The sequence below is a fragment of the Sorex fumeus genome, unplaced genomic scaffold, assembly GCF_029834395.1.
Source record: "Sorex fumeus unplaced genomic scaffold, SorFum_2.1 ptg000036l, whole genome shotgun sequence".
Lineage (NCBI taxonomy): Eukaryota > Metazoa > Chordata > Mammalia > Eulipotyphla > Soricidae > Sorex > Sorex fumeus.
The window spans coordinates 10,843,114-11,419,829 of NW_026606093.1; the positions used below are offsets into that span (position 1 = coordinate 10,843,114).

At 39.1% G+C, this 576,716-nt stretch overlaps 1 protein-coding gene, 1 non-coding gene and 2 pseudogenes across 2 annotated transcripts; 3 read left to right on the forward strand and 1 right to left on the reverse strand.

The window, feature by feature from the left end:
• Positions 1-548: 548 nt before the first annotated feature.
• On the reverse strand, positions 549-457,732 carry NELL2 (neural EGFL like 2). Its single transcript, XM_056117742.1, has 20 exons — positions 457,647-457,732; positions 457,122-457,250; positions 400,174-400,324; positions 345,666-345,839; positions 345,479-345,575; positions 342,556-342,628; positions 342,343-342,425; positions 341,426-341,554; positions 340,007-340,109; positions 276,851-276,942; positions 270,058-270,160; positions 260,768-260,896; positions 222,267-222,392; positions 148,134-148,256; positions 143,599-143,694; positions 36,431-36,571; positions 19,009-19,202; positions 17,453-17,629; positions 14,917-15,141; positions 549-1,288 (listed from the first exon to the last, which is right to left on the reverse strand). Exons 1-20 carry the CDS (start codon positions 457,699-457,701, stop codon positions 1,238-1,240), a joined length of 2,451 nt encoding a protein of 816 aa, XP_055973717.1. The 5' UTR covers positions 457,702-457,732; the 3' UTR covers positions 549-1,237.
• On the forward strand, positions 373,778-373,881 carry LOC130027286 (U6 spliceosomal RNA). Its single transcript, XR_008793026.1, has one exon. It is a non-coding gene; the product is annotated as a U6 spliceosomal RNA (small nuclear RNA).
• A 68,502-nt stretch (positions 457,733-526,234) lies between the features above and the next one.
• On the forward strand, positions 526,235-526,346 carry LOC130027263 (uncharacterized; annotated as a pseudogene).
• A 16,833-nt stretch (positions 526,347-543,179) lies between these two features.
• Positions 543,180-543,241, forward strand: LOC130027287 (uncharacterized; annotated as a pseudogene).
• The last annotated feature ends 33,475 nt before the right edge of the window (positions 543,242-576,716 follow it).

Sequence of the window (576,716 nt, forward strand, 5' to 3'; positions counted from 1 at the left end):
TGGTTCCTTGTAGGGAGTTTAACAAAGTGATCATTTATGTGATGAAAAATAGGAAAAGCATCAAGGAAGAGAGCAGATACATCCTTTCCTCACCCCCAAGGACAAACCAGCCAGACTTGTTACTATCTGCAAGTGAGAGGCAAAGAGAAGTTATTGGAACCTGTAAAGGACAGCTTAGCAGGGAGGCCCACCCCTCCCAGAGATGAATCTGTCAACTAGAATCCCGTGAACAACAGAACAACTCACATAGTCTATCTATGTTATCCACCAGGATGTAAAACAGGCATAACAGGTGACTGGGAAGATCTAGGTATAAAACTGGGCAGAATGGGTGACTGGGAAGAAATAAGATTATCTATAACCCTTCCAATAAGGCTTTTATAAACAAAAGAACCTTTCTAATTGGGCATACAGTTTAGTGAGAATCACCCCAATTTGGAAATAGTCTGGTGGAAGTCTTTCATCAGCAGTTCTAGGAATTTCTAGGAAGCAGCTTGTATGATGCAGAAACTGTGGGGAAAAGGAACATATTAAACACAACACTGATGTGTTATAAGGTAAGAGAAATATTTATTTCGTTTTGCACAAGAACAAGCTTATACTGAACAAATTCAACCAAATAATATTAAGTGCAGCAAAACACGGAAATGGGGGCGTTTTTTCCTGTTAGAAAAGATTAAGTAACCATGCCTGTGCATTATTTTTATCATTACAGTAACTTGTTTCAGATTTCTTTTTCAGTATGTATACTGTACAGAACACATTATAGCTTCTTGCTTTGTTTCTGAAAATATAATTCTTTCACTGCCTTGCATTTTTGTTTTGAGAAACCTAACTGATTCATGAAGATTCTGATAAGAAGAAAATTTTTTCTGCACCAAAGAAGCAGGAGCCTTGCAACTGCTAACGGGCTCGGGCCTTATGTCCAGATGTCATTATGTGTGCGACGCACATGTTCCTCTACAAGGTAAGGTCAGACAAAGTAGAGCAGAGTTCTGGTCTAGTTTTTCCCCAAGAATTTTCCTTTTATGGTTTCTCAAGCTCCACAAATTTTATAATTGAAAGTTCATTCAGCTATTAACAAAGCTGAACTCAGCTTCTCCAAATTTAAGTTTTAACATTTTTTTTGTAACTTTTAACTTAAAACTTAAAAGATTTAAGTTTTAACATTTTTGGGGGGGAGTCTTTTAAACAAAAGAAACTTCTTAAAGAAAAACATTCCAGGAGACAGTTCTCATCACAGTTCCTGAAGGCACTGCGGATCCACGGAACAGCAGGTGTGTCCATTCTGTAAAGGAGGGAAAGAAAATAGGTGTGAATGTTGACGTTGAAGGTGTCATCCAAAAAGCAAAAGAAAAAAAAAAGAAAGAAGAAACGTATCTATAAAGATTCTTCATCATATGCGGCTAAAGCCAACAGCAATAAGTTTGAGAAATTAACCTTTGGTTTGTCTCTGAAAAGTAACATGTATCATACTGTAAACATTTATAAAATGATGCAACTAAACATTACTGCAATCTTTCACTGCTACTTTACAAAGTTCATTAGTTAATGGATGTTGAAAGGGTGGTGAGAGTCTATAAATATTATGAAAGCTATCTTATTTAGTTAATATTTCATGTAGGTCCCAAGTCTACACAAAACAAGATTTAGAGAATTTCTTGAATCTGAATTGATAATATCAGCTCAGTTAAAAAGAGGAACATCAGATTGTGTTTCTCATTTATACAAAAAAGAAAATTTTCTTCCCTAGATCTTCAGCCCAGAACTGATAAAACGACAGTCCAGACATTCATTATTTCCATTGTCAGCTTTCATGGGGTAATATGTGATGAGGTCAATTTGTTGTACTTGTTACAGAACTACCGTGCCTCATTATTTAAGGCAAACTAACAGGCTAACTATTTACCCCAGGCATCATTTTAGATAATATTGGTTCTTTTATTTACTCATTCACAAAATACAGTGGTTATACACATGGATAAAGTAGACAGGGTCACTATCATCATAGGTCAGGAATTACAATTTAATGGGGAGAAAACTACCTAGTACAAATCAAAATGAAAATAAAACTTGTAAAATGTGCTAGAAAGGAAGCCAATGCAGCAGTTTTATAAGATTAAAAAAATATTAGTTACTTAGATAGCATGGTCAGGGGAAATTCATTTATAGAGGTAATAAAACAAGCCCTCAAGACGGTTTTGTGAAAAAATAACCCAAAAGCACAGGGAAGAGAAGAATAAGGACTTTCAGATGAAATGAAATTATTAAGTAACTGAAAAAAATTGATGTGATTTTAAGTTAGCGAATAAAGTGGTGTAAAAATGAAGAAAAAGATATGGAGAAAAAGAGAGACATGAATTACCTATTTTTATAACAAAATGCCATAATACAGAATATTATCCCCAAAGTTCATATCTTATTCATTTCAGTCCTTTCTTTAACCATTTAATAGCAATTGTGTTATCTCATTACTACAATCACAAAGATGACACTAACCTATTTCCTGAATTCATACTTGGTGTCTGATACTCTGCCAGACACTTTCAATAATTTCCACCTCACATTATTCCCCCAAAGATCAATTCTAAGAGTCCCATTCTTTAGATTCAGAAACTGAGTATCAGAAACTTAACTAGCATGTCCAAAACTATACAGTCAATACTACTTATATCTGAGATTAAATATCGAAGTTAGTCTGACTATAAAACACTTGACTATATTTCTTACAGATAGTCTTCTTTAGGCTACTGAATATGTATTATAATTAAATATGATAAAATTAAAAAGTATTTGTCACTCAGGGGATATGGTGCCACCAGCAGGTCAATCTGTACCTGTGAGGCGAGTGCATCAGCAGTCTGATGACTCCATCAGACTTTCAGATACCCCAAAATTTCTGCTGTGCCTTTGGCCAGACCCCAAAAACGTGGGGCAAAGTTTAGCAAGAAAGTAAATGGCAAAAAGTTAGGTATGTAGGAGACACCCATACACCACCTCCGGCTCAGCTATATTATTGGAGGCATGGCCTCTTTGGTTCCTGATCGAACCGCTTAATGGCCATGATCTCAGAAACTCAGAAACGAATCTTGGAACCCAATGGCATTTGGCAGAAATGCGTCCTGCTCCTGCAGTAGGTTACAAGCTCTGGGCCACTCAAGGTGGGAATAGGTTTCGTGCTTTGGCCTGTTTCTCCTGGCGGCCAGGTGACCGCCATCCTCCAGAGACCACTGGACAGTCAGGTTTGGGCCTGCAGTGATGAGACACGCGGGGCTTCACGGGACGGGGATGGAGCTGGCCCTTTCCTCCCCATCCCAACGAGACCCCGAGTCGCTGCCCACAAACGGCTTCTCAGGTTCCTGATCAAGCTGCTTAACGGCCATGATTCCAGAGATTCAGAAACAAACCTCGGACCCCACTGGCTTTTGGCAGAAAATCCTCCAGATTTAAGTGTCAAGATTTCGTAATTTCAAAATCACTACTGCAGCCACGTTACATCATATGTTATTCATAACCAGCATTAGAAAACAAATTGTCTACTGTTGACTTTTCGGCAGATCTGAGTTTTGGGGTAAAATCCCAAATAATAATTGTGGGTCTGGTATCAAAATATTGAATGTTATCAAAGTAGAGAGAGAGAGTAACGTGGAAATCATCTGCCCCACAGGTAGGGGGAGGGTGTGGGATTGGGGTATACTGGTGTTTTTGGTGGTGGAGAATGGGTACTGGTGAAGATATGGGTATTTCATTGTATGGCTGAGACCTAAACCTGAAAGCTTTGTAACTACTCTCACGGTGATTCAATAAATAAAATTATAAAAAAAAATAGAAAAAAAAGTAAGGTGGAGTTCATGCCCAATTCAATAAGCTAATCAGTGGCTGAATAAATAGCAGTATTCCTATATTTAAGGTAAAGGTAAAGGCCCTCCCGTTGTTCATTGATTTGCTCTAGCGGGCCCAGTAACGTCTCCATTGGAGACTTTGTTGTTACTGTGTCTGGCATATCGAATACGTCACGGGTAGCTTGCCAGGCTCTGCCGTGCAGGTGAGATACTCTCGGTAGCTTGCAGGGCTCTCCGAGAGGGGCAGAGGAATCGAACTCGGGTCGGCCATGTTGGCTGCGTGCAAGGCAAACGCCCTACCGCTGTGCTATCGCTCCAGCCTCTATATTTAAAAAAAAAGTATTTGTCGCTTTAAGATTAAAAAAGGAAAAGAATGATTATATATCAGCCTTTTTAAAATGCACACTAAATAGAAGAAAAGCCAGTCTGTAGCTAAGAAGAATTAATATTAATTTAACTTAATCCTCATCTTTTTTCTAAATTATCAAACAGAGCTCATATTCTGACTGGGAAAGAATAACAACCTTTTCTTGGCTCCCCAACAGCAATCATCACAGTGCTATCATCACATTTAGAGTCAGAGATTTTTTATATCTAAGCTGTTATAATTCACAGTTCATTGACAATTTGATGTCAGGGGTATACTACTTTCTGGAAGTATTGACTCCTCAAATTGTATGACTTTAAATAAAAAGTTTGGAAATTTTCAGAGCTTTATGTTACTTAATATATGACATTTGAATTTGAACTTTATGGAGAAGAAATTGTTAGAATGGTTTACAGGATTATATTTTAGACCCGGATGTTGGAGAACAACTTAGAGTGCTATCAAGAGTGCTTAGAAACTTAGCAAGAAAACACTAGAAAGGAGTAAATAAATCAACATAGAGACATCTCAAATTTTGACTGGTCTTTGAGTGGCAGACGAGATTCTGAAGAGACTGAGAATGAATGGTTTGAACACTGAAACATCTGGACTGATGTTTCAGATGTTGCACAGAAAATAGAAGTGTTATTAATCTCTTCCCTACCATGTTTGAGAGGACTGACGAGCAATTCAAAGTTTCCACTGACAGCCCAAAATGGAAGGATTAAGAGAAAAACAATGTTTCAAGATTAAAGATTTTTCCCTCGAACTTTGAATAAATTTGGCAGAGTGCCTCCTAACTACTGCAGAATCACTTTAATTGCATGGTGACTGGTACTTAAATGAGAATTTATTTGAACAAAAATTACTAGTATTCTACTGGGGAAATTAAAAAAGTGAGTCTATACTACCTGTATTTCATGATATATAATAATCCATATAAATTATTGGTCATGTTCAAAAAAGGGAGGAAAAGGATTATTCCTCATCAGAAGAAAAGTAGGGAATAGAAACTCAAATATAACACAGGGTTCAGGGTCAGGGCTCAGTGGTAAAGACCTGCCTCGCATGCAGTGTCAGGGGGACTATGAGTTAATTCTCCGCACTGCCCCACATTACCACATGTGATTCTTAGCATGGTCGCTGTGATCTCTGGCAAATCAAAAAGCGTGTGATCTCTGGTTCAATGCCACCAAATGCATCCACACATCACAACCAAAAGTGCGTTATCCCACAACCAAGAATGCAATCCCTGGAGACTGCAATAGAAGCAAAGGGAATTGAAGCAGGGAATATAATCAGATGATAGCATCAGGGGAATATAATCCAGATGATAGCATTCAGAGATGAAAACCTGAAGGTATCACATATATGCCTGTAGATTTACATATGCTTGAAAGATAAAAGGTTGTCATGATGAATTTTTCAAATCAGTAAATATCAGGAAGGCAATAGAAATGCCAAAAAATTAAAACAAAATTTTGAAACTGAGAAGTACAGTATTTGGAACAAAAATTTAATCAGACTTAATAGCAGATTAAAATAACAGATGAGTAACAAATTTGAAGACAATCCAATAGGAATTATTCTATCCTTGAAACAGGAAAAAAGGACAAATTTGGAACCCCCATGATATTCAGAATAGTCATTAAGTCATATAACATATGCATACTTGGAATCTTAAAAGAATTTGGGGAAGCTAATTTGGCAGGAAAAATGAGTTAAGAAAAATGATGATGGTCGGGGGTATGGTGCTGCCAGCAGGTCAATCTGTACCTGTGAGGCGAGTGCATCAGCAGCCTCATGGCGCCTCCAGATACCCCAAAATTGCTGCTGTGCCTTTGGCCAGACCCCAAAAACTTGGGGCAAAGTTTACCAAGAAAGTAAACGGCCAAAAGTTAGGTATGTGGGAAACACACCCACAAACCACCTCCGGCTCAGCTATATAATTGGAGGCAAGGCCTCTTTGGTTCCTGATTGAACTGCTTAATGGACATGATCCCAGAGACTCAGAAACGAATCTCAGAACCCAGTGGCTTTAGGTAGAAATGCGTCTGGACTCTGCAGTAGGCTACCGGTGCTGGGCCAACCCAGGTGGGAATAAGTTTCGTGCCTTGGCCTATTCCCCCTGGTGGCCCAGTGGCTGCCATCCATCTGAGGCCACTGGATAGTCACATTTGGGCCCCCAGTGACGAGACACACAGGGCCTCACGGGATGAGGGTGGAGCCGGGCTTGTCCTCCCCACCCTAACGAGACCCCAAGTCATCGCCCATGAACGGCCTCTCTGGCTCCTCATCAAGCTGCTCAACGGCCTTGATCCCAGAAACTTAGAAACAAATCTCGAAACCTAGTGGCTTTTGTCAGAAATGTGTCCGGACCCTGCAGTAGGTTACTGTCACCGGGCCACCCCAGGGGGGAATGGGTGCTGTCCCTCCGCCTGCTCCCTCTTGGCGACTTGGTGGCTATCATCCTCCAGAGGCCATTGGACAGTCAGGCTTGGGCCCGCAGTGATGAAACTTGTTGGGTCTCACGGGATGGCAGGGGAGGTGGAGCCGGGTCTGTCTTCCCCACCCCAATGAGACCCCAAGTCATCGCCCACAAATGGCCTCTTTGGCTCCTCATCAAGCTGCTCAATGGCCATGATCCCGAAGACTCGGGAGCAGATCTCTAAACCCAGTGGCTTTTGGCAGAAATCCCTCCAGATTTAAGTGTTAAAATTTCAGAATTTCAAAACCACATGGCCCTACTGCAGCCACACGACATCATATGTTATTCATAACCAGCAAAAGAACACAAATTGTCTATTGTTGCCTTTTCAGCAGATCTGAGTGTTGGGGTAAAATCTTAAATAATGGTGGGTCTGGTGTCGAAATAGTGAATGTGGTCAAAGTAGAGAGAGAGTAAGGTAGAAATCATCTGCCCCACAGGCAGGGGGAGGGTGTGGAATGGGGGTATACTGGGATTTTTGGTGGTGGAGAATGGGCACTGGTGAAGGTACGGGTGTTTCATTGTATGACTGAGACTTAGACCCAAAAGCTTTGTAACTGCTCTTATGGTGATTCAATAAATAAAATTATAAAAAATGGAAAAAGAAAAAGAAAAAAAGAAAGAAAAATGATGATGGGGCTGGAAAAACAGTAGAGTATGTAAGGCTTAACTTGCTTTGCTAGTGGCTAACCCGGGATCTATCCCTGGGAAACTATATCATTCCCTAAGCCCTGCTAGGAGTGATGCAGGCACAAACCCTGAGAACAGCCTGGTGTGTCACCCAAACCAAAAATAAATAAATAAATAAATAATATTTTTTTAAATGACTGCCAGTATTTTCTCAAATTGGATGAAAACATCAATTCAGATATTAAAAAAAAACAGCAAACAGAGAGAATAAAGACAGTCCTTCCTCCCCCAATAGCAGACCTAATGCATCAGTTAAAAAAAGAAAGAGAGAGATGGCAAAAAACACATTTGCAGATTAATGTAAGTTTAAGGAATGTGTTATCACTAGACCAGCAATAAGAAGATGGTAAAGGAAGTTACTCAAGCTGAAGGGACTTGAGTATCAAGCTGAAGGGACTTGAGTAGATGGCGACTCAAATCTACGTAAGAAACAGAGCGTAAGAAATAGTAAATATGTGTGGAAATAGAAGTCCGTATACTTATTTCTTTAACCTTACTGAATATAAGGGGCTGGAGCGATAGCACATCAGGTAGGGCATTTGCCTTGCACGCGGCCAACCCAGCCAACCTGAGTTCGATTCCTCCGTCTTTCTCGGAGAGCCCTGCAAGCTACTGAGAGAATCTTGCCCACACGGCAAAGCCTGGCAAGTTCCTCGTGATGTACTCGATATGCCAAATACAGTAACAACAAGTCTCACAATGGAGACGTTACTGGGACCGCTCGAGCTAATCAATGAACAACGGGAGGGCAGTGCTATAGTGCTACTGTATACAATTGACTTAAGAAGGCAAAAACAATAACATGGAACTTTATATTTTATAGTGTAATCATAAATATATATTTATTATACTATAAAAGGTACTGTCCCTGTCTCTGTCACTGTCCTCCCGTTGTTTATTGATTTGCTCAAGTGGGCCCAGTAACGTCATCAATGTGAGACTTGTTGTTATCGTGTTTGGAATATCAAATACATCATGGGTAGTTTGCCAGGCTTTGCCATGTGGGCGAGATACTCTCTGTAGCTTGCCAGGCTCTCTGAGAGAGGCGGAGGAATCAAACCCGGGTCAGCCGCATGCAAGGCAAATGCCCTACCTCTGTGCTATAGAATATATTATTCTGATGTTTTCAAGTTCTTACATTTATATGAGGTGCAATCTATAGAGAGTATCCCGCCCACATGGCAGAGCCTGGCAAGCTCCCCAAGGCATTTTTGATATGCCAAAAACAGTACCAACAAGTCTCACAATGAAGACATTACTGGTGCCCACTCAAGCAAATCGGTGAACAGTGGGAGGACAGTGCTACAACAAATTATTGAATTTTATGGCAGATTATACCGTAAAAAATAAATTTATATAGATTGACAACTATGGCAATAGTTATGCTTCTAATGAAACATAAAAATATAAAATATTAATTTAAAAAAGAGGCATAATACAGATGAGATCGAAGAAAATAAGTGACAGAATAATAATAACGTTGTCAAAAATTACAATAAATGTTATCTAAACTCTTCAGTTCAAATATTGCTACATTTAATAAAAATGCAAGAATTATTGAGAAATTTCTCATTATTAAGCAACCCCCCCGAGCACCATCGAATGCTCTTCCAAAAAAAGGGGAACATAATTTTAGGGCCAGAGAGAGTACAGGGGTTAATTCTGGCAAGCAGCCATCCCCAGTTGGATCCACAGCACTGGGTGGTCTCCAATGTAGTGCTGGGAGTAACCCTAAGCACAGAGTGCTCTAGAGGGTTGCGAGTATTCTAGACCAAAATTTATCAAAATCACAGAATCATATATGCAATTGTACCAATTCAACCTAGAAATTAACAGAAGGTGGTTTACTAAGATTAGTTTGGTTAGTAGGAATAGAAATCATCTGTCCTCTTATGGCTACTTGGGCGACCATATGGGGTGCTGGGGAGGGAACTCCAGGCCAGACGCATGTGAGGCAAAAAGTGCCTCAGTCACCCTCCTAGCTTTCTTGCCCCAAATTCATTTTCATGGTGATAACAAGTCCTCTTATTCCTGTACATATAAGGAATATTACTTATATAAGGAATATTTGCATATTTATTCTTAAAGTCATCATCACTCTTTAAAAGTGAAGATTTTCACCTTAAAAGTGAAGATTAGAATAAGACTGTAACTTTCAGGCTGGGAACATATAGCTCAGCAGTGAAGAGCTTGTTTTGTATGTGTGGGGCCCTGGGTTTGACAACTGTCAGTGCAAATTTAAAAAGAGAGAGAGAGCAAGGACTGGAGAGATAGCACAGCGGATAGGGTGTTTGCTGTGCACATGGCCGACCCGTGTTTGATTCCCAGCATCCCATATGGTCTCCTGAGCTCCATCAGGAGTAATTCCTGAGTGCAAAGCCAGGAGCAACCCCTGAGCATTGCTGGGTGTGACCCAAAAAGCAAAGAGAGAGAGAGAGAGAGAGAGAGAGAGAGAGAGAGAGAGAGAGCAAGAGAATAGAAAACAGTAACTTTTAATTTTCATGACATAATATGTAATATAAATATTACTATCATCAATACTTTAGTATGATTTCATAGTATACATCTTCTCATATTCCTTTTTTCTAGCCTCTGCAAAGTGTAAGCATTTATACATACTTTATCTTAATTGTTATTAGCATTGCTATTTCAATAGGTCAATAATTTAACATAATTGTATAAGTATAAACAATATGCAATCATACACTTAATATGATGTTATCACTTAATCACTTAATCACTTAATCCCCGTTATTCATCGATTTATTCGAGCGGGTGACAGTAATGTCTCCATTCATCCCGGTTGCGTGCTAGCGTAGCCCAATGGTATCTGTTCGTTCTAGGAACATGCAGAGCCTCAAACCGATCATTTAGGGTCTTGACGAAGAAGTCTGACCATCTTATAGGTGGGCATCCATGTGATCTTTTGATGTCCCGTGGAATCCAATCAGTAATGGCTCTAGTCCAGCGGTTGTCTGTAAACCTCATTACGTGTCCAGCCCATCTGATTTTTGATGTCCTGGCAAATGAGACAGCGTCCCTGATTCTTGAGCGTTGACGAAGATCAGAACTCCGGATTCTATCTCTCATTTGAGTGAATCGTAATATTCCAAGCATAGTTCTTTCGATTCCTCTTTGAGAGACCCGAATAGCGTTCTCATCCTGTTTTCGTAGGGTCCAGGTCTCTGAGGCATATGTTAATGCAGGAAGAATAGTGGAATCAAAGAGATGTGCTCGTAGCTGGAGGTTCGTTGTCTTTTTAGTTATTTCTTCAATGCTCTTGAATGCATTCCAAGCTGCTCTCTTCCTCCTGCGCAACTCAGGTGCCAGGTCATTCATCATGTTGATTTCTCGACCTAGGTATATATAACTGTTGCATTCGGAGATGGTGGTTCCATTGAGAGCGAATGGAGCGTCAAGAACAAGGCTGTTTCTCATAAACATTGTCTTCGTAAGATTCAGCTGTAGTCCGACCTTTCCACACTCACGGTCAAAGTCGGCCAGCAATTGTGCCTCTTGGCTGATGTTTGGTGTTATTAGAACGATGTCATCAGCAAAGCAGAGGTGGTGTAGTTGCCGACCATCTATCTTCACTCCCATGTTTTCCCATTCCAGTCGTCATATGATGTTCTCGAGGGTGGCACTGAAGAGTTTTGGTGAAATGGTATCACCCTGCCGAACCCCTCTCTTGATATGGATGATTACTTCTTTGTAGAATGGTGAGATCTTGGTAGTGAATCTGCAATAGAGCTCACGAAGGATCCTGATGTATTGAGTTTGTACGCCCTGATTGGCTAGGGCTTCCATGACCGCTTCTGTCTCAACAGAATCAAAGGCCTTCTTTAAATCAATGAAGGTTAGACAGAGCGGCATCTTGAACTCCCGAGATACCTCAATGAGCTTGGTTATTGTGTGGATATGGTCTATGGTACTGAATCCTTTTCAGAATCCAGCTTGTTCACATGGTTGTCCTTCATCTAGTGTTCTGCTAATCCTATTCAGGATGACTCGAGTGAATAGTTTGTAGATGACAGACAATAGGCAGATTGGGCGATAGTTGCCAATATCGTGGATGTCTCCTTTCTTGTATAGTAGTACAGTCCTGCTGGTTTTCCATTGGGATGGAACCTTGCATTCAGACAGGTAGTGTGTGAAGAGTCGAGCCAATGTATTGATGAGTACTGATGGTAAGTTCTTCAGGTGTTCAGGTCTGATCTTGTCTGGGCCAGGTGTTCTTTGTTTCTTTACCGACGAGATGGCATGTTGGATTTCGGAAGGGAGAACATTGGGAACGACATATCCATCATGTGGTATGTGGTATGTGGGCAAGTGGATGTGGCTATTAAAGAGATCTGAGTAGAAGTCATGAATAATCTTCTCCATTGCCCTTCTGGAGATGTTATAATGTTGTTATAATGTACTCAAATATTATATGTCATATCATTTAGCATTATTATAATTTAATCACTGTCCATCTTGGACATTTTGGTTTCTTCCTTAATTCTGTATAAAAAATAATGTTGAAGTAAATATTGTCATGCATCTAGTCTTACATTTTAAAGTACTTTTCTATATTGGATTCTTTTTTCTAAAATATGATGGTTGTTTTTATTTATTTATTTATTTATATTTTGGGGGGAGAGCTTTTTGGGCCATACCCGGTGATGCACAGGGGTTATTCCTGGCTCATGCACTCAGAATTAGTCTTGGCGGTACTTGGGGGACCATATGGGATGCTGGGAATCTAACCCGGTCAGCTGCATGCAAGGCAAATGCCCTACCCACTGTGCTATCGCTCTAGTTCCTCAATTTTGGATTCTTACCTGGGATTAACAGGACAAAAACTGTGTGTGTGTGTGTGTGTGTGTGTGTGTGTGTGTTATCAAGGAAGTGTATGTGGGTGTTGATAAATTTTTCTTGATCACTAACAGTATAAAATAACTATTATATATTCTAGTTCATCTTGTTATTATTAGAAATTATTACAAAATGCATTTTACTATTATATATGAAAATTAAGATTATTTTTCTTTACATAAATGCCATTTAAAAATGTATTTTTTTCAAATAGCTGTAGTTGTTTAGTGAGTGTATTCATACTCTGCTGATTGATGCGTGAGAAAATTATTCCTGGGTGGGTACTATTATTTTCAGGTGAGCAAACTGATTCACAGAAATGATGGAATTTCCCTTGAGGATATTCAACTAATTTGACCAAATGTTGAATCCATGGAGACTTACTTTAGACACCATATTTATTTACTAGTGTTTCCTAAAAGAACATCTTCAACAACAGAGACGTTCTCTATATGTGCTGTTTAATAAGACAACCACTTGCCACATGCCTAGGTGTTAACACATTGCTGCTATGTTTCAGGAAGGAAATTGCAGTAACATTTACTTTTAAGATTAGTATGTGGCTACTGAATGCCATATTGAACAACATAGCTTTCAACAATAAACCACTGGGCAATAATTTCAAGGAAAGGTTACATCTTATTTACATTTATATATCTGATACTAGAAAAGGGGCTGGAGTGATAGCACAGTGGTAGAGTGTTTGCCTTTTACACAGCTGACCTGGGTTCGATTCCTCCGTCCCTCTCAGAGAGCCCGGCAAGCTACCAAGAGTATCCCACCCTCAAGCCAGAGCCTGGCAAGCTCCCCATGGCGAATTCGAAAAGCCAAAAACAGTAACAACTAGTCTCACAAAGGAGATGTTACTGGTGCTCGCTCAAGCAAATCGATGAACAATGGGAGGACAGTACTACAGTGACAGTGATACTGGAAAAATAAAAATTAAATTGTATCTTAACTGATTTATCAGTCAAAAGGAATAAGGGATATAGGGTGTGAAGATAAGTAAAAATGGTTCTCTGAAAGCAACAAGTTGTGAAAAAGCATATTTGATTTGCCTATCACTGCTCAAAAATAATGATATAAATTAAGGAAGTAGGGGCTGAAGAGATAGTACAATGGGTAGGGAGTTTGCCTTGCACACAGCTGACCCAGGTTTGATCCCCAGCACCACATGAGCCCTACTAGGAGTGATTCCTGAGCACAGAGCCAGGAGTAAGCCCTGAGCACCAACAGCAAAAACAAACAAAAAGAGTATAAGGAACTGAATGAAAGAAATTATATATGTCAGTAATACTGAAGATTCGACATACGCACTGTGAAATGTACTTATAAAATGCATTTCGAAGCAACACTGTCACTGAGTTCTAACTTAGCAACAGCACCGTTAACACAGTAATAGTAGTAACTTTTAAATTTGCTAATTTACTTTCAGAAAACATTGAAAATGTTAACTCAAAAAGCTTTGCCTGATTGACAAATTGTACTGATTGAAAGAGCTAAAATTTGGGTTTCAAACAGATAATGATAGTATATCAAAGAATAAAGTATTTTATGTTTTTTGTCCTGCTATATCAAGGCACTTTAGTAAGAATTTGTACTAAGTGAATCTGAATTAAATTTCTCTACTTTTAAAATAGTGATACTTTCAAAAACAGCATTTACAGATATTTGACTATTCTATATGAATCTGGTGTCTTTAATCAGCTGCTGTTGTTAAATCCTTCAGATTACTTATTTAGTTTTGCTATTGATTCCAAAATTATGACTTTGAGAAAAACATAAATACTTAGAAAGAATCATCAAATAATCTAATTTCAATTTCTTCACTACCTATATGCTATATATGGTCAACATTATATCTATTTTTTTTATTTGTATTAAAATAAAAGGCACAATGAATGTTCTATTTTCCTGCTAAAAATAGAAAATTGTTACAACGATTTTTTCCAACTGAAAAATAAAGACAGCAAATAACATCTTAAATTATTCAGTTCAATGTAAATGAATACAACAAGGTAAGAAACATACCCACTTTTTTTTTTCTTATATTGATTTTCTGCTTTGGAAAGATACTTGCTTTATTGGTAAATCTTAATAAAAGATCTCATGAGATAGTATCAGATAAAAAGTCAATAAAATAATAGTTTTCTGCCTGCCACAGAGGCAGGGCGGGATGGGGGGTGTGGGGGGTAGGAGGGATATTGGGATAAGTGGTGGTGGAGGATGGACGCTGGTGGAGGGATGGGTACTTGATCATTATATAACTGAAACCCAGGCACACAAATTTGTAAGTCTACAACTGTACCTCATGGTCTTTCACTAATAAAAATTACAAAAAAAAAGACACATGAAATTTAGTGTTTAGCTTTATTTTTCCTCTAAGGTTTGTACCGTTAGATATTTTAGGATAATTTAAGTGGGCTTTTTCTGTTCAGATGATATAAACAACCAATTATTCCGTTTCTGACCATATGCCTCCTTCTAGAGCAAGCACTAGAAGGTCCACATTAGCCCTTCTTGGCATAACATAGCTGAACGGCACTGCTCCCACTTACGTTTGAATGCTAAATGGAGAGAGAAAAGGCTTCCCATTGTCCAGGTTTAAGCACGTTACTACCTAGCTGAGCCCAGGGTGCAGCTGGCCTAGTCTTGAATCTAAAGAGCTTTACCTTGCACTGGCAGAGAGTACACTCAGTGCCACGTTTGATCCACGAGGACCCAGTGAAGCGAACCACATTCATCTCATCCAGGCAAGTTTTGGTGATGTCATTGCGGATCGTGTCAGCCTGGCAGGGATCAGTGACGCAGCGAGGACAGCACTCGTTTTCTGGGAGAACACTGAATTCGCACTCCACCTCTGGACAAGGCAGGGGCCAGCAGTCAACTTCCCCTTGCTTGTAAGGAGGACAAAGTGTGAAGGCAGAGGGAAAGAGGAGGGGCAGGGGACAGGAGAGGGAAGGCAGGGCGGGAAGAAGAGAGTTTACCAAATAGTTGCTCAATTTGGTTGATGAGTATTTACAAGACATTCAAAATCTTAAGTTTTGCAGGTAATCTACATAATTCCTGTTAGAGTGGGAACTATGATATAGGGCTGAATTCTAAATCTTTAAGCATTAAATATGACCAACATTAAAACAAAAGCAAAATTAATTACTTAAAAATAATCAGATTTGCATGTTGCCATATTTCTCATTAGGGCTGGAGCAATAGCACAGCGGGTGGGGCGTTTGCCTTGCACCCAGCCAACCTGGCTGACCCGGGTTCGATTCCTCCACCCCTCTTGGAAAGCCTAGCAAGCTACCGAGAGTATCTCGCCCACATGGCAAAGCCTGGAAAGCTCCCCTGATGTATTAGATATGCCAAACATTGTAACAACAAGTGTCACAATGGAGATGTTACTGGGCCCACTTGAGCAGAGCGAATCAATGAACAATGGGAGGACAGTGCTACAGACAGTGCATATTTCCCATGATGAATTATTTATTATGAGGGATATTTTAATTCTTTTGTTTTTTGTCTTTATTCTTTTACCACCCCACCCCCCCATGCCAATTTAACATTTATAACAAGATGAACTGAAGACAGAAATTTGGCAGTTTTTCATTTTTCATTCATATATTTCTCAGTGGAGATACTTTAAAAATATAAAGTAGAAACTGATTTCAGCCTTCCTTCTATTCCACATTGGATAACTGTATGAATTAGATCTTTTTAAAATTTAGCTCTAACGTGATTCCTATTTTCCTCATAATTTTGAATCTCACGGTTTTGGAGATGAAAGCAACCTTCAGATACAGAAACTGACCTTGTACTTTCAATTGACTTTGAGGTTGAAAGAGGAAAAAGGAAGCACCAGCAACAAAGAAACATTGCTTAAAAGCATCCCCACAAAAATAGAAAGGATAAATGTTACAAGAATTGCCTGTGAAATTTTGCCTATAAATGAATACATATCAATCTTTCTTTTACTTATACCACTAATAAGAAATAAGCAACCATGAATTTGTACCAATTAAAAAAGACTGGTGTTTCACTGAGTTTTATTTTTAGTTTTTCCAACATTACCTTTGATCTTAGACAGTGTTGGCTGTCAGGATCACCTCTGCAGTGCCTGGCACTGGATGAAGCTGGGGATGAAACTTTGAAGACATTGGGCTGTCTTGGGGACCCTTTCTTGCTCAGGCTCCCATCTAGAATAGCTGCCAGGAACCCCGGCATGTGAAGAGGGCCCCAGAATCTTAACTCATATCTGCTGAGCAAGCACTTATAGCCGCTCAGTCATATTCTCAGCCCCTAAGTTTCTTTTCAGCCTATTTGAAAGGGATGTTTTACAAATGCACACATTCAATTCTAAAATTAGGTTTAACATTTATTTTATCAAGACCATGTGTAAAATCAGGTGTTCACTAGGGGCCAGGGGGATAGTAGCAGGGTTCGGGTGCATGCCTTGCTTGCAACTGATCCAACTTTCATACTCAGCACTACCTGGTCCCCTTAGCTAGGCACGTCCCTGGAGACCTAAGCATGTCCATGGTGGTCTGAGTAATCACTGGCACTGCTATGCCCTAGCAAGAGTGCATTGTCACACCTTCTATGGACACCCAAAATGTTCCATCCACATTCCCTGGTCCACTGAGCACCACTTCCATCTTCCCTCTTCCTAAGTCCCCGAGAAAACCCCCAGAACACCTCAGAACACTGACAGCAACAATTCTCAGAAGGAAATTTTTGTTTGTTTTGGGGGGAGGGAAGACTGGGGTGTGTGGGGGAGGGGAGATTGGAGTGTGTGTGAGTGTGTAAGTATGTGTGTGTGTGTATATGTGTGTTAGTGTGTGTTTGTGTGTGTGTGTTGCCTGAGCATGGTTGGTAGACTGGATTCACAAAAGTGCTACTTGGTCATAAATGATTTATTTTTCGTGAATGTACTTGTTTTAAACATAGTTGTCTAAGCTTAAGCTGGAAGGGACTGGGAAACTAGTGAAGTCTTTTAAGCATACCTATTCTTTGAGATCTACTTCAGATTCCTTCTTCTCCTGTCCCGATTCCATAACATCATCTTTCCATTTGAACAGGCTCACCATTTCCACCTGCCCAGAATGAGGCTAGCTTCTGAGTACTGGGAGTGAGGAGAGCAAGATCGCTTTCCTAGATGAGATTCTGGGTCTAACAATCTCCTCTATTTCCATCTCCCCTAGTGAAACTTACCAAGCAGCGGCACTGTTGGCAATTCTGGACCCAGTTGTCACCGCTATTGTACAGAGTTTCACCATTTTGATGGAGGCACTGACTGCTGAGCCTCGGGTCACACTCGGGGCAGCAGAAGAGATCCACGGTAGGATTCTCACAGTCACAGACCATCCGGCGACACATCACAAATCCGTTCTGTAGAAGAAGAGAAAGATATGCATTTCTCCATATACTAACAACACACACTTATGTAACTCAGATGTAGATTCGAAAATTGGGATTCTTTATACTTTTTATTCAGTCTAATTAATTTCCTTTAAATTCCATTTGGTAACTATCACACAGAACTTATTTCAAGTGGGGAACTTCAATTTCCTTGTCATACATTACTACTCAAATGACTAACAAAAAACAAGTATTCCAGAAATTACCAGTATAAACTGACACCACTGTAGTTATTAGGTGTACATGAATGTGCTTAGTAAATTAAAAATTACATTTTATTTTGGGTAAGGTCATGTTGTGATTATATTTGGTATTAAATCACATGCTTTATAAGTTGCTGTTTATGGAATATATATAAATATGGAATAAATATTTTAGGCATATTTCTGTGTAGGCTGTTAATAATTATTTTCATAATAGTTGCCTCGGTACCTAATATTATTCATTAAATCTTTGTTATCAAAATGCAACATGTATCTAAAGCACAATGTAATCCATATTATGTATATATTTTTTCTTCGTACTTATGTTCATTCTTATTTCATATGCATATGATACTATAATTTTGGAAACATTAGTATAGTTAGAAATAAAATCTTGGATGGGGACTAAGCCTCCTCCACTCAGATCCCCAGTTTTCCAGTAGCTTGGCAGTCACATCCACAAACTGCCCCTGGCCCCATGTAATGTCATCAATGGCTAAGATCCAGAGACTATAAAATAAAGCTCCCAAAAGAGAGCGATACAGTATTTCCTGGAGCATAGGGTCACATTTGCGGCCACGAGACCTCTTATACTCTAGCCCACTGATGTACCTCAAGTAACACATGTGTGTTTGGTTTTAATGTACTAGCTTGTATTCTTGTATATACTAGCTTAAATGGCCTCAGAATGAAATACAGCAACCTTTACACACTTCCCTCTTATTGTGGTGGGAAGTTGCTTGTTGATTGGGTGGATATTTGAATATTATCTGTAATGAATTATTGTGAACTAATTTCTGAATATAAAATGTATAAAAATCACAAAAAAAGACACTGTAACTAAGAAAACTAAGATAAAATGGACTTATATCTCCAAAAGAAAACAAAATAAAATATTACTAATATGTGAGTACATAAATACATTTTAGTATTTCCATACAATGAGATACTATTCAGTAACAAAAATAAACGAGCTAATTATATATGTAAAATTATAAGTGAATGTCAAAATATATTTATTTATTTTTGGTGTTTTGGGCCACATTTTGCATTCTCTGGGAGTTTCTCTCAGTTCTGTGCTCAGGTTGTTCTCAGCAGTGCTCAGGGGACCATGTTGTACTTGGGAAATATTTTAGTCATACCAACCTGACATGAGCATACAGAACATCGGTCATTTTCCAATACCCAAATCTGACCACTGTGCTTAATTTTTCCATCATGGATGCAGTCCCCTGTGCAGTTCTTTCCATGAGGACATCGGCAATCATATCCACCATCCAAGTTAAAGCAAATAGTATCATTGGCACAGCTATGCCTCCCAGTTCCACACTCATCGATATCTACAGTAAAAGAAAATAAATAAAGTCAGACAATGTACTTAGAATATGTTTCTTTGAAACTATTGCAATCAAGCAAGCTGTCTCTTGACATAAGCATTTGACTATAAATTACTTTTCATCTACTGACATGCACTTCCTTTTATATGCTGACGAAATTGATGTTAATTATTTAAGAATTTCACAGACATATTATAATCCTTGATTTCAAACGTGGTAACATGATTAGATTTGTAATTTTTAGAGCTCTCTGAAAATTATTATGCTTTACACTATACATTATTTGAGAGTAAGAATAGGATTCAGAATTTTGATTTCAAGAGACTCAGCTCTACAGCTTCCAAGTCTTTGTTTGCTGCACCAGCCCTCCAGGTAGACCCATCTTCTTGCTGAGAGTTCAGGCATTTTTGTAGCAAGATGGACAGATTTCCCCTCCCTTTCGGTTAGGGCAGACGACCCACACTTCCAGATTGGCCCAGCTAGCCAGAAAGTTTCTCATCAAATATCACACTTCTCATATTTATACTTCCTGTAACTGGTGACGAGGGCATGGAAGGAAAAGAGGGATTCCCAGATTAATTCCTTAGAGAATTCCAGGTGACTCAATACAAAAATTCACCCACAGCACTGCAGGAGCACAGCAAACTCACAAAGCCCATCAAGATTGATGTGCAAAAACACCCAAGAAAGGCCGAGATTAGTACCAGGAACTTTACTCCATGGCTTGGAGGCCAACCACACATACTAGGGGAAAAGGGAGCTCAGATAGAGAAGGGAACACCAAATAAAGGTGTTGGGAGGATACTCCCAGGATGGGAGAAGCATGCTGAAAATAGACTATAGACCAAACATGATTGTCACCCATTGCCTCTTTTGCAAACCACAACACCCAATAAGAGAGAGAGAACAAAAGGGAATGCCCTGCCACAGAGGCAGGGTGGGATGGGGGAATGGGGGGTGGGAGGGATACTGGGATACGTGGTGGTAGGAAATGGGCACTGGTGGAGGGATGGGCATTTGATCATTGTATAACTGAAACCCAAGCACAGAAATTTGTAAGTCTACAACTGTATCTCATGATGTCTCACTAATAAAAACAAACAAACAAACAAACAAACAAAAAACAGCAATGTAGAAGGCTCACCAGCAGCAATCAATCCTCAGACAACTTTAGTGACCCCATGGTGGAATGTTTAATGAATTCAACAAATGATGGCATAGGTAGTCAGCAAAGTGCAAAATAAGCATGAGTGCTGAAATGAGAAAGCTAAAAACAGAAATGAAGAGTATGGTAGGTCTATTAAAAAAAATTCCAACAGGAGCTTTAGCGGCAGATTGACAGCAGCTGAAGAGAAAATCAAGGAGCTGTAAGATGACATGGAGAAAAATACTCCTAATAACAACAGAAGGTAGAAAAAAAATGCAGACCAGATAACTATGGGATAAGTTAAAGAGGAACAATTTAAGAATAATTAGAGTCGCTGAAGACCAGAAAGGCAAATTCAGTGAAGAAACATCTAAAGATATCATCAAAAAGAATCTCTCAGTTGAGAAATATAGGTAATGATATTCAAGACGCCTGAAGAGTCTCAGTGAAACTAAACTCAAAAACTCCAAAATGCTCTGAACCCAAAATGACAAAATCCAAAGACAGAAACAGAATACTGAAAGTTGCAAGATCAAAAATAAACTTAGATACAAAAACTCCCACAAGATCTACAGCAGATTTATCAAATGAGACTTTATGATCCAGAAGATAGTGGAAAGGTCACTGTCACTGTCACTGTCCTCCTGTTGTTCATCTATTTGCTTGAACAGGCCCAGTAATTTTGAGACTTGTTGTTACTGTGTTTGGCATATCGAATACATCAGGGGGAGCTTGCCAGGCTTTGCCATGCCAGTGAGATACTCTCTGTAGCTTGCCGTGCTCTCGGAGAGGGGCGGAGAAAACGAACCCCTGCTCGGCCGGGCTGGCTGCATGCAAGGCAAACGCCCTACCGCTGTGCTATAGTACAAAAATTCAATTAACTGAACAAGTCACCCTCGATTTCTATTTAGCTTATCATTCAGATTTGAAAGAATGATACCAAGCTTCAGAGAAAGACATAGTCTTAGCAAATCTATAGCCCTGAGACCCCTCTTGCAGGAAACATTGAAGGAGCGCCTTTAAAAGGAAACACAAACTCCTTGGAACTTGGCATTGAGTATAGCACTTACTCCTGGTGCTTATCGATGCCCCTGCTAAATAAAAGAATGTTTGTTTACTCCTATTCTTCTTAGGGATTTTATATATTTGCAATAACAAATTAACACTTAATTTATATCAAAAGTTATATGTCTGATTAGGTGTCTTTTTCACATCCACAGAGATTTTTATCATAATCTTTTACTAACTAATGTAAACATGTAAGTTTACTATCTTCCACACAACATTTTCTAACATAAAGCCAATATTCCTTTACTTAGGATAAAACAACGTTTATATTTCTATGGCCTATTCAGATTTTCCCCTTAATTTTAAACTCTTCAAACTTGCAAAATTTTGCATTTGTATAAACTCTTTCATATGAATCTTATAATGTGTCATTTTAAGAATTATTCATTGTATTTTAAAAAATTATATGCCTCTTAAAAGATGAAGTTTTTCATTTTTTATTTTTATAATATATCATTAGTTTACAATTTTGTGGAATTCCTGGATTTTAGCTCTATTCACCTATATGAATAGGTATCAACACCTCCACAATAAAAAGGAAGAGAGATATCCCAAATATGAGAAAAAAAAAACATAATAAGGGAACAGCAAATGGTCAAGGCCATCAGAACTGAGGATTTGGGAACCAGAACTGAGCATACACGGAAAAGGGACACTGATGGAAGAAAGGTGACTTTCTTGTAGTAGATGTGGTGTTGGAATGATGATTACATGAGATGTCTGAGCAACAATACTGTAAATGCCAGTACTCCAATAAAAATAGTCTAAGAAAAAAAAAGAATAGGACTGTTTATCAAACAAAAAGAATTTGATGGTGATATTTCTAAAAGTGCCTTTGGTGTCTCATTGAGAAAATCATCCTCAATATTAAAAATCATATGGAGAAAAATCTCCTTATAGTTCAAGGTGAAATCTCATAGAACTCTAAGACATTTTAGTTAATTTCAATCCCTATCTCAAAGGCACTTAGCCCACACAAAGTTCACTGAGTCTTATGTGCAGGTTTTTTCCCCTTATAGTTCAGACATTTTGTAACATCTTGCATTTCACCCACTGAAGGGAAAATCACCACCAGCAATTACCTTTTCTCTCACGATAAATCCCCTTCCTTAAATTTACTACTTCAGGTGCTTGAAGTCCCCTGCCTGACTCAATTCACAGCTGTCCACCCTTTACACACCTTCACTTATTGCACGGTTACCCTGGCCTACAGCATTTTCATATAGATGAAAAGCAAACATGTCTTGACCCAAAGAGCAGGTCTCTTAGAGGAGATGTGATTCATTTTATTTATCCCCATGATTTAAAGGTCATAAGCCAAAATATATTTCAGAGATATTGTATGAGCAGCAGCAGGTAGTTATTTCCCATTTCATCTGTTTCATCTCCGTAAAGGTCAAAGAAAGAAAGAATTAAATCACAGCAGAAAAAATGGCTTAGAGAAAAGTTGGAATGTATAGCCTTTTTCTGGAAATCTACACATTGATTTTTCCTGAAAAATTAAAGATATGCTCATTAAATATATCCCTTACTTCTCAGATTAGAGAAAATGTATCAATGTTATAGAAATACAATTTCATACAATAGCTCTATATTTGATTTATTATTAAAAGTATATTTGATGAGTACTATTTCTCTCATATTAAAACTCTTACTATAATTTGGAATTATTAACAAGTAGATAAATGTTTGCCACAGTTATTCTGTCTCCTTGATCAAAAGCTTTACAAATCTCTTATGACACAACCTTTTAAATATCTACTCCTAAGACATATGGACATTATTGCATTAACAGCGATAGTTGGATATTTTACAATCACTTAGCCTAATATTTAAAATATAAGTGCTGTCTTCAGGCATTTCATTTTCTCTGTCCCTTTCTGTCTCTGTCTCTCTCTCCGTCTCTTTCCCTCTCTCTCTCATTCTTTTTTTTTTTTGACAGTGATAGCATTTTATTATTGACACAGGCAAAAGCTAAAGGAATTTATTCATATGGATGCTTTAAATCATGAAAGTATGATTCTTCTCATTCTTGATTCACACCCAGCAGTGCTCAGGGGTTACTCCCGGTTATCATTCAAACATCGTTCCTGGTGGGCTTGCCAGACATTACAGGGTGTCGGGATTGAACCCAGGTTGGCTACATGCAAGGCAAGCACACTGCCCGCTGTACTAGCCCTCTGGCCTTGCACGTTCCTGTTCTCTTACAGAGTGTCCTTGAATTTACTACAGAAGACAGAGAGATGCCCAGGTACAAAAAGCATATGTTCTCTGAGATTATGTACATTCATAATAAAGAAATAGAATGAGTAGTTGTTCCCAGTAATGAAAAGCATCTATTCCTCAGACTGGAGAAATGTGTAGGCCAATAATTATAAAGGGAAAATGACCTTTTGACTTACTATTACTAGTGGGATTGAATTATTTTAATTCATCTTGCATTTTCAGCTTGTTACCTTCAACCAGTTTTCCAGTGTAAAGACTATTCTCAACTGAATGGTAGTATCATATCCTGGAACTCATCTTTACATCGCTATATCACTGTAATCCCATTTGTTGTTCATCAATTTGCTCAAGTGGGTGCCAGTAACGTCTCCATTCATCTCGGCCCCGAGATTTTAACAGCCTCTCCTTACTTGTTTTTCCCAACGGTGCATCTTTACATATACATGTATGATAACATAAAATTCTTAAAGTGCATATGCCCAGATGGTATATAATCTGCTTTAGAAAAAAATCATTCTGGTATATAAAAATTTCTAATTTTGAAAATATAAAGAACTTGAGTTGTAGAAATAATGGTGCTAAATAATCACTGTCATTGTCCTCCCATTGTTCATCGATTTGCTTGAGCGGGCCCAGTAACGTCTCCATTGTGACAATTGTTACTGTTTTGGCATATCAAATACGCCACAGGAAGCTTGCCAGGCTTTGCTGTGCGGGCGAGATACTCTCAGTAGCTTGCCAGGCTCTCCGAGAGGGGTGGAGGAATCGAACTCAGGTTGGCCATGTTGCTGCTTGCAAGGCAAACGCCCTACCCGCTGTGCTATTGCTCCAGCCCAGTGCTAAATAATAAATGGTGCTAAATAAATAACTGTGGAAATAATGATGCTTAAATCCAATATTGAAGACTGATATTTCATCTAATTTGACCTAGCAGGAATTTTTTTATTTGCTATTTTTGGGACCACAACTGACCATGCTCTGGTCATGCACAGAGGAAGCAAACTCTGTGTCTCTGTGTTCCTGTATGCAAAGCATGCGATCCTGCCTATTTAGCTAGCTCCCTGGTCCAGTAGAAACACTTGGAAAAGCTCATTTCATCTCTCTGATCAATCTTCTTTCTGCTTCCTATCACTTTGGTAGCAGTTTTTGGATCTTTCTCCTGCCTATACATTGTCAGGTTTGGCATTTAAATAAGATTTATCCAAACACAGGGTGGTTTAGAAACAGTCTTAACTTGAATTCTGTGTTGTCTAATACAAGAATGACTTTGGAGCATTTCCAGGTATGGCTATGATGATTCCTACCCTAACACTGCTGAGCACCAAGACCTTAGTGCCAAGCCAAAGAACAGTCAGGCCCACATTAACAAGTAAGATACTGCCAAATACTGCTAAGGGTAGTCATTATTATTATTATTATTATTGTTATTTACTGGTTTTGGCATATCAAATACACCATGGATAACTTGCCAGGCTCTTCCATGTGGGTGGAACAACGGATAACTTGCCAGGCTCTGCCGTGTGGGTGGAACACTCGGTAGCATGCCAGGCTCTCCGAGAGGGATAGAGGCTTTTATGGTGGCCTCTAATTGTCCGTGGAGGTGTTCTCATGGTTCAAACCATATTTCAAACGCAATCAAACATGGTGTGGCAATTTTGTATTAAGTGTTTTATGATGTGTTGCATGACCACTTTGCTGGGAGCAGGCAGAGGATCTCTGTTCCCGGGTCCGTTGAGCCTGGAGTCCGAGGTCACAGAATTCTGTTTTCCTCGCTCTGTGGGGATTCACTTGTGCATGAGTCTTGGCCTGAGTATCTGGAAAGTGCCCTGACGTGTGTTGGTGGCCAGGTAGTGGAAGTAGTGGAGGTAATGGAGGTCGGCCAGGCTGCTGGGAGCAGGCAGAGGATCTCTGTTTCCGTGTCCGTTGAGACTGGAGTCCGAGGTCACAGAGTTCCGCTTTCCTCACTCTGTGGGGCTTCACTCATACATGAGTCTTAGCCTGAGTGTCCGGAAAGCGTCCTGGAGTGTCTTGGTTGCCAGGTAGTGGAGGTAGTAAATATAATGGGTCTCATCCCCTGACTTGAAAGAGCCACCAATATGGCACCGTTAGGAAGGATGAGGAAGGAGAGGCTGATAAAATCACAGGGCTGAACTAGGCTGCCACAACGAAGAAAGACAAAAATGACGGTCTGTTCTTTCAATGCACGTACAATGGCATCAGATGCATCCATCGAGGACCTGATGGTGCAAGCATGAAAGATCAAGTACGACATCATTGTTTGACCGAGACGAGAAGGCATCAATCACATCACGCCATGTTCGACACTGAGGAAGAACTGTTCCTCGGAACATGTGACAAAAGAGGTGTTGGTGGTGTCAGTGTCCTTGTCAACATGAAATTGGCCATAAATATTGATTCATTCGAATGTCTAACAACCTGAATCGAATGATTATACTTGAATAGATGTGGCTCACTGCTGGCAGTTTCTACCTTTGTTGTCTACGCATCAACATCCAGTTATGATGAAGGAGAAATTGAGAAGTTCTACATGGAGCTGGAGAAGTTCTATAAAGAAGACCACACCTTCTACAAGATCATTCTTGGTGATTTTCATGCCAAGATAGGAACGAGAAGATCAGCTGAAAAACTCCACAAAGGGACCCATGGCCTAGAATGGAACGAACAGGGTGAGAGACTGTCTGAGTGCATCATGTCGACCAAGACCATCCATGGTAACTCACAATTCCAGAAGGCCGAATCTAAACATTGGACATGGGAGTCTCCTGGTGGACGGTTCCACAATGAAACTGACTACATCATATTCAATCGAAGGTATTGCCTGACTGATTTTGCTCTTGTCCCAAAATTCCAAAGGGGATTGGGCAACCATCTCCTTCGTGAAAAATTCTACTTCACAGAGCAGGAAGAAAGGGCTGCAAAGTTTAAGAAGAGAACTCCCAGAACGACCACCAACTGGGAGCTCTTTGACACTATTGCGGCAACATGGGAAGATGCAGTCTTGACAACATTGATGAGGAATACGATTGACTGGTTCAGCACCTCCATGATTGTGCTAATAACACCAAGAGAGACATAGCCACAAAAGGACGCCTGTCTTCGAAAACTCTTGAGCTCATTTGCCAGCGTGGCTTGTTGCAAACCTCAGGCAACCACAAGTGAACGTCCGAGCTCACAAAGAAGTGCAGAGAAGCGATATAGGAAGACCTCAAAGAGAGAAGAGCAACAGTGCTGGCAGATGTGGCAGAAGCTGGGAAAAGCATTTGCAACACCCACCTGTCCTTTGTCAACTACAAAACCAAGATGAATGCACTCCGACGTCCTGAAGGATCTCTCACATTTTCCAGAAGGGCAATGGAGAAGATTATCCATGATTTCTACTCGAATCTCTTTGATAGCCACATACACCTACCAACATACCAAATTCCGCAGGATGGATATGTCATTCCCAAAGTTCTCCCTTCCAAAATCCAACACGCCATTTTATCAGTAAAGAAGTGAATAGCACCCGGCCCAGACAAGGTCAGACCTGAACACCTGAAGAACCTGCCATCAGTACTCATCAATAAATCAGTACGCATCGAGAAACTGGTTCTTCACACGCTACCTGTCTAAATGCAAAGTTCTGTTCCAATAGAAAACTACTGTACAAGAAGGAAGACATCCACGACATTGGCAACTATCACCCGATCTGCCTGTTGTCTGTCATCTACACTCGAGTCATCCTGAATAGGAGTGGCAGAATACTAGATGAAGGACAACCGTGCAATCAAGCTGGTTTCTGAAAAGGATTCAGCATGATCGACCATATCACACGATAACCAAGCTCATTGAGGTCTGTCGGGAGTTTAAGATGTCACTCTGTCTAACATTCATTGATTTAAAGAAGACCTTTGATTCTGTTGAAACTGAAGTGGTCATCGAAGCCTTAGCCAAACAGGGCATTCAAACTCAGTACATCAGGATCCTCCGTGAGCTGTATTGTGGATTCACTACCAGGATTTCATCATTCTACAGGGAGATGATCATTGAAGTCAAGAGAGGGGTTCGGCAGGGTCATACCATTTCACCAAAACTCTTCAGTGACACCCTCGAGAACGTCATGTGACAACTGGAATGGGAAGGAACGGGAGTGAAGATAGACAGGCGGCAAATACACCACCTCTGCTTCGCTGATGACATCATTCTTATAACATCAAACATCAGCCAACTGGCACAAATGCTGGCCGATTTCGACCATGAATGTGGAAACGTCAGACTACAGCTGAATCTCACAAAGAAAATGTTTAGGAGAAACAGTCTTGTTCCTGACGTTCCATTCACTCTCAATGAGACGAACATCTCGGAATGCAACAGTTATGTGTACCTAGGTCGAGAAGTCAACATGACGAATGACTTGGCACCTGAGTTGTGCAGGAGGAAGAGAGTGGCTTAAAATGCCTTCAAGAACGTCGAAGAAATAGCTAAGAGGATGAAGAACTTCCGGTTTCGGGCACATCTCTTCGATTCAACTGTTCTTCCTGCATTAACATATGCCTCAGAGACCTGGGCCCTACGAAAACAGGTTGAGAACGCTATTCAGGTCTCCCAAAGAGCTATGCTTGGAGTATCATGTTTCACTCAAATGAGAGAAAGAATCCAGAGTGGCGACTTCTGTCGACGGTCAAGAATCAGGGTCGCTGTCTCCTTTTCCAAGGCATTGAAAATCAGATGGGCTGGACACGTAATGAGGTTTGGAGATGACCACTGGCCCAGAGCCATTACCGACTGGATTCCACGGGACTTCAAAAAGATCACGTGGCCGCCCACCTACCAGTTGGTCAGATTTCTTCATCAAGATCCTGAACGATCAGTTTGAGGCTCTTTGTGTTCCTAGAATGAGCGGATGTCGTTGGGTTACATTAGCATATGACAGGGACGAATGGAGATATTACTGGCGCCTGCTCAAGCAAATTGATGAGTAACGGGATGTCAAGTGATCAAGTAATTATTATTAATATTATTATTATTTTAAGTTATATTTGGCTGGGAGCACAGGAGTTTGTCAGGGCTAAGTAAAGATCTGAGTTAGCTTAGGACATGGCAAATATTCATTCCAGGTAGAATCCTATAGTGGTATATCTGGGTGAAAGTTCCAAAAATATCACTGGACTGAATTATAAATTTGAAGATATACTTTCATGATATATTATATCAAAATAATTCAATTCAAACTTCTTCCTGAAACTTAATCACATCCTTTACCTTGCACTCTCTATATCTCAGGTGGCAATTAATTATACCAGAATTTCCTAAAGTAATAGATATTCTAAAAAGCCTATCTTGAACCAAAACAGGAAGTTATCTTTTTTGTTCACTTACAGACTAAACATATATTTTTGCAAGTATTTATTATTTTCAAACTTGTATTTTCTCTATTTAGAAACTCAGCACATTCTGCCATTCATGCAGGTATCTCATTGCTCATTTTTCTGTTTTCTACAAGCTCAGAATATTAATCACACCATCTTTCTATCTGCATGCATCTGAAATTTATACCTTTCAGGTATAAAAGGTCTTTCAAAGTATCTCTGAATATATTTGGAAGTGGTAGGGCATTTGCCTTGCACGCGGCCGGCCCTACCAAGCCATGTTCGATACCTCCCCTCTCGGAGAGCCCAGCAAGCTACCAAGAATATCTTGCCCTCATGGCAAAGCCCGACAAGCTACCCGTGACGTATTCGATATGCCAAACACAGTAACAAGTCTAACAAGAGAGACATTACTGGGCCCGCTTGAGCAAATCGATGAACAATGGGAGGACAGTGCTACAGTGCAATTTGTTGAGTTTAAAAGTAATTTATTTTGTCATTATTTTGATTTTTGTATAATAATTTAGAAATATTTGGCTTGGACATAATAGCCATAAATATTTGATACTAAGCTTTAAAGGAAAACTTGGACATTAAAATGAAATAGTCTTACATGAAAAGAATAATACTGATTTTATTTTCAGAGAGATAATTCTTTCAACCACTGCTGAGATGATGATATGGATAAACAAAATGGTACTCTGGCACATTACCTGCAGATGAAATATCTATGCTTTTGAGATAACTGGATGAGAAAAACAGTATGCAATTTGTGGGAATGCAGCTTATCGGCACAATATTGTAGATTACATACTGCAGCCAAAGAGTACCCAGTAATTGATATCTTCAGGTATAAATTTTATGCTTCAAAGTAATTGTAAACCCATTGCAGTAGCATTGTCCACTTCAAAATGCAATCCTTTTTAAAAATAAAAATGGTAGCTTTCAAGACATAATCATAATCTTCGCACTGCATTATTTCAAATAGTAATATTACTATTTACAAGTCACTGAAATGATAGTAAATAAAGTTTTATTTTTAATTAAACTATTTCTTTTTCAAAAATATGAATTTTTTATAAAGAACACTGAGAACACTGCTTTAAAGGGGAATAGGTTTTTCTAATAATTACTATAAATTCTATTGGAAGAAAAAATAGAATCATCTTAGCAGATGGTTTTTTCCTAGTAAGTTTCTACTGTCTCTATGTCTATGGAGTTTCTTTGAAAATCCTTTTCTGTGGAGACAATTGGTAGAGTTGTTTTCTTCTCTTTCTTCATTTTTCTCATACTAGTTTGTTGGCTAGTTTAGTAGCTATTTCATCTTTTACTCATCTTAATATTTTTATTGAAAAAAATTAATAATTTTTTTATGCTAAGCAATAGTTTCTGGGTTTTAGAAACTAGTTCTATGACTTGAAACATTTTATAGTAGATAATAATCTATTTAACAATATGTACAGCGGGTAGGGCATCTGCCTTGCACGCAGCCAACATGGCCGACCCGAGTTCGATTCCTCCGCCCCTCTCAGAGAGCCCGGCAAGCTACCGAGAGTATTCGATATGCCAGACATAGTAACAACAAAGTCTCCAATGGAGACGTTACTGGGCCCGCTCGAGCAAATTGATGATCAACAGGAGGGCCTTTTATGTATAGTTACTTCAGAAAATTTTATAATTTCCATTTTTCTTTTTTTTTTTATTTTTGGGCCACTCCTGGCAATGCTCAGAGGTTACTCCTGGCCCTGCATTCAAGAGATGCTTGGGGGAGCATATGGGATGCTAAGATTTGGATCCTGGTAGGCTGAGTGCAAGGCAAGCACCTATTACTCCGGTCCCTGAAATTTTAGAATTTTATGAGAAGAAAAGTTAAGCATACAACGCTATTTTATTTTATTTTTTATTTGTGGTGGGAAGAAGTTTGAGTGATACCCAGTGGTGTTCAGGATTTACTTCTGGTTCTGTGGTCAGGGATCATTCCCGGTAGTGCCTTCATGACCACTTATGGTATAGGAGATCAAACACAGGTAGGGCACAGGCAAGGCAAACATCCTAACCACTGTATTGCCTCTCTGGCCCTGGAATGATATTTTAAACTGGGAGTCCAGAATAATCCATTTTAGAGCAAATTTTAATAAAAAAGAGATAGAGAACCCAATGACCTAGAGTCAGATGAGAAGAACAGAACAGAGACTGGAGCGATAAGCAGTAATACAGCAAGTAGGGCATTTTCCTTGCATGCAGCCCACCGGGGTTTGATTCCCAGCATCCCATATGGTCTCTCAAACACTGCCAGGAGTAATTCCTGAGTGCAGAACCAGGAGTAACCCCTGAGCATCACTGAGCATCACAGAATCATTGTGACCCAAAAAGAAAAGAAAAGAAAAGAAAAGCATAGAAAAGAAAAGAAAAAAAAGAAAAAAAAGAAAAGGCGTTTGAAATACAATAGGAAAGGATATAGATTTGAAATACAAGAAAACCAAATACCTCTCTCAGCTGGACCCTTGTAAGTCCTTAGTATTTGAATTTTACTCTGAGGACAGAAAGGTTCTAGGAGTTTAAGCAGAGGAGTAACATACTATGACTTCAGTTTTAGAAGGATCATTCTGATGTTATAAGAAAACAGAACAAAATAAAGTAAGGGAGTCAAATATAGAAATAAGAAAAGCAATTTGAAGAGTGCTGTAGTTGTTCCTGTACTTATTCGGCCTAAAGGCCCCATTTTTAGAAAATAAATCAACCATTGTCTCCCTGGAAATCTACCTCCTTTAAGTGAACAAATAGAAAGTCCCTGACAATTTCACCTGAGGAAACTCCTGTGGTGTGTGTTGGTGGTGGCAAATCATTCCATCATCCTCAGAGGCAGAAATACCCACTTTAAGCAACTGTGATCTAGGCAAATTGGTAAAATAATTAGGGGCAATTTGATAGCAGTACACATGGTGACAGTGGCTAGACTGAAAATAAATCTTTTTTGTTGTTGTTGTTTGCTTTTTCGGTCACACCCGATGATGCACAGAAGTTACTCCTGGCTCTGTACTCAGGAATTACTCCTGGCAGTGCTCAGGGGACCAAATGGGATGCTGGGAATCTAACTTGGGCCGACTTCATGCAAGGCAAATGCCCTACCCGCTGTGCTATCTCGCCAGGCTGAAAATAAATATTAAACAGTGATATTATGAGACTTGATGTAGTAGATGTGAAGTGTGAGATAAAGAAAACCAAACAATCAAACAAGCAATGACTCTAAGATGTTGGTATGGGCAAGTGTTAGGATGCCTGTAGGATATAATAATCATCATCATCATCATCATCATCATCATCATCATCATCATCATCACTGTCATCCTGTTAATTGTTGACTTACTTGAAGAGGCGCCAGTAACATCTCTATTCCTCCCAGCCCTGAGATTTTAGCAGCCTCTTCTTACTCATCTTTTCCTAAGGATTGAAGGCTCTTTTAGGGTCAGGGGAATGAGACCTGTTGTCATTACTGTATTTGACATATCAAATATGCTATGGGGAGCTTGCTAGGCACTGCCTGTGTGGGTGGGATACCCTCAGTAGTTTGATGGGCTCTTTGAGAGACATACATTTATATATTTTCTCTATTATTATTTGTTGCCTACTAAATGAACCCCATCAGATATGGTGTAATAATAGTGGAAAATGGGTAGGAAGGGTCTTATAATGTGTCCGGAAAGTGGCCTGGAGTGTGGCGGTGGTTGGGTAGTGGAGATAGGCTGCCGGGGCTGGGTCCTTTGGGGCAATGAGGGTTCTCACCTGCCCCACAGCCTGGCTCGGAGTCCTGTAAGATACAGGTAGCAAATAAAGAGCTCTATTTTTATCATATTGTTCGATTTATCTATAAAAAATACAAGTTGAGACACTAACAAACAACTACATATACAAATCTATAGCTACAGAAAGGCCTAAATTAGGATTATAGAGATAACGTTTTAAGCTGAGGAATTGGTACTTTTGGAGACTGAGACTGGTTCGAGAGAGTCAAGGATAGTAAGAAGTGATGTAAAGTCACATCGGAGATTAAGTTATTTGGAGTTTCTAGAATCAATGAAATAGAAATGCTCTAAATACAGTTGAGCTAGATTCCTGGATCATCCAGTATCCAAGTGTTGAGGCATCCCTATGGAGAAGTTCATTATTACGGTAGGCGTGGTGAACCTTTTCCTGTAAAGGTCCATTTGGATTTTTATAACATCATTTGTAGGCCATTTAATACAGCAGATGGGTTGCAGGCAGCCTATGAGAAGCATACATGTCTGTTCCATCACAACCCGGGCCAGATTCTATGATTCCTGTGCCTTATAATGCCAACAGATTGGAGGTTCCCCATCCTTGTCTAAGGAAATAAGGCCTACCCATAGTCATGGTCACATGAGTGATCTTGGAAACAGATTCACATTCTCCACAGTTCTGCGCTTAGTAAATCTTCAAGACGAAATCATAACCTCGTGAGAAACCTTGGCCAGAGGCACCTAGCTAAGCAGTGCACAGGGAGATAATATTGTGGGTTTTAGCTGCTATGTTTCTAGGGTAATTTATAATTATCAATAGATAATTCAGCCCTCTTCAGATTTATTTTCATAAATTTAAAGGACAGAATACAGTTACAAAGTAAAATAAAGTAATCAGCAGAGGTATGTGTTCTTTTTCCATTTCCATTCAGATGCACAGAAATAGGTATTCAAGAACACCAAGCAGAATTCAACATAGGTTACCCTATAGTGGAAGTGGAAAGTAAAGGGGTGAAGCTTGAAATGAGATGCATTTTAGTTTTAATTAATTTCTGTATAAGATTTGAATAATTGCTCATCAGTTTATATTGCAAGTATAACTGAAATACTTTTATATATAACTGAAAGTCAAGTTGAGGTCTCAAAACTTGGAACATAGGAAAAGTAGTCTATGAGAGCAGAGAAAAATCACAGCTTGATTTGCCTTTTGATTGACTTCTACTATCCATTGACGTCTATGGCTTCTACTTTCTCTGCCAAGCTAGATGCAGTCACTCTGAAATTCTCAGAAGTACAAGGTAAAGATCTCAGACTAACTGGTTACTTGCAAACGTTAAGTTTCAATCCTTGGTAAGATAATCCATTCCTTTATAAAATCCCAGATGAACTCTGTGCTCAAGTTTCAACATGCTGCAGCTGCTGGCAAAGCACTCTGGGAGCCTGGGCATCTGTCACCCAAGTCTTACTGTTGGCTTGTGTGATTGCTTTTGATCCTTTCACTATGAGCCTGTATCTATCCTGTGATTTTAGATGTGTTTCCTGTAAGCAGAAATGGATGAGTTTTGTTTCCTGATCCAGTCCACCACCTGTGTCTTTTGATGGGAGAGTTCAGTCTATTGACACTCAGAGAAATGACTGATAAAAAGGGCTGCATTGTCATTTTACCGTGTGGGGTTGTTACTTTTACAATTGGCTGTTTGATTTACGTACATGGTTTTTCAGTATTTCACTCAGGACTGTTTAGTTATAGCAAATAATGACAGTTTTTATTTGTCTAAGAATGTTTTTATTCTTCCCTTTCATAAAATGAGAGCTTTGCAAGGTACTGCATTCTAGGTTGAAAGGGTTTTTTTTGTTTTGCAGTGAGTAATTTGAATATTCCTTGCATTCCTTTCTTTCCTGTGCCATTTCATATGAGAAATCTGTCATAATCCTTATGTTGTTTCCCTTGTATTTAAAGTTTCTCTTCTTTCTAGATGCTTTAAAATGTCTCTCTCTTTGGATTTTGCCAGTTTGATTACTATCTGTCTTGGCGTTGGTCTGTTTGGGTTTATTTTGCTTTATAATCTTTAGATCTCTTAATCTGTACATCAGCTTCTCTCCAGAAAGTGGGGAAGTTCTCAGCCATGATCTGTCCTACCACTTGTTCTTCTCTTTTCCCATTTTCCTCTCTCTCTGATATTCCTACCATTTGGAGATGTTATTGCTGTCAGTCATTAAGTACTCTACATTCTCTTCCACTCTAGCGCTTGTCTTTTCTTTGCCAGTTCCCTATCAATGCTGGCTTGTATTTTGTCTTCAAGTTCATCTATATGGTTCCCTAACTTTGAAATTCTGCTACTACGGCTTTCTATTGTGTTTTTTAGATCATTCAGTTCACTTTCTATGGAATCTTTCATCCTCTGTAACAGTTCTTCTTTGAGTTTGTAGAATTTCTCATCTAGTGATTACTTAATTTCACTGCTCAGTGAATGCTTCGTTTCAATGGCCAACATAGTGAGTGCTGATTTCAAGTCTCCATTGTTCAAGCTTGAGAGTTTTAATAGATTTGGGGATTTGCCTTGGTTTCTATCTCTGTCTGACACAGTAGTTGGGTTCCTTAGTTTCCCCATTATCCTTTGGATTCCGTGTGAGTTAAAATGGGCTGGAGCGATAGCACAGTGGGTAGGCCGTTCACCTTGCACGCAGCCAACATGTCTGACCCGAGTTCGATTCCTCCACCCCTCTCAGGGAGTCCGGCAAGCTACCAAGAGGATCTCGCCTGCATGACAAAGCCTGGCAAGCTACCAATGACATATTCGATATGCCAAGCACAGTAACAATTGTCCCAATGGAGACGTTACTGGGCCTGCTCGAGCAAATCGATGAACAACGGGAGGACAGTGACAGTGACAGTGGGTTAATATTGGAGGTTTAGATTCCCAGTTACTTAAGAACTGATATGTTTAGTTGTTCACACCAGATGGTTACTGACAATCCTCTGTTCAGAATATTCCTTTACCATATAGTACTCTTTGGGTATTACAGGGTGTTTTGAACTAGTAACTCTGTTTAGCTAGCAAAGATATGTGACTGTATAAGGTTAGTGAACTATGTTTCTTGTATCCACTAGCTTCAATATGAAGTGTGTTCAGTAATAATATAATGCATCTGTGTGATTTTGCTTTCAGAGAATTAGTTGATGTCAGACAATGAAGCTCCATGAATTAGGATCTGGGCTCAGTGAGAAGGAGCAATCTGGATCCCAGGTCCTAGACCTTCCATCCAGAGCCTGGCCACGGTAAGAGTGGAAAGGGTATAATCCAAGTGTCCAGAAGCACATGTCTTTGTTCTAAAAATCTTAGTTTCCTTTTTCATATATTTTTAAAATCTTTTGAGAGGGTCAGATGTTTGTTGACAAAATTATACCTGATAATCTGGGCTTATTTATTTTTTAAAACTTCAGTCAAAATTGTGTGTTATAGAGAAATTTTTAATATATTTGAGAATTTTAGTTATCTAAAAACAAACTATGGTAGTTATGAAACAAAATGTTTTTAATATTTCAAGTCAATTTTGTATGAATAGACTGCACAAAAATTACTAATAACTGTCTATTTACATATTACTGTACACATTTCAAGTATAAGGGATTCTGAAACTCTAGTTCTTTTTTATACTGACCTTCGCAGGATTCTCCACTTAATGAAAACATCCCATTGTCATGGTAGCCATCTCTACACTCACAGTGGTACCATCCTGGGAGGTTAATGCAATTAGCACGGCTATCACACTGAACAAATCCATCCGAGCATTCATCGATATCTGTATGGTAGAGGAAACAATAATAGAAAGTTACCATTTTTTTACTTTTATTCCTCAAATAAACAGATGTATCCTGTAAAATGTCTAAGATTTGTTGTTGTTGTTGTTATTAGCAAAACCTCCAAACAGAAAATATAAATTAAGACCCATTTGGCTGTCAAGAGCTCTACAGAATGGATGTAATGTTATTTGTACAGAAATTTGTATACCTTTGATAATAATGTTCATGAAATATTTCTCACTCTTTTGGATAATTACTAAGATAAGTATGATATTAGTTCTTTAAGTCTGTTATAGAATAATAGATCTAACTTCTAGACAAACCTTTAAGATGTAGTGTGATTCACGTATGCCTTTTCCCTACTTTCAGGAATAGCAGTTTTCGGAGATTTAGAAGACCAACCTGAGAGCCTATGTTATATACAAGGGGACACAGTTCTATTTTACTTAGGATAGAAAAATAATAAGTAAAAGTAAAGTAAAGGCCCTCCCGTTGATCATCGATTTGCTCGAGCAGGCCCAGTAACGTCTCCATTGGAGACCTTGTTGTTACTGTGTTTGGCCTATCGAATACAGTCACGGGGAGCTTGCCAGGCTCTGCCGTGCGGGCGAGATACTCTCGGTAGCTTGCTGGGCTCTCCGAGAGGGGCGGAGGAATCGAACTCGGGTCGGCCATGTTGGCTGCGTGCAAGGCAGACGCCCTACCCGCTGTGCTATCGCTCCAGCCCAGAAAAATAATATGAGTAGGAAATTCACTTTTGTAGCTTTTATTCACTGAGAACTTAGATGTTTTTATTGCTATTGGTACAATCCATCTCAATCTGACCAAAAAATGTATCTATAGTAGCACCCATGCATCAGCTTGGTTATATTTTTTGAGAATATATACAATTTATGCAACTCTTTTGTCTTTTCTGTCCCTTATTTATAATTTATGGTAGCTTATGTAAGCAAGTTCACATTTTTTATGACGATTTCAATTTTTTCATTTTTAAAGTTTTGTTTGTTTGCTTTTAAGTCATCCCCAGCAGTCAAGGGGTTACTCCTGGCAGTGCTCAGGGGACCACATGTGATGCTGGGAATTAAACTGGTGTCCGCTGTGTGCAAGGCAAGTTTCTTAAGCACTGTGCTATCTCTCTATCCTGATAGTACTAGCACCATAGCACTGTAGCACAGTCCTCCCATTGTTCATCGATTTGCTCCAGTGGGCACCATTGTGAGACTTGTTACTGTTTTTGGCATAATGTATACGCCATGGGTAGCTTGCCAGGCTCTGCCGTGTGGTGGGATACTCTCAGTAGCTTGCTGGGCTCTCCGAGAGGGGCAGAGGAATCGAACTCAGGTGAGTCGTGCACAAGGCAAACGCCCTACCCACTGTGCTATCTTGCTCCAGCCCCCCCAATAGTACTAATGTTTATTATTTTGAAGTACAAAGTTACTGCATCTTCACCACCACCAAAGTGCCCCTGACACTCCACTATTGTTTTATCACTTCTAGTCAATCTCTTCCTTTCCCCTTCCTTTTCCTCAGCTGCTCAGTAACAGGTTTTACTCTTTTTTTTCTTCATGAGTCTAGCAAAGGGTTTGTCAATCTTATTCATTCTTTCAGGAAATAGCTCCTGGTTTAATGTATCCTTTGTATTATTTTCTTAATTTCTGCATGATTGATTTATACTTTGATTTTTATTATTTCCTCCCTTTTACTTTCTTTGGAATCTATTTGCTGTACTTTTTCCAGCTTTTCAAAACTTAGGTTATTTATTGAGATTTTTCCTATTTCATGATGTATTCCTGCGTTTTTATACATGTCTCCTGTATTATTACTTTTGCTATGTCTGGAAGGTTCTGATAGTTTGTCTCTTTATTATCGTTCATTATGCGTAAACTTTATTTTTGGTTTTCTTTTTGACCCAATGGCTACTTAACAGTATGCTGTTTATTTTACATAGGTCAGAGATTTTCCTGGCTTTCTTTTCATAGTTAATTCCAACCTTAATGGCATTGTGGTCAAAAAGTTATTCTCAATATGAATTTATGAACACTGAATTGTGGCCCAGCAAATGTACAATCCTGAAGAAAAATCCATATGAACTGGAGAAGAATTCAGCATGTGTAGGGAGGTGGAGGGGTCTATTTATTTCTACTAGTGCTAACTCATTTCCTCATTTTGAGCTCTTATTTTTTACTAATTTTCTGTTGGAGTGGCCTGTTTAATGACTAGAGTTGAGAATTAAAGTTTCCCAATACTACTGTATTGCTGTTGATGTATCTCCCGGCCAACTATATTAAATGTTGTTTCTTGAACTTCATTTGCTACATATATATGGATAAGTCGTCTTTTTGATCTACTGATCTTTTCACCAGCAAGTTTTTTAATCCCATCTAATGCTACTTTATTTAGTTTGAACACTACTTAGCTTAATATATGTATGGCTGTTACGACTTCTATTCCATCTAGTATTTGCATGAATATCTTTCAACTTTTCACTTTGAATCTGTATTTATCATGCAGGGATAAGTATGTTTCTTGTGAGCAAGTAGAAAGTTGGATTTTTGTTCCCTGATCCATTCAACCACAATGTGCCTTTTAATGAGGGAGTTCTTAGTTCTAAACTGACATTTAGAGAAGTTATTGTTATGTAGGGGGCTGGAGCAATAGCACAGTGGGTAGGGCATTTGCCTTGCACGTGGCTGACATGGCCAACCCGGGTTCGATTCCTCTGCCCCTCTCAAAGAGCCTGGCAATCTACCAAGAGCATCTCACCTGCATGCAAAACCTGGCAAGCTTCCCTTGACGTATTCAATACGCCAAAAAACAGTAACAACAAGTCTGGCAATTTGTTGTGAAATGTTACTGGTGCCTGCTGGAGCGAACAGATGAACAAAGGGAGGACAGTGCTACAGTGCTACATTGTTACGAAGGAATTTTTTGCTATTTTTCTATGAAAATTTTTGTTTTGTCATTTGCCATTCATGATTTCTTGCAGTGCAAGTTTAGATAAAGAAAATGACCTTAGTCTTTATTTGAGGATGCTTTAATCATTCACTAAATTATGAGTGAAAACTTTGCCTAGTATAGAATTATTGGTTACAGGTTCTTCTCATTAAGTACTTCTAATATTCCATTCTCTTCTTATTTGTAATGTTGCATTGTAAAATTCTGATGTGAATCTAATGTTGTTTACATTAAATTTGGGGCTTTGATTCTCTCATGCTGTTCTAAGAGGTCTCTCTCCCTTAGTTTTTACCCCTGTTTATTTATGATATGTCTTGGTGTTATTTTGTTTAGGTTTATTTTGTCTGCCACTCTTTTAAAGTTCTGCATCAGTTCTCAGGACCCCTCCTCAGATTAGGGAAGTTTTTGGTTACTGAAAAAAGAAATATAAAGCTTAGTTTTTGTGTGTTTTGTTTTGGTGGTTCCAGAAAATAAACCCAGAGTCGCGAACATGCAAGGCATGTGCTTTACTACTTAGCCTACAACTTCAACTTGAGAAACAGTTTAATGCATTGGGAGCACATTCCATATACAAGAAACCTGAGTTCATTTTCTGAAACTGTATGGTATCCCAGGCACTTACAGGAGGAACCCCAGAGCCTGGAGTAGCCAATGAGTACCACCAGGTGTGAACGAAAAAGAAAACAAGACAAAAATACATTAAAGTACCCCAAATCAGTAAAGAATTTAAGTATCATTTTTCCAGGTGACATGGTAACATACATAGAAAGCCCTAAGGGCCATTCCCAAGAAAACTATTAGATACAGTATAGTGGAAGACTAAGAAAGTATTATTCAAAAACTCATTACATTTCTATATACAGTGAACTAGAAAAAGTGTTTTATTTAATTTTTTATTTTTCAAGGAGCCAGTACAGCAAGTGAGACACTTGTATTGTGTGTATCTAACCTGGGTCTGATCTCTAATACACTATATGGTCCACTGAGTACTGCCAGGAGTGATCCCTAAGCTTAGACACAGGAGTGAGTAACCTGTACTGTGAGATGTGGACCCAAAACAAACAAAAATTTAAAATCCCATTCATTATTTCAAAAATGAAAAATCAGGTACCTATGAATCAAACTAAGAAAAGAAGTTTAAGACATATATTTAAAACTATAAGTCACTGTTAAATAAAAGACATAAGGAAATTGAAAATTTCTACTCATAGATTCGAAGAGTAAATATTGTTAAAATGGCACTCTTACATAAGTTATTTCATAAATTCAATGTAATTCCACTATGTCAATGACAGTCTTTAAGTTGTATGACAAATACTGAGGTTTTCATTGAACCATGAAACTTGTATAGTCAAAGAAATAGATGGGAAGCTTCACGTTTTCAAAATTTAAACTATAATAAAAAGTACTAGTAACAAAAATAACATGATATTAGAATAAAGGGAGACATCCTTGCCAGAGACAAAAGCTCACATATATGTACAATTTATTTCCAACAATGGACCCAAAATATAAGAGAGAAGGAAAAATCTTTTCAACAAATGATGTTGAAAAATTTGGAGGATCTTTTGCACAGAATAAAATTGAACCATTATTTCACACCATGCACAAAATTAGCTCAAAAGGGACTAAATATTCAGATGGTGTACCTGAATAAATAAAACATGATAAAAATGGAGACAACACACTACTTTACAGTGGCTAATATAGTTGGCTCCATATTTACCAATCAGTTCTGTAAAGTCTAAGAAAATAAATTTAGTGATTACATTACAGTTGTTTAATGATTTCAAAGAAATGATTGCAGAGGAAATAATCAAAGAACAAGAAAGTATGAGAGCTTCCTTTTATTCATGAGACAACTATAACTTTTTACCTACATTTTTGTCTTTTCATAAAAAGTTATTTTTTGTGACAAGACTGCTTTTTCATGAAATATCTACAAATATAAGTGGCAGAAACGAGAAGTATGGTATGTTGAATATATATATATATATATATGACTCAACAGAAGGCTTGAGAGCAGAATGACAGCAGTTGAGAAAAATATCATTAAACTCCAAGATGAGAAGCAGGAAACCTCTTAAAAACAACAGAAGACAGAAAAGATCTGAAAAGAAATGAACAGACACCAGAGAACTATAGAATGAGTTACAGAGGAACAAACTATGACTCATCAGTGTCCTTGAAGAACCAGAAAGGAAAATAAAGAACCCTCAGTTGAACAAATCATAAATAATAATTTTCCACAGTTGAGTATAGGAACCCAGATTTAAGAGGTCTGACGGGTGCCAGTGAAAAGAGACCCTAATAGAAAAGTTCTAAGACACATTGTAATTATGATTACAAAAGACAAAGGCATACAATATTGAAAGCAACCAAATCAGAAACGGAACCTACACACAAATGAGATTCCATAGAGTTCACAGAAGATCTAACAAATGAGACTCTCCAGAGCTAGAAGAGAATGGTGGGCCATAACAAAAACACAGACAGAATCAAACAAAACTCAAATAAATAAATACTTAACTATTCTAATTACTTGAATTTTCATAAGCTTCATGGGTCAGCATCAACAGCTTGAAGAATTCATAGCTTTGAAGCCAGTTTTGCAAGAAGTGTTAGAGGTGCTTCCTTAAAAAACAAGACTTATTTCTTAGCACTTTGTCACTGAGAATGGTATTAACCTATTCCATTTATCATTGCTCTCTCTCTATTAGATTAAGAAAGATATGTTTCCTTTTACTTATGTTTTCACTTATTCTTTACTTGCTAAGAGTATTTATACTTTATTAATAATGAATAAAATTTCACTTAATCACTTAACTTCCGTTAGTCGTCGATTTGCTTGAGCGGGCGCCAGTAACATCTCCATTTGTCCCTGTCGCGTGCTAGTGTAGCCCAATGGCATCTGTTCACTCTGGGAACATGAAGGGCCTCAAACCAATCATTCATGATCTTGACAAAGAAGTTTGACCATCTGGAAGGTGGGCGGCCACGCGGTCTTTTGACATCCCGTGGAATCCAGTCGGTAACAGCTCTAGTCCAGCGGTCGTCTTTAAATCTCATTACGTGACCAGCCCATCTGATTTTCGACACCTTGGCAAATGAGACAGCGTCCCTGATTCTTGATCATCGACGGATGTCAGAACTCCGGATTCTTTCTCTCATTTGAGTGAAACGTGATATTCCAAGCATAGCTCTTTCTATTCTTCTTTGGGAGACCTTAATAGCGTTCTCATCTTGTTTGCGTAGGGCCCAGATCTCTGAGGCATATGTTAATGCAGGAAGAACAGTGGAATCAAAGAGATGTGCCCGGAGCCGGAGGTTCTTTGTCCTCATAGCTATTTCTTCGACGTTCTTGAAGGCGTTCCAAGCCGCTCTCTTCCTCCTGCGCAGCTCGGGTGCCAGGTCATTTGTCATGTTGACCTCTCGACCTAGGTACACATAGCTGTTGCATTCGGAGATGGACATTCCATTGAGAGCGAATGGGGCGTCAGGAACAAGGCTGTTTCTCATAAACATTGTCTTCGTAAGATTCAGCTATAGTCCTACCTTTCCACACTCACGGTCAAAGTCGGCCAGCAATTGTGCCTCTTGGCTGATGTTTGGTGTTATTAAAACAATGTCATCAGCAAAGCGGAGGTGGTGTAGTTGCCGACCATCTATCTTCACTCCCATTCCTTCCCATTTCAGTCATCGCATGATGTTCTCGAGGGTGGCACTGAAGAGTTTCGGTGAAATGGTATCCCCCTGCCGCACCCCTCTCTTGACATCAACGATCACTTCTTTGTAGAATGGTGAGATCCTGGTAGTGAATCCGCAATACAGCTCACGGAGGGTCCTGATGTATTGGGCTTGAATGCCCTGATTGGCTAGGGCTTCAATGACCGCTTCCGTCTCAACAGAATCAAAGGCCTTCTTTAAATCAATGAACGTTAAACAGAGCGGCATCTTGAACTCCCGAGAAACCTCAATGAGCTTGGTTATTGTGTGGATATGGTCGATGGTGCTGAATCCTTTGCGAAACCCTGCTTGCTCGCATGGTTGTCCTTCATCTAGTGTTCTTCCAATCCTATTTAGGATGACTCGAGTGAACAACTTGTAGATGACAGACAATAGGCAGATCCGGCGATAGTTGCCAATGTCATGGATGTCTCCCTTTTTGAACAGTAGTACGGTCCTGCTGGTTTTCCATTGGGATGGAACCTTGCATTCAGACAGGTAGCGAGTGAAGAGCCGAGCCAGTGTATTGATGAGTACTGACAGCAGGTTCTTCAGGTGTTCAGGTCTGACCTTGTCTGGGCCGGGTGCTGTTTGTTTCTTTACCAACGAAATGGCGTGTCGGATTTTGGAAGGGAGAACGTTGGGAACGACATATCCATCCTGTGGAATTTGGTATGTTGGCAGGTGGACATGGCTATCGAAGAGATTTGAGTAGAAGTCATGGATAATCTTCTACATTGCTGTTCTGGAGGATGTGATGGATCCATCAGGATGTCAGAGAGCAGTCATCTTGGTCTTATAGTTGGCGAAGGACAGGCGGGCGTTACGAATACTTTTCCCGGCTTCTGCCGCATCTACCAGTACTTCTGCTCTTCTCTCTTTGAGGTCTTCCTTGATCGCATCTCTGCACTGCTTTGCAAGCTCGGACTTTAGCTTGCGGTTGCCTGAGGCATGCGCCAAACCACGCTGGCGAATTAGCTCAAGAGTTTTCGAAGATAGGCAATTTTTTGTGGCTATCTCTCTCTTGGTGTTCCTCGCACATTCATGGAGGTGCTGAACCAGTCGATCGTATTCCTCGTCAATGTTGTCAACAATGGCATCTTCCCATGTTGCCGCAATAGTACCAAAGAGTTCCCAGTTGGTGGTCGTTCTGGGAGTTCTCTTTTTGAACTTTGCAGCCCTTTCTCCCCGCTCTGTGAAGTAGAATTTTGCACGAAGGAGACAGTGGTCCGATCCCGTTCGAAATTTTGGGACAACAGCGACATCAGTCAGGCAAAACCGTCGATTGAATATGATGTGGTCTATTTTGTTGTGGAATCGTCCACCGGGAGACTCCCATGTCCATCGTTTAGATTCTGCCTTCTGGAACTGTGAGTTACCATGAATGGTCTTGGTCAACATGATGAACTCAGACAGTCTCTCACCCTGTTCGTTCCATTCTAGGCCATGGGTCCCAATGTGAAGTTCTTCAGCTGATCTTCTCGGTCCTATCTTGGCATTAAAATCACCCACAATGATCTTGTAGAAGGTGTGGTCTTCTTTATAGAACTTCTCTAGCTCCATGTAGAACTTCTCGATTTCTCTTTCATCATAATGAGATGTTGGTGCATAGACAACGAAGATTTAAACTGCAGGCAGTGAGTCACATCTATTCAAATGTAAATGTCCGATTCAGGTTGTTAGGCATTTGAATGAATCAATGCTCTTGGCCAAGTTTGTGTTGACAAGGACACCGACGTCTCCAACACCTCTTTTATCTCATGTTCCGAGGAACAATTCTTCTCCAGTGTCAAAAACGGCATGGTGAGATTCGTGCCTTCTTGTCTCTGTCAGACCAATGATGTTGCACTTGATCATTTGCGCTTGTACCATGAGGTCCTCGATGGATGCATCTGATGCTAGCGTACGTGCATTGAAAGTACAGACGATCATTTTTGTCTTCCTTCGTTGTGGCAGCCTACGTCGGCCTTGAGATTTTGTCGGCCTCTCCTTTCTCATCCTTCTCAGTGCTGCCATGTCGGTGAAGCCTTCAGGGTCAGGTGAATGAGACCAGTTGTAGTTACTGGTTTTGGCATATCGAATACACAGCGGATAGCTTGCCAGGCTCTTCCGTATGGGCGGAATACTCTCGGTAGCTTGCCAGTCTTTCCGAGAGGGATAGAGGCTTTTGGGGCGACCTCTAATCACCCTTGTAGGTGTTACCATATTTGAACCTTATCAAATATGGTACGACAATTCTGGAAGATGGGTATTTAGTGTCTTATGTTGTGTCATAAAGCCAATGTTCTCTTTTTAGGATAAACATACTTTAATAGTTTTATAGGCCTATAGAATGAGATTTTCCCTTAAGTTGTTAAGATTCTCCTTTCCTCACTCCCACTAAATTATATGCATCTAGAATTTATCTATTTCGTGTATATTTAAAAACTCATCAGTATAGGTAACCCCCCTCAGCATCCCGGGGACTTGCAGCTGACTTCCAGCACAACCCGGCTCCTTCCACTGCATGTGCAGACATCCCTTACTGGTGACCCATTCCAACGTGTGCCGTGTGCCCCAACCCAAAACCCAGACTGCAGTGCTTCCCAGCATCCTGAGGACTTGAGCCCACTTCCAGCGCTACCCGGATTCCCTGCACCAGGTGTGCAGCGGGGCAGGGGCGTGGCCTCTGGGGCAGTGGCCACTCCCACGACCCCAGTTATTTCCCCTTTCCCAGCACTCTGGACTCACAACTCAATCTCCATTACCCAATTCTGTCGAAAAAATCCTGGGTATGTCAAACACATTAGGCCAATAGTCCACTAGCTTATTTCAATGTCACGAAAATGATGATGAATACAAGAAGCTGTACCAGCCTAATATAAAACAACTCATCCTCTGATGCTTCACTAGAGGCCTCACATAAGTTACAGAGGAGCACCAAAGAGGAAGGTAGTATTCTAGTAGGGGAAAAAGATGACCACAATTGACCGAGAACACACAGAAATATGATCTTTCCAATAAAGAATTCAAAGATGAAATGATGAAGATGTTCAATGAACTCAAACGAGGGAACAGGCATCTAGTACAGGAGCATATGAAAGAAACAGTGGATCTGACAGCCAAAATAATACAGGAAAAAATGAGATCAGAAATAAGAACGTTACAAACAGAAGTGTCACTAATAAAGGATTCAATAGATGAAATAAAACACTCAGTGGGTGGGTGCTCTGATGAGTAGAATGACTACAGACAAAGACAGAATCAGTAAGCTTGAAGGTGAGCTTCATAAAGCATACAGGCAACAAATTACAGTGGGAAAAGACATCAAAATAGCTCTAGGGCGAATCAGAGACCTAAGGGATGAATTCAAGAGGAACAACATAAGAATCATCAGAGTACCAGAAGGACAGGGAGGCAACCTCACTAAACTAGCAACAGTTAAAGATTTCATCACTGAGAAGTTCCCAGAGCTAGAGAATGCAGGCAAGAGGTGAACAGTCCAATGAACGGAGGTGCTGACACATATGGAAACATTAGCGATAGCACAGTGGTAGGGCGTTTGCCTTTTACGCAGCCAACATGGCTGACCCGAGTTCGATTCCTCTGCCCCTCTCAGAGAGGCTGGCAAGCTACCGAGAGGATCTCGCCCGCACGGCAGAGCCTGGCAAGCTACTCGTGATGTACTTGATATGCCAAACACAGTAACAAGAAGTCTCATGATGGAGACGTTACTGGGCCTACTTGAGCAAAATTGATGAACAACGGGAGAACTGTGACTGTGAATAATTCAAAAATGCGTAAATACATAGCTGAACTGCCAGAGATCTCATTTCTAACCAGAAGGTATGTTTGTAGGGGTGGCAGCTTAAACTGATGACAAACAGTTTCATAAAAAAGTTTTGTATGTCCTTAGTTATTCAATAAATATTTAACAAATAAATTATGATTCATAATTTCACACATGTGCCTTTTTAAATGTTCATATACCATGTATCACATAATGTTTAATGATAGCAAACAATAAAATAGTCTACTTCCTACTTTTAATTTTAGCTAAGTAAAACGTAATTCCACTCTATCAAATTGGTTTATATACACAGAGAACAGCAGATAAGGGAGAAAACTTATTTTATATCATATTACAACTCCTAGCTTCGAGTAAGTTAATTTTCCTAATTGAATAAAAGAATAGAATGGATAAATCAGTTCCATATGATTTAGTCATGGCTATAAAATTTTTAATTTTTTGCTATGTAGGTACATTTTATAAAAAAACTAAACTAAACATAATTTTTATGACATTCTATGATTTTTATTACATATCTGGAGCAATAGCACAGTGGTAGGGCATTTGCCTTGCATGCAGCCAGCCTGGCCGAGCTGGGTTCTATTCCTCCGCCCCTCTTGGAGAGCCTGGTAAACTACAGAGATTATCTTGCCCGCATGGTAAAGTCTGGCAAGCTCCCCGAGACGTATTCAATATGCCAAACATAGTAACAAGTCTCAAAATGGAGACGTTACTGGGCCAGCTCGAGCAAATCAATGAACAATGGGAGGACAGTGTGAGAGTGTGATTCTATCTTAAAAAGAACAAGAGTTTCTCGCCTGCACGGCAAAGTCTGGCAAGCTATTTGTGACATATTCAATATGCTAAAAACAGTAACAACAAGTCTCACAATTTGTTGTGAGATGTTACTGGTGCCCGCTCGAGCAAATCGATGAACAATGGGAGGACAGTGCAGTGCTACATGCAGTGCATAAAAGAACTAGCTCCTTCCTAAGAAATAATTAGAACTTTTCCAATAGCTGTTGTCACTGTCCTCCCGTTGTTCATCAATTTGCTTGAGCGGGCCCAGTAACGTCTCCATTGTGACAATTGTTACTGTGTTTGGCATATTAAATACGTCATGGTAGCTTGTCAGGCTTTATACCGTGCGGGGGCGATACTCTCAGTAGCTTGCAGGGCTCTCTGAGAGGGGCAGAGGAATCGAACTCAGGTCGTCTGTGTTGGCAGTTTGCAAGGCAAATGCCCTACCCGCTGTGCTATTGCTCCAGCCCTCAATAGCTGCATATTTAAAATCGATTTTTAGAATAGTCAGCTCTAAAATTATTAAGATGCTATCTCACAGCACAGATAATATAAAATCAAAAATATATTTACCACCCCACAGGCAGACCAATAATCATATACTGGGAATTAGACAATAAGAGTGGAAATCACTCGAGAATAATTTTTTCTAAAAATCCTTGCTTTGAGGTAGAAGAAACAAATCAATAAGTAGAAAAACTTGAAAAGAGTGTGTTAAAAAAACAAACCACTCACTCGTGTGAGAGTTTTTTTAGATTTTTTTGTATGGTGCCATAAAACCAGCTTACGTCTGCAACACTACTCATCACAGCTTCAACACCAACAGAAAATGGCTTTTGCTGTCATCATTTAAAGTTACTTTAAAAACTAACAAATTATTCTTTGTAACATTAAATGTAGTTATAAATGAGACACAAATAATGATCTCTTTCTCGTGCATAGTAAGAGTTATTTCTAACACAACATAATAATAATAAAAACCGTAAACATCTAGAGCTGTTTATCCTAAAATAGACCTTAATTCTCTTCATTCCGAGGTAAAAGTGAATGGCTGCTACTTATATAAAAGAAAACACAAATCTTTTTAAAGATGAGCAATCTTTTTGATAGCAAAATCAAAATAATGAGCATTTTCTTTAATAGTCATTAATAAAAACTTGACAGTCTTTATTATAAAAATAAACTGTACATAACACACTTTCATTACATTTTATATTGATAAACAGCAGGCAATTAGACATTCTCAAAACAATTAATCAACTCTTGATTAACCACATGTGGGTTATTTGCTTTCTAAATTATCTGTGGCATTTAAAAAAATTACAAGGTCACTTCCCTCTCTCTTTGTTAAGCTTCTTGCTTTCAAATAGATGTGAGTGCTCAAGAAATGCAAGCTAACTTGCACATTATGTTATTTTTAAATAACCATGCCATATGATCTAAAATATTGCCCAAAATTCATAATGTTGATTTTCTCAAATGAAGTTTTGGAAATAAAATATGACAACACATGTAAATAAACTGCAATACGCATAAAAATTCTCATCATGAGTGGGGTGATTAAAAAAGCAGTAAAAATTATTTTTATTAATTTTTAGTTCAAAATCAGCAAGTCAATGACTTCTCTTAGAACAGGGATAGGATATATATACATATATATTTATATATGTAAGTATATATATGTAAGTATATATGGAAGTATATATTTACATGCACACAAACACACACAAACATACATATATTTGCATACATAAATATGCATTTGTATATAGACTACTGCATAAGAAGGCATTGTGCTTAGCAGATGGTGTCAACTACAGAGAAGATGGGCACAAGTTTCCACCAATGGTTAAAAAAGCATGAATCGGCTCTACAGAGGGTGGGTAGGCTTTGACAAGAAAGCATACACTCATTCATATGGGCCAATACAAGGAAAAGGAAGACACAGCAGACAGCAAGGGAGTGTCAAGCCAGGTGGCTGCAGGACAGCAAACTGGCAACCAGTGCCCAACTAGAAACAAGTGACATATAGCACAGGCAAGCATCTGGGTATCCAGCAATCACTGGGCTCATCTGGACCAACACTGTTTTTTACTGTTATTTCATATTTGTATATTTCCAATTTTTGTGGACTTTGTGCTTTCACAAACACTATTTCCAAAAAGGTATCACAACTCCAATTAAGCACAGATAATCCTGTGTTTGGTCATACAGGTGAATCTCTTGAGAAGTGACAAAAGATAAAAGCAAATATTCTCTGATTTCATGTATGGCGTCTAAGGGGAAAAGAGACTTATAAATGCAGAGATCAGATGAGAGGTAGAGGTGAGGAGTAGGTAAAGTCAATGAGGCTGGACCAAATTGTTGACTTTCAATTCAACAAAAACTATGTCTTGGAGACATAAGGTACAGAATGGTGACAAACTTAGCGATACCATGTTGTGTATTCCAAAGCTTCTAAGAGAATAAAGTTCTTATTTCAAGAAAGAAAGTCATGACTGTGTGGTGAAGGAGGTTAAGGTTAAGTAAACATATTGCAGTGATCATTTCATAATATAATCATAAATCATGGTGTTGTCTATCTAAAAATAATGCAGTGTTACATCAATCATACCTCAATAAAAATTTAAGTAATTTTGCTCAAAAAATGATAATATAGGGCCAAAGAGATAACTCAACAGAAAAACATGTTTTGTATATTGGATGCCTATATTTAATTCCCTCTGCTGTTTAATTCCTGGGGCAGTGTCAGGAGTCACACTAGAACAGCACATTGGGAGTAACCCCTAGAGCACCACCTGGTATGTCCAACTCCAAATTATGATGTAATTTATTAATTTTTGTTAATTTTTGCGGAGTACACCCAGAGGTGCTCAGAGCTTATTCCTGAAGGAGCTCGGGGGGGATGGGCGGAGGCATACGGTGCACCTGGGATCAAATCTGGTTGGCCAGGTGTAAGGCAAGTACCTTACCCACTGTACTATTTCTCCAGACAATATAGTTTTTACATGCACCAATTAGTCCTCATAACAACCATGTAAGATATACATTACTGAGGTCTCACGGTAGACCAAAAATCTCTAAGCTACAAAATTCAGTAATCTTTCTCCTACTCTAGGCTGCTTCTCAAATCTCAAATCCAATACTTGACCAGCAGAAACAGCCTGTGATTTGATATAACTCAGTATCTTTCTTTTCTTTTTGGCAGTGCTCAGGGATTATTTCTTGCTCTGTATTCAGGGATTACTCCTGGTGGTGCTCAGAATATTTGGAATGCTGGGGATCAAACCTGGGTTAGCTGAGTGCAGGGCAAATGCCCTATCCCCAACATCTCTGTTCATAGAAATACTCTTCACCTCCTTGTTAACTATAGAAAGCCTGAAAGAGAAGTATCTGGATTATAATACGAATCTAACAGGTATAAATTCTACTTGACCTCTGAAGTAATATTTATTTATTTATTTATTTATTTATGCTTTTTGGGTCACTCCCGGCAATGCAGTGGTTACTCCTGGGTTTGCACTCAGGAATTACCCCTGGCAGTGCTCAGAGGACCATATGGGATACTGGGAATCAAACCTGGGTTGGCCGCGTGTAAGGCAAATGTCCTACACTACTGTGCTATCGCTCCAGCCCCTGAAGTAATATTTTAAAATGCACAAAGCATGTTCACTTCTGTCACTTGATAATTTGAAAGGAACACAGGGAAACGATTTTGCAAGCAGCAGTTAGACAAGAGAATGTTTTTCTTCCGTGGACATTCAGAAGCCACTTCAGAGTTATCAGAGTATTGATGCAATGTTACATCAATCATACCTGAAAAAATTTAAATGATTAAACAGACCAATCCACTGTGTATCTCAGGAAGGCAGGGCAGTAGACCTGCAGGGCAGAAGGGTTTGGTCAAGAATAGAGAAAAATCTCAATTCCACAGGAGGGTATTTTTCAGGTAATAGTTTTATTAAAGGGAATTTAAAATAAATAGGGATAAAGAAGCGCATTTGCCTCTGACATGCTTATCCTAAATCAGTGTGCAAAGCTGTCTCAGATCTCCTGCATTGATGCTGAAGCAGCCAAGTTCACATTTCACAAGTTTAAGGACATGTCAGCCAGAAATACCAAGAGAAGCCATTTCTCTTGTGGTTCCTCCAAGTCATTATTTTATCTTTAATTTTCTTCCCTCCTGAGGTTTGGCCTATGTTCTGTCTCTATTGCCAAAACTGTCCTTTATCACTAGTAATATAAATATTTCTCACCTGTCTATATGTTTCATTGAGTTACTTACTTTAGGGGTGGGTGGGGCGCCCCTAGCAGTGTTCATGGCTGCTCCTGGCTCTGAACTTAAGAGTGGAATCCTGATGGTACTAGGGGAATTGCCCAGGGGTAGATGCTTGCAAGGCATGTGCTTTAGCCCCTGTACTTTCTGACCCATGTTAAAATTACTTCCTTTAAGAAAGCCTTCATCCATTACAAAAGCTATATTGATCTATCATTGTTTTTTGTTTTCTTATTTTGCATTTTAACACATATTTTGTTGTATTTTTTGCTTTAATAGTCACTGTCACTGTCCTCCCATTGTTCATCGATTTGCTCGAGCTGGCCCAGTAATGTCTCCATTGTGACAATTGTTACTGTGTTTGGCATATGGAATATGTCACAGGGAGCTTGCCAGGCTTCACCATGTGGGTGAAATACTCTCGGTAGCTTGCCGGGCTCTCTGAGAGGGGAGGAGGAACTTTAATAGTCACTCTAACAAATTTTGGTCCAAGCACGCTTAAATCTTTGATTTTGTGATAGGGAGTAGGGTCAGGTGGAGGGGTGATCCCAAGTGGCATTCACAAAGGTCCAGAGTCCCATTTGGTGATTTTCTGTTGATAAACTGCAGATTCAACGTTAGAGCTAAAGGATGTGATATTTGGGCCATGTGATGCTGGGGATACCTGCCCCACCTTGGCAATGGTGGAGTTATCCAGGGATCCCCCCACTAATGCTCAGGGTCCTCCAGGGCAAGTGACCCCTGAGGCACCATGTGGTGTCTGGTTGCAAAAATCCTAAGCATGTACCCTCACTACAGTGCCATCATACATCTTGTTTGTCTGCCAAAAATTTCATGTACACTGGTGTTTTGGGTTTTGTTTTTTTGGTTGAAAACTCTGGGGTTTTCTCTGAGTGAGGTCTGGTAGCCTCCTCCACTGAGCACTTCTGAAGCCCTGGAGGCACAAAATTCAGACCCCATGCAAACTCACCTGCCGGTCCAGTCTTAGAGTCGTGACTAAATCTCGGAAGAGATAAACCATGTACTGACATTCACAGAAATACTGGTTTTCAGCTGAGAATTTGGGGGCCAACTCTCTGAGTGGCCTCAATATTGGTAACTGCACAGCTGCCACCAACTGTTGTACTCTTCCACTCAACACAGAGCTCCCAGGAGTGCCAAACTGCCGAAATTTTCAGGCATATATTATATTTGGTTGAGAACTCTGGGATTTTCTTGGAGTGGGGCCAGGAAGCTTCCCCCAACCCTCAACCCTGCCCCTGAACTTCTGGCAGCTGTGGCAGTCATAACCATAGCCCCCAGGTTACTAGGTAGACTCATCACTCAGTTAAATATTCTGGATTATCTGGAGTGTGTGGCCGCAACATCTCCAAACTCTACAATATTGACGTTCCAGTAGAAGCACACCATACTATTTGGGAAAATAACAGCTAAGTTCAGCTATCAAAAATCATTTACATGGAAGACTCAACTAGCAGCAATAGCACTAAACCCTCAGCAAGAACTGACTTAGTGTCACCAGAATGAGACATAAGAATTTCCATAAATTTTCATTTACTTAAATTATTTTTGTAACTTTTACTTAAATCACTGACAAACAATTTAAGTAAAAGATACTTTTACTTTTTTTTGTCACCATGCAGATCCTTACAACAATCAAAAACCTGTAAAAGTGATTAGAAATTGCCCCCAAAGCCTACGTCCTTCTCGGAGAACCTGGCAAGTTACTGAGAGTACCCCACCTGCACGGCAGAGCCTGGCAAGCTACCCATGGTGTATTCGATATGCCAAAAACAGTAACAATAATGGGTCTCATTCTCCTGACCCTGAGAGAGCCTTCAATACAGCAGCATTGGGAAAGACGAGTAAGGCAAGGCTGCTAAAATCTCAGGGCTGGGACTAATGGAAATGTTACCGGTGCCTGCTCAAGCAAATCGATGAACAACTGGATGACAGTGATACGATGATAGAGTGATTTACTTAGATAATTTCTTTAGCTATTTAATGGTAACAAGCAATATAAAATGAATCACTTTGGGCCCGATAAAGGGGAAGGCTTGAGTGGTTGTCAGGAAAGTCATACAACGGTCGAGGTGAGGTCAGACAGATGGTGGGCTTGCTGTTGGAATACTGGAGGCCTGGAATAAATGCATCATTTGCAACTTTGTAAACCACAGCACATAAATAGAGTGGGAAAAAATTAAAATCAAATACCTTGTTTGTTTTAGAGGCCACACCGAGAGTTGCCCAGAGCTGACTACTATTCTGTGCTCAATGATCACCTTCTGGTGGGCTTGGAGGATCATATGTGGTGCTGGGGATTAAACCCAGATTGGTCACATGCAAGGCAAGCACCCAATTCACCATAGTATTTCTTCAGTCCCAAGAATTGAAATCTTTACATTATTAAAGTTTACAATCTGTACACATTACACATTTTGTTTTTCTAATAGTTTTACATTTTTATATTTTGTAGTTTTTCTGATTCTTTTAGTGTATTTTGTCTTCATTCTAAATGCTTTACTTTGTCTTCCTTTTTAAAAATCAGCTTTAGTTTACACTAGCTTAAGAAGGTAGAATAAAATTATAATATATTTAAAGTATACAGTGTGATGATTTGATATTTGTATAATTGTGAATGATTCTTGTTTTTTCATTCACACAATCATCATCTAAGATTTACATGCTTTTTGTGAGAATATTTAAGTTCTAGTATTAGTAAAATTTAGTTATATAATAAAGAGAATATCATCATGCCTCCATCTTGCTGATGGGGCGGGTAATTTGACCTGAATAACTTTGAAAATATCTGAATGAGATATAAAGCTAATATGAAACATGAAGCTTAAATCATTGGGGTTCATTAAATTTTACTGATATTCTTCAATAAGTAATCAACATGTTCCACTTCCTCCCGCCTTGAGAAGACTGCTAAAAGCGATTATCCCTAAAACCAAGAACTCTAATTCTACTATGAGAAAATAAATGAAAGATCTGTAGGAAACCAAGACAGGAAGTATAAGAACTGTGTCCTATGAAATAAAGTCTCCTGCATTTTAGTATTTAGATGAAAAGCATGTAAAAATGTACTCTTTAGTTCACCTAATGTAAGTCTGACAGTCTACAAAGCTTACTTAAATATTGAAGTTTAAAACAGATTTCTCTGTTAATTCACTCATAAACAATGATGTGATATGTTTAATGTATTAATATGAAATTACTGTTTAAGAATGATAATGACAAACAAAAATTTGAGAAAAGTCTGCAATATTTAAGAGAAAACCTGACCCTGATGGAAATAGATAACTTACAGAACAGAACTTAGAGAATATATATTCTAAATAATACTAGCATATAGAGATAGCATAGCAGGTAAGGTACCAGTTTTGCATGTGGCAAATCTGGATTTGAATTCCCTATCCTTCTCCAAACCCACCAGGAGTGATCTTGTGTGCAGAGCCAGGAGTAAGCCATGAGTACCACCAAGGATGACCCTTCCAGAACAAAGCAAAATAAAACAAAATGATAAAAGAAAGACATAAAAGATGAAGTTTATTGAAAGATTTTCAAATCATAAAGTGTTCTTGGAAATTAAAAATAGTATAGCTGAACCCTTAAAAATTTTTAAACGAAAATAAGAAATCCCTCTGAAAGTGTAATATATAGAAAATAGATGAAAAAGAAAAAAATCTACCAATATTATATAGTTTCTGAGATAGATAACTACATGCCAGATACACAAAACAATTTAATGGGAAAATATGTTTTTTAAAAAACAATATTTTCATGTGACTTAATGAAAAATAAATGTAAAAACAATAATGTAATGGCTTTAGTTTTAACATTGTTCACTTGCAGCTGTGTGTTTTAGGGATATGTCCTATCAACCACTCTGTATTTTTATAGATGAGGACTCCATTTCCCAGTAGTTTTTTCCCTGTGTTCCTCTGTGCTAGTTTAATAGTGAGAGAAACCCAGAAAAAAGTAAAACAAAAACCACTTTTGCTGAAAGTTACAGGTATCATTGGGTGGCTCCTGTAAACTTTGTATTCTTTACCAGGTCTAATGTATCAGTAACAAGTGAGTAGTTTGCAAATCTCCTGGTTGCTCCCTTCTATATCTTTACTCCCTCAGCCCCTCATAATTTTTAGATAAAAATTCTTACTCCCATAACAGGTAACACAATTTTTTTAACAGACTCTAGACTAATAAAAATCTATAAACTAGAAGATATGATGATTTCAAATAATTAATTTATGATGCACAGTAAGAGAAAATTGGTTGCCAAATGGAAACTGCTAGAAGAAAAACAAAATAAAAATTGAAAATAGCAAGATAATAAATACCACATGTAAAACCTATCAATACATAGTGTTTATAAGTAGCACTGAAGCACTGTCATCCCATTGTTCATCGATTTGCTCAAGCAGGCACCAGTAATGTCTCCATTGGGAGACTTGTTATTACTGTTTTTGGCATATCGAAGAACTTGCCATGCGCTGCCATGTGGGTGGGATACTCTCAGTAGCTTGCTGGGCTCTCCGAGAGGGACGGAGGAATTGAAACCGGGTCGGCCATGTGCAAGACAAACGCCCTACTCGCTGTAATATTTAGCTGTTCATAAGAATGAACACACTATGGATTTCCAAATTCTAGACAAAATCCACAGTGATAACATGTTTGTTTCTTTGTAATTAAGAAAAGAAACTTAACAACTGTAAAGGTAAAAGGTAAAGGTAAAGGCCCTCCCGTTGATCGTCGATTTGCTCGAGCGGGCCCAGTAACGTCTCCATTGGAGACTTTGTTGTTACTGTGTCTGGCATATCGAATACTCTCGGTAGCTTGCCGGGCTCTCTGAGAGGGGCGGAGGAATCGAACTCGGGTCGGCCATGTTGGCCGCTTGTAAGGCGAACGCCCTACCGCTGTGCTATCGCTCCAGCCTTAAAAAATACAGAAGACATAAATTTGGAGATGAATACAAGGTGCTTAACACAAAGTCTTTAGGAAGAGTATAGATAAAGAAATATGTAAACTCATGAAAGAGACATTACCTCACTCAAACCCTGATCAATGAAAGTTCAAGGAAAACTGATCGCTGGAATAAAATATAACTGAGCAGAAAATCACTCCTGCAGATATTAATAACTTAATTAAAACCTTTGTTTTTATATTGTAATTAAGTACCCACTTTGTAATAGACATTTTTCTACGTTAATGAATATTATATTTAGGCTTCTCAGATAAAATGAACGTGCAGCATTTTCTAGCTGTCCAGTATCAAGCAGACCTCTTGATTAGGGGAAGTCTTAATCCTTATGTTTCCCTGAACCACTTTCCAACAAGGAGTTTTAGATTGCTTCTTTGATGTATCTCAAAACTGCTTCCAGAAGAGAAAACTGACTTCAAACTATTCAATAGGAATAAGAGGGCTAGATGACCTTTGTATAAAAATTTACTAGAAGTTGTCTAATTGTATACAATTGCTCCAAAAGTTTTTATGCACTTTTTATGAGCTCTTTTTCTGGTTTATTCAGGAAAACACGTTTTGAGTGCCATGCTGAAAAGGTAGGACAGTCCAAAGCTATTGTGTATTGATTTGCAAACTAACTGACAAACATATCAGAGAAAACACTGTTTCAGCTAAAATTAACTTGCTGATATCATAGCAAAGAAATGGAATACTAAATTTTGCATATAATCACAATACACTAGATGAAGCTTTAAGTAGATTCTAGCCATGGGATGTACTGATAGATGTCCTCTACTGGCTCCGACAGTTTCAGATCTCTGACAGACTGTCTCTGTTCAGACCATTTTATTATAACACCCACCACTGCTCACACTCAGTTTTTTAGCTGAGTGATGATTTTTCAGCCATATGGAAATAACACATTTCTCCCACATAGATAACTGAAGACAAAAAATAACCAAAAGAAAACAACTGAACAACCCAGTAATTCCTTCCGATTACAGTTAAATAAAATAGTTTATGGTTTCTTAAAGTCAGGTTTTCTCTTTTCTGATGCTCTAAAACTTCTTAGTCACAGAGAAAGATGACATCTTTTTGGTCCTGTCATTGTGAGGTCACTTATAAGAAAATGTTTTTTCCAGAGCCATTATGTATTTGTTATCTTTCTTCAGGGGGAGTTTCTGAATGGTGCTTAGGAGGTCAGGCCACCCACCAGAGATAACTGTCCTATCCTGTCAGTGGAACGGCCAGAGGATGCTTTTTGGGTCTCCCAGTACAGGGACAACATAACCAGGTCACATATAGGAGTGTCCAGCAATCTTCAGGGATGACCTTGAGGATACTGAGGGAAACAGGTGGTTCCAGGAGTAAATTCAAGTGGGGCATAGTCTAGGGATTCCCATTTTCTGTACTAAGCACCTTATTCTTCATAAAATCAACGGAATCAGTTGTAAGATTCAATTTTACTACTAAGACTATATAAGATGGTAGATGAGAGGGTTTCTAATCCTGATTGACCTTATAGACTTAGTATAATTTTCACATTCGTAGTGTATCAGATAAAGAAAAAAGTTCTTTACACACTTTTATGAACTGGTAGAATGAATGTAGCAGAACAAGAAGGTGGGACAACTATGAGTTAACTGACAGCTACTCAGAGCCAGGAATTTCATCTATATGTTACCTCTAACTTCTGTGACATCATACTTTGCACACACATACACACTCAAAAGTTTCATGTAATGATGCTGTGAGAGAGAATGTCCAGGGTGTTGATTATCAGCACTGCATATCGTCCTCAAGCACCACCAGGAGTAAGCTCTGAATACCTCCTAATGTGGCCTCAAAACAAAACTAAATCTTGTGTAATTAGTAAAGTAAGTAAAGTAAAGGCCCTCCCGTTGATCGTCGATTTGCTCGAGTGGGCCCAGTAACGTCTCCATTGGAGACTTTGTTGTTACTGTGTTTGGCATATCGAATACTCTCGGTAGCTTGCCGGGCTCTCCGAGAGGGGCGGAGGAATCGAACTCGGGTCGGCCATGTTGGCTGCTTGTAAGGCGAATGCCCTACCGCTGTGCTATAGTGTAATTAGTAAAGAAATGATATTGAGGAACCCAAGGGAACAACTAATAAGATAAATTTCTTTCCATATTTTATTTCATTCTTTCTTTCTCTGGGCTGGAGTGATAGCACAGTAGTAGGGTGTTTGCCTTGTACACAGCCAGCCTGGCCGAGCAGGATTCAATTCCTCTGCCCCTCTCGGAGAGCCCGGAAAGCTACCGAGAGTATCTCGCCCACATGGTAAAGCCTGGCAAGGTACCCGTGACGTATTCAATATGCCAAACACAGTAACAAGTCTCAAAATGGAGACATTATTGGGCCCGCTCGAGCAAATCGATGAACAATGGGAAGACAGTGTTTGTTTTGTTTTGTTTTGTTTCTCTCTTTCTCTATGTACACAATATGCACACACACATGCATACACACACTTACACACACCATTTCTTTATGAATTACTCCACTGTCAGACAGAAGCAGTTTCCAAATGAGAGTCCTCACATTTGCACTTGAGTTCCTCTATTTCAAAATACAGTCTCATATATAGTAGGTCTTAGGAACTAACTTAGTTACTATTGAAGCCTTATAATTCATTCTTAACAAAATTGAATAGTGAGTGGGAGGCATTTGGATTTACATGACTGCTTCAAAGCAACTGTCACTGTCAAGAATAAAAATTAAATAAACATATTTAAGGAATTTTATTTCTTCAAAGAAAATGATTCTTTGCATTTAAGAATATCACAGAACAAGAAGGATGCTTGAGCTTCGAAAACAGATGATGTAAGTCATCAGGAAAATGGCAGATATATAATGATCTCTCATAAGTCGACACAAAAATTTAGCAAGGGCTAAAGATAACACGATAGTGGAACTAATTCTCAAAACAAAATGCATATGTGTGTGGGGGGCAGGGCTGAAAGGAATAAGTATTGGGGTTCTTTAGGGAGAGAGTTGGGTATACAGGTGATGGGTACGGTGTTGAAATTATGTAAACCATTAGCAGCATTGTAACAGAAAACCATCCACAATATTGTAAATCATAATACCTAGATCAATTAAAAAATGAAGGTTTAATAAATCAAAACAGTGAGACAAACCTAAAAATTTAATCCACTCATTTTGGTGTATGTTTTATATAAGACTGTCATTTTATTTTCATTAATAAATACTTTCCTCAGAATTATCTGTCACTGTCACCGTCCTCCCATTGTTTACCGATTTGCTTGAGTGGGCCCAGTAACGTCTCCATTGGGAGACTTCTTGTTACTGTGTTTGGCATATCTAATACGTCATGGGGAGTTTGCCAGGCTTTGTGGTGCAGGCAAGATACTCCCAGTAGCTTGCCGGGCTCTCTGAGAGGGACGGAGGAATCAAATTTGGGTCAGCCAGGCCAGCTGCATGCAAGGCCAGTGCCCTACCGTTCTGTTAAACTAACAATAATTGCATTGAGCACCAGATTTAGGAACTAAAAGTTAAAATATAAATACTAAATGTGCCCTTTTTGCTGCAACTACTTCAAATGTAATTTGGAAAACAGCTGTAATGTAAAATTATAAAATTAAGAACTCTAATTTACTATGGCATAATTTAAAAGTATGGAAGCTTTCTGTAATCAACTTTATTTATGTCCTTCCAACATGTTCTTTCTAAACTCTGGAGACACTGTCTATGATTATTTTCACTGTAATTTATCTTTTATTTTCACTCTAATTTATCCTGTGCGTAGAGTCTAAATAAATTTGATAAAGCTAAAAAAGATTATTAGATAGGCAGACAAAAATAATTGGTTTATTTACCTCATTGGCTAAACCATTTTTATCTTCCTAATTCATTTCTTATATTAAAAATAAAGTCATCATATCTACTAATAAGATAGATTTTTGGAAAGAACAAATTAGTTGTAGAATGCCAATTTGTGAGAGACATTGCTAACAGTTCAAGAGATCTTTCTTTTTCTTCCTTGGCATAAAGCTAGACTATCTGGGTTTCATTGAGTATAAACTGTCAAAGCTTTTGGGAAGCAAATATGCACTAGACACCCTCATAATTTGCCTTCTGTTGTCTACATACGGAGAACAATTTACAAAATGGATAAGCAGAGCATGGGGAACAGAGGTTGATTCTATAAATCAGAAATGGTTACTTTGGGCAGCTACATGATAAACTTCTATTATGATTATATCATAAACCATTTTTCCTTTTTTACCTTAGCTAATTCAATATACAACCCTATACAAATTATATGAAATCTATAATTTTCAGATGCGCATGAATGGGATATCAAGTATCATTTATTCTATGCTCTACTTGATTTCTTTTGCTGTGAACATGTGTAGCTTTTTTCTACAAGGATGTAATATGCATAAACCAAGTACATCTACATTTTTATATTACTTTATTTTATTCGTGTAATATATTTTACTAAAATCTTCTATTTATTAGATCTTGGGGATACAAGAGAACATGGAACCAGACTTTCAAAAGCTCACACTGGGCCTGAATCTCGCAACCAACAAGCTCATGCAGAGCCGGCTTTTAAGCCCAGACAAACAATAACTCAGGAATCTCATAGACTCAAAACCATGGTTACAAGAACAATTAAACGTGCTACAGTAAGACAAGACAATCCCCTCAAATACATCAAACTTCGGCAGAAAGATAGAACAAAACCCCATAATAATAATCTCTCTCAACATCAATGGGCTAAACACACCAATTAAAAGACACAGAATGGCAGGGAGGATCAGAAAATTGAACCCAATATTCTGCTGCCTGAAAACAACATATCTGAACAGGTAGCACAAACACAGATTCAAAGTCAAAGACTGGAAAACAATTCTACAGGAAAACAACACTCTGAGAAAATCTGGGGTGGTCATTCTGATATCAGACCACATTGATTTCCAACTGAAGAGACAGTGAAAGTCAGTTCTTACTGATCAAGGGATGTGTACAGCAGAAAGAATTTATACTCCTAAATGTATAGGTACCTAACAACAGACCAGCAAAGTACTTGAAACAACTGCTCATAGACTTGAAGAAAGACAACAATAGCAACACAATACTAGTGGGAGATTTCAAAACCACTTTATCATCTCTCCATAGATCAATCAGACTCAAGCTTAGCAAGGACATACTTTATCTGAGGGAAGAAATGGAAGAAAGGAGCTTAGTAGATATATAAGGAACACTTCATGCTCAAAAAGCTGAATACAGTCTTCTCCAGTGTGTATGGGACATTCTCCAAGATAAGACCACATGACTCCATAAAACAACTCCAGGAAACATAACTCCATAAAATTAAGATGATAGAGATTGTATCAACGATCTTCTCAGGCCATGATGCATTGAAAATAGAGGTGAATCACACACATAAACAGAAAATCAAATCAAACACCTGGAATTTAAACAGCTCACTACTGAACAACTAGTGGCTTAGAAAGGAAATCAAAGAGGAAATCAAAAGATTCCCAGAAATGAACGAGAATGAGGACACAAGTTACCAGAACTTATGGGACATGACATAAGCTGCGCTAAGAGGAAAAGTTATAGCTCCACAAGCATGCCTCAGGAAGGAAGAGAGAGCCCACATAAATAACCTAACCTCACAGCTTAAGATCTTGGAGAATGACCAACAGAAGGAGTCCAACCCAGGCAGAAGAAAGGAAATAATAAATCTAGAGCAAAAGTTAATGAGATGAAAGCTCAAAAAACAATCTGAAAATCCAATGAAAACAAGAGCTGGTTCTTTGAAAAAATAAATAAGATCAATAAACTCTAGCAAGACTCACAAAGAAAGGAAGAGAGAAAACCTTAATAAACCAAATCAGCAGTGAAAAGGGGGGACATCACAACAGAAACTACAGAAATTCAAAGGATCCTCAGAGATTACTTTGAGAAGCTTTATACCATAAAACTAGAAAACCTTGAGGAAATGGATAAATTCCTGGTTCCCTATAGCCTCCCGAGGCCGAACCAAGAAGACCTGGAATACTTGAACAGACCTACCACCATGAAGAAAATGAAAATGCTAATAAAAAATTTCCCCAAACCTAAAAGTCATGGCCAAGATGGATTCTCTAGTGAATTCTTCCAAACCTTTAAAGAGGACTTAACTCCCAATCTTCTTTAGGCTTTTCTAGGAAATTGAAGAATCAGAAACACTTCCAAACAGTTTCTCTGAAGCAAATATAAAAAAAACCCCTGATAACAAAAGCAGACAGAGATACCACAAAGAAAGAGAAATACAGGCCGATATCCCTGAATACAGTCACAAAGATCCTCAACAAAATCCAAGCAGAGTCCAAGAACTCATCAAAAAGATAATACACTATGACCAAGTGAGATTCATCCTGGGCATGCAAAGATGATTTAACATTCACAAGTCGATCAACATAATCCACTGTCACTGTCACCATCCTCCTGTTGTTCATCGGTTTGCTTGAGTGGGCCCAGTAACATTGTGAGACTTGTTACTGTGTTTGGCATATCAAATATGTCATGGGTAGCTTGCCAGGATTTGCTGTGTGGGTGAGATACTCTCGGTAGCTTGCAGGGCTCTCTCTGACAGGGGCGGAGGAATCAAACTTAGGTCAGCTATGTTGGCTGTGTGCAAGACAACCACCCTTACCCACTGTGCTATCGCTCCAGCCCTAACATAATCCATCGTATCAATAAAAGAAAGGATAACAACCATATGAGCATATCAATAGATGCAGAGAAAGCATTTGTCAAGATCCAGGACCCATTTATGATGAAAACTCTGAGCAAAATGAGTAACTTCAAAAAAATTGAAGTAACTTTCCTCAATATAGTCAACGTCATCTACCACAAGCCCACAGCAAGCAATATTTTAAATGGGGAGAAACTAAAAGCCTTCTCACTAAGATCAGACACAAGACAAGGTGCTCACTCTCGCCATTCCTATTTAATATAATACTGAAAATTCTGGCCTTAGAAGAAAAATATATCAAAGGCATACAGAAAGGAAAAGAAGAAGTCAAGCTATCACTATTTGCAGACAATATGATACTATAGTTAAAAAAACTCTAAAACCTCTACAGAAAATCTCATAGAAACAATAGGGTTATAGTAAAATGGCATGCTACAAAATCAACACCCAAAAGTCCATGGCTTTCCTGTATACAAATAACGAAAGACAAGAAAGAGACATTAAAGAAACAATCCCATTCACAATAGTACCTCAGAAAATCAAATCCCTCGGCATGAGCTTAATTAAAGAGTTGAAGGATCTATACAAGGAAAATTACAAAACACTACTTCAAGAAATAAAAGAGGACACTAGAAAATGGATACATATCTCCTGCTCATGGATAGGGACAATTAACATCATAAAAATGGTAATACTCCCCAAACCACTATCCAGATTTAATGCAGTCCCTATCAGGATACCCATGACATTTTCAAAGAAATAGACAAAACACTCCTGAAATTCATAAGGAACAATAAAACCACACAAATAACTAAAACAATCCTTGGGAAAAAGAAGATGGGTGGCATCACCTTCTCCAACTTCAAACTGTATTACAAAGCAGTAGTAATTACAACAGCATGATATTGGGCTAGAAACAGACTTACAGACCAATGGAACAGAGTTGTATATTCTGTCACAGACTCTCAAATATATTATCACTTAATCTTTGATAAAGGAGCAAGAACTGTGTAGTGCAACAAGGAAAGCCTCTTCAACAAGTGGTGCTGGGAAAACTGGATAGCTACCTGCAAAAAAAAAATGAACTCTGACCTCTATCTAATGCCAGGCACAGAGGTCAGATCAAAGTGGATTAAAAACCTCGATATCAGACATGAATCCAAAAAGTACATGGAGGAGAATGTAGGCAGAACCCTTCATGACATTGAAGCTAAAAGCATCTTTAAGGATGGAACATCACTGACCAAGCAAGTGCAACAAATGTAAACAAATGTGACTACATCAAACTACGAAGCTTCTGCACCTCAAAAGAAATAGTGACCTAAATACAGAGATCCCACAGAATGGGAAAGAGTATTTACCCAATACCCTTCTGATAAGGGATTAATATCCAGGATATACAAAAAATACTAGTAGAACTGTACAAGAAATAATCCTCCAACTCCATCAAAAAATGGGGATAAAAATGAACAGAAGCTTCTTCAAAAAAAAAAATTCAAATGGCCAAAAGGCACATGAAAAAATGCTCCACATAGCTAACTTTCAGGAAGATGCAACTCTAAACAACAATGAGATATCATCTCACACCACAGAGACTGGCACATACTCAAAAGAACAAAAGCAACAAGTGCTGGCATAGATGTGGGGAAAAGGAACACTCTTTCACTGTTGGTGGCAACGTGGACTGGTCATATTGGATAATATGAGTATTCCTTCAAAAACTAGAAATTGAGCTTCCACATGACACTACAATACCACTTCTGGAAATATATCCCGAGTGTACAAAACAGCACAATAGAAATAACATCTGAACCTGTATGTTTATTGCAGCACTGTTCACAATATCCAGAATCTGGAAACAACCCAAGCACCCAAGAACAGACTACTGATTAAAGAAATTTTGGTATATCTACACGATGGAATACTATGCAGCTGTTAGGAAAGATGAATTCATAAAATTTGCTGATAAGTGGATGGACATTGAGAGTGCATGCTAAAGTGAAATGAATCAGAAAGAGAGGGTCAGGACATAGAAGGACTGCACTCATTTGTGGAATATAAAATAACATAATATGAGACTGACACCCAAGAACAGTAGATAAAAGGGCCAGGAATATTGCTCCATAGTTGGAAGCTTTTCTGATGACCTGGAGAAGACAGCTGAAATAGAGAAGGTATCACTAAGACAATGATGGTTGGAAGAATCATTCGGGATGGGAGATGTGTGCTGAAAGTAGATAAAAGACCAAACATGAAAACCTTCAGTATCTGTATTGCAAATCATAATGCCCCAAAAGTAGAGAGAGAGTATGGAGGAAAATGTATGCCATGGAGGCAGGGGGAGGATTGGAAAGAGTGGGTATACTGGGGACATTGGTGGTGGAGAATGTGCACTGGTGGAGAGATGGATGTTTAATCACTGTATGATTGAAACTCAAACATGAAAGTTTGAAACTGTATCTCATGGTGATTCAATTAAAAAAAAATAGCTCACACTGGAGTAATACATATGTGCAAAGAGGCATATGACCTAATGTATTCATACCCATTGTTTTTATTGTCAACAACTAATTGGCGATTCAAACATAATTCAATTTAAAAATATTTGATAAGTGGTCATAGTAATAGTATAATGGGTAGGGCATTTGCCTTGCACGTAGCCAACCTGGGTTCAATCCCCGACTTCCCATATGGTTCCCCAGAAGTAGTGCCTGAGTGCAGAGACACGAGTTACTCCTAAGCATCACAGTTGTGACCCCCTCACACACACACACATACACACACACACACAAAATTTGATGAAATAGGTAAATATTTGATGTGAAAATAACTATGAAGGTAGCAACTTTAAAACCAGACTAAAACAAAACAAATGAAAGAAAAACTAATCTTGAATATTCTTAAGACAAAGCATCTTTAGGTAATAGTGCCCACCAACATCCCTTCATAGAATGTGAAATTGTCTTGTTGTACTATTCTTGAAAGGCCCAGAGAAACAAAAATCTTAAATAGGAAGCTGGAAATTGAGATAAGTCCCTCAAGATGGATTATTAGATTGCTAATAGCCAGAGCTTAAAAATTCAGTGACTTGGTTTATTATAACTAACACACCGTGGGGAATCCTGGAAGGCATGGCTATGTTTTTTCTTTTTTTTTTTTCATTTAACTTTAGATGACATGATTGGCTTATCTAAACACTTTGCTAGCTGCAATCCGATAAGTTTTAAAAAACCCAAAATAAGAATATTCCAAATGATTGTTATCAAAGGGCTAACTGGTTATTTGAGCTCATGTCTGATATTCCTCTTCATTTCTCAATATTATTAAGTAGATTAAGGATGTCACTATAACTTGAACTTTTAAAATATGATCCTAAAATTAAAATCCTATCATTAAAAAGACTCTTTCTCACTTATTGATTCAAATGTCTCCACTCAGATTGACTGTGTTTCTGAAATTTCCCCAAATCTTCAATTATAGAGTATCTAATAATATAGACAATTATTCTAAGACGTTACTTTTTCAATTTGTAAAGACTTCTACAATAATCAGTGTTGCTACCAAACTCTCTTGTTATCTAAAGATCTCCACAAAGAATTTATAAAATATTCTGTAATAACGTGTTACTGTGACTATAAGAAAACAAAGAAAGAATATAAAACAGTAAATTGTGTTTATATTTTGAGGAAACCATCCCTAAGTCCCCATGTTAATAAGAGTGATATTTTTCTCAATGTCGTCAAGTTATTGCTGTGACTTTCAAAGTTTGTTCTGTCATAGGTCAAGGATCCCCAAGTGTGCCATAAAATATGACCTCTAATTTGGGATTTCCATTGCCTAGGTTTTATTTAATCATTTTCTTTTATCTATTATAATTATCTCCTTATTTCAACTGGGCCATTGAGAATCACTTCAAGGTTAAAATTTTCCATAGATGAGTCTTTTCCTCTCTATCTTCAAGGTAGATTCATGACTTAATATAGCCTTTGACCCCAAGAAGCCAGCTTGCTAAAGAGTAACTCTGCTTGTCCTATATTTATAGTTAGCTAATACTATTAAATATACTTGAGAATTTCTACTTTAGCAGATATATAAAATGTACTTTTCTAAGTAATTTCCTTTACTAAAGAATCACCAAAACACCACTACTATAACCAAATACAAGCAATTAAAAAGGGAAATATATGTAGCCTATTATAGAAAATAAATCAAAGTAAGATCATAGAGGACAATATACGGGAATTGTTGCAATAAGAGTTTAAATATCTCAAGCAAATAAGAAAGCAAATTTCCAGACATGTAGTAATCTACGTATACATTATTTTGTACCCACATATCAACATAAACACAACTTTTTTCCTCTGGGACCCAGTATCTGAGCACTTCAGCTTTAAGTATACTGGCTTTACCCATATACGTTTCATCCATGTGAAAAGATAATACAGGGGACCAGTGTGATAGTACAGGAGGTAGGAAGTTTGCCTTGTACACAACCAACCTGTGTTCAATCTCCGATATGGTCCCCCAAGCACCTCCAGGAGTAATTCTGAGCACAGAGCCAGAAGTAACCCCTGAGCATCACTGGGTGTGACCCAAAAAGCAAAAAAAAAAAAAAAGAAAGATAATACAATTTATTGACTTTAATGTGATAGAGGAATGATCGTAATAGAACAGAATTCTAAGTGCAAGTATGTAGAATGTATAAGAAACGACCTTATGATGGTGAGAACTGTAGGAGGGGGCTTTCTAGTATAATCCAAACTTGTGCTATAAAATATTGTAAGATAAAGGCAGGGACGGAGAGTTGGGAGCAGAGTCGGAGGGCCTGCGGGTACACAGTGAGCTGGGCTCAGTCCTGGGCAGAGGCAGAGCTGGGAGCACCCTCAGCAAGTACTCAAGGAGGCCTGGGTTACACGTGGGTGGTCATCGAGTGGGCAGGAAGGAAGTTCCCGGAAGGCCCTGTGAATGCATGCTATTCAGGCTCCTCAGCTGTGGGTTGGTCCGAACCATCTCAGCAGGTATCAGGGCCTCTAAGGATGAACCTAGTGATTTGGGGGCGCTATGTGGTTAAACTGAGGTAGGCTGCATGCGAGGCATGTGCCTTATCTGTATTATTACTCCAATCCTAAAATGAAGTTTTTCCTCCTCAGAATACTTAGAGCCCATGTTACCTCATTCTTTCTCAATGCAACTGACTTGCCTTTATCTGTTTTGCTGTGTCTTCTTATCACTAACAATTTATTCGTACTCATATTCCAGAATTCCTTATGGATTTTTGACTGTTCATATTACTGACAACAAAAGTTGGATGAAGGAATAAAATCAGTGTTACTGGGTTTTCCTAAAACTCATTAGCTTTGTTTCCAGGTGACAATATCATCGGTTACAAATAATATTAGCTTTACTTGCCAAAAACAAAGAGTGGTCAATAGATCCAGAATTGAAACACTCTGACTTTTTAATTCCTGATAAATCTCGGTCTTTCTTCATTAAAAGTTACAGAAGACAAGGTGACTGGAGGCTGAGTAATCGCAACTAAATTTTCCAATTCAGAGTTTCTTGGGCCTATTTTGTGATTCAACTTGACTGAATTGTTAAAACAATTTAGAAAGTTGTTTACAATATTTGATTACATTTAATATTCAAACACAATTCCTACCACCATCTTTCCATTACAAACCCCGAACCCTGCTCCCCAAGAAGAATCAAAATAATTTATTTTGTATTACTCATTATGAATAATCTGCTAAAAATGAGACAAAGAATGTTTCTTAGAGGAAAGTGTGTGAAGACTGTTATATTTCACCCAGGGTCCATTACGCCCTTCTATAAGAGATTACTAACATGTTGTTAAAGGCTGAGCCTTGTTTGCATATATATATATATATATGCATACACATATATCACTGTATCACTGTCATCCTGTTATTCATTGATTTGCTAAAGTGGGCACCAGTAATGTCTGCATTCGTCCTAGCCCTGAGATTTTAGCAGCCTCTCCTTACTTGTCCTTCCCAATGGTGCCTCATTGGAGGCTCTTTCAGAGTCAGGGGAATGAGACACATCATCATTACTGTTTTTGGCATATAGAATATGCCACAGGAGCTTGCCAGGTTCTGCTGTGCAGGCAGGATACTCTCCGAAGTATATGTGTGTATATATATATATGTATATGTGTATATATGTATATACATATATGTATATATGTGTATATATATGTGTGTATATATGTATGTACATATATATCTGTATAAATATATTACCCCTAAGATTGGTTGCCCTCCTAATCAAATGTGGCATGCTACATATATTGGTGGTATTTCACTGAGTTTTTGAATGGTCTATCTAACCAAGAGACAAATCCAAAAGCAAAGCCACCTGAGAGTAGATAAAACAATACTTATCTTTCATTGCCTACTTCCCTTATTTTGTCAGAGAGGGACTAGTTAAAGGGAAGATGTGAATTGGGAATCTGGAAAGGTAAAGGTATTAAAGATTATGGACTTTAATAAATATGTGTATCCTTACTAACTTCAGGTCCACCCTATCAAACACAAAAGTGAGACAGTACCAAAGTAAACTATTAATAATTTTATATACATAAAATCTTGAGCTTCTTTTGTCTCTTAATACACAAAGTAGGAAGGGTCATGGATCTCTCTAGATGATTCTAGTGCAGAATAGCTGGCAGGACAGAAGGGGTGAATGAGTTCTCTGCAATTTCCTTTAGTGCTTTTCTGTCATACAGCATGAGTCTAACAACAATTATTATATTGAATACTGTGAATTCAGCAACAAATGAACTAGCTCAATTTCCAAGAAGAGCAGAGGCTTTTCCAGAGGGATTGGTCAGAAAAAATAACCTAGATTGAGGATGGAGAATAGTGTCATTTGCTATTGGGGGTGGTAAGACGATATGAGACTGAGATAAATGAGAAGCATGTACACATGAAACAACTGGATCAGCTGCCTATAGGGTCTAGGAATGAGGGAAGATGTCAGACAGATACAAAAAAATGAAACTGAAGAAGTACAAAAATGGGTACCAACCTGGAGGTTCTCGTACCTAAAGAAAAGACACCAGCAATTTTATAGCAAGCTGGGGTGTCCTCCCGGAATGCAAGGGGGATTATTAAACTCATTTAGAGATTGCGACCATGTCACCAAATCATTGAAAATCAACTTGCAAGGGCTAAAATAGAAGTATATGTTTTTCCAGAAAGACTAGACAAAGCAAATGACTTCTAAACTAACCAGAAAAGTAAATTAGTAAAAGAAAGAGACGGAGACACCCAAGGACGATTAGAGATGAGTGTATTATGGTTAATCAAAAAGCGTGGAAAGCATCAATATTCCTTGGACCTGGTCTCTGGAATGCTGTTTATCATGACTGAAGTCAGAGCTAGTTCTGTTGGAAGTAGATTAGAAAGTAAGAATAGAAGGAAGAATGCTTAATTTGAAGACCAGCAGGAACAAGAAATAAAAATGACAGCAGCAGAGAGAAATGATGCAGAGACAGTGAAGAGGTAGAATCAAAAAGGTGACTAAGGGGCTGGAGCAATAGCACAGCAGGTAGGGCATTTGCCTTGCATGAGGACGACCTGGGTTCGATCCCCAGCATCCCACTTGGTCCCCCTGATTACCGCAAGGAGTAATTCCTGAATGCAGAGCCAGGAGTAACACATGTGCATCACTGGGTGTGACCCCCAAAAAAAAGCAAAAAGAAAAAAAAAGGTGACTAACCAGATGGGAAAGGGAACAATGAAGAGAACAATCCTAAAGGCCCCTCCCGTTGATCGTCGATTTGCTCGAGCGAGCCCAGTAACGTCTCCATTGGAGACTTTGTTGTTACTGTGTCTGGCATATCGAATACTCTCAGTAGCTTGCCAGGCTCTCGGAGAGGGGCGGAGGAATCGAACTCGGGTCGGCCATGTTGGCTGCTTGTAAGGCGAACGCCCTACCTGCTGTGCTATCTGGACTATGTAGAGCATTGGGTATTTATGGATGCTGGTAAAGATGTCTAGATAGACATTAAAAACACAGATTTGGGCTTCAAGAGGGGTTGGGGGAAATTTCAGATTTTGTATCATTTAATATATATTGTTATAAATGAAGTGGTGTTAACAGAAGAATCGGTTGCTAAAGGAAAGTATTCAAAATAGGAAGATAAATCAAAAGGAGAAGAAAGAAAATAAAGAATATTGTCAGTAGAAAAAGAAAAAATATTTTACAGAGTAATTTTCAGCAGTGTCAAATTGATTAAATTGGGCACTGGAGAAAACAATTCAGATGGGCACAAAAAGAATGAAAATTCTAAGCTGAAAGTGAATTGAAAGTCAATAAAATAGACAATGAATATAGATTTAATTTCAACAAAATCTAGCAGAAGAACATGTTAGTATTTTTAAGGAAAGTAAAAGCACGGACTCGAAGAATGTCTTAAGATAATAAAACTTGAATCTTTTCAGGGGTTAAGGGAATGGAACCGGCAATAAAAGAAAGATTGATAATATAAAAAATGGATAATTGAACTTTATTTCCATTTCACTATTTCTAGTGCATGAAAATAGTCCATAAAACAAATTATTTCATTTTTCTCTGATTATGAAGTTAGAACAAGATTAAACATTGAAAAATGGAACATTAGAAAGAAGAGGGGAAATTGTAGATAGAATTTTGTTTTTCTTGGTAGGGGGGATGTGCCAAGCGAGCTGCCACAGCAAACTGGAAGACCCCTTCTCCACTAAGGTGCACACATGAGCACCTAGGCCAAAGGGGACTCCTGCAGTTTTAGAAGTGCTCCAGAAGTAGAACTCTAACACAGGACAGGCACCAATGCGGGCCTGTCCCTCACAGGCACAACTGCAGCACGGAGCGTTGCCTCAGGGTGGTGGCCGATCATGCAGCTGTAGTTACTTTCCCCTTTCATAGTGCTTAAGACTCATATGGCAACCTCCATTACCGAATTCTCACGAGGATAGCCTGGTTATCCCAAACACATCAGGGAAAAAGTTCACTAGCCTATTCCAATCAAAATACTGCCTAAATTCATCAAAATGAAGCTGACCACAGGAATCTGAATAAGCCTAATGTAAAAGAACACATCCTGTGAAGATTCACTGTGGTCCACATAAGCCAGAGCAGCAAAGAAGCTAGTATTTTTGAAGGGAAAAAGGACACCACCGTTGACTGAGCTCATCCAGAACCCTCCCTCACAGCAAGAGAGGGTTACGGATAGTGAACTGGAAGGATCCACCTCCATACTATGACAGCAACATGAGGACAGAGCACAGATCCCCACCATGAGGCCTAGATGAAGAAAGGAGCCCTGAAGCCTCAACAGGGAATACCAGCAAATACAATTTCTGTGACAGACAATTCAGAGATGAAATGTTGAGGATGTTCAATGAGCTCAAAGAAATGGTGGAACAAACATCCAGTAAATTAAAGAAGTATATGAAAGAAACAGTGGAATGAACAGCCAATAAAATACAGGAAGAAAGGACAAACCAATATTATCCTATAGTCAGATTTTAACACCACCTTATCACCTTTTGATAGAGCAAGAAGACTAAAGCTCAGCTAGTAATTTTATGCTATGAAGGAAGAAATGGAAGAGAGAGGGCTAAGATATATAAATAAATAAATAAATAAATATTTATAGGGTGTTTCATCCCCCCAAAACTGAATACACATTATTTTCCAACGAACATTAAACATTTTCCAAGATACAAAATACACTTCAGAGATACAAAATATACTGAGATACAAAATATACTTCAATAGAATCAGGAAGATAGAAATTGTATCAACTCTTTTCAGACCATGATGAACCGAAGATAGAAGTTAATCACACACAGAAACTGAAAATTAAATAAAACACCTGGAAATTCAACAGCTCAACCAGTGGAACAGAGAGGAAATCGGGAAAAAATCAAAAGATTCCCTGGAAACAAATAAGAATGAAAACATGACCTACCAGAACATGTGGGACACAGCTAAAGCAGTGTTAAGGGGAAAATTATAGCTCTGCAAGCCTTTATCAGGAAGGAAGAAAGGGCGCACATAAATAACTTGACTTCACAGCTTAAGATATTAGAATATGACAAAAAAAAAGGAGCCCAAACCAGGCAGGAGGAAAGAAATAATAAAACTTAGAGCAAAAATAAACAAACTGGATTCCAAAAAATCCAATCCAAAAGATCAGGGAAACTAAGAGCTTGTTCTTTGAAAAAATAAACAAGATTTATAAATCACTAACAAAACTCACAGAGAGAGAAAGAGAGAGTGAGAGAGAATGAGAGAACCCTAATGAAGCTAATCAGAAATAAAAAGGGAGACATCACAACAGAAAGCAAAGAAATTCAAAAGATCATCAGAGATCTTTGAAAATCTATGTCATGAAACAAGAAAACCTAAAAGAAATGCAAATGCATAAGTTCTTAGATTCCTATAACCTCCTATGGCTGAGCCAAGAAGTTTTAGAATACCTGAGTAGGCCTATCACTAACAAGGAAATTGAAGCAGTAATCAAAAAGTCTTCACAAAAACAAAAGCCCAAGTCCAGATAGATTCCCTATTGAATTCTTAAAACATTTAAAGAGGACATACTGACAGTCCTGTTCAAGCTTTTGAGGAAATTAGAGAAACAGAAATTCTTTCAAACGGTGTTTATGAGACACATATCACCCTAATACCAAAAGCAAACAGATACACCACAGACAAAAAAGAAAATTACAGGTCAATATCACTGATGAACAAAGATGGAATCACGATATCACTGATATGCAAAAATTCTCAACAAAATAATAGCAAATAGAATTCAACGACTTATCAAAAGGATCATACACCATGACCAAGTGGGATTCATTCCGGGGATGCAAGGATGGTTTAACATTCACAAGTCAATCAACATAATCCATCATTAACAAGAACAGAAAAGATAAAAAAAATACATACGATCAAACCAATAGATACAGAGAAAGCATTTGACAAGATCCAGGACCCATTAATGATGAAAACTCTCACCAAAATGGAATTGAAGAACTTTCCTCAGTATGGTCAAAGCCATCTACCACCATCCCATGGCAAGCATTATCCTCAATGGGGAAAAACTAAGGCTTCCCTCTAAGATAAGGGACAAGACAAGAATGCTTACTCCTGTCACTTCTATTTAATATAGTACTGGAAGTACTTGCCATAGTAGTTAGGCAGGAAAAGGATATTAAGGGCATCCGTATAGGAAAGGAAGAAATCAAGCTATCACTATTTGCAGATGACATGATACCCAAGCAATACTTGGGGAAAAAATGATGGAGGCATCACATTCCCCAACTGCAAATTGTACTACAAAGTGGTATTAATTAAAACAGTACAGTATTGAAACAAAGATAGATCTGCAGACCAATGGAACAGAGTTGAATATCCTTACACACACCAACAAAGTTATAATCATTTAATCTTTGATAAGGAAGCAAGAAATATGAACTTGAGCGAGGCAAGCCTCTTTAACAAGTGATGCTGGCAAAACTGGACAGCTACTTAAAAAAAGAAAAGAAAAAGAAAGGGCTCAGACCTCTACCCAATACCATGCTCAAAAGTCAGATAAAAATGGATTAAAGACCTCAACATCAGACCAGATCCATAAGATACATTGAATAAAATGTGGGCAAAACCCTCCATGATATTGAAGCTAAAGGTATCTTCAAACATGAAATGCCACTCACCAAACAAGTGGAAGCAAAGATAAACAAATGGGACTATCTTAAACTAAGAAGCTTCTGCACCTCAAAAGACGCAGTGACCAAGACACAAATACACCTACAGAATGGGAAGGGATATTCACCCAATACCTTTGTGATATGGGGTTAATATCAAAGATATACAAGGCACTTATTGAACTCTACAAGAAAAAATCATATACAAGGCAGTGGTTGAACTCTACAAGAAAAAAACATCCAATCCCATCCAAAATAGGGCAGTGAAATAAACAGAAACTTTCTCAAAGAAGAAATTCAAATGGACAAAAGCCGCTTTTCATCATTAATCTTCAGGGAGATGCAGATCAAAACAACAATGAAATATGATCTCACACCACAGAGACTGGTACACATCCAAAAGAACAAAAGTAACCAATGTTGGCATGGATTTGGGGAGAAAAGAACTCTCCTTAATTGTTGGTGGGAATGCTGACTGGTCCAGTTTTTTTTTTTTTGAAAACAACTTTTCTCAAAAAAAACAGAAATTGAGCTCCCATTTGACCCAGCAGCACCACTTCTAGGAATATAGCCTGTGGACCCAAAAACACACAGCACAAATATCCTCTGCATTCATATGTTCATTGCAGCACTATTCACCATAGCCAGAATCTGGAAACAACCTAAGTGCCCGAGAACAGATGAATGGATAAAGAAACTATGGCACAGCTACACAATGGTGCTATGCAGCTATCAAGAAAAACGAAGTCATGAAAATTACCTTTAAATGAATGGACATGGAGATTATCATGCTGAGTGAAAAGAGTCAGAAGGAAAGGGACAGATATAGAATGAATGCATTCATTTATGATATATATTTAAAAATATAGCAAAAGACAAATATACATGGTCAGGGAAAACATGGGTTAAGAAGACTATTCAGTGCTTGGAACTAACCACAGGTGTGTGTGTGGCTGAGGATAGGTAAGATAGAGAAGAGAACATTGTGACAATTATAGCTAGGAGTGATCAAGCTGGAAAAGATCTGAGGGCTAAAAGTAGGTAAGTGATATTCTTGATAACATTTTAGTATCAATATTACAAACCACAATGCTCAAAAGGAGAGAGAGAGAGAAAAAGAGAGAGAAAGAAAGAGAGAAGAAAGAGAGAAGAGAGAGAAAGAAAGAGAGGGGCTGGAGTGATAGCACAACAGGTAGGGTGTTTGCCTTGCATGCTGCTGACCCAGGTTTGATTCTCAGCATCCCATATGGTCCCCCGAGCACTGCCAGGAGTAATTCCTCAGTGCAGAGCCAGAAGTAACCCCTGTGCATTGCCAGATGTGACCCAAAAAGCAAAAAAAGAGAGAGAGAGAGAGAGAGAGAGAAGGAAGGGAGGGAGGGAGGAAGGGAGGGAGGGAGGGAGGGAGGGAGGGAGGGAGGGAGGGGAAGGAAGGAAGGAAGGAAGGAAGGAAGGAAGGAAGGAAGGAAGGAAGGAAGGAAGGAAGGAAGGGAAAGGAAGGAAGGAAGGAAGGAAGGAAGGAAGGAAGGAAGGAAGGAAGGAAGGAAGGAAGGAAGGAAGGAAGGAAAAGGAAGGAAGGAAGGAAGGAAGGAAGGAAGGAAGGAAGGAAGGAAGGAAGGAAGGGAGGGAAGGAAAGGAAGGAAGGAAGGAAGGAAGGAAGGAAGAAAGAAAGAAAGAAAGAAAGAAAGAAAGAAAGAAAGAAAGAAAGAGGAGAAGGAGAAAAGAAAAGCACCTGACAGAGTCAGGCAGGGGATAGAGGTTGAGAGGTGATGGGAGAGAACCTGGGGACATTGGTACTGAGAATGTACACTGGTGAAGGGATGGGTTTTGTAGTACTGTATGACTGGAATCCAATCATGAACATCTTTGTAAGGATTTAACTCACAGTGATTCAATTAAAAAGTAATAAATAAATAAATAAAAAACTTTTATTCTTTGCTTGCCTCAGTAAAGTCTTGAATTGAAGTCAGAAAATATTGCTTAAGGCTATACATGCATTGAAATTGGATCAGAATATGTGTCAATTCCTGACACAAGTCATGGCAACTCATCAGTCATTCATATTTTGGGGAAAAAAAAATCCCGTTTTACTGGGGACTACATCTAATTAAATAGACATATTTTTCCAAAGAATTGCAAGATAAGAGGTCTCATTTAGTTACTAAAATTATTATGAACAAATTTTTTCTTTGCTGATTTAGAAAAATTTTATAGTGCCCTAGGTCCATCATTATAAATATTAATTCTGCTTGAAAATATCACTGTATCACTGTATCACTGTCATCCTGTTGTTCACTGATTTCCTTGAACAGGCACCAGTAATGTCTCCATTCTTCCTAGCCCTGAGATTTTAGCAAGTGCCACTTTGGAGGCTCTTTCAGGGTCAGGAGAATGAGACTTATCACTGTTATGGGGTTTTGGCATATTGAATACACCACAGAAAGCTTGCCACACTCTGCCATGCAGGCAGGATACTCTTGGTAGACTGCTGGGTTCTCTGAGAATGAGAATTAGACCATAAGAAGTGGCGCAGCTGCAAATGCGGTCTCGTGCTTCCAGGAGCTTCGCCATTGATGGGATTATACGGCGCAAGGGGCAGTTGGTAGGTGTAATGCCTAGCTACTGGAAGATGGGGGATCTGGGTGGAGGAGGCCCAGTCCTAATCCGAGCAGGCTTGGAGATTTCAGCCCTGGGTCCCACACACCTGGGTTCTTCTGCCAGTTCCTTCATGTGTGAGGCTCATCCAAGCATGCGGAGAGTGGTCTTAAGCATGATTGTGGCTGGGTTCTGGAGGTCTTCAGCTGCAGGGGCTCTGTTCGGGGTGGGGAGGGAAACTCAACCCACCCCCCTCCAAGGTGTCCAGGTGAGGACAGCCAGGCGCGGAGGCAGGAGAGACTGCGTTGTTCTCTTCCCGAAGCTGGGTTTTATAGTCTCTGGGTCTTGGCTGTTGAAGAGTTTCCCTCTCTGCACCGAGCAGAGCCCTGGCAGCTGAAGCCCTCAGGAACCCAGCCACAGCCATGCTTAAGACCACTATCCACACTTTCAGATGAGCCTCATGCATGAAGGAACTGGCAGAGGAACCCAGGTATGTGGGACCCAGAGCTGAGATCTCCAAGCCTGCTTGGATCGGGACTGGGTCTCCTCCACCCAGACCCCCATCTTCCAGCAAGTAGGCATTATTCCCACCAACTACCCCTGGCGCCGACTGAAAATAGATAATATAAAATATATATTTAACTGTCTCTTATATTGGTACCTTCAAGTAGAAATGACCATTCCTATTTTTAAACTTGCTAAATATAATCACAGGTTGAAAGAAATAAAAGGAATGTCATGGATTTTACAAGATGTCGAGATAGATACCTATGTACTTAAGGTTCCTAAAATGATATAATTATTTCCTATTGAAATCATCTCAACATGATAATCAGTTATTTGCTTTTAATAAATTCATTTAACACTGAGAATGTAGCATATTAAATTGTTTATCCTTAAGACAGTTATTTGGGGGTAAGTACAAAGACACAAGATACAATTCCAGTTATTTCATGAACTATTTATAACACATAATGTTTCAATAACAAAACGATGTAATAGTTGACTTGACAATTTAAAGTAAAATTGTTCCTAAGGTTATAGCATGTGGAACTAAAATTCAAGGAAGAAGACAAATTGCTATTGATATTTGTATAACCACCATATTGGAAACAAAATACACATTTTGTTTTGGGCCCACATCAGGTGGTATTTCTAATCATTACTTGGTGTTTTTGGAGGATCATGCAGTGTGAGGGATCAAATCAAGGATTCTAGCGTTTGCAGCATGCACTCCCAATTTTTTAGCTATCCCTGCAACACAAAGCATGTGTTTTTTAAAGGGAGACAGGAAAAAAATGTATTAAAAGATAATTTCACTGTCCTCCCATTGTTCATCGATTTGCTCGAGTGAGCACAGTAACACTGTATTTGTCCTGTAATGAAGACACAGTTTGGATCAATCCCTTTATAGCAACCCTTTCTCAATCGAAAGTTTAGTTGGAGGGTTAAATATGAAAACAGTTTTGCATTCCTTAAAATAGTAGTTCTCAAAGTGTATTCTCAAATCAACCGTATTAGAATCCTCAAGAGATAGAGCCGAAGAGAAGGACAACATGGAGGGCGGGATCCACAGATCCCGAAGGAAAAAAAAAAACAGGTTCCAAAAAGAGCCGAGATCATCGGGAAGTCCCAGATGGGGTAGGTACCGCATCCCGCATCCCCCAGATGGAACCCCGGTGACCAGAAGCCTCTACAAGCACAGCTCGAGTATGCGGGAACTAGGACTTTTCCTCAAAACCGCGCGGCCACTTACGCGGCCGTGCGACGTCTCTCTATATACAAAGTGATCCATGGGAAGTAAACCACCCAATGTTTCTCTCTGAAAATCAGAGTTAAGTTTGGAGCACGGCCACAGCCCCAGAAACACAAGGACTTAATGCATAACCCAGCAGCTTGGAGCAGAAAAGTGAACGGTCTATGCGTTAATCCAGGCCATCATGTCTGTCCGGAGGGGAAAGGGTGTTGGTCCCTTCTGCCCTCCTCCCTCTGGAAAGAAAGATGGCGGCCACTTGGGAGCCTTGTGGACAGCAGGTATGAGCCGGGGGTGTGGGGGCGACTAAAACCTCATGGGAAGGGGGGCGTTTCGGTCTGCCCTTCACGCCCTACTGAGGTCACCAGTTGCCCCCCAAGAGCGGCTCTCCAGCACGGCCACAGCCCCAGAAGCACAAGGACTTAATGCAGAACCCGGCAGCTTGGAGCAGAAAAGTGAAAGGACTATGCATTAATCCAGGCCATCATGTCTGCCCGGAGGGGAAAGGGTGTTGGTCCCTTCTGCCCTCCTCCCTCTGGAAAGAAAGATGGCGGCCACTTGGGAGCCTTGTGGACAGCAGGTATGAGCCGGGGGTGTGGGGGCGACTAAAACCTCATGGGAAGGGGGGCGTTCTGGTCCATCCTTCACGCCCTACTGAGGTCACCAGTTGCCCCCCGCGAGCGGCTCTCCAGCACAGCCACGGCCCCAGAAGCACAAGGACTTAATGCAGAACCCGGCAGCTTGGAGCAGAAAAGTGAATGGACTATGCGTTAATCCAGGCCATCAGGTCTGTCCGGAGGGGAAAGGGTGTTGCCCCAGTCGCCTTCTCCTCTCTGGAAAGAAAGATGGCGGCCGCATGGGAGCCTTGTGGACAGCAGGTATGAGCCGGGGGAGTGGGGGTGACTAAAACCTCATGGGAAGGGGGGCGTTTCGGTCCGCCCTTCATGCCCTACCGAGGCCACCAGTTGCTCCCCACTAGCGGCTCTCCAGCACGGCCATGACTCCAGAGCACAGAAACCAATTTCTTAACTATCTGACTTTCAGTAGAAATACTTCCAGGGTCAATAAGTAAAATAGCAGAAATCCAGAACCAACATTTAATTCTTGAACCCAGCTGTAGAAAGCAAATCATTTCACTATGCTTTTTCAGCATGTCTGATTTGGGGAGGGGGGTAAACTCTAAATAATAGTGGTGAATCTTTTATTGAAACAATGAATCTAATTCAAAGCAGATAGAGTGTTAACTAGAATTCATCTGCCCCACAGGGACTGGGAGGGGTGGGGGTGGGGTTTTATTGGGGTTCTTCATGGTAAAAAATAAGTATTGGTAAAGGGAAATGTGTTTGATATTTGCATGACTGAGACCTAAACCTGAAAGCTTTGTAACCTTTCCCACAGTGATTCAATAAAGAAATAAATAAAATAAAATAAAATAAAATGAGATTACCCAAGCACCAAAAAAAAAAAAAAAAAAAGAATCCTCATGAGATAAATTGCACTGCACTAATTGCACTCTTCTCCCACTGTTCATTGATTTGCTCGAGTGGGCCCAGTAATGTCTCCGTGTTTCTATTGTGAGACTTGTTTTTGCGTGCTTGGCATATTGAATAAGTCACGGGGAGCTTGCTAGTCTTTGCCATGCGGGCAAGATACTCTCGGTAACTTGCCGGGTTCTCCAGAAAAAATTACAGATTTCAGGATTTTTTATTTGTTTGGTTTTCATTTTTTTTTTTGCCTTATATTAGAGTTTCCCAAACATTTTTGGCAAACAACCATGCCCTTTTCAGAAAAAAAAATATCACTCGGTGGTTCCCTGGATGATACCTTCTTTTTTTTTTTTTTGATATTTTCTTTTTTTTTATTTTTATTTTTATTTTTTTTACAGTTGTAGATTTACAATTTTTTGTGCTTGGGTTTCAATTATACAATGATCAGATACCCATCCCTCCACCAGTGCCCATTTTTCACCACCATGGATAATATCCCTCCCACCCCCATCCCCCCATCCCCCCCTGTCTCTGTGGCAGGGCAATCCCCTGTGTTCTCTCTCCTTTTGGGTGTTGTGGTCTGCACAAGAGGCATTGAGTGGCAAACATGTTCAGTCCATAGTCTACTTTCGACATGCATCTCCCCTCCTGGGAGGATCCTCCAAACATCCTTTATTTGGTGCTCCCTTCTCTATCTGAACTGCCCTTTCCTCTAGGATACCCGGCTGGCCTCTAAGTTATGGAGTAATCCTCCTGGTGCTGATCTCAGCTATTCTTGGGTATTAATCTCATACTTTGTTACTTTATATCCCCCAGATGAATGCAATCTTTCTATGTCTATCCCTCTCTTTCTGACTCATTTCGCTTAGCATGATACTTTCCATATTGTACCACTTGTATGTAAATTTCATGACTTCATCTTTTCTAAGAGCTACATAGTACTCCATTGTGTAGATGTACCAAAGTTTCTTTAACCAGTCATCTGTTCTTGGGCATTCAGGTTTCTTCCAGTTTCTGGCTATTGTAAAGAGTGCTGCAATGAACAAACAAGTGCAGATGTCACTTCGACTATACATTTTTGCCTCTCTGGGATATATTCCCAGGAGTGGTATTGCTGGGTCAAATGGGAGCTCAATTTCTAATTTTTTGAGAATCGTCCATACTGTTTTCCAGAAGGGCTGAACCAGTGGACATTCCCACCAACAGTGAAGGAGTGTCCCTTTCTCGCCACATCCACGCCAGCATCGGTTGCTTTTGTTCTTTTGAATGTGGGCTAGTCTCTGAGGTGTGAGATGGTATCTCATTGTGGTTTTGATCTGCATCTCCCTGATGATTAATGATGTAGAGCATTTTCTCATGTGCTTTTTTGCCATTCGGATTTCTTCTTTGAGAAAGTTTCTGTTCATTTCATTGCCCCATTTTTGGATGGGGTTGGATGTTTTCTTCTTGTGGAGTTTAACCAGTATTTTGTATATCCTGGATATCAACCCCTTGTCAGATGTGTATTCGGCGAATATCCTTTCCCATTCTGTAGACTGTCTTTGTATTTTGGTCACTGTTTCTTTGGAGGTGCAGAAGCTTCTTAGTTTAAGATAGTCCCATTTATCTATCTCTGTTTTCACTTGCTCGGCCAGTGGCGTGGCATCTTTGAAGATACCATTAGCTTCAATGTCATGGAGGGTTTTGCCAACTTTATCTTCAATGTACCTTATGGTTTCTGGTCTGATATTGAGGCTTTTAATCCATTTTGATCTTACTTTTGTACATGGTGTTAGGCAGAGTTCTGAGCCTATTTTTTTGCATGTAGCCGTCCAGTGATGCCAACACAATTTATTAAAGAGACTTTCCTTACTCCACTTCACATTACTTGCACCTTTATCAAAGATTAGATGATCATATGATTGAGGGGAGATATCAGTGTATTCAACCCTGTTCCACTGGTCTGCAGTTCTGTCTTTGTTCCAGTACCATGCTGTTTTAATTATTACTGCTTTGTAGTACAGTTTGAAGTTAGGGAGGTTGATTCCTCCCATTTTCTTTTTCCCAAGAATTGCTTTAGCTATTCGTGGGGGCTTATTGTTCCATATAAATTTCAGGAGTGTTTGCTCCATTTCTTTGAAGAATGTCATGGGTATCCTTATAGGGATTGCATTGAATTTATACAATGCTTTCGGTAGTATTGCCATTTTGACAATGTTAAGTCTCCCGACCCATGAGCAGGGGATATCTTTCTATTTCCTCATGTCCTCTTTTATTTCCTGAAATAGCGTTTTGTAGTTTTCTTTGTACAGGTCCTTTACTTCCTTAGTTAAGCTGATTCCTAGGTACTTGATTTTCTGGGGCATAATTGTGAACGGGATTGTTTTTTTCATGTTGCTTTCTTCTCTCTCACTGTTTGCGTATAGGAAAGCCATGGACTTTTGGGTATTGATTTTATAACCTGCAACTTTACTATACAAGTCTATTGTTTCTAGGAGTTTTTTGGTGGAGGTTATTGGGTTCTCTAAGTAGAGTATCATATCATCTGCGATACCTTCTTTTTTTTTTCTTTTTGCGTCACACCTGGTGATACACAGGGGTTACTTCTGGCTCTGCACTGAGAAATTACCCCTGGCGGTGCTCAGAGAATCATAAGGTATACTAGGAATCGAACCCGGGTCGACCGCATGCAAGACAAATGCCCTACCCGCTGTGCTATAACTTCGGTCCTGGATGATACCTTCTTTAAATGAGCAAATAGAAAATACCTTTTCCTTGTACTGAGGTTATGTACAGTTCCCCTGAATCAGTGAAATGGCAAGGTGTGAGGGAGATGGCGATAGACATCATCCACTTTAAACCTTGACATCAGAATCCCAGTAAACGGAACCTAAAAATATGTACTTTTTTATATGCTCTACAGATAACTTGGGGCTGGAGCGATAGCACAGTGGGTAGGGCATTTGCCTTGCACGCAGCCAACAACCCGATTTCGATTCCTCTGCCCCTCTCGGATATCCCGGCAAGCTACGGAGAGATCTCGCCTGCATGGCAAAACCTGGCAAGCTACCCGTGACGTATTTGATATGCTAAACACAGTAACAACAAGTCTCAGAATGTTACTGGTGCCCGCTCAAGCAAATCAATGAACAACAGGAGGACAGCGACAGTGACAGTGACAGATAACCTGTGTGTGATTTAAAACTAGAAAGCTACTGTGGCAATGGGTCAGAAATGTCTCTCTTCCAGCATTAAGATATGTAAAGTGTACTCTCCCCTCAACTCTCTCTCTCTCTATCTCTCTCTCTCTCTCTCTTTTTAAAGTGCTCTCTTTTTTTAAAACTTGATGTTGAACTCTAACAGTTAGCATATTTTATAAACTACAAGTCATTCATTAATTTTAACTTTTTTGTTGTTTTTGTTGTGGTATGGGTGCCAGGAACCTCACCTCTTGCTGCAGCAAAACTGGGACTAAACCCAGGGCCCAGATACGCCAGCACCACGGTGTGTCAGAGTCACATCCTTGGCTCCTGATTTATAAGTTCTGTTGTGTATTATTATTTTATGTATTACAAAACAACCGATTTCCATAAACAATAATAAGCTATTAATTGAAATAAACCCTGCTTTCAGAAGTGTTAATATGTGAATTTTGTGAATCTTATCCAAAAACTGTTATTGTTGTTGCTGTTGTTGCAGTTAAGGTAACATTTACAACAATCTTAACATTTATGATGTTAATGTACAGTTACAAAAACTCATCACCAGCAAAGTACCCCAAACTCCACACCAGTATCTGTTCCTTTCAGATATGACGTGCTTACCATTTCTCCCACCTCTCATTCCCACACTTTTTAATCTGTTTTGTAATATGAGGTCAGACTTTTCATACTTCCATGCTGTGTACTGCATTATTTTGTCTCTCTCTATATCACAGATGAATAAGGTTATTTATCCTTTTCTTTCTGATTTATTTTGCATAACATGATACTTTCTGCTCCCATCCAAGTTGTAGCAAATCATAAGATTTTATCTTCTTACATCTGTTAGTATTCCATTGTGTCTATATACCACGAGCTTTATATCCATTCATCTTTCCTTGGCCATTTCCTGGCTATCTTGTCAAGAATTTTAGTGGAACAAATGGTTCATATTTTTAGGGGCTTGGGAGGGTAACCCCAGCAGTGAGGTGATCCCCAGCAGTGCTTGGAGTTTGCTCCTGGTTTTGGGCTCAAAGAACACTCCTGATGGTACTTGGGGACATATGTCATGTGGGGATCAAAGTGTGATGGCAATTGTCATAACCCTTATACTATCTCTCTAGGCCCATATGTCTTTCTTAATGTTTTTGTGTTTGGGTTGAGATCCAAGAAATAAAATCCCCGAGTTATAGGGGTACTCAAGTCAGACTTCTAGAGAAATGGCCATACTGTTTTCCAGAAAGGGTGAAGTAGATGATATTCTTACCCATAGTGAATGAGGGTTCCTTTTCACTATATCACCTCAACACTGTTTTCAGTTTTTTTGATATAAGCCATTCTTACAGGTATGGGATGATAGATACTTCATTGTCTTTTTGATTTGCATTTCCCTGATAATAAGTGACAATAAACTCCCTTACATAAAGCCTACTGGCTCTCCACATGTTCTCTTTGGGAAAGTATGTGGAGATATTCTTGACCCACTTTTTGATGGGGATGCTATTTTTTTGGTTGATGGGTTTGTGAACACTTTATGTATCTTGAATATTTGCCCCTTACCCTGATGTAAGGAGTGTGAATACTTTCTCCCATTTAATATAGTGTCTTTTATTTTAGGCCATTTCTCTTGCTATTCTTACATATACCTTTTTAACTCCTATGTGAAAGGGTTGTCAAAATTAGAAGTTATAAGAGATGAACAAGACAAAAGGAAGAGCAAGTACAGTTAGAGAGACATAAAAAAAACCTACAAACCTATTCCTGAGACAGTTCTAAAATGCTTGAGTTCCAACATTACTCTTGATACTTATCAACTGAGTGACACTAGCACAACCTAATTTTAAATCTGGACTTCTAATTTCTTATTTATGGAACTGAAATTTACAATTGCCTCACAGGCTTGTAAAACTTGAAGATAAGAATATAAATGGGATGTTTATACACAGAGCATATTCTCATTTATAGTTTATTATTGTCATTATTATAACTACTACTGGAGGACTAGGGAGTGGTGAAGGAATGATAAGTAGGAATAGATGAAGCTTGTAAATGAGAATGGAATTTTGATAGATGGAAATTTCTACTAAATTTCAAATATATCTTCTATAAAGCATTCTACATAATTACCAGTCTGATTTAAATTTTAAAGCAATTATTCAGGTGTCAGTTGGACAATGGATTAAAAAGGAGGAATCATAAAGGCAAGAAAAGCATTTAGGAAGTTTTGGACCACAGAGACTAGAAAAGCCTGCATAGAGAACTTCAAAAGCTTTTTAAGTGTTGAAATTACGTGCACGAGAAACTATCATTAACAGTATTGTAAATCACAGAATCTCAATCAATAAAAAATTATAAAACTAAAAATAGAATAAAGAATGTTTAAATATTCATAAAATATTTAAGTGTACTGATAACTTAATTGAAAGAGCTATGCTTGGAGTATCATGATTCACTCAAATGAGAGATAGAATCCGGAGTTCGGATCTCTGTCAATGCTCAAGAATCAGGGATGCTGTCTCATTTGCCAAAGCATCAAAAATCAGATGGGCTGGACACATAATGAGGTTTGGAGATGACTGCTGGCCTAGAGCCATTACGGACTGGATTCCACGGGACTTCAAAAAGATCATGTGGCCGCCCACCTACCAGATAGTCAGACTTCTTCATCAAGACCCTGAACGATCAGTTTGAGGCTCTTCGTGTTCCTAGAACGAGCAGACGCCATTGGGCTACATTAGCATGTGACAGGGACGAATGGAGACATTACTGGCGCCTGCTCGAGCAAATCGATGAGTAATGGGGTATCAAGTGATCAAGTGACTGATAACTTATTTACTGTATAACTTATTGTACTGATAACTTATTGTACTGTTAAATGTACTGATAACTTATTTACTGTAATGAATGAATAATAAGGGTCCGGTGTGTTTCTCAGATTTTAGTGCCAGAATTATTTCTAGATAAAAGATACATACTTAAGGAATTGCAACAGCCTTTGCTCTTAAGGAAATGAAAACTTCAAAAGATAATCCATAAAAAGTAACACATAATTAGCATTCACAGATTCCACTAGACATTAGTGTCAGGAAGTAGAAATGGCATGGACAGTAAATTAAAATGAACAGGAATGAATTAAATTAATCAGAAAAAAATAACCATAGAATTTATATGTCCTTTCTGGCATCTAGTCTCAGAGATTTTACACAAATAGCCACACACAAAGTTTTGCATACAATAAGATCTAAGTGTAATAATGATGTTTATAGCTATGGATGTTGTCCTATACCTGGAAACAGAAGACAAAAACTTAAATCTTAGAAATTAACATTTGATATCTTACAATTAAAGAAAAATTAGCTATCTTTACTGATTAAAAATAATATAAAATTATACCTATTCATATACCTATCTTTAACTTTCTACAAAGTAGTTTTTTAAATTGTAGGTTTTGAATTTGAATATTCCCTGTTAATTGTGGAGAAAACTATCATGGAGAAATTTTTATAATTACATGAAAGCATTCATATTGTATTTACCCTAAAATTTTCTTTTTAACTCCTTACTCAAAGATAACCTTACTCACATTCAGACTCAGCTTGATAGGTTAAGAAATTCCTGGTGATTTTTGCAGTCATTTTAAGAAAAAATAACTAGAGAAAGTCTACTGTGTTTCAGGCCTATGCCGAAATAAAACTGGTGGATACAATTGTTAGTGACAGAGATAAAGTTTTCAGGTTGTTTACTGGTTACTGGAGAAAATGATTATTGGATCAGTACTTACAATACTGGGTGTTAACCTATGCTTTGGTATCATTATAGGAATCTTAGGGCATATGAAAATGCTGAAAAAAATAGAGTTACATCAGAGAAAGACATAAGTAAATTTAAAAAAATTCATATGTAGACATTTAAAAGACAGATAGCAAAAGACACATGTGTATAAAGTCCATGAAGCTAGAGAAAATTTGGCTTCTGTGAAGGAACATATGCCAATGCACGTTTGTGCTCTTGAGCACAAGTGTGTCTTCTCAGGGTGGGAAGTATGTCTTCTCTTGGGTGGGGGAAACAAAGACAGGCATTTTATGTGGCTATCTCTCTCTTGGTGTTCCTCGCACAATCATGGAGGTGCTGAACCAGTTGATTATATTCCTCATCAATGTTGTCAACAATGGCATTTTGCCATGTTGCTGCAATAATGCCAAAGAGCTCCCAGTTGGTGATCGTTCTGGGAGTTCTCTTTTTAAACTTTGCAGCCCTTTCTCCCACTCTGTGAAGTAGAATTTTGCACGAAGGAGATGGTGGTTCGATCCTGTTTGGAATTTGGGGACAACAGCAACATCGGTCAGGCAAAACCATCGATTGAATATGATGTGGTCTGTTTCGTTGTGGAATCATTCACTGGGAGACTCCCATGACCAACGTTTAGATTCGGCCTTCTGGAACTGTGAGTTACCATGAATGGTCTTGGTCAACATGATGAACTCAGACAGTCTGTCACCATGTTCGTTCCATTTTAGGCCATGGGTCCCAATGTGAAGTTCTTCGACCAATCTTCTCGGTCCTATCTTGGCATTAAAATCACCCACAATGATCTTGTAGAAGGTGTGGTCTTCTTTATAGAACTTCTCCAGCTCCATGTAGAACTTCTCAATTTCTCCTTCATCATAATTAGATGTTGGTGAGTAGACAACAAAGATAGAAACTGCAGGCAGTGAGCCACATTTATTCAAATGTAAACGTCCGATTCGGGTTGTTAAGCATTCGAATGAATCAATGCTCATGGCTAAGTTTGTGTTGACAAGGACACCGATGCTTCCAACACCTCTTTTATCGCATGTTCCAAGGAACAATTCTTCTCCAGTGTCGAAAACGGCATGAAGAGATTGGTGTCTTCTTGTCTCGGTCAGACCAATGATGTCGTACTTGATATTTTGCGCTTGTACCATCAGGTCCTCGATGGATGCATCTGATGCTAGTATATATGCATTGAAAGTACAGACGATCATTTTTGTCTTCCTGCGCTGTGGCAGCCTAGTTCGGCCTTGAGATTTTATTGGCCTCTCCTTTCTTATCCTTCTCAATGCTGCATATTGGTGACACAGCCCTGTCTGTTGGGCTGGAGCAATAGCACAGCGGGTAGAATGTTTGCCTTGCATGCAGCCAACCCCGGTTTGATTTCTCCACCCCTCTCGGAGAGCCCGGCAAGCTACTGAGAGTATCCTGCCCACATGGAAAAACCTGGAAAGCTCCCCATGGCATATTCAATATGCCAAAAACAGTAACAACAAGTCTCACAATGGAGATGTTACTGGTGCCCATTAGAGGAAATCGATGAGCAACAGGAGGAAAGTGCTACAGTGCTACAGAGTTACCCTGTCTGTGGGGTGTACAGTGGGTAAAGCCATGTCTTGCATATAGCCAACCCAAGTTCTATTCCCAGCACTATTTATAGTCCCTAAGCCCCCCCAAAATGATCCCTGAGTACAGAGCCAGGAGTAAGTCCTGAGCATCGCAGGTGTGGGTCCTTGCCATACACTTTTCCCCAACTTGCTCTGTCTATAGAAAAATAATTTAGTTCCATCATGAAACGGAAACATCACACGATTGTAAATGCAATATGAAATTTAATTAATTCTTTAAATATGTAATTTCCATGCTTCTGGTCCCCCTTTGATTGCTTCACAGCCCCTGAGGTCCCAGAAAATGTGAGTAAAAGGAAATTTAATTATCTTGCCACATCATGTGAAGCAATAGAGGTAGAAACATTGTGGAAGAGATTTTCCTAGTAACCGGTTCATATGTAGGCCTGATTAAAAGAAAATTTTTTTCAAAGACTGGATCAATTACAGACCCAGAGAAATATGGGATGGTGACAGTCCCTTATTATGTGCCCAATAACATGAAAGATGATGACACAAACAAAGCTGATGATTCAGAACACTTCATTAGGCATGACGAATTGTATGTATGCTTTATTAGTCTTTTCTTAACTTGTTAGCAGTATATTTCCTACTGGTATCATTGCCACAATGTAAGTTCATGCCCATTCTAATTTAAGCAAAGAAATTTGAATACTTAAAGAGAGAATGCAAGCAGCATTTTGAGATCTCATTCAAAGTATTATATCCTGACTTCTATCTTTTATACAAAATTAAATGCTCTATAGACTCCCTGTCATGTTATTCTTGAAAATTAGTGTTTCTTGTTATACATCTCTGACATAGGGAAAATTTTTTTATCTGTCAGCCACAAATATGGTATCAATTAGTGAATAATAGTAGAAATAGAATGAAAATTTGAACCGAGTGGCATTTTCTCAACATTTTTTTAAACGTGCCACACAGTTTTTTTTTGCTTTCAAAAGACAGCTAGCTGTGGAAGTTGCAGTGACAACCCTGACTGGATCCTTCCATAAAGAACCAAGGTTAGAACAACCTTATTATACTATAATAATAGACTAGAAGTGTAGCACATACTCAATATATTAGGGATAAAAAGCTTGGTCGAATCTTATAAAGTTTTCTGAAAACAGCTGTGTGAACAAAAGCCATTTTAGCAGTAAGTGGGAAATCTACCATGGAGGTCAGTATATAAAAGCCCTGTCAATCATTTTCCCTCTTTGTATGGTGGAACCATAAATTGAGTCATTTTAAATGAGTTTCAGCTATTCATTCTCCCCTTTTTATATATCTTTATACATAGTGGCATCTCTTTGGTAGCCAGTATATAAAGGTCTGACAGTCAAAACACACCATCGACACACACAGTAGCCATTAGTCTATACTGCTATACACTGACATAGGGTCTCGGATCTCAGATCAGCAATGAATGAGTTAAAAGAGTAAGTGTTTGAAATGAGAGTTCTTATTCGGAACTAAGTTAGGTAATTACTTATTTTTTTCCACAGACCAATTATTCATCTCTCTTCTAAAGTGAAATTATATAAGACAATGAAATGTACCTTATTCATCAGAATATCTGCAGTCTTTAAATTAGTTCCTGCCACATGTAACTTGTCAATACATATTTTTCAGATGAATAAATGAGCCAATTCATGTACAATTTTTATATTTGTAAGTTTGTAAATATTCTATTAAATGAGTTTTTAAACATATTAGAAAAAAATTGTATGAGAAATCTTTCCTCTCAGCCTTACAAAGTCTTCTTGGTCCCATGATGATGATAATTAAACTGCACAAAAACTTGATATAGAAAATAGTTCTCATAATTCAAGTATAAAACATCTTCTAAGTTTTCAAATTCATTTCAGTAGGAATTCATTACTTAATATTAACATCTTTTAAGTTTTCAAATTCATTTCAGTAAGAATTCATTACTTAATATAAGAATTTCATAATCAGATGCATCAGATAAAGGGTTAATATTGAAGCTATACAAAACACTTGTAAAGGTCAACATCAGTAAGTCCAATAACCCCATTAAAAAAAAAAGAGAGGAAATGAATAGATATTTTTCTAAAGACAACAGATGGACGGCCAGCAGGCATATGTAAAAAAGTTCATTGTCACTTATTATCAGAGAAATCCAAATTAAACAACAATCAACTATCTCCTCACACCAGTGAGAATGGAATACACCGAAAAGGATAGAAAGAGCCTATGCTAGCAGAAATGTGATGAAAAAGAAGCTCACATGTACTGCCCATGGGAATGTTTCTGGTTAAGCCCCAGTAGAAAACAGTAAGAAAATTCCTTAAAAAAAAATTAAAAAGTAAGACTAGAGCTTCCACATGACAAAGGGACCTAATGTTTGGTATTTACCCCAAGACACGAAAACATTAATTGAAAAATAAATATGCACACCTAGGGGCCGGAGCGACAGAACAGCGGGTAGGGCATTTGCCTTGCATGTGGCCAACCAGGGTTCTATCCCTGGCATCCCACATGGTCCCCTGAGCACTGCCAGTAGTAATTCCTGAGTGCAAAGCTAGGAGTAACCCCTGAGCATTGCTGGGTGTGACCCAAAAAAGGAAAAAAATTATGCACACCTATGTTCATTGCAACACAACATCCAGGAGATGGAAACAACCCAGGTGTCCAATGACAGAAGAGTGTCTAGTGACCTCCACCCATCCAAACAGAGCCCTGGCACTGAAAATTTCCAGACCCCAATCACCACCATGCTCAAGAATGGACTCCAAAGTCTCAGATGTGTCTCATCCAGGAACGAATCTGTTGAAAACCTCAGATGTGCGAGTTTTATGACTGAAATCTCCAGGGTTTCATGGAGTTGGGGATGGGCGACCTCCCCTCCAACGCTTGTTATTCTAGGAGCCTGGTGGTCACACCTATGAACGGTCTCTGGTTCCATATAAGTTCATTAACTAGCCATGATCCAGAGACTCATAAATAAATCTCAAATGAAATCAGCAAGCTGCAGCAATGCCTCCATACCCCATGCTAGGCTGAGTCTCACTCATATAGGGGGCACCCTGGAGGGTAATGGGTGTGCTCACCAGCCACCCAAATGAATCTCTGGCAGCTCAAAACCTCCATAACCCAATCAACACCATGCTCACAGTCGGACTCCACAGGCTCAGGTAAATCTCATCCAGGAATGAGTCTGTTGAAAAACTCAGGTATGCGATTTTGTGGCAGAAATCCCCAGGCTCTTATGGAGTCAGGGATGGACAACCTCCTCCAATTCCCTGTTCTCTCTGGAGCCTGGCCGTTATGCCCATGGACTGTCTCTGGGGACATATAAGCTCATTAACTGGCTGTGATCTAGAGACTCATAAATAAACCTCAAAAGAGATCATCAAGCTGCAGTCTCCATCCAGTTAAAAATTTAACTCCAGCCGTATCACCCTATCACAATTTTAGAATTTCTGGAGCGACATCTCAAACTCTACACCTCTGATAAAACAGAAGCAGCACACCACATTGAATGGGATATAAAGTAGAAGGCAACCAATCTCAATTAAGAAAATATTAACACACAAGGTTTAACCTGTAACAACACGCTACTAACACAAAGGCTTAATAACTCTAGTGTGAGATACAACAATCTACACACTTTCTTCTAAGGAAATCTTTTTTGATAATTTTTGGCAAATTAATCATAACAAGCAATAGAAAATAAATAATTCAGAGCCTGCTATTGGAGAAGGCTTGGGTGGTAGCTGGGAAAATTGGAAATAATGATGGTGGGAAGGTGTAATTACTGGTGTTGGGATTGGTGTTGGAATATTGAATGAAGTAAATCATTGTGAACAACTCTACAAAAATAAGAATTTAAAAAAAGGATAAAAATGAATAGTAAAGTTGTGGTATATATACACACAATGGCTATGTAGCTACAGGAAATGATGAAATCATCCTATCTGCTGCAACTTCGATGGAATTTGAGAATCTTATGTAAAGTGAAGTAACTCTGAATGATCAGGACAAATACCAGACATTCTCATTAATCTGTGGTGTATAGAATAACTAGTCTAGGAAATGACAGATACCAAAGGTGAAAAAGATTGACTCTAGATTATAGAAACAAAAAGGAGAGGAGAGAATTAGAGAGTAGAAGCAATAAGAAGAGACCCGAAGGCAACATAGAGTCAAGGGCCTTGGGGGGTCTCTGTGTTGTAGAGACAAGATATCTGCATATAACTAATTCACTAGACACAACATGACTAAAACCAATGGGACACAAATTCAATAATTAAGCTTTATAATTTTTCTGTCAAGGTGCTGGAGTGGGAGGGAACCTGGGACATAGGAATGGACAGTTGAGAACATGTTTGCCTATAATCCTACTGCTAACATTACAAATTAGTGTATAAAATTAAAATAAAAAGTAATGTCATAGTCTGGCTATGTAGATTATAGCTACCTACAAGTGCAATAAACATAAAAGAATGTGATGAAGATCACTGTCACTGTCACTGTCCTCCCATTGTTGATCAATTTGCTCGAGCGGGCCCAGTAACGTCTTCATTGTCAGATTTGTTGTTACTGTGTTTGGCATATAGAATCCATCATGGGTAGCTTGCCAGGCTTTGTTGTGGGGGCGAGATACTCTTGGTAGCTTGCCGGGCTCTCCGAAAGGGGCGTAGGAATCGAACTTCAAATGGCCACGTCAGCCTCGTGCATGGCAAACGCCCTGCTGCTGTGTTATCGCTCCAGCCCATGATGAAGATATACCATAACAAATAGAATAAATTTTGGCAAAATAGCATCTAAATTAGATTAAAAAATAACAAATGAATCATAAATGACATTTTCACTTTCTTCTTCTGTTCAAAGAAATTTTATTATTCCAGAATAATAATAAATTCAGAATCAGGTAGGGCTTGTGTGATGGGAGAGAAGGCAGAATGAGTAAATTTACTAGTCTAGGACAGACAGAAGAAATAGACAGGGCTCTAGTGGCTGAACAAACAGGAGAATCAGATGGGGCTTTTATACCTAGAGAGTGACAAGTCATCGGAATCTCACCCAGAGCACTTGGCCAAGGCTGGAACTAAGAGAATCTTGGACAACAGAGACTCCTGGGGTAGAATCCCAAAGAGACCCACTGACAAGATTCCAGACTAGAAAAAAAAACACTAGAAATAGAATATACTCAAGACAGAGTGTGTGCTTCTCCAGAGTCGAGAGCGAGATGAGTCTGATACACATCCCAGCAGTAAAGTACAATGTTCTTCTTGAAGAGTTCATTTTGGGCTCTGAAATCTCTGAGCTGTTGCTTGTCCATGAAGTTCTACAACTTTTCAAATCCGCATGATGGCCTGGATGGGTATTCTTGGTGAGGCTGCCCCAGCAGACATCACTGGCACTGATCCAGAACAGGAGGAAGTGTTCCACATTTGTCCTGCACCAAATAAAGGGGCCCAACTATTGCTCCTGAAGCACGTGGCTTTTTATGTGACCACAAATCACAGCTACTCCACAAATTACACACTATTTACAGTCATTCTTCCTGTCATTTGTGAAGGCAGGCAGAGAAGAGAGAGAGTAACCTCGCCTTAATCCCTCCGCATCTTCCAGTGGGCCTTAATCCTTTAGCTTCTTCCAAAGGTAAAATAATAAAAATACACCAAACTCAATGAGAGAGAACAGTATCGCCAAAGACATAAATAACCTTGGAAAATAATCACAGTGTCTTTAGTGGTGTAATGATAAGGATATTCAACAAGTTCAAATTAATTACAGCACAGAGATTCAGCAAAGCACAATAAATTGTAAGTCAAAATGAAAAATAAAATTAGTACTATCAGAAATTACAGAAATGAAGAACAAAATAGGTTATAATAAAAGCTCTGAATAGCAGAATAACATAACTGAGCAAAAAAAAAATCAAAAAGCTCCAAGAAAAGGAGGAAACCACTAAGAAATAGCAGAAGGTAGAAACTAGTTTGAAAAAAAATTAACAGCAAACCAGAGAACTATGGGATAAGTTCAAGAGGGACAATATAAGAACTATCATAGTCCCTGAAGAACAGGAAGGCAAAATGTGATGAAGAAACAGTTAAAGAAATCATCAATAAAAAATTGGCAGAGTTTAGAACTTCAGCCACAAAGATCCAAGAGGCTCAAAGGACCCCAGTGAAAATAGGCAGCTAGGAAAACTCCACAACACATTGTACTTAAAGCGACAAAATCTAAAGATAAATACAGAAAACTCCAAGCAACGAGATAAAAAAAAAAAAACTGTTGTTGCACGCAGTCAACATGGAACTTCCACACAAAGGATAGCTGATGAAAGTATACTAGATCTATCAAATGAAATGCTATGATTTAGAAGGGTATGGAGGGATTTAATACAAAAAAACAACTAAATGAACACCTCACCAAGAATATTCTACCCAGCTAGATTAATAGTAAAAGTAAATAGTAAAGGCCCTCCCGTTGATCATCGATTTGCTCGAGCGGGCCCAGTAACGTCTCCATTGGAGACTTTGTTGTTACTGTGTCTGGCATATCGAATACTCTCGGTAGCTTGCCGGGCTCTCCGAGAGGGGCGGAGGAATCGAACTCGGGTCAGCCATGTTGGCTGCATGCAAGGCAGACGCTCTACACGCTGTGCTATCGCTCCAGCCCATGTATAGCTAGATTATGTCACAATTAAAGGAACAGTATACAGAGCTTCGTGGACAAGCAATGATGTAGGCAATTCATAGATTTGAAAGCAGTGGTTAAAAAGTTTCTCTAAAGGAGAGGGAAAAACTTCCCCATCATGTCATTGAGTACAGCACTCACTCATATGGTTGCCCTTGACTAGATGAACAAGGGCATATTCACTCCTAGCTTGCTAAGGGAATTGACAGATTTTCAGTAATGAATTGATGTCTTAGTTATGCTGGTTAAAGTCACTTAGCATTTAATCATCACAGTTACTTTTACTGATTTATTTTCTGATAATTCTATTTGTCATTTCTTTAAGTTTTGTTGGGGAAAGTAACATGAAAAAAAATGTTATATACCTGCCAAGTAGGCAGGCTGGAAGATAGGAAGGAAGCTAAGGAAATTGGTGGAGGGAGGAGAACACTGGTGGTGGGAATATTGTATGCCTGAAACAACTGTTTTATACGTAAAGGTAAAGGTAAAGGCCCTCCCGTTGATCGTCGATTTGCTCGAGCGGGCCCAGTAACGTCTCCATTGGAGACTTTGTTGTTACTGTGTCTGGCATATCGAATACTCTCGGTAGCTTGCCAGGCTCTCTGAGAGGGGCGAAGGAATCGAACTCGGGTCGGCCATGTTGGCCGCTTGTAAGGCGAACACCCTACCCGCTGTGCTATCGCTCCAGCCCAACTGTTTTATAAGCAACTTTATATATAACAGTATATTAATAGATATTAAAAGGAGCGATAGCACAGCGGGTAGGGCGTTCGCCTTACAAGCGGCCAACATGGCCGACCCGAGTTCGATTCCTCCGCCCCTCTCAGAGAGCCCGGCAAGCTACCGAGAGTATTCGATATGCCAGACACAGTAACAACAAAGTCTCCAGTGGAGACGTTACTGGGCCCACTCGAGCAAATCGACGATCAACGGGAGGGCCTTTACCTTTACCTTTACCTATTAAAAGGAAAAAATTTAAAAAAGAAAATTATTCCTATCACCATAGTATTCTTAACCCATTATATATTTTTATTTATACCAATTAATATAAATTTATTCTACTTTATTTTTATAATAATTTTGGATTTTTAATCCTATTTTTATTGATACCATGACTCCATGATTCACAATACCATCATACTAATGATAGTCTCATTCATGTGTTAATAGAAGTTCCATGAATATATATTATTCCAATATAATACACATCAAAAAGAGAGCCCCTTCCCTTCTCCTAAGGACCTCTCCCAGCTATCTGCTATCCTCCCACATAAGTTCAGTTATATAGACTTACTCTCCAGTTATGATACTGTTGGCCTTTTGTTATTCCCTTACTATGTTTCTTTATATTCATTTGTAAGAGAATTTTTTTTTGGTTGTAGAGGTAATGACAAGTGCACATATTTGTATGAATAAAACTGAACTCCTGAAGTTCACAAAATTGTAAATCAATGGTATGCTGATATTTTATTTTCAAAAATAGTGTATCTTTTTGAGCGATAGCACAGTGGTTGGACGTCTGCCTTGCACGCAGCCAACATGGCCGACCCGAGTTCGATTCCTCCACCCCTCTCAGAGAGCCCTGCAAGCTACCGAGAGTATCTTGCCCGCACGGCAGAGCCTGGCAAGCTCCCTGTGACATATTCGATATGCCAGACACAGTAACAACAAAGTCTCCGATGGAGACGTTACTGGGCCCGCTCGAGTAAATCGATGAACAACGGGAGGACAGTGACAGAGGACAGTGACAGTGACATATATGCGTCATAGCTGGAGCGATAGCACAGCGGGTAGGGTGTTCGCCTTACAAGCGGCCAACATGGCCGACCCGAGTTCGATTCCTCCACCCCTCTCTGAGAGCCCAGCAAGCTACCGAGAGTATTCGATATGCCAAACACAGTAACAACAAAGTTTCCAATGGAGACGTTACTGGGCCCGCTCGAGCAAATAAAAATATAGTATTCATTTTATTTTATAAAACATTATTTTATAGATAGTTCTTATGTATATTCATTAATAAATAAAAGAAAACATCTCTATAGGTAAAATGTCAGCTAAACAGATATAGAAAATAATAAAAATAAAATAAACATTAATTTATTATTCAAGAAGTATAAAACTTTTTAGAAAACTAGAAATAGGGGCTGGAGCAATAGCACAGTGGGTAGGGCGTTTGCCTTGCACGTGGCCAACCTGGCTTCACATATGGTCCCCTGAGCACCACCGGGGGTGATTCCTGAGTGCAGAACAAGGAGTAATCCCTGCGCATTGCCATGTGTGACCCAAAAAGCAAAAATACAAAACAAAACAAAACAAAAACACGAGAAATAAAAAGACCTTTCCTAAATTAGTAAAGGGCAATTATAAGCACCACGCATGAGTGTCACAAACAATCAAACAAGTGCTGAGGTTTGTCTTGTATTTTGTAGAAGTTCCTTTAATATTTTTTGAAAACTTGTTTCAAAGCTTTCAAGGCTATGAATTGCCTAAGCTATTGCTTGTCCCTGAAGCTATGCACCATCATTCCATCAAATATGAAAATCAGAATGATAATCTAGCTAGAGTATTTATCATGAGGTATTCATTTCATTAAGTTTGTTAGAACTATATGCCACCATTCTCTTCAGTGTTTAGATAGATCTGCTTTGATTGCTATATTGTTCCTCTTTAACCTATCCCAGAGATCTCTCGTATGTTGTTAATTTCTTTCACAGTTTTTTCATCTTTGGCTATTTTCTAGAGATTTCCTGCATCTCATCTTTTTTTTTTTTATTTGCTTTTTCGGTCACACCCAGCCGATGCTCAGGGGTGACTCCTGGCTCTGCACTGAGGAATTATCATGGTGGTGCTCAGGACACCATATAGGATGCTGTGAATCAAACCCGGGTCAGCCGTGTGCAAGGCAAACGCCCTACCTGCTGTGTTATTGCTCCAGCCCCTGCATCTCATCTTTGAGCTACCCATTTTTTCCCTCATTTGATGTACTCTGCTACCAAGATCTTCTGTTGAGACTTTGAATTTCACTTAATGTACTCTTCATTTCAGTCAGTTCTAACTGTTTTCTCATTGCCACTCTCACATTTTTGTGCTTTACTGACTACTTGTACCATTGTTTTTCTGCGCTCATTAAACATTCTCATTGTGGTATCTCTAGCATTTTCTGAGAGGTTAGAGCGCTGATTTGCACTGCAAATGCCAGCCATGTTTATCCTTACTCCTTGAGCTTGGAAAGCTTCCCCATTATGTATACTAAGCCCTGCAGGTGAATCTTCATAATGCTCCACCATGGGGAGTCTCTGAGGCATTCCACAGAGTGCTGCTCTTTCCTTCCCTAGGAGTTCTCATTCAATGACAAGAAGTAAAGAAGTATAAGGGCACACAGTGGAAGGTGTAACAAGTAGAGCTGGTGCATGACCACATACGTGAGCATGCAATTTAGGGTAGAAAGAGCAGCAAGTAGAGTTGGGATTTGTGGGGTGTGGAAGTAGGCTGGGAAAATGAATGAGCAAGTGGAGGGTATGAGGTCAGAGTGTAGGCCTGCAGAGATAGTGGAGGTCAGGCTTAATTTCAATTTATTAAAATATTATGAATACAAAGTTCAGTCAATCAGGAAGCATACTTGGAATTTCACTGTCACTATCCTCCCATTGTTCATCGATTTGCTTGAGCGGGCCCAGTAACATCTCCATTGTGAGACTTGCTGTTACTGTGTTTGGCATATTGAATACGTCATGGGGAGCTTGTCAGGCTTTGCCGTGCAGATGAGATACTCTCGGTAGCTTGCCGGACTCTTCGAGAGGAGTGAAGGAATTGAACCTGGGTTGGCTGGACCGGCCTCATGCAAGGCAAATACCCTACTGCTGTGCTTGGAATTTATTTTAGTAAATATAGAAAGCTTAAAAACTCGCTCATTTCCAAGAAAGAGAGGGGCAGACATAGAAGGACTGCATTCATTTGTGGAGTATAAATCAACATAACATGAGATTGACACCCAAGGACAGTAGACAAAATGGCCAAGAAGATTGCTCCATAACTGGAAGCCTGGCACAGAAGCCAGGCAGAGGGGAAGGCAGCTGGAATAAAGAAGGGATCACTAACAAAATGATGGCTGGAGGAATTGATTGGGATGAAAGATGTGTGCTGAAAGTAGACAAAGGTGGTGGCTGGAGCGATAGCACAGCGGGTAGGGCATTTGCCTTGCACGCACCCGACCTGGGTTCAATTCCCAGCATCCCATATGGTCCCCCTAGCACCGCCAGGGGTGACTCCTGAGTGCAGAGCCAGGAGTAACCCCGTAACCCCTGTGCGTCACTGGGTGTGACCCAAAAAGCAAAATAAAAAAAAAGTAGACAAAGGAGCAAGCATGATGACCTCTCAGTATCTGTATTGCAAACCATAATGCCCCAAAGCAGAGAGAGAGTATGGGGGAAATTGTCTGCCATGGAGGCAGTGGGAGGGTGGGAAAGGGGGGGTATACTGGGGACATTGGTGGTGGGGAATGTACACTGGTGGAGGGATGGGTATCTGATCATTGTGTGACTGTAACTCAAAAATGAAAGCTTGTAACTACCTCACAATGATTCAATAATTTTTATTTTAAAATTCACTTATTTCCAGATTTTTTCAACAACTGCTTCAGTGTTGTTTGATTCTTCACATATTTGTATTTATGCAAATAAGCACTAATGTAGAGATGATATGACATGTACAGTTTATATGGTAGAATTAAAAGCACAGCTTATAACAATAACTATATCATAATCACCACAAATAATTTATCAAGGGAAGATATATGTAGTAAATGGCTTACAAAACGAAACTTAAATTTCTGAAAGCAAATCATGTGATAAAGGCAAATTCCTCATTACCTCTCATTTCATGAGAAGCCACATAGGAGAATAAAGTATATTCTGTAAATCTCAACAATTCTCCTAGATTTGGCAAGAATAGAATGAAGTTGCCCTCTCTTTTGACTATAGAGCTGGAAGAAAATAGTAGCCCAAGAGAAAAAAGGCAGGTGAAAAAGGAGATATGTATGATAGGGCTAAGCCTTGAAGGGAGGCATCAAAATCAAATATAGATGTGATGCCTGAGGGTGAATTTCTGCAGGAATAAGGCTGTCCTCTGACTCCGTGGATTGAACTCTTACATAGAACACTTGAAAACCTCGAAGCAAGAGTAAAGGTCAGATATTATGACACTCCCTCAGCTGATGGTCTTCTCAGTTCATGAGTCCCTTAAGCCAGAGAGAATTATGAATCGAATATAAAACACTAAGTCCTTAAAGCACAGTAATGGGACCAAATCAAACAGTTCTCATAATGGGTGGGAAGATGTCAGGAAAAAAATGTATAGTATAATATAAAAAAATGAACTGGACATTGGTGGACAAAATCATACGAAAGCCAGTTTAAAAACAGCACACAAAGAAAATATACATAAGCGTAATTCTCCCAAATATTCCCACAAATAATATGAACAACAAAGAAGTAGAAGGAAAGTCGAAGAAATAACTAAGAGGACAAAGAACCTCTGGTTCCGGGAACATATCTTCGATTCCACTGTTCTTCCTGCATTAACATACGCCTCAGAGACCTGGGCCCTACAAAAATATGATGAGAATGCTATTTGGGTCTCCCAAAAAGGAATCGAATGAGCTATGTTAGGAGTATCACGCTTCACTCAAATGAGAAAAAGAATCTGGAATTCTGACTTTCGTTGAAGGTCAAGAATCAGGGACGCTGTCTCATTTGCCAAGGCGTCGAAAATCAGAAGGGCTGGACACGTAATGAGATTTGGAAATGATGCCTGGACTAGAGCCATTACTGACTGGATTCCACGGGACGTGGCCGCCCACCTATGAGATGGTCAGACTTCTTCATCAAGACCCTGAATGACAGTTTGAGGCTCTTTGTTTTCCTAGAATGAGCAGATGCCATTGGGCTACACTAGCACGCAACAGGGACGAATGTAGACATTATTGGTGCCCGCTCGAGCAAATCAATGAGTAACGGGATGTAAAGTGATCAAGTGATCAAGAAGGGATGTAGCAGGGACAGGGATCTCAGACAGACACATTGGTGATGGAGAGGGGTGGTATATCTACACTTGAACCACAGAACAAGCAACACTGAAAGCATGAGATCCAAATTACAACAACCAAACTTAAAATGCCAACTGGCCCAGTCTTTCTGGAAAATAATATGGACATTCCTTCAAACACTAGAAATTGAGCTTCCATACGACCCTGCAACACCACTTCCGGGAATATGTACTGAGGGTGCAAAAAAAAGCATAGTAGAAATGACATCTGTACCTGTATGTTCATTGCAGCACTATTCACAATAGCCAAAATCTGGAAATAACCCAAGTGCCCGAGAACAGACAACTGGTTAAAGAAACTTTGGTTCATCTGCACAATGGAATATATGCAGCTGTGAGGAGAGATGAAGTCATGAAATTTGTTTATAAATGGATAGTCATGGAGAGTATCATGCTAAGTGAAATGAGTCAGAAAGAGAGGGAAGATATAGATGGATTGCACTCACTTGTAGTGTATAAAATAACATAACATAAGACGAACACCCAAGGACAGGAAGATTGCTCCATAGCTGGAAGCCTGCCTCATGAGCTGGGGAATAAGCAGTTGGAATAGAGGAGGGTTCACTAAGAAAATGATGGTTGGAGGAATCGTTCGAGATGGGAGATGTGTTGAAAATAGATGTAGAACCAAACATAATGGCCTCTTAGTGTCTGTATTTCAAACCATAATGCCCAAAAGTAGAGAGAAAGTATGGGGAATATTGTCTTCCATGGAGGCAGAGGGAAGGTGGGAAAGGGGGAGGTATACTGGGGACATTGGTGTTGGGGAGTGTGCACTCGTGGAGGGATGGGTGTTTGGTCATTGGGTGATTATAACACAAACATGAATGTTTGTGACTATATCTCACGGTGATTCAATCAAAAAAAATGTGTCTAGCAAGAAGTCAGCCTGGGAGTGGGAAGGGAACTGAGGAGTGGGCGGTGGAAGCAAACTGAGACCCAGGAAGGGGCTGGATTTGGAACATTATATACCTGACACTCAACTACTAATAACTATGAATAAATCACCAGTATTTGAATAAAAAAAAAGAAAAAGTGAATGTAATAATTAAAATATTCAAGGCTGAGATTAAAAAAAAGTAATAGGCAAAGAAAAGGAAATAAAGTTCAAAACACCCCCACTAAGCAATACATAAAATAGAAATTGCAAAGAACAGAATATGTATGAGGTAAGGTTTCAACTTGGAGGAATAGTGATGATCACAGAATATATAATTGGACATAAAAAGTCCATTTAGATAATTAGACAAGCTAATAGATATGGAAGGCAGTTTAACATAATTATATTAAGGAAAACTGGAATATCTGAAGTGGAAATCTTCATAAATACAAGAAAAAAACTAAACATTCAACAAAACTCAACCAAAATGAAGAAATATTATATTTCAGATAAAGATCATGCCATTTCCCAAGAAATCTGATATTACAATGTAGAGGCACCACACTTGGGCCTTTGCATGGCTGGTGTTTCGGAAGCCTTTTGTCTTGGTTCAAATATTCATGGTCACGGTCCTCCCGTTGATCATCGATCTGCTCAAGCGGGCCCAGTAATGTCTCCATTGGAGACTTTGTTGTTACTGTGTCTGGCATATCGAATACGTTACGGGGAACTTGCCAGGCTCTGCCATGCGGGCGGATACTCTCGGTAGCTTGCCGGGCTCTCCGAGAGGGGCGGAGGAATCGAACTCGGGTTGGCCATGTTGGCTGCGTGCAAGGCAAACGCCCTATTGCTATGCTATCGCATTCAAATATTACTCACTGACATCATTCAATCCAGGAGTCCCCAAACAATCATTTTTGGTTCACCCATCAAAGTTTTATTCATTTGATCATAATTTCACCATCTGAAAAACTTGTGCAAGTATAGTTACCAAAATTTTAAGCTTCACAAATTTTCACAAATTTTGAAACTGCATAAATTAAAAATGAAAAAAAAAAGCTGGAAATATGTGGCAAAACATTCCTCCTTGACTCCAGGGAACTTATTGATAGTGTTTAAATAGAAAAACAGTTTCAGTGACCACTTAATTTATTTTATAATCTTTTAAAAAATTGGGTAAATTTTAAAAATACAAAACATATTCTGATGAATATCATTATATGCACATTCAATGGAATTTGAAGAGATAATACTCATCATAATTACACATATCCCTTGATAGTACAGCTTCTTATTATGATTACAAACTTGCCTGCATTTGGCACAGGTCTATGAAGAAAAATATCATTTAAATCAAGAGAAACTAGTGCTTCAGAAATGTTGTAATTATGTTCCTTCTGCCAAGAGTATACTTGCCTAAATATTTGCATGGTTGGTTCTTGATTTCCTTTAGGAATTATAAAAAGATACCACCGATTTATAAACCTGTAAACATCTAAAATCATAACAGTTCCCCCTCTCCCACCCCTCTGGGGCTGGAGTGATAGCACAATGGGTAGAACGTTTGCCTTGCACCCAATCGAACTGGGCTTGATTCCCAGCATCCCATATGGCCCCACGAGCACCACCAAGAGTAATTCCTGAGTGCATGAGCCAGGAGTAACCCCTGTGCATCGCTGGGTGTGACCCCAAAAGCTAAATAAATAAATAAATAAATAATGCCCATTTCAAAACATCAACATTCAATATTCTTATATTTACTTTTCCCTTTGACAATTATTGTATATTAGAAGATCCAAAGTATTATAAAACACTTTCGATTTGGTATAAATGTCTCAGCTAACTTATTAATTTTTATGGATCACTTCTACTTACAACGTAAGTTCTATGTGGAGAGAAATCTTCACCTATTTTCTTCATTATTGTGTCCCCAGTGCTCAGTAGAACAACTATCTGTTAATAGGGCTGGAGCGATAGCACAGCGGGAGGGTGTTTGCCTTTGTGCGCAGCTGGCCCGGCCAAGCCGGGTTCGATTCCTCCACCCCTCTCGGAGAGCCTGGCAAGCTACCGAGAGTATCTCACCCGCACGGCAAAGTCTGGCAAACTACCTGTGATGTAGACAATATGCCAAACTCAATAACAACAAATCTCACGATGGAGACATTATTGGGCCCGCCTGAGCAAATCGATGAACGACAGGAGGACCATGACCTTGATCTGTTTAATAAAGCAATGACTTAAAAAAATTGTAACTACCCTCAATCCATTTTACCTTAATCTAGGAATTTTAACTAACTGAAAAAACATAACTTGAGTTGGAATATTCACTTGCAGTGAAATATTTGACCTTGACTTCTGCCTTTACCTGGCCTTAGAGAGTTACAGAATTAGAGTTAATTCATAGGGAAATGTCATAAGATAAAGCTTCTTATAGTGAAAGGTCTTTCATATTCAGTGTCCATCTAGCTCTAGTATCGTGACCATTATGAATACCTATTGTAGAGGGGTAGAGGAAGTGTCAATATGTACTCACTTTAACATAGCACACAATTTTCCAGGTACACTCTCAATAATACGTACAAAACAATCTATATAATTAAAGCTTTATGTACTTAAGTTTTTTCCATTTTCATGACAATTTCATCTTTCTCTTTGAATAGCTACTTAATTTTTCTTCTCACTTCCACTTGTAATTCCTTCTGATTTTATCTCCAAACCCATGATGACAATACCTCTGAGTTACTGAAAATATAACAGTAGCTTAAACATTGAAAAATTTCTCTTTGGTTGGAGAATAAATACCAAAATATTAATGACACACAGGTCCCCACTCCACACGAATCTTCCACTAGTGATCATGCTCCAGGCAAATTCCTTTCTTTTCTCAAATATACATTCATTAATGCCCCACTATTACTATTATTATTTTTTGGCATATATTTCAACCCTATGAAGCCCCCCCCCATACAACACTAAATGAACTCTTGAATTTTCTTTAGATTTCAGTTCATGTCAGTCTCTCAGTGAAGTTTGCTTGAAAGCCTTTGAATAAGTCAAACCCTTTGCTACCACTCACCAGAGAGCGAAGGAAGATTTTGTAGGTATGCTGCACAGTAGTCTTCTCTCCTTAGTGGGACTCAGCATCATAATTTGAGTTGTTAGTGGAATGTTTGGTTAGGTATTAGTCCTGCCTAAACCAAAAGCTTCTTGTTGAGAGGTGAGGTTTTTACTGTGGATAATCAAATGATTTTTCCAGTGCCTATGCTAGTACTAAGTCTGCGTTGAATGAAAGCCTTCTCCTCTCTATCTCCATCATTATAATCATATTACTCCTAGGCCTGCCTTCTCTGAAAATTCACTCCAGCTGAGCATTTTTATCATGCATTTATTTAATAGTAATCCAACTTCCTACGACCCTTAGTATATAAATCTGGAAAAAAAATCTAACATATATTTTTAAATTCTGCCTGAATAACATTAATTGAAATTAATTCCCATTACTTGAGTCTTTTAAATATGCATATTATATGTGTAATAGTAGCACTGTAGCACTGTCTTCCCATTGTTCATCAATTTGCTCGAGCGGGCCCAGTAATGTCTCCATTGTGAGACTTGTTACTGTTTTTGGCACATCAAATACATCACGAGGAGCTTGACAGGCTTTTTCATGAGGGTGAGATACTCTTGGTAGCTTGCCAGGTTCTCTGAGAGGGGCGGAGGAATCAAACCCGAGTCGGCCGCATGCAAGGCAAACGCCCTACCTGCCATGCTATCATTCCAGCCCATGTGTAATAGTAATATGTACATCTTTCAAATCCCCTGTACTGAATTTAAATTACTTAGAGACAAATAACTAATTGCATTTATTCTGAATACACTGCAGTTCCAAGAACATCTTTTAAATATATACATTTAAAATGAAGTATTGTTTCATTTGTTTTTATTTTTGGAGGCATGAGGGGGTGCAATGATAGAATGCAAGGTTTACCCCTGACTCTATACTCAGGAACCACTCCTGGGGGCGCTCTAGAGACCATATGGAATGCTGGGGATCAAATTCAGTCCAGCTGCATGCAAGGGAAGTGCCCATCTTGCTGTACTATCATTCTGCCCCACTAAAGAACTGTTTAATCCAAAATTTCCCTCCTATTTTATAATTCTTAGGTTCTCTCCTCTCATTTCTACTTTACCAGTACTTTTTCCCTTTATTAATTTTTAAAAGGCAGTTTCAAAGAAGGAGCATTTTAAAATATGACATTTATAATTTAAAGCATATAGAAAACAAAATATTTGCTCAGATATACAGAAATAAAGAAAAACAGAGTATTTCAAAAGTAGATGTTAAAAATAAAAAATTTCACAGTTGAAAATAAATTTAAAGAAAAAAACTGATCAAGACAAAAAAGTCTCAAGAACATTTAAAAAAAGTAGCACTGTAGAACTGATCTCCCGTTGTTCATCAATTTGCTTGAGTGGGCACCAGAAACGTCTCCATTGTGAGACTTGTTACAGTTTTTGGCATATTGAATACCCCATAGGGAGCTTGCCAGGCTCTGCCGTGCAGGTGGGATACTCTCGGTAGCTTGTTGAGCTCTCTGAGAGGGGCGGAGGAATCGAACCAGGTAGACAGCATGCAGCATACCTACTGTGCTATCGCTCCAGCCTCTCAAAAAGTAAGTTAAGATAAATGGAAATTTGCCTTAAAGGTAGAGTATCACAGTGTACTAATAATAAAGCTTCTTCTAACCTTGGTACATTTTACTTAGAAGTGCATCTATTTAATGATATATTGTTCACACTTCTTAAGTGGATTAAAACCAATTTAAATTTAAGACAGTAAAAATCTCCCTGAAAGGAAAAAAAAAAAGGTGCCCAAGGGAGGGATAAGGCTAGTGTCCTGGCTACAAAGTCATAAAAAGAAAACTGAAAATTAGAAAGTTAGAATGTCTGCAAAATGGTGCATTAGTGTTTTCTTAAAGATTTTTTCCTGGTTTGTGCTTTAAGAGTAATTTATAAGAGAAATGTCTTAAGGTAATGGTCAATGCTTTCTTTGCAATAAAATGAAAAAGATCTTCAAATGACTTTTCTCACTGTTGGCCTAGGTTCAATCATAACTTGGCAAAGGCCTTTCTCGGAGGCATTGTTTGTTTGCTTTTTATAACCTCTTTAATACAGGAATGGAGCTCTGAAAACCCAGAGGAATGAAATTTGATTTTTCATCTTTATTCTTACTATCAACTGTTTTAAAGTCAGTTTTGGTTAAGTGCTAGATTGGAACTGCTTCCAATTTAATTTTTTCTGGTCCTTAAGATGCTATTATTTTGTTTTGTGATCAAGAAAGAACCACACACTGCTTTAGAATCAAACAAATTGCCAAATTTTAGTTAAAAAGCCAAAGTTTGGTGGATGTGGTGTAGCAGCCTTATATTCCCAAAACATTAACTATCATAAATAAAAGTGTCTAAATTTAAAAATAAAAAAATGAAAAAAGAAAAATATATGTTCTAACAGGCTGTTAATTGCATTCAATCAACTCTAATTTATTTTCTTTAATTCATTAATTTCTACTTGAATGCTCAAGTTTTCTTTTCTTCTAGGTTTATTTTTTCTTTTGTTTTCACTTTTGGGGGTTACATCTTTCTGCACTCATATCTCACACTTAGTTCTGGGCTCAAGGATCATTTCTGACAGGAGTCAGGACCATTTCTGGCAACTTGGATGAAATTTGATTCAGCCACATGTAAGGCGCAAGCCCTACCACCATACGATCACTCCAACCTCCACAGTTTTCTAATAATGCATTGAAAACATAAAATTTGTTTCTTTACGTGCTTACCACCACACACCTCTCCAAAATTCCAATTAGGTCAGAATTCAATCACTCTTTTTTTTTTTTCGTTTTTTTTTTGGGGGGGGAGGGGTGTTTCACCCAGCAATGCTCAGCGGTTACTCCTGTCCCTACACTCTGAAATTACTACTGACAATGCTGGAGTAGCATATAGGGTTCTGGGAATTGAACCCTGCCACACAAAAGGCAAACATTCTCCCTTCTGTACTATTGCTCTGGTCCCAGAACTCAATTAGTTTTGCATAAGTACTATAAAGTAGTTTACAGGTACGATACGTCTTATTTTTTAATTGTTTTGAAACTGTTCAAGAGCATTGACAAATAATCAGAGGGAACCTTGCATGTTGTCCCAAAGGCATAGAATTAGCCATTTTGTTCTGAACCAATAGAAGCTTTTATACTCTGACCTTGCATCTGTTCATCAAAAGCTTTCAAACAGCTGAAGTCAACGCACTTTTAGTGGAACTCAATTGTTATAGAACCTATAGAATGCTGACTCAAAAATTTTTGCCCCCAACTATTTACATCTTAATAATATCAAATATTTATTACCACCCCAAAAGAATTTTAGGTTTATTAATTTTAAGTATATTTGGTTTGTTAGTTTGTTCTTTTTCACTATGTTAAATCAAGTGTCATGTATTTCCTAAGACACGTTTGCAATCAGAAGACAATATTGTTATTCCTAGTTCTGCCTCTTTCTGATTGAGTGTGACCAGAAAAAAAAATCAATAATTGTTCCCAAGCCTGGGGTGCCCACCTCTGTAATAGGGTCTCTGTGTAATACAAACATGAAAGACTTCCTGAGACATTCACACACTATAAAGTATTCTATTGTTCTATGAAAATATTAAGCCATATTGAATACTTATAATACCACTAATACCACAAATTTGGTGGGACTGTTTTTATAGGAATGTTTCAACTATCCAAAGGCTTTCTGGGCTAAGAGCTCCTTCCTAGAGATTATTTTTAGTAATAATTTATGGTAATATTTTAAAAAATGTGCCATCAAGGTATGTGTATACACAGCAAATCTCTCCAAAAATTAATCTTTTTTTTCCAAATAGCTTTCATGTCCACCTCAAAGTAAGGATTTTAATTTCTCCCCTTCTGTTTTATGTTTTTTTCATTTTATTCTTTTTTTATTTTTGTTTTGTTTTTGTTGACAGTAAGATAATATATAGCAGCAGAAGACCTCCGATTCCAGCCACAGTCATGCTTAAGACCATGCTCCATAGGCTCGGACAAGCCTCACTCATGAAGGAACTGGCAGAGAAACCTGGTGTGTGGGACTGGGGACTGAGATCTCCCAGCCTGCTCGGATTGGGACTGGGCCTCTTTCACCCAAATCCCGCATCTTCCAGTAGCTTGGCAGTCACACCGACCAACTGCCCTGGCGCCACCGTGTAATACCATCAACGACCAATATCCAGAGATTATAAAACCAAGTTCCTTAGAGCACTCGGCCAATCTCTTATTGTGTAGTTCTCACTCTCAGAGAACCCGGCAGGCTACCAAGAGTATCCTGCCCCCATGGCAGAGTCTGGTAAGCTCCCTGTGGTGTATTCGATATGCCAAAAACAGTAACAACAAGTTTCACAATGGAGATGTTACTGGTGCCTGCTCAAGCAAATCGATGAAAAACGAGACAACAGTGCTACAGTGCTACATTTTAAATGTAAATATTTAAATATTTACATTTTAGCATTTCAATATTTACATGGGACAGTTGACACATATCTGGTACTTTAGCTTTAGTCAATTATATAATTAATTCATTTCTGTTTTAGTTGATTTCTATATATGTATAATTTCAGGCCTTTTGATAAATAAAACTTTCTAGTATTTCTAGTTTGAAGTCTGTATTTAATCAATTTTACTAACCGAGAGTAAACTATCCTTGCTGTACACAGCAGTGATCATGAGTTTAAAAGGTGGCCAGTTAGTGAAGCTGTGCTTTTTCTTTTCTTCTAGACAGTTACTAAGGAGCGGAGTGGAATAAAACAAGGGTTGAATTGAATATGTAATAATATAGAGGAGGAAAGATGCTGAGTATTGGATGAGCATTAGAGTATTAATGAGCTCCGCCCCTCTCGGAGAGCCCGGCAAGCTACCGAGAGTATTTGATATGCCAGACACAGTAACAACAAAGTCTCCAATGGAGACGTTACTGGGCCCGCTCGAGCAATTTAGTCAGAGCAGCAAATAAGATAGGTTGATAAGGCCCAAACTCCTGTTGAATAAGATAAGATAAAAGATAAAGGCCCTCCCATTGATCGTGGATTTGCTTGAGCGGGCCAGTAACGTCTCCATTGGAGACTTTGTTTTTACTGTGTCTGGCATATCGAATACTCTCGGTAGCTTGCCGGGCTCTCCGAGAGGGGCGGAGGAATCGAACTCGGGTCGGCCATGTTGGCCGCATGTAAGGCAAATGCCCTACCCGCTGTGCTATCGCTCCACCCTGTTGAATAGTATTTATAAAATGATTATATTCCCAGTAAGTTAAGCAGTTAATAAAGTGAAGGACCTAGAAACTGTGTGAGGTAGAAGACAGGACGTGTTGGTCAAAGAATGTTGGAAGTGAGATTCTGAGGATTATGTAGTTTCACATGAGGAGGACAAAATATAGCTATGGGAGTACGTGGCTCGAGAGTGAAAAACTGAAGGAAATGGGAAGTCAGTGAACTTCTTCGCTGGTTTGTCTGGAAACATACTAAATGGTTATGAGGGAGGGCATGGTAGAAGGCCATGGTCTTTCAGATACAGAACTTTGTTAGAAAAGAAAAATAATGAGAGACTAGAGATTCAATGATCTAATGACATAACACTCAAATCTTAAATCAGCCTTTTTAGAAAAAAAATATTCCCTAACTATGAATGCTCATGTTCTGCTGCATTGGTCTATTTTGTTTCCATTATAGGACATAACAATACATTTCATTAATTTATATGTATGTTTGTTTGGATTCCCCACTACGGGCAAACACCCCGAGAGCAGGAGGTTGTCACCTGGGTCACTAAATTCTTTTAGGAGCTTAGAATTGTAGAAGTACATTTCAGATATTAAATAAGCTAATTCTGAATAAACAAATGAAATTATTAAATCCTTATCATATGACACGGACTCAGCAAATTCTTGGTAGAAATATAAACATTTTTCTTCCTATTATTATCTTTCTTTATAAGTTTTCACTTCAAAAGAGATCTTAATTATCAAAAGGATAAAAGAAAACAGGAAATATATAAACTGTACAAATAGTGTTTTACAGAGCGCTACAAGTGAGGGTAGCTGTATCTTGGGTCAAATGTCATCTCTTTGAGGCTGCATTTCCTACTTGTCTTTTCATTATGTCTTTTCATGGGACCCAACTCTGATCACAACCAGAGTTAAATAATTATATAATTGACTTTTGAATGTCAGTTTTATAGGAGAAAATGCAAACTCTGCGAGGAGAGAAAATCTCTTTATCTGCCATACATCCTACACAACTTCAGGGTATATTTGTGGATAGTCACAGTGAGAGCGAGCTTCCTGTTGGTTGAATATCCTATAGATAAGGCCTTATTTTTAAAATGGCATGTAAATGAGAGTGATTTCCTTAATACTTATTGTTGAACAATCAGGCACTCAGTTTGTAATCCTGAACTGCATGACATAATTTCAATTGACCTCTACCATGACTTATATCAGCTCCATATATTTATATAGAAAGTGGTAGGTTATCATCCCTGTTGTACATACCTGGGTTTGTTTTAAGTAGCAACATTTTGGAAAGGTTAAGGTACAAGATTAATTCATTTTTATTGCACTGTTAGTCAAAATACCCTATTCTTAGCATTCACTTATTTGTCATTCTTTTTTCTGGTGATCCTAGTAGGAAACTGGCTTTCTAGTTTATTTTTCCTGAGTCTTACTGAAAAACCAAGAAGCTTTAAATGTTGTGAACAATTGCAGTCACTTCAGCTTCCAGGCATTGAGCTGAAGAAAATGGCATAGTTTCATAGTACCAAGGCAGTCCAACCCCATCAGCCCTCCAGTAAGTTTCCCAGCACACTGTGGGCAATGAATATGCCTATTGTGGCTTGTGTAATGGAATGATTTTTGTGATCAGCATGTACTGTTTTCTAATGAGCATTACTGTGATCTTTAATAGAACTGAAGAGCTTTTGTGGCTTCATCCAAATAATTTTTTTAAGATGAGCCCACTTTTCTTTCCTCTTATTATATTGCTTTTAAGTAAAACACACTTGCAAAACTGAATATATCCCTGTGATTTTCACAGATGGGGGGCTAAAATTTAGGCAAATCTTTCCTGGAAGATGTAGCCTCACTTACCAAATGGCAAAATGTTCATACAAGTTGAATTTGAAGTTTCCCTTCTAGAAAACATACCTACAGAATTGTTCTAATTCATCCCTAAATAAATATAATATAAAACTACATATTACATACTCCTAATAAGAGTTAAATGAAACTGAAGTACTGTGATTATTACTGGTAAACAACAGGCAGCTTAAAATAAGCTTAAAAATAATTTAAAATAATTAAATTAATATTATACTTTGTTGAATATTAATCAGAGACATCTTTTTATGACATCTTATTATCTCATTCCTACTTTGGACAAACTTGCAGGCTACCGAATGTAGCCTGCCCACAGGGCAGAGTCTGGCAAACTCCCCGTGGTGTACCCAATATGCCAAATACCAGTAACAATTATGGGTCTCATTCTCCTAAAGAGCCTTGAATATAATCTCAGGGCTAGGATGAAAGAGACGTTACTGGGGCCTGCTCGAGGCAATCGACGAATAACAGGATGATGAAATGATGAAATGAAATGAATATTAATCCTAAGTATTTTGGACTTCAGTTAATTGCCCCTCTTCCTCCCCCGGAGAAACTTACAGTGCTCTTTCGAGCACCCCTAATTCCCTGAGTTTATCTTTAAACTTTTCTTTGTGCTGTACCTTTCACTGCCACATTCCTCAAGTCAGTCTTGGTTAGTTATAAGTCAAAATTTCTGGTGATTCTGGACTTTGTACTTGAAGTTAATCAACTTGCTTTCCTATTTCCCCTATCACTTTTTGTATTTTACTATAGAGCAATGTTCTTTGCTTAAACAAAGAAAGACCGTTAATGTGCTTCTAATATTTGAGAATTGATTGGCTCTGAAATATATCTACTCCTGGGCAACGATCACAATTACTTGATTCAGTTGCCATAGTTCCTAAGAACTCATAAGGGTGGGGATCCCACCAAGGACTTTGAATGGACCAGATGCCAGTGGCAAAGCTACCCTGGCATCGAAATGGGACAATCTAAAAAGCATAAAAGCATGGTCTTGATGCAAGCTATTCTGACTTCAGAGACAGACCCCCATAGGGACGAACAAGCTGAACTTGCCTGAGGACCTAGTCTGGGATTTATGGTAAAAGACCTGCCTGCTTTCAGAGCCCAGAAAACTAAGTTATGGAATCTGTAAACTTAATTGTTTAATATGTACAACTAAAGGGAAAGAGAAAAGTACTATTAGATATCCCTGGGAGACAGAGAGTCTCCTTGAGTTAATCCCCTAAAATAATTGCCTCCACTGAAATGCTTTCCCTCTGTAAATGATCAATCACATCTCCATGCAGTCCTATAACCCAAACTCCTTCAGATGTTCTTTAAGTATGCTAGCAACTCTGCAGTAAATGGGCCATTTTGAGCATCAGTCTGTGGTCCCCCATCTTTTTTGTTTCTCTGTCGGGGCGACCAGGGAAGACAATGCTTGGCCACCAAATGCACCATCGCACACCCACACTTTGAACTCACGATACTTTATGATGATTGTGTTTTATTTTATACATGTATTCATAGCCTGGTAGTGGGAATTATTTAAGATCTCTTTTCACAGTAACTGGTATAATTCATGGAATCAGAATTACATAGTCATAGAATTTGATATGCTTTAAGGTGGGATCATATTTTATATTAGAATAATTCAAATAAATAAAAGTTCCATTTAATAAGTTTAGATTTCCTAAAATTCATCAACTAGTTGGAAGAAATCTCAAGAGCAAAATATCCTATTGAGTTTTCCTTGGCTTTTAGGTGCTAGGTATGAGTCCCCTTGAAGAAAATCTGTCTACTGGTAAGTTAGTAAAATCTTTTGATTCTAAAATGATAAACAGCACTTAAGATTTTAAAAAACACTGTCCTCCTATTGTTAATCGATTTGTTCGAGCAGGTCCAGTAATGTCTTCATTTTGAGGCATGTTGTTACTGTGTTCGGCATATTTAATGCATCATGGGTTGCTTGCCAGGCTTTGCCGTGTGGGCGAGATACTCTCGGTGTGGGCGAGATACTCTCGGTAGCTTGCTGGGCTCTCCAAGCAGGGTGGAAGAATCGAACCCAGCTCGGCCAGGCTGGCTGCGTGCAAGGCAAATGCCCTACTGCTAAAGTTGGCTAAATTTTGGATCCATTTAATTTGATTGCTTAATCCAGATGAAATGGAAAGTGAAATATCTGAACATATCTGGCAATGACTGATAAGAGCCCTGACTGAGTTAGTTCCCTGAAGCCTTGTCCTATCCTCTGCAGTATCCTATGGCATCAAGAAAAAAGATCCCAAGATATGCTTCACTGCTCAGAAAGGTGAAGTGATGTCTTTTTCCTGACCTTGTACATTAGGGGACTCTATGATTCTCAAGATGAGTTTCTGGTCCTCTAAGGAAATCTCCTACACAAGTCCCTCTTCTGGAGGACCTTTGGTACTATTTGGGACAGTAGGCACCAGAAGTAACAAGAAAATATTATTTGATCTAAATTATGCTTTCTGATTCCAAAAAAAAATGAATCTGACACTAATCATGTCATCATTTATGAGATTTTTTTTGTCTTATTTTGATGACATCTTTGTATCTAGAGCTAGGTTGGTCTACATCCTAATGTTTAATTTTTAAATATTTTTTACATTTACAATTGTCACATCAGTTATCTCTACAATGCTATAGAACCATCATCACTATTTCCAGAATGTTTCACTCTTTCAAAACCTCTGTACCCATTTTACATCTACTCACACTGCCTAAATCTCCACAGTAGTATTTACTTAACTTTCTGTGCTTAAACTTTTATTAATTCATTTTAATAGTACAATTTTATAGTCATGTATCATTTAGTATGTGTCAAGCACTGTACTTAGCGCATAATATGCAGTAGCTCTTCTAATACCCAGAAACCCCATTAAGACATTTCAACTCCTTTTCACAGAGGAGAAAATAGCTGATTAGGATGGAGTCACATGATGTCAAGTAAAGCACAAGCTCTGAGTGGTGTGCCTTAGAGAGTCAGTTCCAGCATTCTAATTCTAACGCTTCAGCATTTGGTCACATAGACATTTTGGAGCCTTATTCTGAGCACTAACCTTAAAATGCAGTCAATTTTTGCTCAGTCTTTTCAGTTCCGTGAAAAAAAAAAAATGCTGGTCACCAAAATACTCCTCTTTGCGCATTTAAATTCAAAGAGAAAGATTTAAAAAACAAAACAAAAAATGCTTTCTTCAGGCAGTATTTCCAAGCCTAAAAAAGCACAATTTTCAAGCAATGCTGACTACAAGTATACATTTAAATTTAAATTTAGTCTTAAGCACTGTTCATTTAACAAAAAAAAAAAAAAACGAAGATTTTTTTCACTCATTTAAGTTCTTACAGGAACTGTGCATAGATCCTTTCATCGGCCGAAATTACCAAGCCAACTTGGGCTAAGCTGATCTCTTTCTACAGTGCTCTCCCCCCATATACCTCAACTCTTTGGTAGCACTGTAGCACTGTCCTCTCATTGTTCATTGATTTGCTCCAGCGGGCCCAGTAAAGTCTCCATTGTGATACTTGTTGTTACTGTGTTTGGCATATTGAATACTTCATGGGGTAGCTTGCCAGACTCTGGCAAGACACTCTCGATAGCTTGACAGACTCTCCGAGGGGCAGAGGAATCGAACCGGGCTTGGCCAGGCTGGCCGCATGCAAGACAAATGCCCTACCGCTATGCTATCGCTACAGCCAGTATACAAATTTAATTGATTTTATTGAAGTATTGTATCTGACTGGGAAAAAGGCTCTGCTTCCTCTCCTTATATATCCAGTTATCCAACATGACATAGGGTCAAGGTCCACAGCTTTGGAAGCTCAGGTCCAACTACCAAGTTGTTTTTCAGTTATAGCAGCTATTTCATAAATGACTAAATCAATTTTCATGAAGCATTAACCTAAGCTCTGTTAAGAGTTTAAGAGTCTTATGATTTAAGCTGAATTAAAATAAGGAAATCTGAAAGAAGTATAATAAAATTGGCATACACACGTGGTTGTTGAGCAGATGAGAAAAATTAAACGACAGTGCATGCGTGGGGCAGTTGTGAATGTTTAAACTGAGAACCTGTTATATGCCTCCTAGGTAATATTGAACACATTATTGAATGTTGCTTAATTTAAGTAGGTACCAGTTTTAAAAATCATGAAAATATATCTGTCCCCAAGTGCTGTTATAATGATTGAGTTACTAAATGTAAAGCAATTTAGCACTAGTTGAAATACAACAAGGGGCAGCTAGTGTGGTGAAAAATTTAAGATAGTTCAGAAATCACATTTTTAACATAACAGGAGAGGGTCTCATATTACAATAGCATAAAAGGTCTGGGTTTAAAAATATAATTTTCTGACTCTTTACATATTGAAGATAATGCTCCTTCTTTCTTCCAGAGCTTTGGTAAGGGGGTGGGGAGAAGTACAGGATTTGAAGGATTGACATTGACAGCCCCAAGAGAAGATGAGGGTTTCGGGAAAGAGAGGTCTCTGAGAGCTGGGGTCCGAGCCAGAGCACAGCGGGTGAGAGGTCTGCCTTGCACAGAGCCAACTTGCAGTTAATCCCTAGCACACAATGATGTTGTGGGCCCCATGGGTGACTTATAAAGCAGGGAGGAGAAAGATGGTCACTTTCTCCCCATCCACCTCTGCCACCTGGGACCCAGGGTTACTGGGTTCTTGTCTCACCTCGCAGAGAGGAATTTCAGGAGCAGCCTAACAGAGAAATTACACAGTTTTTATTTGGAGGTTTTGAAGGGAAGGAGGGAGAGAAAGTGAGAGAGAGAAGAGAGTAATCTACTCAAAAGAGAGCCCGGGCTTCTTCAAGGGTGGAGAGAGACTCTACACACATCCCAGCATTAGACATGAAAACATGAAAGTACACATCTCAAGAGGGGAGAAGGCTTCTTTTGTTCAAGGTTGCCTTTATTTTCTCCAACCTGGCCCCTTGTGGGGCTTCTACCTAGATACAAGCCCATTGCTAGGGAGGTTACCAAGAGCATTGGGAGTGGTGATGGTCTTTTTTGAAATTCCTCTCCTGACTTTTGTTTCTGCAGGAGCTTCTGTTGGAGGGGGTTGGTCAGGTGTCAGAGGAACAATTTTGGAGTTTCTGGCTAATCTCTGTCTGGTCCTTAATTGGTCTCTATGTCTTCTGCTGTCATCCCTGTAGGTGTCCAGTCTCCGCAGGGTCTGTCACAGACTGGTGGTGGACTGGTGCCGGTTAGTTCTCCATGAAGTCAGGGCTGCTGCTTCCCAGGAGATTTACTGGCATTGCCTTGGGAAGGGGCCTTCCCTATTTGCCTGCCTACATCACCAAGATGGTGTCCAGCCTGCCACGAGTGATGCCTGAGTACAGAGCGAGGGTTAAGCCTTGAGCACAGTCAGGTGTATTCACTCAAGCAAAGTCAAAGTGCTCTAGAGAGACTGGAAGGTGGCAGATCTTGCCTAGTTAGAGTTAACTCTGTGAAGGCATGGAACTATAAGATAAGAACAGAAGTCATAAAAAGTTTATTTCCTTTAGGAAATAAAGAAACAAAAAAAACATGTCTTTATTGCAAAATTATTGCAGAAGCTTAGACTTTATTAGCTTACTGGAAAATCTGCAACTCTGTTTTCTGCCTGATGGAAGAACTAGCAAAATGGGATCTTTAGTTAGTTTTAGTTTTTTTTTTTTTTTTGTCTTTGCCTTGTTACCCTTTAGCCCTGCATTGTTCCCAACATGGTTAAACTGCTACACACTCTTTGTACAGTGCTGTTTTGAAAATGAAGGGACGGAAAGGAGGCAGGCAGTTCGTCATGCCGAGGTGACTCCAATAGGAAAAGGAGATATTCAGGATCCAGGTAGCTTAAGAGAGTCAGGCTGCAGTGAGTGTACTACAAATGCTCAAGTGGAAAGAGACAATAACCGTTTTGGAATCTAAAAGTGAAAGTTCTGGCAAGGCTGAACTCCGTCCACTTTGAAGGAATTGTGTTACGAACTGAGATGAGCCATGTATAAGTGAATAGACACATTAAGAAGATAGAAAGATGGGGGGAAGCAGAAAATAATAAATAAAAGACAGCCAGAGAGGGGCCAAAGAGATAGTACCAGCAGACAAGGTGCTTGCCTTGCCCAAGGATGATCAGAATTTGATCCCTGGCGGCCCATATGGCCCCTTGAGGCTGCCAGGAATGATCCCTGAGAGCAGAGCCAGGAGTAAACCCTCAGCTGTGATCCACTCTCCAACCCACCGCCAGCCTCCACCCACAATTTCAAAGAGTTATTCCAGTGAAAGAGTAAAGTCTAACAAATGAGCACAAGTATAAGGGATTTTTCTGTTTCCAGTTTGGGGGTTAAGGTTTAACCCTGGCTCTGTACTCAGGCATCACTCGTGGCAGGCTGGGCACCATCTACGTGATGTAGGCAGGCAGATAGGGAAGGCCCCTTCCCAAGGCAATGCCAGTAAATCTCCTGGGAAGCAGCAGCCCTGACCTCATGGAGAACTAACCGGCACCAGTCCACCACCAGTCTGTGAAAGACCCTGCGGAGACTGGACACTTACAGGGATGACAGCAGGGTGAGAGACTGTCTGAGTTCATCATGTCGACCAAGACCATCCATGGTAACTCACAGTTCCAGAAGGCAGAATCTAAACATGGGACATGGGAGTCTCCCGGTGGACGATTCCACAACGAAATAGACCACATCATATTCAATCCATGGTTTTGCCTGACTGATGTCGCTGTTGTCCTAAAATTTCGAACGGGATCGGACCACCGTCTCCTTCGTGCAAAATTCTACTACACAGAGCGGGGAGAAAGGGCTGCAAAGTTCAAAAAGAGAACTCCCAGAACGACCACCAACTGGGAACTCTTTGGCACTATTGTGGCAACATGGGAAGATGCCATTGTTGACAACATTGATGAGGAATATGATCGACTGGTTCAGCACCTCCATGAATGTGCGAGGAACGCCAAGAGAGAGATAGCCACAAAAAAACGCCTGTCTTCAAAAACTCTTGAGCTAATTCGCCAGCGTGGTTTGGCGCATGCCTCAGGCAACCGCAAGCTAACATCCGAGCTCGCAAAACAGTGCAGAGATGCAATCAAGGAAGACCTCAAAGAGAGAAGAGCAGTAGTACTGGTAGGTGTGGCAGAAGCTGGGAAAAGTATTTGTTACGCCTGCCTGTCCTTCGCCAACTACAAGACCAAGATGACTGCCCTCCAACACCCTGATGGATCCATCACATCCTCCAGAATGGCAATGGAGAAGATTATCCATGACTTCTACTCAAATCTCTTCAATAGCCATGTCCACTTGCTGACATACCAAATTCCACAGGATGGATATGTCGTTTCCAATGTTCTCCCTTCCGAAATCTGACACGCCATTTTGTTGGTAAGGAAACAAACAGCACCCGGCCCAGACAAGGTCAGACCTGAACACCTGAAGAACCTGCCATCAGTACTCATCAATACACTGGCTCGGCTCTTCACTCGATACCTGTCTGAATGCAAGTTTCCGTCCCAATGGAAAACCAGCAGGACCATACTACTGTTCAAGAAGGGAGACATCCATGACATTGGCAACTATCACCCGATCTGCCTATTGTCTGTCATCTACAAGTTGTTCACTCGAGTCATCCTGAATAGGATTGGAAGAACACTAGATGAAGGACAACCATGCGAGCAAGCAGGGTTCTGCAAAGGATTCAGCACCATCGACCATATCCACACGATAACCAAGCTCATTGAGGTTTCTGGGGAATTCAAGATGCCACTCTGTCTAACGTTCATTGATTTAAAGAAGGCCTTTGATTCTGTTGAGAAGGAAGCGGTCATTGAAGCCCTAGCCAATCAGGGCATTCAAGCCCAATACATAAAGATCCTCCGTGAGCTGTATTGCGGATTCACTACCAGGATCTCACCATTCTACAAAGAAGTGATTGTTGATGTCAAGAGAGGGGTGTGGCAGGGTGATACCATTTCACCGAAACTCTTCAGTGCCACCCTCGAGAACATCACGCGACGACTGGAATGGGAAGGAATGGGAGTGCAGATAGATGGTCGGCAACTACACCACCTCCGCTTTGCTGATGACATTGTCTTAATAACACCAAACATCACCCAAGCGACACAAATGCTGGCCAACTTCGACCGTTAGTGTGGAAAGGTAGGACTACAGTTGAATCTTATGAAGACAATGTTTATGAGAAACAGCCTCGTTCCTGATGCCCCATTCACTCTCAACGGAACGACCATCTCCGAATGCAACAGCTCTGTGTACCTAGGTCGAGAGGTCAACATAACAAATGACCTGGCACCCGAGCTGCGCAGGAGGAAGAGAGCGGCTTGGAACGCCTTCAAGAACGTCGAAGAAATAGCTAAGAGGACGAAGAACCTCTGGCTCTGGGCACATCTCTTTGATTCCACTGTTCTTCCTGCATTAATATATGCCTCAGAGACCTGGGCCCTAAGAAAACAGGATGAGAACGCTATTCAGGTCTCCCAAAGAAGAATAGAAAGAGCTATACTTGGAATATCACGTTTCACTCAAATGAGAGAAAAAATCCGGAGTTCCGACATCCGTCCACGATCAAGAATCAGGGACGCTGTCTCATTTGCCAAGGTGTCGAAAATCAGATGGGCTGGTCACGTAATGAGATTTAAAGACGACCGCTGGACTAGAGCTGTTACTGACTGGATTCCACAGGATGTCAATAGACTGCGTGGCCGCCCACCTACCAGATGGTCAGACTTCTTCGTCAAGATCATGAATGATCCGTTTGGGGCTCTTCATGTTCCCAGAGCGAACAGATGCCATTGGGCTACACTAGCACGCGACAGGGACAAATGGAGACGTTACTGGCGCCCGCTCGAGCAAATTGATGACTAACGGGAAGTTAAGTGATTAAGTGATTAAGTTTGGGGATTATGCCCACAGAGGGTTGCTCAGAGGTCTATGAGGTGCTGAGGGTTGAACTTGGTACTCCAGCATGCAACCCTTGACCTCTCTTTGGGACCCTAGTATACTTTTTGAAAACAAATGTCTTGTTTACCTTTGTCTTTCAATTACAGCCCCTAAATACACTTGAAAATGAAGAACTGATCTCAGATAATAAAGTATGAAAAGAAAGGAGTAATCTTATTTATTAAACCAGATAAATGAATGTTTTCTTAATTCTGCCTAAAAAATTAGTTAATTCTAATATATCTTATTTTAAGTACTGACAAAATCTTGTCTCTTACTGAGGGTAGGGTACAACATAGTACATGGATTGGAAACCATTTGGCTGGTAATTAAGTTTTATGATTTATTAGGAGTCGCCTTCCCATCATCCTCTGGATGAAAGTTCTGACATCCTGTAATATATAACTTACACTCGCTGCTCTCTATTTAAAAGTGATTATAGGTCTCAGTGTTCTAATTAACTCAGTTTTGTTATAAATAATTAAGACCAGGATGATAATGAATAATTGTCATGTTAATGGAGGCCATTAGATTGGTTTTCAAGTAAAAACAAAAAACCATACAGCTTACAGTCAGTTGATTTTATGTTCTTTGAATTAAATTTTTGTTAGGAGGTATTCCCCCAGATGTTTTCAGAGATTACTATTGACTCTGTGCTCAGGGATCACTCCTGGCAGTTGATCTGAAGACTGGTCTAACAATGGTCGGCCACATTCAAGGCAAGTGCCTTAACCCTGAAACTGTTTCCCTATTGCTGAATTAAACATTTTTTAGGAGAAGGAGAAGAAGGAGTAAAATAAACACAGCTTTATATAAAAGGGACAAAGACAAATTTAAGACTGAAGGTGAGCCTTTTAAAATGTGAAGAAAACAAACATGCTTCAGTGAGTGAACTGTATTTAAAAAGCACCTCAGGAAAATAAAAATGTATCTAAGAGCGACAGGCAAGAGTTCTATGTCTTAAAGGACTAAAAATATCGAATAATTCTTTTAACTTGATTTGTCAAGGCTTTTGATTAAACAAGAGGTCCCAGTTCATTCTTATTCTGCCTTCTAATTATCTTCAGATACAGAGATTGGGAAAATTGGCAATAAGAACTTGGTCTGACACTTTAGACTATATTTTTCGCACATTTAATCAGCAATTTGTTTGCCTCTAAGGTTCTATCAGTAGGAGTTTATCGTGAAGCTTTTCCCTGTAAATTACAACTGCTGAGATTATAGTTCTAGAATTCCCTCCAACTGAGCAAAGTTTCTTCTGGGGTTACGAGACAAAATTAGAAGTTAACAACCACTTAAAATTTATAACTATTATTTTTGTGCCCACCTGTTTCTTTCCTGTCACTTTCTGTACAGTCAGCAATAACCACTTCTAAGGAGAATAACTGCATTTATTGCACCTTCATTCACATTCCACTTTGTATTTTGTGCGCACAGGAACTAATAAATGTTTAATTGAGATCGTTTGTTAAATATATTCCACAAAGTTGCTGTCCTTTCAAAAACATTTAATCACCTTCATCCTGTAATGAAAGCCATCTACAAGAGCAGAAAGAGCACAGATTCTTTGAATTCATCTCTATGGGTCTCATTCTCCTGACCCTGAAAGAGCCTCGAATGTGGCACTTTTTAAAACCTCAGGGCTAGGACAAAGGAGACATTACTGGGGCCTTCTCGAGGCAATCGATGAACAACAAGATGATAGTGATACAGTGATACATCTGCTATGGACAGGATTCCTTATTGCTCAGTTACTAGTAATAGTAACTTCAGATAGTTATTATGTATAATATAAAATAATAGCTAACATTCACTTAGTCAGCACTGTAATATGATGTGTTAAATAACGCAATATTAATAGTGCAGTAGTACTCTAGCACTGTCCTCCCATCGATTTGCTCGAGCGGGCACAAAAACTTGCCTCTAGTCCACATAGGCAGTGAGTTCCAAGACCTGAATTTATAGTCAGCGATACATATTCCCAGCCTTCTCTTACTCATCAGCCCTCTTTATTATTAAAATAAGTACAACTGGACATGTAGTTAATGTAGCTACTGTTATTCAAAATTATAATAAAAAAGTTCCTTGATAAAACAAATTTACCCCGTGTAAACTCCTTTTTGTCTTAAGTGTTCCTAGACTCTCAAATAAGCAAGAGTCCTATCCACTTTCATATAATTCATGTTGTTATCTTATCTTGATCTTATTTGAAGTTCAAACTTGCCTCCATTAATTATACCAGCTTTACATACTAAAATTATAGAAAATGATCTTATCCAAAACCCACATACTAGATTTGTTCTTTGTGTATTCAAGAGCAGATTTCACATCACCTTTAAATTTTCCATTTTTTTCCCATTCTTTGGACAAACACTTAGGGTTTATTCAACTATTCTCTTACAGTCACAGGCTTAATAAACTTTTCTTCAAATCTTGTTTCTTAAAATGTATTAACCAAAGTGAATACAATTTTCCACTATTAAAAAATGATACAGAATTCAAGTTTTCCACTTATAGTCTCTGATACACAGTTTCCATTAACCTATGTGAAATATGCACTAATTCTTTTGTTGGTTTGTTTGGTTTGTTTGGTTTTGATTTGGGGGTCAAACCCAGCAGAGCTTAGAGAGCTAACACTAGGTCTATTTTCAGCTGTTACTCCTTAGGGTGCTACAGGGACTTTACATAGAAGCCTTAGAATTTGAATTGGGATTGGAAGCAGGGACTTTACACAGAAGTGTCAGAATTTGAATTGGGGTTGGAAGCATTTAAAGCAAGTACCTTGACTGCTATCCAATCTCTAAGCTGTAATATGCATTTTCATTCAGAGATGGCACAGACTCTTGCTTCTTATGTAATTTAGAATCACTAGTCAAGCAAAGCATGCCACTGTCAGGTTCCTCTATTCTATGAAGTTATTTGTTTGTTTCAAGCCCCAAATGTAAAAGCATGTTTGTATTTTACTTCTAACATGCTATTTAATAATATGCAAAAGAAAATGAGCTGTATGCTTGAAAAAAAGCTGTAAGTTTTCCTATACTCTCAAACCATACTTTAGTAGAAAAAGAGAATGGGGAAAAGGGCTGAAAGAAAGAAAATAAAAGTATAGGGCAAAAAATACAATTAATGTATTTTACAAAAAATACAAATAATGTGAGAAATAAGAATTGCCCATATTAGAAACAGTGTGGCTTCACTGAGAGCTGAAAGCAGGATAAATGCAGTTTGAGCTTTTTTGTTTGTTTGTTTATTTGGGTTTTTGGATTTTTTTTGAACATTGGAGCCCACCAGGCAGTGCTTCAGGTTGAGAGCTACTCCTGGCTCGGCATTCTGGGGTCACCTCCAGCAATGTGAGTAGAGCATATAGTGTCAAGACAGAAGCGGACTGTAGCTGTTTGAGCCAATTTTCTGACCATGTAGCTCTAAATTTTAGTATATTTTATTACCATTGTTATAATTTAAATAATTTTATACTTAAATCGGTCTGTTATCAAGTTAGCTACCCGCCCTAACATATGATACCATTTGAAAATCTGATTAATTTTCTCCAACTAGATATTTAATTCTATCCTTGGCTTAAATTTAAAAAAAATCTTACGTATTACTCATCATTCTTTAAAAACAAATTGCATTCCTGAGGAAGAATTATCTAGCAGTTGGATTAAGATGGCTGCAATGGGTTTGTTGCAATCAAGTATTTTTCTGGAAAGCTCACACAAAGAATGAAACAGAGAATCATCTAGGAACAGGCAGGAATTCTCTGGAAACATGACAAATTTAGTGAAGAGAAACATATGGCCACATTAATATGATGTAGGCAGGTAGATGAGGGAAGCCCCATCCTCCCACCCTCCATGCCAAACACACACACACAAACGTACACACACACACACACACACACACACACACCATAGCAATGAAATTTTCTGGGAAGAAAAGACACTGGAAATGGGAGTCTCCTGGTGGACGATTCCACAACGAAATAGACCACACCATATTCAATTGATGCTTTTGCCTGACCAATGTCGCTGTTGTCCCAAAATTCCAAACGGGATCAGACCACCATCTCCTTCGTGCAAAATTCTACTTCACAGAGCAGGGAGAAAGGGCTGCAAAGTTTAAGAGAACTCCCAGAACGACCACCAACTGGGAGCTCTTTAACACTATTGCGGCAACAGGGGAAGATGCCATTGTTGACAATATTGACGAGGAATGCAATGGACTGGTTCAGCACCTCCATGATTGTACGAGGAACGCCAAGAGAGATATAGCCACAAAGAAACTCCTGTCTTTGAAAACTCTTGAGTTTATTCACCAACATGGTTTGGCGCTTCCCTCAGGCAACTGCAAGCGAACATCCAAGCTCGCAAAGCAGTGCAGAGATGTGATCAAGGAAAACCTCAAAGAGAGAAGAGCAGAAGTGCTGGTAGATGCGGTAGAAGCCAGGAAAAGCATTCGTAACACCTGCCTGTCCTTCGCCAACTACAAGACCAAGATGACTGCCCTCCGACGTCCTGATGGATCTATCACGTCTTCCAGAAGGGCAATGGAGAAGATTATCCATGACTTCTACTCAGATCTCTTCGATAGCCATGGCCACCTCCCCACATACCAAATTCCACAGGATGGATATGTCATTTCCAATGTTCTCCCTTCTGAAATTCAACATGCCATTTCGTCAGTAAAGAAACAAACAGCACCTGGCCCAGAAAAGGTCAGACCTGAACACCTGAAGAACCTGCCGTCAGTACTCATCAATACGCTGGCTCAGTTCTTCACACGCTACCTGTTTGAATGCAAGGTTCTGTCCCAATGGAAAACCAGCAGGACTGTACTATGTACAATAAGGGAGACATCCATGACATTGGCAACTATCGCCCAATCTGCCTATTGTCTGTCATCTACAAACTGTTCACTCAAGTCATCCTGAATAGGATTGGTAGAACACTAGATGAAGGACAACCATGCGAGCAAGCCGGGTTCCGCAAAGGATTCAGCACCATCGACCATATCCACACGATAATCAAGCTCATTGAGGTTTCTCGGGAGTTCAAGATGCCGCTCTGTCTAACGTTCATTGATTTAAAGAAGGCCTTTGATTCTGTTGAGAAGGAAGCGGTCATTGAAGCCCTAGCCAATCAGGGCATTCAAGCCCAATACATCAGAATCTTCCATGAGCTGTATTACGGATTTACTACCAGAATCTCACCATTCTACAAAGAAGTAGTCATTGATGTCAAGAGAGGGGTTCAGCAGGGTGATACCATTTCACCAAAACTCTTCAGTGCCACCTCAAGAACATCATGAGACGACTGGAAAGGGAAGAAATGGGAGTGAAGATAGACTATCAACTTTGCTGATGACATTGTTCTAATAACAACAAACATTAGCCAAGCGGCACAAATGTTGGCCGACTTTGACCGTGAGTGTGGAAAGGTCGCACTACAGCTGAATCTTACGAAGACAATGTTTATGAGAAACAGTCTCGTTCCTGATGCCCCATTCGCTCTCAATGGAACGACCATCCTCGAATGCAACAGCTATGTGTACCTAGGTCGAGAAGTCAACATGATGAATTACCTGGCACCTGAGTTGCGCAGCAGGAAGAAAGTGGCTTGGAACACTTTCAAGAGCGTCAAAGAAATAGCTAAGAGGATGAAGAACCTCCGGCTCCTGACACATCTCTTTGATTCCACTGTTCTTCCTGCATTAACATATGCCTCAGAGACCTGAGCCCTAAGGAAACAGGATGAGAACGCTATTCAGGTCTCCCAAAGAATTGAAAGAGCTATGTTTGGAATATCACGTTTCACTCAAATGAGAGAAAGAATCTGGAGTTGCGACCTCCATCGATGATCAAAAATCAGGGAAGCCATGGCTTAGAGGCCAACCGGGCATTCTAGGGGAAAGGGTAGCTCAGATAGAGAAGGGAGCACCAAATAAAGGATGTTTGAAGGATCCTCCTAGGAGGGGCGATACATGTTGAAAGTAGACTATAGACTGAACATGATTGCCACTCAGTGCCTCTCTTGCAGACCACAACACCCAAAAGGAGAGAGAGAACAAAAGGGAATGCCCTGCCACAGAGGCAGGGTGGGACGGGGGGTGGGGGGGGGGGAGATGGGTGTGGGAGGGATACTGGGATCCATGGTGGTGAAAAATGGGCACTGGTGGAGGGATGGGTACTTGATCATTATATAATTGAAACCCAAGCACAAAAATTTGTAAATCAAAAAAAAAAAAGAATCAGGAATGCTGTTTTGTTTGCCAAGGCATCAAAAATCAGATGGGCTGGACATGTAATGAGATTTAGAGATGACCGCTGGTCTAGAGCTGTTACCGACTGGATTCCACGGGAAGTCAAAAGACCACGTGGCCGCCCACCTACCAGATGATCAGACTTCTTCATCAAGATCATAAATGGTCGGTTTGAGGCTCTTTGTGTTCCTTGAACGAACAGACGCCATTGGGCTACACTAGCACATGACAGGGACAAATGGAGATATTACTGGAGCCCGCTCGAGCAAATCGATGATTAACGGGAAGTCAAGTGATCAAGTGATCAAATACACTAGTCCTAAGGTTGGCCCACCTTGTGGAAACAAAACAGGAATTGATAAGACCTTCTTCAGAGCAGACCCTGAGGAGATTGGACACCTCCCTAAAGAAAGGTCCTGAAGGAAAATCCCTGAGAACCCTCAATTCCTTCCTTTAATCCAATTAACTCTCAGGTAGCCCAGATCAGAGAGGGCTGGAACCACCCTCTGAGAGAAGATCCAGTGGGCCAAAGGTCAAGAAAGGAGTTTCAGGGCTGGAGCAATAGTACAGTGGGAGGGAATTTGCCTTTCATGTGGCTGACCAGGGTTTGATTTCCAGCATCCCATATGGTCCTCTAAGCACCGACAGTGTAATTCCTGAGGGCCAGGAGTAATCCCTGTGCATCTCCAGGTGTGACCCAAAAAGTCAAAAAAAAAAAAAAGGAGTTTTAAAGACCCTAGCCACTTGGGAACAACCCTAGTAAGTTGCAACAGACTCTTACCTAGCTAGAAAGCCCCAAATTGAGAAACACTATAAAAGCAACTTTGAGCAAAGGAAGCAAACCTATATGCTGCTCGAACCCATATGCTGCTTGTACCCACGTGAATGAGCACATGTAGCACTCTCTCCCTCTCTCTTTATCTCTCTCCCTCTCCCTTTCTCTTTCTCTCTCTCTCACCCACCCCTGCCTTCCCCTTCCTAAGTATCTCCAAATAAAATCTGTTTTATGTCACTGCTTGTCTACTCTGAAATTCTCTGAGAGGAAAGACAAGAACCCAGTAACCCTGGGAAGGCCTGGGACTGGCTTCTTCTTTCCTGCAAAGAGCAACTCTTCGCTCCAACCTGAGTCTGTGGCTCCCTGAGAAATCAGGTGGTGGGGATCAACTCCCATGCAGAGAAGACCAAGTGGACAGCCACCCTGGGGCTAGCAGGGGGCTCTGGCCTAGGCTGTGTAGGGGCTCATGGTAGACTTTATCAGTCCTCGTCTTCCCAGCAGGTCCTGGGTGGCAGAAGTGGATCAGGAGAAAATGACTGTCTCTTTCCTCTCAGCCTCACGTAAGTCAACATGGGGGCCACCTACTTCACTTAGTTCTATCACTAAGTAATAAATTTTGTTACAGGTAGGAAAATCAGGGGACCCTGGTAATGCATTTTGGGGAAAACGGCCTCTGGATCCTGAGCCACCCTAAAGAATTGGAAGCCTTTGGCCCAAGGAAAGCTACTGAGAGGCAGGATTGCAGGGCAGTGCAGGAGGCTTCTGGGAGAGGGGGCTGGATGCTGGATGGCGCGACTCAGTGCTGCAGCAGAGGCAGATGCAGAATATCAAAACAGCATCAACAGCTCCAAACTGCCCCTAGGCAACCACGGTAGCAATGGACTCAACCAAGGTGGGTGGTTTGGGGAAAGTGTATATAAACTAGACTTGGAACTGTCAAAAATTCAACGATATATGAATCACTTTGTAATTCATGGTGCTTAATACTCAATATTTTCATTCTCTCGAGTGCATTACTCCTTCTCTTTCTCTCCCTCCCTCCTCTTCAATACTTCCAAATGCTTTTTTTTACTTCACTGCTTTCCTCCTGAAATCCTTTTCTGAGAGAAAGGTGAAGGACCTGAAAGGCCACTGATAAGGTCTGGGACTGACTTTCCTTTCATGCAAAAAGCAATTTCTAGATCCAGCTTGAGTTCGAGACTCCTTGAGAAAGGAGGTAGTGGGGTTAACTCCCATGAGGCACAGAACTAGTGTAGGTCAGCTGCAGCAAAAGAGTTATTTAAGAAAGTATTTTTAAGAAGTTATTTAAGAGAGCAGAAAGAGAAAAAAAATTAAAGAGACCTCCATGAAGTGAAAGAAGGGAATGACATACTCCAAGCGGGGAAGTGGATGATTCCAGAGTGAAGTACATATATATAAACTAAAAAAAAATTATGAAGCTTCTTATGCAGACAAGAAAACAGGTGGTCTCATTTAGTATTACAGAATCTTCTGGTTGTCTACTCTTGTAAGAGGGCCAAACATTCTCCTTCAGGCTGATATCATGTAATAGTAGCACTATCTTCCTGTTGTACATTGATTTGCTTGAGCGGACACCAGTAAGTAATGTCTCACAACAAATTGTGAGACTTGCTGTTACTTGCTGTTTTTGGTATATTGAATATGTCACAGGGAGCTTGCCAGGCTTTGCTGTGCAGGCAAGATACTCTTGTTAGCTTGCCAGGCTCTCCGAGAGGGTAGGAGGAATTGAACCTGGGTTGGCCGCGTGCAAGGCAAATGCCTTATCCACTGTGCTATCGCTTCAGCCCATATACTGAGTCTTTATTTCCCCTGTGCAATCACCGTCAGCTTTCATATCATTTGGGCTAGGGACTGAGTACCTCTTCTCAGGTTATATCTTTGTTTTGCAACTTTCCACAACTCATTGCCAAGGGGATTCCTTACTCACTTGTCCGCTTCAGAAAACACAAACACACAAAACACGGGAAGTACAGAAAATTAGGAGACAATCTAACTGTTACTTGAATATGAGAAGGGAGAGAACAAACATTGAGTTTTGAGGCTCCATTTCTTTCCAACTGTATGGCATACAACTTGGCAAAAAGTTATAGAAATACTGATTGCAAATAAAAATTCTGAAAAGAAATATTGATTATAATATTTCCAGCATTCCTGCAAACTCACATATAAGAATGCATCGTATGGAAAAGACCTCAGGTTTCACAGATGAAGTTTTAAGTAAGACAAGATCGGCTGTTAAACGTACAAAGCAAAAGAATACATACTACATCATAAGCACATAATAAAAGAAATATTTCAGACTTTGAATTTCTGGCATAGCAATGTGGCAATGTATATTAAAATTTTAAGGGTATTATAGAAGAAATAAGATCATAAAAATAAGTATTAATTAAAAGAAATAAAAAACATTTGTAAAGAGAACTCCAAGAAATGAAAAAGTTATTGAAATTTTAAAACATTCAATAGATAAGCTAAACAAAGAATTACTCAAAGCTAAAGTGACAACTGATAGACTGGAGTATAAATGTGAAGATATTACAGATGACACAGCACTGACAAAGACTGAAGGGAGAAAATAAAGCTGAAAACTACAAAGTTAAGCCCAACATATGAAGCCCCAATATGAGGTTCATAAGGACAAAGATAGAAAGAAACAATATTAAAGGACTTAACGATGGAATGTCAAAAAAAAATGAAGCTTTCTCAAAACTGATGAACGGGATGACACCTCAGATTGAATATCTTAAGAATCCCGAAGAAAAATAAATAAGAATAAATTAATGCTAATATGATGCACACAAAGTACAAAGCCCATGAAAAAAGGAGACTGTAAAGGTTATCAGAGCAAAGTATTTTGTTTTGTTTTGTTTTTTCTTTTTGGGTCACACCCGGCGATGCTCAGGGGTTACTCCTGGCTCTGTACTCAGGAATTACTCCTGGTGGTGCTCAGGGGACCATATGGGATGCTGGGAATCGAATTTGGGTCAGCCACATGCAAGGCAAATGCCCTACCCACTGTGCTATCGCTCCAGTTCCCAGAGCAAAGTATTTTTAAATGAATTACAACTGGCCAGCCGACTTCTAAGCAGACACCTGAGAGCTTCAAAAAGCAAAGGATTGTTTCCTCATAGTGCTGAAAGAAAACTATTTAGAACTAAGTATGGCATTAAGCCCCTTTCAAGGGCCAAGGCGACACCACAGGTAGGGCATTTCTTGCATGTAGCCAATGCCCTTCGACCCGAGCTCTCCACATGGTGCCCAGAGCCCTCTAGCAGTTCCTCCTGGGCACAGTCAGGAAGGCCCTGACAGTCAGATGTGGCCTCGAGCGAACAAAAGTTGCTTCTATCACAATATTGTAAGTCTGCCATAAATATATATACTCTAAGAGAGTACTAGAGTATCTAGAGTATTTTGGGAAGATTTAGAGTATTTTAGGAGGAAGAAAAGTAAGCAGAGAGTAGCTGTAACATAGAAGTAAAAACAATTTTAATAAAACTGTCTCATGCACACACATACATTCCTTATATTTTGAATTAGAGGCTACCAAGTCCCAGAAAACTGATTGTGTTCTTTTCTTTCTGGTATCTCTACAAGATATCTTATCTCTTCCTTTCCTTTCATTTCATACCTCTGACAAAAGTTCAACTGCTTATATACATAAAATGTACTAAGACTTTATGCATTAAAAAATTGCAGGACACCCCCAGTTAAAATACAGGAGTGCCCATAGGAAAAGAAAGATTTTACCCCAAAGATGTACTGACATTCCTCTTGGCAACTACCACAGAGTTACAGATTACATTTTCTATTTGCAGTAGGCCCCGAGACTGACTTTCTTATTTAAATCAATTTAATAAGAACAGTATCAATGACTTCAAAGATAAATTTATGAAGGGAAAAATAGCACTTGTGGGGACATTTGCAAAATAAATTTTCTTTTTTTTTGTTTGCTTTTTGGTCATTGGTGGGGATGCAACATGCAGGTTTCTCTGCGCTGACTCCTGCCTCTGTGCTCAGGGATTACTCCTAATGGGCTTGGGGGACCATATGAGGTGCTGGGATCAAATCCGGTCTGCCACCTGCAAGACAAGTACTCTACTCACTCTGCTATTTCTCCACATTCTATTCTTTGTCATTTCTTAAAAAAAAGAAAAAATGGTGTGGATTAGGGTCAAACTTGGTAGTTCTGAGGGGCTACTCCCTGCTCAGAGCTCAAGAGTGATTCCTGGAGGTTCTTGAGAACCATATGCAGTGCCCTGGACTGAATCAGGCTCAGCCACATTCAAGTCTCTGAACCACTGTACTCCCTATCTTGCCTCTGACCTTTTACATTTTTCAAATTTTTATTTCTTTATTTCAGGACTGGGGTTGGGTCATATCCATCTGTGTTTTGGGCCTAGTCCCGGCTCTGTGTTGAAGCATCACTCCTGGAGGGACTTCAATGCCTGAGGTCTAGCCTGAGTTAGCAGTATGCGAGGCAGCTGCCATCACAGGTGCACCATCTCTCTGGCTTTCCTGTTCATTTTTACTTTTCTTTTTTTAATGAATCACCGTGAGATGCAGTTACAGACTTACAAACTTTTGTGCTTATGTTTCAGTCATATAATGATCGAGCACCTATCTCTCCACCAGTGCCCATTCTCCCCACCAATGATCCCAGCATCCTTCCCACCCACCCACCCACCCTAGCCCTGCCCCCCACCTCTGTGGCAGGTGCATTCCCTTTTACTCTCTTTCCCTTTGGGTGTCGTTGTGCAATACAGGCATTAAGTGACCATCATCTTCGGTCTATAGTCTACTTTCAGCACACATCTCCCATCCCAAACGGGCCCTCCGAACATCCTTTACTTGGTGGTCCCTTCTCTATCTGAGCTGCCTTTTCCCCCAGCATGTGAGGCAGGCTTCTAAGCTGTGGAGCAATCCTCCTGGTCCTTATCTCTACTATCTTTGGGTGTTAGTCTCCTATTCTGTTACTGTATGTGCATACACTGTCTTTAGAAATATCCATAAAATAGTGCTACTTGCTTTGAAAATAAAATGAAATAAAAATGTAAAAGGCAATTTTGTTTTATTTTGAATTAAATACGAGGGATAAATAATATTAAAAATTATCAATGTCTTTAAAAGAAAAGCGAAGATCCTTCTTACTCAAATCACTTCTTTTTCTAGGTTTCCCTGAATCCTTAAAAGTGATTTTTCCCCTTTCAGTAACTCCACGTGTCCTCATTTCCCATGTTAATTAGATAGGGCAGAGCTGACAATAAAAGAATAAAAAATTTTCCCCATCATAGTTGTTATCTATTATACATGACTAATACATGGAAAAAGTAAGAGAGGTTTTTTCCAATTAACCTGAGGACTTGGACGAATGACTTTGAAATTTTACACTAAAAACTTTTAACTACATTTTTAATAGTAAAAAGACAGATTTCCATGAAACATTAATTTTTAAAATTTGCATTATAATTAATATAGAGCAACTGTGAGTAAATGTATAGAATGCAAACTGCCAAATTAAATATTATAAAACCATTAAAATCTAATAAAAGTCTGTGATTTGCAAATGGAATAAAAACTTTATAAATTTCACAAATTTATAAATAAACCAAAAAAAACCTGAATCATTTTTTTATCCTTAGCTTGTAAAATCCAAGGGTATGGCTCAGCTAACTTCAAGGTCAACTAAAGCTTCAAACAGTATATAAAATTTTGCTTAAAATGTATAGTATACTCACATTTTCTTTCTCTGAGTACCTACTATCTACCTGACATGGGGTTGTGTATCTGACATTCTTGCTTTTAATACCCAGAACAAACTTATGATGTAGAAGTTATTGTCATTCTCATTTTAAATAGGTGAAAATTAAGTATTATAACTAGGTTCCAAAGAGCTATCTTAAGGTTAAGTATACAAATGACTGGAAGCAGCTAGTGTTCGAGGGGATATAGTGAAAAAAAGAACACTTATTCATCATTGGTGGGAAAGTTTTCTGGTTCAGCCTCTCTGGTATACAGCATGGAGATTCCTCACAAACAAAGAAACAAAAAGAGTAGAGGTATATGACAAGTAATTCCACTTCTTGGCATCTGTCTTACACACACACACACACACACACACACACACACACACACACACATACACACAAAGCACCAGGGGCTGGAGTAACAGCACAGTGGGTAGGGCATTTGCCTTGCATGCGGCCAACCCAGGTTCAATTCTCAGCATCCCATATGGTCCCCCGAGCACTGCCAGGAGTAATTCCTGAGTGCATTAGCCGGAGTAACCCCTGAGCATCACGGGGTGTGACCCAAAAAGAAAAACAAACAAACAACAACAACAAAAAAAAACACATTAAATCAAAAAGATTTGTGCCCAGAGTCAAGGAAACTGAAAAAATGAACTTCAACTTTGTAATGTGTCCATTAAAGTGTCAGGTGGGGCAAAGGGCGGGCAGGGCACGATGGAGCCTGGGGACACTGGTGGAGGGACGTTGACACTGGTGGTGGGCTTGGTGTTGAAGTATTATGTGCCAAAAACTTAACTATGATTTTTTTTTTTTGCTTTTTGGATCACACCCAGCAATGCTCAGGGGTTACTCCTGGCTTTGCACTCAGGAATTACCCCTGGTGGTGCCCCGGGGACCATATGAGATGCCAGGGATTGAACCCGGGTTGGCCGCGTGCAAGGCAAATGCCCCACCCACTGTGCTATCACTCCGGCCCCAGTTAGACCAATTTTTTAAAAGAATTTTAAAAGTTAAAAAAAAATGTGCCCACCTGTGTTTACTGCAGCTTAGTACAATAGCCAAGACATAGAAACATTCAAAATGTTCAATGACAGATAACTGTTCAATGAGACTGTGCACATATACATAACAGAACACTACGAAGTCTTGCAATTTAGCTCTCCCTTTATATAGCAACTTTTATTCCCAGTTGTAAACATTTATATTTGATTTAACTCAGCAGTTAAATCAAATATATATGTAGGAAGCTATATATAAATGTAGGAAATATAAATGTAGGAATCAAATATAAATTGTAGGAAGCTGTCAAAAATTTTAGAGTTAAATTTAAAATAAAGACTGAAAGATATTTTTGATATATTAAAACAGCTTTGAAGAATAATTATTTTATCAGACACATGTTTGGTAGATTTAGCAATTGTGTAATAAATATATTCCAATAGAGACAGAAGTTGTAAACCTCAGTAGACAGATTTCTAATGCATTTTGTTATCCAAAATATAATCACCCTGCTAACTTAAATGCCTGATGGAATAGTTAGTATAGGAGAGATAGTATAGGGGTTAACTTGCTTTGCAAATGACCAGTCCTGGTTTGAGTCACTACAGTGTATAAGGATCTCAAGCACATCTAAGTATTCCTGAGGACAGAGCCAGGAGTTAGCCCTGAGCAGAGCCAGGTGTGATCCACACACATACAGAGAAAATCACATATGGATCTTTTTATAGAGTCATTCTTTATTTCTTTATGTTGGTCTTGGGACCACAGCTAGTGGTGTTAAGGGCTGACTTCTGGCTTTTTGCACAGGGATAAGGATGCTGGTGCTCAGGTACCAACACGGTGCCAGGGATGGAACCCAGCAGCTGCATTAAGGCAGGAATCCTACCAACTGTACTCTCTCGGGACCCATACACAGTAACTTTTAAAAGGTCATGAAAATTTTGTTGTTCATAAAAGGCATACAATTATCTCTGTGAAATGAGTAAATGTATTCATCAATTTTACTAAGAAACACAATACAAAAGCAGTTTGATTAAACCAGGAGGGAGGGGATGAGATCTAATCAACAAAAATGACACATGTTCGTAAATGTAAGACACATTAAGGCTGTTTTTCAAAGAATTATTAAATTCTTTTTTAAAAATTCTCAATGATTTCATCATGAGAAGTCAAGAGATTTCTAATAATAGAGGTAAGACTGCGACCTAGGCTGACCCTGCTTTAATTCCTGGCACCCTCAGCAGTCACTCCTGAGCACAAATCCAGGAGTCCCTAAGTATCAAAGGGTGTGCCCCGACCCTTCAGAAGAATAGCTACTTAGGCCAAGAATTAATTTCCTCTTCAGGACATCAGGCAGCGTAAAAGCCCATCAGATTGAATTTAGTCCATTCTTCTCTCTCTTATTTTAATGTTTTTATGTGCTTAAACTTAGAAAATCTTGACAATCCTACTTCACAGTGAAAGAGCATTACAGAAGTGAGAAGACAGAAATAATTTACAGACTTTTATGTTCTGAGATTATGAGAGCAACAGAAAAATGGTTTAATTGTTTAGATAGTACCAGCAGTCAACCAAATAAAATGGCAAATGAATGACTTGGTGCTCAACACACTAAATGCATTTTCCCAGACAGTCATCTCAAGTACATTTCTCAAATCTTTGGAGTCTATGTGATTGGTTCTCATCAGTGATATGAGGGTAAATACTACATTCTTTCTGGCCTCCACAATAACAGTGCAAGTGTTCTCTCCAGCTGTCTCCATGATCCTATTTTCAATTCCAATCCCAGCTGCCTTTAACTCTTCCACCGCTGCTCCCTGTGACATGACGAACTGAGTTAAGTGTAGAAAGATAAGTACACTTTGTATTTATTACCAAAGTCTGGGATTAACAAGAGAAGCTGATGTTAGTTATCTTTATATTAATGGAGTAGATATCCATATCTATCATTTGTGCTAGGCATAATGTATATTTGATGAGTATATTAATAAGTTTATGAGGCTGGAGAGATATCACAATGGGTAGGGTGCTTGCCTTGCATGCAGTTGACCCAGGTATGATCCTGGGCACCCTGTATGATCCCACGCAGTGTATTAATATATAATAACTGTATGTTTAATTAAATAAGTTTATATTGTTTGTAAATAGCAGCTGAAGACCTCTGGAACCCAGACACAGCCATGCTAAGACCACTCTCCACAATCTCGAATGAGTGTCATGCATGAAAGAACTGGCAGAGGAACCCAGGTGGGTAGGACCCGGGGCTGAGATCTCCAAGCCTACTCGGTTTGGGACTGGGCCTCCTCCACCCAGATCCCCCATCATCCAGTAGCTAGACAGTAACACCCACCAACTGCCGTGTAACCCCATCAATGGCCAAGATCCAGAAACTATAAAACCAAGCTCCCAGAAGTGTGTGAACGCATTCGCAGCTGTGCGACCTCTTATTGTCTAGTTCTCGTTCTCGGAGAACCCAGTAGGCTACCGAGATTATCCTGCCCACATATATGCCTGACTGGGAACACCTGTAAAGGTGATTAGAGGCTGCCTCAAAAGCCTCCATCATTCTTGGAGAGCCTGGCAAGCTACCGAGAGTATCTCACCCGCAAGGCAGAGCCTGGCAAGTTACCCATGGTGTACTCGATATGCCAAAAACAGATGGTCCTCATTCCTCTGACCCTGAAAGAATCCCCAATATGCCACCAGGCTACACTAGCACGTAACAGGGATGAATGGAGATGTTACTGGAGCCCGCTCAAGCAAATTGATGAACAACGGGATGATAGTGATAGTGATACAATGTAGCACTGTAGCACTGTCCTCCTGTTGTTCATCGATTTGCTCCAGTGGGCACCAGTAACATCTCCATTGTGAGACTTGCTGTTACTGTTTTTGGCATATCCAATATGTCACAGGGAGCTTGCCAGGCTCTGCTGTGCGGGTGGGATACTCTTGGTAGCTTGCCAGGCTCTCCTAGAGGAATGGAAGAATCATGCCCAGGTCAGCCGCGTGTAAGGCAAACACCCTTACCCACTGTGCTATCGCTCAATCCAAGTTTATACTACCTGCTTTAATTTCTTTATAGGACTAATTATTCCCTGACATTATTATATGGAATATTTTTCCTAGTTATAGTTTCCCTACGGGAACATCCCCCATCTTGTAGTTGGCAGTGTTGTTTGAGAGAAATCTAAATTTGTTTGTGGGTTTTGTTTTTTATTTGTTTGTTGATTTGATTTGTTTTGGTGGGTGTGGCTCGGGAGCCACACCCAGTAGTGCTCGGAGGATATTCCTGACTCTGGGCTAAGAAGTTACCCTTGACCTTGCCTTGGAGACTCTACCAGTTGCTGAGAATTTAAACGCGGGTTGATGATGCAAGGCAGGTATTTTCATGCCTGTGCAACTCTCTGGCCTTTGATTTGTTTTGTCTCTAGCAGGTGGATGAATTTTATCTGCATGGATCTTGGGCCATGCTGGTGGTGCTCATTCTGATTTCTGGCTCTGGAGGCAGGGGACTGTGTGGGGTACTGGAGATCACACAAGGGTTGGCTCCATACAGGGCAAATACTCTCACTTACTCTACTATTTTTCTGGCCCCTAGAGTCTTCTCTTGTCCTTAAAGCAAACATCTTGAAACTTTTGAACTTTACTAGATACAATTATTTCTTTTGGGATTCTCTTATTCCCCTTTTCTCAATTACTCTCTATGCAAATACTATTAAGTTTGGACTGATCATTTTTTTTTCCAAATTTTCATCTACTATTTTTTAATCCTTTAATTTCCTTTTTATTTTGTTTTTTTTTTTTTTTGCTTTTTGGGTCACATCCTGCAGTGCACAGGGGTTACTCCTGGCTCTGTGCCCAGGAATTACCCCAGGTGGTGCTCAGGGAACCATATGGGTTGCTGGGAATCAAACCCGGGTTGGCCGCGTGCAAGGCAAACGCCCTACCCGCTGTGCTCCAGCCCCTAATTTTCTTCCTTTTAAAAATTTTTCTTAGACATATATTTCAGACAGATTGATTTTTAGTCTTCTTCCTAGAGATGTTTTAGCATTGTGTATTTGTTTTTTTTAACTGCTAGTTTCATGGGTATTATAACTTTTCCAGCTCCCGGAAGCACATGGCTGTATTTGCGGCCACGTGACATCTTATTATCTCATTCTGACTTTGGACAACCTGGCAGGCTACCAAATGTAACCTGCCCACATGGCAGAGTCTGGCAAACTCGCCGTGGCATACCCAATATGCCAAATACCAGTAACAATAATGGTTCTCATTCTCCTAAACCTGAAAGGGCCTTGAATATGGCACTTTTTAAAATCTCAGGGCTAGGACGAAGGAGAAGTTACTGGGACCTGCTCAAGGCAATCGACGAACAATAGGATGATCGTGACCCAACTAGGCTATAATTTCTGTACAAACTTAGAGTCACAGTTTTATTCATTTTGATAACCTATTTCTAGGTCATCAGTCAGTTTATACAGTGCTATAATAAATATTTTTACATGGGTAGATTTGAAAATTATTTCCTGTGAGTACTGTCTCAACTAAAGTTATGTTTTTTTTAAAGGGCACATTTTTATTTTGAACTATATCAACACAAGAGATGGTTTTGGGAGGTGAAGGTTTAGACTATAACTTGGAGCAGAATTGGGGTCAAACTCTTTGAGACAAGTTTTTATTACTACATTTTCTCTAACAGGAGCCATGAGTGCCCTGTTTACAAAAAAGCAAAACTATGGTCTTGGACCAATGTGTTTGAGAAGGAAAAGGTAAACTAAGATGCAGTGATGGAGAGCACCAACTTTATCCAAAGGAAAGGAAGGAACTAGGTATTTTCTATGCTCTAGAATTTAAAGTTATTTTTAGCTTAAAATATAATAGTTTGCAAATATACGAATTTACTCATGTGGGACACCTCAGGACCTCCTTGAATAAAACTCTATTCTTTATCATTAGAGTGACTGTGAGCAAAAAATGTAAAAAAAAAACCACTAATAAAAAATCTAGGCTTGAGAGTAAAATCCAGGAACTTGCATTCAGTAGCTGTTATACTTTAGAAAAAAAAATCATTCTGAACCTATAATACTTTGCAAATGAAGAAAAAGAGCTGTGAAGAGGAAAGTGATTATGAAGAAGTCATATGACTTGCCCAAGATTGCATAGATTTTGAACATATGTTTGCCCTCAAAGTTCTTGGCTGCTATAACTACTTAGAATCATATTGGGACTATCTTCTTAGACATGAAAGTTCAAGAATAGTTAAATAGAAAAGGCTAAGTATCCTAGTGAGTTATTTTAAGTCCAGTTTTAAATTTACATTACTAAGATTAATCTTATGCCATTCCACACTTTAACTATCTCAGTATAATGATTTTCTGGGAGAAGAATGAAATGCTGGATTTAATATGACCATTATTCAAACTAGATATTGGGACAGGCTTTATTTAGAAATTCCACATCATTTAAAGACCCTGAAAAAGACTTTCAATACCTATACTGCACAGAAATACCACAAAAGTTCAGGAAGTAGTCACCAGAGGTACTGGCAGAGTGGAGGTCCTCGTGCACCTAATTCTATTTGGTCTTGGGTATTCTGGGGGAGAGTGTGGGATAGAAATCTGGAGAACCATTTCATTGAAGACACCTGATTTTCATTTTTATTAGGTCATTTCTATAATAGTTAGCTACCAGAAATCTATATTTTGGGGGTATATGGACGGGATTAAATCTAGGGCTTTATATATACTCTATATTTAGCTACATCTCTTGTCTCTGGAAATTTTAATTTTAAATAAGTTAATAAGTTCTCTGGGAAAACAGAATATATAATAAGCTTGGGAGTTTTGAATTTGAAAAATATTTCCTTGAAGAAAGAGTCTCCACACATCATAGATATGCATTTTCTATTGAAGACTTTTGAAAACAATCATTGGAAGTTGAGAAACATCACTTGTAGAAAATGATGACCTGGTAGTGACTGTTTGTAAGCATACATTTATGCAGAGTAGATATAGTAATATATATTTAATAAAATTTTCAGTCTGGAATGGATAGAAACATTTATAATTCTCATTCTGAGCAGTGTTTTATTTAACCAGATAACTCTACTGCAATGTAACGGAGGTAGAACAGGCTACTTCAAAAAAAAAGACTATTTTATTGAGAGTAACAGAAAATAATAAGAGATTACAACCCCCAAGCACTGGTGGAAACACCTTTTCCTTATGCAAGATAATCAGACTTCCTCAAGTCATGTTCTACTGGATGTCACTGAACTACAAGCAACCACACTTACACTGACATGATTTTAATTAGGAGATAATGTTCAAAACAACATTCACAGAAGAACTTCAGTTAACAGAAATTTTTTTAAATTGTAAACAATACAGGAAAAATGCATTTCTGGGGATGGTTCACACCCAGTGATGCTCAGAGCTCAAGGGACTGTAAGAGATATTAGGGGTCGAATCAGGGTCAGTCACATTCAAGGTCAGGACCCTCTTGCTGTACTATCTCTCTAGCCCCCACCAAGGAATCAATTTACAATAATTCAATCTTCTAGTACTTGGAAGAAGAATACTGAAGGAATTGAAGACTTTGAATATTGTAAAATAAATATCAATCAATAAATATTGAATGAACCAGATAAAGAGCTATTAAAATTTCATAAATGTGGATGCAGGAGGTAGTATGCCTTAGTGAGTTTGCCATTAACTTAGACTCTATAGTTTACCTTAGATAGATTTCAGGGTAAAATGGACTCCAAGTACAAGCACTGACTAGCATAAATTGTGAAGTCATAAAATCCTAGGCAATCCTAAACGCATTTCTTTAAAAAAGTTCTCTATGCTTCATAAGAGCTGCAACATCGTCTTGGGTGGCTTTTGGAAAATTCCCAGTGAATATGTACCACTGAAACTTTCCAACATCTGCCTCCACGTACCTCGTTAGTAACAGCCCCATGAATTGGAGAGCCCGCTTTAAAGGTGAAACATTATTTTTCTCACAAATTACTTTATACGTGATGTAAAAATCGATTTTTTTCAGAAACAGAATGATTTTCTTACCTGTTTCACAGCTGGGCCCGGTGAAGCCCTGCGGACAGGCACACACGTTTGCAGCAATGCAAGCTCCTCCATTCCGACAGCCGTCTTTGCAAAATGCTAAAATAATTGAGATGTGTGATTTCAATACTTTAGATACAAGGAGTTTAAGATTTTTTTCCTGTGTTCTTGGAGATATAGATAAAAAATTACAAGCAGTATTTTAATTTCTTATTCACAAATCTTATTCATATAACTTATTGTAGGATAACAATATAACAATTGATTTGTCCTTTCTCCCTTGCCATAAGGAGCTTAAGTTATACCCATCACAGTGCTCCAAAGTCACTCCCATTCCTTTGTTTATCTGTAATCACTTCTCTATGCTCTCCTCCCCAACCAGTTAATCAGTTTTTCCCCCTAATCAGACTCTGTCAATTTGTAAGGTCAGATCCTTCTAGAACACTGAACATGTCTTGTAAGTTAATATTGCCTTTCTCCATTCCCTCACTTTCACTGTCCTCCTGTTGGTTATTGATTTGCTTGAGCAGGCCCAGTAACATCTCTATTGTGAAACTTATTGTTACTGTGTTTGGCATATCCAATACGTCATGGGTAGCTTGCCGGCTTTTCCGTGCGGGCGAAATACTCTTGGTAGCTTGCCAGGCTCTCCAAGAGGGGTGGAGGATTCGAACTCAGGTCAGCCTGGTCAGCCGCGTGCAAGGCAAAAGCCCTACCCACAGTGTTATCTCTCCAGCCCTTATGTCTTTTGAATAGTTTACTTTAAAACAATATCCTTTTTGTATAGACACAGGAAGACAGTTAATATTATGCTTTTGTAACTTAAGATTTATTGGCTTCAAATATTATTCACTCCTGCACATCTGCTTTCTCAACTTAACCTTAGTTGCCCTTAGTTCCTAGCATCCCAGAAGCAGGGTCCCGATGAGAGACTGAATGAACCCAGGGGAAGCTGTGAGCTACCCTGGCATCAAAAGGGACCAGGCCAAAGTGCCACAATTCTTAACTATAAGTTAAGAGCTTGATCATAGACAAATGCTGTCATGATCTTAAAGCAACAATGAGACTAGGACTCTGCTAGACTAGGAAAGACTAATCTGCCTGAGCACTGTAGTCTGAGATTGAGATGACCCCAGGATAGCGATTCTATAAGTTTAATGTATCTCTTACTGTGTCCATACAAAATGATTAATATTATGAATGCTTATATGTTTGTTGAACAAGGAGAGGAGAAACACACCCATGGGATTCCGCTTCTTGGGGAGGTCATCCTACTGAATGGGTATCTGTTCTAGAAGTACCCCCTGATGGAAAGAACTTTACCCCTATTGATTGTGACCACACCTATGTGTAATTTTTACCCCAACCCCTCATGCTGGGGAATTTAACGAGACAGTAAGAGTGGGCTGGAAGATCCAGATTCCAGAGACAGAAGGAGGATGAAGGGGGATGGAGGAGGAGAATGAAGTAGCATAGGGGAGGAAGAAGCAGGAGGAGAATCAGAGGAGAATGGAGATGAGATTGGAATAAACTGCAACTGACACCAGCCAGTCTGGCCCTCATTCCTTCCTTCACCTGCCCATCGCCATGGACCTCCCCAGAGTGGGGTAAACGACGTGAGACTACCGAACACAGGCAGTGGGAGAGATAGAGCCACAGCCCCCTTTTTTGTGTTTACACAACTTATAAATTCAGATAAATAGTATAATTCATATATAAAATTTTTATGAGTCCTCCTTTCAATATTGAAGCATTATTTCACCTCTTAATAAAATAGCAACTATCTTTGAACAAAAACAGTAATATTACACCACAGGAAATACATTAAAATTAGAATTGAATCTCATTGTAATCAGCCTGAAATTAAACATCACAAAATAACAGATATTCTAGACAGTTTACTTAGGAAGCAGTATCAACAGAACAAAATTAGGAATTAGGAAGTAAAATAAATCCTATCCTGTTTTCCTGTTTTCACCATTCTAGATACTGGACAAAGTGACAAAATATTAATGATATAAACCATTGTTCGAAAACTTCTAAATCAACCTTGCTAAAGAATTAGACAATAGAAAGAAAAATTGCTATCACTGTCTTCAGAAAGAATTTTCCTTCCTTTGGTAAAAATAGGTCACAATTGAGAACAGGACATAGACTATTACACAGCGTGTATATGTGAGTGATGGGAAAACTTTTGCTGTGTCTAAAGAAAAAGGAGCCCAAAACTTAAGTTATTGCGAGGGCAATTGTTTGATGATGCCTCTATCAAAGAGATGTGGAAAACTCAGGCTGAAATCTCCTACAAGCATCTGTTTCCATTTCAACTTATTTTAGACTCTATAAAGGCTAGGGCTGGTCTTTAGCCTGAGAGGCCTGTCATGAACAAACAAGATGAGCATGTTCTAGTTATCTGGTATGTGTTTTCTTTACATCTCACTAATTAGGATACTAGTATATTAGGAGACAGAATAATGTGGAAAAAGAGAACTTGTGGCATTTTAGAAGAAAGATTAAACCCCAATGGAGTCTCAAAGCATCAGGATGCTTTGGAGAAGTCCTAAGGGTTGAGTTTACTAAGGACTGTATTAGTCTGGCTTTTATGAAGAATTGCTTAGTTTCTTAAAGGAAATTCTTGTGACGTTTGCATCCCCAAATGAGCAGATCTTCTTCATGGTGTTATATATAAAGATCTGAAATATAGAGAAAGTACATACCAGATAGTCATTTTCAAACCAGAGTGGTTCTCTATTTTATTCATAGTACTATAGCACTGTCATCCCATTGTTCATCAATTTGCTCAAGCAGGCACCAGTAACATCTCCATTGTGAGACTAGTTGTTATTGGTTTTGGCATATCAAATACGCCATGGGGAGATTGCCAGGCTCTACCATATGAGTGGGATACTCTTGATAGCTTGTTGGGATCTCCAAGAGTAATGGAGGAATTGAACCCGGGTCGGCTGTGTGCAAGACAAGTGCAATGTCAAATGTATTATCATAGATCAAGTTTTAAGACACATCCTTATGGACCACTGCATTAACAATCCCACCAATTACTGCATACCCCCACATATAGAGTGCCATAGTGTGAGGGTTTAATAAACTTCGAAATGAGGATGCAGTGTTATCTAGGGAATGGGCAATAGGGCAGTTGAAATGAGTTGGACAAACAAGTTTTTATGACATAGTCATTAACATATGCATTATGAAAGTTGGTGGAAAATCAACAAGATCCTCTCCTTTATGCAGTGAAAAGTAAGATTATCCAGATGAAAGGGTGAATAAATGGTGGGAAACAAAGTGTAGCTGGAGTACCTACTGGTGAAAATGAAAATCTTAGTTCAGCAAAGCATATAAAAGACTCATTGACTGGTATTGACAAGCTATTTAAATGAGCATCTATAACATAATATACACAGTCAATTAGTACTCAACAGTGAAGAGAAAATAGTACAGAAGAAAAACCGTGAGAGAAATATTTCCCAATGGAATTATAATTGTCAAAAATAACTGATGTTCTTTGCTAAGATAATTGTCCTGTTTTGTTGTGTTTTGTTTTGTTTTGGAGACATACCTGGCAATGCAGGGAAGGTATTCCTGGCTCTGCAATCAGCAGTCACTCCTGGAAGGCAGGTTTTGGGGGCCATCTGGGGTGCTAGGGATCGAACATGGGTCTACCACATGCAAGACAAGCATCCAAGGGGCTGGAGCGATAGTACAGCGGGTAGGGCGTTTGCTTTGCATGCAGTTAACCCGGATTCAATTCTCAGCATCCCCTATGGTCCCTCAAGCACAATCAGGAGTAATTCATGAGTGCCAAGAGTAACCCTGTAACCCTTCTGCATCGCTGGATGTGACCGAAAAAGAAAAAAAAACACACAAAAAAAACAAGCATTCAACTTATATCTCCAGTCCCAGTTGTCATGTTTGAACACAAAAATAAAATATCTGAAGTTGGGAAGAGTTTGTTTAAATGTATGGAAATTATAAATATATTGAAACTCAAGAGTGATAGAAGAAATAGATTTAGGAATATGAAAGCAGGAAAACTTGTGGTTAGGCAAAAAATATTGAATTTAAAATGTCAGTGATAGAACAGCTGTGTGTTAAAATTCTCAGGATGTGATCATCCATATGTACGAAAGGAGAACAGAGACAAAACCAATGGGATTGGGATCAGGGAAAATGAAGTTTATGCTAAATATTTCACATAGCTAAAGTACTGATAAAACCCAATAATATGGCAAGAGTTAAAAGAAACTCTGTGACCATATTCTAAAATAGTCTACTGGGGCCTGGAGGGATAGCACAGTGCGTAGGGCATTTGCCTTGCATGCGGCTGACCCGGGTTTGATTCCCAGCATCCCATATGGTCCTCTGAGCGCCTCTAGGAGTAATTCCTGAGTAAATGAGCCAGGAATAACCCCTGTGCATTGCTTGGTGTGACCCAAAAAGATCTGGAATCTGGCCATGAAGAAGACATCTAAAAGGGGAGTAGATAGAGAGAAAGAGCATTAGGCTGCGTGGAAAAATCCTACCTTTGCATGTCGTTCCGTTCCCGGTGTAGCCCGGCTTGCAGATACAACTGTGGCCTCCGACAGTGTTGAAGCAGAGAGCATTGTCATCACAGCTGTGCTGATTTGTGACACATTCGTCATGTTCTGCAAGGAGGAAGACAATTCTGTTACTCAATGATAGATTTTGAACATACACTAGACTTTAAATTGCACCAACTTCTCGGTTATTGGTATTTTAAATATAGACTTATGCCTGTATATTTAAATTATATGCTAAATACAAGTTCATATTTTGAAATAGTATACCTCCCATTGAAGTACATAGTTAATGTACCCATAAATCCTGAACGCTAAATGCCTGGGGCAAAACTTCCACCAAGAGTAGGAAGGAGCAAAGGAGAGGTGATGTAAAGATGGAATTCTCAGATGTGAACTGAATACTTCACATACATAGTTCCCATGGTTATTTGGAAACTTGTTCCCATAAAATGAATCTGCCATCTAACTCCAGTAACATAGAAATAGTGATAGGATAGAATGTGAAATTGTATTGTCCCATGAATCCTGAAAAATATTGAAACTTTGGGAGTTTCAATTCAGTTGTAATTTAAAGTGTAATAAACAGTTAATTCAATCATTTCAGGTAATACTGACTCCAAACTTTCAAGCACTGATTTAAAATACATCCATGGTGTTGGAACAAAGTATTATTACTACATTTTCTGGCACATATATTTATATGCATATACATAAAAGAATATATTGTCTGGAACAAAGAGTTCTAAAATAAAAGCAAAGATTTCTTTTGCCTTTGTTTTCATTATAGTAAATTAATGATTTATCAAGTAAATATGCATGTGGCTGACCCAGGTTCATTCACAGGCACCCCATATTCTCCCAAAGAGTGGTGATCTTCCTGAGCACAGATCCAAGAGTAAGCCCTGAGCACTGTGATGTATGGTCCCAAAACCAAATAGTTAATTAAAACTACAACGTACATTCATGGTTAAAGCAAAGAAACAAAAATATGGAAGCAAAATTTATAAATTATATAGGAGAAATGTAGGCAGAATCACATGTGACATAGAATCTGAAGTTATCTTCAATGATTCAGTGTGGTCAGTCAAACAATAGGAAACAAAGAGAAACCAGTAAAACTATATTAAATTAAGAAGCATCTTCACTGCAAAAAAATGAGAATTGGAACAAAAGAGACCCCACTGACTGGGGAAAAAATAGCCACTACCCACCTGACAAAGGGTTAAGTTCCAAGATATATAAAGCATTGGTAGAACTTTACAAGTGAAAACCAAACCAATGGGAAAATGAGGAGAAGAGGTAAATATAAGCTCCCTCAAGAAGGCTTTCAGAGTACCAAAAGATAAATGAAAAAAATGTTTTGCATCACTGATCATCAGGAAAACACAAATCAAAACAATAGATATTATTCCACACCAGAGAGTGGTTCACATCACAAAAGAAAAATAAACATGATGGGGATGGAGCAATAGCACAGCAGGTGGGGTGTTTGCCTTGTATGTATCCGACCATGTTTCAATTCCCAGTATCTCATATGGTCCCCCAAGCACCACCAGTAGTAATTTCTGAGTGCAGAGCCAGGAATAACCCCTGTGTATCACCAGGTGTGACCCAAAAAGCAAAAAAAAAAAAAAAAAAAAAAAAGGAAAAGAAAAGAAACAGTGTTAGTGTGGATGTGGTGTAGAACAGTTTCAACCTTTCTGGAAAACAGTATGGACACTTCTCATAAAACTAAGAGTTGAATTTCCAGAGGACACAGCTATCCCACTTCTGAGCTCCTACCATAAAGTCCCAAAAACTCTATTTAGAGAAGACATTTGCCTTCCTCTGTTTACTGCAGAACTATTCACAATAGCCAAACCTGGAAACAGCTCCAAATGTCCAAGAACAATTAACTGAGTAAGAAAACTCTGATACAGATACACAATGGAATTACTTGGCTCAAGAGAAGATGCGATTGGTGCCAGAGAGAAAGTTCAGTGGTCAGGGCACTTGCCTTTCATATGCTGACCTGGGTTGAATCCCCCTGGCACCCCATACTGTCCCATGAGCCCACCAGGAGTGATCACTGAGCACTGCTTGGTGTGAGTCCCCAAAGCAAAAGCAAAACAGAATGAAATAATACAATTTGCTGCTATGTGAACGAAGCTGGAAGATATCCTGCTGCCTGAAAGCCAGCCAGCAAGAGAGACAGATACAGAAAGATCTCACTCATCTGTGGAAAATAAAATGCCCCAACAAGGAAACAAAGTATGACCCAGAGCAACAGAATCTAAGATCTGATTTATAGAACAAACTCACCAGGACAGTGAGATGTGGGGAGGATGACAGCGACAGTGATGCAGGGTGGGCAAAGGTGTTGGGTGGAATTCGTGAAAAGAAAGCCTGAGAAAGGGGTAGAGGGAAATGGGGACTAGAGTGGCAGGTCTGGTGTTGGAATGTTGCATGCAGGAAACCCTACCATTGCCAATATTGTAAAACTGTAAATCATGGTGGTTAAAACAGTTTGTCTTTCTTTGTTTTAGTTCGGTTTTGTGGGGCCACATCAAGATGTGTTCAGGGATTATTCTTGGCTCTGCACTCAGGGATTACTCCTGGTGAGGTTTTGGGGAATCATACGGAATGCCGCGGGATTAAACACGGGTCAGTTGTATGTGAAGCAAATGCTTTTTGGCTCTACCATCTCCCTTGTTCCTAATATAAAGTTGAAAAATATTTTGATGTAAAGACGGATATGCACACTGTTCAGGAAGTACTTGATCACCTCATAAACCCTTTATTTAGCAAAGAAAGCGTACTTGTATAAAGGAATAAGATAAACTTGGCTTCACACTATGAGCAAATATAGATTTAAAAAATATACAACCATACATATCCTTTAACTACATTTAACTTGACAACATCAAAAGCACTGAATCACCCAATCTTCCCAGAACCACAGTGAGGCAGAAGCTACTGATAACACTAATTTAAAGATGAGTCGATTGTGACTCAGTGAGCTCAGTAGTCTGCAGAAGTTCACAGGAATATGAGGTAAACTCAGAATTCCAGCTCAATGTTCAGGAAAAGAAGTGTGACTATAGGGAATGAATACAGTGAACATGAAAAGGAAACAGATCTGACATCAAAATCAAGATGAGTATAAAATGAAAAGTAAGTAAAAAAATTCATGCAACTTTGCTCAGCAATACAAATTTGCTCAGCATCTAAAACCCCCTTGAGTGGCACACCTTATTATTTGATCTCTTACATAAATAATATTTAGTTCTAAAAGTATATTACAAATAAAAGTATATTTTAGCATATTACTCGATAAATCATTAATTTACTATAATGAATACAAAGTCAAAAGAAATCTTCGCTTTTTATTTTAGGACTCTTTGTTCCAGACAATATATATTCTTTTATATGTATGCATATAAATATATATTTATGTGCCAAAAAATATAATAATACATATATTATTTTGAAAAAAATTTCCTTTAGCATACACAGTTTAATTTAAAAACATGTATTTTTCAATACTAAAATATGGCATTTTCTTTTTAAACAAATATTTTTGTTCCAGTCACATGCATATGCACAAAGTTCTAAAAATTTTAACTGAAAATCTCTAAGAAAAAATACTTTTAAAAAAAATTTTATTAGTGAAACACCATGAGGTACAGTTGTAGACTTACAAATTTTTGTGCTTGGGTTTCAGTTACACAATGATCGAGTACCCATCCCTCCACCAGTGCCCATTTTCCACCACCAATGGTCCCAGTATTACTCCCAACCCCCACTCCCTATACCACCCTGCCTCTGTGGCAGGGCATTCCATTTTGTTCTCTCTCTCCTTTTGGGTGCTGTGATTTGCAATAGAGGCATTGGGTGGCAATCATGTTCGGTCTATAGTCTACTTTCAGCATGCTTCTCCCATCCTGGGTGGATCCTCCCAACACCCTTTACTTGGTGCGCCCTTCTCTATGTGAGCTGCCTTTTCCCCTAGCATGTGTGGCTGGCCTCCAAGCCATGGAGTAAACCTCCTGGTACTTATCTTGACTCTTCTTGGGTGTTAGACTCCTATTTTGTTACTTTATGTTCCCCAGATGAATGCAACCTTTCTATGTCTGTCCCTCTCTTTCTGACTCATTTTGCTTAGAATGATACTTTCCATGTAGTACCACTTGTATGTAAATTTCATGACTTCATCCTTTCTAACATCTGCATAATACTCCATTGTGTAGATGTACCAACGTTTCTTTAACCAGTCATCTGTTCTCGGGCACTCAGGTTTTTTCCAGATTCTGGCTATTGTAAACGGTGCTGCAGTGAACAAACTCTTAGAGAATAGTTTCAAGCTCGAGCAAATCAATGAACAATGGGAGGATTATGCTACTGTGCTACAGCTTTATTTAAAAAAAATTACTTAAAGAAATGTGAGGAAAGACCTAGAGAGACAGAGAGAGGGAGAAATAAAGGGGGAAGATGAGAGGTGTTCAAGAAAAATTCAGGCTTCTTCAAGTTTGGAAACAGCAGAAACGATATTTCAATGATAAGGTTTGAGAATCACCTTAACAGACATGTAAATAGCTGGCTGAATTTCCCCGGGTTGTACAAAACTCTACACTTACTATGTAGCTAACTGAAAATATCATCATTTTTATAAATTTATGAATATTGAAGATAGCTTTGAAAAGTGCTGAATTACACATAGGACTTTTAATCAAGTTTACACCCTTATGTTAGCATAAAATTTCAGAAGGACAAGAACAGGCCACCCACCTACTAGAGTTCAAATGCCTAAGACAACAGGAATTCACACTCTGAATTTTGCACCTGCTGCCAATTATCTTCTCACTATCATTCAAAGTGCTGCAGTTAATCTATAAATCTCTATATGGACAGCTGTAGACTCTTTAAAGACAGCTGCTGATTGATTTAATGCTGTTTTCATCTCTTCCAAGGTTGTCTTCTTAATTAGACCATATTCCCCGGGTAGCAGAAGGACCTAACAAGATTCATTTTAGCACCTAATGTGATATTCAATAAACATTAAATAATTACACAATCTGGAATTCAGTTCACTCTATTTTGATTTACTCTCATGGTTACTGAAATGACTGTTTGTTTATAAGCAATAAATAGTAATGACAATTTTCATATTTTAAATGCATACCCTTTTTATACCTGGGGTGCCATCCCAGGTAGGTTATCCTAAAACACACTTATCATTTTTAAAGCTTTAATTAAAATATCATAGCTCATGTGAAAATACATTACTCTCTCCTTTACACACAACAGAGAGTGCCATTTTCTCTAGCACTACATTGCAAAGCTCTATTTTACATTTTTAAAAAATTCATTATTTCTCTTTAGTTAGGTTTAACTTACATCTATCCAGTGGAATAATTTAATTTTTTAGGAGCCATCTCCACCAAGGATTATGAATTTTTGAAAAAAGGCATTATAATTTTATTTATATTACTTAAATTAGGATAAAAAGAACAAATGACAAAATTGAGAAAGCTACTACGTGCTTCCTCTGCTATTATTATTCAAGTCACTATCAATTTGTTCAATTGTAGCCACATGCCAAATCAAAGCTACTAGAAATGTAAACTGCTTTTCACTGATATTTCTCTGCAGTGGTATTTTATTTAATTTGGGATACTTCAAAATTTAATTAAATTAATGGGACATGTTTTGAAAAGAGTTCTTTTACACAATTAAATTTTTTCACTAATTAAAATAAGGGAGATACTTATGCAAGAATTATGAGTTAAACTGTGACCTTAAAAATCTTTACAATGCTTATCATTTTACAGAAGAATTAAATGTAATAGCTCTTGACTGAACAGAATGTTAAGGAACAAATATCCTATAAGGTCACCTCAATAAATTGTTACTTATTGCTCCTCCATATCCAGTTCTGGTCAAATGTCAACATTTCCCCTTCTCCCTAATTCACATATTCATGTGACTTCACCCCAATCCATCCATCAACGTCACCATTCTAAATATTTCATAAACCTTTATAACTTACAATAAGCAAAGTTAAATAATGAGGGAAATAATATGATAAAATTTAAGTCGACATTATGTTTTATTATTTGAGAAGAACATGCCACTTTTAATAGTGGAAGAATTCTAAATTTAAGTTCATATATATTAAAAACCGACACTTTAAATCTTATGTTCATAATATGCAATGCATAAGGTTAAGATTCAGTGCTTCTTTTATATCTAAAGGAAAAGTTTCATTCTTCAAGTGATATGAAATAAACAATAACAGTGGATAATAACCAATGCACCTTTTTTTCTAGTCTTTTTTTCATTAAGTAACTGGCTTGAGACAAAAGTAATAATTTTTATCAATAAATTTTAAGATTAAACAAAAAGAATCAATTTAACATATGTATAGAAAACATCATTCAAAATAAAACTTACACTTGTTAGTGTTTCAGTCAATATAGGGCATTATGTGTAGAATTAATAATCTTATAGTTTCAAAGATTTTTGCTTCATAACTTGTTAGCTCATATTTTTACATACTATTCAAAACTTATTTTATATTGGTGACAAATGTTCCTGGAATAAAATTCCTCTACAGAGAGAAAAAAGTAAAAATATATACTCCTGCCTCATCAGTTGTTAAATGTAGGTAACAATAATGTAAGTAGATAACAATAATTTAAGTTCACTGATAAGCTACCAAACTGAGGAGGTTCACATATTTAAGACATAGGTTGTCAACCACAAGAACATAAAATTAGATTCACATTGAACTTCAAACTTGTTATTTCATAATAAGCTATTTCCAAAATAAATGTACTATCTAGAGATAAAACCCTCTAAAATTCACACTGCATTTCTTACTTTGAAATAAACATAAATAAACATCATGTAGCATATGTTCAATAATTTCAATATTATATTAAATGGCAAAATTATAAAAATTTGAGTAAAAATACAAAACACATATTTTGGTTTAAACAGATATGCATTACATCTGCCTTTTGTATAATACAATTTCCTTGGGATAAAAGACAATTGTCAACTATAGCCACTCTCAAAAATCTTATAGTTTATATAAATCACTGATAAAAGAAATAGATGAGGACACCAACGAATAGAAAAGTAGTCTTTGATATTGGAAGTATCAACATTGTCAAAATGACCTTCCTAGTCAAAGCAGTACAAAGAGTTACAGGAGTTCAATGAAACATCTATTAACATTCCAATGATACTTGTCAAAAACTTGAAATGACATCTACTAACATTTGTATGGAACCATAAAGTCCCTGAATGACCAAAGAAATCCTAGGTGGGATGGGAAAAAGATGGGAAGCCTGGCATTTCCCCACTGTAACTGTACAACAAAGATAAAACAATGGAATTAGGATAAAAAGAACTACAGACCAATGAAACAGAATTGACGGTCCTGAGTTAATACCTCAGATTTGTGGACAGTTAATCAATTTTCAATAAATTAGTTAAGAACAGGAAGTACAGCAAAGAATGTTTGCTCTACATTCAACAAATGGTGTGGGGAAAGCTGGACAGCTCATGTAAAAACATGTAAAATCATATCTCACATCATTCACAAAGTAAATTCAAAATAGATTAAAGAACTGAAGATTAGACTAAAAAGCACATTGAGGGAAATAGACAAACATCTGAAGGAAATAAACCTCAGGAGTGTCTTCAATGAAATGACCACAGAAGCAAAAACAACAAAAATTAAAATAAACAAATTGTACTAAATAAAATTCAAAGTTTCTGCACAGGAAAAGAAAATCAAGTCAAAATAAAGGCATCTAATGGAAAAGAGAAAATAAGTGCACATAAAACTTTGGTTAATAGGACAATATCCAAGATCTATAAAGCTACTATAAAACTCAATAACTTTATCCAAAAATATGAGAAGAGATGAATAGACACCCCAAGAAGACATACAGATGGCCAGAAAGCACATGAAAAAAATGCTCTTCCTCACTTAAGATAAAGGGAATACAACCAAAATATCAGTTAGATATTATCTCACACCGATGTGAGAATAAAATGGCAAAAAATCTGGAAACAATCTATCCTCAAAAAATCTAAAAAATCTAAAAAAAATCTAAAAAAAAATCTATCCTCAAACCACAGAAGCATTAATTTGAAGGATGCACGCACACCAATGTTCATCAGAACTTAATACAACAACCAAGATACAGAAATAACCCATATCTGTACATGTCTCTATATACATATGTATATATACATATATATGCATATATACTTTATTCCTTTTTTAGTGAAGCAGGATGATTTTTATTGAATGAAACTTACTTAGAAAGGGGCCAGAGTATCAGTTGGTAGGTTTCTTGACTTGCATGTAACCCAACTGGGTTAGATCCCCAGCACCACATACGGTCCCCTAAGCCCCAGCAGGAATGACCCTTGTAAATAGAGCCAGGAGTAAATCCTGAACACTGCTAGGTGTATTCCCAAAACAAAACAAAACAAACAAACAAAAAAGAAAACTGTAAGGAAAAGAAAAGAGAAAATGCATATTCACAGAATAGCACATGCTACTCTGGAATTGAAAAAGCAGAGACAAGTGAGATTCTTCTCCAAGGGAGAACATGGGCGTGAAGATTTTATACATACACACACACACACACACACACACACACACACACACGGGCTAGAGCGATAGTACAGCGGGTAGGGTGTTTGCCTTGCACACAGCCAACCAGGATAACCCAAGTTCAATTCCTTTGTCCCTCTCTGAGAGCCTGGCAAGCTATGGAGAGTATCACGCCTACACGGAACTACACGGAAAAAGCTGTCAAGCTACCCGTGATGTATTGGATATGCCAAACACAGTAACAACAAGTCTCACGAAGGAGAGGTTACTGGGCCCGCTTGAGCAAATCGATGAAAAACAGGAGGACAGTGCTATAGTGCTATATATATATATATATATATATATATATATATACACACACATATATACACACATATATATGTATATATATTTTTTTCAGAAAATATTCAATAGTTTGTCCAAGATCATACAGTTAATAAGTGAATCAATCACAATACCTTAATCCCCAAACTACTGATTTCCATAAAATAGGGTCACCACAAACACAAGGCTAATACTTTCCCCAATATAATGCTTGTATTTTTTTAATCTTAGTGTTTTCTTTACAACTATCCTGAGATCTTTAATATTTACACAGTTCAATTTCTTTTCCATTGCACATAGATTCTTCTTTTACATCACAAATAGAAAGCTACCTTTATTTTTATCATGTTTTCTACTGTTTAACCATATAAAAAAACATACTATAATTATAGAATTCCTTAGATCAAAAGACTGAGGTACTTTCTCTTCATACTAAGCTCTATGCCTTCACAAGGTTGAGAAAAGTTTTATAGTAAAGGAAGAGATCAGTATTTTCAATAATAAATCACAGCAAAATATAAAATGAAATTAAAAAAAGAACAAATGAAAGCAAAATAAAGGCCCATACAAGGTAGACTCCTATACTATTTCCACAACTTGAAAATATTTGGAAGTTAAAAAAAGTGCAGTTTGACATAAAGTCACTTTCAAATTTTGAATCCTACCCTGCTACCAGTGGGCAATCTCTGGTAACACCATCCACTAATTCTGTGATTTTTTTTTTTGTTCTTCCTTTTGGATCAAGCCAGAGTTGCTCACTAACTCTGGATAATTTTGCCTCATAGCTCTAGCAATATGGTAAACCATCTGGCTGACTCTTTTATATAGCAGGGTCCTTCTGGTAAAAGAACCTAATGTACCTTCATAGCTGGGCAACTACCCTTAAAAAATCATCATTTTCCTTCGATAAATTTATTAATTCTTGTTAACAATAATTACATCGCTTATGCTGCTCTTCTTCATTGTCTATATTTAGAAATGTTGAGAACACAGCCAATATTGCAACATACAGGTGCAAGCTCCATAAAGAAATCTGCTTCACTTTCCCTGATGTTTGCTGTATTCTAAATCTAACAATAAGCAAATTCTTTTTTTAGTGTATGGCAGGGTGTGGCTCAAAAAAGTCAAAATTTATCTTGGGCCTTACTATTACTATTATTTGTTTATTATAAATCTGATGAAAATCTCCTTAAGGAATAAGATTGAGTAAATTTTGGACAAGAAAGCCCATCGGAGTGCAAATTACAACTTAGTAGTTTACAAAAATACCATCAAGCTACGTGTTTATTGAGTGGTTCATTGACAAAAATCCACTATTGCTTAGTCATTTCCCACTTATGTTTCTGTAGACCTGATTGCCTTAAAATATAAATGAGCCCATGAACTGCCTCTAACACCATTTAAACTCATTAACGGTCATGATTCGGAGACTCACAGATAAACCACAGAAGAGGAAAAGAACAACACACAACAGAGATGCCACCAGACCCTGCACCATACTGCCTCATCAGGGGCAACCCCAAGGTGGGTAGGTGAGTTCCCCTCCCTGCCCCAAAAGAGCCCCCCCCACCCCAGTGAAAACCTCTAGAACTCAAATCACCAACATGATTACGGCTGATCTCCACAGGCTCAGACAAGCCTCATCCATGATTGAGTCTTCTGAAAAACCCAGGTATGCAGGACTTGTGACTGAAATCTCCAGGACCTCACAGTTAGAAATGGGTGAACTCCCCCCATCTCCCTTTGCTTCTGGTATCCTGGCTGTCATGCCCAGGAGCTGCCTGTGGCGTCATATAAGCTCATTAATGGCCATGATCCAGAGACTCAGAAATAAACCTCAGAAGAGGAAGAGAGCAACACACTGCAGAGATGCTTCTGGACCCAAAAGTCACCATCTAGTTAAACATTTAATTCTTGCAGGATCACCCTATTTAAAATCTTGGAACTCTTAGAGCACGTGGCTGGTTGTGGATATGCAAAATCTCATAATGGCTCCAGGAAAATACAACAATCTTCACACACTTTCCTCTAAGGAAACCTTTCAATCATCTTTAGTGGATTATTCATAACAGGCAATACAGAGTAAATTATTATGTTCTGCTTTGGGGGCATGCTTTGGAGACCAGGATAGAATAATTTAAAATACAGCTGTGGGAAGATGTAATGGTGGTGGAATTGGTGTTGGAATATTGAATGAAATAAAAAATTGTGAACAACTTTATAAATATTAAATTAAAAAATACGAATGAGTTTTTTACACACTCATTTGTGAATTTCATTCATGTGTCCACACCAAAATTATGTAATATCAACAATGGCTTATGAAGAGCTTCATAACGAAAGCCCATGGGTCTGCAATTCACAGAGCTCAATTTTTACTCAATGCCTTATAACATATTCAATTTTAAAGCTTTCCAAAATCAGTAGAAAATCAAATTAAATAATGTATATATTAGAAGTCAACAAATTCTAGATCTTACTTTTTTTGGGGGGGTGGGTCAGTCTCTCAAAAGAAAACTAAAATCACTTTTTCTCTTCCTTCCTTCTTTCCTTCCATTCCACAATCAGTTTAGTAATCTAGCATATGAAGAAAAAGTTTTCACTGCTCCTATCAATACATATCCCTACAGCCTAAATATTTTCCAAAGATTACTGATTTTAGGGATCACTGTTTTAATTTATAATAATTTAAAAATGCAATCTAAACTCTGGTATGCTGTCGATTAAAAACATAAATTGGTATAGCTTTATTTGTACCAATGTACAAAATGAAGATTTGTACAAAACAAAGATTCTATTTAAGAATAAATATGGTGGGCCAGAGGAACAGAACAACAGTCAGAGAATTTGTCTTGCATATAGATAACCCCAGTTAGATCCCTCTGTTGACACCCAAGTTCTGCCAGGTGTGATACCTGAGCACAGAGCCAGAAATAAGGCCTGAATATTGCCAGGCAGGCTCCAAACCAAAATGAATAAATATGATGGGTTTGAGGATAGAGCTCAGTGTTCAGACCTTAGCAACACATGGCCCCAAAGCTGGGTATAGCCCTAAAGATATCCCAGAGGCATTAAGCCTGGCTGGCTGAATATTGGTAGGATTGGTCCCAGGGTCAACTGAGTAATGCTCTAAGAAGTTTTTCCCACAAAAAAGTAAAACTAGAAATATGGCATAATTACACAAAACTACTGCTAGCTAATTATCCCAAAGTTCTGTAGATTGAGGGAGCAGTACTAAGATGGTGGATAATCACTGTCACTGTCACTGTCCTGTTGTTCATCGATTTGCTCGAGCGGGCCCAGTAACATCTCCATTGTGACAATTGTTACTGTGTTTGGCATATCGAATATGTCACGGGTAGCTTGCCAGGCTTTGCTGTGAGGGCAAGATACTCTTGGTAGCTTGGCAGGCTCTCCGAGAGGGGCAGAGGAATGGAGGAGGAATTGGCCAGCCGGCCGCAGGCAAGGCAAATGCCCTACTGCTATGCTATCGCTCCAGCCCTCCAAAAGATATGAAAACTCCAATTTAAAAGTTCCTATTACTTACCTAATATAATAAATATATCTGTATCCATACATTCATATAACATTTTTACAAAAGAAAAAACATGGAATCAACATAAATGTCTTGCAAGAGATGACTAGAAAGGTGTTGCATATATTCTTTTTTTTATTAGTGAGACACCATGAGGTACAGTTGTAGACTTACAAATTTTGTGCTTGAGTTTCAATTATACAATGATCAAATACCCATCCCTCCACCAGTGCCCATTTCCCACCATAACGGATCCCAGTATCCCTCCCACCCCCAATCCCCCCATCCCACCCTGCCTCTGAGGCAGGGCATTCCCCTCTGTTCTCTCTCTCCTTTTGGGTGTTGTGGTTTGCAAAAGAAACATTGAGTGGCAATCATGTTTGGTCTATAGTCTATTTTCAGCATATTTCTCCCATCCTGGGAGGATCCTCCCAACATCCTTTATTTGGTGCTCCCTTCTCTATCTGAGCCCTCTTTTCCCCTGGCATGTGTGGCTGGCCTCTAAGCCATGGAGCAAAATTCCTGGTACTAATCTCAGCCACTCTTGGGTGTTAGTCTCCTATTTTGTTACTTTATGTTCCCCAGATGGATGCAATCTTTCTATGTCTATCCCTCTCTTTCTGACTCATTTCGCTTAGAATGATACTTTCCATGTTGTACCACTTGTATGTCAATTTCATGACTTCATCTTTTCTAACAGCTGCATAGTATCCCATTGTGTAGATGTACCAAAGTTTCTTTAACCAGTCATCTGTTCTCGGGCACTCAGGTTTTATCCAGATTCTGGATATTGGATATTGTAAAGAGTGCTGCAATGAACAAACAAGTGTTGCATATATTCTTGATAGAACAAAATTCTGCTCTTGCTCTTCCTGTTCATGCCCAACACTGTGCCTGGCCTTCTCCATTCCTCAGGTCAGTCATTATTTGAACCGGGGACAGTGCTTTCCCCACATATGTGCCCCAGGCATCCTCTAGGACCCTGGGCAGCCCATCACCCCTGAGCCTCTTTGTGTTCGTCCGGAACGCTGTTTCTGGTCTTACCCATCCCTCAGGTCAGTCATTATTCGAACCCGGGACTTCGCTTTCCATTCATATGCACCCCAGGCGTCCTCTAGGACACTGGCCCGCCAACCACCCCGAACCTCTTCCTGTTCATCCCCAACGCTGTGCCTTGTCTTCTCCATCCCTCAGGTTGTATTCCCCATAAACACCAGGTACCCACAAGGGGCGTGGCCTCTTCAGAAGTGGGCGTGGCCTCTGCAGAAGTTGGTATGGACTAATTTTGGGCCAGCAGATGATCATGTGACCCGAGGTAAATTACTCATATCCATCTAGAAATCTCATGTAACATCTCAGTTTCCATACCACCATACCAACATGAAGAAATAACGCAAATCCCCACCACAAGGAGAGGACGATGAAGAGTCCAGAAGCCTCTTTAGGTGTTACTCACCTAAGGGACTTCTCTGATAAAGAATTCAGATATGAAGTAATGAACATTTTCAATGAACTCAAAGAAACAGTGACACAGCTATCCAATAAATTAAAGGAGGACGTGAAAGAAGAAACAATAGATTGGAAATTGAGAAATTACAGGAAGAAATGAAAGCAGAAACTGAAAAAGCTATGCACAGAAGGTGTCAGGAATAAAGGAATTGGTAGATGAAATAAAAAACTCAGTGTGTGCCCTTAACAGTAGAATGGCTACAGCTGAAGACAGATTCAGTGAACTGGAAGATCAGCTGCCCGAAGCCTACAGGCAACAACAAACAACAGCAAGAGAACTCAACATAGCTCTAGAGTGAATCAGAGTCCTAGGAGATGATTCCAAGACAAACAACATTAGAATCATTGGAGTACCAGAAGGTCAGGGAAACAATACCAATGAAAAAGTCACGGTTAAACAAATCATTGCTGAAAACTACCCAGAGCTGGAAAATGCAGGAATTCAGATTAAAGGAGCCTGAAGGGTTCCAGCTATAAGAGACCCTAAAAAAAAAACCGCTCCAAGACATAGCATAGTTAGAATGATGGATGCTGCAGATAGAGACAGAATACTGCAAGCAGCAAGGTAAAAGAAGAAAATCACATTCAAAGGAGCACCCCATAGATTCACAGCAGACCTATCAGAGGAAACCCTTCAAGCTTGAAGGCAATGGTGGTATATAGTGCAAAAAAACACTGAAATGAATGCTTCACCAAGAATACTCTATCAGGCTAAACTCTCACTCAAAATCAAAGGAACAGTACACTATTTTCTAGATAAAAAGCAGCTCAGGAACTTTATAGATTCAAAAGCAAACCTAAAAGAAGGGCTAAAGGGGGATACTATAAGACAAGACAAACCCTAGAAGCACAGCAGACCCTTACAGAAAGAGGACACAAAACCCCATAACAATAATCTCTCTCAACATCAATGGTCTAAATTCACCAATTAAGAGACACAGAGTGGCAAAATGGGTTCAGAGACAGTAGCAACATTCTTCTGCCTACAAGAAACTCATCTCAACAGTCAGAGCAAACACAGACTCAGAGTTAAAGGATGGAAAACAATCCTGCAAGCAAAGAGCTCCCTCAAAAAAACTGGGGTGGCCATACTAGTATCCGACAACATAAATTTCAGGTTGAAAAAGATGAAAAGGGACGAGACAAGGGTGCCCACTATCTGCACTGCTGTTCAATATAGTACTGGAAGTATGTACTTTCTATAGCCATTAGGCAAGAAAAAGACATTAAGGGAATTCAGGTCGGAAATGAAGAAATCGAGTTCTCATTATTCACAGATGATATGATACTATACTTAAAGAACCCTAAAACCTCTACAAGACACTCCTAGAAACAATAGACTTGTATAGTAAAGTTATAGGCAATAAAATCAATACCTAAAGTCCATGGCTTTCCTATATGCAAATAATGAGAATAAAGTGACATAAAAAAAAACAATCCCGTTCACAATTGTGTCCCAGAAAATCAAGTACCTAGGAATCACCTTAACTAAGGATGTAAAAGACCGGTACAAAGAAAACTAAAAACGCTACTTCAAGAAATAAAAGAGGACAGGCGGAAATGGAAAGATATCCCCTTCTCATGGATCGGGAGAATTAACATTGTCAAAATGGCAATACTCCCCAAAGCATTGTACAAATTCAATGTGACCCCTATCATGATACCCATGATATTCTTCAAAGAAATGAAGCAAACACTTCTGAAATTCATATGGAACAATAAGCACCCACAAATAGCTAAAGCAATTTTTGGGAAAAAAAGAAAATGGGAAGAATCGACCTCCCCAACTTCAAACTCTACTACAAAGCAGCAAAAATTAAAACAGCATGGTACTGGGACAAAGAGGTGCAGACCAATGGAAGAGGGTTGAATATACTGACATCTCCCCCCAAACATATGATCATCTAATCTTTGATAAAGGTGCAAGAAATGTGAAGTGGAGCAAGGCAAGCCTCTTTAACAAATTGTGCTGACAAAACTGGATGGCTACATGCAAAAAAATGGGCTCAGATTTCTACCTAACACCATGTACAAAACTAAGATCAAAATGGATTAAAGACCTCAACATCAGACCGGAATCCAAAGGTACATTGAAGACAAGGTTGGCAAAATCCTCCAAGACATTGAAGAGAACAGTATCTTCAAAGATGACACACCACTTGCCAAGCAAGTGAAAACAGAGATAGACAAATGGGACTATCTTAAACTAAGAAGCTTCTGCACCTCTAAAGAAACAGTGACCAAAATACAAAGACTGTCAACAAAATGGGAAAGAATATTCACCCAATACTCATCTGACAAGGGGTTGATATCAAGTATATACAAAGCACTGGTTGAATTCCACAAGAAGAAAACATCCAACCACATAAAAAAAATGGGGCAATGAAATGAACAGAAACTTTCTCAAAGAAGAAATTCCAATGGCAAAAAGGCACATGATAAAATGCTCTACATCACTAATCATCAGGGAGATGCAGATCAAAACAACAATGAGATATCATTTCATATCACAGAGACTGACCCACATCCAAAAGAAAAAAAGCAACCGGTGTTGGCACAGAACTGGTAAGAAAGGACCCTCCTTCACTACTGGTGGGAATGCCGACTGGTTCAGCCCTTTTGGAAAACAGTATAGAAGATTCTCAGAAAATTAGAATTTGAGTTCCCATTTGACCCCCAGCAATACCACTCCTGGGAATATATCCTGGAGAGGCAAAAAAAGTACAGTTGAAATGAAATCTGCGCTTCTGTGTTCATTGCTGCACTGTTCACAATAGCCAAAATTTGGAATAAAACCCGAGTGCCCGAGAACAGATGACTGTTTAAAGAAACTTTGGTACATCTACATAATGGGATACTATGCAGCTGTTAGAAAAGATAAAGTCATGAAATTTAAATACAAGTCTTTCTACATGGAAAATATGCTAAGTGAAATGAGCCAGAAAGAGAGGGACAGACATAGAAACTCTGCACTCGTCTGGGGAACATAAAGTAACAGAATGGGAGTCAAACACCCAAGAATATTTGAGATAAGTACCAGGAGGTCTGCTCCAGGGCTTGGAAGCTGGCCTCACATGCTGGGGGAAAAGGCAGCTCAGATAGAGAAGGGAACACCAAGTAAAGGATGTTTGGAGGACTTGTTCTGGATGCTAGATGCGTGCTGAATGTAGACTATAGACTGAACACAATAGCCACTCAAATACTTCTATTGCTAACTACAACAACCTAAAGGAAAGAGTGAGCAAAAAAGAATGCCCTGCCACAGAGGCGGGGTGGGGTGGGGGGATGGGATGTGGGGGTGGGAGGGCTACTGAGATCATTGGTGGTGGAGAATGGGCACTGGTGGAGGGATGATACTCGATCATTGTATAACTGAAACCCAAGCACGAAAATTTGTAAGTCTACAACTGTACCTCATGGTATTTCTCTAATAAAAATTTTTTAAAAAAAGAAATACAATTCTGCTCTTATTCAAAATGAAATTACACCTTTTGGAAATAAGAGAAGATGAAATATAAAGTAGTTCTGTTAAATGAAGTAAAAAGTTAGGGCAATAGTTCAGAGGATAAGGTTATTGACTTGGAAACATCCTACCTGGGTTGGATCCCTGAGACTCTGTACAGGCCCCCAACCCTTCAGAAGCAATCCCTGGGCACAGAGCCTGGAAAAAACTCCAAGTACAATCAGGTATAGCCCAAATAAAAATGTAAAACAAAAAAGAACTAAAACCAGGGTGATTAAACCGTTTCACTCACTTAGGGAATGAGAATAGCTAAATCAAATAAATTGGCAAAGAAAAAAACAAAAAACTGATTCTTAGACTCCTGATAAGGAATAGAAGATACTCTAGGGAGAAGAGGAGTGTGACTCCTGAATGAGGGGTCTTTGCTGCTGGGTGGCTTGGAACTATGATAATGTGTGTGATGTATCTCATATAGATAAACAAGTATGATGCCGAATCCATAAAATTCTATATGATAATACACTAAAGACAAACTGTAGTAGTGTAACACTGTTCTCCCATTGTTCATCGATTTGATGGAGCAAGCCTAGTAATGTCTCCATTGTGAGACTTTTTATTGTGTTTGGCATATCAAATACGTCACAGGTAGCTTTGCTCTGTGGGAGAAATACCCTCGGTAGCTTGCCAGGCTCTCCGAGAGGGGTGGAAAAATCAAACTCGAGTTGGCCTGGTCAGCCGCTTGCAAGGCAAATGCCCTACCCACTGTGCTATCACTCCGGCCATATAAATTAGAATTTCCCCTGTTAACTATTCTTTTCTAGAACCATAATGCAATTTACAAAACAAAATGCCCTGCCACAGAGGCAGAGTGGGATGGGGGGAGGGTGGGAGGTGGGAGGGATACTGGGATCAGTCGATTGCCTCGAGCAGGCCCCAGTAATGTCTCTTTCATCCTAGCCCTGAGATTATATTCAAGGCTCTTTAGGAGAATGAGACTCATCATTGTTACTGGTATTGGGCATATTTGGTGTGCCACGGGGTGGAGGATGCTGGAGCGATAGCACAGCGGTAGGGCGTTCGCCTTACAAGCGGCCAACATGGCCAACCCAAGTTCGATTCCTCCGCCCCTCTCGGAATGCCCGGCAAGCTACCGAGAGTATTTGATATGCCAGACACAGTAACAACAAAGTCTCCAATGGAGACGTTACTGGGCCCGCTCGAGCAAATCGACGATCAACGGGAGGGCCTTTACTGGGATCAGTGGTGGTGGAAAATGGGCACTGGTGGAGGGATGGGTATTCGATCATTGTATAACTGAAACCCAAGCACAAAAATTTTTAAGTCTACAACTGTACCTCATGTGTTTAATAAAAATCTAAAAAAAAAATTAAAAAGAATTTCCAAAAAATATATAAAATTATACATTTTTTTTCCTTTTTTGGGTTACATCCAGCGATGCTCAGTGTTACTCCTTACTCTACACATAGGAATTACTCCTGGAAGTGCTTTGGGGACCATATGGAATGTGGGGGATTGAATGTGGGTTTGCAGCATGCAAGGCAAATGCCCTACCTGCTCAGGTGACAATATGAGATGATGAAAATCGAACCTTAGTTGACTGCGTGAAAGGCAAACACCCTGCCCGCTGTGCTATGGCTCCAGCCCCTTTGTGTGCATTTTTGATGTTTTGTCATTTATGTTCCATTTTAAGGTTATCTTTTAAAAAAAAAACATATTTAGTTGTGAGAACAGCCTAATGTTACACATGTTTAAACTGCTAATTGTGTAGAGAGGCACCCTACTTACATCTTTACTCTGCAGGTTTCCTGCAGTAAAGAAAGTTGAGAGAATACTTCAGGGGTGTCAGGTAATGGGGTCCCTGTGGAAACCACTCAACTCCTCTGCTGGAGCAAGAAAGCCTCTGTCCACGGATGAGGGATGGGGAGGATTGAGCTACAGTCAAACTTTCATGACTGAAATGGCACAGAATATTTTGGACTTATCTGCCGAGTTTCTTGGAGTTTGCCATGGAGGACAAGTTAAAAAAAAAACTTTTTTCTACATTTCTTCTTAAAAATTTTTAAATTGAGATACTGTAGTATACAACACTATTAACAAAGGTTTCTTGTGCACATAATTGCAATACCACACTGTCAGCAGTATACCACTTCCTTTACTTCCTGACACAAAACCAACATAGCATATACAGTATTAAACACTTGGTTAATTTTATTAAAATCATGTCTGCAGAACTCCGCTTAGCTCATGACAACTTTCTCATTCAATTAAAAAAAATTAATTTTAACCTGATTGTACTGAGGTGGGCTGGAGCGATAGCATAGCGGGTAGGGTGTTTGCCTTGCACGCGGCCGACTGGGGTTTGATTCCTCTGCCCCTCTCGGAGAGCCCGGCAAGCTACCAAGAGTATCCCGCCCACACGGCAGAGCCTGGCAAGCTACCTGTGGCGTATTCGATATCCAAAAACAGTAACAGCAAGTCTGACAATGGAGACGTTACTGGTGCCTGCTTGAGCAAATCGATGAAAAACGGGAGGACAATGCTAATTTAAAATGAAGAATTTGTTGCTTGAGGACTAAACTTACATGATCAATGTTAAGATTTTGGCAAATAACTGACACTTCAATGTTAATTACCACCTTACCTAACTATATATTTCCATGGAAAATTTTATTTTGCCTTTGTTGAGTAAGTAATGTCCCTTTCTCCTATTTCAATCCTGTGAAGAAAACCTAAATGTTTTAAAGGTTTGCATTTTTTGTAATCTTTTCTGAAATCAATTTTATATTAAATATATTTCTGATTTTCAAAATACCATTATTTCAATACTTTCTAATAAGGGTAAAGTGCTTGAGATCATACTGACCAAAAGCTATCCATTTATTTTTCCTGATAATACCTTACTCAAATTTATATTACGAACAAAACTCTTACGATGTCACTTTATCAAAACCTATTTGTAACACTACTAAAGTTATCACAAGAAATTATTCTTTAAGCCTGCTTAGTTCTCATAACAACATCAAACCCACTGAAATTTAGTTTTAACACCCAAGCAATTTATGATCACTGTTTGCTTCCTGTTCACTGACCACACCAATTCAATCCCTGCTATTTTTCAGTTTGCTTGGCAACTAGGAATTTGTTCAGATATCCTTTTGACATGCTTGGCGTATTTTCTTCTAGTCTTTCACAGTTAGCTCAGCCTTCTAACTTAAATCCTTATTGGATCCAGAATCTTAACAACCAAAGCACACCCAAATTTTCTCCCTGACTTCACAGAAATTTCAAAAGGTAATCTATGAAGTGCTTGAACTGGCCTAAGTAACAATAGAAAGGGAATAGTAAGGGACAACTATAGGTAGGTTCAAAAATAAAATGTGATTTTATTTGGTGGGCATTAAACAGCTACTGGAAATTGTGCAATAACTACGGGTATAATCAATTTGATGATAGAGATGAGTTTCAGGAAAAACAGCAACATATAAATGATGAAGGAGACTTACTTTGAGAACACTCTTGGCCACTAATATGCTACTCTCTGCTGGGTGCTGGAGATGACCACCCATTCCCGAGGTCACTCACAAAGGTTCTTGGGAACCAGGCAGTACCAGAAATTAAATAGGGAGGTCCTGAATACACAATGTGCACCCCAATCCTTTGAACTAATTTTCCTTAACAAGCTGGTTGCCCAACATATCTCCGTTTCTTTTAAATTGTTTCTTCCAATTGTAATTCATGGGCTGGAGCGCACAGTGGATAGGGCATTTGCCTTGCACGTGGCCGACCCAGCAGACCCGGGTTCAATTCTTCCACTCCTCTCGGAGAGCCCAGCAAGCTACTGAGAGTATCTTGCCCGCATGGCAAAGTCTGGCAAGCTACCCATGACATATTAGATATGCCAAAACGGTAACAACAAATCTCACAATGGAGAGGTTTCTGTGCCCACTTGAGCAAATCGATGAACGGGAGGACAGTGACAGTGACAATTGTAATTCATGCTTTGAGTTTAACGGTGTCCCCATGGGAAGTCTTCTCCTTCTACTTATGCAGCTTTTCCTTCCAGAATATTGCTTTATTCTCAGGTGAGCAAAGTTTAATCTTCATTACATGTCTTTACTTTCATTTTATTCGCATTTGCCATTCAGACCATGAAACCCTAGAAGTAGGGAGAATTTGTGTTTCAGCTATATGGGAGCCCACCAGGACATGTGATAAAGGGTAACAGCTTGGTGTATACATGCCAAATGAACTTATGCAATCAAATATCTGAGCATCCCTAGCAAGTGTGAGATCCCAGGGTGACTGAAAGAATAAATGGAAATAAAGAGTAAAAGCATAAATAGATCAGTTTACATGTAAAGTATGTTGTGAATGAAAATTTGCATAAAGCATTGACTTCTGATACTAAAAAGTAGATTTCTGTAAGAGATTTTCCATCTAAATTGCTCGATTTGCTCGAGCGGGCCCAGTAACGTCTCCATTGGAGACTTTGTTGTTACTGTGTCTGGCATATCGAATACTCTCGGTAGCTTGCCGGGCTCTCCGAGAGGGGCGGAGGAATCGAACTCGGGTCGGCCATGTTGGCCGCTTGTAAGGCGAACGCCCTACCCGCTGTGCTATCGCTCCAGCCCTTCCATCTAAATTATCTAAATTATCACACTTTATTAACTCTTTAAGTCATGCAACTAGCTCTTGCCCCTATACGTTTCTCTCCACTGAAAGTTTTACGAAATTTTTGCTATGTACATCCTCCTGGCAAGCTACCGAAGAGTATCTTGCCCACACGGCAAAGCCTGGCGAGCTACCCGTGACATATTTGATATGCCAAAAACAGTAACAACAAGTCTCACAATGGAGACATTACTGGTGCGTGCTCGAGCAAATCGATGAACAACAGGAGGACAGTGCTACAGGGCTACAGTGCTTTGAGTAAGAGTCAGATCATTTGTAAGAGTCTGTAACATTGAGAGAGAGAAGCAGAATGCTGGGCATGTGAGAGGGAAACAGAGTAGAAATGAAACAGGCAGAAACCTGCCTATGTTACCTGCCATGCTTTATTGTGATGGATGTATGAGCAGCACAGCAGAGGGCTACAAGCCATGCAGAGAAAAGGGAGAAACAGAAAATTAAGACTCAGATCAGGAACTGGGTCATTTTTTTTTTTTTTGCTTTTGGGGTCACACCCGGTGACTCTCAGGATTACTCCTGGCTCTGCATTCAGAAATTGCTCCTGGCAGTGCTCAGGGGACCATAAGGGATGCTGGGAATTGAACCTGGGTCAGCTGCAGGCAAGGCAAACACCCTACCCACTATGCTATCGCTCCAGCCCCAGTTTTTATGCTTTTAAGGAAAAGGATGGGTATGATAAGGCATAGACATTAATAAAGGTATGAAACGTACTCCGGAAACATATAGTATTGAAAGGAAGAACAGAGAAAGGAACTGTTGACATAGAATAGTCAGAGTGACAAGGAATATGGGTAAATTTAGACATAGAAATGTTCTCCAACCCTTTAGAATAATTTTGAACTAATGACAGACCCACAGTGAGTGAAATATTTTTTTTTAATCAAAGAGTAAAAGGCATTAAAATTAAGCCTATTTGAATATGGATGATTGGGAAGATACTCCTAATATAAATAGAAGAAAGAGGTCTTTTATTTTTTCTTCTTGTTCTGGATTTAGTTTTATTTTTATGAGAAAGGAGACATTAAAATCAATAAATAAAAATACAAAAGCAAAGGTCACATTAGGGTCAATTTATTTTTATTAATAATGACAATCTTAGTAAATACACCCTATGCAAATGTTGTTTGCGAGATAACTACCTAAATGGGTTATCAAAACTCTTTGGGTACAATTTATCAATCAATTCAATACCCAACCAATTCAAAAATCTAAGTCTCAATGAGCACGTGTTAATAATTCAGTCACTGTAAAATGTATTCCAAGCTAGAGAAAGAATACAGTGGGTAGAACACTTTCCTTGCATGTGGCAGACCTGGCTTCAGTGGCCAGCATTCTATATGGTCACTAAGCCCCCCAGGAATAATCCTTGAGTACTGAGCCAAAAGCAAATCCAAATATCTCAATCTAACATGCAAGCTGTTAAGAGATCTGATAGTTCAAAACATTCAAGATATTCAAGAGTGACAATACTGTCTTCATTTAATTTTATTCTATTCTTAGTAACCCTGCTGCTACATCTCCAACTATGCGTTTCATCTTCACTTTCTCCTAATGATTTTACAGAAAACTAGACAGGACAGGTCACAATGAAGAGCATATTCAGATTTCCCAACCACAGATTAATCTACCCTTAACCCTTCTATTTCTAAAGCCAAGAATCTGGGTCATACACTTCTCCCTTTCCTTCAACCCAGGGGTTAATTTATCTGAATTCCATTCTCTTTAACAGTTTTCATTTCCAACACCCCACAGCCTCACTGTTCTGAAACTGCCCATAATCTGGGTACCAGATATTTACTTTAGATCATTGTGAGAGTACTTTGCATTGAGTTATACGAAAAACAGTGAGCAAGATGTGGGCTGAGGAAAAGCAGAGTTTTGAGACAATTACTTTCTTGAAGAATATGGACTTTATTGTTGTTGTTTTTTTGTGTCTTTTCCTGCTTTTTTGGTCACACCTAGAGATGCTTAGGGGTTACTCCTGGCTCTGCACTCAGGAATTACTGCTGGCAGTGCTTGGGGGACCATATGGCTTGCCAGGAATTAAACCCACGTCAGCCGCATGCAATGCCCTTTCTGCTGTAGTATGCTCTGGGTTCAAAGAATAAGGACTTTAGAAGCAAGATATCTCCATTTAAATCTTGGCTCTCCATTTTACTAGCTGTTCAATATTAGGAAAAGTATTTAATCTCTCAAAAAAGTGGCTTCCTCCCACTAAATGAACATAATAAAACAATAAAAGATTAATAATTCAATAAAATCTTGAGTAGTTTGCAGTAATCAAATACTTCTGTAGTAAAAGTATGACTTTTAATATAAAATTGGACAAAGACTTGTAACATTACTTTTCATTTTGTTGCAAAATAAAATAATATAGAATAAACATTCGATTCCTCCGCCCCTCTCGGAGAGCCCGGCAAGCTACCGAGAGTATTCGATATGCCAGACACAGTAACAACAAGGTCTCCAATGGAGACGTTACTGGGCCCGCTCGAGCAAATCGACAATCAACGGGAGGGCCTTTACCTTTACCTTCACCTTTACCTAAACATTCAATTTCCTGACCTTTCTATAGTTTCTCAGAGTTCAGGGAAGTAGAGAAGGAATTGTGTTCTGTATGTTCTTTAGAATTTTAAGCATTACCTGATATACTGTGTGGGAAATAAAAATACTGTGGGTGCAAGGGAATGCTTCATGAATTAATACTGAGCTAGATTTAAAATGATGATAAATATTGGAAACTCTCACCCAGTTCCCATGCATCCCAGACATTCCTTAACCTAGTGAATTCTAATGACAAATTTTCGAAACCTTAGTTCTTGCCATAAATCTAAAACACTTAGGGGGTTTGGTAAAGGTGGATGAAAACATAACTTAGGCTTCACTATATACAAAAATCAATGTTTTCAATTTCTCAGAAGATTTTATAATAAAAACTTATTAAACTAACCAAAACTCCATGTAATACCTTGGGATTTAACATTTGGAGAAGTATTTGTGTGTTGATTAAGAGAGTGTTATGCTTAAATTCACCACACAAAAGTTCAAACTTATTGCTCATATGTTTCCTCTCAGTGCAATCCCTAAATTAGGTAAAACACACATTTTTCTATTTAGTAATATAAATTTAAAGAAAGGAAAGATTATCACTAATCTCATAAAACTGCTGGATAGAAATATCGTCTGCTGATCTCTATTCAGGTGTGTTATCTGCTGTGGAGCTAAATCAATCACAGGAAGCAGAACAAACACTGGATGATCTCTCTCATCTGTGGTAGGAGACAAGTCTTTGGCCTTGTACTACAGAACTCAGACTCCAAGCAGGAAGAGGAAGGAGGAGAGAAACATTAACACTAGGACAGTTAGAGATAACACCATCTTAGACACATTGCTAATGACAAAACTATAGGAACTTTGTGTATCGAAACCAAAAACGTTAGCAGTATTGTAACTATGTTACTAAACTAAATTAAAAAATTAATTATAAGCTCACCCCACCTCAGAATTCATGATCTACTTTCTATTGAAAGCACTAAGGGTCAGGACATAGGTCAAAGTCTTGGAACACATGTATTCGGGAAGGTCAGGTTCAACTCTGGCTCCGATTCATCTTCCAAACAACTGGACATAACTTTCAACGCCTTGCCAAAGACAGCCCCTGAGCTCTGCGAGGTAGAGTTCAAACCCAACCAACCAAATGCTAACGTTTGACGGGCTATATTACCTGTAATTAAAAATCATCATATAGAGCATATTCAACAAACTACAGACAGAAAAATTAACAATTGAAAATGGAGTTTTAAAAAATGTCTTCCAAGAGAGAGAAAGAAGAAAAGTGCCTGCCATAGAGGCAGGCTGGACTCTGGGGTGGGTGAGGGGGAGGAGGAGTGTAGTGAGAGGGGGGGTGACAGGAAGGAAACTGGGGGACATTGGTGGATTGGTGGTGGGAAATGTACACTGGTGAAGAGATGGGCGTTGGAACATTGTCTGACTGTAACCCAACCATGAACAACTTTGCAGTTGTGTATCTCATGGTGATTTAATAAAAATAAATAAATAAAAATGTCTTTCTCTTTCAGGCTAAAGCATCTACTAAATGTGAGAAAATATGTACACACTTACATCAGATCCAGGATGGATATCTAAGATCCATTTATCCAAATACAAAAATCCAAAAAGTTAAATAACAACAAATAAAGATTTTTAAAATTTTAAAATTCAGGGAGGAAATGAACAGATACATCTCTAAAAACCACATACAGATGACCAGCAGACACATGGAAAAATGTTCAGCAACATTTATGACCAAGGAATGAAAGTCAAAACAGTATTGAAATATCATTTCACACCAGGTGATTGACGTGCATCAAAATGACTGGAAACAGTGTTGGTGAGAACATAGCCCAAAAGGAATCTTCATTCACATTTGGTTCAGTTTCTAAGAAAAAACAGTATGCAGTTTGGGCTGGAGTGGTAGTACAGCGGGTAGAGTGTTTGTCTTGCACACGGGCCCACCCAGGTTCGATCCCGGCATCTCATATGATCCCCCAGCACCACCAGGAGTGATTCCTGAGTGCAGAGCCAGGAGTAACCCCGGCGCATAGCTGGGTGTGACCAAAAAAGATAAAAAAAAAAGTATGCAGTTTGAGCAAGAAACACAGAACTCTTTCTGATGTATGCCAACCACACATCAAATAGTGTGAGATGAGAAGCCGTTGTTATTTGAATTTTCATTTCCCTGAGAAGTGATGAAGAGCGTTCATTGACATCTCGATTGGCCAGCTCTGTGGCTTCTTTGAGAAATTGACTCTTCTCATTTTGTTCAGCTCTCCTCCCATTTTTGTAGTTTTGGGTCACCAAGTACAAAATGTTAAGTATAAAAAAAAAGAGTTTTCTGGGGCAATGAAATGAACAGAAACTTTCTCAAAGAAGAAATCCGAATGGCAAAAAAGCACATGAGAAAATGCTCTACGTCATTAATCATCAGGGAGATGCAGATCAAAACCACAATGAGATACCATCTCACACCTCAGAGACTGGCCCACATTCAAAAGAACAAAAGCAACTGATGCTGGTGCGGATGTGGCGAGAAAGGGACACTCCTTCACTGTTGGTGGGAATGTCGACTGGTTCAGCCCTTCTGGAAAACAGTATGGACGATTCTCAAAAAATTGGAAATTGAGCTCCCATTTGACCCTGCAATACCACTCCTGGGAATATATCCCAGAGAGGCAAAAATGTATAGTCGAAATGACATCTGCACTTGTTTGTTCATTGCAGCACTCTTTACAATAGCCAGAAACTGGAAGAAACCTGAATGCCCAAGAACAGATGACTGGTTAAAGAAACTTTGGTACATCTACACAATGGAGTACTATGTAGCTGTTAGAAAAGATGAAGTCATGAAATTTACATACAAGTGGTACAACATGGAAAGTATCATGCTAAGCAAAATGAGTCAGAAAGAGAGGGATAGACATAGAAAGATTGCATTCATCTGGGGGACATAAAGTAACAAAATAGGAGATTAATACCCAAGAATAGCTGAGATCAGCACCAGGAGGATTACTCCATAGCTTAGTGGCCAGTCGGGCATTCTAGAGGAAAGGGCAGCTCAGATAGAGAAGGGAACACCAAATAAAGGGTGTTTGGAGGATCCTCCCAGGAGGGGAGATGCATGTCGAAAGTGGACTATGGACTGAACATGTTTGCCACTCAATGCCTCTTTTGCAGACCACAACACCCAAAAGGAGAGAGAGAACACAGGGGATTGCTCTGCCACAGAGGCAGGGGGGGATGGGGGGATGGGGGTGGGGGGGATATTATCCATGGTGGTGGAAAATGGGCACTGGTGGAGGGATGGGTATCTGATCATTGTATAATCAAACCCAAGCACAAAAAATTGTAAATCTACACCTGTACCTCATGGTGTTTCACTAATAAAAAAAAATTAAAAAAAAAGAGTTTTCAAATAAAAATCTTATAGATAAAACCACCACAAGAACCTAACCTAGACTGCCATTTGAATAAATTTTAAGACAATCTTAGACGATTTCTACATCTGGACCAAGTAACATATTCCAGCACAGGGAGGATGGATGGATTCTTCAGATAGATAGGGATTTGGAACAATGTTTTTGAAAGTGATACTGCTACCCCTGGGTGACGACTGGAATCCAGGAAAACACTAGCAGCCTTAGATAAAATCTTGGGATACTTTCTGTTTGTCTACTTAAAAGTCTATGAGTGATTTTTATTTTTCTTAAAACAGGACAGCAGTCCAAACAGCGTGGGGAACCTCTGATTGGACTGTAGAGCAACCTGAGTCTTCAATCCTTCACCCAGGGCTTAATTTTAGAAAACAGCTTTAATAAAAAGCACTCATCTCTGACATATTGTTTGATTCTTTTTACCATAGCACAATAAAAGATAAAAGACTATATTCAAAACGATTAGTTTTATTGTTGTTCCATATTCCTTTTCTTTTCTTTCCTTTTTTTTTTTTTTTTGTTTTTGGGTCACGCCTGGAGATGCTGGAGGGTTACTCCTGGCTCAGCCTTTAGGAATTACTCCTGTTGGTGTTGGGGGTGTTGGGGGAATGAGGTGGGGGTTTATGGGTTGCTGAGGACTGAACATGGGTCGGCTGGTAGCATGCAGGGCAAACACATTACCCGCAGTACAATTTCTCCAGTACCTGCTCTTAACAGTGTTCTTGATTAAAATGTAAGTCAGATATGGGGGGACAGGGGGACATCATTTGTATGGTTGTTTCTGCTCCCTGCGCATGTTCTTGTGTGCTTCAGAGGAATCAATATGCCTGATATATATGCCTGACTGGGAACACCTGTAAAGGTGATTAGAGGCTACCCCAAAAGCCTCCATCCCTCTTAGAGAGCCCCCCAAGCTACCAAGAGTATCCCACCTGCATGGCAGAGCATGGCAAGCTATCCGTGGTGTACTCGATATGCCAAAAACGTAACAATGATGGTTCTCATTCCCCTGACTCTGAAGGAGCCCCCAAAATGCCATCGGGCTACACCAACATGTGACAGGGATGAATGGAGACGTTACTGGTGCCCGCTTGAGCAAATCAATGAACAATGGGATGACAGTGACAGTGACATGAGTGTATATTTTATCCCTCAATTTATCTACCAGATATAGAGAGGTGGAAGGGGACTAGTTGGAGATTAATTTACGCTTGTGGGTTTTTTTTCTAGTTTTTGAGCATCAGGAATCTAGGAGTACTGTGAAGTCTTTGTGTCACTGATGCAACATTTAAATAGTTTTTCAAAATTAATTTTCTCTGTAATATTAGAGTGCCTCTTTATATACTACATTTTAAAAATGATTTGAAATGTCTTTTATACCAATGCTTGTTTTTAACCACTCATTTTTACTTGACGAGTTCTCTTCAAATGTTGTTAATTCTTCCTCAAGGTTTTTCAAGAAGGGAATGCTGACCTCAAGACATCATAAAAGGATTCCAGGGAGTTTGTGAAAGACTTTAAGTTGCTTCATCACCATTTGCTTTCCCTGAATAAGGTGTATCCTATACCAAGACCATAACAACTCATTTTTCTTAATTCCATTATTTGCACTTTAGAATCCAAATCAGACTGGAATCCAAATCGGATTTCTACCAGGATGTAACCAGAAACATCTAAAATCAGAAATATGTAGCATAAGAAACAGCTGAATCAAATGAGAATAGATTCTGATCCTGTCTCTCTTCATGTCTCTTCTTTGTACTTCTACTTCTGCCCCATTTTGCTCCCTGACTGCCAGCTTAGTTTGTATTCTTCTCCAATTTACTGGTTCCATTTTTATATTGGAATTCTTCTATACCTTAAATTAAAATTAAAAATAATTTTAATTTCTAACCTTCTTGCTAACTTGCTAATTATATTTTAATTACGATCAGCAATGTCCTGCTCTTGGAAAAACATTTTTTCTTTGTGTTCCCTGTTCTTATCCTGCCTTCCTCTAATTATCCCAGCATTGCCTTATCACTGTCTTCTTTACTCACCTTTTTTTTTCTAGAAGTCAGAGCTACCAAATTAAGGGTTTAAGCTAGTGTTGCTTAAGTGTGTTTATACAAATGATAAAATCCATTCATTTACTAAGATGTCCCTATAAAATAAGTGAAATGAAAAGTGGAAGAAAAAATGTAAAATGGGAAGGATTTGCAGTTACCAAAAAAGAGCTAGCTCAATTAACTCCCTGGTTTGTAAAGGCAGATGTACCAAGTTGACAGACTCAGTTCTCTGTTGACAATGCTGCTCTGCGTTCAGTTCTCCATCCTTCATTCTCCATCTCAACACATGGTAAACTAACTCTTAAGACTGAATATCTGTGTTTCTTCCTAATTCATAAGAAAGAAACTAGGCTTAAGCTTAATTTCAAATGCTATTGACAAGGGGTTATAGGGATTCAATTTAGATCAGGAAATGGAGTCTTCATCAACAGGATTAGTTTCCGTAAATAACTTAGTTCAGAGAACTCTCACCCTGTTTGCCCTGTGAGTATAATGGAATATAGCTACCTGTGAAGCTAGGTCACAGGAAGAAGGACTTGTCCAGATACCAAACTTGCTGATGATTTGACCTTCGACCTATCCACTAGAACTACAAAATATAAAATTTTCTTGTATCATCCACCCAGTGTCTGGTTTTTTTTCCCACAACACCCCCCCCACCCACCCCCAAATCTAAGATCACGGTCACGGTTCTCCCGTTGTTCATCGATTTGCTCGAGAGGGCCCAGTAACGTCTCCATCGTGAGACTTGTTGTTACTGTGTTTGGCATATCGAATACATCACGGGTAGTTTGCCAGGCTTTGCAGTGCAGGCGAGATACTCTCGGTAGCTTGCCGGGCTCTCCGAGAGGGGTGGAGGAATCGAACCCGAGTCGGCCATGTTGGCTGCATGCAAGGCAAATGCCCTACCCGCTGTGCTATCGCTCCAGCCCCAAATCTAAGATACAAAAAATTATTTTTGAAAGTGATACTTGATCATTCTTAAAATGCCAGAGGGGAATACGGTACAGAGATGCCTCTGGACCCTGAGTCAGGTTGTCTCATTTGGGGCAATCCAGAGATGGGTGGGTGAGCACCCCTGCCCCAATAGCACCTCAGCAGCTGAAAACCTACAGAACTCAATTCACCCCATATCCACAGCTGACTTCCACAGGCTGGGACAAGCCTCATCCATGAATGAGTCTGCTGAAAAACCCAGGTATGAGAGACTTGTGACTGAAATCTCCAGGCTCACATAGGGTCAGAGTTGGGAATGGGCGAACCACCCTATCTCCCTGTGCTTCCAGTAGCTTGAAAGTCATGCCCTAGAACTGCCTCTGGCACCATACAAGCTCATTAATGACCATGATCCATAGACTCAGAAATAAACCTCGGAAGAGGAAGAGCAACAGAGATAGATGCTTCTGGACCCCAAAGTCACCACCCAGTTAAAAAAAATTATATTAACCTCAGCTGTATCATCATATGTAAATTTTTAGAATTCCTGGAGTGTGAATGTGACATCTTATACTCTCCACCACTGATGTACCATGACAAAGGCTTGGTGGCTTCAGGGTGAGGTACAGCAGTCTTCACACACTTTCCTCTGGGGAAAAACTTTTTGGATCTTTTTTTTTATGTCAATGATATATTAATTAGGGAAAAGCAAAGTAGAAGTGCATATTTACTTGTCTTTTCTTAAACTTCCATGCTCCTTGTGACTACCTAGTTTGTTTGTAAGGTCAGCATCTTTGTGTAAACTTCTTGCTTAGTTTCTGTGGCTCTCTCTAATAAGACTTGGTTATCTGATAAGACTGGTTGAATATTAATTTATAATTTACAATTTAAGGTGTGATGTCCCTGATGACAAAGAAAATATTTGTTTATATAATTCAATTAACATAAGTGTGGTAAAGATGAAGTTAATGTGATGCATCTATTTAGACTGTCTTATACATTACAACAAGATTTTAAGATGAAAATATTCAAGTTTGTGTTTACTGAAACATAACACATTTTCATTTTTCAAAAATATTTTCTGCATTAGGGTTTGGAAAGCTCATTTGCATGCAAAAATGAGCTTAAAATATTTTCCCTTCTTTTGTGCATTTTCCTGCCAATTATCCTCTAAGGGAAAATGAAAGTCAAGGATATTTCATGGAGGAATCCCTCACCAGGGTTTCGGAGTTTGCAAGTCACTCCTGGTGTTACTTGGCCCAGCTATGTGAGTCTCTGATGGTTTCATCTTGGCCCCAATAATGTGGGACAGCTCAATACACCGATGCTGGGAGTCACTAGTGAGCTGTGGTGTTAGAGGACACGAGGGCTAAGCCTGGCAGTGCTCGTGAGGAAAGAGGGGCATGTGAGGCCTTGGATGGAACTCAAAGATCATATATAAAACAAAAAATAAAATCAAAAAATCCTCAAAAAAACTCATACATCCCAACCGTGAGCTGCTTCCCCAGCCCAAAGATAATCAGATACAGAAATAGCTTCAGTTGCAATCATCAGTCTTCCCTAAAGTTTCTACCAAAACTTCTCTCTAAGTTTGAAACTGCACATTTTACAGGAGATCGTATGTATAACAATATCTAACAATATCTTTGAATGTTTTATGTAAAACTACATATATCACCTGTATTCCTTTCATTCTACACAGCAGACACAAAGGGGGCCTTCAGAGTTCAAAGTAGATCATGGCATTCTTCACTTTCAACCCTTTCCTGAATTCTCATCACATTTTTAGCAAAGTGCTCTTTTGCAATGTACTACAAGTCATATAAACCTCTCTTCTCCACCAGATAGAGAAAGCTTTCTGTGTTCCATTAACAGAAAACACATATTGGTATTCCCTCTTTTTGAGTTCCTGTCACTATTCCCTGCTGTCAGTCATTTATTTTGGGTCTTAGTTCGAAAGCGCCTGCTCAGAGACACTGTGCTTTGCAATATTTTCTGACTTGGGCTCCTTTAGCACAGCACTTCTTCTACATAAAATTTTTGCTACATTTTTATCCTATATAAATTTATATTATATTATATTATTTTGTATTATTTTATATTATATTATTATATTATATATTATATAATATATATTATATAGGGCTGGAGCGATAGCACAGCGGGTAGGGCGTTCGCCTTACAAGCGGCCAACATGGCCGACCCGAGTTCGATTCCTCCGCCCCTCTCGGAGAGCCCGGCAAGCGACCGAGAGTATTCGATATGCCAGACACAGTAACAACAAAGTCTCCAATGGAGACGTTACTGGGCCCGCTCGAGCAAATCGACGATCAACGGGAGGGCCTTTACCTTTTTACCTTTATATTATATTAAATTTATATAAATATTTCACATTTATGATATTTCTTCCTTTTCATAATAAGTATTCCATGTGGCAGGGATTCTAATAGGTTCACTGTTGTATTCCTAGCACCTAAAGAGAATTTGTTCATACTCGTAACATGGGGTACAGCAATAGCACAGCAGGTAGGGCGTTTGCCTTGCACGTGGCCAACACGGGTTCGATTCCTCCATCCTGGTGCCCACGCGAGCAAATAGATGAACAATGGGAGGACAGTGCTACAGTGCTACAGTAGTAGTATGAAGGAGTTTATCAGAGTAATTTGGAAACTTAGAGGCTGTCGCTTTTAATAACTTTTTACTGACCACATGAAGAAACTGATAGTTAAGAAGATAACTCATACAACATCACAATTAATAAGCAGTAACAGATCCTAATTCTTTTCTCTCTACCCTAAAAAGAGTCCTTAAAAGTCACATATATGAAAAAATGCCCAGAGTGACTAGCAACTTCGTGGAAATGTACATATTTTTGCTTCCTTAACTGTCTCTCAATAGAAGCCGCAATACTTTTAAATCTTGTTTATTTTTGTTTTCCTTCCATTCGCCAAGAATGAGATCTAGCATAATTTTGCAAATCCCAGAACATGGAAGTTAACTGGGTGTGACAGCTGGTATGTCCCTTGTTCATCACAGTCGGTGATCTGTAACAGGGTAAATGACACAATTGCCTGCTGTAATTACTGCTACTGACAAGACAGTCTCCCCGATGATCGCTTTATGAAATTTACAACTGTGGTTTTTGTTTCTGCTTTTTGTCTAATCAAAACTTCTGCTTAAGTATTTTGGAAAATATATTTGTAAATAAATGCTTAAAAAGTAGAGTCAAAATCTAAGTGGGCATCAGTTAATTAGCATAATTAAAGTGTAGTGTATGCACTCAGTTTTAATATAATTATTTGCATTGCATGCAAATTCTTTTAAAGTTTTGTTTGAAATCGAGAATTCACACTCACTGTTTACAAAGACACACACAATGCTTCAGAGGATGTCAGACTCATGAAAGAATTTAGAATACCTAAACAATGATGGGTCTCCTACAACCTTGGGCTATAGTGTTCTGCTAAACACTAAACTCGTTCCTTATTTCATTTTGGCTATAAAAAAAACCATGAGAATACTTTTGACACTAAAACTGTAATGGTTGACATTTTCTGAGTCTGGCTACTAACCAAAAAGTGTTCAGAAAGGCTGTCAGAGTGAAAAATAAAAATGCACAACTGTTCTGCAGATATGACTTGGTTTACTTTTTTGTTTAAGTAAAAGTGCTATGCCAAATTCCTTTCCGTATATGGGAATATCAGATTGAGTAGCTGGAATATTGTGTTGAAAGGCACCCAATTTAAGAGAAATGATTACCAGTTCCTTTTGAAAGTACATTCAAGAAAAACACTACCCCCCTCCCTGTAGATAACACTAATATATCATTGGTAATAGAATATTAGTTAATCAGCACTTTAGTAGACAGGTGATTCTGATGCTGCAAATAGTAGTTTCTGCTCTAATGATGCAATATATTCCCAGAAACCATACCATAAGGCCCATTATCATTAAATATAACTAATCATGTCCTTACTGGGTTCATATGTTCTAACACAGTTTGGCATCATCAGCAGAAACTCTGAGCAAATGGCTGAGCAGGTCAAAAGAAAGGGCATGTACTTGATAATTGGTGCTGAATGTGCTCATCAGTAAAGAAGATAAAAAAGAAAAGCCTGATAAGCAATTCAAGTACACAGTGACTTGACACAGACATGGTGTGTGGCACAAAAGAAATGAACACATCTCAATGTTTAAATTTAATATTATTTGCTTTTGTAACAAAAGTGGGTCACGTATGTATGATTTACACAACAAGATAACTTTTCAAGACCTTTAAAGAAACTACCCCTTTTTAATACACGTACTGAGTCTAGCAACTGAAGCATGGAAATAGGGAAAAGTACTTCTTATCTTGATAGCATTCATAAATCATAAATTTAACCACAAATCAAAAAGCACAAAATCATTTAATCCTCAAAAAGCATCACAAATATTGTCCCGGGTAAACCAAGAATGAGATGATCAAATTTAGCATTTAAATCTCTAATTCCGCTGGGCCTGTTTTGTTGTGTATGGACCTTATGATTATAACTCCTTATAAAAAGTGAGGCCTTATCTTTTTTCTTATTTTATTACAATCTAAGTAGAGTGCAGTAAAGGACTCTATGGTATTCTCTCATTTCTATATTTGATATTTGCTAAATATTTAATATTTTCTAAAATTCATCTACCTACATATTTATTAGTCTTCTCTTCTCCTCCATGGTAAAGACAGTGGGGGTTAGAATTGCATTCTGTGTGTTTATCCCTGAGTAAGATCTCGAAATATAAGAATAGAATCACGGTGTTTTTCAGACTAAATGTTTTCTCTCTATGTAGCAGTCTTCATAATTTTAAATTTGAAATCATCTTTGGAGACTAGTAAATATGAAACTAAGGGATACAACTAACAACTTCTCCATTCATTGTATAATAGTCATGTAGCAACAGATTTAATTTGTGTGCAGTTACATCTCAAAACACATTACATTAGTTAAATTATATCAAATTTAGGGAAAAGGAGTCCAACATGTAACTTCATTTTACTGTATTAACTTTCCTGAGTGAGAACTAGTTCTCAAATTAGAGCATGAAAAGATGTAATTTATTTCATCATATTAATAGAGTCCACTATAAAAGCAAAATATCGGGTAATCAGAGTTCAATATTACTTTCAAAATATCAGCTATCACATGAGATTTTTTAAAATTTGTTGATCACTTTATTGATGGGTTTATCTACTTGAAAGAATCGTCTCAAACCACAATGATTAACTTTAGAGGTTTAAAACATGACAAGTTAGCTAAAGAAATATTGTGCTTAGGAGTAGGATATTATTGATACAGGCCTACTACCCCTGTATCAACAAATCAGAGGCAAAAACTTTCAATGCCAGAGTCAAGTTTTTAAGAAACATATAGGATCTGGTTCAATCTCTGGCACTACCTGGTCCCCTGGGCATCACAGGGTATAGCTCTATAAACCTCTGAGCACTGTTACAGTTCTCTAGGGAATCCTTGGCACTGCAGAATCATGCAGGGCTGGATCTTGGCATTGAACTGCCAGTCCAGTTGAATTAGGCTGCTAGCCTGTTGGCTTAGAACCATCAGCGGAGGTCTGAGCACCACTTGGCAGTACCTTGCTCCACCAAAAAAGCAATGTACAGGAGGTCACTTTTAAAATCACTTATATTAATACAAGCCTCGCAAGCACCCTGGGGCATATTTGATATGCCAAAAACAGTAACAACAAGTCTCAAAATGGAGACGTTACTGGTGCCAGCTCGAGCAAATTGATGAACAAGAGGAGGACAGTGCTACAGTGCTATATTAATACAAATTATCTTTATAGCAGGCTTCATGTTTCAGAGAGGCATTGAGCACAGACAATGAACTGATACATTGATAACTGGCACTTCCAGTTAAAAGGTTATTTTCATCACTCATTTTTATGAAAACCCAGCTAACTAAATCATAGCAGACTGAAAATAGTTATTAGCAAATCATCTTTTCTAAATACCAGAACCAACAGCAGGAGCTGCTTGCATTGTTATATTTGTTAACAATGTCATACATTCTCAACACACCATAATTATCATTTTCCAACCCGGAACTTTTAACCGATGAATGCTTTAGCATCTGTTTATTCCAGAAGTCATTTTCCAGTCTGCCTTTCTTTGTACTTTTGAAGATTCTGATAAATAGCAGTGGCTCAACTAAAAAAGACCTCCTTTTAAAGGAAAAAACCTTTCACTTATATTTAATAAATAGTAAAGCATTATTATGTGACCCTCCATTATAACCTTATGCAATTATGTTGAAATTGCTTCACTGTCCACAGAGTACTATATGTATGTGTAGAGTACTGATGTGCAAATCTTGCATATTTAAAATTATACCAGTTTGGAGATACATAGTTTTATTTACAATGGTATATTAAGTAGTTCGGTATGAACCAGAAAATACCTCATCATTTGGAATTTGCATTAAGCCTTACGTTAAGCTACTAATGATTAACTTCTTACAACATGCCACATGATGCAACATATGATTTTTCTGGTGCTTAATTTTCATAGCAATTCTAGAAAATACGTATTTTTGTCCCCATGTTTTGAGATAAAGTAAGGCAGAAAGAGGTTAAATAGAAACTGGGCTAGCAGCTTACCCTGGTTAGATCCTTGGCATGACATATGGTCACACAAGCACCATCAACCGACCCCTGAGCAGAGTCAAATGTCAGACTGGGCACAGATGGTGAGGCCCGGCCATTCCCATCATCTCAAAAGAGGTTGCATAAATTCATCCAAAGTAGAAAAACTAGGATTCAAAGTCAAACGTGTTGAATCCCAAGTCTCAACTTTTATACATTAAAAAAAAAATCAATTCATTTTGAACATATCATTAGAAAATAAACATGGAATCTCTTACCTGTTCCAGTCACCTGACCACATTGGATATGGTTTCCATAGACCAGAGGACATATTCAAGAATACTGTTATATACTCACCATCTATCTCTAGAGAACAAGAGTACATGGCTGACACACTTAATACTGAAGAATTTGATGCCTCCTATGAGTTTCACTCCTTTTATTATTACTTAAGTCATATTCAATGCCTGAGAGATAGTACAGCGGATAAACTGCTTGCCTTGTATTCAGCTAACCCAGGTTCGATTCCCAGCATCCCATATGATCCCCGGAGCACCACCAGGAGTAGTTTCTGAGTGCACAGTCAAAAAAAAAGACTCTAGAAATTTCTGGATATAGTCGCAAAATAAACACAAACAAAACAAGAAATTAGGTTTCATGTCTCTTATCATGGGACCCACATTAAGAAGAATAAAGTTTGACAAGTATGCATCAACAGAACTGTCATAATGAAGGACACAGTAGGTAAATAGCTGAAGCAAAGAGAAAGTTAATAGAAAAAATCATACATCAGAAATTTAGCCATTTTATGAACAACAATAATGGTATATGGTACAAAGATTAGAGTTATTTCCTATGTTGCAAGGGACAAAATAAGTATGACTGAGTCATTGACCAAAGAACCCAAAGGTAGCATCATTTGTATGGGCCTCGCTGTCTAAGATTCCCTTCCTTCACTAACTTAGCCAAGTTCTATGCTTCCTAGAAGACCGAACTCACATTCCAGTATAATCAAGAAATGTTTGTAATTGATGGCATCCCCACTGGATTTCGCATCCTCGGAATTTCTATGAATTTATTATGTCAGCTTCCTTTCATTGTTCTAATTTATCATAAAGCTTTGCAACAGAAAGAGACATTGAGAATAGGATCCATATCTTTGATTTCTTTCAAAAAAATGGTGTGTAGAATCAAATGGTGTGTAGAAGATGATGCTAAACTCATTCTTTCAAGAATTAAGCAAAGAAAAGTTTACTGACAAAATATGTGTAAAAATTATTTCATGCAATTTTATAAAGTGCTATAAGTAAAAGTTATACATGGTACAGGCAAACATCATAATTTCAACAAGTAGGGATAAATCACAATGTAATTTTGACATACTACATAAAATAGGAATTGTTACATATTAAACTGTGGAATTGACATGTCATAAAAATTTGTTAAAAGTTTGTACATTTGGGGGCTGGAGTGATAGTAGAGAGGGTAAGGCGTTTGCCTTGTATGCGGCCAACCCGGGTTCGATTCCCAGCATCTCATATGGTCCCCCGAACACCGCCAGGAGTAATTCCTGAGTACAGAGCCAGGAGTAACCCCTGTGAATTGCCAGGTATGACCCAAAAGGCAAAATAAATAAAATAAATAAATAAAAATAAAAAATATAAGTTTGTGTATTTTAAAATATGACTTTAAAAGAAAGCTGTTCTAGATACCAGTTACTAAAAATTCCAATTTCTAATGCTCCACTCTTATAAAATGAGCCAAATTATAATGCATGATATCATTTTTGAAAATTAAATTAATAAAATAAAGCACCTAGAAATATGTTTGACTCATTACAGTCTTTCCTTTAAAAAAATCATCACTATTCCCACTTCAAAAGTCAAAAGGAAAAATACTAAAGATATAATGACCAAAAACGTCCCATAAAAGAATTAGTATATTTAAAGGAAGAAAACAACAGGCTGTGTGAATTATAGAATGAAATAACTAAAAATGGGGCTGGAGTGATAGCACACTGGGTAGGGCGTTTGCCTTGCATGCGGCTAACCCAGGTTTAATTCCCAGCATTCCATATGGTACCCTGAGCACTGTCAGGAGTAATTCCTGCGTGCAGAGCCAGGAGTAACCCCTGTGCATTGCTGGGGATTGTAGGATGACATTGGTTTGTCCTTCCTCCCTTGCCACAAGGAACTCAGGTTTATTACAGTGCTCCCGAGGCACTTCCATTCCATTGTGTTTATCTGTAAACTCTTCTCTATGATCTTTTCTCCAACTAGTTAATCAGCTTTTCCCCCTAATCAGACTGTTAATTTGTAAGGTCAGATCCTTCTAGGACACAAAACTTGTATTGTAAGTTAATATTGCCTTTCTCCTCTCCTTATGTCTTATGAATAGTTTACTTTAAAGCAATGTCCTTTTTGTATAGATACAGCAAGACAGTTAATATTATGCTTTTGTAATTTAGGATTTAATTAGCTTTAAATATTATTCATTCCCAGGCATCTGCTTTCTCAAGTTAAGCCTCAGTTGCCCTTAGTTCCTAGCATCCCAGAAGCAGGGTCCCAACGAGGGACTGAACGGACCCAGGGCAAGCTGTGAGCAACCCAGGCATAGAAATGGGCCAGGCCAACAATTCTTAACTATAAGTTAAGAGTGCAATCATAGAAAATGCTGTCATGATCCAAAAGCAACAACGAGACTAGGACCCTGCAAGGGACAGGAAAGAATAATCTGGCATGAGCACTGTAGTCTGAGATCACGATGACCCCAGGAGAGTGATTCTATAATCTTAATGTATCTCTTACTGTGTCCATACAAAATGATTAATATTATGAATGTTCGTATGTTTGTTGGACAAGGAGAGGAGAAACACACCCAGGGGATTATTGACCCACTCTAGGGTGGGTCAGCTTGCTAATGAGAATCTGCCCTAGAAGTGTCTTTCCCTGAGGGAAAGCACTCTACTCCTATTAATTGTGACCACACCTATGTGTAATTTTTACCCCAATCCCTCAGGCTGGGGGATATAAAAAGACTGTAAGAGTGGGCTAGAGGGAGGCAGAGGACAGACAGGAGTGAATGGAGAGAGGATTGGAATAAACTGCAACTAAGACCATCCAGCCTGGCCCTCGTTTCCTTCCTTCGCCTGCCCATCACCATTGACCTCCCTGTGGTGGGGGAAGAGCTGTGAGACTACCAAACACGGCTAGCGGGAGAGATAGACTACTGCTGTCTTTTTGTGCTTACACAGGGTGTGACCCAAAAGAGAAAAAAAGTACATTTTCTTTGTTTGTTTTGGGGTCACACACAGCAGTTAGTTCCCAGCTTTAATCTCATGTCTGCTATCCAGACTCATATCTTCAGGCTTGGGACATTCATATGGGATGCTTGGGATCAAATCCAGGTCAGCTCTGTGCAAAGCAAGCACCTTACAGGATGTGCTATGTTTCCACCCTTGAAGAAAGAAAATGTTGATTCATTTCTCCTTCATAATCTAGGAAAGGGTGCCCTGACCAAGTCCATCAATACTTCTGTTTTCATAGGTAATTTTATTAATTTCCATTGCTCTGTCTTATAGAGCTATTTCCACAGTCTTAGTACCAAAGGAGAATGTTGTAAGTTGGCCAGAGTGAACAACAAAATCTTCTTGACCACTTGTGAATTGGATTTTTTTAAAGTAGGAAGGGGTCTGAGAAATGTTACAGAGGTTAAGATGCTTGCTCCAAATACGACACTAACACCCAAGAATGGCTGAGATTAGTACCAGAAATTTTACTCCATAGTTTGGAGGCCAACCACACATGCTAGGGGAAAGGGGAGCTCAGCTAGAGAAGAGAACACCGAATAAAGGGTGTTGGGAGGATCCTCCCAGGATCGGAGAGGCATGCTGAAAGTAGACTATAGACCAAACATGATTGTAACCCATTGCCTCTTTTGCAAACCACAACACCCAATAAGAGAGAGAGAACAAAAGGGAATGCCCTGACACAGAGGCAGGATGAGATGGGGGGTGGGGGGTGGGGGGGGGTGGGAGGGATACTGGGATACGTGGTGGTGGGAAATGGGCACTGGTGGAGGGATGGGTATTTCATCATTGTATAATTGAAAGCCAAGCACAAAAATTTGTAAGTCTACAACTGTACCTCATGATGTCTCACTAATAAAAATTTTAAAAAATTTAACATAAAATAAAGATGCTTGCTTCTCATGAGGCTCCCTCCAGATTCCAGGCATCATGTATGTTCCCTCCAGCACTCAACGCCCAAAGTGAGTAAAAGAAAAAAAATGTGCAGATAGTAAAAGAAAAATTAGACTTTTCTCTTTTTGGGGGGGATGTGCATGAGAGGGTTTGGAGCCAAGGAAAACTTGAGATATATGTGGGGAAAAAATTTAAATCGGTCTATAAAAGGTCAATGGTGATTTTTGGAGAGCAAACCCATTAGAAGAAAGAAGTTGGATTATGAAGTGAATATGCAGTGAAAATGTGCAGAAGAAGAAAACTATCAAACCTGGGTTTTTGGCCACATTTTGTGCTGTGAGGATGGTATCAGAATCAGAGTTCTGCTATTTTACAAAAAGCTTTAAATTCCGGTAAGATATTTGCTGTGCAATCAGAATGAATAGTAGTTATCCATAATTTCCCCTTACATTTTTCTAATTCACACTTAACTTGATAAGTTTTTTGTTGTTGTTTTGGGACTACAACTAGCAATGCTCAGGGGTTATTCCTGCCTTTCTACTCAGAAATTACTCCTGGCAGTGCTCGGGAACTATATGGGATAACGGGGATGGAATTCAGTTTGACCATGTGCGAGGCAAATGCCCTACCACTATACTATTGCTCTGGTGGTGCTTTAATTTTATAAAATTTTTCAAATGATTTTAATACAAAAATTTTTTCCTATACATTCAACATATTTTGTGAAACAATACTTTTTGAAAAATATTTTTATCTGTTAGATTCGTTAAGTCACGGTAGCTTAAAAGCCCTTCTTAGAGGTTGGAGAGAGTTCTGTGGGCAAGGTGTTTGCCTTGCATGGATTTGATCTCTGGCTCTACACATGGTCCCCTGAGTACCTCCTTTCAGGAGTCATCACTGAGCACAGAGTCAGGAGTAAACCTAAAACACCAAAGCCCAAAAAAAGAAAAAAAAGAAAATGAGCTTCTACTCTTTAGGTGAAAACTGTTACCTGCACCCCCCCCCACATTCATTCCAGACTTCTAAATTTTTTACCAAAAGGAGAAAATATTTATATTTAATAAAAGCTTGACAGCTTAAGTCTCTGTTTTAAAATAAACCGTAGGGGGCCAGAAAGATAGTACAGAAGGCAGGGTTCCAACCTGATTTGATCACTGGCGTGCCCTTCCAGTAGTGACATTGAAATCAGCGCCTAGAGTGATCCCTTGAGCACAGAACCAAGAGGAAGCCCTGAGCACAGCTGGGTATGGCTCCAAATCAAAACAAAACAGAAATGAAAAATGAAATACAAAAGTAACTGTTAGCATTATTAGAAGAAAAAAATATTCCATTTACCAGTGATACTCTTTCTTTAATTTACAACTATTGTTGATTATCTTCTGATCCGTAGTCAGACATGTTATCCATTGCACCACTGGTTCGCAGAAGCAATAGCACAGAGGGGAGGGCATATGCCTTGTATGTGGCTGACCCAGCCAACCAAGGTTCGATTCCTCCACCCACCTCAGAGAGCCCGGAAGCTACCAAGAGTATTTTGCCCGCACGGCAAAACCTGGCAAGCTACCTGTGACGTATTCGATATGCCAAACACAGTAACAAGTGTCACAATGGAGACGTTACTGGATCCGCTCGAGCAAATCGATGAACAATGGAGGACAGTGACAGTGACAGTTGATTATCTACTGTATGCCAGGCACTGTTAGGCACTAGCTAAACACATGAAAATATCCACAAGCATTCCGTGCTTTTAAGGCTTAGCATATAATGAGGAAAACAGGAATAGAACAAGTGCCATAAAGGAAAAATTTTAGATGTTTTTTGAAAGAGCAGCATGTAAAACTGAAATTAAATAAAGGATAGCACAGCGGGTAGGGCGTTCACCTTACAAGCGGCCAACATGGCCGACCCGAGTTCGATTCCTCCGCCCCTCTCGGAGAGCCCGGCAAGCTACTGAGAGTATTCGATATGCCAGACACAGTAAGTACAGAATTACAATAAATAAATTACAATCGATATAATTATTTAGGATAAATAATTATAAAGGCAAAATAGAAAAAGCGGTGAAAACAGCCAAATTCATGTAAGACCCTATGTATTGGAGAACTGTAGAACAATTATGTGGAAAGTGAGCCTGGGTGAGTGCTATGATTGAAATGCAAACAGAAGTCAGACTATGGACGTTCCTTTCAAAGTCAAAAAGGGGTAATTTTAGTGATTTTTTCCTTTATCCTAAGATATACCACTTTTAAAACATTAAAAATACAAAGAGGGACAGAGCGATAGTACAGCAGTGTTGGAGTACACAGAGCTTAGGTTTATCAGGTTGTACCCATCACAGTGCTCCCGAGTCACTCCCATTACTTTGTCTGTAACTACTTAAGGTTTCATCCTTCTAGGACACTGAACTTGTACTGGAAGTTAATATCGCCTTTCTCCTCTCCTTATGTCTTTTGAGCAGTTTACTTTAATGCAATGTCCTTTCGTATAGATATAGGAAGACAATTAATTAATTAATATGCTTTGTAACTTAGGAATTGATTGGCTTTGAATATTATTCACTCCTGGGCATCTGCCTTCTCAACTTAAGCCTCAGTTGCCCTCACTTCCTAGCATCCCAAGGGCAGGGTCCTGACGTGGGACTGGATGGAACCAGGGCAAGCTGATAAGTTATGTGCTACCCTGGCATCGAGATGGGCCAGGCCAAGTTGCCACAATTCTTAACTATAAGTTAAGAAGAGTTTGATCATAGGCAAATGCTGTCATGATCTAAAAGTAACGACGAGACTAGGACCCCGCTGCTAGGAACAGGAAAGATATCTGGCCTGAGCACTGCAGTCTGAGATCGAGATGGCCCTAGGAGAGCAATTCTATAAACTCAAAGTATTTCTTACTGTGTCCATACAAAATGATTAATATTATGTATGCTTATATGTTGGTTGGACAAGGAGAGGAGAAACACGTCCTAGAAGCAGTTTTCCTGTGTATCCTGACTAGCTTGGATGAGACTGAACTTTCTCCCCTTCAAACTGCCTTCAGTAAATGATTTCAGTATATTGAGGCAGTTTCTCTTATCTCACAGGAACCTAGCTGGCCTTAGATATGCAGATCCCAGGTGCTAAGGCAGGCCTGATCTTTGGGATGTAGATGCCTGGCTCCAAGTTGGCTGATTTTGGAGATATAGATTCCAAGCTCTAGCAGACAGGTCTTTGTTGTGCTAATCCAAGTGTTTGTAGCTTGTCAAAAGGTGAGGCCAGGATTACTGGCCTGTGGGTGTAAAGAAACAATGTATGTTTTGCCTCAATGTTTTTTTCTGTAACTCCTTTTGATGACATCATTATATTGCACCCTTTAGAGGTACTATTGATGTAGGCAGGTAGACAGGGAGGGCCCCCTCCAGAGGCAAGGACAAAAGCCAGCCCTGCAGAAAATAGGAAAACAGGAACTAAGGCTTGATAAGACCCTCACCTGGCTCCAGCAACAGACCCAAAGAAGCTCCTCTAGGAACAAAAGGCCAGGAAAGGAATTTCAAAGAAGACCATCACCACTCCTATCCTCCCTGGCAACCTCCTTAGCAACGGGACATTTACCTGGGAAGAAGCCCCATGTGGGGGCAGGTTGGAGGAACCCTATAAAGGCCACCTTGAACAAAGGAAGCAGGGGCATTTGCTGCCTGAGCCCATGTGCTGCTTGTGCCCATGTGGCCGAGCACATGTGGTGCCCGAGCACATGTGTCGCCCACATCTCCCCTCTTGAGATGTGTACTTTCATGCTTTCGTGTCTAACTTTACTCTCTCACTCTCTCTCCCTCCCTCCATACCTAAAAATCCTCCAAATAAAATCTATTTACTTCACTGCTTGTCTACTCCTGAAATTCCTTACTGCGAGGCGAGACAAGAACCCAGCAACCCTGGGTCCCGAGTGGCAGAGGCGGATGGGGAGAAAGTGACTGTCTTTCTCCTCCCCGCTTCATGTAAGTCACCTGTGGGGCCCACCGACATCACTATGATCTATATAAGGGAGATTTCAGGGCTCTGGTGGGGGAGGGGGGGCACACTTGTGTCAGAGAACCTGGGAAGATGGGGCTGAGGACAGAAGCTGAGAGAACAAAGGCCCACATGCTTGAGGATTTCTGAGGCCTCCATGACATACATCTCTTCCATGTAATAAACTGCTGCTAAGACCAACCAGATTGGCCTCATTTCCTTCCTTCTCCTGACCATCACCATTGACCTCCTTGGAGTGGGGAAATGGCCTGACTGCTGGCCCTTTCATTTTTTGTGTGTTTACACAAGCGGGTAGGGCATTTGCCTTGCACATGGTGAAATTAGATTCAATCCCCAGCATCCCATATGATCCCCTGAGCAGCGCCAGGAGTAACTACTGAGTGTAGAGCCAGGAATAACCCCTGAGCATTGAGAAAGGTAGGAAGGAAGGAAGGAAGGAAGGAAGGAAGGAAGGAAGGAAGGAAGGGAGGGAGGGAGGGAGGGAGGGAGGGAGGGAGGGAGGGAGGGAGGGAAGAAGGAAGGAAGGAAGAAAGGAAGAAAGAAAGAAAGAAAGAAAGAAAGAAAGAAAGAAAGAAAGAAAGAAAGAAAGAAAGAAAGAGAGAAAATAGAAGAGAAATAATTCTCTGGAGTAGGAGAGAAAGTGCAGGGATTGATATACTTGCCTTGCGTGCAGTAGACTGAATCCCCAGCACCACACACAGTGCCCTAAACACTACCAGAATCACTTCTGAACACAAATCTAGGACAGGTTCCTGAGCAGCACTGGTACAGCTCCATCCCAACCCTCTCCAACAATTTAAATATTTGTATACTGAGTTAGTGGAAGAAGTTGGGAATTGTGGAAACAAAGGCCCTAAGTGCGGAGTCCTTAATTGTGGGTGTGAGGGCAGGGGGATAAACACTAAATTTTTTCAGATTATGTTTTAAATGTGTAATTGATAGGAATTGTTAATGCATTGGTTTAGATTATGAGCGTGTGTGAGAGAGGTGGAGAGAGAGGACAGAGAGTGATACAGAAAGCAGTGACAAAGAGACAGAAGGATTCAGTGATTATTTCTAGACTTCAAGTGTTTTGAATCTGTCAACCCTCTCCATCACCCTGGTATGTGTGACTGGAATCTGCAGTTTGCAAGAATATTCCAAGTGGCCCTTCCAATTCCACACTTGTCTCCATCCAAAGATTTTTCAAATGGTCCTTAAAAGAATGACTTAAATCATGTCTTGATCAAACCACTCCTTTGCTTAAAACAATACACTGCATACAGTGGTACCTTTCCTAAAATTCAAATGTCTTCCACATGTTGCTCTTCCCTAAATGGGTTGCATAACTTGGTATCAACTCATCCTTTCATTCATATCTCTTGCCTTTTCTCTACACTTGTTCGTTATGCTGAAAGCTCAAGACCTCTTTTCAGACCTTCAGGCTCACTAACTTTTTATGAAAGGTAAAGTCCTACAGATGGTAGTCATTACCATCTTTTTCTAGTGTATATCTATCTCCTGAGAGAAATTATAACTTGTTTGAGAATAAGGGCTATTTTTACATATGGATATGCTTAGGGCTCTGGGTTCAAGAGTCACTCCTGGAGTTATTCAGGGGACCATATGTGGTACCAGGGACAAAATCTCAGTTGATATGTGCAAGAGAAGTTCCTTAGCCGCTATACTAGTCCAATTATTTTTGCAGTTTATTGTTTAAGGTGCATGCCTAAAAATATCTGCTGATGGGAACAGACAGTATGGCAGATAGGATGCTAGCCTGCAGGTTACCAGCCCAGGTTTGATCCCCAGCACTCTTTATGGTCTCGTGGACTGTAGGTGTGATCCCTGAGTGTAGATCTAGGAATAAGCCCTCAGCATCACCAGGTGTGGCCTCAAAGGAAATAAATGGTTTATTGCTTCAAGAAAACATAAAAGTTATAAAGATTTTATAAACTTATAAAGTAACGGAATCATAATTTAAATTCACTTGACACTTAATATGCCCCAGAAGATGCAAAGCACTTTTCACTGAGTCTTAACGAAAATGACACAAATTATATGCTGCTATCCAGCAATAATACTAGTCAAAATAAAGTGGAAGGGGTAGATATTTGTCCATTGATTCTTAGCAATTAGACAATACAGTTGGGATTTGAATCTTTGTTTATCTAATTTTACAAATACCGTTATTCTGTCATCCTGAATTTCCAAGAGCTTTAAATTTTGCACTTACTTTTATCTCCAGTTTTGATAAGCAATCATATTAACAACTCAAAATTTGTAAAATCGGAACCCTCGTGATTAGATGCTATGCTCTACATTGTTTAGTATCCTATGCTGACATTGCACTGCTACAATGTGCACTGACTAGCTATTTCAGGAACTTGGTTACCTAGCAACCAGCATCATTAGAGTGAATGATCTTCCAGATTGTAGTTTTGTTATAATATAGTTAACGTATTATTCAGATAGAAATATGTAAGACATAGGTTGGATAAATTTAGTGCAACATCTTTAAAGAGAACATTGCAATGAAGCATCAACAATAAGATGGATGATTTTCTGTTCAAGAACATTTAGTTTCCAAATATTTTTTTTCAGTTATCAAATGTAATTAGAGTCCAGTGTGGTTTGGGATGACAAAATGGAACTGAGATTAAAATTTTAAAGCTGAAACTGTTAAGGTTAGTAGAGTTGGAGAGAACTATGCTTCCTTTAAGGAGAGAGGAGGAGGAGGGTCCACAAATCAGAACCCTCACAGCTCTGATCTCCTGGAACCAGATGTAAAGGTGAAGCAGATATGCTAGATCCATACAAATCCACTTGTGGGGAAAATATATAATAAAGCATGTCTTTAAAAAATTCTGACTTTTATAATATAATTTTCTATGAAAAATAAGTTGGTGGAGGTAATGTATAAGTATGAAATAAAGTTCAAACACAGCTATATTTAAGAACAATGTAAAGAGGATATTAATTTCTTTAAGGTAAGTCATATTTTTCTTTGCTTATTTGTTAAAATATTTTATTCAAGATTAAATAAACAAATCAAACAAAATTCTCTTCAATTTTGTTGATGATCAAAAAGGATTTGGACAAAGCAAAGGACAATAAATGATTACCTCTTAGCCAGCTTTCTGGTAACATGCAACGTCTGTCATGAAACCAATCTTCCCTGATGATTTGAGAGGCAATGTAAAACCATGGGTTTATCCAGCATGTCAAGTGAAACAGCTCAGAGACTGAGGTGCTTGCTCCGTAAGCAGCTGGTGCAAATTTGATCCCCAGCATAGCAGACGGTCACAGGGGTGACTCCTGAGCACAGAGTCAGCAGGAAGGTGTTACCTACCCCCTCCCCCTGAATAAATTTACTTAGTCAACTCTAATATGGGTGAGAAATATAAGTAAGAGTTTTATGTTAGGAAGAAATAGCAATTCATTAGAGAAAAATATAATCTAATCAGGGAATTATTCAGTAATATCTCCAATCTAGAAAGCAGGGTATTGGGGCTTAAAGTGATTCTGAATGATGGTGAGATTGGTGTTGGGATCCTAAAGGCCTGTAACAAATGACCACAAACAGATTTTATAGAAAGTGTAAGGGGAAATTTTACATATGTATGTAAGCCTTACCTATTTCACACAAACTTCAAAATATGTTAACATATTGCTTTAAAAGTTTTATTAATGACAGGTGAGACATAATTATTACCAAAACAAGATATGAGTATAAAATAAAATTTAACGTAATATACTTTAAATTTCAGAATTTAAAATGCATAAATTTAAATGAGAGTAGGCATTTTATTATAGCGTATTAAATGGTTTTCTGTTTCCTATTTACATACGTTAAAATCACAGAGTAAACACTAGTTGGCTCTTACTGACTTGTTTTCTGATCAGTCTATTGGGCAGTTTTTAAAGTTTTGGTGGAATAACCACTGTAGTACTGTAGCACTGTCCTCCCATTGCTTATTGCTTTGCTTGAGCGGGCACCAGTAACATCTCTATTATGAGACTTATTGCTGTTTTTGGCATATAGAATATGTCACAGGTAGCTTGCCAGGCTTTGCCGTGCGAGCGAGACACTCTCAGTACCTTGCCAGGCTCTCCAAGAGGGGTAGAGGAATCGAACCCAGGTCGGCCGCATGCAAGGCACACACCCAACCTGCTATGCTATCGCTCCAGCCCATTGGAATAACAAGTATAAAGTAAATTTGTTATGTGCCTAAGGGGCAGGTTAGGATTAGGAGGGAAATTGGGGATATTGGATACCGGTCACACTGGTGGTGTTGAAGCACTAAATGCTTGAAACAATTATATAATTAAAAACTGTGCAAGTAACAAAGTTCTTAAGAAAAATTTAATAAATAATAAAGTGTTTCAAAACTCCAAATCACAGTCTTTTCATGTAAGAGGCAACATGGCAATCTGTTTGAACTATGGTATTATGTGAATCACATGAAAAACATTCCCAGCATGTAAGCTAGACATTACAATGAATACTGTCCATCTCCAATGGTTCATTGTAAATTTCATTCACAAAATTATTCTAGAAACACCAATAATACGTTTATCATGTGAACTTGTTTGCTCTCTTCTAACAGAGATAAGCTACTAAAATTAGTTCATTTATTTGATAATTTATTCAATCAATCAAGATTTACTATGTGTGACGACGAAAATGACATAAAGTATGCCTTCAAATAGCATTTAATATAATGGAAAAGACACATGTTAGCAGCCAACTAGGAAACCAAATATATTAAGTTATAGAAATGTAAATGAAGAAAATCTATTCAAAATATCATACTGCAACAGACAGTTTAAATACTAAATTCACATGGGCTGCAAGCCATTAACTGTGAAATTAGTTAATATTTCCTGGTAAGAAAATGCAAAGATTTCATGCAGATGAGATCACATTTACTGAATCAAATAAAGAATAATTCCACTCTGCAAAAATAAATAAATAAATAAAAATACAAAAAAGGTTAAGAAAGTTGTTTGTTCCAATAAGAACCATGCACTGTAGCACTGTCCTCCCACTGTTCATCGATTTGCTCGAGTGGGCACCAGTAACCGTCTCCATTGTGAGACTTGTTGTTACTGCTTTAGGCATATTGAATACATCACGGGTAGCTTGCCAGGGTTTGCCGTGGGGGCGAGATACTCTCGGTAGCTTTCTTGGCTCTTTGAGAGGGGCGGAGGAATCGAACCCATGTCGGCCGGGTTAGCTGCATGCAAGGCAAATGAATGTCCTACTGCTGTGCTATTGATCCAGCCCATAAGAACCATATCTAAAGATACTTAGTAAGAATTGCTTAGTAAAATAACTAAAAATGGGTAAGTAGGGGTGCTGAAGAGTTAGCCCAGCAGGCAGGGCACTTGCCTTGCACATGACCAACCCAGATTTTATCCACGACACCCTCCATTGTCTCCCAAGCTCAGCAGGAGGTATTCTTGGGTGCAGAGTCAGAAGTAAGCTCTAGCACTGTCAGGCTCACTGCTCCCCCACTCCCACAAAGGATAAGAAGTATCTAAAAGTCTGAGGAAAATTAAGATAGCGAAGGTATAAGGTTAATAAGAATTAATAATTTTCGTTGGTTGTGCACATACTAGGTAATGCATTGCATGCTTCAAAATTACACTGTTTACTAACGTGGGTTGTGAAGAATAGAGACAGGTGCTGCCATTCTCAGATTTATTTATTTATTGCTTTTTGGGTCACACCCGGTGATGCCCAGAAGTTACTCCTGGCTCATGCACTCAGAAATTACTCCTGGCAGTGCTCAGGGACCATATGGTATGCTGGGACTCGAACCCTGGTCGGCCACTTGCAAGGCAAATGCCCTCCCTGCTGTGCTATTGCTCCAACCCCCATTCTCGGTTTTAGACACTAGAGCTGTTCAGTTCTCTTGTGGAGACTACGGGGGATCAGGAGCACCTGCCACTCGGGCCACTGGCTTGAATCCCAGCGTACCGGGCGGGAGGCAGAGCTCAGAGACATTTGTCAGCTTTGACTGTCAGCGCGACTCTAGTTTCTACGTGAGTACTAAAATCTGTCTTTCCTTCCTCCTTTCCTTCCTTCCCTCCTTCCTCCTCCCTTCTTCCCCACCTCTCCTCTCTGCTCATCCAATATTTCATCGATACTTCTGCCTTAGAAATATCATTTATCTTATGAATTTAACAGGATAGGCAGGAGGGCACCTTTCCACGTGAGGACAGTACTTACTTATGCCCAACTTTCTGACCCTTGGCAAAAGCATAGTTATGTAAGAAACTAAAGCGACTCCATGCTTCTACCTGATGTTTAAATGAATACTGGGTGACAGAAGACAAAGAAATGGTTAACATTTATTTTCCTGTGCTGTATGTTCCTTCTTCATCCCTCAGTGGTTCCCTCAGATATCACAATAACATCCTAAAATCATCCAATCATTAAGAAAAAAAAAAAACTGCGACTGCATCAAAGTCCTCAAACATGTTTAGGGCTTTACACGTTTTCCAGGCTGTTCTTCAAACTTAATGAAATACCTTTAAGTTTAAGACAACTAAAATTCTTCCTAACAGTTTAAATGAAGAGTCTTGATGACATACAAACAAGTCACATATTTCTGTTTTTCTGAAACAGATTCAGAAGGGCTGAGATTGGTCTGTGAGTACAGGGCAATCCGGAGCAAAGCTCTTCCCGCTATGAGCCATAGGTTGTTTATCTCTGGATTTATCACAATCTGCATAAAAATGCTTACAGCTTTACTGCCAAGGGAGAGATAATACCACTAGTTGCAAAATGTGCAAAGAGAAGTAAAACAAAAATCAAAGGATCATTAATATGAACCAAGATAAAGCCTACAGTCCCTGGTCTAACTCCTCTAGGATTGAATCAGTAAATAGTACCAAATCCACTTTTATTCAACACTTCATTGAAATTTCTTCAAAGATGGCTGGAGGTGTTGTATCCCCTTAGATGATTATATTCTATGCAATATCCTGTTATTCCTTACAACCCACTAGCTTCTAACACCCTTAGAAAGATATCATGTTGCTCAAAGAATATACTGGTCATTAATGACAACAAAAACATTAGGTATTCGAGTTTCACTTTCATGGACATTAATAGTTTACAACAAATTTTACAAGTTCTTTGGTCTGCACAATCTCTTTTTCTATACACTCTGCAATGGCTTAAAGTTTTCTTTCTTTTTTTTTTAAATTGGCCAACATCTAACATACACTACAAAACTGTATATATTCTGCTTGTGACTTTGCTTTTTAAGATTATTATAATTTAATTTCACAAGGAAAACCAATACATATAAATTAGTTTTATTGACAAGCCTAATGGTTCTTCTAGAGCTTACTTCAATGTGACTTATGGATTTAGGAAGAGCATTACTCAAGAGCAGCCAAACCTCTGACACTATTTCAATATTAAAATATCCACGGCTTAAGATGACCATATTTATGATCACTCTAATGCTACAAATCACAGGTTTGAAAACTAAAAATATTCTAATTTGTGAGTCAGGGAGATAAATGGATGAGCAGAACAGTTATAAGAATTCCGGTACTTAATTCATTTTCTTACTGAAACTGAAACTTACTGATTTAGTGATGGAGAAATGAGAACTATGGTGAAATGGAAGTTGCCTCCCTTTCTAATTGGACAGTTAGTAGCTAGCTGTGTTTGATAGTCGGAAAGGGGCTGTGCAGAGACAGAAGTAATCCAGAAAAATGTAAAAATATGACAAATATAAAGTTTCATAATAAAATATTTTGATATTTTTAGATATTGAGTCATTATCACGATCACGATCATGACCATCCTGTTATTCATCGATTGCCTCGAGCAGGCCCCAGTAACGTCTCCTTCATCCTAACCCTGAGATTTTTAAAAAAGTGCAATATTCAAGGCTCTTTCAGAGTTAGGAGAATGAGACCCATCATTGTTACTGGTATTTGGCATATTGAGCACGCCATGGGGAGTTTGCCAGACACTGCCATGTGGGCAGGTTACATTCGGTAGCCTGCCAGTTTGTCCAAAGTAGGAATGAGATAATAATAAGTGTGGCCACGTGCTTCCAGGAGCTGGGTTTTATAGTCTCTGAGTCTTGGCCGTTGATGGGATTTCACGGCACCAGGGGGCCAGTTGGTAAGTGTGACCCCCGCCTATTAGAATTTGGAGGATCTGGGTGGAGGATGCTCAGCCCCGATCCGAGTAGGCCTGGAGATCTCAGCCCTGGGACCCGCTTGCCTTTGTTCTTCTGCCCGTACCTTCATGTGTGCGGAGAGTGGTCTCAGCATGTTGGTGGCTGGTTCTGGAGGTCTTTGGCTACCAGACCCCTGGTCGGGGTGGGGAGGGAAACTCAACCTGCTCCCCTCCAAGGGAACCCAGCGAGGACAGCCAGGCGCGGGGGCAGGAGACTGCACTGTTCTCTTCCAGGAGCTGGGTTTTATAGTCATTGTAAGGCCTCAAAAGTTACCTACATCACCACTTAGGGACAACTGTTATTCATTGGTGACTAATTTGTGACTTAAATACCTTCTAACATGGAGGACTATCTTAATTAAAGTTTATTCTCCACAACCCAGCACTCTATTCTGAGGATCTATGCCAGCAGCAATCTCCCAAAGACCACATACATTTAAAAATAATTTTTAGTATAAATTGCTTATATTTTTAAAGGATGCAATGTTCTTAAATCAGTAACCTGAGTTTTGACTCAACTCATCTATAAATGAGAGGACAATAAGTGCCATGGAAGCAGAAAAATACAATAGGAAGTGAATGGGGCAGAAATAAATCTCGAAACAGAAAATAGAGAAAATCAAATTAAACCAAATTCTTTGAAAAATTAAAAATTTGTATAAATTTTCATTTTGAACAAGAAAGAAAAAGCAGTAATAAGGGTGCAGGACAGAGTATGAGGGCTGAGGCACATGCATTGTAGACAGCTGACCAAGGTTTGATTCCCAGACTACACATGGTCCCCAAAGTCTGTCAAGTGATCCCTGAGCATAAAATCATGAACAACCTTGCTCTCGTCTACCCCTTCTCCTAGAAGAGGAAAAATGAGACAACAAGCATCAGAAATAAACTTGAGGCAGGGGGCGCTGGAGCACGTGTTCCACATGCATGAGGGGCTCTGGGTTGGCCCTGCAGCGCTAGCGCCATCTGCCCCCTGAGCACCATGGGAAGCACCCTCCAAGCACCATCCACTGTACCCTCAAACAAGAGGAAAAATAACCTTAATAACTCACTGGAACTCCCAATCATAAAAAATATCAGAAGAAACTACTGTGAATAAAACAAATCTATTTCTTAAGAATTAAAAAACTTCCAAAACGTGGGCTGGAGTGATAGCACAGCGGGTAGGGCATTTGTCTTGCACGCGGCCTGACCCAGGTTTGATCCCCAGCATTCCATATGGTCCCCTGAGCACGGCCAGGAGTAGTTCCTGAGTGCATGAACCAGGAGTAACCCCTGAGCATCGCTGGGTGTGACCAAAAAGGCAAAAAAATAAATAAATAAAACCTTCCAAAACGTATTCAAAGCAATTATCGATAATCTGAAGAGTCCTTAATTGTTTTCTTGGGGCTGGAGAGATAGGACAGCAGGTAAGGTGCCTTGCAGGCAGCTAATCCAAATTCTATCTCTTGCATAGCATATGGTCCCCCAAATCCCTCCAGGAATGATCCCTGAGCATCACTGGATGTGACCCCAAAACCAAATAAAATAAAAGCGTTCCATTCCCTTTCTTATTTCCCACAAACCCAGTGACAAACTTCTTCCTGAAGGCTGTCTTTGTGCATTTACATCTCCCCTATTTGATTATCTTTCTAACCCTCCCCCAAAACACTGAACTTGCTCTAGAATATTTAGAATTTATTTGATGCGCTCAGCAAATAGAAGAAATGGAAATTAGAAATACATTGAAATATATTCTTGGACATTTCAACAGTCATAGCTAATACTGCCAGTTATATCAGTTTCTTATTAATACCATAACAAATTATTTAGGGCCATAGATAGTAGAGGGGTATAATGCTTGTCATGTGTACAACATAGATAATCTCGTTATACCATATGTTAGCCTTAAAAATAAAGTTCTTTTTAAGGGCTGGCGAGATAGCACAGCAGGCAATTGTCTTGCGTGACCCAGATGCTGGCTTTCCATGACATATGGTTCCCCAAGCCCTATCAAAAGTCATCTCTGAGCACAGAGCCAGGAGGAAGTCTGTACACCCAAAAACCAAAAAGGAAAAGAAAAAACATCCTCTCTGGCATTCAATTTCTGGAGTTAGGACATCAATGCAGAGCCATTATTCTGCCTATCACAAATAACAACAATAATAACTTACTAAATTCTTACTGTGCTCCACATATCATTCTTGTCTTATTTCCTCTCACCAATGTATATGATAATAATATCATTGCATTTTGAAAATGAAGAAAATGAGATCAAAAGATTGGGGAAATTATACAGAATTCTAATTAATTCTGGGACAGAACTCAAATCCAAAGTCTGATACAAGCTAAAATTCCACAAAGGAGAGAATTATGCAATTATTATGCAACATAGAGCAAAAAAGAGAGAGTATGAACTTCTGAAACATTTTCTGTCTTGTTTTTATTGTTATTTGTTTTGATACTGTATTTCATTACATTCATTAGACATTTTGTGCAAAGCTATTTTTACACAACTATGTCAGGGAATAAATTAATAATTATGGCTTATTTTAAGAAAGATTCTAAAATCAGTTTTCATTAGACCACAATAATACAGACAAAGCAATCAATTTTTTGAAATTTATATTCTATATCACCTTGATGTCAGACCTGTATAAATTATTATGTTTCATCTTTTTAATGATCAACTGTATCACTGTATCACTGTCATCCCATTTGTGGACTTACTCAAGCAGGTGCCAGTAATGTCTCTATTTCTCCCAGCCCTGAGATTTTAGCAGCCTCTCCTTACTCATCTTTCCAAATGTTTGGAGGCTCTTTCAGGGTCAGGGGAACGAGACCTGTTATAGTTACTGTTTTTGGCATGTCGAATATGCCACGGGTAGTTTGCCAGACTCTGCCCCTGTGGGTGGGGTAATCTCGTAGCTTGCAGGGCTCTCTGAGAGGTACATACATACATTAATAACTAACTACTTTGCAAAAAAAATAAAACAAAAAATAAAACAAAGTACTGACACTTCAAATTTCACTTCTCAGTTAGAGTGTTCATTGAATGAAATTTTTAGAAACCATAAAGTATCTTAGTATTTTCTACCAAATGTTCTTGTTTTATCTCTGAATATTCCATTCTCACTAAAGTTGTTATTATACCTGTATGTTTGTCCCTATTCTTTATTCTTTCTGAAATGTCTTCTCTCATGTCATCTCCTGAAATGTGTCCTCATCCTTAAAAACTTCTTCTCAAATGTCACTTGGTCATGCCTTTCCATATCCAGGCTGAAACCAGACTACACATTGCATCTTCTGGGTTTGCCATAATTCCCAGTGTCTTTCTTTCTTACAGAATTATGACACTGTACTATAATGATTCATTTATATTAATCTTATCTGTTCAATTGTCTGAGAACTATACTTTGCAACTATATCAAGGATTATGTGTTAAACAGCGCCACCAAGCCTGCCCGGAGGGGAAAGGGCGTTGACCGGCCCGCCCGCTCCTCTCTGGAAAGAAAGATGGCGGCCGCACGGGCACAGAAACCAATCTCTTAACTATCTAACTTTTAATAGAAATTCTTCCAGGGTCAATAAGTAAAATAGCAGAAATTCAAAACCGCGCGGCCTTAAACCAAGTTGTAGAAAGCAAATCATTTCACAACGCTGTTTCAGCATATCTGATTGTGAAGGGTGGGTCGTAAACTCTAAACAATAATTGTGCATCTTCTATTGAAACAATCTATCTAGTCAAAGTAGAAAGAGTATTAACTAGAACTCATCTGCCTCACAAGAATTGGGAGGGGTGGGGGGAGGTGGGGGTCTATTGGGGCTCAGGGTTAAAAATAAGTATTGGTAAAGGGAAATGTGTTTGATATTTACATGACTGAGACCTAAACCCGAAAGCTCTGTAACTTTTCCCACAGTGATTCAATAAATAAATAAATTATAAAAAAAAAATCTCATACTTCATGCTCTTCATGATCACTCACGCAATCTTTATCTGATATAAAGGTGACACTCACAGACCAGCACTCTGAACATATGTGATCTGTAATATTCTTGCATTTTGAAAATGCAGAAAATGAGATGAAAAGATTAGGGAAATTACCAAGACTTCTAATTAATTCTGAGAAAGAACTCAAATTCAAAGTTTGATACAAGCTTAAATCCCACAAAGGAGAGAGTTATTATGTAATATAGAGCAAGGAGAGAGAGAGAGAATATGAACTTGAAAACTATGAAGGAAGAAAAGTATCAGTACAAGACAGTGATATCATAAAAGAGGGTGGGCAATGAGTGTTGGAGACCCACGTGTCCTCCTCATATGACATCACCGGGTCCTCCCCTCCTAGCATGGTTGGAGTGATCTTAAGTTCCATGCAGGAAATATCTCCCAAACACAACACTAGGTATGGAATGCTCAGCTCCTGAAACCACCACAACAAACGCAAAATCAAAAGCAAAAACACAAAACTCATGGCAGGATTATTTATACACAACAGAAGATACTCTCTGTTCCATGAGGCACTTGGATAATGAAGAGGCAGAAAGAGGTCAAACTTTCATTGAAGAAAACAACAATCAAGGCAGGAAATGAAAAGCATCAGCGGGGCTCAAATTCCAATATCTTGAACCTCCACGGGTGTCTATTGCTAATACACTGCTAGCATTACACTCCTGGCATGTACAATCTTTTTATTTCAGTTCTATGCTTTTTATATAAAAATCTCAAATAGAACTCAAATAATAGTCATTAAAGATAAACATAAATTAGAGTTTACTGACTATCCATGGCTAGTGAGGCAGTTCCCCTCATCTCCGTGCTCTGATAAGTCTGCACAGAAGACCTTGGGTGTATAAATGATCAACCATGTTTGGACGGGAGGTCATACTGGTTAACACACTATACAGAGACAGCACATAAAATCTGACAAACTTGGATAGAGCTAGACTAAAGGTGCTGTAGTTTCCTAACTCACTGAAATATTGAGAGAGTACAGATACTTTTCCATGTCTCTTACCTTAAAAGGCAATTCTGTTCCCTGAACATGTTCCATGTTGAGCTAACAGCTAATTGTAAGCATGTTCAGGCGTTTCTTAGAAGAGAACAGCACACACAGCATCTTGGTCTCCTAACACAGACAGCTCCCTTGTGTTCTCACTTTTGAAAAAGTAGGCCATATTCAAAGCATTGTTTCAAAGCATTAAGCACACAGTAAGCAGCACACCTCTAGAGTAGTCTTTTCCAAAATAGGAGATACTCCTTCCTGCCCTCCCCCAAGTATACACAGCAGGGCTCTAGAAAAATCCAGGTTAGTAGGAGTAATTGCCAGTATAATTGTGGGGGTATTTTCTTTTTGTTCAATTAAATAAGGCAGACATCTTGAGGAATGTTAAATGGTATGTATGTGAAGCATACATTTCAAATGTATGCATTTAATTTTGAAATATATATTTTTGAAAAGGGGCCAAAAGTCTAATAAGTCTGGTCACTTCTGTTTTAGAGATATTTCATTGATCATATTATTTCATTATAGATTTATTATTAATTCTTTAAATTTGGGAGCTTGGCATTTTACTTTGTGTTTTTGATTCTGTTCATGTTTTCAAATTAATCAATACAGTAATTATAGCATGTGAGAATCTTATTTTTAGTAGAAACCAATAATGTTAAAAAGAGTAACATTATGCATAGTAATAATTACAATACTTATAATGAATAATTAACAATTGTTTATAAGTATAACAACAACATAATAACAACATATAGTAAAATACAAAAGAAGAAAGATCCATATTTTAACACAAAGGCCACATTTTCAATTTTAAATTTTTAGGGTTAGGGTCACGGTCACGGTCACAGTCCTCCCATTGTTCATCGATTTGCTCGAGTGGGTCCAGTAATGTCTCCATCGTGAGACTTGTTATTACTGTGTTTGACATATCGAATACGTCACGAGTAGCTTGCCAGGCTCTGCCGTGTGTGTGAGATCTTCTCGGTAGCTTCCCGGGCTCTCCGAGAGGGGCAGAGGAATCGAACTTGGGTCGGCCATGTTGGCTGCTTTTAAGGCAAATGCCGTACCGCTGTGCCAGCCAGCCAGGGTTAGGGACAATATTTAAATTTTTTTATTTGTCTAATTTTCATGTTCTATGAATTATCACTTTATTTATTTATTTATTTATTTTTGCTTTTTGGGTCACAGCCAGCAATGCACAGGGGTTACTCTTGGCTCTGCATTCAGGAATTATCCCTGGCGGTGCTCAGGGGACCATATGGGATGCTGGGAATCAAACCTGGGTGGACCACATGCAAGGCAAATGCCCTACCTGCTGTGCTATTGCTCTAGCCCCTGTTCTATAAATTATGCCATAATTTAATGATGTATTAGCAAGACTGATTCTAGGAAATAAAACTGGAAGTGGCTGTTCATAAAATGCAAAAGGATTTTCAAATAATCATGACGACTAGTGACCAGTTGGGAAGATTGTCTGATTGCTGATTGTGCTTCTTTATAAAATGAAATCAACAAAATTTGCATATAGGTGGATCAACATGGAAAGTATTATGCTAAGTGAAATGAGTCAGAAAAAGAGGGACAGACATAGAAAGATTGCACTCATTTGTGAAATATAAGGTAACAGAATGGGAGACTAATACCCAAGAATAGTAGAGACAAGTACCAGGAGGTTTACTCCACAGCTCAGAAGCTGGCCTCACATGCTGGGGGAAAAGGCAGCTCAGATAGAGAAGGGACCACCAAGTAAAGGGTGATAGGAAGATCCGCTTGAAATGGGAGATGCACACTGATAGCAGACTATAGACCAAACATGATGGCCACTTAATACCTCTATTGCAAACCACAACACCCCAAAGGAGAGAGAGAGATAGAGCAAAAGGGAATGCCCTGCCACGGAGGCAGGGTGGGGTAGAGGGGACAGGGGACAGGGTGGGAGTGATGGGAGAGATGCTGGAACCATTGGTGGTGGAAAATGGGCATTGCCAGAGGGATGGGTACTCGACCACTGTATGACTGAAACGCAAGCACGAACATTTGTAAGTCTGTAACTGTACCTCACAGTGATTCACTAATAAAATAAAAAAAAGAAACAAATCAACAGAGAAGCAGAGGAGCTCATGAATTGTGCCCTGCTTAAGAAGGTCCAGCCTTCCTAAGGATAGTAGATACACGGGACAGGTAGATTGCTCCATAGCTGGACGCCTGCCTCATAAGCAAAGGGGAGAAGGCAGCTGGAATAGAGAAGGGATCACTAAGAAAATGATGGCTTGAGGAACCAGTTGGAATGGGAGATTACTCAATGTGTGCTGAAAGTAGATAAAAGGACCAAAAATGATAACCTCTCAGTGTCTGTACCACAATCCATAGTGCCCAAAGGTAGAGAGAGAGAGAGTATGGGGAATATTGTCTGACATGGAGGCAGTGGCAGGGTGGGAAAGGGGGTTTATACTGGGGATATTGGTGGTGGGGAATGTGCACTGGTGGAGGGGTGGGTGTTTGATCATTGTGTGATTGTAACTCAAACATGAAATCCTCTCCAAGAAGCTAACTAACTCACGGTGATTCAATAAAATTAAAAGTTTTAAAAATTAAAAATTAAAAAAAAAGAGAAGTGTCCAGCCTTACTGATTCTCTGGAGGGCACATTCTCCACTCAACAGTCATGATACATGATACATGGATCAGAATGCACCCCTCTAGCTTCAGCCTCTCCCAATTAACTCTCTCCCTCAAGAACATTGGAATTACTTCCTTCCTAGGGAGAACATAAAATCCTCTCCAAGAAGCTTTTTCAGGTTTGCAGAGGAAGTGCTAGAGTTTCTCAAAAAGTATCCACTAGAATTCCAACAGGTACAGCCTGCCCCCAAGGGCTCGGGTCCCTCTCTGGGCACGCGCAGCTAGAAACAGCCCCTAGACAGCCGGTTTTCAACCCCTGATCTGCGTGGGACGGGCACAGAGGCCCAGCTCTGGGCAACAAAGCTGAACGGCTCCAATTCCAACAGGTACAGCCCGCCCCCAAGGGTTCGGGTCCCTCTCTGGGCACGCGCAGCTAGAAACAGCCCCTAGACAGCCGGTTTTCAACCCCTGATCTGCGTGGGACGGGCACAGAGGCCCAGCTCTGGGCAACAAAGCTGAACGGCTCCAATTCCAGCAGGTACAGCCCGCCCCCAAGGGCTCGGGTCCCTCTCTGGGCACGCGCAGCTAGAAACAGCCCCTAGACAGCCGGTTTTCAACCCCTGATCTGCGTGGGACGGGCACAGAGGCCCAGCTCAGGGCAACAAAGCTGAACGGCTCCAATTCCAACAGGTACAGCCCGCCCCCAAGGGCTCGGGTCCCTCTCTGGGCACGCGCAGCTAGAAACAGCCCCTAGACAGCCGGTTTTCAACCCCTGATCTGCGTGGGACGGGCACAGAGGCCCAGCTCTGGGCAACAAAGCTGAACGGCTCCAATTCCAAACAGGAGACTTTCCCAACTCCTCGCCTAGTGCCAGGGACTGTTTTCGGAGCCGCGGCCGCCCCACTACATATGCCATAGGAACCATAAGCTAACTTCTTAGATGGAAACTTCTCTATTTTAGCTCAGCCACTAGAAACACAGTAGCCAATAACTCATAAGCCTATCTTAACTCACACTGCATATCAAAGCAGAATAGTAACAGTGAACGTGAAGGACTAAACCACACCTCTCACAATGGTAAAGCAACGCAAAAGCCCACCAAACTTTCATATTGAAGAGTCTAGCCCAGATGACACCAACAGTACTGTAGTGTTAGACAACCTCTCTGACAAGGAATTCAGAAGGGAGCTACTTAGGATGCTTAGGGAATTAAAAGAAACAATGGAAAGCAATGCCAATAGAAGACAAGAGGATCTGAAGGCAGAAATGAGGAAAATGCAATCAGAAATGTCAGACCTGAAAAATCTCGTAGGCGAATTGAAAAGCTCAGTGGAAGGCCTCAGCAGCAGAGTAACAGCTGCTGAGAACAGAATCAGTGAGCTCGAAGATGAAGTTCAGAGACTCTCCAGAAAAGAGCAGAAAATGGAAAAGAGACTCACAATTCGGGAACAGATGGCAAGAGAAGATCGTGATGAAGCCAAGAGGGGTAACATAAGAATTATTGGAGTCCCAGAGGTACAGGAAGAAAACCTCGATGAAGAAGAAACTGTCAAAGAAATCATTGCTACAACATTTCCAGAGCTGAAGAAAACTTGTGACCACATTCAGGAGGCCCGAAGGGTACCAGCTAGAAGAAATCCGAATAAAAATACCCCAAGACACATTCTGATCAAAATGACCAAAACCTTAGACAGAGACAAAATTCTGAAAGCAGCAAGATCGAAGAAAGAAATCTCTTACAAAGGAGCATCCTTAAAATTCACAGCTGATTTCTCTGATGAAACCCTCATGGCCCGAAAACAGTGGTGGAACATAGTAAAAAAACTCAATGAAATAAATGCCTCCCCCAAAATACTTTTCCCAGCAAGACTCTCATTCATAATAGAAGGAACAACACACAGTTTCACAGACAAACAACAGCTCAGGAACTTCATAGACTCAAAACCATGGTTACAAGAAGAACTAAATGGGCTACTTTAAGGCAAGAAAGGCCCCTCAAATACACCAAATTTTAACAGAACAATGGGACAAAATCCCATAACAATAATCTCTCTCAATGTCAATGGGCTAAACGCACCAATTAAAAGACATAGAGTGGCAGGATGGATTAGAAAATTGAACCCAACATTCTGTTGCCTGCAAGAAACGCATCTCAATAGTCAAAGCAAACACAGACTCAGAGTCAAAGGCTGGAAAACAATCCTACAGGCAAACAGCTCCCATAAAAAAGCTGGGGTAGCCATCCTTATATCAGACCACATCGATTTCAGAGTGAGAAAGGTCATAAGAGACAGTGAAGGCCATTTCTTATTGATCAAAGGATCTGTACAACAGGAAGAACTTACAATAATAAATGTATATGCACCTAATGAGAGACCAGCAAAGTACTTAAAACAACTACTCATAGATTTGGAAAAAGACATCAATAGCAACACAATACTAGTGGGAGACTTCAACACTGCTTTGTCACCTCTTGATAGATCAACCAGACTCAAGCTTAGCAAGGACATACTTCATTTGAGGGAAACAATGGAAGAAAGGGACTTAGTAGATATATACAGGACACTTCATCCACAAAAAGCTGAATACACATTCTTCTCAAGCGTACATGGAACATTCTCCAAGATAGACCACATGCTGAGCCACAAAACATGCCTCCATAAAATTAAGAAGGTAGAGATTGTATCAACAATCTTCTCAGACCATAATGCGCTGAAATTAGAAGTAAATCACACACAAAAACAGAAAACTAAATCAAACACCTGGAAATTAAACAGTGCACTATTGAACAACGAGTGGATTAGACAGGAAATCAAAGAGGAAATCAAAAGATTCCTAGAAACGAATGAAAATGAGAACACGAGTTACCAAAACTTATGGGACACAGCAAAGGCTGTGTTAAGAGGAAAGTTTATAGCTCTACAAGCATTCCTCAGGAAGGATGAGCGAGCACACATAAGTAACCTAACCTCACAGCTTAAGAGCTTGGAGAAGGACCAAAAGAAGGAGCACAACCCGAACAGGAGAAAGGAAATAATAAAACTCAGAGCAGAGATTAACGAGATGGAAACCCAAAAAACAATCCGAAAGATCAATGAAACCAAAAGCTGGTTCTTCGAGAAAATTAACAAGATCGATAAGCCTCTAGCAAAACTCACAAAGAAAGGGAGAGAGAAAACCCTAATAAACCGAATCAGAAATGAAAAGGGGGTCATTACAACAGAAACCACAGAAATTCAGAGGATCCTCAGGGAGTACTTTGAAAAGCTTTATGCCACGGAACATCAAAACCTCGAGGAAATGGATAAATTCCTAGACTCCTACAGACTCCCAAGGCTGAACCAAGAAGACCTGGAATACCTGAACAGACCTATCACCATCAAGGAAATTGAAATGGTAATAAAAAGTCTCCCCAAGCACAAAAGTCCTGGCCCGGATGGATTCACTAGTGAATTCTTCCAAATCTTTAAAGAGGACTTACTCCCGATGCTCTTTAAGCTTTTCCACGAAATTGAAATATCAAAAACACTTCCGAACAGTTTCTACGAAGCAAATATCACACTGATACCAAAAGCAGACAGAGATATCACAAAGAAAGAGAATTACAGGCCGATATCCCTGATGAACACAGATGCAAAGATCCTCAACAAACTACTAGCAAATAGAATCCAACTACTCATCAAAAAGATCATACACCATGACCAAGTAGGATTCATCCCAGGGATGCAAGGATGGTTTAACATTCGGAAATCAATCAACATAATCCACCATATCAACAAAAGAAAAGATAAAAAGCATATGATCATATCAATAGATGCAGAGAAAGCATTTGATAAGATCCAGCACCCATTCATGATGAAAACCCTAGCCAAAATGGGTATAGAGGGGACCTTCCTCAACATAATTAAAGCCATCTACCACAAGCCTACAGCAAGCATCATCCTCAATGGGGAAAAACTGAGAGCCTTCCCTCTAAGATCAGGGACGAGACAGGGATGCCCACTCTCTCCACTGCTGTTCAACATAGTACTGGAAGTACTTGCAATAGCGATTAGGCAGGAAAAAGATATTAAGGGCATTCAGGTAGGAAAGGAAGAAATCAAGCTCTCACTCTTCGCAGATGATATGATACTCTACTTAGAGAACCCAATAACTTCCACCAAAAAACTCCTAGAAACAATAGACTCGTATAGTAAAGTTGCAGGTTATAAAATCAATACCCAAAAGTCCATGGCTTTCCTATACGCAAACAGTGAGAGAGAAGAAAGCAACATGAAAAAAACAATCCCGTTCACAATTGTGCCCCAGAAAATCAAGTACCTAGGAATCAGCTTAACTAAGGAAGTAAAGGACCTGTACAAAGAAAACTACAAAACGCTACTTCAGGAAATAAAAGAGGACATGAGGAAATGGAAAGATATCCCCTGCTCATGGGTCGGGAGACTTAACATTGTCAAAATGGCAATACTACCAAAAGCATTGTATAAATTCAATGCAATCCCTATAAGGATACCCATGATATTCTTCAAAGAAATGGAGCAAACACTCCTGAAATTTATATGGAACAATAAGCCCCCACGAATAGCTAAAGCAATTCTTGGGAAAAAGAAAATGGGAGGAATCAACCTCCCGAACTTCAAACTGTACTACAAAGCAGTAATAATTAAAACAGCATGGTACTGGAACAAAGGCAGAACTGCAGACCAATGGAACAGGGTTGAATACACTGACATCTCTCCTCAATCATATGCTCATCTAATCTTTGATAAAGGTGCAAGTAATGTGAAGTGGAGTAAGGAAAGCCTCTTTAATAAATTGTGTTGGCATCACTGGACGGCTACATGCAAAAAAAATAGGCTCAGAACTCTGCCTAACACCATGTACAAAAGTAAGATCAAAATGGATTAAAGACCTCAACATCAGACCAAAACCCATAAGGTACATTGAAGATAAAGTTGGCAAAACCCTCCATGACATTGAAGCTAATGGTATCTTCAAAGATGCCACGCCACTGGCCGAGCAAGTGAAAACAGAGATAGATAAATGGGACTATCTTAAACTAAGAAGCTTCTGCACCTCCAAAGAAACAGTGACCAAAATACAAAGACAGTCTACAGAATGGGAAAGGATATTCGCCGAATACACATCCGACAAGGGGTTGATATCCAGGATATACAAAATACTGGTTAAACTCCACAAGAAGAAAACATCCAACCCCATCCAAAAATGGGGCAATGAAATGAACAGAAACTTTCTCAAAGAAGAAATCCGAATGGCAAAAAAGCACATGAGAAAATGCTCTACATCATTAATCATCAGGGAGATGCAGATCAAAACCACAATGAGATACCATCTCACACCTCAGAGACTAGCCCACATTCAAAAGAACAAAAGCAACCGATGCTGGCGTGGATGTGGCGAGAAAGGGACACTCCTTCACTGTTGGTGGGAATGTCCACTGGTTCAGCCCTTCTGGAAAACAGTATGGACGATTCTCAAAAAATTAGAAATTGAGCTCCCATTTGACCCAGCAATACCACTCCTGGGAATATATCCCAGAGAGGCAAAAATGTATAGTCGAAGTGACATCTGCACTTGTTTGTTCATTGCAGCACTCTTTACAATAGCCAAAAACTGGAAGAAACCTGAGTGCCCAAGAACAGATGACTGGTTAAAGAAACTTTGGTACATCTACACAATGGAGTACTATGTAGCTCTTAGAAAAGATGAAGTCATGAAATTTACATACAAGTGGTACAATATGGAAAGTATCATGCTAAGCGAAATGAGTCAGAAAGAGAGGGATAGACATAGAAAGATTGCATTCATCTGGGGGATATAAAGTAACAAAGTAAGAGATTAATACCCAAGAATAGCTGAGATCAGCACCAGGAGGATTACTCCATAACTTAGAGGCCAGCCGGGCATCCTAGAGGAAAGGGCAGTTCAGATAGAGAAGGGAGCACCAAATAAAGGATGTTTGGAGGATCCTCCCAGGAGGGGAGATGCATGTCGAAAGTAGACTATGGACTGAACATGTTTGCCACTCAATGCCTCTTTTGCAGACCACAACACCCAAAAGGAGAGAGAGAACACAGGGGATTGCCCTGCCACAGAGACAGGGGGGATGGGGGGATGGGGGTGGGAGGGATATTATCCATGGTGGTGGAAAATGGGCACTGGTGGAGGGATGGGTATCTGATCATTGTATAATTGAAACCAAAGCACAAAAAATTGTAAATCTACAACTTTAAAAAAAAATAAAATACAATAAAGGGAAAAAAAATTTCAAAATAAAAAAAAAATTCTGAAAAAAAAAAAAAGTATCCAGTACTAAGTAATGTTCTAGGAAATCAGAAATAACAAAGAAAAGCAAAGAAAACTAAAGTCCACAACTTTCCTAAACAAGTCTTAAAAGGGGATTACAGTGATGATACAAAAAAATTGACCACATAAGGGGTTAAAACTTCAGTACCATTATAATATCATTCAGTACAATTATAGTATCATAAAATGAAAACAATAGAAGCAAAGAATGCTATAATAGTATGTTAAGAAGCGAAAGTTCAAAGCGAAAGTTCATGCAATACACCAGTGAAGAGTCTTTAACAACAAAAGTCTAGTAGAATTCTTTCCTAGTGCTTAGACACTTCATAGACCTTCTGTAAGACATCTGATAGACTGATACCAGCGTCCGGGTCCTGTGATACAGATGCAGTTAGGATCAATAGAATGCACCTTAAGCAGGAACCAAAGAACTGTGCTTCTGAAGTTATAAAGGAATCCCTCTCCTGAGGTCTGAATTAATTGAAGAACAGATTTTTACAAGAAAAAAGGGGAAAAAAGAACTTGATAGGAGTGGATGTTACTAAGAATGTTACCATTTCTGCACAAAAGATAAGAAGAGACTATTAGGATTTTTCAAGGAATGTCAGATTGTGGCCCCAAATAACTACCACCTGACATTGACAGCAGCAGGAACTGAGGGTCCCATCCCCCACATCCACGCCAACACTGGCTGATGCTCTCGTTCTGGATGTGTGCCAGTCTCTGTGCCATGAGATCCTCTCTCACTGTTGTTTTTATTTGCATCTTCTCAAAAACTTAGCAATTGAGGCTTCCAGAAGACACAGCAATTCCACTTTTTGAAGTCTACCCAATGGGCTCAAAGACACAATGCAGAAAAGATATCTACATTTCTATGTCCATTGCAGCACTATTCACGATAGCTAAAATCTGGAAACAACTGGAAACAAATGCCCAAAACAGATGACTAGACTTAAAAAAAAAATCTTTGGTACATACACACACTGCAACATTATGAAGCAATTAGAAAAGATGAAGTCATGCAAGTTGCTGCTATGTGGATGGATCTGAAGAGTATCACGCTCAGGGAAATTAGTCAGACAGAAGGACAGACACAGAATGGTCTCTGCCATATAAAGGCTATGAAGAAATACAGTAGGGCAGGGCGGTGGGCCCAAAGGTAGTAGAAACAAAAGACTCAAGAACTAGCCTTCAGCTTGCTACAGGGTAGGGTGTGGGGTGGGGGGTATGGGTCCTGGAAGGGAACATATTACAATACTGGAAGGAAGTAGCAAGTCCCGGTGCTGGAAGAGTCTAGAAAGAGCCCGCCTTGGCATGCTTTTCCTGTGTGTTTTCCCTTGAACTTGTATCTCCTTTGCTTGTATGTTTCTTGTTTAGTTATTTCCACTCTGGAGAAGCTTGTGTTCAGTTTTTCTCCCTCCTCATATATTTATAAATAAGTTTTTTGGTGGTTTTTTTTGGTGTTTTTTTTTTTTTGCTTTTTGGGTCACACCCAGTGATGCTCAGGGGTTCCTCCTGATTCTGCACTCAGGAATTACTCCTGGCAGTGCTGGGGGACCATATGGGATGCCGGGGATCAAACCCGGGTTGGCCACGTGCAAAGCAAATGCCCTACCCGCTGTGCTATTGCTCCGGCTCCTGTAAATAAATTTTAACAAAAACTACATTGTTTCACAAATAGAGTGGGCAGTCACCATAAAGGAAGATTGGGAGTGGGAGAGAGACTGGGGTCTTGGCGGAGAGGAGTGCACACTGATGATGAAACTGGCGATGGAAAACTGTGTGGAACTCATTTTTTTTTAATTTAAAAAATATATAATAAATAAATTTGGGGGAAAGAAGATATTGGGTATCATAAAATGTGAGAGAAACATCACAATACAGAGCTGAAAGGAAATTCAAAAAGTTAAAAAAAATCAAAAAAAAGTACACATCTAACAGTTTTGATAGAATTTCCCAATCAGGCACTGTGACTTTTTAGGTCAGATGAAAAGCTATTCTATTTGAGAGTCTTCTGTATAATGGAGATAAACGACTCAGTCAGAAGTAGCCTCAGAAAAGTTACAAGTTGAAAAGTTCCCAGAAAAATAAAACACTTCTTCAGGAGAATAGCTAATCTAATAATATTTTAGAGTATATACCAGCATCCTTCGCATTTACCAACCTTCCTTCCCCCAAGTGATGAATAACCAAACACTTCTCCCAACACATTTCTCTAGTCAAATAACCTTGAGCACATAGGTGATGAAATATCTCATGTGATAACCACTGCCCTAAAGGACCACTTTACTGCTTGAACCAAACAAAACCATTTTCCATCACTTCTCCTAATGCAGCCTTCCCATATTATTCCCTCCATGGAAGCCTGCACAACAGTGAGATTATAAACTAATCATTAGATATGTACACACATACACACACGCACACACACACACAAGAACTAATGTTCCTCTTCTTAAAACTTGTAATCTTTGATTATGCATTTATCCTTTAATAATTCTAAAATACTTGATTCCATTTTGTTTCTAAAATGCATTTTACTTTTTTGTTCACTACATAATTTCCAACGAAAAGACGTATAATATGAAAGATTTATCCAAATTTAGTTAGTGCCTATGTCAGTGAATCATGAAGATGATTATCCTAGAGAATTAATCAAGAAATTGTTAGTCTTTTTGCAATCCGAAATTCTGAAGGGTAGATTTCTAATAGCATGGGTCACAAAAATTAAACACACTGCCTTCCTCTTCCTTTCTCAATGTCTCCTCTACTTTTTGCCATTAATTTCCTTCTCCATTCATTCCCTATTCTTCCTTATACTCTCCCCTCTTTGGCCTCTCTTCTCTGCTCTTGCTCTCTCTCTTTTTAGCTACACATATGCTTTCTTCCATAAGAACAGAAAAGGATATGAAAAGAGAGATTATGAACATAAGAAAAAGATATACACACTGAAGGAAAATTACAGCCACTTTAAAAAACTGCTGTATCATCTATGAAAATGACACGTCCAAGTTTTTAGTATAAAATGGTGAATTCTATTTCTTCTAATTTGAGAATATTATTTCAATACCTAGAGAGAATTTTTTTCCTTTTGTAGTTGAAGCTAAGAAATTTGAAAATACTTTATTAAATAATACACATCAAAGCTTACATTATTATAGAAATATTAATCGTTTCCACTATTTTATGTGATTATAAAACAAATGGTAATTCTTATAAGAGCTAGGACAGGAAGTTTATCCTTTGGCTCCATTTTGCCTCTCTCTAACTCTAAGTCTGTGGGGAAGGTAATCTTTCTGAGCTTCTCTTTCCTCATTTGTGAAAGAAAACTGGATTAAATTCTCTTCAAGGATTCTCACCAGCAAAATTTTAAGATCATGAAGAAAATACAACTCAAATCATTTGAAAATGAATAAATAAAAAGTTATGACTTTACTATGAAAATTAATTTTTCTGTCTATGCAGAATTCCTATGCCTATATATTCCTTCAAAGGATAAAAATAATATTATTATAATTATAATGAGATTTAAAGGGATTCTTTTGGGCTAAAGAGTACAGTGCATATGGCACTTATCTTGCATGTGACCTACAGGAGTTTGATTCCCTGTAATTCCCCGAGCTTGCCAGGAATGATCAAAAGCTCATGAAAAGGCACAGTCTAGATATTTTCAGCCATATCAAAAGTCTACAAGAGGGATCCCATTGCTAATATTAGAAATGTATGAAATATTCCAAGGGAGAACTTAAACATTTCCTTTATAGCATGCCTGAATATGTGTTCAGCTTGTATAACTAACATAAAGAAACATTTTGTCAATGATCATCGAACTGTGGACTACAATAAAATCCAATCATATTCCCTAGAAAATCCGCTCTTATGCAAGGTGAATTTCAAATTTGTAGACCTAGTTAATGTATAAAAAATTAAGAGCAAGAAAATTTCTTTTTTTTTTGTAAATGAAAGCATTAAAATACTGATGTAGGAAGTATAAAATGAGGCTGCATCACAAAGAAAGTTCATTCCATTTATCTACTAGATCTTAAAAATTTTGGCTCTAATCCCTTAGGCTCCCAAATGATGATCTGAATAGCTCTGCCTAAAATGCTTTTTGTTCTTTCTTGTAATTACTACAAAAAGGCATTTCATTTATATCATTGAATCTTTAGAATCTTAGGGGAAAATTCTAAGTAACAAAATTATACTGGAACTCAGTAAACTGTGTACATTGTTTTCCATGTATTCAAATGTGCTCTTCTTATTATTGAAATAGCAAGTCACTTTAACATTATATATTTCATGTGTGCAACATAAAAAATTAACATGCATATACTATACACTAAGTTTACAATAAAGTATCCAATTCTAATCTTCCCATAGTTTCTCTTTTTCCTAATTTACCAATCCCTCTTCTCACTAAACTTTAGACTATCAGAACAATTAGTGGTTTCAAAATTTGTTCCTTTATGTTCCCTTCTATGTTGAACTATATCTCTAAAATAAGGTTAACAGACAAAATAAGCATAACTTGAGAATATTTTTTATTTATTGGTGAAACAGTAAGTATAATGTCTATCTTTAGAGTATCTTAAGTCATTCTCTACAAATCAAAAAGTCAGATCTCATTACTTCTACATATCATTTAATTTTTATGTATAAACTATATCTTAATTTAAGGGACACTTCTTTAGCTCTAAATGACAATTATCAAGTAGTATACAGTATCACCACTGTGATAAAGACTTAGGACACACTAATATGAATGCAAAATGGAATTTTTATAAATTCATACTCTTACTATAGAGTGTTACTGCACCTTTTTCCTGGTAAAAACCTAATTATTATTTATGTAATAAAATTTATATATAATAAATTTTTAATAATCAAAAGATAAGATGTTTAAAAGCTGCATGAATATCCTACTGTATAGTGGTGCTGGAGCCTGGACCCAGGATCTCACACAGAAGAGCATCTATCGTATCACTGGGCTACATAGAATATTTTAAAGTGCTCTCTTGTTTAGCATTTTTGTTCTATTGAAAGAAAAAAGATATCCAGAGGAATTTATCTTATACACACATTTTCTCAAATCATGTGATCTTCCAGCATCATTTTACTTCATAATAGAAATAGGTTATCTCATGCTAGGATCAATCTCAGACATTTTAACATCGGGAATATGAGACATTCATAAAGAGGATTTTTTTTTGCTCACCTGTTCACCTTTTTAAAAAATTTTTATTAGTGAAACACCATGAGGTACAGTTGTAGACTTACAAATTTTTGTGCTTGGGTTTCAGTTATACAATGATCGAGTACCCATCCCTCCACCAGTGCCCATTTTCCACCACCACGGGTCCCAGTATCCATCCCACCCCCCATCCCCCCATCCCACCCTGCCTCTGTGGCAGGGCATTCCCTTTTGTTCTCTCTCTCCTTTTGGGTGCTGTGGTTTGCAAAAGAGGCATTGAGGGACAGATATAGAAAGATTGCATTCATAAAGAGGATTTTAAGGGTATGGAAGGAAGTCATATTTCATAAAACAACATAAGATTCTTCCATATATGATTCTTCAATAGCACATCCCAGAAGTATGTAGATCATTAACATTCCTAATTCCTAGCACTCTAAGAATATATTTATGAAATATTATACTATATAATGACTCATTATATATATATTGCCACATAAAGGAAATGTTCTGGGGTTATTTCATATATTTGACATAGAATCTACACAAATTTTAAATATAAAGATGATGAAGTATAAAATTAGATATAAGATTAATTTATTCTTTAGTTTTTCTTTACTGCCATAACAGGTAGCATTAAACTTGCCCAAAGTAAGCTGGTACTAGTTTCCTTAGTATCGTTAGAATTGTCAACAAATAAAAATGTACTTTACGGTCTATGGTTGGTTTTGTCATAGGGAGTATTAATGACTTACTTTACTAAAGTTAGAGTTAACTTTTAAATTTTAGACACTAAAAGTCTTATTTGATACATAGGCATTGCTCACCTGTACATGAGTAATCATCAATTCTTATGTATCCAGTTTTGCAGATACACATGAAGGACCCTGGTGTGTTGACACACATGGTATTCTCACGGCAGTAATGGCGTCCTTCTGCACACTCATCAATATCTGTGAAGAAAGAGCAAGGTCAAGAGCTCAATAGTAACAAATGTCCGACATTGGCCCTATTTTCCTTTGTAGGGAGAGGGCAATAGTTACTCATTAAAAAGTATTTTTTAAATGCATTATTTAGAATCTCCTCTATTGGGAATGTTTGACGTTTAAATAAAAGAAACCAAGAGTTTTGCACCCCCCCACCCCCACCCTATCAGTTCTTACTGGTGTTTAAACCAGGTTTCAAGTTGCATCATAATATTAAGCATAACTTGAGAATGTTTTTTATATATTGGTAAAACAGTAAAAGTCTACGCTGCATTTATTTAACTGTGCTTAGAAGGTAAATCAAATGTAGACACAGAGTTGCTTTAGATTATTAGAGGCCTCAATCATCATTTCAATTTAAGGATTTGAAGCCAACAATATGTAGTTTGTTAGAGAAGCGAGTAGCATTACAGCTATGGCAGTTAGTGTCCAAACACAGATTGAATTGCATTTAGAAATCTGACATATATGAGAAGCTTCCAAACACTAAAATAAGATATTATGTTGAAGAATTTCACAGAAACTCACACACCAAATTATGAGTCTAAAGACTTTTAAAGGGTTGGCTGTAGTGGGCATTATCACTAATTTAGAATAATATATAAGTTGACAATAAAATCATCACAATTTTATAGAATCCTTCTGTGTGAAATAAAAATCATTTATATGTATTTCACCATTATATTGCATTCTCTATTAAGATCATTATTGAATTTAGCAAGCAAGGTATCTCTCTTCCAGAAGGTTATTTTCTCAAATTTGTTCTGCGACTTCACAAAGTAGAATTACCTTTATGTCTATTATTAAGAAAAGTGGATTAATTATAGGATACAGTCAGGTCACCCACACTATAAAAATCAAGTAATTTTTTAAATAATTTCAAGTATTTTCTTATCCTGAGAGTATCAAATTAAGTAACTGATATAATCAGGAAGCATATTTTAGAGCTAGAGCATTTTAGCTACTATATGAGTTAGCTTAAGACCCAGAGACTGTAAAACCTAGCTCCCGGAAGAGAACAGCGCAGAGTCTCCTGCCCCCACTCCTGGCTGTCCTCACCAGGGCCCCTTGAAGGGGGGTGGGTTGAGTTTCTCTCACCACCCCGACCAGAGCTCCAGCAGCCGAAGACCTCCAGAACCAGCCATAATCATGCTGAGACCACTCTCCACATGCATGAAGGTACCGGCAGAGGAACAAAGGCATGCAGGTCCTGGGTCTGAGATCTCCAAGCCTGCTTGGATCGGGGCTGAGCATCCGCCACCCAGATCCTCCACCTTCCAGTAGGCAGGGGTCACACCCACCAACTGGTACCCTGGCGCTGTGTAATCCCATCAACCGCCAAGCCCCGGAGACTACAAAACCCAGCTCTTGGAAGGGCACAGCCACATTCCTGGCCGCATGACATCTTATTATCTCATTCTTACTTTGGACAAAATGCCAGGCTACCGAATGTAACCTGCCCACATGGCAGAGTCTGGCAAACTCCCCGTGGTGTACCCATTATGCCAAATACCAGTAACAATGATGGGTCTCATTCTCCTAATCCTGAAACAGCCTTGAATATGGCACTTTTTAAAATCTCAGGGCTAGGACGAAGGAGACGTTACTGGTGCCTGCTCGAGTCAATCGACGAACAACAGGATGATCGTGATTGTGATCGTGATGAGTTAGCAGAGGAAAAACTAAAATATTTCTAGACTAACTTTTCCATTCAACTTCAAAATATAAATAAACACAATATGCTACAAATCTTTTAACACAATATGTTTCCCCCAACTTTTGACCTTACTTTTCTGTCCTATGCCCTCATTCCATTTTCTCCTCTCAACCCTCTGGCCAGGCTAAGTTTCTCTCCTTACTTGAATAGGTGGGCTGCAGCAACAGCGCAGTGGGTAGGGCATTTGCCTTGGATGTGGCCGACCTGAGTTCGATTCTTCTGTCCCTCTTGGAGAGCCCAGCAAGCTATCCCACCCACACGGCAGAGCCTAGCAAGCTACCCATGGTGTATTCCATATGCCCAAAACAGTAACAACAAGTCTCACAGTGGAGATGTTACTGATGCCCGCTTGAGCAAATCAATGAACAACGGGAGGACAGTGCTACAGTGCTACTTCAATAGGCAAAGCTCACATATTTGCTTTTGTATAAGCTTTCTCTCCATCTCTTCTCTCCCTATTACCAGACTTACTGGATTTTTATCTCTCCCTATGAATGAACTTATTCTTCAAGAATCTGTCTGAATGTTTCTGTGAAAATTTCCCTAGAGACGTAAGACGTTTCTGATACAGTAATTCCTTTCCATTGCAGTATCATCAATTGCACCTTCATTAATTTTTATAAGCTTCTTACTACTAGATGATATATTTGTTCTTTAAGTATCTATTTGTGTTTCTTAACTCCAACAATACTCTATCTTGAACACTGGTTCCAAGGCCCACTTCCAAATACTTCCTCTAAATTTGGAGTTATTATTTCGTGTGTTTTATCTTCTCCATGATGACTCAACTTCAATGGTCAGAAAACTTTTGCATTAAAGAACCAGAAGACTTACTATTAGACATTCGGAGACATAAGTTGTCTGCTGCACTACATAAAAGCAACTGTCAACCTGAAACTGAATACACTTAACAACTTTCTGATAAATATTTATTAAGGTAAAAAAGCATGACCTATTTGCCCCTGCAGTATGATGATTCCCAAATGTAATGTACAACCAGGACCAATAATTATAGCACATATAGTTAATTCTTGTATCCGTAAGAACTTATGGGATGTTTAAGACAATAATGAAGTCAATAAAACTACAGAATAAATGAAAATAAACAATGATTATCCTCCAATAAACATACCCTTCAAGAATGTGAGGCTCTTAGAATTTTTAATTTTTAGTACACTTTTTAGTAGACTTTTTTGTATACTTTTTCTATGACACCACACTACTTCTAAACATTTGCAGTAGTCTGCAAGGGAAATATCACATTTAATTACAACCAATAAAATAAAACTACAAAGGACATTTGGGGAAATATGATGAAAACTTATTTACTTCCAGAGATCAGATGAGATTATCCTCAGATGAGATATACTTGGTTAAACCAGGTGACTTTAACCCTGCTTCTTTGAGGAGGGCTGCAAAGAAGTGAACATAACTGAAACATTTAGCAAGAATTCTCTGTAGTTATACTTGTGGGATAAAGAATGGCTTTGAAGTCCATGTACATCAAGTCAAGAATTTACCTCTGGGATAAAAGAGCAAAAAGTAATGAACATAAATCACTAAAGACATCCTTGTTATCAGAGAAGAGAATTACTCATAGTACACTATGACATCTACTCAAAACAAGAGCATATCCCAGTGAGACCACAGTTCCCTATAGAGGCAAGTAATTACATGCCCACAAATGGATTGAGTCCCAGGTAGAGCAAGCATCAATTACTGAAAACAATGCCCTCTCTCCAAAGATAAAAAAAAGTATCCTAGAAGAGAAAACTGGAAGTCTACCACCAAAGAATATCTTCCAAGTCTGACAAATCAAACTCCTAAATAATATGAAGTACCCCAGGTTACTCACAAGAATACATAAGAAATAAAAAGTTTGAGAGTATTAGAATCATGGAGGAAAAGAAAAAAGTGACAGTAGTATTTATGTTAATGAGACTATTTATAACCATAGGTTGCTGGATAATTTGGTATATAAACTTGCGCAAAAGTAAGAAGGTTTTCTAAATACTTTTTTTTTTAACTCTTTGTTATTTGAATATGCATCCCAGGATGACCAGGAGACAATGAATAGCCAACTTTTCTTTTGTATGTTTACTTTCAAGTTTTTATATAATCAGAGAAAAATCAAGGAGGGAGATAAAACAAAAATGAGAAACCTATTTAATGTGAAGACTTGCATGAATTTGAATAATTTGGATCACACAAATAAACTAAGCTGATCACGATCACGACTATCCTGTTGTTCGTCAATTGCCTCGAGCAGGCCCCAGTAACGTCCCCTTCGTCCTAGCCCTGAGATTTTTTTAAAAAGTGCCATATTAAAGGCTCTTTCAGGGTTAGGAGAATGAGACTCTTCATTGTTACTGGTATTTGGCATATTGGGTACACCACGGAGAGTTTGCCAGACTCTGCTGTGTGGGCAGGTTACATTCGGTAGCGTGGCATTTTGTCCAAAGTAAGAATGAGATAATAAGATGTCGCTTCCGGGAACTGGGTTTTATAGTCTCTGGGTCTTGGCCATTGATGGGATTACATGGAGCCAGGGGACCAGCTGGTGGGTGTGACCCCTGCCTACTGGAAGTTGGAGGATCTGGGTGGAGGATGCTCAGCCCCGATCCAAGCAGGCTTGGAGATCTCAGCCCCGGGACCCAAGAAAAATAAAGGCATCAAAATATTTCCACTTATCCTCCTTTCCCTGAGTAGAGGAAAACACCAGCAGTGTTAAAGAGATATAACATGTAATGCCTAATTCTTGGAGCACTATTATGAGGGCAGAGAAATAAAATATTATAAAACAAATAATACTGTATATCTATATGGAAATTGCCTTCTTGATTTTCCAAGCCCTATAATAGTGAAGGAACTTCCCTAAGAGATAAAACCTGTCAACTGTCATTTTTTTCTCTATTCACAGACACAAAATTGACCAGAATAAAAAGTAATCTGATAGAAAATTATGGTTCAAAACAGTGGAGGATACTTTTTTGTTCTACATCCCAAATTAAATGTAATTCTCACAATTCAGTTCTCTATACATTTATTTAATGTTTTCTATGCACAAATGTTTAACTGGTTTCCAGTTATATCAATGACTTCATGGCACAGAACTATAAACACTAATAGTGGCAGGGATATGTTATTCATCAATAAGTTTCTACTAAGCAGAAAGAAGAGAACAAAGTTTGAAAGGCCAGCCACAGAGACAGTTTTCTACAAAATGAAATATTAAATATGGTTTGGATATGCTGTAGAGATTTAATCCTGTGACTTAAGAACTGTACAATTTTAGTATAAAAAAGTTAAAGCAAAATTTTAGTTTAAAAAGAGTCTGCCTTACCATTCAGGAGATGCTAAAATTATTGTTGTCATCATCAGCATCCACTTAGATACCTTCTATTTCTAAGAAAAGATTTTAGATAACAATGTCTCTAAAATACCCATCGTTCCTGGAGAGACAGTATTTTATGTTAAATAAGTCAGGCTCTATATAATTCCTCTTATACCCCTTCTTAAGACTTTAAGTGGAAAAAGAAGTTGCAGGAATTTGTTTGTAAAGAAATCTTCTACAGGCCAGAGATATGATACAGGTTTTCTGGTGTTTGGTCTGCATGCAGCCAACCTCAACTCTATCCTCAGGACCGTATATGGTCCTTTGCGCATAGAGCCAGGAGTAATCCCAGAGCACAGTGAGGTATGGACCAAAAGAAGGAAAAGAAATCTTCATTTTCTCAACAAGTACACAGTGTACATATTCTAGGTCCAAGTTCTGAATTAGGACAGAAAGAAAACTTCTAGCTGTAGAAATAACAGAGGAACAGTAATTTATGGGATGATAAATGCATCTACAGAGAAATACAATATGCATTAAATAGATAACACCAAACTCTTTAAATACTGAACTTACTTTTTTCTGAGTACACATTAATGCACAGCATACTGAGAATTCAAATTTTGTGATACAAACAATTGCATGCCCATTAATTCCCACTTTAGGAGCTGGTGATAAAATTAAGAAGCCAGGTTATACATGAATCAAGTTTGCTTTTTCTATATCAGTGAACACGATCTGTAAGTACGTCATTGTCATTTGTTAATGCATTTCTTGTCTTTTTCTATTAGAATATATTAGTTCTCACTAAATATCTATTCAATAGAAAATTTCATGAACTTTCATATAAATGGAGAGAGTGAATCCTTTTCTTCCCTCTGTACTGCTCAGGCATTCACCTTAGACAGGGCTTTTGTATGAAGACGAAGCATAAACCATTATGGTGTAACAGTCTTATAAAGAGGGGTGAACACTGAGGTAGAAATATAGACGCTTGTATTTTTGGCTCTATTATACATATGACATGCAATTAATTTCTGGATTTAATTTCATCGAGTATGAAACAAAGGCGGGGGGTTCCAATTCATTATAATTCATTATCAACCCGTAACTTTTATAATCGAAATAAAGAGAACATGATCTATGTGTCAGAAGAGAATTTGATTGTGAGGGATTTTATAGGCTGCACAGTCATATGTTGCACAAAATTAAAAGAAAGAAAGAAAGAAAGAAAGAAAGAAAGAAAGAAAGAAAGAAAGAAAGAGCAAGCAAAAACTCTGTTTCTTATACTTGAGCAAATTTTCTTGCCCCAGGATAATTTAAGATGATTTATTTTAGAAAGAGGATAATATAAATCACTTTCATACTATCTGAATTCTGAGAGTTTGTAATTATTCAGGACCACAGATCTTTACAGTCAGAAAAGAACTGTAGCAACCATCTAATATAACCCAAGCGATTAATAAAGGAAAAGAGGGAGTCACAAAGATACCAGGGACAAAGAGATTGCACAGATAAGATCACAAGATGTTTAGGATGCACATTAATAAACTTGAAAGTTAATAAAATAAACTTTGTGAAAAGAAAAACATAAAATAAACCTGAACTTTGTGACCGGAGAGATAGCACAGCAAAGTAAGGTGCTTGCCTGATATGCAGCAGACCTGGGTTCTATAGCCAGAATCGCATCCAGATTCCAAACAGTGAACCTGAGGCAGAGTTAGGAGGAAGCCCAGAGCATCCCCAGCCCTGTGTGGTCCCTAAACCAACCAACCAAACAGAAAGCTCAGACTTCATCATATACAAGGTGGGAAAAGTTTTAGGAGACAATTACTTGAACTAGACCTCAGACCTGTGTTCCCAAACATGCCAGTTGATGAATATCAGGATGGCTGATGAGTAATAATGATAAGGAGAAGATCTTTCTACCAAAGATCTCAAATTAATGTCTCTTTGGAGCTATGGAGAGGTCTCCAGAATACCTCTGGAGTCAACAGCATCCGGATTATTTTTTTCATAATGTTTTCTGCACACAACACAGCTACCCATGTCTTTTGATTTAAGCCACCTGTGTAATTATTTTTTTCAGCAATGTTATTTTCCTTCTTTCTATGTATTTGGTTTTATTTCTTTTTGTTTTTGTGCCACACCTGCTGCTGCTCAGTGCTTAAGGTTTTAATATATTTATGAAGAATGAATATCAATCTTTTCCAGTAATAATGGTTTGTAATTGAAATCTGTTACAAGAAGAAAAATAAAACAATCACAAATAATTGGAGAATTAAACAAGCTACTAAGTAAACAACTGGTAAAAAAAAAGTAGAAATCCAAAAATTCTTTAAGACAAAGAAAAACTAATTTTGAATTTATTGGAAAAATACGGCAAAGCCTGGCAAGCTACCCGTGACGGATTCGATATGCCAAAAACAGTAACAACAATGGAATTGTTGTTACTCACAATGGAGACATTACTGGTGCCCTCTTGGGAGGGCAGTGCTACAATGCTACAGTGCTTGGAAAAATAAAAATATTCCTATGTATTGTTTAAAACCCCAGGGTCCTATTTTTCTGTCAAATCAGTTAAGAGATGTGGTTTTGAATCATATGTTTTCTTCCTTTTTACCAACCACATTATTAAATATTGCATAAATTTCTTTTGTGTGTGGGGGGGTGTGAGTGTGTGTGTGTGGGTGTGTGTTTGTGGTTTAGGGCACAGTTTGTGTTTTAGGCTAGATAGTGTCAGAATTCAAGCCTGGGTAAGTCATGTGCAGGCTGAGCGGATGTAAGCGGATGTACTATCTCTTTGCCACCTATCAGTTTCTTAACTGGCCTCTGTGTCCAAAAATTTTATTTTCTCTTTGCTCTGAAATACTTTTTTGCCCCAAAATACCAGTCTACTGCTTTAACATGACTTACATTTCTTACATTTCTCCATAATAGACATTTAATTTGTGCCCAACTGCTTTCTAGATTTCAAAGTTATTATTCCTAAAAATATTCTCCTGTCTGTAATATTCATGATGAAACTAATATTTACCTTATCAACTGACAACATTTCATTTTTTTCTCAAATTACCAGCTTTCATGAGAGATCCTAAAGCAATCCTAAAACCAATGAATCAAAGATGTTTCACTTACTTGCCTATTCCTCTATATTCCCAGCTACTCTAATTTCCTGTTTAAACTTCCTTCTCTTACCTATAACTATTTTTAAATTTTGTCCTTGATACCCACGTATTACTCTGGAACTTGAACCCGGGACCTCTTGCACCCTAAGCAAGAATCATACCCCCAAGCTGGGCTGGAGAGAAGCACCATAGTAGGACGTTTTGCCTTGCACGCAGCCAACCTGGCAGACCCGAGTTTGATTCCTCCACCCCTCTCAGAGAGCCCGGCAAGTTACCTAGAGTATCTCACCTGCACACCCATGACATATTCAATATGCAAAACACAGTAACAACAAGTCACAAGATGGAGACGTTACTGGACCTGCTCGAGCAAATCGATGAACAATGAGAGGAAAGTGCAGTGCTACAGCCCGTGATATATAAATTAAACTTATTTTATACTGGAATCAGTTCTTCACAAAAGCTTATATGTTTTGATCATGTGATACTTTGCCTATTACTTTAAATGAATTCCTATTATTTTAAAAGAATAATGTCTTATTTCTTCAAATAACTTTAACTTATTTAATATGAAAAGGATAAAATAAAGCCGGCTGCTTCACATAAGACACCTGAAGTTGATTTTAAATGAATTGCTTAATTCTAAGCAGACTTTTTCTTAATCTTAATAAACAAGTACATACATGTGTTATTACCAAAAATTTTAACCTGCTGTTCATTTACAGAAAAAAAATGAATGTTCATGATTACAGTTCACATTTTTTACATATAATTTGCAAAATAAGGATAAAATATACATGCTCTAAAAACTGGCTAGAATATCATCCAGTTCAGAAATTCATTTGGCATAAAGTAGCTTGATTCTGGAAATAATACATGATAACTCCTCTGCTAAAGTAAAGATTTCTTAGTTAAGATTAAAATATAAGATAATACTGTTGCCTCAAGTTTTCGATATGTAATGATCTAATATCTTAATTCTAAAAATATATATTTGGGGTTGGAGAAGTAGGACATTAGGTAAGGTAATTGTTTCTCTTTCATGAGGTCGACCTGGGTTTGACCCCAATATTTCATAAGGTCACTTGAGCCAGCTAGGAGTGGTCTCTGAGCACTGATGCAGGAGTAAGCCTCAGTATATTTCTGCTCACACAGCTGGGTGTAGCCCCAAAGCAAAAATTAATAAGTAAAAACAGAAACAAAGTAAATAAATAAAGGCATGTTGCATGAATTGACATAAATTTAACTCCACACTCGAAACTTATGTTTTCACACATAAAAAAATTCAGATTTATTTTTCTTATATAAATAAGAACACATTTTTAAATAAAAATTTCTTTAAGCTAAAACAAATAATAAGGTTTTACTAACGTCTTTATTTTTTCTAGAAAATATTTTCATGAACACCATCATGATCATCCTGTTGTTCGTCAATTGCCTCGAGCAGGCACCAGTAATGTCTCCTTTGTCCTAGCCCTGAGATTCTAAAAAGTGCCACAGTCAAGGCTCTTTCAGGGTTAGGAGAATGAGACCCATCATTGTTACCGGTATTTGGCATATTGGGTACGCCACGGGGAGTTTGCCAGACTCTGCCATGTGGGCAGGTTACATTTGGTAGCCTGCCAGGTTGTCCAAAGTAAGAATGAGATAATAAGATGTCATTCTGGGAGTTGGGTTTTATAGTCTCTGGGTCTTGGCCGTTGATGGGATTACACAGCACCAGGGGGGTCAGTTGGTGGGTCTGACTCCTGCCTACTGGAATCTGGAGGATCTGGGTGGAGGATGCTCAGCCCTGATCCGAGCAGCCTTGAAGATCTCAGCCCCGGACCCGCATGCCTTTGTTCCTCTGCCGGTACCTTCATGCGTGTGGAGAGTGGTCTCAGCATGGTAGTGGCTGGTTCTGGAGGTCTTTGGCTGCCGGAGCCCTGGTTGGAGCAGGGAGGGAAACTCAACCCACCCTCCTCCAAGGGACCCTGGCGAGGACAGCCAGGCGCGGGGGCAGGAGACTCTGCGCTGTTTTCTTCCAGGAGCTGGGTTTTATAGTCTCTGGATCTTGGCAGATGATGGGATTACACGGCGCCAGGGGGCCAGTTGGTGGGCGTGACTCCTGCCTACTGGAATTTGGAGGATCTGGGTGGAGGATGCTCAGCCCTGATCGGGCAGGCTTGGAGATCTCAGCCCCCAGGACCGCATGCCTTTGTTCCTCTGCCGGTACCTTCATGCATGTGGAGAGTGGTATCAGCATGGCTGTGGCTGGTTCTGGAGGTCTTCGGCTGCCGGAGTTCTAGTCGGGGCGGGGAGGGAAACTCTACCCGCCACCCTCCAAGGGGCCCCAGTGAGGACATTTTTCATATCATTAGAAAATATTTTCATATCATCTAATTTAACTGTTGACCTTCACAACAGCCCTATGAGAAAAATACTAGAAAGTGAGGAGAATGATATTCAGACAGTAAGTGATTTACACAGGTCCCCACAATATATAGAAAGAGAATTAAATCTACATATGTATTTACAATATCTTTTCCATTAAATTTCCCACAATTTCAATTTGTCAAAAATAAAAATATGCTCAGTTCATGTGTTAGCACTTCACTTTTTTTCTTGTTTATTAAGTCCCAAAATTTCTGACATACTTTTTTGAAAAAAATTTAAAAATAATTATAGATGGAGAATGAAGCAAAATATTTTTTTCATAAAGAGGACAAGCAAAGTAACTAATTCTGATTGAATTTTTTTCTTTTGACATTATTGACTAGTAAAAGTATGGCAGTTGTAATCAGTAAATGTTTCTGTGATACTATAAGTAATGCAAAAAGTAAGCAATCTGTTGAGAATAGTGGCAAATCAAACTCAGAATCATAATAAAAATTCAATAATGTACCAGGGAAGAGTTATAAACTTCCTTGATTACTGATGAATATAAGGTTTCCCTTCAACATCTCTCTAACAATTTCTCCATACATCTTGAATGTTCACATGAGTTCATGGGTGTATAAACATATACCCAGTATCACTGACACTGGATTCTTCCTAAATATTCTCTGGGCCTGCTCCATGCATATTAATGTCAAAATCTGTATCTCTGTATTTCTACTTATGCATCTTTAAAAGAAGTTTCCATTTTTTGCTACTTTATGGCATCTTCTTCAATCTTTACAATATGTCCACAAATACTCAGTACTAGGGGAAATGTTCTCCTGTCTAATTTTATTTTGTCCTTTGGAATCTAGACCCACTGCAGCCTCATGTCCTAAATGTAAATAGCTCATCCCTTTTCCATAATTCCTTTTATGTATCTCTCACCACTCAGTGATAAATGCAGCCCAGAGCACCTGATTTCATGCTTACACATAAACTTTATGTGTAAGTTTATGTGTAAGCATGAAATCAAAATAGCTCAATTTAATCAAATAATATAAACAAAATACTGTGGGTAGTTGAAACACTTGCATGTAGTTATATTCCTATCTTTTTTTTCTTAACTCAAGCTAATCGTTTTCAACAGGAAGTCACTTTTTATTCTCCAGAGAAAATTTGACAAAGTCTACAGACATTTTTGGTTATACAACTATGAAAGGGTGGGGTGTATACACACATGCTACCTAGCACCTAGTGAGTGATGGTATAGGATATTCTGCATAAACAGTTCAGGATATCTTACTGTGCACAAGAGAGACCCTTAGAACAAACAAATTAGCCAATCCAAAATATCAGTAGTTTCAGATTGAGAGACTGATTTAAACTAAAACCATATTATGTTTTAGAACAGAATACACAACCACATAGAGTACACAGTCATAGAGACGTAATTCTTCTTTCTGGGCAGGGACACATTAATGAAGAAGGACATCAATACAGAATAACCCTAGAATAGTCCTGATATTTTTAGATTATATATATATATATAATTGATAGCATATAATTATTCTAGAAAATAAGTGCACATAAGAATCACCTGCTAATCTTGTAAAAGTGAAGATACAATCATTACCACTATGGGAAAGTAAGGCTGCATTGAGGAGCTCCAATTTTTAAAACAAGCACCTCAGGTGATTCTCAAACAGCCTATACCAAATTTCAGAAATCACACTGAGGAAATGAAATAATCTTCTGACTTAAAAACAAAACAAAATTAACATGGTAAACAATGACATTCCTCTTCAGTGGTCAACATTGGAGAGTTGCTTGAGCGGACCCAGTAATGTCTCCATTGGAGACTTTGTTGTTACTGTGTCTGGCATATCGAATACGTCACGGGGAGCTTGCCAGGCTCTGCCCTGCGGGCGAGATACTCTCGGTAGCTTGCCGGGCTCTCCGAGAGGGGCGGAGGAATCGAACTCGGGTCGGCCATATTGGCTGCGTGCAAGGCAAACGCCCTAACGCTGTGCTATCGCTCCAGCCGGAGAGTTACTAGTCACTAAAATAAGTTAACAATCTTCATACAAGAGTTTGCCAAAGTGGTTGACATGCCACCCGGGGAACTCTGGGAACATTCAGAAGGGTTAGAGTAGTTTGGCCTAGTGCTAAAGGGACATGCACTTTCTTTCTGCTTATTAAAGAATGTAGATTTCAGGAGGCATTGAGTAACTTGATTTTTTTTTTCTAACAGGGAGCAGTTAGTTGAACAATAACTCACATCCTTCAGACCAACTGAATAATGAATAATGCCCAAAAGTAGAGAGAGTATGGGGAATATTGTCTGCCATGAAACAGAGAGAGGGTGGGAAGGGGGGATATACTGGGGATATTGGTGGTGGGAAATGTGCACTGGTGGAGCGATGGGTGTTTGATCATTGTGTGATTATAACCCAAACATGAAAGCTTGTAACTTTTTCATGGTGATTCAATAAAATTTAAAAATAAATAAATAAATAAATAAATAAATAAAAGGGAGCAGTTAGGAAAAAGTTATTAGCAACAATTCTATTTCCATTTGTATTTGAAAAATGGACATAGACGGTTAAATCCTATTTTCACTAGAAAGTCAACACTCTGAGGTCAGCAGTTTAATTGGTTTTGTTCATGGCTTCATGAGCAGAATTCAATTCTAGGCACAGATGTGTTCAACAAATACTATCAATAGATTTATGTGGTGTAAGATTTTCTATATCAAAAGTCTTACGATTAAAGTAAATCATAAATGAAAGGCCTAAGAATATTCTCTAGATCTACCCTCAAAATAGTGATGATCTTAATTCGATTTGTTCTTATTCTTAATCCTATTTCATACTTGCATGTACCACGAGTTGATTATTCAATTCATAAGTTATCTTCTGTAAAATAACAAGTGCTCATAAACTATAATAGACTTAAATATGTACATTTTCTAAAGAGGTATATCCTTTGTGAAAACAAACAAACAAACCAGCTAACAGAAAATCAGATAACTGGTGAGCTGTTTCAAAATAATAGTACATAGTTATCTCTAACTCTTTTTCATTTACTTTTCATGAGAAATTAGGCCTAAGGATAAATTCAAAGTTTAACTTTAATGAACTTTGGCTTTAAAATATACAACCGTTTCTCCCTATGAGGAGGGATTTAAATTTCAAAGGAATAAAGGTAGACCCCTTTTCTCCTATTGTGATATTTTAATGATGCTGAACACAGTAGCAAGTATCACAATGGAGACGTTATTGGGCCTCTCGAGCAAATAGATGAACAATGAGAGGACAGTGCTACAGTGCTAATGATGCTTAAATATATAAATAGATAAAAATTGAACCAAAGAAAACTGAATTTAAGTATTATAGGGAAAAAAAAAACAACGAAAGAAGTCCGAACTGCTAATTCAAGTTTGAAATTGTCTTAAGTTTGAAATTCCCAGAACTTTTGCATCAAACTACTTAACTGGAGTAGAAATTATGGAAACTAAACAAAATAGTATTTATGTCCTCAGCATTGTAAATACATGAAAAAAGATGTTCTTATATGCTGAAATCAGCTCAATGTTCCTCTAGAAATTAATGCTGAAAGCTGTTTAATTTGGCAACTTTTTTCACATGGTAGGATGATAGATCTAAGGCAGAACTGAAAAACCCCATGGCTAGGACAGCGAGAAAATGAGACAAAAGGTGGCCTGGAGGTCTAGCTGCCTGTTGAAAGTTCAGAAAAGCATGCTTCCTAAGAACTAAAGGTACCCTCATCTCTAGAAATGCTACCCTGTTAACCTTAGACTCAGGCTGGAGGGGTGACGAAGCCAGAAACCCCCCCCCCCACAATCACAATCACAACCATCCTGTTATTCTTCGATTGCCTCGAGCAGGCCCCAGTAATGTCTCTTCGTCCTAGCCCTGAGATTTTTTTTTTAAGTGCCATATTCAAGGCTCTTTCAGATTTAGGAGAATGAGACCCTTCATTGTTACTGGTATTTGGCATATTGGGTACGCCACGGGGAGTTTGCCAGACTCTGCCATGTGGGCAGGTTACATTCGGTAGCCTGCCAGTTTGTCTAATGTAGAAATGAGACAATAAGATGTCGAGCGGCCGTGAATGCGGCCACGCAGTTCCGGGAGCTGGGTTTTATAGTCTCTGAATCTTGATATCCAGCTCATGCATATCTCAAGAAAGCACCCAGTCCCTTGCTGTAGGGTCCTGCTCTCTGTGTCACCTGTTCCAATAAAGCTGTATTTATTGGACAGGGGAGTCTGGGCTGGTTCCTGGCAGCACAGGACACACAAAAGCCTCTCCTCTCCTCCACTCAACCCCTGTCCAACTGCCTCCTGCCTCCTAGGTGGAACTGTGGAACTGCTATGGTCGAATTTATTTGGAATTTAATTAGACTTGAACAACTAGACATTTGTTCAAATATTTTGTGGGGTAAGTCAAAGAGATTGTTTCTGAATGAGAGTAACATCAATAATCAAAGGGGCTACTATATCTTGGATACATACATACATATATATGTATATATATACATATATATAGGTATGCACATACAAATTTGTATATACACACACACAAATTTCAAGAATTCCTACGTATTTTATTGTGCTCAACATCATACAATGTTTGCTTTAATCTGGGTTGTTTTATTTTTGTTTCTTATTGGTTTCCCATTTCACTAAGTGAAATTTCATTTCCTACATTTTAAGTGTGTTTGTTTTTATACATTAAGAAAGTTTCTTGTAAACAGCACACTGTTTGGTTTCACATTGTAATCTATCTGATCATCTTACTATTTTTAAATAGTTCAGTTCATAATCCTTAAGAAAAATTATTGATATGTTAGTATGCCATTATTACTTTAGTTTTCTGATTCTTCCAATTTCTTGTTTAATTTCCTGTGGGATTTTTTCCATTCTTTTCTTTTTTGTGATTTGCATAAAACAACACCTTTAATGCCCATGAAGCTTTTAATTTTTTCATCTCTGAAAGAGAGTTTTGGAGGATATAGAAATCCTGACTGACAGTTTTAGTTTTGGGGACTTTGAATACTTCATTTTGTTTCTCTCCTTGCCCATTTTGTTTCGTTTTTGTAGTTGCCTTTAATCTTCTTTCTTTGTCTTGAACTCTTCACACTTTAACTCTGATGTATTTTTGCATTTAAATTTTGCATTTAAATGCAGGCTGAGATTGGCTCCATAGATATTCAGTTTCTTGAATTTTTTGAAGTTCTTCCACTATTCTTCCTTTGAATAAGCTATCCTTTTCCTTCTTCTCATTTTTAGGGTTGTTTTTCATAATCACATCAGACAGATTCTGTCAAGTTTAATTTTTGCAAAGTAACATCTGTCTCTTCTTCCACCTAAATTATTTAACTAATACTATCTTCAAGCCACTGATTTGGTTTTCCATTTTCTCTATCATATTTTCATAGCTTTTTCTAGTAGTATTTATCTCATTTGTTGAGCTTCTCACCTCCTGATTTTCTATTATTTTAACAGTCATTGCTATTGTTCTTCTTTCGGAATCCATTAATTTGTTTTATATATTTGTTGTATTTCCCGGATGAGACTGGATGAGTCATTTATGTTATTTTGACATGCCTTCCTAATTTTTTTCTTTCTCTTTCAGTTTCTTTATTACAACAATTTTAAATTATCTGGGAGATACAATCTTGCAGGTCTTCTGATTTAATTTCTGCTAATACTAAAGCTCTCTCTGAGCAGTTGCTCCGTCAAAAGAGTGAGGAGAGGGCATGTAGATGCCATTGCAGTCATTACTGCAAAGCTAGGAGGACCCACTCGGGATGGGAGATGAGGGCTGACAGTATACTATAGACTGAGACTATAGACTAAACATGATGGCCACTTAATGCCTCCATTGCAAACCAAAACACCCAAAAGGAGAGAGAGAGAGAGAGAGAGAGAGAGAGAGAGAGAGAGAGAGAGAGACAGAGACAGAGAGAGACAGAGAGAGAGAAAAGAAAGAGAGGGAATGCCCTGCCACAGAGATGGGGTGGGGTAGAGGGGACGGGGTGGGGGTGGTGGGAGGAATGCTGGGACCATTGGTGGTGGAAAATGGGCACTAGTGGAGGGATGGGTACTCGGCCATTGTATGACTGAAATGCAAGCATGAAAATTTGTAGGTCTGTAACTGTACCTCACGGTGATTCACTAATAAAAAATTTTAAAAAGACAATAAAAAATAAAATAAAAATAAATAGTGCTGATCTTCACCAAAAGGAAAAAATAGGCTCTGGGCTGGCAAAAGCTCCTGGCTGTGTCCACATCCTTCACACTAGGTATTCTGTCCCATTTCAGCACCATCTGAGAGGCAGAAGTAGAGACAGAACTCTCGAGAGCTTATTTTCTGTTGTCTCTCTTGCTTGGATCCTGCCTATGTGATGTATCCTGGCTCCTCTGAATCAGGGAATGTCCCTACCCTAGTTTACTGCTCTCCATCCCAGACCTCCTGGTTACATCAATTGTCATTGAGTCCTTGAGAGTTCTTCTCTCCTTGTGCTATCATGGTTCAGATTGACATGTGTTATATTCTTGGTCCAACCCTTTGACTACCTTAAATTTCCCTGGTTTGTGGAAGATATTTTAAGATATGTGTTTCATGCCCTGGACCACAGTCTCCAAGTATCTGTCTGCATCCACCTTCTGTTTAGTGCAGAGTGAGTCTCCTCTGTGTTCTCTGTTTGCGGTCTGCGTTTCCTATGAGGTGCAGTGAGTGCCTCTGTCTAATCCTTAGCTCTGGAATCTCCAGATTCAGGTCCTTCCTAATTTATTAGTTGATGCTCTTGAGAGTGAAGAAAGAAGATGCACCCATAGCTTTCTAGATCTGAGAAATGTTAACATTAACATTTAAATTGGTAGAGTGAGTCAATCATAGTCCTTCCCAAAATGGGCACATCAGATAGTCATCCCTAAAGTGGGCAATTACAGAAACAATTACAGAAACAAAAAGGCTAGGAAGAAGAAACTGGAAATGAGTTGAGACACTGGTTTTCCCTGTTTTAAACTGCTGTTAATACCAAGAGTTCTCTTGGATCTCATTTCTCTTGACATGCACTAAAATTAATACAATTAGCTCTCAGGAGTGTCCAGTTTGCTGACTGTAGTTCTTGGAACTTTTCAGCCTCAATAATCTTATGAGCTAATTCCTAGTGATCTAAATAGATGATAGAAAGATAATTGATTACACTGGTTCTGTGTTTCTGGAGTATTATGATTAATACAAAACCAACATTTTTATTTTCTATTTAGGAAACTACAACATATACCACAGAAAGTGAATCATTAACTATGGATTCAAAAAACTATAGTATCTGCTAGATTCCTTAATGAACCCACAGGTCCAGATTCTCCGGTTATTTATTTCATCTCTGATAGTAGGTATCCCATTAGCTCTAGTGGCATTTCTGCTATGCTGGTTTTGCATTCAGAGAGTGGAACTCATTCTTCCTCTTTTTCTTCATCTCAGACTGGCTCTATATTCCTAAAAGGTTCATAATACACAGATGATGCTGGCTGTATCAGGAATTCATCATTAAATAAATTAGTGTGACACCAAAGAAAGCAAAGCAGGAAGAAAGAATGGATGGAAAAACTTCGTTTTCCCATTACCTACCTAAGTTATTTACCATGGACCGAGCTCATAGCAGTTTCTCTAATAGCAGTTACGTACATTATGGATAAACTTCATATTTTCCTTCCCCTTTTGAATCATTCAATCATTAAAGTCAGCTAATATATTTCTAAATTAAGATCAGTAAGCCACACTTATTTATAAAAAATAAATTAAATTATATATTTAATAAGAGAATTCAAAGAAGCAAACAGGGAAGAAGTGGAATTTGAAGATAGATGACATTATTAGATCACTGGGCTTATGGTTTGTACCTGAACTTTTGTTAACCTTAATAAGTTCTTTTTCTGTTTCTGTTGTTGCTTTTGTGTTTGTTTTGATTCTTATTTGAATTCTTATTTGTAAACACTTGATTTACAATATTGTCAGTGATAAGGTTTCATGCATTCTATGTTCTAACCCAGACCCTCCACAAGAGAGCATCCTTCCGCCACAGACACCACCATATCCTAAAGGAGAAACACACACATACACACACACACACAAACACACCCCTAGAAACACACACACACACACATACACACACACACAAACACACCCCTAGAAACACACACACACATACACACACACACACACACACACACACACACACACCCCTACTACCTAGTAAGCTCACCTCTGTAAACTAGTTCTCAGGTACTATTGTCTATTGGTTCAATCTCTTGACCATTTGTTATTTCCCCACTGGATTTCTTTATATCCCACTATGAGACAGATTATTCTGTATCAGTTGCTCTCCTTGTGGCTGGCTTCACTTAACATGATGCCCTATCGTTCCATTCACATGGTACCAAATTGCATGATTGCATCTTTCCTTTATAGATGAATAGTTTCCATTGTGCATATATACCAGTTTCTTTATCCAATCATTGCTTTTGGAGACTTGGGTATTTCCAGACTTTTTCTACTTTAAATAGTGCTACAACGAGCATAGAAACACAAATGTATTTTCAAAATAGTAGTTTTTCTGCAATTTGGGATATATATGAAGAAGTGAATTGCTGGGTCCTATGGAAGTTCAATTCTTAGTTGTTTGAAAAGTGTCCATATTGTTTTCCAAAGAGATTGAGTTGACAATCCCATCAATAATGGATAAGGGTTCTTTTTCTGACACCTATGTCAACAGTGATGTTTTTATTAACTTTACATATTCTTGTCATTGGTATGAAGTGATACTTCATTGTTATTTTGATTCGCATTTTTCTGATAAGTGATAACGTTTTTTCTTCTTTCAGGTAGTGTATGTTCATCTCCATTTTCCATTTTTTTCAGAGATTGATTAAAATTTTGTTGTTAATATTTACAAGAGCTTTATGTATCTTCTTAGATGAGTAATGGGAAAATATTTTCTCCTGGCATTTGAGGTGTGTTTTTATTCTAGCCAACATTCTTTTGCAGTGCAGAAGCTTATTAATTTGATGCAGACCCACTCGTTTATCTTCACCTTCATTTGATTGGCAAAGAGCATTGAGTCATTGAAGATGACTGTGGAGCTTGTATGGCAAATCATTTTATTTCAATCTCTTAAGTTTCTTAAATACATATTATATAGATCATAATAAAGAATGATCAAAAAACTTCTAATGGAGTGGATATTGCATGGGAAAAGTATGTAAAGTATTTTTTAAAACTGTTTATTTGATGTTGGTATATTTTATTATACTGACAAACAATTGCAAGAAAGAATAAAGAAAAGTATAGAGAATTTCTGTGTTACAGGGATGACCAAGGGGCAATGAAAAAATTCTCATATCACTCATGATTAGGGAAATACAAATCAAAACAACAACGAGATATCATCTCACACCAGTGAGATGATATTTCAAAGTCTGAAATAGCCCCTGCTGAAAGGGCTGTCTGTGTGAGAGAAGAACCCACAGCCACTATTAGTGGAAATGTTGTCCTGCTCAGGATTTATGGAAAGTATTACTGAGATCTATCAAAAAATATGAATGGAATTGCCATAGGACCCTGCAATAGCACTTCTTGGAAACTATACCCAAACAAAAGCATTCATTCTAAAGAATATATGCACACCTATGTTCATTGCTGCATGAAACAGAGTAACCAGATACAGAAACAACCCAAAACCAAATGTCCAACTTTGAATAAATGGATGAAGAAAATGTGGCATTTATATTCAGTGGAATATTATGCAGATCTAAGAAAGGATGCAATTTTCCAGCAACACGAATAGAACTAGAGGAGATCACGCTATTTGAAATCAATCAGAACGAAAGAGATTTCTTCCAAGGCAGCAAGAAAAGGCCAACTACACAATTGATACACACAATTGAGTTGGTGGAGGAAAGGGTTTAAAGTGAGGGGCACCGGGGTCCTCAGAGGAGGGAAATGGTATACTGGTGATACATGTGGATGTGCATGGGAAACCAACATTAACATTATTACAAGGCACAGAATCTCAATTACTTAAAAAATTTTAAATGTATGCTATTTCCTTAAGAGTTCTGCTTTATATATGAACTAGAATCTCCTGAAATCCAAAATAAGAAAGCAGAAAAAAATATCTGTAGCCAATGCAAAAAAACACAAATGCTCAAGGAGGAGACAGTACTTTAATAAAAAGGGTGAAAATATATTTGAATTAAATATGTAAATATAGTAATTTACATTTTATGTTTGAAGCTGTGCTATGTCTGGCTCAAGACAGGTGCTAAGAAAATGTTCATGAAGAATTTTGTCTCTATCTTTAACTGGCATTTAAATAGTGTCTTCTACACACGTAACATTTGATGTTCAAATGAATTGGCTCACATATTACAAATACAATTCATATCATAAGGTGTTCAGTAAAAACAGTAGTGAAGACTGAGAAAAATTCTAGGATTTGTGATTCTTTTACTATGTGTGCCACTAAGCAGTGTGCAAGTAATTTAACAAATAATGAGTGCTATAAATTAGATTTTTTTTCTCACACTATTCATCTTCACTTTTAAAGGCCAACAGAGGAATGGAGAGACAGTGCAACAGACAGGGATGTAGCTAACCCAAATTTGATCCATGCCACCACATGTGGTTCTCTGAGCCCACCTGCAGTGAGCCCTGAGCAAACCAGAAATAAGCACTGAGCACTAGCAAGCTGTGGGTCCCCTCCCACACAAAAGGTTAAAGACTAATATGAGCAAATCAACTTTTATCCAAAAAAATAATTTGACAGACTTTTTAGGCACAATAAAAATACAATTCAATAAGTCCATTGCTGGCCCTGAGTACTTATTTAGAAATGAAGTAGCTTAAAGGTGCCCATGTATTTAAACAATCTAAGCAGTTCAGACCACCAATATACATTTCTTAAATTCTAGATTTATTCTATTTTAAAAGCGTGGGAGAATTCAAAGAAATTTAAAAAGCCAAGAAATACACGACCCATTTTATAAGTGTGATAATAACTTAATATAGTATATAGTATGTAACTATGACATATAAAACTAGTTAATCGTAAATAAGTCCTAAATAACCCATACAAAATAACATGCTTGGATGAGATTCAAATGAAGTTTCAAATGATATTGAGAAATTAAATCTATGTTCAGCTAATACATAATCAAATCTTCAAAGAAAATAACATAGTAAGTAGAATTTAGAAGGATGAATAAACCACGGATAATTGGATTATAATGAGTATTTTAGTCACATTATATGAGTTTGCTAAGTTTCTAAGATAAACTGCCCCAAATTGGGGCCTTAAACAACAAAAACTTACTATGGCCAAAACCACAGGCCAGAAACCCAATCTTGTCCATGCTTCTTCTCTACCTTCTGTTTTTTTGCTGGCAATCTTTAATGTTCCTTGGATGGTAAATTTTTTACCGAATCTCTGATTTCATATTCATAAGATGTGGTCACATAGTGCCCCTTCCCTCTCTCCAAATCCCTATTCCCCTCCCCACTTATTTTTATTTAAGAAAAAGCACTTAGCACTGTAGTCCCATTGTTCATGGATTTGGGCGAGAGGGCACCAGTAACATCTACATTGTGAGACTTGTTGTTACTGTTTTTGGCATATCGAATACGCTACGGGTAGCTTGCCAGGTTCTGCCATGCAGACGGGATACTCTGGGTAGCTTACCAGGCTCTGAGAGGGACGGAGGAATCAAACCCGGGTGGGCCGCATGCAAGGCAAACACCCAACCCATTGTGCAATTGCTCCAGCCCAGGATTTATAACAAAAAAAAAAGGAACCCCCCAAAAAAACTGGACACTAAACAACATAATTATGGATTCTGAATAAGTATCGGGTTGATGAAAAAGCAGAGGCCAATAGTACTGCTGCTAGGGTACTTGCCTTGCACATCACCAACCTGGGCTCAATCCCCTGCACATGTCATATGGTCCCCAAAGCAACGCCAGGAGAGATCCCTGAGACAAGAACCAGAAGTAAGCCTTGAGCACAACTGGGTGTGACAAAAATAAATAAATAAAATTACCCAGAGAAAGAAAGCAAAAGAGAAACAACTGCCGGGAAAGGGGCTGGAGAGACACCAAAGCTGGTGGGGCATTGCCTTATTGCCCAGCATACCTGGGCTTGATTCCTGGCACCTCATATGGTCCTTGGAGCAATGTCAAGAGTGACCCCTGAGGAGAGTTAGGAATAAACCCTGAGAATTGCCAGGTGTAGCCCAAAAACCAAAATAGGGAAAGAAAAGAAAAAGAAAACCCCTATAAGTACACCCACATTTATTCACTACTACATGGAAAGTATCATGTTAATTGAAATGAGTCAGAAAGAGAGGGATAGACATAGAAAGATTGCATTCATCTGGGGAACATAAAGTAACAAAATAGGAGACTAACACCCAAGAGTGGCCGAGATTAGTACCAGAATGTTTGCTCCATGGCTTGGAGGCCAGCCGCACACTCGAGGGGTAACAGCAGCTCAGATAGAGAAGGGAGCACCAAATAAAGGGTGTTGGGAAGATCCTCCCAGGATGGGAGAAGCATGCTTATAGACCAAACAGGATTGCCACTCAATGCCTCTTTTGCAAACCACAACACCCAAAAGGAGAGAGAGAACAAAAAGGAATGCCCTGCCACAGAGGCAGCGTGGGATGGGGGGCATGGGGGATGGGAGGAATACTGGGACCCATGGTGGTAGAAAATGGGTGGAGGGTGGAGGAATGGGTATTTGATCATTGTATAATTGAAACCCAAGCACAAAAATTTGTAAGTCTACAACTGTACCTCATGGTGTTTCACTAATAAAAATTTAAAAATAAAAATAAAGCTAAAAGCAAATCAAGTGCTCACAAATGAATGCGAAAAAGATACACAATATTTAATCTTAAAATAGAAAGAACATTTAGGTTCCTTAAATAAGGAATGTGAATAGAGTGAAATAAGTCAGTCAGAAAAAGGACTTAAGTATGACTTTTACTAAGCCACGAATTCAAGGACCCAAGCGATAGTACAGTGGGAAAGGCAATATATCACCTTGCACTCAGCCGACCCGGGTTCGATCTCCTGCGTCCCAGAAGTTTCCCCCAAACCCGCCAAGAGGGATTCCTGAGTGCAGAGTTACCCTGATTTAGTATAACTTCATTTCACTTACTGCTTCCACAACATCCCTGTTTAAAATACAGTCACACTCTATAGCACTCGGTATTAGAATTCAACATATAAATTTGAGGCCAGAAGCTAAATTCTTTCCCACACAGTCAAATTTCCTTGAATGAAATAAATGAGCAAAGTACGGATCAATGGATGAAAAACTATATAGGGCCAGGTGACAGAAAGCTTTGGAACTTTGACAAAGGAATTTGAGCTTGAATTGAGCTTAATATTCTGAGCAACAAGACTTTTAAGTAGAAGAAATGGTATTTGTTGATCTGGAGAATGAATCTTGGTTTTGTAGCAGGTAGAGAGATGCTAGAAACAGGGTAACTAAATAAGGGGACTTGAAGCAGCACTGTAGCACTGCCCCCCCATTGTTCATCGATTTGCTCGAGCGGGCACCAGTAATGTCTCCATGGTGAGATTTGTTGTTACTGTTTTGTTGTTGTTGTTATTGTTATTGTTGTTACTGTTTTTGCCATATCAAATATGCCACAGGGAGCTTGCCAGGTTCTTCCATGCAGCAAGATACTCTGGGTAGCTTGCTGGGCTCTCCGAGAGGGATGGAGGAATCAAACCCGGGTCGGCCACGTGCAAGACAAACGCCCTACCTACTGTGCGATCACTCCCCTTTCTTTTTTTTTTTTCTTTTTTAGGTCATACCTAATAATGTCAGGGGTTAATCCTGGTTCTGCACTCAGGAATTACTCCTGGCGGTACTTGGGGGATCATATGGGATGCTGGAGATCAAAGCCAGATCAGCCGGTTACAAGGCCAACCTGCTGTGCTATCACTTCAGCCCTTTGAGCACATTCTTGAACTTACTCTTCTCTTTCTCTCCTCTTACATATTTCTAATTTATTTTAATAGAAACTATTTTTGCTTCACTAACAGACCCAGCAAGCTACCGAGAGTTATCTCGCCTGCACGGCAAAGTCTGGCAAGCTACCCGTGACATATTCAATATGCCAAACACAGTAACAATAAGTCTCACAATGGAGACGTTACTGGGCCCGCTCAAGCAAATCAATGAACAACGGGAGGACAGTTGACAATTGACAGTTGAACAGGCTATGTTGTTGTAGGAAAAGATTGACACTGATGTGAAGACTAAACAAGAATATCTGCCCTCATCTGTATGAGAAAATAACAACATTTTTTAGTGATGATGTTACCAAAAGATCGAAGATTTAAATAGAATTCAAGTATACAGGAAAGTCAATTTCCCTCACATTTTGGGGGGCTGGGATAGCCATCTTCTGCCAACAGAAATTAGACCTCCATTCTCTGTTTTTGGAGTCTAGAAATATATAGACAGTCCCTAGCACAACACTAGTTGTAGTATAATAATTCTGATTATCTAGCTTAAAGATAACAAATAACAAATGGTGGGAATTCTGATCTCCATAAACGTGTGAACCCATAAGTGTGAACTTATCTGATACATATCCATATATATCCATACATATATATATCTCCATATATATATATAAACCCATATATATATATACATATATATATGGAGATCCTCAGCTAGTACAAGATTAGCTTTATGGCTTTATTAGCTTTTTTCTCATTTCAAATATCGGTTTCTTAGACATGGAAGTACCCAAATATCACTATTGTGAGATTTAGGGTTTCATATTACTAGCTTAGCTTACTTATTTATTACTTATATTGATAATGAATTATCATTATTGATGTAACATATTTTTGCTTTGGTTTTGTTTTAATTTTTTGGCTACACTCAGCAGTGCTCAGGAATTATTTCTGGCTTTGAGCTCAGAGATCATTCCTTGTGGGTCCCAGGGACCATATGGGATGCCAGGATTCAAACTCAATATTATAGTATTATAGAGCCAATCCTATTCAAACGTCAAAAAGTCATGCTTTCCTGCTGTGTGTTCCCTCTGTTAAAGTTAATGAATCTCTAATGTCACCAATGTGCCAACACCCTGACCTTTATTCCCAGGCAACTTCTAATGTATTCCAAACCCCCTCAGGCTTGGTCACTTCAGTTCAGTTGTAAAAAATCAAGGATTTGAGTTTTATGCCATTGGTCTTTCACATTCTTTGTCTCTGTGATCATCAGGCATTAATTTCTCCCCCAGGCCCCCCCAGCCCACCCCTAGCACTGCTGACTTATTTCTTCCTATCCAAGTTGTAGCAAACAACAAGTTTTCATCTTCTATTATTTAGGTTTGAGCCCGGCAAGCTACCGAGAGTATCTTGCCCGCACGGCAAAGCCTGGCAAGCTACCCGTGATGTATTCTATATGCCAAACACAGTAACAACAAGCCTCACAATGGAGCCATTACTGGACCCGCTCGAGCAAATCGATGAACAACAGAAGGACAGTGACAGTGACAGTGACAGTGAATGAAGAAAATATAGACAAAATTCTAGCTTATGAGTCCGGGTACAGACTTTGCATAAGCACAGCCCCGATGCCGATACCAGGCCCCTTATTCCCCCACAATCCCCCCCCCCCAAACCCCCAAGTACCAGTGATTGTAACCCAAAAGCCCTCAAATTCCTCCAGGTAAAAATATACTTTGTTTATTAATTTGTTTTTTTTGAGGGGAAACTCCCAAGTAGTACCCAGTGAATCTATTTTTAAGATTCCCTGACAAACAAGTCAGATAATTTACTGATCAGGAACAGCAGTACCAAGACTTGAAGTACAAAACATATTATCTAGTAATAGGAATTAGAATGAAAAGAACTGAATGTGCCCAGGAAAAAATTGCTATCAGTAAGGAATTATTCATTTAGGAGTTTCAGATTATATCATAATCTTACAAATCTTCTTATTATGAAGAAATGTCTCACAAACTTCAGAATTCCTTAATATGGCACTGATGACCAACTTCTATAACTATATGGAATATCAAATTATACACATAACTTAATTATTTAGAGCTCATTTCCTGCATTTATTGTAATGTCAAATGTTTGGATACAACAATATTGGCAATTTTAAGGAAGAACTATGACAGTTATAAAACTTTTTCTTCAATATTATGTATTGTTAGATGGACACAGCTATAATCCTTAACAATTATGCACTGCAAAAACTCATCAAACAAATGACTCCTGAATACACAATCTGAAAAAATGGCGATCTTCATGCAAGATTGGATAGTGGAATGTCAGAAAAATATAATAAAAACTACAAAAGATCTAACTGCTTTAAATTTTAGATGATGATGCAGTAAAGAACTATTCTGAAAAAGATTATGCTTAACTGTTGGAGAAATTATAATTTTTCAATAAGACACTAAATATGCTTTCTCAAAAAGATTTATGTAATATCTTCCATTTTCATAACTACCATTTATATGCCAAAGTATATAAATTTTATGCACGGTTTAAACTTCTTAGAATTGTCTATCCAAGTACTCAACTGGTCACTCAACTGAAATGTCTCATTAGCTACTCAACATGATGAATTTTCATCCAATCTGTTCTTACATGAACAGAACCACTATCTCTGTCTATTTCTTAGGACAGAAGGTTTAGTATCAACCTCCAGAATGTACCTCTCCATCAGCTACTGTCAAATGCTCTCAAATGTATCCACATCTCCATCTCCAGGATTAGGGCACATCACCCTGGATCCATTCACAGGTTTCCTCACATCTTCCTTCACTCTTCAGGTGGAGGGACTGATTTAAACTCTAAGGGAACTGCAACAGGTCATTCCAAGTCTGCATTCTTGTTCATAGCATGAAATGTGTAGTTTTCGGATGTCCTGCTTCCGGCTTCAGTCTCATCAGATGTCTCTCACTTTACTCTACTCTCCTTGAGTTCTCACTAAATTCTTTCTACCTAAAGATTTTTAGATATGCTTATTCTTCCACCTTATTCTTTCCCCATCCTTCTATGCTTAGCTAATTTTCACTTCAGATTTCATAAAATTCAAGCAAAATTTTCCCTAAGTCCACCATCTATCTATGCAAATCAGACTTTCTGATAATCTATTTATCCTTTAGGGAACTACATACATTTGCAATTAATTCTTTGGTAAGCATCTATTCGTTATCTTTGTTGCCTAAGAGAACCTCAGTAATGTCAACATGAAACCTTATTTCAAGTAAAGCAGAAACCTTGAACAAGGTAGGTACTAAAAAAAAAAATTGTCAAATGAATAAATTATCTCCACTATTTACCAGTGTTACAGTAGATGTGGAAGGTAGAATGCCAGGTGAACTAGTTAATTGGTCACTTTAAATCTTACGCATAGAAAAGGTATCCAATCAAAATACATAGTAAGATAAATGATAATAAAGATAAATGATAATAATAAATGATATATAATAATAAATGATAATAATAAAAAAGATAAATGATAATAATAAAATTTATAATGAGATAATAACCTCTCTTTCCCCCCTCCCTCCCATGACTCCCCTACCCCTCCTTCTCTCAGTCCTCATCTACAGACAGAAAGAACCGGGCAGGGCTCCTACTCTAGACAGACAGCAGGACAGCAGGGGTCTCACCCACCCATAGCTGGAGACTAAGGGAAACTTGGATAAGAAAAGTCACTGGGATACAGAGTCACAGAGACAAGATTCCAGACTAGGAAAGCACACACTGGATAGGGAACAGCTTTGGAACAACCAGCCCACCTTAGACTGGAGGCTAGTACATGACTGGGCTTGGAGGGACAAGATAAACTACAGTGTACATGAGTAAAAGGAGAGGCCTGGACACCAATGAGGGACTCAGGCTCATCTACTTGAACTAGATAATAAAATTTAACTTTTTTTTAAATTCATTCGGACTGGAGCGATAACACAGCCATAGGGCATTGACCTTGTGGCAGCCAGCCCAGTCAATTGAAGTTCGATTCCTCTGCCCCTCTAGAGAGCCCGGCAAGCTACCAACAGTATCTCGCCTGCATGACAAAGCCTGGCAAGCTACCCGTGATGTATTTGATATGCCAAACACAATAACAACAAGTCTCACGATGGAGATGTTAAAGGGCCCACTCGAGCAAATTGATGAACAACGGGAGGACTGTGACTGTTAATTGATTCACCGGGAAGTACAGTAACAATGCTTTCATGTTTGAGCTTCGATCATACAGTCATCAAACACCCATGCCTTCACCAGTGCATGTTTTCCACCACCAAAATCCCCAGTATCACCACACCACCACCCCCACCCCCGCATTCCACACCTCCCCCCTGCCGGTGTGGCAGACAATTTGCACAATATTCTCTTTCTCTACTTTAGTTACCATTGATATTTCGAGACCAGTCCCACCACCACTCATACTTGCCAAAAAGGCAATGCTAGACAATGTGTTTTGTATCGCTTGTTATGGATACAATATAATGTTGTGCAGCCACTCTTACAGCTACATGTTCTAGGAATTCTAAAATTTTAATAATTAGGGTCTGAAGAGATAGCTGCAGCAAGTTGCTAGGGTTCGAGATTCTCCCATTCAGCCATGATCCAGAGACACACAAACAAATCTCGGACCTGAGCAACTTGCTGCAGAAATGGCCCTGGACTTTGCAAGAGGCCGTTTCTGCTGGGCTACTCCAGATGGGGGTAGGTAAAATTTAACTTCTTAAACTTAACTCAAAAAAAAAAAAAATAAAGGAACCCATGAGCTCAGGAAAAATCCACTTTCATGCGAATGCTCATGCTATTTAAACCTTTATCAAGCATGCATGATAAACAAGGAGTAAAAATCAATAGTTTAAATTAATATAATTTAAACAATATCATGGAATTAGTAAATAAAATTAATATTACTTTCAAATTATCACTTATTTGATTTTTACGTGTGATAATTATATGTAACGTATAGAACTCTCTTGAAGACAAGATGTTATACAACTTATATGACAGAATACATTTTTGTGATATTACCGATAATTCAAAATACTCCTAAAGTTAGAAAAAAATAATCAGAAGGAAACCTAATTTGATTAGAATACTGTGCAGCTTGTTAATAGCATGAAATCAGAAATTCCTCAAATATGAAAAATTCAGACTTCTGTAATAAGTCAAACAAATTTTCCCCCACTTCACTTAACCACTGTTGCTTACAAAGTTGTTGATGGTGATTTGTTACAGGCATTCAATATTCCAACACCAATCCCACCACCACTGTCACCTTCCTCCAATATTGTCTCCATTTTCCCAACCACCCCTTAAGCTTGCCAAATAAATTTTCCATTGTTACCTTAATGTCGGCCGCACGACATCTTATTATGACATCTCATTCCTACTTTGACAAACTGGCAGGCTACTGAATGTAGCCTGCCCACACGGCAGAGTCTGGCAAACTCCCCGTGGCGTACCCAATATGCCAAATACCAGTAACAATGATGGGTCTCATTCTCCTAAAGAGCCTTGAATATAATCTCAGGGCTAGGATGAAGGAGATGTTACTGGGGCCTGCTCGAGGCAATCAACGAATAACAAGATGATCTGTGATCTTAATTTTTGAAGGTTACATCTTTAAATAACATAAATAACAATAAAATTTGTAAATAATTGCTCTGTTTTATGCATTTAAGATGGAAACAGCTACTAATCTACACTACACATACACACGTAGATTAAAAATGAGTGATTTACTGCAAAGATTAAACCAATTTTTCAACTGATTGCAGTGACTGAATTGACAAATAATTTAATTTATATCTCCAACCTCTTTCCTTGAATATATTTATGTCTAAATAAATGAAAATATCATTATTTATTGTTCAAACTCCAAATATTTATATTCATCCCTTTGATCTCCTTTTCAGTGATGTTTTACAATAAACAATCTGCAAGCCTTATTTTAATGGTGGAAAAGGTGAGGGGGAGGGGGGTAAAAGGACACCAGATAGCCTAGTTAAACCCAACTACTCACATGGAATCTTACCCACATGAGGTATAGTGAATTAAATAATGGAATAGTGAGGTATGGGAAAAACATAAATAAAAACTCTTAATTGGCAGGTGTATGTCAGGTGAATTCCTTTTTGACCAGACACTGACACGAGCTAGACTGCATCCTCCCTGAACCCTCACCTGTGCTCAGGTGGAGTGCAGAAAGGTAGTAGTTCTTTCCCACATGTACACAGGTGGAGGATCAAGAAAAGCTAAAAGGACATAGAGCAGCAAGGACCAGCAAGAAGAGTTAAGCCACAAGGCATCAGCAATAGATCACTGGGGCATTAAAACCACCAAGCATCAAGAACACAGGGACATTGAGGGAGATCATCAAGATATGAAGATTACAAAGACTGTACATCTATACTATACACAATACATCAAGGGACAGGACCAGTGAGGAACCAGCCTGAGCTCCATATAATGGGCATAGGGTACCCAAACTCTGTTATTCTCTCATTGTTGTTGTTTTAGGTCACACCCAACCATGCTCAAGGCTTACTCCTGGCTCTGTACTCAGCCAGGTTTGGGCACCATTTGGACTGAACTCTGGTCAGCGAGATGCAAGGCAAGCATTCTATCCACTATACTATCACTAGAACCCCCAAAACTATCTTCTTAAGCTTCTAAGTAAAAAAACTCTAGCATCATAAACATCTATAGTTGTATATACTATTTTTACATTCAAGGCCCAGTCCCGTTTCACTATAGCAGTATTAGCCCAATTTTCAAAGCATATCATGAACATCTTCCCAAATATTTAACTCCAAATCTCTTTTCTATTAGAGCACAATATCTTTGCCCACCAAACACTCCTTCTATTTGCACTCTGCAATTACCTCCAAATCTCGAGTTCATTGAACACTCTAGTGAAACTCATTATGGACTCAAGTGTCCTATGTGTCATTCTTCTGTTCAAGACAAATGTAAAACCTTTATTAGCTTTCTTACATTATTTGGCCTTTTCCAAATTCTCCAATTGCATTTCTTCTGACTATATCACATCATATTTCTTTCATTTCCAAAATATACAAATTAGTCTCCTTAGGATTTTTTCACCTTCGATGCTTTTGGTTGGAATGCTATGCTCCAGATTTTTCTGCGCTATTTCCTGATCATCAGCTCTCACTATGTACCCTGACCATTTAGCGCTGAAGGTTCTTTCTAATCTCAGCATCTAAATGAATTTTCAATCTTTATCTCATAAGCCTGCTTTCTTTTCTTCCTATTATTGGTTAGTACCTGAAACTATCGTCTCTATTTCAATCTTTGTCCAGTTATTCTGTTTCCCCAGTAGAATATAAACTTTTGTGCACAGAAGTATCATCAGTCTTAATGTAGCCAGGTCAGGTAGGGAAGAAGGGAAAAATGCTAACTGTCAACACGTGAATTCTCAGCCAGCCATAGCTGCGGCAGAAAAAAACTCTCAGACATTCCATGCTGTCAATCACCAAAAGAGAGAGAAACTGACAATGCCCCAAAGTTCCTGGGAATCCTGTGACACAACCTACACATACCACTTAAATTTTTTGGTACATCCTCCAAAAATCCGAGGATTTCGAGTTGAAGGAAGAACCTCATTGGGTTGAAGGACTCCTGCCTATCCCAAATTAAACAAAATCAACCTGATACCAATACGTGTTTGACATGAAGGATGGGTGAAGATTTCCAAAGGGTTTGCATAGACTAAAGGCCACAAGCTTTCCATTGTCAGCAAAGGAAATAGAAAACCTAAAGAGATCAATTTCTGGTAGGGAATTTGAGACAAGAATGAAAACATATTTTGTAGGGGGCGGTGTTTTGGAGCCACATCTAGCAGTGCTTAAGGATTACTCCCCATTCTGTGCTCAAGGATCACTCCTGAAGGGCTCAGAGGACCACAAGGGATGCCTCAGATTGAACCCAAATATGCTGAGGGCAGGCATGTCACTACCCACTGAAAAATTTCATCCAAACCAAATGACAAGTTGCAGAGAGTTTCACAATTGAATTTTTTGGAGGATTTACAGAGAGGATCTATTACTTATCCAGAACAATGTCTTCCAGAAAATTTAAGAAAACAGAAACAGTACCAATTTCTGTGAGGCCAACAATACCCTGATACCAAAAGAAGAAAAACCATATAAAAAGAAAAGAATGATGCACCATGATCAAAAAAAGCAAAGATGACTTAAAATGTGCTGACATATTAATGTGATATACCTCATCAACAGAAGTAAACATAAAGAACACACACTAAGAAATCAATGCTTCCCAAAGTTGGTGATATTTTTCCCTTCGGTATGCTGGAATGCTCTTGAGAGATAGCAGTAGTTTCAAGTATAATTGGGCGCTACTTTATGTTTGCTCATTTTTTTTTCTTTTTGGGTCACACCCAGCAATGTAAAGGGGTTACTACTGCCTCATGCTCTTAGGAATTATTCCTGCCGGTGCTTGGGGAACCATATGGGATGCTGGGAATCGAACCCAGGTTGGCCGCATGCAAAGCTAACGCCCTACCCGCTGTGCTATTGCTCCAGCCTCATGTTTGCTCTTTTAAATAAAGTCTGTATTCAGAGAGGAATTGGGTGATTTTGGTTTTTGTCTGAATAGGGAATTGGAATCTGATTAAATATATACAATGGAATCTTGGAAGACATCAACAAAACAGGATAGAGGGAAACTGCCTTGATATAGTAAAGGTAAAGGTAAAAGGTAAAGGCCCTCCCGTTGATCGTCGATTTGCTCGAGCGGGCCCAGTAACGTCTCCATTGGAGACTTTGTTGTTACTGTGTCTGGCATATCGAATACTCTCGGTAGCTTGTCGGGCTCTCCGAGAGGGGCGGAGGAATCGAACTCGGGTCGGCCATGTTGGCCGCTTGTAAGGCGAACGCCCTACCCGCTGTGCTATAGTAAACGTCCTATAAAACAAATCCACAGATAGCATACTCTGTGATGAAAAATCAAGACTTTCATCTTAGATTAGACAAAAGGCAAGTATATCCAATCTCACCCATATTACTCAACCTGGTATTAGAAGTCCTAGCTATAGCAATTACGCGAGAAAAATAAATGAAGTGGATTTAATTGGAAAAGAAACTAATACTATTGGAAGATAACAACATGCTATAATATGTACAAGGCCTTAAAGATCCACTCAAAACTCCTGGAAACAGCATATACCAAGCAATATTGTAAAACTACTACCAATGTATACCAAGTAATTCTTTAAATTAACTGTATTCAAACCTGAGTGCTATTGAAATAAAAGTAGACTCTCAGACCAATGGAATAGAATAAGAGCTGAGATTAGAAACACAGTGTCCAGCAGCAGTTGAGGGGATCAAAGCAACCGTGTCAAATATAAACGACAAAATACTACTTGGCTGTAAGTAAAGATGAAATCTTGCATTTTGTTATAAATTGAATGGCAAAGTGCAATATCAAGCACAGTGGTTCAGAAAGATAAACACCAAATAAACTGATCTGTACTACTTAAATAAAAAAAAAACAAGGGAAGAGACTATATCCAATGGAAAAAAATTCTGAAGCTATGCCAAAATAAATAAATTTGCCAACAGGAGAAGGGATAATGTTCGGGAGAGGATAGCAGATGAGAGGAAACCTAGGGCAAGTGGTGGAGGGACATTATTGCCATGGCGGTGGGTGTGGTTCAGCTGCTCTGAATGACTAAAACATAAATACTATAACTATCTTAAACTATGATAAAGTAAGTAAGTAAGTAAGTAAAGGCCCTCCCGTTGATCGTCGATTTGCTCGAGCGGGCCCAGTAACGTCTCCATTGGAGACTTGGTTATTACTGTGTCTGGTATATCCAATACTCTCGGTAGCTTGCCGGGCTCTCCGAGAGGGGCGGAGGAATCGAACCTGGGTCGGCCTTGTTGGCCGCTTGTAAGGCGAACGCCCTACCGCAGTCAAACGACCTGTCCCTAGGAAACAGGATGGATTACACAAAACAACTGGTCTCCAGTCATCTACAATCCTCTTAAACCACTGGAACAGAAGCAAGATACTCCAAGGCATATCCAGAACTAGGAACCAACATTATTTCAGTGCCCTCTCCAACTTGCTAAAAAAAAGCCATTTAGATATTTTTTTCTTAGAAAGAAAGAGCAAATTGTTAAAGTAAGCATCATTCACCCAAAGCTAAAACCAGAGCACCCTGGAGGCCAGGTGGTGTTTATGTAAACCTGGCCAAAGAGACTTCAGTCCTCCTAGAAGAGAAATGACCATCATCAAGCTGGCCACGTGCATGCTATCAGAAACACCTGTGAGACTCCCAGAGCCAGTTAGCATGGACAGCCTGTGTCCTCCTAGGATCTATTCAGGCCCCAAACAAATATTCAGTGACTGAGCCCTCAGGCTCCTGTGCAAACCCACCTCCACACACACATTACCCAGCTACACGCTGGGGAGGGTGTGTGTGTGTGTGTGTGTGTGTGTGTGTGTGTGTGTGTGTGTGTGTGTCTACAGGAGGAGAAACAATCACCATTCTGCAAGACTAGTCACCATCCAGACCTGGTCAAAACAGCTCACAGATGCATCAGGGCACGCATGTTTTTCAACACTTGGTGCCAGATTATTCTTGCTCAAATGTGATGCCAAATGCATTGCCAAACAGTCCAATGTCAGACCACAGGGCAATCCTCAGGTCCGCTTAAACTCATCACTCTGGTGCTCCCCAGAGCTGGCAAATTCAGTTCTTTTGATACCTCTCAAAGTTTGCAATTAGTCATTCAAAACCACAGCTCTTCTAGCTGCTTCTCACCTCCAAAATTCAGGGGAGTGTAAAAGAGCAGCCACTTCCGGGTATACCTGCAATTGTGAACCTCGAGTCACATTACAAGCTGTTAGGCCCGTATGCTGTAACTGCGGTAGCGGTAACTTGGGACTAGAAATCCTGATGATATCCATGTACACACAAACTCAAAGCCATGTTCACTGTATAGAATTTTAAATAACGACCCACCCCTCGGCACTGCTTACACCAAATCAAGCACAGATCTTCTGCCTAAGGCCTTGTGTAGCTTAAGGAATAACAAGAAATGGAGAAATTAACCTGGATAAAGTCTAGGAGTGACCTCAAACAACATAGAGTTTTAAAATTCCCTGAGAAAGATTGTAAAGCAGCAATTCTATTGATGGTGTGGAATTAAGGAGATCAAAAAAAAGAATTTTAACAAGGGCAGAGAAATAATAAGAATATATGAATGAAAAACACACACAGTAGAACACTGTGCTCGAGAATAGAGTAACTGAACTAAAATAATCCAAGGTAAAAGTTCAACAGCAGAATGGCAGAAGCTAAGGACTAAGTCCATGAGCTCAAGGATGAAATACAGGGGCTGGAGATATAGTCCAGTGAGTCAGGCATTTACATTGCATGCAGCCAACCTGGGTCTGATCCTGGACACCCCATATGGTCCCTCAAGCCTGCCAGTAGTGATCCCTAGCATAGAACCGGGAGTAAGTCATGACAACAGCTAGGGGTGGCCCAAAAGCAAAAAAAAAAAAAATGATTAAAGTAGAAGAAATCAAAAAGAAGAGAAAAAACAAGTTGATAAATGAAGCAAAGGAACACAAATACTGATTGAAAAATAATAGTCTAAAACTTACTCAATATGAGTAACAAAGAAAAAGTTGCAATATATTTAAAATGGCAAAAGAAACCCCTAAAATCTGGAAAAGAAGACTCACATAATTAAAAATATTTTGCCCAGCAAAAAAAAAAAAATCTAATCTTGTTTTAAAAAAACCCTACTAAAAGGAAGAAAATATATACACACAATACCGCAGATAAAGAGTTGATAACCAATATCTCTAAAGCACTCACAAAATCAACAATGGAAAAACTGAACAAGCACATAGATAACTGGGGTGAGGATATGAATAGACACTTCCCCCAAAAGGCACACTGATTGCCAAGAGGCTTAGGAAAAGGTGCTAATTGTCACTCATGCCTAGAAAAATGTAAATCAAAACAAAATGAGATATTATCTCACATCTGTGAGAATGTCACAGATGCAAAAGTCTGGAAACAACCACTGTTGGTAGGGTTGTGGCGAGAAAAGAACCCTTGCCCACTGTTGGTGAGAATGTCATCTGCTTCGGCCTTTGTGGGAAGGAATCTGGAGAGTTATCCAAAAAGAGAACAGAAATGCCATACAATGCAGCAACACCATTTCCTGGTATATATCTCCAAAACACAAAAATATTAATTCAGAAGTATATGTGCACATCGCCACACTTAGTACAATGGTCAAAATATGGGAAGAGCCCATATGCCCAACAAAAGATGGATCAAGAAGTTGTAGCACTGGACCAGAGTACAGAGGGTAGGACACCTGTCTTGCATGCAACTGACTCAGGTTTGGTCCCTGGCACACTCCAGATGAGTCCACTAGGGTGATCCCTGAGGGAAGAGTCAGGGAGTACGTCCTAAGCACCCTAGAGAAGAGGTAGTGGAATAGATACACAATGGAATGTTTTGCAGTTCTAAAATAAAAAACAAAAACTGTCATTTGAAACCACAGTTTTGGAACTAGAGGATATGAAGCTGAATGAGTGAAGTCAGGCAGACAGAAAGGGAGAGAAACAAAATTCTCTCTCTAATATGTTTGATTTAAAAATACACAGAAAAGTAGCAACAAAGGTCCAAAGACAACGTAATGGGAGAACTGACCCACATAACTGAGTTGGGGAGTAGAAGTGAGAGGGGGGTTCAAGGGTCCTTGGGAGAGGAATGAGTTACCCTAGTGAGGGGTTTGATGTTGGAATTATGTACATGAGAAACAAACAGAATCTCAATTAAAATTTTTTCTAAAATTTCTCTAGCTAAGTGAGAAAATATGTCTTCACATTTTTGAGATTACACTGGGGAAGGCGCACCAGGAGGGTCATTAGGATACCAGTGAAAGGAAGCAGATGCCTTAGTGATTGGAATGATATATGCATGAAAAGTGTGTGATTAACAGATTTGTAAATCCTAGTACCACAATATAAGTGGTTTAAAAAAATGACAAATGCTACTTATATATTCATAGGTCTTTAGAAATAGTCAAAACCACAGTACCTGTGAATACCAAGAGCCTACTCACTGTAACTGTATTATTTCAGAAAATAATAACTGATCTGCATATTAGTGAACAGTTTAAAAAATAACTAAGACACTTTTTATTCCTCTGGTGCAATTTAATAAATTGTACAAAGCATGAACACAACCATGGAGATCACTTACAGCAGCAAACAAAATAGTAGTGGGCACTTTATCTTCCTGTTAATTGATTGTCTTTGTTACACAACACTGTCTGGGAAAAATCTAACCATTTTTCTTACTGCAAGTCACAGTAATTATGTCAATATGTGAACAATCTGCATATCTCATCATAAAAAAAGGCAATTTCACAGTAGAAGCATTGTTCTAATTCAGGAAACCGCCATATAAACTTATTAGTCTGACATATTGCAGATAGCTGAAAACCTTTAATTTGAGAGATAATTATTTTTAGCTGATTAATATGCTTCAAATTAAATTCACTGCTTTTAATGGGCCCATCAACTAGACAACCTGGGAAATTAATAAATTTTGCATGCAGTAATCCTTGGAAATTTTTACAGTTGAGCTACACATCATTACAAAGATTACCTTCACAGTAGGCGCTGTCCTCCCGAAGAGCCCGGAAACCATCTCGACAGCTACAAACAGCTCTGTCATTCAGATTTCTGCAGACAGAATTCTCCATGCAGTTATGCCTCTCAGCACAAAAGTCATAGCCTACAGGAAAAAATAAACTATTAATGTAAATAAGATTATGAAAAATATCTTTTCTAATCAATAGCCTCCCTAATAAAAAAATAAATGGCAACCTTTATATATGTGTGTGTATGTATATGTGTGTTTGCCAAAAAGTTTCTTATGATTAACTCAATTCTGTTTTTCATTGCTTTTGACCTCGTACGTGTTTTCTAGGATGTAATATTCTAATTTCGGTTCTCTAAATATCTGAAACAAGGAAGGCCCCCCCGTTGATCGTCGATTTGCTCGAGCGGGCCCAGTAACGTCTCCATTGGAGACTTTGTTGTTACTGTGTCTGGCATATCGAATACTCTCAGTAGCTTGCCGGGCTCTCCTAGAGGGGTGGAGGAATCGAACTCTGGTCGGCCATGTTGACCGCTTGTAAGGTGAACGCCCTACCGCTGTGCTATCACTCCAGCCCTGAAACAAGGCCCTGAAACAGGGCTGAAACAAGGAAAGATTCTTAAATTCTAAAATTTATGATATACAAGAAAGAACTGTAGCACTGCCCTCCTGTTGTTCATCGATTTGCTCGAGTGGGCACCAGTAATGTCTCCATCGTGAGACTTGTTGTTACTGTTTTTGGCATATCGAATACGCCACGGAGAGCTTGCCAGGCTCTGCTGTGGGGGCTGTATACACTCGGTAGTTGTCGGGTGCTCCGAGAGGAACAGAGGAATTGAACCAGGGTCAGCTGCATGCAAGGCAAACACCCTACCTGCTGTGCTATTGCTCCAGCCCAATATAGAAGAAAACAGTGAGAACATATTGAGAATCTATATGAATATTATCAACAGCACTGGGTAATACCCGATGAAATGTGCCTATGTGTAGTTAAGAAATTTAAAAATATCAGATGGGTATACTTTTGTGGGAGACTGAAGTTGGGCCACAACTGGTGTTGCTCAGAGCGCAGTTCCTGTTCTGTGCTCAGGCACACATTCTGATGTGCTCAGGGGGTTATATGTAGTCAGGGACCCAGTCAGGCTAGCGTCACACAAAGCAAGCACTTTTACACCTACACTATCTCTCCAGCACTTCCCCCATTTCCCACCCCGGCCTGGCATGATATTCTTATTTTTTAATTTTTAATACCTGAAAAACACAGTAACAACACTTTCATTCAATTTTTTCCCTATAAATATGCAAGTAAGTCCACTCTAAAAAATGAAAGTTCTTGTGAATTACAAAAATTTAATAGATCCCATCATCTTTCTGAATGGGAAGAAAAAGGGAACATTACACACAGTGATATGTTATAAGCATTATATTATAAACATTATAAACAGTCACATGTAATTTCTTAGGCTCTTTATCCTTTGTGAATAGTTTATTCAAAGATCATCTAAGTTGCTGAAGTGAACACTACAACCCAGACTGAGTGGAAATTTCATGATTACACATCATTTAAGTAATTTCAAAATTGCCTAATGCATAAGCTATTTAGCTTCACACTATTGAATTACTATTTCTGTCTATGTATAGAAGAAAAAAGACTATAATATACCTCATGTACTGTAGAATAAGCTGCCCTCATCCAAGAAGACTCATACTTGAGAAAAGCATAAAGATGGAATTCCTAAATTGTAATTATATCTATCTTTAATAAAATTACACAGAATATGTGACAGTTAAAATGTGGGACAAGCTAGAACAGGCAAGCATATATGGTACAGCAGAATGGTTTGAGTCTATTTGAATTGGTTGGTGCCCATAATGATGATTTTGAATATCATCCCAGAATTAAAACACATTATCCATCATAGTAACTACAATGTACAGTCAATTATAATTTGTAAAGCACGGGCCGCAAAAACATGATGCTATGATGCTCTCAAAGTGCAATTGTGTTATCAAATAGTTAAAATGAATAAGTGACTTATTAAAATTAAAAGAGAATTATGAAGACCAGAAAATTACCTATAGTCAATTTATGGCTAATATACAGCCACCTGTAAAACACTAGACTACATAATATTTGTTTGACAAGTTTCTCACAATCTCAATTTTTCTGATGAAGATTGAACTTGTAAAGTTAAAGAAACAAAAAGAAATTCTTAAGAAGAGATCCTTTCCCCAGGATCTTTTTTCAAAAAAGCTACTGTATAAAAACAACCCTCTCAAGATATATGGAGCATCATATTTGAGATCTCTCTGCATAATTTTGCCTTATTGTTTCAAATAGCTTTTCCATTTTAATTTTTCTTTCATGGCCTGATATCTTTCAAACTCTCTGGCAGGGAGATGGAGATACAGCACAAATGGGTCAAGCTCACAACTAATATGCAGGAAGTTGTTACGTTTGACCTCTGCTCATCAGCACCACCTGTCTCTAGTCCTGCTGCCCACGCTCCAGTGACCTAAGCAGCCTACAAGGCATAAATCCAGTATTCCCAGGACCAGATGAGACTTGGAGCGGTGCCACCAAATTGAAACAAAAAAACAAACAAAATCTAAAAACAAAAAAAACATTTTATAAATTGGAGCAGGCGCAATGGACTGTGGCAGCTCTGGTTGCTAACATACCTGTAGCAGAGGAGAGAAAGCGTACCCTAAAACAGACAGTCCAGTAAGTCAATGTTACTGCCACTTGAAATCAACAAACTATCTGAACCTTTTATTTCCTACCTGTTTTCTCATTGTATTTTCACACTGTGCTCAATCTGTGTCTTTATTGCTTATGCCACTGTCACCTCTACCTATTACAATCTGTTTACAGTCCTGTCTCAGTGCGATGACCCCTCAAATAAGAATAACACACCACACAATGCTAAACTGATGCAAGTCTCAAACTATAATACTATGATCCTACTTTCACTTATAAAGATAAGAAGCATTTTTACTTTTAATTATATGGGTCTATTTTTTTAATCTATCCCAGACACTTAAAGACTGAAATTTTCATCAAATTATAATATTTCAAACCAATACCAGAGAGTTAACTCCTACTGATTCTTCCAATAAAGGATTTAATTGAATCTACTGGTTGTTTTGTAGATTTACACAAAATACCTGATGAAAAAGCTAACGATGGGTAGAAAATTCCGACTCAACTGAAGTGTGTTGTTTCCAATCTATAGGAAACAACTTAAAAGCTAATCTAAGTATGGGTGAGGGGTGAGCAGTATGTCAAAGTCCTGTTCTCCTCATAACAGCATTTCTATTCATCTTAAGTAGGCTTGCAGCAGGGAATCATAGATTTATATCCAGTCTCTACTGGATGATTACTAAACCCTATGGTTTTCTTATGTATAAAATTAGGATATAATTTACTATGCAAAATTTTGATTCAAATGAGATCATGTATACAAAAAAAAAACACTGTAGTATTTGGTAGTATTCAATAAAATTAAATCAATTAAAGTATTACTAATAAACTAAAAACCAAAGTGTTTGGAACTAGCAATGAATAAGGCACTATATATATGTCGTTATTATATAGGAATGTATAATTAATCCAATTTAATCTAGATTTCCTTTCATTTCTTCGTTTGGATTTTAATACCAAGGATAACAGAAATTTTATTCCTTTTGTAAAATTTCTGGATACTTTATTAAATGTAGAGCTTTCTAAAAACTATAAATATAAAGTTTTTCATAACTAGCAGGAAAGAGTGTTTACAAAAAGACATAGGTACGAACAATGGCACTGTCCACTGTCCTCCTGTTGTTCATCAATTTTCTCGAGCGGGCCCAGTAACATCTCCATTGTGAGACTTTGTTGTTACTGTGTTTGGCATATCGAATACGTCACGGGTAGCTTGCCAGGCTCTGCCATGCGGGCAAGATACTCTCAGTAGCTTGCCGGGCTCTCCGAGAGGGGTGGAGAGGTACGAACAATATACATAATAATTATACATCTAGACCAGGAAAAAGACAGTTTTGAGGTGAATTTTGTTTATGTATATTCCTGAGTATGCATGTCCAAACTATCAATCATGATAAAGTATAGCAGTAAATAGGATTCAATGACACTACAAACAGAGAAAGCAATTTCCAATGGAAGAGAATAAGCATGAGAAGGGCTGAAATAAGTCATCTGAATAAAATTATTCTTGTATCTATTTTGTTATTTGTTTTTTGTTTGGGGGACACACTTGGCAGTGCCCAGTAGCCTGACACGTTTGTTCAAGCGTGACCACTAGTTGCGCTAAGCAGTCCACATGAGATGCCAAGGATTCAATTGGGGTCCAGTCAAATGCACGGCAAGAACCTTCTCTCCTACACCCTGTCCAACCCCTAGTTCTGGATCTTTTCCATGGGAGTCCTCACTCTATCACTAGATCTCTGACATATTTGCTAAAATCTTCCAGCAAGATTTCTATGTAGCACTGCAGCACTGTCCTCCCGTTGTTCATCAATTTGCTCGACCGGGCACCAGTAATGTCTCCATTGTGAGACTCGTTGTCACTGTTTTTGACATATCAAATACACTATGCGGAGCTTGCCAGGCTCTGCCATGTGGGTGGGATACTCTCAGTAGCTTGCCGGGCTCTCCAGGAGGGATGGAGGAATCAACCCCTGGTCAACTGCGTGCAAGCCAAACACCCTACCTGCTGTGCTATTGCTCCAGCCCACATATTCAAGTAATTAGGGAAACTTAGCCTGGCCAGTTTTCTCAAATATGAAAAAAGTAGAGAGAGATTTGGAGCTGCTTCTCTATAGGACAGCCAAGTGCAGGGTCCTAGAAAATAGTCTTGTTTGCATTTGATTTGGTACCAAGAGTTGTGGAATCTTATTTTGCTGCAGTTTGGGTTCTGACCACAGGCTGGCCCTTGGCTGGGTAAGTCAGCACTTGATCTCAGCTCTGTCCTCAGGGAATATTTACTATTGTTCAACAATTTATTCTTTCAGATATGGACAAAGTATCTTCAATTGGTGGCCAATCTTACTACATGTCACACATGGTAGTTAACTTAAAATTTAAGTTTGAGGACTTGAGTTCTTTCAGTTTAAAGGTCAAAGAAAACAGAATTCATTTATTTACTACCAGCATTTGATGTAATTAACTAAATCAATATTTATTATGAATCATAAAACAATATTTTCAAGAAGAACAAATTATTTTTAATTTTAGTTTCAGCTTTATAAAAAGCAGTGGTGCTCTCAATCCTGGTTTACACAAAAGAAATTATTAAAGAGCAAGTTTTGTTTTGCTTTTTAAATTATCTCTGTGTTGCTTCTTGTCTTTTAACGGAAACACCAAGGCTCCATTTAATATCAAATATATTACAACCTAAGGTGCACAATGTAAACAGACAGATTTCTTAAATAGTTGATAGTTAAATATAGCACAATATTTTGTAGGTCCAATTCTGAACTTCCCTTTACCTATATCTGGCTCTTTTAAAAAAGAAGTGCATCTTACCCAAATTTTGACCAAACTGACCTTAACTAACTTCTGTGTTTATTTACTTCTCAAATCTCTGAAAACTTCCTGAGTATTTCCCATGATGACCACAAATACGTATCACAATGTGTTATATCTTTCCTCACCTTAATTCAGAGCTTATCTATGCATCTTCGACCTTTGGTTATGATAAAAGTGATACTATGTAAATCCCAAACTTTTGGAGGCACTATTAAGAAGCCTAACTACTACTCTTCTGTAGAAGAGGAATCCTGAGAATTCATGGAGGTGGAGAAAGTTCAAGTTGTGACTTCCCAACATTCCTGCTTAGATGACAGACACATAGTGAATTCTCTAAACTCTAACAGCTCAGGCCAGGTTAAGTGATCCCAGTTAATACTAAGAGCTGCAGAAGAATCACCTGGCTATTTCCTGTCTGAGTTCCTGACCCACAATATTGTAAATAAAATGATTGATGTTTAATGATACACTTCAAGTGTCATCACTTGATCACTTGATACCCCATTATTCATCGATTTACTCGAGCGGGTGCCAGTAACGTCTCCATATATCCCTGTTGTGTGCTAGCATAGCCCAATGGCATCTGCTTGTTCTAGAAACATGCAGAGCCTCAAACCGATCATTCAGGGTCTTGACGAAGAAGTCTGACCATCTTGTAGGTGGGCGTCCACACGATCTTTTGACATCCCAATGTGTATATCTTTCCTCACCTTAATTCAGTCAGTAATGGCTCTAGTCCAGTGGTCATCTCTAAACCTCATTACGTGTACAGCCCATCTGATTTTTGATGCCTTGGCAAATAAGACAGCGTCCCTGATTCTTGAGCATTGACGGAGATCAGAACTCCGGATTCTATCTCTCATTTGAGTGAAACATGATACTCCAAGCATAGCTCTTTCGATTCCTCTTTGAGAGACCCAAATAGTGTTCTCATCGTGTTTTCGTAGGGCGCAGGTCTCTGAGGCAAATGTTAATGCAGGAAGAACAGTGGAATCGAAGAGATGTGCTCGGAGCTGGAGGTTCTTTGTCCTCTTAGTTATTTCTTCTACACTCTTGAAGGCATTCCAAGCCACTCTCTTCCTCCTGCGTAACTCAGGTGCCAGGTCATTCATCATGTTGATTTCTTGACCTAGGTATATATAACTATTGCATTCGGAGATGGTGGTTCCGTTGAGAGTGAATGGAGCATCAGGAACAAGACTATTTCTCATGAACATTGTCTTTTTGAGATTCAGTTGTAATTCGACCTTTCCACACTCACTTGAATTAGTGTTCAAGGGTCATACTAATTGAAAATCACAGAACTTTAGAGAAGCAAAATTTGAGATAGCCAAATAAACACCTAGTAGCAACTCAATTTATCCAGAAATCACCATAAATCCTCTCTAAATGCCCGTTGAGTACACAATTATAGAAGCAATTAAACAAACATAATTCACCTTTTAAAATAAAAGCTTCTAATTCATACAGCACAAAGTTAGGGTTCTTGCTGCCATGTGGTGGAAACCAATTCAAGGTCCAGCACCCCAGGGTCCCCTCACCCTTGGGTGAGCACAGCCACAGTGACCTGTGTAAGTGAACGCACTGCAGAGCTAAATAGCAGACCCTGCTCATGCTCTATCACTGACCCATCTGTCCAGTAGGAAACCAGGCTGAGAATGCCCTAATCCTGAGCACCTAAGCACCACTTAGAAAACTCCAAAAAATAAAAAATAAAATAAAGTAATAGAATAACTTGCTCACTAAAACAAACAAACAAACAAACCCCCGCCTTGCATACAGCTGACCCGGGTTTGATTCTCAGAATCCCATATGATCCTGTGCACCCCCAGGAGTACTTCCTGAGTGTAGGATAACACTGGTTTTACCTTTCTGTCTTGCCACAGGGAGCTTAGGTTTATTGGATTGCGCCCATGCAGTGCTCCCAAGGCACTCCCATTCCTCTGTGTTTATCTGTAACTTTGTGCTCTGCTACCCCAACCGGTCGATCACTTTTATCTCTTAATCAGACTCTGTTAACTTGTAAATAATGCTTTTCTCTTCTCCTTATGTCCTTTGCATAGTTACTTCAGAGCAATGTCCTTTTGTACAGACACAAGAAGACAGTTAATGCTATGCTTTTGTAACTTGGGAGTTAATTGACTCAGAATAATATTCACTCCTGGGCATCTGTTCTCTCAACTTAAGCCTCAGTTGCCCTTACTTCCTAGCACCCAAAAAACAGGGTCCCAGCGAGGGACTGGATGGACCCAGGGCAAGCTGTGAGATACCCTGGCATCAAAACGGACAGGTCAAGTGCCATAATACTTAACTATAAGTTAAGAGCTTGTTTATGGACAAATTCTGTCATGATCCAATAGGAACAACTAGATTAGGACACTGTAGGGTTGGGAAAGATCTCAGCACTGTAGTCTGAGATCTAAGGTGAGATGCCCCCAGGAGAGCCACCCTATAAACTTAATGTATCTCTTACTATGTCGATACAAAATGACTAATATTATTCAGAAGTAAAATTCAGATGAATGTTTCAATGGCCTTGAGTGGGTCTCCTGACTGCAGGCACTCCAGAAGGGCTTTGATATGTTGATTATGCTACTGGACCTGGGTGTGGTGGCTATGGCCAAGGTTTGGAGGGTGTGCGAGACGAGAGAGACCAGAACCGCCAGAGTGTGGAGAAACTAGCAAGGGGGCCAGGAGGAGACGAGAGTGAGGGGCAGTGTGAGACTGGAATGGGGGTCAGTGAGACTGGGGCAAGTGCGTGGGGGGATGGAATAAATGGCATGTGGTCACCAACCAGCCTAGCTCTCGCTCCCTCTATCGTCTGCCCTTGGCATCTGCCATCCCTTGTGGGGAAGTGGCCTGAGACCACCAAACACAGGCAGCGAGAGAGTGAGTCACGGGCTTCTTATTCATTTTACGAATACACACTGAGTGCGCAGCCACGCGTGAGCCCTGAGCATGGAGGGTGTGGGTCAAAACCAAATAAGAAATATCTCTATTTCACACCATTCTGATGGAAGCAGGTAGCTAGAGAAGGCCCCTTCCCAAGGCAATGACAGTAAATCTCCTGGGAATAGCCCTGACCTCATGGAGAACTGGTACCAGTCTGTAACAGAGCCAGAGGAGGCTGAACCAACCCCCTCCAGCAGAAACAAAAGTCAGGAGAGGAATTTCAAAGAAGACCATCACCACTCCCAACCCCTGGGTAACCTCTCTAGCAACGAACTTTTACCTAGGTAGAAGCCCCACATGGGGGTAGGTTGGAGAAAACCGCTAAAGGCCACCTTGAACAAAGAAAGGGCGCATATGCTTCCTGAGCCCATGTACTGCCTGCGCCCGTGTGGCTGAGCACATGTGATGCCTGAGCACATGTGTGGCCCGCATCTCCCCTCTTGAGATGTGGACTTTCATGCTTTCATGTCTAATGCTGGGATGTGTGTAGGGGCTCTCTCCGCCCTTGGAGAAGGCCAGGTTCTCTTGAGCACGTTACTCTCCACTCTCTCCCACTCTCTCTCTCTCCCTCCTTCCCTTCAAAAACTCTAAATAAAAACTGTAATTTTCACTGCTCATTTACTCCTGAAATTCCTTTCTTTGAGGCGAGACAAGAACTCAGCAACCCTGGGTCCCGGGGGGGCAGAGCCAGGTGGGGAGAAAGTGACCATCTTTCTCCTCCCCGCTTCACATAAGTCACCCGTGGGGCCCACCGACATCAACTTGAATTAGTTTCACACAATGACTCACGTATCTTAACACATTAAACAGTTCTTACCTTTACAAACTTTGCAACAGCTGTGAGACAAGGTTATCTGATGAGACTCGGGGCAATCCAAAGCGGGACAACCCGAGCTCTCAACCAACTTCATGGTCTGGTCCTGTTAGACAAGAGAAAATAAATGTCTTACTTCTGGTTCTGTGCTTTGGGTTCACTCCTGGCAGTGCTCACGGGACCATATGTAATGCGGAGGACCAAACCAGGTTGGCCTCATGAAGGCTGGTGCCCTATCCACCGTACTATCTTCCCCCTCCCCTCCCCGCCTCAGACATTGTAACTTCGGATTTGCTAAGGAAATTCTAGATTAGAATGTTCTGTATCTTGGAAGGCTCTTTTAACACAAGAGTAAAATTTTCATTCTGTGAACTTTCTGCTGGTCACAAGTTCACTTTTAACTGACATTAAACCAGAATACCTTCCAAATGGACAGCTCTAGAGCTGAAATTGGTCATTCTGACTTTGGTTGAGAATATTTTTTTGTAAATTAAGATGACAAGTGTAACAAAGATACAGATTTCATTAGACAAATAGCTCATTTTTTAATGAAACATAAAAGCTATTTACTATATACATTTCAAGCTGTTTTTATATATTTTTCTCAGAAATATTATTTTTTAAACAGTAGATATATGATGATAGTCACTCACATGACTCCTGATATTAAAACATTATTTCCGCAATAGCACATTATGAAGAGCAAAAAAAAGACAAGACAAACTAGCTCTTAAAATTCTCATTTTCAAAGTTTTCTATGCTGTTTTAAAGAGAATTGCACAAAGAGTTCTTATGAGGAATTTGAGGAACTCCCTTAAAACTAGAAGAAAATAGAAGGTATTATGTCTATTTTAAATGAATGCCTACATATTCTCTGGTGCAAAGTTAGCGCTTAATAATTTCCCTGAACTGTCCTCCAGTTGTTCATCGATTTGCTTGAGTGGGCCCAGTAATGTCTCCATTTTGATACTTGTTGTTACTGTGTTTATCATGGGTAGCTTGCCAGTCTTTGCCGTGCGGGCGAGATACTCTCGGTAGCTTGCCGGGCTCTCTGAGAGGGGCGGAGGAATCGAACCCAGGCTGGCTGTGCACAAGGCAAATGCCCTACCACTGTGCTATTGCTCCAGCCCAATTTCCCTGAAAAAATGAATAAATTAATGTAAAAATAATTGTATGTCTTGAAACTGAAGTCAATAAAATTCTTCGTAAAGAGAAATCAAAAGACCAAATACGTTACTAATAACTTACAGGAGAGTAAATGTTTGATGTCTTTATTACCAATCTCCAATCTCTTAGAAACAAGGGTCATTTTATACATATGACCCTTGTCATATTATACATATAAGTAGACTTATATGTAGTAGCACAAAGATAATAAAATAATAAAATATTAGTACACTTGAGCTTAACAGTATGCAGATAATAAAATAATAAAATGATAATGAGTAAATAAAATATTAATAAAGTAATTTATCTAATATACATTAAACTGAGATATTTTTAGCATATGGAAATAAATATAGAAAATGTATTCATCTTTTATTTGTATCATTTTCTTGCTGGTATGTATGTGAAAGTGGACTTTATTCTTTGAAAAATTCTGGACTGTAACTATTGCTACACTGAGGAAAAATCAAACTTTGAGTTTCTTGATTGAGATTCTTTGATTTATAATATTGTTATTGATGGTTTCCAGATAGAAAACATTTATCAAAGGTCTCGAGGTGTGGCTCAGAGGCAGAGCACCCAGCTTGCATGTGTGAAGCCCTGGGTTTATTCTTCAGCTCTGCAGACAACAAATAAAATGTAGAACTATAAAAATCATAATTGGAGTTCGCGTCCTATTTCTTTTGGATGGAACTACACTACAAAAGAGCAAACGGTAACTTTTGTCTGAGTAACTAAAAATCGCAATGCTGATTTATTCACCCAGTTTTTACTGAGCATCTGAAAGATCTCTTTTTTAACTGAGCACCTAAAAATAATCTATCTTATTAGATAAAAAGACATAAAATAGCTGGTCGACAAGCATAGCGAGCAGAGCCAGGGAAACTGAAGACCCCCCCTTTTCAGCTGGGGTGTCCTCTGTGAGCCCCGGGAAGTTTAGGACTGACCAGAGCTGAATTGCAGACCCTTCTCAGGCAGCTAATAAATTAATGTAAAAATAATTGTACGTCTTGAAACTGAAGTCAATAAAATTCTTCGTAAAGAGAAATCAAAAGACCAAATACGTTACTAATAACTTACAGGAGAGCAAATGTTTGATGTCTTTATTACCAATCTCCAATCTCTTAGAAACAAGGGTCATGAAGGCAGCTAAGTGGTTCCTCCCCGCCAGGCACAGCAGCGACAGTGGGCCTGGCATTCCACTGTCCAGCAGTTGCCCAGCAAGCAGAGCTGGTGAACCTAAAGACTGGACACACATCTCAGTCTCCATTACCTAATTCTGACAGGACAGCCTGGCTATCCTAAGCAAATTATGCCAATAGTCCTCTTGTCTATTCCAATCAAAATAGTCCCCAAATGCGCCAAAAGAATGGTGAACACAAGAATCTGAATGAGCCTAATGTAAAAGAACACATCCACTGAAGCTGCACTAGTGGCCCCACATAAGACACAGAGGAGCACCCAAGAGGTAATTCTTTTTCTTTTTTTTTTATTAGTGAAACACCATGAGGTACAGTTATAGACTTACAAATTTTTGTGCTTGGGTTTCAGTTATCCAATGATCGAGTACCCATCCCTCCACCAGTGCCCATCCTCCACCACCACGGGTCCCAGAATCCCTCCCACGCACCCCCCCACCCCCGTCTCCCCATCCCACCCTGCCTCTGTGGCAGGGCATTTCCTTTTGTTCTCTCTCTCTCTCCTTTTGGGTCCTGTGCTTTGCAAGAGAGGCATTGAGTGGCAATCATGTTTGGTCTATAGTCTATTTTCATCATGCTTCTCCCATCCTGGGAGGATCCTCCCAACACCCTTTATTTGGTGCTCCCTTCTCTGTCTGAACTTCCTTTTCCCCTAGCACATGTGGCTGGCCTCCAAGTCATGGAGCAAAATTCCCAAGAGGTAATTCTTGAAGGGGGAAATAGGAGACCACTATCAACAGAGCCCACCTAACATCGTCCCTTGCAGCAACGGGGAGGGGGGGGTCACTGATAGTGAAATGGAAGGACCCAGCTCCATACTACCACAGCAACATGAAGAAATAGCGCAGATCCCCACCACGAGGAGTGGATGAAGAAAAGAGCCCTGAAGCCTCAACAGGGAATATCCTCAAATACAATCTCTCCAATAAAGACTTCAGAGATAAATGCTGAAGATGTGTAATGAGCTCAAAGAAATGGTGCAACAAGCATCCAGGGAATTAAAGAAAGATATGAAAGGAACAGTGGAACGGACAGCTAATAAAATACAGAAAGAAATGAGAGCAGAAATTTAAAAAAAAAACTGACTGCTTCACTCGGGGTGAAGACCCCTCCCCACCCCAAGGGAACCAGCCCTGTAGTCATGAACCTCCAGAATTCATGCTCATGGCTTTTCCCTGCATGCTTGGGACAAGTCTCATGCACAAGTGAATCCCCAGAAACCCAGGTATGCGGGACTTTGTGACAGAGATCTTCTGCCCATATCCCCCCACTCCCACCCCCGAGTCCAGGAACTCAGTAGCTGCCCATAAGCCACCTCTGGCCGGTGCCTGATAATCTCCTCATTGGCCACCATCCAGATCACATGCTTTTCTCTCCCGGAAGGTAGCATAACATGAAACTCACCATACCCAGGCCGCTGGACTCCTCACCAAGCTGCTTCATTCTGGTGCCCCAGAGCAGGATAGGTGAGCCCCTCCCTGACCCAAGGGACTCAGCCCCAGCAGCCAAAACCCAACAGAACTCAACTGCCCCCATGTTCATGGCCATTCTCCTCATGCTCGGGCCAAGTCTCACCCAGGAGTGAACCAATAGGACACACCTCACCCATATTACAAGAGTAGCACACCACAATTGATGGGGTTCAAAGTAGGAAGCAACCTATCTTAGAGGGAATTTTTTTCTTTTTTTTACAGACTCTTAGGAGGGCTTAAAGGCATGAGATACAACAATCTGCACACTCTTTCCTCTAAGGATACTTTTTTGTAGCATTTTCAGTGGTTTTTCATAACAAACGATAGGAACAATATTATTTTTTGGTTCTGCTTTGGGACAGAGATTGAGGTTTGGGAGGGAAACATCCAAAATATGGTAATGGGAAGTGTAATGGTTGTGGTTTTGTTGTTTGAATATTAAATGTCATCAAATACTGTGAACTACTTTTTAAAATAAAAACATTTAAAACACTGTTCTCCCGTTGTTCATCGATTTGCTCAAGCAGGCCCAGTAACGTCTCCATTTTGAGAATTGTTGTTACTGTGTTTGGCATATTGAATACGTCACAGGTAGCTTGCCAGGCTTTGCTGTGTGGGCGAGATACTCTCGGTAACTTGCCGGGTTCTCCAAGAGAGGAGGAGGAATTGAACCCGGCTCAGCCAGGCTGGCTGCGTGCAAGGCAAATGCCCTACTGCTGTGCTATCGCTCCAGCTCAAATAACAGAAGTGTCACTAATAACGTATTCAGTAGATGAATTTAAAAACTAGTGAATGGCCTTAACAATAGAATGAAAACAGCCAAAGACAGAATGAGTGAGCTTGAGCATCAGCTCCAGAAATCATATAGGCAATAACATATAATGGAAAAAGACCTCAAAATAGCACTCGGACGAATAAGACACCTAGGGAATGAATACAAGAGGAACAGTATGAAAATCATCAGAGTACAAGAAGGACAGGGAGCAACCCCAATGAAGTAGTAACAGTTAAAGATATCATTGCTGAAAAGTTCCAGGAACTGGACAATACTATTTTTAAAAAAACAATAGTCAAAAGAAGCAGCTGGAATACTTTTTAACAGTCATGAACAAATCAGAACTTTCATGTTCTAGAAAACAAATCTGTCACAGTCTTGCCCTTTTATATCTCATCGTTGCTTATCCCCAAGGACTTCCAGCTGAAGATGCACAAAGTGCATGAAGTGCATAGCATGATACCTTTCTGATTCATCTTGGCAAAACTCTCAGGTGCTTTCATCACAATACTGAATAGTAATATAGATACCAAATATTTACTGACCGTACAAGCAAAATAAATTATTATTATTATTATTATTATTATTATGCATCACACCTGACGATGCACAGGGGTTACTCCTGGCTCATGCACTCAGGAACTACCCCTGGCAGTGCTCAGGGGACCACATGGGATGCTGGGTATCAAAACTGGGTCCACTGTGTGCAAGGCAAACGCCCTACCTGATGTGCTATTGCTCCAGCCCCCAAAGTAAATTATCTATCTTAATTTCCTTTTTCCTTTTTTTATTGAATCACCATGAGCTACACAATTACAAAGCCGTTCATTGGGCTTCAATCATACAATGTATCGACACCAATTCCTCTAGCAGTGTACACTTCCCATGAAATGTCCCAAGTTTTCCTCCCTCTGCCTCCATCCCAACCTCTATGGCAGACACTTTTCCCCTCTCTCTCCCTCTCTGCCTCTCCCTCTGTCCCTCTCCCTACCCCTTGTTCTCCTTCTCTCTCTCTCTCTCTCTCTCTCTCTCTCTCTCTCTCTCTCTCTCTCTCTCTCTCTTGTTTCTCTCTTCCCATCTCCCCCGCCTCTCTTTCTCCCTCTCCCTCTCTGTCTCTTTCTCTTCTTTTGATCATTATGGTCTGCAATACGGGTACTGAAAGGTTCTCGTGTGCATCCCTCCACCTCCCGTCAGCATCCAGCTCTCGTCCAGAGTGATCATCCCCAACTATCATTGTCAGAGAGGTCCCTTCTTTGTCCTCACTGCCCCCCCCCCTCGCCTTTCCTCACTTGCAGCAAACTTCCCACCATGGACCAGTTCTCCTGTCTCTAATTTCTACTGTCCATGAGTATTAGGAAAAAGCAAGTCATTTACCATAATTTTCTATATAACATACATAGCAAATCATCCCCCAAAGCCATGTTCAGGAGGCACTTAGAGGACTAGAAATGAAATGTAAATAGAACCCTCGAGCAGAAGCTTTGTATGTAGCCAGTTTCCTTCAGATAGAATATGTCTTGTGATTTTAACAAAATTTAAACATGGCATTTTGTAAAAGACAAATATGAAGTCTCACTAAGCATATTTAGTTTTTTAATTCGTAGGTTAAGGAGCAATACTAAAAAGAATTGCATTGGCTTTAGAAGAAAACTTTAAGAGACTATGAAGTGAAACTTTAAGAGACTATGTTATAAATAATTCTTTAACTAATGTACAATATCTCCCACATAGAAACTAAGATCAATATGAGCCTTATCTACATCTACAAGTCAATTTTCATTAGATAACATTTTTATTTACTTTTATTTGGACCAAATGATGTTTCTCATGTGAATTAAAATCATGAATGACACAGGCTTGAATTTAAAATTTATTTGCAATTTCTTCACAACAAACAGCATTGATTCTGATTTGAAAAATATAAGACAAGGACATCAAAGTTCAATTTGACACATCAACAATTTTATTTACAGAAATTTATTTTACAACTAAAATAAATTATATTTGTAAAATATATAAAATAACTCTAAATTTCTACTTTGGAAAATATTTCAGAAAAGATGATATGTACTTGAATAATAATCAATACCTTAAATTTTTCTGTCTTATTCATTTTAACCATATTGTAAGAGCAATATTTTAAAGAAAGGTTTACGGTACTTAAAATTGAAAAGTTTTCTTACCTTGCATTCATAGAGAACGCATACTCCAGAAGAAGAATAAACTGTGTTTCTTTCTCCTTCAAAGTAGGTTCGTCCTTGAAATTGGCAAATTGCTTTAAAATTAAAAATAAAGAATGTTTTTCATTTCTAATTTGAAAAAATAGCACTTTACAACAATACATGTTCATACACCTTTTCAATGCATTCAAGTGATCATAAACCTAAACTTAATCAAACACAACACACATGTAGGCGCAAGTTATTGCCATGCCCTGTAAATTCAGGGACTAATATAAAATACAAAGAGGATAAGAAAAATGAAAAGTCAAAATTAGATTCTGAAAAAGCTGTGTCGGAAAGCTGACTCTCAATTACTTGCCTGCTCTATGACATCCCACTTAAAGTATATTCATAGCTGGCATTAAAAAATACAAATAAGTGGCAAATAAGTTTATTTTTAACATACCATTTCACAATTATATATTAAGTCACCCTAATGCTGATGTTGAAAAGTCTTAATGTAGTCTGTTTTTATTTCATCACAATGAAATAAAATTTTAAAAGAAAAAATTTAGAAGGGCTGGAGCGATAGCACAGTGGTAGGACATTTGCCTTGAACGCAGTCAGCCCAGCCAAGCCGAGTTCGATCCCTCAGCCCCTCTCGGACAGCCCGGCAAGCTACCAAGAGTATCTCGCACGCACGGCAAAGCCTGGCAAGCTACTCATGATGTATTCAATATGCTAAACACAGTAACAACAAGTCTCATGATGGAGACGTTACTGGGCCCACTCGAGCAAATCAATGAAAAATGGGAGGACTGTGACCGTGAATTTAGAAACTATAATTTTTGAGACTACTTAGAAATGTTTAAAATTGACGCAGACGTTTAGCTTGTGGAACTTGATAGCTTACTTTGAAATAAATATTTCTCACTATGCGTGTTCACTTATCTAAAGGGCTTATCTAAACAGACAGATAAATCTTCAATATCCACAGATTTGGAAATTTTTTAAAAATATGAACCATTGTGAAGGCACTCACTATAGCAGTTCCTTAGACCTAAGTAACCCCAATGTTGTTACTCAAAAAATTGGTAAAAGTGATTCTGGGTAGGAAGAGATTCAATCAACATAATAAGCTTACTTTTATTTTGTGTTGTTATCTGTTTTTTGGTGCTACACCCAGTGGTACTCAGGACTCAGTCCTAGCTCTGTGTTCAGGGATCACTCCTGGCAGAGTGATTAATGCTCAAGGGCCCATATGGATCACTGGGCATTAATCCCATGTCTACACATGAAGGTAAGGGCCATACCTGCTATACTTCATCTCAGGCCATATGCCTACTTACTAAGTACAATGTGTAATTTTAACTACATAAATTTTATAAATCGATATGTGCTTTCTTTTTACTTCTCTAAAGTATAATTTACAAAGTTTTAGCATCTTCAGGTTTAATATATTCCTAAAGCATCAAGTTGCCTTCAATAATCAATGACAAAGAAATTAGACCTACATTTATTAATAACAATGAACATGCATACAGTTACACGGATTCATAGTTAAAGCATAACTCAGATTTCATCTTAATTAAAAATGTAACTGATTATTTAGAAGCTACATATTCAAATGATGGAAAGTATGCACATTTTTAAAATGCCATCTTTCAACTAATGTACTTACTCAGCTTATATTAACAAACTTTGCTACATGATATATCTCACTAATGAATTGATTTAAAATTTTTGGAGCTTGCTGGGAAAGAATACAACTTACTTGCATAAATTTCATTACTTAAAAGCTGGCTAAAGCTTGCTCACTCATGAATATTCAAAATTAAACTACAGATTTGTCAGTTACAGTCTAGAATATTGTGTATTAAATGCCATGTGCATTTACTTAATGAAAATTGATTATAAAATATATTTCCCGACATTGAAGCTAATGGTATCTTCAAAGATGCCACGCCACTGGCCGAGCAAGTGAAAACAGAGATAGATAAATGGGACTATCTTAAACTAAGAAGCTTCTGCACCTCCAAAGAAACAGTGACCAAAATACAAAGACAGTCTACAGAATGGGAAAGGATATTCGCCGAATACACATCTGACAAGGGGTTGATATCCAGGATATACAAAATACTGGTTAAACTCCACAAGAAGAAAACATCCAACCCCATCCAAAAATGGGGCAATGAAATGAACAGAAACTTTCTCAAAGAAGAAATCCGAATGGCAAAAAAGCACATGAGAAAATGCTCTACATCATTAATCATCAGAGAGATGCAGATCAAAACCACAATGAGATACCATCTCACACCTCAGAGACTGGCCCACATTCAAAAGAACAAAAGCAACCGATGCTGGCGTGGATGTGGCGAGAAAGGGACCCTCCTTCACTGTTGGTGGGAATGTCCACTGGTTCAGCCCTTCTGGAAAACAGTATGGATGATTCTCAAAAAATTAGAAATTGAGCTCCCATTTGACCCAGCAATACCACTCCTGGGAATATATCCCAGAGAGGCAAAAATGTATAGTCGAAGTGACATCTGCACTTGTTTGTTCATTGCAGCACTCTTTACAATAGCCAGAAACTGGAAGAAACCTGAGTGCCCAAGAACAGATGACTGGTTAAAGAAACTTTGGTACATCTACACAATGGAGTACTATGTAGCTCTTAGAGAAGATGAAGTCATGAAATTTACATACAAGTGGTACAACATGGAAAGTATCATGCTAAGCGAAATAAGTCAGAAAGAGAGGGATAGACATAGAAATATTGCATTCATCTGGGGGATATAAAGTAACAAAATATGAGATTCATACCCAAGAATAGCTGAGATCAGCACCAGGATGATTACTCCATAACTTAGAGGCCAGCCAGGCATTCTAGAGGAAAGGGCAGCTCAGATAGAGAAGGGAACACCAAATAAAGGGTGTTTGGAGGATCCTCCCAGGAGGGGAGATGCATGTCGAAAGTAGACTATGGACTGAACATGTTTGCCACTCAATTCCTCTTTTGCAGACCACAACACACAAAAGGAGAGAGAGAACACAGGGGATTGCCCTGCCACAGAGACAGGGGGGAAGGGGGGATGGGGGTTGGAGGGATATTATCCATGGTGGTGGAAAATGGGCACTGGTGGAGGGATGGGTATCTGATCATTGTATAATTGAAACCAGAGCACAAAAAATTGTAAATCTACAACTGTAAAAAAAAATAAAATAAAATAAAGGGAAAAAAATTAATATAACAAAAAAAAAACAAAAAAAACAAAAACAAAGAAAAAGAATGGACATGAACTCCACTCCATTCTTTTTTAAAAGTTAAAACCACTCTTTAGAGAGAACAAAAGGGAATGCCCTGCCACAGAGGCAGGGTGGGTTGGGATGGAAGGGGGGGTTGGAAGGGTGGGAGGGATACTGGGATCAGTGGTAGTGGAGAATGGGCACTGGTGGAGGGATGGGTGTTTGATCATTGTATAACTGAAACCCAAGCTCAAAAATTTGTAAGTCTACAACTGTACCTCATGGTGTTTCACTAATAAAAATTTTTTAAAAAAGTAAAAAATATATATATATATTTCCCACTTTTTAAATTAGGGTTTTTTAATGATACAGTAACCTTGAAATATCGAGATCAATCATAATGTGGGCTCAACTATACTTAATATCATATTTTATAAGAAATGAGAATAAAAGAAATCTATTCTGTTCAATACCTGAAATTCACATATTTCTAAACCATGATATTTACTTGCTAACTGCAATCTATTCAATTCTAATGGTATGTTAAGGAAGAATATTTTCGATTCTAAAGACTCTTTAATTCTTTCTTAGAACAGAGGGGAAAAAACATTGTTAAAACACAAGGGAAAGATCTCCTTATATGTTCTTATGACAATTTAATATTCATGCAGTGCAGATGGACCTTCTGTTCTAAACCCTTAATTCAAAAGACTCAAATAGACAAGTTGTGGGACAATAGGGAACCAAATGGAGCTTGGCAGGAAGAGAAAGTCCAGAAATGAAGGAGATCACAGCCACTTCATTTCCTCTCGAGCAAACAGGAGTACAAATGGAATGAATTTAGGGAGAACCCAAAATTACTGATGTTTTTTGGTCTCTTTTTTTATAATTAATGGCTATGACTCTCCATAATCTTATGGTTTACCTTATATACTTAAAAATACCATGGAAATATGGCTAATCTATACTTCATAGAGAATGTTTTTTAAAGAGACTCAGAAGGGTTAGAGTCATTTCACAAATACTACTGTCACTACCACTGTCCTCCCGTTGTTCATCGATTGCTCGAGTGGGCCCAGTCACATTGTCAAACTTGTTGTTACTGTGTTTGGCATATCGAATACGTCACAAGTAGCTTGCCAGATAATACTAGAAACTATGAAAATCATCTGGCAGCTTAGAGTAGATTGAAGGAGTGGAGAAGTCAAATAAATTTATTACTACTTTTAACCACATTAGGTAGGTCCTTCCTCAAGTGATATTCTGCTAGGGACTGATATCCAAAGTTAAGACACGACTCACACTATCACACTTCATTGGACAGACTCATATGCAACTATTGGTAAAACTGTTATCTGGTTAGGTTTTGGTAAAACAGTTAGGAGAATTCTCAAAAAAATTAAGATTAGAAGTCTCATATGACTCAGCAATTTCCTTCAATGCATCTACCCCAATAACATGAATAAATAAATGAATCCATAAGTATATATGCATACTTGAATTCATTGCACACTATTTACCACAGACAAGATCTGGAAGCAATTTAGGAGTCCAAGAGATGAGGGAATAATGAAATTGTGATATATATATATATAGATATATATGGGAATATTATTTAGCTACTAGAAAAGATGAAAACTTGCAGTTTGCTGAAACTTGGAGGAAACTGGAAGGTGACATGCTAAGAAAAATGAGTTACAAGGCAAATACCTGCTGATCTCCCTTATAAGTGGAGTACATAAAAGCAAAGCAAGTGAAGAGCAAATCCTTAAGGGAACTTCTGGATATTGTCCACAGTGGAGAGGTGAGAGAAGGAAACTTTAACACTGTTGCTGACACTGGTGGTGCAGAAAGTTTAGGCACATTGTAAGTATAAAACAGCAACTTGAAAACTGTTGCCATTTGCATTATCTGATTAAAAATAATGAGGAAGAAAATAAAACTAAAATTCTGTGATTGAGAAGTTCGAGTGGTATGCAGTAAATATGGGAACGAGTAAATTTTCAGGAGGTACAATTGAACCAAGGCTAAGGAAACAGAAAATTCTGGAAGCAAGAGGCTATCATCCCCCTAGATCTAAGGAATAAAGGAGGGGAAACTTTTCTTGAGCAAAAATCGTGAAGGAAGGGCTGCCTCACGGGAGCCTCAATCATGAGACACACAGTTAATGCCAGAAACACAGGCTGGCACAGGGACGGAGCAGGAAAGAAACACGGCCAATTCGCGTTCCTCTTGCCTTCTGATTTCCGCCACTGCCTCCCCTTCGCAAATCCACCCCCAGGTAGCTGGCAAGAAGACAAGGCTCAGGCTGGGGAGTCTGCAGAAGCCAGAGAGGGTGAGAGGGTGAAGGGAGGAGAGTGAGTGATGGGAAATACAGCAAGCACCCCGCACAGGTGAGCACATCTACTTGAATTCACAAGTATTGGAGGCAAGAGAACAGACACTAGGAAACAACGCATCTACATCTGATGAGAGGCAGAATGGTGGTCTGAGGGGCTGGGGAGTGACAGGGATGCGAAGTTAGTGTGTTTTTGTTGTTTGTTTTTATTTTGCTGTGCCAGGAAACAAACCTGTGTGATTCCAGTGAGGCACATAAGGCAAATACTCTACCAGCAGCTCCTATCACAGATCACAACTTTTTTTAATAAGGCAGTTCACAATATTTGATTACATTTGAAATTCAAACACCAATCCCACAACCATCATACCTTCCCACCACCAAATGTTTCCATTCCAAACCCCAATCCCTGTCCCAAGGTACAACCGAAATAATATATTTTGTATTGTATGCTGGGACCACTCTCCATACGCTAGGACAAGCCTCACGCATGAAGGAACCGTCAGGGGAACCCAGCTATGCGGGACCTGGAGCTGAGATATCCAAGGCTGCTTGAATGGGGACTGGGCCTCCTCCACCCAGATCCCTCATCTTCCAGTAGCTAGACAGTTACACCCACCAACGCCGTGTGGGTGTAACCCCATCAACGGCTAAGATCCAGAGACTATAAAACCAAACTCCCGGAAGACTTCTTATTATCTAGTTCTCAGTCTCAGAGAACCCGGCAGGCTACCGAGAGTATCCTGCCTGCAATATGACGGACTGGGAACACCTGTAAAGGTGATTAGAGGCTGCTGCAAAAGTCTCCATTCCTCTCGGAGAGCCTGGCAAGCTTTCGAGAGTATCCCACCCACACGGCAGAGCCTGGCAAGCTACCTGTGGTGTTCTTGATATGTCAAAAACAGTAACAACGATGGTCCTCATTCCCCTGACCCTGAAATAGTCCCCAGTATGCCATTGGGCTATACTAGCACGTGACAGGAATGAATGAAGATGTTACTGGCACCCACTTGAGCAAATCGATGAACAACGGGGTGATAGTGATAATGGATGTTATGAAAAACCGCTGAAAATAATACAAAAATTTTCTTATCTCGATAGACATAGAGAGTATCATGCTAAGTAAAATTAGTCAGAAAGAGAGGGACAGACATAGGATTGTACTCATTTGTGGAGTATAAAACAATATAACATGAGGCTGACACCTAAGGATAGTAGATACATGGGACAGATAGACTGTTCCATAGCTGGAAGCCTGTCTCATGAGCAAAGGGGAGAAGGCAGTTGGAATACAGAAGGTTTCACTAAGAAAAAGATAGCTGGAGGAATCGGCTGGGACGGGAGACATGTGCAGAAAGTAGATGAAAGACCAAACATGATAACCTCTCAGTGTCTGTATTGCAAACCACAATGGCCAAAAGTAGAAAAAGATTATGGGGAATCATGTCTGCCATGGAGGCAGGAGGAGGGTGGGAAAGAGTGGGTATACTGGGGACATTGGTGATGGGGAATGTGCACTGGTGGAGAATGGGTGTTTGATCATTGTGTGATTGCAACTCAAACATGAAAGCTTGTAACTGCATCTCACAGTGATTCAATAAAATAAAAAATAAAAATAAATTAAAAAGTATCCACAGAGGAAAGAGTGTGAATATTTTTCTATTTTGGCAGGGGCCATAAAGATATTCTTCACAATATCAAACATGTTGTTAAAGGTTGAGTAATGTGAGCTTTCATATATATATATATATATATATATATATAGAGAGAGAGAGAGAGAGAGAGAGGAGAGAAAGAGAGAGAGCAGAGCCCTGACAGCTAAAGACCTCCGGTACCCAGCCTAAGGCATGCTGAGACCACTCTCCACACACTTGGACGAGCCTCAAGCATGAAGGAACCGGCAGAAGAACCCAGGCATGCAGGACTCAGGGCTGAGATCTCCAAGTCTGCTCAGTTCGGGACTGGGCCTCCTCCACCCAGCTCCCCCACCTTCCAGTAGCTAGACAGTTACATCCACCAACTGCTGTGTAACCCCATCAACGCTCAGGATCCAGAGACTATAAAACCAAGCTCCCAGAAATGCAGACATGCGACCACTTATTCTCTAGTTCTCGCTCTCAGAGAACCCAGCAGGCTACCAAAAGTATCCTGCCCGCATATATGCCTGACTGGGAACACCTGTAAAGGTGATTAGAGGCTGCCCCAAAAGCCTCCATGCCTCTCGAAGAGCCCGGCAAGTTATCGAGAGTATCCCACCCACATGGAAGAGCCTGGCAAGCTACCGGTGGCGTACTCTATATGCCAAAAACAGTAACAATGAATGGTCCTCATTCCTCTGACCCTGAAGGAGCCCCCAATATGTCATCGGGCTACACTAGCACGTGACAGGGACAAATGGAGACATTACTGGGCCCGCTCGAGTGAATCAATGAACAACGGGATGATAGTGATATATATATATATATATATATATATGTATATATATATATTTCCCTCTTTGATTTGTTGCCTACTATTTGAACCCCATCAAATGTGGTGTGGTACTTATGGAAAATGGGTAGGGAGTGTCTGATGATGTGTCCTGGCTGTACGGTCCAGGAATATGGTCACTCGTACATGAGGTTCAGCCTGAGCATGCAGGGAGCGGCCTTGAGTGTGGCGGCAATTGGGTTGTGGTGGTTTTCGGCTGCAGGGGCTCGGTCCCTTGGGGCCGGGAGGGCTCTCACCCACCCTCCTCTGGGAAGCCCAGAGTGAAACAGCCTGGCGCAGAGTCTGGTGGCCAGGCTATAACAGGAGTCATGTTGCTCCCTTCTGGGAGAAAAAGCTGTGTGATCTGGATGTTGGCCGATGAGGACAGTCTACAAATTTTGAATATGTAAAATGGTCACATTTTTAAAACTTTCAGGAAATATCCAGATAGCTCGTCAAAATGATGTCCACAGGCAAGCAGAAGGCATGATGAAAGAACAAGTCCTAGGCACAGTTCCAGGGAAAGAAAGGAGTCTTAAATGAGAGAATGCAGGATCTGGGAAAGGTAGTGCTGTGAGCAGGGCACTTGCTTTGCACACAATTTACTTGGTTCGATCCCCAGAACCATATGGACCCAAAAGCACCCCCAGAGTAACCCCTGAGCACAGAACTAGAAGTAAGACCTGTGCACTGCCAGGTATCAACCCTTAAGGCCCAAAAGGGGAGGGAATGCAATTAGCACATGCTCTGATGTTAAGCAAGGCCAGCCCCTGCAGATAGCAAACACACAGGCTCATAATAATAATTATTCACTAATTGAAATGCATCAACCTGCTTAACTTTAGTCAGTTTTGTAGGATAACGGTTTGCCCTTCTGGACCGCTGGGAGCTTGTGTTTGTTGATTGCCCCACCAACCTGTCAATTACTTTTGTCTCCTGATCAGACTCTGGCTTGTAAATATTGTCTTTCTCTTCTCCTTACTGTCCCTTGCATGGTTAGTTCTTTCAGAGCAGCTGCTTTATGTATGGACACAGGAAGACAGTTAAAAAGACAAGCCTGTGGCTTGGGAGCTGATTGACTCCAGATAATATACCTCCTGAACATCTGCTCTCTCAACTCAAGCCTCAGCTGCCCTTACTTCCTAGATCCCCAAAGCAGGGTCCTGATGAGGGACTGGATGGAGCCAGGGCAAGTGGTGAGCTATGAGCTACCCTGGCATCAAAATGAGCCTGGCCAAAGTACCCTAATGGTTAACTATAGGTTAAGAGCTTGGTCATGGACAAATTCTGTCATGATGTAAAAGTACTAACTAGATTTGGACACTGCTGGGGTTAGAAATGATTGATCCCCACCTGAGCACTATAGTCTGAGTCTGTAACAAGATGTCCCCAAGAGAGCCATCCTACAAGCCTAAAAGTGTCTATTACTGTGTCCATACAGAAAGGTAAATATTAGGAAGTACAATTAAAGATGTTAATCAAGTTGCAGGTCTAAGGAGAGGAGAAACACACCTAAAGGCTGTTTTGTCCTTGTCGGCTGCGGGTGGTCGGGAACTCTGAAAAAACCTTTTTGATCACACTTTCCACACTTTCCGTGAGGAGGGGTGGTTGGGGAGGTGTGTGAGAGGATAAAAAAAGATCAGCTGGGGGGAGAAAGAGATGGATTGATTGAAGGGGAGGGGAATGAAGGAGAAGGAGAGAAGAGGAGAGAGACAGCAGAGAGAGAGAGAGCAAAGGAGAGAGAGAGAGGAGACAGATACAGCAGGAAGAAAGAATTGCTCAGACAGAGAGAGATACACACAGCCCGAGTGAGCAGGGGACTTTCACAAGTAAAAAGTTAAAAAAAAAAAACAACAACATATAAACACACCTTCAACAAAACAAGGAATAATCACTTTGCTGTAGTGTTCACTAAAGTTTTTCAATTAAGTTGTATTTATATGTTTACAGAAATTTTTATGTCTGTTTGTGTGTGTGTGTGTGTGTGTGTGTGTGGTGTGGTGTGTAAAAGCAGAAGTCTCCTGTAATATAAGAACTCTGGATTCCAATGCTACAAATAAATTTCTAGCTTAAAACAAGCATATCAACTAAGCTACACTTTAAAACCTATGCTAAGTGATTAACTGAATATATGAGACATATTTATTTTGAGATATAAAACTCCAGTCTAGATGAATATCCATTCATTCATTTAAGTCTAGTCCATTGCAAAGGTATCCAGTCAAAATAGATAATGGGATGGCTGGGGGTGGGAGATGGCACCCACTCTCTCCACCTTCGCTCACTCACCACCAACACTGACACTGCACAACCAGGTAGCGCTCGCACCCAGAGAGAACGTGGAATGAATCAGAGTGTCCTGGCCCAGGCCGGAATCTGGCCTCTCACGAGCATCAACAATGGAAACCTTGCCTGAACACACAGAGCCGCGGCCGGGGACTCAGAACCTCAGTTCCAGAGAGACTCAGTGACAGGTACAGAGCAGCAGAGGTCTCTCCCAAGGTGCATACGTCCATGGCTGAAGACGAAAGAAAACTGAGGCAGCAGGGAACCTCTGCGCGCAACCTGAGAGAGACCCAGGGACAAGATTTCTGACTAGGAAAAGTGTCCATTGGAGAAAGAGTGGCATAGGAAGCAGATGAGGCCACTGCACACTGGAGGGGAGCAGAGAGCAAGCTGTCCTCAGGACTGGGGACTGAGGGACAAGCAAGTGATGTCATCCACAGGCATTGAACGATGACCCAGGCCCTACTTGAACTGCAACAATAAACTCTGACTTCAAAACCTTCTGAATTGTGTACGCCAATTTTCATATGACTCTCAAGAATCTGCAACCACAGAAAAAAGTTACTTTCTCATTAACAGCATTATACAACAATTGTCATGTATGTTTTATCAAGGGTATGTTGTCACTGTCACTGTCCTCCCATTGTTCATTGAGTTCACTCGAGCGGGCCCAGTAACGTCTCCATCGTGAGACTTCTTGTTACTGTGTTTGGCATATTAAATATGTCGCAGGGAGCTTGCCAGGTTTTGCCGTGCAGGCGAGATACTCTAGGTAGCTTGCCGGGCTCTCTGAGAGGGGCGGAGGAATCGAACCCAGCTCAGCCAGGCTGGCTGCGTGCAAGGCAAATGCCCTACCGCTGTGCTGTTAAATATCTCTAATTACATGTTACTTGTGTCATAGTTATGAGAAAATCTGTAAAAAGAATTAGCGTAAATTATTTTCACTTCATTTTCTTTCATTTTCACAATTAACAAGAACAGGGAGATGAGAAATAGCACAAATGCAAATGTGAAAGTTGTTGGCTATAAAAAATGAAAGTTTATTGCACAGATTGAGAATTAGATAAATGAAAAAAAGAAGCCAGTAAAGCTCTAGAATCTTAAACTACACATTAAAATCCTGATTTACTGGTCATTAATGCAGAAATAGAAAATATATATCCCTCTAATGGCATTTAAATCAACTTCCGCTAACTTTGTAGAACAATTTATTCAAATCTTGCCAAAAATAGTTTAGACTATAAAAGCAAAATGTCAATTGTAAAAATTTGCTCAGTCATTCCAAATGTGACTTTGCCTTTTTATTACCTGTTTGAAAATGCACAAGAATAATTTATATATCACAATAGGTATCAACACTTTTTAAAAATTATTCAGTAATTTTTAACATCCAGGTCACTGTCACTGTCAATGTCCTCCCATTGTTCAACAATTTGCTCGAGTGGGCCCAGTAACGTCTCCATTGGAGACTTTTTTGTTGTTACTGTATTTGGCATATCAAATACATCACGGATAGCTTGCCAGGCTCTGCCATGAGGGCGAGATACTCTCGGTAGCTTGTGGGGCTCTCCGAGAGGGGCAGAGGAATCGAACTTGGGTCGGCCATGTTGGCTGCATGCAAGGCAAACGACCTACTGCTGTGCTATCGCTCCAGCCCAACATCCAGGTAATAAAGGTAAATCATTATAATTCAAATAGTTGAGATTCACATTAGTTTAATGATTTCTGTAAGTTCTTTTTGAAAACAACACATATTCATATTTGGATTGTTTAAGTTGTCTGTTAAGAGTAGAGTTAAAGGCTGGAGTGATAGTATAGTAGTAGGGCGTTTTCCTTGCATGCGGCTGACCCAGGTTCAATTCCCAGCGTATGGTCCCCCAAGCACTGCCAGGAGCAATTCTTGAGTGCAAAGCCAGGAGTAACCCATGTGCACCACCGGATGTGACCCAAATAGAAAAAAAAAGAGCAGAGTTAAAAGTGAGGGTGGAAGTCGTATTCTAAGTACTGGTCTGATCACAGGCCTATGTATGCTAAAGGCCTGGGTTCCATCCTGAGAATCCAAAGTGCCCTGAGCATCCCAGAGCTAGGCTCGTCTGCACTTCCACCCCATACCCACATGGAAAAGGCATAGCTTGACCTGAACAATCACTTGGGATGGGGTGGGGAGGTGGAGAAGGCATACTCGGTGGTATTAGGGCTTACTTTTGGCTCGATGACTTGAGCAGTCACTTTTATGGTGTACTTTGAAGTCATAATTTCTGATGGAATGGCTCTTAAGAGCTGTACAAAGGCAGTTTTTTAATTAGAAGCCAACATATTTGTTATCTACTAGTGATATATAAATCAAAGCTGTTGAATGAGAGAATTAATTAACCGTATGTACATTTGTATTTTTATTATAGTTTTACTTAAATGTACAGTATATGGACTCGTGATACAGAGCACAACTCTGTCTTGTCAGACAAAAACATCTGAAAGTGTTTTGATATTCTTAAGAGACTTTAATCAGCTGTGCTGATTCATGAAATCCACAATATTTCTTTTCATAATGAGAACTCATTTTGTGGTGTCAGCACTTAGCAATATGGTTTTTAAAAAAAATTTTGAACACAAAGTGCTATGAATGAATTTCCCATTTATGCAATGCTAAAGTCTCTATTCAAGAATGAAACATTTTCCTTTAATCGCTCAGACACTACTTATGCTTCCTTCAAGAACACAGGGTCAGGATATTAATTTTGTTTGGTCGTATTCAGCACCCAGTACTGGCCTTGCATAATAAACTCTGAAGACTTATTAGAGTTTTTTGGTGAGAAACTTACCAGCTTCCTCTGTGACGAAGTCTGAAATTGCATCTATCTGATTGTTTCCTTTGGCCACACCCTTTGATTCTGCCTCTTATAATGAAGGTTCTATCAATTGGTTCTCACAGAAATATTCTGGTCTTTCTGTAAAATGGCAGCTTGATTTGCAGTGGGTACTTTGAAATGGGTACTTTGGGTTAATGAAAAAATAATAGCCAGTTACTGTTAGCACAGTAACTTGTTCGCATAAATAAACAGGATAATATGCAGGACCAGTGTCAGTTTGGACAATCTGCTAGCAAAACATTCTTCTTCTTTTACATAAAATTAATTTTTATGAGTTAATGCTAGTTAAAATTATCAGAATTTTAGTGTTTAAATAATTCACTAGGTCATTAATTATACATGATTGCTTTCTTTAAATCTTATTAATTGTTTGAGAATTTAGTTGTTTGCAAAACTAATATTAGAGTTTAGGAAATGAGGTCATACAAATCAATGTGCAACTCTCCTTCCCTCTTTTATATATATCATGTCCTTGGGCATCTAAAGGACCAAAGGAGCTTCTCCTAGGGGGCCTTAATTTAGGTCAGTAGCCTATTCTTCCAAAAAGAGAACAGGCATGGAGACAACATAAATCTAGAAGTAGTGAAGGGTTAGCAGCAAAAGAGGATAAAAATAACTTCCAGAATAGAACAAGAGCAAAATTCTAACACCATGTCTAGATCAGCCTGTGGCTGAGGAGGCATATTCTGGGGGCTGGGGTGGGGGGGTGGCCTTGAGAATCGAATTAAATAGCTCAAGGATACTAGCAAAAAGAACAAGTTTATAGTTGAAAGGGAGAATTCAGTGCCTCTGTCCCTAATTAAATTTTACCCATTTAAATTTCAGTTAAAATGTAATCTCAAGTTATTTCATTTACTCACTGGCTTATTTTTCATTTTCAGGGAGATGACACATACAGTATGTATTATGGAATCTTTTTTAAAAAAATACTTAGTAAATACAAATAATTCGCTATGTACCTTGAGGATAAGAAAAAAAAATTACGAGTGGCTAAAAGGATTTGGAGAAAAATATATTACTTATGTCAATACATGAAGACTATTAAAGTGACAGAACGTGAAAACACATGAGTAACATGTTTTTTCACTTTATAAATACAATATTCTGTACTGTTTATTTTGTTTATTCATTAACATATTGGTCTTGAGCTACATGTGGCACTGTCAACGACCACTCGTGGCTCTGTCTTTAGGGGGTATTTTGGGGTTCGGGAAATGAGTAGCACCAGGACTGAATGCCGGGCTCCCATCTGTAAAACATGGGCTCCAGTCCTTAGAGCTACCTCCCTAGTCTCACGCACTGTAGCACTTAATGAAGAAATGTTCAACTCTTCATAAAGTCAGAAATAGAATCCATCATACAACTCCCTGTATAGATTTTTATCACTATAAATACCAGTTAGCTGAGGTTTATCCCAAATACCACCTGCTACCTCAACACCTTGCCAGTAGTTACCACTGTATTTTGGGGATGCAAAAATCCAGTGAACTAAGGAACTGTCTGACTCCAGTAAATTAAGTCATCTCTAACATCTAACCCCGGGTCAAAACTGTGGAATGTTTTTTCTAAAATGGGTGGACACCATCTAAACACACATTATTTCAACATTATAATATGGTGTTGAGTATGCTCAACAATGCTATGTAAAGTACAAGAATGATTGCACAGCAGGTAAGGTGTTTGCCTTGCAAGTGGCCAACAAGGTCAGCCCAGGTTCAATTCCTCCAGCCCTCTTGGAGCGCCCAGCAAGCTACGGAGAGTATCTTGCCCGCACGGCAAAGCCTGGCAAGCTCCCCATGACATATTTTATATGCCAAACACAGTATCAACAAGTCTCACAATGGAGACATTCCTGGGCCCGCTCAAGCAAATCGATGAACAATGGGAGAACAGTGCTACAGTGTTACAGATTATTTTCATTATAAATATCACTTTAGTGTTCAATTAGAAGATTATATACAAGGAAAGCATCTGAAATAGTGATTGTTTTTTAACTGCCTCGTGTACTGAGAAATCAAAGAAGAAAAGCAGAGGTAGAGATTAGTTCTCCACAAGGACTTACGGTAAAGTCCAATTCTGGAAAGGCATGTTAACTTTATTTAATAAATCCTTTAATTAATAAATCCTTACACAATAAAGATGAACAAGGGAAGAGAAACACAAGAGTAGAATGAGCTAGCTCCTGAAAATCTAAGCATGCTGAAGAGACCACAAATTGAGAGAGCAACAAAGAACAGAATGCTTGAAATGAAGCATGAAAAAGGAAAACAAAAAATGAACACATGGATAAACAGAAAAAGCAAATACAGAGAAAAATTTCAGTAAGAGTGGCAACACCTGGTGAAATGGGAAGCACTTATGATGATCTACTGTCTGTCCATAAGGAGATGACATCCCGTCCCCAAAGGAACATTTGCCTTCTGCTGGAAACACGAGCACACATACATGTAATGTACCCATGACAGAAGAGTTCACAGGAAGTGTGGAAACAAAGACCAAAGAGGAGAGGCTTTAAGATTATTTATGTCATGTACAGGTCTTCGTGATACATTCGGAAAACAGGTCAGAATAATGATTACGGTGATCAACTGAGTAACTGAATTTTGTTAAATGTCTCCTCAAGCTAACTATACAATCTAAAACTGATTTATTAGAAATTGGTTCTATGACTCCCAATGCAGTTCTTATCTTGGATGCATATCTAATTAATTTCAAGAACATTGAACATTCCATACCCCAGCTATATACAGACCAATTAGAAAGAATCTCTGATTGTAAGATGGTCTTTGTTTTTCAAAGCTGCCCAAGAGCATCTAAACTTGGTAAATATTATGCAGAGAAAAAAAAGAGCAAAAGTAAAAGAGAAAAATGCATTAAAATTCAAGCAGTCACATATATACTTAACAGAAGCCTTTTTATCCTTCCCAGTCAAAACAGATATTTGGCCAGTTGTCAAATTTGAATACAATGAGAAATCACAGACAATAAATATGTACCTTAAACATTCCAATGAGAACCATACTCATTTCCATACACTCAACAATGTTTTGATCTTTTCTTTTTTAGTATCGCTTCATTATAATTTCACTATTGCATATAATTTTCAGTCTAGTGTTTGGTTTGGTTCACTGGATTTCCCAAGTAGTACTCAGGGGCTCTGGGGCCACTCAAAGCACTTGTCAGCTGGCTGGCCCTGTGAGTCAGTGCTGGGGCTGAGAACCGGAGTTGCTCAGATGCTGTCCTATTAGGGGACACCTCCCAGTGACATTGCAAGCCAGTACTCCAGGGCCATTCTTGGTACGGCCGGTGGGATTGTGGAAGTGGCATGTGGTAGTGGGAAGCAAACTGGCACCCTAAACCCTGTACTACCTCCCTGCTTTATTTATTCTATTAAAATGGGGATAGGACAGGTACTCCCAAAGCAATCTAAGAGGGATATTTCTAATACAGTTTCCTGCCACAACAGTTTGCAATTATTTAAGTGAAATATTTTAACTGTAACTTTAGTAACCCGAGTTCTGAAAAACAGGACAGTGGGTCCAGGAGCACAGAGTACAGCAGGTGCAGAGTCTTCCGCTAACTCCCATCTGATGCCTGGAACTGCATACGGTGGCCTGAGGATGGCCAGTAGTGATCCTTGAACAGAGAGTGAGGGGTAAGCCCTGAGAACAGGGGAGTGTGGCGAGGTCTGGGAATGCACTTCAGACCCAGCAGTGCTGAGGAGCACACCTGTTACGGTTAGAGGGCATTGCAGCGATGGGGTGGGAGGACAGAGCCCTTACCTCTAGGAAATATCATTGTCTTCTCTTATCCCTGCTACGATTCTCTCTTCTTGCCCTCTCCTTTGCGCCCAACTTCCATTACCTCTCTTAATTTTTTAAAAATTATAAGCATGACTACTTGATGCTGAAGTTAAAAAGTCACTAGGCTATTTCCCTCTGGAAAGGAAGATGGCAGCTGCTTCGGAGCTTTATGGAAAGCCAGGTATGAGCCGGTCGTGATGGGGCAACTGAAACCTCATGGGAAGGGGGGCATTCCCGGCTCATCCTTCACGCCCTACCAAGGTCAGGAGTTGCCCCCCACAAGCGGCTCTCTGGCACGGCCGAGACTCCAGAGCACAGAAATCAATCTCATAATTATCCGACTCTCAGCAGAAGTACTTCCAGGCTTAATAAGTAAAATACCAGAAATCCAAAATCGCATGGCTGCTATCGCGGCTGTGCGACATCATTTGATTCTTGTGACCAGCTATAGAAAACAAATTATTTCACAATGCCTTTTCAGCATGTCCGATTTGGGGAGTGTAAACTCTAAATAATAAGGGTGCGTCTTTTGTTGAAACAATGAATGTAATCAAAGTAGATAGAGTGTTAACTAGAATTCATCTGCCTCACAGGCATTGGGAAGTTTGGGCGGGGGGGGGGGTTTATTGGGGTTCTTGGTAGTGAAAAATAAGTACTGGTGAAGGGAAACGTGCTTGATAATTGCATGACTGAGACTTAAACCTGAAAGCTTTGTAACTTTTCCCACAGTGATTCAATACAAAAAAAAAAAAAGTCACTAGAAATCAAACTTCAAGTACATGATGTTATTTAAAGTTCAGCAAAAGACTGACTGGAGGGTCAGAGCAATAGCACAGCGGGTAGGGCATTTGCCTGGCATGCAGCTGACCCAGGTTTGATTCCCAGCATTCCATATGGCCCCCCGAGTACCATCAGGAGTGAGTCCTGAGTGCATGAGCCAGGAGTAACTCCTGTGCATTGCCAGATGTGACCACAAAAGAAAAAAAAGACTGGAGAGATAGGATAGCAGGTAGAGTATTTGCTTTGCATGAGGCCAACATGGCTTCGACTGCCAGCCCTTCATTGTCTCATTCAACTCATCGAGAGTGATCCCAGAGCACAGAGCCAGGAGTAATACTAAACTAGAATATGAGTAATTGGGAGATCACTTGGAATTTAATCGTGGAACACCTCCCCAAACAGATGAAAATAGCTAAGATCAAAGTCCAACATAGATAAGTCTATAAAATAACACATGCAAAAGTAGAAATTAGCTTAACTTATTTGGGAACCAGAACCAGTTCCAGCATGGCATTTTCTATGCATCTATTTATGTTATGCTCAGAGAGCTAGACGGTTCCTATTATTTCACATTTGTTTAGATAAACATTATGGTCCAATATAGAATCAATAATTATAAATTTTTCATGAGTACCTAAAGAAATAGATTTCACACTTTGGGAGAATAATATTACAAATATGCTCACTGGATTTAGATTGTTAATAATTTTATGTGTGTGTTTAACATGTCAATTACTATAATTTCACTGACTAAAAAGTTCATCCCATAAACTTTTTTGGTCAAATATCTTTATCTATGCAAAAAAAGTCTATTATCAGAGACACACAAATTTAAGTAGCTGTATCTTTCTGGTGATTTCAAACTTTATTATTGTGAAGTAACTCTAAGAATACTTTTTTGCCTTAATGTCTAAACTGGGGGTTATGTTGGTAAAGTGCTTATCTAGAGTGAGTGAAGCCCTTAGCTCAGACCCCTCAGGGCTGATGGTGGGCAGATGGGCCAAGCTCTGGGTCTAGCTGTGGTGGATCCTGAGAACAAAGCCTAAGAGCTGCCAGCTCCATAGGTTACACTCAGCAGCTACGAGTGTCCTTGGGCCCCAAACACACAGGCCCCAAGTGTGGCGCCTGTAAAAACAAAAACAAAACAAAAAAAACTGTTTTGTCTGATATTAATGAATGAAAGTCAGCTTTGTTTTCCATGAATTAAACTATCTATATCATTTCATTTTTAGATGTGCATCTTTAAACTGTATAAAGCTAGTTTTCATTGAGTTTAATATATATGCATATATATTTTTATTTTTAAAGATCTAGCTTTAAAAACTAATTTTAAGTCTCTAAAATGCTAAGAAATTGTCTTTAAAATAAATATTTAAGTTGGTTCATTTAGTCTTTAAAAATAAGTACTTTTAATGTTACATCTAAAACTGACATATTTAGGAGCCAGGGAGATAGAAAAGGGCATAAGGTTCTAGTCTCACATATGTCTTGCATGTGGCAGGCCTGGTTTAAATCCCCGGAACCATTAAAATCAAACGTCTTAGGGCTGAGTGATAGTTTCGAGGCTGAGTGATAGTATAGTGGGTAGGGTGCTTGGCTTCCGCACAGCTGACCAGGGTTCTATCCCCAGCATCCCATATGGTTCCTAGAGCCCACTAGGAGTGATTCCTGAGTGCAGAGCCAGGAGTAAATCCTGAGCACCTACTGGTGTGCCCCGCCAACCAAAAACTAAGTATCTCGCCCGCACAGCAGAGCCCGGCAAGCGCCCTGTGACGTATTCGATATGCCAGACACAGTAACAGTAAAAACTAATAATAATAATATATTAAAATATAGCACAGCGGTAGGGCGTTCGCCTTACAAGCGGCCAACATGGCCGACCCGAGTTCGATTCCTCCGCCCCTCTTGGAGAGCCCGGCAAGCTACCGAGAGTATTCGATATGCCAAACACAGTAACAACAAAGTCTCCAATGGAGACGTTACTGGGCCCGCTCGAGCAAATCGACGATCAACGGGAGGGCCTTTACCTTTTACCTTTTATAAAATTCCAGTAGGCAGGGGTCACACCCACCACCTGGCCCCCTGGTGCCGTGTAATCCCATCAACGGCCAAGACTCAGAGACTATAAAATCCAGCTCTCGGACGAGAACAGTGCAGTCTTCTGCCCCCACGCCTGTCTGTTCCTCACTGGGGCCCCTTGGAGGGTAGCGGGTTGAGCTTTCCTCCCCGCCACGACCAGGGCTCCGGCAGCCGAAGACCTCCAGGACCAGCCACCACCATGCTGAGACCACTCTACGCGCACATGAAGGTACTGGCAGAGGGACAAAGCCACTTGGGTTCCGGGGCCGAGATCTCCAAGCCTACTCGGATTGGAGTCGAGCATCCTCCACCCAGATCCTCCAAATTCCAGTAGGCAGGGGTCACAGCCACCACCTGGCCCCCTGGCGCCATGTAATCCCATCAATGGCCAAGACTCAGAGACTATAAAATCCAGCTCCCGGACGAGAACAGTGCAGTCTTCTGCCCCCGCGCCTGTCTGTTCCTCACCGGGGCCCCTTGGAGGGGAGCGGGTTGAGCTTTCCTCTCCACCCCGACCAGGGCTCCGGCAGCCGAAGACCTCCAGGACCAGCCACCACCATGCTGTGACCACTCTCAGCGCACATGAAGGTACTGGAAGAGGGACAAAGTCGGTCACACCCGGCACTGCACAGAGGTTACTGTGCAATGTAATAATGTAAGAAAAAAAATTACTCCTGGTGGTTCTTGAAGACTATAAGGGATGCTGGGAATTGAACCTGGGTAGGCTGCGTGCAAGGCAAATGCCCTACCCTCTATGCTATCACTCCAGTCCAAAATTAAATATATTCTTACTATAGAAATCAACAATTGCTCTCAGTATTTACCCAAAGCATTTGAAAATATAGGTTCATAGAGAAACCCAGATGTTCTTCTGGATACAATGTGTCAATGTAGGTTCATCCTTGATAATAAATACACCATTCTAGTGTGTTATGCTAGTGTGTTATGCTGATAACCAGGAAGACTATGCATGTGAGGGTACAGACTATAGTGAAATTATTACACCTTCCCTTCTATTTAGTTGTGAATAAAAAAATTCCTCTAAATATGTCTTTAAAAAGTCAGTGTAATAATTCTAGTGATTGTTTCACTGAAAAATGCATTCTCAGTGACATAATTCTTTGACTTTAGTTTTCTGAAATTTCACTGATTTGTATATAATAGGATTTATGTTTGTTCATCTTCACAAGTTCACCTATTTTCCAGTCCACTAATTATGAATTTCTCTGTACTGTGATGTGAAATCCATCTGTTAAAGCATTATTTATTTCCCAGATATTGTGTTTTGCTTTCCTGGGGTTTTCTTTCTTTCTTTTATTTCCCCCAAATTAGTTACCATATGTTTTCCTCTTTCCTAAAGCTAGCTATGTCTTGTCTTACCTTGTCATTTGTTTAAACATAATGAGCATACTTGAGTTATATTAAATGAGATTAATTCTAACATGGTATTGCTGCCGTCTGTTTCTGTGGTGTTATCTCTGTTCTTCTTCTCAGTGTTTGCTTCCCTAACATGTCTTGGAAGTCGAAGAAATTACTTCTAAGAATAACGGATGCCTAGGATGAAGACGCACCCCTCTCCTGTATCAAAAGAACTGAAAATGACTTTTCCACCTTTATGCAGTGTGTTTGGATTAGAGAAAAAAGCCTACTACTTGATTCTACTGGAAAGCCAGTTCATTTTCTTTACTTTTGTGCACAATTTACATAACCTTAAATTAAATCCAAAACTTGAGAACCCCTCCCTCCCCACAACAACCAGGATGGTTGCCACCTGGGTTTCATTTCCTAAATGTGAAACCATTCCTATAACCACAGTGTGGTGATGAGTGTCTCCTATACTTTCCAACATAAATATTTGGTGGACCTTTACTTTTTTTTCTTGAAGACCTCAAAGGAAAACCTCAGATTTCTAGCATGAAGAGTCCCACACAGCACAAGATGCAATACAGGGTACATATTTCACTGTACTGTTTCCTTTGACTTTATTTTTTGAACTGGCAATCTCCTAATATATATTTTTTCAAATTATTGACGTCTTTAAAATTTTTTATTTGTGGATTTTCCACAAGATTGATTATCACAAAAAATTCTTTTACAAATAATAATAAAATCTTTTGAACACAACAGAAATTCTAGTCTTAGTCTTCATCTTTTTGACTGGTTTAAATAAAATATAAATACTCATAATGAGAACTGATAAATTAAATTTAGATAATCAATAATAAAAATTAAAGAAAATTAAAAATGCACACTCAATTCTGAAATAAAATAGTAAATGAAATTACTCTAAAGAGTTCCTAAACAAAAAGTGTTTTATTATTTTAATTTATTTCTCAATTAAGTGATTAAGTGATTTCTCAATTTACTTTGGGAATGACATATCCATCCTGTGGAATTTGGTATGTCGGCAAGTGGACATGGCTATCAAAGAGATTTGAGTGTAAGTCGTGAATAATCTTCAGACAATCTCTCACCCTGTTCATTCCATTCTAGGCCATGTGAAGTGTCCCGATGTGAAGTTCGTTGGCTGATCTTCTCGGGAAGGAATGGGAGTGAAGATAGATGGTCGGCAACTACACCACCTCCGCTTTGCTGATGATATTGTTTTAATAACACCAAACATTAGCCAAGTGGCACAAATGCTGGCCGACTTCGACCATGAGTGTGGAAAGGTCGGACTACAGCTGAATGTTACGAAGACAATGTTTATGAGAAACAGCCTCATTCCTGATGCCCCATTCGCTCTCAACGGAATGACCATCTCCAAATGCAACAGCTATGTGTACCTAGGTCGAGAAGTCAACATGACAAATGAATCTGGCACCAGAGCTGTGCAGGAGGAAGAGAGTGGCTTGGAACGCCTTCAAGAGCGTCGAAGAAATAGCTAAGAGGACAAAGAACCTTTAGCTCTGGGCACATCTCTTTGATTCCACTGGTCTTCCTGCATTAACATATGCCCTAATCAAACAGGATGAGAACACTATTCAGGTCTCCCAAAGAGGAATTGAAAGAGCCATGCTTGGAATATCACGTTTCACTTAAAGGAGAGAAAGAATCCAGAGTTCCGACCTCCGTCGACGATCAAGAATCAGGGACGCTGTCTCATTTGCCAAGGCGTCAAAAATCAGATGGGCTGGTCACGTAATGAGATTTAAAGACGACCGCTGAACTAGAGCTGTTACTGCCTGGATTCCACGGGATGTCAAAAGACCACGTGGCCACCCACCTACCAGATGGTCAGACTTCTTCATCAAGATCATGAACAATCGCTTTGAGGCTCTTTGTGTTTCTAGAACGAACAGACGCCATTGGGCTACACTAGCACGCGACAGGGACAAATGGAAATGTTACTGGTGCCCGCTCGAGCAAATCAACGATTAACGGGAAGTCAAGTGATCAAGTGATCAATTTACTTTACCATATTTTTATTATAATATTGTGGAATTTTAGAGCTTTAGCTACACATGTATATGCAATACTCAGTATTTCCACAACAAAATTTAAGGTCTATCCCAACACCAAAGAAAAACATCCTATTTATTCCTTTCTTCCCATTCTTTTTCGTAACCACGTAGTTTTTGCCCAGTGTAAGGATTAGTTTAAACAAACAAAAATTTTACTCACACAGAGATCTAAAGTAAAACTATATATTTAAAAAGTAAATACTTAAAAACTAAAGTGTTAACATCAGACATTTGCCAGACTCAATAATTTTTGTGATAGGAATCAGAAGTACACATATAACTTCCATACATGTGCTCATAATTCACTCAGTCTTTGTCAGGATAGCTCCAACAAATTTACTACTGATTTTGAATAAGAGAAACCATGTCAAAATGGAAGATGATTCTATGTGTATGTGTAATTCAGCAAAAATGAGACTAAATTAATGTTAAAATATGCTTATATACATGTATGTATATGTACACTGTACACATATATGTTCTAATCAAAATGAACTATTCTAATGTTTGAAGCTATTTCTTTTGTATTAGTTGCCAACTGACATAGACAAACGTCTCTCCTGTATCAAAAGAACTGAAAATGACTTTTCTACCTTTATGCAGTGTCTTTGGATTAGAGAGAAAAGCCTACTAAAACATGGCCTACCAGAAATGCAACATGTATCACAGTATATGGACAGACACAAAACCTAATTTCAGTATTGATATGCCTAATCCTCTTAATTCCATACAATTAAAATGTGATAGAAATGTGTCAAAGACTGTTTTAATCACTTTACATATATTGTCAATTTTATTAATAAATTTACTTGACTAACCAAGTCATTCACATGAAAAATAACAATGCCAGAATTTGAGGTCAGCTGGTTCTGCTATTTCTTTTCCATTTTTCATGATTTAGTACTTATAGAAACAGCATAAGTAAATAAACTAGTCGATGTATTCAAACACATTATCCTTTGTAAAATACTACATCACTAATATGATAAAGATCTCTAATAATCACATAAAGTAGTTATACAAAAATCATTATTTGTATTATTAGAGCTAATATACCCATAATGCAAATCCTAAGAAATCACGTAAAGACCAATTACTGAGAATTGTTACATTTCCATGGTACTGTAATTAAATCTAGCATGCTTTGTTTAATGAGTAGAATCAGAATCATCTAGACAATTTTGGTGCACACAAACCAAATTATTCAAGCTTAGATAGGACAAAAGAAGTGAAAAGACTGAACCATTTAACAAATTATAACAGTCAGAATTTAAGGACAGCTTTCCAAATTAAGCATTCAAGCGATAAAATCAAATGCCAAAGAGGGAATACTAAAGGCTAGTAAAAAGGAAGGAATAAAATTAAAAAAATAAAAGAAACAAAAAACAAGCAAAGTTCATTTCATGGGATTTGTATTCTGATACAACACACACTCATAAATAATTCAGAGACTCTTAAAAGCATACCGGTTCTGGCAGAAACTTGGATCAAGCTTTAAATTAATATCATTCATTCAATGTTAACTTTATATGATAAAATCATACTCTCAACAAAAAGACGACTCCAAAAGGAGCAAGTCGGAAATTTTGTTAGCATTGACAAGGGTTTAAATCAAAGACTGACATCTAATGAGCTTCTTGAGTATGCCTGGTACTTTGGTTCAGTCTCTCCCAACAAGTTTAGCTAAAGGCAAACTGCAATGGAAATTTCCCCAGAGGATTCAGTACAGCAGGATCTACTGCAAATTTGAGAAGATAAATAATGCATTCTTAGCTTATTTGAAAATTATTTATTAGAAATGTTTTAGTTTTCAATGTTATCTCAGTTTCTCTTTACCTTCCATACTTTTTTTTTCAAGTATTCTGGTACACAGGGGGGAAAATGCATTTTTTCCAGTCCCATAATTTTTCCTGATTCTACTTTTGTATACTTTTGGTTATGTTTCTTTATGGCTTCCCTGGGCAGAACACTTGGATTTCACATCAAAAATTACTGCAGTGCTGAAGAAGTGATAGCACTCTTTGCTCACTTACTTATATTATTTCTTGAAATATCTCTATTCTCTGGAAAGGAAACTTTTTTAATCTCCAAAGGAGACAGAATAGCATAAATGACATTTGAGAATTGTTACGTGTTAATTTCTAGATACCATTACCTACAAACAAAAGTGAAATGATGCCTGTCCCAAGGAATCAGAATAGGGAAGGAAAGTTTCAGAACACTGCCAATGATGGGTAAGTAGAAGCGATGCCATCTTTCAAAATGCAGTTATTCATAAGCACTCTCCTGGCCTCATGAAAATCTTGTCACTTGGTGAGTATATATTCCATAGCAATGGCGGAAAATAGTATGACGCTAAAGAATTATTACCATGAAGCCATTAATACTAGCAGGAAACTAGAAAAGAAAATTAAAAATTACAGGAAGTAATCCAAGTGCATATACTAATCTCTGTATAATGTACATTTAAAAAGGGAGGTTTCCCTCTTTTTGGCTGCTTTGGCTTTTTCAAGTGTGTTTTCTCTTGAACCCCATTTCTTGCCTCTACTTTTTTTCCCACTTTGAAGAAGATCATTTCACCAATTCCTCTCTAACTCTTCCCTCACATGTTTTAGGTAGATATCGTTCCATAAAAATCTACCTTCACACACACACACACACACACACACACACACAAAGAGAGAGATAGAGAGAGAGAAAGAGAGAGATTCCTCTCCTTCAACAGAGCTTACATAAAAGAGATTATTTTTTAAAAAGAAAGAAGATCATCAAAGGTTGTCATTTTTTTCTTTTCTACATTTTTAAAACTAGAATATAATTAAAAATGTATAATGGTAAAAATAGAATAAAAATGGATAGTATGTTTCTCTATGGTGTTCAGAGAACCCAAGAATTTTCCTGCAGAGATGAGAAATAAGGAAGAACTTTATTAACATCTCATAGATAAATTACTTTGAACTTTCATAAGGTGTAGGTAGCTCCTAACACATTAATTCTGCATTATTTAATGATCAAATATAAAAAATGTGAGTATTACTACTATGGATTCATGTGACTATAATATAAGCAAAATCAAGCATCTCTAAAAGTCCATTTATTTTATTAATAGGTGGGGATTAACAAGGCTACAAGCCAGGAGAACTAGAGTAACGAAGATTTTGCAGTACTAGAAAATTCTCAATTTTCAGGTGAACATTTATGTAAAAGACTTTCTCATTCCTTTTCAGGTACCACTCTTCTGGACACTAAGCAACAGACCTGACTGAAGCATTTATGTGTTCTTTCTTCATATGTTTCTATGCGTTTAATTTGAATATATCATAATCAGGTAAATAGGGCTTGATAACAAGCACTAAAATATGTCAAATAGAAAAACATAAAAGTATAGGTAACAAATGCAGTTAAGTCAAATGAGTTCATTAGAATTCAGAATTTTAAAAAGTTATCTAACATCGAAATTATAACAAGAGTAATTATAAAAGGAGAATATTTCAGAAGGTAATTGGGTTCCCCCTAGAATACCACTGACAGGAGGCAAAATAAAAATTAGAATGCAGCAATAGCCATTCTTCTTAAGATTAGAGAACAAAACAAAACTACTAAAAGGAGCCCACAGAGAAGATTAAATTACCACAGAATTTCATAAAGAATTCATTGAATGCTTTAGCAGTATTCTGTGTAGGTCAGAGAGGACAATCAGAAAATTGGGGTCATTAAGGGATGAGAGAGAGGGTAATAAGAAATAAAATATAATTATAGAGTAAGCGAAAGGGGAAAAGCAGGAATAGCAGATGTATTAAGAAATGGTATTTTGGTTTCAGATGAATCTTTTCTTTTTTAAGACAAGAATCTTCTTAGACCTTTTTTACTGTTATACTTTATTCCTTATATTTTGTCTTGGATAGAGGTCCTAAATTCCTTAACGGAATGGTTCAGGTACAGCATTTGAATCTTTGAGGCAACTACATTTCATATATATATAAACATATATATTTGAAAATTTGAAGGATACTGTTGCTCCTTTCTTAAAAATGCTCATTAAAATGAGCTATAAGATTCATATTTTTATTTTAATTTTCTTTTTAAGACATAAATCTTTAAAACAAAAGTCACAAACTGTAGCTAAGTTTCTGAATCTTTGACTAATACATTGTTCCATCCTTTCCCCTATATTTACTTTTGAGTTGGTAGTTACAGAGATGTACATTATTTAAAATTCATTACTTCATCCTTCAATAAAGTTTTCTTAACATATCACAATTTACAGTAATATTATAAATTTATCAAATTGTGAAATATGTAAACTTGTAATTTTACTATAAAAGTACAAAACTGAATTACTCTTGGCTTCAATTAATCGGTACATTACCTAACATTTTTCTACTTCAAAGAATGATATACGATTTTTCTAGACACATAATGGTATAAAATATTTACTCATAAAAATATTTAATGGTGGGGCTGGAGCAATAGCACAGCGGGTAGGGCATTTGCCTTGCACGCGGGCAACCCAGGTTCGATTCCCAGCATCCCATATGGTCCCCTGAGCATCACAGGGGTGATGCCTGAGTGCAGAGCCAGGAGTAACCCCCGTGTAACACAGGGTGTGACCCAAAAAGCAAAAAAAAAATTAATAGTATAAAATATTTATAATAGCGCAGCGGTAGGGCATTTGCCTTGCACGCAGCCAACATGGCCGACCCAAGTTTGATTCCTCCACCCCTCTCGGAGAGCCCGTCAAGCTACCGAGAGTATCTCGCCCCCACAGCAGAGCCTGGCAAGCTACCCGTGATGTATTCGATATGCCAAACACAGTAACAACAAAAGTCTCCAATGGAGATGTTACTGGGCCTGCTCAAGCAAATAAATGAACAACGGGAGGACAGTGACATCTAAATTTATAAAATTTGCATAGGAGAAACCACAGTTTAAAAGCACTATAGAGATTTGGATTTGCCTGCATCCGCACCCCATGCATCTTCTAGGACTCTGGGACACTCACCATCCCTGAGACTCTTCCTGTTCGTCCCCAACGCTGTGCCCAGTCTTCTCCATCCCTCAGGTTGTACCCCCCACAACACACAAGTTAAGTGTAGGAGATGTGGCCTCTTCAGATGTGGGCGTGGCCTTTGTAAAAGGGGACATGACCTAATTTTGGGCTGCAGGTTGTTTACAGATACCCAGAAATCTTATGTAACATCTCAGTCTCCATACCTCCACACTATCATGAAGAAACAACACAAATCCCCACCATGAAGGGAGCACAATGAAAAGAGTCCTGAAGATTCAGTAGGTGCTACACACCTAAGGGACCTCTCTGAGAAAGAATTCAGATATGAAGTCATGAAGATGTTCAAAGAACTCAATGAAACAGTCAGACAGATATCCAGTAAATTGAAGGAGGACATGAAAGAAACAATGGATTGGACAATCAAGAAAATCCAGGAAGAAATGAGAGTAGAAATTGAAGGGCTATTCACAGAAATGTCACAAATAAAAGATTCAGTAGATGAAGTAAAAAAAAATTCAGTCTGTGTCCTCAACAGTAGAATGGCCGCAGCTGAAGACAGAATCAGGGAAGTGGAAGATCAGCTAGCTGCAAGAAGCCTACAGGCAACAACAAACTACGGCAAGAGACAAAGAGCTCTAGAGCGAATAAGAGTCCTAGGAGATGATTCTAAATGGAACAGCATTAGAATCATTGGAGTACCAGAGGGTCAGGGAAACAATCCCAATGAAAAAGCCAAGGTTAAACAAATCATTGCTGAAAAGTTCCCACAGCTGGACAATGCAGTCATTCACATTCAAAAAGCCTGAAGGGTGCCAAGCTAAAAGAGACCCTAACAAAAACACTCCAAGACATATCATAGTTAGAATGATGGATGCCATGGAGAGAGACACAATACTAGAAGCAGCAAGGTCAAAGAAGGAAATCACATACAAAGGAGCACCCCTTAGATTCACAGCGGACCGATCAAAGAAAACCCTCCAAGCCTGACAGCAATGGCGGCGGATATAGTGAAAAAACTCACTAAAATGAACACTTCACCAAGAATACTCTATCCAGTTAAACTCTCACTCAAACTCGAAGGAACAATATTTTCTGGATAAACAGCAGCTCAGGAACTTCATAGACTCAAAACCACACCTAAAAGAAGTACGAAAGGGGCTATTATACGACAAGACAAACCCTACAAGCAGAACAAACCCTTACAGAAAGATGGCACAAAAACCCATAAAAATAATCTCTCTCTATTTTGGAAATTGTCTGCCACACAGGCAGGAGTAGGTGTGGAATGGGGTGAGGGAGGGGAGAGTTACTGGGGATTTTGGTGGTGCAAAATGTGTACTGGTGAAGGGATGGGTGTTTGATGATTGCATGATTGGATCTCAAACATGAAAGCTTTGTTACTGTACCACACGGTGAATCAATAAAAAGGGAAAAATAATTAAAAAAAAAATCTCTCTCAACATCTATGGTCAAAATTCACCAATTAAGAAACACAGAGTGGCAAAGTGGATTCAGAGACAGAACCCAACATCCTGCTGCCTACAAGAAACTCATCTGAACAGTCAAAGCAAACCCAGACTCAAAGTTAAAGGATGGAAAATGATCCTGCAAGCAAAAAGCTCCCTCAAAAAATCTGGGGTGGCCATACTAGTATATGACAACATAAATTTCAGGTTCAAAAAAATTAGAAAGGACAGCAAAGGCCATTTTCTATTCATCGAGAGATACGCACAACAGGAAGAAATCACACTCTTAAATGTATATGCACCTAATAAGGGAACAGCTAAATATTTAACACATCTGCTAACAGATTTTAAGGAGGACATTGCTAGCACCACAATAGTAGCCAGAGACTTCAACATCACCTTATCACCTCTGGATAGATCAAGAACAAAACTCAGCAAGGAAAACATTGGCTTTGAAGGAAGAAACAGAAGAGAGGGGGCTTATAGACCTACACAGGGCTTTACACCTAAAAAAGAAAAAATAAACAATATTCTCCAGTGCACACAGAACATTTTCCAAAATAGACCATGTGCTAAGCCACAAAACATACCTCAATAGAATCAGGAAGATATAAATAGTATCAACAATCTTTTCAGACCACGATGCACTGAAGATAGAAGTGAATCAAACACAGACATGGAGAACAAAATCAAACATCTAGAACTTAAACAACTCAATATTGAACAATGAGTGTGTTAGGAAGGAAATCAAAGATGAAATCAAAAGAAACCTGGAAATAAATGAGAATGAAGACATGAGCTACCAGAACCTATGGGATTTAGCTAAAGCCATGTTAAGGGGAAAATTTATAGCTCTGCAAGCATTTCTCAGGAAGGAAGAAAGGACCCACATAAACAACTTGATTTCACAGCTCAAGATCTTAGAAAAAGACTAACAAAAGGAGCCCAAACCAGGTTGAAGGAAAGAGATAATAAAACTTAGAGCAGAAATTAACAAAATGGAAACACAAAAAACAATCCGAAAAATCAATGAAACCAAGAGCTGATTCCTTGAGAAAAAAAAAAAAAAACAAGATAGATGAACCACTAGCAAGACTCACAAAGAAAGAGAGAACCCTAATAAACAGAATCAGAAATGAGAAGGGGGATATCAAAATAGAAGCCAAAGAAATTCAAAAGATCATCAGAGACTACTTTAAAAATCTGTATGGCACAAAAAAAGAGAACCTAAAAGAAATGGATAAATTCCTGGATTTCTATAATCTCCCAAAGCTGAATGAAGAAGATCTAGAGTACATGAATAGTCCTATTAACATCAAGGAAATTGAAAGTATAATAAAAAGTCTTCCAAAAAACAAAAACTCAGTTCCAGACTGATTCACTAGTGAATTTTTCAAAACATTTAAAGAGAATGTATTGCCAGTTCTTCTCAAGCTTTTCCAGGAAATTGAAGAAACAGAAACTCTCCCAAACAGTTTCCATGAAGCCCATATCTCTCTAATACCAAAAAAAAAGACACCATAAGGAAAGAAAACTACAGGCCAATATCCCTGATGAAAATGGATGCGAAGATTCTCAACAAAATACTAGCAAATAGAATTCAACAACTCATCAAAAAGATCATACACCATGACCAAGTGGGAATCATTCGGGATGCAAGGATGGTTTAATATTTGGAAATCTATCAACATAATCCATCATATCAACAAAAGAAAAGATAAAAATCACATGATCATATGAATAGATGCAGAGAAAGCCTTTGATGAGATCCAGCACTCATTTATGTTGAAACCCCTTGCCAAAAATGGGTATAGAGGAGACTTTCCTCAATATAGTTAAAGCGATCTACCACAAGCCTAAAGCAAGCATCATCCTCAATGGGGGAAAACTGAGAGCCTTCCCTCTAAGATCAGGGATGAGACTAGGATTCCCACTCTCTCCACTGCTTTTCAATATAGTACTGGAAGTACTTGCAATAGCAGTTAGGCAAGAAAAAGATATTAAGGGCATTCAGGTAAGAAAGGAAGAATCAAGTTCTCACTATTCGCATATGATACTAAGAGAAGACTAAAACCTCTACCAAGAAACTCCTAGAAACAATAGACTTGTAAAGTTGCAGGCTATAAAATCAATATCCAAAAGTCCATGGCTTTCCTATATGCAAATAGTGAGAGAGAAGAAAGTGACATGAAAAAAACAATACTGTTCACAATTGTGTCCCAGAAAATCAAGTACATAGGAATCATCTTAACTAAGGACATAAAAGACCTATACAAAGAAAACTACAAAATGCTACTTCAGGAAATAAAAGAGGACACAACAAAATAGAAAGATATCCCCTGCTCATGGATTGGGAGAATTAACATTGTCAAAATGGCAATACTTCCCAAAGCATTGTACAAATTCAATGTGATGCCTATAACGATACCCATGACATTCTTCAAAGAAATGGAGCAAACACTCCTGAAATTCATATGGAACAATAAACACCTATGAATAGCTAAAGCAATTCTTTGGGAAAGGAAAATGGGAGGAATCAACCTCCCTAACTTCAAACTGTAGTATAAAGCAGTAATAATTAAAACAGCATGGTACTGGAACAAAGGCAGAGCCGCAGTTGAAATGACATCTGCACTTGTATGTTCATTGCTGCACTATTCACAATAGCTAAAATCTGGAGGAAAAAACCCCAGTGCCCAAGAACAGAGGACTGATTAAAGAAACTTCGGTACATCTACACAGTGGAGTACTATGCATCTGTTAGGAAAGATGAAATCATGAAATTTACATACAAGTGGTATTACATGGAAAGTATCATGCTAAATGAAATGAGTCAGAAAGAGAGGGACAGACATAGAAAGATTGCATTCATCTGGGGAATATAGAGTAACAAAATAGGAGACTAACACCCAAGAGTAGTAGAGATAAGGACCAGGAGGTTCACTCCATGGCTTGGAGGCCAGTCGCACAGCTAGTGGGAAAGGCAGGTCAGATAGAGAAGTGAGCACCAAATAAAGGATGTTGGGATGATCCTCCCAGGATGGGAGATGCATGCTGAAAGTAGACTATAGACCAAACATGATTCCCACTCAATGCCTCTTTTGCAAACCATAGCACCCAAAAGGAGAGAGAGAACAAAAGGGAATGCCCTGCCACAGAGGCACGGTGAGATGGGGGGGGGGTATGGGGGAGTGGGAGGGATACTGGGATTATTGGTGGTGGAAAATGGGCACTGGTAGAGGGATGGTACTCAATCATTGTATAACTGAAACCCAAGCACAAAAATTTGTAAGTCTACAACTGTACCTCATGGTGTTTCACTAATAAAAATTTAAAAAGAAAAGTTAAATAAAATACAAAAATTAAAATTAAAATATAAAATAAAAAATTAAAATTAAAAAAATAATAGCAGTATAGAAAAGATAAGAGGCTTGGTTTTTCTGAGACCATTAACATGTCCATTACTCATGCTAGAAAATATTTTTGATAAATAGAATAAATACTCATGAATTATTCAATAATTATCATTACATTGTCACTGTCCTCCAGTTGTTCATCGATTTGCTCGAGCAGGCCCAGTAACATCTCCATCGTGAGAGTTGTTGTTACTGTGTTTGACATATCGAATACATCACGGGTAGTTTGCCAGGCTTTGCTGTGCAGGTGAGACACTCTTGGTAGCTTGCCAGGCTCTCTGAGAGGGGCGGAGGAATCAAACTCAGGTAAGCCATGTTGGCCGCTTTCAAGGCAAACGCCCTACCCACTGTGCTATTGCTCCAGCCCATCACTACATTATTATTTAAAATTATTTATTTTATTCCAGTAGTTTAACTGGTGAACCACATCTCATTTATTCTCCAAAAAATATTAAGATGGTCTTAGATGATACCACAGGTTAGAATGGTTAGGAATAGCAGAAATGGCATCCTAATCCAGATCTGATGTTTGTTTAGTTTTAAGGGAGGCCACACCTGGTGGTGCTCATGGTATACTCCTGGCTCTGTGCTCAGGGGTCACTCCTGGCAAGATTAGGGGACCATATGTAGTGCCAGGGATTGAACTGAGTAGGGTGTGAGTGAGGCAAACACCCTGACAGCTCTACTATCACTTGGGCCCCAGATCTGGTTTTAACTGCAGCTAACTATCACCATTTTGTAGTCTCTGGTGACTACAGAGACTACAAAATGCAGCTCCCGGAACCGCGCTGCCGCATTCGCGGCCGCGCTACATCTTATCTGAACATCTTTTTATGATATCTCATTATCTCATTCCTACTCTGGACAAACTTGCAGGCTATCGAATATAGCCTGCCCACAGGGCAGAGTCTGGCAAACTCCCCGAGGCGCACCAAATATGCCAAATACCAGTAACAATGATGGGTCTCATTCTCCTAAAAAGCCTTGAATATAATCTCAGGGCTAGGATGAAAGAGACGTTACTGGTGCCTGCTCGAGGCAATCGACGATTAACAGGATGATGAATGAATGAAAAAAAAACTATCACCATAGGGCAACTTGTGCTTCCCAATGAAAAATAAAGAATTTCTTAGGAAACCATTAAATCTCAATTCAGAAACTAAAAAAAGAATGATTGTGCCGCAGGCCAGGACTCAATTTTATCCTGCTCTCTTTCATTCTTTTCAATTTGGAGGATATTTAAATTTTAAATATTTAATTAGTTACATTTAATTAAATTTAAATATTTATATTTGTGATATTTAAAATCTGAATTTTAAAATCTCAAAACTTACTTCTGGCTCTGTGCTCAGGAATCACTCCTAAGAGAACTTGGGAACCACATGCATTGAGTGGATTATACTGGGGTTAGCCCAACTTAATCTTATTAATTAGTTGTTAAGCATAAAACATGTAATTTAAGCATATAAATAAATATTAACAAACTGGGACATTTGTAGCCAAAAATGCTTACAATAGAGAAAATTATTCATACTAACAGATGATTTATATAATTCAATTATATTTATGAATATTAACAAACGTGGACATTTTAAACATGTAATTTAAGTGGACATGTAAAATATATAATTTAAGTATGTGAATAAATATTAACAAATGTGGACATTTATGGTATAAAATGGTTATAACAGAGAAAATCATTATTACTCACAGATGATTTGAAACTATTTACCACAGAGATTGGTAGAGTGTGTGGTATTGAGCTCTAGACTGACTTTATACTAAACCTAAAAGTGAATTAAATATTCACAACCAAAACTTCAGCTTCCTGTTTTCAATTATTCAGCAACAGTTTTTAAACATGCATATTAACAGCCACATACCTAAACAATGTGGCTAATTTTTAAATATTTATTATCAAATACACTAACATACTTATTTGTGTGTTCTTGCCCCCGGCACTGCTCAGGGGTTCTTCCAGACTAGCAGGGCCACAGCGACCAGGCGACGAGTACAAGCCAGAGCTTACATTCAAAAAGCATCTGCTCCAAATACAGGGAGATACCACATAGATATATTAAATTAAGGCAGCAAAGATTCCATAAGGGCTAGTCTTCTCTGTTATTATATTGCTGCAATTGAAATTCTTTTTTTTTTGAGGTGTTGCATTAAGAGCAGAAGAAATCAGTAAGCACAAATTACTCTGAAATTTGAAAGAAGGCCAACAAATATCTAATTCAAATAAATTATGTTGATTTCTATGTATCAGTGTGTTAGATAGTTCAACTTGCAAAGAAGCAGTTAAGCACTGATAACTTTATGAAGCATATTTTTACAACTTTGGAAAAAATTTGAGGTTAGTATGTAAAATTATTCATCAAACATTCCCCTCTTGCAGAAACCTTAAATAGAATATTTTCAATTAAAGTCCAAAATATATTATGTGCATTAATTACTAACCTTAGAATGCTGATAATAGAGCAGCTGAATTTCTGTGATTTACCAAATATCCATCTTACTCCTTTTGAAAGCAATTGTGATTATAGTACAGGAAGTGAAAATCAGACTGCAGTAGTCACTTATTTGTGTTTGTTTTTAGTTTAGGGCCACACCAAGCTATGCTCAGGGGTTCCTCTTGGCTCTGCACAAGAAATTACTCCTGGAAGCGCTTAAGGGATCATACAGGATTTCTGGGATTGAATCCGGATCAGCAGTGTGCAAGGCAAACACCATATCCACTGGACTATCTCTCCTGCCCCAGTAATTACTTCTTGAGGAATTTGTTTTTAGAACTTTTATTCCCTATGATATTATGGTGATTTTCTTTATTTATTGCAAAACCAAGAGATAATAAATGAATAAGGTAGTTATAATAATAAAGAAATATAGGTATGATATGGGCTGGAGCGATAGCACAGAGGGTAGGGCGTTTGCCTTGCATGCAGCTGACCCGGGTTCGATACCTCCATCCATCTCGGAGAGCCCGGCAAGCTACCAAGAATATCCCACTCAAACGGCAGAGCCTGGCAAGCTCCCCATGGCGTATTCAATATGCCAAAAACAGTCACAACAAGTCTCACAATGGAGATGTTACTGGTGCCTGCTCGAGCAAATCGATGAACAATGGGAAGACAGTGCTACAGTGCTATGTATGGTATAAATAAATAAGTAAACTGAGGTCAGCCATGTAGTAGGCAAGCACAGTAGCCCCAGTTCCATATTTCCATCCTGCTTGGTTTCCCTCTAATGTCTCTAAACATTCCTTGGCTTTCCTAAATATTTATGCTTCCAACCTTCCTACCTTCACACTGCACTCACTTATCTTCCTCTCTACATTGGTGTCAGCATCCTCAACTACCTTAACTGGTTCGTCAGAGCAAATGTTAACATCAGAAACACAGCGTCTGAACTACTCCAAGACATTACCACCGCATATAGGCTTAAGATGTCATTACTGCCCCTCAAGTCACAAAGTCACTAAGCAACCTCAGAATAAAATTTCTGGGCTGGCCTAGGGAGATCTTATCAACCAGGGCTCCCTTCCTGCCATATTTCCACCCTCCCTGGCCTCACCACCCTAGCATCCTTCCAGTTCACTCAACACATGGTAGCAAGCATTCATCTCCCAAGAAGCCTTGCACACGCTTCTCCCAAATAGTCACATGTCCAGTTCTTCATTAGCTTAAATGACAGTTACACTATATCTCCTTGACAGAAATCCACCTCACTCTGCCCTTTACTCTTTTTTTTTATTTTTGGGTGACACCCGGCAACGCACAGGGGTTATTCCTGGCTCTGCACTCAGGAATTACTCCTGGCGGTGCTCGGGGGACCATATAGGATGCTGGGAATCGAACCCAGGTTGTCCGCATGCAAGGCAAATGCCCTACCCGCTGTGCTATCACTCCAGCCCCTGCCCTTTACTCTTATTCTGGCTGTTTTTACATTATCTTTTCAAACTCATATAATCTTTTAAAAAATACCATTAGAAATTTCTTTCTTTTATTTCCTGCTTTTCCTCTGTCCACCCTTTGATCTCTTCTTGACCAGTTCATGGAAGCAATAAATTGATTGACGAATAAATGACCAGATGAATTCAAACTGGTTTCATCACTATTCTCTTTTCCATCTCTCATTTTACCATTATTTGACTCATTAAGAAAATGGGTTGGTGGACATGACATTTTTTTATGAACAATGAGTAGGTTGGTAAAATGTTGGTAAAATATTTAAGATTCTATAAATAGTGCTGTAACTGGTGTTCGTCTATTCAAGCACATCCAGACAATTCATGGCAGGAGAAAAAAGGTCTTTATGTGGGCTGATCAGATGCTAGCCCAGCACCTGAAGCCTTCGACCAGGCTCAGGGGTCCCAGAGCCGGTTCTTAGAGCATTACTTTAACCTCGTCACTATTTTACTTCTCTCCAAATAACACAGGGTGCACACACACAATGGCAGTATGGCCACAGAGATTCCTAAAATCAGCATTTTCTTAAGTAGGGAAATTTATCCCAAGTACAGACAGGCTTGCTGTCTTTTAAAATTTTCTACCCACAAGCAAAATCATCTCTTCAGAATACATGCTTATGAACCAGTTATAAATCAAAAATAAATATTGTAACAATAGGATTTGTGTATGTATTAATACATATTATTATTATTATTGAGACTTTTTATATATTCTCCCAAAGGAGCAATAATAATGCTTATTTCATATCATCATTTCAAGAATAAGGTATTGTATGTATAAGGTAATATATGTATATATTGCAAGGAGTACATATTTAGTATACTCCCATATACTTGAGAAAGCACAGACTTTGTATTGCTTCTCTTACACACGGAAAGGCTGAAGTGCAAGACAACAACTTTCCTATCATTACAGAGACACACATATACCCCACAGGAAATTGAGGGGCTACCAAGAAAGGCCCGGGATGTCTGGGTTTGCTCCCAACTCCACCCCAATGGTGCTCGGTCACTCAAGAAAACAGAACCATGTTCAGGAGCGCACAAAGCGTGAGCCAGAAACGCTCTATCTTCCTGGCCCCGTGTTACTGACCTTCTGACTCAACACCACAATGTCTCTTTTCATCCAAATGCCTATGGCATCCTAGAAGATTCTGACATTCATCCTATTACTTCATGCCTTTGACTCCTTTATCCTCAGCCTCTCCCATGGAAGTTGCAGTCATATTCTTCATTTGTGTCTCTCAAAACTCTTTAGTCTGCGAAAGTTCCAAAGCAGACTTCCATTCCATAACTCAATCTACTTGCAACTTCAAGTTGCCTCTTCAAGATACGTTCACTTAATTAACTGTATCATATTCAATCTGAACTTCCTCCCTAAACTTCCCCCTCAATAGTTCTTACCATTTTTCCTATTAAGTCCCTTAAATTTGATACATTTTGGGCAAATGCATAAACTTCTTTATCCACAAATCAACTTCAAATGTAAGAATGTATGAGCCCACTTTCCTCATGGCTGCGTCTGTATTGCTGAACTGGAAGACTGTATAACTAGCTGGATTAATAGCACAAGCCTAGTTTGTGAACTTTATCAACAAGATTTAAACAGTGACTTCTGAGTCCTTATCTAATCTACCTCTTACTTTGCTTCTCCCTATAATTCAACATGGGTCTCACTTGAAAAGTAATAGCTGTCAGACACAAACTAAACATCAGCTTCTTTTCCATCAAAGGTGTACTTCAGCTATATCTGTATCCACCCACTTTCTTCCATTGATTCCATGGCGTCTCTCTCAGCCCAGTCAAAACAAAACTCTAGATTTATGCTTCTCTAATTATTCCTACTACCTAGCCTCTCTCTGATTTACTCCTGCTATAATTAATTCCTTTGTCTCTTTTCAATCTCTTTATCCCTCCCCCACGCTTTTCAGATTAGTACATGTCAATAATGTTACAAACACACATGCACACACATTTCTATTCTTTCCCTTGAAAAAATACAGAATCAACATTCACTTTGAATGGCTCATTTATCTTCCCGATCACAGTAAATTTATTGCACAAAATATCACTACTTTTCTTCCTAAACTCTTCTTAATCCTATGTTTTTGGTTTCCTTTCTTTATGGTGTATCAAAATTTTTGATGACAATTACCTCCATATACTGAAACTAATAAAAATGTTGTATACCATAATTTCTGTCCTTTCAGAACTTTCTGTTTTCATGCATTATTTCTTCCTTCTAAACAGTCTTCCTCTAGTTTCCATGGAGGAAAAAAACACTCTGTTTTTTCCATTTAAATATCTGTACACACTTTCTCAAACAATTTCAAATCTCATATACCACTACAGATGTCAAATATCAGAAGCCTCAATGAATGCTTTTTTCCACCTTTCCTCTCACTATACTCTCTCCCTAAGTAACACCATTCCCGGGTCTCAAATCAGAATCTACATACATGTGACACTTGAGTTTACATCTTCATTCATATCTTCATTCTAAAGTTAACATTTACTACATCAAATTTAAATGTCTCCTTTTAACATTGATGGGCAGCTCAAATTCAATAAGGCAAAATCTAACTCATTATTTTCACCCAAACTGCTTGTTTTCCTTTACCTCAGTAACCAGCAAAATCATCCATTCACTTGCTCAAATCTGAATTATAACACTAATCCACGATACATTTCTCTCCCTCATTCCCTGAGATCCAATCACCACAGCCAATCTATTATATTTTCTATATATTTAAATATGTCAAGTTCTTTACGTTTGAACATATATTTCCTAACCCCAAACCATAACCCTCCTCTTTTTGACTAGTATAAATATGCCTTAATATTACCACCTCCCTTCCTGCTGTTTTAAATTTAGTCCTCATTTTTTTTCTAGTCCTCATTTTGATGCAGAGTAATATATCTATAACATAATCCTTCATCATATTTCCTTCTTGTTTAAAGTCCATCAAATATTTATGAATGTTTTATATATATGTGTGTATATATATACATATATATGTATCCATGTGTGTATGTGTTCCCCTTTGTGTTTGTGTGTGTGTGATAAGGTCTTCCAAATCCTGGACAAAAACATGTTCACTTCTTTACTCTCCATCTTCATGCCAAAATATTCTACTTATTGTCTCACACCATTCACTATGCTCAAGACATAATACAAAAAACAAAATACAATGTATCATTATTCAAGTAAGAAAATATTCTTTTAAATGATAAAATATTTTGTGTTGCAGTGGGAATATGCAAACCATACCTGAAGCAAGTTTCATACATTACATGAATATCTGAAGCTTAAATTGGCATCATCTTTGAGAAACTATGAAATTTTGCAAATGTGTAAAAACTCTAAAAATTTTCTATAATACGTAGCCTAAAAATTTCTAGTTTTTATATTCCACATGGTATAATTATAATGGTGTTTTTCAATTATAATACCTGGAAGAAATAAATATTTCTATGCTTAATTCATGTGGCAGAATTCATTCTTTTTTTTTCCTTAAATTTTTATTAGTGAAACACCATGAGGTACAGTTGTAGACTTACAAATTTTTGAGCTTGGGTTTCAGTTATACAATGATCGAGTACCATCCCTCCATCAGTGCCCATCCTCCACCACCACCAGTCCCAGTATCCCTCCCACCCCCCTTCCCCCCATCCCACCCTACCACTGTGGCAGGGCATTCCCTTTGTTATCTCTCTCCTTTTGAGTGCTGTAGTTTGCAAGAGAGACAATGAGTGGTAATCTTGTTCGGACTATAATCTACTCTCATCACGCATTTCCCATCCTGAAAGGAACCTCCAAATACCCTTTATTTGGTGCTCCCTTCTCTATCTGAGCTGCCTTTACCCTTAGCGTGTGCGGATGTCCTCAAAGCCATGGAGTAATCCTCCTGGTACTTATCTCGGCTATTCTTGGGTGTTAGTCTCCTATATTGTTACTTTATATTCCCCAGATGAATGTAATTTTTCTATGTCTATCCCTCTCCTTCTGACACATTTCACTTAGCATGATACTTTCCGTGTAGTACCACTTGTATGTAAATTTCATGACTTCATCTTTTCTGACAGTTACATAGTATTCCATTGTGTAGATGTACCAAAGCTTCTTTAACCAGTCATCTGTCCTTGGGCACTCAGGTTTTTTCCAGATTCTAGCTATTGTAAACAGTGCTGCAATGAACAGACAACTGCAGATGTCACTTTGACTATATTTTTTTGCCTCAGAATGCATTTTCTTTCCGGAAAAACATCTCTATTTTGGAGATAGCACAGCAGGTAATATGCTTGCCTTGCACGCAGTTGACCCAGGTCTGATCCCTTAGACCACAGATGGTTCCCCAAACATCACCAGGAGTAGTAGCTAAGCATGGAATCAGGAACAGGTCCTGAACATAGCCAGATGTGGCCAAATTCTTTATACATATTCTCATTTTGAGCCAATTTAATACTCTATATATAGAAACATCATTGCTCAGCACCACTTAGAGGGATTATCCCAATTTAATGTTTGGATTTCTGATATCTGTAATACCTGGGGATTATTTAGCAAATTTTTAATCCTTTGAAATTTAAAAATCAGGAAATAGTATTAACCTTCACTGAGTGAAATTTTCCAATATGCATGACAAAGAATTTTAAAATGACAATTTTTGTTCTGTTCTTTTAAAGATGAACTAGATTTGTCAATAGTTTTCAAATACTAGCCAAGCTACTATAATTTGTTAAAGCAACACTTTTAGACTTAGAAGAATACACGATACAGAGAACAAAATTATAATCAATTATTTGCTTTTAGAAGGTTTGATAATCTAAACATTAATATGTACAGAAGAAATACAATACATTAAAACATTGGAATGGGAGTCAAAATAAAGGTCTTGACTTTATTACTTTATTTAACAATGATTTGATATACAATCAGTGATCGTGACTATGCATTAGATACTGTACAAATTATCTAGTTATAAAAAAGGAGCCCTGCCTGTATTCAAAAATAATAATTCCATTAATTCTGTATAAGCCTGAGTTAGAATTTCATCAAACACCTCTTTATTTATGTACTAGTCACCTATGATCCCTGCTATTTCCTAAATGCTAACCCTGCCTTCTTGGGTTAATGTTCTTTCTTTGTTTTTAAGTTTTAGTCACCCAGATTTACAGTACTATTAATGACAGGGACTCATGCAGTCAGCACTATGACTTTACACCCTCCACCACAGTATCTGTTTTCTTCCACCATTATGTCAGGGACCACCACCCAGAAATCTCCGATTCCATATACTTCCTCTCCCTTGCAGGCAGGCTAATTCTGCACACCAGTTCTCAGGTCTTTGGCCACTTGTTATTCCCTCACTAGGTTTCTCTATATCCCACAAATTAGGGAGATAATTCTGTGTCTAACTCTCTCCCTCAGAACTCTCTTAGCATCATAACTTTCAGTTCCATTCATGAAGCAGAAAATGACATGATTTTTTTTCTGTATAGCTGAGTAGCAGCACACATGTGTTTGGTTTTAACATACTTACCTGTATTCTATATACATTCTATACATTATACACAATCTTCGTCCCGCTCAGAGATCCCGGCAAGCTACCAAGAGTATCCCGTTCGCAAGGCAGAGCCTGGCAAGTTCCCTGTGGCATAATTGATATGCCAAAAATGGTAACAATAACGGGTCTCATTCCCCTGATCCTGAAAGAGCCTCCAATACAGCACCAGTGGGAAGGACAAGAAGGAGAGGCTGCTAAAATTTCAGGGCTGGGACAAATGGAGACATTACTGGTGCCCGCTAGAGCAAATTGATGAACAACGGGATGACAGCGATACAGTGAGAGCTGAGTAGTATCATTCTCCATATATATTCTGCTCTATTTGAAACACATTGAAAAACAAAACTTATACCTATAACATAGCATCTGTTTCCTCAACTCTGGATGGCCTTAGCCATGAAAGTTGACCTCTAGTGTCAGCAGGTTTGTGATACCATCTGAAAACAAAATGGCAAAAATCTAGTGCCAGAAAAAGAATGGAGTCCCTTATATTAGTGAAACATGGCATTCTTTATACCCCATCATTCTTGACCATAATTTTCCAGTCTGAATGTAGCAAGCAGATAATTTTATCCCGATTTTTATAGTAAAATATTTTTATTCCATTTTTTATCTTATATAGCCCTACATTTTTGTCCCATTGAATCATCCTTTCACGAGATTTACGATTACTATTTACAATATTTGTTTCTCATTTCTACTCTGTACCAACTTTAAAACCTGAGTAGGCCAATGGAGCATAGAAGTAACTCTGTCGACTCAGGTCCAAGTCTGGGTCACTGGAATCCTTTCAAGCTTGGAATTTTCTTGATATCTTTAACCACCAAATGAACAACCATGGAAAAGTCTGCTAATATAAAGAAAATATGGAAACTGGTTCCAGTTACCTCAGCCACAAAAAGGAAGGTCATCCATAACCAATCAGAATCAATTGAGCTAACAAGCTCACTAGCAATAGACAGACACAAGGCCACTCAAGACTGGAACTATCAAAACCAATTCAAAAAACAAAGCAAACTAAACAAAGACTAGAGTGCACCCATTTCAAATTTCAAACCTGCTCTACTTGGTTTACACTGGTAATTTAGGGATGGTTTGTTACAAAGTAAAAGCCATATAATACACAGAAATTGCAATCCTCACATTTAAAAGTGTAGATTTTCAGTTGCGCTAATGTTTCTTTGAAACAATCTCAGTTATACATTTCTTTGCCCCACACATGCAAAAAAATCATTTTTATTCATTTTTTGTGGGAGCCACACCCAGTACACTCAAGGCTTACTCCTGGCTCTGTGCTCAAGAGTCATACCTGGTACTGCTTAGGGGACCATATACCTTACCGGGACTCAAAACAGGATCTCCAACATTCAAAGCAACTTAGCCTGTTCTCTCTCTCTATATATTTTTCTCTCTCTCTCTGTCTCTCTCTCTCTTTCTCTCTCTCTCTGTCTCCAACCCAATGTCACTCTTTACCAGCAAAAGTATCAACCCTACTTTTGTGTCTATGGCATCCGTCTCTTCCACCTGCTCTTACCTACTCTCACTAAAGTCATCACTTTCTAAGTAACTCATTACAGACTTTGAAATGTGAAAAATAACCTGCCTACACATTTTGCTATTATATGACTTCTGTGTGTTTGTTTTGTTTTGGAGCCGCACTTGGTGGTGCTCAGAGATTACTCTCGACTCTGTACTCAGAGTACTCTGTACTCGCTCCCTGGAAGACCTCAGGGAACTACATGCAGTGGGGATGGTGCTATCAAGCCACCGGTGGACCTCCCTCAGGCAATTTAAGCACAATATGCGTGGTACTTTCTCTCCAGCCTACAATTTTAAGTGATTCTAGATTGTTCGCCCAGACAAGAACTCATACTAGAAAGAGACCAGAATTAAATTAGCAAAGACTCAGTATAATGAGGAAAATAGGTTGATACAAAGTAAAAGAAATTCCTTGGACGATTCTCAAAAAATTAGAAATTGAGCTCCCATTTGACCCAGCAATACCACTCCTGGGAATATATCCCAGAGAGGCAAAAATGTATAGTCGAAGTGACATCTGCACTTGTTTGTTCATTGCAGCACTCTTTACAATAGCCAGAAACTGGAAGAAACCTGAATGCCCAAGAACAGATGACTGGTTAAAGAAACTTTGGTACATCTACACAATGGAGTACTATGTAGCTCTTAGAAAAGATGAAGTCATGAAATTTACATACAAGTGGTACAATATGGAAAGTATCATGCTAAGCGAAATGAGTCAGAAAGAGAGGGATAGACATAGAAAGATTGCATTCATCTGGGAGATATAAAGTAACAAAGTATGAGATTAATACCCAAGAATAGCTGAGATCAGCACCAGGAGGATTACTCCATAACTTAGAGGCCAGCCGGGTATCCTAGAGGAAAGGGCAGTTCAGATAGAGAAGGGAGCACCAAATAAAGGATGTTTGGAGGATCCTCCCAGGAGGGGAGATGCATGTCGAAAGTAGACTATGGACTGAACATGTTTGCCACTCAATGCCTCTTTTGCAGACCACAACACCCAAACGGAGAGAGAGAACACTGGGGATTGCCCTGCCACAGAGGCAGGGGGGGATGGGGGGATAGGGGTGGGGGGATATTATCCATGGTGGTGAAAAACGGGCACTGGTGGAGGGATGGGTATCTGATCATTGTATAATTGAAACCCAAGCACAAAAAACTGTAAATCTACAACTGTAAAAAAAAAAAAATAAAAATAAAAAAATAAAAAAAAGCAAAGTAAAAGAAATTCTAGACAAACCTAAAAGATGAGAAAACAATGTAAAATTTATTATAAACAAAATGGTACATTAGTCAGAGAGTAAAAGGTGAATTCAAAAATGCTACTGGAATTATTATAAAAAGAGATCTTATATACCAAAAAGAAAAGATTAAAATGCAACGTATTTAATGAGGGCAATAGATATGAAAAAGTGATCCCAAATAAGTATGGGGACCAGGAGATAGTGTGTTGAGGGCGCCTGTATGCCATGCACCTAAAGTGGGTCAGTTCTCGGCAGTACAAGGTCCCCAAGCACCATTGGACGTGATCCTGGAGGATGCCTGCCCCCAGGGAGACAAAGAACAGAACTTGCTCAGGTCAGTCAGGGGAACCCAGGACTTTCAGGTTGGCCCCAAATCATAGGTGAGTTCTTTTCAGCACCTGAACACTTTTTTTGGAGCACCCCAGCTCTAAATAAAAGTAACTACCAGTATGGGAAGATTTCTACAAGGATTGCAGAGCATGCTTTTCATGCAGAGGCCCCAGGTTCCAGCCCAAGCACTTAGTGGGTCCCTGAGAATAAACAGGAATAGCCTCTGAACAGTACAAATCACTGTATCACTGTCATCACTGTCATCCCATTGTTTATTGGTTTACTCGAATGGGTGCCAGTAACGTCTCAATTCATCCCAACCCTGAGATTTTAGCAGCCTCTCCTTGCTTGTTATTCCCAAAACTGCCGAATTGGAGGCTATTTCAAGGCCAGGGGAATGAGACCCAGTATTGTTACTGTTTTTGGCATATAAAATATGCCAAGGGGAGCTTGCCAGCCTCTGAACACCACAAATACAAAAACAAAACTCAAACTTCCAATGAAAACGTAAACAAAATTCAAAAACCAGATATTTCCCTCTACTTTTGTTCTTTTTTTAAAAAAAAATTGAGATACCATGACTTACAGTACTGTTAGTGGTTGGGTTTCACAATACTAGAGTCCGAAAGCACACGCTCCCCATACGGTCTGCCTTTGTTCTTTGAACCAGATTTCTGATTGATAGAACAGCTCACTCTACATTCCCATTTCAGTGGCAAATACATGTCCCAAAGAAACATATCTAAACTGAAAGCTATGGCCTCATTTTTTTTTGGGGGGGGGTCACACCCGGCGATGCACAGGGATTATTCCTGGTTGGCGGTGCTCAGAGGACCATATGGGATGCTTGGATTCAAACCTGGCTCCGCAGTGTGCAAGGCAAATGCCCCACCCGCTGTGCTATCCTTCCAGCCCCTGGCCTCCTTTCTTTAATCTGATCCCTTAACTCTCCTGCTGGGCACACATCATGCCTTGACACTCTCTACACCTCTACCCATAACCTCTTTCTACAACTTCCTTTCTCCCTACATAACGCTTTTGTATATTTAATTGTCTAGCCCTGAGCACAATTCTTAATTCTCTTCACAGTTGTAGTGCAATCTGTTCATCAGATCTGAACTCAACCATTGTTTTCCCGTAAGATGCTCTTCCTAATTCCTTGATTGACGAATTTCACAAATTTGTGAAATACATGCTTTATCAATATTTCACAACTTGCAGCGCTGCATTTCACATGATCATCAGAGCTGTGCCCCTGTTGTGTTACTAGTTCCCTGAAGACAACAATTCTATTTTGTTCACCATGTAAATCCAGGGTAGAGCAGAATCTAGTTAATGAGATATATAATAACTATTTTTCCAATTAATAAAAATTATAAAAAAGAGATTGTTAAGACATACGTTTCTGCCCTAATTACATTTTATTTTAATATGCACGGAATGATTATCGTCAAACAACTATTTCTAGACTTCTTCCAAGCTTCCCATCATGAAGTTCATTACTGGGCACATGGAAAACTCAGCCAAGATAAGTCACTTAATTATTACATTCCACTTAAAATTCTGTTGATTGTCTACCCCAGCGTCATTAGGAATTTGTTTTAAAAATACATTTAGAGATGACACAGATCAATGAATATGTATCTTATTCTTCATTAGTCCATTCCCTTCCTTTTCCCAACCAACATTAAAGTAATATTTCTAAGATTTAAAGCCTTAGAAACGCTGGCTATAGACCATTGAAATAACAATGGAAAATCTTTAATGTTTGCTTGCTGCAAAATGATCTCATCTATAATCAGGAAGGCTTAATTTTTATAAGCCTAAAACCACAATTCTTACTGATAAAATAGTGTGAAAGGAATGCATTATTTTTATCTCTCTAAGCATAATAAAGAATTAGAATTAACATCTTAAATCTAATAACAACAACTTGGGTGGGGGTATTCATGTTCATGTTTATACAGATGATGTCACAATAAACAGTAAATGTGTGTTTTCAGATGGTCCTGGCGCTCTATCTCTCTCCCGCCACCCGCATTTGGTAGCCTCGCGTTCGGTAGTCTCGAGCCGTTTCCCCCACCCCAGGGAAGTCGAAAGCGATGGGCAGGTGAAGGAACCAAAGAGGGCCAGGCTGGATGGTATCAATTGTAGTTTATTCCAACCTTCCCTCTCACCTCTGACTCTGCCCTCTGGAACCCAAGCTCCTGAGCTCGAGCCTGAGCCCGAACCCCAGCCCGAGCCTCAGCCTCAGTCTCTGCTCTCTCGAGCCCAAGCCCTCTTCGAGCTTACAGTCTTAGTTTATATAGCAATCACCTAGGGTGGTGACACAAAGGTGGGTTAAACATTAACAAATCAACAGAGAGGTAAGACCACTCCTTGAGGAGATTAACTCAAGGATTAAGTCTCATCTAAAGAGATTTATTCCAGATTACTAGGAGATCTGCTCAAGGGTGGGATCCCAACAAGGGTGTTCTTTCCTCAGCTAGTAATCTACTTAAATAGTTGTAGTAAGTCTACTTCTAATATTTCTGGCAATGTCATTCTGTATGAGCACAGTAAGAGATAAACTTACAGTTTGGTTCTTCCTGAGGACATCTCAATATATATATATATATATATATATATATATTACAGTCCTCAGGCCAGGTTAGTCTTCCTAGCCCCAGCAAGATCCTAGTCTCGTCATTACTTACTTTTGGATCATGACAGCATTTGTCCATGATCGTACCCTCAACTTACAGTTAAGTATCGTGGTGCTTTGTTCTGGCCCATTTCAATGCCAGGGTAGCTCACAGCTTGCCCTGGGTCCATTCAGTCCCTCATCAGGACCCTGCTTTTGGGGTGCCAGGAACTAAGGGCAACTGAGTCAAGAAAACAGATGCCCAGGAGTAAATATTATTCAGAGTCAATCAACTCCCAAGTTACAAAGCATAATATTAACTATTTTTCTGTGTCCATACAGAAAGGACATTGCTTTAAGGTAAACTATGCAAAGGACATAACTTACAATACAAGTTCAGTGTCCTTAGAAGGATCTGATTTTACAAGCTAACAGAATCTGATTAGGGAGAAAAAGTGATTAACTGGCTGGGGAGGAGAGCACAGAGAAGAGTTTACAGATAAACAGAGGAATGGGCGTGACTCGGGGGCACTGTGATGGGTGTAACCCGATAAACCTAAGCTCCCTGTGGCAATGTTATTCTACAAGTAAGGATGTAAAACTGTCAGTCACTGTCACTGTCCTCCCATTGTCCGTCCATTTGCTCGAGCGGGCCCTAGTAATGTCTCACAACAAATTGTGGTATTTGTTACTGTTTTTGGCATATTGAATGCATCACGGGTAGCGTGCCAGGCTTTGCCGTGTGGGCAAGATACTCTCGGTAGCTTGCCAGGCTCTCAAAGAGGGATGGAGTTTTATGGGTGTTCCCAGTCTACCGAATGTAAGCTTTTGGTTGACTGTCTTGTTGTACGGGAGCTAGACTATAAACTATAAACTCTCTAAGTGAAAAAAATCTCCCTACAATTGATTTTTCTCATCTATAAATTGGTAGCAAGAAAAATGATACATGGCACTTAAAATAAACTTGAAACACAATATTCAAAGGATACTCTGAGACATTCCTATAACAACTTTGAAATTAAGGAGAGAAAAATGAAATACACTGAGAATATCAACAACCAGGAAAGCATACCCACTAGCTAAATCCTTATTAATGAAAGTATATTCCTCATACTAGAAATGTTGGCATTACCGAGAGCTAGTTGGAAATGCAAACTCTGAGGCCACACCCCACAACCACTGAATCATAACTCTCATTTTAACGAGATCCCCCGGTGGTGCAAATTCCTATTTATATTTAAGAAGCACTAAACTAGTAATGTGCTCCCACATCTGCCTTCACAATTTGCTGGATTAAAAATTCAGTTTGCAGGAAAATTAACAGTGTGTGTAATGGATGATCAAAGTCACTTTGCCATTAGTTAAATCATAATTATTATAACTATGTGGTGTCTATTACATAATAGCACTGTATTGTAGAACTGTAGCACTGTTTTCCCTTGTTCATCGTTTTGCTCAAGCGGGCACCAGTAAAGCCTCCATTGTGAGACTTGTTGTTACTGGTTTTAGCATATCGAATATGCCTCAGGGAGCTTGCCAGGCTCTGCCATGGGGGCGAGCTTGCCGGGCTCTCCGAGAGGGGCGGAAGAATCAAACCCAGGTCAGTCATGTGCAAGGCAAATGTCCTACCCGCTGTGAAAACTCTCTTTCCTGAGAGGATAAATTGTTTAGTGCCATGTCTTTCACACTTAAAATAACATTTATGTGCGCCATTCTGAAGACAGATAACTCTGTTTCTTTTCATACTGCACTACAGCACTGTCCTCCCAATATTCATCAATGTGCTCCAGCGGGCAACCAGTAACGTCTCCATCGTGAGACTTGTTGTAACTGTGTTTGGCATATCGAATACGTCACAGGGAGCTTGCCAGGCTTTGCCCTGTGAACGAGATACTCTCAGTAGCTTGCCGGGTTTTCCAAGAGGGATGGAGGAATCAAACCCGGGTCACCCGGGTCACCCGGGTCAGCCTCATGCAAGGCAAATGCCCTATCCGCTGTGCTAGCACTCTAGAACACTAGCAATGTAAAATATAAAATAACAATAAACCTGAATCAGAATCTCAAATCCTAAAAGCCTGTGTGCCACCAACTCCAGAGGCATGGGGCAGTTTCTCTATCAAGATGACAGTACAACCAGCAGGGTAAAGAATGTATGAAGAGAAGCTCTCACCATTTCAGTGAAACTCATTTCAGATGAAGATTCTAAACTAGAGTGGGTAGAATATTCTAATACCAGAGGGATTACATCTCCTAGTCTAATGAATACTTTATAAGCATTTAAATAAATATATATTTACATCAATATCTGTAAGAGACAAAATATGTAACATGTAAATGCTTATAAAATATCAAATACCCTTTCTACGTAGGATAGAGCTCCTCTCTTAGTACCACATAACTCCAGAAACAATTTTTAAAACAACTTTGTACACGTGAAATACGATTTTATAGTTGAAGAGCTTTAAATTTGGAGAGAATTTTGCAGTTTTTCAGAAAAGAGTCCCTGAACTGTCTCCTACTACAATATCCTCCAAACTGAGGAAGAGAATTCTTTTCTGACTCTTCCTCATAGTAAGCTCCAGTGTCATTGTGTTTCTTTACCGAAATCTTAATCTCCACTAATTTTATGCACTCTACCAATACACAGAGATCCCGGCCACATACAGTATGAAAAGTACATTTAGTCAGTCCAGTGGAAATGAGTTGCTGCTTTTTGCCTTTGGTGAGAACTACAGGTGGAGTGGTTTAACTAGAGGCGTGACCATGTCCATTTACCTTTATGATGCAGTTGCTCTGCTTGGGGTAGTGTGCTTTCCAGGTAACTGTGAAAATCAACTTGTAAACTGCATCAAATTACATATATATTATTTTTCCCTATTCTGATTTCCAAATTCCATTTTGTATTACTTCTATGGAAAGGAAAATAAGTCATCTTTAAAACAATAACTTATCAATACAAGAAGTTGAATTTTTTGCTAAAGGTGCTTTTTTCCTCTCTCTTAGACTAAGTTTTCTATGAATGACTTCAAGATTATTGCTCCTTTGCTTTAATATAAACCTGAAATCCTCTCACATGTCTCAATGCTATAATACTACTACATGCTACTAAAGAAGACCAGCCTCTCATCACTCTAAAAGTCCCATTTTCTGGGGCCTGAGCAATAGCACAGCGGGTAGGGCATTCGCCTTGCGCATAGCCAACCCAAGTTCATTCCCCGGCATCCCATATGGTACCCCAAGTACCGCCAGGAATGATTCCTGAGTGCAGAGCCAGAAGTAAAACTGAGCATTGCTGGGTGTGACCCAAAAAGAAAAAAAATAAAAGCTACCAAAGAGTCCCATTTCAGTCTCCTTGATTTGTGCTAGACAGTTTGATTTAATTATTATTGCAGAGAGATATATAAAACTTTCTTCTGAGAAATTTTAGACTACTTAAGCAATGTGATTAGATGGGCAGAGAAATTCTTTTGAGAAAATGTAATGGGGCATGAAAATAATAAAATCCACAAAATACATTTATTCAAGGATGTTAATAATGAGGATAAATTACAATTCAGACTGAAGAACTAGAGACTGAGCACTTTATTATTTTAAAATAAAACATGATTAAATAGGCACAGTATAATGTCTCAGAATCAGACTAGTAACCCATGTGATATCCTCTAAAAAACCACTTTCATTTCATAAATAAAAGGAACTTAATATATTCTTATGCCACTTATGGAAGCAACTGAAGGTGTGCTACAGCAATTAATTTTAATAATCATTTCACATAAGCTCACTTGATATTACATTTTTGATAAAACAAATAAATCAGGTTTTTGTTGCTAAGAAATTTTATTTACTTCTTACTTCGTAATCTTGCATAAATTGACATTAGTTTATCAAAATAGAGAAAAGATAAAGTTCTCACATTACCATATTCTCTCTAAAGACAAGAGAAACTGTGGTGAAATCACTTGTATTCTAATGAAATGAAGAGAAACAGTTGAGTTCTCACCACCTAGTGTTGCTCATTCTTGAGAGAAACAAGCAGGTAATTTTTTGTCTTATTACAAGGGCTGGCAGTATTTAAAAGTTTATGATTCTATAATCCACCCTTAGAAATTTGCTCTATAGATGAAGATCTATAAATGCACAAATTATATGGTGTAATATTGTTGTCTTAATAAAATTATAACAAATTAGAAGCAGCTAAAAGACCCCTTTAAAGAAAAGAAATAATGTTACTATAGCCTATAAAACGGAATTATATTATCATTTTCAAGAAGTTAGTTAACATGAAAATATACCCAAGACAAGCTCAGGGCAATGTAGAGTTTACCATACAAGTCAAGTCTACACATACACACATGTGCTAAAAATCATCTGAGAGGATCAGAAATTGAGAGAGAGGAAGACGAGATCTATGGCTTATTTTCTATCTTTGGGGAAGGACTGAATATTTATTGTGTGCATACATTACTTTTACTTGAACATTGAAAATGCTTATAAGGAGTAAGATGAGAAATGATCCAAACAATGACATTATCCAGGCATGAGGGAAAGTGGGCAGAGGAAACAGCAGCAAAATCATTGTGACATTGGAGTCACCCTGTGATTCTGGCCCTGTCTTTTCCTAGTTTACAGCAGAGCTGGAACTAATTATTAGGAGATTAATAGTTCTCTAAAGATCATTAAAAAATACCATGTGGCATTTCATAAAGTCATTACTCTGAAGGGTATATTGTTACTTCTTGCTTCTTAATGTATTGCCAGAAATTTTTCCACTGATGAGATTTATTCTTTTCTATTTTTATGTTTTTACAAAGATAACTATGCCAAACACCTTTTGAAGAGTTTATGAAAAAAGTGTTAGCATAAAATTACTGATAGTGCATAGAAAGCTTACAAGGTTATCCGAATGAAATCTCTAATAAAACTTAGCTATCTGTACAGCGGGTAGGGCGTTTGCCTTGCACGTGGTCCACCTGGGTTCGATTCCTTTGTCCCTCTTGGAGAGCCCGGCAAGCTATCGAGAGTATCCTGCCCACCTGGCAGAGCCTGGCAAAGCCTGGCAAGCTTTATTTTACCCTAATTCCACTTGAATACCTTTTTTTCGGGGTGGGAGGGAGGAAGGGACGATGCACATGTGGTGATGTTCAGGGGTTATTCCTCATTCTGCACTTAGGAAGTATTCCTGGTAGGCTAGGATGCTGGCGATCAAACTCGAGCCGGCCACACATGTGGCCGGCTTGTGTACTATAAGTTACCATGACTAAAATAAAGAATATTAAACAGAATAAAATACATTTAAGAGTTAGAACAATAGTGTAGTGGGTACGGTGTTTTGTCTTGCACGTGGCTGACCTGGGTTTGATCTCTACCATCCATATGATCCCCTGAGCACTGCCAGGAGAAATACCTGAGTGCAGAACCAGGAGGAACTCATGAGCACTGCCAGGCGTGGCCCCTGAATAAAACAAAATAACCAACTTCCCCTCCCCAAAAAAGAAAAAAACAGGTTTAGCCAAAGCCCAAACAATTCCACCAGATTTTATCTATTCACCAGATGTGCATAACAGAAACAGAAAGATACAAAAAATGTTTACAGGATTTTTATGAAGTTCAAAACTACAGAAAAGGTCAGTTTAAAAATTACTGAATTGTTATACACTAATACACCAACTGGCCCGCTGGCGCAGTGTAATCCTATCAATGGCCAAGACCCAGATACTATAAAACCCAGCTCCCAGAAGAGAAGAGCGCAGAGTCTCCTGCCCCAACGCCTAGCTGCCCTCGCCGGGGGCCCCTTGGAGGGGAGCAGGTTGAGTTTCCCTCCCCACCCCGACCAGGGTTCCGGCAGCCAAAGACCTCCAGAACCAGCCACAACCATGCTGAGACCACTCTCCACACGCATGAAGGTACCTGCAGAGGAACAAAGGCATGCGGGTCCCGGGGCTGAGATCTCCAAGCCTGCTCGTATCAGGGCTGAGCATCCTCCACCCAGATCCTCCATATTCCAGTAGGCAGGGGTCACACTCACCAACTTGTCCCCTGGCGCCGTGTAATTCCATCAATGGCCAAAAGCCAGAGATGATAAAACCCAGCTCACGCCACGCGATATCTTATTATCTTGTTCCTACTTTGGACAAACTGGCAGGCTACCGAATGTAACCTGCTCACACAGCAGAGTCTGGCAAACTCCCCGTGGCATACCCAATATGCCAAATACTGGTAACAATGATGGGTCTCATTCTCCTAACTCTGAATTTTTTTCATTTTTCATTTCATCATCCTGTTATTCGTCGATTGCCTCGAGCAGGCCCCAGTAACGTCTCTTTCATCCTAGCCCTGAGATTATATTCAAGGCTCTTTAGGAGAATGAAACCCATCATTGTTACTGGTAAGGTAAAGGAAAAGGTAAAGGCCCTCCCGTTGATCGTCCATTTGCTGAAGGGGGCCCAGTAACGTCTCCATTGGAGACTTTGTTGTTACTGTGTCTGGCATATCGATATTTGGTATGCCACGGGGAGTTTGCCAGACTCTGCCCTGTGGGCAGGCTACATTCGATAGCCTGCAAGTTTGTCCAAAGTAGGACTGAGATAATAAGATGTAATAAAAAGATGTCCTGAGAAAATGTCGCGCGGCTGCAAATGCGGCCGCGCGGTTCCAGGAACTGGATTTTATAGTCTCTGAGTCTTGGCCATTGATGGGATTACACGGCACCAGGGGGCCAGGTGGTGGGTGTGACCCACCACCTACTGGAATTTGGAGGATCTGGGTGGAGGATGCTCGACTCCAATCCGAGTAGGCTTGGAGGTCTTGGCCCCTGAAAGAGCCTTGAATATGGCACTTTTTAAAAAATTTCAGGGTTAGGATGAAGGAGACATTACTGGGGCCTGCTTGAGGCAATCGATGAACAACAGGATGGTCGCCATGATCCTGAATACTGATAAAATATACACAAGCATAAAAGAATGGCATCTAGGTGCACAAATATGAAAAAATCTCACAAACCCAGTTCTGAATGAAATAAACAAGATAAAAAGAACATATTTTTGCATGCAAAATTGGTTCTTATTATTAACACTGGTTAGGCCACATGGAGGTCAACAGGCCAGGAGATATTACAGCGATCAGGGAACTAGCATGGCCCACAGCCTGCTCGGGTCAACCCCCATCCCCCAGATGACTCCCCAAGCACTGAGGAGAGATCCCTAAACACAAACCCAAGAGAAAGATGGCAGCACCATCACGTGTAGACCAAAAACCCAAAAGCAACATATAAAGACACATTGAGGAACAGAGTTATCTTGTAAGAATGACCAATATGCACAGTTGGAAGAGAATCGGAAGGGAAAATGTTCCCTAGCATTTGATACAAACAGTTTGAACTTAGGAAACTCTCTTAACACCCAGACCTCATTATTTCTTCCAGAAAAAAAGAAATAATAAAAAATTGACTTCCCTTAAGGCAAAAAGCTATTCTGAAGATCTCTGAGGTTTTGTGCAGCTTTATGTCCAATGATAAAATGGGCTACTTTAATACTTTCTATTAATCAGTCAAAACATAAATGCTTACTCTATATTCATTGGTTTTGTGTTTGGGGTTACTCCAAGCAGTGCTTGGGGGCTAATTTCTAGCACTGTGCTCAGGGGTTGTTCCTGGCTGTGGGGTGTGACTAGGACATTATGGGGGTTGAATATTGGCCTCTCAAATATGAACTTCAAGCTCCCTCACCCTGGGAACCATCTCTACATCTATGAAATGTTTTTCTCCCCTTTTAATACAAACAAGTAATAATAACCGACTTTGTTTTAAGCACCTAATATGTCTCAGGCATGTACTCCTAACATGCAGACTATGAAACAGAAACACTGATAATTAATTTCACAGATGAAGAAAAGGAGGCTGAGAAATTAAACAACTTGGCCATAGTTGCATGTTAACAATTCAAGGGAGGGTCAGAATTCAAACCCAGATAATCTAACTTTCTAGTTCACATACTTAATTACTCAATATGCAGATACATTTGCATTTCATCTAAACTGAGGACTTTTCACACTAAATTTGAAATAATCTGATATATCCTAATCAGCAAAAATTATATTAAATATTGAAACTTCACTTTTGTTTGACCAATGGAATAATGATTTTTAATTTACGGTGGTAGGGCATTTGCCTTGTGCGCAGCCAACCCGGCCAAGCTGGGTTTGATTCCTCCGCCCCTCTCGGAGAGCCTGGCAAGCTACCGAGAGTATCCTGCCTGCATGGCAAAGCCTGGTAAGCTACTGAGAGTATTCAATATGCCAAACACAGTAACAAGAAGTCTCACAATGAAGACGTTACTGGGCCTGCTTGAGCAAATTGATGAAAAATGGGAGGACAGTGACAGTGTATTTAATCATGAAAGTCTGGCCTTTTGGAAAAACTGCTAATCATTAAAAAAAAATTATTACACTAGAGATGCAGCAATCGAGTTTGCTGATCACAATCCCTTTTCCTGTATTTGATGCCTTTCTAGAAATAGAGAGGAAATTTGCCTTCCCTCTTGTTATTTTTTCAACATAGCTTCTTCTGCAAAAGATAGCATTAGCACAAATTTGCTTCAGATTCCCTATTTTCATGAACTATACTGTTTTCGTGAAGCAGAATCATATTCAAATTTGAATTTGCTAAAAGCAAATAAAGTCTCAGAATATTTTAACATTTTTCTAATTTCTGTGACTTTTTAGTAACCATTCTACGTCCTAGAAATTCTGTCACTCTATTAATGTTTTTTAAACTTGGTTGAGATTTTATGTGTCTCAATTAGCTTGACCTCATCCTATTTTAGCGCCAAAGTCAGCAAAAATATTTTAGTTTTACAATTTTTGACCTATTCATCTCACTGCTGAAACTTCACGCCAGGCTGTTGCCACTCAGGGTGCCCCAGAGTGGGGCGGGTGAGAGCCCTCCCTGCCCCAAGGGACCCAGCCAACTGCCACCACGCTCCAGGCTGCTTTCCGGACACATCATAAGACACTTCCTACCCAATTTACATAATTACCAAACCATATTTGATGGGGTTCAGACAGTAGGCAACAAATAATAGAGAGAAATATATCTATATCTATATGTATATCTATATCTATCTATATATGCCTCTCGGAGAGCCTAGTAAGCTACCGAGGGGATCCTGCCTGCACAGGCAGTGCCTGGCAAGCTCCTCGTGGCGTATTGGAAATGACAAAACCGGTAATAATAACAGGTCTCATTCCCCTGACCCTGAAAGAGCCTCCAATCGTTGGGAAAAGACGAGTAAGAAGAGGCTGCTAAAATGTCAGCACTGGGAGGAATAGAGACGTTACTGGTGCCCGCTCGAGTAAATCGGCAAACAATGGTCTGACAAGGATACAGTGATACATCTCACTGTTGCTTAGTGGGGAGGCTATAACTGGAATAAAGGATTCAGACACTGAGACGTCAAAGAACATGATCAAGGTAAACTTCTGGCTGCAATTTTCTCTAGACTAAGCCATAGGTGGATTTTATAAAAATCCAGATCCCGGACGAGAACAGCGCAGTCTTTTGCCCCCGCGCCTGGGTGTCCCTCGCCGGGACCCCTTGGAGGGGAGCGGGTTGAGCTTTCCTCCCCGCCCCGACTGGGGCTCCGGCAGCCGAAGACCTCCAGGACCAGCCACCACCATGCTGAGACCACTCTCCGCACACATGAAGGTACTGGCAGAGGGACAAAGCCACGCGGGTTCCGGGGCCAAGACCTCCAAGCCTACTGGGTTTGGAGTCGAGCATCTTCCATCCAGATCCTCCAAATTCCAGCAGGCGGGGGTCACACCCACCACCTGGCCCCCTGGCGCCGTGTAATCCCATCAGCGGCCAAGACTCAGAGACTATAAAATCCAGATCCGCGGCCGCGCGACATCTTATCAGAACTTTTTTTTTTTATGACATCTTATTATCTCATTCCTACTTTGGACATACTTGCAGGCTATCAAATGTAGCCTGCCCACAGGGCAGAGTCTGGCAAACTCCCCGTGGCGTACCAAATATGCCAAATACCAGTAACAATGATGGGTCTCATTCTCCTAAAGAGCCGTGAATATAATCTCAGGGCTAGGATGAAAGAGACGTTACTGGGGCCTCTCGAGGCAATCGACGATTAACAGGATGATGAAATGAAATAAAAAATGAAAGCCATAGGTTGAGTAGATAGATGAAGACTGGATCACTCCCGATCAATGACAGTAGGTTTATTTATTTGTTTATTTGAGTAGGAGTAGGATGGGAAGGCACAGCACTCTCAGATGGAACTTCTCTGGGACATCAAATTCTATGTGTGTTTTTGAGCAAGTCACATAATCCTCCTATAGGATGTGGGCAGGCGATAATTTTAAGTTGTTGTAAAGATAAAATAAGGAACAAAGCACTGCCTTCTAATCTCTGGGAGTGACAGAACCTGGGGTTATTTGTACCCTGGTAATCAGAAGCTGGCATTCCTGCCTTTTGATATTTTATCCTCAATTCAGCCCCACTAGCGTATTTTTATAGGGAACAAAAAAGTGAAGGTCTCTCCGCCAAATACTTCACATGCGTAAATTTAATTTTGAAGAAAGCCTTAGGCTTGGCTTTTTTTTTACTTCTGTCCCAAACAGCCACCCCTTACTGTTCATCAGTATTTGTACTGGATAAAAGGTGAGCGCTGGAGTTACAGGGAGGAATAAAACAGCAAAACAGGGCTGATGCATGGTTGTGCAAACAGCTCTGATGAAGCATTAAATAAAAGACACCAAAAGAAACTGGTACTCGTATGCTGCATCAATCTTGGCAGAAAAACATTTAGCATCAAGGTCATGCTTGGTGGTCTAAGGACTTTAGAAACAAACACTGTTCTCACCAAAAATATATTTTGTGAGTTGTCACTGTCACTGTCACTGTTCTCCCATTGTTCATCGATTTGCTCGAGCGGTCCCAGTAACATCTCCTCTGTGACATTTGTTACTGTGTTTAGCATATTGAGTAACTCACGGGGAGCTTGCCAGGCTTTGCTGTGCAGGCGAGATACTCTCGGTAGCTTGCCGGGCTCTCCGAGAGGGGCAGAAGAATTGAACCTGGATCAGCCGGCTTGGCCACGTGCAAGGCAAAAGCCCTACCCGCTGTGCTATCACTTCAGCCCGTTGTGAATTGTATGTCATTAAAAAAATCAGAGTCTCGGGGCTGGAGCAATAGCACAGCGGGTAAGGCGTTTGCCTTGCACGCAGCCAACATGGCCGACACAGGTTCGATTCCCAGCATCCCATATGATCCCCCGAGTACTGCCAGGAGTGATTCCTGAGTGCATGAGCCAGGAGTAACCCCTGAGCATCGCCGGGTGTGACCCAAAAAGCAAAAAAAAAAAAAAAAAATCAGAGTCTCAAAGAAAAAATGAGTGAAGTGTATAAGAGGAAGTCTGTGCTGTGTTTTAAATTTAAAAATGCCTAGAACATAGTTTATAGTCCACTGAAGCAAGGCTTTGTAAATTATAATATCAAAAGTACTGAGAAAATAAACATTTAAAAATAAAACATTTTCCCCCTTTGTATGTATCAGTGAGATAAATGCATGCACCAATGAGATAAATTCATGCACCTGTACACACATATAAAAAGACATAAAAAGACACTGAATAGATAGGCTTTAGCTATTGGCTTTTCTCACATTCAGTATATACAGAAATCTGAGCCATCTAAGCAAATCAACTAATGATTATCAAATTTAATTTAAGTGATACTTGCTTTATAAAAATTTTTGCAAAAATTTTTAGAAGTAAATTTTCTGAAAAATACTTTTTAGTCACTGCTTTTTAAATTGTACTATGAGTAGACTTAGACTAAACTGACTAAATGCTTAAAAAATAAATTCTATGGGTATTAATAAAAATATCTTATTAGCTCTTGTGAAATATGGATTTCATCAGAACTAAAAGTCTTAAAATTCAAAGTACAAACAAGCATAGGCACAAATTCCCTATATTTCATTATACTCTGTCACTAAAACCAGAAAAAAAAATTGTATCTATCTTTGAAGCCAAAAAATATGATTTTGTCATTTTTCTAGAAACATGCAGTTCCCTCTCACTGATTACTTGTTTATAGCATTTCCACTTTATAAGTGAGACAGTCAATTCTCAATCATTACAATAAAATTCTACCCAGAGCACTTTGCATTAATGAGTATCAAAATATTTTATCATTTTATCAAGTCTAACTTTATGTTTGTTGGGAATATTTTAAGTGAAAGTTGAATTAGTAAGTACCTTACTATTGGTACCAGACAAATGGTAAAATTAGAAATCAAATTCCACATCTTTAAATAGATCTATCATGATCAGTCATGAATTCAATCAACCATCTCTAAGAAAATCAGCATCACTCAAGGCAAATCTTGTTCACAGGGGAAAATGAGGATTGTTGAAAAGAAGGAAAATATCAGTTAAAGGGAAAAGTATGATTTCTGCTATTGTCTTAGTTTATGTATAAAGCTCTATGAGGACACTTTCTTCCACCTCCAACATCTACGAAGAAAATAATAGAACATCACCAAAAGTTTTGAATTATTAGTGAAAATTCAAAAAAAGCCTCAGATTGTTCCTCCAAGAAATTAGCCAATGAAATATGTGAGAGCAATCTCATTGCCGCTTCAGCCAAATCTACTTGAATATTTACATGAAATGGTTTAGCTTCCACGTAAAGTCTAAGAAAACTATATTTAAATGTGATTCTAAGAGAATTCAGTCAATCAACCAAAGAAACTTCGTGCTTTTTACTCTAATAATTTGTCACACCCACATCCAGTAGTAACACATTACACTGTGTCTGAGCAAGAGTAACACAGGACACTGGCAAAACAACAGGTAAACATGGACATCCTTAGAGAAATGACCATACCTCTTTCTCTCCTCATCTTACCTTCCTCTCCCCTGCTTTTGTGTGTGTTTTATTATACTTAAGTAGCCCTGGATAGTCTACACATAGGATTTTTCAAGTATGCTACCAAGTCTTTGTACAAAAATAGCTACATTTTAAATGTTCCATTTAATGATTTAAGGGCATTCTTTAAATGTGTAAGTTGAGAAATGTTTGGGGAAAATGGCTTAAAAGGTAGACAGGAGTCCAAGTTTCTATCCTCAGCACTACCTGGTCCCCAGAGCACTGCAAGCTGTAGCCCACCGAGCACCACCGAGGAAGCCACGTACTGAAATAAAACAAGATGCAATGCAAGTAGCACAGGGCTTGGGATATAGTTTAGCATTAGGGCACTTGTTGTGCATTGGTGAGCCTAGATAAAATGTTCTTTGTCGTTGGAAAAATGATATAAAACCCAGTTGTCTTTCTTTGGGTTTTACATATTCTTTGTTTGTGTGTGTGTGTGTGGGGGGGGTGTGCTTGTTTGTTTTGGGGGGGCTCACACAGATGATCACAGGGACAATGGTTGACTCAGGAGCAGTGCTCTGGGACTATATGTGGCACTAGGGATTCCAGCTGGGATTTGTGGAATGAAAGGCAAGGGCCTGTTCTATTTCTCTGGCCTCAAGATAGTTATGTTTTCTGGTACCAGGGCAATAGTACAGTAGGTAGAGCGTGCGCCTTGAATGTGGTCAATGTGGGTTCGATCCTCGGCATCCCATACGGTCCCCCCACCCCTCACTCAACACCACCAGGAGTAATTAGTGAGCCCAGAGCCAGGAGTAACCCCACCACTGGGTGTGGCCCCAAAAAAGTAAAAAAAAAAAAAAAAGATAGTTATATTCTCAAAATACATTTCCTTAACATCAAAAGCAAAATGTGTACCATTGCTTCTAGAACCCAGAAGAGCTTCCTCATTAGTGGTATCAATTTTTTTTAATTGAGATCACAACTGTTTCTATACTCGATCACAATCACGATCACGATCATCCTGTTATTCATCGATTGCCTCGAGCAGGCCCCAGTAACTTCTCCTTCATCCTATCCCTGAGATTTTTTAAAAAGTGCCATATTCAAGGCTCTTTCAGAGTTAGGAGAATGAGACCCATCATTGTTACTGGTATTTGGCATATTGGGTACACCACGGGGAGGTTGCCAGACTCTGCCATGTGGGCAGGTTACATTCGGTAGCCTGCCAGTTTGTTTCTGTACTCAATGATCCTAAAATAAGGTAGAGATCTGTGGTTCAGACAAATGGGGCCATTCATGATCTAATGAGATTAACCCTTTACTCTGTTTTGTTTGTTTGTTTGTTTGTTTGTTTGTTTTTGAACCACCACACCTGGTGTTGCTCAGATCTTACTTAATCCTGAAGTCACTCCTGGCTCTCGGGAGAAAATCTAAGGTACCAGGGATCAGGCTGACCGCATCAGGGTGAACCACGGGCAGGCGAGGTAAGTGCCCTGCCCTTGTACTATTGCTCCGATCTCATACTGAGTTACTAGCCTGTCTTCGCACTGCTGTCACCATACAGAATAGAGTTCTCTAAAAAGAATCTCTGGCAAAAATATAGGCATAACATTGTTAAATGACAAATAACTGATCCATCCAAATAGAGAAGGTAGTCTATCTTTTCCCAGCATTTTTAGAAGCAATTTAGTCTGCCCAGAGAAGTCAATTGTGGGTGAATATTTATTGATATAAAGCTTTCTTCTGCCAGAAAAAATTTGTCATAAAAGTTATGCTCACATTTGCACTCCTTACAGCACTTGCCGTCCACGTATGCAGCAGCCGACCTAGCAGGGCAGTCGGGAGGGGGACAGGCCAGAGTTTCACACTGAACGGTTCCATTCTGAGAAGAAAATGGTAAAGAATGCCAAAGTTACAGGTCGGTGTTCTTCAAGGATTCTCTTATCTGTTTCTGACATTATTTGGCAAAATCCATAATATATATGTATATGTATATGTGTATTATATATAAAACAATGTGATATAATTGGATAATTGGAATTCGCTTTCACCAACAGAGAACTCGCAAGATGGAAGAGGGGTATTCATGCCTCTCCAGATTATGCACAAGATGAGCAGATTTCTAGAATAGCTGCTGCCATCCTGGAACCCAGCACAGAATGCAGTTATCTTCCCATGGGTATCCAAGCTAGCCATGCCAACACCAGAAGGTAATGCTGACAACCATTGTGAGAATTACCAAATTTCAAAAAAGACAATGAGTGGATCCTTGAAGATCATTCAGGCTTGCTACATGTCTAGCTATTTTTTCAGCCTCAATATGCCATATCTGTAATTTTACTCAGTTCAATTTTGTGACCCATGTATCAGGTAAGAAAGGCTTTATCATATTTCTAAAACACCATCATTTGAACATTAACATATCTTCCTAAAGAGATATCAAGGTATCAAGGCATACAGGTGTCTCCTTTAACCTATTTGTATGCACAATATTCTGCTTCTGATTAACAGAATAAAGTTGGAAATTTCAAAGGTTTATTCATACAGACTTCTGACTCTGCCACCCAACCAATACTAAAATGGAATTGTTGCATAATTTAAAAATTCAAAACTGAATTAGTTTTGAGAAACTTTTCTTTGGAAATGCAAGTATTTTTGAAACAATAATGCACTGATAAATTCTACTTAATTAGTGAACAATTACACATATCCTCTATAATAACACATATTTATAAAATACAAATTATGTACCCCGCAATTTGTATCCCTTTGTCTTAGTAGATTTTAAAGACTATCTTATTCATTTAAGCTTCATAATGTGTTAATATGGTACAACATGCTCACAGTACTTTTTGCTGTATATGTATCTTAATTTCATTGAAATTAATTAATAAGAAAATGAAAATCTTGGAGATGCTAGTAATAAAAGAACAGACTCCTATGGTAATCACCTAGTAAATTTCCTACCTCGTGTGTGTACCACTGAAATGAAACCTCGTAGCATTCCTAAGCCATAATCATCTTTATATGCTAGAAAATGTCTTGAATAATGCAACACATAGTTATTTAGATCTGTCTGGGTTTGCTGGCACTTTAGTGTTGTGTCTTAAAAAAATGGATTTTGGAATTTTCATGATTACAATGTTTTAATCAGCTTTTAAATAATGGGGCATTGATCCCATAGTCTCAACTCCGTACCAGGCATGTGCAGTTCTTACAGCCATCTGTCCAGGACTCAAATTCTCGGTAGGTGACTCCCTTCATGGTGCAAGTTCTTTCACAATAGCACTGATCCAATCTATTCATTCGTTGCTCAGCTCGAGACAGCTGTACCACAAAGAAAGGGTATATATTGTTCATGTTAAAAGCAAATTCAACATACACCAGGAGACATCCAATAATATTTACATATATAGCATCAATGACGACTATGTCCACCAATAATTTATTTTAAAAATATTTAATCCCTTAATTTTTAAGGGGGGTCTCCACTTCCTTGTGCCAAATATGACTAGTGTTTTCTCAAAAGCATAATTTATACAATATAAATGAAAAATATCTCAAAATAGCTTCCCCTACTCTGCAAAGAACTATTTCCATCTTCTAAACTCCTTTTTAAAAATATTTACTTTAGTGAAAACAAATTTTAGGATTTACTTTGAGTTATAAAATAATCAATATAAAACATAACTTTCAGATTATCAGTTAATACTATTCAAGATTATAATAGTCTAGTGAAACTTTAAGTAAAACTTGGATATGTTGCAGTCTGAAAAATATCATCACACTAAAACACAGTGGTGAGAGGCATTTGTGGAACCATTTCCTGGACATAGTTTTAATCTTCCTAGTCTTTACACTGTCTTCCTTGCAGTAATAAAAATAAAACCCTAAATAAAATATTAATAATAAAAACAAAGTTAATAAATCTTTCTGTAAACAAACAATGTAAATATCAGATAATCTACCTAATCTCTGAGCAAGGTTTCAGATTTATTTCTAGCAAGTAGTATAAGAAAACTCTCAAAAGAAGACATTTATGTTCATAAGAGGAACTATAGAAAACCAAGGGAGTTTTTGAACCCCTCCACATTGTATTTCTAAGTACATTTTACCTTGGCAGATGTTTTGGCTAAAATGTCCTGCAGTTCCATGATTTTCTGCACAAGTCCATGGAAGTCATTGCAAGTTGGACAGGCTGGAATTACAAAAATTACAGTCAAGATGAAATCACAAAGGGCTCAATTTGGTCAAGTCCATGAAAGCCACTCAGGACAAAATTAAGAAATATATATTTCATTAAATAGGACAAGAACCAAAAGACTTACTGCGATTAAGATCTGGACACTGGACAATAAATCCTTGGGGCATCACAAGTAATTGTACATCCTGCATTATGCCCTGTGTGTCAAAATTATTTAAAAGAGATATTACTTTCATCTACCCAAATTATGCTTAAGAGTCAAGTTAATGAAAGAAAGTATTATAGGACAGTCTACCCAGATTTACTGAATAAAGCCTTTTTTGGATATTTTTCTTCTACTTCAATTCAAAAAGAGAAATACAGCAGAAAAATAGACTATCAATGTATTCTCACTCATACCTATAGTATTTTAAAACCTTAAGATTACATGTCAAGATATAATTAAGAGGCAACAGTCATGTTGTTCTGAGAAGTTATTTTTAGTCACTAAAGAAAGACTTGAAAATGACTTTTAAAAATCAACCAGAAAAATGACTTTTGGTTTTAGCTACATTAAAACTAATACCAATTAAAAATTAACTGCAATAATCGAAAAGCTAGGAAAACAGTCATAATAGAAATCTCATTTAAACATTTCTCATTTTTCAATTGGCGGTCTGAAGACAATAAATATTAAGCAGTGCAAGAAGATTAAGTCATAAGTCTTTAAGAATACAGAAAGTTTAGCATATTTTTTTAATCTGTAAAGAAATGACCCATTTTCTACAAAAGATCACATCACTTGTTTATAGGCAAATTTTACGTTACTCATTAATCAGTAGGCATAGATACCTGCTTATGAGGATATTAAAGCAAAAGCCATGTGGAAGTCAAAAACTGAACATATCAGATACTTCTTTCTTTCACTATTCTGTCTTTTATTTCATAAACTTTACATGTATATATAACTTAATATTTCATATTTGAAAAATGCAAACAAAATGTCTGATGACTGGGATAACTTATTACTATCAGTACATGATCAAAACAGTTAAAACGATTTAATCACAAAGATTTAAACAGTAAATCAGTATGTTAGTGAACATATATTCTACATGTTTAATTTGTTTAACTTGATGAAAGCAGAGCATCAATAAATATAATGTGTCAAAGTGTCGTGCTCTTATGTTTCGATTATGGATACTACTAGTAAGAAACCCCTGCCACTTTGGGGAAACTGTGAAAACAAATCCTTTAGTTTATGAAATGCATAATGCATAACTCTCATGAGCATCATTCACAGACTATAAGAAAAGCTTTCCTCTAGATTATTTTATATAATGTGTGAAAGAATTCTAAAGTCACGTGTAATTTACATTTAAAAATCTTCTAATTATAGATGGGCAATTTGGCACTTACAGTACAAACTTGTCATCAAGGGAAATAAAACATTTCTTTTTTTCATAATTTGAAAGTGTGGAAACAGTTTCCCTTGAATGACTTTGGACAAGCCATTCATTCACTTAACCTCCCTTAGCAGGTTTATATATATTTAATAATACAGGGAAATGAGGGAACAGAGCTACTACACGGTGAGCAACAGTATGGTTTTATAAGCACTCAAGAAACCTCATTTCCAGGTAACTGGCAATGTTTAAGTTTTTTAAAGCCTTATAAAAATCTATAAACCTTGCATTGAGATCAATTTTAAAGTTACTGAACCTATCCTTCTAGAAATCCAAACACTGAACACATAAGCTACCTATCATCCTTTTAACATATCACTTCTATTGACCAAGTCACTTGTATATTATGAGCACTCTCATAGTCACTAGAGGCTTATACTTAGCAATTTTCTAGAGCATTTCCTCATTATTAGAAACAGAAAATTAAGTAGGATATCTTTTAGATCCACAAAATCATAAAATTTTGTGGAACATCTCTCCAAGTCTCTCTACAGAAAAATTCAATAAATTAAGATTGCTTACTTGTCTTGATATATTTGTTAATAAAAACATATTTCTCTTATAATTTTCTGGAACATAAGGATACCATGAATAAAGGATACTGAAAAGCTTTTAAGCCTATTATTAATAATCTTCTAAGAGTATTATCAAAGATTATTTTTCTATGTTGGATAATTTATTCCTACATTAATATTTATACTTTTCTTATTTTGAATGCCTAATTTCAATAAAGATATGTAACTGTCCTGATTATACCTGTGTGACCACTTCTGCAATGTATAAAGAACAAATTTATTCACTGAAAAAAGAGAAGACAAAATACCTGGTAAAAAAGTTGACATAAACACATGAAAACCAACACCACATGTGTAGCATGGCAACAGGTGCCAGAGGTGATAAGGTCTGTCTCTGTATGGCAGTAAAGACCTGTCCCTGCATAGTGACCCAGAAGGGTCATTTTACAAGCACCAGGTATCTGTCCTTGAGTCTCATCCACCCCCCAAGAACTATCACCTAACTGCAGCACCAGTCCTAAATGGGATTGGGCCAGGGCGAAGCAGAGTTACAAAGGTGATAGGTCAGTAATGCTAAGCTTTATGTTATTGGACCATCCTCTTTATGCCAAGACGCCCTACAAAATATGGATTTATCTGGTAATAAAGTGAGCGGCCATCAGGTTATCCCAAGTAGCTTTCCCGCGCACCCGTCACCCTTCGCCCCACGTCTGACCGGACCCGGTGGCGCAACGTGTCTGGGCACATTGGGAAAAAAACCGTTCCCCAACAACCACCAAAAAAGCAAATGTCCAAATTTATTTCCCAAATTTATTTGAAAACATATTCATGATTTTTTTTTGTTTGTTTAATTTTTATTAATGAAACACCATGAGGCACAGTTGTAGACTTACAATTTTTGTGCTTGGATTTCAGTTATGCAATGATTGAGTACCCATCCCTGCACCAGAGCCCATTCTCCACCTTCAGTGCTCCCAGTGTCCCTCTCACCTTCCCATCCCTCCCATCCCACCCCACCTCTGTGGCGGGGCATTCCCTTTTTGAAAACATATTCATACTTTATGCTCAAACTTTAGCCAGAAAGTACCTTAAAATATCCATGGGCATTATTTCTTTGTCCCAGCCAAAATGTTGTGCCCTGAGGCAGTTCTGTGGAGGGTTTTTCTGCCACTCTTTCATATATTCTGCAGAAATAAAAAAAAAAAAGATCAGATCAAAGTTACCTTTCACTTCTTCCAATCTCCCATTTCCCAAATTGAAAATATCTCACTTACTTATTACAGTCAATATATAAGATTAAATGGGAGGCACTGATGGCTAAAGAGAGCTTGTGCCACTTGTCATCAGCCAAAATGTAAGGGAACACTTCTGTGTGTGGGTGGTGACTGCCGGAGCGGTAATGCAGTCTGACTTCATTCCGATGGCCACTGCTTTCCAGTTCCAAGTACCTGCACACAGAAGAGGCATATGGAGGCCATTGGAAACAATATTCAACATTAATTGGCAAAACCTATGTCTCCAGGGCAGAGACTAGCAAGATACCCATGACATATTTGATATCTCAAAAACAGTAACAATAACAGGTCTCTTTCCCCTGACCCTGAACAAGCCTCCAATATGACACCGTTGAGAAAGACAAGTACGAGAGGCTGCTAAAATCTCAAGGCTGGTACGAATGGAACCGCTACTGGCACCCGCTCGAGTAAATAGATGAACAACAGGATGACAGTGATACAGTGAACCTATCTTTCCACAATGGCACAGCAGACATACTTCCACTATTTCTCCAACTAAAATAACTAAAAACTGTAAAGTAAGTAAAGTAAAGGCCCTCCCGTTGATCATCGATTTGCTCGAGCGGGCCCAGTAACTGTATCATGTAGCAAATAGGAGCATTTGAAAGAGGCGAAAAATAAAACCTAACAAAAAATCTCAAGACCTGAGAAATACACAGTGGGGAGTTTACCGATCTCATTCACTGGCTTATTTGGCCCCATATATAGGATATATGTTCATATTTCAGGTTATGACAAGTCAAAACCTGAAATACCAACAGAGAACAGAGGCAGGGTGGGAAGGGGGATGGGGGAGTGGGAGAGATACTGGGATCTGTGGTGGTGGGAACTGGTGGAAGAATGGGTATTTGATCATTGTATAATTGAAACCCAAGCACAAAAACTTGTAAGTCTACAACTGTACCTCATGGTGTCTCACTAATAAAATTTTTTTAAAAGTACCAACAGATAAAAATATAAAAATAATCCCAACAAAAGTCTAATGCTCTCTATCGGTAAAAGGAAAGCCTATAAATGACAAAAAAAAAATTAAAGAATAGTCAAACACCGAAGTGTTCCAGACAAACACTAGTGGGGGGAAAAAATGTAATTCTGTTCTCCATGAGGCCAATAAAAGCTAAACTGGAAGCCAAGATTTCTATCTTGCTGATGCATAAATTAGGCATGCTAAGTCATTTAAGCCTAAACACTAGTAAGGAGACCCCCACCTGGCATCAATGTACAGCACAGGAGGAGAACCTGGATGCCCATCTCTGCCTGGCAGTCACTATGCACATTCCTCCTTTTTCACGGCGACAGTATTGGCAGAGTCCCTCTGAGTAGGTAGAACTTTCACGGCCACCCAGCAATAAAATAATGCCTATCATAATATCAGTAAGGAGTTAGAACTCCTAACCATATCCAAAAATTAAAAAAAAAACTTCTTATTTACTAGTGTAAGACCAAATGGAGAATCTCTCAACTCTGATCTGTATTAGAAGTAAAAATAAAATGAAAACAAATAAGATGGGTCCCTTTTCATCCCCTGCCAGAGCATCGTGAGTAAAAAAGCCATAGAAACAGGGAGTTTAAATAATATTCGAGTGTTAGAACAAAAAAAGAATAATAAATGATACAACAAAGCCCAGACTTTGTTTCTAAATCATGTTTTATACCAATAACTCAAAAGATATAAAGGAAAAAAATTCCCATCAATATGATGTTAGATTTACCTGACAAAGATTTTTGTTGTTGTTATTTTGTTTTGTTTTTTCTAACTGAACTACAATGAGGTACATTTAAAAAACTTTCATGTTTGAGTTTCAGTCATACAATGATCAAACCCATCCCTCTACCAGTGCACATTCTCCACCAGCAAGCTATGTCTCCAGTATTACGCCCCCCCTTTCGAACCTTCCACCTGCATCTATGGTAGACAATTTCCCCCATACTCGCTCTCTACTTTGGGGCATTATGGTTTGCAATATAGATACTGAAAGTCTATCACATTTGGTCATTTATCTAATTTCAGCACACAACTTTATATAAACATAGATAATATTCTTAGGTGTACAGGGAAAGATAAGAGAACAAGAATAGCTAACACTTTTTTAATGTAATAAGTTGGAGGATGCACTATTTCTAATTTCACATATATCTATAGTAGATATAGATCTACTCAACAGATTACATGCCACTCACGTTTTTTCTTTTAACCTCCAGCTAACCCCTTCAACACTTACCTGGGAGTTTAACTACAAAAACTCACCCCCAGCACAAGAACACTAGAAAAGTAATGGGGGCAAATCTGTAGAAACCCACTAACCTCACTGAGCACAAACCAATACCAGTAAGGGCATAAAAGAAAAAAAACACCAGTAAATCCTCAGAGTCTTGATGAGCGTGTTCAATGAGTTCAAAGAAATGATAGCACAAGTGATAAGGAAAGCAGAAGAAAGTGTGAGAGTTGAAGGGAAAAATCTATTAAAGTCAGAAATAACAGAAATGTAGAATCTGGTAGTGAAATATTTATTTTTATTTTTTATTCATTTATTTTATTTTAGGTAGACATTTATTTTAAGTAGACAAATTTTAGGTAAACATTGTTATATGACCTGAAATTTTTCTTTGTAACTCGATCATTTTCATGACTTAAAGGAAATGGAAAAGAGGATGAAAATAGTGAGAGACAGCATTGAAGAGTTACGCAAGGAAACAATGCAGAAGTTAGAAATTAAAAGTTTACGGGAAGACTTACTGTCTAAGCAAAAGCAATCCCTAAAGGAACAAAAGGAGCTAGAAGAATTGTTGGAATTCCACATCAACCTAAAGGTGTGCTATTTTATTGGGTTAAACACTGTGTGCGTAGATACAAAATCCTTGGTATTAAAATTGTCAACATTGGTCGGACATATGCCACAAAAAGAATGTTCTGCATTGTAATAGCTTGAACCCTGGGTATCCCCAAATAATCTTTTAGAGTGTTTCGAATTAGAGCCCTGGCTCAGAGGAAACTTTGGTACATTTACAGAATAGAGTACTATGTAGCTGTTAGAAAAGATGAAGTTATGAAATTTACATACAAGTGGTACTACATGGAAAGTATCATGTTAAGCAAAATGAGTCAGAAAGAGTGGGATAGACACAGAAAGATTGCATTCATCTGGAGAACATAAACCAACAAAATAGGAGACTAACACCCAGGTGTGGCTGAGATTAGTACCAGGAATTGTGCTCCATGACTTGAAGGCCAGCCACATGTGCTAGGGGAAAAGGGAGCTCAGATAGAGAAGGGAGCACCAAATAAAGGGTGTTGTGAGGATCCTCCCAGGGTGAGAGAAGCATGCTGAAAGTAGACTATAGACCAAACATGATTGTCACTCAATGCGTCTCTTGCAAAACACAGTACCCAAAAGAAGAGAGAGAGAACAAGGGGGAATGCCCTGCCACAGAGGCAGGGTGGGCTGGGGGGAATGGGGGGTGGGAGGGATGCTGGGACCCGTGGTGGTGGAGGATGGGCACTGGTGGAGGGATGGGTACTTGATCATTTTATTTTTTTATTAATGAGACATCATGAGGTACAGTTGTAGACTTACAAATTTTTGTGCTTGGTTTTCAATTGTACAATGATCAAATACCCATCCCTCCACCAGTGCCCATTTCCCACCACCATGGATCCCAGTATCCCTCAGACCCCCCTTCCCCCCATCCCACCCTGCCTCTGTGGCAGGGTATTCCCTTTTGTTCTCTCTCTCTTTTTGGATGCTGTGGTTTGCAAAAGAGGCAATGGTTGACAATCATGTTTGGTCTATAGTCTACTTTCAGCATGCTTCTCCCATCCTGGGAGGATCCTCCCAACACCCTTTATTTGGTGCTCCCTTCTCTATCAGAACTCCCTTTTCCCCTAGCATGTGTGGCTGGCCTCCAAGCCATGGAGTAAAATTCCTGGTACTAATCTCGGCTATTCTTGGGTGTTAGTCTCCTATTTTGTTACTTTATCTTCCCCAGATGAATGCGATCTTTCTATGTCTATCCCTTTCTTTCTGAGTCATTTTGCTTAACATGATACTTCCCATGTAGTACCACTGGTATGTAAATTTCATGACTTCTTCTTTTCTAATAGTTACATAGTACTCCGTTGTGTAAATGTACCAAAGTTTCTTTAACCAGTCATCTGTTCTTGGGCACTAGGTTTTTTTCCAGATTCTGGCTATTGTAAAGAGTGCTGCAATGAACAAACAAGTGCAGATGTCACTTCGACTATACTTTTTTGCCTTTCTGGGATGTTTTTCCAGGAGTGGTATTGCTGGCACGGATATGGCTAGAAAGGGACACTCCTTCACTGCTGGTGGGAATGCCGACTGGTTCAGCCCTTTTGGAAAACAGTATGGACGATTCTCAAAAAATTAGAAGGTGAAATATTTTTTTAAAAGTTAACAAGTTCTGAACAGGAGCACAACAGAAGCTGATCAGAAGATTGAGGAGCTCCAAGATAACGAAGGGGAAACCACTAGGAATTAGTGGAATGCAGAAAGTAGTCTGAAAAGACATGAACAGCACACTAAAGAACTATGGGAGGAGTTCAAGGGAAACAGTGTAAGAATAACTGGAGTCCCTGAAGAACAGGAAAGCAAATGAGAAAAATCAACCACTAAAGAAATCTTTGATAATAACTTCCCAGAATTGAGGATTACAGGCACTAAGATCCAGGAGACCCAAGGGTTCCAGTGAAAATAAACCCAATTAGAAAAATTCCAAGATACTTTAATATTCAAAATGACAGAATATTGATAGAGACAGAATACTGAAAGCAGTAAGATCAAAAGAGAAGTTATATACCAAGGAAAGCCCAAAAGATGTACATCAGATCTACCAAATGAGAAGCTACAAGCCAAAGAAGAGTATGGAAAGATAAAATACAAAGACTCAAAGAACTGAATGGATAGGCCCTAAAAAGCTCAAGGACTTCATAGCCTTCCTTGAAACCAATTTTACAAAAAGTGTTTAAAAGGCTCCTTTAAAGGACAGGAGAAATTTTCCATCATATGGTACTCCTAATGTGTATCGTTGTCCTTACTAGACTAAAAAATGTTAAAAACATATAATAACTAATTATCACAAATTGACTTTGGGGTATTTATTTCCTAATAATTTTATATGCCATCCTTTTGGACTAAGTAATATGAAATAATTTTAATATCTGCCAGCCAAGGGAGGTAAAAAAATCATTTATGACAGAATATATATTACTATTATGCAGAAAGTTTCAAGTATGAAGTAAAATTTAAATGCAGTATGTTTTAGATACCACTTAATCACTTAATCACTTAATCACTTAATCCCCGTTATTCATCGATTTATTCGAGCGGGTGCCAGTAACGTCTCCATTCATCCCGGTTGCGTGCTACCGTAGCCCAATGGTATCTGTTCGTTTTAGGAACATGTACAGCCTCAAACCGATCATTTAGGGTCTTGATGAAGAAGTCTGACCATCTTATAGGTGGGTGTCCACGTGATCTTTTGATGTCTCGTGGAATCCAATCAGTAATGGCTCTAGTCCAGCGGTTGTCTGTAAACCTCATTACGTGTCCAGCCCATCTAATTTTTGATGTCTTGGCAAATGAGACAGCGTCCCTGATTCTTGAGCGTTGACGAAGATCAGAACTCCGGATTCTATCTCTCATTTGAGTGAATCGTGATATTCCAAGCATAGTTCTTTCGATTCCTCTTTGAGAGACCCGAATAGTGTTCTTATCCTGTTTTCGTAGGGTCCAGGTCTCTGAGGCATATGTTAATGCAGGAAGAATAGTGGAATCAAAGAGATGTGCTCGTAGCTGGAGGTTCTTTGTCCTTTTAGTTATTTCTTCAATGCTCTTGAAGGCATTCCAAGGCGCTCTCTTCCTCCTGCGCAACTCAGGTGCCAGGTCATTCATCATGTTGATTTCTCGACCGAGGTATATATAACTGTTGCATTCGGAGATGGTGGTTCCATTGAGAGCGAATGGAGGGTCAGGAACAAGGCTGTTTCTCATAAACATTGTCTTCGTAAGATTCAGCTGTAGTCCGACCTTTCCACATTCACGGTCAAAGTCGTTCAGCATTTGTGCCGCTTGGTTGATGTTTGGTGTTATTAGAACGATGTCATCAGCAAAGCGGAGGTGGTGTAGTTGCCGACCATCTATCTTCACTCCCATGTTTTCCCATTCCAGTCGTCGCATGATGTTCTCAAGGGTGGCACTGAAGAGTTTTGGTGAAATGGTATCACCCTGCCGAACCCCTCTCTTGATATGGATGATTACTTCTTTGTAGAATGGTGAGATCTTGGTAGTGAATCCGCAATAGAGCTCACGAAGGATCCTGATGTATTGAGTTTGTACGCCCTGATTGGCTAGGGCTTCCATGACTGCTTCTGTCTCAACAGAATCAAAGGCCTTCTTTAAATCAATGAACGTTAGACAGAGTGGCATCTTGAACTCCCGAGATACCTCAATGAGCTTGGTTATTGTGTGGATATGGTCGATGGTACTGAATCCTTTTCGGAATCCAGCTTGTTCACATGGTTGTCCTTCATCTAGTGTTCTGCTAATCCTATTCAGGATGACTCGAGTGAATAGTTTGTAGATGACAGACAATAGGCAGATTGGGCGATAGTTGCCAATGTCGTGGATGTCTCCTTTCTTGTATAGTAGTACAGTCCTGCTGGTTTTCCATTGGGATGGAACCTTGCATTCAGACAGGTAGCGTGTGAAGAGTCGAGCCAATGTATTGATGAGTACTGATGGTAAGTTCTTCAGGTGTCAGGTCTGATCTTGTCTGGGCCAGGTGCTCTTTGTTTCTTTACCGACGAGATAGCATGTTGGATTTCGGAAGGGAGAACATTGGGAACGACATATCCATCATGTGATATGTGGTATGTGGGCAAGTGGATGTGGCTATTAAAGAGATATGAGTAAAAGTCATGAATAATCTTCTCCATTGCCCTTCTGGAAGATGTGATAGATCCATCATGATGTCGGAGGGCAGTCATCTTGGTTTTGTAGTTGGTGAAGGACAGGCGGGCATTACGAATGTTTTTCCCAGCTTCTGCTGCATCTACCAGTACTGCTGCTCTCCTGTTTTTGAGGTCATCCTTGATGGCTTCTCTGCACTGTTTTGCCAGTTCGGACGTTTGCTTGTGGTTGCCTGAGGCACATGCCAAGCCACGTTGGCGAATAAGTTCAAGAGTGTTCGAAGAAAGACGGTTTTTTGTGGTTATCTCTCTCTTGGCATTCCTTGCACAATCATGGAGGTGCTGAATCATTCGATCGTATTCCTCATCAATGTTGTCAATGACGGCATCTTCCCATGTTGCCGCAATAGAGCCAAAGAGCTCCCAGTTGGTGGTTGTTCTGGGAGTCCTCTTCTTAAACCTTGCATTCTTTTCTCCTCGTTCTGTGAGGTAGAATTTTGCACGAAGAAGACGGTGGTCTGATCCCGTTTGGAATTTTGGGACAACAGCAACATCGGTTAGGCAAAACCGCCGATTGAATATGATGTGGTCTATTTCATTGGGGAACCGTCCATCGGGAGACTCCCATGTCCAACGTTTAGATTCAGCCTTTTGGAATTGTGAGTTACCATGGAAGGTTTTGGTTGACATGATGAACTCAGACAGTCTGTCACCCTGTTCATTCCATTCCAGGCCATGGGTTCCGATGTGGAGTTCATCGACTGATCTTCTTGGTCCTATCTTGGCATTAAAATCACCGACAATGATCTTGTAGAAGGTGTGATCTTCTTTATAGAACTTCTCCAGCTCCATGTAGAATTTCTCAGTTTCTCTTTCACCATAACTGGATGTTGGTGCATAGACAACAAAGATAGAAACTGCCGGTAATGAGCCACATTTATTCAAGTGTAATCGTCCGATTCGGGTTGTTAGGCATTCAAATGAATCAATGCTCGTGACTAAGTTTGTGTTGACAAGGATACCAACACCACCGACGCCTCTTTTATCACATGTTCCAAGGAACAGTTCTTCTCCAGTGTCGAAAACAGCATGATGGGATTGATGTCTTCTCGTTTCGGTCAGACCAATGATGTCGTACTTGATCTTTCGTGCTTGTACCATAAGGTCTTCAATGGATGCAGCAGATGCCAGCGTACGAGCATTAAAAGTACAATCATTTTTGTTTTTCTGCGTTTTGGCAGCCTATGTCTGCCTTGGTGTTTTATCAGCCTCTCCTTCCATATCCTTCTCGACTCTGCATATTCAGGGTTAGGGAAATGAGATCCATTTATTACTGGATTTGGCATATCAATTTGGTCTATTTGGCATAGACTACGGATAGCTTGCCAGGCTCTGCCGTGTGGGTTGGATATTTAAGGATATTTAAGGTACCCTGAAAACTTAGAGAAAAGTAAATAAACAGTTGCGTGGCCGCGAATGCGGCCGCGCGCTCCCAGGAGCTTGTTGTGATAATCTCTGGATCCTGGCCGTTGTTGGGGTTACACGGCAGTTGGAGGGTGTAACTGTCTAGCTACTGACAGGTCCAGTCCCAAACCGTGCAGGCTTGGAGATCTCAGCCCCAGGTCCCACACACCTGGGTTCCTCTGCCAGTTCTGTTATGTCTGAGGCTTATTCAAGTGTGTGGAGAGTGGCCCCAGTTTTAGATACCAGAGTTGAAAATTTAGATATGTAGATGAGAATAGGCAGTATACAATATTGTACTAAATAATTTGAATTTACTTATCTGTATAGGTTACAATCATATAGCAATTTCTTTAAAGGCTTTTTTTTTTTGAGCAATAAATAGGAAATAAATTAGTTATATGCTTGCCAAGGAGACAGGCAGGCACTGTTGGGACACTGGTCTTCGGATGGGTATTGCAACATGGTATGCCTAAAACAACTCTATTAGGAACAGCTTTGTAAATCACTGTGCCTTTAATATACAATTAATTAAAAAGGACAAATTTAAAAACTGAAAAAAATTAAAACTTTTACTCTGTTAAAGACTGTTTTAAAAGATTTTAAAAGGACATTGTTTGAAAGGTAGTAATAGCAACCTAATATCTGAAAAAGCAGACCTGCCAAAAATTTCTAGCCTAGAACAAAGATGTGAGACATTTAAAATAAAAATACAAATAAAACAAATACATAAAATCTTGTCCAATACCATTAGCCATTACAAAGTTACAAGTTAAACAATCATTGGAAGAGACACTGTGGAAAATAACTGTAGAAATTTTTTTTTAATTTAGAAGATGGGAAATTTGTAAAAAATTTAGAGGTGGGAGAGATAAGCCTCACCAGGAACAGGAACACATACTTGCATGTAGGATGCCTGGGCTCTATTCAAGGAAATATGTGGTTCCCAGAGCATTACAAGAGGAAAAACCCCAAGAAAAGAGTGCAGAATATACCTGAGGACTATCAGGTGTGACACCAAAATCAAATAAAACATATAAACACCATATGATCCAGAAATTTTAAAAAAAAAATCCAAAATGTCAAATATCACACAAACTGGGGGGAAAAAATAAAAGCCTTATCTCTATGATAAGGCACAAGCAAGGTTGCCCACTCTTGCCAGTCCTATTCAGGATGGTAGTGGAACTACTCGCCATAGCAACTAGGTAAGAAAAAGAGACAGACCTTCAGGGATACAATCAGCTAATCCTTGATAACAGGGTAAAAAAATATATGAAGCACAGTAAGGAAAACCTCTTCAACAATGGCGTTGGAAAAACTGGTCAGGTACATGTATAAATAAATGAATAAATAAGCAGACATCTTTCGCACTCCATGAACAAAAGTTAAAACAAAATGGATTATTATTCACAACACAGAGACTGACCCACATCCACAAGAACAAAAGCAACCAGTGCTGGCGTGGATGTGGTGAGAAAGGGACCCTCCTTCACTGCTGGTGGGAATGCAGACTGGTTCAGCCTTTTTGGAAAACAGTATGGAGGATTCTCAAAAAATTAGAAATTGAGCTCCCATTTGACCCAGCAATACCACTTCTGGGAATATATCCCAGAGAGGCAAAATTATAGTCGAAGTAACATCTGCACTTGTTTGTTCATTGCAGCACTCTTTACAATAGCCAGAATCTGGAAAAAACCTGAGTGTCTGAGAACAGATGGCTGGTTAAAGAAACTTTGGTACATTTACACGATGGAATACTATGTAGCTGTTAGAAAAGACTAAGTCATGAAATTTACATACAAGTGGTACTACATGGAAAGTATCATGTTAAGCAAAATGACTCAGAAAGAAAGGGATAGACATAGAAAGATTGCATTCATCTGGGGAACATAAAGTAACAAAATAGGAGACTAACACCCAAGAATAGCCGAGATTAGTACCAGGAATTTTACTCCATGGCTTGGAGGCCAGCCACACATGCTAGGGGAAAAGGGAGTTCCGATAGAGAAGGGAGCACCAAACAAAGGGTGTTGGGAGGATTCTCCCAGGATGGGAGAAGCATGCTGAAAGTAGACTATAGACCAAACAGGATTGCCACTCAATGCCTTTTCTGCAAAACACAGTACCCAAAAGAAGAGAGAGAAAACAAAAGGGAATGCCTTGCAACAGAGGCAGGGTGAGATGGGGGGGAAGGGGGGGTCTGAGGGATACTGGGATCCGTGGTGGTGGGAAATGGGCACTGGTGGAGGGATGGGTATTTGATCATTGTACAATTGTAACCCAAACACAAAAATTTGTAAGTCTACAACTGTACCTCATGGTGTCTCACTAATAAATTTTTTAATGGATTATTAAAGACCTTAATATCAGACCTGAGTCCATTAAGGTACACAGAGGGAAATGTAGGCAGGACTCTCCATGACATTGTATTTAAAGGTCTCTTGATGAAACACCACTGACCAAGCAAGTGGAAACCAAGATAAATGGGTGTACATTAAACTAAGAAGCTTCTGCGACTCAAAAGAAATGATAGCCTACAGAATGGGATAAACTACTTACTCTACACCCATCTAATAAGGGGTTCATAACAAAGATATACAAGGCACTGGCAGAACTTTACATGAGAATGTATACAAAAATGGGAAGGAGAGATGAAAAGAAACTTCCTCTAAGAAGAAAAACAAATGGCCAAAAGGTTGCATGCCACAGGGACTGCACACATCATAAAGAACAAGAGTAACCAGTGCTGGTATGGATGTGGGGAGAAAGGGATTCTCATTCATTGTTGGTGGGAATCCTGACTGGTACTTCCTTTTTGGAAAACAGTATGGGTATTTCTTAAAAAAAAAAAAACTGAAAATTAAACTGCCACTTGACCCAGGAATACCACTCCTGGAAATATACCCTAACGACCCCCAAAAACACAATGTAGAAAACACATCTGCACTCCTATGTTCATTGCAGCACTATTCACAATAGCCAGAATCTGGAAACAACCTGAGTGCCCGAGAACAGATGACTGCTTAAAGAAACTTTGGTACATCTACACAATGAAATACTATGCAACTATTAGGAAAGATGAAGTCATGAAATTTGCTTATAAGTGGATGGATATGAAGAGTTGGGCCTTGTCTCACAGGGAGGCAAAATTATTTGGGGAAAATATGCCTAGGTTACCAATAGTCCTGAAAATTATGGATGCATCAATGCAAGCTTACTGGTTTGACAGCAGCTTATAAGTAACTCCTTATAATCACAGTAACTCCTTATACATCCCACTCAGGGAAGCTCCCAGTGACCACTGCCAAGCTTAACATATCTGCAGTCATCAAGAAAAAAAGCAGATGAAACTGCACAAAACATTAAAGTGGCCTAGGCCTAGTTGTCTTTTAAAATATATATATTCATTATATCTTATTATTAGGGAAATTTAGTAAGAATAATGGTGTGCCACCTATAGTACCTACAAAAATGACCACCTTAGATAATGATGGAAACAAGTGTAGTAGATGTGTGGAAAGAAGAAAACCCTTGTGTACTAATGGGAATGGGGCTGGAGTGGTAGCGCAGCGGGTAAGGCATTTTCCTTGCATGCAGCCGACATGGCTGACCCGAGTTCAATTCCTCCACCCCTCTCGGAGAGCCCCGCAAGCTACCGGGAGTATCTCGCCCACACGGCAGAGCCTGGCAAGCTACCCGTGATGTACTCGATATGCCAAACACAGTAACAACAAGTCTCACGATGGAGACGTTACTGGGCCCGCTCGAGCAAATCGATGAACAAGGGGAGGACTGTGACTCTGACTGTGACTAATGGGAATGTAAACTGATGTGAACTGCTACAATCAGTAAGGAAAGCACTGTGAAGACTCCTCAATTAAAAACGAATGAATAGAAATTCTATGTAATGTTATTTTATTTATTTTACAAAAAAGTAATAAAACACTAATTCAAAAACACCTCCACATTTATTGTAGCATTATTTGAAATAACCAAGAAATGAAAACAAATTAAATGTTCATCGGCTGATGAAGAAGAAGGAAGAAAGAAGGAGGAGGAGGAGGAGGAGGAAGAGGAGGAGGAGGAGGAGGAGAATGTGTAGCATAAATATACAATGAAATACTATTCAGCAATAAAAAAGACAAAATGTTCATTTGCAACATTAGTAGAATACTGCTATGCTAAATGAAGTCAGATGAAGAAAGACATGATTTCACTCATATTATAAAGCAAGCAAATGGATAAATTAAATAAAACAAAATAAACATTTATACACTAAGGCCAGTGTCACAGTCACGGTCCTCCCGTTATTCATCGATTTGCTCGAGCGGGCCCAGTAACATCTCCATCGTGAGAACTGTTGTTACTGTGTTTGGCATATCGAATATATCACGGGGAGCTTTCCAGGCTTTTCTATGCGGGTGAGATACTCTCAGTAGCTTGCCGGGCTCTCCGAGAGGGGTGGAGGAATCGAACTTGGGTCGGCCATATTGGCCGCTTGCAAGGCAAATGCCTTACCCGCTGTGCTATCACTCCAGCCCAAGGCCAGTGTATAGATTTTATTGTTGGATACCTGGCTTGATTCCATATCCAATCTATTGTCCTAAGTGTTGCGATGAATAGTGGTGTTTATGTATCTTTTGGCAGTTTTGCAGGGGGGTCGTGGGGAGGGACACCTGGGGTTACTCAGGAATCACTCCTGGAGGAGCACAGGTGCCATATGGGGTTCCAGGGATTAAATCTGGGTCTCAGCCACACATGCAAGGTAAGTGTCCTGCCTGCTGTACTATCTCTACAGACCCTGTATGTATTCTTTTGAATGAATATTTTTTTTTTTATCTTGGGGATAGATACCAAAAAAGTGGAATTACTGGGTTGTATGGCAGCTCTGTATTTACTTTTCTGAGAAATTTCCATGAACATTTCCATAGAGGTTGACCCAGATAGCATTCCTAACAGCAGTGGATGAGAATTTTCTTTATTTCCACATGTTCCACAACACAGATTATTCCCCTCTTTTTGGTTTCATATGTGCCATTCTCACTGGTGTGAGATGACATCTCATAGTCATCTTGATTTGGATTTCCATAATGACAAGGGATGATCAGCATTTTTTCATGTGCCTATTAGCCATCTGTCCGTCTTCTTCAGAGAAGTGTTTGCTTATGTCCACTCCCCATTTTTAGATAGGGTCATTGACTTTCTGTTGTTTATCTTTTGGATTGCTTTACATATCTCAGATATAAATCCTTTATTCGAGTGTGAATATTTCGGCCCAGCAGTTACATGCTTTTTAGTTTGAGCCAGTGTTTCTTTTACACACAAAAAAGTTTCCATTTGATGTAATCTCATTTGTTTGTTTTTGGCTTCATTGCCTTTGTCAATAAAATTAATTTTGCTGCGTTGTGATTTATTTTTATTTAAGCAAAACAAGAATCAGTTAAAAACTTTTTAGCCACATTTTAGAATACTAAGATCCTTCTTTCAGTGAACCTAAAACCAAAGAAAATCGTGTGTGTGCGTGTGTGCATGTGTGGGTGGGGACTGAAACAGAGAATTGAAAAGTGAGAGAAATATTTGCCAGCATGGTGGATGGGGGTGTAGCAGAGCTCCTGACCCGTGCTAAGGGGGCTCGGGGTATTGCCTGTCTTACTTTGCCAGCCAGGTCTGCAGTTAAATGTGAGGTTTGGAGGATGTGGTGCTGCCTTTGACCTGCAGTGCAGAGAAATACCTGAATCACTCCTTCAAGGCTGCACTGGGTAATGTCTAGGAAGCTAGGAAGCGGTGGTGCTGGGGATGGAATCTTGCCCTGCTAAATGTGAGTCCCCACCCCTAAAATTTACATATTCATTATTATTATGTTGTCTGGGCCAGAATAAGATTTTTCTTAACTATATATATATATTATGTATATTATATATTATATTAGGCTGGAGAGATATCACAGAGGGTAGGGCATTTGCGTAGCACACAGTCAACCTGGGTTCGATTCCTCGATCCCTCTCAGAGAGCCCGGCAAGCTACCGAGAGTATCCCACCCACACGGCAGAGCCTGGCAAGCTCCCCCTGGCGGATTCCATGTGCCAAACACAGTAACAACAAGTCTCACAATGGATGTCGGCTAGAGCAAATCGATGAACAACGGGAAGACAGTGCTACAGTGCTAGCGATAGCACAGCGGGTAGGGCGTTTGCCTTGCACGCAGCCAACATGGCCGACCCGAGTTCGATTCCTCCGCCCCTCTCGGAGAGCCCGGCAAGCTGCCGAGAGTATTCGATATGCCAGACACAGTAACAACAAAGTCTCCAATGGAGACGTTACTGGACCTGCTCGAGCAAATCGACGATCAACGGGAGGGCCTTTACTTTACTTTATATATTAAATTAACAAGCTCACACAAAGAGAAAATGCTTCTTCCGACACTAGCAGCTGTTTATGGGCACTCAGGTTGTTTCCATATTGCTTATAAATAAAATCAGTAACAGAGAAGTTTCCGCCGGGTGAACGGTTTAGTTATCCTCAAATAAAGACTGAACAACCCCATGGTGAGATCAAATTTTCACAAATTTTCGTTTACAGAAGTTGTTGATAATTCATTTAGGTTGTAACAAGTAATATAAAACAAAGTGTTATGTGCCTGCTGAAAGGGAAGGCTGGAGAAGGGGCAGGGAAATGGGGTGAAGGATGGAGGGAAGGTCTCTCAGGGGTTGGTGCTGAAACATCAAAAGCTCTAACAACCATATTACGGACAACTCTGTAAATCATGGTGTTTAAATGCAGTGAAAAAGAGAGAAAGAAAGTTCAACTATTATTACTTTGTTAAAGGTTTCAGGCTCTTACACAGTGAATGACTGTTTTGTTTTGAATGTACTTTGCATGTTTATTTGAGTAATTTATTTTATAGAGGATTTTTATACTTATTGCAGATATTCATGCATTATAACTACAGTATATTTTTTCTAACATAAAACCAACATTGCCTTTTTAGGATAAAACACAGTTTTTTTGTTTATTTTTTTATTTGTTTGTGTTTGGGAATAAAGCCAGAAATGCCCTGGGTTTACTCCTGGCTCTGAGCTCAGGGATATCTCCTAGCAGTGTTTAGAAAACCATATGTGGTGCAGTGTGCAAGAAAAGTGTCCTGCCTACTGTGCTATCTCTCCAGTCACTGGAAAAAAACCAGTTTTATATTTTTTTATAGAACTATTTCTATTTCCCTTTAATCTGTTCCTATTTCCCTTTAATTTCTTCTTAACTTTCCTTACTGTTACTAAATTGTGTTTTTGTAGCATTCTTCTAGTTAATGTAATTTTAAAACATATTAGTAAAGAATTACTTTGAAAAAATTGCATAGCTATAAAAGGATAGCTTAAAAGTTTTTAGCTTATTGATTTAATATTTTGCAGAAATTCAGAAGTTTACTTTTATTTATTTATATATATGTAGGTATCAAAACCTACATTTTTTATATCTTTTTTTACATGGGCTACCTAAAGTCAATCACCAGTTACCAGAACTGGAGAGTTAATGTACACAACTGAGCCTACCCAGGACCCTGAACAACCAAAGCAACCCTGAGTAGTCAATTATGGTTGGAGGGATTGCTCAGGATTTGAGATGTGTGCTGAAAGTAGATAAAGGACTAAACATGATGGCCTCTTGGTATCTGTATTGCAAACCATAATGCCCAAAGGTAGAGAGAGAGTAAAAATAAAAGTATCTGCCATAGAGGCAGGGGTGGGGTCGGGTTGGGGTGGTGGGAAGGATACTGGGGACATTGGTGGTGGAAATGTACACTGGTGGAGTGATGGGTGTTTGATCATTTTATGACTGAAATTCAGTCATGAAAGCTTTGCAACTGTATCTCACAGTGATTCAATTAAAAAAATAATTTATGAATTTAAAAAAAAAGAATGGACCATCTTAAGTCCTGACTCCAAACTTTACTATAGCATTATAACAATTTAAGATGTGCAGCATCTACACATATATGAAAAGTTAATTTACAACAAAAAAGTCAAGAGAATATCCTGAAATGTAGAAAATCTCTTCAGTAAATGGTATTGAAAAAATACTCTTGCATGCAAAAGAATAAAACTGGATAATTATTTCATACCACAAAGAAAATTTAATTCAAAAGATTGAAGATTTGGATGAAGACCAGAAACCACTAAAAATATAAAGAAAAAACCAGGGCACTAAAACAAATTTTCTTCAAAAAACTTGGCTATAATGACAGCGGAATAAAAACTAAAGCTAACAAAAATATACAAATATACGTAATGGCTTCTGTATTGTGAAAAGAAACTTTCTGAAAAATTAAGAAACATCATCCTGAATGAAAAAAAAAGTTATTTACACATCATTTATTGACCACAGGGCTATTTTTATCCCTGGCACAAAAAAATCATAAACCCAACAATAATAATAGCCAAATAAAAAATGAGCAGAAGACCGAGACTCTTCTCCAGGGAGATACACAAATGGACAACAAACACGTGCAAAAAAATGTTCATTACCACTATTAGGGAAATGCAAATCAAAAATAAAATGGGATATCATCTCATACCTGTAAGTATCCCTTTTATTAAAAAGACCAACCAGTGAGTGGAGACAAAAGAACTATTTATAATTGTTGATGAGAGCAAAGTAGCACAGCTTCCTTGGAAAATAGTCAGGAGCTTTGGGAGAAAAGCAATTTTGAGATTCAGTAATCGTGCTCTGAGTGCCCAAAGGTCGCTATCCATTATTCTCCAGAAGTTTCACTGCTCAGTCTAGTGATATGGTGCTACTCCAGACCAACTCTGCTTTCGACCATCAGGGTCATCCAAGTGGAGCTGGCAAGGACGGGGGTCAGGGCACGCAAAGGCAGGTCCAAACTCAAGTCCCCGTGCATGCAACAGATGCTTCCTTGACCACTGAGATTACTTGATGACCACAAAAAATTCTCAGTCTTTTTTGAAGACCACACCTGGTAGTCCTGACCGACTACTCCTGGTGGTGCTTGTAGATCATGTGATGGAAAAATCAAACCTGGTCACCTCTCATGCAATACATGTACTTAAAGTTCTTTGACTTATCCTCTTAACCCCTTCTAACTTTTAAAAATAGATTGATCACATGAACTAGCAATTCTACTACTAAGTATAAAGATCACTAAAACATTTACACAAAAATAATGTATTCTTATATTCATTACGGTTTTACTTATCATTGTCACAATTAAGCAACAACACATGTGCAATAAAGATAAAGATAAAGATATGGTGTATATACACCATAGGATACTAATCATCTGCAAGAAAATATTTTTTTTCCATTTGTGACAACATGGATGGAAAGAAGATGGCAGAGTAAAGCTCAGTTATTTCTGTTACTCTGAAATAACTCGGAAGGAGGAAGATAAAAGCAGGATGATTTCACACATGCGTCATAAAAAGGTGACAAAGCTAAACAAAACAAATCCTTGGATTCCAACCACCAAACAGAGGTAACCAAAGCAGGAGGCAAGAATCAAAGGGTGAAGAGCGCCAATTGATTGTGATAAAGTTATACTAGTACTTTGGTGGGAGGCATGGTGTGTAAAATATACAATTGAGAATGTGCTAAACTTGAGGCATAAAAAAAATGGTCTTTAACCATAAGGATATTTAGTAAGGGTACTTATATCATGGGCTGGAGCGATAGCACTGCGGTAGGGTGTTCGCCTTACAAGTGGCCAACATGGCCGACCCGAGTTCGATTCCTCCGCCCCTCTCGGAGAGCCCGGCAAGCTACCGAGAGTATTCGATATGCCAGACACAGTAACAACAAAGTCTCAAATGGAGACGTTACTGGGCCCGCTCGAGCAAATCGACGATCAACGGGAGGGCCTTTACCTTTACCTTTACTTATATCATGCCTTACAAAGAAAGAAACTACCTTTTCAGTAGAATTATTCACTTTTTAACAAATGAAATAGATATGTCATCCACAGAAAAACAGAGAAGAAACAAATAATGATGTAACACAAGTTCTCTTGGTCCATGATTAGTATTTATGGCTCTCATTAAAAAAGAAAACAGATTGATATGTTTTGAACCTCTATCCTTAGAATAAATCACTATTAAGTGTAAAAATCCATATGAGGATGTAAAATTACAGAAAAACATGGTACTGCACAATTACTCTGAGTTTAAATGTTTTTTGAAGAACATGTTTTAATGAATCATCAGTTTTTACCCATAACACCTAAGTTTTTTATTGGAAGGATGCCAGAGAAGCAGGTCCAGCTCCCATCTCTCTCCCCATCCCTCTTATAAGTCTCGCCCAAAGACTGTGTGCCGGGTTACCATCTCAGAACTCTTCCGAACAGAGCTAATCCCATTCACCAGTTTAGGCTCATCTGGTTACTCAAACATAAAATGGGAATAAAAATTTGTATGAGCTGACTTTAAGCAAACTGCTCAGAACACAAAGTGCATACAAAACACGCAGTGAAATTACATGTTAGCTGTCTGTTTTCATTTCAAAAAGCTTTTGTATTTCATTTCAAATTCTTCCTTGTCCTTCCCATAGTATCACAAATGTCAGGATCACAACACACGCTAACAATAAGATTCTATTTCTTCAGACTCGGAATCTTAATAGAGCAGAGCAAGAAAGACAAGCGGAGTTGTTCTAGGGGCAGCCGCATTCGGGTCAGCTAAATTAAGATCACTCTTCATCCTATTTCCTATTTAATGGTCACAGGTATCTTTGGTAATTGCCTGTCCCAAATTTTGGGGTCCCAGTATTGCATCAATTCTTACTTATCACCACCACTGTCACCTTACAAACAAATATCCACTGATAAATTACAATAGTGACCATAGGGAAAATAGCTGATTAACATTTTTTACCATAAGTGATCCTGATTAATTTTTTTAGCCTTTTCATTCTCTTTTGTTTTCATCTTAATAAGCATTGATGGACTTAAAATCATATTTTAAATCTCAGAAACATAATTTGTCACACTAGTCCCTGATTCATTACTCATTATCTTGAGGTGGCTAAAATAAAATAAGGCTTACTCCTTATAATAATTTGTATTTTATTAATAAAATATCTTTGCATGGAATAAACATAAACTAATTTAAGATTAACCTCAAAGAGACAAGAAAACTGAATGGACATTATTCATTTTTAATGCTGTCATAACTCAGGATTTAAGGATTAATAAAATATATCAGACCCTATCTGACAAAAAGGTTGTACACAATATGAAAAACAAATGTTTTCTGCTGCTTTAAGTTAAACATAAATAGAAAAATAATCAAATTATCTCAGTACATTAAACTGCAACCCAGCTATAAATTGGTCACTTGAAGAAAAATTTATACATGTTTAATACAATATATTAAATCTGTGTAACACTAATACAGTATATTTAATTCATGTAGCTCAAAGCCTATGCTACAGAAGCTACAAACAGGTCTGAGAACAAAAATCCAGGCCAGATTTCTCACTACTATCTAATACCTAATCATTTAGTGTATTAGTTTTCTTATCTGTAATGAAGGATAGTCTGTGCTAATCCATATGAACAGAGTATATATAAAACATAGTAAGAACTCAATAAATGGCATCTATTTTAATTATTCATTACCCATATTAGAAATAATTTATAAATTTCAGTTTTTTTATTTTTTAATCTTTTTAATTTTTTTAAAATAATGTAGGAGTACTGCTATTTGTTCAGCCATTGATTAAGCTGATTGAATTGGGCATGAACTCCACATTACTTTCTCTTTTTTTTAATTGTATCACCATGAGATAGAGTTACAAAGCTTTCATGTTTGAGATTCAGCTATACAATGATGAAACACCCATCCTTCCACCAGTGCACACCTTCCACGACCCACATCCCATTCCATACTCTATCTCTATGGCAGACAATTTCCCTAATATTCTCTCTCTAACTTTGGGCATTATGGTTTGCTCAAAATTTCCCACCACCATTCAAGCCTACTTGCCTGGGGCAGACACTAAGTAATTTGTTTTCTATTGCTCATTTTAAGTATCATGAGAGCTCGCACGGCTGCAATTATAAATATAAATTTCTAGATTGTAAATGGTTGGGTTCCGGAGACATCTCTGATGGCAGTAATCCATTTGGGATTCAATTGGGAGTCTCTGGGCCAGGGCTATTGGTGCACTAAAATGGCACCTCGAGGCAAGTGGTAGGTGTGACAGCCAGTCTGCTGAGCTGGGGGGGGGGGGGGGGACCCTGGTGTCCTCTGCCATCATGCAGTCTCGAGATTCAGTCCTGGAACCCGCATACTTGGGCCTTGCTTCTGGAAGCTCTTGGTCACCAGGATTCCATCTGGACTAGGCGGGGAGACTGCACCTGCTCCATCTGGGGTGCTCTGGTGAACCTGGCCCTGCATGGGGCCTGGAGAGATCTCCAGCCCTGTAGTGTCTTCCGGGACTTGCTACTGTGTCTCTGGGACAGGACTGTTGGTACGGTAAGATCCACACTACAAAATTTTCAGCAGAGTATATCTTGGTGAAGTCTATCCTGAGATTGTAGAGCCAGGCTGGGTCTGAGCTTTTCTGTGGTTTTTGATCTCTTTCAAGATTTATTTAGGGGTCTCTGAAGCAAGGTCGACAGTAGAGCTTACAGGATGGCACTGGTGTTAGTTCATGGGGGTGACTGCCAGTGCTTCCATGTGTATTGGGAAGTGGGGGGAGGTAGCCCACCCCAGCTCTGAGAAAGCCTGGAGATTTCCATCATATAAACCCACATACCAGAATTTTTAGCAGATTATAACTCAGTGAGGCCCATCCTGAGATGGTAGAGTCAGGCCAGGGATATGGTGGAAATTTTGGATTGTAGAAGCAAGCGGCTGCTGGGGGCTCTTCTTTGGAGGGCCACGAGGCCAACACACCCACCCTCCGATTTACCCGAGTCTTTTCAGTCATGTGCAGGTCAGAGATTAACTGTGGCTTTTGATCTCTTTTGAGATTTATCTATGGGTCTCTGAAATAAGGTCAATAAATGAGCTTGTAAAGCTGAATCTCAGAGGTGGCTTGTGGGTGTGGATTCCACATACCTAACTTTTGGCCATATAATACTCAAGCCACTAAAACCATTGAGCCTCGTCGATGAGGGCCTGAAATCAACACTCCCTACGTTGGCAATAGAAATTAAGCAATATTGAAATCAAAAGACTTTAATGTAGCACTGTAGCACTGTCCTCTCATTGTTCATTGATTTGTTCGAGCAGGTCCAGTAACGTCTCCATTGTGAGACTCGTTGTTACTGTGTTTGTCATATTGAATACGTAACGGGTAGCCTGCCAGGCTTTGCCAGGCAGGCGAGATACTCTCAATAGCTTGCCGGGCTCTCCGAGAGGGGCAGAGGAATCGAACCCGGCTCAGCCAGGCTGGCTGCGTGCAAGGCAAATGCCCTACCGCTGTGCTATCACTCCAGCCCACAAGACTCTAATAATCAAACTTAAAAGGTTCCTGTCAATATCTAATGCTGGGACTGGGGTAGGGAAAGGGGTGGGGGCAGGAGAAGAAATCTGGGAACACTGGAAGTTGACACAGGTGGTGACCTTCTTGATATAACATTTTATGTCAATAACCCAACTATGAATAGCTTTGTAGCTCACAGTGCTTTAAAAAAATAAAATTTGGCAAAATGGTATTAATATATAGCAATAAAATGAAAAATAAAAAGCATATAACATCAAAAGATAAAACATTTGCCAAAATACAACATCCATTCATGATTTTAAAAAACTATTAATGAAATGGGGGTTGAAGATTGGATTGAAGTGGGATCTTTGATTGAAGAATTGAAGAAGGATTTAGTTAAATCCATTTACAATAAACTTGGTATATGGTCAGCTAATCTTCACCAAAGGGACTAAGAATAAAAAGTCAAGCAAGGAAAGTGTCTTTCACAAGTGGTGTGGAGAAAACTGGCCAATAAGATAGCAAATCATATATTCAATATTGCCAACTAAAAATCTACTCTCTAAGATCAAGCTTCGTAAAACAAGCTTCCCAGTTTCACCACTGTTATTTAATGTATTATGTAAGTCCTTGTCACAGTCATAATGAAAGAAAGATATTTAATGCATCTAGTTTGGAAAAGAACAAGTCAAGCTGCCACTATTTGCAAAAGACAAGACACTAAATTTAGAAAGTCCTAAAAAACTTATGAAAAACTCCTAGACACAACTTGCACAGCAGGCTACAAAATCAAGATGCAGAAATCCAGGACATACCTTTATGCAAAGAAAGAAATAGAAAAAAAAACAGAAAGCAAATTAAACCCTATTTTAATTGCAGCTCAAAAAATCAACGATATGGGAATCAGCTTAACAATGGAGTTGAAAGAGTTATATAAAGAAACTATAAATAACTACTAAAAGAAATAAAGATATGAGTAGATGAAAATATCCAATTCATGGAATGGAAGGATTGTCAAAATAACAATTCTACCAAAAGTACCATGCAGATTCAATGCAATTCCTATAAAAATACCTGTGTCATTTTTTAAAAACATAGACCAAATGCTGGTAGAATTCATGTGAAGTAATAAAAACCCTGAATAGCCAAAAATCAATTCCAGTTAAACTAAATGGGAGTTTTTACTTTCCCCAACTTTTTATAATAAAACTGTATGGTAATCAAGATAGAGTGTAACTGGAATAAGTACAGGCCTCAGACTAATGAAATAGAATTTTGAGCAAAGAGACACAGTCCTTGGTATATGGTCAGCTAATCTTTAACAAAGGGGCTAAGAATAAAACATGGGGCAAGAAAATCTTCAACAAATGGTGTTGAGAAAACTGGCCAGTTAGATGTGGAGGGCAGGTGGGGGAAAGGAACTCAGACTCCAGGCTCACACCTTGGACAAATGTCAATTCAAAATAAAGACCTTGGTATCAGACTTGAATGCATAAAGTATATGAGAAAATATAGGCAGACTCTTTATTATTGAATCTAGAGTCATCTTTAATGATATAATGCCATCACACCTAAACAAACAAACACAAATATCAACAAATGGAACATCAAATTAAGACAATTCTGCACTGCCAAAGACAACACACAGATGGGGAGAAAATATTTAACTACCACTCATCTGACAAAACATTAATATCCAAAATACATAAAGCATTTGCAAAACATAACACTGTCCACTGTAGCACTGTCCTCCCGTTGTTCATTGATTTGCTCAAGCGGGCACCTCAAGCTCTTCATTGTGAGGCTTGTTGTTACTGTTTTTGGCATATCAAATACGTCATGGGTAGCTTACTAGGCTTTGCTGCGCGGGTGGGATACTCATGGTAGCTTGCCGGGCTCTCCGAGAGGGGCAGAGGAATCGAACCTGGTAAGCCACATGCAAGGCAAACATCCTACCTACTATGCTATCACTCGGGCCCCATTTGTAAAATGTAGGAAGGAAAAAATAATCAAACCCATCAAAACATGGGGAGAAAAATAAGCGGAAATTTCTACACAAAAAGACAGATGCAGATGAAAAAACATTTACATACATAAGTGTATAAAAAAATCTCTGTATCACTTGCCACACAGTAACAAGTCTCACAATGTTACTGGGCCCACTCGAGCAAATCGATGAACAATGGGAGGAAAGTGACAGTCACATGATCATAGGAAAATCAAAATCAAAATAAGATATTGTATTATATCAGTGAAACTAGACATATCAAAGATAGCAAAAACAGTGTTACTAGAGAAGTGAATAAAAAGGAATCTTTATGGTGGAATGTAGACTGGTTTATTAATTTCTTTTTATTTGGGGAGGGGCACAGAGACAAAGACCAATTCGTGGTGCTCAAGACTTACTCTTGGTGCTTAGGGGGGCAATATGAGGCTCCAGGAATCTAACCCAGGTTTGTAAGTGCAAGGCAAGAGCCTAACCCATTGCACTATCTCTCCAGCACCGATTCAACTTTATGGAAAACAATATGGTTACTCCTCAAAATTTTGAACATAGAGCTTCTCTATGGACCAGCAGTCCCACTTTGGGGCACGTATCCAAGAACCCAAACTCTATTCAGCAAAGATATTTGCACTCCAAGGTTCACTGCAGAACTATTCATAATATCCCAAACCTGGAAACAACCCAAGAATCCACCAAGAGTTGGATACGCTGGCAGTATTGGAATTATTGCAGAGTTTTGTGGTTTTACACAAATTTCAGTAGACTACTGAATTTCTTGAAGAATGTCATGGAATTTTTTTTTATTTTGGGGATCAACTCAGCAGTGCTCAAGGCTGGTTCTGAACTTAAAGGTCACCCCTGCGTGTACTTGGGGGGACCATATGTGGTGCCTTGGATTAAACCCAGGTTGATCAAATGCAAAGCAAGTGCTCTATGTCTCTTTGGCCCTGTCATGGTAAATTAATAGGGATTGTGTGGGATTTTCACAGTCCTTTTGGGTATGATGGGATTTCTTTCAATAGCAACTTTTACTTTTCACTGTGGTCTTTCACATACTTCATTGATTCTAGTGTATCTCACGGATTTAGAAGCTATTTTGAATGGGACTGTCCTCTTATTTCCTTATTTTTTATCTCATTGTTTGAGATATAGAAAAATGAAACAGATTTTTGTGTGGTGATTTTGTAGCCTCTACCCTGCTATATTGTTATTGTTCCTAAGGTAGAGTCTTTAGGATTTTCTATGCCTACTGACATTTTATGTGTAAATAGTGATAGTTTATTTTTCATTTTTCAATTTGGATTATTTTCATTTTATTTTCTTGTCTGAGTGTTCTGGAAAGAATTTCATAGACAAAACAATTAAATAAGAGAAAGCAGACATCTTTACCTGTGCCTGATCTTCAATGGAAGGCTTTCAGTTTTTCACCATTATGTGTTATATTGGCTGTGAGTTTGCACAGCATCTTAAGGTATGTTCTTAAGGTATGTTCCTTCTATCCATATCTTAAGGTATGTTCTTTCTATCTCTATTTTGTTCCCAGTTATGTCATGAATGGATGGCGAGCCTCATTAAAAACAATTTGTGCGTGTAGTGATAGCACCATACAATGAACCATCCTTGTACCCCTGAAATTTATCCAAATTGATCACGGTGTATGATCTTTTTGACAAATTGATGCATTCAATTCACTAAGATTTTGTTGGGAATATTTGCATTGAAAATCACTATTCAAAATATCATTCTTTAATTTTATTTTTAACGCTATTTATCTGCTTTTACTATTAGGATAATATTTGTTTCTTAGCAGCTAATAGGAAAAGTTCCCTTTTCGTTCATAATCAAAAAACTAGAGGAAAATGGGACACTAGGAATTTTATGAAATTTCAGTAAAACTCACTAGTAAACCCATCTGGACATGGATTTTTGTTCTTGAGATTTAATTGCCTGACATGTTATTAGTCTGTTGAGGTTTTCTACTTCCTCCTGACTCAATCTTGGGGAAACTACATGGGTCTAATATTTCTCTTAGGTTCTTCAGCTTAGTGGTATATAAAAACCTAATAGTGATCTATTAGGTTCTTTCATAATCCTAAAGTGCCTATTTTAATTTCTCTCATTAATCTCTGATCTATTTAGATTTTCTCTCTTTTTTACCTTATGAGTAATCTAAGGGCTTGTCAATCGTGTTTATTATTTGGAAATGAAACCTCTGGTTTTATTCACCATTTTTTCCCTGGATTTCTATGTCATTATTAATTTGAACGCTTTCTCTCTTTTCCTCACTTTTTTCCTATCTCTCTTTCTGTGAAATCCCCACTTAGTACTGTTTTTCCTGTGTTCCTTTATCCAAATGGAGCTGTATACTGTATCTGTGAGTTCACTGATTCTGTTTTCAGCTTCATCCCACTGCTACCAAAACTTCTTACTATTTTCTTTACCGCCTTTACTTGTATTTGAATAAGTTCCTTCATCTTTTCCCTCAGGCTCTCTTCAAGTTTAGAGATGCTATGTTCAAATTTCATTTTTCAGGTACCCAAGCATTGATCTAATTGTTCTAGTCTTCTTCAGACAGATTAGAAAGGTTGGTATAATTTCAGAAATTCCTCAACTTTTATCATCCTCTATTGACACAGCTAAATTCCTTCTTTTTTTCCATGATTGCTGGAGCACCATTGTCTGATGGGTGGGACACGGGCCAAACAGATCCCTGAGCTTCTCTCCCCAATGTGGATGGTCCAAATTGCTCCCCAGGAGCACCTGCCCTGGGTTGGAGTCTGGCTCAGCTAGGATGGGCTGGATCAAGCCAGGTGCCAGATGTGTTGGTGGCGGGCACAAGTCTGGACCAAGGCCAAGGGTACTCACCATGGAGCTCTGCAGCTGCTCTGGTCTTGCTGCCTATCAGCAATGCCGTGTTACCAACAGCAGCCTGCCATTCTGGTCACTGGGCAGGGGAATCCAGCAGGAACTGACAGCTCAGCAGTTGAAGTCTGGACACGGTCTGTGCAGAGCTTCTCACAGGCCAAAGCCCAGAAGAGAAGTCCCCACCAGGCTCCTGCTGGAGTGTCCTCTTAATTTTATTTTTAAAACAATTTACTGCCTCCCATTTTTAATTTGTAAGTTTGTGTACTCAAATCTTGTTCTTTTAGGAAAATAAAATAAAACTCCTCTTTTGTCAATGCAGTTTTGCTTGTTAGAAAGGTAGAAATTGCTGAAGGAAAGAACTTGGCGGAAATGACAAAGTATGCATTTTATGTATATTAAATACTATTTGTTTTGGATGAATTCATATTTTTGTTTTCACAGAGTATATAGAAATGCAATTTTCCATTTCCAGATACTTAGTTGGTTTTATAAATATATTAAGACATACAGTAACAATAATGGGTCTCATTCTCCTGACCCTGAAAGAGCCTCCAATATGGCACCCATTGGGAAGGACGAGTAAGCAGAGGCTGCTAAAATCTCAGGGCTGGGACGAATGAGATGTTACTGGTTCCCACTCGAGCAAATTAATGAACAATGGGATGACAGATGATACAGGTAATTAAGACATACATGTAGCTGCACAATTTTTTAAAACAACATTTTTACAAGAAAATTACATTCTCAAGCTGGAAATTTTTTCATCTTTATCTTCACCATTACTTAAAGAAGTGATTCATCACACTTTAAGAGATATGTTCATCTGGAGGAACTAAGGTCTCCTCATTCTATGGAGCATTTTACCTACTTTCAAGTTTGGTCTTAAATTAGCAATTTGCTTCCCATGAAGCCTCAAAAAAGGTGGAAGTGTATAAGCCAGTGTGAAAATTTTCATCAGCTGTAGATGTGATACATTCTGAAACCTGGACAGACAATAGAGGGAAAGTCCTGATCTGTGAGACAGAAGTTCCGGGCCAACTGTATTTGAAAGAAAAGAATTAGTCACCAGGGAGAGTAAACTGTCAGCGCGGCAGCATCTGTGTTCTGATGCGCTTCTGGCCACCCATCCCTCCTGCTGTTCTGAATAAATAAGAGCAGAGGGAAAAACAGTAGGGTACATATGTCACACACTTCAGTGACATTTTGCTCTTGGTGAGTCTAAAGAACTCCCAACTGGAATGAATATGAGACGTCTAAACTAGGGAAATAGAACCAATGTGGAGCAAGATCGAAAATGCTAAGAATCATGGAGACTTGGTTGGATATTATTTTCAAATTACAGCATAATTTTTAGACAAAATGCAAAAAAATACAAAAACAGGGACAGTGCTTGCTTCAAAAGCACATATACAGAAACTGGAACAGAACAGAGATTAACATTGCTCTTGCATAAGGATAACATGTGAATTCATGAAACACTTCATTTTTTTTTAAAAAAAAGGGACAGTAATAATAGACTAATATTAAACCCTAAGAAAATTTTGCCTTTACTATATCTTAAACATACTGTACTTTTATTAAGGTCTGAGATATTTTAGTTAATAAATGTAATGATATATAACTCTATTAAGGGAAAAGGAGAAAAGATAAGTAAACCACCTAAGAGTAGGGTCACGGTCACGGTCTTCCCATTGTTCATCGATTTGCTCGAGCGAGCTCAGTGACATCTCCATCATGAGACTTGTTGTTACTGTGTTTGACATATCGAATTCGTCACAGGTATCTTGCCAGGCTCTGCCGTGCAAGCGAGATACTCTCGGTAGCTTGCCGGCCTCTCCGAGAGGGGTGGAGGAACTGAACTCAAGTCAGCCATGTTGGCTGCGTGCAAGGCAAACACCTTACCGCTGTGCTATTGCTCCAGCCCACACAGTTATGTGAGAGTGCTAATGTTTAAATGTTGATAATGAGTTATTTAGCACTGGAATAGTCACCAAGTACATCACTGGGCTAGACCAAGTCTAAGAGCTCTAGATGGTAATTTCTGATTTTAGTGGTCATTCATCTAAGGTTATAATTTCAGAGCAAGACAAATGTTAGAGATTTTATGTAATACTTTTGCAAGTACCTTTGCTTCTAAAACAAAAGTTCCTCGATCATTGTATAACCAAAACCCAAGCACGAAAATCTGCAAATCTACAACTGTACCTCATGGTGTTTCATTAATAAAAATCTAAATAAAAAAATAAATAAAATAAAACGAAAGTCCTTTATGTTTCATAATAGTCTAAACACGATGACTACAAAGGACAAAACCAAATGTTAAATAAATTTAAATCTGTCAGTGGAAAGTGATTGGCAGGTGTATTCTAATTTCTTGAAGTTTAAGGTGAACGTAGGATTCTAAAACAAGACACAATATTATATAGACCCAATTCCATCTAAGCTGTCATCAACAGAATAGAGCAGAATCCCTAGAGAAAAACTAAAGTTGATTCCATATAACTAAAATATAGGTAACCAGGTAACCGCCCCCCCCCCCCACACACACACACTGCTGTAGCCAAGACTGAGACAGAACGCTTGACACTATTCCATATGTGCACTGTCTGGGAAAGACAGTAGTAGTATTAGAATGTGAAGCATGTGATTTTTTCTTATTTTCTTTATTTACTTTCCATTCATTTTGACTCCAACCAACTATTTACAACTCTTAAAGAGGAAAAGAAACTCAAGCTACTCCAGAAAATGTCTTCATTATTACTGATGCAACACAGTTTACAATGGTGTCAATGATTATAATTTTGGCCAATAAAGTCATTATAATGGTACCACCACTACCATCATCACCACCAACATCACCACCAACAACAAAGGACCAATAACTTCCTACCAGGGTCCCTAGGTCATAGTCAGGCCCCATATCTCCCAAGCCATATCTTATGCTTGGGAAACTCATTTCTGATGTCAGAGTCCAAGGGTTTGTTTTCAGTGTATACTGTATGTCTCCTCGCTTTGTATCTTTATAATCCATATGCAAGTAAGATGATCAGCCATTAGTTCTCACTCTCATTTATCTTGTTAAACACAATGGCTCATTAGCTCCATCTAAGTTGGAGCAAACAACAAGATTTCATTTTTTCTTATAACTATGTGTATTTATATGTATTGCGTATATCTATCATAATTTCTATATCTAATCATGTATCCTTGGGAACTAGGGCTGTTTCTAGGTCTTTGCTATGATAAACATAATTGCAAAAATATACCTATGCATGTATATTTTATTTTTGTTTTTGTTTTGTTTTGGTATCAAACCTGACACTGTTCAAAGCTTACTCCTGGTTTTGTTCTCAATGATCAGTCCTAGAAGTGTTTGAGAAACTATGTGATGCCAGGAATTGAACTGGGGTCAGCCATATGTAAGACAAGCAACTTAACCCCCTGAACCCCATGTATATGTCCAAATTAATGTTTTTGTTTTCTCAAAATATATGCCAATGAGTAGAATCAGTTCTACTAACTGATAAGAATTGAAAAGGAAACTCTACTCATAATTTTTTTGAAAAGTTTCTATAGTATTTTCCATAGAGCCCGAATAAAATAATAATCCAAGTAGCAGTAAATGATGGTGCTTTTCTCAACACAATCCTGTTAGCACTGGTATGTTTCTAGACCATTTATTAAAACTCACTATGACTGATGCGAGAAGATATTTCATTGTTGTGTTAATTTGTCTTTCTCTGTTAATGAGATGATTAATATTTTTCACATATTTATTGGTCATCTGTATGTCTTCTTTAAAGAAGTTTCTGTTCAGTTTCTCTCCCATTTCTCTAAAGTTTTTTGTTGTCATTTTATTGAGGTTTGTGAATGCTTTACGAATTATGGCTACTACCTCTATGTCAGATAAGTAATGTGCAAATATTTTCTTCATTCACTATAAGTCTTTTGATTTTATGTGTTGTTTCTTTGGCAGTACAGAAATATTTTAGCTTAATGTAGACCAATTTGTTTAAATATGCTCAGGTTTTCATTGCAAATGTATTAAATCATAGAAGACACTGCCGAAGTCAGTTTTATAGAGAGTTCTGTTTCTGGTTTTTTTTTTTATTTACTTTGTGTATCTGAGTCTATTGTTGATGTTCTTTAATCTGTTTGAATTAATATTTGTGTATGGTGTGAAAAAAGGCCCAATCCTAGGCCAGTCAGCTAGTACAATGGGAGAGACAGTTAGGGTTCTAAACAAATCAAAATAAAACAAGCAGAACAATAACAAACAAAAGAGCTAATGTAAAAATGCTTTAGCTCGTCAGAGACACAGTTAGAAGATCTGAGCCCATGTGTAGAACACAACAGATTCATCACCCTACGGAGACCGCAAGCACCACCAGGAGTGATCCCCAAGTACTGATAGGGGAGGACCTCCTAAGTGCTACTGGGATGCACCCACTGAAAAATTTACTCAGAGAATGCTGACATACACTTTAAAAAGATGAAAAAAAATTCGGGGGGGGGACTGGAGTTATAGTACAGCCGGTAGGGCATTTGCCCTGCACCCGGCCAATCCGGGTTTGATTCCCAGCATCCCATATGGTTCCCCAAGCACTGCCAGGAGTAATTCCTGAGAGCAGAGCCAGGAGTAACCCCTGTGCATTACGACTGTGACCCAAAAAGCCAAAAAAAAAAAAAAAGAAAATTTTTGAATTACCATTTTCTCTTTATTTTGCAAAGTTTAATTTTATTAAAGCACTGTGAATTACAAAGTTGTTCACAGTTGAGCTTTTGACATCCGATGTTCCATCACCAAGCCCACCACCAGTGTCAATTTCCTTCCATCAGCATTCTCAGGTTCCCTCCCCTCCCCATAGTCCAGCCCCAGCCTGCCCTTATGACAGGCACCTTTCCAACTTGGTTTCTAGAGTTTGGGTCTCCCGATTCACTAACACTGACTCTGTGAATTGGATACTTAGCGCTATCATTCCTTAACACTACCTCTGTGTGTACCTCAGTGCCCTTGACCCCTGCCCCTGTTTCTTCTCATCTATCTCTTCTCCCCTTCCTCCATTTGTTTCCTTCTTTTCCCTATAGTCTGAGGCCAAGAGTTTAAAGGGAGCATCTAGACATCCTCTCTTTAAACCATTTTCAAAAAATATATAAATATGATTTTTAATAATCCAAGTTTTAATACTATGAAATAAATTTAAGATTTAGAATTTCAATTTTTAGTTTGCATTTATAAATGCCACTAAGAAACAAAACCTGTAGAAAGAAACATTGTATTTCTAATACGAAAAAGGATACCAGAAACAGAAAAAAAATTGATAATCCGGATTTCAGGCAATAAGTATTATAACCAAATGCAATATGTATTCTTGGACCAAGGAGAATGGGACACTATTTAAACAACTGGTGAAATGCAGATGATGCTAAAATTTGGATTGGTGATAGTGTATCAATGTTTATTTGTTTGGAAGCATGCACGGTGACTGTATGGAAGATTGTTTGTTTGTTTGTATTTTGAGAAACTATTCCGAATATTTAAAGATAATGGAGCATACCGTGAAAACAAGAGATGATGTTGATGCAGTGTATAAGCTAAAGATATTGCCGATAAGGAACAAATAAAGAGATGCTGGGAGTTCTTTATAATATTCTTATATTTTTTTCTGTACATTCAAAACAACTTGAACAATTTTTATTAAAAATAAAAACTGACATGAAAATTGTCAACATAGAATAATGAGAACATAATATGAATAAATATCAAAAATACACAATACAAATGCAAGACTCTTGCAAAAAATGGGAAGGGCAATTAAGAAACTACCTATCATCTTATTACAGATATATGAAACCTACCAACAATTTATTATTAGACATATGTAAAAAAATCCCCAAATGAATATTCAAGGAGGATAAATTTGAGAAATTATTATAAGTTCACAGAAGTAATATACAATAAATATTTTAAATATAATGCTTAATGCTTCAAATTACATAAAGCTTAAGTTATCTGCGATGACAACTTGTTTCCTTCAGTTCACAAAATACCTCAACATTTTTGTTCAGGTCACTTTGCTGGCTATATTAGATGCATTTAAACTAAAACATCCAGTGATTCATACATTCTGTGGTGCATTTACTATCCTCATCAGCAAGAAAAATATTGTTTACAACACCTATTCAATCAAAGGTCAAATAATTACAGGTTAAATAAAAAGGAAAGATGACTACACGTCAATATCTTTCAAAATGCTCAATGGATAAAATCACTAAAATGAGGCAAAATATGAATGCCATTTATTTATCTATTATGAACTATATCAGTACATAGTTATTTTTTTCTTTTTGGGTCACACCTGGCAATGCACAGGGGTTACTCCAGGCTTTGCACTCTAGAATTACTCCTGGTGGTGCTCAGGGGACCATATGGGATGCTGGGAATCGAACCCAGGTCAGCTGCGTGCAAAAGCAAACTCCCTATCCACTGTGCTATCGCTCCAGCCCCAGTACATAGTTATTAATCCTCTCCAAGATCAATGGAATTTAAGCTATTATAATAGCAAGGAAAGTAACATTTTTTAAAATCATGGAAATAAACATCCCTGTCAACAGGATACTAATATTTCTTACATGGATTTTTTTTAAAAAAACATACATGGAGGCTAGAGAGATAGTACAGCACATAAGACACTTGCTTAGCACAAAGTTTATCTGGGCTTGAACCCCTGCACCACTTACAGCCTCCCAAGCACCAGCAAGAGTGACCAGGAGGAAGCCGTGAGAAGCACTGGATGTGGCTCAAAAACAAGCAAACAAAAAAATTAGTTAAATAAAATCTACATATTTTAGCAACAAGTTAAAAATAAACTGTGTCCTAAAAATCCATGAAAAAGTGAGCATTGGAAATGAACTGGGACATCTCTGAGGAATCTCAATGGCTAGCCATCAGGAATATGAAAATGCTGCTCACAATCACTTATTATTAGGGAAATCCAAATCAAGATAAAATATGATACCACTTCACACCAGTGAGAATGATACATACCAAAAATAAATATTGGGAATAATTTGTGTTGTTGGGAGTGTGGAAAAAAGTGATTCTCGTCCACAACTGGTGGGAATATTGTCTGGTTCAACATTTATGGAAACCGTATGGAGATATCTCAATAAACCAAGAATTGAGCTGCCATGGAACTGCAGTATCACTTCTGGGTATCTACCCCAGGGCACAAAAACATTCATTCAAAAGGACATTTGCACACTATTATTCACTGTAGTAGCACTTAATACAACACTAAATATGGAACTAACCTAATTGTCCAACAAGAGATGTGTATCATGAAGATGTAGATATAAACACAATGGAATACTATGCAGTTGTAAGGTATGATGCAGTTCAGCAGTTCATGCATCATACAGATCAGATCATGCAACTTGTTGTAACATGGGTGGAACTTGAAAATGCTATGTTAGATAAAGTAAGCCAGAAGGAGGAAAAACAGGATGATCTCACATCTAGGTGGTGTACAGAATAACTGGACGGCTGAATGCAGTATTTTAAAGGAAATGCCTACATCATACTTGACCCCAGCATTGAGGGTGAAAGGCAGAGAAGAAAAGAAATTGAAATAGAAAGAGAAAACAGATGTGAAACAATGGGGAGGCAGGGTCAAGGGGATCGGAATAAATTGGGGGTGAAAATGTGTGGTATAGTTAAACATCCAAACCACAGAGTGACAACACTGAAAACAAAAGATTCTGACTTCAATAATCAAACTTAAAAATGCGCCTGTCAGGGGAAAGGGTGTTGCCCCAGTCGCCCTTTCCTCTCTGGAAAGAAAGATGGCAGCTGCACGGGAGCCTTGTGGACAGCAGGTATGAGCCAGGGGTGTGAGGGCGACTAAAACCTCATGGGAAGGGGGGCGTTTCGGTCCGCCCTTCACGCCCTACCGAGGCCACCAGTTGCCCCGCACTAGCGGCTCTCCAGCACGGCCACGACTCCAGAGCACAGAAACCAATTTCTTAACTATCTGACTTTCAGTAGAAATACTTCCAGAGTCAATAAGTAAAATAGCAGAAATCCAAAACCAACATTTAATTCTTGAACCCAGCTGTAGAAAGCAAATCACTTCACAATGCTTTCTCAGCATGTCTGATTTGGGGGGCGTAAATTCTAAATAATAGTGGTGAATCTTTTATTGAAACAATGAATCTAATCAAAGCAGATAGAATGTTAACTAGAATTCATCTGCCCCACAGGGACTGGGAGGGGTGGGGGGTGGGGTTTCATTGGGGTTCTTCATGGTAAAAAATAAGTATTGGTAAAGGGAAATGTGTTTGATATTTGCATGACTGAGACCTAAACCTGAAAGCTTTGTAACCTTTCCCACAGTGATTCAATAAATAAATAAATAAAATGCGCCTGTCAGTGTCACAGGCTTTTGGAGAAACGGAGGAAGAGAACCTAACAAGCCTGGAGGAGAAAAGATAACTTTGGAGTTGAGTTTGGTAATAGACATAGTATGCCTAAAACTCAATTAAGAATAACTTTTAAATAGTGGTGATTTAATAATATTTAAAAACATCTATTGGGTATAAATATGTATTGTAAACCAAAAAGTTCTTAAAAATGTCACTGTCACTGTCACTGTCCTCCAGTTGTTCATCAATTTGCTCGAGTAGGCCCAGTAACGTCTACATTTCTTTTGAGACTTGTTGTTACTGTGTTTGGCATATTGAATATATTGTGGGGAGCTTGCCAGGCTTTCCCGTGCAGGCTAGATACTCTTGGTAGCTTGCTGGGCTCCCCAAGAGGAGCTGAGGAATCGAACCCAGCTTGACTGGGCTGGCCGCACACAAGGCAAACACTCTACACTGTGAATGTAAAAGAAAAAAAATAACCATGTTCTACTTTTTGTTGCTCAATAATAAGCGACAGAAAGATCAGTCTAAATTTTTTAAATTAAATTTTCGAACATGAATTTTAGTGATTAATTAAAGGACTAAAAAACATTTGGGAAGTTTCATATTGACAACAAAAGACTAAACAGAGAACAGTTTTAATGTCACAGTCTTTTTTAAAGATCATTTGTAAAATTTATCTTGTAAAAGATCATTGAAAGGTCAGTATATATCAGTATATGGTAAATTAAGAAAAAAGATAATTAAATTAACTTTTGATAGCATCTTCAAATTTTTTAATTATATACTGAGTAGCATCCAAATAATCAAACTGTCTCTCAAAGACGAACTCATTTAAAAACTACATAATATATTACTATTAAAATGGGATCTATTTTTGTAATATAGTAAAAAAATCTTTTACAATTAGGAAATACAATATAAAACTAAAGAAGCCACCTGATAGAACAGACTACTCAGAATAACTTTAACAAAGTACATAATTTCCCTCTGTGGATATCATTATAACCAAGTCACTCCTTGGAAAAAAGGAGCATATATTGTTAAATTGATATAAAATTGATATAAAAATCAATTTAATATACATTAACCAAAGAATAAAATTCAATTCCAATGCAAATGGATGTTGATTTTCTTTCATAGAATTTGACAAATATTATAGATGGATTTTTGTTCATAATTTAATAGTTATTAAATATGTACCAAATAATGAAGTTCCAAACAGAAAAACATCCTGACCAGAAAAATAAAATTATCCGTTATTAAATAATAAGTTTTATGAAATTACAGAATGCACAGTACTGCAGCATTTCTATAGAAATAACTAAAAAAATCGATACAACAGAATACAAAGCTTAGAATCAGGGCTAATCACTAGTTAAAATCCTATATTATGTTTGTATTTGATATTAGATATTTGGAATTGTTACACTTGGTACATCTGAAATATCAAATTTATTAGAAAAAATAGATTGTTTGGTAAATGACACTGGAGCTATTGGCTTTACATGCTAAATATCATACTAGATAAGTACAGATCTAATTCAAGACATTGCTTTCTTATTCTGTAGGACAAAAAAGTCCTTGGAAAGAATCATTCACCGAATACAATGGGCAAAATTAATATAAAAATTTCATTGCAGATAGACAATTGTCCTTTTTTTCAGAGCCTCAAAAGATACATAACAAGCTAATAAACATTATTCGGTGTGTCTCTGTGTTCATTGCAGAGCAAAAGTGCGATAAAATAACATATCCTTCATTGGGAGTCCATTGATATAAACTCTTTGGGTTTTTTTGCTGTTTTAGGCCACGCCCTACTGTGCTCAGGGCTTACTCATGGCTTTCAGCTCAGTTACCATTACTGGCAGGTTCTACAGGGTCATAGGTGATGCAGGGGATTAAAACCAGGTTGGCCAAGTACCAGGCAATGCCTTACAGACTGTACTATTGGTTTGGTCTCTTTCCTCACCCTTCACCCCTGATTTAAACTCTTTTGAAAAATAAACTATGTGTTGAAGGTAGATAAAGGATCAAACATGTATCTGTGTTACAAACCACAAATCCCAAAAGTAGAGAGAGAGCAAGAAGGAAATTGTCTGCCATAAAGGCAGGGGTGGGGTGAGGTGAGGTGGCAGAAAGGATACTGGAGACATAGGGAACATTGGTGGTGGAAAATGTACACTGGTGGAGGGATGGGTGCTTGATTATTTTATGTAACTCAATCATTAAAGTTTTTTAACTGTATCCCATCGTAATTCAATTTAAAAAATTTAAACCTTATTGAGAAAGAAAAAGAACAGAAAAAAATATTCAGTATAAAATCAAGGACAGTTTTTTTCTTACTTTTAAAAAACTGTCTTAAATAATGCTAAGCTTTGTTTTATTTTGTAGCTTAAACTACTAATTTTTCATTCAGGGTACTTAAAATTGTATCTTTTCAGTAATTTCCCAATTGTCTTTCTTTTATTTTTTTTGAGTGGAGTGCAGAAGGAAAAATAATATTCTCCACTATGTCATTAATATACTCTTACCCTTTAAGTAAGGTAAAGGTAAAGGTAAAGGCCCTCCCGTTGATCGTCGATTTGCTCGAGCGGGCCCAGTAACGTCTCCATTGGAGACTTTGTTGTTACTGTGTCTGGCATATCGAATACTCTTGGTAGCTTGCCGGGCTCTCTTTAAGTATAAAGAATAATAATTTGATTACATATTAAGAAAATTTAGAACATGAAAGCTCACCAAACATCTTTAAAGTGAATAAAATTATAAGTAATATGGAGGTAATATATTTAGTAAATGAAACTCACTTAAAACTGTGTTGTCCTTCTGATGGTCATCTATTTGCTGGAGCGGGCACCAGTAACATCTCCATTGTGAGACTTGTTACTACTGTGTTTGGCATATGGAATACGCCACGGGAAGCTTGGCACATTCAAGGCTTTGCTGTGCAGGCGGGATACTCTCATTAGCTTGCCGGGTTCTCCGAGAGGGAAGGAGGAATTGAACTTGGGTTGGCCCCACACCCTACCTGCTGTACTATCGCTCCAGCCCACTTAATAACTAAATGGATCTATTTATTACATGTAATAATACATGTACATATAATAGACAAGAACATATGTAATAAATAACAAATGTAATAAATAAGAAAATAGTAATACATGCAAAAAATAAGAAAACAAAAAGTTACAGCATATTTAAATAAAGATATTTATATAAGAAGATAGATAGCTATATATAAAAGCAAAGTGCCTTTTTATACATTTACTCATTGGTACAAAAACAAATATAACAAAAGAGAAAGAGGTCCAGAATGATTCTAATGCAAATATTATAGTATTTATGATAAAGGGAGATATTTTAAAAGAGAAAAACATAAAAAACTAAATGAATGATGTCAGGATATCATTATTATATTATTCTTTGAAAAAAATATTAAAGCCACATCTATTACCAACATCTATTACTAACATGAATTCTATTCAGTTTCAGAATAAATGGAGGAGGAACAAGTAAGCTACCAGGAAGTAAAAAGGGAACATATGTGGACGGTGTCCAGTACATGGGTGGTGCTAAAGGAAGTAAGAGTATGCATCAAAACCCTTACTTTCAGTGAACAAATAACAGGATCATGGGTGGAAGGAAAGGAACATCAGACCCAATGGACATAGAGATGAGAAACGGGGAAGGTCCTGGGCACCTAGGTGACAGGGGCAGGTGATAACTTTGAACAGTAATACTGAAAACAAGCACAGTCCATCTTACAGCACACAGCAACAAAGAAGAAAACCAGCTGGAGGGCCCCACAGCTCCCGGAGAATGCTCCAGACCCCAAACAGAGACAATATCACCAGGAGGTCCCAGATGGGGTAGGTGCTGCTGTCCTGCCTTCTCCAGATGGAACCCCGGTGGCCATGAGCTTCTACAAGCATAGCTCTGGCATGCAGGTACCAGGACATTTTTTCCAAACCACGCGGCCGCATAAGTGGCCGTGTGACATTTCTTTATATGCAAAGTGATCAATGGAAAGTAAATCATCCAACATTTCTTCCTGAAAATCAGGCTGAACTCTTCTGCAAACCACAACACCCAAAAGGAGAGAGAGAACAAAGGGGAATGCCCTGTCACAGAGGCAGGTGGGAGGGGGACGATGGGGGGTGGGAGGGATACTGGGATCCGTGGTGGTGGGAAATGGGCACTGGTGGAGGGATGGGTATTTGATGATTGTATAATTGAAACCCAAGTACAAAATTTGTAAGTCTACAACTGTACCTCATGGTGTCTCACTAATAAAAATTTAAAAAATAAAAAAATTAAAAAATAAATAAAAACAAACACAGTATTGTGACCCTACCACCAAAATTTTTTTATCTTGAACTTCTCAGTGAAAGTAGAATATCTGACTTTCAAAGCATCATTTATAGGGGGAAATAAACAGTCCAATGCAATTGCCTAAACCAAACACGTCACATAAAATAATAATTATAATAAATTTGATGGCTGCAGATGTGGCTCTGTGCTAGAGAAACTTCCCTTTTACATGAGAAGCCCTGAATTTGTTCCAACAAGTTCCTCCAAAAATGTGGTAAGCAACTCCTGAGCACTGTACTAGAAAAAACCCTGAAGTACAGTCAGGCGCAAAGGAAAACATATTTTCAAATACATAAAATGGAGCTGGAGTGATAGCACAGAGGGTAGGGTGTTTGCATTGCACACAACAGACCCAGGTTAGATTCCCAGCATCCCATAGGGTCCCCTGAGCACCGCCAGGAGAAATTCCTGAGTGCAGAGCAAAGAGTAACCCCTGTGCATCACCAGGTGTGACCCAAAATGAAAAAAATAAATTATAAAAAAATTAATTAACTCAGGAGTAAAAAGAAATGGTAATTGTTAGCACTGTCCTGTAGCACTGTCCTCCCATTGTTCATCAAGTTGCTCGAGGGGCACCAGTAACGTCTCCATTGTGAGACTTGTTGTTACTGTTTCTGACATATCAAATATGCCACGGGAAGCTTGCCAGGCTCTGTCATGCGGGCAGAATACTCTCAGTAACTTGCTGGGCTCTCTGAGAGGGTTGGAGGAGTTCAGGCCGGGTCGGGCACGTACAAGGCGAACACCCTATCCGCTGTGCTATTGCTCCAGCCTGGTAATTGATAATTTCGTATTTTTTTAAAAAGAAAAGAATTCTGATATAATGATTAAAAATATTATTCACTTATATGAAACTTTCTGTATAAGACAAAAAATTATACAAATACCTTATCATTTGTTGATAATCTTGTCAGGGCTAAAAGGAATCAAGAAAAAATAATCTCCCTTAATGTATAAATATGTCAACATATCGAAGCTGTTAAAAGGAGAAATAAAATAAAGCCACGAGTTCCTATCAAAGAAAAAAACTTAAAATAATATTTAAAAAATTTTTCAACTAAAGAAACCCTTGTTACACAAAAATTTGTCATTTTCTTAATGCCAGAAGAAGAAAACATAGCAAACTGATCACTAGTAGTTCCATGGGCCAATTATTTTTAATGAACAATTAACCTCTATTATCACACGAAAGGAAATGACATTGCAACACAGAAATAGGAAGCATGAAAATATTCCATCAGGAATTCCGGTTCAGTTTCCTAAACCACAGAAGGCAGGATCCGTCACAATCACTGCCTACAATGCTATTCTGTCACCTGGAGCAATGATGGATCTAAGGAAGCTGTAAAGTGGCTATAGTAAAAGGGTCTTTACAGCACAGTCAGGTATAAATATCTAGGTGCCTGGTAATTGTAAATGAACAAAACAGAAAGTAATCCTAGAAATAAGTCCCCTCATCTCCCTCCAGGTCCTCTGTCTCTCTTTCTAGGGAAGTAAATAAGCAAAATGTGTGATGGAAGTGTGAGTTTGTTAGCCTATGCTTATATATATGCATGATATATATATATGTATATATATATATATATTGCATAAAATGAGGCTCCCGGACCACGAGGCCATGACACATAAGATACTTCCTATCCATTTTCCATAATTGCCACACAATATTTGATGGGGTTCAGACAGTAGGCAACATAACATAGAGAGAAATATATCTATCTCTCTATCTATCTATCTATCTACATATATATACAAATATATATATATATGTGTGTATATATATATATATATATATATATATACACACACACATATGCCTCTCAGAGAGCCCAGCAAGCTACCAAGGGTATCCTGCCTGCACAGGCAGAGCCTGGCAAGCTCCCTGTGGCGTATTCGATATGCCAAAAACAGTAACAAGTCAAATGCCAAAACCAGTAACGATAACAGGTCTCATTCCCCTGACCCTGAAAGAGCCTCCAATCACTGGAAGAGACGAGTAAGGAGAGGCTGCTAAAATCTCAGGGCTGGGAGGAATAGAGACATTACTGGTGCCCATTCAAGTAAATCTATGAACAATGGGATGACAGTGATACAGTGATGTGTGTGTGTGTGTGTATGTGTGTGTGTGATGTATTCGATATGCCAAACACAATAACAACAAATTTCACAATGGAGACATTACTGGGCCTGCTCAAGCAAATCGATGAACAATGGGAATACAGTGACAGGGACATATAAGAAGTGTGAGAAATCCACTTGTTTATTGAATCCTAACCAAAATTCAGTTTCATTGATGAATAACTCACCATGTTTGGTCTAAATTGATTTATGTATACTTAACCTCGTTAGAATATTGCAGCTTTACTAAAAATAAGGGAGGCATTAAAGTACACATTAAATCTGTCATTTTGTAGTACAAAAATAATGATGCAGTAACACACATTAGGGGAATAAAATAAAAGCAATTTCCTAATTATGTAGAACTTGGGGCTTAAATTTATAAATCTTATTATATGTAACTCCTGTATTATATGTAACATTATTGTACAACCAAAAATTGGTGTTCTAATTGCCATGATAGTTCATTTGACCCATAATAAGCAGTCATATCTTAGTTTAAAAACACTAGGCCAAGCAAATATTTCCAGAAAGTTTCATTTATAATTACCAATCTCAAAGAAAGAGAAGTGGCTTACTCTATGACAGCACTAACAATAAAAGGATAAACTTCATAAGCCTCAAGCATTAATACATTGTATTCACATAGGTAATATAACAAAGTCTAAGATAATTTTATATTTTTCAAAAAGTGGTTTCTACAATTTTATTTTTTTAATAATGTAGGAGTACTGCTATTTCTTGAGCCACGGACTAAGCTGATTGAATTGGGGATTAACTCCACATTATTTTTTTTAAAATTGTATCACTGTGAGATAGAGTTACAGAACTTTTTTTGGCAATTCAGCTGTACAATGATGAAAACCCATCCCTCCACCAGTGCACATTTTCCACCACCCACATCCCAGTCCTCACCCTGGTAGACAGTTTCCCCAATACTCTGTCCTAATTTGGGACATTGTGTTTTGCTTGAAATTTCCCACCACCATTCAAGCCTACCTGCCAGGAGCAAACGCTAGATAATTTATTTTCCATTGCTCATTTTGAATATCGTGAGAGCTCACACGGCCATGATTATAAATGTAAATTTCTAGATTGTAAATGGTTGGGTTCCAGAGACATCTCTGTGTGGCACTAATCCATTTGGGGATTCAACTGGGAGTTTCTGGGTCAGGGCTGTTGGTGCGCTAAGATGGTTCCCAGAGGCAAACTGTGGGCTGATGGCCAGTCTGCTGGGTGGGCAGGGACCCAGGGAGGGATAGCCCAGGTCCTCTGCCACCATGCAGCCTGGAGATTTAGTCCTGGAACCCGCATACCTGGGCCTTGCTTGTGGAAGCTCTTGGTCAACAGAATTCCCTCTGGAGTAGACAGGGAGATTGTACCTGCTCCATCTGTAGTGCCTCTGTGAAATTGGCTCAGTATGGGACCCAGAGAGAGATATCCAGCACTGTAGTGTCTTCCAGGACTCGCTGCTATGTCTCTGGGTCAGGGTTGTTAGTGCACGAAGATCCACATTACAAAATTTTCAGCAGATTATATCTTGGTGACATCCATCCTGAGACAGTGGAGTCAGCCTGGGGGTGCAGTGGCAATTTTGGATTTTGGAAGCAAGTGGCTTCCAGGGACTCTGCTTGGGCAGGCACAGGCCAACCCGCCCCCCCTCCCCCTCAATTTACTCCAATCTAGTCAGCCATGCACGTGTCCAAACTTTTCTGCGGCATTTGATCTCTTGGGATTTATTTAGGGGTCTCTGAAGCAAGGCTGGCAGTAGAGCTTACATAGTGGCTCTGTGTTAGTTTTTGGGGGTTACTGCCAGTGCTTCCATGTGTAATGGGAATTGGGGGGAAATAGCCCACCCCAACTCTGTGAAGGCCTGGAGATTTCAGTCACAAAACCCGTATAACATAATTTTCAGCAGATTATATCTTGGTGAGGTCTGTCCTGACACAGTGGAGTCAGGCCGGGGATATGGCAGTGACTTTGGATTGTGGAAGTAAGTGGCTGCTGGGGGCTCTGCTCGGGTGGGCAGAGGCCAACCTGCCCCCTACAATTTACCCCAGTCTGTACAGCCATGTATGGGTCTGAGATTAACTGTGGCTTTTTGATCTCTTTCGAGATTTATCTATAGATCTCTGAAATAAGGTCAATAAATGAGCTTGTGTAGCTCAGCCAGAAGTGGTTTGTGGGTGTGGCTCCCACATACCTAACCTTTGGGCATTTAATTTCTTGGTAAACTTGGTCCCAAGTGGTTGGGGTTTAGCCAAAGGCACAGCGGCAATTGTGGGGTATCAGGAAGCCTTAAGGCACCATCAGGCTTCTAATGCACTTGCCCCGCAGGTACAGGTTGACCTGCTGTCAGCACTATACCCCTGATATCTAAAATTTTCAAGTATGCTAATCACAAAGCATTAAAATACCATCGTGGAATGAAGCAATAGTGCAATGGGTAGGGCATTTGCCTTGCACAAGGCCGACTCAGGTTCAATCCCTGGCACCCCATATGGTCTCCCTAGCACCGCCAGGAGTAATTCCTGAGTGCAGAGTCAGGAGTAACATCTTAGCATTTCTGAAGGTGATCCAAAGAGCAAAAAAGAAAGAAAAAAGAAAACTTAAAAAAAATCATCATAGAATGATAGGATAATAGAAGAATTCTTGTTAATAACCTCATGAGAACCAATTTATATATTTGAAATCAAAGTCTAGCCTTATATAATACTCCTTTGTTTAAACAAAGCAGCACATTAGGTAACTCTACTAAGTCTATACAAAGTATTAGCAAAAAGATTTTATTTATCCTGAATAAAGTGCAGTTTTGTAAAATTTTTTTTCTCATTCATTTTTACTTTATACGGTTGTTCTTCACTGAACCCTTACTATTTTCACACTTCTATAATTCCTATAAAAATAACTGAACTAACATATTAAATTTTCTCTATTCTGTATATTTCCCTTTTAAACACAGTTGCCGGAAAGCTAATGACAGTCCTCCTTTGATGTGTCTAAAAATCTTCATTCTTTCAGATACACAATACCACATTTACTGTCTATATTGTATAATGCGGTTAACTAACATTTACAGAAAACGGTTGAATGGCCTACAGTCATTCTGTATTGTGCTCTTATGACTTTTATAGTGTCATTTTTTCTCCATAATTTACTGAAGAACATTGCTTGATACCAGTGTCTCAGGCAGGAAGACTGAGACTTTGTTCACCTCACACCAGGACATGCTGATGAATGCCCAGGGACCTTAGTGTCAGCCTCTTTGAAGCTATAGTTTAGTGTCAAAGTTTGAGTTCAGCCCTCGTCCCCTCTGCAATAATGTGATGGCTGCCTTCCCCAATTTTATTTTGCTCATAGTTCACTTCAGAACCCCAGAAGCCAGAGTATATTCATTAGTCTCACATGTCCAAGTCAACAAAGTTGTGTGATTAGGCTTTCAGCTTTAACACAGTGACTAATCTGTTGTTCTATAACTCATCTCGGGTGTCATTATTTTCCAGGAACTTGATTTCGAGCTTGTTTAAGTCCTGGCTGCCAGTTAGTGATATCCTGACACTAGAGCCGATGATGTTTCATGATAGATTAGCACTCTGCCTCAATATAGCAATTAGAACATTCTCCAGATCCTTTGTCCCAGCCTAATAAAACTTGGTGATGCCATTTATGATAACTGATACACACATGATGATCTTTCACGTATTTCTAAATAAACATTCTCCAAATATTGGTTTAGCATCATCTAACTAAATAAATCTTCATGATATCACTGAAGACGAAGTGGAGTTTGTGTTTTTCAACCATACTCCTTGAGAACAACAAAAAAAAACTTAAAATTCAATCTAAATGGTATTTGATTATTTAAAAAGTTTTACAAGATTTCATCTGGAAAAAAATTAGAAAGCTTGGTACCAGAGCTAGGGCATTTGCCTTGCACAAAGCTGACATGAGTTTGATTCCCCAGTACCCCATCGGGTCCCCCAAGTCCACCAGGAATAATCTCTGAGCAAATTCAGGAGTAAATCCTGAGCACAGGTAGGTGTGATGCAAAAACGAAACAAAACAAAAACAGAATACTTTGGTGACTATCTCTTGAAGTCATGACTACAGACCTACAGATAGATATATTCATGACTGTTTGACAATTGGCTCTCAGCTCCCTAGAGAAATAATTTTTAAAAAACTGGTAAGGTAAAGGTAAAGGTAAAGGTAAATGTAAAGGCCCTCCCGTTGATCGTCGATTGCTCGAGCAGGCCCAGTAACGTCTCCATTGGAGACTTTGTTGTTACTGTGTTTGGCATATCGAATACTCTCGGTAGCTTGCCAGGCTCTCCGAGAGGGGCGGAGGAATCGAACTTGGGTCGGCCATGTTGGCCACTTGTAAGGCGAACGCCCTACCCGCTGTGCTATCGCTCCAGCCGCTACACAAAAAACTGGTGTACTTATATATTTCTATAGAAAAGATAGAAATATATTATATATAATATATAAAAATATATATTTTCTATAGAAGAAAATATATCTGAGTCACTAAAATATTTGCAATAATAATACCAAATTTTTTCTGCCATAAAGTAGTTATTAATTTGCAAACACACTGTGACCTACTTAAAGTTACCACAGTTGCTGTGAATTAGTGGGATCACAACATTCCAAGTTTTGTAATCTAGTATGTGACCAGTAGCATAGCTATCAAACAATTGGACTGTATTTTCTTCTTCATACTTTGCTAATGTCTTTAATTTTAATAGTGGTTACCCCAAGGATAGGAATAAAGCAGCCAGCAACACTCAAGGAGGTAATTGTTCTAATCCAGCTTCGTCTTTTAAATTTTGAATCACAGGTTTTATTAATTTTTCAAGTATTTAAATGATCAAAAACATTTACTGCATTTTTTACAAAAAGTAGTGATATTTCCATGTATTTTATACAATTAATACATATGTATACATGTAAAATATTTAAAGAACAATACATGTGTTATGTGTTAAAACACCAAAATGAGTGGCAAAGAAAAAAGGTACATTGTTGAAAATAAAACCATGGGTAGGATAATGAAGAAAGATATTAATCAAAAGGCAATGAAATTTATATACTGGAAAGGTCAGAAAGTGTTTCATGGAGATGCCAGCAGAGATCTGAAGTACGTGAAGGGTTTTGAACAAGCAGAGAGAGGAAGTGGATGACTCACAGATAAACAGACCAGCAACTGTGCCTAACACGTTTATGCTCCCATTGAATAATATCACTTAATTCTAGCTCTGCCAGTGCCAATCTGATTTCCCTAGTCTCTATTTCTTACTGCCTTCTTTCGATTTAACTCGGCTGCCGAGAAGGAGGCATGGCCGTCAGGTGCTCACTGTAATCAGACCAAGCAGAGGTAAGAATGAAGTCAAGGACTGTTACATGATGTGGAAAGCTTGGTACCAGAGGGCAGGTACAGCAGGTACAGCCATCTCACGTCATCTCTGCTAACAATATAAATGCTTAATATTTATCTATACCAATAATTTGTTGTCAAAGTCAGCATCTAAATTTACAGAAATAAACCAGGTACTGGGAGCATTCTACCTAGCAAGTAAGAAAATGTGCTCCTGTAATGCACCACTCATCCCATTTACCACCCGAGATAAGGATAAAACGCTACACGAAAGTTCCTCTGTGAATCAGAAAGGGCTTATGGAAAGCTTGGACCTGCAAAAATCACCGCCAGTCAAAGGATGACAGGTCAATATTCATACTGATAGGCATTCTTTAGTATTTAATTGGTTATTCTCCATCCTGTAGGACACATAAATTCATTCATTTGTCAATAGTGTATACCTTAAATTAGACTGGCCAAAACTGGACACTGCTTTTGACACTGGGGATTTTTTAAGTGACAAATACGAAATTGATTACCCTGATTTCTGTCTAGAGATGAAATACTCTTCAGTAATTTAAAAATCTAGATTTCAGATAAGTGTCAATTAGCATGCAAAATTCTCAAAATATTTTGCCAAATCTTAAAAACATAATATGTTCTATAATTCAATATTTTAAATAGTATGTATATGTGCCTTAAGGAGATATTTGTATTTTTTTTTAATTTGGTTCTTTAGTTTGCTGGTCATACATGACATATTTAGGGTTTACTTCTGGACCTGTGCTCAAAGATCACTCCTGGTGGGGTGTGGAGGGCAATATGTGGATTGTACCCGGTTAACTGCATGCAAGGCAATCTTCTGCTGTATTGCTCCAGCCCTTATGTACACATTTATAACTGAAAATAATAGTAGAACCTATCAGGGAGAGATTACAGATGATTTAGACTCCTTCTTTGTGATTTTCCTTATTTTCAAATGCACTGTAAAACGTTATGTGCAATATTTCAAATGTGTAGTAAAACTAAAATTCTACATACATTGCTTAAAATCTGCCCATCAATATTTGAGAGCAAAATGTACTAACTCCTGAGAAAAAGCTAGTCTCTGTTCTCTGCCTCTGTCCATCATGCACAAGCAGAGGTGGGTACTGTTTGCTCAGACATGGCCTTGTTGGCTTCACTTTTTAAATATTAAAATGTACAAATTTCCTCCACCAACTCAATTGGCATTAAGGTTCAACAGTTAATGCTCACAAATCAATAAGGGGTAATGCAATTTAGGTGTTTATTAGAGAAGTATAACTTGAATTCAATATTATTCTCAAGAGGTATCCTACAAAAAAGCAATTTACATAGAATATTGTCAGACATAACCTTTTATCAAGATTTTACCGAGGGTGTAAGACTGGTATTTTTAGCAGGAAAGCCTGGCTGTACAGAACTGACTCAGTGCTTCAGGGTCACTCCTCAAGGTGCTGAGGGGACCACATGGAGCTGGGTATCAAGCCCAGCCTTCTGCAGGCAAAGCATCACTCCAGCCCACTGAGCATCATTCCAACCCAGACTCTACTCCTTTGATCTCCTCTCTGAGGAAGCATGGAACTCCATAAACCATGTGAAGACCATGCAAGAGCCAGATCATGTGTCATGCACACTACCAGGGACTCAAAGTAATAGATCCACAAATACTTTCACACCTAGATGCGGACTAATGGCATCACTATAGATTTCCCTTTTCCAAAGTGCACTGATGCATGACAACACCAGTTGACTGAAGGCCTTTGAATGCTTTCCTCTAAAGACACACACTACATTTGACATAAAATGACATATGTCTCTGGTCACGGTCCAGAAATAATTTCATTCACTTAATCATTAAACTGGGTTTCTATTTTTTCTTTGAGTTTATTTGCATATCTCATTTCATTTTATTTTTATCTTGTTCTGTAGAGGTCTTATATAAGCCACCTTATTTTTTTGGTTAAAAAAAAGAGCAGAGAATAATAAATTTTGGGAAATAATAAAATGAACAAGGATGAGTAAGGATAAGACTAAAAGAAAAAAGCTAAAATCAGGAAGATTTAAAAGGGAAATTAGCAATATAAAATTATATATTTTATACAATTACAAAATACCTTTCTGCATGAAAGGAGGTCAAGAGATAATAAAGCTATAAAATACCATATTTAAGACTAAGAAGTGGGCTAGGATACCAACTCTGTCACTACCAAGTTTAGTGATGCTATAAAAAGATGTATGGGTAACAATCTCTCACAGACAATTAAGGACAACCTAGCAAGATGTCAGCAGGCTGGTTCTATAACCTACCAGTAGCCATGTTAAAATCCTACTCCTAATTATTCTTATGACAACTTCAACAACTTTGTGTGTTCAAGGACTGTCTTACTTATCTGCAAAAATGGAAAGAAAATATTGACTACTCATTATCATGTAACTTTTGTGGAATTATTCCTCTGGTATTCCTAAGCACTTTATATAAAATTACAGGACACTGATGATCAAAAAAATTTTAATATGTATAAGGTCACACTGTAAAGGCAGAGTATGGAATGAAAAACGCATTCCATATTTCCATTCATAAGCCCCATCAAATGCTAGTGATATAAACACAGCCAGCAAGTGGAAAGCCTTAAAAATGCTACTAGGAAAACAAGTAACTTACAAATGTAAATGAAAGTTTTTATGTCATGAAAAGATATATAAACATGGCATTTTTATATGTGTCATCAAACTTCTAGATAGTACCAAAAATAGGTGAAATAAGGCACAAAATAAATATGAAGTTAAAAATTATAGCCATAAATAAGATAGTTTTTTTTCTTTTTGGGGTCACACCTGGCAATGCACAGGGGTTACTCCTGGCTCTTCACTCAGAAATTAGTTTAACAGAAGATTCTTTCATAAATATATTCAGCATGGTATTGTTTATTAAAGTTTAAAAAAGGAGCATAGTTAATTATTCTAAGGGGACTGCCAAACAAAATATATAATAAGCTACACAGAGAGACAAATAAGCTGGATTAAAATGAAAGAGTCCCTCCCCTTATGATCAGGCACAAGACAAGATTGCTCACTCAGACCATTTCTATTCAACATAGTATTGGAAGTACTTGCCAGAGCAATTAGGCAAGAAAAGGATATCGAGGGTATCCAGATAAGAAAAGGAAGAAGGAAAACTTTCATTACTTGCAGATTATGATACTAAATTTAGAAAACTCTAAAGACTCTTCATAAAAGCTCATAAAAAAACAATAGGCTTGTACCTCAAAGAGGCAGGCTACAAAAAAGAACATGCAAAAGTCCGTTTCTTTTCCTATAAGCAAAGGATAAAATAGAAGAGAGAGAGATTAAAAATCAATCTCATTCAAGACCGTGCCTCAGAAAATCAAGTACCTTGGAATCAGCTCAATTTAAGAGGTAAAATATCTATCCAAAAGAAAAATACCCAACTACAAATCCATACTTCAAAGAAATTAAAGCCACAGGTAAAGGTAAACACATCTCTTGGTCATGGATTAGGAGGATTACTATTACCAAAATGGCAATACTCAACAAACATTATATATACTCAACATAGTCCCTATAAGGATACCAAGACCCTTTTAAAGATATGGATAAAACACTTCTGAAATTTCTATAGAGCAATAAATCCACTTGAATAACTAAAGCAATCCTTAGGGGGGAACGATGAGAGGCATTGCTTTCTCCCCCAACTTCAAACTTCAATAAGCATGACTTGTATGAACTTCTTTATTTATTTATACTTGCAATTTTTCTATATTTTTACAATAAAATATATTACCATTAGAAATTTGAAAATATATCATTAAAACAATTATATAACCCTGAAAGAGACCACCCGACAACTGGTAATCCTTCATTGGATTCTTCATCAAGAATACCTGACAAAGTTCAGGTACTTCAATAGTTCAAATCTATTATGTTTTAGTGCTTACAAAAATTCTTCAAGTTATTTCAATAATTATTATAAAAGAGAATACTGATTGAAAGAAATTCATGTTGGTTAAACATTGTAGAGTTAGTATATTCAACTCTGGGAAACAACAAAAATACGGACCGAGGGAAGCAGAACTGAGGGCAGATCTAGTAAAGTGCTGCCAATCAAATCTCAAGAAAAGCTGATGAAATACACAGTTTTGAAAGTCCACAATGTGTAAAAAGGTTAATACAGGAAGCTGCAGAGCCATCGTAGATATTAGGAATTTGCAGTCTGGAAGAAGTCTGGACAAGTTCACGTTCCTACAAATAGGATGGGGTTGGCACTGGGGGTAAATGGGAGCTTCAAAGCAAAACAACTGAGTGCTTAGGATGGGAGAGACAGTACAGGGCCTAGTGCTCACCTTGTATCTGGCTGGTCCCAAAATTTAGTCTCCAAAATTTAAGTTGGAATTTTCTTAGCAAGAAGAAATAAATGATGATAAATAGAAAAATTCTGTAAAGGAACAATTTTCCTTAATTATATGCAGATTCTGGTGCCAAAACAAAAAACAAAAACAGCCTGATGATAAAGTCTTCCCTTGGATTCACCAAGGGGGAAGCCTGGTAAATCCTTGAGATAAAAACTGGTCTTCCTAAAATGAACCTAAGCAAATTAGCAAGAGAGTGTTAAGATGGCACCTCCTCTCCAGATCTGGGAGAAAAGAAACCCAAGTGAGTGCCTTAGAAGTTATGCCAGGGGGCTGGAACGATAGCTCAGCAGGTAGGGTGTTTGCCTTGTACACGGCCCACCCGGGTTCGATTCCCAGCAACCCATATGGTTCCCCGAGCACCGCCAGAAGTAATTCCTTAGAGCAGAGCCAGGAATAAGCCCTGAGCATAGATGGGTGTGACCCAAAAAGCAAATAAATAAATAAATAGTTTTAAATAAAGAAGTTATGCCAATCGTTAGAGCTAGAGATGGGATAAAAGAAGGCCTGGAAGAGCTGGGAGTAAAGCAGATAGAGTGTGATTAAGAAACCTTGATCTCTATGTCCACTGGCCATATTTTGCTCACTACACACATATGCTTATGCCCTCCTTTAGTATGAGAAAAGAATTTGCAAAGTCTTGGGTTGCATTACCTCACTAAGCAACCTCTGCCATCATCTTAACAGATCAGTTAAACTGCTACATATATAAATAAATTTACATACATAAAACAATCATATATCTAAATATGCATGCTATATATATCTTATATATACTTATTATATATATGATTGTGATACTTATATATAATATAAAACAGTTCTATACGTATACAAAATTTTTCACAACAACGTATGAAGTAGATGTTATCTTCCTGGTTTTAAAAATAAGGAAACTGAGGCACACAGATATAATGTGACTTGCTCAAGGTTCACATATAACAAGTAGTGAAGAAAGTGATAAAAAAATTAACATGAGGGAAGTTTCACATATTATTCTTTTATTTGTTTAATTTTTTTTTTTTTTTTGCTTTTTGGGTCACACCCGGCGATGCACAGGAGTTATTCCTGGCTCATGCACTCAGAATTACTCCTGGCGGTGCTCAGGTGACCAAATGGGATGCTGGGAATTGAACCCGGGTCGGCTGCATGCAAGGCAAACACCCCACCCGCTGTGCTATCACTCCAGCCCCATATTATTCTTTTATAAAGAAATCACTTTTAAGCTGTTTGGTATAACTTAGTAGCGATTTATATAAATTCCAAGTGTCATGAGTAAATTTCTTTCCCTCCCTCCTTCTCCCAGTACTCCCACCAGTTCTCCTAATCACACAGGAGAAGCTGGGAGATACTAGATTACTAGATAGTATTTAGACTTAACACACATCACAGAATACAGCTGTAACTGCTGCAATCCAAGCAGTATGCTGAAAACAGAAACTGTCAATGGTTAAAATTACAGCTATTAACACTAAAACCAAGCACTTTCTTTTTTTTTTTTTAATTAGTGAAACACTGTGAGGTACAGTTGCAGGCTTATAAACTTTCGTGCTTGCGTTTCAGTCATACAATGATCGAGTACCCATCCTTCCACTAGTGCCCATTTCCCATCACCAATGGTCCCAGCATCCCTCCCACCACCCCCACCCCATCCCCTCCACCCTATCCCGCCTCTGTGGCAGGGCATTCCCTTTGACTCTCTCTCTTTTTGAAGGGGAGGTGTTGTAGTTTGGTTTGCAATAGAGGTATTGAGTGGCCATCATGTTTGGTCTATAGTCTACATTCAGCCCGCATCTCCCAACCCAAGCGGGTCCTCCTAGCCCCCTGTACTTGGTGGCCCCTTCTCCATCTGAGCTGAATTTTTCCCCAGCATGTGAGGCCTACTTCTAAGCTGTGGACTGATTCTTCTGGTACTCATCTCTACTATTCTTGGGTGTGAGTCTCCCATTCTGTAACTTTATATTCCATAAATGAGTACAATCTTTCTATGTCTGTCCCTCTCTTTCTGACGTATTTCACTTAACATGATACACTCCATCTTGATCCACCTGTATGAAAATTTCATGACTTCATCTTTCCTAACAGCTTCATAGTATTACATTGTGTAGATGTACCAAACTTTCTTTAACCAGTCCTCTGTTCTCATGCATTCTTTTTTTTTCCCAGATTTTGGCTATTGTAAACAGTGCTGCAATGAATATTTAAGTGCAGATGTCATTTCTAATAGACTTTTTTGCATCTCTGGGATATATTCCCAGAAGTGGTATTGCTGGCTCAAATGGGAGCTCAATTTCTAATTTCTTGGGAATCGTCTATACTGTTTTCCAAAAGGGCTGAACCAGTCGGCATTCCCACCTGCAGTGAAGGAGAGTCCCTTTCTCCCCACATCCGCACCAACACTGGTTGTTTTGGTCCACATCCAAAAGAACAAAAGCCAAACACTTTCTTAAAGAAACAAAACATAGAACTTCTGTGATTAAATATCACAAACTAAAAAGTCTGATCTGAAGGTGGGAGAATTACAGAGATTATGGCACTTACTTTGCACACAGCTAAGATAGGTTCAATCCTCTGCGCTACATATGGGTCCCCAAGTGACTCCAGGACTCCAGAGTACAGAGCCAGGAGTAAGCCCCTGGCACCATTGAGTGTGACCCCACAAAAACAGCAATAACAACAAAAGAGCATATTGTGCTTGGCTCGCACGCTGAAACTATCTCATTACAAATTTAACAATTAGTAAGTTTATTTTAGAAATGATTTCTCTCTTTCTTGCTTTCCTTCTTTTTTTTTCTTGGTTTTGGGGCCATGCCCGGCAGTGATCGGGGCTTACTTAGGGTGGAGCCGAAGGGACAAAACGCACTGCCAGTGACCAAGCCCTCTCGGTAGGCATGTGTGAAGAACAGCTCTTCCTGCTGTACTGGCTCTCCAGACCCTATTTTAAATATTTTAAACTAGTCATACATATGGCATCTTCTGTTTCTTCTTTTGTACTTCCCTTTAGTGTTCAGTTAACTCAGCATAACACAAGCATAGGCACTCCAACAGCCTCTTACCTGTGGTCCAAGTGGTGAATGGAGAAAATAACTCCCGAATTTAAGTGGGTTTGCTTTAGGGTCACCAAAATAGTGAACTCATGTTTATTTCTCAGCTTCTGAAAAAACTTTTCAGCTGTAACAGTAGATGCTTTTATACTTCTAGGAGTATCTAGGAAAGAAATAAATATGCATTAAGAATACACTAGAATTTGATCTTATAATGTATCATTTACATGCAACACATCGAATAAAAATAAAGAACGTATTGGCAAAAACTAAGTTTCAGTCTCTAGTGGTACATTCTTTCAACAGATTTTATAAAACTCATGAGATACTGAACTTGTGTCTCAAATATTAAGTTTTCATTTCTTTATTAAGACACTGGGATTGAGAAATTACTTAGAGTTCAATGTTAAGCCTACTATGTTCGGGGCTGGATTGATAGCACAGCGGGTAGGGCATTTGCCTTGCACGCGGCCGACCCAGGTTCGATTTCCAGCATCCCCTATGGCCCCCTGAGCACCACTAGGGGTAATTCCTGAGGGCATGAGCCAGGAGTAACCTCTGTGCATCGCCAGGTGTGACCCAGAAAGAAAAAAATAGCCTATTATGTTCCTGCACCACTACCAGTGTCTCTTCCCTCCAGGAGTGTCCCCAGGCATTCTTCCAACCAATCCTCTCTGCACTCCAGCATGTCTCCCTAACAGGCACATTTTCAAGATTGGTCATTTTGATTTGGACCTCCTACTCTCAGTCTTACTAGGTCCTTGGTCCCCTGAGCCCTGTTCTTACCCTGCTTCTTCTTACTAACCCCCCTATTTCTTTCCCTCTGTGTCCTTCTCACTTCTATGCTCTGGGGTCAAGGGTTATTGACTCCCCCCCCCTTTAATTCCTTACATCGTTTCATCCAGTTTACACTATACACCACAGATGAGGCAAAGAATCAAAGAACTCTATTTGCAGAACTGTGCTCCCAAGTTTTCTCCTCATACACTTCTTACATCCTGGTTACCAGAGCCACGTGAGCCACAGTAATGAATAAAAAGATGTTCTTCCTAGAATAGGACCTAAAAGACCATGAAAGAGTCATTTTGCCTTTCTGACACCTCAAGACAGAAAACTATATTTGAATCTATATGCCGCCACCATAATACACTAATGTCTTTAGCCAGAAGGCTTGCTATACATAGATTTTTTAAAATATCATTGAAATTAGTCACTCTCAGCCTTCTGTGCAGTGGATAAACCACTAATCTACTACACATATTTGTTAAAGGAACTACAAAAACTATGCCCAAGGGACGTTTTTCTAGGAGAGCAGAAACTTTTACCCTGCAACCTATACACTTTACTTGTAGTCCAACCTCAGCACCCAGAAGACAGTGACAAAACAGAAAAGGACAGAAGTGAACTTTGTGAACAAGAAGAACTTCAGAAATTTGAACCATCTGTTAACTGAGCATAATGTTATTCTATTCATAGTGAATGCAAGAAATTGGTGGGATCAGAAGCACAGTTTGTATTGTTATCAAACCATTCTGCACTTCGAGTTAGACTAGGTAAGCCGTCTCAATCTGAACATTATTGGCTTTTGGAGAGTACAATCCTTCCTTATCAAGACTGTTCTGTGGGAACATTTAGCATCACTCATTTCCAGTCCGGAAAATGGCATCCAACCAAGACACTGTGCCAACCCAGTATTCCCACACATTTCCAAATATTCCTTTGTGACAAAGTGAACATATCTCGCTAAAAAACAAAACCTTAGTGAAAATGAAAATTATCGACTAAGAAAAAGTTATCCAATCTTTTTATAACATAAAGACACGGAATTAAAATTAATCACCTAGCCTAGTTCAATCCCTACAGATGCACATAGAAAAATAATAAGCAAAAAATCAGAACAATGAAATTAGGCCCCAGATATCTGGCCAGGAGTGGGTAGGGAAACTTGTTTCTTAAAAAAGCTTGCTTCCATTAAATACGCATCAACAAAAAGCATAATAATAATATAAAATATTTACCCCTGTCAATTTAATACTTTTCCTCTGGGTTCAATCAGGAATAAAATTGGCTGTGAAGAAGACTCTACATGAACACCCTACAAATGAACAGCAAAATAAACATGACAATTTCTGGTTCAATCTTATTTCTACCACATTACACAGTCTCCTGACTATGACATCTTTTCACTTATGAACTGCACCTCGCAAAAAAAAGTGCAAATAAGAGAGCACCAACACACAAAATAATCCAAAAAAGTCATTATAAAGATGCTTTTACTAATTAAGTAGACACTTATTAATGAGCTTTGGAAAGGCATTTCCCACATATACATTCATTTCCTAATATATAAAGTTAGCAGTCCTGCATTCTATTTTAATTGAAATAACATATTCCATTTTGGGGAGCTTGCCAGGCCCTGCCGTGTGGGTGAGATACTCTCGGTAGCTTGCCGGGCTCTTCGAGAGGGGTGGAGGAATCGAACTCGGGTCGGCTATGTTGGCTGCATGCAAGGCAAACGCCCTACCGCTACTACCGCTGTGCTATGGGCTGGAGCGATAGCACAGCGGTAGGGCGTTCGCCTTACAAGCGGCCAACATTCCTCCGCCCCTCTCGGAGAGCCCGGCAAGCTACCGAGAGTATTCGATATGCCAAACACAGTAACAACAAAGTCTCCAATGGAGACGTTACTGGGCCCGCTCGAGCAAATCGACGATCAACGGGAGGGCCTTTACCTTTATTTTGGGGAGAGGTCATACTTGGCGATGCACAGGGTTTATTCCTGGATCTGCACTCAGAAATTACTCCTGGTGGTGCTCGGGGAACCATATGGGATGCTAGGAATCAAACCTGAGTCGACTGAGTGCAAGGCAAATGCCCTACCCACTGTGCTATTGCTCCAGCCTCAGAGTAACATATTCTTTTGCAAGACTTTTTAAGTTCCCTCAATTATAAGACCTAATACTGGTCTTATGCCAAAAAAATTAAAGCAAAGTATAAGAAAATTAATTTGAGGGGCATGGCCTCCAGGCACTAGCAAGCAGTGACAGTAAAATGGAGGACCGCTTCTTGGCTAAGGGGTTCAAATGAGCACCTAGGCCAGAATTCTAACCCAGGACCTGCACCAAAATGGGCCCTTCCCCCACAGGGCGAGGGCAGGTGGAGGGGACATGGCCTCCAGGCCAGTGCCACTCATGAGGCCAGTTAGTTTCCCCTTTCATAGTGTTTTGGACTCATATAGCAACCTCCATTACCTAGCTCTTACAAGGACAGCCTGGCTTACCCAAACACATTAAGCCCATAGTCCACTAGCCTATTCCAATCAAAATACTCACCAAACTCACAAAATAACGGTGAACACAAGAATCTGAACAAGTCTAATGTAAAGGAAAACATCCCCCTCACAGCGAGAGGGGAACCAGTACTGATAGTGTCCCCACTAGAGAGACCCACCTCCATGTGCTACTGAACTGGAGGGACCCATCTCCTTGCGTTACTACAGCAATACAAGGAAACAGCGCAGATCTCCACCACAAGGTGTGGATGAAGAAAAGATCCCAGAAGCCTCAACAGGGAATTCCTACATATTCAATCTCTCCTATAAAGAATTCAGAGATGAAATGTTGAGGATGCTCAAGGAACTCAAAGAAATAGTGGAACAGGCATCCAGTAAATTAAAGGAGGACATGAAAAGAAACAGTGGAACGGACAGCAAATAAAATACAGAAAGAAATGAGAGCAGAAATAAGAAAGCTACAAACAGAAGTGTGACTAATACAGGATTCAGTAGATGAAATTAAAAACTCAGTGGGTGCCCTCAACAGTAGGATGGCTACAGCCGAAGACAGAATCAGTGAGCTTGAAGATGCTGCAGAAAGCATCCAAGTAACAAGAAACAATGGGAAAAGACCTCAAAATAGCTCAATGGCGAATAAGAGACCTAGGGGATAAATTCAAAAGGAACAACATAAGAAAATTAATTTTACTATTTTTCACCAAGTTTTCAGAATTTCATAATTCATACACATAGTAATAGTAAGTTTTCCTATAAAAACAAAACACAGACACCTAAATTGTATGTTATGAGAACAATTTCTGAACTAAGATTGTGCTTCCAAATCAGTGATTGAGATCATAGCTGTGCTTCATATGTACAAATACCACATGTTAGCAAGGTTTATGATACTTATTATTCTTACAAGCAATACGAGTTTGAAATCCTCTAAAATTATCAAGACCACATATACCCTGATTTACTTTATTTAAATATTCTAAGTCAAGCACAAAATATCAGTTCTGAAATTTGAAAAGGAACAAGATTTTAGGGCAATAAATTATTTTTAAAATAAACTCTTTCCTACCAAACTGTTTCTAGAGAACTATGAATGTTCATTCTCTTATAACCCAAAATACCAGTACAAACTGATCTTTTTTTCATTTTGAATGATTTTTTAACTTTTTTATTGAATATCTGTATCACTGTGGGATAGACCTTACAAAGCTGTTTATGAGTGGATTTTAGGTCATACTGTAAGGATAGGTGTTGGAAAAACACCTATCGTTACAGCGTTGTACATTTCCCAGTACCAATGGTCCCAGGTTTCCTCCCATCACCCACCACCTCCCATGCCCTGCCTGCTTTTATGACAGGAGCGCTCTCTCTCTCTCTCTCTCTCTCTCTCTCTCTCTCTCTCTCTCTCTCTCTCTCTCTCTCTCTTTCTCTCTCTCTCTCTCTGACTCTTGCTCTCTGTCTCTCTCTCTCCCCACACACGCACACACCCCTTTGGGCATTGTGGTTTACAATATTGATACTGAAAGGTTATCAAGAATATACCTTTACCTACATTTAGTTATCATACTGGTCTCTTCTCTGTCTTACCTACCTCAGCCCCACATACACTAGTGGTTAGATCCAACCATTGGCCAGTCCTCATAAGTCCTGTTTTTCCTGGCCATGGATATTAGTCTTCTACTATATTGCAGTCATTCTATATCTGTCCTTCTCCTTATGACTCATTCCACTCAGCATGATACTTCCCATGTTCATCCACTTATAGACAAACTTTATGACTTCAATTTTTCTAATAGCTACAAAGCATTTCATTATGTAGATGTGCCACTGTTTTTTAATCCATTCATCTGTTCTTGGGCACTCAATTGTTTCCAGAATCTGGCTATGGTGGTGAATAATGCTTCAATAAACACAGAAATGCAGATGGTGTTTCTGCTGTGTATTTTTGGGCCTCCAGAAGTAGTATTGCTGGGTCAAATGGGAACTCAATTTTTAGTTTTTGGGGAAACATCCATATTGTTTTCCAAAAAGGTTAGACCAGTTGGCATTCCCAACAACTATGAAGGAGAGTCCCTATCTCCCTGCATCCAAACCAACACTGGTTACTTTTCCTGTTTTTGATGTGTGCCAGTCTCCGTGGTGTGAGATGTTATCTCATTGTTGTTTTGATCTGCATCTCCCTGATGATTAATGATGAATAGCATTTTTTCATGTGCCTTTCAATATCTTCTTTGAGAAAGTTTCTGTTCATTTCATTGCCCCATTTTCTGATGGGATTGGATGTTTTCTTCTTGCAGAGTTCAACCAGTGTCTTGTCTATCTTTGATTTTATCCCCTTATCAGAAGGGTATTGAGTGAATATTCCTTCCCATTCTGTAGACTGTCTTTGTATCCTGGTTGCTGTTTCTTTTGGGGTGCAGCAACTTCTTTGTTTAAGATAGTCCCATTTGTTTGTCTTTATTTCCACTTGTTTGGTCAGTGGTATTCCATCTTTGAAGATACCTTTAGCTTCAATATCGTGGAGGATTTTGCCAACCTTTTCTTCAATTCACCTTATGAATTCTGGTCTGATGTTAATCCATTTTGACTTTTGCGCATGGTGTTAGGTAGAGGTCTGAGTTCATTTTTTTGCACGTAGCTGGAACCCGAAAACCTCTACTAAGAAGAAGTTCCTAGAAACAATAAACTTGTGAAGTCACAGGCTATGCAATCAATACCCCATAGCTTCTCTGCCTTTTGGCTAAAATCAAGTATAAAATCAATACCCAAAATCCATGTCTAACCTATCAACTGTCAACTGTCCTGTCAACTGTCCTCCTGTTGTTCATTGATTTGCTCGAGTGGGCCCAGTAACGTCTCCATTGTGAGACTTTTTGTTACTGTGTTTGGCATATCAAATACATCACAGGTAGCTTGCCAGGCTTTGCCGTGCGGGTGAGATACTCTCAGTAGCTTGCCGGGCTCTCCGAGAGGGGTGGAGAAATTGAACTTGGATTGGCCGGGTTGGCCGCATGCAAGGCAACCACCCTACTCATTGTGCTATCGCCCCAGCCTATATGGCTATCCTATATTCAAATATTGAGAAAGAATAAAGTCATATGGAAAAAATCCTGTTCACAATCATGTCTCAGGAAATTCAAGTACTTAGGAATCAGTTTAACTAATAATATAAAGGACCTGCACAAAAAAACTACAAAACACTATTCAAGAAATAAAAGAGGACACAAGGAAATGGAAACACATCCCCTGTTCATGGATTGGGAGAATTAACATTGTCAAAATGGCAATACTCCCCAAAGCAATATACAGATTCAAAGAAATCCCTATAAGAATACCCATGACATTTTTCAAAGAAACTGATCAAATACTCCTGAAATTCATATGGAACAATAAGTCCTCACGAATAGCTAAAGCAATTCTTGGGGGGGGGGGAAAGATGGGAGGCATCACCTTCCCCAACTTCAAACTGTACTACAAAGCGGTAATTAAAACAGCATGGTATTGGAATAAAGTCAGATCTGTGAACCAATAGAATACGGTTGAATATCCCTACAAACACCCTCAAATACATGATCATTTAATCTTTGATAAGGGAGCAAGAAATATGAAGTAGAGCAAGGAAAGCCTCTTTAACAAGTGTTGCTGGTAAACCTGATCTTTTTTAAAGAAGATAGGCAGAGTATCTGTATTGCTTATGCAGAAGGAAGCAAGTTGAGAAAAGTTTCTTTAAAGCAACTAAAAAGACTATAGTAAAACTTATCAATGTATCTATGGTTCATTACATCTTTTTAATTAGAAAACTGCTTGACTTTTAAAAAGTATATCGTTTTGATATTTTCCGTTTTATTAGTATATAGTCTTGAAATCTGATCACTAAAAAAGTTACCATCATTTTAAAGAAGTTATTAATAAATTATGAGTAAACTCAAAAGCAGTTACATCAAAATATTTATTTTAGTCCTGGCCTAACCAGGACAGAGTGAGGAGCTCAGATGCAGATGAAGTAACAATTTCCAGGAACCAAACAATGTTATTATGCAATGCATTATCTATAGACATAATGAAGAGAAAGAGTAAGTGCCTATGAAGAGAGAGGAGGAGAGGATTTCAACAATAAACTGTAGATAAAGTAATTATGTAGTAGCAGAATGACTGTTTATTGAAAAACAGTCAGACTGAAACCTCTTTGAATATTTTACTGTGTTAGTAGTAAAAATAAACTAGAAGAGTGTTGTCTGTCTTCCAATAACAAAGAAATCCACATGAATTATTTTCTGCTTTTGCATTTAAGCACTATAACTACAGATGCCACCGTGAATCAAATGAGTCTCTTCCTACTAATGAGACTCAATCCATCTGTAGTGTAGAAACCTAAATTGATTTTTCTCCCACCTACCTAGACTAATAAAACTACCAAGTGTAAATTAAATTATAAAAATAGATTATTCTCTGATATAGAACTGCTCACTTAGAATATTCCAAATCTTATCTTTTTTAATGTCTCTATACAAGGTAGCTGTCTTCTAACTTCAGATTATGAATACTTGAAGTTAGACCTATTTTTATAGTTACCATCATTATTTTTACTCATCATTAATACACTCAGGCCTTTATAGTACAAGCTTGCAAGACAAAATATTACAAACATTCCTAAACGCCTCTAAAGTTTAACTAACACTACATACACATTATCAAAGTCCTTGAGCATGAGCAATCTCATGGAATCCTCATAGCAACTTTGAACTAATAGGATTGTTAAGCACATAAAAATGGATATACGTATATAATAAAAATTACAGATGAAAAAAGAGACATATAGAGAAGCCAAGATATTTGTGATTACAAAGATGTGTGCTTATGCTGGTAAACATAAACTATAAAAACCATACATTCACAAATATAATGAAAAATAATAAATGAAGCTATAATCAACCATTCAAAGAAACAAACAGACAATAGGTTCTGTTATAGGATTTAGCAACTGAAAGATTAATTTTTAGCATTTATTCATGACTCAGAAGTTTCACTAATAAAGTATCAGAAACTGCAATCAAGACATAGAGGAACTACAAACAACATGTCAATAATTTATATCTGAAAATTAAATTATTAAAATTGTATACATACCACATACAATAAATGTTATAAAGATTATTCTATTATTTTTACTTTGATCTCAAGCTATCAAGTAATTTTTATAGTAATTTGGCTTTCCAAGTAAGTTTTCCTTTGGTAGGAATAAATTGAGGACTCTGCTTTAGTTCAGCATTTTAAATCTTACGTATTAAAATTAAAATTAACATTTGCCTTTACGTAGAATCAAATTCATGTTTTTGTCTCATGCAAAGCATTTCTCAGAAGGTCACCAGAGAAGCTAACAGCTGTTTTGTTTCCAGCAAATTTAAAGGCTAAATGAGCCAAAATAGTGTTTTTCTATATCATTTTGTTTCTCAACTGGAAAACTACTCAAGAATAAGATCAAATAAGAAGAACTGATATGGAAAATAGATAATAATGATTGATGATGACAATTATGATGTCATTCACAACCTTAAAAATAGATGCATTCCTCTGTTAATAAGACCTCATTACTTATGGAAACAATCTCAGCATCTGTGACTTGTAGATACAAAAATAAGCAGTTTGTTAGACCTTCGTTAAAGAAACCATTTCAAACTGAATCACAGAATTTGTCAGCTAGCGGCACAATCACAGAATCAGTCTTAAGTAAATCAGGATGATTAAATTCATGACTATCACAATTTAACAAGCATAACTTGACTAAAAGTATTCAAAACTTGAATAAACACAACACCTGATTTCTTTAAAAAGAGAAAAAAACTTGAGTTTTCACTGGTGTTATCCATAGCATTAGGCAGAAAGGCACAAATGAACCTTTCTACAATGCAGTTATACTTATTGCAGCTTACCACCACATTAAATAATGATATATGATATTTGCTTAAATTAACCAATTACTCATCTTAACAATAAAGTTCTTTATACATTAAGCTATTTGTACTTCCTATAAATTATTCTAAAGAAAGCAAATATATCTTAAGTGTATGCATAATTATTATTTATAAACTATTAATGAATTAAGGGAGTAACAAAATGGCAAAGAAAAATGTATACAAACTAATTTTTTCTTTTTATTGTTTTGGGGCCACAGCTGGTTGTACTTGGGGTTTTCCTCAGTTTCTGCACTCAGGGACCAGTCCTGGCAGAGCTGTGGTGACCAAATGTGGTGCCAGGAATCAAACCCAGGTTAGCTGCGTCAAGAGTACACCCACTGTACCATCTCTCTGGCACCTACAAACTTTGTTTTAGGTGAAAACTGTTTTACATGTAGTCACTTTGCTTTCTTTAAAATTGATCATAGAAAATCCCTAAGAAAGATAAAGGCAGAATGGTGGAAAATGTTCATTCAAAAAGCTTGACACCTTTCTACCTTCATGGGTCCTGGCTTATATTGAATAGAATAACTGATATAATAAGAAAAAATAGGGGGCAAGATGCTTGACTTGCATGTGGCCACTCCCGGAAGCACTTATGACATAGCCTGCAGGAGTACTCCTGAGTGCAGGGTTAAACACCAATAGGCATGGGAAAGAAAAAAGGGGAAGGAAGGAAGGAAGGAAGGAAGGAAGGAAGGAAGGAAGGAAGGAAGGAAGGAAGGAAGGAAGGAAGGAAGGAAGGGAGGGAGGGAGAGAAGTAAGGAAGGAGGAAGGAAGGGAGGAAGGAAGGGAGAAAGGGAGGGAGGGAAAGTGGGAAACGGAGGAAGGGAGGCAGGGAGGGAAAAGAAAAGAAACAGAAAGTAAGGGAGGGAAGGAGGTAGAGAGGGAAGGAAGGAGGGAGAGAATGTGGGAGTAACAATGGAGAGGAAGGGAGGGAAGGAGGAAGTAAGGAAGGAAAAGTAGGGAAGGAGGGAAAGAGGGAAGGAGGGAGAAAGGGAGGGAGGGAAGAAGGAAGGAGGATGAAAGGGAAAGAAGGTAGGAGGGAGAGAGGAAGGAAGGAAGGGAAAAAAGAAACAAGGAAAGAAAGGGAAGGGGGAGAGAGGAAGGGAGCAAAGGAGGGAGGAAGGGAGGGGGGATTGAAGGAGGAAGGAAGGGAGGGATAAAGAGAATTAAGATAAGATTTCTTTTCCGTGAATTTAACATTTGATCAGTACCAATTAACATGAATAAGAAATAAGAGCCTCTAATATAGTTTGCATATATAAAATGTGAACATTAAGAATTGTGCAATTTCAGACTTGGGAGTAGACTCATACAAAAAAATCTTTGCTGACTAGTCAAAGAGATAATGCAGGTGACCTATCAATTATGCAGCACTGAAGTGCTGAAATGCACAATTTCATCTTCCACATAATAGGCCAGTTTCACCTGAAACATCAGTTTGGGGAGTTTGTGCTACTGTTATTCTTTAATTATAATAATCAAGTTTATTTTAGAACAAGAAAACACCAGTTAACGTGATTAATCATCCTAGCGAAATTGAGATTTTTTTCACTTATTTTCACTGCAAGAAAGAAAGGAACATTATAAATAACAAATTATATAGAGAATAGTAAAAATTGAGGGTGCTGTTTTGTCTCTGGGGCCACAGCCAGTGGTGTTCCAGGCTTACTCCTGACTCTGTGTGCAGTCTGGTGAGGAGTGATGGACTAGGGATCAAACCTGGGACAGGTCTGTACAAGACAAGCACTGTGTTCACTGTACTACCTCTCCATCCCAGTAAAATCAGTTCTTCAATCTTGAGTTTCCATCACGAATTCGGCCACGTTTGCTTGCTAGCCCAGACCTAGTGAGCACCTCTCCTCACTTTTTGAGCCAGTTATATTTAAAAAAAATTAGAAGGATCAGAATGAAAACTTGTTGCTTGGAGATGCAACAAAAAAAGAGCATGAGGATTTGTGCAGCCTCTAAAATCTATGACTCCCAGACCCACGGTGTTGTACTAACCTATAGAATTCAGCAGCTGTTACAACCCAGAAGCCTAGATTTTATACTGCACTTGCATCTTCTTGGTTGAGATTCTCCACTGGGTGTGGTCCAGAAACCAAAAACTGGGAGAGATATACAAATCTGCCTAAACTCTTCTGTCCCTCGGGAACTAATGAATCTTACAGGGGAAAAAAAATGTCAATATGCTGGTTAAAGAAACTTTGCTACATCTACACAATGGAGTACAATGTAAAGGTAAAGGTAAAGGTAAAGGCCCTCCCGTTGATCGTCGATTTGCTCGAGCGGGCCCAGTAACGTCTCCATTGGAGACTTTGTTGTTACTGTGTCTGGCATATCGAATACTCTCGGTAGCTTGCTGGGCTCTCCGAGAGGGGCGGAGGAATCGAACTCAGGTCGGCCATGTTGGCTGCGTGTAAGGCGAACGCCCTACCCTCTGTGCTATCGCTCAATGTAGCTGTTAGAAAAGATGAAGTCATGAAATTTACATACAAGTGGTACTACATGGAAAGTATCATGTTAAGTGAAGTGAGTCAGGATGAGAGGGATAGACATAGAAAGATTGCATTCATCTGGGGAACATAAAGTAACAAAATAGGAGACTAACACCCAAGAATGGCCAAGATTAGTACCAGGAATTTTGGTCCATGACTTGGAGGCCAGCCACATATGCTAGGGGAAAATGGAGCTCAGATAGAGAAGGGAGCACCAAACAAAGGGTGTTGGGAGGATCCTCCCAGCATGGGAGAAGCATGCTGAAAGTAGACTATTGACCAAACATGATTGCCACTCAATGCCTCTCCTTCAAACCACAGAACCCAAAAGGAGAGAGAGAGAACAAAAGGGAATACCCTGCCACAGAGGCAGGGTGGGATGGGGGGGATGAAAGGGTGGGAGGGATACTGAGAACCATGGTGGTGGAAAATGGGCAATGGTGAAGGGATGGGTACTTGATCATTGTATAAATGAAACTCAAGCACAAAAATTTGTAAGCCTATAAATTTTCCAGTCTGGGATACTTTCTTTGAATATTTTCTCAGAGAGTAAATAAAGATAGCATAATATAATATGGTTATAATCTTCAAGCAATTATATTTTATAATATGCATTTTATAAAATATATTAAGTTAATTTTTGATACTCAATAAGTTGTTTGATTTTTAATCAATGAATAGAATGCTAAAATAAATGGTAAATCAGTGAAAACCTTAAAAAAAGTGTCAATATGCCTGCCTGACTTTCAACTGTGCAGTCTACCGGCCTTGCCCCACTTCACAGACACTTCTCCTCAACCTAATGCCCTGCCCCAAACCCAAACTTGGAGTTTTTAACCAGTCCTATTCATTTCCTAAGCAAAATATACTAGTGATATGGTGATTCTACCCTTGGATAAAGCACAAAAGATTCACTTACTATTTAAAATAACTTTTGTAACAATATTACTGATTTAAGTCTTACATGGAATCCCAACGCATCTGTGTGTCTGTCCTAGTTTTGATTCCTGGGCCATACCCAGTGGTGCTCTGGGCTTACTCATGACTCTGCACTCAGGAGACACTCCTGGCAGGGCTCCCTCGGGTGCTGGGGATCAAACCCAGGTAGCCGCATGCAAGGCAAGCACCCTATCCACTAGATCATCTCTTTATGTCTGTGTTTCTCCCTGAATCCCCATTCCTGAGCTGTAGATTGCCTCCACTTTCTTTATTTTTATTATTCAGTGTGTCTAAATATATAATGAGTACTTTGATATGTATTGAACATTCAACAATGAAAATCACGAGTAACTCAGTACTAAGAACTGTCTACTTCACTGTAGCAAACTGATAGCTGTCCCGCAACAGCAATAATTCTCTTCTCTTTTATTGAAATAAAAATTACCCAACTTCTTCTAAGCCATATGTCTCTCTAGCTACACGACTCTGTCTTCTCTGTTGGCACCATCGCCCGGTAGTTGAATTCTGATCAACAGGACATGTGAGTAGAATTATGTGCTAAGACTCCTATTTTAATTTTAGGGGAAAAAATAACTGATTGGCCACTGCTATCTTCAGATTGAATGACCAGAAGTACCTTCTGGAGCCAAATGGAAGCACTGGACTTGTCTTTTCTCAGTTCCATCATCAGTTTGGGGATCGTTGGGAACTGACTGACAGAGACTGCTCAGAATCACTTGTCACTTGTTACACTTGTCATCCCGTTGCTCATCGACTTGCTCAAGCAGGTGCCAGTAATTCTGCTCAGAATACTTTCTTAAAAATTTAAACATGGGCGGGAGCAATAGCACAGCAAATAGGGTGTTTGCCTTGCACACGGCCAACCCAGCATCCCATATGGTCCCCTGAGCACTGCTGGGATAATTACTGAGTGCAGAACCAGGAGTAAACCCTGTGCATCACTGGGTGTGACCCAAAATAGCAAAAATAAATAAATAAATAAAATTAAACGCTGTTTTTAAATTTTGATATATAAGTATATATAGCTATATATACATATATATCTTTAAATTATATATACATTTTTGTCACTATCACTGTCACTGTCCTCCCATTGTTCATCAATTTGCTCGAGCGGGCCCAGTAACATCTCCATCATAAGACTTGTTACTGTGTTTGGCATATTAAATACATCATGGGTAGCTTGCCAGGCTTTACCCTGCAGGTGAGATATTCTCGGTAGCTTGCTGGACTCTGAGAGGGGTGGAGGAATCGAACCCGGCTTGGCAAGGCCGGTTGCACACACGGCAAACGCCCTACCACTGTGCTATCTTAATATATAATATTTATATATCTTTAAAATATTTAAATAAAAATTTTACACAAATGTCTACAATTAATTCCTCTGTGATATTCTGTACTCTTCAAATCAGAGAACTGCATATTGAAATGTTAGAATTACTGCCAATCTTATTTCATATTTAATTCCACCATTTTGCAGTTCATTTATTTTATGCTGCTCCATAAGTCTGCTATTCAACATTCACTTTTATACTTTTCAGACTAGCACTTCTTTCCTGCCTCTTTAGATTCTTTGGTTATTGCATAATTGCCCTAATGTTTTCTTAAATTCTCTATTTCAACAACTATCAGCATTGGTAGCCCAAGACAAAGAGAAGGTATTCAATACTTATTTGTCGAACAGACTGAATTAATTTCCTTTTCAAGGTCCGGACAGTAAAACACAATGTTATGTTGTCTATATAAAGATAAGGCACTCCCTTCCTCGCCTAATTCTTCACTGAAGTAAGGTTTACAACCCTAACCCTGTGGCACAGTTCTAGGTAATACCTGATAATCTAACAAGCAAACACAATCAATTTATCCTGCACAAAGGTTTATGGAAAGTTCTGAGAGTCACAGTCTATACTAATTATCAGGGCCAGTGTCTCATTAGTCCAGACAAAGAAAGATGGTATCATTTAAAATTCTATTTAAACCATGTGTCTAAGTGAATTTTAAAACAAGTTGCATTTTCTTATCCTGGAATTTTAGTTAAATGTTATTCCAAGCTACATTATTTCTTTCACTTTGGTTCATCACCCACTTCCACATAAGTATTTTATTCTTACACTTGGAAGATAAAATTGGAATTTCTATCTTAATACTACTTATAGATGGGCTCTGAGTTACACACAGATATATAAAAGATGAATTTCTGGAGGCTGGAGCAATAGCAGTGTGTAGGGAATTTTCCTTACACGCAGCCGACCTGAGTTTGATTCCCAGCATCCCATATAGTCCCCTGAGCATCAGCAGGAGTAATTGCTGAGTGTATTAACAGGTGTCACCCAAAAAGCACACAAAAGAGATAAATTTCCATTCATAATTTGGTAAATTAAGTATTAATGTATTAATAAATTAAAATACCAAGAGGATATGGTTCCGCCAGCAGGTCAATCTGTACCTGTGAGGTAAGTGCATCAGCAGCCTGATGGCACCTTCAGACATCCATATACCCCAAAATTGCTGCTATGCCTTTGGCCAGACCCCAATAACTAGGGGCAAAGTTTATCAAGAAAGTAAACGGCCAAAAGTTAGGTATGTGGGAGACACACCCACAAACCACCTCCGGCTCATCTATATAATTGGAGGCATGGCCTCTCTGGTTCCTGATCGAACTGCTTAATGGCCATGATCCCAGAGACTCAGAAACAAATCTCGAAACCCAATGGCTTTTGGCAGAGATGCACCTGGTCCCCGCAATGGGTTACCAGAGCCAGACCACCGCAGGGGGGAAAGGGTGTTGTCCCTCCATCTGCTCCAGAGACCATTGGACAGTCAGGTTTTGGCCCTCAGTGATGAGACACGTGGAGACTCACGGGATGGGGATGGAGCCGGCCCTTTCCTCCCCACCCCAACGAGACCCCGAGTTGCCGCCAATGAATGGCCTCTCTGGCTCCTGATCAAGCTGCTTAACGGCCATGATCCCAGAGACTCAGAAACAAATCTCAGAACCCAGTGACTTTTGGCAGAAATGTGTCTGGACCCCGCAGTAGGTTACTGTCACCGGGCCACCCCAGGGAGGAAGGAGTGCTGTCCCTCCGCCTGCTCCCCCTAGGCGGCTCAGTGCCCATCATCTTCCAGAGGCCATTGGACAGTCAGGTTTGGGCCCTCACTGACAAGACACACGGGGCCTCATGGGATGGGGGTGGAGCCGGTCCTTTCCTCCCCACCCCAATGAAACCCCGAGTCACGGCCTATGAACGGCCTCTCTAGCTCCTGATCAAGCTGCTTAACAGCCATGACCCAAGAGACTCAGGAACAAATCTCGGAACCCAACAGGTTTTGGCAGAAATCCCTCCAGATTTAATTGTTAAAATTTCAGAATTTCAAAATTGCGCGGCCACTACTGTGGCTGCACAACATCATATGTTATTCATAACCAGCAATAGAAAAGAAATTGTCTACTGTTGCCTTTTCGGCAGATCTTAGTGTTGGGGTAAAATCCCAAATAATAATGGTGGGTCTGGTGTCAAAATATTGAATGTTATCAAAGTAGAGAGAGAGTAATGTGGAAATCATCTGCCCTACAGATATGGGGAAGGTGTGGGATGGGTGCATACTAGGGATTTTGGTGGTGGAGAATGGACACTGGTGAAGGTACAGGTGTTTTATTGTATGGCCAAGACTTAAACCCGAAAGCTTTGTAACTGCTCTCACGGAGATTCAATAAATAAATAAAATTATGTAAAAAAAGTAAGGTGGAATTCATGCCCAATTCTGTCAGCCTAATCAGTGGCTGAATAAATAACAGTACTCCTACATAAAAAAAATTAAAATACCAAGATCCAATGCTTAACACACATAATTCCTTATTTGCATACCTTCTCTCTCTTTATCTGTCACTGTCACTGTCCTCCCGTTGTTCATTGATTTGCTCTAGCGGGCCCAGTAACATTGTGAGACTTCTTGTTACTGTGTTTGGCATATCAAATATCATGTATTTAATATTTGGCATATCAAATAAGTCACGGGTAGTTTGCCAGGCTTTGCTGTGTTTTGGCGAGATACTCTTGGTAGCTTGCTGGGCTCTCCGAGAGAGGCATAGGAATGGAACTCAGGTTGGCCATGTCTATGTTAGCTGCGTGCAATGCAAACGCCCTACCTGCTGTGCTATCTATAATATTCACTCACTTGAAATATACACTAATTTTGTTTTCTTTCTGATTTATTATTTTTATCATTCCTGTTCATTCTTCCCTCTAGTTTCCTAAAGTGCATAAATACAGATGATATAAATGCATCTCACTACACTTCTCACTTGTCATCCCATTGATCATTCATTTGCTTGAGTGGGCACCAGTAACGTCTCCATTCATCCCTGTCACGTGTTAGTGTAGCTCAATGGCATCTGCTCACTCCAGGAACACAAAGAGCATCAAACTGTTCATGCAGGGTCTTGACAAAAAAGTCTGACCATTTTGTAGGTGGGCGGCCATGTGTCCTTTTGACGTCCCGTGGAATCCAGTCAGTAAAAGCTCTAGTCCAGCGGTCATCTCTAAATCGCATTACATGTCCGGCCCATATGGTTTTCGACACCTTGGCAAACAAGGCAGTGTCTCTAATCTTTGATCATCGACAGAGGTTGAAACTTCGAATTCCTTCTCTCACTTGAGTGAAGCATGATATTCCAAGCATAGCTCTTTTGATTCCTCTTTGGGAGACCCAAATAGCATTCTTGTCCTGTTTTCATAGGGCCCAGGTCTCTGAGGCACATGTGTATATAGATATACATATATATATATGTATATATATGTACTTATATGTGTGTGCATATGTGAATATGTACACACAAATATATGGACACACAAATATATGGACACACAAATATATGTACACATACACAGTTTCCATGGACAATCTATAATTTAAATATATGGCTATTTCTAAAATGTTATTAATTTGCCATTATTAAAAATTTTCCTCAAATTACTATACATAAACAGTCTTATACCTCATGACTAGGTCCCCAAAGATTCAAGTTACTCTGATATGTTATGACTGATTTAAATCTAACAGATTCTTATTTCACAAATTCTGTAGAATGATCTGAGCAATATCTGGCATCTCAATAGGGAAGAAAAAATGCCAAGTGCCAAAATGATATAAAGAAATGAGAGAACCAAACACGCTTTGGGCTAAATATTAAAGATCAGCAAGTCACATTGAATAGAGAAATAAATATGAATTTAGGCTTCAAGATTGGAAATCTAGGATAAGAACACCATACAAACCATAAATGTCTGTATGTAAAACACATGCATCTACCCAAATTTTATACTGTAAAACATAAGGCGTGTGGGCAAGAGGGATGTGGGAAATAGCCTAGGCATATGGTCAGGAACAGATCATGATTCTGCTATAAACCTTTTCAAAGACACTGTGATTACAAAGACTAAGACAAAGCCAAGGCAGAATCTCAGTTATATAAACTGACCAACTGAGAGGATCAAAATGGAAAGTTGTGACTCAGTTACAGTACTTTTCTTAGAAATTTTAGGCACCCGTCATTGGCACGGTGAATCCCAGCTTTGCCCCTACAATTCTTGGATAAGGTTACAGTGTAGCCAAGGAGTGTAGCCTACCTGACACGGGTTAGGAACTGGGAATTGCTGCCAGACAAATTTTCAGTCACCCAAACTTCTTAGTGCTAAGAGTGTAGCCTCCAAATGAAACCACAAGCTTCCCACCGGATTGTTGCAGGTGATGGAAATAATATCAGGGCTCTGAGATGCCCCCAGAAGCCACAAAGGAATAGAAGGAATGGAAGATCTAGAAGGAACCCAGCACTGAGGAAGAAAGACCTGATACCCCTAGGCTGAGTGTCAGGGAGGAAGAAAGAGGAAGTCTCCAAATGAACAGGACTCGAAACAGAGACAATGCCACCAAAGACACCTCACGACTCTCAACACTGTTTGAACATAGCCGCGGTGCCAGCAGAAAATCAAGGTGAGAAATTTATGATACTAAAGTTTGAGTGAATGTGATGGGAGGCTGAGGTTAACCTCTTTCGGTGGATTCTTTGACATCTAAAAGATTTGTAAGAGAAAAGTATGTGCCTTAAGGGGTGGAAGGCAGGTGCCGTTCGAGGTGGAAGGTGGATTAAATGCAGGGAGATGCACCAGTGACAGATGCTACTGCACTTAGGACCAGTGGGTTCTGTAGCAACCCTACAAACATGAACAGAGAGCCTCTAAGGGTGGGGATCCCGTCCATGTTCCTACCGGCTTAAACAGTGCCCAACACTAAGAAAGCCTTTGATACACACATATCTGCTACATGAAGAATAAAACTAGCATTCACTGAGTGCTTACAAAATGAATAATTTTCCTGAGTGCTTAATATATGCGCTAGCTAAGTCGGCACTATCAATACACTTACTTTGGAAAGAGATGAAGTCACTCGTTCTTGGTTGGGATTCCTTACTCTTACACCATTCTCGTTTTAGATGTTAATTTTTTATTGCAGGGGTGGGTCTTTCTGAGCACCCCAAGTTTTGTAGTGTCCCAGATCCCAGGCTCCACTAATACCTCCCCCACCAAATCAGACCAATTAAAATATATTCTGACACTGCCAATGTGCCATGAGGGACCAAATTGCCCTTGCTTGTGAACCATTACAGCAGGTTGTAGCTGATGACTGGAGAGCCAAAACTTAAGCTTAGGCAGTCCAGTGCAGAAGTGGCACTCAATGCTGCATGCCCAGAAAGATGGTGAAAGCTAGCATTGATGAGCCAGTTTCTTGATGAGCTCTCTCCTACATAATGCCAACTCATTAATCTCATTATTATCAGAGCTATGCATCTGAAGTTACCTTTGAGACTCAACACTACAGAAGAATACTTTAAAGATTCGTTTGTCCTTAACAAATTCACTCATCTTCCAGACTTTTCTTCAAATATTTTTGGATATCTAAGATGAATTTTTGTTTTCTTATTGAAAAAGTCCTGATTTTGCTGTTTCTCTTTTGATTCTGGCAATATTCCTAACAGAACTGAAAATGAACCAGATTGTTCAAATGAAATCAATTGTATATCTATGCGACATTAAGAACTTTCATTGTGTCAGATTTATTAAAATACTTTGAAATGATACCAAAGATGAATAGCTTGTTAAAGATGTCAGATCCAAAAGTACAATGGCCTTTGTAGAACTTGTATGGGAGCTCACTTGATTGTAACAATGAAAGTACATTTTGTAGAAGCCAAGACTCTAAAAACACCGCAAGCAAACTAAAATTTATTGAGCTTATAATTCTCAGTGTAAAATTTATTTACAAACTAAAGTCCATGGGGCTTGTTTCAAATGCTTTTGTCTTTTAATATTTAGAAGTTAAGACATAAAAATATGCCTTAGTAACAGTGATAAAACCCACTAAGAATTATGTTACCAGAATTTAGTCCCAAATCACAAAACAAATGTCAAAAGGTACATCATCAGAAAATGCTCTGAAAGGTCAGTAAGAATACTTTTATTGCTGGATATAAGGTAAATTTTAAAAGTACTACTCATAAAATTTCACACATTTTGCAATTCATCAATGTAAATTATATAATTAATATATAAATTGTGAGTTTTGATTCTTCTCTACATAAATACAATTATATTTTGAATGATCAATTTGAGAATGTTTATGCACTTTCCTGGAACTTAGTGGCCTTGGCTCCAATTTGTAAAATGTGAATATAAATAGTACATAAGTATGTTAACCATTATCATAATTAACATATAGACTATTTGGAGTTGTGCTTGGAACTCTAAATAACCTATATGTTAACTATTTAATAATAATTAGTGTATTGAGTAGAAACATGTTAAATTGGTGTGTATGAATGAGTATGTAAATAAATGCTTTAAATAAGTAGGGAAGCCCAAATGTCAGATAATTGGATATGACTAAAAACTCTTGTATTGGAACTAAAATACTTACATTTTTATTACATTATAAGTATATATATATTACATATATATGTATATATATATATATATATATATATATATATAAAATCTCCTCATCTGCAACCCTCCAGAATTCACAGCCGCTTCTCCGGAAAGGGAGCATAAAGTGAGGTACCCATAACCAATGCCACCTAACTCTGCACCAGGCTGTTTTCACCCGGGGGGGGGGGTCAAGTGAGAGCCCTCCCTGCCTCAAGGACCCAGCACTGGCAGCCGACCTCCACTACTACCCAACCGCCACCACACTCTAGGCTGCTTTCTACACACTCATGCTAAGCCTCACATATGAGTGAACATATTCCTGGACACATCATAAAACACTCACTACCCATTTTCCATAATTACCACACCATACTTGATGGGGTTTAGACAGTACACAACAAATCATAGAGGGAGAGCCTGGCAAGATACCGAGAGTATCCCATCCACATGGCAGAGTCTGGCAAGCTACCCGTGGTGAATTCGATATGCGAAAAACAGTAACAATAATGGGCCTCATTTCCCTGACCCTGAAAGAGCTTCCAATATGGCAGCATTGGGAAAGATGAGTAAGGAGAGGCTGCTAAAATCTCAGGGCTGGGACGAATGAAGATGTTAATGGTGCCCACTCCAATAAGTCGATGAACAATGGGAAGATAGTGATACAGTGATAAGTGACAGAAAAGTCACTGGGAGAGCAGAATGCTTTCTAACAGATATGAATATAAGCAGTCATTTAAAATGCATATCATGATCATTGTATAATTGAAACCCAAGCACAAAAATTTGTAAGTTTACAACTGTACCTCACGATGTCTCACTAATAAAAATTTTTAAAAAAGCAAAATGGAAGAAATTCAAGATTATTAAAAGCAAGGTAAGTCAAAAGAATGCAACTGATTAATATCTGTGCAATACTGGAATGGAAAATTGATGAAAGACTAACTAGCAGACATTGATTATAGAGCCATTACATGAGGAGAATGGAAGTAGAAGTTGTTTATGTGAATAACAATCATGGCAATATTCCGTCATAGTTGACCAAAGAAGACCACTGCAATAGAATTGCTATTTTTCACACATGTGCAAACACAGCCAAAATTTAGATTAAGTCACTGTGATGTATGTTGAATTTATTTATTTACATTTAAATGCAGTAACCTAATGTATAACTCAGTGAAAATTATAAAAAAATTATATTCCCTAAAAAAATAAATAAAAAACAAAATAAAATGCATAGCATGAGATTTTTAATAGCCACAATGGTAAATGAGGTCAACATCTAAACTGGCATATGCTGAGGTATGAAATTGTCTTCTGCTACTCTGGGAGCCTATTTTCAGCATCTGATGAAGAGAAGGAGCTGGTCACTTAGATATGGCAATTCTAAAAGTTTGGTGGGGAGGGTTGATATTGCACATGTCCCACACCTCCCCATGTTCACGTCCTCTGTGCCACTCCATATTACACAATTTCCTATTCTTGCTATGATCCTTGAAATTTTGTGTTTGTTTTTATTTGGGGGCCACACCCAGAAGTACAAGGGGTTACTACTGACTCTGCACTGGGACTTCAGTCCTAGCAGGATCTGGGTACCATAGGAGATACTGGAAATAGGACTCAGGTTGGCTGCATGAAAGGCAAGCTTTCCACCCTGGTACCAGCTCTCTGGCCCCAAACCTTCGAAATTTTTTAATCTATCTATGAAGGACTTTTTTCTACAATGTACTGATTATTCTTCTGTAAATATTTTTCATTCCTTTTGTAATCTATTCCAAAAATTAAAGAAAATTAAGGCATTATATCTTCACTGGAAAAACAAGTCTATTTCCATATTTTTATGTTCTTTTTTACATTAATAACAGTGGTAACAAATAAAAAGAAAACTGTACTAAAATAAAAGAGATAATATACATACAAATGGATGTACGACATAAAAAGAATGTTGTGTGAAAATGACACAGATCAATGTTTTAAACATCTATAATATTTGTCACCATTAATAAATCATTTGTATAGCATTAGTGTATGAGAACAGGAAAATCCTCTGCTACCCTAAAAATAAGCATTCAAGTACAAAACTTTTAAAAAGATCAAAATAAAAACACAACACAAAAGGATTCTTCAAAGAAGAAATTTCAATGTGAAATATGTACTTATAAGAATTCAAAACTCCTTGAATTATGAGAATCTTTCTCAAACATTCAATAGCACAGTAGGTAGGGTGTTTGCCTTGCACACGGCCAACACGGCCAACCAGAGTTCGAATCATCCACCCCTCTCGGAGAGCCCGGCAAGCTACCGAGAGTATCTCGCCCTCATGGCAAAGCCTGGCAAGCTCCCTGTGGCATATTCGATATGCCAAACACAGTAACAAGTCTCACAATGTTACTGGGCCCTCTCGAGCAAATCAATGAACAACGGGAGGACAGTGAGCACTAACATTCCCCTTGATTGCAGTCAAGGCTATGATTGTGATTAAAAGTCTTCATAATGACGCCACTGTAAAAGACCATAATAATCAAACTCGCCTGTGATAACACTATTTACCTGTCACCTGGGGACAAAGCTTTGGATCACATTTCTGGCAGTTGGCCTGTGGCTACGCTTTTTTTTAATTAGTAAAACACCATGAGGTACAGTTGTAGACTTACAAACTTTCGTGCTTGGGTTTCAGTTATACAATGATCGAGCACCCATCCCTCCACCAGTGCCCATTCTCCATCACCAATGATCCCAGCAGCCCTCCCACCCCACCCCCTACCCCATCCCCCCTCCCCACCTCTGTGGCAGGGCATTCCTTTTTGCTCTCTCTTTCCTTTAGGGTTGGCTACTCTTTTTAATCTGGGTTTTCTCAGCTCCTCTCGCCATCAATGGCACACATTTGCAAGGCAGAATCCTCAAGTAAATCTTCCATCTAGTGCTCAGAATTAATCTTCCCTTATTTTCACCACTCTTGAGCCCCGTGAAGGGCCACGATTCCATAATCTCTACCATAATCGTACCATGAACAAGAATTTAGATTCAATAAAATATTATCTATAATATCACAATAACATTGTTAACTTCTACTTACTACTTTGATATAGTTAAATCATTTGTTCTGAGTTATAAATTATACATGTGTTTCTAGCAAAAGGAATATGTATTTCATCTTTGTTTACATATAAATTTAAGTATTATATAACTAAAGTATAGTATGGAGACATAATAGGAGTCAGCAAAAATCTTTTATCCCTTAGAAAACATTTACACAATAGACATGGTTGAGAAATACTCAGTAAACTATACCAATCATTTTATACAGTGGTTTGAAGAAGTAACTAATACCAAAATGTCAGAAGCCAAAGTTCTCTAAAATAAACACAAAAATCATATCTATTCCTTTTATATTAAATGTATTTTTCTATAATGAAAAGAACATAAGTGACAAGTTGTGTATATAGACAGACCATATAATAATACTCTCATTTTTTAATGTGATAAAACTATGTCTTGAGGAGAGAATAGATGAAACTTATGATTATGCCAGGGAAAATAAGTAAGGAATCAAAAAACAATTATTGGATCATTTCACTCTACAAAGAATATGAATAATTAAAGGAAATAAACAAGTAGCAAACAACGATACTCATTTCTAGACTTGGTGTAAACCTGGTGGTGACTAGCAGGAAGGAAAAGTAGCTAGTCTGGAGAAATGAGAAGAGGGTCTATTTGATTACAGGATGGCACTAAAATTGATGACAGTCATAGAAATGATAGAGATATGAAGCTAAACCCCAATCAATAATATGTCGATTTGCTCAAGCGGGCCCAGTAACGTCTCCATTGGAGACTTTGTTGTTACTGTGTCTGGCATATCGAATACTCTCGGTAGCTTGCCAGGCTCTCCGAGAGGGGCGGAGGAATCGAACTCGGGTCGGCCATGTTGGCCACTTGTAAGGCGAACGCCCTACTCGCTGTGCTATCGCTCCAGCCTCTACTATATAAAACTATAAAATTAAATAAAATGTAAGCATTAAACAACAGTAAGCACTGAGCAATACCAATAAGACAATTGTGACTTTCTCCTAAGAACACTTTTCAAACTCATACATGGAAAATAAATAAGTTTTAAGAGAAAAGAGTAGTATTTGCTGTATAGTGGGGCATGAGAAATATGCATCTGCACTGGAAGCTCCCAAAATCCTAAAAATTTCCCAAATTTGGCCAATTAAGGTGAGCCTGAATGGGGAATTATTTTAGCAAGTTAACAGAGACTAACTCTTAGAAGAAATAAGTCAAATAGAGATTTCCAAGATCATACATTGCTGGCACCTACTGTATTATGATCACCCCAAGTGAGTAGACCTAAGAACAGCAAGATCATTCAATTCTGGCAAGGTAAGACTTAGAAATGGAACCACTCTCACTCCTTAACCCTACAACCATCTCAAAAAATCTAAAGGAAAGACTTAACAGAATAATAACAATCATTCAGTAAAGTGAGTATCAAAACAATTAGCATCACTGTTCAAAGAAGACAAGAAAATCCAACTGAATAAAAGCAATACTGAGAAGATGTAGCCCAAGAGTCAATACAGAGAGTAGGGCATTTGTCCTGCATGCAGTCAACCCAAGTTTGATGCCTGGTACTTATATGGTCCCTGAAGAACACCAGGAGTTTCCTTCAACACAGAGCCAGGAATGAACTCTGAACACTGCCAGGTGAGGCCCAAAAGACAACAACAAAAAAAAACTTTAAAAAAGTACTAACTTACTTGACCTAATTTCAAGATTTTCTGTATGGGGCTAATCTAAAAACAAAAAGGAAAAACTTAGAAAAGGCAAAAATGTTATAAAAATAAATAGGCAATATGTTGGGTTGAATAGTTTGCATGTCCACCAAAATTCAGAATCAGTTGAGGTAATACTGGATTTTGGTGAGTCCTAAAACCAAGGACAGGAATCCTTCTGAGAAGGCAACAAAATGCACTGAGGCACAGTAACAGACACACAAGGAGAAAGAAAAGGAATGAGAAGACAGAGGCTGAGATTGCAATGATGAACATCCAAGACAAGGAACATCAAGGATTTCCTTAAAGCCAAAAAGACAAGAGATTCTTCAGAGAAAGAGTTATCAACACCTTGATTTCCTTATTTAGAAATGTAAAACAATAAAATTTAATTGGTTAAAGTCCTGAGTAGCACTGTAGCACTGTCGTCCCGTTGTTCATCAATTTGCTCGAGCAGGCCCAGTAACGTCTCCCTTGTGAGACTTGTTGTTACTGTTTTTGGCATATTGAATACGCCACGGGGAGCTTCTCAGGCTCTGCCGTGCGGGTGGGATACTCTCGGTAGCTTGCTGGGCTCGCCGAGAGGGATGGAGGAATCAAACCCGGGTCGGCCATGTGAGGAATTCATTACAAGTACTCTAAAAAGTTAAAAATTCTATAAAAGATTTCATTAAGAAAAGAGTCAACTTTCCCCTACCAGGCCTACCCACGCCTCACTGCCACCACCTCACCAACGGCCTATGGTGTAACTCCACAGCCTCACCAAGAGTCTCTGCAGAAGGCTGGAGCTATAGCACAATGGGGAGGGCATTTGCCTTGCACGCGGCAGACCCAGGTTCGATTCCTAGCATCCTATATGATCCCCCGAGCACTGCCAGGAGTGATTCCTGAGTGCAAAGCTAGGAGTCACCCCTGTGCATCAGCAGGTGTGACCCAAAAAGGAAAAGAAAAAGAATCTGCAGCAACACCAAACCATGGAAACGCCAGGTACCGGTGTTGGGCTGAGAACTCTGGGGTCTTCTCGGATGTGAGTGAGCAGCCCCCTGAGCTGCTATACACCCACCAGCCACAAAAGCCATGACCATCTTCTCCCACGGCCATCACCAAACCAAATCACCTACTGGCCCTGCCCTCCACAGATTAAATCTCCAAGGCGATGCAAACCAAGCAGCTGAAACTCATGGACACACTGGTCCCAGAAATGAAAATTCTGGGGTTCCCTCAGGAGTGGGAGGGCCAAGTCCCCACCCTGCTGAGGCCTGGCAGCTACGCCCACAGCGCACTGCTGCCAAGCCAATGGCCTGTGGCCTACCTGCACAGCTTCACTAAGAACCTCTGCGGACTCCATACTGGGCAAACCACAGGGGTTTCCAGTGTCGGGGTCTCCTGGGAGAGTGGGCAAGCAGCCTCCCTAAGCCCCCCCCCCCATGCTTTCCTGGCAGCCAGGCCCATCTCCCATAGCTGCCACCATCTCTCTCCCCCACTGTCCCTACCCTTCAAGTTCATAAACTACATCTCCAAGGAGATGAAAGTCAAGCAGCTAAAGTTCATGGACACTCCAGTCCACCCCCAGCTGAACCGTGAGGTTCAGGAGGAGGACAGGAAAAATCCCTGCCCTGTAGAAGTCTCAGAAGCCACACCCACCCCTCATTCTGCTACCAAGCCAACAACCTGACTCCCTTTAAGCAGACTCATCCCTATCTCTACAAATTCTGAAGTTTTTCCACCATTTGGTTTCCACAGGACTGAAACTATGGTAGAAGCATGCTAAATCAGTTGAGGAAGTAACATAGAAACCAACTAAACTCAACAAACAAAAGTAATAGCATGGAAGGCTCAATTAGCGGTGACTAGGTCAGCAAATCCTCAAGGACTTCACAACCCCATAGTGAAATATAACACTTTTCACAAATTTTCTTTTACTGCAGTATTTTGAAAATTCCTCTAACCACTGGTGGGAACAAGCAGAACAAAACATATTATGTGCCTGCAAGGGGGCAGACAGGGAAGTGTTTGGGAAAACAGGGACACTTGGTGGAAGAACGGTCACTCAGGTGGTGGGGTTGGTGTTGAAACACTGAAAGCCCATAACAACTGTACTATGAACAAGTTTGTAAACGATGGTTTAAATAAAATGTTAAAAGAAAGGAATATAGACCACTTCCAAGTGACTAAAAACTTAAGAATTTGGAACCAGGATAAATTTTAAAAAATACACTAAAATTCAATGATTAAAAACAATCCAATAAAAAGAAATTAGAAAAAAAATGGATGAAAACCAACATCTGTTTTACACTGTTGACAAAAATTAACCTAGAATCAGCACATTTAAAAATGGGCAAAGGGCCCAAACAGATATTTTTCCAAAGAAAATTTAAAAATGATCAGCATATACTTGAAAAAGGTGCTTAGCAACACTAATTGTTAGAGAAATCAAATTAAATTCATGAGATATTAGCTCACGTCAATTAAAATAGATATTATAGGGAAAAAAATCAAGGGATAAATTCTGTCCAAGATCAAGGGAAACTTCTGCGTTACTGCCTTATTCATAGCAGACACTATTCTAAAAAGCATGTGGCTTAAAATAATTTTTAAAATAATTAAAATAAATCTTAAAATAAATTTTTAAATAGAAGTATCATATAGTCCTGGAATTTTACTTCTGGGATTATAAACAAAAGAAATAAAAAGCCCATATTAAAGAGCCACCTGTATTCACATATTTTCCTATGTATTATTCACAATATCCAAAACACCAACACAATCAAAACCATCTGTCTACCAACAGATGAAAGTATTAAAAAGTTGTGAGACAAAGCCTCCCTATACCCAAGAATATTAGTCCGTCTTAGAAAAAGAAGGAAGTCCTATCATTTGTAAAAACTTTTAGGCACCTTTTGGACATTAAATAAGTCAAACAGGAAAACATAAATAGTGTATTACACCATTTATATGTGAATATTTTTAAAGTTCATAGAAAAAGAGATCTAATTTATGATTATTACGGGCCAAGGATGAGTAATTAGGTTAAAATGATCAGAAGGTACAAACCTCCAGTTATAAAATAAATAAGTATGGGAATTCAGTGTACAATAGCCTGACTATAGGCAACACTGCTAATACTGCCATATAAGATATACTTGAAAATTGCTAAGAGAGGAAAAAAAACTTTTCTTTATATCTTTTCTTTATATCAGAGATAACAGACAGCAACTAAGTTTATTGTGCTAATCATTTCACAACATATAAAAAATCAAATCATTATGCTGAAAAATTTAAGCTTATGTAATACTGTATGTCAACTATATGTCAATATAACTGGAGAAAAGTACATAAAATAATTTAAAAAGTTCACAAATATAATAAATTTTCAATAAGCGCATCAAAAGTGATTTAACATTTTCTTTAATTAGTGTAAACCACTCCACGCCCATCACCAAAGTAACAGAGAATAACAGAGATATATACTCATTAGCATGGTTAAAATTAAACTCTTTCAACATCAGAACACTTAAATCACTAACTTACTAGAAAACATTCATTTCTAGGGATCTCACCACAATTTTCTTTCTCCTATTGAAGAATACCAACCTGAAAAAAAAGTTTATCCTTGTGCACAATATAGGTAAAGGTAAAGGCCCTCCCGTTGATCGTCGATTTGCTCGAGCGGGCCCAGTAATGTCTCCATTGGAGACTTTGTTGTTACTGTGTCTGGCATATCGAATACTCTCGGTAGCTTGCCGGGCTCTCCGAGAGGGGCGGAGGAATCGAACTCGGGTCGGCCATGTTGGCCGCTTGTAAGGCGAACGCCCTACCCGCTGTGCTATCGCTCCAGCCCTGTGCACAATATAAATAGAACTAAATTTTTCATATTAAAATTATATGCTACAGAAATCCCAGATTGTCCATTTACAGAATTTGGTTTTATGATAAGGAAGAATGTCAAAGAATTGCAGAGCTTATGAAAAAGTGAGTAGCTTAACTGTTTATAAAGCCTGGGCCTTTTGTTTGTATTCTAAATTTGTGTAAGTATACTACAGCCTGCTCGGTTTGGGACTGGGCCTCCTCCAGCCAGATCCCCCATCTTCCAGTATGGAGGCGTTACACCCACCAACTGCCCCCGGTGCCATGTAATCCCATCAACAGCCAAGACCCAGAGACTATAAAACCCAGCTCCCGGAAGTGTGCGGCCGCATTTCTGGCCAGGCGACATCTTATTATCTAGTTCTTACTCTGGAGAACCTGACAGGCTATCAAAAGTATCCTGTCCAAAAGGCAGAGTCTGACAAACTCCCCGTGGTGTATTCAATATGCCAAAAACAAGTAACAATGATGGGTCTCATTCTTCTGACCCTGAAAGAGCCTCGATTGTGGCACTTTCTAAAATCTCAGGGCTAGGATGAAGAAGACGTTACTGGTGCCTGCTCGAGGAAATGGATGAACAACAGGATGACAGTGATATAGTGATTAAAATTAACATGTGTTCTAATATTCTAATTTTGGAAAATCATTAACTACCAGACAAGTCCAATTAGATCCTTACTATTTGAGGAGTGTTGTTCTAAATAACTATATTTTTTATTCAAAATGAACATAATAAGAAGCTCAAAATTACAATAAAATTTATTAGTTCTGGAAGCTGCCTCCTTTTCTACATACATTAGGAATTTTAATTTTATTTAATTTTTATTTTGTAGTTATTTCTCAGGGCTGGAGCGATAGCACAGCGGTAAGCCATTTGCCTTGCATGCAGCCAACCCATCTGACTCAAGTTTGATTTCTCCACCCCTCTCGGACAGCCTGGCAAGTACTGAGAGTATCTCGCCTGCACAGCAAAGCCTGGCAAGCTCCCCGTGACGTATTCCATATGCCAAAATTCCATATGCCAAACACAGAAACAACAAGTCTTACAATGGAGACATTATTGGGCCTGCTCAAGTAAATTGATGAACAACTGAACAACAGGACGACAATGACAATGACAATGACAATGACAGTTATTTCTCACTCTTAAAATTTATTGAGATAACATTGATTTACAGACTGTAAATGTTAATGTGTTATTTTCTTTCTTGTTTATCTGCTTGTTTGGTTTTGGGGTCACACCCGGTGATTCTCAGAGATTACTTCTAGCTCTGCACTCAGGAATTACTCCTGGCAGTGATTAGAGGATCATATGGGAGGCCAGGGATCAAAACCGGGTTGGTCTCTTGCAAGGCGAATGCCCTATCTGCTATACTATCACTATCGCCGCAATGTGTTATTTTCACTTTTCCATTTTTTTCATGAAAGTAAAATTTCTTTTCATATTTCTTTTTGGTTAATGAAAATAGGTAATATTTTTCAGAAAACAGTGACATTATTTTATCTCCCAAGAAGCAAGGGGTATTTAAAGTAAAGAGACTAACCGAATACTGAGAATCACTGTCAATGTCACTGTCCTCCCGTTGTTCATAGATTTGCTCGTGCGGGCCCAGTAACATCTCCATTGTGACAACTGTTACACTAAGAATCCATATTTAGAATTTTACACACACACGAGCACACACACACACACACACACACACACACACACACACACACACTGACTTACAGCAAAAATAAAAGGATAATAAGCTTTATTACCTACTCTCGGATCACATGAAAGTCACCCCCGAAGAACTTGTGGTAATGAAACTTGCTGCCTCCATTTCCAAGGAAAGTCTTTGTGCTAAGATATACTTTTTCTTTGACTCTCTTAGTACCTACATAACAATCCTTTGATTCTTAAAGGTTATCATTGTTAGTAATCTTATTATTAGATAAGAAAATGATTTTAGCTCCTTCTTAGGCAGTGCTTATTCTGGTTTTATAAAAATATTAATACTATAAAATTGACTTGGAATATTTACAATCAAAGAGCACTAGTAATCATATCAGTTAATGATAGCCAAGGATCCCTGGAAGTTACTGACTTGGCAATATACATGGTTTAAGATCTTTTAAGAGACAACTCATTGGCCAGATGTCTGTAAAAAAAGCTCTCATAGTATTTGTAGTTTGTTATGCAAGCATATACTTAGGGTTTGTTGACTTCTCTCTAAGACCACAAAAGTTCCTTTGGAGTTTTTATAGTTAATAATGCATTTATCTTAAGGATAAAAAAATCCCAGCGTTACTAGGCTGCCTATGGTGCACGATCAATATGAACATTCTTTTAGTATGAAGATTCTTGACACCACAAATGAAAACGACTTCTTCAATGGCATTATAATCCTAATAACAAACCCCAGAGAGAGAGTCCTCTTCTTATACACATCTAGCAATACTGATCTTTGCACAGCATATCTGGAATTGTTACTATTTGTCATGTCAATACTGTTCCTGATATATTATAAGAATACCAGGGATTCACGTGAAAAAAAAACGTTTTTTTTCTTCTAAAGTTTTATCCACTTTTAGACAAAATTTCATTATAAGTAATGGAACTCATAAGATGATCAATCTGTACAAAATAAATCCCAATATATTTTTTTAGCTGGAACGATGGCACAGCAGGTAGGGTGTTTGCCTTGCACACGGCCGACTGGGGTTCGATTCCTCTGTCCCTCTCAGAGAGTCCAGCAAGCTACCGAGAGTATCCCACCCACATGGCAGAGCCTGGCAAGCTCCCTGTGGCATATTTGATATGCCAAAAACAGTAACAAGTCTCACAATGCAGACGTTACTGGTGCCACTCGAGCAAATTGATGAACAATGGTAGGACAGTGCTATAGTGCTACAGTGCTACGTTTTTTTAATCAATTTTTCAGTTCAATTTTACATTGCTTAAATTAGCTTTGACTTTTCCCTTTATATCTACATGGATGATCATATAAATGTTGCTTGGAATTTTTCAGTTACATCACTTTCCAAAATTAAAAACAATCCATCTACCTACCATGGCATTCTTTTATTTCACAAACAATAATATTCAGCCACAGATCTCCGGAAGGAAGCTTTTTAATCTCAGACTACCTTGCAGGGGTTTAAGAGTAGCTTATTATCACCAGGCAAAGTTTCTCTTATTTCAGAATAATATCCAGAAACCGAATGCAGATTATTACATAACATTCTAACAGCTCTGGGGCTGACAGACCAGGACAGGAAAGGATCACAATAACGGGCTGGAAACTCAGCTCCACTCCCACTATTATTGCCTCTGGCAGTCCCATGTCAAGCTCACCAGTACCATAAAGACAGAAACAATGGAAAGAATGAAATATGTAAATTATTGTTCTTATGAAGAAGGGTTTTAGATTACTATCTATATATTTTACTTGTAATAATCCCATCTTCCAAACTAATGGGCATGTTCTTAAGTACTCTAATCATGCATCCTATTACTAATTATGTTTAAATCCATTGAGACAGTAGATTTAACACAACGACTTATTCCTATTTTCACAGGGATCATATTTTATAAATTATTAATGAGCCTGTCTGAATGAATTCACCTTAGCAAGCTTAAGCATCCATTTGCCTGAGAGGAAAATGTTGGCTCAGTACAGGAAAAATGCAGAGTGAAAAAAAAATGTAAGTACTATTTAACTTCTAAAACTCAAAAATAGGATTCTGCACAAAGACTATAGCCTTCCTAGTCTGCTACAACCTTCAAAGACAATTTTATAAATTTCTCGGGTTCTTCTTTGTATGTATTGAACCAAGATTGTTGAGTGTTGCTCACAGAATTCTCCAGTAATATACCAAATATCCCCTTTCAACAATAACAGCAAGAAAGAAGAGAGAGAACTTTTTTAAAATTAAAAAAAAAAAAACAGGACCAGAGGAATTACCGATGTCAAGGCACTTGCTCTGCAAATGGTCAACCCCGATTCAATTCCAACATCACATATGGTCCCTGAGCACTGCCAGGAATAAATTATTCAGCATCAAGCCATGAGTAAGCCCTGGGTATCATCAATGAGGCCCAGAAACCTAAACAAATAATTTTTTTAATAAATAAAAATCAGGAGAGCTGGGATATGGCCATGTGGCCATGCAAGTGTTAGGTTGTGAGGTCAATCCCCAGGGCAGCCCACACAGATTGAGTGAAATGCCAGCAGCTCTGCTGGTGGTGCCCAGCTGCCCTGCTCACTCAGACTCCAGAACTACCAGAGATTTCCTCCCACACACAGCCACGTATGTGCGAAAAGCACTCCCAACAGAGAGTACATATGTGAGCACCAAAGCTAAAGAAGGCAATGTTCCGGAGTACTACACCTGAGTGCACATGTGCCTCAAACTCGTGTACAGACTCCAGCCAGCGCCAAAACTCAAAGGTACGAGCACCACAACCACGTAACGGGCCTACGGCCACCAGCACAGCAACAGCAACCGAGACGGGGAGGGAAATAAAAAAATAAATTGAAAATAACAAAAAGAAGATATTGGATTTCTGCAAAGAGCCAGATAATTACGAGATTGGTTTCTGTGTGTCTGGTGTTATCCACAGTGATTCAATAAATAAATATAAGAAGAAAAATAAATAAATAAATAAAATCATGAAAAAAAAGTAAGGTGGAGTTCATGCCCAATTCAATCAGCTAATCAGTGGCTGAATAAATAGCAGTACCCTTACATAAAATAAATAAATACATAAATAACAAAAAGAAGATAAATATTACAGGGTCAAGTAAATAAAAATTTGCAAACCCTTCCTTGCAGGATAGAAAGAGGCTCTGAACGGGCTGGAGAGGTAGGACAGTGAGTAGGGGTTTGCCACACAGGCCGCCAGCCTGCACTGGATTCCAGACAAGCCATATGGTCCTCAAGCATCACCACCAATATTTGTGAGCAAGCCTAGAGGAAGCCCTGGGTAAGCAGGAGGAAGACCTGAGCACTGTTGGCAGAGAAAGTATAAGAAGAGAAGGGAGGGAGGGAGGAAGGAAGGAGTTGTGAAGAAAATATGAAGGAGGACTGGAGACACTTAAAGAGGTTAAGGTGCTTGCCTTGCTCTAGGCTGACTGAGGGTTAATCTCAAATACATACAAGGTCCCCCGGGCACTGAACACTGCCAGAAGTGTGTCAAAAACAAAAAAGGAAAAGGAAAAGAATAAAATGTGGGGGGAAGAAGAGCCAAGTAGAAAGATTTCCCTCTCTTAGGGCTTTGGTCTTGAAAAGAGCCTTATATATGTGGGCATCAGAGAGCAAAGGCTGTCGGCCGTTCCCACTTGAACTCTGGAAGACAATGACTTTGGGGACTGCCCAAAAATCAACATGGGGAATAAGCACAGCAAAGACATTTCTGAAGGATAGAGTGCTAAGGTGGAGATTTATCTTATGGACTGACTGTATTCCCCACCAGTGAGCTCAGCAGAGAAGCAGGGAGATGAGGTTACAGAAAATGGGACTGAGGGTACATCCACACAGGCCAGAGAGTTCAGTGGGACCAAGAACCACTCCATACACACTGAGCAACACACACACACACACACACACACACACACACACAGTATGAAGCACACAAAAGAACTACATGCCGCACCCTTTACATTACCAAAGCGATCCCATCTTATCACCCTCATCATTACATCCTTTTTTTTAAAAAAAAGGGAAAATGCGCCCAACCCACATTCAATCCCTGGCACCAAATACGGTCTTTAGCCCCACCGGGACTGATCTTTGAGTTCAGAATCAAAAGTAAGCCCTGAGCACTCGCTGGGTAAGACCCAAAATGCCTAAATAATAAAAAAAAGAAAAGAAGGGAAAATGAAAGACATAAAAAGAAAAAGCTGAGTTCCTCCTTTAATCAATGATCTCTAGGCAAACATCTTATTATCTTGTTCTTACTTTGGACAACCCGGCAGGCTACTGAATGTATCCTGCCCGCATGGCAGAGTCTGGCAAACTCCCCGTGGCATACTCAATATGCCAAATACCAGTAACAATGATGGGTCTCATTCTCCTAACCTTGAAAGAGCATTCTCAGGGCTAGGACAAAGGAGACGTTACTGGTGCCTGCTCGGGGCAATCGACGAACAACAGGATGATCGTGATCATGCTCGTGATCACTAGGCAAAATTCATTCTTCAGTAAAAATATATTTCAATTCTCAAAATTATCATATCTTTTCATTCTTTAAGATAGAGGTCACAAACCCCTCCATGACCTACTTATCATCAGACATGAAGATTTGAATTTGGATAACTTTAAGGGAAGTCTGTGTTTTCATTGAGCCACCACTCTCTGGGATCTCAAAACTGATTCAGTGAACTCCTTTGCCTAACCCATATAACCAATGATTCTGTGACAGAATGCTATACAATTTTGTTGTTGTTGGGTGGCAGACATGGCAGTACTCAGGTCTTCTGGCACAGCAATTGGCACACTCAGGCGGTGCCAAGGAAATTATACTGCTGTGAAAGTTTATGCTGGTATATATTTGTCTCTTTCTGCTGAATTTACACCTTCAAAAAGGGCCAGAGTGATAGTACAGCAGGAAGACCTCTTGCTCTGCATACTGCCCACCTGGTTTGATCCTGGCACCCCACAAGGGCCCCCAGGTTCTTCCAGGAGTGATCCCTGAATGCAGAGCCAGAAGTAAGCCATGACCACCACTAGGTATTGACCCAACCTTTTTATTTGAAGAGAAGAACTCACAAATAAAGATATTTCAAATAAAATATCTTTATATTTATGTGAGTTTCTTGGATAGGGCTGAAAAAAATGTACTGATCATAAAGAAGTATCAAAATTAAATACCCCCATTTATCAAATGAAATGAAAAGACAAAACATCAAATGAAACAAAAAAACTTGAAAGTTTTTTATCAAAATGTTATCAAAATTAAGTACTCCATAATATAGAAAGACAAAAAACCAAATGAAACAAAAAGTTGAAAAACAAATCTATTGATGAATGTAGCCAAACTATAAAAGAAATCTAGAATCAAAAGGTGAAAACTTATTTTTAAATGGGAAGAATATTTCACAGGAAAAGAATAACATGTGATGAATAGCATAATTTGACATACATGAAAAATGGAAAGCAAGTCCAAAATGAATACCCTTCAACCCCCTTCAAAATACACCCACAATCACAGACTACAAAAACAAATCACAGTGAGATTATCGAGCATTTCTGCAAAACAGCAAAATGATACAAAATAGTAAAACCATTGTGGTGTTCTTGACAGATTCTAAAGATTCTGAATATACATCTACCCAGAACTTTTCCACCTAAGTAATTTTACTCAGTAGAAATAAAAGCATAAGTCGAAAAAAGGATTTGTAAAATAAAATTTATAGCCTCTATATTCACATAAATATAAGCTAGAAAGCCCTTGAATGTTTCCGGAAGGAAAAGGAATAATCAAGCTAATACCAAAGACAGATGCTCAACAAGTGACCAGAACTCACTGGAGATCAAGTTTATGAAAGAAAAGTCATTCTGCATTATTGAAAAATTTATAGCTACAAAATAAACATAATAACAATAATGATTAATTTGAAATGATAGGGACTTAGCAATACCAGTAACTGGAGTCTCCACAGAGACTCTATGAACCCCTGGAAATAATGTAATAATAAGATAGATGCCAATATTAGAGAGAACATCTAGAGATAAAGATTAATATGCATTAATATGTATTAAAATCACAACTGTCAGGGCACAGCTGGTAGGGCATTTGCCTTGCACTCAGATGACCCCGATTCAATCCCTGGCATCCTATATGGTCCCCTAGGCACCGCCAGGAGTAATGCCTGAGTGCAGAGCCAGAAGTAACTCCTGAGTATTGCTGGGTGTGAGCCTCCCCCCCCAAAAAACCCACAACTTTCCTCTAATCACAATTTAAGAGGAAAATTGTGATTCCAGATGAATGAATTAAGCAGAACAGACAAATACAATTTAGTTTTGAGGACTAACAGAAAAACATGGCAGTATAATGATCTTATATTTAATATATAATCTAGATTATATATCCATATTAAATCAGAATATAATACTACCCATAAAACTTCCTTTTTGTGCACAAAACTAACAAGAATCCCTAAAGAGTTACTATTGCTTATAATAGAAACATATATTTCTATATATTATATAACATATTTCCAGAAAAGTAGAGCACCACCATATTGAAATAATAAAAAAATCTAATTGGATTAGTCTTCCAAATTCAACAACCCTTCACCAAATAGCAAATCAAATAAAGAATTTACATTCATATATAAATCTGTAAACTTCAGGAAGAATTTGGTAAGGAACTTGGTAAAAGTAATTCTATGCATTTGCCTAAAGAATGAAAGCAAAATAGTCAATGTAATGAAACCTCAAGCAAGTCTAAATTTGGATTCTTTATGTCAATTACAGAAAATTAATCAATAACTATATTTAAGTAAAATTTAAAAAATCACTCATGTTGGCATACAGTAATACCAAATGATGATTTTGTATTACCTCTTTCTCTGTGTTTTTAGCATTCTGCTTTATGGCTTCTATTTTTATTTCACTTTTTACAATAAATTTATGTATAGCTATTGCTAGAATTAAACTATGGTTCCAAACAGAAGACTACTTTCAAAAAAATAAAATAAAACCAGAATGCAAAATATATCCTAACTGAAGGAGAGAATAGTGATTGATTAACATTTGTAAGTCCTATTCCCCCTACAGATGGATGATGTGTTATGTGTAGAAAATTTTAGTTGCAAATGTGTGCAGCAATCTGCACCAGCAAGACCCAGTTCCAGAACCAGAAGTACCCTGATCTTTTCATATACACTGACAGATGAATCTGTTCTGCAGTCTTAAGTTGCATCCTGTTCTTCAATACCTCCATTGTCATAATGACATCTTTTGCCCTTCAAAAACATTTGACTTTTTTGTTTTTAAGTACAGTGCATTCCATTCTACTTCCTCTAATTAAAATAAGCTTCACTGCAGAAAGAACTTAGAAGAACCTCTATTTCACACTCTATTGTCTTCCCTCGTTTTTTGTAGCTATAGATTTATTTTAGAATGCAGCCTCTTCATTGAATCCACTATGTGAATGTATTATCAGTCCAATAGTCACCAGAGCCAAAGCATTGGATTTACTCCTTTTATTTCACTGGGAAAAAAAAAATTCCAGTGTCTGAATTTCTCTATCTCAATTTAATGATTTGTAAATTTTTTCTTCTGTGTCGTTCCATCTAAACATATGCTGAAATAACAAACTGCATTTTTCTACTACTACTGAGATAGTATGGAAAAAAACAACTCCTCCAATACCTCCTGGTGTACATATTTGTCACATGGTGATATAATCCAAACTAAGTACTTTTTCATTGACATCTCTATACTGTCTTTCCCTCTTCATAGTTTTACTCAGTAGAGGGAAGACTCTTCTTTTACATGCAGATAACTATAGTTAAAATATTTCCTCAGGGCTGGAGCGGTAGCACAGCAGGCGTTGCCTTACATGCGGCTGACCCAGGTTCGATTCCCAGCATCCCATATGGTCCCCCGAGGACCACCAGGAATAATTTCTGAGTGCAGAGTCAGGAGTAAGCCCTGAGCATCGCTGGGTGTGAGACCCCCCCCCCCAAAAAAGAGAAAAAAACATTTCCTCTAGTTTTAGGTAAGGCAACTAGTAGTTTAGTTGAGCCCTTCTTTTTTCTTGTCAGATGCCTGTGAAATTAACATTGGTCGCAGAAAGTTTTAAAAATAAACCCAACCTTGCAAATTTCTCCTGCCTATCTGGCCTTTTCTAAACTTCACCTCATGACTTCCCTAACATGCTGATGAAAATAATAAAAAGCAATTATGCAATAGACTGACGACTTCTCCCCAGCAGACAGTTTTCTGATGGTCGGTGGCTCACGGGCAAGCGAGTATCCATTCTCTTCCCCATTAGCCTCTGAAACACATTTTAATTTGGAACCAGGATATCAAAGAACAATTTAAATTACATTATTCTCACTGGAAACGAAACCAATTATTTAAAAATTAAGCCTTCAGCAGTAAAAGGTGAAAACATACTATGAGATGCTTTGTTGTAGAAAGGTATCTATAATAAGGATAATAATTTTTGTAACAACTTTTAAATGCGGGCCTTTGCCTCAAAGTTTGGTTCTCTTCAGGGTGACCGGCACTAAATACACCTCCACTCTGTGTTCTTTTCTTTCCCTCCTTTCCTTCCCTCTTTACACTTGCAAATTTCCATATGATACCTTCATACTCTAGCACAAGTTCTTCTATCCAATTCATTTCAAATAATTTAAATAATTCTTCATTTTCAATAGTATAACAAATCATGTAATAGGATTATTACTATTATTATACATTTTACTATATCACTCCAAATATAATAAAAAGTGAGCTTGAAAGGTTGACTCTGTAGGATGTTTAGTCATATAAATTAGCAATGATTTTTAGGAAGAATTTGGGAAATTATGCAGCTAAGACAAGACTGCTTTGAGTTAAAAACCTAAACATACACTGTGTGGTTAAAATTAATTCCTGACTGAAATTTTTTGATATATGCAGTATGATCATTTCTGTGCATTTTCATTCATAATAATAATAAAAGATTAAATACCAGCATCCTAAACAAGTTTATATTTGATTTTTTATTCATATCTAATATGAATAAAGGTAAAGGCCCTCCCGTTGATCGTCGATTTGCTCGAGCGGGCCCAGTAACGTCTCCATTGGAGACTTTGTTGTTACTGTGTCTGGCATATCGAATACTCTCGGTAGCTTGCCGGGCTCTCCGAGAGGGGCGGAGGAATCGAACTCGGGTCGGCCATGTTGGCCGCTTGTAAGGCGAACGCCCTACCCACTGTGCTACCATGGGCTGGAGCGATAGCACAGCGGTAGGGCGTTCGCCTTACAAGCGGCCAACATGGCCGACCCGAGTTTGATTCCTCTGCCCCTCTCGGAGAGCCCGGCAAGCTACCGAGAGTATTCGATATGCCAGACACAGTAACAACAAAGTCTCCAACGGAGACGTTACTGGGCCTGCTCGAGCAAATCGACGATCTAATATGAATAAAAATATTATTTTTTATTCGCAACAATCTCTCCTCTAAGACATTTCATAACATTACTTCCCTTTAATTTTGGATTGATGCTGCTTCTCCTAGAATGAAAGCTCATTTTTATTTAAAAGGTAAAAACATAAAGTCTAAAATCACAGTTCCTTTCTGAGATGCTAGAGTAAAATTATCTTGTAAGTAGCACTGTAGCACTGTCCTCCTGTTGTTCACTGATTTGCTCGAGCGGGCACCAGTAACGACTCCATTGTGAGACTTGTTGTTACTATGTTAGGCATATTGAATACATCACAGGGAGCTTGGCCCGATCTCGTAAGTACACCATATAAATTCACTCTGAACATCAGGGGATAAAAAAGAATTAACATAAGCAAAAGTACTAATACATTTCAACAAAACTTAGAAAATCAGTCTCAGATGAAAGAACAAATATGAATGATAGTTTTATAAAATACATGCCTGTACAGTGATCACAAACTTTAAATAAATCTATATAGTGCAATAAGCAATTTGATGCCAATGTACAATTCCTGAATACCAAAGCTTATCAGTGAGCATGGCCCCCTCTAAACAAACTGCAGGCTCTGAGGAAGTATTCCAGTTCAACAGTCAGTTACGAGGAGCAGTTCCTCTCATTGGTATGACACAGGCAGCATTTTATAGGCCTTTTTAATTTTCCTTTTACAATCTGTCAGACTCCAGGGATAACTGTTTAGTTACAAGTATGTATCGGCAAACACAACTCCTAGGAAAGACATTCAGCTAGCAACTATTGTTGGAATTTAAATAGGTCTAAACCTCGAAAATCAGTTCTGAAACTTTGAAATATTAAACTTATTTAGCACTTTTTCTGGGACACATAAAGGTTCATCACAGCCATAAGTGATATTTTAAGAACAGAAGCATTAGGCATAGTGCTTATTTAGAGAATTCTCCACTTATATAGAAAAGCAAAATAGATTTGACATTGAAACAATAGTAAATGAAAGGAATAAATATTTTGCTTTTCTATTTAATAAAGTCATTTTGAAGAGACTTTTGATTAAAATGAGGATGTTTGGGATATTATAGGTTACAATAAAAGAAAAAGTTCAAAGGATAAGGGAGAGTTTAGAGGTGTGGCTTATAGAAAATACTGGTCATATATGCATGTGATCTGTAGTAATATCCCTGGTACCACCCTACATCATCACTGTCAAGTTTGATCCACAGCTCTGACTGTATGATATTGCCTCACAACGAGGTGTGTGACCACAAGTACATTGCAATTAAGTATGTAAAACTCACAACTAAGTATTCAATTCTATGTTCAAAGGGGGGAAAGGAAGAAGGGTACAGAAAAATACAAATAAATTACAGACTTGATTACTAATTAATTAAAAGAAGAACTAGTTTTTACTTAGAACTATGGTGACCCTAGAAATCATTTAATCTATGGGCCTTGCACATGGCAGACCTAGGTTATATCCCATATGGTGGTCCCCTGACCATCACATGGAGTGATTCCTGTGTGCAGAGCCAGGAGTAACCCCTGGGCATTGCTAAGTGTGGCCCAAAAAACATAAAATAAACAAATAAGAGATTACTTGGTCTAATTATCACTGTCACTGTCCTCCCGTTGTTCACTGATTTGCTCGAGCGGGCCCAGTAACATCTCCATTGGAGACTTTATTGTTACTGTGTTTGGCATATCGAATACATCACGGGGAGCTTGCCAGGCTCTGCCGTGAGGGCAAGATACTCTTGGTAGCTTGCTGGGCTCTCCGAGAGGGGCGAAGGAATCGAACTCGGATCAGCCATGTTGGCTAATTAGCACTACTAAAAAATTCATTTACCTGAAATAGTCATTTAATCTCTATTTAAATACTGTTTTTAAAAAGCATATTGGATGGACAATATTAGCAATAGCACAGCCTTGCACGGGGCCAACCCAGCTGACCCAGGTTCAATTCCTCCACCCATCTCGGAGAGCCTGACAAGCTACCAGGAGTATCTCGCCCTCACGGCAAAGCCTGGCAAGCTCCTCGTGACGTATTCAATATGGCAAACACAGTAACAACAAGTCTCATGATGAAGACGTTACTGGGCCCACTCGAGCAAATCAATGAACAACGGGAGGACAGTGCTACAGTGCTACATTGGATGGACAGATGGAAGGATGGATGGATTGGACGGATAGATGAATTGACATTCTTGTAATAAGCTGAATTTTTATAAATTTTGTTTGTTAAAAACGTTATTCAACCCCCATCGTAAACAGTACAAGGACAATTCAGAAAATAATAAAGCTCCCTTATTATGATCCAGCAATTCCATTTGGCATATACCCCCAGAACATAATAACATTTATTCAAAATGACATAGTCACACCGTTATTCATTGCAACACTTAGCACTGCACCTAGGATACAGAAGTTGCACATATACACAATGCAGCTGCAAGGAAGGATGAAATCACGCAACCTGCAGCAACTCAGATAAAACTGAGTATATCGTGTCAAGCACAGTCAGAAGAAGAAAGACAAACACCAGATGAGCTCCCTCATCTGGGTTTACAGAATAATGAAACAAGGGAAAGCAAGATTTCAAAGGGGAAATCCTAGATCACCCTGGACCCTGGACCACAAAACCAAGATGGTAATCACAGGAAACTTTTCAAAATAAAAATTCCTAGAATTTTTATCCAGTGGTTCAAATTGTTAGATTAAGGAAAACCAGAGTCTTCTTAATAATTCAGTCAATAAACAATGACTATTAAGCTGACATTTAGAAATCACTGTTTCAGAGCAAGAGAAAATATACCTAAACCCTCCTATATTTTGTAAAGAGCCATAGTCCCATTCTCATTTCTTCTCCAGGCTGATAAAAACCAAACTGCCTCAAGCACTCCTCATCTTACATGGTTCCCAAGTCCACTCAGATAGTTTGCTCTCGAATCACTCTAGTTCCGTTGGTTTATTTGCTGCAGTAAAGTAGGACTTCAGCACAGATCATCTACATGGACCTCTGTTTGCTTTGGAACCATAACTTGTCACTTTTATGTGAGTGTCTCTGCTAAATGCTGAATTCACGGTACTTAAAACTTAAAACGTTACACTCCCATTTTCAGGACACATTCGGGATGTTCTATTTCAATATGCTACCGTTCCTTATACTTTCACATGCTATTTCCTTCATAGGGGGCACTTCATACGGGGATGGATAACAGCCCTCTCAGAATAACACAGAATTCTCAGTTAAACATGACCACGTATGTAACCCAGAAGTCTCAATCTTCTTCTGTTATGACTGGGAAATGCAGTGGGAACCTCACTTATTTATTGGGATGCCACAGCCAAGGATGTTGAGGATGGCTCTTGGCCCTGTGCACAGGGACTCCTCCTGGCAGTGCTCGGGGGACCGTATCCAGTGCAGGAGAACACAGCTTAGTCAATCCCTTGCCAGACCAACACCTCACTCTATGCTCTCTCTGGTCCCCAAAGGGTTGTTATTTAACAAAGAGCTATTCAGGCTTCTTTAAAATTACATAAACACAAAACACAGTGATGCTACAAAAAAATAAAGATTTGCCATTATTCAGACACTGGATCTGGCTGGTTTACATAAACTAGGAGACTACAAGATAACACAAGGCAGTCTCAAGGCCGAAGGAGGTATGACAGGGTGGTGAGACAAACATATTTACTTGACATATTTAAAGTTCTACTGTATGCAAAACACTTAAAATACATATCAGTGAAGAAAACACTTCTTAAAAAAATCTTTGCCCTCAGGGAAATTGTTTTCTGAAAGGCCGACAGAAAATAATGAATTCAAATGATGTTACTGAAAGAAACAACAGAATAAGGGATATTAAGAATATTGGTGAGAGGGTCTGGAGCGATAGCAGGTAGGGCATTTGCCTTGCACGCGGCCAACTTGGGTTCGAATCCCAGCATCCCATATGGTCTCCTGAGCATCACCAGGAGTAATTCCTGAGTGCTGAGCCAGGAGTAACTCCTGAGCATCGCTGGGTGTGACCCAAAAAGAAAAAGAAAAAGAATATTGGTGAGAGAGGAAAATAAATTAAAATTTTATTCAGTGACCAGAGTGTATGTCACTGAAAAAAAAAAATTTTAGAAAACATTTGAAGGAGGAGGGACATTCAAAGATGTAAATAGCCAATGCAAAGGCCTGAGGCAGGGAAGTGGCTGGTCTGTTTGTCTGTTTGAGGAACAGCAAGGAAGCTAGTCAAGTTGAAGTAAAACAAGAAAGGTAAGAGAAGCACATTAAGTTAGAAGATTCATGGGGCTAGAGGTAACAGTGTTCATGTAGGCATTTGTAGCGCATAATAACTTTGTCTTTTATTTCCAGTGCTATGAGAAACCACTGAGCATCTGAGGCAAAGCAGTGACATGGTAGGTATTATACTTTAAAATGATCGCTCTGGAAACTAAGTTAAAAATAAACGGCAAGGAAGCAAGTGTGTCTGCAGGAAGACACTCAGAAATCCAGGTGAAGAATGGTGGTGGCTGAACCCAGAAAGAAAGCAGTAAGAATGGGGAGGGGCTGCGGCTGAGGGTCAGAGGGGAAGCACACGCTTTGCAGATGTGGGCCCCTGCTTTTAATCCCAGCACCAAGCTCATCATCTCAGCAACACCAAGGTGGTCCTGGTAAACCAAAGCAAAGGAGCAGGATCAAATTGTCAGCCTGAGCACTGCACTGTCGGGCTGCCACTGCAGAGCTAGAGTGTGGACCAAAGTGACCCCCAGCACATCTAGGGAGACAAAAAAAAAGTAGACAGATTTTTAACATAAAAATACCACTGTCTCACTGTATCACTGTCATCCTGTTGTTCATCGATTTACTCGAGCGGGTGCCAGAAATGTCTCATTCATCCCAGCCCTGAGATTTTAGCAGCCTCTCCTTACTCGACTTTCCCAGCGATTGGAGGCACTTTCAGGGTCAGGGAAATGGAACCCGTTATTGTTACTGTTTTTGGCATATCGAATATGCTGCGGGTAGCTTGCCATGCAGGCCGGATACTCTCGGTAGCTTGGCAAGCTCTCCGAGAGGTATATAGATATAGATATAGATATAGATATAGATATATAGATATCCCTCTATGATTTGTTGCCTACTCTCTGAACCCCATCAAGTATGGTGTGGTAATTATGGAAAATGGGTAGGGAGTGTTTTAGGATGTGTCCAGGAATATGTTCACTCCTGCATGAGGCTCGGCCCAGTCTGGAAAGAGGCCTGGAGCATGGCGGCAGTTGGGTAGTGGAGGTTGGCTGCCAGGGCTAGGTCACTTGGGTGGGGAGGGCTCTCATAAATGTACATAAAAATATAACATTTAAAAGCTAGCTATGGGGACTGGAGCAATAGCACAGCGGGTAGGGCGTTTGCCTTGCACACAGCCAACCTAGGTTCGATTCCCAGCATCCCATATGGTCGCCCAAGCACCACCAGGAGTAAGTAATTCCTGAGTGCATGAACCAGGAGTAACTTCTGTGCATCGCCGGGTATGACCCGAAAAAGAAGAAATAAATAAATAAATAAATAAATAAATAAAAACTAGCTATGATAATAAGTATGGGCTTACTTTATAGAGAATGCTGAGAACAGATAAATAGGGACAATAATTCCATCAAAGGAAGGAACGAACTACAGCCAAAGTGATAGTTTGGCTGAGTCTTATGTGAAGGATAATGTTTACTTCGGGGGAAAAAAAGAAGAAGAAGCAGGCATGGGACTGGTAAGCAGGAGAGGAATATGCAAGCTCCTTTCCCAGATAATGTGTAGCAGTCATAACGAGACAGGACAGTAAATCAGCAGAAAAGGCCAGAATTCCAGGTGCTACTGGAATCAAACTTGGCAAAGGGGCTTTGGGCTATAGAAGTAATTAGCAATGTCAATAATACGTTCAAGAAAATTCAACACAGAGTTGAAGATGTATGAGAAGTGGATCAGTATTCACAGAATCACCCCAATGATTCAACTGACATTAAACTCGACTCAGTCACAGTTCAATGTTCCCAATACTCTCATCCTATACTGCAGACCAACCAACAGACTAAATCCAGACCTGCTCAAGAAATTCCAAAGTTACCTGTCAGAAGTAAAAAAACAAGTGTGTTATTTATTTCTGAGAACTTCCAACGTGTCTCCATAACATGTGACTCAAACCCTAAATTAAAGTCATGACACTAACTTAGGATTGACCACAGTAGACTTACACACTGAATTTTCTTGTGACTGCTCTTCTTGTGTGTCTTCCCTTTGTGTACTATGGTTGTCTGGAAAGGGCAGATGGCACTGCTTCTCCAAATCTGCATTCCTTCTCATTCCTCTGTACCAACCTGCCTATCTTCTCCTCTAATAAAATCAAAAAGCCAGAATGGGTCTGGAGAGGCAGTTGCAAGACCTATGGCGCTTGCCTGGTTCAGTCACATCCCTGGCCCCACATCTGGTCCTCTGAGCATCTACAGAGTCAGACCTTAGGACAAAACCAGGAGCAGTCTGAGCACAGCTGGGGATAGCGAAACCCCTCCAAACCCACACAAAAAAAGCCAAACTCAAACAGAAGATGTATTCAAGGCGAGTTTCTCTTTCAACTCTCAATTTGCTCCCCCAGCCCTCCCTTCATTGAGCAAAAACTACCCTGACATGCTCCACCAACTGCAGCATTTCCCACTAACGCCCTGAAAAAGAGTTCAAGGGAGTATGATCAGCTGCAAACTAATTCCAAAATAAAAACAATGAACCACATGAACCACATATACTGATTACTGTTGTTTATAGTCAGACAAGCTGCACGTCAGTGAGAAGTATGACTATGTGAACTGCAGACAAGCAACAAGTTCAAGTTCACATCCCTAGTGAACAATGAGCTAAGATGCAAAACCAAGATGTCTAGATGGAGTCCATGCTCCTAAGTCTCGTGTGCATAGAATATAAACTTTAAAATGTTTGTGCATTCCTTTTTGCAATTTTCATTTTATCGTAACACAAAGATATCATATCATATATCATATAGAGATATCATAGCATAGCGGTATCATAGCACAGCGATAGCACAGCGGGTAGGGTGTTTGCCTTGCATATGGCAGACCCCAGTTCGATTCCTCCTTCCCTCTCTGAAAGCCCAGCAAGCTTCTTAGAGTATCCTGCCCGCACAGCTAAGCCTGGCAAGCTCCCCGTGGCATATTCGATATGCCAAACACAGTAACAAGTGTCAGAGTGGAAACGTTACTGGTGCCCACTCGAGCAAATCAATGAACAACGGGAGGACAGTTCTACAGGACAGTGCTACAGTGCTACAATTTTCATTTTATTTTATGCACCGTGATTCTCATACTGCTGATGGTAGAGCTTCATGCATAAAACATTCCAGCAGCACCATGCCCTGCACCCATGTTTGCTTTTGCTCCAGCATGGTCCCTCTCTCCCGCCCCCTTCCCCCAGTCCTCTGCCCTGTCCCTTTTGTCTCTGCACCAGAGACATGAAGCTCCCTTTGTGGGAAGAGATATGCAGCAGCGGCTGCTCTCCCTCCTCTCCACCGAACAAAGACTGTTGTCAAGATCTCGGCAAATACTTGTTCAAGCGCCAGGTCCTTCTCAGCTGGCCAAATGGAAAACATCTTGGCCCACTTTTATCACCATCAGCACTGTCCTGTGTCTCATTATAGTGAGTAAAATATTATCTTCAACAAATAAGAATGAAACAAAAGTCACCATATAAAAAACAACCATGAATAAATCGCTTATAAACTGAGTTTTCACACAAGGCTAGTATCTCTCCCAGGTGAACTCTGTATTGAAATCAGAAAAAAATAAAAAAAACTTTTTTATCAAGCTGATAGAAGTTCATTGCTACAGAAATGCACAAAGATGGAAATGTCAACTTGACACAATAAATTTCAAAGATGGAAGATAATTCTATTAGAATAATGAACATTGTGGCTGGAGCGATAGCACAGAGGGTAGGGCATTTGCCTTGCATGCGGCCCACCTGGGTTCGACTCCCAGCATCCCATATGGGCCCCCGAGCACTGCCAGGAGTGATTCCTGAGTGCAAAGCCAGGAGTAACCCCTGAGTACCGACGGGTGTGACCCGAAAAAAGCTAAAACAAAAACAATGATGAACATTTCAAAACAGAATGGTTTCATATTAGAGGTTTAAGAGGTAGTGCTCAAACACTTCTTATAAAACAAAAGTTTTACTTACTTTCTTATATTTAGTTCATAAAAATGATCACCTGCATCTGTAACACTTAGACTAGGACACATTGTTTCCTAATTTCTAGCTTCATTTGTCTTTTGAGGGGAGTGAAGTTCTGGGAGCAAGCCTCAGCTCTCACTCGGCCAGGGCAGACGCTGCACTGCCGAGCTATATTCTCATCTCTCGAGTTTCATTCTTTAAGTTAAAGATGCAGGGGTCAGAGAGACATTATTCAGGGGAAAGTGCTTGCCTTGCACATGGTAGAATAAGGTTTGATTCTAGGCATTGCATATGGACACCTAAATCCCTGGAACTGTGATCCCTGAGCCCAGAGCCAGGGGTAAGCTCTGAGCACAGTGAGATGTGGTCCAGAACAAACAAAAACAAACAAACAAAAAAGATAAAGATGCAAAATATTTTCACTTTTGGTAATAAAATTTTCCTTCCTGTTTTGCATCATTTAAAAAGTTCACAGACATATCTTTTCTGTCATTACACTGTAAACTATCCTTATACACTGAAGTAGTATAGTAACACTGTGGCACAGTCCTACTGTTATTAATTGATTTGCTCGAGCGGGCACCAGTAACGTCTCCATTATGAGACTTATTACTGTTTTTGGCATATCTAATATGCCATGGGGAGCTTGCCAGGCTCTGCCATGTGGGCAGGATACTCTCAGTAGCTTGCCAGGCTTTCCGAGAGGGTTGAAGGAATCGAACCCGGGTTGGCCGTGTGTAAGGCAAATGCCCTACCCTCTGTGCTATCACTGAAGTAGTATATAAATTAAATTGAAATAAAATCAACAGGTGCCATATCATAAAATCTTGATACCTAATATTTAATTTATCTGTTAGCAGCTTTAGCTTATGCACAGATAATAGTGAGAACAGGAAAGAGGTTGGATAGGTAGATGCATGAAAGGGATCTGGGACCAGCCCGAGGAGATGAGCAGTAGGAGATAAATGAAGTCACAGGAAGGCAGAGAATTTAGTTGTCCTTTATCCAGGGTGCTGATGGCATTGAAAGCTCATGCCAAGAACCATTACGACCGCTCCAGCTCCTTTCTGATGAAATCTAGTTAGTATTCCACAGATGGCGCAGCTTCTGATAGGTTTCAGTTATGATAGCTCCACTCCATAATTCTGACTACCATACTTCCTAGTGGTCTAACACCAGGCAAGGTGCTATCCATCCTATTTCAAAATGTTCATGCTTTCTAATTGTCACCCTCTGTCTCTGGATTAATCTTTCGGAGGAAAGAGTAAGTTTATGTAAAAGAATACAAACAGTCCAATGCTCAATTGTACTCTGTTCTCAGAATTGATTTATAGTTAAATGGTAGAAAGAACTCCTTAAACACTCAGCATTTAGAATGAAGACTCTGACTTTACATGTAATAAACTATTTTAAGCTCTAAATGACTAAGATAATTTTAACTGGCAAGTTCAAATTTCCAACCACCCACAAACATATGCATAATTGAAACACAGCTCAAAAGAAAGTTTAATTCAGTAACAAAACGAATGAAAGTTAATGTTTGACATGTACATTAGTTCCTACAACTACTGTAACAAATCAGTATAAATGTGATGGTGAACCCAACTCCATCATCTAAAGAGTTCTAGACGTCATAAATCCAAACTCAGTTTCACTAGGCTAAAATCAAGGCATCGATGGTGCTGTGCTTCTTCTAAACACTCCAGCTGAAAATAAATTTCTCTTCTTTCCAGCTTCTAGAAACTACCCTCATTCCTTGCTTTGTAGGCCACTTAAGTCTTCAAAGCTAGAAATGAGAAAATAGCCATTCTCTCATCCTAACCCTGAATTTTCTATCTTCTTCTTCCAGATGGTATCTACCAAAAATATCTAGGATATTGATTTAAAGGACACTTAATTTTAAAAATCTAAGATCTCTTTATTTCAAGGTCACTTGATTAATAACTTTAACTCTTATCTATGATCTTAATTCTCCTTACACAAGTTATCATTGAGGGATCATTATTTTGCCTTTCACAATTTATCTTTGGACACATAATGATAACTTTCTATGACTTTATATTAATAAGGACTCCCGTATAACTTTGGTTCCTGTTTTCTTCATGTGCTTAACTTCTAACAGACCTTTCATTTTCTGTATCTTTCTGGGTACCCATTTTCCTATTTCAGGCCATTTGTGTACTTGACCCTGCAACTTGCTTAAAGAATATATATTTTCATTACAAACTGTCAAACAAACAAACACTGTCCTTCCATTGTTCATCGATTTGCTCGAGAGGGCCCAGTAACGTCTCCATTTTGAGACTTGTTGTAACTGTGTTTGGCACACTGAATACTCTCGGTAGCTTGCCGGGCTCACGGAGAGGGGTGGAGGAATTGAACCCGGCTCGGCCGGGCTGGCTGGCTGCGCACAAGGCAAATGCCCTACCGCTGTGCTATTGCTCCATTCCACCCTTAATAATATTTCTTTGTATCATTTACCTTAATAATGATTTAGACTATCTGTACAATTATTTGTTTGGTAACAATTTTAAATATACTATGAAGGTAAAGTCCGAACGTTTCCATTTATTATATGCCTAACACCTAACAGAAAAATAATTCCAAAACAACAACAACAAAATGTATTTGAATTAACAAATATGTCCTATTTCATTTTCAAAATAACATTGATTTTATAGTTGAAGTTACGAACCTTATAGAAATTATAGAAAGAGATCTTAGAAATTCAATTGACCAATTTCACTCCTTTATTCAAAAACTGGCATAAGAAAAGACTTGTAAGAGCCAGAAAGATAGTTAAAAGAGCACATCTTTGGGGCTGGAGCGATAGTACAGCAGGTAAGGCATTTGTCTTGCACGTGGCCAACCGGGTTTGATTCCCAGCATCCCATATGGTCCCCTGAGCACCCCCAGGAGTAATTCCTGAGTGCATGAGCCAGGAATAACCCCTGTGCATCACTGGGTGTGACCCAAAAGGCAAAAAAGAAAAAAAAAGACGGGGTTGGGTGATTTCTTCTTGTGGAGTTCAACCAGTACCTTGTATATCCTTGATATCAACCCCTTGTCGGATGTGTATTTGGCGAATATCCTTTTCCATTCTGCCTTTGTATTTTGGTCACAGAGACAGAGTGGGATGGGGGGACGGGGGGATGGGAGGGATGCTGGGACCCGTGGTGGTGGAGGATGGGCACTGGTGGAGGGATGGGTACTTGATCATTGTATAACTGAAACCCAAACACAAAAATTTGTAAGTCTACAACTGTACCTCATGGTGTTTCACTAATAAAAAAATAAAAAATAAAAAAAAATGGAACTCAAAAAAAAAAAGAGCACATCTCTGTATGCACAAGAACCCAAATTCCTCCCTTGCACCACATTACCTCTCAAATCATCTGTTAGTAAAACTCTGGTAGCCCAGAAAAACTTGTGGGCATGGCCCAGGTAGTCCCCTGCACCACTGAGTTCTAGCAGCATGACCCCACCAGCTCAAGCAGTGACCCTCCAATATGACAGCTGAATATAGTCAGCAGTGGGTCCAGGTCCCTCAGCATTGCTGAGAACCCCAATGAAACAACAGATGTGTGGGACATCTTTAACCATCAAACCCTTATGTTTCTTAACTGTAATTAATAATTTTCCTTTCAAATTAGTAATTTGAAAAGTGCGGTGGGGAGGGGAAATTTTTTGCTTTGATCCACTTTTCGCTGGGGATTAATGACATTAATGTAACCTGTGTACATTTTAGAAGAAATTTTATTAAAGTAACAGATGAAACTCTACTTTGGCAACCTGGTCAGAAAAAAATTAAAACTAAAAGTCTAAAAACCATGCTAATGTAGCTAGAAAAGCAGAATTGTGCCTTTATATATTCTCATTCTTGGTCTCTCATGTACAGAGGGGAAAGAATGTCATTATGATCGTTATATTAAAGAATATTTCTTAGATTTTAAAAAATGGTAGGATTCTATTTATAAGTGCATGAGTCCTTAAAATTTCAAAAATCTTTAAAATCTTTCTTAGGTCTTTCTATTATTGTCACTCAATCCTCATTTAAAACAAAAATCTATGTATATGTTTATGAAAATGAATCATATTTTAACTGGACATCCTTAGAAGATCTTGATATAGATTCCAAATTGTTGTTTGGACGCTTTTTAAAAAATTTATTGTAACTGGGCTGGAGTGATAGCACAGCGGGTAGGGCGTTTGCCTTGCACACAGCCAACCCGGGTTTGATTTCCAGCATCCCAAATGCTCCCCAGAGCACCGCCAGGAATAATCCCTGAGTGCATGAACCAGGAATAACTCCTGTGAAACGCCAGGTGTGACCCCAAAAAAGCAAAATATAAATAAATAAATAAATAAATAAATTTATTGTAACTGGCAATCTCAAGAGCCACTTTATTAAGAAATCATCTAATTAAAAATAAATAAATAAATAAAGGAACTTTCCTTCTCTGGAAAATGTAAAAGAAAAAAAAAGAGATCATCTAAATTAGCATTCTTTATTCAATATCCAAGGCAGTTACAAATCAAATTCACAATACAAAAATAATTTTTGTATTTTGATAATATATATACTGTGATGATAAAAAAATCAGGCTTAAAATAAATTTCTATGTATCATATTTTGCACATATAATAAAATACTAATTGATATGAAATATTAGATTCATATTACACAATTTTACAAAAAATATTTATGTCTTATAAAAAACATTGTATAGCAACCACTCTAAACTTTTAAAAAGAATGAAGTAACCAAAAGAAAAATAAATAATAAAATAATAAAATAAAAAATAATATTAAATGTGCAAAACTCACTGAGAAATTTGATGTCAAGACATTGTTCTTTTAATGGTAAGAGACAAAAGAAAATTATTAGTTATATTACTAAAGGAAAATATTCTTTTTCTTTTTTACAGAAATTTTTTAAGAATCAAACCCAGTCTCACACATCCCAGAGAAGTACTATACTGCTGTGTAGATCTCCACTAGAGCAAAATTTTAATGCTTCAAAAATCTCTTAGATCTTTGATAAGTTTATATAAACTTTTAGCATCTCACAAGTTTTGTAATTTGTTATGCTATGACATTTTATACACTTACACAAACCTGTCTGCAACATTCTTAATTCACCATATATTGAATCCACAAAATTTTCGTCTTAAGTTTTATGTCTCTACATCCCCACAGAATCCAGAAAAAAGAGATAAAACTAACTTATTGGCAGCCTCCACATTCTGATGACCGAAATAAAGACCCTTCCAAAGTAACACAGAAGCTGTAAAGCAGGACCAAAGTTCTATCAATTCTCAGTTTCCAAATCAAATTTAGAAGAAGTAAAAACATCAATGCATAATCAATATATCCAAAAGATTTCCACTGAGAATACAGTAAGTTACAAAACATGCCAACTGTTTTTGCTATGTGAAACAAAGTTCATCACTTGGCAGAAAATAAAATTTTACATCTCCAAATTTTGTAAACTATATTATTTTCTGTCTAAATAGTAGGTCTGATATCTAAAATAAACTAACAAAAACAACCAAGTCAACGATGTACATTGATCGTGTATCTAATGGCATGGACTATTCAAATAAAACTCATTTCAGGAGACATATATTTGCAACACAATGTTTACCTGTGAAAACTAGTAATTTAAATAAAAATGAATACATCCACTTAAAAAATAAACCAGGAAAATATACTGATCTCTTAAGACTGTCTCCTAGAAATTATTTAATGCCTATGTGCAAAATATGAAAGGCGCAGTGTTGAAGGTTTCCATTCGTGAGCCCTCAAACACCCGTCAGGGGAAGCTAGAAATAAAACTAACATCATTTAGTGGGTATGGTGCCACCAGCAGGTCTACCTGTACCTGTGGGCAAGTGCATCAGCAGCCTGATGGTGCCTTTAGGCTTCCTGATACCCCCAAACTGCAGCTGTGCCGCTGGCTGCACCTCAACAACTCGGCACCAAGTTTCCAGAGAAACTACACTGCCCAAAGTTAGGTATGTGTTTACGCCCACAAACCACCCCTGGCTCAGTCACACAAGGTTCCCATGGGTCTTGCTTCAGAGACCCACAAATAAATCTCTTAAAGAAAGGAAAAGCAGCGGTTAATCTCTGACCTGCGGTGGGGCTGAGCAGACCAAGAGAAATCAGAGGGGGGCGGGTCAGGCTGGTCCAGGGCAGCCCCTAGCTCCCCAAACCCAAAATTGCAGACATGCCTCTAGCTCATCTCAACACAGACCTCACCAATATATTAAACTGTTGGAAATTCAAATATACGGGTTTTGTGACTGAAATCCCTAAGCTTTTTGGGGGTCAGGATGGGCTACTTCTGCCTCTCCTCACTGTTCTGGAAGCCGCCACAGTCACGTCCACTCCTCCAAGCTGCCACCCGGTTAAAAAGCTACTCAAGCCTTAACTCCTCGATAAAAATACTGTATGCCCTGAACAAATACAATGACCTCTTAGTACATGTGCTGCAAACCCAAACGCATGAAAGGAAAAGGAGAGAGAGAGAGAGAGAGAGAGAGAGAGAGAGAGAGAGAGAGAGAGAGAGAGAGAGAAGAAAAGAGTCTGCCATAGAGACAGACTGGGGGGAGGGTCCGAGAATGAACTTAGGGATACTGGTGGTGGGAAATGGGGACTGGTGGAGGGATGGGTGTTGGATCATTGTATGAAGTCCAATCATGAACAGCTTTTTAATGGTCTATCTCACAGATATTCAATTGAAATATTTTTTGAAAAACTAACATAATTTAAAAGATTTCTATGGAAATTTTTAAGAGCAGTTCAACATTATTGTTTATTAAGACTTTTAGCTTCTAGAATACAGTTCATTCAAATTGACAGCGCTTGAAATAACTCTGCCTCCTGTTCGTAGGAATTAAAAATCAGAAAGTTTTTAAGAAAAAAAATTCCTGATGACACTTCTAATCCAGTATGAATTTTGCTTACTGTCTCGGTCTTATTTGTCTTACTAGATTTGGTGATTATTTTTAAAAGATTCACTCTCCAAGAACACCCTAGCCTAGCTTCACAAAAGACCTTTCAGTAAATAAAATAGCATCATAAATATTTGTAGGGATAAAAAACATTCAGTGGAACCACCATAATTAAAACAGAAAAGCACATTTTAATATCTAATAAGAGCCAACTTGTTTTCAATACACACAACACATGTCAATTTCCTCCTTTCCCACTGAAAGCTCTGTTACTGTTCATGGTGACACATACTGGTGAGTCCAAGGAACAACACAACACAGAATCACCCGAGTTTTATTTCACTCCTGTTTCTTGGTAGCAGATTTGTGGGAGTGGTTACATTTTACACATCTAACTGTTCAGCGGCATTATATCTGCATCAAAATCACACGAGCAGTAAATATCTTTGCTAGGTGGTGAAGAGATAATTTAGCCAATTCATCAGATATATTACTAAAATACTTTTGTTTTTTCTTTCATCTATTTCTCACTTTATGTGACTCTTGTCTTACTGTACGTGCTAACTTTCAGAAGTTCATCATCTTTTCCCAAATCATGCAACCTTCATAAGTTCTGATGAATTAAATTGAAGCTTTGCTGCATTACAACTTCCTTCTAATAACACAACAAATATATTTAAAATGCAAGCATTTGTGCAATAGCGAATGATACTGACTTTTAAAAGAAGTTTAAAATTCTAAGTATACAATTAACCATAACACAGGCTATAATTACTTGAAATATTTTTCAAACTCATCTTAAGAAAATATTAATATGAGTTTTATTCCCTTTCTCTTGCCATTGATAGGGAAGAAAATCATTATTTTCCCGGTATTGGTGATCTATAGTAGATAAAGCTATTGAGAGGGATTAATTTTGCCAGAAAGCTACTCACATAAAGAAATTCCTCCCCACAGGCCATCATCGGAACGTGAAACTTTCAGGGAACATTGTCTTAACTAAGATGAAGCTATTCGACTCGCTCCCTAAATCAATTTCACCCAAATGAGGCGTGTGCGTTCTAATTCATTGTTCCCCAGACTCTAGAATCAACCATCTGCCATCGGAGTTTCTGTACGGTAATTAAGGAACTATCCATTAGAACTGGCAAGAGTACAAAGTAAGAAGGGGTGGGGGTGGGGGCTAGCGGAGGAAAGCAACCCACTTTAAACGGAGCGGGGGTCGGGGTCGCCCTGAGCACCCCGCCCCCACCTCTGTTCTCAGCCCGAGTCCCGAGCGGCCCGCTGCCTCCCCCCGCCCCCGGGATGCCCGACGGCCCGGCTCAGCATCCTCCTCCTACCTTGGAAGAGAAACGCTTTCGTGCCATTGTGCAGCCCGGGCACCTGGCGCACCCCGCCCGTGGCCTCGCCGAGTCCCAACTCCGCGAAGACGTCGATCTGCAGGGAGGGGTCCACGCCAAGCCCCCAGACTGGGGGTGGGTGGGGTGGGGTGGGGTGGGGGGTCGGAGGAGAGAGAAAGCTCCATCAGAACATGAGTCGGTTTCCTGGGCAGCCCAGGGTCCTCCTGGAAGGCGACCTCCGGCGGGGAGGACGGGCGGCAGCTCCGCGGCCGCTGCCCCGAGCCTCACCTGGCCCCTGCAGCCGAGCGTGGACGCGGGGACGCCGGGTCCCGTGCCCCTGCCCTACTTTACAGCCCGGCCCCTCCCGGGAGCAAAGTTCCCCCCAGGCCCCCGGGTCCCGGGCAGGGGCGCGAGCCCCCCGGCATCTCCCAAGCTCGCACAAAGCGCGACGAGCCCGCGCCCGCACCCGCTCGGGGCCGGGCCAGAGGCTCGCGTGCCTGTGCCCACTGTCCCCGGGCCACCCACCTGCGCCGAGGCCGAGCAGCAGACACAGGGCTCGTGCGAGGACCGGAGACTCCATGGCGCGGCTCGATCAGTCCATCCTCCCGGGGAAGAGACACCCGTGTCCGAGGGATGCGCGGCTCCGGCGGGCAGAGCGCGCGGTCCAGCCCGTCGCTGCGCGCGGCTCCGGGCGGTGCAGGGCGGCCGCGATTGGGCCGCTGGGCATCCGAGGGAGGGCCGGGCCCGCCGGGAACTTGGCCCTGCCTAGCACTCCGCGCTCCGCCGGCAGAACGCGGGCGGCGGGCGGCGGGCGGGGCGGGGCGGGGGCCGGCGGGGGCGGGGCGGGGCGGGGATCCGCCCGGGGAGGCGCTCCGGAGAGGGACCGGCTGGCCCGGGATCCCCCCGGGGATCCGCCCCGCAGCCGGCCCCAGCCGGCCCGGGATCGGCCGGGGAGAAGGACCCGCCGGCCCGGAATCCGCCCCGGAATCCGCCCGGGGATGCGCTCCGGAGAGGGACCGGCCGGCCCGGGATCCGCCCGGGGATGCGCTCTGGAGAGGGATCAGCCGGCCCGGGATCCGCCCGGGGATGCGCTCCGGAGAGGAGAGGGATCAGCCGGCCCGGGATGCGCTCCAGAGAGGGACCCGCCGGCCCGGGGTCCGCCTGGGAGAGGGACCCAGCCCGGACGGGATTCGCGCCCGAGCAGGGTCCAGCAGCTCCGGGATCCGCTCTAGAGAGCGACCGGGCGGGCCCGGGATCGCGCCCGATCCCGAGGCGAGCACGCCGGCGCCCAAACCTGTTGTGGAGCGGAGACAATGGAGCGCCGGGCGGGAGCGGGCAGGGGCCGCGCCGGGGACGGGGACCGGGCCGGGAGGGGCCGCGCGAGGACGGATCCGCGAGGGGCAGCGCCTGGAGGGACCGGGCAGGGGCCGCTCGGGGGATGGGGACGTGCCCCCCGCCGCCCCGCAGTCTCCGCGCGTCCTCCGTGCCCAATGCCCCGCTGCTGAGGGGTCGCGGCTGCCCGGGCGATCTCGGGGCGCGCGTGCACCGAGGACCGCGGGATCCCGGACCCCCAGCCCGCAGCAGGTTGCGGGGCCACACCGGGCACTCGCGCCGCGGGCAGGGCTGGGGCGCGGCCGAGCGCGGACAACGGCCACCGCGAGCAACTTCGGAGGGGACAGCTCGGGCCTCGCGCGCCCCCTGCCCGACGCGCCCGACGCGGGACCCCGCGCGGCCCCCCACCCCCGAGCCCGTGGAGCTGCAGGGACCACTGGCCGGGAGCGGGGGGCCACACCGCGGGATGGACAGGGCGGGCGGACAGGAGCCGCGCTGAGCCGGACCCTCTGCTGACCCGGCAGGCGCCTTAGATGGCAGCCCCGACGGGGCCAGAGGGCACGACCACCAGCCCATCCGCTCCCCGGGCTGACCCAGACTCAGTGGTACATAATGGATTTTTTTAAATAGGATCCTTAAATTTGTAGGTGATTTCTGAATGATAACATTCAGCTGTCACGTGGAAAAAGCAAGAGTCGAAAACACGACTCGAACATTAGTGCAAAGATGAACCGAGTTACTTAGGTATATCTGGAAATTCCCATTCGAGTTAACTTCCTCAGTTACCATCCCTCTGCGATGCAGGGGCTCTGGCAGAGAAATATACATTATGTTATAATAGGATCTAGAGGCACTTTTTTTAGTGTTTTTAAGGAAAAATCAAAATCTGGGAGCTGGTACTAATTATTTTTTAATTATCTCTGCATACCAAGTTTTCGTATAATTCCTGATTGTAATTTTGTCATATTTGAGAACTATCCCAGTAGCAAGTCATGAAACATTATGTATGTATATATTTAAATGCAGACCCAGCTGTAGTCAGGCAGGTTACAGAATCAGGAGTAAAAGCATTCTGGGAGCTGGAGAGATAGCACAGCGGTAGGGCGTTTGCCTTGCACGCAGCCAACCCAGGTTCCATTCCCAGCATCCCATATGGTCCCCTGAGCACCGCCAGGAGTAACTCCTGAGTGCAGAGCCAGGAGGAACCTCTGTGCATCGCCGGGTGTGACCCAAAAAGCGGGAAAAAAAGGCATTCTGACTCTCGCCCACATGATATGTTGAAATCTGGTGATTTGTAACCTTTTCTCTAACACCCCACAAACAGTTATGTTACGCCAGAAGACTGGTAAATAGTGGCATTTTATACCCAAAATTTTTCCAGCTGCTATTGAAATTTTTAAAATATAAATAAAGGGAGAGTTGTTTCTACAAAACTAAAGCTTAAAGCTTTGGGAACTATAAGGGTAAATCATTGTATCCTAATAGAGGAATTAATTCTTGGAAATTGACTAGCTCTTTGTTGATGTTTCCTGTCTTGCAGGATGATTTGTAACATCTTTAATCACCACTTACAAGATGGAAATTAATAAATAACTCTCAGCAAAATAAAAATAGAAGAAAATTAAAAGCCATCTAAAATGACTCTACTTTGAAAAGTCAACATTATATTAGAAATTTCAGTCAATGCAATGAAACAAGAAAATGAAATAGAGGTAATTTAGACTAGAAAGAAAGATACATTAATGCTTCCGTAGGTAGTATGATCATCTAAATTAAAAAATCCCCAAGGCATTTTAAAAAAATCTATTAGAACTTGTCAGTTTTGGAATACAGTGTTTCAGAATAGAAAAATCAATATAAAATTCACCTACATTATATCAATAAAAACATGACATTTGTAATATCATTGAAATGTAAGATACTTATGCAGAAGTCTAACATCGATGAGACTTTACACTGAAACCAGAAAGAAACTGCTACTGAAAGTAAAGAACATTTAAATAGAAAAAAATACCGATTCAAAATAAAATATTTTATGTCACACACAAAGAAATAATAACATTAAGCTATCGGTGATATTCACATTTTTCTACATATTCAATACAATCTCAGAGACTATTTTGTATCAACTGACCAAGAAACAATATAATTTATATAAAAAATAAAATGGAAACAGAAAAAACAAAATAAAAAAGCCCATAACTGGAAGAGTCACACTATTTGTCTTTAACAGTACACTATAAAGCAAAGTCATCAAAACTATGTGGGTTTGTTATAAAGATGGGCATAAAAATTAAATCAATTGCACAAACAAAAAAAAAAGAAAACTGCATGCATATGTTTTTTGAGAAAGAGACCAAGATATATAAGTGAATAAATTATACTTGTTTTAACAATGACGTTATGATACTTGCACTGATGAAAAAGAAGGAAGGAAGAAAGAAAGGAAGAAAGGAAGGAAGGAAGGAAGGAAGGAAGGAAGGGGAAAAAGGAAAAAGGAAAAATGGGAGGAAGGAAATTATACTAATAATTCTTATTTTGCATCACATATAATTATCATAAAGTAGATCATAAGCTTAAGTATAAATGTTAAAGTTGTAAAATAGAAGAAAATATAGGTGAAAATATTTGTAATTTTGTTAGTGAAATATTTTTGAATGTGTGCAAAATGCACATAATTTTTCAAATTTATAAATTATACTTGAAAAAATGGAAATTAAGTTTTTTGAAAGGAAATTATGAGAAAAAATTTTGAAGCGCATTATGACACAAAATATTTGCAAAGCATATATGTAAAAAATGCTTTATGCATTCAGATCATCTAAATAATGCAATGGGACCACAATTCTATTGAAAATCAAGTATTTATGTAGATATTTTACCCAAAAGAGATATACAGATGGCAATAAAATATATATACAAATAACTCTTATATTAGTAGTCACTAGTGGAATTAAAATTCCCCTTACAGAATGACTAAAGTTAAAATGACTGACAATCCAAGAACTCATAAGATAAAAATTGGTGGATCCAGAAGAAAGCACGGGTATTAGGGACCCTATATGATCCCTGGCAGTGCCTGCCCCCTCAACAACACTCGGGATATTCTTGGAGGCCCCCTTGCACCATCACAGTGAGCCTGGTGGTATCTGGCAGCTCAGAGTCCAAGCAGTACCACCTCCATAGGTCCCAGCATCCAAAGGATGCTCACATGGAGCTAGGAATGCCCCTAGGTGCTTTGAGTGCTGCTCAGAAGCTCCCCACTGAAAACACAGATGCCAATTTCTGTGAATTGTCATTCATTGCTGGGCGCAATCAAAATAAACATTTTTGAAAGTTTATTATGAAGATATCAATTTCTTAGAATTTATCAGAGAAAAAATAAAATAGATTTCTTACCTATCTATTTCTCATCTATAGACTACTCTGTGTGCGTGTGTGTGTGTGTGTGTGTGTGTGTGTGTGTGTGTGTGTCCTGGAAAAAAACATATGTCACCTAAATATACTGTTTTCTAAGCACAGAAGAGACTTACTGGCTTATTAAATGCTATCAGACTTCAAGAACCATGAGTCATTGGTTTAAAAACATCCTGTCATGCAACCTTTATTTATAACTGCCAGTAGACAAGGACAGTGGGCGGTGGCTGCTTTTACTGGTCTGCAAGCAGGACTTAGTGTTCATATGAATAGGATGAAACATTCACCCTCCATGAGTACCCAGATGGTGCTGGCTTCCTGCCTGGTTTAAGGTTTTCTACTAAAAGGGACAGCTTCACCCAGCAATCGGAGACAAAGTAACCCTCCCATTTTAGAGCGAAAGGCCAGAACATTCTCTGCAATACCCAGAAATCAACTTTCTCTCTTTAACTGTGGATATAATTCCGGAAACAGTAAATATAGAAGTTATAAGGAATTCCATTTTTAACAAAAGATCTTTGTTTGCTTCTCCTTCTGCTAATTCCCAAAATAATTCTTCTTTTTGAAAAGAAATTCATTAAATTCAGGTCACAAGACACAATAATCATTATATAATTCTCGCTAGAGTTTATCTGTTAGTAGTGGAATCTTTTTGTTTTTGTTTGTTTTGGGGTCACACCACAGGGGTCACTCCTGGCTAATGAACTCAGGAATTACCCTTGGCGGTGCTCAGGGGACCATATGGGATGCTGGGATTCAAACCTGGGTCAGCCGCAAGCAAGGCAAAAGTCCTACCCGCTGTGCTATCATTCCAGCCCCAGTAGTGGAATCTTTTTGATGAACATGTAGTTCCCAAACAAAAAGTCCAGATCAAGTATCCCAAAAGTATAACTTGAAAACAAATTCATACACGGTTCTTAGCAAATTGTAAGGATCCAGATTCTGTGTGAGCTCAGCCAAAGTGTCTTTTTAAATACATTGACAGGAAGAAATGCCTCAAGAGTTCTGATGACCTGCCAGGGACGACCTCCATCTCCAGCTTGCTTTCTTGACAGAAAACTAGAGCTGAGAATGCAAACAGAAAAATGGAGCTGCTGGGTTAGCTGGTAAATAAATATGTGAGTGATGCAGGGGCTGTTCAGGTCATCTAAACCTCTGTAGGCTGACATTAACATTTACAGTGCTAAGTGAAGGACTTGTTAGATTGACTGGCCGTTACTTATAATCAGAATAGAAAAACTGGAAAAGCTTTCATTATGCAGGCCAAAGGTATCCTGCCCACATGGCAAAGTCTGGCAAATTCCCCGTGGCTTGTTCAGTATGCCAAAAGCCAGTAACAATGATGGGTCTCATTCTCCTGACCCTGAAAGAGCCTCGAATGTGGCACTTTTTAAAATCTCAGGGCTAGGATGAAGGAGATGTTACTGGGGCCTGCTCGAGGCAATCTATGAACAACAGGATGACAATGACAGTGATACAGTGATGCAGGCCAAAATACAGGCACGTCAAGAAATTTGTTCACAATCACACAATTCAGATTTAGTGTTGTTGTAAGCCTTGTTGTTCTGATTTATTCACTTTCTAAACAGATATTTTATAGATCCAGCTACATAATTATCACCATGGACCTGGAGAACCATGGCATATTCAGGTCATCATCAAACATCAACTAGGATTTGGGTACTACTTTGGCCAGAGGAACATTATGAGAAGTCATAAACTAATCTCTACATGTTACTTCTATACCTTCTAAGCAACTGATGTACATAAGCTGAACTCATGATAATGGCCTAAGGCTTATTTAGTCTCCACCTATAAAATTCATTGACCAAATCTCTCCCCAATCATTCTGTCCAAGAGTTATGGGAATCTTGAACTTTGCATGTTTGATTTTCTGTCTGAAGTACTCTTTGCTCGCACATTTGCTTCATGGCTTTCAAATTCACTACTCAGTAAGACCTTCCCAAAAGACCCTATATAATATTGTAGACCCTATCTAAGGCCCTGATACATACCCAGAATTTCCCTTCCCATTCCTGGATTAATTGTGCTTTTACATATTTAGTATATGTTAAGTTATCTGTGGTCTATATCCCCGCCACTCCTAGATAGAAGCTCCATTTTTTCATATATTTTACTCAGTGTTTCATTTATGTTCAGTTTTTGTTTGTGGGGAGCAGTTGGGACACATACAGAAGTGCTCAGGGATAAACCCTGGCTCCATTTTGGGTACTACTCCTTGGATGATACTCAGAGAACCATAAGGTGACAGGTATCAAACTGGGACCAGCAGAATGAAAGGCAAGCAAGTTATTATCCCTCATACCATATTTCCAGTACATTAACATATTATTTTTAATAACTACAATAGTGTCTGCATATTGTAGGTATCGATAGCCATTTGTTGAATATAAAAATAAGCATATAAGCATACCAAATATGCTATGGCATGTCGTAAGCATTTAATAAATAGAAGATATTCTTACTGTCTAGTATTATATAGAAACTACTAGAGGGACATTATGTAAACCTGAATAACAGGACATAATCCTTTAGGATATGCAAAACTCCTAAATCTCTAGAGTACAGTTTATCTAGATGCTGAACAATGGCAAAAATCTCCTCTTTCATTTACAAGTCAATATCGTACATTCAAAATGGGTTCAGAAAGTGATTTTTTGATAGAAATCCAAATATCTGAATTAAATCTTCTATGTAGAATCTATGGCAGTTTTGAAGCATGATTGTTTTCTGCAACAAAAAAACTGACAACATGCTTTCACATATTTATCTCAAAACTTCAGGTCGTTATTGATTATATGTAAGAATAAACTCAAATTCTTTCCAACTTAGGATAAAGGTCATAATACTTTTCATTTACTAATTCCTTCCTTCACCTCTAGCAAACTATAATTACTGTAACTGGCAACTATTTTACCAAATCTGCAGGTTTGTTTTTATCCCTGATTTCCTATTGGTTTTACACATACAAAATTTTTTTTAGTTAGCTTGACTGTTGTAGCAAGCTTTCTACTTTTGTAGGCCATATGTCATCTTAATTGATAAAATTAAGTTTTCAAAAATATAACTTTATTTTCTGCACCTCAGATTCCATTTAATATGTCCTAAATCAGAGAAAACTATTCTGTATCCCTTTCTCCTGAATGTCTGGAAACATTTTTCCCCAGTTTTATAGATTTGCTAGATAGCTAAGAAACAATGTCAAATAGGCTGGATCCAAGAACAAATAGCCCGATATGGTCATTTAAATCATGAATAGAGGTTTAGAAAAAATTCTGAGTCAATATGTGGTAGAGATCTTTATGTAATATTTACTCACCCAGAGAGTTCATGTTCTTGAGTTTCTCTGACAGATGTGCCAGTAAAAGTGCTGAGCTTTGAGTTCAGTAGCTGCCATTGCTGTAGCTTAGGATCAATGGAACCATATTCCTAAAGAGTGAGTCTTTTCCATATCTTGAAATGCCACGGGAATGCACATAGATTTCCATATATCCTTTTGAATTGATGTTTCTGTGTTTGGAGGCTATGTGCCAAGAAATACTGTCACTCGGTGTTGTAGAACTTCTCCTTATTTTTTGAGAGATTTCCATGTAGCTTTACCTAAGGGTTGGACTAAAGGACATTTCCCCCCCTCTTTTTATTGATTCACCATGAGGTACAGTTACAAAGCTTTCATATCTGAGCTTTGATCATACAATCATCAAACTCCCATCCCTTCATTGGCACATGCTTTCCACCACCAAAATCCCCAGTATCCACTCCCACCACCACCACCATTCCACACCTTCCCTTGCCTGTTTGGCAGACAATTTGCACAATACTCTCTTTCTCTACTTGGTTACCTTTGATATTTCGAGACCAGTCCCACCACCACTCATACCTGCTGAAAAGGCAATGCTAGACAATCTGTTTTGTATTGCTTGTTATGGATAAAATATAATGTCGTGCAACCACAAGAGCAGCCACAAGCTCTAGGAATTCTAAAATTTTAGTAAGAGTCTGGAGAGATTGCTGCAGCAAGTTGCTCAGGTCCCAGATTCATTTGTGTGTCTCTGGATCATGGCCATGTGGGAGCTTAAGTAAATGGTGCTCTTATGTGGTCTTCATCTCAGAATCCCATCAGGGTGGCGGCAGGTGGGGGGTGGGGTAGAAGAAATAGACTCTTTCCTTGTCCCATGAGGCCTGGTGTTTGCCACAACTGCCACCCCGTACCTGGAGCTTTGGATGAGTTCTAGAAGATGGTGGCCGCTGGGATTCCTAGGGGGCAAAGGGAGGAACAGCTCCTTCTCCTGTCTGGAGTGGCCCAATGAAAGTGGCCTATCGCAAAGTCCAGAGCCATCTCTGCAGCAAATTGCTAGGGCTGAGATTCATTTGTGTGTCTCCCAGAGAACATTCTTACCAACAGTGAATGAGTTTTCTTTACTCATCACAACCCTGAAATAACTGGATGTTCCCAGATTTTTTGATATATGACATTCTCATAGGTGTGAAATGACATCTAGATGTTATTTTGATTTTCATTTCTCTGTTCATAAGTAATAAGTACTTTTTACATGTCTGTTGCCCACCAGTATGTCTTCTCTGCAGAAGTGTCTGTTGACTCCCTCTCCCAATTTGTGTATGGGATTGTTAGATTTTTTTTAGCTTTATGAGTGCTTTATAGGTTTTGGATATTGACCCTTAATCTGATGTATTGTGTGCAATTTTTTTCTCCTATTCAGTCAAGTGTCTTTATTTTACCTTGAATTTCTTTTGCTATGTGGAAACTTGCACTTAGTACAATAGCCAAGAAATCGAAAGTACTCACATGCCCAACTACAAATAAATGGATCAAGAAGTTCTGGTTTATATATACAATGAAATTCTCTTCAGCAGTAGAACTGGACAAAAGCAAGCAATTTGAAATGACATGGATGGAACTGGAGGGTATCATGTTGAATGAAGTCACTCAAAAGAAAAGTAACAGGCACAGAATTATCTCACTCAAATGAGGGGCTTAACAATACACAGTACGGGAGCAAGAGAAGGCAAAAAAACTGGAGAGCTGGTCTACAAAATTAAGTTTGAAGTGGAAGTAGGAGTTTCAGAAGGAAGGGCTTTCCCCTGGTGGAGGGGAGTGGATACTCTGTTAGAAGACAGTACTTGAAATGTATTAAAAATAATAAAATTTTCATTTATTTTATTAAAGTGCATCTCTTCTATTGTTTTGATATTGAGATTTTGTTCATCATCCATTTCTAAATTATCTATGTATTATTTCCTTTAAATTATTTTTTCTATGAGACATTTTTCCACTAGTGTATCAGAATTCCATATTGAGAAACTTCCTCTACCTCTTCCACTTGACTGAAAGTTCTGTAAGAGCAAAGCTAGTGTTTATCTTATTGATGGTTGCACATTTAAGGCCAAGCTTAATGTTAAACAGTAAATTCAAGTCTCAAGGCATGTTTATTTAAAGAAGTTGAAATATAATTTCCTTTATTTCTTTCTATTCAAATGCTAAGAATGTGATTCTGTACACTACTATGAGAACCTCAAAAAAATGTTTTACTAAATGAATAAGTAAAAAGTAAAGGCCCTTCCGTTGATCGTCGATTTGCTCGAGCGGGCCCAGTAACGTCTCCATTGGAGACTTTGTTGTTACTGTGTTTGGCATATCGAATACTCTCGGTAGCTTGCCAGGCTCTCCGAGAGGGGCGGAGGAATCGAACTCAGGTCGGCCATGTTGGCCGCTTGTAAGGCGAACGCCCTACCGCTGTGCTATCGCTTCAGCCCTAAATGAATGTGTTTATTTATATTTTGAATGATTATATATGTGATGATTGGGCTGGAGCGATAGCAGAGTGGGTAAGGCATTTGCCTTGCATGCAGCCAACATGGCCGACCCGAGTTCGATTCCTCCGCCCCTCTCGGAGAGCCCGGCAAGCTACCGAGAGTATCTCCCCCGCACGGCAGAGCCTGGCAAGCTACCCGTGACATATTCAATATGACAAACAGTAACAACAAAGTCTCACGATGGAGACGTTACTGGGCCCGCTTGAGAAAATCGATGAACAACGGGAGGACAGTGACAGTGATATATGTGAAGAACACTATACTTTAAATATTGGATACTTATTGTAAAATATAGTAATAAAATCAACTTATTCCGGCTTGATAGGAAAGCTGATAAAATCTGTTAGGTGAGATACTTGTGAGGATGCCACAGAGAGAGTAAGAATATTTGGGAGTAGAGTTTTATCAATTTTTAAGTACATAAGCTTTTGAAAAAAGAATCATATGCAGAGGTCTATTCACAAAGGTGAATGTGAAAAGTCTGGTGAAATGATTAGAGTACTTTGAAATGATAAATATTCATGATGTATAAAAAAACATGACACATACTTACACCATATTAATAATATAAAGGATGCTTAGTTTTTCAGGTATATAAACAGGACCTAGAAGGACATGTCATATGTAACTTCTTATAATTGTGTATGAGTGTGTTCTTTGATTCTTGCTTTTTTCTGTTATGCACATGTTAACATTTAAAATATGCAATTTAAAAACCGGAAAAATTGATCAGAATAAAAGTAAAAACATAATAGATCCCACTATTGACACTAAAATAAAGAAGAAACAAAAATAATAAAGCTACCAGATAGATTCTACTTCCAGTTCTACCACTATCCAATTAGACAGGTGAAAGGACCTTCCCCAATATGCCACCATCCTAATTATAGTCATAAAAATATCTAACATATTCAAAGTGTCTGTCAGCTATTAAGAACTGTGCTTAAATGCTTTCATAAATCATTTCAGATAATCAATAGTCCTGTAAGGTAAAAGCACCCATAATATATAATATTTTATATATAATAATTATTATTATATTTATCTTCTTCATAATTGCCACCATAATCAAATTAATAATTATTTGAACTAATAAAAATGCACTCGCCCAAACGGCAAAGCCTGGCAAGCTACCCGTGATGTATTTGATATGCCAAACACAGTAACAACAAGTCTCACAATAGAGACATTACTGGGCCCACGAGCAAATTGATGAACAATGGGAGGACAGTGGACAGTGGACAGTGGTATAAAAATGCACAAATAAATATCCTGGTTGAAATCAAAGAGTATAGCTAGCTTTGAATGTGAACAGTTATATTTAGGCTCAAACATTTTTAAAACATCACAATCCCAGACTGGATGTTAGTTTAATTTGGAAATTTTACATACTGAAGAAACTTTTATGCATAGCATTTTATCAGTGTATGTATTAGTTTGTAGGGTTACCAGGAAATTCATGTCTTTTATTATTATTATTAATTTTTATTAGTCAAACATCATGAGGTACAGTTGTAGACTTATAAACGTTTGTGCTTGGGTTTCAGTCATACAATGATAGAATACCCATCCCTCCACCAGTGCCCATTCTCCACCACCACTGATCCCAGTATTCCTCCCACCCCCCAACCCCCAACCCACCCTGCCTCTGTGACAGGGCATTCCCTTTTGTTCTCTTTCTCCTTTTGGTTGCTGTGGTTTGCAAAAGAGACATCAAGAGGCAATCATGTTCGATCTATAGTCTACTATGCATTTCCCATCCTGGGAGTCACCATGTGGTTTAAAGCAGTAGAATTTTTTTTCTCACCTATCTAGAAGGCCTAAAAATCTGATACCAAGGTTATATCTGAAGTCTTAGGGCCATAATCCTTCTTGCCCTTTTCAATCTGTGTGAATCTCACCTGGCACTTGGTATTTGGCTGTGTAACTCCCATTTTTGCCTCTAATACATAAACTCTTAATCAGTTCTTTCTGTTGAACCTCCCTGAGCCAAAATTTTCTCATCAATTTTCTCTATGAGAAATTAAGTTAAAACTATCAATTTTATTTTAGTTTTGGTTTTTGGACCATACCTGGCAGTGCTCATGGGTTGTTCTTGGCTCTGCACTCCTGGCAGGATCTAGGAACCATCTGGGATGCTCAGGATTGAACCCTGGTCAGCCACATGCAAGGCAAGCATCCTACCCACTGCATTATCATTCTGACCCCTAAAACGTCATTGTCAGTTACAAAGTAAAATTATTTAAATAAAACATAATACTTATTAGTGGGCTGGAGCGATAGCACAGTGGATAGGGTGTTTGCCTTGCATGCAACTGACCCGGGTTCGATTCCTCCGGCCCTCTCAGAGAGCCAGGCAAGCTACTAGGAGTATCTCCAAGCTACTAGGGCAAAGCCTAGCAAGCTACATGTGATGTATTCGATACACCAAAAACAGTAACAAAAAGTCTCACAATTCGTTGTGAGACCTTACTGGTGTCTGCTGGAGCAAACTGATGAACAATGGGAGGACAGTGCTGCATTGCAGTGCTACTTATTAGTAATAAATATATGCACATTTAAACATAATTTTATAATAATAATTTGGCATAAAACATCTTCCCCCACCTAAATAACAACCATTATTAAAATTAACACAGTTAAATTAATGTTGCTGAATCTGATTAGTAGCTCTACACTGTCTGCTCAGAGAGGGCTGGACCTCTGGAGCTACACAGAGAATGCACATAAGTCAAATCTACTGCTGCTGTTCTGCTGTCCTCCTGTTGTTCATCGATTTGCTCAAGTGGGCCCAACAACGTCTCCATTATTTGGAGACTTATTGTTACTGTGTTTGGCATATTGAATACTTCACGGGTAGCTTGCCAGGCTCTGACATGTGGGCGAGATACTCTCGGTACCTTGCCGGACTCTCCGAGAGGGGCAGAGGAATCGAACCTGGCTCGGCCAGGCTGGCTGCATGCAAGGCAAACGCCCTACCACTGTGCTATCACTCCAGCCCGAGTCAAACCTACTACATATTTGAATTTAACTGTGCTCTTGTTCCAACCTAAGCAAACTTTAGAATCTAACAAGTCTCCTAATTGTGCATGTCCAATCAGCATCATTAGATAATGAGATTAACAGCTATAATAGAAGCCTCACACTCTTTTTTCTACCTTAGGATCAGATTGAAAATCTTTAATTTTCCTACAGAAGTATATCATTACATATCTGTAGTGTCAGACTAATACTTCCCGGTTTTATTGGCATGAAAGACTATTTTTTAATATCTATTTCATTGGGAATAAGAAAATTATATTTTGAAACTTATGCTTGTGAAATACAACCAAATGAACTAGAAACATACGTTTTAAAAGACATGCAAAATTATTAGAACTAAAATTAATTTTTTGTGTTTGTTTTTGGTCATGCTCAGCAATACTCAGGGATGACTTCCAGCTCTGCCTCAGGAATCACTCCTGGTGGTGCTCCATTGGACCATATGGGATATTGGGGATTGACCCTTATTTGGCAAGGCAAGAACTCTACTCACTGTACTATTTCTCTGACCCTAAATTTCTATTTTATTTGCATTTTATTTTGGTTTTAGTGCCATACCTGGGAGTGCTCAGTGCTTTCCCCTAAAGGGGTTCAAGGGGACTATATGGGATTTGGGGGATAGAACCCAGGTCAGCCATGTGCAAGGTAGACACCCTACCTGCAGTACAATTGCTCAAGCCCCTGGAACTAAAATTACATTTTAATAAATCTAATCAGAACAAATAGAACATGAAAAATATGCAAGGTATGTACACTGTTTATTGAAAGTGTATGTATAGATTAAAATAGAAAAGTACTATTATGCTTATAATTTTACTATTCATGACTGCAAAAATACAAAACAATCAGGTAGGGAATAGCTATTTCCTGCATTAAATTGCTTTATACACAGTTTAAATCAACACTCTGTATTAGTAGTTGAGTTTGTTTTCTGCTTGTTGACTTATCTGGATTAGATTAATGACAATGATACTTTCAGCAGATAATTTACATCTATATATTGTTCTATGAACACATAATAGGAAAATCAATCTCACACAGGTAAATGGACAGGAATATAAGAAAATGAATAACAGCTAACTCAGGATACTTGTTTTTATTTTTTATCTTCTGAAGCAAGTGTTGTTGTGCTTTCAGAATCAATCTTTAATCCTTTATCAGTAAACATTTATAACTTATCATGTAAAGCCATAGTTAAAATTTTCTTTAAAGAAATAAAAAGAAATCTGATCCCACTGTTTTGATGCATGCATCTTCTTTTGAAAAAATAAAATAAAATCCAAACATACTATCAAATTTGTAAGGCACTCACAGAAGTGTAATACCAAGATCATCATTTGTTCTATTGATACTTTTTGTTCAATTATGGAGTATGTCATAAAAATTTTAAAAACCTGATTTTCCAAGCTTCTAAACCTGTTTTTACCCTTCAGGTACTTTTTTACTATTGAAATCTATTTTGAAATTTTCCTAGCTTGGATATATTCAGATCGCTGAAATATCAAAAGTGGCTACCCGTGGCATATTCGATATGCCAAAAACAGTATGAAGGTCGTCATTCCCCTGACCCAGAAAGAGTCCCCAATATGCCATCAGGCTACACTGGCACATGGCAGGGACGAATGGAGATGTTGCTGGCACCCATTTGAGCAAATCTATGAATAATGAGATGACTGTGATACATGATATATATATACATATATAAATATATATAAAAACAGATCCATTATGTCCAATTCACAACATTAAAACGTAGAAATAAAACTAAATTTCTTATGATGCATGGAAACCAAGTTTCTTTTGGAATTCAAATATTCTAAATAGAATGTTTTCCATTATGATTATCATAACTCAAGCAGATAAAAAACAGTTGCTTTTGATCAGCTTTCAGATCCTTCACAATATCACACAATAAAAAGGAACGTAGAATTTAACACATTAGTTTTAACAAAACTATCATTTTTTAATGTATTATTAAGTATGCCATCTAGTTCTTATGACATTTTTCTCATAATATCACCTTCTCAATAAAGAAAGTAATATGTTAAATTAAAGTTTTCTTACTCTGGATACATTTTCCAGATTGTTTTTCTGCTATTTCAGTGGCAGTACTAAAGGATAATTTTATGTAGAGCTTGAGCTGTAAATAACATTAAGGGCTCTGACTGCATGCTGAGATATTGTGGTAATGGCAATTTACAATAAAAATTTCTAAACATTTGCTCTTTGTTTATCTCACGTGGCTCCATTATAAACCATTTAAAGCTAGTACCTTGCTCAGGAACCTCAGTTTCCAAAATTCTACATTATCCATTTCTCACTCAATTACTCACTCTCATCTCATGCTGTCGCCTTTCACTCCCTATACACTAGTCATGTATAAATGTTCCCTCACACACCGCATTTTAAATTTATTTTTAGGGCAGTTTTTTAATGTTCAGCAACAACCATAGAGACAGAGTTACGTCTTGTAGGATAAAATTGGTTTTTCCTTTCTCCCTTACCATAGGGAGCTTAGGTTTATTGGGTGACACCAATCACAGTGCTCCCGAGGCAATCCCATTCCTCTGTGTTTATCTGTAACCTCTTTCTTTGTGCTCTGCTTCCCCCAACCAGTCAATCACCTTTATCCCCTAATCAGACTCTGTTAACTTGTAAATATTGCTTTTCTCTTCTCCTTAAATCCTTTGCATAGTTAATTCAGAGTAATGTCCTTTTTGTATAGACACAGGAAGAGAGTTAATGCTATGCTTTTGTAACTTGGGAGTTATTCGACTCCGAGTAATCTTCACTCCTGGGCATCTGTTTTCTCAACTTCAGCCTCAGTTACCCTTACTTCCTAGCACCTCCAAAGCAGGGTGCTGACAAGGGATTGGATGAACCCTGGCAAAGCTGTGAGCTACCCTGGCATCAAAATGGGCCAGGCCAAAGCACCATAATACTTAACTATGAGCTAAGAGCATGGTCAGGGGCAAATTCTGTCATGATCCAGAAAGGAACAACTAGAAATGCACTCTTCTAGGGTTAGGAAAGATTAATCTGGTCTGAGAACTGTAGTCTGGGATCTATAGCAAGATGTCCCCAGGAGAACCACCCTACAAGCTTAATGTATCTCTTACTGTGTCCCTACAAAATAACTCATATTAAGAAGTAGAATTCAGATGAATGTTTAAATGGTTTTTGGACTAAGGAAAGGAGAAAACCGCTTAGGAGATATTTCTGCCCTTGAGCCTGATCTCCTGACTGCACGCCATCAGGAAGGACTTTCTTATGTTGATTGTGCTACCCCCAATGTGGGAAAGTTGATGAGAGACTAGAGAGAGACCAAGGCAGCAAGTGGGAGCATGGGGAGATGAGTGAGAGAGACAGGAAGAGACAGGAATGAGGGGCTTAGTGAGATAGGAATAGGCGCATGTTGAGTATGAAATAAACAGCAACTGATCACCAACCAGCTTGGTCCTCGTTTTCTCCTTCGTCTGCCCAAGGCATCAGCCCTCCCGGGTGGAGAAGCGGTATGAGACCTCCGAACGTAGGTGGCAAGAGAGAGCTGCCAGTTTCCTAGTCGCATGGTGATTACACAATGTCTATCATTTCTTATCAAACCCCAAATGCCAGAAACCTTTGCAGGTACACAGAATCCACTGAACAGAAATTTTCAAAGCAGAATACAGATACAAAAAAAAATGTCTTTTATCTTTAACAAAATGTGTAAAATAACATTTTCAGAGTCATTTACTAGCAAAAGTGAAAAATGACCCATCACTTTACTAGTCTAACTGCATCGTCTGAGGAACTACTTGACCCCAGTCTTCTGGAAGTGGGGGAGGAAAGAAATAAGAAAGAAAAAGTAAGACAGGATAGGAAAGAAGGCAGGAACAAATAAATAAGTCAACCACCGAAGCAGATAGATTTTTTTCTGTATCATGCAATTTGCTACATGTGGAATTGTCTTCCATTTCTTACTTTTCACAATCTACCTCACCCCACACCCTGCATAATAAATTTTATCTTTTAAGTTTCTCATGGTTAGTACTCTTTCTCTCTCTGCCTCTCTCTCTCTCACACACACACATACACACAAGCACACATACACACACGCACTCACACCACATACACTAACACATAGCTGGGGTTGTGTGTACTCATATTTCTAATGTATTCTCAAGTTCATACCACTCAATAGTCATCTGTGTTTCAACTCATATTTTATCACTTTTTTACACCAATAATTTGTGTTAAATATGGAAACACACCTGGGATCTAAAGAATAAGGAATAAGACAGCTGGCAGATGGATCAGGGTCATATGAAAAACCTTGTCGAGAAAGAAACCCAACTACATAACAAGAAGTCGCAGTGGGGGAAAAGATTTCTTAAGGTATGCTGAGGGAAATGAAAAGGGTTATACTCAGTCCTTCAATCCTATACCCAGTTCGATTCCCAGCATCCCATATGGTCCCCCGAGCACTGCCAGGAGTAGTCCCTGAGAGCATGAGCCAGGAGTAAGCACTGTGCAATGCCGGGTATGACCTAAAAAGGAAAAAAAAAACCTCTAAGATCAAAATTATACCAAAATATTGGATTCCCAGTAGCAAAGTCAGCAGCTGGCAATAATTGGGTGATATTTCCAAACTGGCTAGTGGATGATTTATTGAATCTCTCTTCTTAGTAACATCTGCAGAACAATTCCCAATATGAGCTTCATCCACCCCAATCTTTGCTTGCTTTGAGAGACCCTTGCTTAGTCTCACGATACACACCAGCTTCACAAGTTCTCATCTGACTGGTAACCCTGTTCTAGCAAGAAACCATCACACATACCTCCCCAAACATTGACACTATTCCAGTCAGAAACCATTGTGCATACCTCCACAAACAAAGCCTGTTGGCAAGGAGGCCTCCATCGCCTCCTGGACACTGTTCATCACTAGACAGCAAGCTCTGGGACCTAGGTTCGGTCTCCTTTAAGCCCACCCCACAGGTTTTCCAACCAAGACCAGGTCTGTGGCCACTGCAGGGAAGTGCAGAAAACTTGCAACTTTGCGACCCTGTTTGTCACTTGGATCCCTTACATTTTAGTGTACAGGTGTTCCAGAATGTTGAACTTCTGGTTTCCAACAAAGACTGCCTGGAATTTTGTATACAGGTGACCCGCAACAGTAGTAATCTTGTGACCCAGGTTTGATCCCAGGAATATTCCAATATGACACAGACCTGCCACTGGATACTTATGATTAAATAACCCTGGTTACCATTTGTTCTACTCAAACTTAGGTATATCCGGGCATTGAATCACTAATCACCTTCTCTCCCGTCTTTTTGAATGTAAGTTTATATATCACTTCCACCTATTTTTTATGACCTCAAGCTTATGTCTCTGGAATAGTCTGCTTAAATTTCCCCCATAGATGAAAGAGTTCTAGGATTGTAACTCAAATGCAGGTACAACAGGTCCATGGTTCATTGAATGGCAATAGTCAAAGAGAATTCTAAAGCACCAAAAGAAAAGCAAAGAGTCACATGAGATTTTGTCATAAGATTCAGCTGAAACATTCTTTAATGTAGATTACATATGACATGCTGAGACAAAAATAATTTCAATAAATCCATGAAAAATAATGTATCAACTATCTATTCAGATAAAGTTCTACAAAGGTTGGGGCAGGGGTCAAGGGTCTCCAATACATCAGTGATATAAATAAATGGCATAGCTATATATATATATAAACCACAAAGCCAACAATAATAGAAACGTGGGATCCAAACTACAACAACCAAATATAAAAATGTGCCTTCCAAAGAGGCAGGCTTGGGGCTGGAGCAATAGCACAGCGGGTAGGGCGGTTGCCTTGCACGCAGCCGACCCGAGTTCGATTCCCAGCATCCCATATGGTCCCCTAAGCACAACCAGGAGTGATTCCTGAGTGCAGAGCCAGGAGTAACTCCTGAGAATCAGCTGGGTGTGACCCAAAAAGCAAAAAAAAAAAAAAAAAGAGGCAGGCTGGGTAGGAGGGGACCTGGAACAGACACTTTGTTAGTGGCATAACAAAAGAAGAAAATTGGATGACTATTTCATACTATCCACAAAGGTAAACTCAAAACAGAGTTGAATGCTAGACCAAAATCCATAAAACACATTGAAGAAATTATAAGCATTCACAAAATCAAGAACAAAAACTCCATCAAAAACAGGGAAAGTTGAACAGACTTTCAGACGAGATACTCTCGGTAGCTTGCCGGGCTCTCCGAGAGGGGCAGAGGAATCGAACTCGGGTTGGCCATGTTGGCTGCGTGCAAGGCAAACGCCCTACCACTGTGCTATCACTCCAGCCCTATGAGAATGGTCTATATTTTATTTTTGTTTTAGGGCCACGTCAGGCAGTGCTAATAGTTTGCTCCTGTCTTTGCGCTCTGGAATTACTCCTGACAGGGCTTGGTGGGCCGTATAAGTGCCAAAGTGCCAAAATAGAATCCAATGTGCAATGCAAATGTCCTACATACTCTACTAACTACCTGATTATGGAATAGAGTTAAGTATCCTGGCACAGACCCTCAAATATATGATCACAGAATTTTTGATAAGGAAGCAAGAAATTTGAAGTGGAGCAAGGAAAGTCTCTTTAACAAGTGGTACTGGGAAAACTTGAAAGCCACATGTAAAAAAATGAACTCTGACCTCAACATAACACCATGCACAAAAGTTAGATCAAAATGGATTAAAGACTTCAATATCATACCTGAATCCATAAGGAACTTGGAAGAAATGATAGGCAGAACCTTGCATGTCACTGAAGCTAAAGACATCTTCAAAGATGAAACCACTGACGAAGCAAGTGGAAGCAAAGATTAACAAATGGGACTACATTAAAATAGTAAGCTTCTGCACCTCAAAAGAAACCATGACCAAGATAAAAAGTCAGTCCATGGAATTGGAAAAACTCTTCACCCAGTACCCGTCTGATACATCAAAGATACACAAGGCACAGGTTGAACTTTACAAGAAAAAAAAAATTCAACCCCGTCAAAAAATGGGGAGAAGAAATGAACAGAAATTTTCTCATGGAAGAAATACAAATGGCCAAAAGGCATATGAAAAATTGCTCTACATCATTAATCATCAGGGAGGGGTAAATCAAAACAACAATGAGATATCATCTTACACCACAGAAACTAGCGCACATCCAAATGAACACGAAAAAATAGTGCCTGTGCAGATGCAGGGAGAAAGGGACCCTCATTCATTGCTGGTGGGAATGCTGACTGGTCCAACCATTTTGGAAAACAACATGGATATTCTCAAAACACTAGAAATCAAGCTCCCATTTGACCCAGAAATACCTTTTCTGTAAATATTCCCTGGGTGTCCAAAAATACACAGCAGAAACACCATCTGCACTCCTATATTCATTGTAGCACTATTCACCATTGCTGGAAATAACCTTAGTGTCCGAGAACAGACGATTGGATAAAGAAGCATTTATGCTTATACACAATGGAATACTATGCAGCTGTTAAGTAAAAGGAAGTCATGAAATTTGCTTACAAATGGATGGACTTGAAGAGTACCATGCTGAGTGAAATGAGTCAGAAGGAAAGGGACAGATACAGAAAAACTGCATTCATTTGTGAGATATAAAAAAAATTGAAAAATATGAAACTAACATCCAAAGTCAGGGAAAACAGGCCAGGAGGACTTGATCAATGGTTGGAAATTGCCACAGGATTGTGGGGGAAGGGGGGGTGGAAGGTAGTTAAGATAGAGGAGGGTCCATTGTGACAACATTAGTTGGAAATGATCACTCTGGACAAGAACTGTCTGTTGAAAGTAGGTAAAGGGATAAACATGATAATCTTTCAGCATCTGTATTGCAAACTATAACGCATAGAATGAGAGAGAAAGAGAACAAAAAGAGAAAGAGAGAGACAGACAGAGACAGAGAGACAGAGAGAGAGGTGCCTGTCATAGAGGCAGGTAGGAGGGGAGGATATAATGGGAGGAGAGGGGAGGTGAGAGAATGCGTAGTCATAAAACAAATAGGAATTCCTCGACCCTCTCTCACCGCCCGCATTCAGTGTTCCAGGGTCACTTCCCAACCGGTAGTTCACAGCTTGCCCTGGGTCCATTCAAACCCTCCTCAGGGTCCTGCTTTGGGGGTGCTAGGAAGTAAGGGCAACTGAGGCTTAAGTCGAGAAAACAAATGCCCAGAAGTGAATATTATTCAGAGTCAATTACCTCACAAGTTACAGAAGCATAGCTTTAACTGTCTTCCTGTGTCTATATAAAAAGAACATTGCTCTGAATTAACTATTCAAAGGACTGAAGGAGAAGATAAAAGCAATATTTACAAGTTAACAGAGTCTGGTTAGGGGATAAAGGTGATTGCAGATAGGGGATAAAGGTAAAAGCAGAGCACAAAGAAAGAGGTTACAGACAAACACAGGAATGGGAGTGCCTCCAGAGCACTGTGATGGGTGTCACCCAATAAACCTAAGCTCCCTGTGGCAAGGCAGAAAGGACAAACCAATATTATCCTACAGTAAGAAAACTGGGAACATTGGTCCTGGGAAATTATACACTGGTGGTAGGATGGGTGTTGGAACATTGTATGACTGAAACTCAATCATGAACAGCTTCATAACATCCCATCAGTTGGTAATTCAATACAATTTTAAAAAAAATTTAAAACGTCAGAAAAAGACAAGTGTAGACATAGAAACAAGGTACATAGAGGAAAAGGAACCATCATTCATGTTGGTGGGAATGTAAACTGCTCCACCATCCATGTAAAATGTTAGGGTCTGGGATTGATAATTTCCCCCTCCTAATCGCACAAAGAGTCCAGCCAGCAATGCAACACACAAAAAGAGTTTATTCAAGCCTGCTAGCTGGTGTCAAGCCTTTAGGCACGCAAGACCCCAGCAAGGGAGAAGCTGCAGGTTTTAAAGCCAATGCTTAAATCATAGCCCACGCTTATGAATTCAAACTAAAACATAAGTAAAAATGCAAGTTTCACAATTTATAGGAAAGCATAGTTTCAAACAGTACAAACAGCTACAGATGGGTCATCTTGACATGTTTCAAGATGTTCTGGCAGTTGCCCGCCCTGCCCGCATCTGGGTGGCTTCTATAGATAGCGGATAGCGGTTATGAAACTATTTGCCAAGGCTGAGTTCTTAGCCCAGATGTCCTTCCCTTACAGATGGCCAAGGGGGGAAGGAGCGGGGAAACTGTTTAAGAAAAACAAGATGTGGAGCAGGAGCAGGGAAGATGGATGTGCTCCTGCCCCGCTCCATGTCCAACAAAAGTAGTGTAGAGATTTCTAAAATAATAAAAAATAAGAACTACTGTATTATACATTATTTCTATTCCTATATATCTCTCCTAAGTTACCCAACATAAATAATAAATAAAAAACTGTATAACATGGATGAGAGATGATTCAGAGAATAAGAATACATGTTTGGTATGCCTCTAGGTGCAAGCCCTTACACCACATCATCTGAGTACCACAGGCAGGAATTCCCACAAAATGTTGAAACAAAACATTTGTATTGTCTTTTGTTTCAACAAGGATAAACTGGAAAGTGCCGTGTTTAATGTAATAAGTCAAAGGAAAAAGATTATTATTAGATGATCTCATTTTTATGTGGCATATTAAAAAAAGACAAAGTAAAGGAATAAACAATATCCAATGAAAACAAACCCTTAAACTCTAAACATAAACCAAGGCTGCAGAAGGGTGGTCTAATTTTCCGTTCAACACTGTCATGGTGAAGGGTAGTTTGGCACTGGTACTGGTATTTTGGTTGTGGATGTGGTATTGTAACATTGCACCTTAAACACATAAATACTATAAATCAATTTAAATAAAAATATGTGACCAATATGCAGTTTTTATTTAAGTAAATAAATGTGAAATAAATAAATCAAATATTTAAATTCATATTTTGCACAACATTTTAGATTAAAAGTAACTGGAAAGTAATTTAACCTCAATTACAGTCAGGTTTCTAGCATAACATGGTAACGATATCAAAATAGAAAGTTGAAGGTACTTGACTATGCATTTTCAATTCATAGGCTTTCATAACTCAAAGTAGTGGGGACAATTGGCAGGGTAGCAAAAGTCAGTTTCCATTAAAAAATCCCTACGAGTATGCAGTCCAAATGCTATTATCATGCATCACAGAACATAAAATCCCAGTTAAGCAATAGGGAGAAAACAAAAAATTACAATAAGCTATAAATGCACAAGTGAAAGGTATAAATCATGAAGGATGTGGAAGGAAAAAACATAATATTTGTTTCCACATTTCATTACTTGGGGAAGTAGAAAAGTATAAAATAAACTTATGGGTAAAAATAGTCTTTTTTAATAATCTTTCCTCCTTGGAAAATTGAAGACAATAGTAAATTGAGTTCCTACATTTTTTACCAAAATACTATCTACTTATAATGTCAATGAGTGTCAGTCTTGATCAAATTGTGATATGATGAGATTATAATTTAATAATGACTTACTCATTCAATTAAAAGGAACCAAATTACACAGTTGGAATGTAAAAAGGAAAACCCAATTTGCATATAAGATTTATATTATCTTACCATTACTAAAATTAGTATTCTATTTTTTGACCTAGCTATATAGTTGCTATTCAAACTGATAATTAAAAGTATATTTTTACAAATAAATGCAAAAATCAAAGTTTGGTCTGCCTCTCATGGGATCATTCTCCTCAAAGAGTTAGACAGTTATTTCTCTGTAAATCCAGAGTTGGCCTCTTTTGGCTGTGTCTCCATGGCATGGAGAATTAAGATCAATCTCTGGATTATGGTAATTCTGGTATCATTACAAAGAAGAATACAGATCATTTTAAATTGACAGTTGTAAAGACCCTAAACATTAAGGCACTGCACTGCACTGTCCTCCTGTTGTTCATCGATTTGTTCGAGCGGGCCCAGTAACGTCTCCATTGTGAGAGTTGTTGTTACTGTGTTTTGGCATATGGGATACATCACGGGGAACTTGCCAGGCTTTGCCATGTGGGCAAGATACTCTTGGTAGCTTGCTGGTCTCTCGAGAGGGACAGAGGAATCAAACCCATCTCGGCTGGTCGGCTGCATGCAAGGCAAACGCCCTACTGCTGTGTTATCATTATTAACAACTTCTTTTTGTCTCAATCCTTTTTCCTCTTCCAATCAATAAAGCAAGCACACGATCACGATCACGATCATCCTGTTGTTCATCGATTGCCTTGAGCAGGCACCAGTAATGTCTCCTTTACCCTAGCCCTGAGATTTAAAAAAAGTGCATATTCAAGGCTCTTTCAGGGTGAGGAGAATGAGACCCATTATTGTTACTGGTATTTGGCCTATTTGGTACACCACGAAGAGTTTGCAAGACTCTGCTGTGTGGACAGAGTTACATTCAGTAGCCTGCCAGGTTGTCTAAAGTAAGAATGATATAATAAGATGCCGTGTGGCCACAAATGCGCCTGCACGCTTCTGGGAGCTGGGTTTTATAGTCTATGGGTATAGCAAGGTTTATAGTCTCTGAGTATAGCAAGAGTACACTCTCCTTTTTCTTAAATTTAATATTTCTTAGCTATACGTGACATATCCGATATGCCAAAAACAGTAACAACAAGTCTCACAATGTTACTGGGCCCATTCGAGCAAATCAATGAACAACAGGAGGATAGTGACAGTGATAGTGACAGACATCATGACTTAAAAAGTTGTTTATAATAGGGTTTCAAGAATACAATATTACCACCTCCAACTCCACGACCCTGTGACCGTGAACTTCTCCCTCCACTTATTTCCCAAGTGATCTCCACCCTCCAACTTGAATACATGACAGGTACATTTTTTAGAGCATATTACTATAGTTTGGGTTTCTTTGAATTATACACAGTTGAATCCTATGTGCTACAGAGCATAGCAATTAAGAAAATTCTACAAAAAAAAATCAACAAGAAAGGAAGAGAAATGTATGCTAAAGAAATATTAGTCATTTGAAATATCAGTCATTGGATGTCAGGAAATATCCTTGATTGTTTATTATAATAATGTGTCTTTTATTATATTAAGGTTGCAGTAAGCGAACATCCGAGCTCGGAAAGCAGTGCAGAGATGCGATCAAGGAAGACCTCAAAGAGAGAAGAGAAGTTGGTAGATGTGGCAGAAGCCGGGAAAAGTATTCGTTACGCCCGCCTGTCCTTCGCCAACTACAAGAACAAGATGACTGCCCTCCAGCGTCCTGATGGATCTATCACATCTTCCAGAACGGCAATGGAGAAGATTATCCATGACTTCTACTCAAATCTCTTCGATAGCCATGTCCACCTGCCAACATACCAAATTCCACAGGACGGATATGTCGTTCCCAATGTTCTCCCTTCAGAAATCCGACACACCATTTCGTCAGTAAAGAAATGAACAGCACCCAGCCCAGACAAGGTCAGACCTGAACACCTGAAGAACCTTCTGTCAGTACTCATCAATACACTGTTCAGCTCTTCACATGCTACCTGTCTGAATGCAAGGTTCCGTCCCAATGGAAAACCAGCAGGACTGTACTACTGTACAAGAAGGGAGACGTCCATGACATTGGCAACTATCACCCGATTTGCCTATTGTCTGTCATCTACAAGTTGTTCACTCGAGTCATCCTGAATAGGATTGGAAGAACACTAGATGAAGGACAACCATGCGAGCAAGCAGGGTTCTGCAAAGGATTCAGCACCATCGACCATATCCACACGATAAGCAAGCTCATTGAGGTTTCTCGGGAGTTCAAGATGCCACTCTGTCTAACGTTCATTGATTTAAAGAAGGCCTTTGATTCTGTTGAGAAGGAAGCGGTCATTGAAGCCCTAGCCAATCAGGGCATTCAAGCCCAATACATAAAGATCCTCTGTGAGCTGTATTGCGGATTCACTACCAGGATCTCACCATTCTACAAAGAAGTAATCATTGATGTCAAGAGAGGGGTTCAGCAGGGTGATACCATTTCACCAAAACTCTTCAGTGCCACCCTCTAGAACATCATGCGACGACTGGAATGGGAAGGAATGGGAGTGAAGATAGATGGTCGGCAACTACACCCCTCCACTTTGCTGATGACATTATTTTAATAACACCAAACATCAGCCAAGCGGCACAAATGCTGGCCGGCTTCGACCATGAATGTGGAAATGTCGGACTACTCCTGAATCTTACAAAGACAATGTTTATGAGAAACAGCCTCGTTCCTGATGCCCCATTCGCTCTCAACGGAACGACCACCTCCGAATGCAACAGCTATATATACCTAGGTCGAGAAGTCAACATGACAAATTACCTGGCACACGAGCTGTGCAGGAGAAAGAGAGCGGCTTGGAGCGCCTTCAAGAGCGTCGAAGAAATAGCTAAGAGGACGAAGAACCTCCAGCTCCGGGAACATCTCTTCGATTCCACTGTTGTTCCTGCATTAACATACGCCTCAGAGACCTGGGCCCTACACAAACAGAATGAGAACGCTATTCGGATCTCCCAAAGAGGAATTGAAAGAGCTATGCTTGGAATATCATGTTTCACTCAAATGAGAGAAAGAATCGGAGTTCTGACCTCCGTCGACCTCCATCAGGGACGCTGTCTTGTTTGCCAAGGTATCAAAAATCAGATGGGCTGGTCACATAATGAGATTTAGAGACGACTGCTGGACTAGAGCTGTTACCGACTGGATTCCACGGGATGCCAAAAGACCGTATGGCCGCCCGCCTAGCAGATGGTCAGACTTCTTCATCAAGATCATGAACAATGGGTTTGAGGCTCTTCATGTTCCTAGAGCGAACAGATGCCATTGGGCTACATTAGCACATGACAGGGACAAATGGAGACATTACTGGCGCCCGCTCTAGCAAATCGACGATTAACAGGAAGTCAAGTGATCAAGTGAAGGTTGCAGTAATTTTGAATGATGAATCATTTATATCTTATAGCATTAAAATGTAAGTTTTCAAAATATGTCAATGTCCATTTTCTTATTTAGTCTTCATTGTAACTTATTATGATAGTGTTTTTGTTTTTTTTTATTTTTTAATGAATCACCGTGAGGTAGTTACAGACTTACAAACTTTGTGCTTATGTTTCAGTCATACAATGATCGAGTGCCTATCCCTCCACCAGTGCCCATTCTCCACCACCAATGTTCCCAGTATCCCTCCTATCTCCCCCCATTCCCCCTGCTTCTGTGGCAGGCACATTCCCTTTTACTCTATATCTCCTTTAGGGTGTTGTGGTCTGCAATGCAAGTGTTGAATGGCCATCATGTTTGGTTTATAGTCTACTTTCAGCACACATCTCCCATCCCAAGCACACCTTCTAAAAACCTTTACTTGGTGGTCCCTTCTCTATCTGAGCTTCCTTTTCCCCAGCATGTGAGACCAACTTTCAAGCCATGGAGCAAATCTCCTGGTACTTATCTCTACTATTCTTGGATGTTAGTCTCCCATTCTGTTACTTTATATTTCACAGATTAGTGCAATCTTTCTATGTCTGCCCCTCTCTTTCTGACTTATTTCACTTAACATGATACTTTCCATGTTGATCCACTTATATGCAAATTTCGTGACTTTGTCTTTTCTAACAGCTGCATAGTATTCCATTGTGTAGATATACCAAAGTTTCTTTAACCATTCCTCTGTTCTCCAGCACTGGGTTTTTTTTTTTTCATTGTAAACAGTGCTGCAAAGTACATACAAGTGCAGATGTCATTTCTACTATACTTTTTTGCATCAAGAAGAAAACATATTTTAAAGACTAAAACTTCTGCCCTGCCATTTCAAAAAAACACCATCCTAAGCATTTTTTGATAGTTACTAAATGTATATGCTAGTGTAAGTAAATAGGAGATACATAAGGTTATCAAAAGAAGAAATATGTATTTTAGTTCAAGATATCCAAAAGAGATTAGCTCTAAAGATTACCCTAAATATGCTGACAGGAAATTTTGAACATATCAGTCTGTTAATTAAAAACTTTTGCTAGTATGTTCACATGATTTAGACCTTTTAATTAAAATTAATTAATATTTCTTACAAGAATTCTGTGACTAAGGAGTGGAAAAAGCAACATGATGCATATTTCAAGAGCTGTTTTCTTTAAGAAAGGCATAGTCTAGTCATCAATCTATACGTGTATGCACAAAAAAACAAATAGACAAAACAAAATATAATTGGTTCTATGACTTAGAATCAATTCAAAGTATTAGAGGAAAAAACAGAAGACAATAGATTAATTGGAAGACCAGTAGAAACTTCCTGCAGGATAGAACATTTGATCTAAGCTTTAGAGTAGTAAATTGTTTTTAAAAAGTAGAAGAAAAAAAGTGAGGAGAATCAGTAATGGATGGAATAGAAGAAGCAAAATCTCTTCCCTGACTAGTAAAGTAAAGACCCTCCTGATGATCATCGATTTGTTCGAGAGAGCCCAGTAACGTCTCCATTAAAGACTTTATTGTTACTGTGTTTGGCATATCGAATACGTCACGGGGAGCTTGCCAGGCTCTGCTGTGCGGGTGAGATACTCTCGGTAGCTTGCCCGGCTCTCTGAGAGGGGCAGAGGAATCGAACTCGGGTCGGCCATGTTGGCTGCGTGCAAGGCAAACGCCCTACCGCTGTGCTATCGCTCTAGCCCTGATTAAAGAATAAAATCTGGATGGATATGTAAGTGAAGGTCATAGGTTTAGAAGCCATCTTGATTCTGGACTTTATTTTGAAGGCATTTTGGATCTGCAAAGATTTCAAAGAATGAGTAAACTCAATCAGACGGGAACTTAACTTTAAGAAGTTCTTTGTTCTTTAGTGCAAACAAATACTATGAATATTGATGGCATGCTTCCTTTAAAAGGTCCATCTATGCAGTGCTGGTGAAGTACAAATGCAAAAAGAAATTGAATCCTCTCAGATCTGATGACTGTAAATAATAATCCCCTACTGAGGTAAGTTAAATACCTGTCAGGACTGCCAGATCACAACACAAAATGCAGAAAAACTTCAAAGCTTTCTGGCAAACAACAAGAAATCAATGAAGGTTCATGTTTACAAAATAAGATGTCTAAAATAGGAATTATTTCTTATGTTAAAATTTAATAGTTTTATGAGCTTAACGTACTTTTTTAAAGAGTTCTGATGACAGAAATGTATTCTTGTAGTTTCATTTAAGAATCCCCTCCCCAAATGTTTTTATTTCTTTCAATATGATTGAGTAGGCATTTTCTGGGGAATGGGGATGAGGATATATATCCAGCAGTGCTCAGGGCATAATCCTGATTCTGTGCTCAAGGAGCACTCCTTGTGGTGCTCAAGGGACCATATCCATTGCTGAGATTTAACCTGGGTCTACCATACTAGAGTGATAGCAGAGCAGGTAGGGCCTTTGCCTTGCATGCGGTCTTGCATGCGGTCAACCCAAGTTCAATCCCTCTGGCCATCTCAGAGAGCAGGCAAGATACCGAGAGTATCCTGCCCACAAGGCAGAGTCTGGCAAGCTCCTCGTTGCATATTTGATATACCAAAAACAGTAACAAGTCTCACAATGGAGACATTACTGGTGCCCGCTCAAGCAAATTGATGAACAACCGTACATACATACATACATACATATATATACACATATGTACATATATATGATATACCATCTCTCCAGCCTCCTCATTATCTATTTTAATGTTTTTTATGAGAAATTTTTATTTAATATGGTCCTTTTGTACTTAATTTTTTGTTTGTTTTTATTGTTCTAAAAGTATCACTGTATCACTGTCATCCCATTGTACACTGATTTTCTCGAGCAGGCACCAGTAACATCTCCATTCATCTTAGCCCTGAGATTTTAGCAAGTGTCACATTGGAGGCTCTTTCAGGGTCAGGGGAATGAGACCCATTATTGTTACTGGGTTTTGGCATATCGAATACACCACAGGAAGCTTGCCAGACTCTGATGTGCGGGCAGAATACACTCGGTAGCCTGCCAGGTTCTCCGAGAGCGAGAACTAGACAATAAGCTTGTACTAGACAAGCTTCTGGGAACTTGGTTTTATATTCTCTGGATCTTGGCCATTGATGGGATTACACAGTGCTGGGGGCAGTTGGTGAGTATAACTGTCTAGCTCTGGAAGATGGGTGATCTGGGTGGAGGAGGCCCAGTCCCCATCCGAGCAGGCTTGGAGATCTCTGGCCCGGGTCCCACACACCTAGGTTCCTCTGCCGGTTCCTTCATGGATGAGGCTCATCCAAGCATGTGGATAATGGTCGTAAGCCTGGCTGTGGCTGGGTACTGGAGGTCTTCAGCTGCCGAGGCTCCTGATCAGGGCGGGGAGAGAAACTCAACCTGCCCCATCCAAGGGGCCCTGGTAAAGGCAGACAGATGCAGGGGCAGAAGACTCTGCCTGAGGGTGATCACTGTATCACTGTAATCCCGTTGTTCCTCAATTTACTTCAAGCAGGCACCAGTAATGTCTCTATTCGTCCTAGCCCCGATATTTTACCAGTGTCGTCTCCACACTTGTCTTTCCCAATGATTGGAGGCTCTTGTCATGGTAATGAGACATGTTATAGTTACTGCTTTTGGCACATCGAACATGCCACGGGGAGTTTGTCAGGCTCTGCACGTGTGGTGGGACACTCTTGTTAGCCTACTGAATATATATATATATATATATATATATATATATATATATATATTTCTCTCTAAATGTGTTGCCTACTGTCTGAACCCCATCAAATATGATGTGTTAATTACGGAAAATGGGTAGAAAGTGTTTCTCATTACCTGGGTTTCATGCGTGAAGTTCGGCCTGAGCATCTGAAAAGCGGCCTAATGCATGAGTGAAGCCACATGAAACCCAGAAAATGCAGAACTTTGTGACCCTGGACTCTGGACCCAATGGAACCCAGGAGCAGAGATCCTCTGCCTGCTTCCCAGTCTCCGGAGACCCAGGGGTCACACCCAGATGCCACTCCCTGCTGGTGCCAGATGTTCTCCTCATCAGCCACCCTCCAGAATTCACAGCTGCTTCTGCCGGAACTGAGCACAAAATGAGGCCCCCATAACCATGCCATCGGACTCCACACCAGGCTGTTTTCACTCGGGGCGCCCCAGAGGGCGGCAGGTGAGAGCCCTCCCTGCTCCAAGGGACCCAACCCCGGCAGCTGACCTCCACTACCCAACCCCGCCACGCTACAGGCTGTTTTCTGGATGCTTAAGCTGAGGCTCATGCATGTTCTAAGAGTAGTTTTGTTAATTATTTTTAATCTTACAAACAGACTTATTAGACCCCGATATAGCTCTAAGAATCAAATGTACTTTTTCTGAGTGGCATTGGAGTATTCAAGGAGATCAGAATCATCAAGCAAAACATAAGGATTGAAAATGGTTAAAAAATTGAAGAATTGAAAGTTCTTGGTTACTATCTCATCAACCGAGCACTGACAAATCCTTCACAGCTCTTCTCAATTTATTTTTCAGGGTGGAAGGGGATACTCAAACAGTCCTAATGAAGAAAGTGCGATCTCCTGATGATATTTAATATGCTTACCAAGAGGGACATTTCAATGCCAGAGGCCAAGGATATGTAGTTTTTCAGGTCCTGCAGTCCAAGTAATTCTTATTTTTATTATTTATTGAATCACCATAAATTACAAAGTTATAAAGCTATTCATATTGAATTCAAGCATACAATGTTTCAGCACCAATCTCCTTACCAAAGTTCCTTCTCCTCCACCCTTGTTCCCAGTTCCAGCCAGACCCCAGTCCAACAAGCACTTTATCCATTCTCCCCTTCCTTTTAGACACTGGCTTGCAATACTGTCACTGAAAGGGTATCATGCATATCATTGGCCTCCATTCTGCACCCAGTTTCTTCCAGAGTGACCACTTCCCATTCTCGTTGTTACAGTAGGCCCTTCCCTGTCCTAATTCCCCCCCACCCCCGGTGGCAAGCTTCCTAATAAGGAAGTTGTTTCTGTTGTCTTTGGTCATGATTCTCCCACTAAGTTTCTTTATCTACACAAAATGAGTGCAATCATTCTATATCTGTCAATTTCTGTCTGATTCATTTCACTCAACACAATACTCTCCAGATCCATCCATGAATCAGTAAGTTACATTACTTTAATGGCTGCGTAGTAATCTATTGTGTATATATTCTAGATCTTTATCTGGTCATCTGTTTTTGGGCACTGGGTTATTTCCAGATGTTGGCTATTATGAATAGTGCTGCAATGAACCAGATGACTTTACTGCATTGTGTTTTTTAGCCCTTAGGTATATTCACGGGCTGGAGTGATAGCACAAAGGTAGAATGTTTGGCCTGCGCACGGCTGGCCCAACCGAGCTGGGTTCGATTCCTGCACCCCTCTCAGAGAGTTACCGAGAGTATCTTGTCCACACAGCAAAGTCTGGCAAGCTCACCATGACATATTCAATATGACAGAGTAACAACAAGTCTCACAATGGAGACTTTACTGGGCCCGCTGGAGCAAATTGATGAACAATGGGAGGACAGTGCAGGAGAGTGCAGGTATATTCACGGAAGTGGAATTGCTCAGTTTATGGAAGTTCAATTCATATTTTTTTGACAAATGTCTATATTACTTTCCAAAAATGCTGGACCAGTCAACATTCTTACGAACAGTGACTGAGGGTCCCTTTCCCACCTCCACCCATCCATGCCAACTGTCTGCTGTTCTTTTTGATGAGTGCCAGGCTCTTTAGTATGAGGTGATATCTTACTCTTGTTTTGATTTGCATTTCCCTAATGATTAGTGATACTGAGCATTTTTTCACATACCTTTTTGCCATTTGTATTTATTCTTTGAGGAAGTCTCTTTTCATCTCTTCTCCCCATTTTTTTATAAGACTGGATTTTTTTCCTTGTAAGTTCTATTAGTTCTTTATACATATTGGATATTAACTCTTTATCAGATGAGTTGTGGGCAAATAAATTTTCCCACTACCATGACTCATTGTATTCTGGTGGACTGACTTTGTATTCTGGTCTTTATTTTCTTTGAGATGCAGAAATTTCTTTAATATAGCCTCATTTATATATATTTAGTTACACTTGCTTGGTCAATGGTGTTTCCTCCTTAAAGATGCCTCTAACTTTAATGTCATGGAATGTTATACCTACATTTTCTTCTATATACCTTGTGAATTCAGGTCTGATAGTGAGTTTTGAATTCAATTTGTTCTGACTTTTGTACATGACATTAGGAAGAGTCTGATTTCATTTATTTCCATGTGACCAACCAATTTTCCCAGTACCATTTGTTGAAGAGGATTTCCTTGTTCCATTTCATATGTTTTGCACCTTAATTTTAAATTAAGTGACCATATCTCTGAGGGTCTGTCTGGATTTTCAATTCTATGTCATTGACCAGAAGCTATGTATTTATTTCAGTATGATGTTGTTTTAATTATTACTTCTTTGTAGTACAGTTTCAAGTTGGGAGAGTGATGCCTCCCATCTTTTCCCCAAGGATTGCTTTGATTTTTCAGGGGCATTTTATTGTTTCATATGAAATTCATAAGTTTTAATTTTTTTCTTTGATAAATGACACAAATGTCCTTCTAGATCAAGTCATTTATCTCCAAATTGTTTTTTAAAGGTAAACTGAATAATGCCATATCCTTTGCCAACCTAGAAAATAGTCCTCAGATGGATGAGATATTATCTGACTTTCTTTCACAGTCCCACAGAGGACTCTTTGGTTGGAATTACATAGTTATCAAATCATGGCAATAATCAGTAGACTTCATAAAAACTGGTGAGATTCTTCACACAGAAGAACTTAGAGAAGATAGGATTCACCAAAAGAATGGATGTGAAGTATGAGAAAAAGGAATATAGTCAAGGAGAATGCCAAAATTTTATACCTGGACAACTAATAAAATTGACACTTATTGAGATGGGAAAACTAGAAGAAAAGCTGGTTTGGGGTATATGTTTTTTTTATTTTTTTTATTTTGAGGTCCACACCTAGAAGTACTAGGGACATTCCTGGCTCAAGCCAGTGGTCAGAGGTTGCTAGTAGAGACCCTCAGTGAACCAGACAGCACGAGGATCAAACCTAGGACAAGCAAAATATGCACTTCCGCCATTGAGTCATCTCATTCAAGGTGTAAAATCTTATCACGCCAAAGGTTGTGTGTTCACGGGCTCACTGGATGGCACTGTCTCACTGCCTGCGTTCGGTGCTCTTGAGCCGCTGTGTGTGGCCTGGATCACTGTGTGTGGCCTGGATCGGAATGGTTGTTGGCCAAGGGCAGATGGAAGAAGAAACGAAGGCCAGGCTGGTCTATATCAATAGTAGTTTATTCCAGTCCTCTTCACTCCTGTCTTTCTCTGCCTCCTTCTCTCCTGGGCCCCAATCTTGGAATCTCTCGCCTTCTGGCTCTAACTCTGGATCTCTGGAGCCCGAGCTCTCTCACTTCTGACCCCTTTTCCGAGCTTACGTCTTAGTTTATATAGCAGTCACATAAGGCAGTGACATAAAGGTGGGTTGAATACTGACAAATCAACAAAGAGAGGTAAGACACTCCTCCAGGAGATTAACTCAAGGATAAAATCTCATCTACAGAGATTACTTCAGATTACTAGGAGATCCGCTCAAGGGTGGGATCCCAACAAGGGTGTGTTCTTCCCTCAGTTAGTAGTCTACTTAAATAGTTGTAATAAATCTACTTCTAATATTTCTAGCAATGTCATTCTGTATGAGCACAGTAAGAGATATAAATTTAGTTTGGTTCTTCCTGAGAACATCTCACTATACATTCCACAGTCCTCAGGCCAGGTTAATCTTCCTAGCTCCAGCAGGGTCCTAGTCTCGTCGTTACTTACTTTTGGATCATGACAGCATTTGTACATGATCATTGCCCTCAACTTATAGTTGAGTATCGTGGCTCTTTGACCTGGCCCATTTCAATGCCAGGGTAGCTCACTGCTTGCCCTGGGTCCATTCAGTCCCTCGTCAGGACCCTGCTTTTGGGGTGCTAGGAACTAAGGGCAACTGAGTCAAGAAATCAGATGCCCAGGAGTAAATATTATTCGGAGTCAATCAACTCCCAAGTTACAAAGCATAATATTAACTGTCTTCCTGTGTCCACACAGAAAGGACATTGCTTACAATACAAGAGTTCAGTGTCCTTAGATGGGTGTGACCTGACAAACCTAAGCTACCTGAGGAAGGACAAAAGAGTGTTATCCTACACAAGGAAGGAATAATTTGAAGAGAATGGAATTAATAGCAAGTCTGGAACACAATAACCATCTAAACAGAGATAGTGAATTGACTGCTAGACTTGTGTAATAGGAAAATAGTGGAAAGGCAAAGTCTGAATCATTGGCATGGAGATAACATTTAAAGCCACAAGACTAATTGAGAACATGAAAACTGAGACTAACAGAAGAATAATGAGTTCTGAGGGCACTCCAAAATGAAGAGTTAAAAAAGAAAAAGATAATAAAAAATGACTGACAATAAAGAGTAAAACTGAAAGAAAAAACATAAAAAGATAGTTTCATAGAAGTGTCAAGTGTTGATCAAGTGAAATGAGTATTGATAATCTTCAGAATTAACAACACAATGTGAATAGTAATTTTGGACAGAACACTAACATCTCAAAGATGGCACTGATGCTTGTTTGGAATATTTCATATGAAAATGAGAAAAATGAAATTAGAGACAATGAGCATGAGCACCTCTTTTGAACAATTTTACTGTAAAAAAAAGGAAGAATACTTCAGAGAGAGCAGTAAAGAATCAACCAGGAGCAAAAGATATAGTCTTTGTTTTTGTTCTGACATGGAAAACCTAACTTTGTAAGACTGTGATAAAGAACCAGGAGGGAAGAGAAAACTGAGAGGTAGAGATCACGGTCATGGTCCTCCCATTGTTCATCGATTTGCTCAAGCGGGCCCAGTAACATCTCCATCGTGAGACTTGTTGTTACTGTGTTTGGCATATTGAATACATCACAGGTAGCTTGCCAGGCTCTGCCGTGTGGGTGAGATACTCTCGGTAGCTTGCTGGGCTCTCTGAGAGGGGCGGAGGAATGGAACTCGGGTTGGCCATGTTGGCTGCGTGCAAGGCAAACGCCCTACCGCTGTGCTATCGCTCCAGTCCAGAGGTAGAGATAAGAGAAAAAATTATTGTCATGACGACTTTTAGTGCTTTTAAGGAAATGAGGGGCTGGAGCAATTGTACAGGAGGTAGGGCGTTTGCCTTGCACGCAGCTGAACTGGGTCCAATTCCCAGCACATCCTATATGGTCCCCTGAGCACCGCCAGGAGTAATTCATGAGTGCAAAGCCAGGAGTGACTCCTGAGTGCAAGGCCAGAAGTAACCACTGTGTATGTTCAGGTATGACCAAAAGAGCAAAAAATAAATAAATAAATAAATAAATAAATAAAAAGGAAATGAAAATTAGTACCTGAGAGATAGTACAGCAAGTAAAATGCTTGCTTTGCACTTGACTGATCCTGGTACCACAAAAGTTCTCCTGAACACTGAGCCAGGAGTAAGCCCTGAGCATCATTAGATGTAGCCTAACCCCAATTAAAATATATTAAATTTGGTATATAAGCCAAGGAATAACATTTGATGAGAACTTCAATAATTTCTGTGTAGACAGGGAGAGAAAGTAGAACTTAGGTATACATATGCAAGTGATTAAAATGCAGTGGTAAAAATTGAAAATGTTCTTTCTTAATTGCTTCTGATTTTTCAGTGTAATATAAAATTTTGTTTTCTGATTAAATTTTAGAATGATGAAAATATTGGAAGCTTGGTAAAAGATGAGATTTAAAATAGATATCTAAAAAAATATAGAAACATGACTTCCAAGCAACATTATAAGTCTAGTTGTGTTTACTGATCAAGAATTTGAATTGAAACCAATATGCAGAGGTAAACTATGCAAAATATTTTGGAATAGAAGAGTTGTACAAAGCAATTTTTTGGTCATATGCTTTGTACCTAGTATTAAAACTATTATTCTAGCAATTTGGAGATTTATACTTCTCAAAGTCCAGAAAATTGTTAGTATCTATACTTTATTCTAACAGCTTTGGGATCTTAAAATATCAATTCTAATTAACTACTTGCAAATAACATGCCAGAGTCTGATATATTACAATGGGCAGGTACTATCCTGGTTCAATTCCTGGAATGCACTGACTCCCACCATTTCCCCCAGAAATGATTCCTGAGCACAGAGAGAGCAACAGGAATAAGCTCCAATCACAGCCAGGTGTGCCCCCCCCCCACATAAACAAAAAACACATAAAGTATGTTATATGCTGGTATTGTTAAAAATAATTTGAAAATCTTAGTGTTAGGTGATCCAAGAAAAATTATTCTCTGAGAATTTGCTCACAATGTTGTCCAAATCACTACTTCTTATGATTTTTTTTTTAGCCTATTGGGTCACACTTGGCAATGCTCAGGAGTAGAACCAGGTTCCACTGCATGTAAGGCAGGTGCTTTAATATCTACAACACTATTTTCTATTAAATAAAATAGTGAAAGTCAGAGGGAGTGTTTTCTATTTTCTCCTGGCTCTGCAGTTCAGGAATTACTATTATTCCAGGCCCACTACTTTTTATTTTAAGAGGCTGTCTAGATTACTAATGTTCTATAGGAATATATTTATAAAAATGCTACTGGAGCATTAGGGAAGTCTCTGCAATATAAATTGGTCTACCACAGTATGGGATCAGATATTATTGCTATACCTGATAAATGCTTATTTAAGACCATGACTGTTAATTCTAATTATACATAAATGTGCATTCAAATTATGAGTTACATGAAAGAGCATATAAAAATTTAGTTGATTAGTCTGTAAAAAACAAAAATTAACTTGGATTCTTAGTGTAAAAAAATCTAGTGTATGTGGTCTAGCAGAAAATAGGAGTGGATAATGGAGAACCTATCTTGGCATTAAAATCACCCACAATGATCTTGTAGAAGGTGTGGTCTTCTTTATAGAACTTCTCCAGCTCCATATAGAACTTCTCGATTTCTCTTTCATCATAATGAGATGTTGGTGCATAGACAACGAAGATAGAAACTGCAGGCAGTGAGCCACATCTATTCAAATGTAAACGTCCGATTCAGGTTGTTAGGCATTCGAATGAATCAATGCTCATGGCCAAGTTTGTGTTGACAAGGACACCGACGCCTCCAACACCTCTTTCATCGCATGTTCCGAGGAACAATTCTTCTCCAGTGTCGAAAACGGCATGGTGAGATTCATGCCTTCTTGTCTCGGTCAGACCAATAATGTCGTGCTTGATCATTAGTGCTTGTACCATCAGGTCCTCGATGGATGCATCCGATGCTAGCGTACGTGCATTGAAAGTACAGACAATCATTTTTGTCTTCCTTCGTTGTGGCAGCCTAGTTTGGCCTTGATATTTTATCGGCCTCTCTCTCCATTCTCATCCTTCTCAGTGCTGCCATGCCGGTGAAGCCTTCAGGGTCAGGAGAATGAGACCAGTTGTAGTTACTGGTTTTGGCATATAGAATACACAACGGATAGCTTGCCAGGCTCTTCCGTGGTGCGTTGGCTGGGAGAATACTCAAATCTCTTCGATTCTACTCAAATACCTTCTATTCTACTCTTGGGATTCTACTCAAATCTCTTCGATAGCCATGTCCACTTGCCGACATACCAAATTCCACAGGATGGATATGTCGTTCCCAACGTTCTCCCTTCCGAAATCCAACACGCCATTTCATCGGTAAAGAAACAAACAGCACCCGGCCCAGACAAGGTCAGAACTGAACACCTGGAGAACCTGTCGTCAGTTCTCATCAATACACTGGCTCAGCTCTTCACACGCTACCTGTCTGAATGCAAGGTTCTGTCCCAATGGAAAACCAGCAGAACTGTACTACTGTTCAAGAAGGGAGACATCCATGACATTGGCAACTATCGCCCAATCTGCCTATTGTCTGTCATCTACAAGTTGTTCACTCGAGTCAACCTAAATAGGATTGGCAGAACACTAGATGAAGGACAACCATGCGAGCAAGCCGGGTTCCGCAAAGGATTCAGCACCATCGACCATATCCACACGATAACCAAGCTCATTGAGGTTTCTCGGGAGTTCAAGATGCCGCTCTGTTTAACGTTCATTGATTTAAAGAAGGCCTTTGATTCTGTTCAGACGGAAGCAGTCATTGAAGCCCTAGCCAATCAGGGCATTCAAGCCCAATACATCAAGATCTTCCGTGAGCTGTATTGCAGATTCACTACCAGGATCTCACCATTCTACAAAGAAGTGATCGTTGATGTCAAGAGAGGGGTTCGGCAGGGTGATACCATTTCACCAAAACTCTTCAGTGCCACCCTCGAGAACATCATGCAACGACTGGAATGGGAAGGAATGGGAGTGAAGATAGATGGTCGGCAAGTACACCACCTCTGCTTTGCTGATGACATTGTTTAAATAACACCAAACATCAGTCAAGCGGCACAAATGCTGGCCGACTTTGACCGTGAGTGTGGAAAGGTAGGACTACAGCTGAATCTTACGAAGACAATGTTTATGAGAAACAGCCTCGTTCCTGACGCCCCATTCGCTCTCAATGGAACGACCATCTCCAAATGCAACAGCTATGTGTACCTAGGTCGAGAAGTCAACATGACAAATGACCTGGCACCCAACCTGCGCAGGAGGAAGAGAGCAGCTTGGAATGCCTTCAAGAACATCGAAGAAATAACTAAGAGGACGAAGAACCTCTGGCTCCAGGTACATCTCTTTGATTCCACTGTTCTTCCTGCATTAACCTATGCGTCAGAGACCTGGGCCCTATGTAAACAGGATGAGAATGTTATTCGGGTCTCCCAAAGAGGAATTGAAAGAACTATGCTTGGAATATCATGTTTCACTCAAATGAGTGACAGAATCGGGAGTTCCGACACCCGTCGACGATCAAGAATCAGGGATGCTGTCTCGTTTGCCAAGGTGTCAAAAATCAGATGGGCCGGTCACGTAATGAGATTTAGAGACGACCACTGGACTAGAGCCTTTACCGACTGGATTCCACGGAATGTCAAAAGATTGCGTGGCCGCCCACCTACTAGATGGTCAGACTTCTTCATCAAGATCATGAATGATAGGTTTGAGACTTTTCATGTTCCCAGAGCGAACAGATGCCATTGGGCTACACTAGCACGCGACAGGGACAAATGGAGACGTTATTGGCGCCGCTCGAGCAAATCGATGACTAACGGGAAGTTAAGTGATTAAGTGAATGGAGAACCAAACAGCCTGGATTTAAATGTGAGCCACCATACTTATTACAACTGTGATCTGGGACAGTCCATGTAACCAGTTTTTTTTCCTTCCTCCTCTGTAAAATTGGAATTGTTATAGCACTTAACTCAGAGTTTTCTAATAATTTGATAAATTAAATAAGCAAAAATTTTTAAAGCGTTTAGAATGTGCTTGGCATATACTAACTTCAACATGTATTTCTGTTGGTTTGGGGTCATACCCAGTGATGCTTGGGGCTTACTCCCAGCTCTCTGTTTAAGGATCACTCCTGGAAGTGCTTAGGGGGCCATATTTGGTTCTAGAAATAGAACCCGGTTCCACTGCATGTAAAGCAGGTGCCTTCATATCTACAACACTGTTTTCTATTAAATAAAATAGTGAAAGTCAGAGGGAGTGTTTTCTATTTTCTACAAATGTATTGTATTGCACATTTACTCTTGAAATTTTTCTAATTAGTCAATTGGCTACTTAGAGATTGGTGAAAATAAGATAACACAAGGAAATTTGCACTTTTCCCTTATATAGGGAACATTACTAAGAAATCAGTCTTTATCAAGAGAGTAAGCTATAGTCTCCTAGCTACCATTAGTTTAACACACATAGCTGAAAAATGTCAGGATTAAAAATATATGATATCATATGAAAGAAGAAATTTGACAGTTAGTTTCTTCCTTGAACTGCTTCCTACTTTTCAAATATCCAAAATCAGTACTATTTTTATATTCATAAAAAGTGACAATTTACAAAAGTCAACTTTCAAAATAGAAGCAAACATAAATAAAATCCCGTAATTTTTCTGCTTCAAAATCTAAAATAGTTGTCAGAAATAACAGAATTTGTCAAAGAATTAAGCATTATATTTCTAACTAGTAAGAGTTGTGAATTCACAAAAGAAATTCCAAGACTTAACATTACTAAAAAAAAATTCATGAGTATTTTACAAAAGTTCTCTCCCCATTACTATTCTTTCCTTCAGTCTGCGCTCAAAACAGCACACACAGGAGTGATGGATTCCATTACTACATTAAGTCAATTGATATCATTTTTCTGCCCCAAACTTCCAGCGGTTCATTGTACTTGAAGCTGAAGCTAAATTCGGGCCATGCCCTCCATGAATTGATAGAAGTTACTGAAGTGATCTCACTCTTGTTTCTTTGTTCTGTTTTGATCTTCCAGCTTCCTTAATATTTCCAGAAGAAACCAGTCTGGCTAGAGTCTGTCGTATCTGCCTAGAGTCTGTCTCTTACATGATCTACATGTCCTTTATCCACTTCAGCTCAAATGACTTGCTCAAATGACTCCTTCACAAAAAAGTTTTCTCTGAATAGTTCATAATTGAACTATTTATTTCCTATATATTGCCAATAATCTGCTCCAGAACTTTTTCTGCTTAATAACATTTTAACACTTACCACCATGAAGATTCCATATACTATTCCTATTTGCCACTTTGCTTCTCCATAACAGTTCAAAAAGAAAGTCTGTTTTACTTTCTATCCTGTCTCTGATGTACTTCGGTGGTTTGGCACACCGTAATTACTCAATACATATTTTGGCAAAAATGTAATGAAAGTAAAGGGAGCTAATTTACTCTATATTTGTAAGAAAGCATGAGCTAAAATCATGACGGTTTTGCAAATTTTAAATTAACAAACTTTATAAAACTGAAGACTTTTAAAAATATAAAACATGTAACTAATTGCAGATGTCCATGCCAATACGTTTCAATTGCCTTACATGTGAATTTTATTTCACATTTAAGGTTATCTAGTCTTCTAAGTAAATTAGTAAATATTCTAACGGTATATGTGCATTCCCATCCTTTTATTTATTGTCTAGTTTAAACAACACTATAGAACAGTACTCATGGAATAAAACACACGCAATGTGATCCTAAAAAATTCTCATCTTGCCTTCATCTCTGTGACCATTTAATTGTACTAGTGATTGGCAACACATGTGGGAATTGAAAGTAATATACTTGAAAGCAAATGGAGATTACAATGCTCTTTGCAATAATTTGAAACTTATCCTGAAGCTTCTTCAAAATATAAATGCAGACCCCAAGGTCAGACAACAGAGAATCAGCTATTAGAATGCAGAACATTACCCCCAAAGTATGCTCTGCTGTCTGCATTTTGTGGAAACGGATGTGAGAAATGGTGAAAGTATTATAAAACTAAGCAGCCTACTACTGCCTAGTAATTTGTGTTAATTGAATGAAGTTGGTCCTTTGAATTTCTTAAGTGATACCAATCATCGGTCCTTGCAATTTGTCTCACCATGATGTAAATACAGTTGAGATTGAAGATATAGTTACTGAGTAATGTAAAAGCTTTCTCAAGCAGCTGTAATGCATATGCATAACCTCTCCAAAATAATAATTCATCATCTCTATATACATTTAAAATTTGAAAGCCTGAACTATATATTTTAAGTATGTTTAAATCAAAGCTAAAACATTGCAAAAGTCAACATAATTTAACAAGTAACATATATTATGAGTACTGACTCAGCAGATGATAGGCAATCAATGGGCCAGCCTTAACTGTAATAAAACTACAAATAACTGCAGGTTTAAAGTTATAAAAAAGCTGAGTAGAAATTGAAATTTTATAAAGGTAACATACAAGGGGGCTGGAGCAATAGCACAGCGGTAGGGCATTTGCCTTGCACGCGGCCGACATGGTCGGCCCAGGTTTGATTCCTCGGCCCCTCTCGGAGAGCCTGGCAAGCTAAGGAGAGTATCTCATCTGCATGGCAAAGCCTGGCAAGCTCTCTGTGGCATATGCGATATGCCAAACACAGTAGCAAATCTCACAATGTTACTGGGCCTGCTCGAGCAAACCGATGAACAACAGGAGGACAGTGACAGTGAACATACAAGGAATCAAATGAGATTGGAAAATCAAATGGAAGAATGAACAAAAGTATAAATGCAAGAAAGTTGAAAACATGAAAGCAAATTTTATTTTAGGTTAGTTAAACCCTAAAACTCATTTTTTATCTTAATTTTAATTCTAAAAATAAATTATTATTTATCAACCATCATACTAAAACTTCAGTTAAAATAAAAATAACAATAAATTAAAAATATTTAGTAAAAATAATAGGAAAATATATTTTGATTTTAAAATGAAGATAATCCTGAAACATTCTGAAACTGATTCTACAAAGGTCATCATTGCTCTTTTTTTCTTAGTCTCCATTTTAATAAAATTTTAAAGGACTTTTTCATTCTCATTTATCCAGTACTCTTTATTACATGCAGAATGATAACCATGAATCCACTGATCTTATAGAACACACTGATTTTCCTGATATTTTAAATAAATATGAAAATGAAGAAAATGACAAAATATGTGATCCGTTGGGTTGATACTATAGATCATATTAACACCAGCCATATACAATACAGATTGCCAAAGTGAGGAGGTATTTTAAAGATCTTCCTGTCCAACTAACCATCCAATTTTAAGTCTCCTCCATCACACTTCTGACAAGCAGCTAGATTAACTTTACTAAGACTTGATGATTAATAAAGGATCCTCCAATTTTCAAAAGGTCCACTTAACATTTAAACATGATATTAACCCATTCAGTCCACTCTTAGGTCACTCAAACTAAATATTTTAGCTGAGATATCTGCTGATAAGAAAACATGCCAAAAAATCTTTTTTAGAATTAAATGGAAATTATTACCACACCATATTTGATGAGGTTCAGACAGTAGGTAACAAATCATAGAGAGAAGTAGATAGATAGATAGATAGATAGATAGATAGATAGATAGATAGATATGTGTGTATATATATATAGCACTGTATCACTGTCATCCTTTGATCATCAATTTGCTCAAGCGGGAGCCAGTAACAACTCCATTCGTCCCTGTCACATGCTAGTGTAGCCTGGTGGCATACTGGGGGCTCTTCCAGGGTCAGCGGAATGAGGGCCAATATTGTTAATGTTTTTGGCATATCGAGTACGCCATGGGGAGCTTGCCAGGCTCTGCCGTGCAGGCGGGATACTCTCAGCAGCTTTCCAGGGTCTCTAAGAAGGATGGAGGCTTTTGGTGCAGCCTCTAATCACCTTTACAGGTGTTCCTAGCCAGGCATATATGCGAGCAGGATACTTTTGGTAGCCTTCCGGGTTCTCTGAGAGTGAGAACTAGACAATAAGAGGTCTTCTGGGAGCTTGGTTTTATAGTCTCTGGATCTTGGCCATTGGTGGGATTACACAGCAGTTGGTGGGTGTAACCGCCTAACTGGGTGTAACTGGAAGATGGGGAATCTGGATGGAGGAGGCCTAGTTCCAATCCAAGGTATATAGCCAACTTCTCTGCAGTGCAATCTCTCCCAGAATGCAATGAGTGTCAATTATGTACAAGGCAAGAACCCTCCCTGCTATATCATCTCTCCAGCCCTCAATGCAATAATTTTTAGTAACTTAAGTGATTTTAGAAACAGGTATCTCTCGGACAACCTCTAGCTAAAAATGTAATCTGTGAAACCTTGGGAATAGAGGATCCAGTTAAACTGTGTCCAAACTACTGGAATCATAGAAACTATTATTTGAAGTAGCAAACAACATTTTTGAATCACTAAATTTATGGTTACTTGTTTTGCAGTAGTGGAAAACTAATACTACTTTTGTTCTAATCCTTTCATGTTAGCTAAATCTCCTTTAAAGAGTGTTTTGCAAATGTGGATGCAACCACCATAGTAAAAATTTATATAGGAAGAAAGCATTAACAAATGCTAAATTTGTTTTGGTGGGAGTAATTTAACCTTCTACTTCAATTTGGTTTTGTTTGGGGGACACATCTGGTGGTACTCATAGGCTACACTTGGCATATTGCTCTGACGTGGTTTTGAGTGGTGCTTGGGGAACAATGCAGTACAATTGACCTGGCACTATATCAGGTCCCCTGAACACTGCCAGGAGTGATCCCTGAAATATGAAGCTGAATTAGTTAAAAAGTTGGCAACATATATTTTGGAGGATTTCATCATCATTTTATTGAGCTTTTTATTAATATAATATAGTTTGGATTAATCACTTCTGCTGCAAGTTGAATTCCCCAGCTGAATTCCCCAGTTAGTTTGGCATACTTAGAGGAACACAAATGAACGTGTAGATTCTCCTGTCAATCAGAGAGCTTTGTGTATTTATGTAAATCTTGGCTTCACAGAAGATGTTAGGAAGAATTCCTGTTTCTTCAATATTTGGAAGCATTTGAGGAGGAAAGATAGTAAATTTTCTTTGAAGATTTGAAAGAATCCATCAATGAAACCATCTCAACCAGGGTTTTTATTCTTGGGGATAGATTTTTTTGGTTCAACCAGGCAATGCTCATGGGTTATTTCTGGCTCTGCACTCTGACAGTACTCCTGGTGGTGCTCAACGGGCCATATGGGATGCTGGGGATTGAACCTGGCTCCTTTAGTGAGATTCTTAATTTCTGTTTCAATTTCTTTACCTATGATTGTCCTATTCAAATTTCTGTTTCCTCCTCACTCAATTTAGGAAGATTACATGATTCTAAGATTCTGTCTATATTTTTAAAGTTCTTCAGTTTAACCATGTAAAATTTTCGTTCATAGTAAGCTCTCACAATATCTTGAATTTCTGAAATTCAATTCATTCATTCAATTCATTGTAATTTCTCCCCTTCTATCTCTGATCCTACTTATTTGGGAATTACTCTTTTTTTTGTCTCATGAGTTTAACCAAAAGTCTATGTTGTTTATTAACAGTTTCTGGTTTTAATTAGTCTTTGTATTGCTTTCTTAATTTTGATCTCATTTATTTATGCTCTCACTTGCATTAATAGTATTGGTGTTCAATTGTTCTTTCTCTAGGTATCTAAAGTATGTATTTAGGCTGTTCATTTGAGCCTTTTCTTCTTTCCTAACGGTGGTCTGCAATACTATGAATTTCTGCCTTAGTATAGATTTTGCTGTATCTGTAGATTCTAATAGTTTGTTTCTTTCATTTTCATTTCATGGAAATTTTATTCTTTCTTTAATTTTTTTATTTTATCCAGTTGTTATTTAGATTTTTTCAGCTTCCAAGATATTAGAGTTTCCCCCACCTTTTATTTTATAGTTGATTTCTATCTTCATGGCACTGCAGTCTCAGAAAGTGTCTGGCATGATTTTTATATTTTTTAAATTTTTACTTATGAATCTTTTATCTATGCCACAGGAACTTTTTGCATATTTTCATAGACAAAGCACATTTAAAAGTAGCTTTAAGACTTGGCTTCTTAATCCATGGTCTGTGACTCCATATGTGGTCGTGTGACAATGCAAGATCTATGAAAAATTTGGCAACAGTAGAAGGTTACTGAACATACAATGACCAAGAATAATTTAAAATCAATAACAACTAATCCAAGGTGCTTCTGGCATCATACTCCTGTTGAATTTCTAAAGTTAAGAGTCTTGAGTGGAAAAATTTGGAGGTGCTTTGGTGGCTGAGTGACAAGGCACGTCGCTTGAATGCATGGGGCAGTTGTTTCAGTCCCAAGCTCTCTCAGTGTACTCCCTGGGGTCACAACCAATACTGCGACCCCCAATGCACCACAACCAACTGAAAAACACTGCAAACAGGTGTGTGAGCCTCCAGGACCATAGCAGCAGTAACAACAGAGGACCAGAGTGATTGCTTAGCAGATAGGGTGACTGCTTTGCACATGGCTGACCCAGATTTGATGCCTGGTAACCCTTATGGTCCCCCAAACTCCAGCAGGAGTGTTCCCTGAGACAGAAGTAAGTCCTGAGCACCACCAGATATGACCCAAAGCAACAACACTGACAACAAAGAGGAAGGGAAGGGAATTTCTTTTAAAGAAAGAAAAAATGGTGTCCATAAATAACTTTTTTTTTTGCTTTTTGGGTCACACCCAGCAATTCTCAGGGGTTACTCCTGACTCTGCACTCAGAAATTACTCTGGTGGTGCTGGGGGAACCCTATGGGATGCTGAAGATGGATCTCAGGTCTGACATGTGCAAGGCAAATGCCGTACCTGATGTACTATTGCTCTGACCCCTAATGTTTATTTCTTAAGAATATTGTACAAATTCAGTCATTTAAAAGTGTAAATACAGGGGTAGTGGCGTTCCCCTTGAATATCACTGACCCCGGTTCAAATCTCCTGTACCACACATGATCAAAGCACCACCAGGAGTAATCCTCGGAGCACAGAGCCATAAATAGACTCTGAATTCTGCTGGTGAAACAAACTCACAGGAAACAGAAACAGTGGTCAGCACATAATACAAGCAATAATCATAAACTTATTATTAGCATGGATTCTAATTTAAGATAACACCAAAGTAACATAAACCGAATTGATGCTCAATTATACCTGATGGATTTAACTGCAGTGTGATGGGTTAAACTGTGTCTAGTCCAAAAGTTCTTACAATACCCAACACTCATGAACATGACTATTATTACCTGGAAGCATGGTTTCTGCAGATGATCAAGTTACAGTTGAATTCAGTTGAGTGGGCCCCAATCCACAATGACTGTACGCTTAGAGGAAGAGAAAACTTGGAGATGGAGAGATATGCAAGTGAGAGCATATAGAAATAAAGTGATCTTTTAAAAATAAGGTGATTAGATGTCAAGCATATAAAAATAAAGTGAAATAAGTGGCTTCAGAAATGCCAAAGATGATGTGCAAACCATTTTAAGCTAGACAAGAGACTTGAAATAAACAAATTCTGCTAGCATTTTTATATTGGTTAACTAGTCTCCAGAATTGTGAGACAGTAATTTCGAATGTTTAAGACATACAGTTTGTGGAACATTGTTATAGCAGTCTTAGCAAACTAAAACATACTCACATATACTAAACATTAATTCAAAAATATCCATTCAAATATTAATTACAATGTAATAAAATATATTTACAAAGAAAATGGCATATTCAATATGCCAAAACCAGTAAATACAATGGTTCTCATTCTCCTGACTCTGAAAGAGCCACCAATACAGCAGTGTTAAGAGGGATGAGGAAGGAGAGGCTAATAAAATCTCAAGGCCAAACTAGGCTGCCAAATCGAAGAAGGACAAAAATGACTGTCTGTACTTTCAATGCACATATGCTGGAATCAGATGCATCCATCGAGGACCTGATGGTGCAAGAGCAAAAGATCAAGTACAACATCATTGGTCTGACCGAGATGAGAAGGCATCAATCACATCATGCCATTTTTGACACTGGAGAAGAACTGTTCCTTGGAACATGCAACAAAAGAGGCGTTGGTGGTGTCAGTGTCCTTGTCAACAAGAACTTGGCCATGAGCATTGATTCATTCAAATGCCTAACAACCCGAATCGGGTGATTATATGTGAATAGATGTGGCTCACTGCCAGCAGTTTCTATCTTCTTTGTCTACGCACCAATGTAAAATCTTATCACGCCGAAGGTTGTATGTTCACGGGCTCACTGGACGGCACTGTTTCACCACCTGCGTTCGGTGCTCTTGAGCCACTGTGTGTGGCCTGGATCGGAACGGCTGTAGGACAAGGGCAGATGGAAGAAAAAAATGGGGGCCAGGCCAGTCTATATCAATAGTAGTTTATTCCAATCCTCTTCACTCCTGTCTTTCTCTGCCTCCTTCTCTCAATCTTGGAACCTCTCTCCTTCTGGCTCTGACTCTGGATCTCTGGAGCCCGAGCTGTCTCACTTCTGACCCCTTTTCCGAGCTTATGTCTTAGTTTATATAGCAGTCACATAAGGCGGTGACATAAAGGTGGGTTGAATACTGACAAATGAACAAAGAGAGGTAAGACCACTCCTCCAGGAGATTAACTCAAGGATAAAATCTCATCTACAGAGATTACTTCAGATTACTAGGAGATCCACCCAAGGGTGGGATCCCAACAAGGGTGTATTCTTCCTTCAGTTAGTAATCTACTTAAATAGTTGTAATAAATCTACTTCTAATATTTCTAGCAATGTCATTCTGTATGAACACAGTGAGAGATATAAATTTAGTTTGGTTCTTCCTGAGAACATCTCACTATACATTTCGCAGTCCTCAGGCCAGGTTAATCTTCCTAGCTCAAGCAGGGTCCTCGTCGTTACTTACTTTTGGATCATGACCTCAATTTATAGTTGAGTATCGTGGCTCTTTGGCCTGGCCCATTTCGATGCCAGGGTAGCTCACCGCTTGCCCTGGGTCCATTCAGTCCCTCGTCGGGACCCTGCTTTTGGGGTGCTAGGAACTAAGGGCAACTGAGTCAAGAAATCAGATGCCCAGGAGTAAATATTATTCGGAGTCAATCAACTCCCAAGTTATAAAGCATAATATTAACTGTCTTCCTGTGTCCATACAGAAAGGACATTGCTTACAATACAAGTTCAGTGTTCTTAGATGGGTGTGACCTGACAAACCTAAGCTACCTGAGGAAGGACAAAAGAGTGTTATCCTACACACCAACATCCAATTATGATTAAGGAGAAATTGAGAAGTTCTACATGGATCTGGAGAAGGTCTATAAAGAAGACCACACCTTCTACAAGATCATTGTCGGTGATTTTAATGCCAAGATAGGACCGAGAAGATCAGCCGAAGAACTCCACATCAGAACCCATGGCCTAGAATGGAACGAACAGGGTAAGAGATCAGGGTGGGAGACATCCATGACATTGGCAACTATCGCCCAATCTGCTTGTTGTCTGTCGTCTACAAGCTGTTCACTCGAGTTATCCTAAATAGGATTGGCAGAACACTAGATGAAGGACAACCATGCAAGCAAGATAGGTTCCAAAAAGGATTCAGCACCATCGACCATATCCACACAATAACCAAGCTCATTGAGGTTTCTCGGAAGTTCAAGATGTGCTAACATTCATTGGTTTAAAGAAGGCCTTTGATTTTGTTGAGACTGAATCAGTCATTGAAGCCCTAGTCAAACAGGGCATTCAAACTCAATACATCTGGATCCTCCGTGAGCTGTATTACAGATTCACTACCAGGATCTCACCATTCTACAAAGAAGTGATCATCGATGTCAAGAGAGGGGTGCAGCAGGGTGATACCATTTCACCGAAACTCTTCAGTGCCATCCTCAAGAATGTCATACAATGAATGGAATGGGAAAGAATGGGAGTGAAGAGAGATGGGCAGCAACTACACCACCTCTGCTTTGCTGATGATACTGTTCTAATAACACCAAACATTAGCCAAGTGGCACAAATGCTGGATGACTTCGACCATGAGTGTGGAAAGGTCGAACTACAGTTGAATCTCATGAAGACAATGTTTACGAGAAACGGTCTCATTCCTGATGTTCCATTTATTGTCAATGGAAAGAACATCTCCAAATGCAACAGTTATGTGTACCTAGGTCGAGAGGTCAACATTACAAATGACCTGGCACCCGAGTTGCACAGGAGAAAGAGAGCGGCTTGGAACACCTTTAAGAGCGTTGAAGAAACAGCTTAGAGGACAAAGAACCTCTGGCTCCAGGCACATCTCTTCGATTCCACTGTTCTTCCTGCATTGACATATGCCTTGGAGACTGGGGCCCTATGAAAACAGGATGAGGACACTATTTGGGTCTCCCAAAGAGGAATCAAAGGAGCTATGCTTGGAGTATCACTTGAAGTACACTTCACTCAAATGAGAGAAAGAATCTGGAGTTCCGACCTCCATCAATGGTCAAGAATCATGGATGCTGTCTCATTTGCCAAGGCATTGAAAATTAGATGGGCTGGACACATGATAAGATTTGGAGATGACTGCTGGACTAGAGCCATTACTGACTGGATTCCACGGGATGTCAAAAGAATGTATGGCTGCCCACCTACGAGATGGTCAGACTTCTTTGTCAAGACTTCGAATGGTCGGTTTGAGGCTCTTCATGTTCCAAGAACGAGCAGATGCCATTGGGTTACACTAGCACGCGGCAGGGATGAATGAAGACATTACTGGCACCCGCTCATATAAATCGATGAGAAACGGGATGTCAAGTGATCAAGTGACAAAGAAAATAACAAATTAAACTAAATAGTCATACACTAGCAATCTCATATATGTTTTCATGGATAACTGATGGTAATACAAAAAGTCAAAACTAATTTATCTATGGATTAACCTTAGATTATAAATAAAAATGCTTTTCAACAGAATGAGGAATAATCAACAGAGAAAAAGATTCATTTATTAATTATTTAATTAATTGGAGTTCTGGTCAAGATGGTGTGGTGCAGCAGCAATCCCCAGAGCTGACGGGGGCAGATCTCAGTACTCTGGACAGTTGTTGGGGTCATATGAATTCTGCATGAGTGCATGTGGGTGCCCCGGGGACATCCTGTCTCGGGATAGTGCCATTAACCAATACAGGTCAATCGCCTGCCAGAGCACCATCGCCGAGTGGAACTTTCGAGGACATCGGTTGCATGAATATTCTTCGGTCGGAGGCACGAAGATAGAACATGAGAGAGGAACGTAAAGAGCACAGAGGCCAAGGCTTGTTCTGGCTTGAGGCGAAAAGCAACTGCCAGAGGCTTCCTTCCTTTCATTCTATTTTTTATTAGCTACATCCCAATGGGCTGGAGCGATAGCACAGCAGTAGGGCGTTTGCCTTGCACGCAGCCAACATGGCCGACCCGAGGTCAATTCCTCCTCCCCTCTTGGAGAGCCCTGCAAGCTACCGAGAGTATCTCACCTGCACGGCAAAACCTGGCAAGATTCCCATGACGTATTCGATATGCCAAACACAGTAACAACAAAGTCTCACGATGGAGATGTTACTGGGCCCGCTCAAGCAAATCGATGAAAAATGAGAGGACAGACAGTGCTACATCCCAATGACTTCATCACAGAGAAAGAATCACTGATGAGAGTACAGACAGTGATAGGATGAGCATCCGTGAAAAGAACATCAGGGTACACATTGTCTTGTCAAAGTATGTTGTTATGATTAAAGATGTCAGAGGAAGATATGGAGCTGGACATGTAGACTCTACAGATCACATCCCCCACATTCTTGTGGTCGGTTACAATAGGGCAAAGAGAAGGCTCATACTGATTCTTGAAGGTCAATCCAGATTACGGATGTGTAAGAGAAGGGGAAACTTCTGCCTTGTACTGCCAAGATAGTGTATGACCAGGCAGATGTATGAGAGCACGCTGTACTCCTCCATGTCAATGGACTCACAAGTTTTTATTCTTGCCCACTTAGTGAGAAGTGGGGCCTTGGTTCTGCTTCCTGCTTGCAGGGCAGCATCAAGAGGCTTGTCCTGCACAGCTAGCACAGCTCTCCAGTGCTCCAGTGGCAGCAGAGTTTTACTGTATCTGAATGGGGTTCTTCAAACCCAACTCGGCATCACTGCAGAGCCCGGAGTTGAGGGGCCACACCTGGCTACCACCCTGGGACCCTGGAGATTCACAACTGAATCATGGGTCATAAATAGACTCATAAATAAATCTCAAATGAGATCAAAAGCTTCAAATAATGTCAGACCCATGCAAGATGGAACACACCAAGCTATCACAGAGGGGAGTGGGTTAGCCCAGTTCCCACCCAAGCAGAGCCCCCAGCAGCTGCTTGCTCCCACAATCCAAAATCAATGCCATGCCCTCAGTCAGACTCCACCTCTCAGGACGAACCTCACTGAAATACTAATTTGCTGAAAATTTGAATATGTGGGTTTTGTGACTGAAATATGCAGTCTTTCTTGGGGTCAGGATGGGCTATTTCCCCCCATTTCCCTGTACTTCTGGAAGTTCCAACAGTGACGTCCACACCCCAAAGCTGCCACCTGGTTTTAAAAAGCTACCCCAGCTGTACCTTCTCAATAAAAATACTGAATGCCCAGAACAAACACGATGACTCCTCAGTGCCTGTATTGCACACCATAATGCACAAAAGAGAGTGAGAAAGAAGAAATGACTTCCCATAGAGGCAAGTGGGAGACCAGGTGTTGAAGGGGGCCATTGGTGGTGGGAAATGTTAAATGTTGGAGGGATGGGTGTTGGGAGATTGTATGACTGAAATACAATCATGAACAGCTTTGTGATGGTCTATCTCATGGTGATGTCGATAAAGAAAGAAAAGGAATAGTTTAAAAGGTGGTATCTTAATAGAAGTCAAAAATTATCTTCAAATGCCATAAAATTATTTGAAAATTAGCTGGAAAATATACACTTTCCTAATAAAATTATATAATCACAAATGTTAGAATAGATTAAGAGGATAAGATGTAAAAAGACAATTCATTTGAAAATATATTTTAATTTTTAATTCATTAGGGAATTAGAAATCATTGCATTTGCATATTTACCATTGCTCTTTATTTATTTATTTATTTATTTTGCTTTTTGGGTCACACCCGGTGATCACAGGGGTTACTCCTGGATCTTGCACTCAGGAATTACTCCTGGCAGTGCTCAGGGGACCATATGGGATGCTGGGAATCGAACCTGGGTTGGCCGCATGCAAGGCAAACACCATACCTGCTGTGCTATCACTCCAGCCCCTAACCATTGCTCTTTAAATCTTTCAAGCTCCTCAAATTTTTAATAAAGAGTAATCAACAAAAGCTAAAATATTTTGTATTAAATTTGAATATGTTATTGGCTTCATTACCACCTTTATAGATTAAAGGTTTTTCAGTGTGGTTTCATCTAACATCAATAGACATATAGACATATTTCAGTTAACTGAAACATTTAGTAATTAAGCTATACAGCTATCAATATCTCTACTTATATATCTTTACCTTCATTAGACTCTTCTACTGCCCACAGATTTGTGATGTACCTATCACATATTAAAGGGGTAAGATTAAATTAAAATTCTTATATAACAAAACCCTAGCAGTGCTCTGCCGTGCCCAGAATGATCCCTCGCAGTGTTCAGAGGCCCATGCAGTGCTGCTGGTCAAATTGGGGCCTGAACTCAGGGCCTGACATATTTTTTTGTATGCACTGTACCTCCAATGTCATAGCTTCACTGAGGTACATTTTATCGAAGATTCAAAAAGAAACAAAAATTCACAGAAATTTAATTTTACACATTGGGGGATCCTGTGTTCTGTCTCAGACAGATATTTCTTGATTTCCTCTCACACTTCTCAAATTTTTTTCAACAAAATTATTTTCAAAATTAAGAGTTCTCAGAAGATGACTACTCTCAGAATTCTCAGAAGTGCACTGCTTGTCAGAACTGGAGAGATAGTGCAGTAGTTATGATGCTTGTCAAGCACACAAATGACCTGGGTTCAATCCCTAGCATCCTAAAACCCTAGCAGGAGTAATCCCTGAGCACAGAGCTAGAAGTAAGCCCCGAATGTAATCAGTGTGGCCAAAAACAAAATAAACAAAAATGAAGTGTACTGCTTATGAGGGTCATAAAACAAATTTAAATCTAACAATGACTTTCAAGAGAAATGGTGACATAAATACCAGGACTAAAGAACAATGAGAAATTAACTATAGCAAAACCTAACCCGGATCACAATTGCCTGAGAGACAATGTATTTGTATAGCTGAAGGTTGGTGACTGCAATTGCAGAGCATGGAATTAGAGAGTTTGGAATTAATGAAGATATCTGCATCTTGGCTATACTATTGCTGATTTATCAGTCAGTATTGCTCTCGGCAGTCCTGACATTTTGAAGAAGACAGAGAAACATGGAGATAATAGTCCATAATGTCAGTGATCTTTCAGGATGAGATGAAAGATGGAAGAAACAAGGTCCTAACAAAAACCAACTGAGTCAAGGTGCTTTAGGCTAACACGAGTGACTCCTTTATTTCTACCAATAATAATACTTTTCAAGGATATTAAACAAATAAGCTTATAATTTTTATGAGAACACGTACACACAGCCCAAATAGCTAATGTAATTCTAAGAGAAATGAAGAAAATTTAAAGCTTCACACATCCTGAATTTTCATAGTAAATTAAAAGGTATTATAGAATGGTAATGAAATGTTATGGTATTGGGAAAAAAGTTACCTAAGCAATGGACTAGAACAGATTCCAGGAAGAAATTTGCATGTATATGAACATCTACCCTGTGAAATTATTCGAGATTATTTTTTCCCCATCATTTATTTTTTTCTACTTTATTCTTTTTTTTAAATTTTTATTAGTGAAACACCATGAGGTACAGTTGTAACTTACAAGTTTTTGTGCTTGGGTTTCAGTTATACAATGACCAGTGCCCATTCTCCACCACCAATGATCCCAGTATCCCTCCCACCCACCCCCATCCTCTCCATCCCACCCTGCCTCTGTGGCAGGGCATTGCCTTTTATTCTCTCTCTCCTTTTGGGTGCTGAAGATTGCAAAAGAGGCATTGAGTGGCAATCATGTTTGGTCTATAGTCTACTTTCAGCATACATCTCCCATTCTGGGAGGATCCTCCCAACACCCTTTATTTGGTGCTTCCTTTTCTATCTGAGCTGCCTTTCCCCCTAGCATGTGTGGCTGGCCTTCAAGCCAAGGAGTGAACCTCCTGGTACTTATTAAGATTATTTTAATCTTAATTTTTAATTGTTTTTGGATCACATCCAGTGATGCATAGGGGTTATTCCTGGCTCTGTTCTCGGGAATTACTCCTGGCAAGCTTGGGGTACCATATTGAGTGCCAGGGATTGAAACTGGGTCAGACGCATACAAGGCAAGCACCCTACCCACTGTATTATCTCTCCAGCCTCCAGGATCATATTTTTTAAATAAAATAAAATCTCTTTAATAAATGTGTTAGGAAAACTGGAGAGACACATGCAAAACATAAAATGAAATTAGACCACCATTTAACACAACACACACAAATTAACTAAAAATTAATTAAAGATTTGAATATTGTAACTAAAACTATAAAATACATAGAAGAAAACATAGACTCTAGGACATCACCATGGTAGATGCATTTGCAGACTCAGCTCCATTGGCAAAGTAAACAAAAGCTAAGCTAAACAAATGGAATGCATCAAATTAAAAAGCTTCTACGCAATGAAAGAAACTACCACAAAAAACATAACCAACCTACCAAACTGAGGAAAATTTTGGCACAACATATATATGTCAGGGGGATTATATTCAAAATATAGGTAGAACTCATAATTCCACAGAAAAAGATCAAGCAACCCAATTAAAAATTAGAAAAATGCCTGAATACTTCTCACAAAAACTACAGATGACCAAAATAGACACATAGATAATTTAACATAAAAAGTTAAGTTATCACTTATTAATAGACAGAGAAAATCAAATTCACAATGAAATACTACCTCTGTGAGAAAAGCTTGTAGTAAAGCCATTGGAAGAAACAAGTGTTGTCAAGGATGGAGAGAAACACAACTCTGTTACACTGTTGGTAAGAAGAAAAATTGGTTCAACATCTATGGAAAAGAATATAGACATTTCTTCAAAATTTTTAAAGTTTTAAAAAAATTCTTTTAATTTAAATGTTTTTAATTTTAATTAAATTATAATTAGTTTGAATTTTGGTGTTAGAATTATGTGCATCAGAAACAATTATAAATAGTACTATAGACCGAAAAAGAGAGAAAAAAAGAAATTTTAAAAAATTAAACGAAGGGGCTTGAGAGACAGTACAGGGATTCTGGTACAACTTTATATGTGGTCAACCCTGGTTCAGTCCACAGCACCAAATGTGGTTCACCAAATACCAACTGATTTGATCCCTGATTTGAGTCAGAAGGGATGTCCTTGGTGCATCCTAGGCATGGCTTAGATTCTCCAAACCTTAAAATTAAAAATAATAAAATGGTAATGTCATGTGATCTAACAAAACCATTCCTAGTTATTTATGTGAAAGAAATGAAAACTATAGTTTGAAAAAGAATATGTGACTCCTTGTATCACAACAGCCAAAATTGGGAAAAATCCTAAATTTCTATCAGCAGATGACCAGATAAAGGCAATGTGATGTGAGTGTGTGTGTGTGTGTGTGTGTGTGTGTGTGTGAATACTGGAATATTACTCTGTCATCTAAAAAATGAGAAAACTCTCTCTGGGGACAAAAATTAATGAAGCTTGAGGTTACTATGGTGAGTGAAGAAGTAGAAGATAATTACCAGGAGGATTCACCCATATGTTGGATGAACATAACTAATGCTACCAAACCAACAAGAAATAAGTAGGATAAAACCAACTTAGACCCTGTGAAAACTATGACACTCACCAAAGGGAAAAGTAACAAGAGATGAGAGGAATGGGTAGAAGGGTTATTTTTGCTTATGAAACATCAGTTCAACTGCGGTAGGGGATGCAGCTAGTCATATATCTATAGAGGTATAAAGTTCTACCCCTGAAATCTAGTTGTACTATGAACCAATTCTTTCAAATTCATAAATAACATCTGGTAGTACAGAATAATGGGTAAATTCATGAATCCTAGACTTGTATTGAATTTGGTTATAACTCATAAATCATGTAACAATTTTGTGACTCAGTTCTTCAATTATGCAATGGTAATTTTTTATGAGGACCAGCTGATTTTATGTTTTGTAACGCACTAAGAACAGTGTGAGCATTAAGTATTAGGACAGACCAGTATGACAATTATAGTTAGGAATGATCAGCCTGGACAAACTGAGTGTTGAAGCAGGTAAAGAGATATACATGAAAACCTTTCAATATCTGTAATTCAAATCACAATGCTCAAAAGAAGAGAGAGAGAGAGAGAGAGAGAGAGAGAGAGAGAGGAGACACAGAAACACACACAGAGAAAGTACCTACCATAGATGCCATAAAGGTAGGTGGGGTTGTGGGGGCATCAGAGAAACTGGGAATATTGGTGGTGGGAAATGTACACTGGTGAAGGGACAGGTATTGGAACATGTTATGGCTGAAACCCAACCATGAACAACTTCGTAATTGTGTATCTTACTGTTTCAATTAAAAAATAAATAAATAAAAAGTATTAGGTTAGGGTTATATTTGAGAGAATGGAGAAACAGAAAAAAGTAGTGTTCAATGGAGGGCAAGATGACATTTGATAGAAAAATCAGAAATAATTTTTTAACTGAAATAACCAAAAAAGCAGACAGTACTGGTGTCATCCTCCTCCAGAATGTGCGTCATAAGCCCCTGCCTTTTGGGAGAGTTCTGCTACTGTTGTGTTTTTGCAGGTCTGTTTAATATGTGGGTGCTGTAATTTATTTTTTCCTTTTGTTTGCTCTTTCTCCTTGGACACAGTGAGAAAAACTTGCACCAAAACTGTCATTTTTGAGCAGAAATATGTCAGCATTCCACATACAGTCTTTGCAAAAATGTCAGAATTGAATTTTTATGATACCAGTGTTATGAATACCCTTCCACATTCATTTATTTTTAATGCACAAAAAGATAAGTTCTTGCATGCTAAAGGAATAGCACCGAATAAGTTTTGGCTTATATCATGATTTTGATTTTTGAGGACGACACGAAAATTGGGATGATTAGGAATAATCTAATTAGTCTAGAACAAAACTATAATAATTTATCATGCTTACTGAATATAAAATAGTAACACCGTTTAAGATACAACACTTAAAAGTAAGTCTTAAAAACTATACAATCCCAGAGAGGCAAAAATGTGTAGTCAAAGAGACATCTGCACTTGTTTGTTCATTGCAGCACTCTTTACAATAGCCTGAAACTGGAAGAAACCTGAGTGTCCAAGAACAGATGACTGGTTAAAGAAACTTTGGTACATCTACACAATGGAGTACTATGTAGCTCTTAGAAAAGATGAAGTCACAAAATTTACATACAAGTGGTACAATATGGAAAGTATCATGCTAAGCAAAATGAGTCAGAAAGAGAGGGATAGACATAGAAAGATTGCATCCATCTGGGGGATATAAAGTAACAAAATATGAGATTAATACCCAAGAATAGCTGAGATTAACACCAGGAGGATTACTCCATAGTTTAAAGACCAGCCAGGTATTCTAGGGGAAAGGGCAGTTCAGATAGAGAAGGGAGCACCAAATAAAGGGTGTTTGGAGGATCCTTCCAGGAGGGGAGATGCATGTTGAAAGTAGACTATGGACTGAACATGTTTGCCACTCAATGCCTCTTTTGCAGACCACAACACCCAAAAGGAAAGAGAGAACAAAAGGGAATGCCCTGCCACAGAGGCAGGATGGGGGAGGGGGAGGGGGGATATTATCCATGGTGGTGGAAAATGGGCACTGGTGGAGGGATGAGTATTTGATCATTGTATGACCGAAACCCAAGCACAAAGATTTGTAAATCTACAACTGTACCCCATGGTGCTTCACTAATAAAAAAAAAACTATACAACAAAAATAGCAATTAAATACTTTTTCAATTTCTTTCACTTAGAGATGTAAGCATTGTTCACAGAGCTGTGTCCCCTATAATGATATTTTTTAGTCCTTAACCCACCTGTAAATATGAATTTATTTAACTATAAGATATCAGTTGTGATCAATTTATTATATCATAATTAATTTGGTTAATGATAATTAATTAGATTGATAGTTAAATGATATTGTTTCAAAACAATCAATTCCAAAATTGTCAACAAAGATCAGAAGCAGGAAAAAGCAAGACAAGCTTCTTCTCCGGAAATTTCGGTGAGAGCAGGTCCTACTGATTCCTTGATTTAAAATTTTGAACTTCAGTTGTGATAGAATACATTTCTGTTCTTTTAAGTAATCTGAAAGTAGTACTTTACTACAGAATCCTAACAAAATTTATACAGCATGTCAAGTCATTTATTCAGCAATACGTACTGAAAATGCTTATTTTGAAGATGCCAAGAGCAAGCGTTTCAGGGTGGAAGTGAGAACAAGTCTCAGTCTTGGGTGTTTATGTTCATTATGCAGAAAAGACAGACATTATACAAGCAAGTTATGCTATCTCTTATTAAATTCAAATGAAAATATTCTACTCAAAGTATCTCAAGACATTCCTTAACATTGCAGTTTAGTTTTCATTATAATATTATCACTACATATTTTGTTCTTTTTGTCATCAGTTTTCCTCATTTCACCTCTAGCTTTTAGAAGAGCACCAGCATTCTGGATACCCAACATTTCCCAAATCCAGCCTTATTTCAGCTCACTCTTACTTCCCACTCATTACTGCATCTCTTGGAAGTGATCACTTGCATTCCCCTTAAAGACCTTTTCTTTTAAAAGTATTTGCTTTAATAATATTTTAGGTGGGTGGGACGGGCACAGAGGCCCAGCTCTGGGCAACAAAGCTGAACGGCTCCAATTCCAAACAGGTACAGCCCGCCCCCAAGGGACTGGGACCCTCTCTGGGCATGCGCAGCTAGATCCAGCCCCTAGAAAGCCGGTTTTCAACCCCTGATCTGCGTGGGACGGGCACAGAGGCCCAGCTCTGGGCAACAAAGCTGAATGGCTCCAATTCCAAACAGGTACAGCCCTCCCCCAAGGGACTGGCACCCTCTCTGGGCATGCGCAGCTAGATCCAGCCCCTAGAAAGCTGGTTTTCAACCCCTGATCTGCGTGGGACGAGCACAGAGGCCCAGCTCTGGGCAACAAAGCTGAACGGCTCCAATTCCAAACAGGAGGCGTTCCCAACTCCTCGCCCAGTGCCAGGGACTCTTTCCGGAGCCGCGGCCGCTAATGCGGCCGCGAAATATTTTCCCACTACATATGCCATAGGAACCATAAGCTAACTTCTTAGATGGAAATTTCTCTAGTTTAGCTCAGCCACTAGAAACACAGTAGCCAATAACTCATAAGCCTATCTTAATTCACACTGCATATCAAGCAGAATAGTAACAGTGAACGTGAAGGACTAAACCACACCTCTCACAATGGTAAAGCAACGCAAAAGCCCACCAAACTTTCATATTGAAGAGTCTAGCCCAGATGACACCAACAGTACTGTAGTGTTAGACAACCTCTCTGGCAAGGAGTTCAGAAGGGAGCTACTTAGGATGCTTAGGGAATTAAAAGAAACAATGGAAAGCAATGCCAATAGAAGACAAGAGGATCTGAAGGCAGAAATGAGGAAAATGCAATCAGAAATGTCAGACCTGAAAAATCTCGTAGGCGAAATGAAAAGCTCAGTGGAAGGCCTCAGCAGCAGAGTAACAGCTGCTGAGAACAGAATCAGTGAGCTCGAAGATGAAGTTCAGAGACTCTCCAGAAAAGAGCAGAAAATGGAAAAGAGACTCACAATTCGGGAACAGATGGCAAGAGAAGATCGTGATGAAGCCAAGAGGGGTAACATAAGAATTATTGGAGTCCCAGAGGTACAGGAAGAAAACCTTGATGAAGAAGAAACTGTCAAAGACATCATTGCTACAACGTTTCCAGAGCTGAAGAAAACGTGTGACCACATTCAGGAGGCCCGAAGGGTACCAGCTAGAAGAAATCCGAATAAAAATACCCCAAGACACATTCTGATCAAAATGACCAAAACCTTAGACAGAGACAAAATTCTGAAAGCAGCAAGATCGAAGAAAGAAATCTCTTACAAAGGAGCATCCTTAAAATTCACAGCTGATTTTTCTGATGAAACCCTCATGGCCCGAAAACAGTGGTGGGACATAGTGAAAAAACTCAATGAAATAAATGCCTCCCCAAAAATACTTTTCCCAGCAAGACTCTCATTCATAATAGAAGGAACAACACACAGTTTCACAGACAAACAACAGCTCAGGAACTTCATAGACTCAAAACCATGGTTACAAGAACAACTAAATGGGCTACTTTAAGGCAAGAAAGGCCCCTCAAATACACCAAATTTTAACAGAACAATGGGACAAAATCCCATAACAATAATCTCTCTCAATGTCAATGGGCTAAACGCACCAATTAAAAGACATAGAGTGGCAGGATGGATTAGAAAATTGAACCCAACATTCTGCTGCCTGCAAGAAACGCATCTCAATAGTCAAAGCAAACACAGACTCAGAGTCAAAGGCTGGAAAACAATCCTACAGGCAAACAGCTCCCATAAAAAAGCTGGGGTAGCCATCCTTATATCAGACCACATCGATTTCAGAGTGAGGAAGGTCATAAGAGAGAGTGAAGGCCATTTCTTATTGATCAAAGGATCTGTACAACAGGAAGAACTTACAATAATAAATGTATATGCACCTAATGAGAGACCAGCAAAGTACTTAAAACAACTACTCATAGATTTGGAAAAAGACATCAATAGCAACACAATACTAGTGGGAGACTTCAACACTGCTTTGTCACCTCTTGATAGATCAACCAGACTCAAGCTTAGCAAGGACATACTTCATTTGAGGGAAACAATGAAAGAAAGGGACTTAGTAGATATATACAGGACACTTCATCCACAAAAAGCTGAATACACATTCTTCTCAAGCGTACATGGAACATTCTCCAAGATAGACCACATGCTGAGCCACAAAACATGCCTCCATAAAATTAAGAAGGCAGAGATTGTATCAACAATCTTCTCAGACCATAATGCGCTGAAATTAGAAGTAAATCACACACGTTTTTGAAAACTAAATCAAACACCTGGAAATTAAACAGTGCACTATTGAACAACGAGTGGATTAGACAGGAAATCAAAGAGGAAAAAAAAAGATTTCTAGAAACGAATGAAAATGAGAACACGAGTTACCAAAACTTATGGGACACAGCAAAGGCTGTGTTAAGAGGAAAGTTTATAGCTCTACAAGCATTCCTCAGGAAGGAGGAGCGAGCACACATAAGTAACCTAACCTCACAGCTTAAGAGCTTGGAGAAGGACCAAAAAAAGAGCACAACCCGAGCAGGAGAAAGGAAATAATAAAACTCAGAGCAGAGATTAACGAGATGGAAACCCAAAAAACAATCCGAAAGATCAATGAAACCAAAAGCTGGTTCTTTGAGAAAATTAACAAGATCGATAAGCCTCTAGCCAAAACTCACAAAGAAAGGGAGAGAGAAAACCCTAATAAACCGAATCAGAAATGAAAAGGGGGTCATTACAACAGAAACCACAGAAATTCAGAGGATCCTCAGGGAGTACTTTGAGAAGCTTTATGCCACGGAACATCAAAACCTCGAGGAAATGGATAAATTCCTAGACTCCTACAGACTCCCAAGGCTGAACCAAGAAGACCTGGAATACCTGAACAGACCTATCACCATCAAGGAAATTGAAATTGTAATAAAAAGTCTCCGTAAACACAAAAGTCCTGGCCCGGATGGATTCACTAGTGAATTCTTCCAAATCTTTAAAGAGGACTTACTCCCAATCCTCTTTAAGCTTTTCCACGAAATTGAAATATCAAAAACACTTCCGAACAGTTTCTACGAAGCAAATATCACACTGATACCAAAAGCAGACAGAGATACCACAAAGAAAGAGAATTACAGGCCGATATCCCTGATGAACACAGATGCAAAGATCCTCAACAAACTACTAGCAAATAGAATCCAACTACTCATCAAAAAGATCATACACCATGACCAAGTAGGATTCATCCCAGGGATGCAAGGATAGTTTAACATTCGGAAATCAATCAACATAATCCACCATATCAACAAAAGAAAAGATAAAAAGCATATGATCATATCAATAGATGCAGAGAAAGCATTTGATAAGATCCAGCACCCCTTTATGATGAAAACCCTAGCCAAAATGGGTATAGAGGGGACCTTCCTCAACATAATTAAAGCCATCTACCACAAGCCTACAGCAAGCATCATCCTCAATGGGGAAAAACTGAGAGCCTTCCCTCTAAGATCAGGGACGAGACAGGGATGCCCACTCTCTCCACTGCTGTTCAATATAGTACTGGAAGTACTTGCAATAGCGATTAGGCAGGAAAAAGATATTAAGGGCATTCAGGTAGGAAAGGAAGAAATCAAGCTCTCACTATTCGCAGATGATATGATACTCTACTTAGAGAACCCAATAACCTCCACCAAAAAACTCCTAGAAACAATAGACTCGTATAGTAAAGTTGCAGGTTATAAAATCAATACCCAAAAGTCCATGGCTTTCCTATACGCAAACAGTGAGAGAGAAGAAAGCAACATGAAAAAAACAATCCCGTTCACAATTGTGCCCCAGAAAATCAAGTACCTAGGAATCAGCTTAACTAAGGAAGTAAAGGACCTGGACAAAGAAAACTACAAAACGCTACTTCAGGAAATAAAAGAGGACACAACAAAATAGAAAGATATCCTCTGCTCATGGGTCGGGAAACTTAATATTGTCAAAATGGCAATACTACCGAAAGCATTGTATAAATTCAATGCAATCCCTATAAGGATACCCATGACATTCTTTAAAGAAATGGAGCAAACACTCCTGAAATTTATATGGAACAATAAGCCCCCACGAATAGCTAAAGCAATTCTTGGAAAAAAGAAAATGGGAGGAATCAACCTCCCGAACTTCAAACTGTACTACAAAGCACTAATAATTAAAACAGCATGGTACTGGAACAAAGGCAGAACTGCAGACCAATGGAACAGGGTTGAATACACTGACATCTCCCCTCAATCATATGATCATCTAATCTTTGATAAAGGTGCGAGTAATGTGAAGTGGAGTAAGGAAAGCCTCTTTAATAAATTGTGTTGGCATCACTGGACGGCTACATGCAAAAAAATAGGCTCAGAACTCTGCCTAACACCATGTACAAAAGTAAGATCAAAATGGATTAAAGACCTCAACATCAGACCAGAAACCATAAGGTACATTGAAGATAAAGTTGGCAAAACGCCCCATCACAATGAAGCTAATGGTATCTTCAAAGATGCCACGCCACTGGCCGAGCAAGTGAAAACAGAGATATATAAATGGGACTATCTTAAACTAAGAAGCTTCTGCACCTCCAAAGAAACAGTGACCAAAATACAAAGACAGTCTACAGAATGGGAAAGGATATTCACCAAATACACATCTGACAAGGGTTTGATATCCAGGATATACAAAATACTGGTTAAACTCCACAAGAAGAAAACATCCAACCCCATCCAAAAATGGGGCAATGAAATGAACAGAAACTTTCTCAAAGAAGAAATCCGAATGGCAAAAAAGACATGAGAAAATGCTCTACATCATTAATCATCAGGGAGATGCAGATCAAAACCACAATGAGATACCATCTCACACCTCAGAGTCTGGCCCACATTCAAAAGAACAAAAGCAACTGATGCTGGCATGGATGTGGCGAGAAAGGGACACTCCTTCACTGTTGGTGGGAATGTCCACTGGTTCAGCCCTTCTGGAAAACAGTATGGACGATTCTCAAAAAATTAGAAATTGAGCTCCCATTTGACCCAGCAATACCACTCCTGGGAATGTATCCCAGAGAGGCAAAAATGTATAGTCGAAGTGACATCTGCACTTGTTTGTTCATTGCAGCACTCTTTACAATAGCCAGAAACTGGAAGAAACCTGAATGCCCAAGAACAGATGACTGGTTAAAGAAACTTTGGTACATCTACACAATGGAGTACTATGTAGCTCTTAGAAAAGATGAAGTCATGAAATTTACATACAAGTGGTACAATATGGAAAGTATCATGCTAAGCGAAATGAGTCAGAAAGAGAGGGATAGACATAGAAAGATTGCATTCATCTGGGGGATATAAAGTAACAAAGTATGAGATTAATACCCAAGAATAGCTGAGATCAGCACCAGGAGGATTACTCCATAACTTAGAGGCCAGCCGGGTATCCTAGAGGAAAGGGCAGTTCAGATAGAGAAGGGAGCACCAAATAAAGGATGTTTGGAGGATCCTCCCAGGAGGGGAGATGCATGTCGAAAGTAGACTATGGACTGAACGTGTTTGCCACTCAATGCCTCTTTTGCAGACCACAACACCCAAAAGGAGAGAGAGAACACAGGGGATTGCCCTGCCACAGAGACAGGGGGGATGGGGGGATGGGGGGGAGGGATATTATCCATGGTGGTGGAAAATGGGCACTGGTGGAGGGATGGGTATCTGATCATTGTATAATTGAAACCAAAGCACAAAAAATTGTAAATCTACAACTGTAAAAAAAATAAAATAAAATAAAGGGGAAAAAAATAATAATATTTTAGTTGATAGTGTTACAATTGACCTGGAGCAATAGCACAGCAAGTAGGGCATTTGCATTGCACATGGCTGACCAGGGTTTGATCCCTCTGCCCCCTCGGAGAGCCTGGCAAGCTACCGAGAGTATCCTGCCCGCAAGGCAGAGCCTGGCAAGCTCCCCGTGACGTATTCAATATGCCAAACACAATAACAGCAAGTCTCACAATGGAGATGTTACTGGTGCCCGCTCGAGCAAAATGATGAACAAAGAACAGTGCTACAGTGCTACAGTGTTACAATTGTGTTGAAGTTTTGGCATTGATATACAAAATGCATCACCGTAACATGGTCCCAGCCCCTGATCCACTGTACTTGACAGTGATGGCTTTGGAGCATTCTCTTACCACCTTAGCTCCATCCATGTGCTTGAGCGTCTTCCAAAGCCTGTAATATACTTACCCTTGATCTTCACATACCAGACCAACCTTCCCGACAATCTTTTTTATATACACACCCTTGCTTACTTCAGGTCTCTCCTGTTAACCTTGAAGGATATTTTTGACGTCTAAAACCAGCGCCATTTTAAAACTATACACTTTCATTTCCCCCTCCTAGAGTGTAACTCCATGATTTTTTATTTAATTTAGTACGTGGTTCCCCTGATCAATGTGCAACCTAGCTGATACTCAATTAAATAGGTGTTGAGTATAGGGGTGGAGACATAGTACAGGGTTGAGTCAGTTGCCTTCTATGCAATCAATCTGGGCACCACATATTCCCCCAAGCCACCCTGGTCAAAGGGATAATACTTGACACTTCAAGGTCCTAGCAGCTTTAACTACTGCATCAGGTCTTTGCATTGAACTGAATTTCAGTTGGCCAAGAATTACTGGAGATCCTACTGTCCTGAGCATCTCTACTTAGGAAAGAGTGTCTTTCTACTTGGAGACGCACCCCACTCACCATAGATGTCAAAAATTGACACTGGCTTAATACATTATAAGGTAAAGGTAAAGGCCCTCCCGTTGATCGTCGATTTGCTCGAGCGGGCCCAATAACGTCTCCATTGGAGACTTTGTTGTTACTGTGTCTGGCATATCGAATACTCTCGGTAGCTTGCCCGGCTCTCCGAGAGGGGCGGAGGAATCGAACTCCGGTCGGCCATGTTGGCCGCTTGTAAGGCAAATACCCTACCCGCTGTGCTATCGCTCCTAATTTATTAACTCAGCTCTATTTTATGTTATGCGTTAAATGACTTTTAGGTATTAATTATAATTATAAAATTATTTTAGGTATTAATTATAAAATGTTTAATTGGATGACTAAAATGCCTAAATTTAGAAGAAAAATCCAATTTCCAAAACATCAGACTTAATATTCATCTTGATCTTAGAAATAATCTAGTTTGCCTTCCTTATATTACACAGGAGAAAACTAGCAAAGATATTAATTTTTGGCTAAATATGATGTTTTTTCTGTGTTTGGCTAAATATGATGTTTTTTCTGTGTTTTTAGAAAATGACCTATTTATAATTTTGTTTCTCACCAATTGAAGTAAAATAAATATTATAATTATACATTGTTGTTACTACTATTACCACTATACTAGACTACAATGTGGATATAACACAGAACTTTATTTCCAAAATATGTACATGACTATGTCTAAAACACCATAATTTTAAAGTTCTAAGTAATTAGACCAATTTAGTTATCTCTCCACAAAATTTCATAAACTGTTTATCAAGTTATAGACTATCATCTGCTTAAGCAATCTGTCAATAAAAACCAAATACTCTAGCCACCAATGATTAAATCAGCAGTCTACACCATAAAAAATATATAGTTATACTTCCTGAGGTAAAACTATTAGCACTGTAGCACTGTCCTCCCATTGTTCATCGATTTGCTCGAGTGAACACCAGTAATGTCTCCATTGTGAGACTTGTTGTTACTGTTTTTGGCATATCAAATATGCCATGGGGAGCTTGCCAGGCTCTGCCGTGCAGGCAGGATACTCTCAGTAGCTTGCTCTCCGAGAGGGACAGGAATCGAACCTGGGTTGGCTGTGTGGAAGGCAAACACCCTACCTGCTGTGCTATCATACTGTCCAAGATTAGTAGTAGTTAAAAAAAAAGAGTTCTAGGCCTTTTGGCTAAGATCAAGTGTAGTATCTGTTCTTATCAGATTAATCAGAGGTAAAAATATTAAATTGATCATTTAGTTTTGTGTGAAAATTGAGCCTATGGGACATCAAGGATGTCTGTAAAGATCAATAGAGATTGAATTAAATATTTTACAAATACCATATGGTCTTCTAATGGTGGTGAAGATAATAATAATTCAGTTTATGAAAATTTCTATTACTGTATGTGTGCTGCTCTTTGTATTTCTTCATTACTCTTGGAACAAATCAAATGATCACCTATATAACTCAGAGATGCAAATATCTTTGGTATTGGGTTAATTTATATTTATTACAGCCTTAATCCTTAAGAATTTTGAAGTCTTTTTCCTTATTTCCCAAATCATCATCTCTAGCAACTTTAAAAAGATATTCCACCTGACCCCCTGTTAATAAACATTAGGTACTTAATTACTAGGTACTTAGCAACATCATATATGAAATACTTCTCCTAATAATTAGCACACAAAAATCTGTAGTTGTTCCCATTCTAGTTCATCAGGTATTCTTGAATATTCACTTATTTTAAGAAAACAAAATGAGCCATTTCATCTTTTTCCTAAATCTTTTGGGGAATTAAAAAGCAGACTAAGTTTTAATATTTAAGCATTTTTGAAATTAGTAAGTCAGAGTCAGACCAAATAGGGTTAATCAAACAAGAGGACCATTTGAGAGGCAGCTATAACACCATGACAACATACTAAGCAAACCAGAATTAAAGCTTGTAACTGTCTCAACATGTCCAAAACAAACCGCATAATTAGAAAGTGTATTTGGTTTATTCCTTATACCTTGAGAATTAACATTTCATATTAAGTGGCTAGATGTGAACACCGAGAGGTATGATACGACAGTTACATACATAATATAAGTAAGTGGCTAAAGTGATTAATAGGCTCTGCAGTTACAGGAAATTGCATTCAGATCCCAGACCCCACTCATCAGCAGCCTGACTTTCAATAATCATTTATTTTCTCGGAACTCAGTATCTTTATTTGAAAAGTCAGAACAATGGTATGTGTTCCACATCATGATTGTAGATGTACTTGGCATAAGTACTTACTATACATGACTTATAGTGGAACTTCAAGAAAAGTAATTAGTAGTAGCAGTAAGTATAAATGGCTTAAACACTTTAAACATCAAGTAAAATCTTGCACGTATATACTAGCATGCATTCACCAGTTTTAGACTCAACCATGGATTTTCCGCAGTATTCCAACACAATCCGAATTAAAAGAAGAGGAAAGTGAGCTACAATCTGCCTTCACTTTTGTAAGTGATATCACATTATCACATTAACCAATTTACTGCTTACAAATGTGAAATTCATAAACACAAATTGTCTTCTCAGACATTGATAGCAAGTAATTTTATCAATGTCTCATCATAATTAGACATAACTAAAAATTATACCTGGTGGGCTGGAGAGATAATAAAGTGGGTCGGGAGCTTGCCTCAGATCCAGCACCACACATGGTTCCTTGAGCCCCACCAGAAGTAAGCCCTGAGTACTGATCCAGGAGGACCCCCACTGTCCCCCAAGCCTCAAACAAACAAAAAAATTGTCCATGGGCTGTGAATAAAGCTCAAAGTGGTGAGGCACATGCCTGGCACGTGAGAGGTCCTAAATTCAATCTCAGCACTATTGGCCTCCAGAGTGCTACTGATTGCCATCCTGTTATCCTCCAAGCATCACTAGCCAAGGCCCCACACAGGCAGGCCTATGCGTGAGCACTAAGCCCATCAGACCCATACTGTTGGGCCTGGCACTTCTAGGAGTGCTCTGAGAGTCCCTCACCTCACAAGCACCACTGAAAATCTTCATTTTTTTAAATGGGAGTGGGGAGGAAGAGAATACAGTAAAAAAGGCACTTGCCTTCCACACAGCCAGACTATGCTTAACCTGCAACACCACAAGTGTTTCTGCAAGCACACAAAGCCACAGCCAGGAGTAAGCCCTGAGTACAGCTGGGTGTGGTCCAAACCCAAAATAAAAATAGAAATCAAAGTCTTTTAAACTGTACATAATAACTAATCTACTTTCTTTTCCATGTTGGACTACTTATAGTAAAAATATAACAAATGTGTTCTTTTAGCATGAACGTTATAATAGGGCACTAATTAGAATCTGTAGTAGTCAATATGTAATTTTCATTAAATTGATTCTATAATTAAAGTGAACCTCAAAAATAATTCACTCGGGGCTGAAGTAATAGCACAGCAGGTAGGGCGTTTGCCTTGCACACAGCCAGCCCGGGTTTGATTCCCAACATTCTATATGGTCCCCTGAGCACCGCCAGGAGTAATTCCTGAGTGCATGAGCCAAAAGTAACTCCTGTGCAATGCCAGGTATGACCCAAAAAGCAAAAACAAAACACAACACTCATTTATAGTTTTTCTGTTCAGTGAAGTGTAAGGAAGTATAGCAAACTTTCATGTGATTGAGCCTTAAAACAGAACATTTAAGACACCAGAGTTCTCCACTTGTGTACCAGGTACCTGAAATCAATCACACTTTGACATCTCTGCAGAGAATAATGGTGACGCAGAGGAGTCAAGCCTTTGGTGGGATGTGGTGGGATATGGATGAGGTTTCTGGGATTTTAGTAGGGCAGATACTTGGCCTACCCATCTCCAGAGGACCTCTCTGAGTTTTTGACTGTGGGAACCAGTGTTTGCATGAATTTTTTTAGCTACATGGCTTGTAATTTCTTGGATATCTAGTTGTGAGATGGTAGAGCAAGGCCAGTCGGTGAATCAACATGGCAACGGTTGTGGGGGGTGGACATGGGTGTCAGGACTACACGGGCTTTCCTCTACCTATTCATGAGAAAATACCTGAAAAAGAAGTCAAACAGCTAAAATTCAAGGAAACACTGGGCCCCACTGCTGAAAGTTCTGGGACACCCTCAGGAGGCAGGAGGGCCAAGCACCCACAGAGCCAAAGCCTCAACTACTCCACCCACACCCCAGCAACAGCCAAGGCTTAACTCCACCACTCCACTAGCATTCTTTGCAGAGACTCCAAATTGCAAACAATTTCAGGTGCCTCCGTGCCCAGGCTGAAAACTCTAATATCTTCTTCTCTAGTTGGGTGGGAAAAACCTCCACCTCCATATTTCCAGGGTATGGGAGCAGCCACATGTGGGACTTTAGTATGCCCATCTTCATACCCACTGCCATGTCAATTCATTAGCTCAGAGCATAGATCCAGGAGTCCTGGATCACACAGCCACATATGCTGCCACACAACACCTCCTAATTCCTCAGTACTGAAATTCCAGGAGGAGCACACCAAATTAAAAAGGAAAGTAACAAAGAAGTCAACTGAACTCAGTGAAAAAACAGTAACATGCTCAACTATCAACAGTGGCTTAGTAAATTCTTAGACAAGGATTTAACAACCCTGTGATGATATATGATTTTCTCAACACAAATGAGTTTTATACTTATTTATTTTAATATTGGGTCTTTGTTATCTATTCAATTTTAGCTCTAGAATTGTATCAACATTCCGGGATTTTGTCTACAGTAAAATAATCTTTAAACAGCAACAACAGAAAATAACATATAAAAGAAACTAGAATAGAATCAATTTTCCTGACTGATATTTTAAGAAGTTAAGTTCATAGGGCATATTTCTGGACACAAACATTTTATCCAAGTTCTAAAGAAATTCTAAAATGTGTATGATGCTATAATGTCATTTGTGTTCATTCTTTCTTTTTACATTTTGTTTCAGTTCAGGGTTGATGGTGACCAAAGTCTATCCCAGCAGCTCCAACTTCAAGGCAGGCACATCCTGGACAGGACACCTTTCAATGGCCAGATGACCTTCTGGGTGTGGAAGGGAAATGGAAAGCCTAGAGAACCTGTGCAAAGAGAGAGGAAAAATGTGCAAATTCCACATAGACAATGACCCTGAGTGGGAACTTTTTTTCTCTCGTCATTATAAGGAAAGGGCATTCATAAAAAGACACTATTATGAATCTTCTTTAATACTGAAATTTTGTGTTCCTCAGGAAGATGGCTCAAAGGTGCTGGAAGTCATACTGCAAGCTCCAGTGTGGCATGTTCCTGAGTACCAGCCAGGATGGGCCCAGCGCTGCGGGCACGGACCTCCAAAAAAGGAACGGAAGCTGTGCTTTTACATTTTATATAAATAAAACCCCTTTTAGGTGTTCAAAAATCATCAGCATGAACTAAATCAATTGCAAATGTATTGACAAATTTGTGGAAGACAACATCAAATCAATAACACTAAAAATATTTAGAATTAACCTAAGGACTTGATTCGATATAAAAACAGTAAAACAAAAATTAAAATCCTGTATGAAAGTTTTTTTTTACTGTGCTAAGTAGTGCTAAAGAGAACTAGAATCTTATTCATAATGCTTAAAAACTAGGTCAACTGGGCTATGTTGAGCACTTTATCTTTTTCTTGATAAACAATTATTTAGTAGAGAAATCTCTAAATACAAAAAAAAAGTGCACATACAAAAAAAAGACATACCTCATTTATGGATATAGTGTTTTAATCCCTGCTATTGGATATTGTGTGCTCATTCCTAAGAAACTTTCTAAAAAATGGTTGTTAAGTCTATCCTTTGATGAAGTGAAGGCATTACATTATTTATTGTATGTCACTTTTAAATATGAAGAATATATGAAAAATAGGAATGGGGAAACTAAAAAAACTAAAAAAACTAAAAAAAACTAAAAAATTATTTATTGTATGTCACTTTTAAATATGAAGAATATATGAAAAATAGGAATGGGGAAACTAAAAAAAAAAAAAAAGATATGCAGGACTTCTAATAACCAGAAGTACTACAGTGCCATCTTGTGGAAGAAATCACCTAATTAGTGAAATATTTTGATGCCATTAGAAAATGTAATTGAATTCTTTATTTAATCTAGTCTTTACAAACCTTTCAGTAAAAAAAATGGGAAATACAATTAACCAGAAGATTTATGTCTGTTATGGATAAAGAAAAATGTATGCTTAATATCTATCAGAGACTATCTAGGAACCAAATGAATTAGGGGTAGAAAAGGAATAAATCTGCAAGTCTTAGATTTCCCAGTTTTTTTCAAAATGAAGCTAACAAAAAAAACCCTTACATGTATGCAGCATAGAATCTAAGGGACTTAACACAATTAACTTATTTTTTCTGAAACTTAGTGAAGCATTTGCTTTAATATTCACAATCAGAGAAAGGAAGTAAGGTTAGTTGGATGTGACGGTACAGAACATGATGCTGCCTGTCTTCTTAGATCAATAAACCAAAATGTAGTAAAAATCTCAAATGTACCAGGAACTCACAGGCATAGTAAGACAAATGATGAATGACAGAGTAGCTTCCTCAGTAGCTCCCTTAGAGGCTGGTAAAATACAGTCATTCCTCATTTGGAAGAAAGGTTTTTGGAAGGCCAGTATGGAAGGCCAAGGCACTGAACTTTAAGTGCCTTTAAGTCTAAGACAAAAAAAAAGGTAACTGTCCTGTCTTTCCTCCAAATCAGACTACAGTGGGAAACCCTGGGTGACCCCCTACACAAGTTTCCTCCAATATCCACATCTAGAACGTATGAGGTCTTTTATTAGCCAAAATAGCATAAAGAAGCTATTACTATAAATCCCATATGTAAAAACTGTTGAATATCCCTAAGCCCAAGAAGGAACCTACAAAAATATATGAAATAATACATTAAGCCAATAGTACATCAGAGATGATGTCACAAATACATGTTATCTAAAGCAGTTCCCAGGGGGGAGTCTGGGGAAGCTCCCAGTGCTCTGGAGTCTTGGGACACATGTGCTGCTTCTGTAAGGGCTGCTATGACATAAACACTGAACAATATTTTTGCTTTTTGCCTTTTTGTGTGAAAGCTAAAACCTTCGCTGAATTATTTCAGACAGTGAACTCATGTATGATTGTAAAATTTCATAAAATCTAAGTAACTTAAAATAAACTTCTAAACAGCAACAAACAGCTGTATTCCAACATATTATACTTTTCAAGTATAATACTGGATAAGTATGTTCTTATCCAGATTGTGTATCCTACACAAGCCAAAAAACAGGCATAAAGTAAAGACCTTTTTTACTTTTGCAGAATTAAACATCCTCTCCTTCTTTTGGGTTCTCATAATAATTTTCTCATAAACTGACAGGAAACTTTATATAAACATGTATTAGTTTTATTCTGGACTGGAGCATTAGCACAGCGGGCATTTGCCTTGCACATAGCCAACCCGGCCAAACCAGGTTCGATTCCTCCGCCCTTCTTGGAGAGCCCGGAAAGCTACCGAGAGTATCTCAATTGCATGGCAAAGCCTGGCAAGCTACCCGTGAAGTATTTGATATGCCAAACACAGTAACAACAAAGTCTCACACTGGAGACGTTACTGGGCCTGCTCAAGAAAACCGAAGAACAACGGGAGGACAGTGACAGTTTTATTCTGCTAAAAGGTGAGTTTTCTAAAAATAGTGTCTTACTCGCTGTGTATATATAACACCACCTACAATGCATAGTCTGTATTCAAATCATGCTTGTTGGAATTAATATGGTATGCTATACAACACTATTTAGATTTGAACAAAGTGATAAGCTTCTGAGTGAGAATCATTTAGGTGTTCCTTAAAACATCCAAAAGACACTAAACATTTAGTGGTGCTAATTTATTTTTTAATTATATTTTTTATTTTTTTTTTTTATTTTGCTTTTTGGGTCACACCCAGCCGATGCTCAGGGGTTACTCCTGGCTCTGCACTCAGGAATCACTCCTGGACCATATGGAATGCTGGGAATCAAACACACGTCGGCTGCATGCAAGGAAAACGCCCTACCCACTGTGCTATTGCTCCAGCCCCTATTTTTAAATTATTTACCAGGATCTTGTTTTAAAGATTTCAACCTGGAATCTATTTTTAGGATTTCATGTTCTGAGAAAAAGGAACAGTGAACATTTTTTAAAGTCTGCATTTAATTTTATTTGTACATATTTGATTTGGGAATAAAGACTTGGACTGTTTTCATTTTTCTAAGTTTTTTAATGTTATTAAGTAAAAATCTAAAGAGGCTTCTTACAAAATATCTTTTCAACCAAGATCTAGTTCTTTAAATGATTAAAAAGAGTCTCACTAAATAAAAAAAATAGAAAAACAAAATAAAATAAATACTATCAGAAGTAAAGAAGGGAATTTACAATAAATATCACAGAAAAAGGAATGATCTTAAGGACATTTTTATCACTAAAATGAACATTTTGCCACTAGAAGAATCTAGAAAAAATAATCAAATTCTTATAATCTTACAAACTCCAAAACTGAATCAGAATGAAAAAACAAATATAAACAAACTAATTATAAACAAGAAAACTGACAGTGATCACAAGATTAACCTCAACCAAAGACTTACAAACAAATGGTTTCACTAGTAAGTACTACCTAGCTGAAAGGAAACCTATTATTTATCCTTATTGGTCTCTTCCAACAAATTGTGGAAAGTGAAACTCTTCTAAATAATTTATATGCAAAGATAAATTTACCAAAAGGAAGCAGAGAAAGCACTAAAACAAAAGAAAATAACATTCCAATATCACTGATGAAGACAGATGCAAAGATTCTCAATAAAATCTTTGCAAATCATATTCACCAATCCATTGAAAGAATCGTACATTATGGTCAAGTAAGATTTATTCTGGAAATACAAGAAATGTCAAATATATATATATGTATGAATTAATGCAATACACCAAATAATTAAAGGAAAAATTCATATGGTCATTCAACATTCAGAGAAGTTTTTTGACAGAATTCAACATCTATTTAGGACATGAAAATAAAATGGTACCTCAACATAGCTGAGGCCATATTTGAAAAAAATTTTCAAATTATACTGATAATTTATAAAAACAGTGTGATATTAGGATAAAAAATACATACAGATTAGAATCACTTGATCACTTGATCACTTGACTTCATGTTAATCGTCTATTTGCTCGAGGGGGCGCCAGTAACGTCTCCATTTATCCCTGTCCAGTGCTAGTGTAGCTCAATGGCGTCTGTTCGCTCTAGGAACATGAAGAGCCTCAAACCGATCGTTCATGATCTTGATGAAGAAGTCTGACCATCTGGTAGATGGGCGGCTACACGGTCTTTTGACATCCCGTGGAATAGAGTTGGTAACAGCTCTAGTCCAGCGGTCGTCTCTAAATCTCATTACGTGACCAGCCCATCTGATTTTTGACACCTTGGCAAACAAGACAGGGTCCCTGATTCTTGACCCTCAATAGAAATCGGAACTCCAGATTCTTTCTCTCATTTGAGTGAAACATGATATTCCAAGCATAGCTCTTTCGATTCCTCTTTGGGAGACCCGAATAGCGTTCTCATCCTGTTTGCGTAGGGCCCAGGTCTCTGAGGCATATGTTAACGCAAGAAGAACAGTGGAATCAAAGAGATGTGCCCGGAGCCAGAGGTTCTTTGTCCTCTTAGCTATTTCTTCGACGTTCTTGAAGGCGTTCCAAGCCGCTCTATTCCTCCTGCGCAGCTCGGGTGCCAGGTCATTTGTCATGTTGACTTCTCGACCTAGGTACACATAGCTGTTGCATTCGCAGATAGTCATTCTGTTGAGAGCGAGTGGGGCGTCAGGAACGAGGCTGTTTCTCATAAACATTATCTTCGTAAGATTCAGCTGTAGTCCGATCTTTCCACACTCACGGTCCAAGTCGGCCAGCATTTGTGCCGCTTGGCTAATGTTTGGTGTTATTAAAACAATGTCATCAGCAAAGCGGACGTGGTGTAGTTGCCGACCATCTATCTTCACTCCCATTCTGTTTGCTCTAGGAACATGAAAAGCCTCAAACCGATTGTTCATGATCTTCACGAAGAAGTCTGACCATCTGGTAGGTGGGCGGCCACGCGGTCTTTTGACATCCCGTGGAATCCAGTCGGTAACAGCTCTAGTCCAGCGGTTGTCTTTAAATCTCATTACATGACCAGCCCATCTGATTTTCGACACCTTGGCAAATGAGACAGCGTGCCTGATTCTTGATCGTCGACGGATGTCAGAACTCCAGATTCTTTCTCTCATTTGGTGAAACGTGATATTCCAAGCATAGCTCTTTCTATTCTTCTTTGGGAGACCTGAATAGCGTTCTCATCTTGTTTGTGTAGGGCCCAGGTCTCTGAGGCATATGTTAATGCAGGAAGAACAGTGGAATCAAGAGATGTGCTGGAGCCGGAGGTTCTTCGTCCTCTTAACTATTTCTTCGACGTTCTTGAAGGCGTTCCAAGCCGCTCTCTTCCTCCTGCGCAGCTCGGGTGCCAGGTCATTTGTCATGTTGACCTCTCGACCTAGGTACACATAGCTGTTGCATTCGGAGATGGTCGTTCCATTGAGAGCGAATGGGGCGTCAGGAACGAGGCTGTTTCTCATAAACATTGTCTTCGTAAGATTCAGCTGTAGTCCAACCTTTCCACACTCACGGTCAAAGTCGGCCAGCATTTGTGCCGCTTGGTTGATGTTTGGTGTTATTAAAACAATGTCATCAGCAAAGCGGAGGTGATGTAGTTGCCGACCATCTATCTTCACTCCCATTCCTTCCCATTCTAGTCATCGCATGATGTTCTCAAGGGTGGCACTGAAGAGTTTCGGTGAAATGATATCACCCTGCCGCACCCCTCTCTTGCCATCAACGATCACTTCTTTGTAGAATGGTGAGATCCTGGTAGTGAATCCGCAATACAGCTCACGGAGGATCCTGATGTATTGGGCTTGAATGCCCTGATTGGCTAGGGCTTCCGTCTCAACAGAATCAAAGGCTTTCTTTAAATCAATGAACGTTAAACAGAGCAGCATCTTGAACTCCCGAGAAACCTCAATGAGCTTGGTTATTGTGTGGATATGGTCGATGGTGCTGAATCCTTTGCGGAACCCGGCTTGCTCGCATGGTTGTCCTTCATCTAGTGTTCTGCCAATCCTATTTAGGATGACTCGAGTGAACAACTTGTAGATGACAGACAATAGGCAGATCGGGCGATAGTTGCCAATGTCATGGATGTCTCCCTTCTTGAACAGTAGTACAGTCCTGCTGGTTTTCCATTGGGACGGAACCTTGCATTCAGACAGGTAGCGAGTGAAGATCCGAGCCAGTGTATTGATGAGTACTGACGGCAGGTTCTTCAGGTGTTCAGGTCTGACCTTGTCTGGGCCGGGTGCTGTTTGTTTCTTTACCGATGAAATGGCATGTCGGATTTCGGAAGGGAGAACGTTGGGAACGACATATCCATCCTGTGGAATTTGGTATGTCGGCAAGTGGACATGGCTATCGAAGAGATTTGAGTAGAAGTCATGGATAATCTTCTCCATTGCCATTCTGGAGGATGTGATGGATCCATCAGGACGTCGGAGGGCAGTCATCAAAAAATGGGTTGATGAAATGAACAGAGACTTTTCCAAAGAAGAAATTTGAATGGCTAAAAGGCACATGAGAAAATGCTCTACATCACTAATCATCAGGGACATGCAGATCAAAACAACAATGAGATATCATCTCACACCACAGAGACTGGCCCACATCCAAAAGAACAAAAGCAACCTGTGTTGGCGTGGATGTGGCTAGAAAGGGACTCCCCTTCACTGCTGGTGGGAATGCCAGCTGGTTAAGCCCTTTTGGAAAAAGTATGGACGATTCTCAAAAAATTAGAAATTGATCTCGCATTTGACCCAGCAATACCACTCCAGGGAATATATCCCAGAGAGGCAAAAAAAAGTACAGTTGAAATTACATTTTCACTTCTGTGTTCATTGCTGCACTATTCACAATAGCCAAAATCTGGAAAAAAACTGAGTGTCCCAGAACAGATGACTGGTTAAAAAAACTTTGGTACATCTAGACAATGGAGTACTATGTAGCTGTTAGAAAAGATGAAGTCATGAAGTTTACATAGAAGTGGTACTACATGGAAAGTATCATGCTAAGTGAAATGAGTCAGAGAGGGACAGATATTCATTCATCTGGGAAATATAAAGTAACAAAATAGGAGACTAACACCCAAGAATAGCTGAGATAAGTACCAGGAGATTCAGTCCATAGCTTGGAGGTCAGCCACACATGCTAGGGGGAAAGGGAGCTCAGATAGAGAAAGGAGCACCAAATAAAGGGTGTTGGGAGGATCCTCCCAGGATGGGAGATTCATGCTGAGAGTAGACTATAGACCAAACATGATGGCCATTCAATGCCTCTTTTCAAACCACAGCACCGAAAAGGAGAGAGAAAACAAAAGGAAATGCCCTGTCACAGGAGTGGGGTGGGATGAGGGGGAAGAGGGGTGGAAGAGATACTGGGAGCACTGGAGGTAAAGAATGGGCACTGGTGGAGTTATGGGTACCCAGTCATTGTATAACTGAAACCCAAGCACAAAAAATTGTAAGTTTACAACTGTACCACATGGAGTTTCACTAATAAAAAAATAAATAAATTACAAAAACAAAAAAAAATCTTTCACTGTAAACAAATCTATAATTAAAACAAAAAAGACATCTACTAAGAAAAAGAAAATATTTCTATGGTATATATCTTAAAAAGGGAAAATGCCTAAGACATAGAAAGAACTCAGAGCATTGATCTATAATAATCCAAACAAAAGTAATCACATCGAAAAAATGGGAAGAAGAAAGGAACAGACACTTCACCGAAGAAGATGCATAGGTAGCCAAAAGGCATATGACAAAAATGCTCATCAACATTGATGATTTAGGGAAATACAAATCAAAACTTCCATAAAATACTATTTTATATCTGTGATAGTAGCCTATAACTAAAACAAGTGATAGTGAGGATGTGAAGAAAAATGAACCCTCATATATTGTTTATGAAAACATAAATTGGTTCACCCTTTAAAAGGAAAACAAAATAGAGACTTAAAAATATTAAAAATGGAACTAATATAAGACTCAGAAATTTCACTTTTAAGCATCTATCTGAAGAAAAAAACAAAATTTTGAAAGTATATGTACATTCCTATGCTAAGTTCCCAACAACAAATGAGTGGATAAAGAAGCTACAGTACCCAGGCTGGAGTGATAGCACAGCAGGGAGGGCATTTGTCTTGCATGTGCCTGACCCAGGTTCAATTCCCCAGAGGCATCCCATATGGCCCCCCAAGCACAGCCAGAAGTAATTCCTGAGTGCAGAGCCAGGAGTAACCCTAGAGCATCACAGGGTGGGACCCAAAAAAACAAAAACAAAAACAAAAAAGGGTGGATATAATTTGTTAAGGTGGATATAATTTGATTGGTCTTAAAAGAACATTCTTAATAATAATTTTTTCTATTTCACTAAGATTCTATATCTTTCGCCAGATATTTCCAGAAGACATGTTAAGACATTAAAAATTAAGACATATAAAAATCTTTTCTTTTGCAAATATTTAAAGGCAGCACTATTTTCAAATAGATGAGTCTATTTCAAGTATATTTATAAGGTAATTTCAGTTGAGGCAGTGAAATATATACATGCTACTTGCAATTTGACAACTACAATCCACATATTAAAATGTATGTATATTTAAGGAACTCAGTTATATTCAAAATAATATTAATATGGGAGCTGGAGCAATAGCAAGCGGCCAACCCGGGTTCGATTCCCAGGATCCCATCTGGTCCCCTGAGCACCGCCAGGGGTAATTCCTGAGTGCACAGCCAGGAGTAACCCCTGTGCATTGCTGGGTGTGACCCAAAAAGCAAAATAATAATAATAATAATAATAATAATAATATATAAAATGTAAGTTAATAAGAAAAATAACTATTATGACCTGTCTTTGTGATTACATTAAAATCACATGTATGGGGGGGGGGGATGATGACATTCCTTCACTAGATGATTTCTATTAATGTTATTTCGATAAAATCAAAGCCAAGCATGTCCAAATTCATATTCTACTGCCCCATTTAACCTGAGTTTGCTACTAGAGCAATGCCTGTGTCCTGGGGACCGTCACCAGGGGGGATCCCTTGGAGACTCGAGGTCGAGAGTGAGGGAGCGCCTGGGGGCAGGGACGTGACGGCGGGCGCCCCCTGGGGACGCTGGCAGGAAGCGGCCCAGCAGCTCGGAAAGGGACCCCACAGAGACTGGACAGAGCACGTGAATCGGGTTGGTAGATTTCCGTTTTTTGGGTCAGATGAAGATGCTTTCTAGGTCGGTGGTACCTTGCGTGCACAGTAGGCAACGCTAGTTCTAACTAGATTTTTTTCAGCTTTTCCCACGAGTCCCAACGGCGTTACCTTCAAGGAGGAAAAAAGTATATTTTTTAAAATTCGAACATAAATAAGCTTTGATATCAGATTTGCAATCAAACTCCAGCTTTGTCACTGATTAGTATGATAGGGTGATAAGTGACACATTTAATCTAGCTCCCAAATCTTCCATTTTTTTTTTTTAATTGGAAACGGCCCAGTGTTTGAGGTGGAGTGCATCCAGAACAGGACGTATGCAGGGCTGGACAGAGGGGACATTGGGGAGCGGGCCTGCCTGCACAGGCCAGTCCCAGCACCTCCCACAGGTCCCCTCCCCCCAGTTCCCCAGGCCACCAGGACTGATGCCCGAGGGCAAAGCCAGGAGTAGACTCCTCCCTGAGCACAGCCTCCACTGGCCAAACAAACAAACAAACCAACCAAAAATAACCCCCACACCAGGAGACCTAAATAGAACATTTGCAGGCCCGTGCTTTTGTTTCCTCAAAGGCCAGACAGCTTCACTGAATTAGTCTGAATTGTCTGAATTACAGCCCGATTCTGAATTACAGCCAGCTGAAAAATTAGCAGATGGGAGGACTTACCGGAAGCTCCCACCTAGCCCCTAGCCTATTCTCAGTGTGAATCTCCACCTGGAGTTCTGACCTACTGAATCCTCCAATATCAGGCACGGAATTCTGTGTTTAATGAACCCCATCGACCACTATCCCATGTCTCTCTGCATGCCCTTTGAGTTACCTCCCTCTCCAGGCCCGGTGCTGAAGCTCTTATAGAACATGTGGTTATAAAAGAGAGCCAATAGATTCCATTATGTAATTTCTGTTAATATACTTATCAAAGAAAATCTCAAACAGAAAACTTACTGGGGCTGGAGCTATAGCTCAAGCGAGCGGGCCCAGTAACGTCTCCATTGGAGCTTTGTTGTTACTGTGTTTGGCATATTGAATACTCTCGGGGAGCTTGCCAGGCTCTGCCCTGCGGGGAGCTATCGCACAGCGAGTAGAACGTTTGCCTTGCACACGGCTGACCCGGGTTCAATTCCCAGCATCCCATGTGGTCCCCCGAGCACCTCCAGGAGTAATTCCTGAGTGCAGAGCCAGGAGTAACCCCTGTGCCGGGTATGACCCAAAAAGCTAAAAAAAAAAATTACTATTAAGGGAATTCTTCACCCCATTATCAATAATATAGCTAATTCGCAGTAACTGTACTATTAACTAGTTGGAGGGGACTTGGGCCTATTTTGTCTAATCTCTTGTAGTAGGGCTTGTGCTTGGAGTTTTGCCATTGGAATTTTTCCTCAAATAATTATTGTTTTCCACTGACTCATCTGTTTCATTCTCAAGAACTCCTAATGAACAGGATCATGTATTTCCAGAAGAGTAAGATGACAGGAAAGTAATACAGGATTAATTGATGACCCAAGAATATAAAAATGACAAATAGTTCACTCAGATATTACATTAAAATTTAGAACTCATCAGACCTCAGAGTACTAGAATATATGGACACATATTTATCTTAAAATAGAGTATTTCTTATTTTCTCTCCAGTTTGTTTAGATTTCTGCATTTTATACTCATAATTTGTCGAAGAGGAAAACATCAATATTGCAGAAAAAATGTTCAAATGCTGTTTTGATACACTTTATCTTACAACAACAATTTTTAGTTATACATTAAAGAGAACTTGCCGTACCAGTCAATTACAAAACTAATCTCTGCATTACTTTGAATCAAACATCAAAGGCTTAGAAGCCAAAAGCCAAAATATGCAGTAACAGCTCCCCCCCCCCATCTCCACTATAAAATGCACTGTAGCATTGTCCTGTTGTTCATCGATTTGCTCGAGCGGGTACCAATAACGTCTCCATTGTGAAACTTGTTGTTACTGTTTTTGCCATATAGAATACATCACGGGTAGCTTGCCAGGCTCTGCCGTGTGGGCTGAATACTCTTGGTAGTTTGCCGGGCTCTGCAAGAAGGGCAGAGGAATCAAACCCAGGTCAGCCGTGTGCAAGGCAAACGCCCTACACGCTATGCTACCGTTCCGGCCCCACTATAAAAATGCAACTTTGAAAAATACTTTTCTAGGCATTTTCTGCTCTCTGATGTTAGTGTCATCAAGTCTTGCAATAAAATATTTCAAGCATCCAATTTAGAAAACCAACAGTTATTAAATGTCCAAAATGTCTATTGCCATAGAAGTTTTAATAACAGAATAATGTTAATGTGTTTTTCCCTGCCTCCTACTGAAAAAAGTAGGCTGTTCAGGTGTGTGTTTATTTATTCTTACAAATATATTTCCCCACTCTGTCAGAGACATATAATCCAATTGAAATGCATCCAGAACTGTTTCCTTATACCACATATGCGACAAGCTGTAAATAAAACAAACTTTTTATGAATACATTATGCATGGGTTGTGTTTCCAGAGTTGCATATAAAGAAAGAGTATTTTAATGACATACATTTTTCTGGGTAACTAAACACTGGCTGCTTTTTCAACAACCCACGGACTGAATATAAAACCTTTTCAACTGTTCTGCCACAAATGCACCTAAAATATTAATATATACATTAAGGTTACATTTTCCCTCTTCTTTTCTTTTTTTTATGGGTGGGACATGTTTTGGGCCACCACCAGTTGTATTCAGGGATTTCTACTGGCTCTGCACACAGGGATCACCCCTGACATGAACAGGAGGTCATATGGTTTGCCAGGATTGAACCCTGCCTTCTTGATCCTTACCCCGTGAACTATATTTCCAGACCAAACAACACAGTAAGTTTCACATATAAAGTTATTCCTTTTAGAAATTATGTGGGGGAAAAAAAGAATGCCTGGACATGTAATGTTTTGTTGGACAGCCATATTAGCAGCTGAAATTCTCAGAGTTTATTATTAAATAACAACAGGAAAAACTGATATTGGTTTGGTTCAAAAAAAGAAAAAGAAAAAATAATATTAGCCATGATAGACTTTTAGTACTTTAAGTATTTCATGTGATGTGACTAGAAATTTCAATTTAAATATTAAAATTCAAAAATAGGGCCAATCACTGCATATCTTTTAGATAGATATAAATGAGCATATTATTACCTGTTGTACTGAATTAGTTGGACCTTATTATTAAATGTCCTGAATTATTTGGAAACACATCAGTAACTAAAATGTTATAGTTGGGTAGGGAAAGGAACAAACAGAAATTCATGAACAATGTAAGAAAGGTTTATAATGTACCAAAAATAATGTAAGAACAAACCTAATTTTACAAAAGAGAAATATATTCTTGGAGAAGACTGGAAGAAAATCAGTAAAATGCTAACAACAGATATCTTTTGGGGGTGTATGCTACTTTTTATTTCTTTGTTATTATTCATTTTCTGAAACAATTTATTTTCCCCCCAAAAGTGACATTCCTATTAAACAAATGTGTATTGAGCATTTACTATATGCCAGGCACTGTCTGAGGTACTAGGAGTTCACTGAAACAAAAATAAATTCCCTATTTATGACACAGCTTATGTTCTAGAGAATAGGCAAGAGAAAGAGAGAAAATAGCCAGATTGAGTGGTGGAAAAAAAACTATAAAGAAGGTAAAGCAGGTTAAGAATATAGAAAAGTGCTCAAAGATTAGCATGGCCCCTGCGCAAGGATGACATGCAAACTTGTGAAGTGTTCCATATTGTTCTCTTCATAATCAACATTAGAAAACAAATTTTCTAATGTTGTCTTTGTGGCAGGTCTGAATGTTGGGGAAAATTCCAAATAACAGTGGTGTGTCTTTTGTCGTAATATTGAATGTGATCAATGGAGAGAGAGAAAGAGAGAGACAGAGAGAGAGAGAGAGAGAGAGAGTAAAGTGGAAATCTGCCACACAGCTGTGGGGGGGGGGGGTATACTGGGGTTCTTGGTGGTGGAAAATGTGCACTGGTGAAGGGACAGTGTTTGATCATTGTATGACCGACCGAGACTTGAACTGAAAGGTTTTGTTATTGTTCTCACGGTGATTCAACAAATAAATAAAAAATGTATTTCGCTGTCGCTGTCCTCCCGTTGTTTATCGATTTGCTCGAGCAGGCCCCAGTATCGTCTCCATTTGAGACTTTGTTGTTACTGTGTTTGGCATATTGAATACATCATGGGTAGTTTGCCAGGCTCTGCCGTGCGGGCGAGATACACTCGGTAGCTTGCCGGGCTCTCCGAGAGGGGCAGAGGAATCGAACTTGGGTCGGCCATGTTGGCTGCGTGCAAGGCAAACGCCCTACCGCTGTGCTATCGCTCCAGTATTTAAAAAAATTAAAAAAAAAAGAAGAGCATTGATACTCCACATTAATAAAGAAAATACTTTTCAAAAAAAGAATATAGAAAAATACATGAATAACATATTGAATATATATTCTGATATTTTGACAATATTAAAAAGTTATTTGCTTTTTCTTATTAAATTGCATGGGTTCCTTAGATGTTTCAAGGCTGCCATCTTGCATTGGGGATAGTTTCCTTCATGGTAGCAGCTTTTCAGTTTGATGGATGGAGTCTCATTTATCTTTGTCTTTGTTCCCCTTGTCATTGAAGTCATATTCCCAACGAAAGTCAAGGTGTTTATTGCTTATGTTTTCTTCTGTGTTTCTGGTCTTACATTCAAGTCCTTAACCCGTTTTCATTTTTTTTATATGTTAGTACATAGTGCTCTATTTTATTCACTTGTATGTGACTGTCCAGTTTTCTCAAGATAGTTTCTTGAAGACTGTCCTCACTTCATTGTACTCTTCTGACTCATTTTCTATACTTTATTTGTCCATATACATTTGGTTTTATTTCTGGGATTTTAATTTTCTTCCATTGTTCTCTGTGCATTTTTTTTATTACAACACCATGTTTTCTCATTATAATTTAGAACTTAGGTACCTTCAATTTAGTTATTTTCATGAATGTTTTAGATAGCTTCTCAGGCTCTTTTGCAGTTCCAAAGGAATTTTGTAATTTATTTAATTTTTGTGAAGAATACCTTTGTGATTGCATTGAATTCCACAGAAAATGAAAATCTATCACATCTTTTATATTGCTGTCAAAGTTATATAAAAGATGCCTAGACCATAATCATAGTAGAGCAGGGTAGCACCTTGCCTTGCACTTGCCAACTGGGGTTCATTCCCCCACACCACAAACAGTCGGTCCTTTGCACCCTGCCAGGAGTGATTCCTGAGCACAGAGCCTCAAGTAAACCTTCAGAACAACCATATATTATCCAAAAACAAATTAAATCAATCCATTAATCAATCAATCAATCAATAAAATATCTTTAATCAATCCTTTATTTAATGGCATATACGTAGATAGTAAATGTATATAAAATGCAATAACATATTTTAGCAAAACCACAAATATGCCTGACCTTAAATATGCACCCATAATGAAATCTAGTTAATTTGGAACTGCTGTAATTAACACTTAATTAAACAGACTCCTTGAAGAAAACTCACCAAGTTGGAGTCAATGCTTTATATATCTGGATTTTTCTACCAAGATTTGGGTGACCTACTCAAGATTTGGGTGACCTACTCAAGTAGGTCTTTTCTAATGAGAAAATCTGAATGGAAATATTCACTCTGCCTTCAAACCTGAAAAAACATTCCTTCATCCAGATGCACCTGAAAACTCTGCATCTGAACTCAAAAAATGGACAAAAGGGGAGCCAAAGGAATAGCTCAGCACTTAGAATGCATATCTTGCAAATATTTTGTCATGAGCTCAATCCCTGGTGCTCTACTATCTATAAAATCTAGTGTCTAAGTAATTTCCAGATACACCACTCTCGGGAATGTATAGTCTCCACAATTAAAGTTCAATTCCTGACAAGCCCTGCAACCAAAAATATGTGAGAATATCTAAGGAGATTAACCCCTGCTGATCACGTGTGATCACTGTAGTCACAATTAGCACTAGAAAGAGGGTGAAAAGGAAGTGAATGGGGAGAAATAATAATGTGAACTGGCGTATTGCTTGAATAAAGATTTCTAGTTTTGGTTATATACCTATCTGTAATTGAAAATATTATCTCAAAGAGGTATCTGTGTGCCCATTCCTATAGCAGCATTATTCACAATAGTCAAAATACAACTCAATTATTCATTTCTTAGTAAAAGAATAAGTGTAATGTAATACATATATCGAATATTATCCAGTCTTTAGAAAGCTTAAATTATGACATATGCATTATAAATGAATCTTGAGGACATTAAATAAAATGAAATAAACTACTCACAAAAATGGCATAACTCTACATATCTGAGATACTTAATGAAATAATAGAGAAAGAAAGAATTGGGTGAAAAGAGAGGAGCTGAGTTATATTCAATGGGCAGAGTTTCGGGTTTATAAGATGAACAAAGTATTAGCAGTGGATGGTGGTTACTGCAGTCCATCACCTGATGATATTTAATACCATTGAAATATACAATTAAAAATTGTTAGAACAATTTATGTTTACCTCACAACAATGGAAATATTAGGGGGAAATTCTATGAATAAAGGTAGAAGAAATTGTAAATGGCAAAAAAAAAATGTAAGCAACTTCCTGAGTTTTGGAATGAAAGAGACAGAGAGTAAAATAAGAGCTCTCCAAAGGTAAGTCCTGCAAGCCACTGCTCTTCCTCTCTCTCTTTCTCTCTCTCTCTTTCTCTCTCTCTCTCTCTCTCTCTCTCTGTCTCTCTCTCTCTCTCTCTCTCTCTCTCTCTCTCTCTCTCTCTCTCTCTCTCTCTCTTTCTCTCTGTACCCTGCCTATTGAACTCTACTTGCATGTTGGACATAACAGGTAGGGTGTTTGCCTTGCACGCCACCAACCCAGGTTCGATTCTCCCGGTAAGCTCCCCGTGGCATATTCGATATGCCAAAAACAGTAACAACAAGTCTCGCAATGGAGATATTACTGGTGTTCCCTCATGCAAATTGATGAACAATGGGAGGACAGTGCTACTTGCTTGCTTACCTAGAGGTTTAGTTTTATTTTCTTAGCTAAACTTTTTACTAATTTAGTTAAACTCAATCTGCTAAAATGTGGTAGGTACCAAAGGTCTGTATCTGTCCCTGGAGTGCCTACGTCTATCTTGTTCCTGCACTTGGAAACCTTACCCGATGCTTCATGAACTGTTGTTGGACAGCCCAGAATGTCATGTGTTCTTGTCTTGCATAGCTCCGTGCCTTATCCTCTAGATGCTGCAGACGCGTTTCCTTCCAGGAAGCCCCAGACTCTTCCAAAGCTACCCCAGCATGGCTCAACTTAACTGTTTATTCAAAACATCTTGACTGAAGATCGCTCCTACAGACCTCCACTTTCTGCTTGCTCCAGTCTGAATGACAACTCAAGTACAGCTAGTTCTGTATCCTTGCCAACTGGAAAGCAGTTACTAAGCCATTTCATTTGATGGCCTCTAATTTCTGTTATTCACCCCCTATACATTTAGATAAGAGAGATTTTCCTCTGTGGAAGTTGGGTGTATCTTCTTTAAATTCCTAGAAACCCTTTGTCTACTGAAGGAACCATCTTAGAAGTAGGTACTATGTGTGTAGTATGTCTGGCCATTTATATGTAGATGCACTTTTTATTAGTAAATATATCAAGTAACAAAATAAGTCCTCAGGACCTAAGCAGTAGACCAGTGGGTAGGATGGTAGGACACTTATCTCGCATTTAATGTTCATGGTTTTGATTTCCTGCACCACATATGCCCCACCAGGAGTAATTCTTGGGAGCCAGGAGTAATCCCTGAGCATTCCTGGCTGTGGGCACCCACTCAAAATACAACAATAACAACAACAACAACAGAAAGTCCTGAATGGGAGGGAAACTGGGAACACTGGTGGAAGTTGATAACCAGTGATGGGATTAATGTTGGAATATTGTATTCTTGAGGCTCAACTATGAATAACTTGTAAATCACGGTGCTTTAATAAAAAATAAATAGATAAATACAATTATAAATTAATTTGATCTTGCAAAAAATGTTCTTTAAAATACTTTTGCTTAAAGTAATTGAATTAAGCACAACTTAATTCTTATTTTGAAGCTATTTTTTTGTAAAGTGATTGGAAATTAACTTCATTAGGTATGATTTTAAATCACTGATACTACAAAATTTTCCGCCTGAGATTTTTCCATAAGAAAAATACTACCATTTACAACAAACCTTGTTGTCTAGGAACTCTGCTCATTCCATTCTGTGAACAGAAAATAGAAATCATTTTTTCCTGCTTCTGCGTCATATTGTAGCACAGCCATATATGCAAAATTTTATAGATATATTTATTTGAAGACTTGTTTCCCTGGAATTCTTTCATGCTAAATTTAAAGCAGAATATCCACATTGATCACTTTGATGTTCACATTAATTTCTTAAAGAGAGCAAAAGACTTCTCTCTCACCATTTTCTATTTATCCTTTCTATTTTTTCTTGTTTTTGGAAACATCTAGAATAATTTCCTAAATTAAAAAAAAAACACTTTTTGAGGGGCTGGAGCGAAGGAACAGTGGATTGGATGTTTGCCTTGCACGTGGCATACCCAGGTTTGATTCCCAGCATCCCATATGGTCCCCGAGCTCCACCAGGAGTAATTCCTGAACGCAGAGCCAGGAGTAACCCCTGTGCATCACAGGGTGTGACAAACACACACATAAAGACCTTTTTGAAATCAAAACCTAGAATGGATTCTGTTATGTTTTATTTGGGGTCTACTCCGGATGGTGCATAGGGATGATTCCCAGTTTGTTGCTTCGGGATTTCTTCTGGAATTTCTCTGGGTCCATATGTGGTACTGGGGATTGAACCTAGGCTTCCTACCTGTAAACCATAATCTCACTCAATGTCAGCAGCCTAAATGCACCAATGATGAGAAATATGGAGTGGAAGAATGGATTAAGAAATTGAATCCAACATTCTGTTGCCTACAAGAAACATATCTGAACAATACAGAAAGCACAGACTCAAAGCTGAAGGCTGGAAGACAATATCCGAGCCAATAACCCTAACAAAAAGGCCAGGGCAGTAATACTTGTGTCAGACAATATTGGCTTCAAGCTTTTAAAAAAGTCATAAGAGACAGAGAAGGTAATTTCTTAATGATCAAGGAATATGTACATCAGGAAGAACTCATGTTCTCATGCATATGTTGCACTTAGTGGACCAGCAAGAGACTTAAAACAAAAACTCATGGACTAGAAAGAAGACATCGATAGCACGATAATAGTTTAGTAGTTGGAGATCACAATATCACTCTGTCACCTGTCAATAAATTAACAAGAGTAAAATTCAACAAATAAATACTGACTGTTAAAGAAGAAATGGATGAGAGGGGGATATTACATATACATATATGCACTGTAGTACAACTTCCCGTTGTTCATCAATTTGCTCAAGCGGGCACCAATAACGTTTCCATTGTGAGACTTGTTGTTACTGGTTTTGGCATGCAATGCAAATGCCCTGCCTGCTGTGCTATCTCTACGGCCCAAATGAATTGGAATTCCAAAAATATCCAATTAATTTATGATACCAAAAGCTGGTTCTTTGAAAAAATAAACAAGATCAATAAACCCCTAGATAAACTTACAAAGAAATAGTGCTAGAAATAAAAGATCACAACAGATACAACAGAAATTCAAAGGATCATTAGGAATTATTTTGAATATCTTTATACTGTGAAATGTGAAAAAAGAAAAGAAAAGATCAGCTCTTGGACTGTTATAACCTCCCAAGGCTGAACCACGAATAGATGGAATACCTAAAGAGACCAGTCACTATCAAGAAAATCAAAATGATGATGAAAAGTCTCCCCCAAATCAAGTCCAGGCACAGATACTGGTGAGTCCTTTCAATACTTTAAAGAAGAGCTACGGACAGTCCTTTTAGGAGCTTTCAGGAGAGAGAAGAAACAAAAACACTCCTAAACAGTTTCTATGAATCAAATATCACCCAGATACCAAAAGCAGATCGAGAAATCACACACATAAAAAGAATTACAGGGGGGTATATTGGGGTCCTTGGTGGTGAAAAGTGAGTACTGGTGAAGGAAGAGGTGTTTGATCATTGTATGACTGAGACTTAAACCTGAAGCTTAGTAACTTTTCCCAGAGTGATTCAATAAATAAACACAAGAAAAAAAAAGAATTACAGATGGATACCCCTGAGGAACATAGACGCAAAGATCCTCAACAAAATACTAGCAAATAAAATTCAACGACTCATCAAAAAAAAATCGTACGTCAAGATTAAGTGTGATTCATTCAGAGAATGTAGGCATGGTTTAACATATGCAAGTCAATCAGTATAATAGACCAGTATAATCAGTATAATATAAAAATCAGTAAAAATAAAAGTAATATGATCATATTAATAGATCCAGAGGCAGTCTGGATCAGTAGATTCATCAGTAGAATCAGTAGATTCATAGTAAAATCTCAATAAAATGCAAACTGAAGGAACTTTCCTTAGCATAGTCAACAACATTTATTTCAAGCCCAGAGCAATCATTATACTCAATGGAAACAAAATAGAGCCTTTCCTCTAAGATGAGACACAAGACAAGTTGCTCACTCTCACCGCGTCTATTTACTAGAGTACTGGAAGTATTTTCCATAGCAATTGTAGCACTGTAGCACTGTCCTCCCGTTGTTCATTGATTTGCTCAAGCGGGCACCAGTAACGTCTCATGACAAATTGTGAGACTTGTTGTTGCTGCTTTTGGCATATAAAATATGTTACGGGTAGCTTGCCAGGCCTTTGCCATGCAGGCGAGATACTCTTGTTAGCTTGCCAGGCTCTCCGAGAGGGGCAGAGGAATCGAACCTGGGTTGGCTGCATGCAAGGCAAACACCCTACCCACTGGCAACAAAAATATACTAAGGACATCCAGATAGGAAAGAAACAATTCAAATTTTCAGTAGTTTTAGATCAAATGATACTTTTTCTAGAAAACCCTAATGTCTCTACAAAAATGCTCTTAGAAACAAAAGATTTTTAAAGTGGCAACCAAAAAAATTAACATGCAAAAGGCTTTTTATATATGCAAATAAAATAGAATAGAGGGATTTTTTAAAAATTTCATTCACAGTTGCACCTCAGAAAATCAAATATTTTGGAATTAGTTCAACTAAAGAGGTAAAAGACCTCTTTTACAAAGAAAACTACAAAACACTACTTAAACTAATAAAAGAGGACTGAGAATAGGGAAACACATCCTCTGCTTATGGATTGGGAAGATTAATATTGTCAAAGTGGCAATACTCCATAAAGCATTATACAGATTCAATGCAGTTCCTATGAGGAAACTCTTGACATTTTTTCAAAGATAGATCAAACACTCCTAAAATTAAAATGTAACAATTATCTCTCCATCAAATAGGGAGGCACCACTTTCTCAAAATTCAAACTGTACTACAATGATGGTAACTAATAGAATGTGGTACTGGAATAAAGACAGACCCTCAAGTCAATGGAATAGAATTGAAAATCCAGAGATGCTCTCAGGTTAATCTTTGTTAAAGAAGCAAAATATATGAAGTGGAACAAGGAAAATCTCTTTATCTGTGGTATTGGGAAAACTGGTTGGTCACATGCAAAAAAAAATTAGACCTTTTTCTAATGTCATGGACAGAAGTCAAATAAAAATAGTTTAAAAATATCAATATCAGACTGAGTCCATAAAGTACATAGAGGAAAACACTGGAAGAACATTCCACTGAACGTAGAGGTATCTCTAAGAATAAAACACTGTGATGAAACAAGTGGAGGCAAAAATATACAAATGGGACTACATTAAAGGAAATGATGACCATAATAAAAAGATCCTCCATCAGCTGGGAGAAATTACTTTCCCACTAATCATTCAATAAAGGGTTAATAAAAGAGATTTATAAAGCAATGGCAGAACCTTGCAAGACAAAACATCTAACCCATCACATAATGGGGAGAGGAGATGAACAGAAACTTACTGAAGAAGAAATACAAAGGGCCAAAAGGCACATAAAAAATGCTCTGCATCACTAATCACGAAGGTAATGCAAGAAGTTAATGCAAATCAAAACAACACTGAGATATCCTCTCTCCAGAGACTGAAATACATCAATAGAACCGTAGCAACCAGTGTTAGCATGCCTGCAAGATAAAAAGGAGTCCTCACTCACTGCTGGTGAGAAATGTTAACTGGTCCAACAATTTGAGAAACATTATAGGAACATTCCTCAAAAAAATAGAAATTGAGTTTGCAAATAACCCAGCAATTTCACTCCTTGGAAAATATCCCAAGGGCCCCAAAACACAAAATACAGTAAAGATATCTGTGTTCCTGTGTTCATTGCAGAACTATTCACAACATCCAAAATCTGGAAACAACCCAGTGCCCAAGAACAGATGACTGAATAAAGAATAAAGAAGTTACGGTGCACAAAGGAATACTAAGCCATACGGAAAGATCAAGTCCTACAATTTGCTGCTACATGGATCTGGAGAGTATCATGCTCAGTGAAATGATACAGAGGGAGAGGGGCAAACACAGAATAATCTCACTCTTATGTGGGATATGAGGAACCATAGTAGGGGAATAACTAATGTCCAGAGACAATAAAAAGGAAGAGCAGAGAGCTGGAGCGATAGCACAGCATGTAGGGCGTTTGCCTTGCATGCAGCCAACCTGGGTTCAATTCCCAGCATCCCATATGGTCCCCTGAGCACCGCCAGGAGTAATTCCTGAGTGCAGAGCCAGGAGTAACCCCTGTGCATCGCCGGGTGTGACCCAAAAAGCAAAAAAAAAAAAAAAAAGGAAGAGCAGAAAAACTGGTCCTTATCAGGAAGTTTTCCCAGAGGGATGGAGGGTGTTAATTTAATTAAACAAAAAGTATTTAATTATTTTTAAAATAACTTATGTCCATATATTACAGTTCTGTCAATCATATTTCCTTCTTTCCGCTTTTATGTATTTTAAGGAATTTTATCAGAAGCAAGTATATATTCCGTATTAGTTTAAAGTATAAGTAAAAAGCATGACTTGCTTAAAATAATACTTTCTGATAATATTTAACAAAAGAGAGCAAGATCTGTAAGGAAACAAGATGCCATTTTTATTTAAAAAATAAAGTATTCCTTGGGGGCTGGAGCTATAGCACAGCAAGTATTGCATTTGCCTTGCATACGGCCGACTTCGGTTCAATTCCCAGCATCCAATATGGTCGCCAAGCACCTCCAGGAGTAATTCCTGAGTGCGTGACCAGGAGTAACCCCTGTGCATTGCCGAATGTGACCCAGAAAGCCAAAAAAATGGTAAAGTATTCCTTGAATAATTGTTTTGTTTTGATGTTATAATTTATTGGTTTCAAAGAAGTTTACTATTTAGTAAGAAAAAACCAGTGGTGAGATTCTCTAAAACCAGTTTTATGGATCGGAATGTTCATATATTGGCAGAGGAGAAAGTTTTTGAATGGTGGTTAGTGTATGAGTGCAGAGAGCCAGAAATAGCCCAGTGGCTGAACAAAGGGTAATGAAAACATCTCATACAAACAGTAAATTAGAAACAATAAATGAGTAATGGTTCTCTCTTCTGATTTATAAGACACTCACATCCATGCCATTTATGAATTATTTTCTCACAAGAGAAATCAAAGAATTCTTCTTTTTCTTACACTGTCAAGAAAATTTCCCCAAGAGTCATGGTTCTCCATGCAAATAAACTGCTACCTCAATTCACCCACTGGATTATCATATAAATGACAAGATGTCTGAAACCAAAAATAAAAACATTCCAGACGCAAATGATAATTTTACCACAGAAGGAGCTGGCACAGACATTAGAATATGTAAGATGAACTTCTACAGAAATCTTTGCAATAGAGTGTGGGAACCCCCAGGATGAGACAATAGACGTGTGGGACAGAAGATTTACAAATACAGGCAGTGTACAGGTAAAATAGAACTTGAAGCCCATCAGTTCTGAAGACCCAGTTCAGACACAAGCATAAGGGATCCAAGATCGACAAGAGAAGACGAGCAACATCCCACACAGCTCCACAGCACAGCCTGCAATGAAGTGCACAGCCTGATCAGAATTCAAAAGAAATCAAGACCCAAGATCTAGGCGTTATAATGGGAGAAGAATCTTGAGGTGGGAGGGAGTGTTGATGAGCACATGGCTGATTGGCGTGCTGCTCTCCTCAACTTCTGGTAGGGGGAAAAGAACTCCCTTCAGATTTCTAAGGTACTAAGACACCTGTGGGAGTGGGAATGTGTGGTTTACAGAAGTTGACAAGTGCCCAGATTTGTGCTCATACTCATTGAACAGGGAAGAGACATGGAGATCATAGGAGCTCAGACAGATTTCTGTACCAGCTCCTTCTGTAGTCAAATTATCACTTGAATCTGGAATGCTTTTATTTTTTTCTTTCAGACATCGTGCCATTTATATGCCCAGTGGAGCTATAAAACTCATTAAACAAAAGACACCACAGACCTAATTAAATATGTTGCCCCAGGTGGAAGCTGGGAGTCTCCAATCTAAAGGTGAACCTCGAGTATAGGGTTTATAGATGAGAATAATTGCCTCAGGCCATTTAACTAAACTACAAGCATGGGACAACCCAGCCCACAATGACAGGCTAGCAAGCAGATCAAATCACTGGCGACTAGCACAGGGCCTCTTTATCAGACTGAGGAGCACAGGAGGGCAGCGATTAGGCTACAGAGTTCTCGTGAGAATCCCTATCTGCCTATTATATCCTTTCATTAGATTTTCTAATATTTGGGGGAAATTTCTGGTGAATGAAACCAGTTGTAGTTACTGGTTACTGTAGTTACTGAGCGGGGAGAAAGGGCTGCAAAGTTCAAAAAGAGAGCTCCCAGAACGACCACCAACTGGGAACTCTTTGGCACTATTGCGGCAACATGGGAAGATGACATTGTTGACAACATTGACGAGGAATACGATCGACTGGTTCAGCACCTCCATGAATGTGCGAGGAACGCCAAGAGAGAGATAGGCACAAAAAAACGCCTGTCTTCGAAAACTCTTGAGCTAATTCGCCAGCGTAGTTTGGCACATGCCTCAGGCTAACGTCGGAGCTCGCAAAGCAGTGCAGAGATGCGATCAAGGAAGACCTCAAAGAGAGAAGAGCAGAAGTACTGATAGATGCGGCAGAAGCTGGGAAAAGTATTCGTTACGCCCGCCTGTCCTTCGCCAACTACATGACCAAGATGACTGCCCTCCGACGTCCTGATGGATCCATCACATCCTCCAGAATGGAAATGGAGAAGATTATCCATGACTTCTACTCAAATCTCTTCGATAGCCATGTCCACTTGCCGACATACCAAATTCCACAGGATGGATATGTCATTCCCAACGTTCTCCCTTCCGAAATCCGACACGCCATTTCGTCGGTAAAGAAACAAACAGCACCCGGCCCAGACAAGGTCAGACCTGAACACCTGAAGAACCTGCTGTCAGTACTCATCAATACAGTGGCTCGGCTCTTCACATGCTACTTGTCTGAATGCAAGGTTCCGTCCCAATGGAAAACCAGCAGGACTGTACTACTGTACAAGAAGGGAGACATCCATGACATTGGCAACTATCGCCCCATCTGCCTATTGTCTGTCATCTACAAGTTGTTCACTCGAGTCATCCTAAATAGGATTGGCAGAACACTAGATGAAGGACAACCATGCGAGCAAGCCGAGTTCCCCAAAGGATTCAGCACCATCGACCATATCCACACGATAACCAAGCTCATTGAGGTTTCTCAGGAGTTCAAGATGCTGCTCTGTTTAACGTTCATTGATTTAAAGAAGGCCTTTGATTCTGTTGAGACAGAAGCAGTCATAGAAGCCCTAGCCAATCAGGGCATTCAAGCCCAATACATCAAGATCCTCCGTGAGCTGTATTGCGGATTCACTACCAGGATCTCACCATTCTACAAAGAAGTGATCGTTGATGTCAAGAGAGGGGTGCGGCAGGGTGATACCATTTCACCAAAACTCTTCAGTGCCACCCTCGAGAACATCATGTGACAACTGGAATGGGAAGGAACGGGAGTGAAGATAGATGGTCGGCAACTACACCACCTCGGTTTTGCTGATGACATTGTTTTAATAACACCAAACATCAGCCAAGCGACACAAATGCTGGCCGACTTTGACCGTGAGTGTGGAAAGGTAGGACTACAGCTGAATCTTACGAAGACAATGTTTATGAGAAACAGCCTCGTTCCTGATGCCCCATTCACTCTCAAAGGAACGACCATCTCCAAGTGCAGCAGCTATGTGTACCTAGGTCGAGAAGTCAACATGACAAATGACCTGGCACCCGAGCTGTGCAGGAGAAAGAGAGCGGCTTGGAATGCCTTCAAGAACGTCGAAGAAATAGCTAAGAGGACGAAGAACCTCCAGCTCTGGGCACATCTATTTGATTCCACTGTTCTTCCTGCATTAACATATGCCTCAGAGACCTGGACCCTACACAAACAAGATGAGTACGCTATTCAGGTCTCCCAAAGAAGAATAGAAAGAGCTATGCTTGGAATATCACGTTTCACTCGAATGAGAGAAAGAATCCAGAGTTCTGACATCTGTCGACGATCAAGAATCAGGGATGCTGTCTCATTTGCCAAGGTGTCGAAAATCAGATGGGCTGGTCACGTAATGAGATTTAAAGACAACCGCTGGACTAGAGCTGTTACCGACTGGATTCCACGGGATGTCAAAAGACCGCGTGGCCACCCACCTACCAGATGGTCAGACTTCTTCGTGAAGATCATGAACGATTGGTTTGAGGCTCTTCATATTCCCAGAGTGAACAGATGCCATTGGGCTACACTAGCACGCAACAGGGACAAATCGAGACGTTACTGGCGCCCGCTCGAGCAAATCGACCACTAAAGGGAAGTTAAGTGATTAAGTGATTAAGTGGGGGAAATTTCAGATGTGAAACTTATCCGACAATTGAGTAAATCTAGGCCACATTTTTTTGGACATGCACAAATCAAAACTCTTTGTTCACTGCTACCTGTGTCGTTCAAAACTGATGAAATGGCCCCCTTGAGATTACAGAAAATCACACCAGAATACAGAAACAAACTACATAATGGGAAAGAATATTCACCCAATACCCATCTGATAAGGGGTTGATATCAAGGACATACGAGGCACTGGTTAAACTCTACAAGAAGAAAACATCCATTCCCATCAGAAAATGGAGCAATGAAATGAACAGAAACTTTCTCGAAGATAAAATCTGAATGGCCAAAAGGCAGATAAAAAAAATGCTCTTCATCACTCATCTTCAGGGATATGCAGATTAAAACAACAATGAGATATTATCTCACACCACAGAGTCTGGCTTATATCCCAAAGAACAAAAGCAACTGATGTTGACGTGGATGTGGGGAGAAAGAGACTCTCCTTCACTGCTGGTTGGAATGCCAACTGGTTCAGCCTTTTCGGAAAACAGTATGGACACTTCTCAAAAAATTAGAAATTGGGCTCCCATTTGAACCAGCAATACTACTTCTTGGGAATATATCCCGGAGAGGCAAAAAAGTATAGTCGAAATGACATCTGCACTTGCATGTTCATTGCAGCACTGTTTATAATAGCCAGAATCTGGAAAAAAAAAAAGATTGCCCGAGAACAAATGACTGGTTAAAGAAACTTTGGTACATCTACACAATGGAATATTATGCAGCTGTTAGAAAAGATGAAGTCATGAAATTTGCTTATAAGTGGATCAACATGGAGAGTATCATGCTAAGTGAAATAGTCAGAAAGAGAGGGACATACATAGAAGGGCTGCACTCATTTGTGGAATATAAATGTAACAAAATGGGAGACTAACACCCAAGGATAGTAAAGAGAAGGACCAGGAGGGTTGCTCCATGGCATGGAACCTGGCCTCACATGCTAGGGGAAAAGGCAACTCACAGAGAGAAGGGACCACCAAGTAAATGATGCTTGGAGAGCCCGCACGGATGGGAGATATGTGTTGAAAGTAGATTATGAACCAAACATGATGGCCACTTAATACCAGCATTGCAAACCACAACACCCTAAAGGAGAGAGAGTAAAAGGAAATTCACCTGCCACAGAGGCGGGGGTGGGGGGAAACCCGGAACATTAGGGGTGGAAACTGGGCACTGGTGGAGGGATGGGTACTCGATCACTGTGTGACTAAGATCATTGTATGACTAAGCACGAAAGTTTGTAAGTCTGTACCTGTACCTCACAGTGATTCATTAAAAAAAGAAATACAGGAAAAAAAAGAAAACAATCACAACAAAGAGCCCAACCGACCTAACTGAACTTGGCATAGAACTATTACAGGAGAGAGAGAGAAGAATTTGCCATCAAAACTGGCAAGAACTGTAGTAAACAATGTACTCATAAGAGCAGTAAGAGGTTTCAATATAAAAATAAAGATATTTGAATTCCACTTAAGATGAGGTAAAGGTCACCATAGCATGGACCAGGGGGCCTGGGAGCCAAAACAGACTGTAGATGGGACCTTTGTGAGCCCCGGTGGGCGTCCGTGGGGGGAGAAAGCCTCCAGCATGTCCAGGGCGGGTGCCTGGGATGGAGGGGGTGGTGGGCGGTGCTAGGCAGGTGAGCAGGCTCCTGCCCCTTATCCCTCCATCCAGAGTCGGCATGGTTAGAGACAGAGGTAGATTAAAACGTCATGATTCAAAGCAGATTAATTTTCTAGTCTTCTCAAATTAAAAAAAAAATGAACAATTGTAGGATAACACTGTTTTGTCCTTCCTGCATAGCCTCAGGTAGGTCAGGTTGATTGGGTTGCTCCCGTCATAGTACTCCCATTCCTCTGTGTTTATTTGTAAACTTTGTGCTCTGTTGACTTGTAAATATTGTTTTTTCTCTTCTCCCTAAGTCCTTTGCATAGTTTATTCAGAGCAACGTCCTTTTTGTATGGACACAAGAGGACAGTATATGCTATGCTTTTGTAATGTGATTCTCAATGTTATTTTCCTCCTGGGCATCTATTCTTTCCACCTAAGCCTCAGCTGCCCTTACTTCCTAGCGCCCCCAAAAGCAGGGTCCTTATGAGGGACTGGATGGAACCAGGGCAAGCAGTAAGCTATGTGCTACCCTGGCATTGAGATGGGCCTGGACAAAGTGTCATAACGCTTAACTATAAGTTAAGAGCTTACTCATGGACAAATGCTGTCATGATCCAAAAAGTAATAACTAGATTCTGACCCTGCTAGGGTGAGGAATGATTAATCTGGCCTGAGTGCTGTAGTCTGAGTCTGTGGCAAGATGTTCCCAGGAGAGCTTCCCTACAAGCCTCAATGTATCTCTTACTGTGTCCATACAAAAATAACTAGTATTAAGATGTTGATTGAATTTTTGGACTAAGGAAAGGAGAAAAACAATATTTACAAACCAACAGATCATAAAGTTTACAAATAAACACAGAGGAATGGGAGTACTATGATGGGAGCAACCCAATAAACCGAAGCTACCTGAGGCTATGTAGGAAGGACAAAACAATGTTATCCTACAAACAATGTCAAGCAATCGTTCCAAAAGGTAGGTTGGTGGTACCTCTGCATACCCATGTATGCCCTGAGCTGTCCCTATGTGGGGCTGAAGCCAGGTAGGGCTGAACACTCACATTGGTCCCCATGTCAGCTAGGTACAGGCATTCGAGGTCTTCGCTTGAGGCTACTATTTCTGCAGGTAGCACTGTGCCAGTATGGCTACATCTAAGCTGTTCACGGGCTCTGCAAAGACTCATACATAAAGGAATTCACGGAGTTCTCAGTAAACTTAGCTGAATTGTCATATGACCCAGCAATTCCACTTTGGGGCATCTATCCTCAGGACATAAAAACTTTCTCTCAAAATGCACACCACTATTCAATGCTGCACTCAGGACAATAGCTAAGAAATGGAATCAGCCTAGGGGTTCAACAACAGTGAATGAATAATGAATATTTAGCATATATGCACAACAGAATACTACGCTGCAAATAATCATGAAATCATGAAATTTGTTGCACATGGTTGGAATTGGAACATATCACCTTGAGTGAAGTAAGCCAAAAGAAGAAAGACAAACACAGGATGATCTCTCTTCTTTGTGGAATATAGAATACTGGATGAGGAAATGTATTATAATAAAAGGAGATGCTTAGATCATCCTTGATTCTAGTGTTTAGAGAGAGGGCAGAGAGAGAATGAAAGAAATTAAGAGGGGAAGATGAGAACAAGAAGTAATGGGTGAAAAGGCATCGGGGCTTCAGTTATACCAGTGATATAAATGAGGGGTATAGTCATACCCAAACACAGATTCCACAGAACTAAAAACATGAGATCTAAGCAGCAACCATTGAAACGTTATAATGTGTTGACAGGTGGGGGTGAGTGTGGGCTGAGGTGGGGAGGGAAATTGAGAACACTGGTGAAGGGAAGATGGCATGGTGGAGGTTTTGGTGTTGAATTATTGTATTCCTAAAATGCAACTATCAGTAACTTTATAAATCATGGTTCTTTAATAAAAATTTAAAAAAATTAAAAATGGAACCCATATGACAGCATATTTTAATAAAAATCTGTTAAATCCATAATAAAATATAATGATGACCCATATTGTTGAGTGAAAAGTACTTTCAACCGATAATTCTCTTGTGAGAGGTTATCATTCATATTTAAAGAAGTGATAGAAACTTTTTATGAAAAACAACTCCTAAATAGGCTCATTGTCTCTATTTTAGCTCTTCAAGAGATTACACATGGTCTTCTATATAGATTAAGGCAACTCCTTCTTGGAAGTAGAATGAAACACTACAGTCATGTTCATTGCAGCACTCTTTATAATAGCCAGAATCACCCTCGTGCCCAAGAACAGATGACTGGTTAAAGAAACTTTGGTACAGCTACACAATGGAATACTATGCAGCTGTTAGGAGAGATGAAGTCATGGAATTTGCTTATAAGTGGATGGACCTGGAGAGTATCATGCTAAGTGAAATGAGTCAAGAAAAGATGGACAGACATAGAAGGACAGCATTAATTTGTGGAATATAAAATAACATAATATGAGATGGACACCCAAAGTCAGTAGACACAAGGGCCAGGAATATTGCCCCATACTTGGAACCCTGTCTCATGAGCTGTGGGAGAAGGCAACTGGAATAAAGAAGGGATCACTAAGGCAGTGATGGTTGGAGGAATCATTCGGGATGAGAGATACGTGCTGAAAGTAAATAAAAGATCACACATGATAACCTCTCAGTATCTGTATTGCAAATCATAATGCCCGAAAGTAGAGAGTATGGGAAAAACTGTCTGCCATGGAGGCAGGGGGAGGGTTGGAAAGGGGAGGTATATTGGGGACATTGGTGGTGGATAAAGTGCAGTGGTGGAGGGATGGGTGTTTGATCATTGTATGATTGAAACTCAAACATGAAAGCTTGTAACTGTATCGCACGGTGATTCAATAATAAAAAAATTTTAAATAATAACAAAAAATAAAAGAGATATTCTATTGAATAGGAGGAAATATTTACATACCATATATATGATAAAAATCCTAGATTTAGAAAACAATGACAAAATTAAACAACAAAAACCAAACAATCGAATCAAAAACAAAGGACCAATAGAAAAACTATTCATCATCACATTTTCACAGGGAAATAAAAGAAAACACAATGGATATTATCTCACAACAGTGAGAATGGCCTATATAAAAAAAGGCTGGAAGTCAACAGTACAGTGGGGATGTGATAGAAAGAAATTCTCACCCATTATTGGTGGGAATATCATCTGTTTTAGCTTCTAAGGTAAACAATATGGACACGACTCAAGAAATTAAAAAATCTAACTCCCAGATTCCTCAGAAATTCCACTTTTTGAAATTTATACAAAGAATCAAAAAAACATTTATTCAAAAGATATGCCCACATCAATGTTCACTGAAGACAGTCGACAAGATCAGGAAACAATCCAAATGTTCAAAGACAGATGACTGAATAAAGAAATTGTGGTGTGTACTGTGATCGTGCTACATGTACACAATGGAATATTAAGCAGCTACCATAAGAAATAAAACCTTCTCTTTTATTACAAGTTGGGTGGTGGGATGGGGTGGTATCACAAAAAAAAAACAAACAAACAAACCATGTCCTCCCATTGTTCATCGATTTGCTCAAGCAGGCCCAGTAATGTCTCCATTTTGAGACTTATTGTTACTGTGTTTGGCATATGAATACGACACGGGTAGCTTACCAGGCTTTGCCGTGTGGGCGAGATACTCTCGGTAGCTTGCAGAGTTCTCCGAGAGGGGCGGAGGAATTGAACCCGGCTCGGCTGGGCTGGCTGCGCACAAGGCAAATGCCCTACCGCTGTGCTATCACTCAACCCATAACAAGCAATACCAATATAGAACAAATTATCTAGCATCTGCCTGTGGCAGGCAGGCTTGAGTGCTGGTGGGAAAATTTTAAATAATGGTGGTGGGATTGGTGGTGTAATGATGGGACTGGCGTTGAAATATTGAATGTAAACAATTATTGTGAACAGCCTTATGAAAATAAATTTAAAAATTAAAAATAAATAAATAAATTTGGCCAGGGGCCAGAATGATAGTATAACCAGTAGGGAGTTCGCCTTGCACCTGGTGGACCCAAATATGATCCCTGGCATCCTATATGATCCCCTAAACCCTGCCAGGAATGATATATGGGTGCACAGTCAGGAGTAAGCCCAGAGCACAGTTGGGCCTGTGCTTAAAAATAAACAAACAAACAAAAATTTGCTCAAAGTTAATGCTTGCTTCAGCTACTAAGAGTAGAACTAGGATTCAAACCTAGGGCTGTGTTACTCAAGGGACTTAACACAGGGTTACACACTCATTGTATTTTAGGTAGAGAAAAGTCAGGTTGATTTTTTAAATTATAATTATAGGAAAAGTCCTATGACCATGGCCTATTGAATCAACTGAATTTGGAGATATCAGGGAGAGCATTCTGAAGATAGAACCCAGTGAGTCCCTGGGTTCATTTTTGAAGTCAGATTCCCCAAATTCTCCCCAGACTACTGCATTGCACCACCCTCCCATTGTTCATCGATTTGCTCCAGCAGGCCCAGTAACATTGTGAGACTTGTTGTGACTGTGTTTGGCATATAGAATACATGATGGGTAGCTTGCCAGGCTTTGCCATGCAGGTGAGATGCTCTCAGTAGCTTGCCGGGCTCTTCAAAAGGGGTGGAGGAATTGAACTCGGGTCAGCCGCTTGCAAGGCAAACACCCTACCCGCTGTGCTATCAGCGCAGTAGGCAGAACGTCGGTCTCCAGACTACAGAATTATTTAAATTACAATGTTTAAATTACAACTATTTAAAGTTTAAATTTAAATTTAAATAATTATAAAATCCAGATCCCGGAATTGTGCGGCCGCGACATCTTATCAGAATTTTTTTATGACATCTTATTGTCTCATTCCTACTTTGGACAAACTTGCAGGCTATCGAATGTAGCCTGCCCATAGGGCAGAGTCTGGCAAACTCCCCGTGGTGTACCAAATATGCCAAATACCAGTAACAATGATGGGTCTCATTCTCCTAAAGAGCCTTGAATACAATCTCAGGGCTAGGATGAAAGAGACGTTACTGGGGCCTGCTCGAGGCAATCGACGAATAACAGGATGATGAAATGATGAAAAAATGAAATGATTTAAATTACAACAGACATGAGACACCCAAAATGCACATAGGTTTATAAAATTTTGAATATGGAAACAAATTTTAAGAAAAATTACCTAATTACTTGACATTGGGGTGAAGGATTATCTACCAGCTAGAGGGACATTCTCCAAGATAGCTTATTTTGAATCTGCAGAAAAAAACAAAGCCTGGTAATTATATTTGATTAATAAGAATGCAAAGAACAAGGCAACTAAACAAAATATATGATTTGTATGATTTAATAGATCTTTTAAATGGAATAGTTTAAGGACCATGATAGTATAATTGAGAACTTAGATCATTATATGTTTTTAGATAACTAATGTAGCACTGTAGCACTGTCCTCCCGTTGTTCATCAATTTGCTCGAGTGGGCCCAGTAACATCTCCACTGTGACAATTTATACTGTGTTTGGCGTATCAAATACTTCATGGGGAGCTTGCCAGGCTTTGCCGTGTGGGAGAGATATTCTCAGTAGCTTGCTGGGCTCTCCGAGAGGGGCGGAGGAATCAAACTCGGGTCGACCATGTTTGCTGCATGCAAGGCTATAGCAAATAACTGATGTATCCATGTCAAAATTGTATCAATTGTATCAATGTTAAAAATGAAGATACAATAATTATATTTCCTTATGAAGAAAAAAACAACTTTTAGAATATGATTCTAAAATTCCTATAAATGCAAAGACAAGTTATTTGTAAGTAATTGTAAAATAATCCTGCAAATTAAGCAACCAAAAATGCATACATGGAGTGAAAGAGATAATCAATGCAACAAACAGATGCACCTAAGTGATGGCTCACAATTATTCATTTTTCAATTTTGAAATATTTCAAAATAAAAAAATGTTTCATCATACTAAAAAATTGGAGAATCACAGAGTCAATTACATAAAACATAAATACAGCATTATACTGACATAAATAACTAAATGAGCACCTACTTAAAAATATTTGTAAGTGGCACGTAAATATTCAATACTCTCACTAGGTTTTATAAATCTCGAGGCAAATTGTGTCCTTTAATATTTGAGTGAACTTTCAAAGAAGAGGAAGTAAATCTCAGTTAAATTTCCAAACTGAAATAATTAGGAAACTAAACAGTGAATTTTCAAAGCACCCTAACAATTTCCTGCATTAATAGAAGGGCTTTAAAATGTTTGACTATAATATTCCTGTGACTTTTTAACAAGGATTAGACTTTTTAATCCTTGCACAGATTTAGTGATCTGTGCAAGAATAGAGTGAGAAGGGCTAAGTGGTATAAATATAATTAAGAAGAAAAATATTCAAGAATTAGCCTTTAGAAATTCATTTCTGTTATATTCTCCCTACAGCTCTTCTACACAAGAAAGGATTGAGGTTGTGCCAAGAAATTTTTACTGTAAAACATTATGATGGCAGTGTGACTTTCACATCCAAACAACATCTGGCATACCCAGTAAAGAGAACTGTAACTATTAAGATCTACTAAATACATAAGACACAATCTTGAATCTTACTATTACTGCAGACTTTTATATTTCAAAACAAATTTCAGTATGTGATACTCTCACGAAGTATCTTTTAAATCTAGAGTGACCCAGGATGCAATTCTTCAGGATGTAATTTATAAACTGATAAATAAGGAGTGGAGAAAAATGAGCGCTAAAAACTATATTCTAAACAGGTAAAGGAAGTTACTTAGTCACATGTTCTTTGAATTTTTCACTTGTCTAATAGTAGTAGTCACAGTGCTCATAGAACTGGAAAATAACTGTCACCAGTTGGTCTCAAGTTTTTCCCTCATGGTCTCACTTTCTCTTTGGTCTTCTATGAATGATATTTTATTTAAAAATCTTATTCATAGGTTTCCTTCGTGACACCATTTAAAATAACTATTTCACAAAATAATTCTATTTGACAAAGCACCTTAAGGTGTAGCAGTAAGTGGTTCACTTCTTGGAATGAATATTCGATATGAAAACACCCTACGGTTTCAAAATTATTAAAATCTTTTTTCACTTATAAATATGCTTTCATCTCTAGTCATCATTAATGCTATCACTATCACTATCACTATCACTGTCCTCCCGTTGTTCATGGATTTGCTCGAGCGGGCTTCAGTAATGTCTCCATCCACCCCTGTCACATGCTAATGTAGCCAGATGGCATATTGGGGGCTCTTTCAGGGTCAGGGGAATGAGGACCATCATTGTTACTGTTTTTGGCATATCGAGTATGCCACAGGTTGCTTGCCAGGCTCTGCTGTGTGGGCAGGATACTCTTGTTAGCTCTCCGAGAGGGATGGAGGCTCTTGGGGCGTCCTCTAATCACCTTTAGAGGTGTTCCCAGTCAGGCATATGTGCGGGAAAGATACTCGTGGTAGCCTGCTAGGTTTTCTGAGAGCGAGAAATAGACAATAAAAGTGTGGCCACGAATGCAGTCGCACGCTTCTGGGAGTTTGGTTTTATAGTCTCTGGATTTTGGCTGTTGATGGGGTTACACGGCAGTTGGTGAGTGTAACTGTCTAGCTACTGGAAGATGGGGGATCTGGGTGGAGGAGGCCCAGTCCCAATCCAAGCAGGCTTGGAGATCTCAGCCCCGGGCTCACACACCTGGGTTCCTCTGCTGGTTCCTTCATGCGTGAGGATGAGCATAGCATTCTGAGCCTGTGGAGAGTGGTCTCAGCATGGCTGTAGCTGGTTCCTGAGATCTTCAGCTGCTGGGGCTCTGCTCAGGTCGGGGAGGGAAACTCAACCCGCCCCCCTCCAAGCATTAATACTGACTAAAAAAAAGAATACCTAGCTACCTTGGACTATTTGAAGTTATGAGACCTTATGATTTATTTACGCATGAATGCCAGGCAGAACCTTAAGAGATAATACATGAAAATAATATCTATTATAGTTGTTCTTTCTACATTTGGGATATTAGTTCTTCGTCAGCTAAATGATTTTCAGTTGCCTTCTGTTTCCTGTCGTTCAGGCATTGAACCCAGGTCCTCATAGATGTACTCCACCACTGAATTTCAGGGTCCTCTTTAGAAAAACTGCCTCTTGTCTGCTTGCTCATTTGTTTGCTATGCACAAGCTTTCCAGTTTTATGTAGAATCTCTTGTTTGCTTTGATTTTATTGTTTTTGTTTATGTTTGCACTTTTAGTGTCAATATTTAACTAATAGCAATTGCCCCGATCAATGTTAAGGGACCTCCCCCTTGGTTTCTTCTAGGACTTATAAGGTTTCCAGTCTTACAAAAAAGTCTAGAATACTGCACTAGTAATAGAATTTCAGGCATACAATGTTCCAGAGTGTCAGAGTCCCACCCATCAATGTCTTAAGGGCCCTCTTCAGGCCCCATCCCACCACTTTGGCAGACATAGTTCTGCAGGTCAACTCTCAGGGTCTGTTACCACTGGCCAATTGATATTTCCTTAATATTCTCAAGTTAATTTTTACGAATGGCATAAAAATGGAGTGGTTTGGTTTCACTATTTTGCATTTGGATGAACAGTTTTCCCACATCATTCATGAAAGACTAATTTGCTTGTTTTTAGGCAACAACCAGTCATGCTCAGGTCTTCTCCTGGCTCTGTCCTTAGGGATCACTCCTAGTAATATTCTGGGGACAAAATGCAGTGCCTGGTATTGAACCTGGGTTAGTCTCGTGCAATGCAAGTGCCCATCAAATCTACTCTCTGGTCTTAAAAGGGATAGTACAGAAAAAATCTTTTGCCCAGTGAGTTTTCTAAGATTTCCTTATGAAACAGTTTTTATACATGTGCTCTTCTCTTGATTCTGCATTATATTCTATTTATTTATATAACTGTTTAAGTGTCAGGATCATATTGTGTTTCTTGCCATAGCTTTGGCAAGTTTAAAATAAAAAACTTACCATGGCGTCTCAAAGAAAATTCTAAAAATAAATAAATTTAAAAAATTTAAAAGGTGTCATATCTCCACTTTTGTTCCTTTTTTCTCAGAATTACCTCCACAACTTAGAGTGTTTTTTTGTTTTGTTTTGTTTTGTATTTCCACATGCATATTGTGATTGTTCTATTTCTGTAGAAAAATGCCATTGGAATTTCAATCAGGATCACACTGAATCTATAAATGACTTGACATTATGGACATTTTGATCCATGATCATGATATTGTAGTGCAAAAGAGGACTTTTCCGGCTCTCCTGGGTTCTTGCAAATTGGATGAAAGGTTTGCATAAAGGACTCTGATGCTTAAGAAAAAGTTTATTAGTTTATTGTAGACTTCAAATAGATGGGTCTAGGATCATTATCATTAGTCCTCTTCCTCTCTCTTCCCGCTCTTCTCTCTCTCTCTCTCTCTCTCTCTCTCTCTCTCTCTCTCTCTCTCTCTCTCTCTCTCTCTCTCTCTCTCTCCCTCTCCCCCCCTCACATCCAGTCACCTCCGGTATATGACGTTCTGGTCTGGTCTTGTCCCTGTGCCTTTCTCACCATCAGTGTATGTGTTCCTGGTCTAGAAATGTCTACCTGAAGGAAACCCTGTTACCTATTTCTCCTTGAGGGGCACAGAATTCTGCCTGGTTCTACCATCTGTGCAAGCACATCAACCCTTTGTCTTTCTTATTCCTGTTGTCTTCCTGTCTGCGTATCTTCTTTTTTAACTGGGGTTTTCTATCTGCTGTTATTTCTTTTTCTAGTGATCCCATCATATATTGTTGATTAGATACCTTTCAAGCAGGTGATATTAAAATGATCAGATTATATTAACCTTAGATTAATTAATCCAGGACTCCACCTTCCTACTCTCACTGTATCAGATAGTTCACCTTTCATTTATTTGTGTCTAACAGACTGTAAGTGTATGAAAATAAAACTGAGTTTTGAATTTTAATTTAGTATGAGAAAGCAATACGGTATTGATTATAACCATTAATTATAATAGATGATTTATAATTGCATTTGTATATGTGAGGTTTAGTATTTCACCTATTAAATATCACATAATATACACAAAATGATACTTTTTCACCTATTCTTTTTATTTTAATATCTTTTATTTAGTTCCATTGCCTGATTGCTTTACCTAGGATTTCCAAAATATGTTGAACTGATTCAACTGATGAGAATTGATACTTTAGCTTATTTCTGATATTAAAGGAAACACTGTATTTCACTGGTTAGTGAATGATGTTGGAAAGTTAGTCAAAGAATGGTCGCTATCACCTTGATATGTTAAGGTATTTAACTACTACTACCATTTGTTTAAAGTTTTTATTATGGAATAATGTTAATTTATGTCAAATGCTTTTACTGAATATATTGAGACAGCAGAATTTTTATTTTGTATTCTAAAACTTTTATATACCATATTTGATACATGTTGAATTATTCTTGCATTTCAGAAACAAATTCAATTTAATCATAGCATATGATCCTTTCAATGTGCATTTTAACTTGGTTTGCTAAATTTTTTGAGATTTTTTTTCTTTCTAGACCCATCACAATTAGTGAACTGCCACTTTCTTTTTTTGTGAAATACCCTTATCTGGCTTTGAAAAGTTTAGGGTAATCCCAATGCTGAATTCCATGTAGACTCATTTCTCAAATATAGTTCCCAATGGTTTTACTGAATTTGTATTAGGTATAGGAAATAACTTCAAACTATTTAAAATATAGACTAGTAATATATATACGCTACGTTTTCAAAACTGAATACACAAATATAGTACTGCTTGTAATTCTAATTAAAGGAATAGAGATTCATATTCTGGGCATTGAGCTCCCAATATAGATTTTGTTAATCTTGACATTGGAGCGATAGCACAGCGGTAGGGCGTTTGCCTTATATGCAGCCAACATGGCCGACCCTAGTTTGATTCCTCCGTCCCTCTCAGTGAGCCCGGCAAGCTACCGAGAGTATCTCACCCACACGGCAAAGCCTGGCAAGCTCCTTGTGACGTATTCGATATGCCAAACACAGTAACAAGTCTCACAATGGAGATGTTACTGGGCCCGCTCAAGCAAATCGATGAACAACGGGAGGACAGTGCTATATACAGTGCTAATCTTGAAATTAATAGAAAGGTATCAAAAGTATTTAATTAGGAAAATAAGAAATAAATGCATAAATTATAGAATTATAATTACTGTTTTTAATTTCAGCTCTGCATTTTACCTGTGTAATTTAGAAGGACTTTCTTAGCACATGTAAATCTTGCTTGATTTATCTATATCAACTTAACAGAGGAAATGTGTGGACTGGAAAACGTGTGTGAGCCTCTGTTGTAGTACCTTAGAGATGTTAACTAAGATACAACATGTAGTTATTACAATTTTCACAGTTATCACAGTTAATTTCTAGAATTATATGCCTTTGCCACAGACTGCCTTTGGGATAATCAATGAGATAAAAATTAATTGTATGAAAATAAATTTTGTTATGCAAATATTGCCAACCAGTTTAGTCACTGGTATATGAAACAGGCTTTCTTTTCTGGGAAAAATGGAAAAAAGAATCCTGCTTTGATGACTGTAGGATAACATTGTTTTGTTCTGCCTGCATAGCCTCAGGTAGCTTAGGTTTATTGGGTTTCTCCCATCACAGTACAACCATTCCTCCATGTTTATTTGTAAACTCTGTGCTCTGTTGACTTGTAAATATTTTTCTCTTCTCCCTAAGCCCTTTGCATAGTTTATTCAGAGCAATGTCCATAGCAGTATATGCTATGCTTTTGTAATGACTCTCAGTGGTATTTTCCTCCTGGGCATCTGTTCTCTCACCTAAGTCTCAGCTTCCTTTACTTCCTAGCACCCGCACAAGCAGGGTCCCAATGAAGGACTTGTTGGAACCAGGGCAAGCAGTGAGCTATGTGCTATCCTGGCATTGAGATTGGCCTGGCCAAAGTGCCATCATGCTTAACTATAAGTTAAGAGCTTGGGCATGGATAAATGCTGTCATGATCCAAAAAGTAATAACTAGATTTGAACCCTCTGGGTAGGGTTGGGAATGATTAATCTGGCCTGAGCATTGTAGTCTGAGTCTATGGCAAGATCTTCCCAGGAGAGCTGCCCTACAAGCCTCAATGTATCTCCTCCTGTGTCCACACAAAAATAACTAGTATTAATATGTTGATAGATTTATTGAACTGAGGAAAGGAGAAATACACCTTAGGAGATATTTTGCCCTTGAGCAGTCAGGAAAGGTTTTGGAATACCCCTAGATGATATTTCCACCCTTGAGCCTGGCAGTCAGGAAGGGCTTTCTTAATGTTTATTTGACTATCAGACTGGGTGCAGTGTCAGTCCAGAGTGCAGGGGGGTTAGAGAGAAGAGGTGTGGGAGAGAGAAGAGAGCTGGAGAGAGTTGAAGAGAAGAGTAAGTGCAGGGCAGCATGGTGGAATATGGAGAGACTAGCAAGGGGGACAGAGAGAGAGGAATGTAGAAGAATATAGGAGCAGGCACGTGGAGAGAGCCCAGGCTGTGAGATGGAGCACAGAGAGATGAGCAGGAGAGACAGGAGGGGACGGGAATGAGGAGAGTGTGAGACTAGAATGGGAGGGTCAGAGAGACTGGGGCAGGCACGTGGGGAGAATGGAATAAATGGCATTTGATCAATCAAACCAGCTTGGCCCTCGTTTCCTCCTTCTGTCGGCCAATAGCCTGGGCCACGCTGGCTGGGCCAGCAGCCCCAGGCCCCCCCAACCCGGGCGGCTAGGGGAAGAGCCATTGGGGCCTCCCCCTGGCCGCTCCCCAGCCACTACCTAACCACTTCCAATTATAAAACTATAGCCTCTAAATTTGTGTAAATACATTGCCCGTTCTCTCACTTAAGGCTCAGCTTCCTTTACTTCCACAAATAATCTAGTTATCAGGATTATTTTGATATTTCAGTACAAGTGCTGACACATCTCATAGCAGTGGAATTTGAACACTTGTTCTCATGTTTTCCAGACAGGCAGACATGTTCACCATTTGGTACTCCTAGAGGAACTCAACAATATTCTTATATTTCTTTCTAGAGATCGTTCAGCCCCACTTTGAACCTGAATGATTGATTTAATTCCTCACACCCGTAACAGCAGATCTCCTAAAAGATTTTACCCATGCTCACCCTGCTGTGCACATCAAAAGGCAATGATTTCTTATAGATATGGCTCAGTTTGCAATGTCCCATGCAACTATTACCTAACCCTATAGCATCATCAGATTAATAGCATTGTGTCCCAACCTAATCCCTCACCAGGTTTTATGACTTCTGAATTTTCTACAGGATTTGTGGTTTATGAGACATTTTTTACTTGCCTTGACTTATTTGTTCAATAATTCAAAACTGAAACACTCTAAATTTCTTCTCAAATGTAATTTCTGATATTTCAGCTGATCTAACTCTAAATTACTGAATTTTACTTGGAAAAATTGTGCCCCAGTGACCTCAAAAAGCCAAACTTCAGTCAGTTATAAGAATTGTATCATTAGTCTACTATTATAAAGCATTTCAGTCTATTACTAGAAAAAGTCAATTATTGCTTGCCTTAAAATATAAATCTCTCTTGAAATATGATGTAAGGCGATAACTAGGGGGACATTTTTTAAACTATATAAGTATTTTTGCACTTTGTTTCTCTAATTGATTTCAGTAGATTTGGTGCTCTCCAAAACAGCATTCTATAAATAATTTGTTTATTATGTGACATCACTATTACTATCATCCCATTGTTCATCGATTTGCTCAAGCTCCAGTAATGTCTCCATTCATCCCTGTCACATGCTAGTGAAGCCCATTGGCATATTGGGGCCTCTGTCAGGGTCAGGGGAATGAGAACCATCACTGTTACTGTTTTTGGCATATCAAGTATGCCACAGGTAGCTTGCCAGGCTCTGCCGTGTGGGCAGGGTACTCTTGGTAGTTTGCCAGGCTCTCTGAGAGGAATAGAGAATTTTGGGGCATCCTTTAATCACCTGTACAGTGTTCCCAGTCAGGCATATATGTGGGCAGGATACTCTTGGTAGCCTGCCAGGTTCTCTGAGAGCCAGAACAAGACAATAAGAGGTCGTGCGGCCGCGACATGCACTTCCGGAGCTTGGTTTTATAGTCTCTGGATCTTGGCTGTTGATGGATTACACGGTAGTTGGTGAGTGTAACTGTCTAGCTACTGGAAGATGGGGGATCTGGGTGGAGGAGTGTGACATAGTGGTTTAAATTCATTCTTTTGCTGTGACTGACAAGCTTTTCTACACCACTTGTTGAAGAGCCCTTTTTTCCTCCATTTGGCTACTTGACCAAAAAAAAAAAATCATAAAAAAAAACTTCCCATTTATGTGAGCGTTGTCCTCTGGTTTTTCAGTTCTATTCCATTAATCTGACTATCTGCATTTATTCCAATACCACAGTTTTAATAACTACAGCATTATAGTATGAAGTCAGGATACACACTGTGTATTATATTTTTCATGATTGCTTTGGCTATTCAGGAGCTTATGGTTACATGCTAATTTCAGCCACATTTGCTATTGAAGATTATGATTTAAATTTTTTTTACTGTTTGTTTGCCTGTGCCTCATCAGGATGGTGCTCAGAGGATATTCCTAGATCTGTGCTCAGAAGTGATGCCTGGTTGTACTCAGAGGACCATCTGTGGTACCGGGAATTCAAATCACAGAAGGTAGGATGTGAGGCAAGTGCCTTAAATCCCTGTACTAATTCTCTGGCCTATCACTTGGTTTCTGTGCGTCTGGTGTTATGGCTGTGCCAGAGAGCCGCTTGTGGGGGGCAACTTGTGACCTCAGTATGGCGTGAAGGATAAGCCGGTACTGCTCCCCTTCCCATGAGACTACAGTTGCCCCGTCACCGCTGGCTCATACCTGGCTTTCCTATAAGCTCTGAGGCAGCGGTCACCTTGCTTCTGGGGGCGGGGGGGTGGGGAGGAGTTGGAAGGGAGCAACACCCTTTCCCTCCCAGGGAAACATGGTGCCGTAGTTTAATGCATGGTCCATTCACTTTTCTGCCGCAAGCTGGGGCATTAAGTTTTGCTCAAATTTTTTCACCACCATTGAAAACTACCTGCCAGGGGCAGATGCTAGATAATTTATTTTCCATTGTTCATTTTGAATATCATGAGAACTCACACAACCGCAAAAGCAGCTGCGCACTTCTGGAATTCTAGATTGTAAATAGTTGGGTTCCAGAGACATCTCTGTAAGGTGCTAATCCATTTTGGGATTCAACTGGGCATCTCTGACTGAGGGCTATTGGTGCACTAAGATGGCACCCAGAAGCACATTGTGGGTGTGACAGCCAGTCTGCTCGGTGGGTGGGGACCCAGAGAAGGACAGCCCAGGTTCTCTGCCTCCATGTGGCATGGAGATTTTGTCCTGGAACTAGTATACCTGTGTGTTCCTTGTGGAAGCTCTTGGTCGCCGGGATCCCAACTGGAGTAGTCAGGGAGACTGCACCTGTTTCATCTGGGGTGCCCTGGAGAAATTGACTCAGTATGGGGTCTGGAGAGATCTCCAGCACTGTGGTGTCTTCTGGGACTTGCTGCTGTATCCAAGAATGATTGATCACTTCACTTGATCACTTGAACCTCGTTATTCATCGATTTACTTGAGCAGGTGCCAGTAACGTCTCCATTCATCCCTGTTGCATGCTAGCATAGCCCAATGGCATCTGTTCATTCTAGGAACATGCAGAACCTCAAACCGATCATTCAGGGTCTTGACGAAGAAGTCTGACCATCTTGTAGGTGGGCTTCCATGTGATCTTTTGATGTCCAGTGGAATCCAGTCAGTAATGGCTCTAGTCCAGCAGTTGTCTGTAAACCTCATTACATGTCCAGCCCATCTGATTTTTGATGCCTTGGCAAATGAGACAGTGTCCCTGATTCTTGAGCATTGACGGAGATCAGAACTCCGAATTCTATCTCTCATTTGAGTGAAGCGTGATATTCCAAGCATAGCTCTTTCGATTCCTCTTTGAGAGACCCGAATAGCGTTCTCATCCTGTTTGCGTAGGGCCCAGGTCTCTGAGGCATATGTTAATGCAGGAAGAACAGTGGAATCAAAGAGATGTGCTCATAGCTGGAGGTTCTTTGTCCTCTTAGTTATTTCTTCAATGCTCTTGAAGGCATTCCAAGTCACTCTCTTCCTCCTGCATAACTTGGGTGCCAGGTCATTCATCATGTTGATTTCTTGACCTAGGTATATATAACTGTTGCATTCGGAGATGGTGGTTCCGTTGAGAGCAAATGGAGCATCAGGAATGAGGCTGTTTCTCAAAACATTGTCTTCGTAAGATTCAGTTGTAGTCTGACCTTTCCACACTCGTGGTCGAAGTCAGCCAGCATTTGTGCCGCTTGGCTGATGTTTGGTGTTATTAGAACAATGTCATCAGCAAAGCGGAGGTGGTGTAGTTGCCGACCATCTATCTTCACTCCCATTTCTTCCCATTACAGTCGTCGCATGATGTTCTTGAGGGTGGCACTGAAGAGTTTTGGGGAAATGGTAATCACCCTGCTGAACCCCTCTCTTGACATGGATGATTACTTCTTTGTATAATGGTGAGATCCTGGTAGTGAATCCATAATAGAGCTCATGGAGGATCCTGATGTATTGAGTTTGTACGCCCTGATTGGCTAGGGCTTCTATGACCGCTTCCATCTCAACAGAATCAAAGGCCTTCTTTAAATCAATGAACGTTAGACAGAGCAGCATCTTGAACTCCTGAGAAACCTCAATGAGCTTAGTAATCGTGTGGATATGGTTGATGGTACTGAATTCTTTTCAGAACCCGGCTTGTTCACATGGTTGTCCTTCATCTAGTGTTCTGCTAATCCTATTCAGGATGACTAGAGTGAACAGTTTGTAGATGGCAGACAATAGACAGATTGGGCGATAGTTGCCAATGTCATGGATGTCTCCCTTCTTGTATAGTAGTACAGTCTTGCTGGTTTTCCATTGGGATGGAACCTTGCATTCAGACAGGTAGCATGTGAAGAACCAAGCCACTGTAATTGACGAGTACTGATGGTAAGTTCTTCAGATGTTCAGGTCTGATCTTGTCTGGGCTAGGTGCTGTTCGTTTCTTTACCGATGAGATGGCGTGTTGAATTTCGGAAGGGAGACCATTGGGAACGATATATCCAACGTGCGGAATGTGGTATGTGGGCAAGTGGACATGGCTATTAAAGAGATCTGAGTAGAAGTCATGAATAATCTTCTCCATTCCCTTTCTGGAAGATGTGATAGATCCATCAGGATGTCGGAGGGCAGTCATCTTGGTCTTGTAGTTAGTGAAGGACAGGCGGGCATTACGAATGCTTTTTCCGGCTTCTGCGCTTCTGCTGCATCTACCAGCACCGCTGCTCTCCTGTCTTTGAGGTCATCCTTGATCGCTTCTCTGCATTGTTTTGCCAGCTCGGACATTTGCTTGCGGTTGTCTGAGGCATGTGCCAAGCCACATTGACGAATAAGTTCAAGCATGTTCAAAGAAAGGCGTTTTTTTTTTTTGTGGTTATCTCTCTCTTGGCATTCCTCGCACAATCATGGAGGTGCTGGATAATTCGATCATATTCCTCATCAATGTTGTCAATGACGGCATCTTCCCATGTTGCTGCAACAGAGCCAAAGAGCTCCCAGTTGGTGGTCGTTCTGGGAGTTCTCTTCTTAAACTTTGCATTCTTTTCTCCCCGTTCTGTGAGGTAGAATTTTGCATGAAGGAGACGGTGGTCCGATCCCGTTTGGAATTTTGAGACAACAGCAACATCAGTTAGGCAAAACCACTGATTGAATATGATGTGGTCTATTTCACTGTGGAACCATCCACCAGGAGACTCCCATGTCCAACGTTTAGATTCAGCCTTTTGGAACTGTGAGTTACCATGGAAGGTCTTGGTTGACATGATGACCTCAGGCAGTCTGTCACCCTGTTTGTTCCATTCTAGGCCATGGGTCCCGATGTGGAGTTCATCGACTGATCTTCTTGGTCCTATCTTGGCATTAAAACTACCAACAATGATCTTGTAGAAGGTGTGATCTTTATAGAACTTCTCAAGCTCCATGTAGAACTTCTCAATTTCTCTTTCACCATAGTTGTATGTTGTTGAATAGACAACAAAGATAGAAACGGCCAGCAGTGAGCCACATCTATTCAAGTGTAATCACCTATTCGGGTTGTTAGGCATTCGAATGAATCAATGCTCATGGCTAAGTTCGTGTTGACAAGGATACCGACACCACCGACACCTCTTCCTCTTTTGTCACATGTTCCAAGGAACAGTTCTTCTCCAGTGTTGAAAACGGCGTGATGTGATTGATGTCTTCTCGTTTTGGTCAGACCAATGATGTCGTACCTGATCTTTCGTGCTTGTACCATCAGGTCCTCGATGGATGCATCAGATGCCAGCATACATGTATTGAAAGTATAGACAATCATTTTTGTCTTTCTTCGGAGAGCCCGGCAAGCTAC

Bases quoted from the DNA above. Each gene is read 5' to 3' on its own strand.
- NELL2 (XM_056117742.1), bottom strand. From the start codon at position 457,701: ATGGAGTCTCCGGTCCTCGCACGAGCCCTGTGTCTGCTGCTCGGCCTC. The intron at 260,897-270,057 runs GTAAGAACTGTT...TTTTTCCTGTAG, and splicing joins CTGTTGCAAAGTTTGTAAAG to GCTATGACTTTTGTGCTGAG. The intron at 222,393-260,767 runs GTAATCTTTGTA...CTTTCTTCACAG, and splicing joins GGACAGCGCCTACTGTGAAG to ATATTGATGAGTGTGCAGAA.